Source organism: Eubalaena glacialis, chromosome 12, assembly GCF_028564815.1.
Source record: "Eubalaena glacialis isolate mEubGla1 chromosome 12, mEubGla1.1.hap2.+ XY, whole genome shotgun sequence".
Lineage (NCBI taxonomy): Eukaryota > Metazoa > Chordata > Mammalia > Artiodactyla > Balaenidae > Eubalaena > Eubalaena glacialis.
The window spans coordinates 48273024-48770950 of record NC_083727.1 but is presented as its reverse complement, the minus strand read 5'-3'; the positions used below and the strand labels follow the sequence as shown (position 1 = coordinate 48770950).

Here is a 497927-nt window from a genome sequence, read left to right as displayed (position 1 = left end):
GTTTCTTGCTTTATAATTACATTTCAGTTTTAATCTTCTCTTAAATGTTAACAGCAACACATACAGCAAGGGTAAGAATCCTTAATATAGAGTGCTGACAATTCAACAAGAAAGTAAAGATGAACACTTTAATTGAAAACACATGAAAAGGAAATGCATTTCCCCCCCCCCAAATGGCCAGTAAACATGAAAGAGATTTAACACTACCTGTAACCAAAGCAATGCAAAGGTATAGTTTTCTCAACTACCTAGTTGGCCAAAGACATAAAAGGATGTAGGGAAATGGATACCCACACTGCTAGTGGGAGCGTTAATTGGTATATCCTTTCCAGAGGACAACTTAGTAACATTTATGAAAAGCCCTTTAAAAAGTGTATACCTTAAGTCCATTCTCTACATCTGCATCTCTATTCCTGTCTTGCCCCTAGGTTCTTCAGAACCATTTTTTGTTTTTGTTTTTAGATTCCATATATATGTGTTAGCATACGGTATTCGTTTTTCTCTTTCTGACATACTTCAATTAAGGACATGGGGAGGGGGAAGGGTAAGCTGGGACGAAGTGAGAGAGTGGCATGGACATATATACACTACCAAATGTAAAATAGATAGCTAGTGGGAAGCAGCTGCATAGCACTGGGAGATTAGCTTGGTGCTTTGTGACCACCTAGAGGGGTGGGATAGAGAGGGTGGGAGAGAGATGCAAGAGGGAGGGGATATGGGGATATATGTATACGTATAGCTGATTCACTTTGTGATACAGCAGAAACTAACACACCATTGTAAAGCAATTATATTCCAATAAAGATGTTAAGAAAAAAAAATATATATATATATACCTTTGACCCAGCAATTCTACTTCTGGGAAAGAATGGAACAAGTTTGCAAAGATATACCTGTGATGCAAGTAACTGGAACACTGTTTATAATAGTGAAAAATTGAGAAAAGTCTGTTAATAAGGGATTTGGTGTGTAAACTATGCTATGTAATAGAACACTACACAGCCATAAAAATGATGATGATGCCATTTATTTATGTAGAAAGATTTTCGCAATAAAGTGTTAAGAGAAAAAACTGAACAACAAATTAGTATGCATGTATGTGTATATATATATATGTATGCTTATACATATATTTTCCATTATTTTAAAATTTATCTACATAGGTAAATTTTCATAGAAAGAAAAGTATGCAAATACATACGTAAAAATGTTAACAGTGATTTTCTCCAAGTTATCAGATTATAGGTTATCTTTGTTTTTTATCTTTTCTAATTTTCTGAACTTTTTGCATTGGGCACTTATTATTTGTCAACAGAAGAAACTAAAAATAAAACTTTAAAAACTTTTTTCTTTCTTTGCTACTATAATTTTCCCTTTTCTCTTCCTCCTCTTCTCTGCTCTTCTTCCTCCCTTTTGAAGAATTCTTGCCACAGAGGTGGTATCTAGGAGAGTCCTCCTGCCAGGGCTGGGAGGTTTGGAGGCTTTCTGCTCCCATCTGCCCACAACTACTGTTCTAGCTTCTGGTGAGCCTCTTGGGACTTGTAAAAATGATTCTCCAAAGACTTAACTTTGAAAGCAGGAGACCCCTGGGAAACTGGTCCCAGGGCTAACCTCTCTGTACCCTGACACCTGGTTTACTGTGAAACTCTTGCTTCTGACATCTCATGCCATCAAGTTCCAATAGAAAGAACTACATATTTTAAAATCCACAGGACTTCCCATGGTGCAGTGGTTAAGAATCCGCCTGTCAATGCAGGAGACACAGGTTCGATCCCTGGTCCGGGAAGATCCCACATGCCGCGGTGCACCACAACTAAGCCTGTGCACCACAACTACTGAGCCTGTGCTCTAGAGCCTGCAAGCCACAACTACTGAGCCCACATGCCACAACTACTGAAGCCCGCGCGCCTAGAGCCCGTGCTCCGCAACAAGAGAAGCCACCGCAATAAGAAGCCTGCACACCGCAATGAAGAGTAGCCCCCGCTCACCACAACTAAAAAGAAAGCCCACGCGCAGCAACAAAGACCCAACGCGGCCAAAAATAAATAAATTTTAAAAAATAATATTAAAATAAAATCCACAATGTCCAGATCATAGCCAATAGATTTAGGGTATATTGGGTCCACAGCATGCCATGAGCCAGCAGGAGATGGTCCTGGGAAAATCTCATGTGGGAAGGGAAGGACGCTCCGTACCACACCCAGCCTGATATCAGGAGGGGGTAGGGGCAGGTGGTGTTAAACCTTCCTCTGGAAGAGGCCACACCCAACTTCTGAAGCTGGGATTCTGGCACTACTTTCACACTAGCTCTCTTGTAAAATTTTGTCCAAACTGGACAGTTGCTCCTCTTGGTGGGGCCTTCTTGGTATGTGTCTCTCCAGCCCCCTTCCCTCTTAAAAAGGTGGAGACTAGGCTGAATAAACAGGCATTGTTATGAACAAGGTTTTAGAGCCCAGGTCCACGGACCTCTGCTGGGTGCTCTCAGTGTGTCAGGGTCATTACTGGGTGAGCTGGGCCTGTTGGAAAGGATTGGATCTACAGAGGAAGAGAGGCCATATCCCAACCAGACCACAGGGAGGGTGGGAAGCGTAGTGGTAATTGAAGATGGTCTTTGATTCTTTGCCTGGCTCCCCAGAAGAGGCCTGGATTATCTTCTGGTGTGGTCCAAGTGTATGGGAATGGGACTTAGTAACCTTGAGGGTCTAGATGGAAACACTTCTAATTTCATATAGTTATCTTCCAACAGATCTCCTACCAGAACACTTGCAGGAGTCTAACAAGGGAGGCTCTCTTGTCATAAGATGGCCAGTCACTTTCTTTTACATCCTAACTGGCTGTACCTCTCACTCTGGCCCTTTCTTGACTACTTACTCTTATCTATTTCCTGGCTCTACTCTATGCAGTGATGGTGTTCGAAGCTCCTCCTGTGTGGCTGAGCCACAAGGAAGCCCCACCCTGGTGCAGATAATTGGATCAGAAGCCTTCAGACTTCCCCGTGCAGGCATAGGTTGGTTAGGCCTGATCTTCTTTGGGTGAGCTGAGCCTGACTTGCCATCCCTGAGAAGACACTCAAGAGCTGCATAGTGAGGCCCACAGGTACTGTGTGTGTGCGTGTGTGTGTGCGTGTTTGACTGGTGGAGCTTCAAGTGTGTGCCCTTGATGATTCAGGTATTTTTTCTGGTCGTAGCCTGTTGTCGTCCCAAAGAAAAGAAGATAATGTCTCAACTTTCTAATTTACTCTAATGATCTACATCTGCATGAAACATGGATTTTATAACATTTATCTTGCCACTTTCAAGAATTCAAATATTCTATCTGTCAGGTTGTCAAGGGAAAAAATGAACAGAAGGAAGAGAAAATTACTATATCAGTCAAGGTTCTTGGTTGCAGCATTAGAAACTATGCCTAATTTAAGCAGAAAAGGAATTTATTAGAAGGATATTGGGTGGCTCATAGAATCAATTAGAAGATTTGAGAACTAGGCTCAGAAAACAAGCAGGAATCAGAAATCACCACCCAGGGGCACATCTGAGGACGGGTTAGGTTAGGAAGCTCTGCTGGGGTCCTCACACTGCCAGAGACTTCTGCCTGGAAGGGGATTCTAAGCTGTCTCTTCATTCTCTTCTCAGTTGCTGAAGATTCAAGTTCCTGGGTGGCAACATCCAATAGGCTGGCCATACAGTAGCTGTCAGTGGGGGATGGGCACAGGAGGCAGAGGAGCGGGAGGGGTATCTGGCTTTCTTTTGCTTCTGTGGAAAATGGTGGGACCTTGCTTCCAATCAATTTAGATAAATAGGACTCTTCCCAAAGTAAGAGAGAAAGTGGAATGCTGGGCCACAATTTTAAAAATGACAAATGTCCCCTGCAATTGTTCATCCATATCTCCATGAGCCTCAAGTTTCCATGATTGAGTGTCACTATGCATTTAACAGGAATTTCTTCCTTTCCAGTCAAAATGCTGTTCTTTGGCAAGAGGATGACAGGCTAGGTCACTCCAGCAAGGTCACAATACCTTCTAGAACAAAATGTCTCATGTGAGCGATCTTTTAACTTTCATTTATTCCACATTTCCCACGGAGAGTTGTTTCTGAGCATGAGGGATTTATGACGGGTCTTACAGGGATGTGAAGCATCTGAGGAAAGGGAAGATTGATAGAGTTTTTACCCCTGCTCCTACCCTGAGAGCCAGCATAAGAGGCTCTGTCAGCCTTAGCCTCTTGCTGTTTATGATAATCCTTCATGTAGAAGATATTCTTGTAGTGGCTTCCCAGCTCACAATGACTCCCACTTTTTGGGGATGGCTCCCAAAACCCAGAGGTGGGCTTCTGGAGACTATGTCGACATGAAGTGACCCTGCAACACCCCAGCCTAGCCATAGCCAAATGATCAGGGGTAGACACTTATCCCATAACGAATTAAGTATTATTTACTGAGAACTTGAAAACTGGATCAGAGATATGCAGACTTGTATTAGTCTATAACAAACAATCCCTGAACCTCTGTGGCATTACATAACAAAAATTTACCTCTCTATCAGGTCACAGTCCAATTGGGTTTTTGTAGGGCAACTTTTCACCAAGTGATTCGGGGACCCCCCTTCTCCGTTTAACAGAATTTCATGGGATTCTATTCATATCCATGGGAAACAAGGGAAGAGAGAGAATTGCTTGGCAGGTTTTAGGAGTCAGACCTAAAAGGAGCATGTGTTATTTCTGCTCACATGCTATAGGCCAGAAATAGTCACATGGCTACACCTCTATGCAAAGGAGCTGGGAAACGTAGTCTAGTGGTGTTCCCAGGCAGAAGAGGAAATGGCTTGGTGAGCATCTAGCCAGTGTGCCGCATTGGTAGATGGTAATACTGACAGCATTCTGGGAAGATGAGCTACAAAGTCCTGCTGCTGAGGCTCCTTCAGCATGTTGGCTTCTTCCCTTCCTCTCTACCTTGGTTAGTCAACTCCTTCTTGGACTCACTAAGATATCTCAGTATCTGTCTAATACATATCTTCTTATGTTCAAGCCAGACATGTTCACACATGTTCAAAATGGTGTATGTTTAAGGACAACGATTTCAGCATTTTTATAACGATGAAAGATTGCAAACATCTTAAGTGTCTGTCAATAGGTGATTAAGCTGAATAAATTAAAGTACTTGCAAATATCCCACTACTGGGCATATACCCTGAGAAAACCGTGATTCAATAAGAGTCACATACCACAATGTTCATTGTAGCTCTATTTACAATAGCCAGGACATGGAAGCAACCTAAGTGTCCATCGACAGATGAATGGATAAAGAAGATGTGGCACATATATACAATGGAATATTACTCAGCCATAAAAAGAAATGAAATTGAGTTATGTGTAGTGAGGTGGATGGACCTAGAGTCTGTCATGCAGAGTGAAGTAAGTCAGAAAGAGAAAAACAAATACCATATGCTAACACATATATATGGAATCTAAAAAAAAAAAAAGGTTCTGAAGAACCTAGGGGCAGGAGAGGAATAAAGACGCAGACATAGAGAATGGACTTGAGGACACAGGGTGGGGGAAGGGTAAGCTGGGTCTAAGTGAGAGAGTGGCATGGACATATATACACTACCAAATATAAAATAGATAGCTAGTGGGAAGCAGCCGCATAGCACAGGGAGATCAGCTCGGTGCTTTGTGTCCACCTAGAGGGATGGGTGGGATAGGGAGGGTGGGAGGGAGATGCAAGAGGGAGGGGATACGGGGATATATGTATACGTATAGCTGATTCACTTTGTGATACAGCAGAAACTAACACATTGTTTAACATTAGTTAACCATTGTAAAGCAATTATATTCCAATAAAGATGTTAAAAAAAAAAATAAAGTCCTTCAGTTGATTGTGGCTTAAAAGAGACTCAATTCTTTTGGACCTGGTAAAAAGTGTTTATTTCCCCCTCATCTTCCACTTTAGCATCCCTGACCCAGAACCTGCCTTCACTAATTTGGAGAAAATAGGAAGTGGGAGAAGGATAAGGTGGACTGAGGAATTTTCAACATATATTCATGTAGAATAAAACTTGAAATTTTCTGAGGAATAAAAATTGCACCAGGGATTCTTCAGGGAAGAAGTTTTTCCCTTCACACACTATCAACAGATATGGATGCTAACTCAAAATTGGCGCCATCTGACATGTGTCCTGGCAAAACCATTGCCCTCCTAGTGTCTGGCTTGATGAAGACTGCTACATTATAAAACTACCAAAACAAAATGTTGGCTAAGTTAGTAAAACAACCCCCAAAATGAAATTTAGAGGAGGATAGCTGATATTACTTCCAAATTTTAAAATCATCTTAAATTTTTATATTTTGTGTCTATGTGAAAACACCTGGGTCTCTCAGAACCAATAATAAGAGCAGAAATAGTTATGTGGGGTGTGTAAATTTGGCAAATGTGTGTATGGAAACCCAGATCCCTGTTAGATTTTGATGCTTAATTTTTCTAGCTTGCAAATCAAGGTCAACTGCCCTGAACTTTGGAGGTTCCAACCCAGTCTAAAGGAGCAATGCTTCTTCATATGATCCATGGAATCAAAAGTCCCATGAAAATAAAGCAGCCAGAGAAGATCTCAAATAGACTTAAATTATTAATGGTGTTATAGAAATTATACTCATTGTAAACCAAGAGAATCAAGTTTACTAGGAATGGTTTATGGAGAAATTAGAAAATATCTCATACTGGGGTAAAACTGAAATTTACTCCATCCTGCATTTAATTTATCATTTATTTTATTTAATTGCCTTTGAATAAGAGGTATACATTCACCAAACCGTCTTTCTCAAACACTCTCTCAATAGAAAGAGAAACATTCTATTTCCACTCAAATATGAAATTAGACAAGGATATTCCTTTCACCACTCATACCTAACACTGTTCTGAAAATTCTGGCAAATGCAATGAAACAAGATGAAGAAGCCATATGTATAAGTAATGAAAAGGAGACAAAATTCTTATTATTTTCTGTTGATGTGATTGTCTACCTGGAAAGATCAAGAGAATCAATTGAAAAACTATTAAAACTAATAAATGAATTCAGTAACAAAGTCAGTTGTCTAAGATCATGAGGTTAGGTTCTAAAAACGGTGAGGTCAAAGTTGTGCATAGCCAGAATCACCCTTGAAAATTCTCCAAATTGCACCTAAAATACTGTACACGTGGCGGTTGTGTATACAACTCTATACACTGTTTCTGTATAGCTGTGTAATATATACAGTAATTTGCAGCACATTAGCGTATATATGTAAAGCAATTTAACAGTACTAATTTTTTCATGGCAAAAACTTGTGTTTGAATATGGCATTATATATGTAAATGATCTATCTTTACCATAGACAAAAAAATCAATGTTTCTTATATTGCTAATTAGAAATTATAATTTTTATTTTTCCTTTACAATAGCAACCAAAAATGATTAGGGATTATGTCTTGGTTTGGGTTCCCTTTGAAGCTGACCTTGAGACAAGGATGAATGTTAGAGTTGTTTATTGAAGAGTGATCCCAGGAACCCAAGCTGGGATTGAGGATGGCAGACAAGGATGGGAAGGATGTCAGTAAAGGATACATCTAGGAAAATCAAGCCAGATTTGCCTGGGGGCAAAGAGAGAATCATCCTGCCGGGCCCCTCGGGGAGACAATGTGAGCACACGACGGAGTTATTACAACAGAAGGCAGAGGAGTGGTTACTCACCAATTCTCCATCATCATTAGTGAAAGGCTATTTCTAGGGAAATAAACTCCAGATTTCCAGCTGGCCCTGCCAATAGTCCTAGCGGCTCCTATGGCCAGAAAAGGGCCCCCCTCATAGAGGCACAGGGATGCCCAGGAAGCAGCCCCTGGAAAGTAGATGGGAATGCCAAAGGTATTTGGTGGGAATGGCACTGGCAGTGTCTACCACATGTTAACCTAAAAAGGAGAGGGACCTATATATAAAAGCTGCACATTTCTTTTTTTTTTCTTTTTTTAACGTCTTTATTGGAGTATAATTGCTTTACAATGGTGTGTTAGTTTCTGCTCTATAACATAGTGAATCAGCTATATGTATACATATATCCCCATATCCCCTCCCTCTTGCGTCTCCCTCCCACCCTCCCTATCCCACTCCTCTAGGTGGTCATAAAGCACCGAGCTGATCTCCCTGTGCTATGCGGCTGCTTCCCACTAGCTATCTATTTTACATTTGGTAGTGTATATATGTAAAACTGCACATTTCTACTGAGAATCATAAATAAAAAAGTTTAAATGGAGAGATGGAGCATGTTCCTAGGAGGAAAGACTTAATAATGTTAAGATTTTAATTTCCCTAAAATCAAACTCTAAATCAAGTACAATTCCAATTAAAATTCTACTGGGGCTTTTTTTTTTTCTTTTAAGTTTATCTGGAAGGGAAAAAATGAGTGAGAATAGATTAAAATTTTTGAAAACTTCCATGCAGTCAATATTGCCCTTAAAAATCCTTTAAATACTGAGAGGGTACTGGCCTTACCAGATAATAAAATAGAGTGGTTACTGGTGCAAGGACAGACAGACAAAGGGAATATCCTACAGATTGCAGGAACACACCCAAATATTTATAAGTATGTAATTATATATTACATGTGGCACTTCAAATCAGCCATAAACGAAAGGCATAGTGAATAAATATTATTGGTACAAGTTAAATCTTGCGTCATGTCACATAGCAGAACAAATTCTACATGGATTTATGATTTAAATGTAAGTTAAAATACTAAAGTACCAGATAGAAGAAGATGAAGGTGCATTATTTGGGGTAAGTCCATAACAGAATGGGTAAGTCCAGCCTAAGCTTGACACCTGAGATAGAATCTTAGAGGAAAGAAATGATACATTTGAGTACATTAAAGTGAAAAACATCTATGAACAAAACCCACCACAAACAAAACAGAGCAAAAGACAAAAGAGAAAGCATTAACATGCTTAATAGATTAAAAATGCTTGAAGTTCTTGAAAATCAACAAGAAAATATTAAGATACGAATAAAAATTAAATTGGGTAAAGTACCCATTCATCCATTATTCAAGAAATATTTCTTGAGAGCCTGTTCATTGGGAGGCAGAGTGCTATGAAGAGAACAGAGGATACAGAGTGGGAGTACTTGGGTAGAGTGATCAGGAAGGGTCTCCCTGAGAAGTGGCATATAAACAAGACCTTTAGGATGAAAAGGAGTCTTCTAGCTGAAGAGGGGTGGGAGGAAATGGGAAGAGCCTTCCAGTCGGAGGAACAGCATTTGCAAAGGCCCTAGAGTGGCAAAATGTTTAGTGACACAAGGAATGGAAAGGAGGGCAGTGTGGTAAGGGAGAGGGCAGGGAAAGTGGTGAGGAGTGAAATGGAAGAAGTAGATGAAGATCAAGTCATGCAGAGCCTTCTAGATCATGCTAACTAGTTGGGAATTTATTTGAAAAATTATGGGACTCCAAAGAAGGGCTTTGAGCAGGAAAATAACATGGTTAAATTTTCCACTTACAAAACACGTCCTGTGACTGCTTTATGGACAACAGATTGCAGGGATGCAAGAGAATAAAGGAACAGGGCGACAAGATGGGAAGTGACTATGGTGGTGTGTAGGTTGGGCTATGTGATGCTGACCCGGATTGAGGTTTATAGAGGAGAGGGAGGGAGGTAGAAGGGTTAGGATATATTTTGGAAAAAGAAACAATAGGACTTGCTTATGAGTGGGAAGGGAAGGCCCAATGGGGAAGGAGAAAGCAACCAAGAATGACCCTCAGGTTTCTAACCTAAGTAGCTCCAAAAACGGTAGTGATGTTTAAGTCAGGGGAGACTGAGGAAATAGCAGGGGGGGATCAGTGTTTCCTTTGGAACATGTTAAATTTGAGAGTACTGTGATACATCCAAGTAGAGATGCTCTATCAGTTAAATGTCTGAGTCTGAAACTCAGGAGAGAAGTTTTGGTTAGAGATATAAACGTGGTAATTAGTGTATGTGCTCATTAAGCGGGAAGTGAATGAGTTCACATAGAGAGAGGGCCCAGGACCAGGCCACAAGGGGTCAGGTAGAGGACAAGACTGAGAAGGAACAGCTAGAGAGACCAGAAGATGTGGTATCTCAGAAGAGGCAAGAGAGGAGAGTGCTTTAAAGAGGAAGTGGTAAATGGTATCAAATTCTCCCTAAAGGTCTAGAAAAATGAGATCAGGAAAATGATCCCAGAATTTGGTGAAGTGGAGGTCACTGGTGATGGGTGGGGCGTGAGCTGAGAGATCAGAGAACAGTGATGGGTGGGGACACAGTGTGCCTACACCTCTTTAAGAAATTGGGTCCTGCAAGAGTGCAGGAACTGGCAAGTCTCAAGGACAAAACATATATGTTCATAAACAAATGAAAAAGCATTTCACTTCAGTGGTAATCCATGAAGAGAAATTAAAATAGAAAAGGCAAATATTTTTTAAACCATCGAATTGGCAAAATACTGAATATTTTTCAAAGTGGTGGTGGTACGGGGGCGGGGCAGCCGTTTCATTCGTAAGAGTACATCTGAAGGAAATAATCAAGGTGTGTGCAAAAATTTGACTATTAAGTAGTTTATCTTTGTCACAGTATTAAGTTGTGTTAAGTAGTGAAATATTGGAAATAACTGAAATGTTCAACAATAATAGACTGGCTGAATTACGGCATATCATTACAATTGAATTCTTTGCAGCCACTAAAAATTATGCTGTAGAAGATTATGAAATAACATGTAAGAGATGACAGGATATGTTACAAAACATTACATGACAATGGTGCACATTTATTTGGTGCTTTATACCCACCAGCACTACTATTAGTGCTTTACATAAAATAACATTTAATGGTCACTTAAAAAAAATATGAAGTAGGTATTATTATTACTCCTACTTTATAGGTAAAGAAACCAAAGCTGAGATTGGTTAAAGAAACTTGCCCAAGGATGTGCAGCTGGTAATGTAGTGGAAACGGCAGTCTGCTGCTGTCTTACCAACATTCTCTTTTTACTAATAGCAACGCTATATATATTCATTCAGATAATGTATCCATACTAAAATGTTAGATCTTGTGGTGGGACCACGGGTGACTTTCTTTACAGTTTTTTTTTTTTTCTTGCCTATATTTTTAAGATTTGCTACCAAAAAAGTTGTCTTAGTAATAAACTAATTTCAGAGAATAAATGAGTGTTGTTCCATATTCAGAGGATAAGGTTTTAATATCATGAACTGTGATATGCCTTAGTAGACCTGTGGCCTAACCTGCCAGAAAAAATTAATCATAATTACAAAACCAAAGTCATCTTTTTGGTCAGATCTCCTCCCTTCTCACCGATGTAGCTAGTGATCCCTTTAGTTGACATTTCATTCATTCTGTTATCTAAAGTGAATCCTGCGGTTTATTTTATCTGTGTACCAGGAAAGACCATCAATGACAGACATTCTATATTTGAATGCTTCTCTGAGATGTCTTTATAGGACACAGGTGGGCTTTGATTACTTCTGCTTTCGAAGTTCTTCCAATTCAAAATTGTTATAGACACACTTTATGGTGTGGAACTTCAGTGCTTCAATTAGCTCTTTATGTATGTATCAGAATACATTCAAATATTTCCTTAGGAGAGTCTTGACCCTCCTGTGGGCGGTTTCATTCCATCTCTGAAGATGGTGATGGGTGGGATGGAGTAGCTATTACATAGTTTTTGTTTGTATCATAGGTCAAGTCCTGTCTCTTGAAATGTAAAACAACAAATATCACCACAGTGTCCATAAGGCACTAGGTCTCACTCACAGTGATAGCGTTAGGATGAATTTCTGCTGTATTTCTCTAGGTGGTGAATGGCTTCAGATGCAGAAAAAAGACCTGCTATTAGTCCTGACTCTGTCACTTAGTAGCTGTGTGACCTTGGGCGTGTTACTCAGCCTCTCTCAATTGCAGTTTTCTCATTTATAAAATGGGGTTAAGAGCACTCATTTTAAAGGATTGTTGGAAGGTTAAATGAGGTAATATAGACTAAACCCATAGCACACGGCCAGGAAAGACTTAATACCTTAGGTAGGACCTCAAAATATGTACTTTTAATTATTTCAAAGTGGTAGACTGCTTTGTTTATCTTGAAAAGATTGCAGTGATTTTTTTTTTTTTTTGGTTCTTATTCCTCATTTTATAAATAAGGAAACTGAGGATTTGAGAGGTCATTCATTTCATTTATTTTTTTAACAAGGTCTTGTGTGTGTGTGTGCACGTGTGTGTGTGTTCAGTGTCATGCTATGGGTTCAGTTTTAGAACCAAGACTATAATTCCCTTAGTAATTAGGAACACTTTCAGCTGCAGATAACAGAAAAGTTGATGAACAATGGCTAAAACAAATGGTTTTGTTGTTCTCATATCAAGACGTCTGGAGATAGCCAGTTGCTGGCATTGGTTCATCTTCTCAATGGGGTCATCAAAATTCCAGGCTCTTTCAACCCTTCTGCTTTACCATCCATGGCATGTTGGCTTTTCACATCCTCTGGTGATTGCAACATGGCTGCCACAGCCTAACGCTTCACGAAATTCAAAGGACAGAAATGGCAGATGGTGGGTGGGTTGGCCAGAACTGGGTTCCTTGATATCAAGCCTCTCTGCCCAATATCTGAACAAAATGAGGGATATGTTGGGTAAGCAACTGTAGAGCCTGCCAGAGTCTCCATCTCACGACGCCTGAGCCACTGCGTCTTCCTCTCTCCCATGATGACTCTGTGCTCTGATACCAGTCTGGTCCCCAATACGTCCATAGGCTCTGTAATCCTGCCTATTTTCCATAGCATTTCTGACAGGGACCTACAGACAGGACTGCTGAGTCTCTATTTTAGACAAATCTATTCACCAATTAGTTAAAAAAAAATACTGTTATGTCTTCTTTATTGCTCCCAGAGTTCCAAATATCAAAAAAGCCAGTAAACCCTGAACGTTTGACGAGTGTTTTTGGTTTTAAGCCAAGCTATTAAAATTTCAATATAACTTGAAACTTATTGAAACTTGTATATTGGTCATATACATCCAAAAATTGAATCTATCTTTGCAACCTTTAAAGAAAAAGCCAATAAATCCATATTATATATTAAAAACCGTCATATGTTGCCAGAGCCCACACTGGAGTAAAGAAAAAATATACTTCTGAACGCAATTTATTTTTCTTGAGGCGATGTTAGGGAGATTCTTATTATAGTTCAACTTCTAGTGCTTTCTTTGCTATGAGTATATTCCTCATGAGTTCATAAGACTGAGGACACAGCTGTGGTCCAGTCAAGCTATAGATTTCAATATTCCCGTGAAAGCATAGTCAGAACTTAAGACAAACCAGGCAATATATCTATAGGAAATATTTGATTTAAAAACATTCACTGGAAAACTCTTACTTTACATAGGATTTTGCTACCTGAAAGGACCAAGATTTGTACATCTTATGTGATGTACAAATAAGATGATACAAATTACTTCAGCAAATATTACATCATATTTATTCCAACTAACAGAGTAACAAGGTTGGATATTGAAGTTCGTGGTAGGGCCTTGTTAACAAGAAACCATATATGAATTTAATTATTAATTCATTTAGAATTTCTCTTCTCCTTATCTCCTATCTTACAATGCCCAATATTGTAATTTTTTCCAGCATTCATGGTCTTGGAGTTCTGCCTACATTTCTGGTAAATCTTTTAAAACTCAGGATTGCTCTAGGATTTATTCTTTTGAAATCTATTATGAGGGTTTCCTCTCTGCTAACCCCGTGGTGTGTGTTCTTTCTTTCTTTGTGTTCCCATAGCTATTTCCACTGTGTCTTTCAAGTAGCACAATGCAGTGATGAGGAGAGGGAAACTGGCTGAGAATGTTGAAGACTGGAAAATTGGGTCGATGCCAAAAAAGTATGACCCGGCCTGTTTTTCCCCTTTTACTAATCTACTTGCTCAGGTTCCTGCAGAGGGGAAAGTCTGAGTCTGAAAAAGATATGACAGCTCTCTTTTGTCAACAAACGCACAGGTTTGCACATTTTAAGCAGTATTATAACTATTCAATATGATGAAGGAGAGCTCTCTCAGGCAGATCCAGGAAAAACGGTATGTGTGGAAACAGCAAATCATCCTGAGAATTTTTTAAAGGTTAATAATAGTAGTAATAATAATAATGATAAAAAATTCTGGTTCTCCCTCATTTACTTCCTAGTTCATGGTATTTTCCACCTCAGGTCTACCCTCTCTTGTCTTCAGAAAAGAGGATTTGGGCTTTCTATTTAACTGGATACTCATTAAAGCTAAGCCAGCAGCAGGATGCTTTCCCCATCCGAGGAAGGGGGGTTCCAGCTGGGAAAAGGACAGAGCTTCCTGAGAGCAGCCCCGGAGGGAGTCAGAGAGGGACCTCAGTGGGGGGTTAACTTTTCAAAGCTGCTTTTCCCTTTTGGAGGAGAAAGAGACCCATCAGAGGGTTGAAGTTCCCTCACAGAACTTCTAAAACCTACTTAGGACTTTATCACTACCCAACCAAGACTATAATGTACAGCTGGGGTGCCCATTTCAGTTAATTCAGTTGGAAAGGAAAAAACAGGCTGACCCACTTGCAGATTTGGAAACAAAAGCCCAGGACTGGGGCGGAGTATGGCACAGGTGATTATCACCACCATCAGTGAAATGTATTCGTATTTTTGCTCACACCTCCTTAGGAAATTTTTGGCGGGATACCCAGTAATTACTATCAGTGGTTACCTCTGGGGAAAGGTCACAGGGCCACAAGGAGCTGGAGGGACTTTTACCTTTTGCTTAATATCATCTGTTCTGTTGGAGCTTTTTATAAAGTCCATACATTATTTTTATTTTAGAAAACTAGTGATTCGACTTCTAAGCTATCGAGTAATATGATGTTTTAAATGAGCTACTTTACTATTTAACATAGAGAGATGCGAAGAGAGGAATTAAGGAAACTCCTTTGTCTAGAATCTCCCCCACTCCACCAAGACTGAAATACCAGACCTGTCCATTCAGATAGAAAGATGAACAATAAGACGGTAGCCACTTAGAAGCAGGGGCAGTTGAATTTTAATACAGTTCTACAAGCGTGAATGCACTATATTGTATTTTTTCTCCTTTCATTATCTGTTCAGAGGTTTCTTCATTTGCTTTTGATGGGTGGTATAGCCCTTCTACAACTGAGAGGAGCTTTGAGCCTGGCTTTCCAGAATCCCATTGTTTCACCAGGCTCCTGAAGCATTCCTCCCACAGGATTGCATGCATGGTTTCAGTGAGATTTCTTTTTTCTGTTTCAGTTTCTGCATGTAAATCGAAAACTAAAAAGCCTGTGGGTTGGAATGAAAGAACTCTGGGTATAGATGCATCTTCTTCCATTTGGAGCTCTGAATACAAATCATTGTTTAGGGCTGAGGAGAGGGAGAGGGAGGGAGGACAGGAGGCAAGGAGGAATAATATATGGGATCGATGGGCAGAATCTCATTTTATAATTAAAAATAGGAAACTTTAATTGATACATGGATATTTCTCATAGATAGTGGAGCAACACCACAAGTATTTCTTTTCTTTTTCTTTTTTAAAGATTTTTTTGTTTTGATGTGGACCATTTTTAAAGTCTTTATTGAATTTATTGCAATACTGCTTCTGTTTTATGTTTTGGTTTTTTGGCCACAAGGCATGTGGGATCTTAGCTCCCCGACCAGGGATCAAACCCACATGCCCTGCATTGGAAGTCGAGGTCTTAACCACTGGACTGCCAGGGTATTCCCCACAGGTATTTCTTGATTTCTACAACTGAAGTACTTCTTAAAAGAAATATAAATCTATTTGTTTTGTAAATCATATAGCAATTTATGGGCTGATGAGGCGCTCCCTGAATAGAGGACTCTAATTAGGAAGATTTTTGTAAAACTCATTTCATTAATTATCTCTTCTCTTTTATATGCCTCAGCCTTTTTCATTCTACTAGTTTTTCCTTCTCATCAAATAGATTTATTTATGACATTTTCATCTTAGAACAAAGAAAGACCCCTCCCCTGCAAAATGTCTCCTCCAGCTATTACCCTCTCTCCTCTCCTTCACAGCTAAGAGTCTTCAAAAGGACGGTCCCCCCCTTTACTGAGCCAGTACTGTTTTCCCAGGTCACCAACCCCTCCTTGATATGAAATCCAATGGACATGCTTTCAATTCATTTTATCAGACCCTCCAGTATTCTTTCATCCTGCTGTAATGCTCTCCTTCTTGGATATTTTCCTCCCTGGACTTCATCACTTCATTCTCCCCCAGGTTTCCTCCTATTTCTCCTCTTGTTTCTGTATGTATGTATGTATTTTGAAGCATAGTTGATTTACAATATTATATTAGTTTCAAGTTTACAACACAGTGACTCAATATTTTTATAGATTATACTCTTTTAAAGTTATTAGAGAACATTGGATATATTTCCCTGTGCTGTACAATATATCCTTGTTGCTTATTTATTTTATACATAGTAGTTTGTACCTCTTAATACCCTACCTTGCCCCTCCCCACTTCCCCCTCTCCACTGGTAACCACCAGTTTGTTCTCTATATCTGTGAGTCTGTTTCTGTTTTGTCATACTCATTTGTTTGTTTTATTTTTTTAGATTCCACATGTAAGTGATAACAGGTATTTGTCTTTCTCTGTTTGACTTATTTCATTAAGAATAGTACCCTCTAGGTCCATCCACATTATTGCAAATGGCAGAATTTCATTCTTTTTTATGGCTTAATAATTATAGATATATAAAATTATATATATGTAATTATATATATATGTTTATATATAAAACATTTTCTTTATTCATTCTTCTGTTGATGGACACTTAGGCTGCTTCCATTTCTGGGCTATTGTAAATAATGCTGCTATGAACACTGGGGTGCATGTATCTTTTCCACTTAGTGTTTTCATTTTCTCTCCTCTTGTTTCTGCTCATCCTCCTTTGTGTGTTCAACTTAAATGTTAGGAATTCCAGGTTTGGACTTCAGTCTTCTCACTCCCTTTGGGATCACATTCATTCATTCGACTATTTCTTGAATTCCTGCTGTGAGTAAGGCAGAGTACCTGCCCACTGAACTTACAGTCCAGCGGTAGTGACTTTTACGTATGTGCTAATGACCACTAGGACTAGAAGTCCAGCCCAGATCTTTCTTTTGAGTCCTAGACTCATAGAACCAATGCCTGCTGGCTCTTGCTACTTGCATGTCTCTCAGCCACTTCCAACTAAACATGTTAAAAACAGAATTTTTTCTCTTTGCATCCCCATCCAAACACTCTCCTTGGAGGCTGGTATTCCATCTACTCAGTCACCCAAGAGCAACTTGGGAGAATTTCTTGGCTTCTTCTTCTCCTTTAGCCTGTGCATCCAATTTGACACCCAGGTTAGTTGTATCTTTTTGAATATGACTCAGATCTGTCCTCAATGCCTTTCATTTCCAATGTGTCCACCTCAATTCAGGTCCTTATCTTTGCTTGCCTCCTAACTGCTTTTCCTGCCTCTACACCTGCCCTCTTATTTTTTTCCGAATGTTTCCCAAATATGTCTAAAATGCAAATGTCACCTATCCAATTAAAAAGCTCAGTTCCCTGTTGCCTCCTGGACAGTGTCCAAACTCTGTAGCATGACGTGCTAAGCAATATAGCAGGCACACACACAGCAGATTATGCCCTGTCCTTCACACACTTCCTTACCAGCCAGATTGTACTGTGCATTTATAAATAAGTACTAAGGTGTTCCCTGAACATGGTGGCTGCTCTCAAGCCTTTGTGCCTGAGGCAGCTCCTCCTCTCCCTGGAATGCTCTTCTTTCTCTCAACTGCCTAATTTCTTTTTATTTTGTTTTTCTTTAAGACCTAGCTCAATGTCATGTTGACTAGCAAGGCTTTGCTAAACTACCAGTCTGGGTGAGGTACCCTCCTGTGAAGTTTCCTCTCACAGAGTACTCACCACACATGCTACATTCCAGTATACTATAGGCAGTCAATAACTGTTTATTTTGTTTGTTTATTATATGTTAATAAGTGTTTATTAAATGAATTAATTAATGAATGCTGAACATAATCTCCTAAATGTTAGAACCAGAGAGTTGTAATACTAAAAGGGATCTTATTGAATGTCTAGTATACAGAGAAAGAAACTAAAACTAGTACATAGGTCTCATGAGTCCTATTTCTCTTCTCCTTTTCATTATTTCTAAAATTTGTATTTTCATATTTCTCATTTGATTAAAGTGAAGTATCTTTGTTATGAAGTTTTGCTAGAAAGTGACCAAAGTTACCCAAAAGCACTGATACAGTGACTGTCAGAGGAGATACATTGTATCGTTTACTACTCCTTTAGACTCAGCTCATTAATACTGATTTATAAATGCACGAATATGTCCTACAAGTACTTAGCATCCCACTTTTCTCTCGTAACATTACCATTTAAAAACTATTTTTCTTTAAAAGAGAGCGGATAATAAATGTTTGCCAGGTAGAATGTTATTCTTCTCTTCCCTTTTCGTTGTGGTCTTTTTCTTAATCATCATCATCATCCAGATAATTGAACCAATGAGCAAAGGGGTTGCTGACACATTGGAAACCAGCCAAAAAACTACAATATGGGTTAGCAGGCATATGTTTAAGAAGCAACAAATATAATTTGGCATGCACAGCCTAGAATAATGGAAGGAGAACAGGGATATGGTGATTTATAACTAAGAGCCACTAAAAAGAAAGGGGGGAATTCTGTATTAGATATGGTCAAAGAGATCAAGACAAGAGAAGAATGAAATAAGAAAAAACTACAATGTCTGAAAATTATATTGGTAAGTAAATTTGGCAAGAAAAATAAGAAATTAAGCTATAAATATTGAATGTCAGGCACTATTTTAAGAGTTTTACACCTATTAACCCATTAGATTCTCATAACAACGCTGCAAGGAAAGTATTTTTTTATCTCAGAGGAGAAAACAGTCCTAGGAAGGTTCAGGAACCTGCTGAAGACCTCATAGGTTTCATACCCAAGTGGTCTGTTACTGTTTACAGTTAAATAATAACTAACCTTTATAATATTTTTACTTTTCAAAAGAACATCCAGAAAAAGAAAATAAAAGAACATCTATACATGATTTTATTAATCCTCACAGGAGTCTTGTTATTATTCCTATTTTTAGGTAAGTAAAGGGAGCCCTTAAGGAGGTTAGGACTCTTCCATGGTTGCTTAATCAGTAAACTGTGCAAGTAGGTTTTAAACCTGGTCAACTCCTTCCACTATGGCATGCAAATCTCTAAGAAGATAAATCATAACTAAAAATGCATAGCATTCAAAAAGACAGGCCCAACCCCTTGCAGTTAATCTTTTTTTCCCACAAAGATATGTATTTGTTGACAGCTTTGTTGAGATATAATTCACATGCCATAATGTTTTCCCATTTAAAGTACACACTTCAATGGTTTCTAGTATATTCATAGTTGTATATCCATCACTAAATTATAGTTTTGGACCATTTTCAGCACCTCCACCCAAAGAAACTCCATTACCATTAGCTGTCATTTCATGTTCTCCCTCACTCCCAATCCTTAACAACTCCTTAACTAACCTGCTTTCTGTCTCTATGGATTTGCATTTCATATAAATGGAATCATGGAATAGGTGGCCTTCTATGTCTGGCTTCTTTCCTCGTACCATGTTTTTAAGGTTCATTCATGTGGTAGCAGTACTTCATTCCTTTTAATGGCTGAATCATATTCCATTCTATGGATATTCCACATTTTATTTATGCATTCATCAGTTGATGAACATTTGCGTTGTTTCCACTTTCGGACTATTATGATGTTTTGAATGTTCATGTACAAGTTTTTGTGTGAAAGACGTGCATTTTTAAATAAATTACTATTTTCACAAGTGTCCTAATGGCTAGTCCCATAGAGGACTGGCCTCATGAAATGCTCTGGAAAACAGACCAACAATTTCTATAAGTTTGGTTAATGCTTCAAAATATACCCCCCTGCTCTTTTAGAGTCACATTACACAATAAAGGCACCAAGAAAACATGTTTAGCTTTTTTGCCTAGTATTCCTCCAGCGTCTATAATGCTGGAGCTTTCCTTCACAGAACACTAGCACCGTTCACTAGGGAACACATTTTGGGAAATGCTGCCCCAAATGTTCAGCAAAGAGAGCCTTTCAGGGAGTGAAGCAGAATGCTTGGCACTCATTCTGAGATGCTCCCTTCCCTTAATCTGATCCAGCATCTTTGCATATGACACGCACAGTATAATAATAGACCTAGCATTATGGCTCCATTTCTATTTTGGGTTGGGGAAAATAGGTTAAAATTTTCTCTTAAAATATGGCTTTTTTGGTAAAAAAAAAAAATAGTCAGTAGGTTGCTCTGGCAGTATTGTCACTTTCTCAGCAGAGCTCAGTGTCAGTCAGTGACCAGCGACGCCAGGATGAAGATTCCTTGACCATGTGGTTCATACCTTTGCCATCTCTGTGCTTTTCCCAACACCCGGCAGAGAGTTTGGCAGGCACTCAGACTGTGTATGAATGAGTGTGTGTATATTATAGAATGTGTTGGGACCCACTGTTTTACAGATGAAAACACAAGCTTCCAAAGGACTAAGTGATTTGCCGAAGGTAACACAGCTTCTAGCTGTAGCACCAGGACAGGTCCAGCTCCTCTGACTTACAATTCTCTATTCTTTCGGCTATGAACATCTTTGGATTAAAAACTTATTTTTTAATCTAAATTTCAAACAAAACTTTTAAAATGTTTTTACATTAAAAAAATTTTTTTTAAGTGAACTGGGCTTGAGCAAGGCTAAAAGGGAATTGTGACAAGAAATCAAGGTCTGAGGTTTTCCTTCCTTGGCATGATGCAATCTGGAGAAAAAAAAGTAAGCACTGGTGCCAGCAGGAGGCTAAAACTGCCAGGGCATAAGCAACGAACAGTGAAGAGAAATACTAAGACCACAGATGAGAGCCGAACAGCAAACATCATGTGAAGTTTTGGTGTGACGCCATGCATTTTCAGCACTACTTTTTTACACACGCAGTTTTCAGAGTGACAAAACTATCATGGAAAAAAAAATCATCCAAATATGGTCCATGCTAAACACCTTGCAAAGATGAACAGCTTGCTTTCCCTTCATGCTTTTACTGGGTTACTCAGGCTTTGCTATGGTATGTGAACCTGGTGTGCAGCATGGAGAAAAACACCATTGATGTATTACAGGAACCTATATTCAAAACAAATTAGACATCCAAAGAGGAATATGGCTGCTTAAATTATTCACTGATATTCATAGAACAGCTCTCAAAAATTACTTGGTATCTAATTTTATAGGAAGACGCTGTCACATTGAAAACCAAATGTAAACTCAGGAATCCCTTTTGTGTCTCAGAAAGATTGATTTTGATTCTCTTTGCCATTTTAGATATAAATTTGATATCCCTAGATATGGAGAATTCCGAGTCAGTTGATTTTGTGAAGCGTTCTTTGAGTCACTTTGCTCCTTTTCACTAGAGTTTGTGAAGATGCCAAACAGTTCTTCCGGGTCCATTTCTGGGTCCCCAGACTGGCTCTCGACTTATTTTCCTGAGTAATAATGTAAACCCCTCGTTTATTTTCTCTCCCCTGCCATGTTAGCACAGGGTGCTTCCCTAATATTTAATGTGATACTAGCACACCGTACTTTCATAATGTTTCACTTGGATAATAATAATAGCAATTCTCCATAACACCAGCACTATGCTGACCTCAGTGTTCAATACAAGTACTTACCGAATATAACTGAATACCTAAAATAGAGCTTCCTTTTCTGGAAATGAGGATCAAATGTGAAAAGTGATCTTTCTACCATTTGTTGCAGAAAACTGCCAGCATGGAGGCTGTGCCGATAATAAACCAGAGGTCAGTGCCCTTCCTGGGGTAGAGAACCGTTATTCCCCCCTCAACCCCATCTCACCCTCCAACTCCGGCCCTCCAGCCAGCAGAGGAAAGGGATTTGGTCTTCACCAGTAGAATTAGCTGGATGTGGCCCTGGCTGTCTGACTCTGGGAACTGGGCTGTTTAAACCCTACATGTAGCTTCCTGTACTGCTTTACCTGTGCATTTTTTCAGCAGCACGGGGCAATTCCCATCCTTTTTTTGCTTGTGATTGCTAGGTAACCCTCTTTGTTATTCTGTTACCTGATGAAACGGGTTTAGGTAAAACCACTTCTGACAGGTGATATAGCCCCTCATTAGAGGCAGGAGCATCCTTAAGGCTGAAATGAAAAGACTGCGGAAATGTGCTGAGGTGGAGGGATGGCTGGGTTTGGAGCGGAGCAGTTTTGCTTTTGGCTTGTTCATCAGTTGACTCCCTCGTGCAAGTCGCTTAAGTTCTGGGGGGGGGGCCTCATGTTTTCCACAAAGTCAAGAGGGATTAACTCAACCAGCCCTGAGCCAACTCATAGAATTTTTGGGAAAATAATAATAACAATCTCATAGATTTGCAGACCTTTAAAATCATTGGAAAGAATTATACAAAAGTAACATATTATTAGCTACCATGTCAATGTCTTTTGACTGTGCTCTTACAATTTTAACAAACAGGTCTGCAGAAAATAAGTTTCCCTGCTGTATGAGATGGAACGTTAGAGACTCAACCAAGTACATTGATGATCAAGGGGGTACGGGGAAGGTTAGGGACTGTGGAAGAACACAGACCAATCTGCATAACGTTGGGCAGATTATTTAACCTCAGTTTCCTCAAATGTAATTTGGGGAAATCTCTGCCTGCTTTACATCACTCTCATGAGGACTAAATGAAATAATGTATATATAGCACCAGCAAAGTTAGCCCAAGTTCCCTGGAGCCCTTGAGTCTTGGAGATGTATATGTACACATCACCTGGCAGAGTAGGACTTGGAACCCAGTAAATGTTAATTCCTTTCCCATTTTGCAGATTCTTATGAAGAGTCAATGCTCTCTTTTAAATTAAACACTGGCTCTGCCTGCAGAAGTCCTTATCGCCCACTCTCAAGTTGATGTGGGCTGACCTTGGGTTTGACTGAGACTATGATATGGTTTGTCCTTCCCATATCTGACATCTAAGTTATTTGGTTCTCACTTTACCAACAAGAAAAATTTGGCATCACAGATCCTTGGTGGGGATTTGACCACGAATTAACGCTTTGAGCACAGACTAAGGGCTCAACTGATTCACTTACTACTTGAAAGAGAGGACTTAGAGGATACATTCACTATAAAAATCTAATGAATGTATAGTTCTATGCTTCCTGTCTAATGTAATCACAAAGGAATGCATCCAAGTGGCAGAAATGAAATGTATCTGTTCAGTCCGGTCTTTCTGTGGATGAAGAAGCTTCAGGGACTTGCTGATACAGAGCCCAGGCCTGAGTCCCAGTCACGTGCTGTGAGTTGTACACCCGCCGAGTCTCTACGTACCATGAGTCTCTAAGGAGCCATTTACTTAGCTTCTCTCCTTTCCTCCTTCCAGGAATTTGTTATATGGGGTAGGATAGAAACATGCAGTAAAACCTTTTCAAGTCTGTTTCATGAAAAAGGCCGGCCCCTCCTAGAAAAAAGGCGTGCTTTTTTGAGCATCCAAACCTAAAAAGCAAACAACCCACAGTGTCCTCTGGAGAACTCAGAGCTGACATCAGGGCCCAATTACAGAGACCAGCTCATCTCAGTGCCCAGAAACATCTGTTTCTTCCAGGCCCTTTGGTGGAGGTCTCTGGTTTGGTTTCCTAATCATGTGCTTAGCTTAATCTGATAAGCTACCTGAAATCCTTTAGAAGGTAAGCAGGTTGTAAATCCTAAATAGATAAGACTACCGCAAGCCTGGCCTTGGCCTCCCGTCAAGGAGAGTGATCTGCAACCTACTTCCCACCCCCGCTCCATGGGGGCCCAGTGACTGTCTGTGGCACCCCGAAGCCCGGGCTGCAAGCCCTGGACAGCTGTGAATGCACTGGGGAGAAAGAGTGTTCCAACGTCTTGCTTTCCCTAAAGGTGCAACAGGTGGGGACAGGCAGTGTGAAAATCAGAAATATACTTTATTATCAGTTTCATCAGACATCCCCCTTCTGTTCTCTCTAAAAGAGGAGGTTGGGTGAAAAGTTGCTTGCGGCAGTATGAATTACCCCCTAAACAGATTCCCGAGACTGAAGCTCCACCCAACCCATCCGCCAAACCAGAACCCTGGTGGTAGTTTTGAACTTCTCTTCTTTTGTGCCCTCCGACAATCACTTGATCAGCTCTATGATTTCCATCCTCTAAACCAGTCGTTTTCAAGAATGGAGACATATTAGAATCACCTGGGAGGCTTTAAAACCACGGATGCCTGGGCCTCACCTACAGACATTCTGATTCAGTGGTCTGGGTGTGGGACTCAGGCAATCAACATTTTCAAAAACCTCCCCAGGGGATTACAGTGGTCAGCCAGGGTTGAGAACTGTTTGTCTCAAGCTAACTTTAATCAATCCTATCCTTTCAGCAAAGACGGCCACTTTTTTGGTTCATGGTCTCATATGTCCCTCTTAGACTGTTAAAATAGCCTCACAACTGACCTCCTGCCTCCTGTCTTTTCTGAGCCATCGGTAATGATACAGTTTATCTCTTTATAACACTAATTTGACTTTTTTAAGCCTCATGTCCCAAAGTTCTCCTTTCCATCCTGTGAAAGTCCTGTCTAACCTGCAGAATGGCAATCACTAACATTTATTAAGGAGTTGCTGAACGCCAGGCACTGTGCCAAACAAATATTTTATTTGATCCTCACAGCAACCCAGTGAGGTAGGAGCCACATTATCCCCATTTTACAGAGAGGAGATAGAGGTTTCAAGAGGTTAAGTACATTGCCCGGTTTTAGAGTATGTGATGAAGGCAGAATTTAAACGAGGGTTCTATCTGTACTCTTAACCATTAAATTGTTTTACCTTTTGTTCAGGTTAAAGATAGAAGAATGAACATGCAAGTTTATAGCCTCTCCTTTTGAAGACCCTACTAAAATACTTGAAAGGATAAAAGAGGCTTAAACTTGCACGTACAAAGAGAATAGGACATTAATTGATGAATTATTTCAATAGTATTTCAAAAGCCAGAAAAGGGATAGAGGAGAGGTATCTGATATAGCTGGACTGAGGATGCCGTATGCTGAGACAAGCAGAGGGTACCAACAAGGAGAGAGTAGGATAGTCCTGTAGAATCCTGGAGAAGCTCAGGAAGCTCAGAAGCTCAGCTCCTATACAGGAGAGGGTGTGGGAAGAAGTTTAAGACTATGTGAGGAACAGACTAGACTATCCACTTCGCTTCCAGCCCAGACATAGAATTCATGCAGCTGTGTAATCATTACTCCCTAGTCGGGAGGCAGATTTATTCTTTGGAGAGAGAGGAGGAGAAAAAAGGCTTAGGATTTGGGGACAATATGCACACCTGGCCAGGAGTTAGGCATAGGGCTATAAATGGGGGAACTAATTGGAAATCTGCATATAGAATGGGTAGACTCCTTAAAGCCTTTCCCTCCTAGAATGTTCCTCTGAATGCATGTAGTCTTTCAGACAAGACATGGGAGGATTCTTTGCTGGAGAAACTGAGCAGTTCCCAAGAAAACATGGCCATATACCAGCATTTCGGAGTTCTCCAACAAAAGGGTGATTTCCTAACCAATCACCTCAAGTTGAAGTCTATGGGGAACGGCCTATGTGATGGAAGCCCTGTATTACATTCCTGCTGCTGCTGTAACAAATTACAGTTGGCCCTTTTTATCTGTGGGGTCTGCATCCACAGATTTAACTAATGGCAGATGGAAAATATTTGAAAAAAATTCCAGAAAGTTCCAAAAACCAAAACTTGAATTTGCTGCACACTGGCAATTATTTACCTAGCATTTACATTGCATTTACAGCTACTTACATATAGTTTACATTGTCTTAAGTATTACAAGTCATGCAGAGATGATTTAAAGTATTGGGAGGATATGAGTAGGTTATATGCAAATATTATGCCATTTTACATAAAGGACTTATGTGTCCACAGATTTTGATGTCTGAGTGAGGCTCTGGAACCAATACCCCATGGATACCGAGGACGACTGTACTACAAATTTAGAACTATGCTAAAATAAAAAGGTTATTAGAAAAAAATAAAGGATGACCCTGGGGGTAGAGTAGGAATGAAGTTGTGGCGGAGAGGCTTCTTGAAAATTATATTTTGAAACCATGTATATATATTATTCTGACAAAAATATAAAAATGTGTAAATATATATATCGCTTATCTTCTTTGCTTGTGATGTTTCCTCCTTCTAGAAAGTCTTCTCACCTCTACCCCGTGAAAGAACTTCTCAAATCTTTAAGACCCAGGTCAAATGCCAAAAGCTCTGTGAAGTTTGTGTCAGTTCCCCCCAAGCAAAATTAATCATTCCCCCACTTTGGGTTACCCTTGCATTTTGCACACGCTGCTATTATAATTATAGATATGTCACAACTGCATCATTATTATTTATTTAGTGTCTGTCTCCCCTACCAGGATGTGAGTTCCTTGAGGGCAGAAACTGTCTTATTCATCTTTATATCCCCAGAAATAACACAGTACCTGGCTCATAATAGATACTAAAGAAATATATATTGAGTTAATGACTAGAAAAAAATGAATCAACAAGTGAATAAATTAATGGGAGGAGCAATTTACTAGAAAGCCAGGGTTTACTCTCAGCCTAAGGTCTAAGAAAGGAGAGAGAATTGTACTTAATATACCTGATAGCTATGAATGTTATCAAGTCTTAGTCTGAATATGAGATCAGATCAGGAAAATTACTGCCTTGGCATACACAGAGGGAAGATAAGCTGGTGCCTAAACATTGGACTTGTCTGCATAGAATAGTGTGTGTGAGTTTAATATTGAAATAGCTAAAAATATTCATACAATATCTATAATAAAACAAGATAATGTACTCACCACAATTATGAAGAAAATACTATTTTGTATATTAAAATAATAGAATAAATTACCTGTGACAAAGTAGACTTAATGATATAAAACATATGTTTAACATAGGTTTTTAAGCAACTTTATTCATAATTGCCAAAACTTGGAGTCAGTCAAGATGCCCTTCAGGAGGTGAATGGATAAATCAACTGTGGTCCATCCGGACAATGCAATATTATTCAATGATAATAAGAAATGAGCTATCAAGCCATGAAAAGACATGGAGGCAACTTAAATGCATGTTACTCAGTGAAAGAAGCCAATCTGAAAAGGCTGCATACTGTATGGTATGACATTCTTGAAAAGGCAAAACTATGGAGACAGTAAAAAGATCACTGATTGCCAGAGACTGGGGGGAAGGGTTAAATAAGTGTAACACGGAGGATTTTTAGGGCAGTGGAAATAGTCTATATGATACTATCATGGTAAGTACATGTCATTTTACATTTGTCCAAACCCATAAAACATACAACACCAGGAGTGAACCCTAATGCAAACTCTGGCCTCTGGGTGATTATGATGTGTCAATGTAAGTCCATCAGTTATAACAAATGTTCCACTCTCAGGGTGAATGTTGATAATGGGGGAAGCTATGTATGTGTAGAGGCAGCGGGTATATGGGAAATCTCTGTACCTTCCTCTCAATTTTGCTGTGAACCTAAAACTACTATAAAATGAAGTATTAAATATATATTTAAATTGTCTGTACAATTAAATGCAATAAGTGTAGTGTAGTAAGAGACAGAGAATAGCTTGTTTAAATGCCATTTTAAATCCTGCTTTGCCAAGTCATATATTTCTATAGTGTCTGATTTCCTACTTCTTATAGAATAAAATTCTGTCTTCACCATGGTCTCTAAAACCATCCAAGATGTGGCCCCTGCTTGCCTCTCTCTGCCCTCGCTTTCTCCCTCCCTGCTCTTCTGCTTTCTCTTCCTTGACCACCTTCTGGTCTTGCTTGTCTCAGGAGCCCAGGGCTCGCTCTCTTCCTGCCATGCTCTTCCCTATTCTTTGCACATTGACCATCTTTCACTTCTCAGCTCAAATGGCTCCTCCCCAGGGATACCCTCCTTGTCTACCTTATCTCAAACGGCACCACCCCAAGTTGCTCTTTCTTACATCAGTCTATCTCCTTAATTGCATGTATCACAGTTGGTAATTATCGCGCTTATTTATTTGCTTGTTTTTAAGATTTTAGTTTTTAGTTGTTTGTGTTTTGCCTGTCTCCATGCTAAAAAAGAAGTACCACCTCTGCCTGAGATAGCTAGTGTGTCCCAGAGTACAAGTTTAAAGACTGAGGGCTTCATGATCTTCTGCTGGGGCCCCTGTAAAGGGATCAGGGAAGATGTGCAAAGAAAGGGGGAATACTTGATTCAATAGCCTCTCTTTAGTCCACTGAGTCGCCCAGGCCTGAGAGAGGCAGTGCCTTAGGGATCAATTACCAGGGATTCACTATTTTTTTTCTCTTTGAGTATAAAGCAGTCTTCCCTCAATCCATAACATGTGCCCTAATGTGTGATTCTCAGACATTCAAATTCAAACAATTTTTCAAGAATGCTTCATGTGCAAGCCTAGGAGACCACCTATATGGGCGAAAAAATGCCTACAACTCAGCACTTAGCACAACTGGGGATGGTTTCTTGCTCTCTTTACTGGTCTTTCATCTTGGGTCCCCATTCTGCTCTTCCTGGATCCTGAGTCCTGCCATTTTTGTGAGCAGCAGAGAGAACGTCTGAGACAGCTCCTTCTAATAGGAAACACACCTTCCTGACTTGGGCCCCAGCAGACAAGGCATTCCCAACTGAGCAGAAACACGTGCATCTTTATGCCTTCTAACAAATACCACTTTTTAACCCTTTCACTGTCATTTGAGCTGCCCTAAGAAAAAAGGAAAGCAACAGAAGCAAAAAATCATCTCTGATAAAAATGATAGAAACAAATTTAGGATTCAGAAGACAGGAAGAACTAATGCAAACTTACAACACCAGTTTCCAATTATCCAAATAGCTGTCTAGGTTCCTTGGTTAGATTTTTTAAATTGTGGTAAAGTACACATAACATAAAATTTACCATGTTAATCATTTTTAAGTATAGAGTTCAGTGACACACTTAGTATTAATACATTCACATTGTTGTACTACCATTATCACTAACCATTTTGAGAAGTTTTTCATCATCACAAACTGAAACTCTGTACCCATTAAACAATAACTCCCCATTCCCTCTTTCCCCCAGTCCCTGGCAACCACCATTCTATTTTCTGCCTCTATGAATGTGACTATTCTAGGTATCTCATATAAGTGGAATCATGTAGTATTTATTTTTTGGGGGACTGGCTTATTTCACTTAGCATAGTGTCCTCAAGTTTCTTCCATGTTGAAGCATGTGTCTGAATTTCCTTCCTTTTTCAGGCTGAATAATATTCCATCATATGTGTATACCACATGTTTATCCATTCATCCATCGATGGGCACTTGGGTTGCTTCCACCTTTTGGCTATTGCAAATAATGTTACTATGAACACAGGTATACAAGTATCTGTTCGAGTCCCTGCTTTCAATTCTTTTGGGTATATACCCAGAAGTGGAATTGCTGGATCATACAGTAATTCTATCTTAAAATTTTGAGGAGCTATCATACTGTTTTCCATTAGCAGTTGCACCATTTTATATTTTCACCATCACACAAAAGCTCCAATTTCTACACACTTCTGCCAAAACTTGTGATTTTCTCTCTCTCTTTCTTCCCTCTTCTCCTCCCTTCCTTCCTTCCTTTTTTGATAGTACCAGTCCTAATGGTTAGTGATGTTGAGCATCTTCTCATGTATTTATTGGCCATTTATATATCTGCTTTGGAGAAATGTCTGTTCAAGATCTTTGTCCATTTTTTTCAGGTTTTTTGTGTTGTTTTTGAGTTATAGGAGTTGTTTATATATTCTGAATATAAACCCTTTATCAAGCGTATGATTTGTAACTATTTCCTCATTTCATGGATTGTCTTTTCACTCTTGGTAGTGTCCTTTGGCACACAAAATTTTTAATTGTGATAAAGTCCAATTTATCTATTTTTTTTCCTTTTGTTGCTTGTGTGTTTGGTGTCATATCCAAAAAATCACTGCCCATTCCAATTTCATGAAGTTTTTCCTCTATGTTTTCTTCTAAGAGTTGTATAGTTTTAGCATTTAAGTTTAGATTTTGATCTATTTTGAGTTAATTTTTGTACATGGTATAAGGTAAGGGTCCAACTTCATTCTTTTTCATGTAGATACACCTTAGTTAAATTCTAATTTTATTTTGTTTATATAGTTCCTGCATATTTTTGGCTAAGCAAAGCCTTAGGTACTTTGTATTTTTTTGTTTGCTATTGTGAATGAGACTTCTCTTCCGCACTCCATACAGTTATATTTCCCAGCTGCTTCTTACTGGTTTATAGGAAATCCATTTTTTTTTTCCTATGGATGGCTATATAACTGAGTCCTCTTATTAGTTCTGAATTTTTCAGTTGAATGCCCTAGAATTTTTAGGTAGACAGAAATATTATTTGCAAATACCTCATGAGATTTGGGAAACATGTTTTTTAACCCATGTCTTACTGAGAAGATGGAGTTTCCTATTTTCAATAAAGAGAGATTGGGATTAGTCTTAAAGTCAAGGACATATCTGTTTTAATTGTATAACAGTTACCCTGGCACATCACAGCTCCTCTCTCTAGATATACTTCTAGCACCTGCCCTACTCAGTGTGGTCTCCAGACCAGCAGCTGCGGCATCACCTGGGAGCTTGTTGGAAATGCAAATCTTTGGCTCCACCCCAGATCTCCTGAATCAGAATATGCATTGTAAGATCCCCGGGTAATTTTTATGCATGCTAAAATTCGAGAAGTACTGCTTTAGAGGTTAATGAAATAGCATCTCTTCCTTTCCTTTTAAGCTTTTCCTACATTTCCAACCACAAGTCATTAGATACTATAAAATACTAGAAAAAGGTCTTTCAAAGAGGGCAATATGTCAATTAATCTTTGACAAGGGCACCAAGAATACACAATAGGGAAAGGATTATCTCTTCAATAAATGGTGCTGGGAAAATTGGATATCCACATGCAAAAGAATGAAACTGGACCCCTATTTTACACAATATACAATAATTAACTTGAAACAGATTAAAGACTTAAATATAAGACCTGAAACCATAAAAATCCCAGAAGAAAAATAGGGAAAAAGCTTCCTGACATTGGTCTTGGCAATGATTTTTTTGGATCTGACATGAAAAGCACAGGCAACAAAAGCAAAAATAAATAAGTGAGACTACATAAAAAAAAAAATCCTTCTGTATAGCAGGGGAAACAGTCAACAAAATGAGAAGGTAACCTATGGAATGGGAGGAAATATTTGCAAACCCTATATTTCTGATAAGGGGTTAATATCCAAAATATATCAGGAACTCACAAAATTCAATAGCAAAAAAACCCCAAATAAACTTATTTAAAAATGGACAAAGGACCTGAATAGACATTGCTCCAAAGAAGATATACAAATGGCCAACAGATATATGAAAAGGCGCTCAACATCATTAATCATCAGGAAAATGCAAATCAAGATTAAAATGCAATAGTGATATTCTCTTTTGATATCTTGTCTGGTTTTGGTATCAGGGTGATGCTGGCCTCATAGAATGATTTCGGAAGTGTTCCTTCCTCTGCAATTTTTTTGGAATAGTTTAAGAAGGATAGGTGTTAACTCTGCCTAAATATTTGGTAGAATTCACTTGTGAAGCCATCTGGTCCTGGACTATTGTTTGTTGGGAGTTTTAAAATTACTGACTCAATTTCATTACTGGTAATTGGTCTGTTCATATTTTCTATTTCTTTCTGATTCAGTCTTGGGAGATTGTACCTTTCTAAAAATTTGTCCATTTTTTCTAGGTTGTCCATTTTATTGGTGTGTAGTTGTTCATAGGCCATATATGACAAACCCACAGCTAACATCATACTCAATGGTGAAAAGCTGAAAGCATTTCCACTAAGATCAGGAAAAAGACAAGGATGCCCATTCTCACCATTTTTATTCAACATAGTTTTGAAAGTCCTAGCTACAGCAGTCAGAGAAGAAAAAGAAACAAAAGGAATCCAAATTGGAAAGGAAGAAGTAAAACTGTCACTATTTGCAGATGACATGATACCTACTACACACAGAAAATCCTAAAGATGCCACCAGAAAAATACTAGAGCTCATCAATGAATTTGGTAAAGTTATAGGATACAAAATTAAATACAGAAATCTGTTGCATTCCTACACACTAACAATGAAATATCAGAAAGAGAAAATAAGGAAACAATCCCATTTACCATCACATCAAAAAGAATAAAATACCTAGGAATAAACCTACCTAAGGAGGTAAAAGACCTGTACTTGGAAAACTATAAGACACTGATGAAAGAAATGGAAGACAATACAAACAGATGGAAAGATATACTGTGTTCTTGGGTTGGAAGAATCAATACTGTCAAAATGACTATACTACCCAAGGCAGAATAGTACTACAGATTCAGTGCAATCCCTATCAAATTACCAATGGCATTTTTCACAGAACTAGAACAAAAAAAATTTTTAATTGTATGGAAACACAAAAGACCCCGAATAGCCAAAGCAATCTTGAGAAAGAAAAACAGAGCTGGAGGAATCAGCCTCCCTGACTTCAGTCTATACTCATAGAACCAGAGTAGAATGTTGGTTACCAGGGGCTGGAGGGTGGGGGAAGTGGGGAGATGTCGGTCAAAGGGTACAAACTTTCAGTCATAAGATGAATAAGTTCTGGGGATCTAATGGACAGCCTGGTGATTATAGTTAATAATATTGTATTGTATACTTGCAATCTCCTAAGAGAGTAGATATTAAGTGTTCTCACTACACGCACCAAAAAAAAAAGGTAAAAATTGACAGACAAGTGGATAAAGAAGATGTGGTACATATATACAATGGAATATTACTCAGCCATAAAAAGGAATGAAATTGGGTCATTTGTAGAGACGTGGATGAATCTAGAGACTGTCATACAGAGTGAAGTAAGTCAGAAAGAGAAAAACAAATATCGTATATTAACGCATATATGTGGAACCTAGAAAAATGGTACAGATGAACCGGTTTGCAGGGCAGAAATTGAGACACAGATGCAGAGAACAAACGTATGGACACCAAGGGGGGAAAGTGGTGGGAGGGTGGTGGTGGTGGGATGAATTGGGAGATTGGGATTGACGTGTGTACACTGATGTGTATAAAACTGATGACTAATAAGGACCTGCTGTATAAAAAAAATAAAATAAAATTCAAAAATTCAAAAAAAAAAAAATGTCCAAAATGGTACCTATTAAAACTATGCTATGGTCCCACCTTTGAACTTGGCTCCCCTCCTCAGATTTAACCACTATTAACTGATATTTTATGTCCTTACAGAAATTTCCTTTGCATATGCAGCTATGTATTTGTGTGTGTAAATGCATGTGTGTAGTGTGTATATAGCCTTTAAACAATTTTAAATTTGTGCCTTTAATTTTTGTTTACATAACAATATATCTTAGAGATCTCTTCATATACGCATGTTTGAATTTACCACATTCTATTTTACAGCTACAGAGTATCTGGACTGTAAAACTGTAATTTATCTCATCAGTTCATTATTGATGAGTAGGTGGTTTCTAGTTTTTGGCTATTACAATAGTTCAATAAATAGGTTAAAAACAAACAAACAAACAAACAATGTGAGGTGATGGGAGTGTTAATTAACTTGATTGCGATAATCACTTCACAGTACATACATGTATTAAATCATTACATTGTACACCAAAAAATTACATTGTATAAGCTAAATATATAATTTTTATTTGTCAATCATACCTCAATAAAGCTGGGAAAAAAAGGGCAATACTTAGACTGTGAAATAATAGGATGCTAGAAGGGAAAGCAGGCTTAGGAAGCGATCAGTTTGAGATTCCAAAATTCAGTCTTTGGAGCAGCTCCATGATTTTGGACTTAGTGGCATATCCCTTGTACAATTATTTATCTAATAATCTTCTTTACGTATACTTATCTTTTTTTAAACTGAAATAATTTTATTTAAATGAAAGTTTATATAATTTTCACAAATGAAAATCAGTATTACTTGCCAGAAATAGAGCATTACGGTAAAAATAAGTTAATGAAAACAAAAGAATAATATTAAAACACACAAGTTAACAATGAATTACAAGTATTAATGAATCTATTTATAAAAATATATATTTAAATAGTTTTCTCAGTGAAAGCAATGAGGCCATTTATGATTGGTAACTTGACGTTGCTAAATGTAAGACTAAATGAGGTTCTACATCAATGAAAACATTTTAAAGAGTTATTTAAAAGCTAACAAGTATGGAGGGCTTGCCATGTACCAGGCGCAGATCTAAGAGCTTTCACACTCCACTAATCTTCACAAGGACCTCACGAGGTACTTAGCATTCTCCATGTTTTACAGATGAAGAAACCCAGGTGTGAAGAGGTTAAGCAACTTGTCAGAGGTCACAGAGCTAGTCAGCAGGCAGAACGAGGCTCTGAACCCAGGCAGTCCACGTCCAGGGTCCAGCACCCGCAGCTGCTTAACTGGCACCATGAACTCCAAGTCAGGTGTGTATTTAGTTGGAAAGGACAAAGATAAATGATCTACCTCCTCTAATGATAATTATGTTCATTGATCCAGACTTTTTACACCAATCTATTGTCAACTTTTGAAGGTGGTAGGTTGACATATTCCTTCCAGAATTTGCTGATATGGCTAGGAATTCAGGGAATAAGAATCCAAGTCATCCATGAACAGCACCTGCTTTATCTGTGCTTCTGAGCAATTACGGGTGAGGAACAGGTGCTTGGACCTTTTGCCCATTACAGGCATGTGCTATCCTGTCATTCAAGTACTCTCACAAGTTTCATTACCAATGTCCAGCAGAGCTCCACCCTAACAATAATATATAGGAAGTCACAGTTTTCATGAGCTAGTTATATATATATTTCTAGTACATACTAAAATATATGTGTTATTATTAAAATGAAAGGTTTGTAATTGTACTCACTAAAATCCATGCTTTTGGAATTACCGATCAAGGTCAATTTCACATTTTAAAGACAGGAAAACTGATGTTTATGGCTACACAGATGTTTTGGGGCTAGAATATTGGTCTCTAATCCCCAGGCCACTGCCCCCTACTCATACTCAGAAATAAATTCTTGTGTCCTTTACAATGAACACAGCTGTTTATTCCTCATAATGAAACACAGCATGATTTCCTGGTAAAGTGACTGGTATCTTTAATGTAGGTAGCGTATACGGTTGAGATGAATTGCAACCCTCAAATTTAGGTGTGTTAGACATGGAATTTCATTGATCAAATGAAATTAACCAAAAAACTGCATGACAAAAATGGTAAATGCTTCAGAGCCGGTCTTCAATGATGTCTCATAAGTGATTAGAAGCACATTCTATTAGTTGTTTTCACAAAAGACAAGCTTGCCTTTGACACCTCTCTTCCCCCAAATCAGCTGGTCACAAGATCCTCCGTGAAAAAGTATCGTACGTTTCAAGGGGTAAATTCTTCAGGCACAAGGTCAATGTTTTATGCACAGAACTTGCTTGGCCATGACTGAAATCTAGTATTTGGCAATATCCTTTTAAACTGGAAAGCCCACTACCTTCCCACTCACTTTGAGGCTGGTACAGATGCTTGGGCCCCCCATACCTGGCCCCTAGCGGCCTCCTCTCTGAGGGCTGGTAAGGGCTGATGGGCGCCTTGGCTTGGCTAAGCTCTCTCTGCCCACTGAGGGCTGGTTGCATGGAAAGTGGACGAGTGCACACGGCCCAGCCCCTGCTCAGGTGCGAACCGAGAATGCTGGGGCCTCTTTCCTGCCATGGGGAGGGCACAGGTGCCGGGCAGAAGCTGGCTTTGTATGTGGAGGAGGCTGCATCTTTCCTTCCATGCTTCTCCTCTCACCTCCCAGGCCCAAGCCCGTATAGGGCAAAAAATTGCCTGGGGCCACACTGTCAGATTCCATGACTGACTGACCAGCCAGGGCTCTGAGCCTCCCTCGCCTCCAGGGACCCCTACCCCTGAAGGGGTCAGACTGCTGTCCTGTATGTCCTTTCCCTGGCCAATTGAGCCACTCACTCTGTCCCTGACTTTCAGAGCGAATCCACCTTCAGTCATTCCTGGGAACCTCTGCCCCTACCCCCAGCTCCCCAGAAGGAAAGCCACTCTTAATTCAAGATGATTTTCTGGAACTTTTCTTCCTGAAAAAGTGGGAAAACCTCACAAATTTGATCTCTGTAGGCACACTATTAAACCTTTGAAAAATAAGCCACACAGACAAAGAAACAAACAAACAGGTCAACGTGCATGCACAGCCCGGAGTGACTAACCGTGACACAGAGGAGGAGGAAGGCCTGGGTTGTCAGCAGGGACGCTGCTGCTCTTGCTGGCTGAGTGGTCTCAGGAAAGTCACCGAGCCTCTCTGAGCCTCAGTCTTCTCTTTTGTTGCTGTTACGCTGGGGTGAGGGCTGGGCTTCAGGGGGTGCCAAAGGGGGAGGCGCAGAACGGATGCCGTGTACCTCACAGCTCGGTGGGTAGGAGTGACTGAAGTCAGGAAACCGCAGGATTCCTTCCTACACAGGTAAACATATGGCTCTCTCCAGGTGTAAAGCATTACTGGTCTCACACTTGGGTCTCCCCACTAGGGTATCCTCAACATTTATTTCAAAAAACACTGCATTTTGAATTAGAAAAATACATTAACCAAAAATGGGTGAACATGTGTGCATTTTTGACAACTGAATGTAGCCCCGGAATCCCACCTATATCACGGAAGGGAGGAAAGAGGCAGTCCCCAGAGAATCTGAAAGTGTCTAAAATGGTGGTGTCCTCAGCTTTCAGCCAGACCTTCCAACTTTTCAAGAAACGGCTTAGTGGTCTCTAGGACGGCAGAGGTAATTCTCTCTCCCTTTTCAAGTTCTGGCTCTTCTCCCCGGCCCCTGCCCCCATCCCTCTGTCCTTTTGTCCAGGGTTACGCCTGTCCCCAGAGTCCAGAGGCTCCGTCTGTCCTCTCTTGGATGACCCGCAGGTGTCAGACGCAGGGAGAGGGCAAAAGAGTCCTGAACGATGGTGTCTTCTCAGGCAGTTGAACCTGCAAAATAATGAGGCTTTCACCCGCCTGGATGAGCAATTCGGTACCTTTCTCCCTTAGGCTCTTACGTCAAAACAACTGCCTGACCCTACGGAGGGAGGCGGAAGGAGAAAAAGGGCCTCATATGGAGTAAACATTCAGTTTGTGGCTGCAGTGGAGTGAGGGTCCCTGTCATATTTGGGGGAGGAGCAGTTGGTGACGGGGTGTTTGAGCATCAGCTATGGAAAGGGTCACTTCAAACTTTAGTCGTTAGAGTCAGACTTGCAAGTAAGTTTAGAAAATATCCGTCACCAAAAAAATAGGCAGCCTCTAAAATCCTTTCGCTCCCTGGGTCAGTCATCTCTGAGCAATACCTGACCATTCATTCATTCATTCATTCAGTGTGTACAAGTGCCTGCCAGCATCAGATGCCCATACAGGCCTGCATCTTTTGGCCAGATGTCCATACAGGCCTGCATCTTTTGGCCAGATGTCCATACAGGCCTGCATCTTTTGGCCAGATGTCCATACAGGCTTGCATCTTTTGGCCAGATGCCCATACAGGACTGCGTCTTTTGGCTCAACTCCTAAATCTGTGAGTTCAGGCAGATGTTGGGTTTCTGGGGCTGCTGGTCACCAACTTATTTAAAAGCCTGGTTAAAAACCACCCCATTTCCCAAGCTTTCCCTGCTCTGAGGTAATTAAATGCCTATCATCTGATGGGAATCAAAACTTGCTTCATTTTGTGTTGATAAGAACTAGTTACTGGTAAGTACTTGTTTTGCTGTACAAGTGCTTTTTAATTCTGCATTTAAATTCTGAGAGTTCCGTAGATGCTATCATTTGGAAACATGACTCTAAAAATACCAATTTATAAAGAAATTACAGCACAGTAAGTATTTTAATCGATTTTTACGGCTTGCAATCAAGTTGACAAATAAAAAAATTACTTGAGCATTATTTTTTTAAATAACATCCTGTAATTAGCCCTCTTGTTTTCCATCTTCTTGGAACAGGATGAGCTTTGCTGTGCATGTTGCTTAACTATCAAGGAACATGTGAAAAGAGTGGTATCTTCTAGCCAAATAACCTTTAATTTCTTTACTTATAAAATCCCCATGATGGACTGGTGCCTTCTTGAAATAACTTTTAGCAGTGTTTTATGAAACTTATTTTCCTAACCATAATATAATCAAATAGACACCTTAAAGGTGCCTCCACAGCCCTCCCCTATTCATCTCTGACTGTCATCACAAGAAATGCATTGTGGGAGGGCTCGGTCATCTTCCCAGTGGGTCTGACCCCAATCCACCCTCCTTTCCCCTAACTCCCCATTATGTCTCTTCCTTTCATTAATTTATTTTCCCTAGACCTTAATAAAAACAGATTTAGATAATCAACAAGAATGATGAATAGTCTGGGAGGGCATCGAGTCACCATGTTTTCCAAGGTTATAAAAAAAAATTTATTTTTAGTTTATTAGGTAGACATTCAGAGAGCAGTGAAATTATCTGCCATCGATGACATCAGACTTTTGGGAGGTCCATGGTCACAGTCTAATTTGAAAGTTACAGTTAGAATCTGATGAAATCACAGTGGATGTTGCAAGAGGCACCCTTACTGAAATTTGAAGATTATTTTGAAACTGCTTAGTTAGTGTATTCTTTTAAATATATTTTCCTATGTACTGCTCATAAACTATAATTAGCACGGATGTTCTGTCATACCATAAGTATTGTCAACGGCTTTTGTAAATACACATTTGCTTCCTAATTGTCCCATGTAACTGAATGCCAGCCACGTACACAATCACCTTTAATCACCTTACAACTCTGCCAAAGACTAAATTACAAAGGAAAAGGTGGGATTCTTTTCAACCAGCTTGTATTACCCCAGAAGGTACATTGCATCATGGGATGTTTAGAATTCCAAGTTGTTCATTTCAATTTCTGTTTGATCTATGTATTTTGTATTCATTTAATCTTCCTCTCTTTCTCTCTTTCTTTCTTCCTCTCTCCCTCCCTCTCCCCCTTCCCTTCCCATCCCTTTCCTTACTCTTCCCTCCTTCCTTCCTTCCTTCCTTTCTCTTTCTCTTTCTCTTTTTCTTTCTCCCCGTATATCTACATGTCAGGTACTGCTCTAGCTTCTAAGAACATGCAGAAGTGTCAGAAAACAGTTTCTCAAAAGACTTCTGTCCAAATCAGTGTCTTCAATTTGGAACAACTCAAGATGAGCCATATATTATTGAGGGGGAGCTGGCAACCAATCTTGCGAATAAGTTTATTGTTCTAAAACTTCTATGTGGCAGTTTTAGCCAGGAACTTCATGTATCTGTGGGTGATCACTATTGGAAATTTATCTAAAAAGGAGGAATATTTTTGCCTTCTTTCATCTAAGGAGACGATAATGTGTTGTGAAATGCTATGCAAACTCTGACATGCTACAAAATGTATATAGTTTTTTGTTGTTGTTATTCATCAACATTGAGATGCTCTGATTTTTGCTATTTCTTCTGACTCCTGATCTGATATTTTTTCAAAGACCAATATAGGGGCCATAAGGTTTTGGAAAGTAACATGTAGATGAAAGTAATCTTCACTGACAGAACCTGGCCATGGTGAGATCTGACCTTTTCCCTTCCCTTCCTTCCTTGGACAATTATAGTCTCATCCCCATATGATTTCCTCAAAGATGCTATTTAAAGGGAAGCTGTATCCACTTGGCTCAAGCCATCCCTGTGAAATAGACACTGGCAATTCTATAGTATTTGGTTTCAATTAGACAAAAATAAACACAAATTATATCCATTTAACTTTTATTTTAAATCATCTGCTGAGATTCTAGTCTTCTAGAAACTTAATTGTATATCAGATAACAATCCAAGTTAGGAAGATTATAGGTATAATGTAGGGCAGGGCAATAAAATGAATGAGGAACGTTTTCTATAATTGTAAAGGGAAATGAAATTTTTACAAACAGCTAAATGATTCTGGCAAAGTTAAACCTTGGCCAAACCAGCTGGAGTTGATTGGTGATCTATTTGTGTAACTAGCTCTCCAGATCAAGTGTCTGTTACATATTGGACTCTGACTGCTGAATGACAGTCTCCTCCAATTACCTATCTGTTAAGCTACCCTAGTGATCTACCTATCTACCTTATTTCCTGGCATTCTAAGGTATTTTTTGGTATGTCTGTATCCGTTAGGATGTAGGTTTGACTGCAAGTGACAGAGACCCAAAATAACAATGCCTTATATAAAGATAGGAGTTTATTTTTGTTGTATATAAAAGTCCAAGATGGTTAAAGACTGTGTTCCACTAAGTCATCAGTGGCCCTTCTCCTCCTGCAGAGTCCAAGGTGATTTCCCCCATGTCTGTGTTCCAGCCAGCATGGAGGAGGGTGAAGGGGCTGCTGTTTCCCTTTAAGGGCACAACCTGGAAGCCGCATGCATCACAACTGCTCGTATGCCCTCACTCTAACTAGATCCTATGGTCTACCAGTGACCGCCTGGCTGCAAAGGACTTAGAGAATTTTGTCTCGATTTTGGTTGGCTACGTGCTCAGCTAAATAATCAGGTTCTACTAAGGCAGAAGAAGGGAAGAATTGATATTAGGGAGAAACTAGTGGTTTTTGACTAAATATCGTATTAAATACTCACCCATCCTCAAGATCAGTGCTATATACCAATAGTTCTTAAAAATGTGGTCCTCAGACAAACAGCATCAGCATCACCTGGGAACTTGACAAAAATTCAAAATCTTACACCCCACCTTCCCAAAGCGCCTAAATCAGGAGCTCAGGTGGAGCCCAGCAATCTGGGGTTTTAACAGGCTCTCCAGGTGATTCTGATGCCTCTAAAGTTTGCGAATCACTGGACAAGGGTATGATTTTTTTCAAAAGCTAGATGGGAGGCCAGGCATCAGAGGAGGAAGTGAGTTGGGATGGAGAGACCCAGAAATGGTAAGCTTCTGATCCTTGACTGCTCTGATCCTTATGAAGTCACCTGTAAATCCCTCATCTTGAGGCTCTGATGAGTGACCCAAAGCCAGGGCCGTGCCATATGGTGGGAAGATCATGGAAGGACAGGTGACCTTTCCCAGCAGCACACTTCATCTTTTGTGACCTGCTTTTCTCCTATATAAAATGAGCTGGGGGATGAAGAGGGAGAGCAAATGACCTTGATGATCTCCTCCAGCCCTGCCACCTCATGGTTCTGTGCATCACTCTGCTGGCTGGCTGGAGTCATAGTTTTGTCCTTTTCCACCAGCAGCTGAGATGGTGCAGTCTAAGGCTTAAAAACAAGGACCCCAGAGTCAGGTGCATTTGGGTTTGAACCGAGGCACCCCCGCTTGCTAGCTGTGTGATCTTGGGCAAGTGTTTAGCCTCTCTGGCTCTCAGTTGCCTCACATGTAAAGCGAGGATAATAAAGTTAACTCACTGGACTGTTTTAGGGATTAAATGAGATGTGTGTATGTGTGTAAAACCCATAGCACAGTGCCTGGTGTGAAGTAAATGCTAAATAAATGGCAGCCACTGCCATGGTATGTATTTTGCACTTCATTGGGACACATATCAATTGAACAATTGCTTCTTCCCAGGTATCTCTTTTTGTGGGGAATCTCTGTGTTATGATTATTTTCTCTTTTGTGTGGTCTTATACACTTCAGAAAAGAGAGACCAAGGTGATACATAATTTTCTGGAAATCTGAAGACTTCCTTACATAGAAAAACACACAACCCCGTTGGTAAAGCTACCTTACACATGGGACATCTACAGACCTCTCATAGATACGGTCTCCCTTGAACTTCCCATAAAAAGGAAAAGCAGCTTTATTCCCATTTTACAGGTAAGGAAACAAAATCTCAGGAAGATTAGGTGGCTGTAAGAAGGTCACCCAGCAAGTCAACGGGGAGCCTAGATTCAAATACTCATGTCTGAATATAATGGCTTTACAGAAACCAGGGTTTAGCTATATTGTAAAAAAAATCTGTTCTTTTCTGTTTCTCTTCACAGACTGTAAACTCTTTGCTTCTCCCATTCCTCACATTACCTTTGGATCCCCAGCACCTAATTTGGGACCTGGGACAGAGCAGGTGCTAAACAAATGTTTGTTGAATGACAAAATGAATGAAAGAAATGAAGTTGTTGGACTTTGCATTCCATGCAGGACTTCTCTTTTCTTGCAAGTGTTTGGAATCATGGCACACGTTTTACAGATAGAAAGGCTTTCTCTGCTGCCCTGGAAACATGGCTCCGCTGGTGCATTGCTTGCCAGCATGGAAGGGTAGATGTGGTCAGGTGCGTAGCTAATTCTCCACCTGTCTTTCCTCCTCCTCCCTTCCTCTGGGACTCACCAGCCTCAGCCTTTCCTTCATGGTCCTAGAGTTATTTTTGTAGGCGCTCTGCAGAGCAGATGTACCTGAGCGGGCATCTGCCTTCTCTTACTGTAATATCTTTTACCCAAACAGCCAATTATGTTGCTGATATCCCTCGACTCTAAAGATGAGGGAAGGGGAAAAGCTGAATCAATGTAATGGGAGAATTCTGCCTCTCCGACATCATAGCTCCTCCTCCCCCTCACACCCTCTCAGATTGCCCCTCCCCACTGTCAACATTGGCGTCTGTCAGCTGGTGGCCAGACACTTGAACAGACTTTGCCAATTAGAGAAGTCACACCTCTTGGTTGGCAGACGCACTATTGTGCCTGGGCCCCAGCAGGGAGCCATATGGCTTTCAGGCAAAGGAGTTTCCAGAAAAGAACAGGGGAGTACCCCTGAGGGCAACTCGTGTCACGTGAGGGGTGCCCTCTGAATGCTTCTGTCAGGTAAAGATGCAAGATGAGCTGTAGTCTTTCCCGGGTATAATTTGGAGGTATTGTTTCTCCATCCGCAATCATCTCTCATCCTGGGGGAGGTTACACTGAGTTTGTCTTGGCAGCGTTAAAACCATTCTGTGGTTCTGTTGTTCTTTATGATTCTCCCCTACCCCATTCCCCACACTCCCCTCTTTTGGTGACTCTGAGTTTTGCCATTCGATACTGGGTAAATGTAACTGGGGAGATAACATTAATAACTTCCTACAGTTGTGAAGAGTTTTATAAAGCCCTCTCACCTCCCCAGGGTAATTCTGAATGAATTAAGTAGACTGAGTATGGTGTTTTCATTTTAGGGATAAAGACACTGGGTTCCAGGAAGATTCAGTAATCAGTCTGTCACAGGGTGGAGAAGAAAGAAAGCTGGTCTGAGAATCTGGATTTCATTCCTGCTAGTACACAGGCTGGCTGTACAGCCTGGATCACTCACTTACCTTTTTGGCACCAACATTCTCATCTGCAATTCAAGGGAAAAAAAGAATCCCTGAGGTCTCGTCGGGCTCCAGGAGTTTTTATTCCTGAGGTCACTTAGTTTATAAGTGACGTAAATGAGATTAAACCACCATATAGTCATGCCCTGCCACAGAAATCAATCCTTAAGGGAGTTCATTTTTTCCCCTTAATTTTAATGATGGAAAATTTCAAGCACACAGAAGTAGAGAGAATAGTCTAATGAATCCTCATATGCCATAGACCAGCTTCAATACCAAACAACAATGTGCCCATCTTGTTTCCTGTAACCTTCTTTAAAAAAAAAAACTGTAGTATTTTAAAAGTAAAGCCCAGATAGTCTATTATTTCACCAGTATAAATTTTAGCACACGTCTCTAATCTACTGAGCTCTTTTTAAAAAACAAAGCCACCGTGCCATTTTCACGCCTAACAACATTCACCACCACTCCTTAATGACAAAATTATTTAATAAAACAAAAATCACCATGCTACCCTATTCAAGTTTGCTTATTGCCTCAAAGATGTCTTTTTATAGTTGGTTTGTTGGAATCCATTTGCAGAGAATTCCACACACTGTATTTGGTTGTTAAGACTCTTCTAAACCTCTATTATCTCATCCCTCCCTCTTCTCTTTTTCTTCTTCTCATGCTATTGATTTACAGGAGAAAACAAGTCATTTGTCCTGAAGAATGTCCCATGTTCTGGATTTAGCTAATTGCTTCCCTGTGGTGTCATTTAACTTGTACCTCTGTTCTCTGTGTTTCCTGTGAGTGGGTAGGTCAATCCAGAGGCTTGATCAGATCCATGTTCAATTTTTTAACCTCTAGATGGTGCAAGGTAACTTTTATTGCACATTTTGAGGCACAAAAGGTCTGATTGGCTCTTTTTTGCGATTTTGAGACGGGGATCCATTAGAGGATTCAGATATTATCAAAGGCATGGCTCCATTATACATGAACTTATTTTTAATCTGCATTTTTCTTTACCTACGTATGAACAGATCCATCAAATTTAGACAAATGTATTTGCCTTTATCCTGTTCTTTTTCATCATTTTCAGCCTTTTCCTATCTCCCATGGTAGATACTCATTTTCTTTCTCTCCTACCACTAAAATATTAAAGAAAAATGAAAAGCAGTATACTAAAACAAAGAAACAAAACAAACAAACTCTCAAACATATACCCAGACATTTGATTTGGTGTAAAGACAATCTGCTGCTCATTACAACAGTTATTGATACAAATGAATTTCACATTGCTGTTTTGTAAGCCTCGAGGTGGAACTTCTTAAAAGTAATTGTGAGTTTATACTTAGGTAAATTATGTAAATGAAGGGCCTGGAGAAAATGATGACTAGGACTCTCAGGAATGCAGCTAAGGATTTTTTTTTTTTCAGTTAAGGATTTTTGAAATGTCCTTTTGCTCAGCAGGCATGCTTCAGCTTTTGATTCTTCTCGAGGCCAGGCCAGGAGTGCTCCTTGGGGGGCAGTACTCTGGAGGTGGGCAGGGAGGCTGGGAAGGGGCGCTGCTCACTGGGGAGCCTGGCTGGGAATCACGTTTACAAATGGCACAAAATGGCGCTGGAGTAGCTTCTATCACTTGTGCATTGTCATTATATGAATTTAGATCAGGGCCACCGATAAAAGTCACTGGGCACATGCTATTATAAAGAAGGCAGCAGGAACCTGTCAGAGTTATTTTGAGTTCTCTGTAATTACAGTGGTTCTTACACGTATTCCCATACGTTCACACCCCTATAGAAAGGCAACATGCTTTTTAAAGAAAGTCTATTACAATAATAGATACTTGAAGTTGGTTTTTAAAATATAATCCTGTCCTTTGTACTGTCCTGTCAAACCGATGCCCTGCCTATCGACCCTTTCTTTATTCCCTTCGTCCTTTCTCTCTTTTTCTTCTTTGCTTTTAAGCCGTAGCTCTGCCCCTTACAACTAGTGTGTGACTCTGTGTGAGCGCAAAACTCTCAACGGAGGAGCCTTAGTTGCCTCTTCCTTACAGAGGTGTTAATAATACCTACCTGGGGATTAATTGGTAGGATTAAGGACATGGATTATCTTTGAAGGCTCAGTAAACTGGGTAGCACTATACATTCGAATGGCGCTGCTCTCGCCTCTTATTCTGCAAAAACTTTGGAGTTTAAAACCTTTTGGTGGCTCCCTCTCGCTTTTGATGTAGCACAGACTCTTTAATGGGCTTTCAAGGGCTGCAGTTTCCAGCCTCTCTTTCCTCTCCAACCTTCTCTCTCCCCACCCTGGGCTCTCTCAGTCCAAACTTCCAGACATCTTGAAGTTTATTTCAGATGTTTCGTCCTCTTCCTCTCTTTGCACAGGCTGTTCCCTTGGTTTAGAGCATTGTCCCTCACCTCCTCCTCTTTGCTTGGCTAATGCGACCCTGGGGTTCGTTTCTGTTTAGATGTTGCTTTATCTATGAAGCCTTCCTGAATCTCCAAAAATTGTAGGGTACTATCAGAGAGCACTTACCACCCATGTTGTAATTCTTTGTTTACTTGTTCCTCTCTCCCATTAAACTGTGAATTTTTTGAAGGAAGGAATCATTGCTAAGATATTTATCTTTGTAGCTTAGTTTCCTAGCTCAGTGTATAGCACATAGTTGGTGCTCAATTTATTTGTTGTGTGGATGAATAAAGCACTAAGTTCCAACCCTACTTTCCTTTTGGAAAATTGATGCCTTCCTTCTCCAGCTTGTTTTTCGTACTTTAGAATTATCACCTTATTGAGCACAGTCCTGTTTCCTACTGTATACAATTAGCACCTTATTATATCTGGTCTTGTTCTCTAATTTGTGTGTGTATGTTGTTATTATTCTGGGTCGAAGTGTAGGTAGACCAGGAACTCCACCCCTATTGTATTAGTTATCTATTGCTCTGTAACAAATTACCCCAAGATTTAGCAGCTTAAAACAACAAACATTATCTCACACAGCTTCCATGGGTCAGGAATCCAGGGGTAGCTTAGCTAGGTAGTCCTGGCAGTCAAGGTATAGGCCAGGACTGCAGTTATATGAAGGCTTGACTGGGACTGGAGGAGCTGTTCCCAAGATGGCACATCCACATGGCTGTTGGCTGGAGGCCTCAGTTCCTCACCATGTTTACCTCTCCATCAGGCTTCTCAGGTGTCCTCACAACATGGTATCTGGCTTCCCCAGAGAAACTGATCCAGAGAGAGAGAATATACAGGAAGCTGCAGTGCCTTGTGACAGGATGTTCAAAGTCTCACACCATTACTTTTTTTTCTTCTTTTCTTTTCTTTCCTTCCTTCCTTCTTCCCTCCCTCCCTCCCTCTTCCTTCCTTCCTCCCTCCCTCCCTCTCTCTCTCTCTCCCTTTCTTTCTTCCTTCCTTCCCTCCTCCCTCCCTCCCTCTTCCTTCCTTCCTTCCTTCCTTCCTTCCTTTCTTTCTTTCTTTCTTTCTTTCTTTCTTCCTTCCTTCCTTCCTCCCTCCCTCCCTCCCTCCCTCCCTCCCTCCCTCCCTCCCTCCCTCTCTTTCTTTCTTTCTTTCTTTCTCTCTCTTTCTTCCTGTTAGAAATGTGTCACTAGTACAGCCCACTAGACTAGAGGAAGCAAATTGTTGTCTGAGAATATGGTCTATAAGGTTTCAGTCCTTTGAAACTTCTTGAGACTCCTTTAATGGCCCATTATGTGATCAATTCTGTAACTCTTCCTGTATGCTTGAAAAGACAGCTATTGGGTTCAGTGTTCTATATGTGAGTTTCCCAATTACTTGTTCAAATCTTCTATATGCTTACTGATTTTCTTTTGTCTGCTTGATCAATTGATTACTGCAAGAATCATGTTAAAATCTCCTACCATGACTGTAAATTTGTCTATTTTTCCATGTTATTCTATCAACTTTGGGGAGTATACTTTAAGATAATGTTATTAGGTGGACAAACACTTAGAGTTGTTATATTTTCCAAGGGAATTTAACCTTTTTTGTGTACAGAGAGTCTCTTCATATCTAGTTATAATTTTTGCCTCAAAGTCTATTTTGGTGACATTAATAGCACAAACTTTCTTTTGATTAGTATTTGCCTGGCATAAATCTTTCATTCCTTTACTTTCAACTTTTTTGTGTTCTTGTGTTTTAGAGGTGTCTCTTGTTAGAAGTATATAAGTTGATTAAAATAATTCAGTCTAACTACATTTATCTTTTTAGTCTAATATTATAATTAGTCTAACATTTAGTCTAATTATTGATATATTTGGACTTATAAATCTTATTTTGTATTTTATGATGTTTCACTTTTTCTGTGTTTCTTTTTCTCCCCTTCTTGCCTTCTTTTGGATTGACTATTTTTTCTTATTACATTTTTCCTTTATGAATTTGGAAGCTAAACACTGTATTTCTATTACTTTAGCATGTACTCTGGAAACTTTAACATGTATATTTAGCTAATCAAAATTAGTGTTCTGCAGTTTCAGTGATAGTTTCTAGGTGCCTGTTTGTTTTTAACTATTCTGCTTGGGTTTCACTGGGCTTCTTGCATAAGTAGTGTCTTTCATTAGTTCTGAAATCCTCAGTCATTATCTCATCAAATATTCCCTCTATTCAACCAATCTCTTTCTCTCTCTCATTCTGATTACAGGTTTAGGTGTTGTCCTCACTATATTTTCCATGACTCAAGCTTCTTTTCTTTTTTTTTTCATCTCTTTGTATCTCTGTGCTTCATTCTAGATCATTTCTTCAGCTTTCAACTCTCTAATTCTCTCGTCAGCAGTGTCTTTTCTGCTGTTAAACCTATCCATTGAGTTTATAATTTCAGTTATAAATTTTTCATTTCTAGAAATTCTATCTATTCTTATAAAAATCTGCTTGGTTATTTTAGTAGCCTCTTGCTTCAGTTTCAGCTCAAGGATTTTCAGACTACCTGGTAGTGTGAATTGGGGTTAAAAAAATCTAGGTGAGAACAGATTGTAGTATGAATTAGCAGGGGCTATTCCCCCATTTTACTCAGTGCTAAGTCTGAGACAGGTAATTTTCCTCTCAGTGTCCTGTATCAGGAATGAGTATATTTCTGGTTTAGTCTGACTGACACTGACAATATTTTCTATTCCTCAAAGCCTTCTAGGCCACGAAAATTGGAGATCAGGTTGACTGGTTTAGCAGGAAAAAAAAAGAAAAGAAAAGATTAACTTTCAAAATACTTTAAAAACAGAAACAATACACCAACTAGTTTAAGCTATTAACAAGGCATTTATTTAAATGAAGTAAAGCGATGCAGGGCAAAATACCACACAAAACAAAAAATGTAATGCAGCCATTGTAGATAGCCAAGAGCAATTATCAGGAAGATTTTTTTTTTTTTTTTTTTTTTTTGTAAAGGAAAGCTGCCAGCAGCTATTACAGCAACCAAGTTTCTCTTAAAAGGGAAAGAATAACATGACTAGGCTTGTTTTAGAAGAAGGGCTCAACAAATGAGAAATCATAAAGTAAATGATCCTGACACCTTTTTATAATGTGACTGCCTCCAGGGAAGAGACTATTTCTGTTTAGATTAATTCTTTTTGGATTTGCAAACCTGAGCACCTCATGTCATTTGAGGGGGGCCAAACACTCATAGAGCACAGGGGCCATCATGTCGACCCCTCTGGAGACCTTCAGGAAGGACTGAGCAGAGGCAGGGGTGCCCAATCTAGCCCTGAGCTGCAGCACCTGTGCGAGGGGCCTGGGTATGGTGGTGGGATCTGGGAATATGCCAGCAAGTTCTTCACTAGCAATTCTTGCATGGGGATTTTCCATGGTTATAGCAGTTTTTGTTTTCTCAGCCCTGGCAGAACTGCTCATTGAGCTGATTTCTCCAGTCAGTCCTTTCCTTTGGGAACAGGTGCCCTGACACCATTTAACCCTGAAAGGGACATTGGAGATAATAACAGAAAATAGCCAACAGTTCGTGAGTGTTCATTGTGTCTCAAGCACTGTTCTAAGTGCTTTGCTTGTATTAACTCTTTTGATCCTCATAACACTCTGAGAGATCACCTTATATCTAGATGGTGAGACACATCCCAAAGCTATGTTTACCTAAGATCTCCCCAAAAGGGCCTATAACCAAAACCCTAATGTACTTTCAGATTCATTACTGTTTTTACTACAACTGAATCAACTCAGAGAGAAGATAATGCACTTGAAGAATTTGGCCCATATGTGTGCAAGTCTATTTATATACACATAAATATAAATACGTGACAGCTGTAATAGATGAAGACTATAGGCCAAATACTTCTTAACATCTGTAAAAATTAAAAAAAAAAACAACAATAGTAAATCCCCTCTCAAATTAACTTGGGAACCTGCTTAAACCAAATAGGAATTACCTTTGTCTTTTCCATTTCATCTAGGCAACTCACCAGAAGTTTGAGTTAGAGGATTTCTGGATTCTATTCCTTGCCTTCCTATTGAAATATTTTATTAGACACATATAGTACTTCTCATATATTGGGCACTGTTCAACCTTGATTAACTTTATTAGCTCTTCATTAGATACTTTAATCTTCACAATAGTCCAATGAGGAGGCACTATTGCTTATTTTATTGATGAGGAACTACACTGCAGATAAGTAACTTGCCAAAGTTGCTCAAAGTAAAGGATAGAATCTAGGCAGCCTTGCCCCAGTGCCCACATAACCTTCTCACCATATCACCTCTCCCATCCATTCAGGTTAAGAAGTCAAAGTATACAACTCTGCAAGTATGGATATGCATGGATAAAATGAGCCATGGAATGCATGGATAAAATGAGCCATGATGTCTTATTGGTTTTGACTGGGGAGGCAGGGAACACTTCTCCGCCATTGGTAAGCTCTCATCCTCTCCAATTAATGGGTGTGCTAATTCCCAGTACACACTCAGTATAAATGAACTGTGCTTTGTGCCGGACAATGGAAGACCCATCGGAGCCTCTGGGCTTCACACAGCTGCAGGTCCCTGATTTAAACACCAATCCCTTTATTCAGGCCCTGTCTGCTGGCCAGTCGGCCAGCGTCTTACACTTCTCAGCAGTGATTTCCATGTAGCATCCTTGGAGGAGCTGGTGGAAGTCACTTTCCATAGTGATAATGATAGTCTTCCCCTCCCCTTTCATCTCCTTGCTCTTCAGTTATTTTGTATTAAAATAGCATTTACATTTAAAGAGGAGAGATGACCTTCTGTGTCTACCTCTGCTTCCTCGCTGCTACGGCAAGAGGGGGACTGACTCCCCCGAGGTACGCACCAAGGTTAACATTCCCAGAGTGTCAGTCCACAGGCATTTTTGTCATTTAACAAAGACTCTTCCATTCACCAGTGAAGAGGGTTCCTATCAAGGAGGCTTAGCACCAAATATGCCTCAGGTGTTGGGAAGGAATGCCTCTGGGTAGATGGTAGAAGGAAATCTCCCCTAATTCTTAATACAAGCCTAGTTCAGACCGATGACTCTTCTTTTTTTGTACAGTGCTGACCCTGGGAGATGCCTTAAGGATGACCAGAGTGAGGCCTTCCTGGCAAGAGTAAAGAAACTGATGTCCACAGAGGCCAAAGGAGTCGGTCAAGGAACACAATGTAGCAGCATAACCAGAAGTGTTGTCTATCTTCTGTACTTCCCTCCAGATTCACTGTCCAGCGCCCTCCACCCTGCTCTGGGCCCGGGAAGCTGACCCATCTAGGCTGTATCAATAGACACTCTTGCTCCTTGGCTTGGCTGATGGGAGATCTGGCAGGAGGTCAGAGGAGGTAGCTGGATGAAGTTAGGTTTTATTTCCTTCTCTCTCTCCCTGCAAGTTTGCCTCAAACCGACTGTGCCTCTCCCCTGGAGGCACAGCTTCTCTCAAGGTTGCCTGCAATGTTCTCAGGTTATAATCTCTGCCCGTGAACTCTGCTTCCTCAATTCCTCACACTCAACATGCAACTTTCTCCTTCTCCCGAGAGTTTCTTTGAACTGTGTGTATTTATTGTATTTTTATTCTCACTTCAGCATTTTCATGCACACTTCCAATTCCACATAACTTTCACTTCTCTTTCTTAAGCCCCATACCTAGATTGCAAATGCTCACCTGTTTATCCCCTGATTGCAAACTCCTTGAGAACAGGCAGGACCTCTGCATCATGAGGATTGGGACTGTGTCCGTCTTGTTCCTGGTAACTGGCACAGCCTGGCACGCAGTATGGATGTACATGAGTGAATCACTCTTTGATTCCCTGCACAAAAGACCAATACAAAGTAGGACAACAAAATACGTCTATTAAAGAATTGTTCTCTCAATGCCTTCAGCTCCATAAATGGGGAGATGTTCAGATACCACTTGATAGTTGTGTGATTTTGAGGAAATCACATCTCTGTAGCTTCCTCAACTCTACAGAGAGATAAGTGATATCCATTCCTGTGTTTTCCTCTTAGTGATGGCAAGAGAATTTAAATGGAATACTTGATGCGAATGGAATGCCTTGAGGTTCTTGGAAGAGAAAGAATCATTTTTCAGAAAAGATAGAATCTAATAAGAATTCTGTGTTGGAGAAGGGAAATGTTGCTTTGTCAAATTGTGTATTTTCCATTAAAGTAAGTAAGGGACCCTCTCCAGTGTCTGGCACAGATCAAGCACTTCATAAATGCCTGCTATAATCTTTAGTGATTATTCTGCAAAATTCTACTCTAACATTAAGCAATGAATTCAAGAATTTCTTTGTCATTAGATTATTAAAATGGAGTGTGATGTGCCTGTTCATGGTGTTATGTGCTAATTGTATCATTGTTATATTAATAAGAATTACATTAAAATAATTCATGTGGATATATAGGTATATTGGTGGGTGTGGTGTGATGGGGATGGGGTTTGTTGTAGAAGATGTAGCAATGGGATATAAAAGAAGGAAACATGTTGTGAAGTAACCCATTCAGGAAACTTGGCAACTTATTTGCATTCTGGGGTTTTTGAAATTACAAAAAAATTTTTTCTTGTTGCAAAAGCAGTATCTGTCTATTACAGTAGAATTTTTTAAAATACAGATAAATAAAGAATAAAAAGGGAAGTACTGTACCTAAAATCCCGTTATAGTGAACATCTATTGATTTCACCTTTCCCCTGGCTTCTTCCTCTGGGGCACTACAGTGTTCCCACTGCATGAGGATTTATTGCTGCAACTGCCAACTTGGCAGTTCAATTGTTCAGCCAAAGAGTAGGGGCATTTTAGAGACTTTAGATTAAAAACTATCAAATTAAACCTTTCTGGCGGTCCATTTCCTATCAAGGTATATTCAGATGACTCTAATACTATGAATCGATGGCTGTGTCTGTTTTATCATCATCCTCTCAGCATCCACCACAGTGGCTGGAGTAGTAAGCACTCATATTGGTTTAATGAATAATAAACATTTATTGAGTACTTACTATGTGCCAGAAACTGATATGTGTATCAATTAACTGTGACAACTATTATTTACAGAGAAGTTAAATAACTCACCTAAAGCCCTCCAGCTACTAAGTGCCAGAGCAGTGTTTGAATACGGCGTCTAGCTCCAGAGTCCGTGCTCTGAACCATGAAGCTCTTCCATTGTTCTTCAGTGACTGACCGAATGACTGATCCTATATATACCAACTGAAATGTAACTTCCTCAGGGATGATTTCCCTGTTTCCTCAGCCAGGCTAGATCTTTCTCTTCTGTGCTACTTAACACTCCATACTTCTCTTTTGTAGGACTTACCTTACTTGCAATTATTTTTTTAACATCTCCTTTCTCCACTGTAAGATCCATGAAAGCAGGAGCTGTGTGTATGTTCACAGCCTCATTTCTAGTACCTAGCACAAGATCTGGCTCTGTTCACATATTTACTGATTGACTGATTGACAGCTGAGCAAGAGAAGGTGGGGAGCAGCAAGAGGATGGATGCAGGTTACATCTGGCTTCTACTTTGCAGAATACAAATAGCAGGCTGATATGGAGTTAGAGGAACTAATGGTTCAATTGTAGTCAGCCTATTTTTCTGATTTCACAGAGTTCAGGGTGTATTTAACAGCCTTTTGAGATTGGCATGCTAATGTTAATTCCTATGCAAGGTAAAGAATGAATGAAAGACAATGGGAGGGGCCACAAGCCCCAGAGACTGATCAGGGAGGTGAACCTCTATCTTCATTATCTGCTGGGATTTAAGAAGCAATTTGCCAAGCAATAAGGGTTATTTGCCAGGCAAAAAAGATACAAAAAACAATGAATATGTAATAGTTATTAGCTTTTATGCACAAAAAACAGTATCAAGTATATAAAGCACAATTACTTACTGGAGTACAAGAAGGAAACCATAGTTGTGATGGGAATTACAAAAGTCTTTGACAGATCATTGCAATAAGATACCACCTCACACCAATTAGGATGATTACTATCAAAAAAACAAAATCACAAGTGTTGGTGAGGATGTGGAGAAATTTGGACACTTGTACACTGTTGTTAGGAATGTAAAATGGTGCAGCTGCTATGAAAAATGATATGGCAGTTCCTCAAAAATTAAACATAGAATTACCATATGATCCAGCAATTCCACTTCTGGGTATATACCCAAAAGAATTGAAAACAGGGACTCAATTACTATTTGTAGACCAGTGTTCCTAGCTGCGTTATTCCCAATAGCTAAAAGGTGGAAGTCACCCAAGTATCCATTGATGGATGAATGGATAAACAAAATGTGGTAAACACATACAATGGCATATTATTTAGCCTTTAAAAGGAAGGAAATCCTGACACATGCTACAACATAAATGAATCTTGAGGACATTATGCTAAGTGAAATAAGCCTGTCACAAAAGGACAAATACTGTATGATTTCACTCATGTGAGCCACCTAGAATAGTCACACTCACAGAGACAGAAAGCAGAATGGTGGTTGCCAGGGTCTGGGGGGGAGGGGAGAGTAGAGAATTATTGTTTAATGGGCACAGAATTTCAGTTTTTCAAGGTGAAGAATTCTCTGGATGGATGGATGAATGGTAGCACAGCAATGTGAATGTAGTAAATGCCACTGAACTCTACGCTTAAAAATGGATAAGATGGTAAATTTTGTTATGTGTGTTTTACTGCAATTAAAATTTTTGAAAAAGGTCTTTGACAGACACAGTTAGATTTTCTTTTAATTTTAGAGGATTTGAATAAATCAACAAGCATGTTAACTAGCCATATAGAAAACTTTGCATGGAAAATGGTATGCCCATACTTTCCCAATGTCCATGGACTGCTTAACAAATTTGATCACATGATAGACAACAAGCATCAATAAATTGCCCTACATATAAGTTACTCAGGCTGCATTTTATTTTATTTTTTTTGAAGAAGTGAAAAGAAATTGTGTTTATTTGTCCTTGTGATTTCTGAAACAAACTCTTTTTGGAGAGAATAAAATGATCCACCTAGCAATACTTAGAGTACTTAATCCCAGCAGTTGAATTAAATATCTTAATTCTATTTTTATCAGAATGTTGATTACTTGATAAAGAAGTAGACAAATTATTGTTAAAATTGAACATAAATTCAGCAGGAATATATATAGTATATTGCATTAAATGAAGTGATTAATATTAAATTAAATAAACAGATCAGAATGATTCAACTATCTAGTATACTGGGAACTCAGAAATAAACCAATGGGAAATGAGTGGAACCTTAGGCATATCAAAGAGTAAATTAAGACATAACAATAATTATATATAATAACTATATATATGGAATATATCTAATTATTGCATCACTTCCCCCTCCCCATTCTTTTACTTTTAGTTTTAAAAAACAGCTTTATTGAGATACAATTCACATACCATACAATTCACCTTTTTTTTTTTTTTAATTAATTAATTATTTATTTATTTATTTTTGGCTGTGTTGGGTCTTTGTTTCTGTGCGAGGGCTTTCTCTAGTTGCGGCGAGTGGGGGCCACTCTTCATCGCGGTGCACGGGCCTCTCACTGTTGCGGCCTCTCTTGTTGCGGAGCACAAGCTCCAGACACGCAGGCTCAGCAGTTGTGGCTCACGGGCCCAGTTGCTCCGCAGCATGTGGGATCTTCCCAGACCAGGGCTCGAACCAGTGTCCCCCGCATTGGCAGGCAGATTCCCAACCACTGCGCCACCAGGGAAGCCCTACAATTCACCTTTTTAAAGTGGTTTTTTAAATGTATTTATAAGGTCAAGAAACCATCATCACAATCTAATTTTAGAACAATTTTGTCCCCCGCAAAAAGAAACTTCACGCCCATTAGAAGTCACTCTCTATTCTTCCCTGTCTCCCTCAGGCTGAATTTTTAACCAACATGTAGAATCACTAGGAACTCATAATACATGAGATGATTTTTTTTTTGTTTCTCAAATTGGCAAAAAGCAAACCAAAACAAAATGACCACCCAGTATCAGTGAAGATATTTTCAATACCCCTCTGGTCATCTCACAGGATGGGACCAAGCCCTGGGCTGGTGGAACTGTCCTATGTCTGTCTTACCTAAGATAAGATGGTGCTCATTTTTCTTGCTGGGGGACCTATGGTTGGTACTCAGGGAGTAACTGGGGAGTTGAGGATAATAAAGAACAGGTGGGCAAAGGGAAGAGGTATAAGGAATAAGTCATTTCAGAAGAGCTTTGAAGACAAGAAGGAAAACAGTTTAAAGGAATGAGGGAAAAATTTCTAGGTAGTAAGAATGATGAATGTGAGGAACAGATTGGTGGTGAGAGCTGAAGTAAGTGAAACAAAGAAAGTCATTCCTACAAGCCTTGGATCTGTGATTCCATTTGAGGTTATCCTAACCACTGTGTTCAGTGTGACATATGAACTTTAATTAATACAAATTAATTTCATTTTGTGATTTTAGAGGGTTTGTATCATTTCTTCTGGAGAGGCTCTCTTTCATTTTAAGTAAAACACAGTTCCAGGCATAATTTGTTTTGGTCCTCTTTCCTCCACTGTATCCCAAGGTCTTTTTGCTTCTTTCCTATCTCTCTGATTCTCCCAGGGAACTCTGCACAAAGTGGGCACTTGATAAATGTGGCCAACTGTACATTTTTTTCCCCAAATGAGCCTAACAAGGCATATAATTCAATGATTTTTCTTACTTTGAAAAGTATGAAGTGCTACTATACAAAAGTGAAGCATTCATTTGTCACCATTACCATAAGGAAAAATATCTATCAGATATTTTCCTAAGGGCTTTTCTCCAAGAGCCTTGGAGAACCTCACCTCAAAGAGAACCATTGCTTTTGCCCAGGGATTCAGTTTTCTAGTCTTTAAAATCAGCAGGATGATGCCCCCCAAATCCTGGTTTTCTTGGAAGTGGCAAAAAGGGCATGAAAATACCCTAATAAAGCCAGAGGGTTTTTGCTTGGTTCTGGACTGCTTTCCACTGACCCCCTTTGTGGGGTACTGTCATAAACCCTTGGAGGGAAGTATAGGGGAGCATACAAATCCCCAAGGAAAAACATATAGCTCTCAGAAATGTACTCGTTAACTCAAACCAGTCCCAGTTCTATTTTGCATAGTGTGAACATTACAGGTTTTTAACCCCGGTGGAAAATACAAGGACAAAATATGAGCACATAAACCAGGCTCCTGCTTCTCTGAGGCTCTTCACCTCGTTGGGCTGGCTTGTCTGCCAGCTACGCATGGGACTCTCCTTGCTTCACTTCCTTATGTCCCCCTCCAACGGTTTCTCTTGTGATCCATGCCCATCTCCCAACAATCTTCCCCTCTCTCAGAACAGCCACTGATATCAGGTGCTGACCCCTCTTATATGTCCCCTGGTCATAGTTGATTGATTGTGGTGGACGCCTGACCCAAACTGGCCAATCAGAGTTTCTCTCCTGAGAATGTGAAGAGTGACACAGACAGAGACTAAAAGCTATGGGAGCTTGTAAAGCAATTATACTCCAATAAAGATGTTAAAAAAAAAAGTTATGGGAGCTGAGTCCCGGTGTGGCAGGCAGAATTTCAAATCCCCTCCCCCCAACCTATAATACGATGAGATGTTGAGCTATCACTCCCACAGTTGTTATGTTATGCGGCAGAGTTGACCTTAAGACGGGAGATTCTCCGGGTGAGCCTGATCTAATTATCTAGTTCTTTCAAAGCAGCAGAAGTCAGAGAGATTTGAAGAACGAGGGGAATATGACATCCCATTGCCGGCTTGAAGATGGAAGGGGCTATATGAGAAGAAAGTGCAGTGGTTTCTAGGAGCTGATGAGGTCTCCCAGCTGATAACCATTGAGGAAGTGGAAATCTCAATCCTATAATCACAAGAAAGTGGATTCAGCCAACAACCTGAGTGAGCTTAGAAGTAGATTCTCCCCTTAATCTTCCAGATAAGACCCCAGCGTGGCTGGCACCTTGACTTTGGCCTTCAGCAGAGGACCCAGTTGAGGCATGCCAGACTTCTGATCTACAGAACTGTGAGTTAAGAAATTTATGTTCCTTTAAGCCACTGCATTTGTGGTAATTTGTTATGGCAGCAATAGAAAATTAATGCACAGGGCACAGGGCCACGGCAATGCATTGTGAGGCGGCCGGGACCTCCTGCAGCTGAGGACCTCAGCACCACCTCGTTCCTTCCTTCCTTCACATTCTTCACTTGGTTCTATGAGCTATGCAGACATCTTCCAAACAATTTCCCTTTTTCTGCTTACGTCAGTAGATTTGGTTTTCTGTTGCTTATAACCAAGGAGCCTTAACAAAATGGGGTGTAGACTGGGGTGACCTGCAAAAACACTGTAATTCTGGTTCCTGAAAGTGTTGCTGTGTGAAAACTCATGAGAGATTAAATGAACTTTGGGAAGTCTCGGAACTTTAAATAAATTGAAGGTTATTGAAAAAATCTACTATTTTTGCTGAATATTTATAATTGCATTTTGAAGATATTATTTAGTTGAATGACAATATTGACTTTGGTCTACAGATATGCCTACTCACGTAAACCCAAACTACATTGTTCACTGATAGAAAGACTTTGCAATACGCTTGTTCATTTGGTTAGAGCACACATCCGAAAGCTCCCTGGAAGCCTGTAGATTTGTTTACACCAGGTAAAAAGCTAGGTGAAGCCAGGGCATGGTCTGCTGCTTCGGGCACTGGTGTCCTCCCCACCCCCACCCAGTTCCAGCTGGCTGCCCACAGCAGAGTACAGACCCCAGCAGGAACCATGCCAATGTGGCCTCTGGCCAGGCAGAGTGAGGGAGCAGAGTGACAGAGATGTCCAGGTGCAGACAGCTGGCTTGGCGGGGGAGAAGGGGATGATTGACACAGAGGAAGAGGGGCAGGCCATGGACACCATCCAGAGCCTGGGAATCTGCCCATGCATGGACTCCCAGTCTGCAGTGGCCTGTCACCCTCCATCCTTGACTGTATGGAGGAAGGCATGGACAGTAAGCTCCCTTTTCACTCTGCAGCTTGAGGGTGGGGCTGGGAGTGAAATAGGAGAAGGAGGGAAGAGAAAACAGCAGAGGGAAGATGCATGCCTGTAAAATTCACCCCATAATGAAGAAAGTCCCTCTTGGCTTTGCTTGCTTGGAAAGGAGAACAAGACTGAGGTCCACAAGATTTCTTTTCAGATGTTCCTGTAAATGCCACCAAGTAGTAGAATTTTTTTTTTTTTGTAATATCCTTGGTGCAGGAAACATGACTGAGTTAGTTACAGACAATGAAATACAGTCCTTTCTGGGTGGGGTCATTGGAAAAAGGAAGAGGATGAGGTCTAGGGGAGGGAGGAGAGACTGTGTTAAGCTGTGTGTAAGCAGGAACAAAGAGTAACTGGATCTTGGACATTCAAAGAAGGAGCAATTCTAAAAAGAAGTGTACACTCCAGTTTGGGGAGCATTCTCCTTTGGGCACAAGGACAGAAAACCTGGGTTGCTTATACAAGGTTTATTCTGCACCCACCCCATGCAGACTGGAGGTTGCAGGCTTAGCCTGGGTGCCTGGGGACAAGCCTAGCTGATGTCAAACTGCCAGCCAAGCCACATGCATAATTAGGTGGATTTGGATAGAAACCCAGCCAACTGAGCCTACTTGTCTGCCTTTCTACACTTGGGTTTTGCTTTATCTTTCCCCTCTAACCAGTTTCTTTAAAGCTTAGTGTGTCCATATATAGTATTTCTTCACAATAGGAAAGAAGTACTAAATTGGCTGGATTCCTAGCTGAAAGTCAATCTTGGTCTTCCACTGATAGGAAAATCTCTTATCAACCCTACTCCTTTCCCAAGAGAGCCTATAGATCAGGCATTTTGCCACTTTTCAGGTCTTTCCCCAGGCTGAAAGTAACTAGATAACCATCATTTTAAGGTAAAGGATATGTTCTCTGATGGACAGTCCAGGGGAATAAGATATTTGGGATTTTTTTTTTTTTCTTTTCTGCTTCTGTTCATCTACTTAACAGTGTTTCAGCAATTTACTCCTTTCACACCGGTTCCTTTGGCTGTAAACTGGAGACCCTAATTCCAGTCATTTCCCTCATAGTTCAAGACAGATTTAATGAATCTTTATGGACCATATAAACAAGTTTTTTACTGCGCCTCTCCCTCACTCCCATAACCACATACGCGTTTCCTGCGCCATTTGATAAAGCCTGAATGTACTCACTCTGGCTTTAGCCCTAGCATGTTTTGCTCCTTAAGGAAGAAAACAAGTTATTGTTCACCGCCGACTTGGGCTGTCTTTTGCTCTGTGGAGCCTTTGATCTTTCAGCTGCCCTTCCCTCTGCTGATCACAGCCTTCCCTTAACCATTTAAAAGGCTCAATGGGTCTTCTGACACGTGGTTCAACTCAGATTTCTCAGTGTGTTTTTAGATGGTGTCTCTGGGGACGTGTTTCTCTGACCCACTGAGTCAATGCTTTCATCAGCCCCAGGGCTCTGCCAGGGAGCACGGTTTCTCTCGCCTGCTCCAGCTCTTACTCGTTTAATTGAGAGCAATGACAGCATGTATTTAGGGAGAGGAGATCTCTTAGGATTTAAAAAATGGTGAGTACAAAATCTGTATTTTGGTATATAGTATTATAGAAAGATTTTCAGTTTTAAGGGCAATTAGTTTTGAGATTGCTTTACAGATGGGGAAGTTAAAAAGTCAGGGATGGATTGTTTCTGCTCTTTCTTGCTGAAAGAGGGGGCTTAAGGCAGGAATGTGTGAGATTCCAAATCTACTGCTATGCCCAGAAGGGGTCTCACTTCTCCCTGCCTCCTTCCTCTGCCTGAAATAGACATCAGTGGGGGTATGTTACCCTCATACGTGTGTGGAGCCAGTGAGAGTGTGGCATCACAACTGCCATGTTCCCAGGGCTGTGGATGGCTGGTGGGGAAGTGGGGAGGGAAGGATTCTCCCCCAGCACCCTCACCATGCCTGATCCATCACAGGCACTCAATACGTATTTATTGAATTAATTTGATTTAGAGCCAGAAAAAGTCCTCTCTTGTTTAGTGAGTCCAAGATGCCTAATCTGTGAAAAAGGGTTATTTCTTGCCCTAGCTCCTTCATGGAGTGGTTTTGAGGATAAATGTGAAGATGTCTGGACCATAAAACACACCACACGTTTATGGCATTTCTCTCGGATACAGCCCTTGTTGGGAAGGCCATGATATCACAATTAAAGACAGTTTGTAAACCCTTTCCTAAATGGCCTCAGCGCATGAGTGTAAATCTTGTCTCCCCTCTCACACACTCTTGAGATTGTCCTCTCACAACTGCGTTCCCTACCACAGGTGGTACCACAGTTAATGGGATTGGGTGAGAGTCAAATGCAAATCACGTTCTTCCCAAGTTGCCAGCTTTTGGCTTTTTGCATTACCTATTTCAAATGTTTTCTTCTGCTCTAGACATATGTTTGAAGGGCTATAGCATTATCTTTTATTGAATTAAATTTGTCCTTACTTAGGACATTTTCTTATGGAATTTAATTCATAAATTAATATATGTAATCTGATCAAAAGAGTTCATGGCACATAGAAAGTGCTATATAAAAGTTAGCTTCTGCTGTTATTGGTTGCTAACCTACTTAAATGTCTCCTCCTCAGAAAGGTCTTCTCTGATTACCCTATGTTAAAAGAGTATTGCCCACTCTCTCCTCTTTGCCCTGTTTTATTTCCACAATAGCACCTATCATTATAGTATTCAATAAATACGTTGTTGCTTATTATCTGACTCCTATACTAGAATGCAAGCTCCATGAGGGCAGATTTCAGATCTGTTTTGGTCACCTCTCTTCCTAATGCCTCATACATAGTAGGCCCTCAATAACCATTTACTGTCTGGACAACCATGCAGAATTTTCTTTTTCAGTTGGTCAGTGTTGTTCCCGGAGCTAGCTTGTACTGGCTTGTAAGAGCCAATTGCGTGCGTTTCTTCCCAACTCTGTGTTTGTCGACGTCATCATTTGTAGCCTGAAATCAGTCATGGTGGGGGAGTTTACACCATGGCAATTGGCAAATACTGTCAATCAACACCTGCTGCCCCTTTCCCTCCAGTCAGCTGTTCAACATTTACCAGCACACCACTGTTTCTAAAGAACCAAATCAACTACAGATCAGTTATATTGTTTAAAAGGCTGGTGCAGTGGATTAAAGATGGCTACAAATTCTTTGTCACTGCCCCTCACTAGGCAGTAGAGTCTATCCACTCCCTAGAATTTTGGCTGCCCTGTGACTGACCAATAGAGTACAACAGAAGTGACCCCGTACCAATTTCAGACCTACTCTTTAAGAGGGCTGACAACTTCTCTTTCCTTCTTCTTGGAACTCACTCTGCTGTGAGGAAATCCAAGAAGATTTGGGGAGAAGCCCACATAAGGGAGAATTGAGGTCACCAGCCAATAACCTCAGCTGAGTGGTCAATGTCAATTTGCCAGGCCTGTGAGTGAAACCATGGTAGGGGTAGACCCTACAGCTCCAGCTGGCTCCCCAGTGGTTGCCCTGTGGATCAGAGATTTCCACCACGAGCTGCCCAATCTGCCAAATAGGGAGCACATAAACAACTGTTGTGTATTAAGCCGCTAAATTCTGGGGTGGTTTGTTATACAGCAACAGACAACTGAAACAGCTGGGTAATAAACACTTTGAGAGTGTCTGGAAGTGGTCGGGATTTGGTGAGTTCTGATTGGCTGGATTCACTTGTGGTCTGCGCCTCAGTCAGTGGCGCACATTCACAAGAGTAACTTTGACAACAGATAGATGCTACATGTTTGTATTTCCCACAGTGAAAAATAAGTAGAGTCAGAGGATTGCTGTTGGATTGGATGTGAGGATGAGGGAAAGGGATCAGTTCGAGATGACTCCTCGGTTTTTGATCTGAGCAACTGGGTGGATGACAGTGCCATTAAAGGTGACTAGGAAGAGTCGTGAAAGAGCGGACTGTACAGGGGAGGGGGTGGGAGCATCAAGCATTTCCTGTTGGTCATGCTAAGTTTGAGATGCCAAATAAGTACTGAGAGATATGCATCTGAACCCCGGAGAAGAGTTGGCGCTGGAGATATAAACTGAGAGTCATCAGCTTGTAGGTGATATTTAAAGCCATAGATATCAGGTAGATAGAAGACAAAGAGATTAGAACTAAGCTCAGGAGATTTTGGGATTGAGCAGAAGAGAAGCAACAAGTGAAGTAAAGGGAACTAAGAATGGGTGGCCAGTAAGACAGGAGAAGAAACAGGATAGTGTAGTATCCTAGAAGCAGTGAAAACATGCTTTAAGAAGGAAGGACATGATGGATGTGGTAAAATGCTCCTGAGAGGTGGAATAAGACTGAAGACAGAGAATCGTCCATTGGGTTTAGCCAAATGGAGGTCGCTGGCAACCTTAATAAGATTTGTTTCAGTGCTGTGGTGAGGGTGAAATACTGATAAGATGCATTACAGACAGAATGAGAGGTGAAGAAATGGAGACATCATGTAGGGACAACTTTTGAGTTTGCTGTGAGCAGGAGCAGAGAAATAGTGTGGGAGCTGGAAAAGGATGCAGTTAAGGGTGGGGCACGTATAAGAGGAAGTGTGCAGACTTTGGGAATGAGAAGAGAAAATGGTGATTCATAAGAGGAGGTATAATTTGGGGGAAGAAGGTTGTAAGCAGGTGAGAAGTGATGGGAATGATGAGACTCAGTGCTCAAGTGGAGGGTTGGTCTGAGAATATGGACAGTTCATCTATTTTATATTAGTAAATATGTAATATGTATACTGTCTGCAGATGCAGATAGGTTGTTAGATTTATTAGCGGAATGATGAAGTGATTCTCATCAAATTTGGTCTATTCGATCGGTGAAATAAAAGTTCAGGTCATCACCAGAGGGTGAGGAGAGGAGGATGGTGTTAGTGATTTGAGAAAATGTGACAGAGTTGCCCTTAGACAGTGAGAAGGTCAACTCCCTAGAGACATCTTTTAGGATTATATTATCAGTGTGAACAAGCCTAACCCCTACTTGAAAGTTTTTGTCATAAAGTTAGACCATTTTGAAAGATGATGTGTTTTTCTTAGCTACACTCAGCAGGAAGTAGAGTGTTTAACGTGGTTGGAACTTTGTCAGACAATAAAATGAACAGGGCAAGCAACAAAGGAGGTATGGGTATGGATATAGATATAGGGGTGTGTGTTTGTGTAAAATCGTGTATCATGGGATCAAAACTTGGTCAACAGTAAGGACAAAGGTAAAGACATGGACGGGGGCAGAAATGTGGGCAGGGGGAGAAAGAGCAGAGCAATGATGGGTCCAATGAATCAGGAGTCCCAGTGGGGCGTAAGACTTGTTGCGGGGAGGACACTAGAATGAGTGAGCTGGAAGGACAAGCAGTACTCAGAGAGTGGAGGCTTTAACTTGAGATATTAGAGGTGGTGCCCTCACTGGTGGTGATGAGGACTGAGATATAACCATGGTAGTAGGTGGCTAAGGTAGGGTGGGAAAATGTTTTCAGAAGTGAAGAGAGGAAGAACCTGCAAAGCCAGGACGGTGGTAGACTGTCCTCATAGAGGTTGAGGTTTCCAGGAATGATGACAGAAGGGTTGGTAGAAAGGAAGACAGTTGAGCCACATGTTAAAAATCAATAAATGAAGGGTAGTGACCTGGGAGTCAGTGGTTGAGAGCATCGAGGCTGGGGGGTCATGGGTGCTATAGTCTGATGACATGTTCTTCAGAAAGAACTGAGATTTTTAATAGGGAAGATAGCAGACATGCTGTGGAGGCAGCGATGGAGGACCAGCTTGAGGTTCTGTGTGAGAGGATGGAGGAACAACAGTCTCCACTTGCAAGAGCTACACAGGAAGCTTCATGCTCATTCCTACTAGACTCAGTGCTCCCCTTTTAGAGAAAGACAAATACTGTATGATGTCACTTATATGTTGAATCTAAAATATGACACAAATGAACCTATCTATGAAACAGAAACAGAATCACAGACATAGAGAACAGACTGGTGGTTGCCAAGGGGGAGGAGGCCGAGGGAGGGATGGAGTGGGAGGTTGGGGTGAGCAGATGTAAGCTATTATATACAGGATGGATAAACAACAAGGTCCTGCTGTATAGCACAGGGAACTATATTCAATAACCTATGAGAAACCATAATGGAGAAGAATATTAAAAAAGAATGTATATACATGTATGACTGAATCACTTTGTTGTACAGCAGAAATTAACACAACATTGTAAATCAACTATACTTCAATAAAAAAAAATATTGATTAAAACAAATGTTCCCCTTTTATAACAGATATTCTGTAACTCCCTAGCTGTAACATAATACAAAGATAAAAAGGAAAGTAACTTAACAATAAGATAATTTCATTTTGACATGTAAAAGTGTTTGGTCATGGCTCCGCTAAAAGGCCTAATGAAGTTGTTCACTATTTGGACCCATTAAGGGAACACTGTGAACACGACTGTGGTACAGGCAGACCGTAAGAGGTGTGTTGCCTTCCCGGATGCGATTTTCCAAAATGTTGCCCAACTCTTCGAAGGTGCACAAAACAAAGCATAGTGTTCCCCCAGTTTAACATGGAAGTTTTATTTCTGCAAAATTCAACGTATATTACCACTGTATGAAAAATACTTGGGGTTTCTATATAGAATAGAGTTAAATTCTAGCTTCAGATGATTATAAACGGTTTCCTAAGTTACGTGCTCATCTGGCAGGATACAGAGCAATTCCTCCTTGTGAGGGACTGTTGTGCTCACTGCAGCAAATCCTACCCCCTGGCAGAAGCAGCATCCAGTCATTTTGGCAACTATCATTTCCAGTTGCTAAAATGCTTTCTAACCGCTGAGTTAGGATGACAAGGTAAGGCTCAGAGATGAAGCTGGGGACACAGGGGGCTTGCTGATCACACCTCATGGGTTCCAGAGGACAGACTGCAGGGCTTTGGGGGTGGGGATAGAAGGCTCAGTGAGACGAGGGGACTTTCAGAGCTCTGGGGATAAGAGCCCAGGCGGCAGGAGGCTGGGCTCCCCGTGCTGATGGACATGAACAGAGCTGACAGGAGCTACATCCGGTGGTCTCTCAGTGGAAGCTGGGAAATCAGGTTAAATTACAGCTTCCTCCTCAGATTGGCCCGGCAGGCAGAGTGCTGTGCAGAGGGGCTGTGCTGAGCCTGGGGCACAGGCCCCTCAAGGGAGAGTTTTTTTCCACATTTCCTCTCAGTCTTCATAGTTGTCAGCTTAATGACTGCATAACGTTCTGAGGTGCTGGTATACCATGAATTATTAAACCATTACCCTGAAGTTGCAAAATTAGGTTGTTTCCTTTTTTTTGCTATTTAGAATTTGTTGCAGAGATTGTTGTCAGGTGTATTTCTTTTTGCTTCAGTTTATTTTCTGTATTTGCTTTTTTATTGAAGTACAGTTGATTTACGATATTTTTGCTTCAGTTTAAATACCTCCTGAAAATAAACCTCTAGTAGTCCATGGGCCCATACACCTTTCTAATATTTTTCATGCTGCCATCTGCTACCCAGAAAGAGCTTTTTAAAACCAATTTGTGAGCATATTGGTTTCACTGCAATCTCATCAAAATTAAGTGTCATTTAATCTTTTTCTTCTTACGTTAGTGGTTATAACATGAAAACTCAAGATTGCTTTTAATTTAGGTTTTTTGATTATCAGCAAAAAGGATATTTCTGTGTTTGTTTACTGTTTGTAATTCTCTATGTGAATTGTTCATGACCTTTGTGCATTTCCTTTGTAAGATCCCAATGTTTTTGTTCTAAATTTGAATGAGCTCTTCATAGAACACATGGGTGATACACACACACTGTCTTCATTACTGATACAAAATTCTACTCTCTATATTCCTCCTGTACCCTCTCCCACCAGTCTGCTTTCCTTTTTGACAGTCTGCTTTTGAAGAAAAGCTAGGCAGTATTCAGTTTATTATTAATAAGTTGTGTTCCTAAAACAGAGGTTCTCAACTTTGGTTGTACAGGGGAATCACCAGGAGAGCTTTAAAATCTACTGATGCCTGGGTTTCACTTCTGATTTAATTGGCCTGGGCACTGGGGTTTTAAAAATCTCCCCAGGTAATTCTAATATGCAGCCAAGGTTGAGAGTCATGATACTAAAATTCGTGAATTGTTTGTTGGGTTAAAATGAAGTGGGAGGAGGTGGTGTGTGGATGAAGGGGTGAGCATGAGCCTGCAGGGGTGGTGATGGCATAAGTTACTGTTGAGGGGAGAGTTGGGGGTGGGAGTCCAGGATGCCCACTGGCATAAATAAGTCTGGGCATATTTCTTGGTCCTAGTAAATGCCTGCTTTTTTCTGACTTCATCCAGAACAAGGCTGCCCACTTCTTCTGATTTCCTAACACTGTCCCTTCTTACCTAGTCCTTTCCTCTAAGACCCACTGTGGGACAGAGCCTACTCAATCTTGTAACTTCATTCCCATATGCCCAACTGTGAAGCAGTTGTGTGGCTTTTTAGAAGAGAATTTGAGAGTAAAAGGCTCTCTCTGAGGATTTTCCATGGTTCTCTCCAATCCCTTTTTTCTCTTTTTGATTTGCATTTTGGAGTCAGGGAGACAACATATGTGTCCTGAATGTCTTCAGTTTTCACTAGCTTTGGATAACAATGAGATTGCCTTAACCATAAAAGCCTACCTTTTGCTGGTTTGATGCTCTCACTGACAGATAAGGACCTCAGCTTCCCAGGTGAATCTCCCCCCCAGTTATTTTTAGGAATCCCCAGGATGTGTCTCCTGTGTGCTTATAAGTCCACTCACATTCTTCTACTTTAGCCTTCTCACTGATATCAACCCCTGCAAACTCATCTGAGGATGGAACTTCTCTGTCAGGAGGACCTCTGCAGCCTTGGGTGCTACATAAGACCATCATATAAGCATCCATATTTCAGAATAAAGCCTGACCTAGGTACTACTGGGTTCCAGTGTGTGAGCTCTGGAATGAGGCATAGGACAGACGTCCAGAGAAGGTGATGAGGAAATGGAACCAAGGGAATTCCCTGGTGGTCCAGTGGTTAGGACTCCGCACTTTCACTGCAGGGGTGCAGGTTCGATCCCCGGTCAGGAAACTAAGATCCTGCATGCCTGGGACCAGGCTGGGACCCTGGTCAACAAGGCGGATGCTGGGGTGAGGGGGCCTCCCAGCTCCCATCATATTCCCCAAAACCGCACCCTAGCTTACAATGGGGCAGTGGCAATTGCTGAGACCAACAGAAGATGACGGGGAAGGAAAGTGGTGGAGAAGGAAAGCTATTGTCCCCACTGCTACCTCCAAGGGTCTTAGACTGCCTTAGGAAACAAAGTTCCTGGAGGGCAGACACTCTGTCTTGTTTACTGTGTATATACACTGTTTCACATAGTCTCCAAGGTAGGTGCACAGTAAATAATTGTTGAATAAATCCACTGAGTCGGAGGATTTCCCAAGTCCTACTCCACTGCTTATATGTTGGATTTTCTTGCCAGTTGAATTACCACCGAAGCCTTCTTTCAGGGTTTTAAAAATGATTGAATTTCCCTCCAAAGTTGTATCAGGGGAAATAAAAGCACAGTTCCACCACCTAAACATTGATCTGATCATTTACTACTTGCATCAATCGGTAACATTCTGTTTGCCTGTCTGTGGAAGACGGGTAATTCCGGCCATTTTCACCATGTGAAAAATAAGAATTGTTTGGAAATAAAAACCAGAATTAACTGAAGCACACCTAATTTACTAGCCTGAATTAATCAAACACTATTTGCTGTCTCTCACCTTTTGACTTGGATGACAAATAGACAGATAGCAAGTAAACATTAGATGGGTTTGTATATTAAATGTATACTTTAACTTTTCTGGAACAACTTCTAGAGGCTACTTTGGAATAAATAAAGGGTGTAAAATACCTTTGAGAGTTTTTAATAACAGTAATATTATAAGAATCTGAATCATTAAACTGTATTTTGCATATTTAACTAATGTATATTGTACATATTTAAGACAATTTTAATAATAAAAATAAAACAAAAAGACCATTTTTGGCTTAACCATTATTAGCCAAAAAATGTAACCACCCAACATACTTTATTCTCTGCTTCTCCTAGGAAGTTTAGATTTTATCATAAAGATTACACGCATATAAACCATCAGTGTCAAAAGTTTTATCTTCCAGGATTTGCCAGAGCACACACCTATTATTGAGATTATTGAATGTATTTTAAATAAGAGGTTTTATAATTGAAAGTAAACAACTTGGAATATTTAGGGATGGAAAACTTTTAAGCAAGTAGTTTTTTGTGATTTTTAAAAATTGAATGATCCTGTGATGTCTGAGAAGTTGCTGCAGTTACTGTGGATTTAGAGTTCTATTTCTTAGAGGGATTTGCACACTCCCATTAAAAGAAACCAGAAAATCTTGATAGTTCAAAATTTAAAATGTTTTTAAAAGCCTAAAAGGGTTAAAAATATTGTAAAAAGTGATCAGGCCAATCTTAGTGAAGGCAAACAATCTGAGAGGAAAACTATTTTTGCCCTTAAGTTATTTGCCAAAAACTGCTGAACCCAGCAAACTTGGATTTGTTTTAATGGTCCAAGACTGAGAGGACATAAAACAAAGACTAGGGCCTATCTAAGGTAGGGGATTATCTAATGGGAGACCCTGCTCATAAAACTGGGACCCCCAAAGGGCTACATCCTCAGGGGAGGGGTCAATCAGAAATGAATGTATCCTTCCTACCCCTACCTCCAGTGAACTGTAAGAAAAGTGGCTTTGGTCCTGAGAAGAGCCAGTGTCAGAAGGGACACATCTTAGCCCACAAAAATCTGCCCTGGTGCATTTTTTTAGCACAAATTTCATATCATTTGGGTAGTTAAAAAACTTCAAGCCTAAATTTAGATTAAAGTGGTCTGGGAATGGCAGCGACCTCAGGCAGCTGGGTAGAAGTAACAAGAAATTCTCTCTGGATGAAAACTTCTTCATAATAGGCCACAAAGAAGTCCCACAAATAAGTTTCCATGAAAAATGAGCTGCTCACTGTAAAAAAAATAACTAAGCACCCAAGGAAATTGGCACCAAGAAGGAAAACAGACAGGAGAAACAAATCTACAAAGGCTTCAAATAATGGATTATTATTCAAGGAATATAAAACCACCATGCTTACTACGTTTAAAGAAATAAAAGACAAGCTTGAAAATACCTACATAGAATAAGAAATTTCAAAGAATAGCCAAACAATTTTGAAAAAGAACCATGGAGAACTTCTAGAAAAAACACAATTGGAGTTTAAAGCTCATCATATGGGTTAAAAATAATAGATGAAGATAAAAAGAGAAGAGTAAATTGGAAGATAGTTCAGAAAAAATTACCCAGGATTTTTTTTTTTTTTTTTTTTTTTACTATTTATAGCATCAGACGCAGTGTTCTAAGTCTTGTATGGAAGGGTTAAATGATAGCAATAGACTTTTCTGCATTAGAAATTGAATGTGGCACTTATGTGTACAGTGTGTCCCTGAATATGTGTAATCCTGGTGAACCTGCAGTGTTAGATGAAAATTTTAACTTTATTTGAGATTAGATTAGAATAGAGTTTGGTTTTAAACTTTTACCAATTATCTTCCAAGACACCAAATGTCCAGCTTTTACTCATTCTACCTTTCTTTCTCCTTTATATTTCCTAGTCACTTTATAACTTTGTAATATTTGGTCTACCTTGAATTATGTACCTGTTTCTTACTAGACTGAGGTCAGGGAACCTACTGGTACACTGTCTGGCCTAGCAGGTACTCCAAAACGTACCTATCACCTGAAAGAAAGAAAAGCAAAAAGAGGGAAAGAGAGAGAGGGGGCAGGAGAAAGAGAGGTGGCGGGGGTGGGGGGGGGAGAGAGGGAGAGAGAAAAGCAAGTGAGAGGGAGGAAAGAAACTTCCTAACTAAATATAGGGTGACTATAAATGAATTTTTTGGAAGAGGATGTTTCTGGAAGAGGATAAGGAGAATATAAAATGAACTCAGGATTATAAATTTTGCAAAGAAATGAAAGAAATATGGTTTAAATGAAGTTTGCAGATGCTGCGGGTTAGGAGGGGATGCAACACCAAGAAGAGTCGATTAGATGCAAAAGGACCTAAATTAAAAAGATGGATAAGAAAGAGTAAAATGACTTTTCACTTTGGAGACGTACAAAATTATACATTTGTAGAAAAATCATTTGGGAGATGTAAAATTAAGAATGGGTAAAACCTGCAAAGAAACGTAAGTGTGGGGAAAAAAAGACATTAATAGTACTAATAATAACTACCACTTAGTTGAGCACTTCCTATATGCCAGATACTGAACTGGTCACTTTGTATACAGCATTCCTGAATACCCACAACCACCCTCTGTCAGGGATCAGAATCTCTCTCTTTTTTTTTTTAAGTTGAGGAAATGGAAGTTTAGAGAGGTAAGATAACTTTCCCAAGCTTGCGTAACCATTAAGAGGCAAAGCCCGGATTCAATCCAAACCCATGAGGCTCCCAAGCCCATGCTTTCCCCTCCATCACGTACTTCCATCACGTCTAACTACAGATAGCAACAAAGTGGTGACAACCAAGAATAGTTTCCCAATAAAAGTTAACCAAATTTAGGAAACTGACTTAAGATGTTTAAAAAAGATGGGAAGTTCAGACCAAATGCAAAAACTAAAAATCTCACTTCTATGACTGGTTCTGGAACTGCCTCTCAGGACATGTAAACTTACATTTGACAAAGTATATAATATACGTTGTAGGAGGAATGTGTACGGGCATTAGAAAAACAAGAAGGACTTGGTAAGTTCTATTATAGGTTATTACCAGACATTGAATATAGTTCCCTGTACTATACAGTAAATCCTTGTTGTTTGTTAATTACAAGGAGAAAATAGTAATTTTTCAAATAATTTGTGGGAATATACTTTGAGACTATGTTAATGTGTTGTTCCTCATTAAACTTTTTCTTTTCTACTAAATAAATAAATAGATAGATAAAACCTTTAATCCATGAGTCCTTACTAACTGAAAAGTTTGTAAACAGTGGGAAGGTAAAGCACATTACAGAAGAATGCCAGCTAACAAATGTGGAAGCAATGATAGAAACGGGAAGACACCATTTTACATCCACCATAGTATTAATAGATTCAGGCAAGAATCATCAATGAATGATAAAATAACTGGACAAAAGACCACTGGGAAACAGAATACTTACATAGTCTCAAAGGATCCCCTAATAATAGAGTTCTTAGTAATAACAAAGAGGAAAAAGATACCTTTACAATAGAGAAATTTAGTGGATACCACTTTAATCACAGGATCAAACATCACTGATAACGGGACAAATAAGCATCATGTGTCCTTGACGTGGTATAATAAGGACACAATATTCCTTATGCGTTAAGTTGAACCACGTTAAATTGCTGATATTTGACTGGTTTTGGTCTTTAAAAATGACAGTTTCACTTGATTCAAACTAACAGTATTTCTGGTATTTAACATGAATTTAATCGTGAATAAACAAATAGACAAATGAAAATTGAGGGCATTCTGCAAAATAACTGGCCTGGATTCTTAAAACAATGTCAGTATCATGAAAGAGTTTTTTTTTAAAGGCTGAGGGATTCCTTTAGGTTGAAGGAGACTAAAGGGACATGACAACCAAATATAATGATTGCTTCTTGTTAAGATCCTGGGTTGGGAGGGCAAACTCCTCTGTGATGAATATTATTGGGATAAATGGAGAAGTTTGAATGTAGGCTGTATATTATTAGATAATAGTATTATGTCAATTGTCAATTGTGAATTTTTATGAATATGGTAATTGTACCGTGATTATGAAAGAGGGTGTCTTTGTTATTAGAATATATATGCTGAAGTATTTGGAGCAAAGGATTATAACATCAGCAAACAACTCTTTAAAGGCTCAAAGATTCTGCAAAAAAATGAGCGTGTAATTATGTGTGTATGTATAGGTATCATGCACACACAGAGATAAGGCATAAATGTGGCAAAATATTAACAATTGGCCAATCTAGTTGAATGGTATATGGATATTCACTGTACTTTTCTTGCAACCTTCCTGTAGGTTTGACCTTTTTCAAAATAAAACATTGGAGGGGAGAAAAAAGAATTGTCATTATCTTCATTCAGGGTATAAATGCTGGGCTTTTGGGTGCTTTCCTGAATGGAATATTTTGCCACTATGGCCATCTGTGTTGTGACCTGGATAATTTTTAAAAAGACCTAGTTGAAGTAGAGATTATGTCCCTTACCCAGAGGAAAACGATGAGTTTCCACTTTCCTGCTAATGGAACCACTAAGCCCCGTGCGGAGCATCAGTGCACTTGTGAACGGAGCCTCGCTTTGCACGGCGCAGCTGTCAGTCAGCATCCGAGAGGCCACAAATCCATCTTCATCTGTGCATTAGTGTAAAGCTCCCTCAGGGATTTAGAGATTTTTTTAAAAAAATACTGAGTTTTACTTGGATCTTTGAGCTGTTGGGAAATTACGATTCTGTAGAACAACTGCGTAATTGGAGATAAAAGGAAAAAATTCTCTTTACTAAAAATGGAAACCTCGAGCTCTCCAATTTTTGAAAATGTAAGAGTTGGGTTATGAAGGGGGTGTTGAGGGCTTAGGGCAGGCGCTGTGCTCCCCATTGCGCCTCATCCACCCTGGTCCTGTGCTGTGGACCCAGAGGTGGGAGGAGGGGGTGAAAAAGCCTTCGCTCTTTCTCTCCTTAGAACTTCATGTTTTCCTGAGCGCCTCGTTGTTATTTTAGCTCTAGTTGCCACTTCTTACGCCAGGCTTGCTGCCAAGATCGTCTTTGTTTTTTCCCTGGCCTTCAGTCAGGGTTTCAGTTCTTTGCAAGAGCCTCTTCCCGTCTGCTCGCCCATCCTTCACTCTTTTCCTTCTGTCTTGTCAGCTTTCCCTTTGTCCGTTTGGCTTTCCTGCTTGCTCTTCCTGCCAGCAAGTCTGTCCTATTTCCCTCCCATTCCTGATCTTATTTTCAATGTAAGTACATTTCTTTGGGAGACGGAAATAGATGGAAGAAGGGGAAAGTCATCCTTTATAACACACACATTCACACACACACACACACACACACGCACACACCCCAAGATGATGGTAAAGTAAGGGACTGTTAAAAAGGAAAGGTCACTTGGCTGGAGTTTTGATTTCTCTGAAAGAGTTCAACAGTCCATTTTTAAGAGTCATATTAGCCTTAATCTGTAGGCTTGTGGTGTTTAGCAAACAGATCTGGATTAAAAACCAGTTTCACACATATATACACTACCAAATGTAAAATAGATAGCTAGTGGGAAGCAACTGCATAGCACAGGGAGATCAGCTCGGTGTTTTGTGACCACCTAGAGGAGTGGGATAGGGAGGGTGGGAGGGAAACGCAAGAGGGAGGGGATATGGGGATATATGTATATGTATAGCTGATTCAGTTTGTTATACAGCAGAAACTAACACACCGCTGTAAAGCAATTATACTCCAATAAAGATGTAAAAAAAAAAAAACAGTTTCACCACTCACAGTGTGAACTTGGGCAAGTTACTTCCCCTCTCTATATCCCTGGCATTTTGGTTTTTTTAAGATCTGAGACAGTGCCTTTCTCTAAGGGTTGCTATGAAGGTTGAATGAGGTGATGCATTTAAAGTACCTGGCAGAGGGCCCTGCAGAGGGCAGGCTCTCTGCAAGAGCTTGTATTATCATTGACTTCTTCAGGCCATCACTGTTCAGCACAGTCGGACACAAGGTGATATCTTCCCCCTTAAGACTCCTGTGGCCCAGCTTTGACACTATTTATTAGGCTGCCCTTTATTGCCTTTCTGCCTGCCTTCTTCTTCCCCTCCCACCATTCTCTCTCTCTTCTTCCTTTTATATTTTCTTTATCTTCTCTTTCTTGTTTTCTTCCCACTCCCTTCCACACTCCCACAAAGACTTCAAAAATATACCCAACATAAAAAGTTAAAATCAATAGTTGAAGAGAAAATAGGTGAAGGGAAAATGAGGATAGAGATATCATAAAGCCAGAGTTAAGAGGAAATGCATGACTGCATACCCTGGTAAGACATAATTGCTAGTTGGGGTACCATTTTACCGAGCTTCCTGACTGCCAAAGGAAAATGGAGACAAAAAAATTAAGAGTAACGAGGTGCATGAGATTAATATATAGAAATTGTGGTTCTTTTCCTGAGCACTTTTAGATTCTTATAAAAGGAACACCGAGTGATAAAGGTAAATGATATCCAGCATAATAATGTGTCTACTTTCATAATAGTTATGATGACAAACTTCAGAGAACTTTCTTATGATGCCAATAAGACTGATGATATACAGCTGAGGTTCAATCCTGTAAAAGCATTTTTACAAGGAGTTAAAATAGTGTGCTTTATGTATGCAATCCTCCAAGGTCTGGCACACTGCAAGGACACATTTTAGAGTACCCAGAGGAATAAAAAGACTCGTGTCCTTCAGGCAATCCTCTATAGATATCTCTGTCAACCAGGCTTTTGAAAAGTATGTGAAAGAATTCAAGGCAAGTCCCTGAGTATGGGTACCTTCTGTTGTTGGTGAAGGACAGAGAGATGTGATTGGATAATCAGTCAGGTAGAGATTAAGACTAAGGTCCTTTTTTAAAAAATGAAAATTAAGAGTCAAGCAAACATACTTGCCTAAACAGAACTATCCCATTTCTGTGTGTGGAGGGCTGAGAGTTTACCTGCAGGCAGGGGCAAAATAGTCCTCCGTTCTGACACTGGATGGGTCTTTACGGTACAGTATTAAATGATGAAAGAAGTTGGATACCATTTAGAGGACAAAGAGCACAAACAAATGCACAAAAAGAAAATACACCAAAATGTTGATAGAAGAAATCTCTGGGAAGTGGGATTTGGGGTGACGTTTTTCTTTTCTATGTATTATTCTACAATAAGCAGATGTTACTTTGGTTATAAGGAAAAAAATAAAGCAATGAAAGTTATTTTCAAAGAAAACAGCTACCCTAGGCTTCTTTGATACATGGATGAGTAGGTAAATGCAGCCACAAAATTCCACAGCACTGGTTCTCAGCCCTAGCTTTGTTTTAGAATCCCTTAGGGACGCTTTAAAAGCTAGTGATGGCCTGGCTCCACCCCAGATCAATTAAATTAGGATCTCTGAGGGTGGGACCCAGGAATTGGCATTTAAAAAACTCCTAGGTAGGACTTCCCTGGTGGTGCAGTGATTAAGAATCCACCTGCCAATGCAGGGGACACGGGTTCAAGCCCTGGTCCGGGAAGATCTCACAACTTAGTTGCCCGAGCAACTAAGCCCGGGCGCCACAACTACTGAGCCTGTGCTCTACAGCCTGTGAGCCACAACTACTGAGCTCATGTGCCATAACTACTGAAGCCCGCGCACCTAGAGCCTGTGCTCCGCAGCAAGAGAAGCCACCACAGTAAGCCCACGCACCGCAACAAAGAGTAGCAACGAAGAGTAGCCCCTGCTGGCTGCAACTAGAAAAAGCCTGTGCGCAGCAACGAAGACCCAACGTAGCCAAAAAAAAAAAAAAACTCCTAGGTAGTTATAATGCACAGCTGGGTTGAGAGCCACCATGACACACTGTAGAACACACCTGAAATCATTTAACCCTGGACCATGTTCTAAGCAGGCGTACTCTTTCCAGGGGCCTATATGGCCCTCCACAATCTGGCCTCTGCCCTCCTCTCTCATGTCAGCTCACACCGTGTTCTTATTCATTTAGCTCCCAGAACAGTGCATGGCACATAGTAGTTTCTGAATTTAAAACAAAGTAGGACTGAATGAATTCATGGATATGGTTTGCTGACTACGGCCACAGGAAAAATAAACATCTGTGTTTGAGTAGCACAGTTTTCTATGAATTATTTACCAGTTGTATTGACATTGGTTTTGATGTCTCAATAGACTTTTTAGGTATAACCGAGACTAGAAAGGGTGTTTTTTTTTCAAGAGTTGATTTAATTATTGTTTTTGTAATCCTTGGCTATGAGGACCATTTATTCATTAGGTCAATTTTTTTTAATGCATGACAAGAATGTATGCTCCATGAGCATAAGATCTGCCTTTCTCACCACTATAACTCCTCAACCTAGGAAAGTGTCTGGCTAGTAGTACAGGCAATGAATACTTGTTGAATGCAACTTCAAGAAGTAAATAATAATAAAAGCATAATATTATTGTAGAGGAAAATAGTCATCTTTCTATCCCCCGTATAATGGGTTAGGGTTTTTGTTGGGTCGGGGAGGGGGGGAGCTATGCACATACTTATGCAAAAGTAGCATCAAATTATTTGGACAATTGTTGAACAAAGATGTGACTGAGAAGTTATAAAAGCATACTGAGATGTGGTTTGGGAATCCAGCTGTTGGTATGTGAAAGAATTGAATAAAGCACAGCTGGCAGCACTTTGGCCCCAACACAGCCGCCAGTGATCTTTAAAAAATGGAAGCCAAATCATGTTTCTCCTCTGTTCAAAACACTCCAATGACCTTATCTCACACCATATACAAAAATTAACTCAAAGTAGATCAAAGACCTAAACATAAGAGCTAACACTATAAAACTCTTAGAAGAAAACATAGGGGGAATTCTTCATGATATTGGATTTGGCAATGATATTTTGGATATGACACCAGAAGCAAAGGAAACAAAAGAAAAAAACAGATAAATTAGACTTCATCAAAATTAAAAGCTTTTTTGCATCAAAAGACATCATCAAGAGAGTGAAAAAGCAATTTACAAAATGGGGGAAAATATTTGCAAACCATATATCGAATAAGGTTTTGATGTCCAGAATATATAAAGAACTCTTACAAATCAACAGCAAAAAAACAAAAAACCCAATTAAAAAACAGGCAAAGGACTTGAATAGATATTTCTTCAAAGAAGATAGACAAATAGCCAATAAACATATGAAAAGATGTTCAACATCACTGATCACTAGGGAACCCTAAATCAAAACCATGAGATACTACTGCATACTGATTAGAATGACTATTATTTAAAAACACACACACACAGAAAATCACAAGTGTTGACAAGGATGTGGAGAAATTGGATCTCTTGTGCATTGCTGGTGGGAATGTAAAATGATGCAGCCACTACGAAAACAATGGTGATTCCTCAAAAAATTAAATGTAGAGTTACCATATGATCCAGCAGTTCCATTTCTGGGTATGTATATAACCAGAAGAATTGAAAACAGAAACTCAAAAAGATATTTGTACAGCCATATTCATAGCGGCATTACTCACAATAGCCAAAAGGTGGAATCAACCTGTGTCCATCAATAGATGAATGGGTAAACAAAACGTGGTATATATAGACAATGGAATATTACTGAGCCTTAAAAAGGAAGAACATTTTGGAGGGGAGGGGCAAGATGGCGGAAGAGTAAAAAGGAAGAACATTTTGATACATGCTATAACATGGATGAACCTTGAGAACATTATGCTAAGTGAAATAAGCCACTCACAAAACGACAATTATTGTATTATTCCACTTATATGAGGTACCTAGAATAGTAAGATCATGAAGGTAGAAAGTAGAACAATGGTTGCCAGGGGCTAAGAGGGAATGGAGAGTTATTGTTTAATTGGTACAGAGTTCCAATTTGTGATGATGAGAAAGTTCTGGAGATGGATAGTGGTGATGGTTGAACAATGTGAAGGTACTTAATGCCACTTAACTGCACACTTAATGATGGTTAAAATGATTAATTTTACATTATGTATATTTTACCATAACAAAGAAAATTTTTACAATCATGCTTGGAATAGGTAATATTATTCTATTACTGTCCTCATTTGACAGGTGAGGAACCTGAGGTTAATTGATTTGCCCAAGGTTGCCCAGCTAGTGAGTAACAAACAAAACAAAATGAACCCTCCACTGACTCCCCATTTTAGAAGAAAGACCAGACATGCTTAGCAGGTCCTTTAAATCAGGGGTCTGCAATCCCTGGGCTGTGGACCAGTACTGGTCCACGGCCTGTTAGGAACCAGGCCACACAGAAGGAGCTGAGAGAGGCAGGCGAGAGAGTCAAGCTTCATCTGCCTCTCCCCCATCACTCCCCATCACTTGCATCACCGCCTGAACCATCCCCCCTCCCCTCCTCCCTCCCCCCCACCGGCCGTGAAAAAATTGTCTTCCACGAAACCGAAACCAGTCCCTGGTCCCAAAAAGTTTGGGGACCGCTGCTTTAAATGACCCTCCATAATCTGGCTCATGCCCTGCCCAGCCCATAGCTCTCTGATGTCTTCTTTTATACTTTCCCTGTATTTGCTTTGCTCCAAACACACATGTCAGCGACACTCTTGTCACAGGACATTGGCACTTGCTATTCCCTCTGCCTGGAACGCTCTTCCCCTCTCCCGTTTTACCTTGGCTCCCTCCTTTACTGCTTTCAGGTTTTTGCTCAACTGTCACCTTCTCAGTGAGGCTTCCCCAACAACTCTATTAAATTTCAAACCCCTTCCCCACCTCACACATAGCTGGCACTCTCCGTTGCTTTTCTTGCTTCATTTTGCCCCATATCACTTATCTCCATCTGACACAGTTTATCTATCTATATTTTATTTACTTTTTATCATCTGACTTGCTCCTTTAGAGTGTAATAACTATGCAAACTGGGATTTTCTTTTTTGTCTGTTTAGTTTTCTCCTTTATTCCCAGCACCTTGAACAGTGCCTGACACATAATAGGTGCCAAATTAATATTTGTTGAATGAAGGAATAAATAAAAGATGAAAATATGATGTGCTTATACCCTGATGAGTTATGGCACCGCACTCTGGTTACCTTTGTATTTTTAGTTATCCATTCACATGTGAATCAACGTTAATCTCTGCTAGCTTATCAGTACGAGGAGTCTTGTCTGTTTTGTCTCCCTAAAGTGTCTACATGATTCCAAACACATAACAGAAGTTTCATATGCACGTAGGTTAATTGAGTATTTGTGGAAAGCAAGACTCAGATGCTAAAGAAAACTGGCAGGTCCCTCACTGTGTCCCTATCAACATATCCCATTAAAGTTTCCCAAATAAATGCATGTTCTGCTCTTGGGACAAAATGAAAATGATCGTTACCTATTAAAGTAGTCCTACTCTTGTGGTCTTGCTTCAGATTTAGAAGATGAAGTCAATCAAGTGAGAAGTTTAAGTTTAAGAAGTTTAACAAACAACTTCTCTATATTCCTGCATCTCCAGGCTCAGAGCAAGAACAGAGAAGGAAGACCCAGCATCATGCTGTACAGGGCTGTGCCCTGGTTACTGCTTAGCTAGGTTAAGAAACCCCCTTAGCCTTTTGGCAAAGCAGGCTAGATGTCTTTGTTCAAGAGTTTCCTGTAACAGTCCAGATTTTCATATCAGAAAGCCTCAGTGGTGCTATTGGGAAAGTCTTGTCATTTGTTTCCCCACCAGTGAATGGGTCCAACACCAAGAAAAGGAGGATACTTGGTTATGAAGGACCTGGGGTCTGGAAGAGATGTGTTCCATCTGCCAAGGCATTTTCTGCACATGGCTGGTTTTTTTTTTTTTCCCTACTTCTTTTTTTAAACTCTTGCCCAGCAAATAGCACATCAACTCATTTCTGCTAGTAAGACCACAGTCTTCTTCAAGGCCACAGACTAAGAACATGAATTATCTGCTATAAATCAGCTCTAGGGTAAATATATATCTTTGCTCCTCCTCCCCCTTCCCCAAGTCTCTCTCTCTCTCTCTCTCTCTCTCTCTCACACACACACACACACACACACACACACACACACGTACACTCATAAAAGTTGGGTTTTCCAAAAGTTCCCACTTGCCTAAGAAGCAAAACACAAAGCTGGATAAGGAAAAGTGACTCAGCCCCCTAAGTTTGGTATTTACTGCCTAAGAACAGATTTTCAAGAAGAAAGATCCAATTTCCCAAACCACCACCAAAATAAAAGAAATCAGGTCTCTAGTGCCTGCCTCAGAATCTCCACGAGGCTGTGGCCAAGTGAGGCACTGCGGCTGGTGGTGTAAGCCCCAGAATGCTTTGCTTCCTCTCGAGGGAAAATATATTCTGACAGCTATGGACAATTTTCATTTCCATGCTACAGACGGAGTCCATATGGTCAAAAGAACTTGACCCAAGCCTTATAAAAGCAAGGGTGTGATGTTTTCACTTGAGAGCATATGCTGTTCAGGGAAATCCAAGTGGAACCAAGAGTTTAGTGAGCCGTGGTATAAACAACCACACTTAACGTGCTTTTTTAGAAGCGCCACAGCCTTCTCTGAAGGACAGCCTGATTTGGTGGTAAGAAAATAGCCTGGGCCCCAGAAGTCCGGTCCAGACAAGGACCCTGAGATATGCATGGATGACTCTCTTTGGGTCTCGGTTTTCTTACCTGTGGAATCAGGTGTCAATATTTAGTAAACAGAAGTGTTGTAAGGATTGACATTTTTGAAATTTTAGCCCCACCAACAACTGTTCTCCCTGAGTTTCTGCTGGACTTTGAAGAATGTTGGTGTGATAATTGCAGGAAAGAACCTCTGTTTCTGGAAACCTTATGGTACTGCACATTCACGGAGCTTTACTCTGATTCCAAATCCACAGGGCTACCATGTTGCTCAAGGGGACACTTAAAACAGCTCCCACCTCTTCATTGATCATGTTTGAAGTGAGCCATAAGAGGACCTGAATGAATAAATGCAATGCTTTGTGGAGGTCAGTCTTGAGTTTTGCATGGTGTGGCCAAGTAAACATCTCCACATTTCTCTCAGCACTAGGTAGGCTATTTAGTGTAAAGGGGGAGAGAGAGAGAGAGAGAGAAAGAGTGAATGTATATTTTAGTTTTGAAGATGTTACACTTCTAATTATGTTTACAGACAGGTTTGTTCCTGGGGGCACCACGGAACAATGCGGTTAGGTTGTCCAAAGAATAAAAACATGAATAGGGCTGTCCTCGGGTCTCTCCTTCAAACCGCTGTCTGTGTGTGTTCAAGGGAAGGCATCTCGGCTTATTCACAAGTGTCGTTATCTTTCCACAGGATATTCATTGTTTTGAAAATAGGGGAAAACCTCAGCAGCTCTGACGCATATAATTATGCTATCTTATTATGCAACGAGAATGTTCTCCAGAGCGGTGCTGTGATGATACACCAGCAAGTGACTTGGCGGAGGGAAGGGTAGCTGAGGGGGAGAGTAGGAAGCCAGGGAGCAGAGCGGCTCACCTTTTCTTTTCTTTTTTTTAAAAATTGCCTTCTATTCTACTTCTGTCTTTGTTTTCTAGCAGCGCTCGCCGATATGGGGCTTCTCCTCAAATAAACTAGGTAGATTTTTGGTTGTGGGTTCCCAGGCTCCCTCTAGCTATCAGAGTAATAAGTGATTTCAGAGTATTAGCGCAGATTCCACTGCCACTGAATCATATACAGACTCAAAGCCAGAGGATGACATCAGAAACCTATGTGTTAGTCTGGAGGCAGAACTTGGCCTAAGAAACAGAGTAAGGTCTTCAGTGGGAGAATAGGCTCTCCTTGGCCTAGAAAGGACTCTGAGAACTGAGCTTCTCTATCTTTTGCCTTCAGGCAGGAAGTCACCTAAAAATTCTCCCTTAGATGGTTGATGTGCTCTTGTCAAATATTCCTAGGAAAGCTCTTGCAGAAAGCTAGGACTTAAGTGCTTTGCAAGCAAGGCAAAGCTTTGTGTGTGAGGGATAAACTCTGTACGCTATAAATCATAATTGCTGTGGTTTTATAAACCTGGAATTTCCTAACCAAGCTATATGGTCATTCAGAGCAGCATATGTGAGATATTTCTTCATTAATCATGTTGGCCCCCCCAAATGTCCACCCTTTGAAAAAAAAAAAGGTATATTCCCAGATATGTGTTCTATATGGGCACACCACTATATTGGGGTATGGTAATTCCTCCAAATGCTTTTTATCAAGCCATGGGACAAATTTCAATCGTTTTATAAGTTGACATCATACTTGAGCTTTATGCAGACCCTGTGGTTTCCATAGCAACAAAATCGCTTCACAGTGTAAGAAACATGTGGAAGATTATAGAAAAAAAAGAGGGAATCTGAAGGGAACAAAAGGCAGGAGCTAAAGTCATGCTGGAAAATTTTTATTACTGTTTTATTTATCTCAAAAGGCTGGTACAAATCCCCTTGATGCTACTAGGTGTAAAATTGTGTTAGTGTTCTCATAATCTTTCAGGATCCCAGATCATCTCACTCCAAGCTATAGTCTTACAGATGCTTACACGCCCCACTCCCCATTGTGTGTGTCTATGTATATCTATGCACACACACACACACACACACAGATTGAAAATCTGTGGCCTGTTTTTAAAAACTGGTTTCGTAATATTAGATCAGAAACTGGTAGTTAGATAGCTTTCCAAAGGACCCACCTCATTTTCTCTCTGTTGCGTGCACAAGCACTAAGACAAGCTGAAGTCTTATTTGGAAAAATAGTATAGTTACCTGGCAATAGCACTCATTCATTCACTTGCTTATTTGTTAGAGACATATTTACTGAGCATCTTGTACCAGATAGGGTTCTTGTACTAGAGACAGCCATAAGTTGACAATTAGGATCCCTGTAAGTACTCTGTGGGTTATGTATGAGGGGCTTAGTGGGAACCTTCCTGGCCTCTCACCTGATCCCCTGATCCTCTCACCTGATTTCTGTTACCAAGATCTCACACTCCCCAGGCTCCCAGGTCTATGGTCAGCTCAGCTGGAAACTTGAGTCCCTTACCTAATGGGTTGCAGGCTCTTTTGTTAGACGGCTGGGCTGCTGGGTTTCTTAATGTATTAATTTCCATGGTTGAGGAGACTTGTGTTCCTAACCCTGTTTCTCCTACTATTCTGGTTAGATGACTACAAAGTACATAATCCTAGCACTTTGGCCTTAAAGTGATGAGAACTAGGACAGGATTAGCTGGGAATTTTAAGACAGCATCTATGCTTGTGATCCATCATTTAAAAAAAATACCAACTTTCCTGGGTGATTAATTTCTCCTTTTGTTTGTGTTAGAAACTGGCACCAAAGGGAAGCCCTTTGCCCCAACTCTTCTCAGTGATAGGAGTTGAGACCCTCAGTTTCAGGGCCAGAAGAAATGTCCAAACATCTCTCCAGAGACTGACAACCAGAGTGAATTCAGGTACCATTCTTCAGTTCTCGCCAAAGAACCTGATTGGGTTTTTTTAAAGTCTTTCTTAGGAGATGGCTTTCTTGTGAGGTCGGGCCCATGACAGCCAGTGGAGAGGGCTTAGTGGTGATGCTTCAGCCTGTGAGGTGGGTGTGCCCAAGAATATATCAAAGGCATGGCAACCGATCTCAGGAAAGAAGTTCTGGTAATTAAAATCTCTGCCATCTTTCTCTTTGAGAAGGATTTTTGTTCCATGATGACATAATAGCACTAATAAATTCGATCTTTCTGAGTGGCTAGAGAGGCACATGATAGTTAGGGACATAAAACTGCTTTCAATGAGCCACCCCTTTCCCTCTGTCTGGGGCAAACCTCCCCCCATGCATCCAAGTCTACCCCTCTGCTCCCTCTAGGACCCGGCTCTCTCAATTTCTCCTGCCTTGTATCTTTAATTACTTTCTTTTCTCTGGCTTCTTCCTTTTACACACAAATATGCTCAAGTGTCCCCAGACCTTAAATAACAAGACACACAAGCAAAGAAAACCTGCTATCAGCTCTCTCTTTTCAACCTCTTGTCTCATCATTCAACTGAAATTCCCAGTGAGGTTTTAGTCACCTCCCAACCGCCGGATTCAGGTCCTGTTTTTTGTCCTCCTCCTTGCATCCTCTGTAGCTTTTGAGGCTCTTGAATACCCACTCCTTTCTTTTCTTTTATTTTTTAATGTTCATTTTTTATTTATTTATTTTTTCTTATTAGTCATCCATTTTATACACATCAGTGTATACACGTCAATCCTAATCTCCCAATTCATCACACCACCACTACCACCCCACACTGCTTTCCCCCCCTTGGTGTCCACACGATTGTTTTCTACATCTGTGTCTCAATTTCTGCTCTGCAAACCAGTTCATCTGTACCATTTTCTAGGTTCCACATATATGCATTAATATACGATATTTGTTTTTCTCTTTCTGACTTACTTCACTCTGTATGACAGTCTCTAGATGCATCCATGTCTATACAAATGACCCAATTTCGTTCCCTTTTATGGCTGAGTAATATTCCATTGTATATATGTACCACACCTTCTTTATCCATTCGTCTGTCGATGGGCATTTAGGTTGCTTCCATGACCTGGCTATTGTAAATAGTGCTGCAATGAACATTGGGGTGCATGTGTCTTTTTGAATTATGGTTTTCTCTGGGTATATGCCCAGTAGTGGGATTGCTGGGTCATATGGTAATTCTATTTTTAGTTCTTTAAGGAATCTCCATACTGTTCTCCATAGTGGCTGTATCAATTTACATTCCCACCAACAGTGCAAGAGGGTTCCCTTTTCTCCACACCCACTCCAGCATTTGTTGTTTGTAGATTTTCTGATGATGCCCATTCTAACTGGTGTGAGGTGATACCTCATTGTAGTTTTGATTTGCATTTCTCTAATAATTAGTGATGTTGAGCAGCTTTTCATGTGCTTCTTGGCCATCTGTATGTCTTCTTTGGAGGAATGTCTATTTAGGTCCTCTGCCCATTTTTGGATTTTTAATAATTGTTTTTTTAATATTGAGCTGCATGTGCTGTTTATACGTTTTAGAGATTAATCCTTTCTCTGATGATTCATTTGTAAATATTTTCTCCCATTCTGAGGGTTGTCTTTTCGTCTTGTTTATGGATTCCTTTGCTGTGCAAAAGCTTTTAAGTTTCATTAGGTCCCATTTGTTTATTTTTGCTTTTATTTCCATTACTCTAGGAGGTGGATCAAAAAAGATCTTGCTGTGATTTATGTCAGAGAGTGTTCTTCCTATGTTTTCCTCTAAGAGATTTATAGTGTCCAGTCTTACATTTAGGTCTCGAATCCATTTTGAGTTTATTTTTGTGTATGGTGTTCGGGAGTGTTCTAATTTCATTCTTTTACATGTAGCTATCCAGTTTTCCCAGCACCACTTATTGAAGAGACTGTCTTTTCTCCATTGTGCATCTTTGCCTCCTTTGTCATAGATTAGTTGACCACAGGTGTGTGGTTTTATCTCTGGGCTTTCTATCCTGTTCCATTGATCTATATTTCTGTTTTTGTGCCAGTACCATATTGTCTTGATTACTGTAGCTTTGTAGTATAGTCTGAAGTCAGGGAGTCTGATTCCTCCAGCTCCATTTCTTTTCCCTCAAGACTGCTTTGGCTATTCGAGGTCTTTTGTGTTTCCATACAAATTTAAAGATTTTTTGTTCTACTTCTGTAAAAAATGCCATTGGTAAATTGATAGGGATTGCATTGAATCTGTAGATTGCTTTGAGTAGTATAGTCATTTTCACAATATTGATTCTTCCAATCCAAGAACATGGTATATCTCTCCATCTGTTGGTATCATCTTTAATTTCTTTCATCAGTGTCTTATAGTTTTCTGCATACAGGTCTTTTGTCTCCCTAGGTAGGTTTATTCCTAGGTATTTTATTCTTTTTGTTGCAATGGTAAATGGGAGTGTTTCCTTAATTTCTCTTTCAGATTTTTCATCATTAGTGTATAGGAATGCAAGAGATTTCTGTGCATTAATTTTGTATCCTGCAACTTTACCAAATTCATTGATTAGCTCTAGTAGTTTTCTGGTGGCATCTTTAGGATTCTCTATGTATAATATCATGTCATCTGCAAACAGTGACAGTTTTACTTCTTCTTTTCCAATTTGGATTCCTTTTATTTCTTTTTCTTCTCTGATTGCCGTGGCTAGGACTTCCAAAACTATGTTGAATAATAGTGGTGAGAGTGGACATCCTTGTCTTGTTCCTGATCTTAGAGGAAATGCTTTCAGTTTTTCACCATTGAGTATGATGCTTGCTGTGGGTTTGTCATATATGGCCTTTATTATGTTGAGGTAGTTTCCCTCTATGCCCACTTTCTGGAGAGTTTTTATCATAAATGGGTGTTGAATTGTGTCAAAAGCTTTTTCTGCATCTATTGAGATGATCATGTGGTTTTTATTTCTCAGTTTGTTAATATGGTGTATCACATTGATTTGCGTATATTGAAGAATCCTTGCATCTCTGGGATAAATCCCACTTGATCATGGTGTATGATCCTTTTAATGTGTTGTTGGATTCTGTTTGCTAGCATTTTGTTGAGGATTCTTGCATCTATATTCATCAGTGATATTGGTCTATAATTTTCTTTTTATGTAGTATCTTTGTCTGGTTTTGGTATCAGGGTGATGGTGGCCTCATAGAATGAGTTTGGGAGTGTTCCTACCTCTGCAATTCTTTGGAAGAGTTTGAGAAGGATGGGTGTTAGCTCTTCTCTAAATGTTTGATAGAATTCACCTGTGAAGCCATCTGGTCCTGGACTTTTGTTTGTTGGAAGATTTTTAATCACAGTTTCAATTTCATTACTTGTGATTGTTCTGTTCATATTTTCTATTTCTTCCTGGTTCGGTCTTGGAAGGTTATACGTTTCTAGGAATTTGTCCATTTCTTCCAGGTTGTCCATTTTATTGGCATAGAGTTGCTTGTAGTAGTCTCTTAGGATGCTTTGTATTTCTGCGGTGTCTGTTGTAACTTCTCCTTTTTCATTTCTAATTTTATTGATTTGAGTCCTCTCCCTCTTTTTCTTGATGAGTCTGGCTAATGGTTTATCAATTTTGTTTATCTTCTCAGAGAACCAGCTTTCAGTTTTATTGATCTTTGCTATTGTTTTCTTTGTTTCTATTTCATTTATTTCTGCTCTGATCTTTATGATTTCTTTCCTTCTGCTAACTTTGGGTTTTGTTTGTTCTGCTTTCTCTAGTTCCTTTAGGTGTAAGGTTAGATTGTTATTTGAGATTTTCCTTGTTTCTTGAGGTAGGCTTGTATAGCTATAAACTTCCCTCTTAGAACTGCTTTTGCTGCATCCCAGAGGTTTTGGATCGTCGTGTTTTCATTGTCATTTGTCTCTAGGCATTTTTTGATTTCGTGTTTGATTTCTTCAGTGATCTCTTGGTTATTTAGTAATGTATTGTTTAGCCTCCATGTGTTTGTGTTTTTTACGTTTTTTCCCCTGTAATTGATTTCTAATCTCATAGCATTGTGGTCATAAAAGATGTTTGATATGATTTCAATTTTCTTAAATTTACTGAGGCTTGATTTGTGACCCAAGATGTGATCTATCCTGGAGAATGTTCCATGCGCACTTGAGAAGAAAGTGTAATCTGCTGTTTTTTGGATGGAATGTCCTGTAAATATCAATTAAGTCTATCTGGTCTATTGCGTCATTTAAAGCTTGTGTTTCCTTATTAATTTTCTGTCTGGATGATCTGTCCATTGGTGTAAGTGAGGTGTTAAAGTCCCCCACTATTATTGTGTTACTGTCGATTTCCTCTTTTATAGCTGTTAGCAGTTGCCTTATGTATTGAGGTGCTCCTAGGTTGGGTGCATATATATTTATAATTGTTATATCTTCTTCTTGGAGTGATCCTTTGATCATTATGTGTCCTTCCTTGTCTCTTGTAACATTCTTTATTTTAAAGTCTATATTATCTGATATGAGTATTGCTACTTCAGCTTTCTTTTGATTTCCATTTGCATGCAATATCTTTTTCCATCCCCTCACTTTCAGTCTGTATGTGTCCCTAGGTCTGAAGTGGGTCTCTTGTAGACAGCATATATATGGGTCTTGTTTTTGTATCCATTCCGCAAGCCTGTGTCTTTTGGTTGGAGCATTTAATCCATTCACGTTTAAGGTAATTATCGATATGTATGTTCCTATTACCCTTTTCTTAATTGTTTTGGGTTTGTTTTTGTAGGTCCTTTTCTTCTCTTGTGTTTCCCACTTAGAGAAGTTCCTTTAGCATTTGTTGTAGAGCTGGTTTGGTGGTGCTGAATTCTCTTAGCTTTTGCTTGTCTGTAAAGCTTTTGATTTCTCCATCGAATCTGAATGAGATCCTTGCTGGGTAGAGTAATCTTGGTTGTAGCTTCTTCCCTTTCATCACTTTAAGTATATCATGCCACTCCCTTCTGGCTTGTAGAGTTTCTGCTGAGAAATCAGCTGTTAACCTTATGGGAGGTCCCTTGTATATTATTTGTCATTTTTCCCTTGTTGCTTTCAATCATTTTTCTTTGTCTTTAATTTTTGCCAATTTGATTACTATGTGTCTTGGCGTATTTCTCCTTGGGTTTATCCTGTATGGGGCTTGCAGTGCTTCCTGGAGTTGGGTGGCTATTTCCCTTCCCATTTTAGGGAAGTTTTCGACTATAATCTCTTCAAATATTTTCTCTGGTCCTTTCTCTCTCTCTTCTCCTTCTGAGACCCCTATAATGCGAATGTTGTTGCGTTTAATGTTGTCCCAGAGGTCTCTTAGGTCTCTTTTCATTCTTTTTTCTTTATTCTGTTCCACAGCAGTGAATTCCACCATTGTGTCTTCCAGGTCACTTATCCGTTCTTCTGCCTCAGTTATTCTGCTATTGATTCCTTCTAGTATATTTTTCATTTCAGTTATTGTATTGTTCATCTCTGTTTGTTTGTTCTTTAATTCTTCTAGATCTTTGTTAAACATTTCTTACATCTTCTCGATCTTTGCCTCCATTCTTTTTCCGAGGTGCTGGATCATCTTCACTATCATTATTCTGAATTATTTTTCTGGAAGATTGCCTATCTCCATTTCATTTAGTTGTTTTCTGGGGTGTTATTTCTTCATCTGGTACATAGCCCTCTGCCTTTTCCTCTTGTCTATCTTTCTGTGAATGTGGTTTTTGTTCCACAGACTGCAGGACAGTAGTTCTTCTTGCTTCTGCTGTCTGCCCTCTCCCCACTCCTCTCTGATGAGCACTCCTACTCTGGCTTCTCCACTATTCCCCCCTCTTCAATTTCCCTTATGTCACTATCTTCCACCAATTCTTTGCAATTTTCTTCACAATTTCTCCTTCTCTGCCCACCCTTAGAAGTCAGTGTTTCCCAGACAGTATCCTGTCTTTAGGATTCATCTCTTCCCTCTCACTTAGTATATTTTCCCATGTGAAATATTCTCCCAAATGAAATTGCTATTTTTGTAGGTAAAATGTGATCAAATGTTGGCAATTTCATATGGTTCAATCCATAATAATTTCTGGCTCCCTATTTCCAGCCCTGTTCTTTCTCCTAACCTTAGACAAATGTTCCCAGTGACCAACTGGATACTTCCAATTGGACTGCCTTAAGTCACCTCAAAATTAATACATCTCAAATGGAACACTTTTATCCATCACCTCCTCTACCTCAGGTATTCTCGATCTTGATTCACGGTGTCACTACTTCCTCAGTTTCCCTGGTTAGAAATTCCAGTCATCCTTGAACTGTTCCTCTCTTTCACTTTCATAGTCAGTCAGTCACAAAGCCAGAGAATTCCACCTCACAAATACCCCCACTGTGTCATGTTTGGTCAGGCCATCACCATTGTTCACCTGGGCAGGTCACAATGGCTCCTTCCATGGAATCCCTGCTTCTCATTCCACTGCATTCCAGTCCATCCTTTTTATACCACCAGAAATATCTTTCTAAAAACCAAACCTGACCACGTGACTGTGACTCATCAAAATTCAGTCCCAACCTACATCTATGGCTCAGCTCCTGTCACTCTGACCCTCAAACCCTCCATCACAGTCATTCTGATGGAATGGCTTGTTGTTTTCTGAAACACCAGAAAGCCTCCGAGAGCCAGCTTAAAGGTCTCCTCTTATATCAAGCCTTCCAACTCTCCCGAACCAAGCTGGTCCTTCTCCGATTTCCAAACGTTTTGCCCTGTTTCCGTTTCTGTTCTGTTCTTTGCAGGTCACCCGGTAGTTTAATTTGTCCATTTGCATATTGGTCTTCCCCAAAAAGTTAGAAACTCAAATCATGTGTCTCTTATGACCCACACTAAATACTTAAGAAACAGTTATTGAATAATTAAATGAGATGATTGAAAGAGACTTGGGCCAAGACTCGAATTCTAGGTTGAGATGGAGTAAGGAGTTCTCAGGTCTAGGGTTGTTTTTTGTATAAACTCATATGGCTGCCCTGGAAATCCATCTACTCTGCTTTCCCAGAATGCCAAATGAGAAAGTAAATATTCACTGTCCATGACATTTGATTAATAAAACATGAAATAGGAATTGAATCTCCAAAGCAAAGTTAGAATTGAGAATGTCCACATTGCCATGAAATGGTGTATTTCATTTTCAGTGGAACTGTACAGTGTTTTGGCAATATTATTTCTACGTTCAGAGTGTATCCATTTCTTCTTTTGTTGAAGTGACTTAAGTGAGGATCCCTCTGGGATTTCAGAGGAAGTTGTAGAGCAGAGAGGGTACAAATAATTTAACCTTTCATTTAGTGATTCTTGACAAATTAGAGAGACTCCCTCTTGACACAGGGTCCCAGTCTAATCTTGATGACCAGAAAGTATGGCAGCCCAAAGTTGTTGTTAGGTCACTGACCCTCAGGGTGCCAGCTGTTAGCAACACCCCCTGTCACCCCAGAGTAGAACAGAGAAGGAAAGAGGAAACCAGGTTCAAGTCGGTAACTCAGAGTCAGTGTAAAGAGCTGAACCTGTGGCCATCTTCCCTTAGACCTAGTGGGCCTCTGTTAACATGGTGGGCCCGCTGCTGCCTTGCTTGGCCCCTGCTCAACATACCGACTGCCATCCCCTGCCGCGTGCTTAAGGTAGCACTCAATTAATTGTATTTTCCTGCATTTAGTGTGCTCTTTCCTGCCTCTTTGCTTTTACTAATGCTGTTCTCTCTGCCTAGAACCCTGCTTCGGATTCCCCTATCCATTTTGATGAATGAATCCCTAATCAGGATAAATTCAGCCATCACTTCTCCAAACCCATCTCTGACCCATTCCTTTTCCTCCCCAGGGTGGGTTATGCTATTCTGAAGTTCCACCATGTACAGTTGTGCAGGTTTTTCACTGCATGATGTCACCTGGCTGAGGAAATAAATTCCTGAGTTCCAGCCCAAGTTCCACTGCTTAGCATGTGCCTTTGGGGCTAGAATTGTCTCCTGATTCACACAAAGGCAAACTCATAGTGCCCTGTGCATATCCCCATCACCCCCCATGGCCAGGACCATGGTGATGGTGAATATCTGTTTGTCTGTCTCCCCCACTAGACTCCTGGAAGGCCAGCTCCTAACCTAGCACAGTGTTTGGCACTGAGTAACTGTTTGTAGAAAGAAATGTTGGCTTCTAACAATTATTAAGAACTAGACTCTGCTCTAGGAACTTTAGATGCCTTAAGTCATTTATTTCTATGATGATCCTGAGGAAGAGGTATGATTTTAGCTTACAGAAGAGTGAAATGAAGCGCCAAGTGATTAAGAAAGCTGCGTGTCTCACAGCTGGTCGGTATGGAGCCAGGATTTGCTCTCAGGCAGTCAGGCTCCATAGCCCATTCCCCTGGCCACTGCACTGCACTGCCTCTTGATGAAGGAGAACTTGTCAGGACTCCCCTTCCTTGCGTTTCTCCTTCTGGGAAAAGAAAAAGGTTTGCAACATGTGAGAACCCCACCTCTAATCAAGACACTTTCCCAGGTCTCCGTGTATCTCCCCTACATGATGTAACCTCCCATGCCCTGAGAGCTGGTTCCTAATGGAATCAGCTCCTGGCTTCCTTTTCTAGAGAGCACCATCGGTTCCATATACAGAACGTGAGCTGGAGGGCCAGGCCTTCTGGGCAAAGGTGTGTGGGTCTGAGGGTTTTCAGAAGGAGACAAGGCATGTAAGGAAGAGGGGAAAGGGAGGGGCTGATCACAAGCAGGGTGACAGAAAGAAAAGCATGAACAATTTAGTTTAGTCACATAGAATAATTAATATAAGAGGGTCATCTTGGAGTGGGTTGAAGAGTTTGGCCAGATGGGGTTAGGAGGGGAACAGCACTGTGGGTGTCTGTGGGAGCAGGGGATGGGGAGAAAGGAAGGAAATCAGGGGTCCCACATTAGTGGGGGTCCCTTCCTTCAACAGCTCGATTGCTGAGAATGAAAATGGAGAGAAAGTGAGAACTTTCGCTGGGGTCAGGAAGGGACACATTTCAAAGTTCTCCTCAGAGCAAGGGCTATCATCAGGAGAGGGAATGCAGGGAGTGGAGGTGTTTCCAGAAGGGATGGCATAGCATTGAGGCAATGATGTAAGAATTGAGGCTCTAGGGAGGCATGGACCAAGCGTGGATGGCGAGAGACTTCTGGAAGGCTCGGGGAATGAGACGGGGCTTTGTGGTCTGACGTTCATGAGAGAAAACTCCTATCTCAGGCTCACTTTCTTGACCATGTCTGAGGTCCTCAGGTACTGAGTTATGTGTGTTCAACCATCCCTCTCTCCTGTTCTCCACCCCTCCTGGGCCGCCACACCCTTGTTAGCTGTGGAATGAGAATAAGACCTCAGAGGAGGTGTGGGCTGAAGTGAGCAGCTTCAAATAAGAAATGCCCGGCCATGGGTATGGGGTCAGGCCAGTGGTGCGGGCAGTTGTTGGTCAGGAATTTGGACTCTCCCTCTCGTCATGACTCAGCCTGTGGCCTGTGGGTCACAGCCTGTGGGTGACTCGGTTCCTCAAACCTTGACACAGGGATAATGACACTCGCTACTTTGAGAGAGGGTATTCAGTAAAGTTTGCAAACTGCATGGCAATGCAGGGATGAAAGGGGTTAAAAGCAAAGTGTCACTGTGACTCCTGCTAGGACATGCCATGTGTGTTGTGATTAGATTGAAGTAGACAGATACAATCCATCTGAGAACGCAGGCCCTGTGGAGCGCGGCTCTCATTGGAGAATCTGCAGTGGGAGCCACATCGGTCCCCAAACTAATGTCAAGAGGGACGTGTGGATTTGCCTGTGGGATGTGTGTTCCGAGGGCGACACTTTCGCCTACAGTTTTGTAAATAGTGAAGACAGCTGATTCTCAAATGTCACAGATTTCAAGTTTTCCTTCAGAGACTTCACCCCCTTTCCATTCAAACCCTGCAGAGAACTTGCTGAGTGAAAACACACATCCGGGGAGCACAGCTGAGCAGTGGGTAGGGGATGAGGGATACCTTGCTGAATCAAATGCGGTACTTTTCCACTCTCCAGAGCAGCTTTCTTCAGAGGCTGGAGAATGTCAGCTTGGTTGCCCCGAGTCTCGGAAGCCTCTGCCGCCAGAGCCTCTTCCTCCTGGTCCCTGACCCCCTCCACTCCCCTGGAGCACCTTGAGACAAAAAGCCACAACACTGTGGCTCTCACAGAGCCGTGACTGCAGGGTGCTGCCCTCCTCTCTCTGTCTGACCTGTGTCGGCTGAGATCCTGGAGCGGCTTCTGCTGAATTGGTCAACATGATGTCATGTGTGAGGCTAATTTTCTGGAAATGAAAAGCAAAGTCTCTTGGAGAAACTGGAATGCTTTATAGATCACAGAGGATGGCTACCCAGCAACACATGGCCATGGATGTGGAGACTTTGGCAATGGCAGCATGGTGCATACGCTTCCTCTGGGCCTTGAGGTGTGAAGAGACTGAATAATTCTGGAAAAAAAATATCAAAACTGGGAAGTCCTGAAAAGCTTTAGAGTTTCCCAGATTTGTCAAGTTAGGCAAGAACTGGGCCATCAGATCAGGGAATTCATGCCTTCATTCAAGAGCTGTATTGATTTATTGAGTACTTTTTGTGTGCCAAGCACAGTTCTGGGTGCTAGGATACAGCGGTGTACAAATCAGACAAAAATTCCTGTCCTTGTGGACATCATTCTGGTGGAGAGATGTCCAAAGCGGAGGGAAATGCTTATAGCATCGCCACTTAGATGACTAATTCTGTTTCTGGCTGTCCTGCCTCTGTATGGGATTAGAACTTGGCCCAATCCCAATCCCACTGAATCCTTCTCTATAAATTAGCAAGGATAAAAATGTCTAAAATGCGGCATGGCGGTGGTTGTTGTTTTTAACTTAGAAGCGAGGCACTGGGGTCGGGGGGAGAGGAGAGGGCTGATAGTCAAAATATTTAACAACTGGTCTAGTACTGGTGCTGAGCCATCACAGTGGATACCTGTGGTCCCTGTGGGCCATCATTAACCCTTTCGTTCCTGGGTCATACCACGGTCCAGAAGTCTGGGAGGAGGGGCTGAGATGGCTGGGAACTTCAGAGTGGGGTGCTTGGGGCATTGACTACTTACTAAGTGGTACGGAAGTATTTCAGTATTTTAACTGCAGGAAGGCTGTGCCAGATAGCACCAGGTGAATACCACTTCTACTCTTGAAAGTATCTAGAAAAAGGCTATGCACATGTGAGGTCCCAGTCAATTCTCATTGCTAAAATATCCAACATCCAGTAGAGGAAATACTGTTAATTTAAAATTTTGAATCTGAATGGGGACTCACAGCTACTCAGTCTCTACAACCTTATTACATGACTTTGAAAACCAAGTGGCCCCACAAGTCATCCCAAGTGGCAGCCAGGTGGAGCAGAGCTATCAGGGCCACCCAGCCCTGGTGAAAATAAAGTCTTCACTGAAATGAATGCAACAGCCCTGATGTTTTCTTCTGGATCTGCCCTTGCCTGGTCAGTGCTTGATTTACACAGGAGTCGACCAAGGAGGAAGCCACACTTTTGGCAGGTAGACTGGAAACACTGACAAGGAGCATTGGACAAGCCATCCAAGTTGTAGTTGCTGGGGCGCTAGCATATTTCCGGTCTTTCCAGTTCCTAACTTGTCATCATGGCTGGTAACCGCCCCCCTGGCTTTTATTGATGGCCTAATTGGTGAGTGTCTGATGCCCAGAAGTCTTTGCTGGTTGACAGCCTTGAAAGTGATGGAAGATATTGAACTGAGGCAAGCTGTTCTTTTTGCATCCTTTCCTTCCTCACAGGTGGAGCCTGGTGAAAAATATCTTCTCTATGGGATGCACAGTAACTCTGACGATGGCTGGAATGATTAGAGGCTGCCCAGAAGAGTTACGCCCACTTGAAAAGAAACATAAACATTTATAATTGTTATATCTACTTCTTGGATTGATCCTTTGAACATTATGTAGTGTCCCTCCTTATCTCTTTATTTTAAAGTCTATTTTATCTGATACGAGTATTGCTACTCCAGCTTTCCTTTGATTTCCATTTACATGGAATATCTTTTTCCATCCCGTCACTTTCAGTCTATATGTGTCCCTAGGTCTGAAGTGTGTCTCTCGTAGACAGCATATATATGGGTCTTGTTTTTGTATCCATTTAGCCAGTCTGTGTCTTTTGGTTGGGGCATTTAATCCATTTACATTCAAGGTTATTATCGATATGTATGTTCCTATTACCATTTTCTTAATTGTTTTGGGCTTGTTTTTGTGGGTCTTCTTCTTCTCTTGTGTTTCCCGCTTAGAGAATTTCCTTTAGCATTTGTTGTAAAGCTGGTTTGGTGGTGCTGAATTATCTTAACTTTTGTTTGTCTGAAAAGCTTTTGAATTCTCCATCGAATCTGAATGCGATCCTTGCTGGGTAGAGTAATCTTGGTTGTAGGTTTTTCTCTTTCATCACTTTCAGTATATCCTGCCACTCCCTTCTGGCCTGCAGAGTTTCCACTGAAAAATCAGCTGATACCCTTATGGGGATTCCTTTGTATGTTATTTTTTGTTTTTCCCTTGCTGCTTTTAATATTTTTTCTTTGAATTTAATTTTTGTTAGTTTGATTAATATGTGTCTTGGTGTGTTTTTCCTGGGGTATATCTTGTATGGGACTCTCTGTGCTTCCTGGACTTGGGTGACTATTTCCTTTCCCATGCTAGGGAAGTTTTTCACCATAATCTCTTCAAATATTTTCTCAGACCCTTGAACATTCCACCCAAAACTGGCAGAATACACTTTCTTCTCAAGTGCACATGGAACATTCTCCAGGATAGATCACATCTTGGGTCACAAATCAAGCCTTGGAAAATTTAAGAGAATTGAAGTCATATCAGGCATCTTTTCTGACCACAATGCTATGAGATTGGAAATCAACTACAGGAAAAAAACTGTAAAAATCACAAATACATGGAGGCTAAACAGTGTACTACTAAATAACAAAGAGATCACTGAAGAAATCAAAGAAGAAATTAAAACATACATAGAAACAAATGACATCGAAAACATGATGACCCAAAACCTATGGGGCCCAGCAAAAGCAGTTGTAAGAGGGAAGTTTATAGCAATACAGTCTCACCTTAAGAAACAAGAAAAATCTCAAGTAAACAATGTAACCCTACACTTAAAACAACTAGAGAAAGAAGAACAAAGAAAACCCAAAGTCAGTAGAAGGAAAGAAATCATAAAGATCAGAGCAGAAATAGAAACAAAGAAAACAATAGCAAAGATCAATAAAACTAGAAGCTGGTTCTTTGAGAAGATAAACAAAATTGATAAACCCTTAGCCAGACTCATCAAGAAAAAAAGGGAGAGGATGCAAATCAATAAAATTAGAAAAGAAAAAGGAGAAATTACAACTGACACTGCAGAAATACAAAGGATTATAAGAGACCACTATAAACAACTCTATGCCAATAAAATGTACAACCATGAAGAAATGGACAAATTCTTGGAAAGGTACAATTTTCCAAGACTGAACCAGGAAGAATTAGAAAATATAAACAGACCTATCACAAGTAATGAAATTGAAACCGTAATTAAAAATCTTCCAACAAACAAAAGTCCAGGACCAGATGGCTTCACAGGCAAATTCTATCAAACATTTAGAGAAGAGCTAACACCCATCCTTCTCAAACTCCTCCAAAAAATTGTGGAGAGAGAAACACTCTCAAATTCATTCTATGAAGCCACCATCACCTTGATACCAAAACCAGAAAAAGATATCACAAAAAAAGAAAATTATAGACCAATATCACTGATGAACATAGATGCAAAAATCCTGAACAAAATACTAGCAAACAGAATCCAACAGCACATTAAAAGGATCATACACCATGATCAAGTGGGATTTATCCCAAGGATGCAGGATTCTTCAATATATGCAAACCAATCAATATGATACACCACATTAACAAATTAAGGAATAAAAACCATATGATCATCTCAATAGATGCAGAAAAAGCTTTTGACAAAATTCAACACCCATTTATGATAAAAACTCTCCAGAAAGTGGGCATAGAGGGAACCTACCTCAACATGATAAAGGCCATATATGACAAACCCACAGCAAGCATCATACTCAATGGTGAAAAACTGAAAGCATTTCCACTAGGATCAGGAACAAGACAAGGATGTCCACTCTTGCCACTCTTATTCAACATAGTTTTGGAAGTCCTAGCCACGGCAATCAGAGAAGAAAAAGAAATAAAAGGAATACAAGTTGGAAAAGAAGAAGTAAAACTGTCACTATTTGCCGATGACATGATGCTCTACATAGAAAATCCTAAAGATGCCACCAGAAAACTACTAGAACTAATCAATGAATTTGGTAAGGTTGCAGGATACAAAATGAATGCACAGAAATCTCTGGCGTTCCTATACACCAACAACGAAAAATCAGAAAGAGAAATTAAGGAAACACTCCCATTTACCATTGCAACAAAAAGAATAAAATACCTAGGAATAAACCTGCCTAAGGAGGTGAAAGACTTGTACTCAGAAAACTATAAAGCACTGATGAAAGAAATCAAAGATGACATAAACAGATGGAGAAATATACCATGTTCTTGGATTGGAAGAATCAATATTGTGAAAATGACTATACTACCCAAAGCAATCTCAGATTCAATGCAATCCCTATCAAACTACCAGTGGCATTCTTCACAGAAATAGAACAAAAAATCTTAAGATTTGTATGGAGACACAAAAGACCCTGAATAGCCAAAGCAATCTGGAGAAAGAAAAACGGAGTTGGAGGAATCAGGCCCCCTGACTTCAAACTATACCACAAAACTACAATAATCAAGACAGTATGGTACTGGCACAAAAACAGACATATAGATCAATGGTACAGGCTAGAAAGCCCAGAGATAAACCTACACACATGTGGGCACCTAATTTACGACAAAGGAGGCAAGAACATACAATGGAGAAAAGACAGCCTCTTTAATAAGTGGTGCTGAGAAAACTGGACAGCTACATGTAAAAGAATGAAATTAGAACACTCCCTAACACCATACACAAAAATAAACTCCAAATGGATTAAAGACTCAAATGTAAGACCAGACACTTTAAAAACCTCTTAGAGGAAAACATAGGAAAAACCCTCTTTGACATAAACCACAGCAAGATCTTTTTTGACCCACCTCCTAGAGTAACAGAAATAAAAACAAAAATAAACAAATGGGACTTAATTAAACTTAAAAGCTTTTGCACAGCAAAGGAAACCATAAACAAGACAAAAAGACAACCCTCAGAATGGGAGAAAATATTTGCAAATGAAACAAGAGACAAAAGATTAATCTCCAAAATATACAAACAGCTCATGGAGCTCAATATCAAAAAAACAAACAATCCAGTTAAAAAATGGGTGGAAGACCTAAATAGACATTTCACCAAGGAAGACATACAGATGGCCAAGAGGCACATGAAAAGATGCTCAACATCACTAATTACTAGAGAAATGCAAATCAAAACTACAATGAGGTATCACCTCACGTGGTCAGAATGGCCATTATCAAAAAAGCTAGAAACAATAAATGCTGGAAAGGGTGTGGTGAAAAGGGAACCCTCCTACACTGTTGGTGGGAATGTAAATTGATACAGCCACTATGGAGAACAATATGGAGGTTCCTTAAAAAACTAAAGATAGAACTGCCATATGACCCAGCAATCCCACTACTGGGCACATACCCTGAGAAAACCATAATTCAAAAAGAGACATGTACCACAGTGTTCACTGCAGCACTGTTTACAATAGCCAGGACATGGAAGCAACCTAAATGTCCATCAACAGATGAATGGATAAAGAAGATGTGACACATATTACAATGAAATATTACTCAGCCATAAAAGGAAACGAAACTGAGTTATTTGTAGTGAGGTGGATGGACCTAGAGTCTGTCATACAGAGTGAAGTAAGTCAGAAAGAGAAAAATACTGTATGCTAACACATATATATGGAATCTAAAAAAAAAAAAAAAAGTGGTTCTGAAGAACCTAGGGGCAGGACAGGAATAAAGACGCAGACATAGAGAATGGACTTGATGACATGGGGTGGGAGGGTGAAGCTGGGGCGAAGTGAGAGTGGCATCAACATATATACCAAATGTAAAATAGTTGGCTGGTGGGAAGCAGCAGCATAGCACAGGGAGATTGGCTTAGTGCTTTGCGATGACTTAGAGGGGTGGGATAGGGAGGATGGGAGGCTCAAGAGAGAAGGGATACGGGGACATGTGTATGCATATGGCTGATTCGCTTTGTTGTGCAACAGAAACTAACACGGTATTGTGAAGCAATTATACTCCAATAAAGTTCTATTTAAAAAAAAGAAAAGAAACATAGCCTAATCTCATCACATTGGCTAACAAATTACATGTGGAAGAGGGATGTCATTCACTCACACCCTTTTCTAAGGGAAATGTCCCACCTAGGGCCCCTCTTGGGTACCCACTTTTGGGTCACATGACCATCAGGGACCAGAGGACCCTGGGGAAGTTAATTCTTAGACTTGCCAGAATGCTGTGACATGGCACACAGAGAGCTCGGCCAGTCTGGTTTTGCCTCTTGGGAATGTGACCTGGGAACTATTGAGAATCTGGGAGGGGGACAGGTGGCTGCTGTGGCTGACAGCCACTGGGCGGAGTCAGAGTAGGGGTACCTGGGGAATTCGTGGCTGTGCAGGTCAGATGGTGGGGAGGGTGCAGGGAAGAAAACAGGCGGCACTGTGGTGTACCTGCTTCATTGCTCCAGTCGGCCATAATGAGTGAGCATCCACTGTGCATCAGGCACTCTGGCAGGCGCTGGTGATCCAGCAGGGAACAAAGCAGACAAACACCCCAGCCCCTGTGGAGCTGACATTCACGTGGGGGAGACATAAAATAACCAAGGAAAGAAGAAATTTTTACATTAGTGACAAGTGCTGGGGAGGTTTAGAAACAATGCAGGGAAAATAAGGAGGAAGAATAGATGAAATAAGATCGGTAAAATTTAGACATCTGATTGATGATGGATAGATGGGGGTTCATTATACTATTTTTGAGGATGTTTAAAATTTTTCATAACCCCCAAATTTTAAAAGAATGCAGGTACATTGGACAGGAAGTATTAGGGTCAGGGGAGGCCTCACTGAGAAGATGACACGTGAGCAAAGACCTGAAAGAAGTGATAGCAGGTAACAGGGGCTGAGCGTTCCAAGCAGAGGGAATAGCAAGTGCAAGATCCCTGAGGCAGGAGCGTTCCTGGGGTGTGGAAGATCACAAGGCGGGCAGCATGGCTCCAGCAGAGTGACTGAGGGGGAAGCAGTGGGTGAGGGAGGGCATGAGAGTCATATTGGGTCCGTGGTCGCAGTAGTAACTTTGTCTTCACTCTGAGTGAGATGGGGAGTCACTGGAGCATTTTGAGCACAGGGATGACATCACCTGACACAAGTTTTAGCAGATCTTGGAAGTTTTTGGAGTGAAGATCCATTCATTCTTCCCTCTGGAGTCCACTGAGTGTCCTTGAAGCCAGGACCACACCTCAGCACTTCTGTGACCTAGCTCTATTATAGCCCCTGTTCTCAGATGGCCTTGGAACTCCACTTCTTTTTTATTTTTCAAGTATTCCCGTAATAAATCTCCTTTATTTGACTTCACTTCAGTGGGTATCTTTTCCTCAAATTGAAACAGACCACAAGGACAGCTGCTTTTTCTTCTGTGGCTGCTGCTCTTGGAGAGCAGACAGGTGTGCAGCAGGAGCACTTGGGCTGTCCTTCACCTCAGCTCCGGAGGTGAGGGGAGAAGGTCCCAGCTCCGGAGGTGAGGGGAGAAGGTCCCAGCTCCGGAGGTGAGGGGAGAAGGTCCCAGCTCCGGAGGTGAGGGGAGAAGGTCTCAGCTCCGGAGGTGAGGGGAGAAGGTCTCAGCTCCGGAGGGGAGGGGAGGGGACAATACCGCAAAGTCTAGTCAAGACGACACTTCTCTCTGATTTCATAAGCGCTCAGGTGGTCTACATTTCGATGGTATTTCCATTTGGAAACTTTAAGACAAAAAGTACACTTGAACCCAAACCAAATTTAGATCTCTTTGTTTTACAATCTCATGTTATGAAAAATAATAAAATCCTAAGACATTCCCTGTGCTCCTCAAGTACTGAAATGTGAACTTCTACCCAGAAGTTAAGAGGTATAATCAACTGAGCAAAGGTGGCCATTAAGGAGAAGAGTTTTTAATTATTATTCTCTGCTGCATTTGGTGGTTAAATAAGGCGCCTTTCTTTAGAGTCTTATTTTGCTTGGCATTTATCATGTCAATAAGGCTGAAGAACTACTATCTAAAAATAGCACCTAGCGCTGAGTCTGTCGGGTTTCCAAGCCCTCCGGTCTCTGAAGCCAGCTTCTCTCTTCACTCCCACCTAAAACTCAAAAAACCACCTGCATTGCTTTCCTGTGGGTCTTGGCCACACGCAACGCCGCCAAATCCAGGCTTACACTTGGGAATGTGCTGCACGTGACCTCCTCACCTGAGACTGTCACAAAACCTGTTTGCTAGAGAGCGCGCACGCTCTTACTAATGAATGAACTAGTGTGAGCTGGACAGCTTCTTCTAATGACATTATTTGCCTGTAGAATTCTTTTGTCCTCAGGATGGATGAGACAAATGCTACATTTTTTTTTTCCATTATAAAAGTTTTACTGAGAAAGGGAAATTTTTTTAAAAGATTTTTTTTTAATCCACTGGACTCTTTTTACCTTGTGATAGAAAGACCCGTCCCAGCATCGAGGCTCATAGCATGTCTGTAGTGTTTATATTTGGTACTGTGTATTTCCCTCACTGCTGTTATCTGTAATCATTTACTATCTCTTAACTACATCTCCCCCATGAGATTGGACAATTTTATCAACCTTATTTTACAGAGAACTGGTGGGATCAAATGCTTTACCACCATCATATGGGTGCAGGGTAGCGTCAGAATTAGGGCGCCGCTCAGCGCCCTGTCCTTGGGCTGGGAACCAGCATGGCTAAGTCCTTGTACACGTGTGGTCCCAGGAAACCTAGCGTGGATGTTGTTCCTTGATCAGCATTATGTGCTTCTCTAGAATATGATAGGAACATAGGGAGAAGAGGGCTCTCACCTATCCTGTAGGCATGTTCTATTTTTTTCTTTGACTCAGCTTAAACACCCACACTTAGGGAGGCAAAATTGCAGGACAGTCCCCAAAAGTGAGGGCTTCTTTGTGGCAAGGGCATTCTTTCTTCCAGTCAAGAGGGTATTTAGAGGGGCTCTGGGAGAGATTACTCTCCTGATTTTTTTTTGGCTGCCTTGGGGCTTAGTCGCTGCACGCGGGCTTTCTCTAGTTGCGGTGAGCAGGGGCTACCCTTCGTTGCGGTGCATGGGCTTCTCATTGCGGTGGCTTCTCTTGTTGCAGAGCACTGGCTCTAGGCTCATGGGCTTCAGTAGTTGCGGCACACAGGCTCAGTAGTTGTGGCTCACGGGCTCTAGAGCACAGGCTCAGTAGTTGTGGCGCACGGGCTTAGTTGCTCCTCAGCGTGTGGGATCTTCCCGGACCAGGGCTCGAACCCATGTCCCCTGCATTGGCAGGTGGATTCTTAACCACCGTGCCACTAGGGAAGTCCCTGTTCTCCTGATTCTGCAGCAAGTTTAGCTCCAGAAGAATGGCCTAGGTATTGAGAATGGCTCAAATGTGACTTTGTCCCTATCTTTCATTCCATCTGAAGTACATAAATTACAATAATCTCAGTTTATTACTATGAGTAGGGAAACAATGAGAACTAACAGCCTGTTCAGAGCTGCCAAAACCTTTCCCAAGAAGCAAACTGGTTCTCAAAGGATGGTCAGCTAATAACACGTTCTGTAAATACCTGCCACTTAATTAATATGCCAAAAGCCAAATTAATTTGTCCCATTAAGGTCACCCACAGCTTGAACCCGATTTTCTTCACTGTGGTGTGGTTTTTAAATTCAAAACAATTAAAATGGAGATCATTTTCTTCTGACTCCTTATGGGAGTATTATTGTCATTTTACTTCCTGAACTAGCTGCTGTAACAAGTAGACCAAACCTTTTTCATGGTTAATATAATAGGAATTTATTTCTCTGTCACTTCCGGCATGGCAGGTGTCTTTCCTCCATTTGATGATCCTGAGACCCAGGGCTCTTTTATCTCCCGATATCCCCTGGGCCTTAGCATTATCCACATCAAGCTGGCAGAAGGGTAAGGAGGATATGAAAAAGGTACACCCACTACTTAAAGCCTTGACCTAGAAGGACAGAAGTTGTTTCTGCTTATATTCTTTAGTGAGAACCAGCCACATGGCCACACTTAGAGGCAAACAAAGCTGGGAAATGTGGTCCCTGGCTGGGCAGCCAATATTCAGTGATAACTCTATACCGTGAAAGGGGAGAGTAAAATGTTGGAGGACATGTAGCCATCTCTGTCCCATTTCCTTCAGTAATCAAAGTAATTAATGTGGATAATTTTCTGTGGTACTTTCAAACTTGGTGCCACTTTAGATGCCCACATTTTACATTCTGCCTCTTATACAAAATCTTCAAATGTCCATGAGAGCAAGCACCACTGGTGCATACCTATCGTGTGTGAATGCAGGCCTGTCGGGGCCTGCCCAGAAGGCTGGAAGGAATTCTGTTTGCATGAGATCTGGATGAGCTTCAAGGAGAGACAGTGTGTGGCTGAGCTAGGCATGAAAATAGGAATCCTTTACCTTGCCAGAGGGTGAAGTGGATGAGGAAGAAGATGGACTGAAACTTCTAGGTCTGCAGATTCTGAAAGGAAGGGTGGGGATGGCTGTACAGGATGGAAATAGAGGGAGATGATTAAGGACAGCACTATTGCCTCTTACTACTATTGAGGATCAAACCTCCTACTCAGCTTCCCCTTCACACATGACTTTACTCTTCCACCGTCTTCAACATATAACTTCATTCTTCTAGGAAACACTTGGCCAGGGAGATAAAAGAACAGATAACTTTATTGATCACTGTAGGAACTTCCTGCAAGACCTATCTATTCTTTAATTAAAAAAAGCATCCCATGACAGTTTATACCCTAAGACTCTTTGTCTCTTGCCTCAAAATCCTTGCTTTGTTTTGTCCACCAATCCTAAATTGTATCATGATTCTTCCTCAGTCTTGACCATACCCCTACTTTGAAACACCGTCTTAAGCCAGACTTCAAAATCTCAGTAAATATATCTCCTTAGGCCTTCCTGCTCAGAGATGCTACTAAGACTCTGAGGAAAAATGCTCTCCTTTCCTGCTGTAAGCAATACACTCAGCTTATGTTTGTTTTTGTGATATTTTGTGTAGCCAGCATTCCACAATATCTCCTGGTCTGGAGGATTTGTGCCAACTTCCAAAGGGAAGGGGAACTGTAATAAAATAAAAATTGTACTCAAATGAAAAAGTGGTCTCATTGGCAGCTCCAAGCCACTGAGTAGGCCCAGCTGTCTCCTATTTTGGCTTACAAAAGGTCTTTTTAAAAATGGTGGGAAACGGACCTCACCCCTAGACTGTGATTCAGAAAAAGACTGTGATTCAGAGAAACACAACAAGGTAATTAGAGGAGCTACAGGACAGCCAGGAGGCAGTGGTCCTTGCAGGGGGAATCTTGAAGGTAGAGAGTGGCAGAAGGTAGGAGAAAAGTAAGTGCTTCCTGGAAGCACACTCAAGACATCTCAGGGGCTCTTGAACAGGCAGCGATCATGATTTCATGAATGGGACTCTTAGCCTAGATCCTAGTTACTTTTCTCTATGCAGTGCTCCCCAAGCCTGGGGATGCGTGGCTGGGCATGGAAGGCTGGCATCTAGGAGACCTGGTTGTAAGAGTAGAGTCCCCTGTGATCTGGGCCATGGGGAGAAAATGGAGGAAGGGAAGGGAAGACTGTGATACCCATATAGGAAGGAGTTGGGAATACAGGAGAACAGTCTACCAGGAAAGAAGCTGCTTTTTTCTTGATGAGCTGAGATCATATGAGCCCTGAGGACCCCTCCCACAATAGGATTGTGGACCAACATCCAATTCTGGGCTGGGTTAGGAATGGAGGAAAGAAAATGTGGAGGATTTATAATCTCAGCAGGGTAAAGATTTGCATTAAATGCCTCTGATAAAAACTGCACTTTCCCTGAGAAAATTATCAGGCCATCAGTCATTCACACTATAAGCTAAATTAGTGAATCAGCTACTTTCCTTCTGATATTTACAAGAGGAGGGAGAAAATTCAAGTTTGTATGAGGATAGGGGAGTATGGTGGTAGAAGGGTGTGTGGGGAAGGAGATGGAAAGGTTGTGTAGAGCTCCACACACTTCAGAAGAAGTCAGGTGTGACAGGATGTTGTAATGGGGCCCTGAAGCCAGAGGAAGTAGTGTGACATTCAACATGTGTGTGTGGGATGTTCACAGAGGAGAAAGGGACCAAACAATCCTACTTGCAAATTTATTTTCTAGGCCAGAAATCCTACACCTTTCATCTAGTATTGGCTAGAGTGTTTAATTTGTAAGGTGGGAATATTTGTTTAGCACTGAGCTGAATACTTGAAAAATGAACATTTTATTTTAAAGTCAGTTAGGAAAAGAAATCTTAAGAATAAAACCGAGAAACCTCAAAGATCTGAGATTTATCTGTAAGGACAACAGCGCTTTTTTTCTTTAAGTGGAATAGATTATCTGCTTGGGAATGTGAAGCCTCTTCACTCTCCAACCCAACTGCTGAGAAAGCTACATTGAAAATGGAGAAGCTGAGTTTGTCCTTGGAGAGTCCTTATGATGTGCAGCTGAGCTTTTGGTTAAATGTTTTGAGACCTGGTGAAAACCGTAAACTCCCCTTTCCCCTAGTTTCTCTCCTGTAAAACAGAGAAAAATAAAAACAAGGGTCAGAGTGTTATTTCACTTGGAGAAGATCCCAGGAAGGACCAAGTAATTCATCAGGTGGAGCAGATGTGGTCCAGAAAAAAAGATTAGCCAGAGAAAATCCACCTGAAGAGCCTGATCTTTGTTGATAGCTGGCCTGAAGGACACCCCAGGATTCCTTTACCCTCTGAAAGTGACACATCATCACCTGCATCATCAGCCTCTTTACAGTAAAAATCTCTTTACTTACCAAATATATATAGAATATAGAAAATTTTGCATTAAAAAATAACATTTATTGAACTTACCTTTAACTTAGAGAAGTATGAAGAGATAAAAGGTTAGGCTATAATCTCACTTTTGATAAAACAGATCAATGAACAAACCTATCCATGGTCACAAAATACAAATATACAGAAAGGCCTAATTTATGATTTATTTATTCAGTTCCTGATTGATGGACACATTCTATATGTCCTCCTTGGTGAACTTTCATTCAGATACCCAGAGGGCAAGTTCCTAGCACTAAGAAGTTAAGGGAAATGTATAAGAATCATGACAGGTCATAGCTACCCTTTATTGAACAACTACTTTGAGCTGAGAAAAATTCTAGATATTACTTTTAATCCTCACAATAACCTTGCAAGGTCTTTATTTGTGGTCACAGGGGAGGGTGATCTGAAATTCAGGCAGGAGGAGGGTCCTGCCTTAGGTAACAGAGCTGCCAGTGGCAGAGCTGGAATTCGGTCCCGAGTCCTTCTGACTTGGAACTGACATGGCCATCTAAAGGTTACAAATAACATTCAAGAGGAGATCATCAAACTTTGTCAAAGGCCTTGACAATCTACTAGCCTAAAGCTTTCAATTTCAGATGTGGCAGGGAGACTTCAAGCTTAGTGTTTTGCCAAAGGCCACGGAGCTAGGTTGGACCCAGGACCTGCCTTCCAGGCCAAAGCCCTTTCAAGTTCACTAGTGGGTTTGCATGTTTGGGGCCACAGATGCTCTTCTTCTAAGGAAAAGCGTGTATGAAGCATAGAAATTCAGAGCTGCTCTGTTTGAATGGAAGAAGGCCCAGCGCCTGTCTCTCCTTTGTTCTCCACCTATTCTGTCTCTGTCTCGGCACCTCTGGGGAGCACGGTTTGAAAACCACTGGTCTATATCACAGCTGCCTTCTGTGGGCAAAGTCAATAATCCTTGTTGTACTGGACAAGCTCCAAAGCTCTGACTTGATCCTCCAAATGGCTGTGTAGGGCCTGGGGGGCCACCCTTCGTGCTGCAGTTCCCTTGGCCTCATCCTCCTGCCTTGGGGAGGCCTTGTGACGGGCCTGTCTGTGCTTCTTGCTCTTGGACAGGCTATTTCAGATGTATTTAGGACTCTGGGGTTGTAAAAACCCACTATTACTAATCCTAGAAAAAGAGAGGAAAAGTATAAGAAGAAATAATCAAAACATTTTAAAATGTGAAACTGTCTTCTTCTGCCTGGGGTGGCGTCAGCGGAGAAGTACAGCTGCTAAGCTGACAAGTGCGATAAGCGTTCTTGGGCCGGATGCACCACGAGAAGATGGGTAAAAACACCAGGAGCCGTGCATCTATAAAAGAAGACAAACAGGAAATTTGATGTGAATCATCAGAAAGCAGACTGTGCAAAGAGGGGCCGTGCGGCTTCATCAGAGATGAAATGCATGGTGCTGTGTTGTTTAGGGCAGCGGACGGGAGAAAGCACATTCGCCAGGTCTAAGATAGAGACGCAGGGCGGCTGGGTTGACCTAAGCTGAAATTAACAGATTCCACTGCTGGAGGTGGGACAGTTTAGGAAATTGAAAATGAACCTCAGCTTTGGGCACTGTGAGATGAGGCCATATTGATGCATCAGTAACGTCAGGTGTTCTGTGTCTGAGGTGCTGTAAAAACCTTCGGCAGACCATGCGGCCTCAGCTCATTTTCTGGTCATTTATCCACCAATTTCTGTCACCTGCCACTGTGGGAGCTGGGAGGCAGTCAGCCTTTTCATCCTTGTTGGCAGGCTCAGAGTAATCAGAGTCACACAAAGTTAAGCAGGGTTCTGATCAGAAAGACCATCATCTGATGTGGGTGAAGCTGCCTGTGCTCTTGGGCCCTGTGTGCGGGTCCCATGGGCCCTAGTCTTCTACCCTAACTGGCTTCCCACACGTGTCGGAGGTAAGGGGGAAAGGTGGCAACAGGTCATCTAGGACTGTGATGCTGTCTGAAAGCTGGAGCGCCCCGAACACTGAGAGAGGCCAGGGTTCCTTTCCTCCAAAATGGAATTCTGGAGGCAACACTGCCCCTGGCTCGCACCAGCTCGCCGTCCCAGCCTCAGAACTGACAGCTTTTGCAGGCCCATGGATGAAAGCTTGTGATGCCGGTGAGAAGAGCCCCAGGTGGTTCTGAAGATGTTCAAGTCATTTCCATGAGGACATTAACAAATGCTTCAGGCTGAAACGAAGGCAGAGAGGGAAAGTGTGGTAGAAAGAGTCCTGGACTTGGGCTCCGGAGAGCGGGCTTCAAGGGCCCCTCCTGCCACTGGGCTCTTGGGCTTCACTTTTTGTCTCTTTCCTCTCCTGTTATATAAAGAGGCTAGACCAGGACATGAGTGAGGCCATTCCCATCAACCCTGGTGGCAGGACACTGTCTCCCGACTGCTCCCCCATACTCGGTCTCTCTCCTCTCCCAGCCACCTCATGTAGCCCTAAATCTAACACTGCGTGTCTGCTACGGCACTATGCATAGTGCTTAACAGATATGAACTCACTCAATCCTCATACAATCGAATAGGGTAAATACTATTTTTTCTACCTTACAAATGAAGGAACTGAGGCACAGAGAAATTATGTAACCAGTTCAGGGTCAGACAGGTCGGAAGTGGCCAAGCCAGAACTGAAACATCATACTGCCTCTAAAGCTGGGGTCCCCAACCCCTGGGCCATGGACCGGTACCGGTCTGTTAGGTACCAGCCTGTTAGGAACCGGGCCGCACAGCAAGAGGTAAGTGGCGGGCAAGCAGGCGAAGCTTCATCTGCCTCTCCCCCATCGCTGGCGTTACTGCCTGAACCATCAGTCGTATTACCACTTGAACTATCCCCCCACCAGCCCGTCCTGTGGAAAAATTGTCTTCCACGAAACCGGTCCCTTGTGCCAAAAAGGTTGGGGACTGCTGCTCTAAAGTGTACAGTCATTCAAAAATGGGCAAAGGGCTTGAATAGACATTTCACCAGAGAAGATATACAAATGGCCAACAGGCACATGAAAAGATGTTCAGCGTCACTAGTCATTAGGAAGATGCAAATCAAAATCACAATTAGATACCACTTTACACCCATTAGAATGGCCATTGTCAAAAAAGCCTAGAAAATTATAAGTGTTGGTGAGGATGTGGAGAAATTGGAATCCTTGTGCTTTGCTGGTGGGAATATAAAGTGGTGTAGCTGCTGTGGAAACCAGTTTGGTCGTTCTTCAAAAAGTTAAACACAGTATTACCATATTGATTCAGCAATTCCAATCCTAGGTATACACCCCAAAGAATTGAAATCAGGGACCTAAACAGATACTTGTAGACCAATGTTCATAGTAGCATTACTCACAACAGGCAAAAAAGTGGAAACAACCCAGATATCCATCGACAGATGAATGGATAAACACAATATAGTATATAGTACAATGGAATATTATTCAGCCTTAAAAGGGAATGAGGTTCTGACACGTTCTGTAACATGGATGTGCCTGGGAGACATTACACAACATGAAATAAGCCAGACACAAAAGGACAAATATTGTATGATTCCACTTGTATGTGATACCTAGATCAGATGAAGTCATAGAGAAAGTAGATTACAGGTTGTCAGGGGCTGGAGGGAGAAGGGGATGGGGAGTTATTGTTTAACGGGTACAGAGTTTCTGTTTGAGATGATAAAAAAAAGTCCCGGAGATGGATAGTGGTGATGGTTGCACAACAGTGTGGATATACTAATGGCGCTGAATTGTACACTTAAAAATGATTAAAATGGTAAATTTTATGTTATGTATAGTTTACCACGATAAAGAAAAAAAAGTGTACAGCCAGACTCCTCATCATGATACACATCATGCCCCTCCTGCTCTGGCACTGTTAGTGGTTCCCTTCTTCCCCTCCAACTCAGCTACAGCACCTCAGCCTGGGACAAGAGCCAGCTGGGCTGCAGGCGGCCCGCCTCCTCATGAAAGCCACGCTCCTGCTTACTTCTCTACCCCTGCTATGATGCTCCCAGCCCCATGGACTCCCACCTCTGCTCGCAGCCTGCAGGCAGAAGGGTCTAAGCCCCACTCTTCACCAAGAAATCTTTGCTGTCTACATCAGTGCTTTGGGCTGTATCTTTTAGGAATTTCCCTAAGAGTTGGAGTCTGTGCTACGATCTTAACGCTGAATTATACATTGTCTTGTAGCAGTGTCCGCCTGTGTAACGACTCTGGGTCACCATCTAGATTTTACTTTGGATATAGAGTAAAGGACAGAAGTGGAAATGCAGCAAACAATAAAGAAATGCTTCGTGACTTGCCTGGAAACAATAACGCCGCTGATTTTTATGTCAACTCCGGCCTCTATATTGCCTTTGGGATTGGTCTGTGTGGAATGAATTGCAGCTTACAAAGTCAGGACTAAAGAAGGGACAGGTGAACGTAAATAGGAGAATTAGGAAAGGAATAATAGGAGTCAGCCAGCCTGTGCTCTGGTTCATGGGTAATGGCCTTCGATTAGAAGAGTATCGCTCTTTGAGTAGCAGTTCTAGAAATCTCAGCATCAAGAGAAGCTGTAATTGCTTACAGTGTTATCTGCTTTGTTGTCTTGTCATTTTATTTCTTACCCGTTTTATATTCTGGGCACAGAACCAGCTGGGAAGGATACCAACCCCGGTGGCGTCAGTAGTGGTGGCTCGCGGCAGGTATGGTCTGTTTAAACCTTGGCTTTCATTTAGGTCCTTCTTCTTGTACATGATGGGTCACTTGGAAAGAAGTGATTCCATTGGGTAGTTGAGGAGGGGAAGGCACAGGAATAGGGGAAGTATTTAAAGCTCACCAGTTATGCAGTTCTTCACAACCAAATTCAAATTAATTTGAAGCACCTTGGGTAATTTGCTTTTTTCCCTTTTTTACTTCTGTCTGTGTAACGAAGGGCAACGTACTTGCAGGCCCCTGCATCCTGACATACCTGGCCTGGGTGTGACCAAGCAGATTTCCCTGCTGCCGCAGCCTTGTAAGTTTCTCCCCCTACGGTGGAGACTAGAGGCCGTCAGGCCTTCCCCCGCCCGACTCCGAGATGAGGTTGGAATGTAATGAACAGCGACCTCCAGTGTGTAGTTCAGGATTTGCACTTGGCTAAGAGCACAGAATGAAAATAGCAGAGATGGGAATTCTTCTGAAATTCCCTGCAAACAAAGGCGAGATAGACCTTTCCTTATTGTTTTCCCTGGTAGAGAAGCTCAGGACTGAAGTTTTGTTTCCCTTGCAACGCGCACAACCATCAGTGCTGGAGATGCTACTCAAAACGTTGTCTTTTTATTTCTCCAGCAGATTTCCTCCAAATAGATCATTGGGATTTGTTTTTCTTAAGCCTTATTGGTTGCCTTTAGAGTTCACTCCGGATAGCATCAACCTCTCTGACTGTGGGGTGTGTATGCCAGCTGGAGGGAGGGTTGAACGGGGGAGGTTGGAGTGGGGAGCTCAGAAAGGGGCGACGGGCAGTGTCTGTGGGGAAGGTCAGGGGCTCCTGCTCACCCTTCCTTGGTGACAGCGACTCTCAGAGGGTGGCCGGCTCTCCGCTTCTTCTTCTGGCTATCGGCTATTGAAGACTGCCTTCCCTGACCTGATACTTCAATAACAGTAATCGGCCAGAGAGGGTTCCTGCCCTGTCTCTGTCCTCTCCTTGTCTTCTGCCCCTCCCACTCTTCTGAAGCCAGGTTCTGAGTCTCAAGGGCGATGTTTAGGCCAAGTTAGCTCACAGGCTGATGATGTTCATTCCCTCTGAAAAACGGGGCCAAAGGGTGATCTCCAAACTCTGTCAGGAGCCAGGGGGAGGGTCTTCAGAGAAAGGCTAAAATCACAGTTCCTGGCCCATGACTCTGCTGTTTTGTGACGGGAATAGGGATTTGGGGGTGGGGGAGGGAATACATTTTCCTGTAACTTCAGCCCATTGAAGGCTGATACAGTCACCGTACACATTTGCAGTAATAACTGGGCTTGCCCTGCTACTGCCTTTTAACAAAACTTCAGTGTGGAAATGCTGCATCTTACTGCTGTGTTTAAAGTTGTGAGCACATCACTGTGCTTGGGCTTCCCTGGTTTCATGAGGGCTTCCTCCATCCTACATTTTTAGACCAAGGACCTAAGCAATTGCTTCAGGTGGAAGCCGTCCTTAGAGCTGACAGGCTAGAGCCATAGACTCAGGCCAACCTTGGCCATGTGTTCCCTTAACATCACACTTATATGCCAGGAGTGGGAATGACAGATGAGGATGAGCCCATGAACAAGGTGAAAAGAAGATGAAGGGAGTGGTGGAAATCACATGACCAGGTAGAGCCAGGGAGGCCTGTGCGGGTACTGGATTGGTTCAGCAAGTTTTCCCAGGTGGCCTGGCTGAGCATGTGGCGCAGCTTAGGAACAGGTTTGGGGGCAAGAAGAAGGTCAGGCCAAGGGGGAGGGACACAATGAAGAGGCAAAGTGGGCAGAGCTCCCTGTCCTTGGATACAAAGGATCAACACCTTGGCTCTATCTTTGGTGATGTGGAAAGCTGCTAGAATCCCAGCCCAAGACGGGTAAGAAAAGTAAAATAAGAATGATGATTCAATAAAAAAACAATGCCAACAGGGGAAGATAATTCTGGCTGAGGTGGCAAGGGTCACTGGAGGAGGGTAGTAGATTTAGAGGGAGGAAGTCTGGGGTGGAAGACGGTTCCCATGGGAAATTACCAGTGTCTGTTCTCAGGCTGTGACGGTACAAAAAGAAAGGTAGAAAGGCTAAATATCAAGAGGCAAAAGTGACAGCAGGATTTGTGAATGGATTCATAAAGACTGAAAATGAATTAAAGATTCCTCTGAAGTTCTCTGTCATGGAGTTGGCAAAATGGTGTCATTGATGAAGTGGGCACTCAGGAAGGGCCACCTTTTTCTGGAGGTTGGATGGTGATCCAGGTAAGGACTGTGCCTTGGAAGCAGAGCCCTGCTGGAGAAGGGCTGGGCTCATTTCCAGTTCTCCCTCTTCCCCCTTCTACACCCCTTTGCCTCTGCCTGGCATAGCTCCATTCATGCGAAATGCGCGTTCACCCAGCAGATGCTAATGGCAGTTTCAGGGCTTCTCTCCTTCCTCAAACCTCCAAACTGCCTTCTGCATCTCATGCTCCCACCAATTACCTGCCAGAGCAGGTGAAGGCACAGTTAGTTTTGGTTCTCCCATGACTTGTAAGCTCTTCGGGGGAAATGAACCACATCTCATGTGTCCTTTATTTTTCATAGTATATTGCTTGGCATGTCCCTGAACACCTAGTGTGTTCTTATGTGCCTGTGTCACTCAGCGTTCTTCAGAGAAAACACACACACACACACAAAGAGATTTACTTTAAGAATTGGCTAACATGATTGTAGGGTTCTGGAAAGTCCTAAATCTGTAGGGCAGGCAGCAGGCAGGAAATTCAGGCGGAAGTTGATGTTACAGTCTTGAGGCAGAATTTCTTCTTTGAAAAACCTCAGTTTTTGCTCTTAAGGCCTTCAGCTGATTGGACGAGCCTCACCCACATTATGCAGGGTCACCTCCTTTACTTAAAAGTCAACTATTGTAGATGTTAGCCACATTGACCAAATGCCTTCACAGAAACACCTAGATTAGCATTTGATTAAATAAGCGGGTACCGTAGTCTACCCAAACTGACATATAAAACCAAACTGACATATAAAACTAACCATCACAGAGCAGCTGATAATAGAGTCATATTGAGGAGTACAGGCACAGCTCATTTTTTGTGCTTTGCTTTACTGTGCTTCACATATACTGCTTTTTTTTTTTTTTTTTTTACAAATTGGAGGTTTTGGGCAACGCTATATCGAGCAAGTGTATGGTTCTATTTTTCCAATAACATTTGCTCACTTCATGTCTCTCTCGCACATTTTGGTAATTCTCCCCATATTTCAAACTTTTTCATTATTATTATATATGTTATGGTGATCTGTGATCAGTGATCTTTGATGTTACTACTACGACTTAGCAATAAAGTATTTTTAAGTTAAGGTATGTACATTTTTTAGACATAATGCTATTGCACACTTAAAAGACTAAGGATAGTGTAAACATAACTTTTACATGCACTAGAAAACCAAGAAATCTGAGGTCTACCTACAATTTGTTGTACAGTATTCAACAAGGTGGAGTCTTCAGAATAAGAATGGAGAAAGTCACTGAGGGAACTTGATAAGAAGCAGCGAATCTCCGGGGTGTGCAGAGTGGAAGCCACGTGGTGCTTCTGGGCCAGCTGGTTGTCAAGAAGTTTGCAAATCAGGAGGAGCTTGAAGATTCTGGGTTTTTTGAGGGTTAAAAGGAAGAGAGGAGGAGATCACTCTTAGGAGGTACTATGCAAAGAAAGGACTGGGGTGGGGTTGGGGGAGAGATGGGGAGAGAGAGAAGGGGAGAGAGAGAGAGAGAGAAGGAAGGGGAAGGAAGGAAGGAGAGAAGAAAGGGAAGGGAGATGGCGGAAAAGAGAGGGGAGGAGGAGGGGGAGGAGAAGGGGAGAGAAGAGAGAGAGAGACTTAGAGTTTTAAAATCCCAAATCATTGTTTGTTGTCTATGGTTAAATGAAACTGAAGTAAATTTAAGTGGCTTCAAAATTAGAAAGAAATTTTGTTTTCTTTTCAGGCAATAGGAAGAAACGAATGAGAGACTTTGGAAATGTGAGAATAAAGTCAATAGGAATCTAAGAAAGGCAAAGCAGATGCCTCTAGTGAGGAGAGAGAGTTTTTGACAGATTTTCAGATGACAAAAGGCCAATTTTTATCCGGAAATCGGTTAATTTCAAATAAATTTGTGTAGGTAAGACCTTGAGGGAGTTAGAAAAACAACAACAAACAAATAGAAAAGCCAAACAAAACAGCTTACAGCAGAAATCCAGATATTTGTTGCAAAACAATTAGTATTAGCATTGCTGGAGCATTCCCGAAATAGATGAGCTTCACCATTAGCCTTCTGGGAACTCAAGCAAAGAGGCATCATTACCCAAATTACATGCCAGGAGAAGGGGCTTCTGCACCGAGATGAACTTGTGAAAAGAACGTTTAAACCAAAAGCAATTTTGCCTATCTGTAATTTGCTCTACTCCCTTTGCTATCATTAAAGATATTTATTCTTGAGCAAATTTCTCACTCTCAATCTGATTTCTTCTTTTTCTTAATCCAGCCATGAAGTCATAAAATCCCCTGTTTGGGACAATATGATTTGCTGCCATGGAAACAATTACAATATCATAAATTTATCTTGCCCCATGAGATCAAAGAGGAAAAGCAATGATACTAATATTTTGCAGTTCAGTAGTGCCACTCATCCGGCAGTCACTGGCTGGTAAATATCATCGATTTGCAGATGGGGAAAACTGAAGCCACAAGCTCTCATGTTTTGGTCTAAAGCTCTTGAATTTTAGACTGTGGCAAGAAGGTCCAGATCTTTCTAATTCCCACTCAGAGAAGCAGCTAAGGGGCCAGACTCTTGGTCTCCATGTCTCTTTTTTGTTTTTTTAAATTTATTTATTTAATTTATTTGTTTTTGGCTGCGTTGGGTCTTCGTTGCTGCGTGTGGGCTTTCTCTAGTTGCTGCGAGGGGGCTACTTTTTGTTGTGGTGCGCGGGCTTCTCATTGCAGTGGCTTCTCTTGTTGCGGAGCATGGGCTCTAGGCACGCGGGCTTCAGTAGTTGTGGCACGCAGGCTCAGTAGTTGTGGCGCATAGGCTTAGTTGCTCTGCGGCATGTGGGATCTTCCCGGACCAGGACTCGAACCCGTGTCCCCTGCATTGACAGGAGGATTCTTAACCACTGCACCACCAGGGAAGTCCTCCGTGTCTCTTTTTGGATGAGGATGGAGAGCCAGCTCCCTTCCCAGTGCCTGTACTTCACCAACAATTCCAAATTATGAGAGTATTTGATGGAATCTAGTTTGATAAAATATACAAACAAAAAGTCTTTAGCAATTGCCACAGTAGTGAAAACATTTATATACATAGGAATAGGAAAGAGATTCTGGAAGTGCATTAAAAAGTAAGCACTCATATCCAGTCCAGCCTTGGCCTGACACCCGCCCCCCCGCTCCAGTCTCCCCTAGGTGCTCGTTCTCTTGGCTCCTGGCCATCGGTGGATTTACCTAGAAGCTAATGGCACTTGAACTCCAGGGCCCTTCACATGTACAGACTCCCTTCAAGGCTCTGGGAGGGGCCCTAGCATTGTGTTCACTGGACAGACTTTAAAAAGATCTACACTCTTATTTCCTCTGTGTTGAGTATTGTTGGAGTGGCCTTTTGGGTTCCTGGTAAAAGAAAGTGAGGTAGGGATGCATTTGGATTAAGTGGTTTGCATTCACTTCTGTTTATGGTTAAGTTATTGCTGGCCATTTCTGAGCAGCAGTGGCTTCCAGGAATACTCTCATTGCCCACTTTCCCCAACCCCCATGCGTGGTGTGAAGTATTAATAAGTCTGAACCAGGTTCCTGGAACCAGGCATTGTTGGCCGTCTTTCTACATGGAGCAATGTGCATGATGCAATAATTTATCTTTTATTTTGGAGGGGATGCCGTGGCATTCTTCAGATCACTAGAGACCTAACATTTTTACTGATGTGGTGGATTCCTGAATCTTCATAGGGTTTATCTCCCACCCTCCAGAGTGCATGTGGTTTAGCCAGGCCTGCAACACATTAGCCACTTCTTGCCCATCCAATCTAATTAGCATGATGTTGTTAGTATAATGGATCAGTGTGATATTCTGTGGGATGTCTAACCACTCCAGGCTTTTATTTTGGACTATATTATGACAGCAGGTGGGAGAGTTAATCTGGCCCTCAGACCAGAGTATAAATATACACTGTTATCTCTTTCTGGTCCTCTTTTTTGTATTTGCCAGCTCAGTGGCTACATTCCATGTAACTAAGGCCATGTTCATCTGGTCCAACAAATATACCACATCTGGTACAGCAGCTGCATTTGGGCTTGGTTGAGTGGTACCATCTACTGTCATCCTTCAGAACCTGTCTGGTTTTTGCAGAGGCCAGACTGGTGAAGTAAATGGAGGTAAGATGCATCCTTTAGGGTTTTTTTCTGCCATTCCTGCAGGAAGCTTTATTGCTTTTGATTTACTATTTTGAACTGGGTTTGGGAAGAATGCTGTTTCAGAGTTTTCCACTTGGATTTCCCCACAGATCGAGGCATCAATGTGGGTGTATTTGCATTGAATTGTACATTTAGGAACTGTGGGAATGACCATTGGATGGGTCCATGGATTCGCTGGGCCCACTGTAAGCCAGACCTGGGCCAGGCTACCTCCACCTATTACTTGGAGCTGATATGTCCTCACTCTAACAGGAGGGCCATGCTGATGCTTTGAGTCTCCGGTTATCAATATCAAGTCAGATCTTATCTTCAATAGACCTCAGAATGTCTGGGCATTTCCCTTCCTCAGTGTATGTGTGGCAAGTGGTCACACCTCTCTCTGGGGGAGGATTGGAGGAATCATTACTGGGTACACTTGCCATGATGTTGCAGGGTCCTTCGTCCTGGGGACCCAACCTCTCCTTCAATTATTAGGTTCCAAGTCCACAGAACGTGCTCATATCTGGAAACTGGGCAAGGGATCATGGCTTCTTATTGGTATGATAGCCCCCAGCCTCCTGATCATTCATCCTCGATTTCTTTTTATTTCAGATTGAGTAGCATCCTTGCCAGGTACCCATTAATTTTGTCCTAGGGATATTAACCCTTAATAGAGAAGTGTGGGATGCTTCTGAAGTCTCAGAGGGTTCAGAACAATCTAGAATTCCGAGATTTTTGAGGACTTTAGCCTAACTATCCCAATCCGGTGTATTATTTGGACTAGATGGACTCCAAGGTCCATTTTAACCCTGAAACATCTTTCAAGAATGACGTTTTAGATCTAATTCTAACCTTTTCTCAAGAAGCAGTAAGGCACAGCCTCTGGGGTCAGACCACAAACGTTCGAATTGTGGCTCTGCCATTTAACTAACTGTGGGACCTTGAGCAAGTTACTGAATATCTCTAAGCCTCGGTTTCTTCATCTGTAAAATGGCAATTTTTTGTGTAAAGCATTGATAACGATGCCTGGTACATGTTAGGTAGTTTTGTATCAGTATTTGCTATCCCGGCTCCTGCATTCAACAAGCTCATTTTCGGATATGAGCGTTCATTTCTGCTGCCCCTGTGCCCTGCGTGTACCACGTGCCGTGTCTACCTTTAGCACAGTGCTCAGCACATTCACTGTGGTGACCGGGGCCTGTCTGGTTTTCCTGCCTCACTTTGAGCTCCTCAAGGGCCCAAGTACGCCTTGTTTCCTCTCCGCTCCTGACACAGTGCAGCTGTTTAGTAAATACTCCTGTGAGTGAATAAGTGAGCTTGCAGTCCAGAAATTGGCCTGTCTTCGGCTGGGTCCTGAAGTGATTTTAGGACCCAGCTTTTTCTTACCAGCTGCAGGTGGGTTCTCTGTCAGACGTGCACATCTGCATCCCTCGGTCTGAGAGCATCTGCTTCCTGGCTCCTCTGGCAAACAAATCATCCTCCAGGCACTCGCACGTCCTGAACACTGCTGCTGTCGTTCCTTTCCCCTATTTACCTGCGTTCTGGCCCCTTGCTTGTTTCAGCAGTTGAGAACCACCTGTTCCTACCTCTTTCCTGGCCTTCAGGTTATCAGTTAGCTTTTAAAAACCAGCACCTCAAGTTCTCCGCTTTAACCTCCATGCTCCTAAGTTTTTGTTTTTCTCCCCAGGCAAATAACATGAAATCCCTTGTTTCTGTTCTGGCTTCTTGTACTGCGACCCCTCACCTAGCTTCTGGCCTCTGGTGGCTGAAACACCCTTGATGTTTCCCATCTCCAAACCTGGGTATTTGATTGGTACTGCCTGACCTCCTAGAGCAGGGATGAAACAGTCATGGCCACCCCCCATCCGTGTTCAGGGCAGACAGAGCTAATCAGTCTCAGCTCTCTTTCCTTCAGGGTGCCCATAAGGTTGCAGATCATGTTCAACTCCCAGCAGCCACTACCTATCAGCATTGGCACATGAGTGCAATCCTGTTTGCCCTCCCTGAATTAGATCATGGCCCTTGCCCACATGGATCTACTTTGCTAGTTTCACCTCTGCCTCTCGGGACATGACCTTTCGCCTGCCCATTTGACCCATGACGCCTACCTACCATTCTTCTTAGTCCCTGGCCCCTACCAGACAGCTCTGGGGCCTGTTGGACTTTAGCTACTAGGACTCTACAGAATCTGGCTCAGTTATGCCTTTTAAGGGTCAAATATGACTCTTGGCCCACAGTCCCTCTACCACCATCATTACTGCGCTGTGCCTGGAAGCAGCTTCTCTAACCAAGCGTTTGAAGGAAGCCCAGAGAAATAACAGATCTTTTCTGAAATGTACTAGTTTCTTCTCTGTGCCCATTTATAGGATTTTCTTGGGGACAGAGCCAGGTCCGATTGATTGTGTTTTCCTGAAGATCACTCAGAATTGGGCTTCTGAGTAGGCTCTTTGGGGACCCAACTCTCCCATGCATTCCTGTGTCCTCCACAAAAAAAAAAAAAAAAGAAACCCATACTCCATCCATCTATCCCTGAGGACAATAGTGCTGATGTGAGTCAGTGAGATTATTGAGCCCTGGTGCTGGGGGTGAAGCTTGTGGTGTGAAAGGCAACAAGTTTAAATACTTTGACTTCCACATAATAGTTTGTTCGGTTTCGCCTTTGGGCTACTTGCCACGTGGTGTCATCTCCTGCCCTGGAAAGGCCAAGCAGAATCAGGTTGGGGCCTGGGGCAGGATGCTACGCCCCAGAGCCCGGGCTTTAGGGAGAAATGCGCTCTTTCTCTTTCCACTCTTTGCGAGGCTGGTCTTCCCTCAGCCCTTCTCGCCATTGCAAGGTCAAGATCAGCATGTTATTTGGAGAAGAGGCCCACAGGGCTGGCCAGTGAAGATTTAGCAGCTGCTTAGGCTTCCTAATCTCAAGCATCTCACGTGGCCATTCCCACTGTGGGGTTCCAAGGGAAGCCACATGCCTCACTGAAGAGGTCAAAAACTGGCTACAGAGCCCGGGGACCCCTACAGCCCACATGCCCACATTTAAGAATTGAGGATTTCATGTGAAATTCCAGATTTCTGCTTTCTCCTGAGAAATAAGATGTACCGTCCATGTTGGACCCATCTTATGATGGCACACGTTAGCAAGAGTCAAGTAATGACTCCTCTTTTAGATGATGTCATGGGCTAAACCGTGTCCCCCAAATTCATATGTTGAAGTGCTAACACCCAGTACCTCAGAATGTGACTATATTTGGAGATAGGGTCTTTAAAGAGGTAATTAAGTTAAAATGAGGTCTTTGGGCGGGTCCTAATCCAATATGACTGGTGTCCTTATAAGAAGAGGAGATTAGGACACTGGCAGATACAGAGGAAAGAGCATGTGAATAGACAGCAAAAAGACAGCCATCTACACAGCAAGGAGAGAGGTGTCAGAAGAAACCAAACCTGTCAGCTCCTTGATCTTGGACTTCTATCCTCCAGAACTAAGAGAAAATAAATGTCTGTTGTTTAAGCCACCCAGTCTGTGACATTTTGTTATGACAGGCCTAGCAGACTGACACAAATGGGCATGCTCTCCAGTGGGCCACGGTTCCCACCACTCCTCTTCCTGGTCCACTTCAGCCATTTCTATCACCTCTCTGAGCCCTGGAGGCATAATGTCTGTGACCCAAGTCTTACCAGAACAGAGAGAGTGCTTTTTCCTGGTTGCGGGGAGGGGACCTCCATCTACTTACTTCACATTCTTACAGAGTGGCAGGTTGTGAGATTCTGAATCTGGGCCAAATGTCTATACTTTTCATCTCGGTGACGCTTCTAAATACTTCGAATTCATTTATATTCAGAGTGGGTAGCATGATCAAGCTTGATACTTCCTAGACTGAGTGTTCTGGGACTTCTGACCTGGCGTGTGGGGAGGTGAGGCTGGTTCTCATACATGCAGTCCCAGGAAATCCAAAAGAAAACACTGAGGCAAAGTCTGAAGTGAGGGCCAAGCAGAGACAACACAAGAAGCTTTAATCTGAGGAGACAAAGTAGCATGCTTGCAAACTAGGGAAGAGGCAACAGGACAGAGAATGCAGACACAGAACAGAACAGATATGCCCAGAGTGAGGGACTGAGGTGGCAGAGCAGGCCTGAGCTGGAGAGAAGCCATCAGGTTTTTTGTAGAGTGCCTACGGCTGTATCCCTGGTGATGTATGGGAGCTTAGACATCCGGAGGAGAGCCATATTGCTCGGCATGCTATGAAAAACCCTCCTGTTGGCTTCTCAGTATAACTTGTACAGGTTTTAGGCCTATACTGGGGAGGCATAAACCAAATTAAAGTGTACAAAGTTCACAGAGGACAGAGATCCCCACTTACTCCAGCACCTGAAGGCCTCACCAATTCACACGCACAGGAATTACAAGGAACTGGCGTTGGTGGCGATCACATACGCCTCTCCACTCTACCATATTGTTTTTTCTGAGAATGTAATATTTTTATTTTGATACCGTCTATGTGAGAGGATAAAGAAATGTTTCCTCCTTCTGAGGTTTCTGTGAGGGTAGATTTTGTTTATGCTATTGGAGGAAAAGCAGGGCTTTTGAGTAATATGTTGACTAAAGGCCAGCCTTTACCCCAAGTGGAGCAGACCATGCCAATGCTCGTCCTCATCGTCTTATGTCGTGGGTTTACCAGTGCTCATGAAGCATTGTCGCCACCATGTCTTTATTATTTCAACTCTCCACTGTGTACGGAGAGAATAAATCATTTTTATAATTGAAGTATAGTTTATTTACAATGTTGTGTTCATTTCTGGTGTACAGCAAAGTGATTCAGTTACACATGTATATGTATGTATTCTTTTGCATTATGGTTTATCTCAGGATATTGAATACAGTTCTCTGTGCTATACAGTAGGACCTTTTCTTGTTTATCCATTCTATATATAGTAGTTTGTATCTGCTAATCTCAAACTCCTAATTTATCCCTACCCCACCCCCTTTCTCTCTTTGGTGACCACAACTCTGTTCTCTATGTCTGTGAGTTTGTTTCTGTTTCACAGATAAGTTCATTTGTGTCGTATTTTAGTTTCTATATATAAGTGATATCATATGGGATTTGTCTTTTTCTTTCTGACTTACTTCACTTAAGAGACTAAATCATTTTTGTCCTCTCTGTAAAGTCACTTTAATCACTTAAAGACTCACGGCTCCCCTTCATCTCTCTCCTTAAAAAACAAACATAGGCCATTTTTTTGGTCTTTTCTCATAAGACTTTTCTTTCAAAACTTTTATTGTTCTCAGTTTCCTCAGAAACTTCTCTGATTGGTCTACATTGGTTTTGAAATTTGGAACTTGAAGACTATACTTAGTATCCCCACCGGGTTTGTACTTAGTGAAGGCCCAATCCAAAGTAATGAACACAGGCCTGTTTGACCTTAGAGTAAAATCCCTGCAGCCCAGCCCAACACACCACGGTCTGCTGTTGCCGTGGGGCGCTCTGTGGATTCCAAACCATTTATGACTCGTGCTTAGCTGGACCAACAGTCTCAATTCTCTGCTTGCTCCATATTTGTTCATATGAGAAAATATGAACACTCCCACAGGAAGCCGTCATTTTCAGTGCCCTGATACTTCATCAAAAATGTTTTGGTCTGGGACTTCCCTGGTGGCGCAGCGGTTAAGAATCCGCCTGCCAATGCAGGGGACATGGGTTCGAGCCCTGGTCTGGGAAGATCCCACATGCAGCGGAGCAACTAAGCCCTTGCGCCACAACTACTGAAGCCCGCGAGCCACAACTACTGAGCCCGTGTGCCCCGAGCCCTGCTCCGCAATGAGAAGCCACCGCAACGAGAAGCCCGCACACTGCCACAGAGAATAGCCCCCACTCACTGCAACTAGAGAAAGCCCGTGCGCAGCAACAAAGACCCAACGCAGCCAAAATTAAAAATATAAATAAATAATTTATTTAAGAAAAAAGAAGTAACCCATGCATATGGTAAAAAAAATTCAAAAGGTGTGAGAATACACATTAAAAAGTACGTCTTCAAAAAAAAAAATGTTTTGGTCTGACAAGAATCACATCTTCCAAAAATTCGTGATAGAATTCCAAACTACAGAATAAATGTACCAGTTGTCTTACAATCCCCTGGTCACATCTATTTTATGAAATGAAGCATTTACTTCATTAGATAAATATTAAGATATATTGTAAAATTTGAAAAAAAATCACATCTTTTGAGTATATATTAAGTTGGCTAGAGAGGAATATTCACTAATTTATTCATGCTTTCAGTAACTGTTGATGCTCCATTATGTGCAAGTGTATGGAGGATATAACAGAGAATGAGACATGACTTCTCTGGCGTTAAGGAGGAGGCTCCTCCTTATAATAGAGATTGAGTCTATATTTTCTCCCCTCCTTGGACATCATTCAAATTCAGAATGTTCAATAAAGGTTTATGCTGAGCATAGTGAACTGACTGCTTCCAATAAACGACCCCTTCTCCATCCTCTCCCGCAAATACAGACCACCACCATGTTTGCTTCTCATCTAATGCATGGGGATTTTTATTTTGTAACTGGGAGCAAGAAAAGAAGATGAGGGAGATGGAGGAGATACTGTAACATGTGTCCCCACCCAGTCCAAGGAGCAGGTGAGTGCTGTGCTTGGTTGTGGGTGGAGGATGCATGTCAGGAGCTGGTTGGAACCACTCAGATTGTGGACATAAGCTCAAGTAACAAAGCATGGCCCAGAGGTGAGGGAGAGGGACATTCTCCCAGCCACATTGGGAGTCTCACACAGTTCTGGAGCTCTGAAGACTGGACATATTGGGACCAGTAGAAAATAATACCCTAGACATGAGCTTTAGGTTTTCATGATAAGTGTGGCCATTTGGAGTGTATGGGAGAGGCTGATTATTGCTAACTTTGCTCCCCTCCTGAGATTCCTAATAAATGCAGGAAACGGGGGTGTGACAACTAGCTTGGAGACTTAATGGGTTGTATTTGACATAAAAGTTGACGATTGCTAGCTACAGTGGTCATTGCAGGTAGAGAGGAATGGGGAGCAGGAAAAAGGGAAGATGAATATTATCTTGAGTTTATGTGACATATCAATATATTGGGTACTTGATGTATTTTGTCTTACCTTATCCACACAATAACCCTGTGAGATAGAGATCATCATCTTTATTTTCAGATAATTAAAGTGAGACTAAGAGAGGTTAAGTGACTTGACCAAACCAGGATTTGACTATAAGTCTGCTTGGCTCAAACACTATATTCTTTCCATTATATCATTGAATTGTTATTATGAATGGGATTGCCTTTTATACTCTTCTACTGTCATGTCATATGACCTAAACACATAAACTTGGTCTACTTTGGGAGTGAGGCCTCACTCTCGTTATTTTGAGATGATAATATGACTTGTCATCACGCTCCTCTTATAGAAAACTTCCAAGGAAACAGTGAGAGAGTATGATGCTTTAGTGTACTTCTCTTCTGTAATAGAAAAATTGTTCCAAATCTGGTCTGGAGCAGACTTTTTTATGTGATAAAAATCCATAACTTCCTCCTAGAAAAGAAACTCTTATGCAATTTTCTGCTGAATTTTAATGAGATGAAGATTGGTCTAGGAAATTAGTTACTTACCCACCCAGTTGACTTCAGCTGGTTATCAGAAAAGATTTCAGAGACCTTTAACCAGGCATTCTTTTTCTTTTGTATCTAACAACGATATTTGCCCCATTTTCTTTGCCTTTATAGTATCTCTGACTTGGCATACTATGGGCCTTTTTCCCTTGCAAGCATGATTGTAGTGATATTTTGATACTTTCTCATAAATAGATTATCTGAAATTTTTTCTTTAACACAAACAATGGTAACTATTAATAGCATTTATTGAACTCTCACAATATGTTAGGCAAGGTTTTAAGCACATTACATGTATTATCTTATCCTCAGAAAACCTGGTAGGGTAGGTATGCTTAGCACCCTCATCTCACAGATGAAAAAATTGAGACCTAGGGAAGTGAAGTAATTTGTCCAGCATCTCACAGTTAGTTAAGTGGTAGAGCTGGGCTGTAAATCCGGACAGTCTGACTTCAGTCCTGTGCTTCTTACTTCTTCCCCATAATGCTTCAAGTCTCCTCTCCTTTTATTTTAAAATGTTTGGTAGCTTTTGCCTTATGAACCTTTGAATATCAGTATACTAGTATTCTCTGTTGGGTTTGCACTTTCAAGTAGAAAAAAAAACAAAGCAACCAAAATGTTGCCCTTTGCTTTCATTTCTTTATCTGGCTGAAATGTGTCATAATCATTCTTTGTTCTGACCCTTCAAACTTTGGCTTTTCCTGGGGGAGATGGAGCGGTTTCTAGCCGAGGAGTGACGTGATCTGACTTGTGCTTTTAAAGGCTCACTCTGTGGTCTGTAGAAGCAACTGTAGGAGGGTGAGGGTGGAAGCAGGGAGACCAACCAGGAGATGCTCACAGTAATCCATGTGAGGACTGATGGTGTCCAGGACCTAAGGGGGAGAAAAAGCTACGGTCTATATTTTGAAGGTAAAGTCAAAAGGATTGGGTAGATTAGCTCTGGGTAAGGAATCAAAGAGCCTGACTGGAGGCTGTGTCTGTGGCAAGAGAAGAGAAGATGGCTGATCTTCTGAGCCTGGCTTCTGGACCATCTGCACGAGGGTAGGAATCATCTACACCAGCTCCTCCCTATAGACTGGAAGAGTCCTCCCTGTGGGAATCTTCCTACACCCTGAGATACAGGATATCAGGTTTTTCATGGTTTCCTCTTCTTTGTAAACGGTCGTCTCTCCTGCTTGGAGCAGTTTATAAAAACAGCTTTCTCATTAGCCTGTTTCCAGCAACGTATATTCTCGTAACGTTCATGGTTGATTCTCAATTTTGTTTTAATTTGCCCCTTTTGAACTGCATTTTCCATATCGTATGAAACCTCTTTTGAGGTGTCTTCCCAGGGCAGGATCTCTCCTCCTGAGAAGTGCTCCCCCCAGTTGCCTTGTCTGCCATGTAATTCTTTATAGCCATCTTATGTAACCCTTAGCTAATAAATTACTCCCTAATTTATCACTTGATAAGCCTGAATTTTCTTATGTAAGTTTTGCCCATCAGTGGGATAAACCTTCTTACTAATACCCACAAGAAGATTGCCTTCATGTTGGTAATTATCTATATTTGTACCTACACCCATATCTATGTTTATGCCTATGATACATATTTATGAATATTTACTTACTTAAGCTGTCAAAATTTAAGGTTGGGGTACCACGAGTAATTCTCAGTTAGGATCCCAAAACCCTCTCAGTTTTAACAATACAAGTTCTCACTCAAGTCCCCCTTGGGAGCTTTAGTATCAAAGGTGAGGCTGGAATCACACCAGCGAGATGAGAAGTTGCCCAACTTGGGCTTTGTGGTTGCTTAGGCACAGGGTGATAGTCTCCCCATCTCCTTTCCTCATAAATTCAAACTCAGGTTCGTTTCTATTACACAGCGACGTAAGCTATTCGAGTGGGAAACACCAGTCCACCTGACTGAGTGCTTGGCTGAAAGTGACAGAAACCCAGTTGAAACTGACTTAAGCACAAAAGTGAATTAATTGGCTCATGTAACTGAAATGTCGAGGTTAGCCTGGCTTCAGGAATGGCTGCACTCTGGCACTCACACTACATGATTGGGAGGAATCTGGATCTCTCCATTTCTCGGCTCAGTTCTCCTGTGTTCTCAAGGCAGGATCTCCTGACCGCACGTGCCCCAGCAGCTCCAGGCTTATATCCCACCAGCTGGAAACTTCAGTGAAAGTAGAGGCAGGCCCAGCAACTGGGTCTCACTGGGACTTGGGTCCCAACTCTGCTCCCATCACTGTGGATGGTGGGACACAATACCATTTGGCTGTATGGAATGGGAGTGGTAAAGGCATAGTTCCCCAAAGAAAATCACCAGAAGGAGGGAGATAGATTCCAGACGGCCCCACCAGCAGGTGCCCTACCTTAGATTTAAATTCCATTTCTGCTCCCTTGGGCTCTATCCTTAGGGGATGAGCATCTTCGTTGGGGTCTGAGTTACCAGTGCCCACTGAATTCCCAACTCAAGACAGAACGTGCCCTTTTGAAAGTGAAACAATGAGGTTGTTTCTTCAGGAGCTTTAAAAAAATACTTCCTCCCCTACTCCCTGCTTGAATTTAATCTTTTATATTTCCATCAGAAATAATTTCTAGTGTTCTTTCATCTGCAAATAAGCACTGGTGTTGTCTTTGTCTGCATGGATTATTTATCATTCAATTCATGGTGTCTCTGTCGATCAGCCTGTGGGTGTATGTGCCTGAATTTAAATGAGAATTTATCTGTGTGGTCAAAGAACTCCTTTAGGAAATCCAAAAAGAGGCTGGGGAGGCAGCAGCTTGGCCCCATGCTGCCCTGGGAGCAGGAAGCCTCCTTTGGAGTCGTTGCCTATACAGATGGCATGGAGCCCTTCTCAGCTCTAAGATCACCAGGCAAGTGGAGGGCAATTCACAGATCTAATGCAGCCTTGGTTCAGCCCAATGAAGAATTTCTAGAGTACCTAACGGCAGTGATACAGCATAGATGGTTAGCTTGCAGCTCACAACTGTTAAGAACACATTGCCCATTCTCCTACTTTATCATTTCTAATTTCCCTCAAAAGGGACAACTGCAAGGAAAGGAGCTGAAATGCAATTTATTTGTTCCCTTCTACTCTTAAGTGGTTATAACCACTTTTCAGAGTTTGTTGGTAGAAATGATAGGTGTTATTTGCAAAAAAAAAGAGAAAAGAAAAACAATATTAGCAATGCTTCCCAACATGTAGCCAGCCACTGAAAATAATAGTTCTCCCGCCAACTAAAGGGTTTCTATCCCCATGGCAACAGGAGAACTACTCCCAAATATAAGGTGGAACGGCAAACACCTTGGAGGCCTTTTACTTGCTCAGTGGACCCTGGGTTTGGTTTTGTCCACTCGGCCAGGAAACGTCCGCAGGGTCAGCAGCTAATAGTTTTGGCTTCTGGAGATGCAGTCTAAAGGTGCAGCAGCCCAGACTTTATCTTGATGAATCCCTGAGTGCAGATCTCCTCTTCTGATGCAACTTTAAAGAGATTTTATTAGAAGATGAGATGCTTTTTGAAAAGAATCACAAGTTGGAAAATTTCCTTTAGAGTTATTGAAAAGAAAACTTCAGGCAAATCTCCACAAAGGGTTTTCTTTCCCCCTCCTTCTTTCCTTCCCCTAGTATCAAATGAGTGAATTAAATACGAGGCATAGCAGCATCCAAACTGGAGAGACAAGACTCATGCATGAATAAATACAAGTGGGAACATATGCTAAATGCTGCCCTGTGGCACACACAGCAATTCACACAGATCATTGTGGCCTAATAAACCTGAAGGAACGTCAAACAACAAGAATTCCCTTTGTGAATCTCGTTTAAGAAAACATTTCAACATCCTACAGGTCCTTAGAGCATTGTGTATTGTGTGTACTATTGGCGAGGTCATCCCCCTAAACGCTGCCAGATCCTGTGTTGCGTGTGAATTACGACTCCTGGACTATTACTCCCTTCCCTCCTCCCTTCTGTTTCCTTTTCCCCTCCTGTCCCACCCTTCTTTCACTAGCACTTTTTATAGAATATCTCTTTAGTCTCTGACTTCATAGTGACCTGTGTTCATTTCTGGTGAGGAACGTTGTCCCCTTAAATTTCACAAATTTATAGAAACTTGGACCTTAACTTGCAGATTTGAGAACCACTCACTTCCAGCTGGCCATGTAGAGTTGATATTCTCCCAGTGGAAGTCTCCTCTAGGCTCTTGAATTGCTAACTCTCTGTTTTCCTTTTGGGGACAGAGTTCACATATAATCTTCTCTTTGCCTCACAAACAACTTTTCTTTGCTGTAAGATGGAGTTCAACTTGGTGTGCCTTCGAGAAGCCCTCATCAGGTGCAGTTGAGCTTGGTGGTCCTAGTAAAGAGTGCGAACCCTGAGCCCGACTACTAGGGTTTGAGCTGTAGCTCCGCCACTTGCATGCTGTGTTGCTTTGGCAAATCGCTTAATCTCTCTGTGCCTTCATTTGCTCCTCTTTCAAATGGGGACAATGTACCTACATTGAAGGGCTGTGAAAATTAAATGAGTTAACCTATGTTCCAAGCTTTCTTGCTTAGAACAGTGTTCGGCACTGGGTAAACTACACAGTAAGTGTAGCTATTATTATTCAAGGAGTGATGGTACTGTGGCTAACATCTTCTGAATGTTCCCTAGAAGCCAAGTGTGGTACTAAGGGTTTCACATGAGCTATCACATCTGATCTGCACAAAGCCCTTTGGGGCACGTATTATTACAACCTTGGTCTTGTAGATGAGGAAAGTTGTTGCCTGATGTCAGTCAGTTATCCGTTAACAAGTAACAGAAACAACAGGAAACTAACCTAGTTCTGCGTGGTAGTGAAGCACAGACACTGAATTACAAGGCTGGGCTGTGTGTATATGAGTTGGTTTTTTGTTTTGTGATGTGGGGGAAGGTTTGAGTAGGAAAAAGCAACCTTTTCAGAGAGTATTTTTTGTCTTATTAGTATCTCACTTGGATTTGAGAAACTAATTTCTATTAAATAATGATCAGATCTGTGAAGATCATTTTATATAAATGGATCCTCCCCCTGGACGTCTTGCTTAGCGCACGCGCACCTCTCAGATGCTCAGTTCACAGCCCGGGAAAGGCGCGGCCAGTTTCGGAGGTGGGTCCAAAGCTGGATAAAGGAAGGTGAGTTGGCAGTGGCTTGAACAGCACCTAAAAGTGTTTCTCCTCCCGCGAAAAACACCAGCCCTCTGTTCTAATCAGTTTGGTGATCACCTTGGAGGGAGCTCACAAAATTGAGTCCAGGACATGAATTCTGACGAGAGCAAGAAGGGGCAGGAATAGGGGCCTCCACGGGGGAGAGGCCTAGGCCGCTGGGATTACTTGCAGGTAGCAGTCACCTGAGGCTGTCTGGGGTCTCCTAAATGAAGAAGGTGTCGATCAAAAGAACTTTTGAAGATCGCTTTTATTTGAAACTTTTGCCTAGATCTGGCCTTGGGTAGCCCATTAAGGCTCTGGAAACCAACAGCTACTGCCTTTATATGCCAAATCTCAGCCTCACATGCACCATTTACTCTTTGGTGGTATTTAGTACTGGTGTTGTGTTAAATTTCACCTTGTTAAAGTAACTGCCATAATAATAAAAAAAAAAAATCCTACTGGGCACATGGGCTGTAGCAAATGGAAGCTGCCTTTTATTCTTTTTAACATGCATGGTCCAGCTGAGCTGATAACCAAACCCCAGCCTCCCTCAATAAACTCAGCGGACTGCTCTGTCCAGAAATGAATGTCGTATTTACAAGGTTTCTTTTATATAAGGAGCAACCCCCTTACTCCACACCTTCTAGGCCATTTGTGGCTCTGTCTCAGTTCACAAAGGAAGCATTTCATTTTCTTTATCTAATGGAGGCTTTTAAAGGATGTTGGCTATTGCCAAAGCATTGTCAGATGCAGGGCAATGAAGCAGGTTGGTTTCTTCGTGAAGCCCTGGTTCCATCTTCCTTGGTGAGCTGCAGGCATCTTACCTCCATAGACCAGGCTCTAACTGTCATGCTTTGCATTCACCTGCGATTCCCATGGGAATGGCATGAAACCGTGTGACTTCACTCAACCTCATTTCCCACCAACTTTAAATTGAGTTTAACAGAAGTAACTACTTCACAAGACTCTTGTGAGGATGAAGCAATAATGCACACAGAGCATCTTGTGCAGCGCTTGCCACAGAGTAAGTGCTCAGTAAATGACAGCTAGTATTACCCCTCCAGCCTTGTTGGAGCCTGGTCTTGTGTCCTCTTAGGTGTCACAGTTATGAAAAGTATGCTATGGTGTCTTCTAGAAACTTGTGAGAGAATCTTATAATTTTCCTTAACTAACTCCTTGCAAGCTGGTGCTCATTTACTCATGTTGCTCTCCATTAGCATTAATGCCTCACACCTTCTCAAACGTAGAACCAAAATCAAAGGCTGCCGTCATTGCCCTCAGTTATATGAGGCATAAATAAACTTCTCTGAGAGACTTGGAAACTTGCCTAGTTCAAGGTTAATTAGCTCTACATCTCCAGAGTGTGTGTACAACAGTGCATTGCTCCCACCAGCTTAGAAACCTTGTTATTTAAAGACATTTCAGTACCTGGGAGGGAGGCTGCACAGTACATCTCTCAGGGTCAAGGCATCCCTGCTTGTGTTCGGGGCTTGAGTGAGGGTGTGGCTCATCTGACCACAGTGACCAAGGGTTTCAACTTCAGGGACAAGCCTTCTATGGGGAGTTTTCAGAATACAGTCAGCCTTTGTGGTGGTAAGAAGGACTCACAAGGCAGACTTTGGACGAAACAGTCAGGTGAAATCTTCAGCATCCATCCTCCCTTCTTTGGATCCTAGAATTCCAGCTTGAGAAGTTCCAATGGCCATTCTCTCTGCTGTTCTGAAAGTTAAGGCAGGTAGAGGGATGGTTTGGGGTATTGCCTCTCAGGGCAAAGCATCTTGAAAAGTTGTCAGTGCTTTCTCCATTCTCTCCCGAGACCTCTCCCATCAGACTTCTGTCCCCACCTCTGCATTCAAACTGCCCTTGTTGGGATTGATAGTGACCTCCACGTTGCCAAACCCAGTGTTCTCAGATCTCATGTTACTGAACTCATCAGTGCATTTGACATAGTCGGTCACTCTCTGCTGTTTCAGAAACATTCTTTGGATGCCTCTCAGAAGCCTCCTAGTTTTCCCAGCCTCTCCAGCTGTTCCTTCTCAGTTTCCTTTTCTGATTTCTCCTGATATCCTACACTTCTGAACACTGCAGGAGCCCAAGCCTGGGTTTTGGACATCCTCTTTTTCTACAGGCACTCCCTGGGTGGTCCAGTCTCATGACAGTAAATGCTGATGACTTGTAGATTTATACCTCCAGCTTGTACCTCTCTCTTGAAATCCAGACTCATACAGGGATTGCTCATGCAACATCTCCACTGGGGTGTCTGTGGTAGGCTGAATAATGGTCCTCCAAAACACATCCGTGTCCTAATCCCTGCCACCTGTGTGTGTTACCATAAATGGCAAAGGGCAGTTTATGATTATGTGATTATGTTAAAGATACTGGAATGGGGAGATGATCCTTGTTTATCTAGGTGGGTCTTAAATGCAATCACCTGTAATCTTACAAGAGGAAGGCACAGGGAGATTTGACACACACAAGAGGAGAAGGCAATGTGACCATGGAAGCAGAGATTGAAGTGATGCAGCCACAAGCCAAGGAATGCCAGCAGCCACCAGGAGCTGGAAGAGGCAAGGAATGGATTCTTTCCCTAAAGCCCTATTGTGGCCCTGCTGACACCTTGATCTCACCCACTGAAACTAATTTTGAACTTCTGGCCTGTAGAACTGCGAGAGAATACGTTTTGTTATTTTAAGCCACCAGGTTTGTGGTAATTTGTTAGGCAGCCATAGAAATCTAATACCATGCCTAATATGTGTCTAGAACCCTGTGGACCTAGAATCACACTCCTGAGATTCCCTGCAAGCCTGCTATCTCAGAAAAGTGAAAATTCTATTCTTTCAGTTGCTCAGAGCAGAAACCCTAGAATCATCCATAACTCCTCTCTGTATTTCATATTTCACATCTCATTTAGTGAATCCTGCTTACCCTACCTTCAAAATATATCCAGAGTCACCATTGCTGCCACTGCCATCCTGGCCAGGCCATTGTTACCTCTTGTTTGAATCATTGCAAGAACTTCTAACTTGTCTCCCTTCATCCTCTTGCCCCGACACAGTTGAGACGATACTACACAGCAGCCAGAGATCTTTTCTGTGGCGCCCGGAGCACGGAAGATGGAAGCCAAAATTCTTATTATGATGTCAAGGCCCTCTATGACTCGGCCCCTGTTTCCTCCCTCCCTCCCTTTAGCTCCCTCTCACTCTTCTCACCCTCTCGAATTCTACTCCAGCCACACTGGCCTTCTTCCTGTTCTCTGAATATTCGTTCCTCGGGGCCTTTGCACTTGCTGTCCCTTCTGCCCAGAATGCTCTTCTCTCAGATATCTGACAGCTCACTCCCTCATCTCTTTCAGGTCTGTCAAGTACCACCTTCCCAATGAGGCCTTCCTGGTCATCCTATCTGAAATTTCTCCCCCAATATAAACCCTTCACCCCACTATATCCCCGATTTCATTTTCTCTTTAGCATTTATGACTATCTGACATATAATATATTTATATTATATATTTTACGTGCTTATTGTGTTGGTTGTCTTTTTCCCTCACCAGAATATGATTCCAGGAAGAAATAGATTTTTAAAAGTTTTATCCATTACCATATCCACAGTGCCTAAAATAGCACCTAACACAAAGTAAGTGCTCAATAAATACTTGTTGGATAATTGATTGGATTAATTTCCTGGTGGTCATTTTGGCCAAGAGAGTAGAGATATTCACACTTCATTCCTGAAGAAACTGTGCAATCCACACACATTTTAATTAAGCTTTACTAATGGCCTAAAGCATAGGAGGATCTTTGTTAAGGAAAGAATCCTTTGTTTAAAATGAAAAGAGAGTAATCATTCCTTGATTTTCTTTGTCCTCACTCACTCCCCCATTAGCTGTTTCAATCCTTCATTCATAGATTCTCTTACAGTTCTCCTATTCTTCTGAGTTTCCGGGGTTGTGTAAATGATGAGAAAGTTAGAAATGTGGAGCAGAAACTGATGAAAATCTAGGATCATTTTTCTTTTAATGGTTCAATATCAGAAACAATAAAATAATATAAAACATTCTTCCCTGAAAGGTCACACCTGGCCATGTGAGATCCTTACCTCTGCTCGTAGCATGAGGAAGGTGCAAAATTAGTGTCTAGTGAAAGAAAGTACAGTCAGGCCTCCATATTTGAGGGTTCCACGTCTTGGAATGCAACCAACCACGGATTGAACTTCCTTGAGATAGGGACCATTACTAATCTCTTTTTTTAAAAATGAAACTGAGGCATAAAGAGATTAATTTGCCAAAGGCCACTGTATTAATTTTCCCATGGCTACCATAACAAAGTACTACAAACTAGGTGGCTTAAACAACAGAAATATGTTGTCTCACAGTTCTGGAGGTCAGAATTCTGAACAAAGTTGTCAGCAGGGCCACGCTCCCTCTGAAGACGCCAGGGAAAGATGTGCTCCAGGCCCCTCTCCTAGCTTGTTACCAAGCTGGGCCTGTGCATGTCTTCACATGGCATTCTCCCTCTGTGTGTCTCTGTGTCCAAATTTCCCCTTTTTATAAGGACACCAGTCATATTGGATTAGGAGCCCACTGCAGCATGATCTCATTTTAACTTAACTAATTACATCTGCCAACAGGCCTGTTTCCAAATAAGGTCACATTCTGAAGTACTGGGGGAGTTAGGACTTCAACATATGAATTCTGGGAGCACGTAATAAGTCACCCACCAGTTAGCAAGTGGCAGAACCAGGACTTGAACCCAGTTCTGTGCTGTTGACACCACAACGTGCTATGACCCATGCACGGACAGAGCGCAAGGGAAACGATGGTGCTGCAGAGGGGGTAGGAACCGGGTCCGTGGCTGTGGCGGTTGCAGTCGTGGCCATTGTATGGTGCTCATGATGTTTATTTACTCTCCTTTTCTACTTCCATGAAAAAAAAAAAAAATAGAATAGAACCGTGGCAGATGTTGCATAATTTTTATAATGAATTTTATGTGCTTTTGATGGTTCTATTGCCTTTCTGGCAACTTTGATGGTTTTCCACTGGGATTTAGGATGTTACATTGAGGTATCATGAGGTAAAGGATGGGGGTGGGCAGGCATGATTCCCCTCCCCTGGGACTGGACTGAGAGCTAATGACTTGTGTTTGCATTCATTAATCAGTTAATAATTATTGAGCCCTCCTATTGCGCTAGGCAGAGTGCTGGACGCAGGGATAACTAGTGACTACATCAGACTTAAGACCTGCCCTCTCACAGCCCACAGTCTTGTAGGAGATGGGCAGTTATGACAGAGGCTGTGGACTGGGGAAGTGCAGGTCCACGGACTCGGAGGTCCAAGAACAAAAACCATGCAAGGAAGGTGGTGGTGAAAAACCAGCTTTTCATATCGGTGAACAACAAGTACAGTTCATGAAAAGTCCTGAATATATTTTCGTACCTTAAAGGAAATAATGCCATGGATACACATGTATAGCATTTAGATTGCCTTCCTATTACTGAGCCATGAGGAGAATTGAAAGGGGATGGAGTGAGGTAAAATCAAAGTGTCTGCTTTTCTGCACCCCTGTGATTGTGATTTTCTATGTAAAGCCTTTCATACCTCCACCCCTACCCAACCTACATGATAGCTGGCGTCAAAGACCAAGCTGGAAAACCAGTCACCGGACAGTTAAGAGCCACACAGGCAGCGTCAGGAGTCTTGTTTCTGCTCCAGGCGGGATGCATTTTTATCTCAGTCCCCAAATCACCCTTCCTATCACACACGTCCCTTCCACCATTTTACTAAAAGGCACCGAGAGAACATTTGGGGCCAGAGAACACACCCAGGACAGCCCTCAGGGCAGAGCGAGGATGTGAGAGAGCCAGCCCCCAGGGATAGGGGAAGATCCAGCTGGCAGCCAGCGTGGTGCCTAACATGTGAGAGGCCCAGAGCAGCGACTCAGCCTGGTGAGAGGCCAAAACAGCACCCACCAACAGAGGAAGGGCAGCCCAGGAGAAGAGGAGCCTGAACACGTCGGAACTCAAACCGGTTGGCAACAAACTCGTTCTCACTAGTTCCCAAATGGAATTACATCTTGAATCCCAATGCACAACATCATCTGAAGTTGTGTGTGTAGAGATGTCATTCTGTAGTAACATGCATCTAGCTCTTAGTCCGGTGTCTTGGTCCAGTCTTTTCCCAACAAATGCTTTTGGTATGTCCTTAAAGTCCTTGACCAAAGAGCCCTCTCAGGTGTCACTTTAGATGGTTGTCCAGATGGAGTGGACCTTACCTAATAGTTCAAATCTATTCAGTGGCCAGAGGGGGGAAACTCAGAAAATCATACCCCTTCCAGAAAGGAGCTTAAACAAGATTTATTTCAGTCTGTTGTACCTTACACCCTCATTACACAGCAGGGACTGTGCCTTGATTTTTACTTCCCATAGCACCAAGCACTGTATGTGGCAGGCATTAAATAAATATACATATATATGTGTGTGTGTGTGTGTGTGTGTGTGTGTGTGTGTATATATATATAAAACATATGTTGAATTAAACTACATGTTCCGACAGTCTCAGTAAATGCTGCACATCTTTGGCAGGGGTTTTCAGGCCCCCTGTACCATCTAGCCCCATAGGGCTGCTAAGACCTATGAATTTTGACTGTCTAACCACATCCTGTTTTGCACAGGTACTTGCCGCCGAAGCACTTATAAAAGCAGTTGACTCTACTAAAGTCTAAAGTGATAAAAGATTACCGATGATGATGATGGTGGATAATTGCCTCCAAGAGTAGAGACCTACTGCTGTTACTGTTTGTTAATCAGGTATGAGCTGAGATGATCCTTCCTGAATGTAGAAGAGGGCAGAGCCCAGAGGTGGCTCTCATAGAAAAAGTCTCAGCATTCCAATTGGTCTTTAAACAGGATCTCTCATCTTGAGAGGCAAGATATTTGATACGCAGAGTAAATATCCCAGGTTGAGGGACACAGCTACAGGACAAGGCATAGATTTTAATTCCTCATGAAAGGGTCAAAGGACCACCACCCTCCTTGCAGGAGCTTTTAGCATCATGTGTCTGGGTTGTAAATTTCCAAATGGTGGGGTGATTACTGCCCTCCAAAAGGCAAAAACAGAAGAACTTTGCTTCTGCCCTCCCTCTTCCTCACCCCAGCCCTAGGAACTCACTTTAAGGAAGTATGGGCTTGTGAGGTCAATGACCTCTGGGATACCTACCTAGGTACCAAAGTCAGTGAAACTTGGACAGAGTAATGGGTTTTGGATTTGAACTCAGTGTGTATACCTAAAAGTCTCTACTGCTAACTCCTTTCTTTTTATTGGCCAAATGAAATGCAAATCAACTGATAAAGCTAAGAAGTGTGGCATCCAGAGAAGCCCCAGGCTTGCACCAGTGTTAAATGATAGTTCAGTCAAGCAGCACAAGGAAAACACAAGAGCATAGGACCTTTATGGAAGGGCCCAGCTTCTTACTGCTTGGGTCTCATATTGTGGGAAAGAGAAGGAATGTTGAAGAAATGTCTCACTGTTCTTAATTGCTCTAAGAGTGGTTCAGGCAAATTTAAGGGAAAGAAATTTAAGGGAACTAGGGCAGGAATCAGTCTACCCACTGTCTGCTGTGAGCTCCACTCACCACATCCCTCAAGGATGACGCCCCCTGCTGGTACTCATCACAGATTCCTTGTTCATTAAGACAATGACCTTGGCCTAATAGGTTTTCTCTTGTTATCATGTTCAAATTATTAAGGTTGGGCTAGAAAACAAAGTGGCAGTTGCCCTAGGACTGATCTGAGCCAGATAAATGTGCCGTGATTTGTGTACAGACAGAAGGTAGGAGGAGTGATAGGAGAGAACTACAAGAAGCCCACAGTTCTTCTGTCCCAGGAGGATTCTGATGAGCTCTCCTCTGCTGAAGGTTTTTTGGAGGCATCCTCTGTGGACCAGTACACACTTCAACTGCAAGACTTTCCTGTTTAAGATTCAGAAACCATCTAATTTACTCCTCAGTATACAGTTTTCTACACATTCTATGTCTTTGACACTATCAAGATAAGCAAGATATATTTGAAAGGATTGGGGAGTCAGGAAGGCACAAAGAATGATGGCACTTAAGACTCGGTGGTCGGCAATCCAAAAATGGGCAGAAGACCTAAATAGACATTTCTCCAAATAAGATATACAGATTGCCCACAAACACATGAAAGGATGCTCAACATCACTAATCATTAGAGAAATGCAAATCAAAACTACAATGAGGTATCACCTCACACCAGTCAGAATGGCCATCATCAAAAAATCTGCAAACAATAAATGCTGGAGAGGGTGGGGAGAAAAGGGAACCCTCCTACACTGTTGGTGGGAATGTAAATTGATAGAGCCACTATGGAGAACAGTATGGAGGTTCCTTAAAAAACTAAAAATAGAATTACCTTATGACCCAGCAATCCCACTACTGGGCATATACCCTGAGAAAACCATAATTCAAAAAGACACATGCACCCCAATGTTCATTGCAGCTCTATTTACAATAGCCAGGACATGGAAGCAACCTAAGTGTCAATTGACAGATGAATGGATAAAGAAGATGTGGCACATATACACAACGGAATATTACTCAACCATAAAAAGAAAAGAAATTGAGTTATTTGTAGTGAGGTGAAAGGACCTAGAGTCTGTCATACAGAGTGAAGTAAGTCAGAAAGAGAAAAATACCGTATGCTAACACATATATATGGAATCGAAAAAAAAGTGGTTCTGAAGAACCTAGGGGCAGGACAGGAATATAGATGCAGACGTAGAGAATGGACTTGAGGACATGGGGAGGGGGAAGGGTAAGCTGGGACGAAGTGAGAGAGTGGCATGGACATATATACACCACCAAATGTAAAATAGATAGCTAGTGGGAAGCAGCCGCATAGCACAGGGAGATCAGCTCGGTGCTTTGTGACCACTTAGAAGGGTGGGATAGGGAGGGTGGGAGGGAAACGCAAGAGGGAGGAGATATGGGGTATATGTATATGTATAGCTGATTCATTTTGTTATAAAGCAGAAACTAACACACCATTGTAAAGCAATTATACTCTAATAAAAATGTTAAAAAAAAAAAAAAGCCTCAGTGGTGGGTCGGTATGGACTATCCTTTGCGAAAGTGGCTGTTGAGCAGGGATGCAGCAGGGGCGATGGCGAACCTCCTTTCCCAGGCCGCACGTTCCCTGTGGATGCTCTCCTGGGGCCATTCTTGAGCAGGAGGAGAATTTGGTGATAGCAGTGACTTCTTTTCTCTTTCACTCATCATCTCCCTGTTATTCAGCAATTAGAAGGCTGTGCCCATTATGTGCCAAGTACTCTTCTCTTTCAGCTTTTCCTCTGTATCCAAGTGATCATAGATTCAGGTAGTCAAAAGTCACTGTCTTCAGGAAAAGTGTAGCCCTCTGTCCTTCTCTAATCTCGGAATCATTCTACAAAACCGTGCATCTCACACAAGTGTTTTGACACAATTTGACACCCAGGACCCAGTGCTTTAGAGGAGATGACTGTTCGGTCTGGTACAATACGCTCATTTTAAATCATTCATGCATGGGTGTATTCAACAGATTTGGATACCTACTGTGCCATCAGACTTTAGTTAAAGCTTCTGACTTAACCTCCTCCCTCTTTAGCCTTTTTGTGATATGGCCCCGCACCACCTATCTGATGCTACGTCCCACTCACTTATAACCTCTTTTGCTGAGTACATAGACCCACAAGGGTATACCACAAGCGCACTGCTGCAAATTAGCACGCAGTACTTGATGCCGGACAGCCTGCTGTCCGCGATACTGTCCATCTGTTCTTATCACAGCCTGCCTCACCATGGTGAGCCCGAGGCTGATCTCCAATAAGTACTTGGCTCATTGATTCATCTGTGAAGCCACCGTCTTTGAACAGCCACAAACTCATCAGTGAGGAGTATATTGAGCCGCCTGGTGCAACAGAAAAGGGAAATTTTGAGAAACAAAGGAAGCTAGGGCAGTTTCTTCTTTGAATTTGGGACTGAAGCTAATTTAAAAGGCTGCCAGAAATCTGGAACCACTTTGCTGGCTGCAAGTTTTTGGTGAAAGCACGAAGAGTGTTTCCTTTTTCCTGAGGCCAGTTTGTAACATCCTGGAAAGGGTCCTTGGACTCCACTAGAGTCTCTGTGCTCTAATGCCTTCATTGGGCCCCACGCCCTTTGTGATGGGCTGTCCTTCCCCCAGACTGAAATCAACCTCACCCTCATTACTTTCCTTTAAGTCTTGCCTGTCCTCCCCAGCACCCCTATACACACACACATATTTGGACCAGTATTGTTAATCTCCTCCTTTTTTCTGGCTCCTGGAATTCATTAGCATCCTTTTTCCCTTCCTCGACATAACCTGAAATCTTACCAACATCAAAATTCTCTTCCTCCAAAGTGTTTATATAGTGACTCTTTGCATGCAGTGCTGGGCTGGGCAAAGAAGCAAATAAGTTCAGGGATCAAGGTCCATGCCCCTCGGGTGTGTTGTTTTTCTGCCAGCACCAGCTTAGATGGGATGTTCAGAACCTTTGGTCAGTTAATAAATACTTCTTACCCCTTTACTTTTTCTTTGCATTATTTCCTTTTATTTTTCTTTTTGCCTGTAAGATGGAAATAAGATCACTTTGTTTCATGGAGCTATTTAGAGGGATAAATGAGGTAATTTACCCAAAAGCACTTTGACAACTATAAAGTCCCATGTACATGCTTGTTATTATTTTCCATCACCTAGCATAATGCCTGGCACTTTGGCACTTTTTGGTTGAAAGAATGAGTGAATGAATGAAATAAAAACCATAGTCTCTGAACTCTGCTTAGAATCAGGCTGGGAAGAGGCTACACTCGCTCATGAAATACCACCAGAACAGTGTCTAACAACACCTCACTAATCGAGATGCCCTTTTTGGGTAGCGGCAATAATCTAGAACATAGTTGAAAACCAGTGTCCCCAGATCAGCCAGAATAAATGTCCCTGAACACTTGCACCAAAGCACATGCCCTTTACTCATTAAGGAGGTCTTCAAACATAAACTATTTATTCTTACAATTTTGTTCATTCTTTTAACAAACATGCTTCTCCGGGCTGCCAGCCTCAGAGCAGCATTTTGGAGCAAATGGAAGATGGGAACATCTGGCTAAAGGAAACTTGTCATGGGCTCAGAAGGTATCTCAGTGATCCAGCCTTGTGTGATAATTGATGTTTTTAATGATGGCCACTTGTAATCAAGTAAAACCTCAAGTAGATTTAGTATCTTCTGAAACCATTTAAGTTAAATAATACATTTTAGAAATGTTAAAAAAAATTTTCATGCTTAAAATGTTAACTCCAAAGGTTGGAAAAATTCAGGGTAAGTGTAGCGTGACTGTGCCCACAGATGTGGAAGGACACTGTCTAGGTTCAGTGCATGAGTGCTGAGAAGGTCAAGCATAGGCTGTTCACAGCGGGTGTCTCTTCCCAGAGGAGAGGATTTGAGCAGTAATAGCCGTTGTGGTAGCAGGTGCCTTAATCTGTGCTCCGCAATAATCTAAGTGCTTTTCCTGTATCAACACATTAAATCCTTGAAACAGCTTTATGAGGTAGCCTTGTTATTATCATCCTTTTACAGATGAGACACAGAGAGGTTAAGTAACTTGCCCCAGGCCAGGCCACACAGGAGTGGAGGTGAGTCTGCCTCCAGACTCTATGCTACTCATCATTGTGCTAATTGCTTCCCTAGGTTTTAAAAGAGGAGAATAAAATCCACTGATAGGGAGAAGAACCATAGGAGCACTGCGCTGAGTGGGAATGATGAAGGAAAAAGGAATTATTAAAACAGTACTTTAAAAACTGTGAGATCAGAAAAAAGCTGCCATGTAGTTTTGTTGCTGTTGTTAAAGAGACATGTATGAAAATATGTGAGGAGCCGTCTGAATGATGCATTAGAAGAGACCATCACTCAAAAACAGGGCACGTTATATAATAGCAGGGGTGACAATGATTTCATAAAGCTCTGGTTTCAGTTGTGTGTGTGCGTGTGTGCGCGCGTTGGGATGTGATGTAAAATATTTTTCTTACTAAGAGTCACAGTCAAGAGACTTTGAAAGCCCTTGCTCTGTAGAGTTTGCTGCTCCACCGGGACAAAGCTGGCTGGAGCGGCCAGCAATCAGGTCCAGATTTGCCGTCTCATGCTGTACAGTCTCTTGTAACCTAATAGCTCCGTCCGTGCTGCCCACTCCTATTTCCAGGGGGAGGGGCCATCATTGACTGAGTTGCTTGGGCAGCATCCAGAGTGTGAGTATGTGGGTTTGTTCACAAGGGGCTCTTATTGGAGGTTATTTCCTTAGGTCAATTGTGAAGTGTACAAAAGACCAGTCAGGCAATAAACAAACGTGGATCAAGCGCCTACTACGTGAAGGGCCCTGTGTTAGGCTACTTGGGCTCTGGCCTTTTCGATTTAACAAATGTAAGTCTGATGTAAATTTAAGAAACGGCAGAGAGAAAAATCTGTTTTGAAATGGGAGAAAGAAAACCAAGTCCTCCCCCTGTGTAGCTCTGTAGCTTGACAAGCTTCAGTTTAAGGGCTGGCTTTAACTCTGTTTTCATTTCCAGCGGGTATGCTTTGAGTTGGCACACAAATTCAATGTGTGAATGGCGTGGGAGTTGAGAAAGTTGCATTGCTGTTTCTCTTCTTAAAATTAACAGTGGAATCCTTGTGAGAGCTGTGTAGGCCCCGGAATGTGCCACACATGATTCTCGAACTGCATAATTAGGGAGTTCTCCATAATAAAATAGATGAAATAGTCCTCATTCTTGCCGAGATGTGTGCCCTTCCTCCGCAGCCTCCCCTGAGAAGCAGCTGACTGACAAAAGCTCTGCAGGCTTCTCCAAGTCCTAGAATCTTGCTGTCAGCATAGTATCCACACCCTAGCCATTAGGACTTGTCTGGTGAGGTTTACAGATGTTCCTACTTGCCCTGAAGCCCTGTTGCCTTGAGCTTCCTGGCTTTTCTGAACCCACAGTGGATGCCTCACTGATCTGCAATATGTGTGTACATGTTCCCAGGAGAGGTCAGTCCACAGTGGCTCACGGCCGCCTTCCTACATAAACGTGGTTGGTCATCATGGGAGCTTGTTAGAGCTGAAGACTCTCAGGCCCCGCCTCAGCCCTACTGGATCAGAATCTGCAGTTAATAAGATTCTCAGGTGATCTGTGTGCACACTGAAGTTAGAGAAGCACTGGGTAGACACTTGGGAGCAGCTCAGAGGCAGTCTAGATTTCCATGTGGAGCCTCAGCCAACTGTTGACCTGAAACAGACAGACTGACTGTTATTTCTCCAACAAAAATGAGTTTATTTGGGGTCAGCAAAGAATTGCAATTGGGGTCTGCAACCATGATGAGCCACATGTTTGTCCCCACACAGCAAAGAGAGGAGAGCTCTTTGAAAGAAGGGGAAAGGAAGGGGCGGGGGAGGGCAGTGGGGTTTACAGTAAACAAAGAGCCCATTAGAGGAAATGAGAGTTCAAAGTATAGTGGTTTTTCATTGGCTGAGTGTGACAGTCTCTCATTGGCTGAGCTTTTGCCAGGCAAGAAGAGGAGGTCTTTCTTCTTCCTTTTGAGCTGTGCTATGGTGGTAGGGGGTGAGAGTTCCCCCTTCTGGCCTCTTGGCTCTATTTTAATTGAGGTTTCTGTTTATTGATTTTTACACAACCAACCAACTAACCAGCCAATCAATACCTACATTTCTATAGACCATCTACCATGTTTACCGTGATAACCAATACTCATGATTACCAGTGCAAAGATCAAAGTAATAAAAAAGTGCAGTCCTTGTGTTTCCCAAGTAAAAACTTTCATCACAGTGGTAGCAGGATCAAAGGCAATAACTTGGCCCAGGGCAGTACTAAAGTGGGAGGCATCTGATAAGTCTGTGGTCCCTGCAAACTCGGAGGTTGGAATGCAGCTTTGGCTAATCGTGATTCCATCATAGTGAGTGGTCAGTGCTGACAATAGAGAAAGAAAATCTGGTTTTAGTTTTTTGACAAAAAGCAATTGTTGGAACAGGTGCACAGGGAACATGAAGGTAGGCGCTGTGCCCTGCTGTGGCTTAAAACTTTTTCCAGAAGTCTATCAACCAGAGTCTGTAGTTATACAATGGTTATAAAACCATTCCTCAGGGATACACCAGTTATGTATAGTTTTCCCTCAGCATCCGTGAGGGGTTGGTTCCAGTACCTCTTGTGGATAACAAAATCCACAGATGCTCAAGTCCCTTATATAAGATGGTGTAGTACTGTTGGCCTTCTGTATCCGTGGGAGAGTCTGACATCTGCACATTTTGATCCATGATTGGTTGACTTCATCCATGCGGAACCCATAGATACAGAGGGCGGACTGTATTTAAAGGATTCTTTTCAAGTTCTTAAGGCCATGTTTGACCCTTCACTTTCCTACTGGCCCAATATCCAGCTGCCTCCAAGGTTACTAATTCTTCTTTAGAAATGCTTTTCCACTCACTTCTCCCCGCTTCTCCCTCCACTTCCGGTGCCATCCCTACAGTCCACACTATTTAGCTTCTGATTATAACAGTTATTAGATGACCTTCTTGTTTCCAAAATATTTCCCCAAGCACATCTTGAAAATTTCTTTAGCTGTACAGAGTTTCCTGAGATGATGTGAATCAGGCCACTTCCATGCTCCATAACCAAATGCTATCCCATCTGTGAATGAAAAATGTTACCTGCCATATCAGTAAATGAGGGACGTTGCAACCCTCAGCCACTGCAGCCACCCCCAGCGGTGAGCCCTGAGGGGACTCAGGATGAGAAAGCACAGGATGCTGGCCCTAGATAGCTATGGTGCCTAGCAAAGGAATGATTTCAATGAGCCCAGACTCTTGCATCTTTTTTATTTTTTAATTTTTATTGGAGTATAGTTGCTTTATTATGTTGTGTTAGTTTCAGGTGTACATCAAAGTGAATCAGTTATACATATACATATGTCCACTCTTTTTTAGATTCTTTTCCCATGTAGGCCATTACAGAGTATTGAGTAGAGTTCCCTGTGCTAAACAGTAGGTTCTCATGTTGCATATTCCCATACATAGAAAAGCGCTAAATCATTAACTTGAGATATCTGGTTTTCTTTTTATTAATTAATCTTTTGATGTTCAAACTACCTGGTCTTTGAGGCAAAAGCCCCTATATTTCCGGGCTCCTCCCTTACCTCTTCCCTCAGAGCGATCTGACAAGCTGTCTTCCTGGCTTGAAGTCCTCAGAAAGACCACCGAGTAAAACATAATGCTAAACTTTTAGGTTGTGCATTTTTTCAGTTGACACTTCTAACTTCTCTCCTTGGTCTTCAAAGCTTCAGTGACCTGCTCTCACGTCACGTGGACAAACTTACCATTTATGTCCAAAATACTAGTTAAGATTTCTTCCCCAATAGCATCCTTCAGAAAAAGAAAAGTCACTTTATATTTAAGTCTTTACAAAGTTTGATGACTTTTGTAAAGAGCACCAAAATTTGGGTGTTTTCTGAACTACTTTATTTGGAACAAAAATCACTACTGAGAGGACATAGGATTAGACTAACATCGGTGAAAGTTTGGGATATTTATTGAGGCCACCTGTTAGAATCATTTTTTTAAAAGGAAGCAAAGAAACTTAACATGGTTTATTAATTACTTCTAGGAGTACGACCTCACTTTTAAGATTTTTAAAGTGATTTATTTTTTAAAGATTACTTCGAAAAATACAGGATGAGGTTACTTTGTGGAGATCATGAGTATGTAACCACAAGAAGAAGGTTAAAAAAAAAAAAACTGACCTAATGGGATGGAACTGGTAAATTGCAGCTTGGATAAAATGTTTAGTGACAACTTTGCACACAGATTTAAGTCACGCTGTATGTCCAGCATCTTAGATGACTGTAAAGATGGTGTGCTCTGGAAAATTGTGATGCGTAACTCAAAATATAGCTGTAAGTGATGATGATGATGCATATGAAGATACATAAGAAGTGTTTCAAGAACTGGGTTATAAGAAGTGAGAATGGAGAAAAGCAGTGTTTGTATGTATGTCTGTGAGACACAAAGACGTGTTGCCCTGATGGTCTTTGAGGAAGAACTTGCTGTCTCACCATCAGCACCATTGAGCTGCAGACAGCTCCCCAGACCAAGGTCTCACTCTTGGGGGCAGCCCCTGTCCTGGGACCAAACGAGGTAGAGACACAAGGGGCTGGCCCTGGGGTATCACTTAGGACGTCTCTGGTCGGCACCATTGGCTCCTGAGCTCCCTGCAGGGCTGGCGGAAGCGCTGTCAGGCCTGTAGCTCAGTTACATGTCTTCCTCTGCCCAATCCTGCTTCCTCCCTCGTCCTTTCACAGGTGTTGATCTCTATTAAACGTTGTGCACCCCAAACTCCCTCTCAGCATCTTCTTCCAGAGAACTCGCCCTGCATCGGTAGGGTACCACATTAACAAACATTGCAGGAAGACACTGGCTAGTTCATCTATATCCTTGCAAGTTTATACATGCAGGTTGCGAGTAATTTTTTTTAAAAATTGTCTCATTGGGAAAACTGGATATCACCTTACGAGCAAATGTTTTTATTTGCATACCCTCAGTATTCCCATCAGTAGCGTATGCAGGCCTGTCCACTCGCTGTCCTTCACACCCATACCCTACTCCCTATATCACATCCCACCCCACTCATTCCTGCCCTTAGGTTTTGTCTTATGCTGTTCCCTCCACTGTAAATGCCTTTCCTTCTGCTCTCTTTCATATCTGTCTAAATCTGACTCATTCAAGGTCTGCAAGGAAGGTACCACTTCTTCCACGAAGGCCTCCTTGCCTTAAGCTGCACTCTTTTATTATTCCTTTATTTTTTTAATTGAATTACATTTTATTGTAGTTTAACAATACAACTCAATTAAGCACAGTTATTCTCTAATTGTTTCATGTGGAGCAGATACCAAATTCATATTTCCTAGTACCTGATATAGCCCAGAGCATTAGGTAGTTACCTGTAAAGCACTAGTCAGTTGACTAAAATACATGCATGATAACAACAATATTGAAAATATTAGGAAATGTATCCAGGAAAATTTTAAATTTAAATCATACCCTGGAACAGTATGTTCCAAAACCTGTTTCCTGAATTTGTTCTTTAAAAAAGTTTTCGTGGTCAAATTAATTGGGAAAATTGTGCCTCTAGCGTCTTCCTATAAGGGATGAGCACATTGGCCAATTAAATAGTAAAGGATCTGAGAAGTCCTAGAGTAAATAAATCTGGTTGACTTTATTTAACCCAAACTACTGTAATTTAAAAAAATACATGTATTTTCCATTTTAAATAGCATCTATGAGCATCCCCGTGGTATTTGTGTAAAACAGACTCTGGGAGCCATACCCCAGCAGACAGCAGAGTGGGTGTCAGCACCGACAACACAGGTAGGCCTGGAGGCCAGAAAGATGGACTCTCCATGGCAAACGGGCCATGACCTCTATTCCCAAATTTGGGGTGGGGAACAGGCTCCGCAGGCAGGTGGACGATAGCACTATTCCAAACACAGGAGGCACCATTCCAAGCAGTAGAAGAAGCAGCAAGAGGCAGGGCTGGCAGTTCATACCAATGACTCCTGGGCAAAGGCTCTCTTTGGGCAGCTAGTCTCAGCTCCAGCTGCCAACTGGAATCACTCTGGGGGAGCTTGAAAACATCTGGACGCCTGGGTCTTACCCTGCAAGATGCTGATGCCAGTGGTCTGAGGTGAGTCCTAGACCCTGGGATACTTAAAGCTCCCCAAGTGATTCTAATTGCAGCTCAAGTTGAGAGCCACTGCTTTAGGGAAACAGGAATGGAAATGTTTAAAAGAATGTTTTCTTCTGCATGCTAGGCTTCCTTTATTGAGCGTATCTGCCGTAACAGAAGTTGCTCTGGAAATTGTCAACCGCTGCTGTGTAAGTAATGGCCATGCTGCTCCCCTTGGAGCCGAGCCTCCTGCTCCAGATGGGGTCTGAGGACCGCCAGCACCGACTCCACCTGAGGGCTGGTCAGAAAGGCCCCACCCACATCCTGAATCATGATCCCCGGGAGATTTGTATTTGTCCCAGAGGCGCTGAGCTAGAACAGCAGCTCCACTCCATGTAGCACCTGCCATCCAGAGAGTCTGCCTGTGTGGTCTTCATTCATCTTAGTATTGAAGGCACGTCTCTCCCTGTCAGTAGTCGTCGGCCTCCTATACCTCAGGTCTGCTACCCTGGAGGCCAACTGCCTCTCTCTCGGAGGAGGCTTCAGAGTCCCCAAATTAAATTTTCCAAAGACCAGTTAGTCAATATTTTGAGTTAGGCAATCCCGAATTGGTGGAAATCTGTCCAGCTGCATTCCCCTGATGTGGTCAAAGCAGAAAAAACCAGAAATGTAGTTTGATTTATAGAGATGACAAATGGTGTCCGAAATGGCTCTTTTCCTTCTTTGTTTTGGATTAAAGAATGGAGGAAAATCAGAAATGTGGGTCCTAAGTGATCAGCCAAGTCATCCAAATGAATCTGAGCCAGGACAGAAGAGTCTGCTGTTCCAGGGGCTCCTGGGGAGCTGAGCTGGACGAGGGAAGAGGGGGAGCTCAGGGGCACCCCTCGCATGACAGAGGCGAGCTCCTCACTGTGGAGGGTCATGCCAGCTTCACACCACACGTGATCGCACCCTGCCCCATCAGTGACTGTCCTACAGCTTGAGCCCAAGTCTCCCAATGGGTGTGCTTGTTACCGTCACAGAAGGATTTAATTGTCAATTCTCCTCATGATGAAAACCAAACAGACCAAAACAGCCTCATATTTCTGTAATGAGTACATGTTCTGGATCATCAGCTGTGCTCTTTCCTTCTCCATCACCAAGCTCACGGAAGGTCTGTCCTTCCAGGGCAAACACAAATTGCTGGCTCCTCATGCTTCTCCTGCATGCTACGTGTGCCTTCACTCATGAATTAGCTCCCTTACTCATTTGTTCAACAAACATTTATTATCTAGTGTTCATTGAGAATAGCACTAGGCTCTGGGTACATATGCTCCTGTCTACACAGAACTCAGAGACGAACACATGTGGATAGACTATTGAACAACAAGTTTCTGGGAAGAACTCTATGTTAGAAGGTGAAACTATAAACACTACTTCATCAAGAGAGAATACTAATTTATTAATCTAAAGGATAAGATCGTTATTAGAGGTGTTCTGGCACATCCATTCAAAAGAAAAGATGAACATTTGACTTGTGTATAAATTCAGTCATTCTGAAGACAACTTACTTTCCTCTCTCCAGAATACGACGTCAGCCTCAAACCTGATAATGGTAACTTTGGAAGCAATGCAGCATGTTTGGTACCTGCTCAGTCGTGCTGACCTCTTCCATCACATGCTGTGCCGTGGTAAAAGAATCAGGCCGAGTGTGGCCAAGTGGCAGTCCAAGCACCACGGGATTGTGCACGAGTTGATAGAAACGTGCCCATTTTGGGGGCTGGAGCAGGAATATTCATTGAAGGTGATGCAGCAAGAGCCCAGGGAGAAAGCTGTGTTTATTTTTGGTCACTTAATTTCTCAAAGGGGTAAAAGGGAAAAACAAGGTTCTTGGTTACAAGCCAAAGGCCCCCTCCTGGCCAGCTTATGCAGAGGAGGAGTTCATTGGCAACATATTGGGTAGCTCACAGAATGCCCAGGAAATTTGCAGAACTAGGCTTGGAAAATGGGAAGCTGGGCAGGGGGAGCCAGTGAGGGTCAGGTCTCGGGAGCAATCGGGTCAGCACATTGGCATCAGTGCCGCCACCTCCAGAGCAGGGCTCTGGATGTCAGCATCACCGTCACCATGACAACTACAAGTCACATCTGTGTCACTCCTTCCAGAGTCCCCATCACAAGCATTCAATTAGCCCAGCCCAGGTCATGTGTCCACACTGTATCTGCCAAGGGGTGGAGAAAAGCATCATTTGGCAACTTCCAGCTCCTATAGTAGGAAGTGGGACCCTATCTCCCTCCAAGACGCGTATTCTGGAAGGTTTATTCCCAAATAAAATGGTGTGGGTGCTGGGCAGCCAAAAATATGGCACATGTCCACTAAAAATCATAACTTTAAAGTTGTGTCTATCTGAGCTCTCCTATCCATGCCCCTGCCTGTGGTAAGAGTCTGAGGAAGGTTAGGTCAGCCTGGCCATCTGCACAGGGAAGAAGACAAGATAGCATTCCAAAAGAGGGCATACAAGTTAGAACTCTGCTTGATACAGTTACTAGAAACCCAATCCGGATTCACTGAAGCAAAGCAGAACATTATTTTAAGAGTATGGGGAGGAGTGTGCCTCGTGGAGCCCAAGGGCTGGTAATTGCTAAGACTTCGGCAGTGACGCAGTCCAGTGACTTGAGTGCTGTCGGGATTCTGACCCTAATATTATTATAATTAATAATAATATTTGTGAAGCACTTATGATGTCCTTGCATTTATTTGTACAACAACTCTGTGAAATCTGAACTAAAATCACTCCCGTTTTACAGAAGAGGAAGCCTGGAGAAGTTAGGGCATGTGGCCAACGTCACACAGCTAGTAAGTAAGACAGCAGGTGAACCCGGAGCCTGTGCCCGTGACCCTCACCACATTGCGTTCTCCTGCCTTGGTGCCAGACCATGGTCTTCTGTCCCTCAGCTCCACAGACCCCGAGTTTCACACCTGCGTCCATTGGCCTAGGGAGAGATCACACTCTCCTGTGTCCCAAGTCCAGTCTCTCAAGAGGACAACTGTGATTGGCCACTAGGTGCCAGAGGTAGAGTCATCCCCAGTGGCTCTGCCATAGCCAAGCAGATGCAATGGGTGAGGGCTGGGGGCTTCAGAGGCAGGGCAACCGTTCCCAAAAAAATCAGGGTTGCTGGCAGCCAAACACTTGTTAACTACACATTTCAACCTTGCCTCCTGTGTGACTTTCCATTTTTGCCTTACTTTCCAGCAATTTACAAATAAATTTAATTTTCAAAGGCACTGACTAACTCATTCCATGTGTCTGGGAACACTATTTTTCTGCTCTCTTTTACAGAATTACTTTCTTCTTTTATTATTAAATTTTTTTCAATTTTGCCATTTCACGCTACGCTTGATTTTTTTGGTAATCCGTTTTAGAACTTTTACGAAAGTAGATGAGGTACAAATCATAGATTAAAAGAGAAAAAGACCGCAGAGATGTGCTGTCCAACATGGGAGCCCCTAGCCACATACAAGTATTTAAATTTAAATTAAATTAACTAAAGTTAAGTAAATTTAAAATTCAGTTTCTTGGTTACACTAGCCATATTTTAAGTGCCCAGTAGCAAGCACACTATAACAGCAAACTCTGTATTATAGAATCTTTCCATCGTTCCAGAACATTCTACTTGCCAGTGTTGCTGCAGAGGGTTGTCATAATGGCATGGACTGTCTTCTGAAATAATGAGCTCCCTAATGGAAGTGGTCCCTAACGGAAGTGGTTCGCTGACCAGGACCGACGCTTCCGCTCCCAGGGGCTGTGAGTTACAACCTTCTTTCCCATCACTATACTTCCTTCGGATTCCTTTCTGACTTGCTCCCATATTCGTTTACTCAAAGCCAACACCGGAATCACATAAATGTGAGTTATTTCTTTTCTATAGTGGAGAAGGTATACAACTATAATGGAAATTTCTTGCGCTGGAGGGACATTTACTGCTGATACTGAAAATTTAATGCACTTGCTTAATTAGAGGTGGGATGGAAGGAATGTATGAGCTGGAGATGCTCGTTAACAAGATGAATTGTTTGCATGTGGAGATGCTTCCAGAGCCCAACAGCAGAGGCTCCGTGTTCTCCATGGTAGGGAAGTTTCCATCCCTCCTCTTTTTATAACTGTCCAGAAAAGACAGGCTATTCTTGATGAAAGCTGCTTTGAATTTTTAAAATTGTTTTTTCCACATTAAAACAGAACTCATTTCCATTCAGTGCCAATCCACAAATTGTTTTTACCACCCCTTGGTGTTAAGGGGGGGTCACAGCTGCTCCTGTTTAAGGTAAATTCTGCCCTAGAGTGGGAGGAGTACCTTTGGAGGCAGCTGGGTGATGCGGGAGAGAGTTCCCCCTACAACTGGTCAGAGGTCTTGTGAGGGTGGGGCTGCTTGCCCTTCCTTGTCTGTGTGCTGAAAAGAGGGCAGGATGTCCCCAGAGTGTCCCTAGCTAGAGAGGTTGGACCCCAGAGGTGGGACCTTGCAGCTCACCAATGATTCTCATGCCCCAAGCGAGGCACAGAAACAGCCGGGTCTTTAGACCCCAAGGAATGACAGGGGCTGGGACAATGTGGCCTGTGGGCTGCAGGAACCCGGAACCCTGATACAAATCAGGACAGAGCAGGTGCCCAGTAATGATAATGATTCAACTGCCCATCAACTCAGTGGAAGGGGGACTTGGAGTCATATTTAACTTGATTTAAGGGATTCTAAAAATATATATTTCTTGCGCACCTGAGTCTCAGGACTAAAATTCTTGCTTGCTGCAGTTGGATATACTAAGTTTGGACATAAAATCCGAGGGGCTGGTAAGGACAGTGTCTGTGTGACTGGCAGGGGACACAGATGGCATTCCAGCAGCCAGCAGCCAGGACTGAAGAGTTGCTTTCCACACTCTGAAAATTTGACATGAGGCGCACCGTGGGGAGGCCTCTGTGGATGAGCCTTGTCCGCTGGCAGCCCCACTGGGGGTGAGGGGAGCTCACTTTTGTTCTGCCAGTTCTTACGTTAGGATGGCATGTGATTTCACAATTGATTCAATTACGTTGCATGTGGATTTGGCTAATGGTAGATTAGTATGTATTTTTTATTTTTTTTTTTTTGAAAAACAATGACTACTTTTCTGAATTCAAGCAGAAGCTTTTTAAAATGACCTCCATGAAACTGATGGGCCAGATTAACTAATTCTGCATTTTCTTCGTGAAGCATACTGACTGTAATGGACTGAATGTTTGTGCTCCCCCAAAATTCATATGTTGCAATCCAACCTCCAATGTGATGGTGTTAGGGAGCCCAAAGAGCTCTCTCCCCGTCTTTTCCCCATGTCAGTGTACAGTGAGAAGACTGCTGTCTTTCAACCAGGAAGTGGGCCCGCACCAGAACCTGACCATGGCCCTGATCTCAGACTTTCAGTCTCCCAAACTATGAGAAATAAATTTCTGTTGCTTGTAAGTCACCCAATCTATGGTGTTCTTTACAGCAGCCTGAGCTAAGAGGTTGACTGATGTCCACAGCTCATTGAGGGCTGGCAGCTGGCACTGCACAGGCTACTGTTTAGTGGGCCCACAGTGTGTTGTTTGCGTCTTCCCTAACCTGTTAATTCCAATTGATTGCTTTCCGGTAATTACACAGTTTGACCGGATATTATTAAAACTAGTGATACACCAGTACACAAAGAAAGAGGGATGTGTTACCAGTGAAAATTCAGCTTAATGCTTTGGAAAGACTCAATGAAGGGAAGTCTATTTAAAAAGCATTGCTGAATTATATTTGATGGTTATCAGTACAGCATCTACAAGGATTCTTGAGTCAAGATGCTTTGCACTGTCTTTAAATGCTCATCTCACTAAGGAAACCCAGTGAGACAATACAGAGGATGCATTATGTGTGTGTGGTTTGCAAAGAAAGGAAATAATACAGCACTCTAACCAGCAAATCCATATTCTAAGAAGAGGCATTGGCTCAATAAAATGATTGGTGAGTGAATATACACTTTAAGTTCCCTGTTACGATAAAATGTTGGCTGCATAAATGCATCATTTGTGCGCATGATTCTCCTTTTTGTCCGAATGGATTATCGCCCTCTACTGTCAGCAGAGAGGGATGCCAACCGTGATTCGCACGGCGACCCCACCCACGGTTTACTTTCAGAGCACCTCCTTTCAGTTAGAATGTGCAGGTAGGTGTCCGGTTACAATGGGGCTGAAAACGTAGCCGCGCTCACACATCAATATAACGAAATTATTTTACATCCAAAGTATTTTCATCTATTTATTTTCAACTGTTTCATCTATTTATAAAAGAATGTTTTATAATTGAGTGATGAACACCCTCACCCCATCCCCACACGATTTTATTGCCTTTTAATTACACTCGGTAATATTTAAGCATAGATGTCGGTTTAAAAGGCGGTGGCCTTCAAAAAGGACAGCTGCTATTCTTTGGTGCCACTGTTCACAGTGACAATGTGAAATAAAATAATTCTGACTATGGAAAGGTCCAATCTTCCAATGAATGAGAAAAATAATGTGTGCGACTGACAGTTCTCTCCTCCCACATCAAGGGACTTGGCAAGGAGTGGAAAGCATCTTGAAGGGACATCCCGGATACTGCGGGAGACCTGGCGAGATGGCGGCGGGCTCCTCCCACCTCTGCGGCAGCTTTGCAATCAATAACGCAGGGCTCTGCGGCAGCGCTGCGCCTTCTTTCTTACCCGCCTCCCGCAGCGGGGCGGAAGGCCAGTACGTTAGTCCATTGCGCCATCTATCGTCTATCAGTGTTCATTGCAGGTTGGGTCTGGAAAACTGCAGAACTGCAGTTCTGAACATCAGAACTGAACATCAGAAACTGCAGTCTGAATTGTGCGTGGGGCAACGCTTAGCCTTCAAAAGGCGATCTAATGTTAAAAGGCAAAGAAAGAAATGAATGCCGTGTTTATTCATTTGCCTGTAAAACGAATAACTTAAGTCTAGAAACTCCAGGTGCCAATCATGTAAGGTAAATAAAGATTATCAAGCACCTGCCAGTCATTTTGTGTGTACCAAGGCTATATTGATAGGTCTCGTCAGTCTCCACCTTCTTGTGACTCGGTCCAGTAGGGACAATCCACATAAACGTAAGTTCAGCTAAATCTGAGGTTCATGTTAACAACGAATAGATTTTTAATATAAAATATGTCCCGTATATACTAAAAATATAATTGGGCATCCTACCATTATTATTACCATTCTTTTTATTAGCTAAATCTGGCAACCCTCCATGGAAACACATGATTGCAATACAGGTTTTACAAGGCCATTAGCAGTGCAGGAAGGGCTTGAGGACATTTGTTCAGAGGTGCTGGTTAGGAAGGCTTCTCAGCAGAGAGTCACTAATGCGAATGGTTCACCAAACCGGTGAACGGTGGGCAGGTTTCTCCCAGTAGAACTTCAGAAGCAAAGGCGAGAGTCTGGGGGAACACAGAGCACAGCACACACACAGCATTTCTGTGCTGTGTAAGTGCAGGGGTGAGGAGGGGAGAGGCCCGCGGGAAGCCCGCTGCATCACAGAGAGCTATCTACCATGTTGGCCAGGAGGTGGATTTTATCCCGGGTGCAAGGGGGAGTAAAAGAAAGGTACTGAGTAGGAGAGTGACTTGGTCAAATTTGTGTTGAAGGAAGATACATCTGCAGCAGTGTCGAGGAGGGCCTGGGAGGTTAAGAAACCTAGAGGTGGGGAGACGTGGAGGATATCGTCCAAGGTCAGCGAGCTGGAGTAGCAGAGCTTGCAGTGTGAACTTGGGTCCGCTGGCTCCAAGTCAGCCAACGGGCCTGCCCATCTAATTGGATTATGATTCCCACGTGCAATCATGTTCAGGCTCAGGAATAACACCACATTATGCATATTTTCCTTCCCTGAAAGATGAGCTCCACCCACATTTGGAAATACGGGGAAATACCTCGTCCTCCTCTTCTCTCCCTTCCTGCCTCTCGGGAGGCCCCTCAGCTCCTGCATCTGATTAACTCAGCCCTCTTTCCCACACAGGGCTCCCCCTGCAAACCCGTCTAACAGGGCCAAGTGACAAAGTGAGTTAGATCCTCTGAGGTAACCTTGCGGGCCTTGTTTTTCTTGGGCCGCAGGCTGACTTTCTGATGCCCTGGAATGAGGGCACCTGCTTCTTTTCAAGGAGACTCTGCTATGAGGCCCACGCAGATGGCAGGGCTGGCGTGCTGCGGTCGTCAGGGGCTGCTCGTTCTTGGACCTGGTTCACGAAAAGCTGGACAGGAGGCCAAGCAGAGCCTGGCAACCCTTCCCACCTGCCCTCCGAGGCGGGGGCATTGGCAGCACCTTAGCACGCATGGTGCAGCCCCTCAGAGAGTGCACAGGTGCTGGTGAACTAGGCTTGTAGGTTAGTGGGGGAAGAAGAGAGAGCAAACTTGCTCTCCCGGACATGTGTCGTGAAATCCATGTCAGGATCTTGAGGCTAGAGCTTTGCAAAAAAAAAAAAGGTGGGGGGGCATTTAACAGAAGATACACACATAGGAAAAAGGTACGTGAGAAATGCAACAATTAGTTAAAAAAGGGCACAAAAGGATGCAGTGGATAAATTATGCAAGATTAGAGACATGCATAGATTTGGTAGTTTTAGGGCGATTTTAAAAGGAGTGCTTTTAAATAACCAACAAGTTTTTATTGAACACCTGCCATTTGAATGCCCTTCAGTACCGTTGGGCTGGCAGTAGCAAGTCGGTTGGAAGAATCCCTGATTAGAGATCTAGTTGCTGGCCCAGGCAGAGCGGACAGAGAGCCAGAGGAGATGGTATAGAGGTTCCCGGCATTGGTTTTGTTCTGAGGCCTGTGAATTTTCAGGGGAGAATATGCACTCTAGGAGAATGGTGATTTTGTGAGACTTATGGTATTCGTAGCAAGGATGAATGTGAAGCCACAAATCCAGGCGTGTAGGAAATATCCGTTTCTTCAGTCTTCAAATTCAAATTTTAATTTGATTAACTTAATTTTAATTAAAGTTAAAATTTAAATTAAACCTGGCTCTGAAGCACCCGCCCCCATCTCCATCTGGAGATAAATTTATTATTCTAAGCCGTCATTGGTGGGCTCCTCCCAATTTCACCACCGCCACCAACGGAGGTTGATAAACAATCCAGGAGGCCTAGCTGGTGCCTGGAGAAGAGGCCAGGCCTCTGGTCTTCCCTTGCTGAGCTTCCTGCCCACACCCGGATGGTCCACGTCTGCATGGGCACTGAAGGCTCTGTACGTGCACAGAGGTCCTCGGGGAACTTGTGCGGAGAAGGCCCGAGTGTCCAGTCCTTACCACCCACCCCTCCCCACCGGCCTCCCGAGCTTCCTCCTCCTCTTGGCTGCCTCAGACTCATTCCTCTCTTCTGTCCGAGCATCACCTCTTCAGTGAGATCCAGTTCCCTAAAAGACGAGAGAAAGCATTGCAGTAGCTTCCTTCTTCTGCTTGGAGGATGGATAGAGGGAAATATAAATGGCCTCACTAACTTCTTGAAACTAGAGAGGGGAGCAGGAGGGGAAAAAACGTTGAAAATGCTGTGCAAATTAATTATCTCAATAAATCATCCTGCTGCAGATTACTATGTAATTTACAGGCCATGCAGAGAGGCAGCACAGCAGAGGGATTAAATGCTTGGATTCTTGGTTCTACCTCTTGCTATCCACGTGGCCTTGCCTCAGTTTCCTCAAAGATGGTAATAACCATACCTCCCCGGCAGTGATGCTGTGACGAGCAGCTCAGTCCACACGTGTGCAGCACTCGGCACAACGATGAGGCGCCCTGAGCACTTGGTAACTGTTTACTGCGGTTATTATTAAAGCTCTACTTTCGCTGACACACACGTTCAGCGCCTGACTACACCAACCATGTCGGTTCTTTTCTCGGACTAACAGTAGCTCCCTCTCCACAACCAATAAGAGAGGAAAAGAAGGACGACGGGGTGAGGAAAGGGAGACTCATCCCATGATCAGTGCACTGACAGAGGTGTGGAGGCTGATCTCTGCCTGCCCAGATGACCCAGGAGAAGGGACTATTCTAGTTGTGATGCTGTTCCTGTTAGAACAAGCTCAGGAATCTTACAGGAAGGGCAGTGGGACATGTTCTTCATAGATGGAGCTTGTCACCACCAGAGGTGTGTGTTTTGCCGGTGGAGAGACCACTGGACCGGGAGTCTTCCCGACTCTTCAGCTGGCTTCCTCTCTCAACTCTTTTCTTTTTTAAATAAATTTACTTATTTTATTTATTTATTTTTGGCTGTTTTGGGTGTTCGTTGCTGCGCACGGGCTTTCTCTAGTTGCGGCGAGCAGGGGCTACTCTTCATTGAGGTGTGCGGGCTCCTCATTGCGGTGGCTTCTTTCGTTGTGGAGCATGGGCTCTAGGCACGAGGGCTTCAGTAGTTGTGGCATGTGGGCTCAGTAGTTGTGGTGCACGGGCTTAGTTGCTCCGCGGCATGTGGGATCTTCCCGGACCAGGGATCGAACCCGTGTCCCCTGCATTGGCAGGCGGATTCTTAACCACTGCACCACCAGGGAAGTACCCCTCTCTCAACTCTTTGTGTCACAGCCTTACAGATGTTCTCCCCGCCCCCTGATTTAAATTAGCTCCTACCTATCATTCTCTCTTGTAATTTCTTGTTCTTTATTATTAGCCTTTAGCCTTTATTCAATTTTTAATCATGGATACTTTGCGTGTTTATTTGTTTAGTATCTTCTCTCCCAGTAGATTACATAGCTCTAGAGGGCTGGGATTAAGTGTGTTTCGTGGACCAAGTGCAATCACTTAACCTCAACTTTTTAATCTGCTAAATGAGGATGGTAATACTGCTTTTGCCTACCTCACTGAGCTGTGAAATTAAAAAAGATAATACATGTGAACTTCCTTGTAAATCATGAAACATTTTGCAAATATTAGTTATGCCCAATGACATGTCTATTTGAATGTACATCACAAGCTGAACACTTGTGAAATGAACTCCCAGGCAGATTAGCATTTTGTTAAATGAGATAATGGAGAAAAGTGCTCACAGCAAGACACACACTGTGATGGCTCTTGATGTCTAAAGTAGAAGATGGCAGCCCCAACCTCTAGAAATATGATAGTCACTCAGTCCATCCATAGTGGGCTTGAAATAGTTAAATAGGAGCACGCCCATGGCTGGATATGTCTAAACACAAGCCACAGTGAGTAACCCAGAGCCCATCCATTCTGTACACTGGAAGAGGATTTGCAAGTTCATTCTCAACTAAGATGTTCCTTTCCTACCAAGAGGCAAGGATGGGGAGTATGACACCTTCCCCTGCCCTGTGGCAGAGAGACTGCCGAGGGAGGGAAGACATTTCCAGAAGAATGGCTGCTGCTGCCAGCATTTCACAGAGAACACATGGGAGGAACATGAATCTCCTTAAGTTCAAACACTGAACAGATATGTGCAGTACCACATTTGGAACAGGACGGATGTAGTTGATGAATATGCTAATCCTGGGCTTAGATTTTTCTGCTTTTGATGGACCAGCGAGGAAATGAGAAATGATCCTTTCTCATGGCCAGTGTGGTGCATGAATCACTGAGGCTGGGAACCCAAAGATCAGATGATGTTAAACCAGAGAGACAAAAGTAATAGATAAGATTGGACCAACACAGACCCATCTTCCTTCACTAGGCCGTTCTCAGGTGTTACTGAGTCCACATTTGTACTGCTCATGGCAGGACAGGCAAATCAGTCGAGAGACGAGGTGTTGGGGCAAGGAGTGGCGACTTTATTCGGAAAGACAGCAGACGGAGAAGATGGTGGACTCGTGTCCCAAAGAACCATCTTCCCCGAGTTAGAATTCAGACTTCTTTTATACTAAAAGGGGAGGGGGTGAAGTCTTGGTTCTGATCCAGCTCTGGAGGGGGTGTGTTAATTTCTTCTTTCCTGCAGCCATTCACAGGTGGGCCTGGTCAGAATGTTTCCTGTGAGCTAAACAAAGGTATTTTAGCTTAACTCTCATTACCTGGGAGGCAGGGTTCCCAGAGATGGGCCATTATGTTAATTTTAGCTTATAGGCAACATCCCTTTAGTGAATGACTTGTAATAGAATGCAGAGGTTTTTCCCTGTTACACAGGTTTTGTCCTGTTTCTCAGGGAGGAAGGATGAGGAGTTGACACCATAACTATGCTGGGTATTCCTTGTTGTTTGGTGTGTATGTAATTATGGTGTAATTGACTACTTAGTAAACTGTGTAGAGTATGTTTGCACATTTTATGGAGTCCCTGGCTCTCCCAGGACCCCAGATTCCCCGTTGTTGGCAGGAAGCCCAGTTTTTCCCCAGGTCTTGGGCTTGGGACTGAATGAGCGTCAGTCCCTGTGTCCTTATACATAGAAACAAAGGTGAGCAGTGAGCCCAGGAGAGGCAACAGGTAAAGGGAGGATAGGTAACAGGTCAAAGGGAATAGAAATCGGCCCTAGGATGGGGGCGGGAAGATGCACCAGACACTGGATCCACAAGAAGACGAAGCCCCATCACAGATGCATGTCAAGACACACGGACAAAGACCAAGGTTGAGAAGCTGGGTAAGCAAAGGTCACACACAACCGGACACAGGAGGACATGGGCTGGTGACCACACATGCCAGGGAGGTGAGAATTAGAAGGAGAGGGGGGTAAAAATCTGTAATAAATTTTAAAAAAGATCTTAATTTGTTAAATGAATGATTGCCACTAGTGTAATTGTCTTATCTTAGCCCCAAAAGATTGGGGTTAACTTTACTTTCATCTATCACGGGGCTGCAGCCACAGAAAGGGGCTTCTCTCAGGCCCTGTACTGCAGGCATCCACCTGGGTTCAATCTACATTTTTTTCCAAACCTAACCCACCTGCTATGAGAAACGTGCTGTAACAGAGGAAGTACAGGGCACTGTGAGTAGAAGCTGGGGAGTGAGGGAAGGCCTGTGGGAACCTGTTACCATGTGGAGGGAGAAGCCCAGACGGAGCAGGCTGTGATGGGGTGCTGTGGGCAGAGGCCAGGCTGGTACCCTGTGCTTGAGGACCGGGGAAAGCAAGCAGCACAGAGAGGCCTTGGAGAGGCAAACCCAGACGAGAGGCTGAGAGCAAGGCAGGTAACTGCGTCTAACTTCACCATTTTGCCCAAGGCGGGCTCTGATCTCTAGAGCAGGTGGGACAATTCCTCAAACAGAAGTCACCCCTGACCTGCCCTTCTCAGTCCCGGGAGGAGCGCGCTCCAGGCCACCGCGAAGGTAAATATGAGAAGAGTCGCCTGAAAGTAAACAGGGCAGTAAAAGGGATCCGGGAAAGCGAAAGCAGAGTCTGAGAGCGGGAGCACGAAGTCAGGAGCCAGGAGGTGGAGGCGTGGGTCCTTTCTCCAGGAGAGACAGGGGAGCTTTGTGCGCTGGCCTCGCATCTCTGGCTGAGCGCGGCCGGGCCGGGGCCATGCGAGGGCCGCTCCTCTCCACGCTTCTCCTGGCTGCTCTGTCACAGGTACGTCCTGGCTCTCCCACCACTCCTTCCCCCAGGGGATGCGGCGACTCCTATTTCCTCAGGTCAGAGATAAAAAGGAAGAGAAGATGGGGGAAGAGGAGGGATGCATTCCTTGTGGAAATACTTGCAGACGAATAGGGAGCCATTTTCCTCTCCAAATCGAGTCCTGTTTGGGTTCATTAGCTTCGGGAAAGAGTGAAAACCATTTCTCCCTTTCGGGTAAGGGCACTTAATCCTGCTTCCGATATGTTTGAACAGCTCCCAGATTTTCATACGGTGTAGTTTTTACTGGAGTCCGCTGGCACACGCACTTGGGGAGCGGCAACCCTGCGGGCGGGGTGGCCGTGGCCCTCTGCGGGCGCCAGGCCGGGCAGAATGCACAGAGCCGCCGGAAAAAGTGATCCTGACGGCTTTCTTCAGCTAAGCCTGTCCTTGTTGGAAAGGAGCTTTTCGGAGCAAACACTTATATTTTTAAAACATTCTATTTCTTTTTTCTTAACCCATGAGTTTTTCACTTTTCATGAAAAGGAATCAGTCCACGGGATTTTTAAATATTTCACGCAGCAGACCAAAGGGAAGTTTAATATGAGTAATTCTTTGCTTTAGTATTTTTTATTAAGGCCATTAAAACAGGGTGACTTATTTATGGATTTATTTACATGGTGGAGGTTTTCGCTAGCCCAGAAGACAGAGCTTTTGAAACGTGGTTATTTAGAATACAGGGATGTGTCTGTGAGTTCATTTGATTGAGGCAGTAAGTAGTAGATGTATTTTAGAAAACAAGGGGTTGAAAATTGTTATATGTGGAGAGATTGAAGATTTTAAAAGGGTCATAACAAGAATGTCAGTGGTACCATTATGTGGAGGGGTGCTTTTCCCCAGTAGGGGTGAGATGGGGCTGCCTATTGCCTATTCCAGTGCTCTTGAGAAAAACCCTGTCATTTTTGTTGACTGAGAACTACAGCATCTCCCTAAACAGCAAATATTCTAACAGAGAGAGATGTGCCCAAAATAAAAAACAAAAACAAAAACAAACACAAAAAGAGGTTATATAAAGAGCAACAAGAAAATATTATGCTTAATGGCAAAGTTAAGGGTCTGATAATACCTACCATTTATAGAAAATCTACTATGTGCCATGCACTTTAGTCATTATCTTAATCCTCAGGATAACCTTGCAAAGTGGATATTATTAGCCCTGTTTTACAGAGGAGGATTGAGGCTCAAAGATCAAATAAATGAAAGTTATCTAAATCCCAGAGCTATACTAAAGCTCAGCTCTGTGGTCAAGACCCCTCATTGTTTCTGTTGTATTATTCTGATGATTCTTTTGTTGTCTTGAGCTTTTGATTTTGAAAACAATCAAAATGTCTGAAGAAAAAATTATATACAGTTCTCTACATTTACCCACATATTTGCCATTTCTGAGACCCTTGATTTCTTCCTGTATTTCTTTTTTTTTTTTAATTAATTAATTAATTTATTTATTTTTGGCTGTGTTGGGTCTTCGTTTCTGTGCGAGGGCTTTCTCCAGCTGTGGCGAGAGGGGGCCGCTCTTCATCGCGGTGCGCGGGCCTCTCACTGTCGCGGCGTCTCTTGTTGCGGAGCACGGGCTCCAGACGCGCAGGCTCAGTAGTTGTGGCTCACGGGCCTAGTTGCTCCGCGGCATGTGGGATCTTCCCAGACCAGGGCTCGAACCCGTGTCCCCTGCATTGGCAGGCAGATTCTCAACCACTGCGCCACCAGGGAAGCCCCCTTTTCCTGTATTTCTTAAGTACTATCTATTGTAATTTTCCCTTCAGACTGAAGAGCTTCCTTTAGTATTTCTTGTGAGACAGGTATGCTAGCAACAATTTCTCTCAGCTTTTGTGTATCTGGAAATGACTTTAATTTTACCTTCATTTTTAAAAGATAATTCCACTGGAGAAAGAACCTCAGGTTGACAGTTTTTTTTCTTTCAGCATTGTGTCTGGGGGCCTTGTTCTCCTTCTCCTCCTCCTTTTTTAAAGACATAGTTTTTTTTGGCGTGGTTTTAGGGTCATAGCAGGTTTGAGAGGAAGGTACAGCGATTTCCTGTGCACTGCCTCCCCTCCACCCGGATTATCAGTGTCCCCCACAAAAGTGGTACACTTGTTACAACTCATGAACCACATTGGCACATCATAACCATCCAGAGTCCATCACTTACATTACGGTTCACTCTTGGTATTGTACATTCTATGAGTTTGGACAGATGTATAATGACATGTATCCACTCTGATAATATTGTACAGAGTATTTTCGCTGCCCTAAAAGTCCTCTGTGCTCCACCTATTTACCCCTTCCCCCAACCCCTGGCAACCACTGATCTTTTTACTGTCTCCATAGTTTTGCCCTTTCCAGAATGTCATATAGTTGGAATCATACGGTATGTAGACTTTTCAGATTGGCTTCTTTCACTTAGTGATATGCATGTCTTTTCAAGGCTTGACAGCTCATTTCCTTTTAGCACTGAATAATGTTCCATTGTCTGGATGTATCACAGTTTATCCACTCACCTATTGAAGAACATCTTGGTTTCCTTCTTTTGATGAGAAGTCAGATCTCATACTTACTGTTATTCTCCTGTGTGTAATACTCCCCCTTTCTCAGACTGATTCCAAGATTTTCTCTTTATCCTTAGTTTTCAACCGTGTTACCTTGTGACCTCGGAGATCATATAGAAATGCTTCCAGACTGGAAAGATAAACAGGTGTCCCCAGGTGGGAAGTTTGGGGAGCAGGCACTTCATTAGAGGGAGCAACGTGAGGAAAAGCCTGGAGGAGAAACTGACCTGGTGCCTCTTGTCAGGTGCATGGCATAGGAGGAGAGTGCATTGAGTGCTACCGCTAGCGAGGAAGGCGGGGACCAGCACACAGAGGGTTTAGATACCATGCTCAGAAGTTTGGACCATATACTGTTGACAGTGGGGAGCCACTGAATGGGCTTCTAGGAGATGAGGAGTAAAATCAGATACGGTGTTTTAAAAAAAAATTTTTTTTTTAATTTTATTCGATTTATTTTTTATACAGCAGGTTCTTATTATCCATTTTATACATATTAGTGTATATATGTCAATCCCAATCTCCCAATTCATCCCACCACCACCACACTCCTGCCACTTTCCCCCCTTGGTGTCCATACGTTTGTTCTCTACATCTGTGTCTCTATTTCTGCCCTGCAAACAGGTTCATCTGTACCATTTTTCTAGGTTCCACATACATGCGTTAATATATGATATTTGTTTTTCTCTTTCTGACTTACTCTGTATGACAGTCTCTAGATCCATCCATGTCTCTACAAATGACCCCATTTCGTTCCTTTTTATGGCTGAGTAATATTCCATTGTATATATGGACCACATCTTCTTTATCCATTCATCTGTCGATGGGCATTTAGGTTGCTTCCATGACCAGGCTATTGTAAATAGTGCTGCAATGACCATTGGGGTGCATGTGTCTTTTTGATTTATGGTTTTCTCTGGGTATATGCCCAGTAGTGGGATTGCTGAGTCATATGGTAATTCTATTTTTAGTTTTTTAAGGAACCTCCATACTGTTCTCCATAGTGGCTGTATCAATATACATTTCCACCAACAGTGCAAGAGGGTTCGCTTTTCTCCACACCCTCTCCAGCATTTGCTGTTTGTAGATATTCTGATGATGCTCATTCTAACTGGTGTGAGGTGATACCTCATTGTATTTGTGATTTGCATTTCTCTAATATTTAGTGATGTTGAGAAGCTTTTCATGTGCTTCTTGGCCATCTGTATGTCTTCTTTGGAGAAATGTCTATTTAGATCTTCTGCCCAATTTTTTTTTTTTTTACATCTTTATTGGAGTATAATTGCTTTACAATGGTGTGTTATTTTCTGCTTTATAACAAAGTGAATCAGTTATACATATACATATGTTCCCATATCTCTTCCCTCTTGCATCTCCCTCCCTCCCACCCTCCCTATCCCACCCCTCTAGGTGGTCACAAAGCACCGAGCTGATCTCCCTGTGCTATGTGGTTGCTTCCCACTAGCTATCTATTTTACATTTGGTAGTGTATATATGTCCATGCCACTCTCTTACTTTGTCACAGCTTACCCTTCCCCCTCCCCATATCCTCAAGTCCATTCTCTAGTAGGTCTGTGTCTTTTTTCCCGTCTTACCACTAGGTTCTTCATGACCTTTTTTTTTTTTTCTCCCCTTAGATTCCATATATATGTGTTAGCATACTGTATTTGTTTTTCTCTTTCTGACTTACTTCACTCTGTATGACAGACTCTAACTCCATCCACCTCACTACAAATAACTCAGTTTCATTTCTTTTTATGGCTGAGTAATATTCCATTGTATATATGTGCCACATCTTCTTTATCCATTTATCTGATGATGGACACTTAGGTTGTTCCATGTCCTGGCTATTGTAAACACAGCTGCAATGAACATTTTGGTACATGGTTCTTTTTGAATTATGGTTTTCTCAAGGTATATGCCCAGTAGTGGGATTGCTGGGTCGTATGGTAGTTCTATTTTTAGATTTTAAGGAACCTCCATACTGTTCTCCATAGTGGCTGTATCAATTTACATTCCCACCAACAGTGCAAGAGGGTTCCCTTTTCTCCACACCCTCTCCAGCATTTATTGTTTGCAGATTTTCTGATGATGGCCATTCTGACCGGTGTGAGATGATATCTCATTGTAGTTTTGATTTGTATTTCTCTAATGATTAATGATGTTGAGCATTCTTTCATGTGTCTGTTGGCAATCTGTATATCTTCTTTGGAGAAATGTCTATTTAGGTCTTCTGCCCATCTTTGGATTGGGTTGTTTGTTTTTTTGTTATTGAGCTGCATGAGCTGCTTGTAAATTTTGGAGATTAATCCTTTGTCAGTTGCTTCATTTGCAAATATTTTCTCCCATTCTGAGAGTTGTCTTTTGGTCTTGTTTATGGTTTCCTTTGCTGTACAAAAGCTTTTAAGTTTCATTAGGTCCCATTTGTTTATTTTTGTTTTTATTTCCATTTCTCTAGGAGCTGGGTCAAAAAGGATCTTGCTGTGACTTATGTCATAGAGTGTTCTGCCTATGTTTTCCTCTAAGAGTTTGATAGTGTCTGGCCTTACATTTAAGTCTTTAATCCATTTTGAGTTTATTTTTGTGTATGGTGTTAGGGAGTGTTCTAATTTCATACTTTTACATGTACCTGTCCAGTTTTCCCAGCACCACTTATTGAAGAGGCTGTCTTTTCTCCACTGTATATGCTTGCCTCCTTTATCAAAGATAAGGTGACCATATGTGCGTGGGTTTATCTCTGGGCTTTCTATCCTGTTCCATTGATCTATATTTCTGTTTTTGTGCCAGTACCATACTGTCTTGATTACTGTAGCTTTGTAGTATAGTCTGAAGTCAGGGAGCCTGATTCCTCCAGCTCCATTTTTCGTTCTCAAGATTGCTTTGACTGTTCAGGGTCTTTTGTGTTTCCATACAAATTGTGAAATTTTTTGTTCTAGTTCTGTGAAAAATGCCAGTGGTAGTTTGATAGGGATTGCATTGAATCTGTAGATTGCTTTGGGTAGTAGAGTCATTTTCACAATGTTGATTCTTCCAATCCAACAACATGGTATATCTCTCCATCTATTTGTATCATCTTTAATTTCTTTCATCAGTGTCTTATAGTTTTCTGCATACAGGTCTTTTGTCTCCTTAGGTAGGTTCATTCCTAGATATTTTATTCTTTTTGTTGCAATGGTACGTGGCAGTGTTTTCTTAATTTCACTTTCAGATTTTTCGTCATTAGTGTATAGGAATGCAAGAGATTTCTGTGCATTAATTTTGTATCCTGCTACTTTACCAAATTCATTGATTAGCTCTAGTAGTTTTCTGGTAGCAGCTTTAGGATTCTCTATGTATAGTATCATGTCATCTGCAAACAGTGACAGCTTTACTTCCTTTCTGATTTGGATTCTTTTTATTTCTTTTTCTTCTCTGATTGCTGTGGCTAAAACTTCCAAAACAATGTTGAATAATAGTGGTGAGAGTGGGCAACCTTGTCTTGTTCCTGATCTTAGTGGAAATGGTTTCAGTTTTTCACCATTGAGGACGATGTTGGCTGTGGGTTTGTCATATATGGCCTTTATTATGTTGAGGAAAGTTCCCTCTGTGCCTACTTTCTGCAGGGCTTTTATCATAAATGGGTGTTGAATTTTGTCGAAAGCTTTCTCTGCATCTATTGAGATGATCATATTGTTTTTCTCCTTCAATTTGTTAATATGGTGTATCACGTTGATTGATTTGCGTATATTGAAGAATCCTTGCATTCCTGGAATAAACCCCTCTTGATCATGGTGTATGATCCTTTTAATGTGCTGTTGGATTCTGTTTGCTAGTATTTTGTTGAGGATTTTTGCATCTATGTTCATCAGTGATATTGGCCTGTTGTATTCTTTCTTTGTGACATCTTTGTCTGGTTTTGGTATCAGGGTGATGGTGGCCTCATAGAATGAGTTGGGGAGTGTTCCTCCCTCTGCAATACTTTGGAAGAGTTTGAGAAGGATAGGTGTCAGCTCTTCTCTAAATGTATGTCTTCTCTAATTCGCCTGTGAAGCCATCTGGTCCTGGGCTTTTGTTTGTTGGGAGATTTTTAATCACAGTTTCAATTTCAATGCTTGTGATTGGTCCGTTCATATTTTCTATTTCTTCCTGGTTCAGTCTCGGCAGGTTGTGCATTTCTAAGAATTTGTCCATTTCTTCCAGGTTGTCCATTTTATTGGCATAGAGTTGCTTGTAGTAATCTCTCATGATCATTTGTATTTCTGCAGTGTCAGTTGTTACTTCTCCTTTTTCATTTCTAATTCTATTGATTTGAGTCTTCTCCCTTTTTTTCTTGATGAGTCTGGCTAATGGTTTATCAATTTTGTTTATCTTCTCAAAGAACCAGCTTTTAGTTTTATTGATCTTTGCTATCGTTTCCTTCATTCCTTTTTCATTTATTTCTTATCTGATCTTTATGATTTCTTTCCTTCTGTTAACTTTGGGATTTTTTTGTTCTTCTTTCTCTAATTGCTTTAGGTGCAAGGTTAGGTTGTTTATTTGAGATGTTTCCTGTTTCTTAAGGTAGGATTGTATTGCTATAAACTTCCTTCTTAGAACTGCTTTTGCTGCATCCCATAGGTTTTGGATCATCGTGTCTCCATTGTCATTTGTTTCTAGGTATTTTTTGATTTCCCCTTTGATTTCTTCAGTGATCACTTGGTTATTAAGTAGTGTATTGTTTAGCCTCCATGTGTTTGTATTTTTTACAGATCTTTTCCTGTAATTGATATCTAGTCTCATAGCGTTGTGGTCGGAAAAGATACTTGATACGATTTCAATTTTCTTAAATTTACCAAGGCTTGATTTGTGACCCAAGATATGATCTATCCTGGAGAATGTTCCATGAGCACTTGAGAAAAATGTGTACTCTGTTGTTTTGGGGTAGAATGTCCTATAAATATCAATTAAGTCCATCTTGTTTAATGTATCATTTAAAGCTTGTGTTTCCTTATTTATTTTCATTTTGGATGATCCGTCCATTTGTGAAAGTGGGGTGTTAAAGTCCCCTACTATGATTGTGTTACTGTTGATTTCCCCTTTTATGGTTGTTAGTATTTGCCTTATGTATTGAGGTGCTCCTATGTTGGGTGCATAAATATTTCCAATTGTTATATCTTCTTCTTGGATCGATCCCATGATCATTATGTAGTGTCCTTCTTTGTCTCTTGTAATAGTCTTTATTTTAAAGTCTATTTTGTCTGATATGAGAATTGCTACTCCTGCTTTCTTTTGACTTCCATTTGAATGGAATATCTTTTTCCATCCCCTCACTTTCAGTCTGTATGTGTCCCTAGGTCTGAAGTGGGTCTCTTGTAGACAGCATATGTATGGGTCTTGTTTTTGTATCCATTCAGCCAGTCTGTGTCTTTTGGTGGGAGCATTTAATCCATTTACATTTAAGGTAATTATCGATATGTATGTTCCTATTCCCATTTTCTTAAATGTTTTGGGTTTGTTATTGTAGGTGTTTTCCTTCTCTTGTGTTTCTTGCCTAGAGAAGTTCCTATAGCATTTGTTGTAAAGCTGGTTTGGTGGTGCTGAACTCTCTCAGCTTTTGCTTGTCTGTAAAGGTTTTAATTTCTCCATCAAATCTGAATGAGATCCTTGCTGGGTAGAGTAATCTTGGTTGTAGGTTTTTCTCCTTCATCACTTTAAATATGTCCTGCCACTCCCTCCTGGCTTGCAGAGTTTCTGCTGAAAGATCAGCTGTTAACCTTATGGGGATTCTCTTGTGTGTTATTTGTTGTTTTTCCCTTGCTGCTTTTAATATGTTTTCTTTATATTTAATTTTTGATAGTTTGATTAATATGTGTCTTGGTGTGTTTCTCCTTGGATTTATCCTGTATGGGACTCTCTCTGCTTCCAGGACTTGATTAATTATTTCCTTTCCCATATTAGGGAAGTTTTCAACTATAATCTCTTCAAATATTTTCTCAGTCCCTTTCTTTTTCTCTTCTTCTTCTGGGACCCCTATAATTCGAATGTTGGTGCATTTAATGTTGTCCCAGAGGTCTCTGAGACTGTCCTCAGTTCTTTTCATTCTTTTTTCTTTATTCTGCTCTGCAGTAGTTATTTCCACCATTTTATCTTCCAGGTCACTTATCCGTTCTTCTGCCTCAGTTATTCTGCTATTGATCCCTTCTAGAGTATTTAAAATTTCATTTATTGTGTTGTTCATCGTTGCTTGTTTCCTCTTTAGTTCTTCTAGGTCCTTGTTAAATGTTTCTTGCATTTTGTCTATTCTATTTCCAAGGTTTTGGATCATCTTTACTATCATTATTCTGAATTCTTTTTCAGGTAGACTGCCTGTTTCCCCTTCATTTGTTAGGTCTGGTGTGTTTTTACCTTGCTCCTTCATCTGCTGTGTGTTTTTCTGTCTTCTCATTTTGCTTATCTTACTGTGTTTGGGGTCTCCTTTTCGCAGGCTGCAGGTTCGTAGTTCCCATTGTTTTTGGTGTCTGTTCCCAGTGGCTAAGGTTGGTTCAGTGGGTTGTGTAGGCTTCCTGGTGGAGGGGACTAGTGCCTGTGTTCTGGTGGATGAGGCTGGATCTTGTCTTTCTGGTGGGCACGTCCACGTCTGGTGGTGTGTTTTGGGGTGTCTGTGGCCTTATTATGATTTTAGGCAGCCTCTCTGCTAATGGATGGGGCTGTGTTCCTGTCTTGCTAGTTGTTTGGCATAGGGTGTCCAGCACTGTAGCTTGCTGGTCGTTGAGTGAAGCTGGGTCTTTGTGTTGAGATGGAGATCTCTGGGAGATTTTCACCGTTTGGTGTTACGTGGAGCTGCGAGGTCTCTTGTGGACCAGTGTCCTGAAGTTGGCTCTCCCACCTCAGAGGCACAGCCCTGATGCCTGGCTGGAGCACCCAGAGCCTTTCATCCACAAGGCTCAGAATAAAAGGGAGAAAAAATAGAAAGAAAGAAAGAGGATAAAATAAAATAAAATAAAGTTATTAAAATAAAAAATAATTATTAAGAAAAAAAAATTTTTTAAGTAAAAAAAAAAACAAAAACTGACGGACAGAACCCTAGGACAAATGGTGAAAGCAAAGCTAAACAGACAAAATCTCACACAGAAGCATACACATACACACTTACAAAAAGAGGAAAAGGGGAAAAAATAATATATCTTGCTCCCAAAGTCCACCTCCTCAATTTGGGATAATTCGTTGTCTATTCAGGTATTCCACAGATGCAGGGTACACCAAGTTGATTGTGGAGCTTTAATCCACTGCTTCTGAGGCTGCTGGGAGAAATTTCCCTTTCTCTTCTTTGTTTGCACAGCTCCCGGGGTTCAGCTTTGGATTTGGACCAGCCTCTGCGTGTAGATCGCCTGAGGGCATCTGTTCTTCGCTCAGACAGGACGGGGTTAAAGGAGCAGCTGCTTCGGGTGCTCTGGCTCGCTCAGGGCGGGGGAGGGAGGGGTATGGATACGGGGCGAGCTTGCGGCGGCAGAGGCCAACGTGACGTTGCAGCAGCCTGAGGCGCGCTGTGCGTTCTCCCGAGGAAGTTGTCCCTGGATCACGGGACCCTGGCAGTGGCGGGCTGCACAGGCTCCCGGGAGGGGAGGTGTGGAGAGTGACCTGTGGTTGCACACAGGCTTCTCGGTGGCTGCAGCAGCAGCCTTAGCGTCTCATGCCCGTCCCTGGGGTCCGCGCTGATAGCCACGGCTCGCGCCCGTCTCTGGAGCTCCTTTAAGCGGTGCTCTTAATCCCCTCTCCTCGCGCACCAGGAAACAAAGAGGCAAGAAAAAGTCTCTTGTCTCTTCGGCTGTTCCAGACTTTTTCCCGGACTCCCTCCCGGCTAGCTGTGGTGCACTAACGCCTTCAGGCTGTGTTCACACCGCCAACCCCAGTCCTCTCCCTGGGACCGAAGTCCGAGCCTCAGCTCCCAGCCCCTGCCCGCCCCGGCGGGGGAGCAGACAAGTCTCTCGGGCTAGTGAGTGCTGGTCGGCACCAATCCTTTTGCGGGAATCTCTTCGCTTTGCCCTCCGCACCCCCGTGGCTGCGCTCTCCTCCGTGGCTCCGAAGCTTCCCCCTTCCGCCACCCACAGTCTCCGCCCGCGAAGGGCCTTCCTAGTGTGTGGAAACCTTTCCTCCTTCACAGCTCCCTCCCACTGGTGCAGGTCTGTCCGTATCCTTTTGTCTCTGTTTTTTCTTTTTTCTTTTGCCCTACCCAGGTACGTGGGGAGTTTCTTGCCTTTTGGGAGGTCTGAGGTCTTCTGCCAGCGTTCAGTGGGTGTTCTATAGGAGCAGTTCCACGTGTAGATGTATTTCTGATGTATCTGTGGGGAGGAAGGTGATCTCCGCGTCTTACTCTTCCGCCATCTTCTCCTTTCTCTCTTCTGCCCAGTTTTGGATTGAGTTGTTTGTTTTTTTAATATTGAGCTGCATGAGCTGTTTATATATTTTGGAGGTTAATCCTTTGTCCATTGATTGGTTTGCAAATATTTTCTCCCATTCTGAGGGTTGTCTTTTCGTCTTGTTTGTAGTTTCCTTTGCTTTGCAAAAGCTTTGAAGTTTCATTAGGTCCCATTTGTTTATTTTTGTTTTTATTTCCATTACTCTAGGAGGTGGATCAAAAAAGATCTTGCTGTGATTTATGTCAAAGAGTGTTATTCCTATGTTTTCCTCTATGAGTTTTATAGTGTCCGGTCTTACATTTAGGTCTCGAATCCATTTTGAGTTTATTTTTGTGTATGGTGTTCGGGAGTGTTCTAATTTCATTCTTTTACATGTAGCTGTCCAGTTTTCCCAACACCACTTATTGAAGAGACTGTCTTTTCTCCATTGTATATCCTTGCCTCCTTTGTCATAGATTGGTTGACCATAGGTGCGTGGGTTTATCTCTGGGCTTTCTATCCTGTTCCATTGATCTATATTTCTGTTTTTGTGCCAGTACCATATTGTCTTGATTACCGTAGCTTTGTAGTATAGTCTGAAGTCAGGGAGTCTGATTCCTCCAGCTCTGTTTTTTTCCCTCAAGACTGCTTTGGCTATTTGCGGTCTTTTTTGTGTCTGTACAAATTTTATTTGTGAATTCTATCAAACATTTAAAGAAGAGCTAACACCCATCCTTCTCAAACTCTTCCAAAAAATTGCAGAGGAAGGAACACTCCCAAACTCGTTCTATGAGGCCACCATCACTTTGTCTGATACCAAAACCAGACAAAGCTACTACAAAAAAAGAAAATTACAGACCAATATCACTGATGAATATAGATGCAAAAATCCTCAACAAAATACTAGCAAACAGAATCCAACAACACATTAAAAGGATCATACACCATGATCAAGTGGGATTTATCCCAGGAATGCAAGAATTCTTCAATATACAGAAATCAATCAATGTGATACACCATATTAACAAATTGAAGAATAAAAACCATATGATCATCTCAATAGATGCAGAAAAAGCTTTTGACATAATTCAATACCCATTTATGATAAAAACTCTCCAGAAACTGGGCATGGAGGGAACCTACCTCAACGTAATAAATGCCATATACGACAAGCCCACAGCAAACATCATTCTCAATGGTGAAAAACTGAACACATTTCCTCTAAGATCAGGAAGAAGACAAGGATGTCCACTCTTGCCACTATTATTCAACATAGTTTTGGAAGTCCTAGCCATGGCAATCAGAGAAAAAAAAGAAAAGGAATACAAATTGGAAAAGAAGAAGTAAAACTGTCACTGTTTGCAGATGACATGATACTATACATAGAGAATCCTAAAGATGCCACCAGAAAACTACTAGAGCTAATCAATGAATTTGGTAAAGTTGCAGGATACAAAATTAATGCACAGAAATCTCTTGCATTCCTATACACTAATGATGAAAGAGAAATTAAGGAAACTCCCATTTACCATTGCAACAAAAAGAATAAAATACCTAGGAATAAACCTACCTAGGGAGACAAAAGACCTGTATGCAGAAAACTATAAGACACTGATGAAAGAAATTAAAGATGATACCAACAGATGGAGAGATATACCATGTTCTTGGATTGGAAGAATCAATATTGTGAAAATGACTCTACTACCCAAAGCAATCTACAGATTCAGTGCAATCCCTATCAAATTACCAATGGCATTTTTTACAGAACTAGATACAGTGTTTTTTGTTTGTTTTTGTTTTTTTTTTGTGGAGTTGCTGGGGACCGACAGGTATGTTTTTTAAGAGCTCCTTAAAACTGTGACGTGGTAGATTTGTTGAAGTCATTCTTGAGGGAGGGAGACCAGTTAGGAACTTACTGCAGTAGTACTTGGTATCAGTGAAAATGAGGGAAGAGTGACTAGTTTTAGGGCTATAAGGATGATAAGCAGGATTAGTTGTTAAATGACTATGGGAGGTGAGGGAGAGGAAGATGACCTGGATGACTCCTAGCTTCCTATCTCCAAGGTATGGAGAAGCTGTCTCGGGTGGGTGGGGCAATGTTGAGTTTGGGACGTGAGTTTTTCCTGTAGGATGTTCTAGTGGAGACGTCCAGTAGGCAGCCAGCTATATGGGTCTGCACTCAGTGGAGCAGTCCTGGATGGAAATTTAGATTTGAAGCTGCATAGGGTCGAAAATGAAGGCAAGGGGGTGGATGAGATGGTCAAGAGACAGTGTGCAGGGTGAGAACAGCAATACATTAAGGTCATGCAACACCAGTGAGCTTAAATCTAAGTCAAATGCAGGGTAACAGGAGCCTGCAAAGGAGATTGAGAAAGTATGTCCAGAGGTAGGGGTAAAACTGGGCAGGGAGGTGGGGCTGGTGTCATGAAAGCCAAGAATTGAGAGTCCAACACTTAGAGAGGGGAGGAAGGAATGTTCATGAACATGAGCCCAGCTGAGAGGTCACCGAACCCGGCAAGGGGTCCCTGGTAACCACGTCTGAACCTGGGCAAGAATGAGAAGCAGGCACTCACTATTTGTAGCCTTGATATTCTGCTCCTCTACATTTGGAATTTCCATTGCTCCTCCAGAAGCCCAGCACTGTATCCTCAAAGTCTATTCTCACATGGTATATTCAACTCAAATAGTAGCTGAAAGTGTTACTCTGGGGAATACATGTCTCAACAGTGGTAAGAAAAAAGGCTGAAGATTTAATGGTGGAATTTCAAACAGATACCTTTAAATGTAGGGTTTTTTTTTGTTTTTTTGTTTTTCTGATTCTGACTTTCTTTTTCATTGTCCAAACTTTTTCTTTTTTTTTATTAGCTATCTATTTTATACATATTAGTGTATATATGTCAATCCCAATCCCCCAATTCATCCCCCCCCACCGCTTTCCCCACTTGGTGTCCCTTAAATGTAGGGTTTTTGAGTTGGAAAGAGGTTTAGGATGTCTGAATCAGTCCAACTGCCTTCAGTTCCATCAGATAAAAATTGAGAGTTAATTACAGAAATTACTTGCCAGGTACTGTGCTAAGTGCCAGTTGTACACCAGCAAGTGAACCTCAAGTCCCTGTGGTTGGGTAGCTTTAGGGTGAGTGGAGAAGACAGGCACTTATACACTAACTTCAGTACACCGACAGGTAAAAGGGAGCATGGAGAGGTTATAGAAAGTCTTCTGGAGAAGGTGGTAACTCAGTGAAGGAGTGGGGGCAGGTGAAGAAGGTTACAGGTAGAAGGAACAGCCTCAGATATGCAGGGAACCGCAGGCACTTTCACTTGCTAGAAGCTAAGGAATCTAAGGAACGCAAGAGAGAGGAGGGCCCTGAATGCTGTGCTCAGGAGCTTGGGCTTCCCTGCAGGTCACTGACCTTCAGGTGTGAGGGGTGAAGGAGATGGAACAGGTGAGGTTGATCTCAGCTTCCTAGCTTGGGGAACTCAGGGGATGATGCCACCATTCACTAAAATGGGGACTAGCTGAGAGCAGTTTCTTGTGGGGAGGGAGAAAGTGAGGTGCTTGTGGGACATCAAAGTGGGATATACCCCATAGAGATGAATGAGTTAGTTGTGAGCTCAGGGGGAGAGTCTGGGCTGGAGAGGAAAAACAGACACAGAGGTTCAGTGATCTGTTCAATATCACAGCTGGTTGGTGGCAAGACCTGGCCTAGGGAAGGGAGGAAGGTAAGGATTGAGAGCTCAGGCTCTGGAAGCTGCCTGCCTGGTGTAAGTCCCTCTTCTTCCACTTACTTGATATGTGACCTGGAGTAGGTTAAGCAATCAGAGCCCCATAGTCCTCCCTTGTAAAACGGGGTGTATTGTTTCCTATTGCTACTGAATAAATTGCTACAATCTTCAAACAGCACAGATTTATTATCTTACAGTTCTGGCATCTGTAGTCTGGAAACAGAGCTAAAATCAAGGCAGGGCTGTGTTCCTTCCGGGGAGTCTAGGGGAGAATCTGTCCTTTGCCTTTTCCAGCTTTTTTAAGCTGCCTGCATTCCTTGGCTTGTGATTCCCCCCCTTCAGCAGCAGCAGCATCGTGTTACCTCTGCTTCTAGCATCACATCTTCTCTGACACACCTGCCTCTCTCCTTCCCTTGTAAGGAAGAGTAGATTGGAGGGGAGAATTGGGAGTTTGGTTTTGGTCATGTGAAGTTTGCTATGCCTGTCAAATATCTAAGTGGAGATCTGTTAAGTAGGCAGTTTGAGTTCAGAAGAGAGGCCTGGGTGGAGACATGAGATACAGTGAGGGAAGTTACTTCAGAGGTCTTTACCCACAGGGGGTTCCAGTGTTTAGAGATGAAGATGATGAGAAGAAACTAGCAGAGGAGACTGAGGAGCCATCAGTGAGAAAGGAGGAGTAAGAGTCACGTGTCGGAAGCTGAGTGCAGAAAAGTTTAAGGAGCGAGTGATCATGTCAAATACTGATAGATACTATTATTATTACAATTCACCACACTATATTCTCGTAATCTGGGGGAAATCTGTTTCTAGAAAACCTCTGAAATTAGTTTGCGGAACCATTTCTAACATCACCTTTGTTGTCAAATGAAGTTCTACCGCAGGGCCCAGGGCACTGGGCTGTTAGACACGGCACCCGAAGGAAGGCCTGGTGAGGTAGCAGAAGTGCACCATCGTCAACAGTTTTGTCACTGGCCCTGTCAGTGCGCTCACCAGAAGCCCAGCTGCCCTCCTGGAGTGAGCCTGGTGACGGATGGCTGTGGATGCTGTAAAATCTGTGCCAGGCAACCGGGGGACACCTGCAACGAGGCTGACCTCTGCGACCCCCACAAAGGGCTGTACTGTGACTACTCAGCAGACGGGCCTAGGTACGAGACCGGAGTGTGTGCATGTAAGTGTTTCCTTCTGCACTGGCTAGCGAATGTGGAGTCTAGACAGGATTTTTGTCTGCAATTGTTACTTTGGAATAATCAGCTTAATGTGACTAAATATGAGGTGGGTTTAGTTTCCATGCACCAGTGAGACTAGCCTTGTCATACTGGACACCATGTGAAACGAGCAGATGTTACACACACATTCAGAAACCTGTTACTTTTATTGCATTGAAATGATCTTGCAGTTCTTCTCAGGTAATTGCTTTTAATGATAAAAATAGGAGAAATTATGTAAACAGTGTGACTCATTAAAAGTGCCACAAATGACAGCTTTCGTTAATACTGTCAGAAGCAATCTGAATTCAACCTTTTTTGTGACTAAAAAATCATCTTTTTTAAAATGTAAGGATGTATATCTAGTATTCAGACATACAGCTTTAATCTCAGCCTTCCCAACTAACCATCAAGTTACTGTACTTTTTAAATTTATTTGTTTTTTTTTTAATTTTTGGCTGCGTTAGGTCTTCGTTGCTGCACACGGGCTTTCTCTAGTTGCAGCGAGCGGGGGCTACTCTTCGTTGCGGTGCGCGGGCTTCTCACCGCGGTGGCTTCTCTTGTTGCGGAGCACGGCCTAGAGCTCGCAGGCTCTAGAGCGCAGGCTCAGTAGCTGTGGGGCACGGGCTTAGTTGCTCCACAGCATGTGGGATCTTCCCGGACCAGGGCTCGAACCCATGTCGCCTGCATTGGCAGATGGATTCTTAACCACTGCGCCACCAGGGAAGCCCAAGTTACTGTACTTTTTACTGAGGCACATTTGTAAAAACGAAGATAGGGGCACCCCAAATCACAACAGGATCCTCAGCTTTATGGGCCTTAGCTCTGCAGACTGCTTGAGACCATCTAAACCTATGCCTTGACAATAATTCAGGATACCGATTTATTGAGGATTAAAAAATAAAATTTCTAAGGGAAGAGAAATACTCATGTCAGCTGGGTGATTAAGTTACTCTGTAGAAAAGTCTAAGTGGGAAGGAAAACTACTAGCAGAAGTTTGGTTGTAAGTATGGAATGAGAGCACATCTCTGGAGTTGGACTGAATGTGTGGAACAGTTCAAGTTGATAGCCTGATGCCCCTGTCAGCACTTGACTATTGTATATTGGTTAAGAATGTAGGCTCTGGGTTCAAATTCTGAGTTCTGTCTGCTGAGTGACCTTGATCAAGTTGCTTAACCTCTCTGTGCCTCAGTTATATCATAGGTACTTCCTATTTTATAGAGTTGTTAGGAGGATCAAATGAAACGAAGACACAAAACCCAAAACACCTAACACAATATCTGGAATGTAGTAAATTCTCAAAAATGTTAGCTATTACTTATGGAAATTCAACAGGAAAAACATGATCTATCAGACTCTGGCATTCAGGATACCTCTTTCTCCCAAACAGTGCCGGGCAAGGTATTTCATTAACCTAACAAACACTTAGTGAGCATCCACTACTGAGCTAGACACTGTGACCAGCAGGTGGGGCACAACAGGGAAAAAAGAGATACAGGTCCTGCCCTCACGGAGTCAAAGTTTATTGTGTCAGACAGATCTTTCCACAAGTAACTTTATGTACAATGTGATGAGTATTGTAACAGAGCACAGCCATGAGGATGGGGGTGGGGATGATCTATAACTGGGGTCACAAACTATGGCTCAGGGACCAAATCCGCCCCACAGTCTGTTTCTGTAAATAATGTTTTATCAGAGAACAGCCACACAAGTTCAGTTACATATAGTCTGTGGCTGCTTTACAATAGCAGGGTCTAGTAGTTGCAACAGAGACTGAATGGTCTATAAAGGCTTAAGATATAACTTTACAGAGAATGTGCTGATTCATCATATAGAACAATGGTTTTTAACCTTTTTTTTGGTCTGAGGATCCCTTTAGTCTTAGAAATTAATGAGGACCCAAAGAGCTTTTGTTTATGTGAGTTATCTCTTGGTATTTAATGGATTAGAAATTTAAAAATATTTACTAATACATTAAAAAAAAAAAACCCATTGCAAATTAATAAGAATAATATATTATTTGTGGAAAAATTTTACTTTAAAAACAAAGAGATTTAGAGAAGAGTGGAAGTGGAATTGTTTTACATTTTTGCAAATCTCTCTAATGCCTAGCTTAACAGAAGATAGATTCTTACATCTGCTTCTGCATTCAATATATTGCTATATGTTGTTTTAGTTTGGAATATATGAAGGGATTCCAGCCTCACACAGATACGTTGTTGGAAAAGGAAGGAATATTTTAACAGACTTTTCAGATAATTGTGAATATTCTTTTTTCATATTATATTAAAACTTGAGAAGTGGAGTTTCCTAAAAATTAGCTGCATCACTGCTAATCATGTGGAATCGGAAACCAAATCAATGAACTTTTCAAACTTTGTGACATTAAAATACATTCCTCTATTCAAAGACCCACTTGGAATGGGGCTTTTCCTCATGTATAATTTTGTAATACCATGCATTGGTTATTTGGAAAATACCAGTTTGGAACAATGGGTTATATAGATATTTTAAAAAATCACATTAGTTAGTGCCAAAATTATCAGAAAAGTCTACATATTGGGTAGCTATAAAGATCTCAGTGGTGGACACAAGTTTTACAAAATTCTAATTTTTGCTCAAAAGCTTAAATTCTGTCACTGGCAACAAGTACTGTCAGTTGTTTTCCTTGAAGTGACAGGCTCGTTTCGTTGATTTTCAAGAAAATGTCTGCCAAATACCCAAGTCTGAATAACCATGAGGTATCTGTCAATCATTTCTTCAGGGGAAATTACCACTAAAAAAGTGGTTAGTTCGGCCCACAACTCAAACAATAACATAGGTGCTTTTCCTCGAGATAACTATTGTACTTTGGTACAATATCTAGAGAAAGGCTCTACGTAACTTCCTGTTTTGTCACACAGAATATTAAAAAGACATGTTTATTTGATCACTCAGATTTAATAAAATTAGTAATTTTTACTGTGTCATTAAGGACATTCTTAGGTAGAACTAAGAACTTTAAAAAACAGTACATTTATGTACAAGTGTATGGCAAGGAAAAATAGTGACTAACCTGTACAGTTTGATTCACGCTAAAGTGCCAGCAGCAGTTTTAGCCACTGCTGCTTTTGCACCATCAGTACAAATGTCAACACAGTGAAGTCAGTCACATCTTAGTATTCTGAAAAGGTTTTGACCTTCCAGTTCTGTGAAAGGTCATCAGTTACTGTGCAGTATTGTAAACAAATTATGATTTCTTCACCCATTCACTTATCCTAACTTCCTAGGAATATATCCCAGCCTGTTGCTGCGCATCTGGGGATATCTGTCTCACCAGCCATCAGCCCAGCTCTGAGGTTTACAGTCATTATCCCAGTGCTATTCTCATAGTGATTTTTTTTTTTAAATAAATTTATTTATTTATTTATTTATTTTTGTCTGTGTTGGGTCTTCGTTTCTGTGCGAGGGCTTTCTCTAGTTGCGGCGAGCGGGGGCCACTCTTCATCGCGGTGCGCGGGCCTCTCACTATCGCGGCCTCTCTTGTTGCGGACCACAGGCTCCAGACGCACAGGCTCAGTAGTTGTGGCTCACAGGCCCAGTTGTTCCGCAGCATGTGGGATCCTCCCAGACCAGGGCTCGAACCCGTGTCCCCTGCATTGGCAGGCAAACTCTCAACCACTGCGCCACCAGGGAAGCCCCACTCATAGTGATTTTTTATTAACTTTACTCAAGAACAGGGAACAGGGTCTTAATTTTGAAGGTGACTACTCAGGGCTGATAACCTACGATATAATGAAAATGTCTCATTTTCACTTTTTACAGATGTTCTGTGAAGGAGGTTTCAGATGTGGCCTAAAAAATTGAGAACTATATTTCATAAAGGAGATAGCAATTTCCTCTATGGTTTACAACTGGAAGTCTAGACTATCAGTTATGGGTTCTTTGGTGATTTTGCTCTTTTCTCTTTTCAGACCTTGTAGCTGTGGGATGTGAGTTCAACAGGGTACATTATCATAATGGCCAAGTGTTTCAGCCCAATCCCCTGTTTAGCTGCCTCTGTGTGAGTGGGGCCATTGGATGCACACCTCTGTTCATACCAAAGCCGGCTGACAGGCACTGCTCTAGGGCTAAAGGTGGAAAGAAGACTGATCAGTCAAAATGTGGCCTGGGGTCATCACAACAGCAGCTGTCAACAAGCTACAAAACAATGCCAGGTACTTATAAGTAGAACTATCTCTCATGTATACTTTGCCTGGTTTTCTTTCATGTTCCTTTTATGTACCATAGGAACTAAGTAGGTACTTACTGATTGGTGATCAGTGTGAGATTTAGTTTGAGTGTGCCATCATACTCAGTCTCTACCTCAGGCAGGTATGCTCTGAGTATCTGAAAGGGAACTTTGTAATGTTTCAGATTTTTTCCTTTTTTTTTGGCCGCGCGGCTCATGGGATTTCAGTTCCCTGACCAGGGATTGAACCCACGCGACAGCAGAGAGAGGGCTGAATCCTAACCACTAGATCACCAGGGAACTCCCCAAATATTCCAGTTTTTGAAAGCTCTACTAGGTCAGCAAAACTCTTCTAAACTCTTAATACCTCTACTTATTTCCATTTAACCTCTTCTCAGGAAAACTGACCAAATATTATCCACATGTACCCTGACCTGGAAAAACTTTTATCTGTATTGTTCTGTTATGGGCAAGAAGTATGAACCATCCCATTCCAAAAATTTCCAAAGGCAACTTTTCCATATGGTAAAAGCAGAAATGGAAGGCTATGATCAACAATATTTGAGGGTACATTGATTTGTACACATTTCTAAAAACAGATAAAACTAATATAAAATTACCCTTTCATTCACTGAAAATGAAGCTTAACAATTACCAGCTTCTCTAAATAAATGTGCACACAGGCATTTTTAAGTAGGTTACCCAGGTATGTGTGTAGTCAGAAACTTGTAATGAGAATCTTTATTACTCATCTGGAGCATCTGGCCATTTACAGTTGGCATCAGTATATTCATAAACCTTGTAGCTTGGTCTGCTCTAAGCTAGCATCTTATTTTGGTGCCAGGGTTTTCTGGGGACAGGAGTTTCAAAAATGCCAGCAGATGAAGCACAGGTGAGGAAGGACTCAAAAAGGGCAATATTGATGCCTGGTTATTATTCACATCTGTGCTTTCATCCAGAAATTAAGAATGCCTTTTTCTTGAAATTTGGAGCTTAGTAAATGAAAGGTGCCATGGAAATATGGAATACTTATGTATGCTAAAGACTCCTAAATCCACTTATGTGGATAGTTAATAAAAGCAACTATAATCAGAGAAATGAGTCTTAGATCTTTAAAAACTAATTCTTAAAGGAACATCCTCTGGGATTCCAATTATGCCAATTAATTCAAAAAACTTTAACAGGTTACGGCAAATCATCATTCACCATCCCTGGTTTTCAGCTAACCGCGTGATACTGCTAATGCTCTAAAACTTTTGAAAATATAAGCCAAATTGTTTTTTTTAACAAATGTACAAGAACAGTTGATTTTCGGCATTGGATCTTAGTGACTCAGTGTTAAGTTCTTAGAACCCATGCGTGAACCACCCTGGTGAGACCACCGTAGAACAGCAGTTGTCCCCAAGGCCAGGCCTTTGGGTCACGGTCAAGTTGGTCTCATTTGTGAAGTCACAGCAGTTTCAGTGGATTCACTTGGAACCTGGTTGGAGGAGGTGTCAGATGGTCATTCTTAGTGGTCAGTACTTTGCTACAAAAAAATGAGAAAATCTCCCAAGAGCTCTCTGGCAATTAAAATATAGGCCTAGGTATGTTTCAAAGGAAGTATATGTTCAGTTTAATGTCTCTCCTCTGCTTAACTTTGAAACTGTACTTATGGGCCCAAACAGGAGTTTGCTTTCAAAGTTGAGCACAATGACACACGCATACTTTAAGATATATTTGTGATAGTAATTTATATACTTAATTAATTTCAGACAGTCTACGGTTGGAATCTAGCTTTTGCTTGGTCAGCAGGAAGCATGCAATGACATAATGCCCCTATGCTTTTCTCACTGCTCACCAAACACTGAACTTGTACTTTGAAAATTTCTTCTAGTTTTCTTGCCCTTTAATGAATGTTAAGCAAATTCCTGAACTGCAGCTCTTGGCTTAACTCTAAGGGGGGTTCTTGGTAATATTGATAATCTAACCTACCTTTATTTATTTCAGATGCATGCCAAGCTTTTAACCTGCTTCCTGCGCTGAGGTCTTTAAACTGTTGTCTACCTTCCAGGTATCTCCATTTTTCTGCTTCCTCTCCCTCAGTTCTATATGCAATGGTGAGATCCTACTATAATAACACTGACAACAGTATCAGAGTATCATTTTATTCAAAGATAGCACATACTTCAAAGTGACTCTTCCCCATCAAGAAGGCATTTTTTTGGGGGGAGGTTCCTTTTTAAATTGACATTTTAAAGTAATGTAGCCTGAATTTTGCTGTGTTAATTGCAGACTCAAATCTCCACCTTACTCCCAAAGCACCCACTTTAGGATGCATATTAACCTGAAGGAAATGCTTTGAGACAATGAACCAATTAGTAGTTTGCTTACAATGAACCAAGTGCCTGATTCATTCATGAGCAGAACAGGAGGCAAGCTCCCCATGGATTTACAAGAAGATGGAAGAATTATCATGCACTCTTTATATTTTCATTATTCACCCCCTTCCCCTGCCTTGTTTCTCCTAAGCTGCAGGCAGTGGAGGGGGGCTCTGTCTATCCAACCCACTCACCCATAGATCCGTCCATGCATTCCGAAGTGATATGAAATGTCTAGACAACAGAGGGAATACCATAGGCCTGATACCATAGGGAACGTAACAGTTAAGCTGAATGAATAAAACAGATTGCACGTTTTTCATGACTTAGTATATGAGTATTTAGATTAGTTCAGTGTAACGTAGAGACTTTTCTAAATGAAGACTAGATTTTAAAAAGTGGAGAAGAAAATAACTGGTCTTATTGATAGCTGAATTCTCAAATGTAACTTTTGTATTTTAGATTTTAACATCACGAAATTTAACGGTAAGACCACCTTGTTCTGATATCTTGAATTCCCTAATCCTACTAATGTCTGTTTCAACATCTGTTCAAAATAACATCAAGCATGAGGCAAGAACCAGGGAAAAGGCAGATATCCATCAAAGCATAAGCTTGTTTAGTACTCAGAGGATGGGCTAAGCAGAAAGAAGCAAATGGGTACTTTACTCAGTTTTTCAAAGATAAAGTATTTTTATTCCTAAGATACTGCACTGTAATACTTGATTGAAAGATAATTTGGGGAGTGGGAAAAAGAGAGAATGATTAATTAGACCATAAGCTTATTTTATTCTGAGTTACTTTATATAAAGTTCAGATCTATTAACTATTAGCTTAAAAATGATTAAAAATTATCTAACTACAGGAATACATATACATTTATACACATGCACTCCCTCCTCCTTTATTTTAGCTTATAGAAATCTCCCACTTATTTGGAAAAGAAAATGTCTTGTGCAAGCAACAAAGTGGACCCCTTGCTCCAGAACATGTGGGATGGGCATATCTAATAGGGTAACCAATGAAAACAGCAACTGTGAAATGAGAAATGAGAGAAGACTGTGCTACATTCAGCCTTGCGACAGTAATATATCAAAGACAGTAAAGGTAAAGTTTAAGTGGATTTAACTTCATCATAATTCAATATTGAGACTCCTGAAAAGTATGTGTCTATATATGTATGTGTTTTGGAAGTGTTTATTAATAAAACCACTTCATTGTAACTCTTAAAGTCAAACTATCTTGGAGGGAAGCAGATATTAATTAACTGCACTTTGTGGGAAAAATTTCACCAAGCAGAGAGGTAACGTTAGGGTATCTAGAATCAACAGGTTAACAGCTTACTAGTGTGGGTCTTGATCAGCCTGATTTGTTGGGGCACCCCACCATGTATATTGTTTTTTCAGAGTAGATCCTTTTCAGAGTCTATCTTCTTTTTCCTATATTAATTTTATGTAGTGGAATCAGAGCAATTGATAAAAGATTTTGGTTGCTACATCATAATTATAAAAACAAACATTAGGAACATCAGAGAAGCTCTGATCTTAAGTTATGTATCACCAACTTGGAGAGGGAACCACACTATTTCCAAAATGCTTTCCTTAGCTACTACTTGCCAAAGGACTATGATATAATAATACATACTCTAAGATTGCTTGCTATAACTAGAGCTGGTCCTGCTTCTGTGACTGTCTCAAGGTAATTTTTAGAAATGCTACAAAACCAATCTTATCCCTAAGTTATTCCCTATCATATTAGAAAGTTGACAATTTCAAAGGGATTAAGATGTTTATTCATCTATCCATCTACTTAAAACTGTCTGACCACGTTAGAGAATTTAAGTCTTGGCGCTTGATATTAAACAAAACAGAGAAATTTTCATTTATTGTGGAACTAAGTCAAGGGTAGATAGCAGAAAAACATTGGGGAGTGGGTCCTATAATATGATGGAGGAAGCACAGGGAGGACTTTCAAGGTCCTCTGGTGAGAGGGGATTTTAAAGGTAGAAAAGAAAGGGCTGGATGTCACTAAATGGCAACTATTAATGCCCTGAAAATAATTATATCTGTGTATTTATGTAACAGTCCATAAAGTATCACTTTTCTGAACTATTGTAATCAAGTTTAAAGAGTGACTTAACATTATATATCTTTTCATATATCTTTTCAGATCCCCAAAGGAAAAACATGCCAACCTACTTTCCAACCTGTCAAAGCTGAAAAATTTGTCTTTTCCGGATGCTCAAGCACTCAGAGTTATAAACCCACTTTCTGTGGTATATGCTTGGATAAAAGATGCTGTGTCCCTAACAAGTCTAAAATGATTACCATTCAATTTGATTGCCCAAATAATGAAGGGTCATTTAAATGGAAGATGCTGTGGATTACATCTTGTGTATGTCAGAGAAACTGCAGAGATCCAGGAGATATATTTTCTGAGCTCAAGATCCTATAAAACCAAGCACATGGGGAAAAGGTTAAGGTTAATCATGTCATTACATCAAAATTTAAAATGGTTTTAAAAGGGTGGCAAATCTGCCTTACTGGTTTAAAACAGTAAGAATGCCTAGCTATTCTCAGATAACTGTATTTAAGGCATTAGAAGCTTTAAAAAAGGTTCTCCTAAAAATTTATGTAAAATATGAAAACCATAAAATTGAGCTCTTAAAATGTATAATTATGTAATACAAAGATATTTGGTTCCATCTACATATTCCATAATGAAAAATTATACAATTTACAAGAGAACATTTTATTCTATAAAATAATCTGAAATGATCTGTTGAAGCTATATAAAAAGCATATTAAAGTTTTAAAACTTTGTACTTTGACAATACAGCCTAGGCTCCAATCACATAATCATTATAGGGTGAGCAAGATTTTCTAGATTAAATCTTAACTAGGAATAAGACTAAGCTGTAAATATATTTATTATTTCCATTGCCCCATCCTGAATATCAGTTTACTAAGATTTCTTTTGGAAGAAAAAAAATGGAACTTCTTTGGCCACTGTTGACAACTGTAATCTAAATTTTTATACCAAATACTGTAAAAAACTTAATTTCCAAGATAAAGACCAAGAGCAGTATCCTTAATCTGAAAAGGAAAGAAATTTAAAAAATAACATTAAAGAAAGCACACAACAGATTTTTCTGGCTTGAAAATAAACTGTTGCTCAAAATTACTTCCTTAAATGATAAATCACCTATGAATTTTAAATATAAATTGTGATTAAAGATAAATTAATGTTGAAGACTAAAACTGGAGATTTATAGTAACTGGAACACTTTCATTAGACTATTAGTCATTTACTGCAAAGTTTCAAAGAAAATATCAAGCTTAGTAATGTTCTGTTTGCTTGTATAAATAGTGACAAGTGGGCCTTCCCTGGCAGTTCAGTGGTTAAGACTCTGCGCTTCCAATGCAAGGGGTGCAGGTCTGATCCCTGGTTGGGGAACTAAGATCCCACATGCAACGCGGCATGGCCAAAAAAAAAAAAAAAGGACAAGCAAAACTGATAAGTAGCATAGTTTAAAAACATGGACATTTATTGTTACAAAATTAACTGGTTTGATAAAAAAACCATTATATTTAAAAATAATTTAATACAAGTTAAAATAATTGTAAATTGTGATTCTTTTGAGTGCAAACAAGTGGTTACCCAAAGAAGAAATAAAACCTCAAGTTGTAATAAAATCTATTCCTGAAGTTAGTGGGTGTTACATAGAAATATTTATACTGTGTTCTTCTACTCCCATATTTACTTTTAAAGAGTTAGGAGAATTTAAACAGAATGTGAAGACATAAATTATCAATAAATATAAAAAATATATCTGTACAAGACTTATTGAAGACATGATTATCTCTGTATAAATGCCTAAATATGAGACTATAAATAAAATAAAATGTTGAAGAACTCTGTTCTCTCAATTTTAGAAAATATGACTTTTGGAAGACAGATGTTTAAAGTCAAGGCACTAGGACTTGGCTAATTTCACACAGTGGGATCATCAACAAATTGTGATTAAATGGAAACTACTCTAAAGACAAAAACCTTCCCAATATGAAAAACACACATCAGGCTTTCTGAATTACAAAAATTCTAAAATAGAAAGGTAAGGGGACAAAAAATGTGAAATTAAGAAAAAGAAATTGTATCTTTGGGGTTTCTTTTTCACACAGCTACGCGTAGTCTAGGTAAATCTTCTGCAGGCATGCTTTTTGTGGCATCCAGTTGGTTATATTCCTGTATGAGTGCTGATAAAGATGACATGGCTTCTGTGAAACAGCTTTCCTCCATCCCTTCAATTTGGAGATAGTGATGAAGATGAGCCTATAAATAAAAAAACTGAATGATGTTGACCATTTTCAGGAAATTTAATACAACTATCCTATAATATAAATATTCTTATTAAAATGATAGTTCACACTCAGCTTTACAAGAGAAATGAGAACCTAAATCCTATAAACCCATGAGATTTCTCATTTAGAGTCTCAGTAAGCCTCTCCTCTTCAGTTATAATCAATACACAGATATAGCAGGCGGGATCACACCTGATTTGTGTTACTTTAATTCTTGAGAATACATCTTAAATAGCCAAAATAAACACATATAGTTAGAAAGGTGTACTGATGATTACCCTTTTTTTGTAGAGCCTTGTGAATCTCTCTCTCAGTTCTATGAAGGTAGGCTTCACGCATGTGTTGTTTGCTAAAGCTAATAATGAATGGGAATGGCCCACAGGAGGTACTGAACACAGGCTGGTCTTCCAGCCTTCTTGATTCCAGGAGACAAACCGTAGAGAAGGTTTTAATCTGAGATGCAAAAACTCAAAGGTAAGAATTAAGGTACTAAAATATCTGCCATATTATGGCAGCCCACATTAGTTAAACTAGGACATTACTAATGGTACCATTCTAAGTGCTTAGTATATAACGTAAGTTACCTATTTTTTAATACTAGCAGTATTATGGTACAGTCTGACAGTGAACTAAGGGACATTAAATTGGCCGTAATGGTGATTCAAGAAGCTAGAAACACATTCCTTAACATTAGAAATCTGGGGATGAAAAGAAATGAAGGTATTATAATTTTCCTTACTTTGTAATTCAATAGAGCAGTTTTCCTAAAAAATAAGACTGTCAAATAGTAAAACAAACTTAGAAGCAGTGTAGTGGTAGTAGCGGTGGTAATAAAAACAATAACAATAGCTAAATTTCCTGAACATTTTCAGAAAATAACATCTCATCATTTAATGTGCATAACATAATTAACAACTTTGTACTATTATTATTCTTATTCTACATTTGAGGAAAATAGGCTGAGAGACTAAGTAGCTTGCTCAAAGTCACACTTCAATTAAGTTCACAGTGCTACTTAACTACATGCTACACTGTTACAAACAGTACACATAACATTATCTTGAAAAATATAAAATTGAACCTTTCAATATTTCTGCGAAGATCAGAAATCTGTACATTTCCTCTAACCATGAGGGCACAGGCGAGGTAGAGACTATGTTTGGGGTCAGCTCGAATTAGCTGGTGATCTTTACTGAAGGCATCTGAAAACATCTGATCCAACCTAAAACAATGAGACAGTCACTGTTTATACAAAATACTGTACTACATCTTTCCTCTATGTGTAACTATAAAATGAAAAGACAGTCATCTACAGGAAAATTAACTTCACACACAAATGTATTCTGAATCTCAGCTATCATTTCCTCAAAGCAATCTGGATAAATATGAGGAGAGGAAATCACGCAATATTTTTTTTCAGGGGGAATAAAAAGCTTCTGCAATATATTGGTGATTTCAGGTAGCTACAAAATATTGACTACATCATTAGTGAGCTCTATGTAGTACTAATTTCTGAAAATTGTGTCATTTTTACTTAGTTCAGTATGCTTATCTACTTCGTAGTATCAGAACTATCAAAACTAATTAAAAACCTACTACATTAAGATTACTTTGTCTATAAAATATATCATAAATTAGTTAGGAATAATAAGGAGGAAGCTATCAAAGGACAATGTTAGGCTCTCCAAAAAAGACACTACTCTATACTACTATTCCTGAAAAGGGAGGCTTTTAAGTGAATGAAGTCTTTTAACGTCATTCTTTTATCATTCCTCTAAAGAGAGGAAGATAAAAGTGACCGATGAAGTTTATATCTAATAATATGCAGGCTCCTAGGCCTTTAATATGACCCCAGTCTGGTTCTTAAATCCCACTAAACTCAATACAAATATGATTAGGTTCCTTAGATAACTCTAGCCAGAACTGTGTGCTCAATTTGCAGAATGTCTAGGAAGAGCCACAGAAATTACACTATGCTGCCTATTCATTCAGTAGGTATTTACTAAATGCCTATTATGTGCCAGGCACTATTCTAGGTGCAAGAGACCCAGCAGTGAACAACAACAAAAATTTCCTACTCTAATGGAGCTTACATTCTATCCTGATTCTTCTACAGTAAGAAGGACAGAGGACTCTCTTAGTGGACGGTGAGCTTTGGGGGATTCATGAATCCTCTACTGTGCTCAAAATTGTGGTGTGTATGTGCTTTTGGGCATTTTTATGAAGTCAAGGAAACCCAGAAAAGGTTAAGAACCACTATACAACAAGTAGGCACACTCATTCTTTTGTCAAAAAAATATAAAAACTAGCAAGGAGCTATTTATAGTTATTGGGATATTTCTCTTTACATTAGAAACAAGGAATTTAACGTACACACTCTAATATGTGCTTTAACATTTTCATTGATAAAAATGGACTAGATGACGTTTATTAATATGAAGCACATCCAAAAACCATTCTCAGTTGTTTGTGAACTACTAATAAGAAATTAAAGTTTTAAAACTATGCCTTTTAATAGTACAATTTAAAAAATTTATTATTTGCTCAAGGATAAACGTGTCCATATGTGGATATGGCAGCCTTTGAAATACCTATAGTATAGTAGAAGCAAAAAGAAAAAGGAAAAAACCCACAAAGCTAGAAAGAACACTGTGATAAGTTCCTTAAGAGTCTAACATTCTTAAGGTTCCTTACAGATTTTCCACTAACATATTTTAATTAAAAACAAACCTGCAAGAAGCTATAATTATATAAATAAAAATTTTAAATGTTGACACTATTATTTTTATCAAAATATACCAAGCACGGGACTTCCCTGGTGGCACCGTGCTTAAAACGCCGTGCTTCCAACGCAGGGGGCCTGGGTTCAATCCCTGCTCAGGGAACTAAATGCCATATGCATGCTGCAACTAAGAGTTCGCATGCCACAACTAAGGAGCTGGTAAGCTGCAACTAAGGAGCCCACCTGCCACAACTAAGACCCGGCACAACCAAAAAGAAAAATGTGTACACACACACACACACACAAGCAGGATTATGCTGAACTTAATTAGAAATTACATGTCTTTATTTTTTTAAGGAGTAACTTTAAATGTCTGGATAATCACTATTGTACAATAAATAGTTTAGCACCAATTTATATTCTATGTGTCCACATTAAAGGTGTACCTTTTACTAAATATACTCATTTTTAATATGCTGGGCTGATAATAAAAGCAAACATTTAATGATTGATTCCCATGTTCAATAAACTATGCAAGCCGCTTAACCTGTTAAGCTCATCAGCATCCCACAAAGAAAGAGACTGCACCTATTAGTCGGCATAGTCAGTTATTTGTTACTTGCTCAAATAAAAGTTAATCAGTATTACTGTGACATTCCCACAGTATAGAATTGTTATGTTGCCAAAATTTAAACTATTAAAAAGATCTGTAATCTAGTTTTTACTTTATCATTTACATAATTTCCTCTAGCAGAGTCTGACAAGACCTTTTCCCTCAGTCAACTGTGAATGTCAGTGTGACCTTTTCAAGCTCATCATCACTGTATATGCTAAGAGTATGTTTCAACTACATTTTTGTTAAGTAAATTGATGTAAGTTTTATGCTTAAAAATGACATAGTTATAAAACAAGGTGTTCTGGAAGTGATACATAATAGCTATAATAGAGTAATATCTGTAAACCGTCTATGGTGCTAGACTGTGGTAAGAGCTTTAAAAGATACTCTTATTTAATATACCAACAAGCTTATGAGGTAGGTACTCTGACTCTCATTTTTAAAGATGAGAAAAACTAAAAGTTCGTCACCTGCCCAAGGTTCTGTAGCTAGTAAATGATAGAATTAGCATTCGTACTTAAGTACATCAGACTTCAAAGCCTTTAAATCTTTTTCAATAAAAATTATATCTTTATTAATTTTCATAAGCTTAAAAATTTAGTTATTAGATTTAATTTCAAATAGTTTAATACTGACATTTTTAAACAATGACTTCTAAATAAGGAAGTATTCACTTAATGGAAAAATGGCTGTCATCACCTATATTTTATATAATTCTCACAAAGAAAATGGTATGAAGAAATAACTAGAGTTATTATAAACTTTTCTCTTTAAAATGTGTTTGTTTTTAAAGTAATTTGAGCCCTCAAGTAATTGGAATAAAGTTACTACATCTTACCTTCGAGAAGGAATGTTAACATCTGCCAGTGTGTACAGAGGTGTTAGGCTTGACACAAGATAATGCAGTTGAGGAAAAGGAACTAAATTCATGCTGATTTCATTAAGGTCCATATTAAGGGATCCTTCAAACCTTGCAGAGCTAAAAAATTAACATTAAAGCATGAAAAATATTTAACTTAATGTAGCTTGATTTAGTCAGCAGGCACTTTCCTACATCCTTTTGTACGCTGTACTTCAGTAGAGAATATATGCTCTTTTTTTTCTGTATTAGTGAAATTTAGTATCATGAACATCGTGTACAAAGATAATTAAAATATAACATAACATCTACAGCAATTCTTATTTCAGGATTATCTGAAGTGTAACCACTCTATTACAGTTGCTAATTACCTACATAAAAATCTTACTTAAAACAGACTTTAGATTGAATTAAATACATACAGTTCAATAGTTATTTAATCATTCTATAAGCCTTACTAAATTCCCCCGGGATTTGCTTACATGCTCTACAATTTGGAATATAATAATGCCAAAGCAATTTTTTAGATCAAAGTCGAAGAAATATTTTGGACCAGCTAATAAAGAGGTATAGATTAGCTAGTTTAAAAGGTTAAGACATTTCGCAGCAAAAAAAAAAAAACAACCAAGTTTGTTTTTGTCTAACCAAGTGTTTCTCAAGTGTATATCCTTCAAAACCCTTTACCATTTAACACCTGTTAATATTCCATGGAACGTACCTGGGGAAAATAAAATGCTGCTCTGGAGTCAGAGAAAATAAAATTCTGGTCTATCACTCCAAGATCTGAGAACACTAGACAAACTAAAATTTTTATTTTAAATAAAGTTTTTACAAAAGCTTCTACAACTCAGAATAACTAAAAAATGCTACTGCAAAACATTATCAAAAGCAAGTGAAGTTTTTAAACTGCCCTTAAGTACACTGTCAACAGGATTACCTTGTTAGGCTGAGCAGCAAATTTGCCACAATGTTGTTCATTGCATCAAATGGTTTCTCCTGCCGCTTTTTAAAAGCTCCAGCACTTGAAGTAACCAGACTCTTTGGCTTTATAGCTGTACCCAACTTTCCAGAATTCACCATGAGGTCAATTTTGCTAATGATGTCAAATAAAGACTTTTAAGGGAAAAATATTGGGAGAGAAGCTATTAAGAAGAGAGGACATAGATGACATTCTACTGGGAAGAAAAGACAAAAAAAAGCAATTTAAACTTATTTTTTCTCTTAGATGGGAAGGCTGAAAAGTGAAGAGACTGTTTCACGTACACACATAAGCATAACACAGGATTGAATGTATACATAATATGTACATAAATTACAATGCCATTTCTTACTTGGTTGTCAATGGGCAACACACAGTCTGCATGCTCATTAAGTTCCTTCATTGCCAAGATGCTATTATAAGGCGAGGTTATGACATCATCTTCACCAGAAGGATAAACTGAAGTCACGAATCTATATACTTCTGGGAATTCATCCTCAAGCACCTTTAAAAGAAATGTGCCAAGTCCAGATCCTGTTCCTGAAGATTAAGATTTCAAAAAGAAAACAGCATAAATGGTTCAGAATATAACGGAATTCTGTGTTTTTTTGGTAAAAACCTATTTATTAAAGACATACAATTTTCAACTTATTCCTGTGATTATATATTAACTAATTAATTTCAGATAAAGAAATGAAGACAATATAGGTAGTGAGACTTAAAGTCATGAATTCAACCTCTGGGTCTGACTGTGATGATGAGAGACCTTTCTATATTTTACACTTTTTTACATTCAAGTTATATCTCTATGATGTCAAAAGAACTGACTGAAGAGTAAAAAATGCAACTAAGACAGTATTTAGTCTACACTTGATGTTAAGCAACTTAAGAAAAAAACTATCTTGACATCTTTAGCGTAGCGCCTATATAACCTTAATGATGAACACTATCCTGACATTAAGCAACTTAAATGCTGAGTTAAAATTGTTTACAGTTAAGCATGACCAACTTGAATTTACAAAAGTTTCAAAGAAGAAACTTTTTTACTATCTATCTAAAAGCAGAAACTCTAAGAATTTCATTAAGGTAATTTTCTGACACACAGTTACATATATATAAATTCAGATATTTTTAAGAACTTAAAGAGAGAAAACTGGAATCCTTTACCCTGGTGCTTTTCAAACTATGGCTTGTGAACCATCAGTGGGCTATGAAACTAATTTATAAGGTTAGGACCAGTATTTTCTTTTCTTAAATGAAACGCAGAAATATTAGTATGTCACATATGGTGTGGGTAAATAATCTTTTGTTTTAGTTTGTGTATATTTGTGTGTGTGTTGGTTTGTAATGTAAAACGTATTTCTTGCTGTCCTGATGAGAAAAAGTTTAAAAGCCAATAATGCTCTAACCCCATTTGGATAAATATTAAAAGGCTATGATGTTAAAAATATTAGATGAAAGCGAGGGAGATTTTTTGGGTTAATCTCTAATGAGGACTTTCTAAGCATTATAAAAAACCAGAGCCATTATAGAACAGATAGTTTTGATTCCATTAAAAATAAACAAAACTCCCCTCTCTCTCTATATGTATATATAAAAACAAAATAAAAAGGCAAACTAAGAAAAAATCTTCAAGCATGATGGAGGACTAAATTTCTTTAATAAAGAGGGTCACAAATCAACAACAAAAAAATATGAATAATGCAATGGAAAAATGAGCAAAGGATATAAATTGTAACTCAAAATAAATCAAATGGCAAATAGATGTAAAGATGCTCAACCTTTTCTCTAATTAAAAAATGCAAATTAAAACAATATAATTTTGAACATATTGTATTAGACAGATTTATGTCTCATAATACTCAGTGTTGGTGACAGTGTGGGGAAATAAACTCTTATAAATTGCTGCTAATCATATGGATTGATGCAATAATATAGGAAGGTTATTTAGTAATATCAACCAAAACTTAAAATGTACATATTCTTTGGTTCCACTTTCCTTTCTAGGAATATTGCCTACAGCTACTGTGGCACAAATGAACAAAGATGTAGGTACCAAATGTTTGCTGGGGATTTTATGTAGTAGCTAAAAACCATTAATAACTTGACATCCATCAATGAGGAACTGACTTTAAAAATTATTACATATTCTCACAATTGGACAGAGCTGATGAAAGATGTTCAGGAAAGATTTAAAGTGAAAACATTACAGGGTAGTATGTATTGCATGATCTTGTTTATGTAAAAACACACACAATGGGCACAGGAAATATCTGGAAGGACAGACACTGGCAAGCTTGATTATCTGTGAGGAGAGAGATTAGGGATTAGATGTGGGAAAAGACTTCATTTTTAGCCTTCAATATTATTTAAAGTATTTTTGCCATTTTCAGTGAATTATGAATAAAGTACAGTCTACTGAGATTCTGAGTAATAGAGGGATATAAAAAAAGCACCATAATGAACTATAAATCAAATTGGTTTTTTCCGAAAACTTACTCAAAATCTGCAGGTTAATTATACCAGTATAAAGAAAATTAGTTTCTTAACTTAATGATTATGATGGTCTTCTAAAGGCATGGTTACATAGCAATTTTAACTTTAATTTTCAAATGCTATCATACTGAATAACATATGTATAAGAAAGTCAACTGTACATAACCTGCTGAATATAAAAATCTTAATCTCAGCTTGGAGGAAAAAAGCATGGCAAATTTTTCTTTTAAAATAGGCTAATTCTCTTTTGAAATTATCAAATTATGATCTGTTTCTACTTCATGGAACAGGGGAGCAAAATACTTCACTTGCAAGGTACAGGCTTCCCTGGGAAAGAAAGCAATGCAGATCATTTATTCTAGGTCAAGGTGATTAATTACCATGTAAGGAATGATTTAAGGGAGTTGACTAAGAGGATTTCTTTTACTTATTTCTCTTATTGGACACAAGAAAGGATTGAAGGTGGTTAAAGAAAGGGTACTGATATTCTTTTGCAAACATACCTATGAATATGCCACAAATACTTAGTTCTAGTCAGCATATGAAACTGCACAAGCAAGCTCTTAGGAGAAAGGCAGCATCCCCAAAAAGCTTATACTGAAATCTACCTTCTACTAAAGATAAAAGAAAAAATTTTTTCAGATTCAGCTCTACTGACTCTTTAAAAGGGTTTAAATTTTTAAAAAATGGTCATAGTGACACAATGACAAAAATTTAAGATAAAAAGCTGTTATGTACATACATTCATAAACACACTCTTAATTCTTAATAGTTCTATATTTATTAAGCAAAGGTCTGAAAACAAGACTTATGTTGGCAAAATGAATTCTCACTTGCATTTTCACATTGTTATAAGACAAATGAATAAATAATTTTACCTCCTCCCATGGAATGTATTACAAAAAAACACTGCAAACAATCACAGTGCTCTGCTGACTTTCTGAGTTTCTCTAAAATCTGTTCCTGATAAAGACTGCCAAACACTTTGTGACCCACAGCCCTGGAAAAAAGAATATAGATTAAAAAAAATATCCTTGCATTTATTATTTCAAGATTTTATTATTTCTGAACTAAATGAAAAGACTATAGATAAGCTTGAAAAAGTATTTTTACTGTAGTAAGTAAATTCTATTCCTGTTTAACATCAATAAATCATATTATGATATCTCAAGGATATAGGAAGATAATTTAACAAATACATATACCTATAATCCTCAAATATTCTGATAAAATAGTTCATTATCAATGGATATTAAACTATGGTTTTTAAAATTTATCTGCTCTTAAGGTATAATTACAACAAAACAAGTTTTTAGTTACATAGTTTTTTCTCATCTTCATTGAAAGTAAACTGATTGCACTGTCTTTTATGTATTAAAAAGCAGAATGTGGTCAACTAGAAAGACATAAAAATAAAAAAATTTAAACTGACCTACTTTGGTTTAAAACATGAAAAAAATATTGGTCATATCATGTTATTACTAGATGAAATGCCACACAGTACAAAACTGATATTCATGAGGCTCTGCAAGCCTTTTTGGTTGCCCAAATTTGCAAGTATTATTATGATGAATTGAAATGGAAGAACGATTTCCACACAACATGTAGTCAGGTGTAACTCAAAAGTTACAGAATAAGTTATATGACAATTAGAGAAAGCTGGTTGGATGGTTAGGTGGACTCACTTATTTAGTGACTGGTTCTCCCCAAATGATTCTCAAGACTCAAATTCATGCTTTAGTAAAATTACACAATATTACACATTATAAACCTGAGGGACTAACTGCAAATAATTTAAATAACAAATATTAGATTGGCAAACAAGAAGCTACTTACTTTTTAAAAAACAGCAAAACCAGTGTCAATGTAAATTTTAAAATGATCACTGTTGGAGCTTTTTTCCCATTAAGGAGAAGAGACCATTATATATTTAAGGGCCAAATATAGCCTCAGACTGACCTTGAATGCTGGGACACTGGTCTGGCTTGCATCTCTATCAATTCTATTAAATCTGACCCATGGGAAAACTTTGACAGAGTCAAATACTATAGGTAAGAGAACAGTTTATAAAAATACTTACAACTTTTAAATTGATGCAGCCACCATGGAGAACAGTATGGAGGTTCCTTAAAAAACTAAAAATAGAACTACCATACGACCCAGCAATCTCACTACTGGGCATATACCCTGAGAAAACCATAATTCAAAAAGACACATGTACCACAATGTTCACTGCAGCACTATTTACAATAGCTAGGACATGGAAGCAACCTAAGTGTCCATCGACAGATGAATGGATAAAGAAGATGTGGCACATATATACAATGGAATATTAATCTGCCATAAAAAGAAACAAAATTGAGTTATTTGTAGAGAGGTGGATGGACCTAGAGTCTGTCATACAGAGTGAAGTAAGTCAGAAAGAGAAAAACAAATACCATACGCTAACACATATATATGGAATCTTAAAAAAAAAAAAAGGTTCTGAAGAACCTAGGGGCAGGACAGGAATAAAGACGCAGACATAGAGACTGGACTTGAGGACACGGGGAGGGGGAAGGGTAAGCTGGGACAAAGTGAGAGAGTGGCATGGACATATATACACTACCAAATGTAAAACAGCTAGCTAGTGGGAAGCAGCTGCATAGCACAGGGAGATCAGCTCCGTGCTTTGAGACCACCTAGACGGGTGGGAGGGTGGGACACAAGAGGGAGGGGATATGGGGATATATGTATACGTATAGCTGATTCACTTTGTTATACAGCAGAAACTAACACAACAATGTAAAGCAATTATACTCCAATAAAGATGTTAAAAAAAAAAAGGTAAGGGTTTTCATATACAAATTAGTATGCTAGCCACATTGTTCTGTGCCTTAATACTTCTGATTTTTAAAATGTTAGAAAATTTCCATGCAGATATGTTACATTTTATAAGAGTTGCATGATTTTCCATTGTATGGATATACTATAATTGATTTAAACAAGCCTGTTGAGTATTATCTGATGTTAAAAACAATGTTTCAGTGAACAATCTTTCATTTGTATCTTTACGGACAAGTGAAGAATTCTATAGAATATATAAATGTGGAACTACATATCAAAAAAAAATAAAACTTTTGTCACTACTTAGCAGTTATGCAAGAATCAAATTACGAGAAATTTAGTAAATCAATTTTTCATGATTCATCTTTTTCTTAAAAAAAAAAAGAGAAACAACTAGGATACAGATGGCTTCCAAGCACTGTGAACACCATCATCTATCAAGGAAAAGATGATGGGCTGAAAGGCCTAGAGTTAGGTATGGCAAGTTGTATCTTGCTTTCATGTCAGCAGGACCTATCAGAATAAAGGAAAGATTCCTCATTTTTTTCAGATGACATTTAATTTTTACATCCAGCATATTCTTACCAATTATTCCCTGAGCCAGAAATATCAGTGATGAGCTGCTTACTATCAAATACATCTCTCAATGGTCCCTGAAGAATTTCATTTACTACGCCTTCCTCCATGTCAATCAAGACAGCCTGAGAAAGACAAATAAAATGTAATTAGCATATTTTTCTTTAGTCACTCTGTAAATAAAAAGAATTTTTGAGCTAGAAGTTGCATTGTTCTTTTTATAGTTTAAGTTTGATCAAATCTTTGACTCTCTTTGTGCAATCTGTTATAAAAATTAAAAAATAATTTCACTCTGCTCCAAAGGTGGAATCCAATGAAAAGATGGATTCTAAATTCTTACCCTAAGAATAAGAAGGAAAAAAAGGAACTGAATAATTGTCTGATTTTCTAACAATTCTTTTATTTATGTGCTTATGTGACTATAAATTTCTTGAGAACAAGGTCTCAGAAGTTTAGAAGGTAACCCTAACCAGAAACAATTCTCAATAAATGTAGGGTTCATTAATGTATTTGGTCACTAGGAATAACCATGCTGCTCTTTATGAATCACAGCCAAAAACTGTCCAAATCAAATTAGTAAACTACTATTACGTGCAAAGCCAAGGCATTGGATAGATGTCAAAGATGACAACAGGGTCCCTTCCCCTAAGTAACTCGCAATCTGAATTCACAAACTCACTAAATATCACAAACTTTATTGACATGGGAGATAACCTCTACTGCTAAGAAGAAAATGAGAAAATAAAACATAAAATTAGCTATGGAAAGAAAAATAGAAAAGACTGGATGGAAATACAGCAAAATGTAAGTGGGGATAGCTTGGTAGTAGAATTATATACCCTCTGTCCCCACTGTTTTGTACTTTACTTTCTATATTTTCTACACTGAGGAAGAATGAAAGAGTAAAATAGAGTTAAATAAATAAAAAAGCAAAGCTGAAAAAAGTAATCTGAAATGATGTTAGGGTATCCTTTAACCTAAGCCTTTGATTCAGTGTCACAGAGAAAGTGCTTGATTTATGGGCTTTTTCAGTGCTGGTGAGCATGTAACATTAAGCACTTACTACATGCCACTGTACATGTATCACCCCATTTAATCCTCACAACCCTATGCACAGGTACTGTAATTACTCCCAGTTTACACATGAGGAAACTGAGGTCTAGAAAAGTTAAATAACTTGGCTGTGATCACCCAGCTAGGAAGTGGTAGAGCTGATTCAAACCTGGCTAGCCTGGCTGCAGAATCTTCACTCTTAACCACCAAACTCTATGCTCTATTATCTTATCAAAGGGAGACAGTCAAGTTTGGCACTTACCGAGTACTGACTACAGTGGAGTCACAATTTATGCCCATTTAAATTCTGTGAATTCAATTATTTGTGTAATTAAGTATGCTACTGTAAGCTGGCAATTAAAATATTATTACACAGTACTTTAGAAATATATTTCTAATTGTATGATAGTATACCACTTTTTTTTTTAAACATCTTTATTGGAGTATAATTATTTTACAATGGTGTGTTAGTTACTGCTTTATAACAAAGTGAATCAGCTATACATATATCCCCATATCTCCTCCCTCTTGCGTCTCCCTCCCACTCTCCCTATCCCACCCCTCTAGGTGGTCACAAAGCACCGAGCTGATCTCCCTGTGCTATCCAGCTGCTTCCCACTAGCTATCTATTTTACATTTGGTAGTGTATATATGTCCATGCCACTCTCTCACTTCGTCCCAGCTTACCCTTCCCCTCCCCGTGTCCTCAAGTCCATTCTCTAGTAGGTCTGCATCTTTATTCCCGTCCTGTCCCTAGGTTCTTCGTGACCTTTTTTTTTTTTTTTTAGATTCCATATATATGTGTTAGCATACGGTATTTGTTTTTCTCTTTCTGACTTACTTCACTCTGTATGACAGACTCTAGGTCCATCCACCGCACTACAAATAACTCAATTTCGTTTCTTTTTATGGCTGAGTAATATCACATGTTTTATCATCATATTACAGTGGTATATTAGAAAGACTGTAAAATTCTGTTTTATAAATGTGCTCCTTTAAATACAGCATCAATATACATACACAGGACTATACAGGGTCATTTCTTGGCAATTTTAGGGATTTTCAAGGATATTTTTGATAACATGCAATTTTTATCTTAAATGCTGACTTTAACACCTAATCAACCACGTAAGAGGCATTTCACTGTTGCGTAAGATTACAAAAAAGAACAAAATTAGCTTCTACTGTCCTTGCTCCAAAACAGATTTATTGAGATGATCTGTGGAAGATTAAACATATTTAAGCCATGCTTTCAATTACTTTGCAATCAGGCAAAGGAAGGGGAATACAGAATACAAACTGACATTCAAGCACCTCCTGAAGTCAGTTTTGAGAGAATCATCACTGTCGGAGTCACTTAGCACTAAACCCTGACAGTCTGTAACTCTTTCAATCTTTCCTTAGTCACATAAGACCTCTGATTTGTTTTTCCATCGGAAATTAATTACAATTACAAGGAATTATTCTGGATTCCTCACTTAGCCATCCAAGATCTGGAGTCACAATTTCCAAGATTTGATGTTTATTATTTTCTTCCAGAGCTACCTGGTGATAGCTTTCAGGCCCTTGAGCTTCCCCTTAATTGTAATACAGGATTTACAAAATTCTGAGTGTTTGCCTATTAACACAGTGGAGGAACTCAGCCACCAAATTATCTTTTGAAGCCTAGACTCTTCAGTGATCAGAGCCACATGATACCAAGACTACTAAGAAGAAATGGAAGAACACCGTCTAGGAAAAAAGCCAAAGGCTATAGAAACATGCTGATTTATTCTCTTCCAGCAGTGTTTCCTCCATTTCCCAACTTGCTCACTGGTAGGGTGGTGGGAAAGAGCTTAAATTGGGAGTGGTCTAGGAAATGTCAACGTTTCTTTATCTCTGAGTAAGATTTGGATTGGGATGTTAGCACTCTCCAAGGCATGAACTATACCAAATGTTAATCAATTATCCTAACAGACTACAAGCACATAGTCTCTGCCCTAAATTTGTTTCCCAAGGACACTGGAGATCACAGATACAAGGAGATGGTTCCCAGGTACTACAACACTACTGCTCTCTACTCTTTCAGCCACTACTCCAGGTCTGATCCTTATCATCTCAATTACTTCCATAGCACCAAAACTGCCTTTCTTTTCTGTCACAGTCAAACATTACTGATCAACAGCTGGAAAAAGCAGTTTGTTGCACAGACACAGTCACAGAAGAGAAGTGTTATTGCAATGAGATTAAGACTAAATATGGGCTATTGACTAGAAGTATTTTTGTGCAGGACGTCTTACATGGTTATGTTATGTATTCACTAGAATGTGGTTGAATCTATGCTTTGTACTGGGAATAGTAACTCTGATGCAAATAAACCTTTCATCATTTTTATATGAAAATCAACCTTCATTAGAATGTACTTTAGGCTTAGAGTTAAGAAAGCTTTTGTTATCATTTATCTAGACATATATTTCCCCTAAAACATTTAGAAAAAATGCCAAATATGCAGTATTTTCACTTTAAGCACAAAATTTTCCCCCTAAAGTTTCATGGAGACACAAATGTCTGCTTAATTATATTTACATTAAATGTGGCTTAGCAAATACCTTGTTTTTATTTTGAGAAGTTAAATTAAAATTTTATTCTTATGATAGTTACAGAAGTAGAGTTATTTCAAAAACACATGCAATGTAAGAATCCAAGTGTCTAAGACTTACTCGTGCTTTTAAAGAACAAATTTTCCCTTTGGAAATACTGCCACCATCACCAACCACTCTGAAAGATAAAAGATGAGAAAAGGTCATAAGATCTTCCACGCTAATAGTGCTATCAGGTAATAAAGTTAACTGCCATTCACATAGTAAAGCTACTTATAGGCCAAGTGAGGCAGACACAAAAGGCAACAAAGAAGCCATTCATAATCTCCTTCTCCCTTATCCACCTCCCAATAGGCTGAAAAAGTGAGGTACTTATTTCCCTGGCTTTCTTTGTAGTTTGGGCTGGTCATGTAATCCAGTTCTGGGTAATGAAATAAAAAGGAGATATTCTGGGAAGCTTTCTGATAAAAAGGACCAGATGCAGTTGGTCCTTTTTCCTACCTTGAACACGAATCTGGATGGGATTCCTGGCAGTGGAGGCTGTCATTTTATGGTTATGAAGTAAAAAAACATGAGGACAAAAAACCAACACATGAAACAATATGACAGTATCCTGATCTTTAGGGCACTTCTCTAAACACAGATTTCTTTGTATATGACATAACTGGATACATCTACTGTTTAAGCCACCATTAGTGAGGCTTTCTGTTGTAGCCAGACACACATCAACTAACATACCAGTGATATACAGTTGAGTATCTAAGGCTGTTCCTAGAATTTCATGTTGAAGATAAGTCACCTAAGTAACTAAATCTATGACTACAAACAGTGGACAAGTCAATATAGTTTACAAGACAGAATATATGAAGGTAAGCTGAATTGAGCATAGATGATGCTATAGGTCGGGGGCTGATAATCTATAATCCTCAAGCCAAGTCTGACCAGCTACTTGTGAAAACAAGTTTTATTGGAACAAAGCCACGCTCATTTGTTTATGTACTATCTATACCTGCATTCATACTACAATGGCGGACTCAAGGAGATGTGATATGGACTTTATGGTCCGCAAAACCTGACATATCTACCATCTGGTCCTTTACAGGAAAGGTTTGCCAACCCCTGGCATAGGTAAATTCCTATCATGTTATTAAAAAGGTATGATAATTTCCTCAAATAAAGAAGTATATACAAAGGTGTGGTCTTATTTTTGAAAAAGAATTTTTGTATTAACTTGTGGAATAGATGCTGCATGTGTTGATACTACGTTGGAAAGAAGAGCAAGATGCCAAGGCCCTTCTCCTCAAACTTGATATTGGAGAAATAAGTATGCTCTCAGGTTAAATTATAAAACGAACCGAGTACATGAGAATAGAGTTACGTAAAGTCACCTGATTAAGAGAGAATGGCTTCCAGGCTGAGTCTCAACTATGTAATATTCAATGAAAGGAGTATTACAGAAGGAATGGAAGTACAGATTTAGTTAGAATACTACCTACAAGGAAGTATTACAAAGGCAAATTTGAGTCTCTTAATAGTATGTAGGGGAGAAGATGTTCTAGTTTACAAACAAGAAGTAATCTAGTCTATGTGACAGATATCTCCATATTAATAAAGATAAATAACACCAGTCATTAAGGTAATACACCTAACTTACCTTGGTCTGATTCCATGGTCACTAAGTAACCTTTTATTACTTAGCTTTCCTGATAGATATCCTACAGAAGAGAATGTGCTTTTGAAAGAAAATGGGTGTCTAGTCTTTTTGAGTTATAGCTCCACTGTCCATGACTACATTGACTTTCTGCTTTGTAATTTCCTATCTGAGTTTGGTTTATCTGCCTGTACTAGAGAGCACTGGACCCATTCTCAAGATGTCATCGAAGTTTCTGAGTTTGCAAGCCTGAGGGTCAGACTCTGAAATTCACTAAGGAAGTCGGGCCTAATTAGCCTTCCCGGAGAGATAACTGCCTCAAACACCCAACCAACTAATTCAAACTAGAACTGAAATCTTTATTAGATTAAAACTGGATATAAAGTATGTATTTTTCAGTTCAAGCCCGGCAGGTTTAGTTTTATTAAGCATTTTGAAAATGCATGAACTTCATGATTTAACATTAAAAGCTGAGAAACACACCCTGAATGTCAAACTACTCTTACAGGTAAAAGATATATACTTACATATACCTTTTATTAAATAAAACTAATCTGACAACTGCTTTGCTCCTTTTTAGCACATTCTATTTGTAGAGCAAATACTCCTGACCACAAGTAATATCACATAAGTGTAAACAACATATTTTTCTTTCAAAAGTTAGCCATTATTGAATGCACTAACAAGACACTCTCAGGGAAATTTTCAGCATTCCTTTTAGTGAAACTTTATTTCAAGGTCAAGTTAAAATTAAGCACACTAAAGTTTCTTTTTATTCCTTTATATGGCTTTAAAAGGAAACCTGTTGTCCTGCTCTGCCTAAGGATATGAGAATATTAATGACAAGAGAATGACAATATGCTTTCAATAATGAGAAAAACAAACAAAAAAGCCAAACAACTTCTTTACAGCTATCAACTGCTTTTGCTGTCCTCTGAAGAATTTTCTCCTAAACTGCTGACATGAAAATAATTATTAAGCTATGTGACAAACTTTAACCCCATCTTACCTGGTATCCACATTTCTAAAGAAGCTGCTTATTGCCTCATCATAAATTGCTTTCTAAAAAAAAAAAATACATTTATTAGCGCTTGATTACGTTTTGCCTCTTTCCCAAACGAAGTCCTTTTAATTTAATAATCCCACAATACTTCAAAGGCCGGCATACGGCTACAATAAGAAAAAGCAAACAATCATAAAATGCTTATACTGATTCTTCCAATCTAGAGAAGAGCAAATACCGCGAGATATATGGATTAAGTGCAGCTGAAGGTACTGAGAAAAGGCGTCCCCACAGGACTGTAGAGCAGGTGCATCACATGAGAGCTTTCCCTGCATTCTTGGTGATCATTTAAAAAGCTGACTGGTTAAATTAAGGAATATAATGCCACACATGGTACCTATTTTACAAAGTACTTTCACATATGCTAGCTCATTGCTCCTCACAAGAACCCTGATAAAGACGCAACCCTGAGAATTAAGGAACCTTAAGACTAAGGTCTCCGGCGAGTGTTCGTTTGGACTCTTGTGTCTAACGCCAACAGAAGTTTACAAACCAGCTTAAACCAGAAGTTTAAAAACTCTTCCCTTTACCGAGAAGATCCCATACAACTTACACCGGCCAGATAAAAGCTCCAAGAATATTAATTCTTATTTTTTGGAAGAGCCTCGGGGACAGGCGGGCATGGGGGTCTCCCGCGCTGCGGGGCCGGTACCTGGTTGACCGCGGCGTGCTCCCTCAGCGCCAGGTCCCAGAAGCAGCAGCCAATCTGGTTTCCGCACTGGCCGACTGCACCCAGGAAGGTAAGAGAATAGACATTAGGCAGCAACAGGGCCACTCGCCTCGGCGGCGACCGGGTCCCCACCCTCCCGGGGCGGCTTACCCTGTATGACCACCGACTGGGTCATGCTGCGGCGCGGCCGTCCCGCTGCAACCAGGAGCCCGCGCCGACCTGCGTATTTCCGGCCCACCAACTGCTCTCTCGGAGGCGGCGGGGCGGCCGTAAGTCACGCTGCTGCCGCAAGTCGCTGCCGTAGCTCCGCTCTGCTCTAGCTTCAGGCTAAGATTTTACGTCCGAAGGCCGCGCAAGTGCACTTGCGTCTCACCGTTACCATAGCGACTGGTCCTCCCGCCAGCAGATCTTCGCTGCCTTGTAAACATCTGAGCAACTGCAGCTCCGGAGGCCGGGGTCACTGGCGGGTAACTAGGCTTTGGCGTGGGATTTTAAAACGTGTGTCTTTAAAGCTGTTTATGATCTATCAGAGGTTCAGTCTTCGTTTACAGTCTCAATACCTGGGGCGGCGGGTCAAATTCCGTTCATTCCGATTCCTCCGGACTCTGCGTTAATCTATTCAACAAGTCCTTTGTTCTAATAAAAAATAATGTCGATGAGCACAAAGAAACCCCAGACAAATAGACGTGTCAGGGTACAACCGAAACTAGGTGGTTATACAGATTGACAAAAATGGCGCTTCAGAGGCCCAACCAGTGTATGTTGAAGCTGTATGCTCCCAACATTAACTTCTAGGCCCTCTGCAGGATTCAAAAGAAATTAAGACATAGATCCAGCTCCAGAAGGCTTACAATCTGATTGAAGATACACACGAAATACTCAAAAAATTGTGACGATTTTGTGGCGCTAAGTGTAATAGGATTCAATAGAAGTCTGATGAAAGAGATGAAATTAAAACTAGGCATTTTATTTATGTACAGTGTTTAGGTGGGACAAAGGAGGAGATCGAAAAATCAGGTATTCCTGAAAACGACCAACTCCTAAAATTTTCAAACATTGAAAAATACTGTAAACTCTTATTGATTAATTTAGACCAGATTTCAATTAAGAACTCAAGCACTTCTTTCGTAAAATTAATATTTTCCACAAAAATTCTGGGGAACTACAAAATACTAGGAAGCCTCCCCCCACCAAAAAAAAGTTAAAATTACATGTGCAACTAATGTGTGGTAATAGGAATTGTAATATTCGATTGTTTGGAACACCTTATTCCCCTACCAATACAAATAATAGTTGTTACTATATCTCTGATATCTGGTAAGTTTGAAGTTGCAATGGGTGGTTTATGAGGCTGAGGCTTTCCCACATTTCCATTTCGATGTTTTTCACCTTATTACTCACATATCTTATGAATAATAGGTAACTTTTAGTCAATAATTTTTTGCATTTGCTGGATTTTACTCTTAACTGCTTATTAGCATGCAGTCAGTGTTAGAGGTGCAGTCAGGTTCCCCTAACACTTCACTTAGGTCTTAACATTAAAGTCCTAAAGTCTGGGGCTTCTAAAATTTGCAAAGCTTGGTCCAGTTTGTGAGTAGATCTGTATCTGTGAGCTATGGTGCCAGCTCATCTGGTATTCTGGCCTCTGCAGAGCTCTACCCTTCATGCAGTGGTTAGGTCCTAGTCATGACTCCCTAGAGGTCATACGTGGGAACGGAATTAAATTAAGAAAGTTCTAACAAGTCTCACTAAAAACTTCAGTCTGGGGAGAATCAGACTGAGAGGAAATTCTGCTTGAGAGTCAAGGTAGAACCTTACATACCAGACACTTTAGGACTTCAGTAGGAGCAGAAAAAACATTTTAGAGTTTATACTTTCCAGGAGTCCACCTTGAAGTCATATATCTGAATATATCCTAAAGTTGAATGCACTCCTAATTAGATGGACTGAGACCTCATTTAAAATATTCAACAAACTTTCAGAAGAGCAAGCAGAACGCAGGCCACCCAGAAGGCTACACACAGCTCTCGTGGAATTCTCTCTGATACACCTCCTCTGATAAAAACACAATGAAAAAGAAAATATGATTTACCTTTCAAACTCTAGCTGTGAGTGGAAGAGCAGATCTCAGATAAGTAGGAAAGAAGTCAAGGAGAATTTACCCACAGAATAGCAGAGTATGGTAGATTGGAGTATTGTTCTGAATTCTTTACTCTCTCCCTTTGCACATGACTGTGCAGTACCTCCTGGAACAGGGGTGTAGGCAGAGTATACGTCTTTGTCCTATTGGTCAGGCTTGGTCAGGTGGCTTGCTTTGGCCAGTGGAATGATATCAGGTATCAAAGGTTTTAGGTGTGCTTGCATGCTTTTGCCTCTTGGTCTTTGCTATTTTTCGTAAGAAAAACTACCTCAGGTGGCTGCTGTTTCCAAAATGACGAAGACATGTGGATCAGATCTGAATGTGCATCTCAGTTGAAATGTGGAGTACTGCTCATCCTAGCCAAACCCAGGAGAGGCAAGTGGAGAGCAGCTGAACAGCAGTCTCTCCACAGTCTTAATAAGAAAAAAGGTTTTTGGTTGAAGCTGTGAGATTTTGGGGTGCAATAGTATTGGAGCAATAGCTGTCTAACACACCAAGCAAATAGATTGGGCAAAATTTTATATGTTAAATGTGAGCAAGAGGAAAACATCATTGAAAATTATGCAGACTACTCCTGTAAAAGGAAGGAAGGATGGAAGGAAAATAGCATGTAAAAGATGAATGAAGTACATGACCTGTAAAACCTAACCTAAGGGGAAAAAAGAAAATTCATATAATTTTTGTGCTGTAGAGGAACTTATTAATAATAAGAATATGAATTTGGTAGTACAGGAACTTAAAGACAAGATGCTAAAATAATGTATTGAGGGCTGAGTCTTGCCTTGTTTTTTTCACTACTATATCCTTAGTACTTAAAACTCTGCCTGGTGTACTATAGGTAATCAATAAATATTTGGTGAATAAATGAACTAAAATGGAAATAAAAGAGAAAGGAAACTAAAGACCAAAACATGTTAAAGGACTAATGAATAATTAGAAGCACAGAGAAGCAGACTAGAGAGCTGAAAATCAAATTACTGATTAGAAGAAAGGCTTGAGATAATCACAGAGAACACTGAGGCAAAGGACAAAGGTATAATAGCTCTTGGAAGATAATATATGTGAAACAGATAAAGATGGTTCAACATAAGATTAATAAGTGCCCCTGAAATAGAGAACACAGCAAATTGAAGAAGAACTGTTCTTATTGATATAAAAAATAATAAAGGAGGAAAAATCTATAGATTAAAAGCATATACCATGTTACATGGAATAATTTCTATAGAGCAGTCAACACTAAGGGATGTACCCTGGTTCAGTTACTCAGTTTTCAGAATAAAGAAAGAATTCTTTAGGTACACAGGCAAGAAACAAAAGTTGGGGGGCGGCATGGAGAAAAAACAATTAGGCTCCTTTAGATTCATCTATAGTACATTTAGTACTGGACGACATTACAAAGATGCTACAAATTTCGGAGAAGGAATAAAATGTGTTCCAAGGAAAATATACTCCTATAGCTTTCAAAGTTGTCATTTAAATATACTTTGAATTTGTGGGCACTCTATCAATTTTTATTCCTGCTTGCGCACTGCATTTCTGAGCCCATCTCTTTGTCATATAACTTGACAAACACAGCCAACAGCAGCTAACATGTTATTGGCATTCTGTCTTCCAACCTCTTCACCTAGCATTCACCAGCAAATCATCTGCTTTCTAGGTTATCACAGAGTTTTCCAAAGATTTTTCCAATAGGTTTGCCACTGAATAGCATAGACAACTATCCTCTCAGTTTCCAATAACAATTTTCTTGACACTCGCTGCTTGACCACTATGCTGGTGACTTATATTTTATGTTTTTGTTATGGCAGTACCTAAGTCTGGACCTAAGTCTGTATAAGTCAGGATAAATTTTATTATGCTGTGGTAACAGCCAACCCCCAAATCTCAGTGGTGTAAAACAACAGTTGTTTATTTTTTGCACATGATACATGTCCATTGGAGGGGGGAGTCTGGTAGCTATGCTTTATGTTATCTTCACCCTGGCACCTAAGTTGCTGAGCTACCACTATTTGATAATTCCTGGTTTTTGTGGCAAAGAGAAAGACAACTCAGGAGAGTCTTGTACTGCAATTAATGGCTGCTGTTAATTTACTGGCCAAAACTAGTCACATGGGCTCCAAGTAATCATAAGGGGACCAAGAATTACAATTTCTGGAAGACAGAAAGCCAGAAATATTTGATGAACAACATTTGTAAGTGCATCACAAGCACTCTCAAACATGACACCAAAACACAGTATCTGTGGTAGGCAGCCTCTCAGATGGTACCCAGTGATCTCTGCCTCCTAGTTTTTTTTGAACTTCTCTACAGATGATCTGCCTCCTATTTTTGTGTAATCACCTCCCATTGAGTCTGGGCTGGACCTAGTGGTTTCTTTCTAATGAATAGCGTCCAAACACAGCCCAGCAGCCATCCTGAGTTGGGGAGACAGAGGAACGAAGACAATGACAGCAGACTTTCTTGTTGGAAACAATGCAAACCAAAAAACACTGTAGAAGAATATTTAAAGTCCTTAAAAAAAACCCCACAAAATTGTTGACCTAGGATTCAATACCCAGCAAAAAGAATGTTCAAAAATGAAGATTAAGTAAAAACATTCAAAAGGTGAATGAATTAATCACCAGAAGTCCAAAACTTAAATGAAAACCTTCAGATAAAAGGAAAATTATGTTGGATGGAAATCTGGACCTACTCAAGGGGATAAGAACACTGAAAATGATAAATATGTGGGTAGATATAAAAGACTTCTCTTGAAAAATTTCCTAAAGAGATGATTGCTTAAAGAAGAACTAATAATAATGTGCTGTGGGGTTTATGGTATACGTAGATGTAAAGTACATGACAACAAAGTAATACAGGGTGTGAAGGGGAAATAGAATATATTCTTGTAATTTTCTTGTGTTGGAAGTGGTATAATGTTATTGAAGGCAGACTGAAAAGTTAAAGATGTATACCATAAACCCTAAAGTAACCCAAAGCAAAGCAAACCAAAACAACATGCGAGTTTGTATAGCAATGAACCAATAATGGAGATAAGATAGATTCATAAAATATATTCAGCTGTTTCAAAAGTACAGAATAAGAACAAAAGGGGAACAAAAACTGATGGCACAGAGTACAAATAGTAAGAAGGCAGATTTACATTCAATCATATCTATCGCATTACATGTAAATAATCAAAACACCCTAATTTAAAAGTCAGAGATCATCAGAGTAGATTTGTAAAAAGCAAGACTCAGCTATATACTGTTTATAAGAAAGCTACATCAGGGCTTCCCTGGTGGTGCAGTGGTTGAGTATCCACCTGCCAGTGCAGGGGACACGGGTTTGATCCCTGGTCCGGGAAGATCCCTCATGGTGCGGAGCAGCTAAGCCCCTGCGCCACAACTACTGAGCCTGCGCTCTAGAGCCCACGAGCCACAACTACTGAGCCCACATGCCACAACTACTGAAGCCCGCGCGCCTAGAGCCCGTGCTCTGCAACAAGAGAAGCCACCACAATGAGAAGCCCGTGAACCGCAATGAAGAGTAGCTCCCACTCGCTGCAACCAGAGAAAAGCCGGCGTGCAGCAACAAAGACCCAACACAGCCAGAAACAATAAATAAATAAAATAAAATAATAAAAAAAGAAAGAAAGCTACATCAAATATAAAGTTTGAAACTAAAAATATAGGAACATTATATGAACACTAACGAATACAAAGTAGCTATATAAATTTTAGACAAAGTAGAGCAAAGAATACTACTAGCGATAAAGATATTTTATAATAATAAAAATATAAATTCATCAAGAGTACATAATGCTACTAAAAATTTATGTACCTAATGAGTTTCAAAATACATGAAGCAAACACTGGCAGAATAGAAAAGAGAAACAGATATTCATAATTATAGTTGGAGATTGCAACATCTATATTTCAATAATTGATAAACAAGTATACAGAGAATGAGTAAGAATGCAGAAGACTTGAACAACTCTGTCAACCAATTACGTGTATAGAATACGTCACCCAACAACAGCAAGATACACATTCTTTTCAAGTGTACATAGAACATTTACCAAGATAGTCCTTATTCTGGCCATAAACAGGTCTCAATAAATTTAAAAGAATTAACAGAATACAAAGAATGTTCTCTGTTAACAATGGAATCTAAGAAATCAGTAACAGAAATAGCTGGAATATTCCCAAATATTTGAAAACAAAATATCATAGTTCTAAATAACCCATTGGTCAAAGAAGAAAACAAAAAGGAAGATTTTAACTGAAGAAATGAAAATAACAAAATTTCAAAATTTGTGAAATGAAGCTAAAGTACTGCTTTGATGGAGATTTATAGAATTAAATACTTATGTTAAGAAGATCAAATCAATGACCTAAGCTTCCATTTTAAGAAACTAGACGAAGAAAAGCAAATTAAACCCAAAGTAAACAGGAAAAAAGGAAATACTGAAGATTGGAGTTGAAATCGAATAAATAGAAAACAGAAAATTAATAGAGGAAAAAATCACTGAAACCTAAATATGTTTCCCAGGAGATTAAAATTCTTTTGTGGGCTCCCTTGCTCATAAGGTAAAGTCTAAAATCTTTAACTGGGGTTCATATTCCTGCTTGATTTAGCCTCTACTTATTCTCTCTGACCTGGTTTCTTTTTTATTTTCTCTGCTGTGGTTATGCTGGCCTTTCAGATTTTCTGTTGTCCTTTCTACTGGCACAGGACCATTGCACATGCTGTTTCCTCTGTTTGCCCCCTTCCCAACTGTCTCAGTGTCTTTGCTTCCTACCCACTTCCACCTAGTTAATGCCTACTCGTCCTTTAGATTTAGTGCTAATCTAGAGCATACCCTACCCTAACTTGTAAACTCCATTAGGGCAGACACTGTATTTGTTTTGCTCAATATTTTACCTTTAATACTTAACACATGCCTTGCTTATGGTGGATTATCAGCAAATATTTGTGGTATGAATAAAGTAATTCTAATAATGGATATTTTCTTAGGATATGACCAGTTCAAACATTACTCTTTTTCTGTATCTCATGAATCAATATCCTGAAGATTGAAAGATCACTATTCTTGCACTTATGAGAATTAAGAGAAAGTATTTAGAGATTTCACCATTTTTTTTTTCACTATTTATACTTCACCTATTCATCCATTCCCCTGTGAAGATCTGCTGTAGAGTCAAGTTTATTTTATCTTCTGATGTATATACTCTAGTGCTGGATAGTTCCATCATTAAGGCTACTTTTTGGTTTGTCTCACTGTATCATCCATATTAAAGAAGAACCTTGGCACAACTTGTGCCAAATAAACTAGTTTAAAATATGGTAAATTGGGGGAATTTAAGAATATTTCACATGCGAATATTTGCTTTGCAGCTTAAAGATAGTATATCAGTGATTAAAAAGTGAAATCAATGCCTCAACACTCTGATTGAAATTTTGTACCCCAGCCGTTGGCTTTTTATTCCTCAAAACAACTCTATGATGTAGGAATTAATACCATTTTACAAACTTTTAGTGACTTGCTCAGTCTCAGAGTTAACACGGTGTTCGAATTTAAACCTAACTCCGAGGCGCTAACCCACCGTTTTCGCACTGCCACCCACACAGAACATTCAAACTATTAAAAAAATGTTGCCATACTAAGTGTCAAATGTTTAGGTCCTAGTGATATATTAGCTAACAATGACCAGCAATTATTTCAGTTTGTCTGACGGTGACACAGTCAGTTAAATGATTTCTCTAAGCTAAGATTGTGATCAACTCTTCACAGCACCCTAGTAAGAAAGAGAAGGTAGAGTTCAGCTTTTATCTAACATCAACTTAATTATGTAAAATGCTAATTTCCTATTACATAAAGCATATGAAAACAGAACAGTGGGAACTTAGCATAAAATGTAGGTAGTAAAAAAGATTTTCATTAAATGTGAAAAATGCTCATTAGCATTTAATAGTTCAGTCATCAGCTAAGAAAACTGAAAAAAAATTGATTAGCTGAAGAGTAATGTTCTGGCTTAAGAGTTAAACTTAAGTATTACATTCAGTGAGGTAAGCTGTTGATATAGAAACTGGGAGAGAAAGGGCAGTCCAGAAGATAAATTTCAGCTTGTTGCTGGAACTACAAATTGAGACATTTTATGTTCTAGCAGGTAGGGAACTATATGAAAGAATCTCTGATGTCATAATTCCTGGGTGTCACTGGGATATTTTATCATCATTCATTTGGTGAAGATGTTATAAACGGAGGAGAACTCAGGGCCCAGGGAACAGAATAGAGAGGACAGTATAAGATGTATTCTTCCTTTCTCATTATTCCTGTCACTTGGGAATTTCAAGCCTCTTTTGAGGAAACAGGAGAGAAGAGGTAGTCCAGGCATTAGAGAGAGGGTTTAGAGAGTCCTACATAGGAAGAATGATAAAGAAATTTGTAAAGGTGCAGTTTGAGGCTTTTGGCATGGGACGAGGACATGGCTAGATTGGATTAATTTGGGTTATTAGTTAAGGGAAAGTCTGGTAGACAAAGGTAATGAGGAGAATAGGATATAAAGTGAGGAGAATCTCATGTGATTTTGTGCAGATTGATTAGACTGTCGGTTTAGAATAGTTACAGATAAAGTAATTCATAGATTAAAATATTTAATGTTGGAAAATAAACAAGGCAATGACAACAAGAATAAAACCTTCACACAAACTTTAGAGACAATTTTTTAGCTAGGTTTCAGCTTGTTGCTGGAGCTATGAATCGTGATATTTTATTTGTTAGCAGGTAGGAAACTATGTGAAAGAATCTTCTGGTGTCAGAATTTCTGGGTGTCACTGGAACATTTGATCATCATTCCTTTGGCAATTCCAGCCTTCTCTGGAAGGTCAGTAGAAGCAATTGATTTATTCACCTCTACAGGAATCAGACTCGGCCTATTTTGGTAAGTCTGTGTATTCTTGATCAAGTTAGCTGAAGCTTAATACTTACATATGATAGCTAGTTATACTAAACCATAGTTTTTACTATGGTTTTACTAACTTGTCATTGAGCATAACGCTTTTTTCTTCGATAATGGACACATAGTCTATAACAACGATTATATAATATTCAAATTCCAAAACTTTTAATAATTTAGTTTTACTATTACCACAATAAACATTTATTAGGCATAGAATACTGCCCTAGGCATAAGAAAGTTATAAGACATTTTTCATTTTTCCTGCCCTTTGCTGAAGACATGTAAATTTATACAAGATAGAGCTATTAATTACCCACTGTGTCCCAGACACTGTTCTAGGTATTAAGGATTTAATCACTGGAGACAAAGACAGACATGGAATGGGAGTGGGGGGGGACAATGATTAAGCAAAAACATTTACAAAAAAATTAGAGCACTGGTTCTCAACAGGGGGAGATTTTTCTCCCCTTTTCTACCAAGTGATATTTGGCAATGTCTGGAGATATTTTTGTCGCAGCTTTATGGTGGGGTGCTACTGGCATGTGAGTGAGTGAGTGGAGGCCTTGGATGCTGCAAAACTTCCTACAATGCACGGGACAGTCTCCTCCTTCCTAAACAAAAAGTTACATGACCCTAAATGTCAATAGTGTCAGAGTTGAGAAATCCTGAATCAGAGTGATGATAACTGTTATAAAGCAGAAGTAGAGTGCTAAGAAAACATATAATGGAGGGGTTATAAAAATCTTCTCCGAGAAAGTGACATTTAAATTCAGACTTAATGAATGAGTTGGCCCTAACAAGAGTGGGAGCAGTGAGGTGGGGAAGAATTCCAAGCAGAGGCAACAGTAGGCAGTGAGGAGCTTATTTTGTGTAGTTGTGTGTGTGTATGTGTATCATATATAGCGTACGTATCTCATATATACATTACATTGCATATGTGTATGTATATATTTAATCATGCTCAGTAGTATCTGCTGAGTAATAGCAGTTAACATTTATTGAGCCTGTACTACATGTTAGGCACTGCATTTCACATGTATTACTTTATTTAATTCCCATTATTACCCTGGAGGTAGATAATATTATTAAGCTCAGTTTATCTTTGAGAAGCATACTTGGTTAAGTACCTTGCCTAAGATCACATAGTTGGGAAGAGCCAGAGCCACGATTTGAATCCAGGTCAGTCCAGCTCTTCCAAGGCGCTTTCTTAACTAATGCACTGTAAATGTAGAGAGGCAGGGGTTAACAAATAATCACCAGGAAGAGAAGGAATAGCTGTAGATATCAGGCAGATGTGAAACTCTTGTACTTCAAAGGAAGACAAGGGTTTAGCTAGGCAGAGAGGCAGTGGGAGCTCAAGCTTGTCAATTGCCATAACCATTCAAAGGAAAACAATTTTTTTTCACATAACATAAATGGACTTCAGTTATGTTAACCATAGGGCACAGTTTACTTTATCATCTAGTGGCTATTTTATATTTGCTCAAGACTTAAAATTGTATGTAAAAGAGAGTTGTATAATAGAGTATTTATGTACTTTTATAGATATTTAAATATGTCATTTTCAGAATGTTTCTATATGCCTATAGCAAAATTAATATTAAGAATTTCAAAGAACTATTTGAAAACAACTCACCCCCCCCCCTCCATTATTTTAACTTTCTAATCTAGGTTTTCAGTGAATTATGCCTTTTCGGTTTGGGACTCAGCCAAGGAGGTTTCCAATGGAAGGGGGAGACCCTTCAGTTGGGCTGGAGCCTGGGCTGAGCTCCAATGCTTCCTGTAACGGGAAAGAGATGTTACCAAGCAGGTAAAAAGTCTTCTTGTCCTAACAACTGAGGAGATGTGTAATGGCTATCATCAATGCAAGCTTTAGCTGACATTCAATTAGTAAGAAAGAAGCCTAGGAGCATTGCTGTTATTAAATTAGTATTACCAGAGCCTAGGTTTTCTTAGCATAGAGTCTGTATATTGTAAGTCTGAATGATAGACCAATTTTGGGGGGTAAATATTTAGCTAGTTTTTTGTTAATAGTTTCAAGATTATATAACATTCAATCAAATAAGCAAACCTTTAGTGCTATTATGTGCAGGGCACTGTGCTAGGCATAAGGCTACAAAATATGAAAAAGACTCAGACCTCAGAGTCAGTGTCACTTTGGCTTTGACTTGACCTTTGGCAGAAGGAGAGTGATATAGAGGTGAAGATTCTATTTTTGCAAAATTGAAGAAAACTATAATAGGATTTATTCCACTTTTCTTCTGTTTACCATAGTACATTGTTTGATTTCTCATGGCTTGGAATTTTCAGAACACAGATTTAAGCTTAATAAGGTAGGTACTTTAAACATCAGAGTTATTCAAGGATAACATAGGCTACTTCAGGAAATACTGATCAGTAGTCTTTAGAAATGTTTAAGGTTGGGTTATTATTTGATGGAGATGTTGGAAAGGAAATTCAAGCACTAGGTGTATTTTTAGACTAGATGTTATTTAAGGGCTCTTTTAAACCTGAGATCCTATCAACATTTGAATAGTATGTGGAATAGTATGTTCAGTTTTATATTTTTCCACAAATATTCTAGTTTTTAAATCACTCAACTGGAGTGATTTTAAGGTGCATATATGTATGAATTGCCATAGTATTATCACTTATGTTTACAACTATGCACTCCCCCCTGCCCCACTTTTCTTTGCCATTTAGAAATCACTGCATACCTTTCAAAAGAACATCTGGAGGGTTATCTTTGTATTTATAAGTTTCTTTTGATTTAATGTATGGCACAACATTTAACAACAATTTCTTTGCAATGTAAGTCTAAAATGTCTGCCTCATTAGTGCCACTGTGTTATATTTTGTGACATTCAGAGATTTCAAAAAGACTTAACACAGCTGAATAAACACTCAAACTTTGGTTCTCTGAAAAAAATTTCCTTTTTATATCTAAGTACATGTCATTTGCTCTTTTATTTAGGCAACTCCGAAGATGCCCTGGAAATCATTGCCTGACAATAACTGATGTTCCCATCACTGTCTTTGCAACAATGCGAAAGCCACCTGCACAAAGCAGCAAGGAAATGCATCCTAAATAGCATCATTAAGTCTTTTGTAGAGGTTTGACTAGGTCAAGGGTAATGGACCAGTATCATCTTATGATCTGGTAAGCAAATAAAAGTGGTGGCCCCTTTGGATGGTGACAGTAGTTGAAATATTTACTTTTTGTAGGGAAAGACTGGAATGTAGTCTGTAAAACATGTATAGTGATAAGCCATCAGTTATGTTTGATAGATAAGACAGAATAATATTTCACAATTAGAAAGTGCCTTAGAGATCATCTTGGTCACAGTGGATCATTAGTATCAACAATTCACAATGAAGCTTAAGCCACCTTGATTATCAGTCAGGAAGGGCCCATTCTAAATGCTTAATGTGTTTTGGGCTGATTTCCTTTGCTTATTTTTGGGTTGCTACTTAGCTGAATCCTTTCACTTGAATACCTTAGGCCAGTTTCTGTCTTTCTGTCTTTTGATAATGTTCTGCCCAGGAATGATTATATTGGGTGAGAAATGGAGCCTGTGGGTTATGCTTTTTGAAATAATACCCAAGACTGAAGGAAATTCTTAGTCCATGGTTAATCTGCAAAGCATACACACTGCTATCATATGGGAGCTCAGGTTATTGGTTAAATTTATTATAATGAGGTCAAGGCTGTGATTCTAACCCCTATGTTTCCAGGAAAAATGATGTCTCATCATCACACTATTACCTCAAGTCCCAGCCAGTCATCTTGAAATTGTCTACAGTTAGTATTGAGAAACCTCAGATGGATCTTTTTATTTGATTAGACTTAAGGTTCAGTTTTGAGATGTAGGCCAGCTCTTTCTGTTTTCTTTTTCTTCTTGTAATAGTTCCAAGAAACTCAGCTTGCTTTCTTTTCCTCTTGATGGTTGCCACCATTCATCCCATGAAATTTTCTTTTCTCCAAAAGACTGACTTTAGTGTCAGATATAGTTTCCCCAGTTTCTTGTCTACTTTTCTGCTCCTGAAGATATGTATGTGTGTATATATATATATATATATATATATATATATATATATATATATATAAGCCTTTTTAAGTGAAAGGTTTATTAGCTTATAATTACATGCACATAGATGCATGTGTGCTACATGAGGTGAAAAGAAAAGCTTTTCATCAGGGATTTATAAATGGAGAAATTCTGAGAGCTCACACAGTGCTAGGAGATGTTTGAATTCCAACCAGCCAGAGTGGAAAGACCTTATTGAACCTGTGGGGCATTGAGTAGAGTCCTCAGAAAGGTCATGTCTTAGTAGGAGGTCTAAACTAGCACTAGATTAAAGGTTAATGTATACTAACTTTAACAAAGTTTAAAAGTAAGACTTGAGAGAATCAAGATGATTTCCATGAGTAACTTAATTATTTGCCAAATAAAAAGTTAATACTCTTCAAAGGAAGAGAAAAAAATCCATAAAGGAAATTGCCCAAGGCTGGGGAAAGAATCATGGGAAAGGGGAAAGGAGTAATGAAAAATTCCTCAGAGCTCATACAAGGCTGGGAATAATTTGTGATTCAACCATAGTGGAAAGAGCTTTTAATATATGGAGTAGAGTCCTCAGTGAGATATTGCCTCAGTGGGGGTGGGTTTGGAGTGGAGGATAGCTTTAGACTGAAGGCTGCTCTGGACCTGCCCTAACAAAGCTTAAGAGCAACAGTGGAAAGGGTCAAACTGATTCCAAGTAACTAAATTGCATCCAAGGAGGGAAAAAAAACCTCAAAATTTAAAGAACTACAGTAAAATCCAGCACCAAAAATGTAAAATTCACAATGATTGGTGTCCAATAAAAAATTACCAGGCATGCAAAAAAGAAGGAAAATGCAGTCCATAGTCAAGAGAATCATTAGTCAATAGAAACAGATCCAGAGTGCTGGATGATAGCATTAGCAGACAAGCTACCATAAGTGTTCAAGTAGTAGATGAAAGCATAATCACCATGAAGAGAGAAATGGAAGGTATAAAACGGACCCAACTGAACTTCTAGTGATGAAAAATACAATATCTGAAATAAAAATATACACTGAATGGGATCAAGAACAGATTATACACTGGAGAAGAAAAGATTAATGAACTTGAAGACATAACTATACGAATTATCCAGAATGAAATATGAAGAAAAAAAGACTGGAAAAAAGAGCATAAATTTTGTGTTTTAATAGCAAGCAGTCTAACATATATGTAAGTAGCTTCCCAGAAGGAGGAGGGAGGACAATAGAAAAATACTTGAAGAAATAATGGCCACATTTTTTCCAGATTTGATGAAAACTATAAATTCACAGGTCCAAGTAGCTTAACTGACCCCAAAGAAAATAGACATGAATAAAACAAAACAAACAAAAAGCCATATAATTAAATTGTCTAAAAACCAGGGATAAAGAGAACATCTTAAAACCCAATAGAACAAAAGGACACATTCATTCAGAGGAACAACAACAACAAAAAGAATGAGAGCACTTTTAATCAGAAAGCATGCAGGCAAGAAGGCAATGAAATCATATCTTTAAAGGATCTCAAAAATGGTGAAGTAAGGACTTTTCATCACCAGCAGATCAGTACTATAAGACATGTTAAAGGAAGTTTTTTCAGGCAGAAAAAAATGATACTAGATGGAAATTTGTATAAGGAAATAAAGAGCACCAGAAATAGAAAATATGTGGGTAAATATAAAAGACTTTTTCTCATTTTTAAACATTTATTTAACAGGCAAATGACTGTTTAAAGCAAAAATAATAACAATAATTTATATAAAAGTATAATGTATGGTAACAATAGCAAAAAAGACAGGAGGAGGAAAATGGAAGTTTACTTTTGTAAGTGTCTTAGGTGATTTATGAAATGGCATAATAGTATTTGAAGATTGATTGTGATGAGGTAAATATGTAATTGTAAACTTTAGATTTATCTCTAAAAGCAAACAGTAACAGAGAGCTAATACACCAGTCAGGGAGATTAAATGGAATAAATATCACTCAATTAATCCTAAAGAAGGCAGGAAAAGAGGAAAAAAAGAACAAAGATAATAGATGTAAACCAAACCATACTGACATTTGCATTAATTACAAAAGGTGTAAACACTTCTATTAAAAGACAGATTATGAGATTGGCTAGAAAAGAGGATGGTGTCTACATGAACCTACGTTAAGAGTCTCATGCTGTACTGATTGAGCTAACCAGGCACTACATGAACCTACTTTAAATTAAAAGTATAAAAGGATAAAAATAGATATCCCATGTAAACATTAATCAAAAGGAAGTTGGAGTAGCTATATTAATAATAGACAAGAAGATTTTAGAGCAAGGAATACTACCAGAAATAAAGAGGGACATTTCATGATGATAAAAGGGTCATACAATCTTAAATGTTATGCAGAGCTTCAAAGTACATGAATCAAAAACTGATGGAAAGAACAAATAACTCCACATTTATAGCTTAACATTTTTCAACAACTGGTAGTAGAACAACAGTACAGCAGAATACTATACATTCTTTTCAAGCACACATGGAAAATTTACCAAGAATAGACCATGTTATAGGCAACAAAACAAAGTATGCAGAGTGTGCAAAGTACGTTCCACAACAGAATTAAATTTGAATTCAACAGAAAAATGTCTGGAGACTCTCCAAATATTGGAATACTAAATGAAACACTTTCAAACAACTCATGAATAAAAGAAGAAATTACAGGAGAAATTAGAAAGTATTTTGAACTGAATGAAAATGAAAACAACATATCAAACGCATGGGGTACAACTAAAGTAGTGCTTAGAATTAAAGCCTTAAATTCTTTCATCAGAAAAGAAGAAATGTAGGGGAATTCTCTGGTGGTCCAGTGGTTAGGACTCCAAGCTTCCACTGCAGGGGGCACGGGTTCAAGCCCTGGTCGGGGAACTGAGATCCCCACATGCTGCATGGTGTGGCCAAAAGAAAAAAAAAGAAAAAAGAAATGTCTCAGGTCACTTAATCTAAGCTTTCACCTTAAGAAAGAAGAAAAGATGAGCAAACTAAACCCAAAATAAGCAGAAAGAAAGAAATAAGATGAAAAAAATTTAATGAAATAAAAGACAGATAAATAATAGAGAATAATCAATGAAACCAAAATCTGGTTCTTTGATAAGACCAATAAAATTGATAACCTCTAGGCAGAATTAACAGGAAAAAAAGGACACAGATTACTGATATCAGGAATGAGAGTGGGACTTCACTGCAAATTTTAAACATTAAGAGGATAAATAGAGTTTTTCACTGGTATGAATTCTTTAGTCTTCTAAGGCTTCTACCTTGAATAAATGCCTTCCCATATTCCTTACATTCCTAGGCAGGAGCTTTCTGTGAAGGGAATATTATAAACAGTCTGAGGGCAACCCTGTGGCGTCATGCTTTCATAACCTTCCTTTAGGTTGACATCAGCTCACGAATCATCCATCTTTAGACATGATCATTTGAAAATGTGTTCTCTGAGGTTGCTGATTTAGCTCACTGTAAACTCACTGTGGTCTGGCTGGGCTAGTGAGTGACTCAGTGCTAAGCAGCTACCATCACTACACTTCCTTCCTTGAGGGATTCAGTTGCTATTCTTCTGGTTGGTAGTGTCATGTTACATTCCTCTTCGGTGTGAGCCTCTCTGTCACATGATTTGGCAGATTAGCAGGCTTTCACCCCTAAAACTCATCTATGCTCCGCCCACCCCATCCTGCCCCCTAGCAGTATCTTCTGTGAATGGTGTCCTCTGGTGTTGTGAAGTTTATAAACTGAGTGGCCTTATCCATGGTAGCCAATCTTTTCCTCTACTTTTCAGGACTTGAAAGGTTACCAAAGACTTGAGGGAATGCTTCTTGTCTCTCTGATCAGCTATGCCATTTTTTCCCCTAGTCTTCTCTCCATATCTTCAGGCAAATCAGAGATCCCTGGGGCTCAGGGGAACCCAAGTGGAGAAGTCAGTATCACTTTTTCCTTTCTGAAGATTGCCAGGCACTTTGTAAGTGATTGCCTTGGGAGGTGAGATGAGGGGGTAACTTTTATGGAAACTTGGCTTTCCTGAAATTTACTCAAAGAATATTTATTGAGCATATACCTACATGCCAGGCATTGTTCTAGGCTCTTACAACACATCATTGGATGACAGACAAAAATTCGTGGAACTTACATTCTGGACAGTGCCTCTTCTGTTGCCTTTATACAGACTGTGTGTGTGTGTGTGTGTGTGTGTGTGTGATGTGTATGTAGTGTGTTGGGGGCATTGTGGTTTTACATTGCTGGTTATACTGAAATGACTTCTTTGAGCCAGTCCTAAAGAGAAGGGATTGGCTTCACACCTCAAAGTTTGGTGAACCTAAAATGTGTATTTACTGCTTTATGGTCCTAGTTATAGGCTGTAGTCACCAATTAAGGTAAGCAAAGACCCTACTTAACACCCTATACTACCATGCTATGTACAAGGAAGTGGGAGCCCAGGGAACAGAAATAGCCCCGTGTCTTCTGAGATGCCCCCTTACAAACTGTGGGATGAGAACTGAGGTGGTTCTTACTGGACAAAGGGTAGGTGGATATATATTATTCTATGTTTACAGAATGGGAAGTATGTGTCTATAAATGTGTATGGTAAACACTTAAAACCATTCTTCTAGGTAAGATCATTTTGGCTTCAGCTATTATTGCTATGGGCTTGATTCTTTGTTTCCCAATTCACAATTTCAAGAGAAAATTTTCAGTTGTTGGAACTCATCTTTTCATACCACCAGATAATGGGATGTTGCTTCACTGGAAAGCAATAGGATGGTGCCCCCACCCAATCAGCTGTGGCCATGAGAGGAGGAAGTGGGATACAGGCCCAAATAGGGGTGCTTCTTCAAACTGGGGCTATGGGAGGCCTCTTGATTTCAAAGGTGCTCTGAACTGGCAGGGGCCATGAATGACAACTAGTCAAAATTACTCTGAACATCCAATCTATATTTCTATGTATGAAGTTCCAATATACTATGATTAACTAAAAGAAAGGAAATCATACTTCTTTCTCCCTAGACAGAAGTTGAGAGAAGATGGGGTCCCATCTAAGAACTGAATCAAGCTCTTATAAATGGTAAATTCAAGGTTTCAGAAGGTCATTGTGTGGTTAAGAGGGTCAGCAGATATGGGTCAGTAGATTCTTACTTGCGGAGCATAAGAATGTGAAATAATAACTGCAAAGAAGTGGCCTTGTAAATTGCAGAGAAGGTAGAAGAATTTTTGTGGCTTTAGTCTGCATATATGTGAGTCTGCGTACACACTTGCTGTAGCTACTGGAGGTCCAGCCAGGTCTGGGCCACTGCTGAGAATGAAGGGCATAGAATGGCCCTCTAGGATGTCTCAGGAAAATCTCTTGGAAGAGAAAATGGCAGGCTGTTTCAGAGCTACTGCCTCCATCTTGGGTCTGTTGTAGGGAGGACTGTGAAGGCTTAGTGTGTTTTAAGCATTGATCCAATCTGTACTGGTTAAGGCCCTAGACTATTGGATTCAGAGTCTTTAGCTCAGAAGCCACATAGGCCCAGAGGCCATAGCTCTCAGAAGGTTTTGTTTGGTCAGCCCAGTATTTTGCTCTTGTGATTGCTGTTGTTTTAATTTTAATTAGTTACTAACTGAAAAATCAGGCCATTTCAAGCCCCTCAAATTTCACATTTCCAGCTTCTTTTGGAAATTTTGGCCCTTCTGATTTTTTCAGTCAGATCCCACCAGCTTCACTCCTTTATGATACCTCTCTGGCTGTATAGGTGGTTGAGTCTGTGACTCCAGCTTTAGAGACCAGTTGAGAGCTGGCCTGAAGGCAGACAGTCCCCTGGGGGCAGGAAGCAAGGGGACAGTCATACTGCCCCTGGAGGCAGGCAGCAGTTCTATTTCCAATTCTGGCTCCTCAGTCTAGCTGAATGACAGCGGGCGAGTTATTTAACCGTTCTAAATCTCGGGCTTCTCATCTGCAAATGCTACCTCATAGGATTAGTGTGATGATCAAGTGAAATCTGCTTTAATTTAGCTTATTGTGGAGGCTGTCACTTAGTAAGTCCTCTATGAATAGATATTAGCTATTTTTGTTGATCTTCATCATTATTATTAATGTACCTGAGACATGAGGGTAGTAGGGGAATGTAAATAATTACATATATATGTAAGAGATTATTTTATTCCCTTAGTAATGCCTCAAAATACTTTATACTCCCTCCCCATACCCCAAAAGTCACTCCTCTTACGTACCTTCAATCCTGTTGATATGAGGGTCTATTTTCTCATTTTGTCTTCATTGTTGATTATCTTTTCATGTATAATTCTTTTATTTCAGTCTCTATATTTTAATATTCTACCAGCTAGTCAAGCCTATTTTTCCTTTTCTAGACTTTATTAATATATATATACCTAAAAAATGATTATAAAATTTTAGAAATAAGACTAGTTGTGTTGCAGGTATGTGGGGGAAAAAACATTTAATAAAAGGACTTTTATACTTTTAAGTGGAATTGTATGACTTTGTCTTATTCTCTTTGCTATAATGTCCTTCATGATTCCTACAGAACACACAGTAACAATATCCTACAAGAACCTCCCCTCATGCACAATTTTATTTTTCTTTTAAGGAAGAAAGGAAAAAAAGTAGGCATTTATTCGATTGAGGCTTTCTTTTTTTTCTCTCCTGGAAACAAATTATATTACCATTTTCTGATAATTTGTTAGAAATTTACTTTATTAAACCTTGATAAAACTAAAATATTCTTGCTATACTGATGGACCAAACAAAAGTGCTAAAAGTAAATCTATAATCTAATTTTAGATTTTATGTAAATTAGTAAATCTTTTCAGATAAAGAAAGTATACCAAAGATATTTTGGTATAGGCTGAATGTTATCTTACCTAAATGAAAGATGAATCTGAGAATCTAGCCACGCTTTAAAAATGTGTGCCAGTGTTTATTTAGAATCCCTTCTATTTTATTAGACACAGGAACAGTAATTTCACCAGCAGGAAGTAATACAATACAGGTAAGTTTAACGCTCCTTTGATTGTTATCCATGGCAGACATTTTGGATCCAAGGTGTAAGAATCCAAATAAGAAATAATAAACATCCAGTCCCTGATGATTCATTTAAGTCCTGCTCAACTAGATGAAAGCTTCTACCAAGAGGAAAAACTGCCACTCCTCCTGGCTGGCTTTGTGTTTCTTTCAGTGCTCTGAAGAACTTTGTACTTGAGTAGCTCTGCTGTGTCAGGCTGCTGGACAGGAGTTGATGCTCACGGCACCGCTGACCAGGGCTGCTTTACTGAAGCTCACTGGGCGCCCGTCAATCACAAAGTGACGGATGCAGCCTGTGAAGGGTCTGCCAGGGGCCAAGCGTGGTGTCAGTAGAGACTCTGGAAAAAGAAAGAAAAGAATACAAAGACTGCAGTTGAGGTGTTCCAAGCCCAAATATTACTTTGTGGCAAAAATATACATCATAACCACTCACATTATCAAGATGATTTACATGTCAAAGACGGAATATAGTAATAATTTACGCATTTTCTCAGAAACATTATCTGCTTTTGAAGTAATATGAACATGTAGTAATTTTAAAGGTTTGCCATGTTTTCCATGATCAAATTTCAGAGTATAATTCAGCTGTGTATTTACCACTGAAATTTACCACTTACAAGTAAAGCCTCAGCAGTGAATTTTCGGGATCTACGTATGCTTTTTAGAGTTAATTTCACCTGGGCCTCACTTATTTTGTGTGCTTTACTGAGACAGAGGAAAGAAAATTTAGCTTCCAAACTCTTCTTGGAATTGGTTAATGTTTCTGTTTAATCTGTATCATTACCCTTCATCCTTAATCCTCCACATTTTTGCCAAGCTCATAAAATATAATGAGAAAATAATGAATTCAAATAAACTAAATTTTAATTTTTCTGAGCTCAGGGCTTAAGAACTATAAATAGGATAATGATAACTAGCCTAGTCTTTGTGTGGATACAGGTGCCCTGGGGTATGCCAGGGGAATTTTCTCCCATTATCTTAATTAGAGATCTAGAAGAAGCCTTGATGCTTATTAATTGTACAGACACAATTAAATGTGTTGAGATGATAGAAGCAACATAATTTAAAGCAATTTAGAGAGCTTAGAAATATCATGAAATTAAAATCCATTTAGTGAAAGCTTATTATTATGTACAAAACAGCTATGTGAGCAGTAGCAGATAAAAGATGGAAAACACTTAGAAATCAGTAACTCAGGAGGGAAGATAAAAAGGGACAGCAAATTAAATACCATCAAGCAGCTGTAATAAGTTTTCCAAGCAATGTAGACTAAGAATATGCAGAAGCTTTGTATTGAAATAAATCATGGAAATAACATTTCATATTTAGAATGATAATTATCAAGTCTTAGATTTAGAAGAGGCCTAAGAGATCAATTCCTTTTGTCTCTAGATTACTATGACTATATATATTCTTCAAGCCTGTTCAGTGTACTTCATCATCAAAATAAAGATGAACAGGAAAGAATGTAAGGGGTAGAAACATCTATTTCTTCTGTTCATTTTGGATACTAGTTTTAGAACATGGATTTTGATTCTGCCCAAGCTTACCACCCCTTGGTTCATGGGGGACAAATTCTAGAGGAAATAGTTCATGTAGAAATTATGGTCTGCATAATTCACTACACAATTTATTGCAGTAATGACAATAAAGTGCCCCAGAACCCTAAGTAATTGATTGATAAAATCAACACATGATTTTAAGAGCAAACATTCCGCAGGTTGAAAGCTTGACTATATACAGAATAATGCAGGATCTTCAGTAGAGGAATGAATGGTCCTTAACTCAAAAAATTAACTTCTAATTTTGATTTTTAAATGATCATACAATGAAGTTGAATTTTCTGGTATACAGTTCATTGAATTTCAATGCATTAACTTTTTATTGATAGAAACAATGTGTTACCAGGGTTCTGCCTGGTATAAGAGAGCTGGTTGGGATTCTAAGAGATTTCAGTGCATATAGGGGTTTTGTTTATGCCTAATTTCCTTTAGTTATTCTTTTTCATGCCCCAGTTTCTGATATGATTTTAGTGGAATTAATCTCGAACAGCTCAAAATTATGTGATTAATGATGTTCGGCTTAAATTATAATTGCTTCTGTTCTAGGCTTGCTGGCATGATTCGTAGATGGAATTAAAGGCTGCAGTGGTGCAGTGGGCTGGTGGGTATGCCTTGCTAGTTCCTGTGTGTTGGCTCATTAGCTAAAATTTGCTATTCATTGCATGTCTCAGGCAGGCAGAACTTGGCTTCAGGTATATCTTGCCCACCCAGTCTGTAGAGCTTAGCAAGTCTTATAGTGAGAGATGATGGCAGTGTGTAATGCTGGGATGAGACTCTGAAAACAAACACAAATCAGAGAGACAAATATTTGTTTGAATGAGAGACAAATATTTGTTTGATATAGTAAGCACTCTGGATGCAAAGTAAAGAACAAATACCGTAACTTCCATGAGCCCACGCTTGTTTTGTTCATCTCCTGGAGCCTAGCACAGTGCTTAATAGACAATACATATTTGTTGTGTGTTGAAGTCGTGTTCTCTGGCAGCAAGGAGTGTACAATTTAAATTCAACAATATTCTGCAACAAGTGCCACAAAGGTGGTATGCATAGCACACTCTAGGGGGAGGGGGGCATGTGTGTAAGAAGTCTGAGCTGGATCCTCAAGGTCAATAGGAGTAAAGTTGGGGGAAGAGTGGGAGAAGTTGTTCCTTGAAAACGTACTAGGGGAGGCAAGAAAGAAGAACATCTTCCAGAAACTGATGCCTTGTGCACTTGTGCAAAGGCCTGGAGCAAAGAGACCATCATTGGACATCCAGAGAACTGCAAGTCCCAGAAGGTAGGGGGAGGCCCCAGAGGCAGGGGCAAGGCGGGGGCGGGGGGGGCAGATGATCAGGACCTTGCATGCCAGGCTGACTTTGATCCTGTAGGCACTTGGAAACCTGTGAAATATTTTAAACTATGTTGTGATTTCCAGGAAGAAAGCAATGTGCAGAAATGGAGGAACTGATAGGACACATCTTCCACACTGTACCTGCATGAAGTGCAATGTGGTCTTTGGCAGTATTTCTTTCAGAACCGAAGCCTGGAGCAGGAGGAGAGGACTGAGAAATGGATATGGGAGTGGATAGTGGAAGTAAAGGAGAAGAAGGGTTGCTTTTTGAGGGTCTCAAATATTTCATCAGTGAGTTACTGTTATTGTCTATACTGGTATTTGAAAAATTCATATTACAAAGCAGAAGAGTGCTTTGTTGCTACTATTTTGTGAGTACGCAAGACTGGATGCTTAATCTTTCTCACTCTCTTAATTAAAGCATTATTTGCCTTTACATGGGTCAGTCTAAAATAGTCTAGTTAGGATGCAAGGTAAAACCATGTTAAGTTCTTCCTTAAAGTCCCCACCAAATTCCAGATGTAAAAGCTTGATTTTTCCCTCTTGCTACCTTTATCATTCAGTTTTTCCAAGTTAATGAAGTGTGTGAAACAATCACTTTCAACATAAGGCCATGGTCCCTGCTTCAGAGGTTTAAAGTAATTGTGGAGGGTCCATAAGTGTCCTGTCACCATCCTGGATTATACACCATTCTTGGCAGATGACAGCAGTGATGTCACTGATGATGTTTACAGAACTGCAGCTGGGAACCTCTCAGGGAATGTGACTACATAGGAACAACAGAACTTATGGTCTGCAGCTGTTTTCACATTTCAAACTAGTCCTGGTTGGGAAGAACTGTGTATTCTCTCTTAGTGTGGAAGAGGAGCAACTTTCCGCAAACTTTTAGTCCTCCAAGGTTCTTTCTCAGATCCTAGAGCAGCAATAGTGCATGAGTTTTCTTTGTGTCAGAGATAAGATAGAGTGTGTTTCACTGTGTGTATGTGAGGAGGGTATGTAAGGTGAAGAGAAAAAAATTAAGCAGATACAGCAGAGGGAGAGAAGTTATCTACTGGTTAGAATGCTGTGGTGTATAGTTCTTATGTGTTACTTTGTTCTGATCCTTGGATAAGGTTTCATAATTGTCAGTACACTTTTTCCTATGAAAGGATATTGTATGTAAAATCCTTTGAGTTATTAGGTGAATTATGAAAATACATAGCTCAATTCTTAATAGTATAATAACAGTTATGAGAACATAGTGTCTTTTTGGATTTGGAAACTTGTCACTTTTAAATAACTCTTACCTGGAACACCTCCAACAAACACAGGCTCCCTGTGATCAACTGGTTTTGGATTCAGGGGTCCAACCACGTGGTTCACTTCAGAGTCTACATCCAACTGAACCACATTTGAATCTCTAATAACTGAAATACAGGGAAAAGAGTGGTCATAAGTGACACTGAAGGGATTAATTTTCACATGAAAGGTAATAATTCATTACAGTAATGGCTTTTATTTATTCCGGAATAAACCATACACTTTCCTCTAATCACTGAAAACATCAATGTCTAACCAAAAAATAACTAACATTTTCCTTTGAAAGGGATAATATTTAGGATACTCTTTCTGCTACTTTTTTGCTCCATAAGGTATGCATTATTTAAACAACTCCCGAAGACTATTCTGGCAGCATTAATATTTTCAAATCACATGTGGATTCAATATACACATTTTAGTACAGTAACATTTGATTCTCTTTTCTTCGCCACTTTTAGACTGTCATGTATTACCTATTCTGTCATATAAGTTATAGTCTAAGTTCTGCCAAGCCATCATTGCCACAGGGGGGTGTGTAGGCTCACTTTATTAAGGAAACCCAGGACACTCAGCTTTTCTCACCTGTAATTCTGTGCCATCTGCCATCACAGAGACTCTGCTTGGGTGTCACTAAGGTGGAAAAGTCTCTGATACCATTATTGACTTTCACTATGACCTGCAAAAGACAAGGCACATTGTGGAATTTAATTTCATTTCTCCTCATTGTGATAAAATGAAATTTCTTACATTTACCACAGGGAAGCAGAACTTTTAACATCCAGACATGATTAGCTTTGCAATTTGAACGCAAGGGGTCACTCTTTAGTAGGCTACAGAAAGTTTAAACTGTTCCTCAGACAGAGAACAAAATAATGACACAGGAGAGAAGAGGGGGCAGAGGAACAGTAAGATAACACAATGAATCCTTTAATTTTAAAGATGAAATGTGTTATACAAGGCAGGCTAAGGTACTGATGAAGAGCATGGACTCTAGGAGCCAGACTGCCTGGGCTCTCACCCCAGCGCTCCCACTTACATCACTCTGTGCCATGTCTTCTCATTTGCAAAATAAGGGTGATAACTGTAATACTGACTTCATGGAGCTACTGGGGGGATTAAATGAGTTAATCCATATAAAGCAACTGGAATAGTATCTGACACACAGTAAAGCACCACATAAGGATTTGTTTTATTATTATATGGTTTAATAGAATATACGGGAACTCAAACGAAAATCAGTTATATTAAGTTAGGGACATCATTGAAAATATGCTTCATATTTATTTGAGTACTCTCATGAATGTTCTTTAGTAATATTATTTAAGGATGAAAGTGGTGTTTAATTATAACAGAATTTTTTGTTTTTAGTAGTTGAAAATATGATATGCATATAGATTATAGAGAGATGTTTTAGTACTTGTTGGTTTTGATAGTTGAACATGTTTGCTGCTTCCATTTGTTGTAAAAAATTTCTCTTCCGATTCTTTTGTTAAAACCCTTTAATTATTGATTTTTGCCACAATTTCATGGCTCTTTGCTCTAATCAAATCAATTCCCAACATATGAATCTGAATCCAAATATTGCCTGCGTTTAAATTTTATGTTATACCTTCCCTGTTGTTTGTTCTTTCCCCCAGTTAGGAAAGATTGATGAAATAATTCTGTGAAATAAATCTGCTTCAGATCCAGAATCCAAAATCAGAGGAGACAGACTGTTAAGACAATTTTTAACACACTACCTGCCCATTTTTCATGTGAACATTTAGGTACTCCCCATTGACACTGTGGCCGTGAACAAGGGTTCCAGAACTGCTTCTGGGACGGACTTCAAATGCAATCTCAAACTTCAATCCAATATTGAAAGACTCATCTATGGAGAGAAATACTATTAGTTCTCAAGAACAGCAACCTAAATTTTGTAACCATGGTTTGATTGCAGGTTTTTGTATTTGTTTTTGAAAGTTTGACGCATTTTTCAATAGGTAAGCAGAAAGTGTTGTTTTCCATCTCAAACACACTGTGGAAGGCTCCGTGGGGGTCTGAGATAACTTGCACACCACTCCTGCTCTGGGGCCTGAGGAGGAAACAGCTTGCTGAAAACACAGCATGGCTATGTGAGCACAGGTGAGGAGAAATTGATTCCAACTAGCAGGACCATTTAATATTTCAAAAGTGAGAAGGAGGAAAGAGCAAACTGGGAAGAGTGAGCCGTCTGAACAAAGTACAGAGGCTGGAACATTTGGAGAGCACTGTGGATGCCAGTGTGGCTGGACTGTCCCCTGCAAGGGTAGAGGGAGGCAAGGTGAATGGGGAAGGCTGGTGGGAGCCACACTGGGAAGGGCTCTAGTGCTCCAGTATGGAAGGTAGACTTGACTTTGCAGTCATTGAGCAAGGGAGCTGACTTGATCAGATCTGTATTTAAAATAGTTCTTAAAAAAGTAACTGGTGCCAATGCTGCAGAGCATTTGGGAGGAAAAACAAAGTGAGAGCAGCAAAAGCAGTTAGGAGCTGTTATTGCAGTGATGCAAGAAAATGAATTCTTCTTAAGACTAGCTGTGTTCACTCCAAGAGACTCATTGCAAACCTGGGCATCTTAATAATGTTCACTTGACGTGTCTCCTCATAGATAACTTTTTAATTTTTCCTGCTATTAATTAATGTTTACTGAGAACACAAATTGTGCAGGTTGCTATGCTTTTCAGGCTGTCCAAGTCTTTGAGTTCTTATCACCGAAATTCAATGAAGGGTTGAGAAATGTGTCTGTAGGTGTTTTAGTAGGGATAAAGGAGGAGAAAGGAAAGTAAAATCATGAGCTAGACAAAGAGAGGATATATTACCTCTGGTTATTCTATTGGACATGCGGGCGGTTTAAGAAGGAATACTTGGCTGCACTGTAATGTCTTTATTCAGGGGATGTTGAGGGCAGGGAACATGTGGTTTTATACCCTTCTCCTATCTTCTTTCCCAGCACCTGTCCTGGTACCTTCCTCACACCTAATGGTTGCTCTATAGAATGCTGGTGGAATGGATTGGATGGTGATTGTGTGCAGTCTGTTTAGGATTTTATTTATTTATTTTTTGGAATTATTGATGCTCCTTTTATTTTTTTTTTTTAAGTCTTCATTGAATTTGTTACAATGTTGCTTCTGTTTTATGTTTTGGTTTTTTGGCCATGAGGCGTGTGGGATCTTAGCTCCCCGATCAGGGATCGAACCCACACCCCCTGCACTGGAAGGCGAAGTCTTAACCACTGGACCGCCAGGGAAGTCCCAGGATTTTATTTATTTATTTTTAGAACTATTATGTTCCATCACCTGGCATAGGGACTGTCATACCAGAGGCACACAATAAAAACTTTGTTGAATGAGTGAGAGAGTAAGAGTTGAGGAGAATAAAAATCCAGAAATAAAATGTTTTTAGGATAGTGTTGTCTGCTAGAGTTGCTGGCAAGGGGAAGAAGTGGAACTTTCCTTAGTAGGAACAATGGGTGATGCTTAGAGGGAGCAGAGAAAGACCTAGAGACTGAGGTGGCCAAGAGCCAACACAGGTTAGACCATGGTGCAGCATAGGAAATTCTAAAGGGGCCAAGATGGTCTTCCTCCAGAGGTTTGGCAGCTGTGGAGAAGCACTGTCTGGGGAAAGCAAACAGGGATGGGCACGGTCCATGTGTCTAGTTTGGAGGGTAGGAGAGGAGAAAGGTGGTCCTTATGGAAAGAGGCCATTTTCTAGGGCTAAGTGAGTTAGATTTTCTGGTTTTTATCTTTGGGCCCAATATCCCTCCCTGTTAGCCACCTCTAGGAAAGAAGTATTTCATGATTCATGTTTTAACATAAGTCACTGTTACCTAGAACCACGTATCCTCCTTCTGTTGAAAAGTACGTTCCTGTTTCCATTGGGCCTTCAAAACAAGGAGTCACGCTAAATGTCTGAGAAGCAGAGGTGATGGAGGCCCCATTGAGCTGGAGATTGCTGAGGCAGCCACTGAAGCTGTAGACTGAGTTTATCTGAGAGAAGAAGACATTTCTTAAAATCCATTTTCTCAACACTCACAGATGTACCAAAGGGAAACAAAATGAAGGGATTTGAGTCCAGAGAGAAACCAAGTAATTTCTTGCCTTATTTATCTTAGCTATCTGAATGATCAGTAGTTTGCCAGGTAGTTGCTTTATAAGTAGCTCTTCGAAGCTGGAATTTTGTATTTGATAATGACAGCCTACCGTAATTAAGGTAACGAAATTTTTTACGTTTTTCAAGACAAGGTAAATTGCAGCTGTGGTTTTCAAATTGAACATTAGAAATATCCTCGTTTGTTTCTCTTCAAGAAGAACAGCTGTGCCCTAGATCACCTAATGCTGATGAGGGCTAGCAAAGTTCTTAACTGTTAAATCTACCATGGTTAAATAAACAGCAGAAAGCTTGCTTCATTGTTTTGTGGTTGAGCATTTATCATACTACAGAACATGAAACACGGGCCACTTGAGATAACTGATTTCACACTGCTTTGGAAATCTTTCTTTTAAAGAAGTTATCATGGAATTGGGGGTACTTACCTAAAATTTAATTAAACATGAACATTTTCCCCCTTTTATGCTTTATCCACATATATTAACGGATCTTAGAAGTATATTAATTCTTTGTGTTAAAGTCAAATCTATATTTATGTTAAAAAAACTTAGTCCTTTGATGCATTCCTTTATTGCTAGATAATTTTTAAAGGTCCAAAAGGTTAAACTTTTAAATTACAAAAATAATGTTGTTGTTGTTTTCTACTATATCCTCACGTCTCCCCAGGGGTAACCACATTTCCTTGCACATTTACAAATTGTGTGTATGTGTGTGTGTGTAAGAAATGAAAATGAGATCATAGTTTACATAAGGGCCTGAAAGGTTTTTTTCATCCAATAATATATTGATATAATGGAATGACTTGCTTTCTTTTTTGGGTATTTTTTTTTTTTTTTTGGCTGCACCGCACGGCTTGCAGGATCTTAGCTCCCCAACCAGGGATTGAACCCAGGCCATGGCAGTGAAAGCACTGAGTCCTAACCACTGGACCGCCAGGGAATTCTTTCTTGGGTATTTTTTTAAGATTAAAAGTATGGGTACTTGCTGAACAAATAAGCATCTCCTTGAGACATAACTTTTCATGACAGTTTATATCTCTGAAACATTTTCCATCTCACCTCTACCCTAGAATCAAAAGATCACTCTGGGCTTTGTAATGTCACAGGGTGGACAGACAACCTCAGGACAATACACACTTATGTACCCCATCTCCAGCCAAACTACAGTTTTACTTTTGCCAGTTTCCTAATCGTAAAATGAGGGCTAGATTAAATGATCTTCCAGCTCTAAAGGTCGATGGCTCTACCTGGTCACGCCTGGCTTACCTGGACATTTTTCACAGCCTTTCCAGGAGCCACACCGCCCAGATAAATAGGACCGTTGATTTTCCAGGTAGCTCCAGTAGGGGGAAGACTTTCTTCTAAGACTCGAAGACCATCAATTATCAGCCGGCCGCTGCTCTTTTCCCGAATAAATATCACCTGGATGGAGAGAAGGACAATAGAGAAGGCTGTGTTGCCTCTCCTCCCAACTTTGCTACTGCAATGCCACAGAAGTTCTTTAAAAAAGTGGTCCTGGGCTTCCGTGGTGGCGCAGTGGTTGAGAGTCTGCCTGCTAATGCAGGGGACATGGGTTGGAGCCCTGGTCTGGGAGGATCCCACATGCCGCAGAGCAACTGGGCCCGTGAGCCACAACTGCTGAGCCTGCGCGTCTGGAGCCTGTGCCCCGCAACGGGAGGGGCCGCGATAGTGAGAGGCCCGCGCACCGCGATGAAGAGTGGCTCCGCACCACGATGAAGAGTGGCCCCCGCTTGCCGCAACTAGAGAAAGCCCTCGCACGAAACGAAGACCCAACACAGCTAAAAATAAATAAATAAATAAATAATAAAAAGAGTAGCTATTTAAAAAAAAAAAGAAAAAGTGGTCCTTTCTCTGAAGGTTAGGAGTCTCTTCCTTTAACGCTTGATTTAAAGTTACAGGCTTAATTTCTGAATACAGCTTATGTTTAGCAGAGTTCTCTATGAGGCTCTGCCCAGCTGGCCAGCCCACATGCTCTCTCTTGTAAATTTAATTATAATTAATTGTAATGCAGCTGACATTGCTTACTCTTTCCACTATATACACACTGAATTGCTTTGATATTTAGGTTATTCTACCTGTTGTATCCTGTCGTCCTAACAGATTTACTCTTCACTTTGTACCTTCCATAGCTTAGTCTACGAGACACTCAGCAATCGTTGAAAATTTAGAACATTATAGGCAGTGGAAAAAAAACCCAGTCGAGCGAAATATCCTTAAAAACCAAACTTCGGTTTATGCTGGCCATTGATCTTTCGTTTAAAATAACTGCACTAAAAAAAAATTGATCTGTAAAAAAAATTATACTCAGACTGTACTTCTTTTAAAATAATATGATTCAAGATTTTTATAATAAATTAATGGAAGTTTTGAAATTGAACATATAGCAACAGAATTTTTAAATGGATGTTTCTAGAAAAACCCCTAGTGGGTATTAGTGTCAGTCCATTTGACAGTGGTGGACATTTGCTGATAATAATATTCTCTGCCTTCAACTTACATCATGCCACAAACCATCATTGTATTTCTCTTGGCTTCTAATCTTCAGTTTCTTGTGGCCAACATTAAACATGAAAACCAAGCGGCCGTGGGCTAAGAATAGAGCCATGAAGTCATTCTCTTCTTGATCCGAGACATAGAAAATCATCCCATGGGAGGAACGTGTTTTCAGACGAATGGAAAACTGGGATCTGGTAAATGAGAAGAAAAAGCTTACCACCTGTCAAAGGAGACTGAGGGTGATCTCTAACTTCCCAAGGCAACAGAGTGTAAGGAAGACTAAAGCCCTTCGATCTAATCCCAAGCAACATTCTTCTAATTATTAGTATTATTAGAAGATTAGAATAGAATACTATTAGATTAAAGATTAAATTAGAATACTAACATTCTTAGTATTGTTAGTGAGTATCGGGTAAGCACCGCTAGTTCAAAAATGTAAATCCTCCTCCATTTCCTCACACAACAGGGATACATCCCACATTTAAGAAGGTGTTGTTTCAGTAAAGGATAATCTCATGTCTTCCTTTTAAAATATGGTTGCAATTAGTTTAGTAAAAATCTTTATGTTAAAGAAGCTTCATGTGGACAAAATAGTAGTAATTAATATGCATATATAATTTTGCATAGGAACAATATGATATGTGTACTGTCTAAAATACAGATTCAATTTTCTCCCTGTAAAAATTAATCGATGGATATCACATGCTAAAAACAGCTACCAGAATGTGTAGAAATTAAATAAAAATTTCTAGAAATTTAGCTCTAGGCCATAGGTAAGATACATTTATGAGGCTAATTTCCAGTCTGATTAACTCTAAATTTTCCCTGAAGAATACAAAATACTGATTCTGCCCATTAGGAAAACAGGAAATTAGAAGGCATTAGGAGTTTCTTATTGAATGCACTGCTTGTATGAATGTTTGAAAGAGCTATATAAGACCTATATAAGAATATTTGGGTGCTAACAGTTTACAAAGAAATTTTCAATAATACTAAATAACCTGGAGATTTGTGAAATACCAGGAAGAGTGATGAACTTTAGAGATAGCTTGAGGGCCAACAGAGATACAAGCGCATTTGTATTTTCAGTGTCTTTCCTTATTAACCTTCCAGCAGTTCAGATGCATTCCCATTTACAATCTGAAAGCAATTTGTATGGGGGAGGGAAGGTGATAGCAAGGTTAAATGATGAGTCATTTAAAATTTACCCCATCTTCCTTTCTTTGATTGTCTTTTCTTTTTGATAAAGTACAGCAAACTCCTAGGAGAATGCTGTTTTATGCACCTTACTTTTGGGAAGAAAGTCACAGAGAATGTTATTTGTTGGACAGTACGAATCATGTACTATTTAGTATTCGTTTTGATGATAAACGAATAAGATTAATTTGGCAAAGAAAAATTATAGGAAAAGGATGACATATGGCAAATAAGGATGCAGCCCAGCCATGGCATCAAGTTTCTGAAAGGATAGTATGTTACTTTACTTTTCACCAAAATCTCCTTTTAAGTGTTCAAACTCTTGGCGGCTGTTGGCTGTCCCTCCGTACTGATAGGCGTGCTCTATTGCTCTAGGGCTGTTGGAAAGGTGGCAGTGAGAGTCTCTTGGAACATTCCTCTCTAGGAATTTCAGGTCAACAGGATCCCATAAAGGAGCATCTTTACTTTTCTCTCCCTATAAGAATAGGCAATGAATCATTTAAGGGACAAAACTGACATACTAGTAGCGAACATTCATTTTTGATTTTCTTATCATTAATAATGATGATAAATAATTAAAGGGTACATTATTTGTGCATTTTCCACTCATAAAATATTAGGCCTCTCTCTCCCTTCCTCTACCACCATAAGCAAATGCCAGCAGTAGCTGCAGCAGTAACAACAACAAACAACAACAACAGAGTATGTTAACAAATCCAAAATTCTAGTCTGTGATAGTGAAGCTATAGAGACAAGTGCTCTGTGATTTAAATTAAATGCACATCTTAATCAATGATGAAAAATGAAAAAGCTGGCAATAAAATAACCCTGAGACAAATCAATAAAAATCCTCATATCATATGCAACAATATCACTTGAATACACATATTATTATTTACACATCCTGTATAAAAAGTTAACAACTTAGTAACATCCTCAAAATATTTAAGAATATTTTTGGTGATATGTAGCAAACCTATGTGACAGGATATAAAACAATTTTTAAAAACTATCTTGTGCTCTTAAAATTGCACTACTGATTTTAAAATTTAGAATTGTGAAACTATAGACTAATATTTAATGGTCATTTAGTCAATTTCTGAAGCAGAAGTACATGCAAGTAAATCTGAGCATTCATCTACTCATTTATTCAAGCAAATGTTTATTGAGTACCTAATAGGTAGGAGTGAAGGGGAAAGAAATCAACGTTTCTGCCTGCCTTCCATGAGCAGTGTGTGGTGGGGAATAGAAAGGTGAGTGAGACATGCTTCCTGTTTTTTAAGGACTGAAAATTGATTTGGAAGAATAGGCTTTTAAACAACAAATTGGAAGACAGGTTGTTGCTGGACAGAAAGGACCTTAGATGACTTGGTAAAGAATGGGGTCTTGTGTTTTAGGTGATGAGGAGCCACTCAGGTTTGAAAAGCAGGGAGTGGCCTGATCTGACCCACTTGGGAAGAAATCCTGCAACAAAGCAAGGGTGGAGAGAGAGGAAATGTTTGGCGCTAGGGAGAACTGGAGAACACAGTAAGAGTCAGGATGAGACACAGGATTAGAGGAGAAAATACAATTTCTGGTTCAAATTGTTGAATGAATCAAAACCACACATTTAGTTTTCCTCCTCCCTAATTCCCACTGAAATGTCAGAAGAACTATACACATAAAAATAAATCCACAATAGTGCTGGAAGTCTATGAGGCTTTCTACTAGTCGAACAAAGCAGTGTGGAATTTCCAGAAGATAATAATACAGATTGGAACAGACTGACAATAAAATTCTTAATCTCATATGGGCAAAAGATAAGACCTCCAAAAAAAAATCAGTGTTCCAGGCAAATCCCAGAATTACCCTCAAAATACAGGTATGGTGGGCAGAGGGCAGATGAATGAATTAAAGGGCAGACCAGCTGTGCCAGTGCCCTGCTCTCAGGGCAGAGGCTCTTAAAGTTGGGTTCTGATACTGGAACTCTCTCAGTGGTGGTTAGATTGGAGAAAGTGAAGTGGTGCTCGAGACTCACCTGTCCTAAAGAAAAGCCCACCTGGTTCTACCATCCCTTCTTCCGTTCCTCACATAGTTGTCAGGACTCAGAACCTGATTCACTGCTACAGAAGCAAGTCTTCTCTCTTGGATGGAGGAAGTACATCCAATCACCAATGTGTTTGTGGTTGGCCCAGGCTCTCACCTATAAATAACAGCCATAGCTTCAAGCTATGGGTGGGCAGAATGGGCTGGAGTGGGGCTTCGGGGAGACTCTTTTTCTCTAATGTATCTTGGGAAATTTCCCCTGACTCCACACTGTATTCCAACCCCAGTGGAGTAACAAGTCTTATAATGGGAGATTGATCACCTTTGTCTCATTGAGGAACAAAGCTGGAAATGGTGTGCATGTGGCATGGAGGGTGCGGGTGAGAGATTGGTGGGGGTCGGGGACTTCCCCCAACTCTGGCCATTCTTCATTCTCTCCATTCCGGTGGAGAGGATCTCACTTTTTCTCAACCAGTGTATCCACTTAGCTGTGAGAGGAGAGTGACAGTAACTTAGACGACAGGGGCTCAGCAAAGCAGGGCTTGTTGGATCACGAGTCTCAATTGAGCAGCCTTGCCTTTCTCTGCTTCAGTGTGGGAATACATGGACTAGGACCTGTCTCTTGTCTGCTGCAAAAATTAATAAAATTTATAAATGGCAACCAAATACCCTAAATCCTCTGTAGATATATGCTCTGAATAACAATAAAAAAAGAAAAGTTATAATTTAATCAATTGCTTTGCTACCATATAACACAGAGACTCAGTTTACTATCCCAAAATGGGTACATGTGTGGGGATTCCCACTGAACCCCACTAGACTTGACTTTACCAGTGTAATTTCTTTCTCTGAAGGTCTATTAGTTGCAATCCAACTGGTGGTACCAATTTCAATTTAGCAAGATTCTTTTGTTTCAGATTATAGCCAAACTGGTTGAGCTACTTAAGACAAAGAGGGAAATGTGTTATAAGGATATAGGAGTATCTTCCACAATCCAAGAAAAGAAAGTGTAGTGGGGGTCCTACCACAGGCAAGAATCAGGAACTGGAAAGCTAGGAAGAATTAAGGCACTCCTTTTCTGGATGTTTCTGGTATCTCAGCTTTGTTTTTCTCAGTGTTTGCTTTCATTCTCCTTTTCTCTGCAGGACAGCTTTCTGCCTTTTTCTATAAAGAGTATGTTATTTGTGCATTTTCCATTTATGAACTATTAGGCCTCTCTCATAATAACCATAATAAATAAAGTCTATAATAAATTAAAATGTGATAGGTGCTATGGAAAAAAGAACAGCTAGGAAAAGGTAAAAGATCAGTAGTAGTGGTAGAAGGCAGGAGGTGGGCTGGGGTATAAAATAAGGGCTAAGATACATCAACATCGAAAAAACAAACAACCCAATTAAAAAATAGGAAGAAGACCTGAATAGACACCTTTCCAAAGAGGAAATGCCAAAAGCCAACAGGCACATGAAAAGATGCTTAACATCACTAATCATCAGGGAAATGCAAATCAAAACCACAGTGAGATATCACCTCACACCTGTCAGAATCGCTATCATCAAAAAGAACACAAATTGGTGAGGATGTGGAGAAAAAGGAACCCTCTTACACTGTTGGTGGGGATTTAAATTGGTGCAGCCACTGTGGAAAATAGTATGGAGGTATCTCAAAAAACTAAAAATAGAACTACCATATGACCCAGCAATTCCACTACTGGACATATATCTGAAAAAACAAAAACTCTGATTTGACAAGATACATGCACCCCAATGTTCATAGCAGCATTGTTTACAATTGCCAAGATATGGAAGCAACCTAAATGGCCATCAACAGATGAACAGATAAAAAGATGTGGTATATATATACACAATGGAATACTAATCAGCCATAAAAAAGAACAAAATTTTGCCATTTGCAGCAACATGGATGGACTTGGAAGCATTATGCAAAGTGAAATAAGTCAGAGAAAGACAAACACTGTATGATGTCACTTATATGTGGAATCTAAAGAATGCAACAAACTAGTGAATATAACAAAAAAAGAAGCAGACTCATAGAGAACAAACTAGTGGTTACCAGTAGGGGGAGGAAAAGGGGGAGGGACAATATAAGGGTAGGGAAATAAGAGGTACAAACTATTAGGTATAAAATAGGCTACATGGATATATTATACAACATGGGGAATATAGCCAATATTTTATAACAACTATACATGGAGTATAACCTTTAAAAATTGTGAGTCACTATATTTATACCTGTAACTTATATAATATTATACAGCAACTATACTTCAATTTAAAAAAAACAAATAAAATAAAATAGGGGTTAAGGTAGGGCTCACTGAGCAGATGACAGTTGGGCAGTCCTAGAAGGCAAAGGAGTTGTCCATGCAGATATTTGGGGGAAGAGTGGTCCAGGCAAGAGGAAAGCTCAAGTGAGGATCTTAGGCAGGAGTGTACATGGCCTGTTTTAGAAATAGCCAGGAGATCAATGGGAGGAGAAGAGTGAGTGAGGGAAAGAGGCCTGGAAAATATAGGGCCTCTTATGACATTGTAGGAACTTGAGCATTTACTCTGAGTGAAGTGGGGGGCCACTTTGAGCAGAGGAGTAACATGATAGGGCATGTTTAAAAGGATCTGGTTGTTGTGCTGAGAATATACTATTGGGGAACAAGGTAAAAGCAGGGAGTCTTCTTGGGAGGCTATTACAGTAATTCATATGGGAGATGATGATGGCTTGGACCAGGATGGGAGCACTGGTACTTGAGTGCATTGTTAACATTGGACCAGGAAGGAGTAGGGAGGGTTAGATTGAAAGAATGAGAAGGAATTAGACTTTCACTTGTAATGAAGGCAAATAATGTACATGCTAGGAGTAAATGAACGAGAAAGAATAGTCATCAGTGAACGCAATTTAAGACTCAAGAATTTGATGAAAGAGCTGCCTTAGTTGATGCCACAGGTCAACTGTGTGAGTGGTTAAAATGAAGGTCGAAGGAGGGGAAAACAGGGTAAGATCAGAAACTAATAATTTCCATGACTGTGAAAGAAACCAGAGATTGTTATGCGAAAGCAAATGATACTAGAGAATTAGCACAATAAATAATATATATTATAAAGTACAGAGCAATTTTAACCATTGTAATGAAAAGTAGTTGGAAGTATGAGTAAAAGCTTATTCAAACTGTTTTTCTGGGAACAAGAAATGATACAACAAATCTGGTAAACTGCAATATCAGATACTACAAGAATCGTATCTTTCATATGTACACAGTTGCAAACGAGTAAATTCTATAAAGCATCAGTGTCTAGAATTGTGTGTGTGGAATACAAGGGCAATCAAGAAGTTGGCACGGCATTATCTTTTACCTTTTTATTCTGACTTGTTTTAGGCTTTGAGGAATTTTTTCCTTTTTTGTGAAGGAGAAACAATGGCGAAGACTCAATGGGACACTCATAAAGAGAAGTATGGACCTTTTCAGAATACCGCTGGAAATCTTCGACCTCCACATCTCTATCCAACCTGTGTTTGTAATAGAGGAAAGAAAAACCTTAAAAATGTTGTTTAGAATTACATGATGAAACTATGGCAGTCAAAGAACTTTAGCAATTAAAATGTGTGTGCGTGCACACGTACATGATGGGCCTTTATCCAACAACCACTACCTTAATGAGAACCCTTGAAATGGTCATTTAACCAATTAACCAATAACTTTGTACCTGGCACCAGCACATTCTGACAGATGAACATGTTTTCCCTCACCATGCTCTGGGTGATGGGGACCTCATCTGTGTTACTTAATCTGTATTAAATTCCTTCCTTGCATGTTTTTGTACTCAGGGGGCCCTCACTGTCTTTGTTAAGTACAAAACAAAAACGGAGCCTACAGAATGGGAGAAGATATTTGCAAACAATATATCTGATAAAGAGTTAATATACAAAATACACAAAGAACTCATACAATTCAACGTAAAAAAACCAAACAGCTTGATTAAAAAAGGGGCAGAGGACCTAAATAGACATTTCTCCAAAGAAGACATACAGATGGCCAACAGACATGTGAAAAGATGCTCAACAACACTAATCATCGGGGAAATGCAAATCAAAACTACAAAGAGATACCACCTCACACCTGTCAGAATGCCTGTCATAAAAAAGACAAGATATAACAAGTGTTAGTGAGGATGTGCTAACCCTCAATATAAATTGGTGCAGCCACTATGGAAAGCAGTATGGAGGTTCCCCAAAACATTAAAAATAGAACTGCCATATGATCCAGCAATTCCATTGCTGGGTATTTACAGAAGAAAACAAAAACACTAATTTGAAAAGATATATGTACCCCTATGTTCATTGCAGCATTATTTACAATAGCAACAATATGGAAGCAACCTCAGTGTCTACTGATAGATGAATGGATAAAGATGCGGTATATATATGTATATGGAATATTATTCAGCCACAAAAAATGAAATCTTGCCATGTGTGACATGGATGGATCTAGAGGGTATTATGTTAACTGAAATAAGTCAGATGGAGAAAGACAGATACTACATGACTTCACTTATACGTGGAATCTAAAAAACAAAACAGACAACAAAACAGAAACAGAGCCATAGATACAGACGGCAAACGGGTGGCTGCCAAAGGGGAGGTGGGGGTGCAAAACCGGTGAAGAGGGTTAAGAGGTACAAGCCCCTCTTACAACGTAAATAAGCCCCAGGCGTGAAACAAACAGCAAAAGGGATACAGTAGATAATACTGTAATAATGGTATGGAGACAGATGGTTAGCAGACTTTTATCTTGGTGAGCATTTCATAACGTATGCAAATGTCAAATCACTATGTAGTACACCTGAAATTAACATAATACTGTACGTCAACTAAATTTCAATAAAAGAAAAATGATGAAAAAAAGTCACACATTAAATTAAAAAAGACTTTCTGAGACCTTTAAGGATGATTTGGGTATGTTGCTCTGTACTATACCATTGATAATAAGTACAGAAATAATCGCATTTAATATTTATAGTTTGCTGCACGCAAACTTGCTGTACGCAAGGTGCTTTATGCACATTATCTCATTTAATCCTCATAACAAGTCTACCAGGCAGGCCCTGTTATTATCTGCATTTTGCAGGTGAAGAAACGAAGGCTTACTTAGCCAATGTCATACAGAAATTAAAAGGCAAAACACCTACACACAAACCCAAGTGTGTCAGTTTCTCAAGCACATGCAAGCTTTTAATTACTACCCTCTAATGCCTCTGATATTTCATAGTTCTAAGTTTTAATACCATAAATATTTTCATTATTGACTTGATCTTCTTTATCAATCATGCAGATTTATGAATAATAAAAATATTATACCTGGTAAAGTAGGCATTACTTATACAGCCAGTGAAATTAGCATACTGGGGACTGATGGGTGAGCCACCGAAGTAGAACTTCTTTTCACCTGCTTGTGTCTGTTCCACTTTTCCTTTGGTAGGGTTCTTACTCCCAAGTCTGCTTTTATCTACTATCAATTCATACCTGTAAGGAAAAAGCTTCTTTAAGCACTACACAGCTAACATTTTACCTCGAGTTCCATTCTAGGTTGCAGGTTTTCTCATGGAATTGAAATGGAACATTTGGTTAGTGACAAGATAACAAGTTGCCAGACTCTTCATGAGACTCAGGATGAAATGGTTGACTATGTCTATATGCAGAAAAGACTCTCCAAACCATGACTAGAATTTAAACCCATAGAAGCAAGTTCAGATGACTAGTCATTGGCAACTTTTTTTTTTGGTGTGGAAGAATCAGAACATAAATCATGGTGATCATTTAATCACATTTGTGGGAAACTATTTTCATTGTAAAGCACATTGATAGTGATTGGAAATGCTGTCTTGAAAAGACCTTTTAATGTTTTTTATAATAGGAGGGCTCCATAGAAGTGGACATAGAATAGCAGCAGTCTACAACAGAAATTTCCTTCTTTTTCCAGAAAGACTTTCTTTTTATGAAAAAGAAACTCAGTATTACATATTTTAAAGATAAAGTTAGACTTTTTAAAATGTGGCCGTAAATGCGACATTCTCAATTGTTTAATTAAAACCTAATGAAACCAATTGTTTGCTGAGCTCCTTCTATGTGCAAAACGCTGCACTCCATTTAGTAAGTGCTACGTGCAGGTACTTCCCTCAAGGAGATTATAGCTTATGGTTTCACTGGGAAAAAAACTTTACATACCTGTTAGTCAATTTTATAGTGATTTATTTGGCATGTCTTAAAAATTAATATCAATTTTTAAAAAGAAGGTAAGTTGTTCCTTCTATCATTTTTTTAAACACTATAAAAGTAATAATATAGCCTATTATTCACAGTGGTCACTGGGCGAATCATGCCCTACAGATAAAGCCACCTGGTGGAAAGAAAATGAAGTGAGGAGCTGTACCTTGCGGGGGAGACAGAGGTAATGATGAAGTGGGACAGCCCGTCATTATACTGCTTATCTGCCGACTGCACCTTGATTCCCTTTACATCCATGATCACAGTGCCATTATCCAACGAAATGGAGAACACGTCTGACTGAAATGCAAGCACAGGTTTTTTAACGAGGGAGGCCAGGTATCCAAAAGATGGACACGTTTTCAACACTTACTTAATGGGATTGCTTCAAGGAACACCCATCGTGTGGGAAGTTTGCTTGAAAAATAATTTCTATGAACAACAACAACAACAAAATACTCTATTGCTTGTATTGGTGTTACCTATAAAATCAGATACATTTCAATGGAAAGAGGAATTTCCTGTATTTTGAACTGAAAATTTCAGGTGATTTTGTCATGCTAAGTAGTTGTCATCCCAGCATCAGTTACTTTCTTAACTCAGGCATTTCTATTCTGTCATCAGTCTCACTTTTGAAAAGGCAATATTTGAATTTCCTTGGGGATGTAGCTAGATGACCAGGCAAGGGTTAATTTGCTAATGTGGCTTTTTAAAATGTTTCATTTTTCATCTACAGAGGCAGAAAAATTTAAAAATAGCAGAAGTTAACATCTTTTTCTGAATTTGCTTGTCTTAAAATATTGGCAAAATGATAATCTTCCTTCTCTTTCCTTACGTGGGCATCAACCTCTACAGTTAGCCCTCAACATAACTACTTTTTGTGGACAAAAGGTATTATTTAACTAACCATGGTAATCTGAGGCAGGTTTGAGGCAGAGGTCCTACAAAGTGTTTTGGGTAAATCCTCACAGATGCTACTGATCTAAATTGGATATAAATGTGACAGACACAAGGTAATGAAAAGTAAAAGAATGAAAAGTAAAAGCTGCTTTTATAAATCATATTATGACCTGGTCCATCAGTGTATATATTGGTGATGACCTTTTCAGAGATAAATCAGTTAGATCTTAAGGTCACCAAACTTTTACAAACCTTATTTTATTCTTGACACAGTATATCTTTACAAGCTGAGCTACAGTGTTCTATAGCAAATTCAAGAACTATTTCACAAACTGAATCACACATGAGTTTGTATATATACACAGAGGTTCTTAACATTTTTTGTGCTATGCACTCTTTTGGCAGTTTGGTGATACATATGGACCCCTTCATAAAATATTTTAAAATCACTGAACAAAATATGTAGGAATACAAAGGAAACCAATTACACTGAAATACAGTTTCAAAATATTGAAACAATAAATATGTGATATAGTTATATATGTACTTCTACATTAAGGCACTAAATAATAAAATCTATTAGCAGATCTAATAACTACTGCAATTTAGAAGTAGCAATGAGCAAAAATGATATTTTGAGATACCTGTGACAACTATAATGTGCAATGAAAAATGCCTGTGATTTCTATTAATGACAAAGTCACAGGTACTGCTAATATTACTGTGGTTTGTTGCCAACATTCACAATTGAAGAAAATGCTAAATTTTAGTTAGAGAAAATAAAGTTGTAATTTTTTCTCACCTAGTTCACAGACCCACTGAATTCTTTCCATGAACCCCTGAGAGGTGGGTCTATGAAGCCCAGGTTAAAAACTCCTCATATACAATATATATAATATTTTACAAAGTGTCTGAAATGAGACATTTGTGTGTGTACACGAGTCAAAATTAATCTGAATTGAAAATCACTTTTAATGTGCTTAAAAGTATTTTTAATAGACAAAACAATTACCACAAAGAAGCTTCCACAGGGAAAAACAAATACTTACCCCTGAAGCATAATAGAATAGTAACCCATTTGGCTGTAATGTTCGGAAATTAAAACCTCCCTCAAAGCCATCGAAAAAAGATATTTTCTGAATTGAAGCAATGAAACTCTGTCCATTGAAATATGCTCTGCGAGATATCTGTGTGCCAAAGAAAGTAGGAATACAATGTTTGTGATAATTACCAAATGCTTCAAATGTCCATTTCTTACATAACAAAGGCCTTATCTGCTAGTTCCTACGTTAATAGTTATGTTTTAATTTCTGGTTTATACTGGAATTCAGGCATGCTAGCCTTCCTTCTGTATGCCTCTAAAAGATGGGGTTTCAGCTTCCCTACTTCCTCCACCATGAGTGAGTGAAGATGCTCACGCAGCCTCTATGGGCTTTGGAAGCCCCAACCATTGAAAAGTGAAGCAACTGGACAAGTCACAGAGGATCCCCACAAGCCTTTTTAGCTTAATGATTCTTCTTTCCACTGGTGGCAGAAAAGAGCCCAAGGTGTACACAGGATCACAGAGAAAAAAGCTTTTTCAGCTTTTAAGAGCGGTTAAGTTTCTTGTCTATTTATTAAAAACCTTTTGATCGTGTACTTACAAGAGAGTCTTCTGGGCATCCATAACCAACTCCCAGGGTTTCTGTCTGTTCTAATAAATTGAAATCTTTCTTTTGGAACTGGAAACCCTTCATGCATCCTCTGAAATTGATATCCAGGGGAAGGTGTACTCTTAGGGTCCTGGAAAAGAAAATTAGTCTTTACTGATATAGCGATGATGATGATGGTGGTGGTGGTGATGATGATGTTACCCTACATATGTAGGATATAAAAATTTGATTTTATTTATAGTTATTTTTAATAGCTTTATAATTATTCATATTCTCATGCCTTCTTTCTTAAGCACACAGTAATGTCTAATCTTTGCATACAGAACAGCTTTATTCTGCACGAAGCCAATTTGTTTACTTCTTTATAGTTTTCAAGATCCTTTAACTTACGTTAGCTCAGTTTATCTGTATAACAATTCAGTGATATAGATGGTGATGCTATTATTTCCCTTTTACAGATGATTAATAGGTTGAACCATAATGAACTGACATATGTATGGGTCAAAAATTGACAGTTTCACATGGTTTACCTATAAAGTGAAACTGAGAAATATTAAGTAATTTTTTTTAATGTCACAAGTGGTAAGTTAGGATTTGAACCCGGGTCTTCAGTCTTCCACTAATCCACTTGGGCCATGAACTCATTTACTTGTCCTTAATGTATCTGCAACACACTAATCAACTAAGGCTAGAGAAGTTTTTAGTGAACGTTGGGCCTCTGGAGCAATAGGAAAGTGAGAAATCCTTTATCTTTAAGATCAAGGATGGCATTTTGCCCAAAACTGTAATCCTAGCACCCATCATTATGGCTAATAGATAGGAAGTGCCCAAGAACATATTATTGGATATTGTATGAATATGAAGTTAATTTTGAGCAAGTTACAATGACTTCCATGTATTTTAGGTGAACACTGGCCAAATTAAGGGGTAACAGTCCCACTGTACTCTGCTCTGACAAGATCATACATGCATGACCATGCTAATTGACAGACTGAGGTGCACATACAGCAACCATAATGGTTAAAGATCCCATGTGGCATGGCTGAAGGAACTGAAGAGGATATTTAGTTTGGAAAGGAAGCTTACGGTTGGGGCCTCATCGCAGAACAATTAGAATTTCTGGAGAATGGTCCTGGGTAATGATGTTTATAAAAGTTCTCTAGGTTATTCTAATGAGAACCAGGGTTGAGAGTGACTGGACTGGAATATCCTAAAGTTGTCTCTCAGTTTTAAGAGTCTCTCATGCTATGAACCGATTGTAATAAGAGACAGCTGAATTTTTGAATATATTAGAGTAATGTTTCATTATACTTAATTCACAACCCCCACAGGCTTAAAATTTTTGTTTACCCTAAGATGCTATTTGAGAGTTCAAATAAGTCTAAATTAATACTAAAACAAAAGTAAATGAACACAACGCTTCTTTGTTTTCACATAATACACATGCTCCACCTTTCCTCTTGCGGATAAGAAATACTGCATTAGACTATGTTCTAAGAGTAATAAATAATTAAAGAAATCTGTAGATCACATCTACTAGATGACAATTTAAGGGGGTCATGAGAACTAGCTGCACAGGGCCCACGGGTGAGTGACTGTGTGTGTGCTCCTGTAAACGTGTACAGAAGTAGTAGGTGGCAATGCTCCAACATTTACTACACCTCTCCTGGATGTTGAAGCCTCAGCCCAGTGCTTCGTTAGGAACAAGCAGCTTAACAACAACAAAAAAACTTACCTTGATTCTAAGATTTCTGGGGGAGCTCCTCCAATGTATATGTCTGTAAAAGGTACTTTCGTCTTTTCATTGTCCATGCTCTTGACATGTCGCCTGTCAACTACCAAAATCATTTTCTTATCATTGTGGTAAATGATTGAGATCTGGGAGAAATAATGCATAGTAAGTTGATCACTGCTTAACAATCACCTTTTTGAAGACTGCTATATATTTTAATTATTCTGGTTGTAAGAGCTGGGCCTCCATGTTCTTATGCTTGTTTGTTCACAAAGCGGGGAATAGATCTTCCTTTCTTACTCACAGACATGAAAACTCTTACTTACATAACCACAAGTTCGTATTTGCTGGAGAAGGGTTTCCATATGGAGACAAAGCTAGCCCAAGAAAAATTTTGCTATGAGACCAACTGTTTTATTTTGCCCCTTTGAAGGGATTCAGGAAAAAAATTATAAACAGTTACCTTCTGGACCCTGGACTGAATGCTGCCAGGTGTCATTTTTTGGTGGTGTAGTGAGATGCTTTAATGAATGTGGGAAAATGCCAGTCAGAGAAATAGTTAAACAATTCTTTTATTGTAAACCATCCTCATGGAGGCTATGGACTTTGAACTGAAAAGAGAAATATAGCTTCTACTGTCTGCATTTCAGTTCAACTTAAAAGATACTATCTATGCCTTTTATATATTTTATTAAAGTGTAGATTTAAAGTAGTTGTTAGTGAAAATAGATGAAATATATTATCAGTATACTTCACATCTGTTTCAGGACTAAAGAGCATTCTTTGTGGGTTTTCTTTATAAGAAAATCTGTGTTAGTATTTTCTAAGTTTTGGATAAATGGTTTAAAAGGAAATTATTTACTTATATCTACTCTTTTTACATTTAATGGGACTCAAGGAAAAAGCAAAAAAATGGCTGTGTATCTACACTCTCATTTTCAACAAATGTATAGAAGTGCCATCGTAATCAAGAGATAGAGTATTAATGGGAGTCTTTTGATCAATGAAGCAATTAAAATGAATCTTCACTGACTCTTTTATTAGAAGCTCCAATGTGGGACTTCCCTTGTAGCGCAGTGGTTAAGAATCCACCTGCCAATGCAGGGGACATGGGTTCGATCCCTGGTCTGGGAAGATTCCACATGCCGCAGAGCTACTAAGCCCATGTGCCACAACTACTGAAGCCCGTGCGCATAGAGCCTGTGCTCTGCAACAAGAGAAGCCACCGCAATGAGAAGCCTGCACACCGCAATGAAGAGTAGCCCCCGCTCATGGCAACTAGAGAAAGCCTGTGCACAGCAAAGAAGACCCAACGCAGCCAAAAATAAATAAATAAATAAATTAAAAAAAAACAACTCTAATATGATAAAATATCCATTCTTTTAAAGCAAATGTTATCCTGGAGTTGAGTAGGTGAGGGCCTTTCACTTGGTTTTTATATGTGAAGGTGTTCAGTTTAATTACTTTCTCACCTATCTCATTTGACCATCTGATTAGATCAGTAGATCTAAATACAAATAAAACAAAACAAAATACTCAAACTGCAACAATCAGTACCTCATGGTATTTTGCATCATTAATTTGAGCTTTCTTCATTGTGTCTTCAAGATGCACAGGGCCGTTGCTGAACCCAAAGTCATAGGACACATGTAGGTAACCATTGCGCATTTCCAGGCTGAAAAACATACTCTGTGGAGAAGAAAAAAAGTTATAAGACGTGAGCATCTGCTATTATGAAAGAGAAGGTTTAGCTGAATTTGAGAAATAACACTGTATTCTTTATTATTGAAACTGTTTGAAGACTAAAGAAGTCTCATGATATTCTTATTATGAAATAAAAATCACAACTACATCCATATCAGCAGTTATGTCTCATTTATACACCAAAATTTTAATATTTATCTACAATTTAAAACAACTATCTTCTATTGTTTTTCATTTACTTTGTGAATTAATGAAATTTTAAATTTACCTTATTGACCTTTAACAATCTTGAAAACAGAGTATTATAAACCATATGTATTCAACTACCCTTTTTTAAGGCAACATTTCAAAGTTATAACAGGCCAATAGATGTGATTACATTTCATTTTAAGAGCAAAATTGGTAACACTGAAAAAGAATTCCAAGGTATGCTGAAAAGAATCTTAGAAAATTATCAGCAAATATGGACCTAAGAAAAAGAAGGCCATTCCTGTGTTATTCTGAAACACTGGAGTTATGTAGATAAATACGGAATTATTATGCACTTGGACCATGTGATATTCAAGAACCAAAGTAATTCTGTAACACTCAAGTAATTTACTGGTCAGGCTTGCTTGTTTTAGAAGATAGTTCATAGACACAAGAATTCAATGGATTTTCGGGACTTCCCTGGTGGTCCGGTGGTTAAGACTCTGCACTTCCAATGCAGGGGGTACGGGTTTGATACCTGGTCGGGGAGCTAAGATCCCACATGCCTCTCAGCCAAAAAACCAAAACATAAAAACAGAAGCAATATTGTAACAAATTCAATAAAGACTGAAAAAAAAAAGATGGTCCACATGAAAAAAAAAAGAATTCAATGCATTTGAAAAATAAAGTATTATGGAAAGTCCCTATTTCACAGAAAGTGATCTTTTGGACACAATTTATATACTCTTGAGAATGTGGAACAAAATCCACTGAGGGATAGAAAGAAAATATTTCAACTTCTATTTATACTCATTTTAAAACTCTAAAATAGAGAGAGAAGCTAACTTTTAATATTTAATATGTGGATTGACTCTGGGCCTTCATTTTGTCCTTCGGATGAATTTTCACAGGATTTAGATTCACACAGTATGTGAGGCTTTGAGAATGAAGTTCCACACTTGAAGGCAGGCCATGGCCCCCCCACCCATTTCTTTGTGTTTAGCGTATTGCAATTATTGACGTTTATGTGTGCCTGGTTACATGGATTCATGAGTGAGGTCACTTAATAATAGAATATTTACAGTAATTTTCTACTGAGATACAGTGATGTGAAAATATTTTGAGACACGTAGATGTTTGCAGATTATTTCCTGTAAGTTACTAAAAATGCTGTTAAGTTTCAAGAGGGTTACACATTTTCCTTATAAAATGAATTATTCTAAATTTATTGACCTTTATTTGTGATGACAAATGTCTTAGTAGTATAAGACCTACTAGCTACTAAAAAAAACATACTTGATCTGTAATTTCAAGGTAGGGGCATTATAACAATGGATGAGAAACTATTTTGGCAGGGAAGAAAGTTGTACTCTGGAGAGATGGGTTTCTTTAAAAAAAAAAAATTTATTTATTTATTTATTTATTTATTTATGGCTGCGTTGGGTCTTGGTTGCTGCACGCGGGCTTTCTCTAGTTGCGGCGAGCGGGGGCTACTCTTCGTTGCGGTGCACGGGCTTCTCATTGCGGTGGCTTCTCTTGTTGTGGAGTACGGGCTCTAGGTGCACGGGCTTCAGTAGTTGTGGCACACGGGCTCAGTAGTTGTGGCTTGCGGGCTCTAGAGCACAGGCTCAGTAGTTGTAATGCATGGGCTTAGCTACTCCGTGGCATGTGGGATCTTGCCGGACCAGGGCTCGAACCCATGTCCCCTGCATTGGCAGGCAGATTCTTAACCACTGTGCCACCAGGGAAGCCCTGGGGAGATGGTTTTTAAAAAATGCATATGGAACTTTTTCTATTGGTAAGTAAATTTGTTGATGAAAAGAATGTAAGTATACTACCATAAAAACTCTCATATCTGCACTATTAAAACATTTCTGGAAAGAAATTTCTAACCTGTTCAAAAGTCTTTCAAATGAAGATTTTTAATGGTCTTGAATTCCTTTGTTAAAGTTTACAGAATGATACGATATCTGATTACCTTGCAAGAACTGACATCAGGAAAGATGAAAATGTGCCAGCTGAATTTCAAAGACAACTTTTGCCAATTGGTGAATGAGACTGAATAACCGTACCATGATTTAGTAAGCACAGCCAATCATATATTTCCTACATTTTTATTTATATGAGGTATCTTGTCTAGTTATGATAGCCAATAAAACTTAGTATTGAAATAAGCTGGACTCAGGACAAAACTTGTATCACAAAGCGTTTAATGAGACTTTCAAAAATACTTAAGCATGTTTAATTACACTGTTCTCACTAACACTGCCATTAATAATTTTTGTATCATTAGCAAAATAAAATTAATTTTATTTTACTTCATCTTTATTTTAAAATTGTATTTATTTTTATTCAGTATTTATACAAATTCTCTTTTTCCTAGTTTTGAATATTATATTCATATGTAGTATATGTATATCATTAATAAAGAGATGTATGTGTGCGCGTGTGTGTATATATATATAAATATATATATATACACACACGCGCACACATACACATACACACACACATATATATTAAGCATGCAAACTTCTTTTTAACTGATTAGGGCATATGATTTAAAAAGTCAGTGCTAAATTTCTGTAGACACATGCTCGCCTAGATCTTGGTGCTGATTTTCCTTAAAGTTCCGTTAGTTTATTAAAGGGGTTATGTTTAATATACATCCAAAAATGTACTGCAGGGAAATGCATCTCATGGCTGCTTTTACTTACTGCTGACATCATTTCCCTGAAGGAAAAAAAATCCAATTTTGCTTTCTAAGCTAAAACTTCAGTTTGATGGCAAGACACACTCAACCTGCGAAGGTTCCTAGAAACACGCATGGCAGAAAGTAAAGGCAATAAGGGAGAAGATGTAGGATTTTTATTTTTACTCACTCCATTGACCATCAGGAGCACAAGGCCATTGTCAGCTGGTGTTCTAACTTCTATGTCAAAGCGGGTCACCTGACCGAATTTCCCTCTCCTTGTGATATCCCTCACCACGGCATAACTAGAACCATCGAAGAAATAGCTGGCAGCCCGACTCTGAGTAAAGGCCAGTTTATCTCTGAAATAAAAATACAAGGATCATATGAATATGACAGCTTCTGTTATGCTTTTCAAGTGAGGCCCTTTTAACACATTCTCACGACATTTTTCATGGGCCTTAATAGCATTTAAATGAAGTCCTGATGTCTGCATCAGAGACACAAAGAAGCATTTAAACAAATTGTTTGTAATGGATTTTTTTTTCTCTACCCTATATGCTAAGATAACAGAAGGTTCTAGTGAGACCCCAGTCTCTGGAATCTGAAACCAAAGCTGCAAACAAGTAGTTTAACACTTTTAATAATAGTGCATGCTCATTATGGTAGAGAAGAACTGAAAAGTTGTGTGCAGGCATGACTATTATGCAGTTTCAAAACTGGTTTCCCCCAAGAAAAGACTGAAAACCTGAATATTTACCCACACTTGTCTCATCTGCAGCTCTTGCATGGCTATCAATTTTTTAGTACTCTTAACACTTTCTTACCTGGCACAGGGCACTAATTTGGAGGGATCCATATTATAGATGTGCTTAAAGTTGTACAAGCTGATCACATCGTTGTTCAAAGTGGCCAATTCCAGGCAGCCAACGAAGCCAGGCAGGTTTAAGCTGGCAGGGAGCTGTGAAACAAGGTGAAGTCAACTGTGCCATGACCACATCTCATCCAGTCCACACAGATCAGGCAGTGAGACAACAGTAGGTCAAGGGGACCCTCCCACTGATAGAAATATCTTTCTAGACCTGAGTTTGTGTCTATTCTATGCTAAACCATTTAGAATAACAATGATTTTTCAGTTGTCCATATCTTAGCAGAGAGGGTGGGGTTTATTGAGCATATACTATGTGCCAGTCATACACCTGACTGTGGATTCATGACCAAAGTCAATCCTTACACCAGCTCTGTGAGGTAGGTATTCCTGTCCTCACATAAAGGGAGGGAAAGTAATTCTCAGAGCGGTTCAATAATGTGCCTCTCACTAGTGAGTAATAGTTCTGCAACTGAAATCCTAGATCAACTCCCTGTCTTCCTGGGCCTTTCCTGTATCTGTCCTTCAACAGGTCTCATCTCCTCTCCTAGACCCCACCCCCTCCCTCATCCTAGGTATTTCATTTCATGCCTGTATATTAGCTGAGATAACTGAGTTTTTGAAACTGTCGTCTGTGAACCTGAGGACTAGCTATAAACCCACAAGGTACAGACATTCCTGCAGTAGGTGGGGGTAATTAATTACACATGCATGTATCAGAATGAAATAAATTGATATTCAAGTGTTAGATATAGCGTGAAAGTATTTGACACTATGAAAATATGGGTAGCACAGACCAGATTTAAGCAGCAGATTTACAGATCCTAATTCAGAATTCTACCACCCACTGAGCTAAACTCTTTTTTTAAAGATATTAAGGTTTCCATCCAAGCCCCGAATCACTGTAGGCTTTATGGACTTCTAAAAACAATTACTATAGATTGCAATAAGTCAAAGTATAGCTGGATAGCTCACCTTGAAGTTTGAAGGCACGCCACCAACATAAAACACAGTGTCCTCAGGATCCAGATCCAACAAGGAGTCATCTCCCGCAAATTCCCCCTTTTTAATAAACTTTTCCTCTGCGGTGCTACTTAGACTTGGGACTGTTAAAAACACCTTTCCGTGTTTTCCTACCCTGTTCAGATAAAGAATTTTCACTCTTTATTAGCCGGATAATTTGTAGAAAATATGTTATTTTTTAAATGTCAAAATGTGAATGTCCCTTCATCACAGAATTGGTGATTTGATTTTGTGACTTTCATAAGCATTTATAGAATGTCAGCAACCAAAGGGAAGGGGAAAAAAGACATTCCATCTTGGAATCAATTCATGGATTGGCCAGATTAAAAAAATCTAATAATCAGATTGCTCTTTAGAAGTGATGACTATTCTTTCTAATTTTTTGTTTTCCACTAAGGTATTTGTGAAGGAATACAGGAATAATGGAAGAAAGAGGAGCAACATCCACAGAAAGACTCTGTGTGTGTGTGTGTGTGTGTGTGTGTGTGTGTGTGTGCACGTGAGTGCATTCAAAAGATTTTTTATGAAATTTGCAGATGAGCCCTGTGTCACGGATTCACTTTACCTTTCAATCTTGACAATGCTGAAGTAAGCAGGCCAGGAACTGACAGGCTTGGAGTCCAGGGGAATCTCTACATCCTTAGTTCCCAAATTATAAACGTACACCAGGTTATCATTTTTGATTGCAAGACCCATGTACTCTTTTTTGGCCTGAAATGTCAAGAAGTCTCTTAAATAAAATCCATATGAATGAATATCATCTTTCGTTCTCATTTCTTTAAAGGACAATTAGCAATCCAGACGCTTGGCTGTATATAAGGCATGTCTGGCTTGAATTATTACCAAAGTGCCTGTTAGACTGGGCAGCGCCTCGTCCTTTGCAGCCTCCCTGTGGCATCAGTGTGCTGCCCCTCCCCCCGATCCCTCCATGCCTGTCCAAATATACCCTGGGCAGGAAGGCAAGCAACTGCGGGCTTGTGGACATTTGATGGCTGCCAGGAGTGTGCTAACCTTGTTTGGCTAACCTGGGGATATAATGCAGCCTAGCAATACCAATTGCTATGCACCTTCAAAGCAGGGTTCAGCATTAAACATAATAGGCCTCTGTACTCTGGATGTCTTTGAAATGCTGCATTCAGACTCCTCAGAGTTAGCAGTGTGAGGCCGATATGAAGAAACCACAGAAATATCCCACACAGAGAAGGAATTACTTGTCCTAAAGTCACTACTTTAGTCTTGGCCTTAAAATGGTCTATACCTTTTGAGGTGCTAGAATGGAAATTTTGTTTATTTGCACAGGTAGCTTTGTTTTAAGGCAAGAGAAAAAGCACTTATCTTTCCTTTCAACATTATTCCATCATTTACAACCACATGCTCTTACGTTTTTGCTTCCGAGGTATAGGACGAACTGATCTGCAGTCCCACCCAGCTCTGGTTGCTTCACAGGAGGAGGCTTCATGTACAGGCTCAGGGACGTAAAGGTCTTTAAGTCATCCATTCTGGCTTTGGGATGCACTTCGACTGCCGACTGACCATCAAATATCATGGAGACTTGGATCTGGAGTTACAAAATTATTCCATTAAAAGTACCCCGCAGAAATGGGCATAGTGCTTTCCCATGGTTCTCAATGGGCTTCCCTCATTCCTTATGAGGTCTCTGAGCTTTACCCATGACCTCCAAGCCTTTGTTTACTTATGTCCTCAACTTGTTGGAGAAAGGATTTAAGGAAGATAATATAGTTTAAATTTAAAGTGAGGTGAATGAAAGCAGAACAAAAAGGTGACAAAGTAGGTCTAAGAATGAGGATAAATATGCATTCCACAATGAACTACATATTTGGTTAAGGTGAACTAAACAGCTTGAAGGGATACTTGGTCAGTTATACAATTCACAAGGCCCATAAAATTAACAACTAATTGATCAGGAGAATAATAACTAATCTTGGGTACTAATATAGCTAGGACCTTTTCCCTAGGGTCTTCAAAAGAGGAGCATGGGGTGAGGCTGTGAGCAATATCCTTGACCATGTCTGGACAGCTGGGAGGGGTCTAGAGGCCAGCTTTGAAGTCTTAGATGGGGTCTTAAAACCTGGCTCTGCCACTTACTAGCTATGGAACCATGAGCAAATCACTTAACCTGTAGTTTCCTCATCTGTAAAATGAGGACAATAAATTTGTTATGAGAATGAAACAAGATGATAACTATAAAGTGTTTTCCAGTGCCTGGCTTTATCATTATAATAACCATAGTGATGAGTTCATTAAGATGTTTCTTATAATGATCCTTAGAAAGGCATCACAACAAAGCAGGATTTAGTAAATATATTTCTAAGAGGCCCAATATAACGTGCTGAACTGGTCTGATTCGAGGTGATTTTCAGAGTATTAATAAGTAGATGGACTGTGTATATTCATGTCATTTATGCAAATATTTATGAATAAGTAGATGTATTACATAATTGACTAATATTAATTTGGTTAATACTGATGATCAGTGAGTTCAATATTTCCAAATGCCTAGAGTGCAGCTGTCCTATGTTGCCAGTTGAGTAAAGGACAATAAATCTTAATGAACAATCAAGCAGTGTATTGGATTAAAGTTCCTTTGTAAAAACTGAGAGTTTGAAAAAGATGTGTATATGCATAGAAAGCATCTCCCTTTGGAGAGCTGTGTGGGCCCCAAAGGCATTGCCAAGACTCTCTTCAGAAAATGGTTTCAGGTGATTAAGGCCCCCAAATTCTACCCCATAGAAATAAAATTACCAGAAGGCATTCACAGAAACCTAGCATTGGAAATGCCATTTCTTCAAAAAAAAATTTCTTCAAAAAAAAATAAATCTTTTTTGAAATGTTCTTCAAGGTATCTAAAAAAGGTGATTTGTGGTGTGGGACCAATTATCATATATCATTTAAAAGTTGGGTATATTTACCAATAATAATTTCCTTCATTACAAAATAGTTGATTTCCAGTTCTTAATTCTGTCAGTAATTAGGACCAACAGTCTGTTCAGGCTGACTCTCAATTGAAAAAATAAAACCATATAATTTGGTTGTAAAAAATAATGCTGGTCTATAAATTAATAAAAAACAAATTAGAAAGGGGGCCAAGAACAAGCCACGTTTTGCCACACTGAAAATGTTAATTGCTGTGTCAGGATATTTCCCATCAATGCCGGCACTAGTTATGGTGTTGTGTTGCTTCTGTATAGCATCTCAGGATGGGGTCTTTGTTGAAATTGTTCAGTTTAGCTGCTATGTGTTAAGCCTGTAGAGAGGTCAGTAAAAGCTTCATATCATCTATGTTGCACTAGAGAATTCTTTGAAGAGGTAGATGAGCAAGATTATTCCATATAGTAATTGCACAAAGACAGCTGTTAGGATAATTAATAATAATAATAATAATAATAATAATAATAATAATAATAAAATTGAGTCTTTTAGTGGGGTTGGCTTTCCTTGATTCCTTTTGCTCTACGAGCTTTGTTGACTAGGTTAAATGTGCGCTTCTTAATCTTGGTTACACATTAGAATCACTGAGGAGCTTCAAAAAAATACAGGTTCTGAGCCCTTCCTCTAGAGAGCATGAGTATTGCTTTGAGGTTGGGACCAGGAATTGGTTTGGTTTTCAAAGCTCCTCACGTGATTCTAATGAACGGACGGAGCTGAGAACTACCAAGTTGGATAATATAGTAGAAAGTTTCCAGCTCTGGAAGCTGCCCAAGGAGCCTGAGCTCAGCCTCACGCTATCATTATCACCGAGTGACTGATGACGACTCCTTTCACTGGTTACCTTGCTGGCAACGCTTCTGGTCTGAGCAATGAGCTCTCGGATCCTCTGGATACTGGCAGAAACATTGCTTGCAGGCCGCTTCTGCTCTACCGTGCGAAGCTGATCCAGGAGCTGAGGGACAACCTCTGTCAGATTTCCAACTGCAGTTAATAAAAATTAATCACTTGAGTAGATACCTCAGTATTAAGTCTACTTCAGGAATGAGATGAAGAGACAACAAATACATGGTTACTTCTGGTAGAACTATAAGAAATTATTTATAATTCTGAAAAATTAGTAGCTAAGCCCAAAGCATAATCAGTTCCTATCTTGTGACATTTATAATACACATTGAACTATAAATTGTATGCAGAGCAAGCTGACATATAATGTACACTTCTAAAGGGCAGGGCCCATGACAAATATGCAGATGTTCATTTCACTATATAGCACAAGTTCTGCTTGCATTTCTAATATAACTGATACAACAGGTCAAAAGGAATGCTGGGCAAAAGGAGGTGGCATCTTGTTTTCCAAAATGCCTGTTCACATATCAGAGTGCCACTGCAGTGGTCCCAGCAGAGGCAGAGCTAGATGGAAGAAACAAGGGAGCATCCAGAAAAGTGGCAGTTGTGCCAAGGTGAGGGGCAGCCATGGTTTATGGTCCCAGACAAAGGTGATGGTAGGAGCAGATCTTACTGACTTTTTAGGTTACTTTTTGTTGTGTGGGGAGGGGGGATGTATAACACACACAGAGAAAAGAGCACAAATCATAAGGATACAGCTTGATGAAAGAACCCCAGACACAGAGAATGCCGTAACTTTCTCCAAAGCTTCATGGACTGGAGCACTGGCTCTCCATGTGTGGTCCCCAGACCAGCAAACATGGAGGTGGGGCTCAGGTGATTCCGATGCACACTAGTGTTTGAGAACCACTGGACTTGAAAATAAATATCTTTGGGCAAGCTCCTATCTAAGGGTAGGGCATGGTCACTGAGCATTAGCAGCTGAACAAAAGCAAGCCTCTTCCTGGAGCCAAACTAAGCTCAGATTCAGGAGAATATGTCAGTGAGGACCTAGGAAATTTCTCTGTTCTGTACTTAGGAAACAAGGTGCTTCTCCAGCAAAAGGAATGAAATCAGGTAAATAATAGCTACTATCATTTAGTGTATTTGTTAATACAGCGGTAAACATTTGTTATTTGGATCACTGACCACAATAGCTATGCTATAAGATGGCTATTGTTATAGTATAATAGTCTTCAACATCAGAGGCAATAAAGTATGTTTAAAGCATTACATTAAATGTTGATTATGAAAATGTGTACAAAACAGGGTTTCTCTACCCTCAATTCTCTCAGAGAAAGGGAGCCACTTTAGAGTCTTTATGAAGTCTCATATTATGGTATGCTTTTTCATTTACTTTGTTTTGAACCACAAAATGCTATTTGAGGAAAGCACACAATTAGTGTTAGTTCTAGATGGTTACTGGAATCACTGATGGTACTGCACAAGGAGGAAAAAAAATTAACACTGATTTAGTAAATATTCCTGAGGCAATATCTTTACAAATGTAAATATTGGATATCATGTAGGCAAATTTTTTAAAGATTAAGTTTCAAAAGAAATTGAGTGGTTACATGAAGGGCTCATGAATATATACTTAAAAGGTAAGTATAAAAGAGCTATCTTCCTGTTACAGGAATGGATATTGTGCCCTGGGATAAAATTTCTAGCGATGGACAAATCCATACGTGGATTTAAAAAGTTGGTTCTTAATCCAGATGGAAGTGAAGGGAATACGGTCTGCAAAACCATTCTGGAGAACTGGAAGTTCTAATCATGACAAAGACATTGATATTTAGGAGATACGAAAAGATGGAATAAAAATATGAGACTGGAAAAAAATTCTCAAGTAATATGTGATTTTAATATCTATGTATAACTAAATTAATTAGATAGATATCAACATATTTCATCTTCATTACTATATATTTATATTCAAGTTGGCCAACAGACTTTACTTCTTAATGGGAAGCTTAAGTTATATTTGGCCATATTCAGTACTTGTTGGTAATAACCTGCTTTACTCAGGTAAGGAAAAAGCAATGATGTTTAGTAACAGCAGTGCTGTTTAGTAAATTTTTTTCCTAAAAGCAAACCAATATTTTGTTAACATATTTATTCTAACAGGTGATTGCCTTTCTTCCCCAAAGAATCAATCTTACATTGATAAAAACAAGTGCTACCATTATTTCACCTAGAAAAAAATTGACTCAACCAGTCTGTCTGGTGTTTATTTATGGGAAATACATATATTTCCTATGTCCACACACATACATATATATTGATAGATGAACTGAGCAAAAGTTTTTATGCTTTTCTAAGCTAACTTCTACAATATTCCAATCTAAAACTTGAATGAAAAAAATTGCTTCTTAACAAAAGATGTGTAGGGTTTAATGGCCAATTCCTCAATTGGATGCAAATTGTGAAGTTACTAAGTGATACCTGCGTCTCTGGCAGAGTCCACTGCAGTGTTGTAAGCAGATGAGTCAAAATGTTGAAGATTCTGTGACCAGTTGGTTAGATTGTTAGCCATCGGGGCGGCCGCCTGCTGGACTTCCATTGTGGTCTTGTTAGCTTCCGCGGTGATCAGCTTGGACTGACCCAGGCGCTGCTGAGCGTCACCTTCACACAGAACACAAGGACATTTACTTTGCAAAGAAGTAGGACATTTGATGGGGTCATGAATATCCATTTCATCACTGGGATGAGAGACCTCAAATTCAGGCTTTTCAGCCAAACCGAGATCTTTAAATAAATGTTAATTATGGTGTAAGTCAGGTGCACTAGAATATTGCAAATAGTATTTACAAGTGAGCTTGAAAGACTCTAAAGTCTCATTAAAATCATGTCGTTCATTTAAAACATTTCCAAATTAAAGGGAAATTTAAAAAAAAGAGTAGCATTTCTTCAGGTTAGAGACCTGGTGAGGAAGCTATAGAAAATGCATATGAGATACTAACTCATAAAATGCTTATGTCTGAAATTCATTGTAAATATCACTTTCTTCTTTGTGGGACACCTTCTGCCATAAAAATGATGCTCTAGTACAGAAGTAAATTGATAAGGAAAGGTATTTTTGAATAAGAAAAGCAAGTTTCCAAAGAGATCTATAGTGAAATTTTTTTTAAGTTATATATTTAAAATAAAAACAATATAAGTTTACAAGAAAATGGTTTTTTCCTGGGTAATGAGATTATAAAAGATTTCTCTTCTTTCTCTTTTCTTGTTTATATTTTCTAATTTTTCTATAATGGTCATGTATTATTTCTGTAATACAAACAATTAAAAATCACTCAGGTGAGGTTGTAGCTTTAATTATTTTTAACTGGAGAAACATTTAACTTAACCCCTCATGCTCTGAACTCTGATGGATGTAGCTTTGAATCCTGGGTCTGCTTCTTTTTGTTGCTGTGCCTTTTGGAGCAAGTTCCCCAACCTTGACAAGCTTCAGGGTTCACATCAGCCTAAAGGCAACAGCAATACTTTCCCACATGAGATAATGTTTGTAAAACACAGCCCAGTGCTTAGCATGTGGTAGCTCTGATGATAATGATGACACCCTTCTGGCCAGGGCTTTGGCATCCTGTAGTTCTGTAGCTGAATTTGCTCTGTGTAGTGAATCACCACATCCAGCAGCAATGTGTTAACTTTCACTATGCCGGGAAAGGCACTTAATGCGCCCAATCACATCTTTCTAAGATACCACTGTAGTTCCAGATTAGGCAGCATGAGTGCTCTTCTTTTTCTCTCTGGCTCAGTGGTCTCCCTGCTTGCACTGTAAGAATGACATGGCATGTAACAGAGAGCAGCTGTTTACTGCTGGGGCCAGAGAAACCCAATAACCAAATTAGGGCATATCTGTTAATGAAAAAGGATGTTCACAAGAAAGTAGGTTACCAAATAGTATAAACATCATGATCTCATTGACATGCATGCGTGCACGCACACACATACACACAAGATTGGAGGAAAATGCTCTCAAATTTAATTGTCACCCCTAGGTGATGTGACTACAGCTTTTATTATTTTCCAGGACTTTTGTGTGTATGTGTGTGCATGTGTGAGTGAGATAAACATAGTTTCTTTTGTCATCAGAAAGCAATATTTATTTATAAAAAGATTAAAAAGCAAAGAATCACCTACTCTTTCCTCAAAGGTTTACCTTAATACTAGTGAACAAACAGATGAACCTTAAGTTCTCCCTGAGATCCTCACCTCTCTCTGTGGCTTGTAGTCTCTTAATGGCATCATTTAATCTGTTTTTGAGGGCACTCTTCCTTGCTAGGGCTCCACCCACGCGCCTACTGGTGTCAGCCACTGCCTCGTCATTGCCTGTGGAGAAGAAGCCAAAAAAAGTACAAGTAGGGCAAAGATGCCAGGAAAGAAATCTCCACTGCAACAAGGAAAATTCTGGTTTGTACCACTAAGTCATCTGCAATATTCTGAATATGACATAAACATAGAACACCAATTCTGGAAAGCGGCATTTCAACTCAGAGGTAAAGGACTGCAGAAAACTTGTAACACTGCTTGGGAGTGATTTAGGATGTCATAAAGTAAGTCATACGGATGTACAGATAATGGCTAACTTTTTTGATTGAAAAATACAGCACTGCTGTGACTAACAACCACGAGCAGCATGACTGATAAAGAGCTGAAAAGATCTATCTATACTTATGGTGATAACTGGTTAGATAAGAATAATTATTTTTCTTGATTGTTTTAATAAATTTTAATTGATACACAACACACATCTAGAAAAGGGTACACAATTATAAGTGTACAGCTTGATGAGTTTTCACAAACTGAACACAAAATATAACCAGCGCCCAGGTCAAGAAAAGCATTTTTAAAAGCATTATTAGCCCGTTACGGTTTCCTGGGACCTCCATGATTACCCAAAGGTGACCACTATTCTGAATCCTATCTCCGTCCGTTAGTTGTGTCAATTTTAAAGCTTTATTCAAAAGAAATGATAGAGTATTGTAATTTTTTATATCTTTTTGTATCTCTGTCTTAATTTTTGTATAGTTGTAAGTCTTGATATTGGGTAGTTTAAGTCTTCCAGTTTTTTTTTTTTTTTTAATTCTTCAAGACTGTGCTGGCTATTCTTGCCTACCCCCATCCACCCCCATTTCCAAGAAATTCTAAAAGCATCCTGTATATGTATATACAGTTCTGGTACTTTAATTGAGATTATATTGAATCTAAAAATGTTGGCAGAAACTGTTATTTTTACAAATTCAAGTCTTCCACTTAATGAACACAGTTTTTATTTATTTTTCCCTAGATCTAAATTCTCATTTTGATCTCCATTTATTTAGATCATCTTTTAATTTCTTCAGTAGCGTATTATAGTTTTATGTGTAAAGATCTTAGCATCTTTCATCAGATTTATTCCTAGGTAATTTATGTTATTGCAAATGGTGTTATTTTAAAAAAAGTTAATTTCTAATTGTTTTACATAGAATTGAACTGGATATTTACACATTGAATTGATAATGTGGGGAATCCTTGTTTTATTTCCAATCTTAATGGAAAAGCTTTCAATATTTCAGTATGAATATCGGTTTGTTGAATATTATTTTATTATTCTTTATTAGATTATGGAAGTTTCCTTCTATTCCTAGTTTGCTATGAGTTTTTTTAAAACATGAGTGGGTAGTGAGTTTTGTTAAATGATCTTCCTGCATGTAGTGAGATAAGCATATGAATGTTCTCCTATGTTCTGTAAATGTGGTGAATTGCTACTGATGTTTTAAATGTTAAAATATCATTGAAATCCTGGAATAAACCTAACTTGGTCATGTATTACCATTTCTATGTATGCTAGATTTGATTGGCTAATATCCTGATTAGGAGTTTCACATCTCTGTTTAAGAGAGAATTTGGCTTATATTTTTCCTTGTTTATAATGTCCTTAGTTTTTTGTTTTTTTTTTTTTTATAAATTTATTTATTTATTTATTTTTATTTTTGGCTATGTTGGGTCTTCGTTTCTGTGCGAGGGCTTCCTCCAGTTGCGGCGAGCGGGGGCCACTCTTCATCGCGGTGCGCGGGCCTCTCACTGTCGCGGCCTCTCTTGTTGCGGAGCACAGGCTCCAGACGCGCAGGCTCAGTAATTGTGGCTCACGGGCCCAGTTGCTCCGCGGCATGTGGGATCTTCCCAGACCAGGGCTCGAACCCGTGTCCCCTGCATTAGCAGGCGGATTCTCAACCACTGCGCCACCAGGGAAGCCCTGTCCTTAGGTTTTGATATCTAAGTTTTGTTGGCTTCATAGAAAAAAGAGAGTATTTCCTCCTTTTCTAGTTTCTGGAAGAATTTACGTACTAATGGTGTTATTTCTTCTTTAAGTGTTTTGGAGAATTCACTGGTGGAGCCATCTGAGCCTTGAGATTTCTTTGTGGGAGGGCTTAATTACTGATTAGATTTATTATACACATGTATGTACATACAGTTCTATCAGATTTTCTATTCGTTCTTGCATCAGTTTTGATAATTAGTCTTTTTCTTAAAAAATTATTCTTGAAAATGTACTTGTAGCATAGACCCTAACTGGGGCTACCTTGGCACAAATCTAAACAAGTCATGATGTAATATCTTGTCACCTGAACTGAAGGATCAACTTTCTCAAGAATTCTTGTTTCATGCTTTGTTTACTTCCAAAGCATCAGGAAATGTGTGTTTCTTGACAAACAAAAAAATAATTTCTTCACTTCCCCTTCTTTTCTTTCTCTCCAATGGGCTTGCAAATATATACTCTCCCATGGTGTACTGTCTCTTCTCAATTATACAGTCTTGGTGTGCTTGGTTTATTGTTCAGTTATCTTTTCCCCATACATGTACATAATGGGTATATATGGGTGATGCTTAGTTGATTCTGTCAATGTACTTGTACCAAGTACAATGTAACCAAAGTACAAGCACTTCCTTCTTGTTTCCTCTGGGTAGTGCCAATAATTTCCCAGAATTCAAGGAGGGTCTTAAACATACTTTGTTGCTGTTTTGCACCCTCTCTCCCTCTTTTAGTTTCAATTTTTGAATATTGTGATACAAGCAATCTATTCAGCTCTTCCTTTTGGGTCTTGTTACTGCAAAAAACACTGGCTGATATACTGAGAAAGAATATATTTAACTATATTTGGAGTTTTTGATAAAATAGGAGAAAGAAAGTCGATTTGGGGCTGGATGTTTATAAGAAGAAATGCTTCATAAAAAGTCTGTCCTAGGGCTTCCCTGGTGGCGCAGTGGTTGAGAGTCTGCCTGCCAATGCAGGGGACACGGGTTCGAGCCCTGGTCTGGGAAGATCCCACATGCCGCGGAGCAACTAGGCCCGTGAGCCACAACTACTGAGCCTGCGCGTCTGGAGCCTGTGCTCCGCAACAAGAGAGGCCGCGACAGTGAGAGGCCCGCGCACCGCGATGAGGAGTGGCCCCCGCTCGCCGTAACTAGAGAAAGCCCTCGCACAGAAACGAAGACCCAACACAGCAAAAATAAATAAATAAATAAATAAATAAAAATAAATTTATTTAAAAAAAAAAAAGTCTGTCCTATTTGGAACCCACTGTCTTACATAGACATTTTTCATTTTACAAATTAATTCAGTAGAAGATTTTAAAAGACAGCAGCTTCCTGAGTTTATTACAGATGGCTATTTGATATAGATAATGAAAAAAAGGAAATCTGGTAAATAAAGATTACTGATCATTGAAATTCATTTGGAAATGAATTAACAGTAATCTGAAATACAATGTAACTCAATAGATGAAATATGGTTCAATGTGAACATCTGAATTTATATTACAAACATGCATATTTCCTAAAGGGAGGCAAGTTCTGATCCACACAGTCCTAACTCCCCATCAGTGTCCCTTTGGCAAATAAACATATGAAGGGATTTAACCAAACAAGATCATGAAATAGGTGGCCAGATCTGCAAAATATTCAAAGAGACCAAAGCAGAGAGATTTATCTACGCATAAAATATGGAACTTTGAAGAGACAGCATTATCAGAATAGAAAAATTGCTTTCATGAGGTTCAACAACTCAATAATGACAGGATTGAGAAAATACCTTGCAAATTATCAAGGAGAATAAAATATTTAAGTCACTGCATCGTGAAGACCCACATACTCTGGTCTTCACAAACAAAAGCAATACATACATATGACAACATTTATCCAAAAATATCTTACTATAAGTATTCTAATTCTTTACTGCTAACATTCTAATTCTTTTCTAAAGAGCATGCTTAAGACTAAACTTGTATAATGAATTAATTAGAATGAAGAAAGGGCATTTTTATTGTCTGTTTACCCAGATAATAGCTGCTTTATGGTAATTAAATAGTTAAACAGTCTGCATATGAAAAACAAATGCATTTATTTTCTCTATATAATGGCTCTACATTTAAAAAAGAGAGAAAATGTACAGTTAGACTTCAGGTTAATTGCTTTGATAAAATCACATGAAATTTTCAGTTTCAAACTTGGTCTTTGTTTTTAGGTGGTAGAAGTTAGCTAGATAATGGATTTCCAACCTCATTAGTCAATGCTCGAAAATCCTTAGGAATGAGCTCATTACCTCAGAGATGAGTAAGGTTTAGTAAAATTCTTAGTTTGATTGTTTTCAAGAGTAACTCATAAGATTCAAAACTAACTGAAATGATTTCACTTTTATTTTTTCCTCCCTCTCCCACTCTGGGATGTGCTTGATTTAGCAGGTGCAGACACCAGCCTTTGGAAGTGCTTTTTTCCATATGGTCATTAGGCTTGTCCTAAATACAGCAAACTTGTATAACACAAACTACAAGAAAGTGCAAAAAACCAGATGGCTTTGTGGTACCCTGTCCTCCTGACTCTCACAGTGCTGACCCATCCCTTCATGGTAAAATTTTAAAGGGCCTTCTGAATTGTTCAAGGAAGGTTACATTATGTGCAATATAATTTTAGTGTTAAAGTGTATTTTATGGTACTATCTCCTTGAAAGTTGGTATTTATAGTAAGTTTCTATTAATTAGCCTTTTTGATTAGCAAGAATATCCACTATATGTTGGATAACTATATGTTTCCATGTAATTTTACTACATGGAATTTTTTTAAACCACAATTTATTTGAAAATATCTAATACTAGCTTTTTTATTATTCAGAAGAAATATAATTTATTCTTTAATCCTAGCATTTTGAAACCTCTGTTTATATGCAGAAACACTGTGTGAAAGGAGGGAAGCAGCTATAAATCAGAAGGAAGACAGGAAAGAGAAGATATTTACTAGAATTTGCCCTTGCTTGGAGCTCTCTGGCTTGATTGAGGAGGTTCTCACTCTCATCTTTATGGTAAATGATTTGTGTATCAATCCCACTCACAGCCTACAAGGAAATTGGATGGAGAGAGTAAGAATGACAGCAGAAGAAATCAACTTTTCATCATTCTAGGATTTCAATGATACAGTTTATCTGCTAAACACCAAGCAAAATTCATACAGCTTCATTTTCATAGCTCAAAATCAAGGTCAAATGTGAACATGAGAAAATAATATCCTTGACAAAGTGCTTGTCATGAAAAAGCTGTTGAATAAACAATTTTTGAGTTGAGGAAATCTAAATGTATGCATAAAGTATCTTTTCTATCAGAAGGAACTAGTCTTAAATATTTTTTATTCAGGGACTTTGGTTTAAAAAAGCTGTCAAAGAAACTGGCATTTGCTGATTGGAGTATGACACACCTTGAAGAATCTGCATTACTGAAACATTCATAACATAAATAAAATGGTCTTTTATTAGTTCTCCTGCCCTTTCTGCCATTTGTATTACGTTGGAAGCTCAACAGATGACATTAGGAAACAGAAAACTCTTAAGCCAGGAAAAGGCAACATATAAATGAATGTTAAAGTAAGGGAATACTCACATCATATATTCGATCAGTGATGTTCAAAGCCTGTTCTGCCGTTTCGTTGGCTTCAGTAACATAATTGGCAATATTTTCATAGACATTTGAAGCGTCCAAAGCCTTCTGTACCAGCCCATTCACATCTGAACTGTGCAAATTCCTGTTAATAAACAAACGTGGCATTATTTCTCCTTCTTACCTCCTTGGGAAATAGGGCCATTTTTAGGGCCTGATTGGAGTACTTCTGGGACCAAAGGTACTTCCTTCCTGTTATTTAAAGTTACCTGGCTGGGCAAGGTTTTCCCGAGCTGCCTTTCCTAGGGGCACATTTTCTTTGCATTCCTCTACTTTTGGTTCCCTCAAGGCTTCACCTTGTTTTGGCTCCTTGGCAACTGCCTGCCTGGTAGTAGCCTCAGGGAAACGAAATGCTGATTTAAAAACAGCGTCTGCACCTCTTCACTCAAGAGTTTGTTTACGTGGTGGCGTCAGGCAGAAGAATGAACCCACAATCATCCCCACCTGCTGCTTACCCGAATCAGCATTGTTATTCCCTCCCTGGCAAAGAAACTAAGGCCCTTGGAGAGGGTGCATAACCTCAGCTGGTGTTAAATACTGGTTGGTTTCACTCTATTCAATCTTTTTTCCTTCTTTTATATAACAGATCACATTTTTCTTTAAGCAAGGTTATAACACATATTGAGCATCATGTGCAGACACTGGGCTAGCCTCGTTCCATATATTATGTCTCTAAATCTTACCACACCCATGAAGTTGATATTGTTATTCCTTTTTCCATAAAAGTTGCTGAGGCTCTGAGGAAAGGTGCATAGCTTGCCCAGGGCAAACATGGTTAAGGTCTGTCTCACTCCTGAGGCCCAGCTGCCCCCGCTTAAGTGCACAGCCTCATCTCACAACCACCCCTGCCCTGACACCACGTTCTCTGCCTTTGTCCCTTCTGGCCCCTGTAAGGTTCCTCTAACATTTACTTACACCATGGTGCACTGGACACCCTCACATAGGGGATGATAACAGTATGTGCCTCAGAGGATTCATATGAGGTCTAACAGGGATAAAATATGTGTAATGCTTGGTTCCATGCCTGGCATCCAGTAAATCTCAGGATTTATTTTACCTAAACCATTTCCTAAATGGAAATTTCAAACTGTAAGTGTATCCACACAATAATTCATATTATTGACAAACACTTCCTCCTCTATAATACAAACTCCAGACCCCTCTTCTGCAGCTCATCCTAAATCCTTTGTCTTAATTTTATTCAGTCTTAAATCCACCAGTTCCATACTTTTTTCCCAATTCCATAAATTGATGACTAGTATCACTTTATTCATCAGTAACTTCTCAGAAGATTCTCTGTGATGCAGTACATGACACTGCAGATCCTACACTGGCTCCTCTCTTCACACCACCCTGACCTATTGAGCTCAGCCAATTGTTTCTCAGCCTCCTCCAACCAGTTTCAGTCCCTGTACACCGGCTTAGGCTCAGAGGAACTTCCTCTGTATTTCCTTGGCAACTTTCTTCTTTTTTGTCCGAGTTCATCATCATTCTGGCTCCTCTGCAGTAGGGCTGACATCCATTCAGGGGCCCACAAAGATGCTTCCATGTTAACTTTTTTAAAATCAGAAGAAAAAAATGAGGATAACAATAATGATTACATTAGCCTTTATACTAATGTAGTAATGACATATAATTAAAAAAAAATTTTTATGGCCCATGAAGGTCATAATGCAGCCCTGCTCTGCGAGGAAATACTGATCCAAATGCCTGCTACTTAAATCTCCCCACAACCCCCTGTTCTCAGAAGCGGCACAGAGAGTAAAACCTGAGGAAGTTTTAAAAGAAAGGGATAAAAGGTATAAAATGTTACCAATATTTATTAATATTTAAAAATTTTGCTGGCTAGAGTGGTGAGCAGATATATCAAAGAGCTTGAAACAAAAAGCCTTTATTACTTTGTTTTCATTACTAGGCACAAAACAGGTACTACATCAACACACAAAATAAAGATGTGCTTTTGAAATGGAAGCTTCTTGATGAATTATGTTTATCTCTGTTTGAGGCAAAACATGTAAATCACTGGGCACACCAGATAGATGTTGAAGAATATTCACATTTTGAAGGGAAGACGTCTATAAATTTGGATGTTTTCCTGAATATATGTAGTCAGAAATATGCTAAACATAAAAAAGGGACTTCAGGGTGATTGATATTTCTGATCATGTTTCATGTAAAGCATGGGGTAACTTCCTTAGAAGTTCTAGCTAGAACACTGTTTGCTGCAGGGTTGAGAAGGTCTGTGTTGGGATCCCATTCAATGGGATGTAGTTACTAAATGACAAAAGAACAATGAAGAGAGCCACAGAATTAATCTCAAAAATAATAATCTACCAATACAGCTGTTACCAAAACTAGTATTTTCTCCAAGTTCCATTTTATTGGCTTGATCAAAAGCACATTTCCTGGGAGCATGACACTGAGCTGGATACAACACCATCTCACACACCAAGGTTTTACCCATGATCTCTCCATCCCCACTCCCACCCCTGCCCTTGGCAATCAGGAAAGAAAGGTGATTTAAGTTTTGAACAGAAGTGAATACTGGGTCTTATTTTATTCATGACCTTCACGATCCTTGTTTCTAATTGCCAGACTTGCAATCTTTCTCTATAATGATCTCATTATTACCTATTTTTTCAGGTCATGAATTCAATGCCAATCTTTTAGTACATTTCAATTAACATTAACTGAGTGCTTAGGACTCTCTTCTAGATACTGCGAGGAAAATTATCAATTGATTTTTCTCTTAACAGGTGTTGAAATCAAATAGTTCCTGCTGGGCACTGTGGAGTGGCTGGAGTACCTGCCACAAGTCCCACGTATTGCCAACTTCCAACCAGCTTTACTTAAGACACTTGGGTGTGGAAAGCTAATGCTGTCTCTGAAATAAATAGGTGATGATGGCAGAATTAGACCTTGCAGAGGGATCTGATTTACTTGATACTATTTTGGGCAGCAGTTATGTCCCTATAACTAAAATGTGTTAGGTTATCTTATCAATAATGTGGAACAGAACTACCCCTCCCACAACACAGATCTCTAATCTGACAGATTTTTTAAAATCGAAAAACTGTCTCCCCAAAGCAACTGCAATAAACAATAATTGGCTCTCAGACTGGCCAACCAACAAACAGAAAAACAAATAGGCAAACCCAACTCTAAAACCAAACTGCTAACACTGTATCCCAGCAACCCTGTCATGTGAAATTGAATAAAAATAAGTTACTCAGCCTATAAAGATGTTTGCATTTCTAAAACCAGGATATTACCTGCTCAATTCATCAGCCTCTTGTTGAAGGTTCTGTGCATGGTCAACAGCCTCCTGAACTAAATCATGACTGAGGTTGCTTAGGTTGGATAGTTTTCTTTGTAGTTCATTTTTGGCTCCATCTATTTCAGCATAAATCCCTGATGCATTCTAAAGAAAATATTTAAAAAAGAATTGAATTTAGAGGGACTTAAAATATTTTTCCCAGGGAGCACCAAAGATAATCCGTATTCCTCCTTACTATGAAGTTCAGTAAGTTTCAGGACAGATCTACAAGAGTCTAAAAGGTTATACATAGATATTTATCTACTTGCATCTTCAACTCCTTCTCTACTGATTGCTTCCCTAGCATTCAGACATGCTCTGCCATCTCTCATCCGAAAAGAAAACTAAACAGAAACCCTCCATTGTCTACACTTCTCCCTAATGTTATTACCCTACTTTTTTATTCCTTTCATAGCAAAATAGACACCCCCCCCCCCCAAAACAAAAGTGTTTCTGCATGCTATCTCTATCTCATCATCTTTAAATTCACGCTTTTGACCTATTCCAGTCTGGTTTTTACCTCAATACTCCACCAACACAGAAATTCACTTAATGATTTCTGAGTTACTAAACCTAATGGGTATCATTCAGTTCTCATCTTATCTGACCTCTCAGCTGCATTTCTTTTGCTGACTACTCTCCCTGACACTCACCTTGTAACATGACCTCTCTTAATCTTCAATTCAACTGTAGACCTATGATCTTAGCTAAAGACCCGCACAGGATGCTGCTGCAAATTTATGACTTTCAGCCTTGGCTGGGCCCTCAACGCTGAAAAGAATTCGCTCTCCCAGTCACTCACATAGTGACTCTAAACACTGTCACCATTCCAAAGCCAATAATAATTCCTTCCCCCACCCCTTTCCGATTCTCATCAGGTCACTTTCTTTTCTTTTTTATTTAGAAGACATAAGCTAACTGTTAGTGGGAACACTTTTTTCCAGCTCCCAATGTGATGTTCCTTCCCTATGAAGGCAGCTCCATTAGTGGAACTACAGACCTTTCCACCTTTTCCTTATTCTGCCATGAGAGGAGGAGCGGTTTATTTGCTTGGTCAGTTTAGGGGATGACTATACAGAGCCTGTGCAACTCCACCCTTCCGCTCTTGGGAGCAAGCAGCCAGCAGAAAGCTGAGCTTCCCTGTGCTCCTGCACACAGCAAAAGCTGTCCTGGGCAGAAGCCCCTCCCCGCCCCAGGAACCCTGCGGTGTTGCCGGTCTCGGTGGGCAGACCTGCCTAATTCTGGGATTGAGTATCAGCAATCCCACTTGGCTAAGGGATCTCTTAAGAAGCCACACCCTCAATTTAGCTGAAATAAAGGTGATAGTCTTGGTCGTAATATTTACTGTTTATTTTTCAACTTGTTTAGAACTCGGGTGCTGAAAGGGGTACCATTTTTTGATAGCCCCTAAGAGCCTCCAACACCGACAACCAGGAGTTTCCCCAACTCTTTGCTACCACCCCCCAGCTCCCTCCCCAGCCAACCCTATACACTTACTTGTAGCTACATCTTCCTCATATTTTAGGATGAAAAGTGTTCCTTTTCTGTACAAGGCATGCTCCCCTATTTTCTCAGTGCCCCTGTTTTCTGTTTTCTTGCTCCCTAGCTATTGGCTCTTCTCAGATATAAATATGCTTAAGTTCCTACTAAAAAACAAACAATTACTTGACTCTAGCTTCCGCTGCAGCTTCTTCTCTTGTGTTAATGAAGTGCTCACCACAGAAATGGTTCTTGCCCCAAAGTTCCCAATGTCAGACCCCATACTGCCAGGTCCATTAGACACTTTCTTGTATTTACCGGGTCTGGCTCTGGTTTGTGACAGTGTTGGTCACAGTCTCTGCCTTAAAACCCTTGTTTACCCCAGTTTCTGTGATGCTGCTCTCTCCCGGTCTCCTATTTCTCTGGCCAGGCAGAAGACTTTCAAAGCTGGTGTTCCTAGGGGCTAGACTCAGTCCTTTCCTGTCTGAGCAATCTAACTCCTTTCTCTGAACCCAGCCTTTTAGTCTTCTGATCCATTCTCCACCACCTTGCAGGAATGGTGAACTTTCTATTAAGCAAATCTGATCATATTATTTCCCTTCTGAAAATCAGCCACTTGCTTTGCATGAACAAATCCAATTCCTAAGCGAGGCTTCAGCAACTGACTCCTCCTCTTACCAATTTCATCATTTCTCACCACTTCCCACCCAACCACATCCCATGGTCCAAACTTGACTGATTGTTGTTTTCATGCTCCGTAATTTTTTCTGGCACCTGTGCCTTTTCACATATTTTCTCTGTCTGGAATAACTTCTCTTTGTTTTCTGTCTGATCACCTGGAAAAGTTCTACTCATCCTTCCAAATTCAGCTCAGATATCACTTCCTTTATGAAGCCATCTCTAACCTCTCTAGGGTGAGCTGTGTTGCCACATATTTCAATTATTCACGTGCCACACGACTGTAATGATTTTACATTATTATCCACCCACCAGATTATATAATCTTAGAAGGCAGGGACTATGTTTAATTTATTTTTATACTCCCAGAATGTAGCATAGTTCCTAGCTCATAGGGTTTATGTCTATGGAGATAGTATTAAGGCTGTAGTCCATTTGGTTGGTCATCTGGGGAACAATACTTTGAAAAAAAAGTTTTCAGTTGTATAAGCAGAAAAAATACCATGGATATTCTACGTTTACTCATTAATTTGCTCAACAAATATTCATTGTGTACCCACTATGTGCCAGGTACTCTTTCAGGAGATAGAACACATAGCTATGAACACAGTCTCTACTCTCAAGGAATTTACAATCTAGCGGGAATATACAGTAATAAATAAAACAAGTGGTTAAATAAGTGAACAAGCTAATTTCAGAGAATAAAAAATATTTTGAATAAAAGATAACAGGTACGATGGGTTAGAGAGTGATCGAGGGCAAGAGAATGACTTGGACTGAATGTTCACAAGGACACTAGACATTTGAAGATCTGGGGATAGCAGGTGCAAAAGTCCTGAGGCAAGAAAAAGTATGGTGTGTTTGAAAAACAGGGAGGAGTTGGACTGTATGAACAGGAGTGGGCTGAAGTGTAGTGAGGAGGGAGAGAGTGGGTATGAGGTCAGAGAGGTGGGCCAGAGTAAGGTCACTTAGGGCCTCACGGGCCATGTAGCATGAGTTTGTTTCTTACTTTAAGTATCACTGGAGGTTTTGTGTGGGATAAATAATGTTATCTGATTATGTTTTTAAAGGATTGTTCTGCTGCTGCATAGAGAATGGATCCTGAGGGGCAGGTGTGGAGGCAAATGAATCAGTAGGAGGCTCTTTCAGAAGTCCATGCTGGAGATGAGGAGACTTGGACTCATACTCAAGAGTAGCAGCAGAGAAGAGGGTAGTGGTCAGAAATCAGGATTCGGTTTGGAGGTAGGGCCAACAGGTCTTGTTGAAATGGGAGTGAGGGGAAAGGAGAAATCAAGAAGGACTCCAGAATTTTGATTTGAGCAATTGGATTGTGCCAGTTACTGAGCTCGGTGAAACTAGGGAAGAGGGTGTTATTCAGAATATGTTAAGTTTGATATGCCTATCACACATCTAAGTGGTAGATGAAATTGTGATTTAGCTACATACCACACTGAGTTCTTACTTGAAAATGTCAAGTAAGCATTTGGATATAGAAGCTTGGAACTCAGTGGAGGTCTCAGAGCTAGAGGTACACATTGTGGAATCATGCATCTAATTGTTCTTTAAAGTCATGGGATTCATTGCGATCAACTAGGGAGAGAGTATAAGTAGAAAAAAGGGCCCAGGACTGAGCACTGAACCATTCATTATCCAGAGCAGGGACCAACATGGCCCAGGGCCAAGTGTGGCCTGAGGCCTATTTTTATATAGCTCCCCACTAGGAATATTTTTTACATTTTTAAAGAGTTCTAAAAAACATAAAACCAAACCAAATAAAGAAGAATAAGGGAGAACAGTTTTATGTGGCCTGCAGAGCCTAAAATATTTACCACATAGTGGACATGCAGAGGCGAAGCTAGCAAAGTTGGCTGAGAAGAAATGGCCATGGAGGAAGGAGAAGAATCAGATGAGTGGGGTACTGGAGAACCCAGGACAGGAGCTCCAAGTGTTTAAAAATAGAGGGAAGGGTAATTAGTGGCAGGGCTAACAAAGCTGAGGAGAGAGAAACAACCATGGTTTTGGCTATGTTGAGGTCGCTAATGACCTGGACAAAAATAGTCTCAGTGAAGGGACATGGAATCCCATTTGGAGTGGGTTGAGTACAGTAGACAGTGGGTGGCTGGAAGGTGGAAACAGCAACTGTAAATGACTCTTGAGATGTTTTGCTGTGAAGCAGAGTAATGGGGCAGAGATTAGAGGGGATGTGAGCAGGGCTTTTCTTCTTTTTAATTTTTAAAAGATAGGAGACACTAGAGTATGTTTCTATGTTGGCAGTAATGATTCAGTAAAGAGGAAGAATTGGGCAAAACAGAAGAGAGAGGGCACAGTTTGGGAGTGAAACCCAGCAACCATGTTTTTGAGCAGAGGAAGGATGGGATTCAGAGCATAGGTGGAGGGATTAAACTTTGACAGGAGAAGGGACGTTTCACTAACTATAATAGGAAGGAAGGTAGAAGTGTAGATACACATGCAGGTAGACTTGTAGCTTTGGGGAGGGAAGATGAGGGGAATTATCCTCTCTTTGTTCCTAATTTTCAGCGAAGCATGAAGCAAATTCAGCAGCCAGACTGATAGAAGGGGAGGTGGGTTTCCCACCAGTCATACTGGCTTCTCTGGTGTGGCCATGATGCTGAGGGTATTTGGGTTTACAGGGTTAAGGGATTAGAATTCTCAGGTGAGTACAATAGGGGAAGAGGTAGGTATGGAAGTAAAGGGTGTTTGCAAAGAATGATTATACTGATAATTTTAGCTCCTTAAGGAAGGAAGGGCAAATGAAATGGAGGAGGTTTTGGCGTGGCTAGAGAATTGGTGGAGTGTGCCTTCTAGAGTAAGTGAGATAAGAGGTGGTGCTCAGGGAGGGAGGTGCTTGATACTGGGATGGAGGTGCTTGATACTGGGATTTGGGAGAGGTACTCTTAGTGATGACAAGACCTGGGTCTGGTCATACTAGGGATTACAGAGGTGGATGGGAGGAAAAGCTTGTTGGACAGGAGAAGTTCAAGGAACCGGAGGTCTGAGAGCTGGTGGACTCATCCATCTGGATTTTGATGTCACCAAGGATAGTGGTGGGAGTAGGGATGGAGAGGAAGACAGGGATGGAGAGGAAGCTAAAATAGTCAAAGCATGAGATGGTGATCAGATGACTTTAAAATAATATCTTTTTGAAGGTAATAAAAATGAGCTAGGAGTACTTTTGTGGGAGAGGAACCAAGATGGCGGAGTAGAAGGATGTGCTCTCACTCCCTCTTGTGAGAACACCAGAATCACAACTACCTGCTGGACAATCATCGACAGGAAGACACTGGAACTCACCAAAAAAAATACCCCATATCCAAAGACAAACGAGAAGCCACAATGAGATGGTAGGAGGGGCACAGTCACAGTAAAATCAAATCCCATAACTGCTGGGTGGGTGACTCACAGACTGGAGAACACTTATACCACAGAAGTCCACCCACTGGAGTGAAGGTTCTGAGCCCCACGTCAGGCTTCCCAACCTGGGGGTCTGGCAACGGGAGGAGGAATTCCTAGAGAATCAGACTTTGAAGTCTAGTGGGATTTGATTGCAGGACTTCGACAGGACTGGGGGAAACAGAGACTCCACTCTTGGAGGGCACACACAAAGTAGTGTGCACATTGGGACCCAGGGGAAGGAGCAGTGACCCAGGGGAGACTGAACCAGACCTACCTGCTAGTGTTGGAGGGTCTCCTGCAGAGGCGGGGGGTGGCTGTGGCTCACCGTGGGGACAAGGACACTGGCAGCAGAGGTTCTGGGAAGTACTCCTTGGCGTGAGCCCTCCCAGAGTCTGTCATTAACCCAATCAAAGAGCCCAGGTAGGCTCCAGTGTTGGGTTGTGTCAGACCAACCAACCAACAGGGAGGGAACCCAGCCCCACCCATCAACAGTCAAGCAGATTAAAGTTTTACTGAGCTCTGCCCACCAGAGCAACAGTCAGCTCTACCCACCACCAGTCTCTCCCATCAGGAAACTTACACAAGCCTCTTAGATAGCCTCATCCACCAGAGGGCAGACAGCAGAAGCAAGAAGAACTACAATCTTGCAGCCTGTGTAACAAAAACCACATTCACAGAAAGATAGACAAGATGAAAAGGCAGAGGGCTATGTACCAGATGAAGGAACAAGATAAAATCCCAGAAAAACAACTAAATGAAGTGGAGATAGGCAACCTCAGAAAAAGAATTCAGAATAATGATAGTGAAGATGATCCAGGACCTCGGAAAAACAGTGGAGGCAAAGACTGAGAAGATGCAAGAAATGTTTAACAAAGATCTATAAGAACTAAAGAACAAACAAACAGAGATGAACAATACAACAACTGAAATGAAAACTACACTAGAAGGAATCAATAGCAGAATAACTGAGGCAGAAGAACGGATAAGTGACGTGGAAGACAGAATGGAGGAATTCACTGCTGTGGAACAGAATAAAGAAAAAAGAATGAAAAGAAATGAAGACAGCCTAAGAGACCTCTGGGACAACATTAAACACAACAACATTCGCATTATAGGGGTCCCAGAAGGAGAAGAGAGAGAGAAAGGACCCAAGAAAATATTTGAAGAGGTTATAGTCGAAAACTTCCCTAACATGGGAAAGGAAACAGCTACCCAAGTCCAGGAAGCGCAGAGAGTCCCATACAGGATAAATCCAAGAAGAAACACGCTGAGACACATAGTAATCAAACTGGCAAAAATTAAAGAGAAAGAAAAATTACTGAAAGCAGCAAGGGAAAAACGACAAATAACATACAAGGGAACTCCCATAAGGTTAACAGCTGATTTCTCAGCAGAAACTCTACAAGCCAGAAGGGAGTGGCATGATATACTTAAAGTGATGAAAGGGAAGAACCTACAACCAAGATTACTCTACCCAGCAAGGATCTCATTCAGATTTGATGGAGAAATCAAAAGCTTTACAGACAAGCGAAAGCTAAGGGAATTCAGCACCATCAAACCAGCTCTACAACAAATGCTAAAGGAACTTCTCTAAGTGGGAAACACAAGAGAAGAAAAGGACCTACAAAAACAAACCCAAAACAATTAAGAAAATGGTCATAGGAACATACATATCGATAATTACCTGAAACATGAATGGATTAAATGCTCCAACCAAAAGACACAGGCTTGCTGAATGGATACAAAAACAAGACCCATATATATGCTGTCTACAAGAGACCCACTTCAGACCTAGGGACACATACAGACTGAAAGTGAGGGGATGGAAAAAGATATTCCATGCAAACGGAAATCAAAAGAAGGCTGGAGTAGCAATACTCATATCAGAAAAAACAGACTTTAAAATAAAGAATGTTACAAGAGACAAGGAAGGACACTACATAATGATCAAGAGATCAATCCAAGAAGAAGATATAACAATTATAAATTTTTATGCACCCAACATAGGAGCACCTCAATACATAAGGCAACTGCTAACAGCCATAAAAGAGGAAATCGACAGTAACACAATAATAGTGGGGGACTTTAACACCTCACTTACACCAATGGACAGATCATCCAAAATGAAAATAGATAAGGAAACAGAAGCTTTAAATGACACAATAGACCAGATAGATTTAATTGATATTTATAGGACATTCCATCCAAAAACAGCAGATTACACTTTCTTCTCAAGTGCACATGGAACATTCTCCAGGATAGATCACATCTTGGGTCACAAATCAAGCCTCAGTAAATTTAAGAAAATTGAAATCATATCAAGCGTCTTTTCTGACCACAACGCTATGAGATTAGAAATGAATTACAGGGGAAAAAATGTAAAACACAAACACATGGAGGCTAAACACTATGTTACTAAATAACCAAGAGATCACTGAAGAAATCAAAGAGGAAATCAAAAAACACCTAGAGACAATGACAATGAAAACACGACGATCCAAAACCTATGGGATGCAGCAAAAGCAATTCTAAGAGGGAAGTTTATAGTTATACAAGCCTACCTCAAGAAAAAAGAAAAATCTCAAATAAACAGTCTAACCTTACATCTAAAGGAACTAGAGAAAGAAGAACAAACAAAACCCTAAGTTAGCAGAAGGAAAGATATCATAAAGATCAGAGCAGAAATAAATGAAATAGAAACAAAGAAAACAATAGCAAAGATCAATAAAACTAAAAGCTGGTTCTTTGAGAAGATAAACAAAATTGATAAACCATTAGCCAGACTCATCAAGAAAAAAAGGGAGAGGACTCAAATCAGTAAAATTAGAAATGAAAAAGGAGAAGTTACAACAGACACTGCAGAAATACAAAGCATCCTAAGACACTACTACAAGCAACTCTAGGTCAATAAAATGGACAACCTGGAAGAAATGGACAAATTCTTAGAAACGCATAACCTTCCAAGACTGAACCAGGAAGAAAGAGAAAATATGAACAGACCAATCACAAGTAATGAAATTGAAACTGTGATTAAAAATCTTCCAACAAACAAAAGTCCAGGACCAGATGGCTTCACAGGCAAACTGTATCAAACATTTAGAGAAGAACTAACACCCATCCTTCTCAAACTCTTCCAAAAATTTGCAGAGGAAGGAACACTCCCAAACTCATTCTATGAGGCCACCATCACCCTGATACCAAAACCAGACAAAGCTACTACAAAAAAAGAAAATTACAGACCAATATCACTGATGAATATAGATGCAAAAATCCTCAACAAAATACTAGCAAACAGAATCCAACAACACATGAAAAGGATCACACACCGTGATCAAGTGGGATTTATCCCAGGGATGCAAGGATTCTTCAATATACGCAAATCAATCAATGTGATACACCATATTAACATATTGAAGAATAAAAACCATATGATCATCTCAATAGATGCAGAGAAAGCTTTTGACAAAATTCAACACCCATTTATGATAAAAACTCTCCAGAAAGTGGGCATAGAGGGAACCTACCTCAACGTAATAAAGGCCGTATATGACAAGCCCACAGCAAACATCATTCTCAATGGTGAAAAACTGAAAGCATTTCCTCTAAGATCAGGAACAGGACAAGGATGTCCACTCTCACCACTATTATTCAACATAGCTTTGGAAGTCCTAGCCACGGCAATCAGAGAAGAAAAAGAAATAAAAGGAATACAAATTGGAAAAGAAGAAGTAAAACTGTCACTGTTTGCAGATGACATGATACTATACATAAAGAATCCTACAAATGCCACCAGAAAACTACTAGAGCTAATCAATGAATTTAGTAAAGTTGCAGGATACAGAATTAATGCACAGAAATCTCTTGCATTCCTATACACTAATGATGAAAACTCTGAAAGAGAAATTAAGGAAACAGTCCCATTTACCATTGCAACAAAAAGTATAAACTACCTAGGAATGAACCTACCTAGGGAGACAAAAGACCTGTATGCAGAAAACTATAAGACACTGATGAAAGAAATTAAAGATGATACAAACAGATGGAGAGATATACCATGTTCTTGGATTGGAAGAATCAACATTGTGAAAATGACTATACTACCCAAAGCAATCTACAGATTCAATGCAATCCCTATCAAGCTACCAATGGCATTTTTCACAGAACTAGAACAAATCATCTTAAAATTTGTATGGAGACACAAAAGACCCCGAATAGCCAAAGCAGTCTTGAGGGAAAAAAACGGAGCTGGAGGAATCAGACTCCCTGACTTCAGACTATACTACAAAGCTACAGTAATCAAGACAATATGGTACTGGCACAAAAACAGAAATATATATCAATGGAACAAGATAGAAAGCCCAGAGGTAAACCCACGCACCTATGGTCAACTAATCTATGACAAAGGAGGCAAAGATGCACAATGGAGAAAAGACAGTCTCTTCAATAAGTGGTGCTGGGAAAACTGGACAGCTACATGTAAAAGAATGAAATTAGAACACTCCCGAACACCATACACAAAAATAAACTCAAAATGGATTCGAGACCTAAATGTAAGACCGGACACTATAAAACCCTTAGAGGAAAACATAGGAAGAACGCCCTTTGACATAAATCACAGCAAGATCTTTTTTGATCCACCTCCTAGAGTAATGGAAATAAAAACAAAAATAAACAAATGGGACCTAATGAAACTTCAAAGCTTTTGCACAGCAGAGGAAACCATAAACAAGACGAAAAGACAACCCTCAGAATGGGAGAAAATATTTGCAAACAAATCAACGGACAAAGGATTAATCTCCAAAATATATAAACAGCTCATGCAGCTCAATATTAAAGAAACAAACAGCCCAATCCAAAAATGGGCAGAAGACCTAAATAGACATTTCTCCAAAGAAGACATACAGATGGCCAAGAAGCACATGAAAAGCTGCTCAACATCACTAATTATTAGAGAAATGCAAATCAAAACTACAATGAGGTATCACCTCACACCAGTTAGAATGGGCATCATCAGAAAATCTACAAACAACAAATGCTGGAGAGGGTGTGGAGAAAAGGGAACCCTCTTGCACTGTTGGTGGGAATGTAAACTGATACAGCCACTATGGAGAACAGTATGGAGGTTCCTTAAAAAACTAAAAATAGAATTACCATATGACCCAGCAATCCCACTACTGGGCATATACCCAGAGAAAACCACAGTTCAAAAAGACACATGCACCCCAGTGTTCATTGCAGCACTGTTTACAATAGCCAGGTCATGGAAGCAACCTAAATGCCCATCGACAGACGAATGGATAAAGAAGATGTGGTACATATATACAGTGGAATATTACTCAGCCATAAAAAGGAACGAAACTGAGTCATTTGTTGAGACGTGGATGGATCTAGAGACTGTCATACAGAGTGAAGTAAGTCAGAAAGAGAAAAAGAAATATCGTATATTAACGCATGTATGTGGAACCTAGAAAAATGGTACAGATGAGCTGGTTTGCAGGGCAAAAGTTGAGACACAGATGCAGAGAACAAACGTATGGACACCAAGGGGGTAAAGCCGAGGGGGGGTGGGGATGGTGGTGTGCTGAAGTGGGCGATTGGGATTGATATGTATACACTGATGTGTATAAAATTGATGACTAATAAGAACCTGCTGTATAAAAAAAAATTAAATTAAATTAAAAAGAAGAGTACTTTCGTGATGGTTTGGTTCACTGCATTTATCAGAAAATTTCTACTTTAAAAAATGTGACTTTTATTGATTTTGAATGTCAGCTTTATTAAACATACAACTTACGAGTAAAGATTGAGTAGGATGTATCTAGATTTACATTTTCTACAGAACTTTCTGTGATTATCTGTGCTGACCGAAATGGCAGCCACTAGCACATGTGGTGCTATTGAGCAAATGAAATGTGGCTAATGTGACTGAGAAATTAAATTTTAATTTTATTTCATTTTAAGTAATTTAAATTTAAATTTAAGTAGCCATGTGTGGCTAGTGGCAACTGTACAATGAAAGGAACTGAAAAATTCAGTCACCTGATCTTATTTTTACAATGCCAGCTAACTTGATAGACTGAATTGGAGTTGATTATTCTTCTGTGACACTGAGCTCCTGTTCTAACCTGCTATAAATACTAACCTGAACAAGTCATGTGTGTCCTTACCTTTATTATGTCATCAAGTTCTGAAAGGGTCAGCCGAGGCATAGTTAGTGAGTCGGAAGACATCCTCAGAGACGCGTTCACCCCTGCCATCTGTTCCCTCACTGTGTCATGCTGTTTCTGCACGAGGAAGAGCAAGGGAGAGAGGAAGAAAAGGTCGCTTTAGATAAAGAAGGCATCAGGGAGAGTGCTGTCAGCTTGCTGCCACTGCACTCCGACAGATCCAGGTTCCTATCCCAGACCCACCAATGAATTGCTGTGTCACTCTGGGTAATTCGACCCGGCCCAGGCTCAGCTTTCTCATTTATAAAATGGAGATAATGAAAGTAAGCACCTCAGGAGCTTCAAAGAACTTAGTTATGATTATTACTTACAGTGCCACCACATCAAAGAGAGTTCACACTCCAGAGAGGGCCCTTGCCTCTTTCTGCATAAATGTGAAATGGGGCTAGGGATACAGGATTGAACAGGCTCTGTATTTGCAGTAATTGAAAACTGAATTAATTCCAAAAAGCATTTATCATGTGCTAACTTTGGGCCAGGCACAAATAGCTCATTTGGACAGCAATAAAGTATATACAAAAGAATCTTAATGTCCTTTTAAAAATTTAAAATGGCCCTATTATCAAAGCATAAAACTGTGATCTCGCTTCCTCCTACTCTGAGCTCTTTATGTTAGATGCTCAGATGTTCTGAGGAGGGAAATTGCCCAAGTGTGGTTATATTTTTTTTCTTCTTTTTTTTTCAGTTTTTTTAATTGAAGTATAGTTGATTTACAATGTTGTACCAATCTCTGCTGTACAGAAAAGTGACTCAGTTATACACATGTATACACTCTTTTTTTTAATATTCTTTTCCATTATGGTTTATCACAGGATATTGAATATAGTTCCCTGTGCTATACATTAGGACCTTGTTGTTTATCCATTCTAAATGTAATAGTTTGCATCTACCAACCCCAAACTCCCAGTCCATCCTTCTCCCTCCCCCACTCCCCCTTGGCAACCACAAGTCTGTTCTCCATGTCTGTGTCTGTTTCTCTTTTGTAGATAGGTTCATTTGTGCCATATTTTAGATTCCACATATAAGTGATATCATGTGGTATTTGTCTTTCTCTTTCTGACTTACTTCACTTAGTATGATAATCTCTAGGTCCATCCACATGTTGCTGCAAATAGCATTATTCCATTCTTTTTCATGGCTGAGTAGTATTCCATTGTATATATGTATCACATCTTCTTCATCCATTCATCTGTCAATGGACATTTAAGTTGTTTCTATGTTTTGGCTATTGTGAATAGTGCTGCTATGAACATAGGGGTGCATGTACCTTTTTGAATTATAGTTTTGTCTGGGTATATTCCCAGAAGTGGGATTGCTGGATCATACAGTAATTCTATTTTTAGTTTTCTGAGGAACCTCCATACTGTTTTCCATAGTGGCTGTAACAACTTACTTTCCCACCAACAGTGTAGGAGGGTTCCCTTTTCTGCACACCCTCTCCAGCATTTGTTATTTGTAGACTTTTTCTCTTTTTAATTTTTTTCTTTTTATTAATTTATTTTTGGCTGCATTGGGTCTTTGTTGCTGCACGCAGAGTTTCTCTAGTTGCAGCGAGCAGGGATACTCTTCGTTGTGGTGCGCGGGCTTCTCATTGCTGTGGTTTCCCTTGTTGCGGAACCCGGGCTCTAGGCACGTGGGCTCTGTAGTTGCTCTAGGGCGTGCAGGCTTGTTGTGGCGCTTGGGCTCTAGAGCACAGGCTCAGTAGTTGTGGCACACGGGCTTAGTTGCTCTGCGGCATGTGGGATCTTCCTGGACCAGGGATCGAACCTGTGTCCCCTGCATTGGCAGGCGGATTCTTAACCACTGCATCACCAGGGAAGTCCCTTGTTTTTTTTTTTTTTAATATATTAATTAATTTATTTATTTTTAGCTGTGTTGGGCCTTCGCCTCTGTGCGAGGGCCCTCTCCAGTTGCGGTGAGCGGGGGCTACTCTTCATCGCGGTGCGCGGGCCTCTCACTATCGTGGCCTCTCTTGTTGCGGAGCACAGGCTCCAGACGCGCAGGCTCAGTAATTGTGGCTCACGGGCCCAGTTGCTCCGCAGCATGTGGGATCTTCCCAGACCAGGGCTCAGAACCCATGACCCCTGCATTGGCAGGCGGATTCTCAACCACTGCGCCACCAGGGAAGCCCTTTTTTTTTTTTTTTAATAAATTTATTTATTTATTTATTTATTTATGGCTGTGTTGGGTCTTCGTTTCTGTGTGAGGGCTTTCTCCAGTTGCTGCGCGTGGGGACCACTCTTCATCGCAGTACGCGGGCCTCTCACTGTCGTGGCCTCTCTTTTTGCGGAGCACAGGCTCCAGACGCGCAGGCTCAGTAGTTGTGGCTCACGGGCTTAGTTGCTCCGCGGCATGTGGGATCCTCCCAGACCAGGACTCGAACCCATGTCCCCTGCATTAGCAGGCAGATTCCCAACCACTGTGCCACCAGGAAAGCCCCGGGAAGTCCCTTTTATTTGTAGACTTTTTAATGATGGCCATTCTGACCGGTGTGAGGTGGTATCTCATTGTAGTTTTGATTTGCATTTCTCTAATAATTAGTAATGTTGAGCATTTTTTCATGTGCCTACTTGCCATCTGTTTGTCTTCTTTGGAGAAATGTCTATTAAGGTCTTCTGCCCATTTTTCAGTTGGGTTGTTCCAAGTGTGGATATATTTTTTTGATGAATGCTTTAACTTATACTTTCACTTTGGGGTTCTAGAGTCAGGGATCTTATGATTTTGATGAAATATTGTAGAGCTTCAGAGATTGAAAGCAACACAGAATGAAACTTTAACATGGAAAAAGTAAAAGACCCATTTTATAATCTGAGTAAAAAATGAGCTGGTTACTTTAGAAATGGTAATTTAAATTAGAGTTGAAATTTTTGTTATGGTATAATCTAGGATATCACAGAAATAATTATAAAAGCCTATACTTGAATGACATACTTTAAAACTTTCTAAGTTCATCTTAATGTCTTTTCTCACTCCCTGGACTCTTTTCTGATTTAGTGGAAAAGAAGAATGAAACCCATCTTCTCCAAATACCTTGCTACAGGGAAAGACATAGGTCTAGGGACAGAAAAGTATCTCATTTGAACATCCTCTTAAAGCAAGAACATTAAAAAAAATCAATTTCCCCTCAAAATCCATCAAGCTTAATACAGTGTGACTATCTGGGGTTAATTGTTCTTGTCTTCACAAGGAGAGGTAGTTAATACAGCTCTACACAAAAGCAATATTTTAAAGTATGTACGGAAGGGAGGTCAAAAAGATTGGTATTATCTAGCTGTCTCAGAGCAGTTTTCCTGTTATAGAGTTTGAGATATGACCCCTTCCAGAAGCGCTTCTATCTGAGTTGCCTTAATGGAACACAGCTAACACCCTGAAGTAACAACCAAACTTCAAAGCCATGTGTGAACAGCACTGCCTGATAAGTTCATTGGCAGTAGTTGGAAAATGATATGCTTCAAGTTAAAGGGTTTCTGTCATTTACCAGATATAGCATTAGACAGAAATGAATAAAATTAGCTTTGAAACAAAGATATTCCCACAGAAAGATGGGCAATTTGAACAAAAGAAAGTTTAGAAACTAATAATTAGTGAAAACGACAATAATTAGCACTATTTAGCATGCTTCAGTATCCATTTCACGTATGCAAAAAATAAAACAAAGTTTCCTGACACTTAAAAAGAGATAGAAACAGTCTTGGGAAGGTGGAGCTTTGGAGTTTATGAGAATCCCTAAACAGACAGAATCTCATTTCTTTTTTCTTTTTTTTAAATTTTAAAATTTTATTTATTTTTTTATACAGCAGGTTCTTATTAGTCATCAATTTTATACACATCAGTGTATACATGTCAATCCCAATCACCCAACTCAACACACCCCCACCCCCACCCCCCTGCGGCTTTCCCCCCTTGGTGTCCATACGTTTGTTCTCTACGTCTGTGTCTCAATTTCTGCCCTGCAAACCGGTTCATCCATACCATTTTTCTAGGTTCCATATATATGCGTTAATATACGATGTTTTTCTCTTTCTGACTTACTTCACTCTGTATGATAGTCTCTAGATCCATCCACGTCTCAACAAATGACCCAATTTCATTCCTTTTTATGGCTGAGTAATATTCCACTGTATATATGTACCACATCTTCTTTATCCATTCGTCTGTCGATGGGCATTTAGGTTGCTTCCATGACCTGGCTATTGTAAACAGTGCTGCAATGAACACTGGGGTGCATGTGTCTTTTTGAACTGTGGTTTTCTCTGGGTATATGCCCAGTAGTGGGATTGCTGGGTCATATGGTAATTCTATTTTTAGTTTTTTAAGGAACCTCCATACTGTTCTCCATAGTGGCTGTATCAGTTTACATTCCCACCAACAGTGCAAGAGGGTTCCCTTTTCTCCACACCCTCTCCAGCATTTGTTGTTTGTAGATTTTCTGATGATGCCCATTCTAACTGGTGTGAGGTGATACCTCATTGTAGTTTTGATTTGCATTTCTCTAATAATTAGTGATGTTGAGCAGCTTTTCATGTGCTTCTTGGCCATCTGTATGTCTTCTTTGGAGAAATGTCTATTTAGGTCTTCTGCCCATTTTTGGATTGGGCTGTTTGTTTCTTTAATATTGAGCTGCATGAGCTGTTTATATATTTTGGAGATTAATCCTTTGTCCGTTGATTTGTTTGCAAATATTTTCTCCCATTCTGAGGGTTGTCTTTTCGTCTTGTTTATGGTTTCCTCTGCTGTGCAAAAGCTTTGAAGTTTCATTAGGTCCCATTTGTTTATTTTTGTTTTTATTTCCATTACTCTAGGAGGTGGATCAAAAAAGATCTTGCTGTGATTTATGTCAAAGGGCGTTCTTCCTATGTTTTCCTCTAAGGGTTTTATAGTGTCCGGTCTTACATTTAGGTCTCGAATCCATTTTGAGTTTATTTTTGTGTATGGTGTTCGGGAGTGTTCTAATTTCATTCTTTTACATGTAGCTGTCCAGTTTTCCCAGCACCACTTATTGAAGAGACTGTCTTTTCTCTATTGTGCATCTTTGCCTCCTTTGTCATAGATTAGTTGACCATAGGTGCGTGGGTTTATCTCTGGGCTTTCTATCTTGTTCCATTGATATATATTTCTGTTTTTGTGCCAGTACCATATTGTCTTGATTACTGTAGCTTTGTAGTATAGTCTGAAGTCAGGGAGTCTGATTCCTCCAGCTCCGTTTTTTTCCCTCAAGACTGCTTTGGCTATTCGGGGTCTTTTGTGTCTCCATACAAATTTTAAGATGATTTGTTCTAGTTCTGTGAAAAATGCCATTGGTAATTTGATAGGGATTGCATTGAATCTGTAGATTGCTTTGGGTAGTATAGTCATTTTCACAATGTTGATTCTTCCAATCCAAGAACATGGTATATCTCTCCATCTGTTTGTATCATCTTTAATTTCTTTCATCAGTGTCTTATAGTTTTCTGCATACAGGTCTTTTGTCTCCCTAGGCAGGTTTATTCCTAGGTATTTTATTCTTTTTGTTGCAATGGTAAATGGGAGTATTTCCTTAATTTCTCTTTCAGATTTTTCATCGTTAGTGTGTAGGAATGCAAGAGATTAATTCACTTTTATTTAGGAAATTTTACAATGACTTACTAAGAGATAGTGATGACTGAAAATCAGGGCAGAGAACCTAATTTAAGTTGGGTTTGCTGACAATAAACAGAGCTAAAGTAATGAGTTTGCTCACAGTTGCTTCCTATTTTTGACATTGCTTTTTCACTCTAACCTTTACAAATATGTCCAAAGAGGCAGGTGTCTTCCTATCAGAAGATGACCATTCTTGGTGATGAGTGTGTGCATCACTTGGCGCAGAAGTGTGAGCATCACCAGTTCTAAGTCTGGCGGTATGGGCATGCACAAATCCTGGCCCCGTAGGGTGACTGTCTTGGCAAGCTCTGGCCAAGCCTGGGAATTTTCCTCACCTCTTTGTAATTGTATGACCTTGGCTTGAATTAGACTACCTATCTCTGCAGCTGCTGATCAGTCAGGCTGTGAGATCTGCTTATCAGGCCCTTCCAAAAATTATACATATCTTTACAGGAACATGGTTCCAGGTTGCTTTGGGATTTTTACTGCTCTCAATATAAAAAAAGTTAGGCACAGGAATCATGCCTTGTTTACTCAGTTGCAAGAGCAATATATCCAACACAGGTGGACACAAGCACCAGGAACAACTGCATTCTTATCAATGCACAAGCTCAACAACTACAACGGTTTCAACTTGATTTTAGGTGTACACACTTATATTAGCAAATTATTGTGGCAAAAAATGTACAGATAATTTTAAAAATAAAGATTTAAATGTACCAATATTTAAAAAAAGTGTTTACCAACTGTCCCTTCTTGGGATAACTTCATGTTGTGTATGCCCGAAATGCATTTACAGTTAGAGTGTCCACTGTACCTTGTGATCCCGCTGCCTGGCTGCTGTGGCTCTGTTCATGTCTTCGGCATCCCTGATATGGTCAAGGGCCAGGTCAAGTGACTCCTGGAGGTCTGACAACTTAGCATTATAGTCGTCCAGCTGCTCCAGGACCACAGGAAACAGAGAGTGAGTATCATTGTACTGCCGCTGCCAACTCTCAGCCTGGCTCAGCACTGGGAAGAAAGGTACATAGAAACTCAGTCTGGGCTTCTCCCTTCTCCTCCCATCCCATCCCGCACTTAGAAAGACGCAAATTCATCAGGTTATGTCTTCTTTAGCAATAGCGATTGAAGCTGTTGTTCACAAAAACAGTCCCATCTTTGATATCTGAAGTTTTAAATACTATTTTGTAGGGTTTGGGGGCCTCTGGACCACCATCAGCTAAAATGGGAGTTGATTAGTTTTCCCATGAAGATTATGCTTTAAGTAGAAATGATGTCATTAAACTAGGTTTATTATTACCGAGATTATTAATAATTTGACCATACAAAGGAAACTTGGATATACTACAGTCTTACTATCAGAGACAACCCCAGTTGTTCTGTCTGTTACTGGCAAATGATGTTCACAACCATTCATTTTCTGTATTCTCTCCAGGCAGCTGTTTTTCCTTAGCTCCTTTAGGTCAAACCTAAATCATTATCTTGGAAAGAAGATTAAATGGCAATGATATATTCTTAAACTTTGCATATATCTTAATTCTCTGATCAAAGTTACACACACTGACTATGTGCCTTAATTCTATTTTTTCTCCAGGGACTATCAGTCTGTCTTATTGAGGTTTTCTATTTACTTTCATCACCATGAGCAGAAGATACAAAGTTCATGGCTGAGTAGAGAAAGTGGTTGAAAATGCATTCACTAGGCGGAAGGCAGCTAAGTGGGAGATGTACTTGGTTCCATTTCCCCAGAACAGTCTTGTTAAATCCCAAAATAGGCAAGGAGCGTGAAAGCATCTGGCTGTGACATCAGAGCTCCAGCCTTCCTGACTGCTGGCCTCATCCTGACTCAGAAATGGGCCTGAGATTCTTCTTTATTTCTTACTGTTTCTAAGACCTTATAAGTTTGCTATCACAATAGGCCTTTATGTCAACAATGTTCCTCTTCTAGAATATTCACAGTAAGTTTTAACAGAAGTTGATAGTGACAATTGTAGGAAAATGATCTAACGTAGGCGTTCCTAACCCTTTCTGTATCATGGGCCCCTTTACAATCTGGTGAAGCCTTCAGATCCCTTCTTATGTGTTTTAAAATGCATAAAATAAAATACATAGAATTAAAAAGACCAGTATATTAAAAAAATTGGTAATATAATAATATATGTGCTTCTTTATTAATGCATTAACTAACAAGATTTAGAGGTGAGACCAATAACTGCTAAAACTTTGAATTACTGATGAATTTAATGTTGTGAGATAACAGTACCAACTAAAATATGATACGCAAACCTGGGGCTTCTTTTGTTGATTGTGTAGATTAAAATGGACACAAATTCTTTGTAACTCTTCCCATCAAGAGCGGAGTCTTTTTCCTCACCCTTGAATCTGGACGGTCTTGACCAACAGAATGAAGATGACATTGCTGAGTTCCAAGGTCAGGCCTCAAGAGACCTTGCCCCTTCCATTCTTGCCCTCCTGGAAGGCTTCTGCCATATGAACAAGTCTCAGCTAGCTTCCTTGAGGATAAAACCCCACATGGAGGGAGAGGCCCAGTCATTCCAATTAAGACCCCAGACATGTGAGTGAGCTCGACCATGTCACATGGAGCAGAGGTGAGCTATCTAGGTTGAGTCCAGCCCAAATTACCAACCTATGAAATCACAAGCAAATAAATGGTTATTGTTTTAAATGAATATGTTTGGGGTGGATTGTGAGATACTAATTTATAACTGATACAGTGACCAAGTCATAGATTCACAAATACTGCTGTGGTTCGTTACCTACATTAATCATTAAAGGAAATGTTCCATTTCCACTGAAGGCTCAAAGTCATTAAAAAGTCATTCATGGACATCAGAACATGAATGTTGCTGGGCTTGTAGCTTTACTGTCTTCTCAATGAGACTTCTTGTAGTTCTGGTAATTGGTTCCCCTTAGCTTTCCTTCCCTTGTTTTTCACCAACTGCTAAGTTCCTATTTCTTCTCCTCAGGAGTAAAATTTTGTAGATTCCTTGTGGAATCTCAGCTGTTTCTCAAAAGCTCAAGGTTGGGCCTGGATCTAAAAATCCTGGTCATATAGTCAAGTTGTCCTGAATGACTCCCTGAGGCCACGTATAAACTCTAAATAACTGAATATTGGGAATTGGTTGCTTTGACCAAATGTTGCCCTGTGACTGGGTGTCCTCTCCTGGACCCACAAAGGAAGCAGACACGTGCTGGGCTCTAGGAGTCGAATATACCTACATTCATAGGCTTCGTCTGCCTCCTCATCCACAAGTTCCCGTTGGGTGAGGAACGGTTGATGGCGTTGGATCTCCTCAAGCATCTTCTGGGCCAACACCAGTTTCTCAGAGATTTCCTCAGGGCTAAGTTCCTGATCTTTCCCATAATAGAGCATCTTGTTGTTGATCTCTGAAAGGAAGGACACGGTGAGAGAAGACAGTAGGGAGAGATGACTGGGCATTTGACAGTGATGTCACTGAAAACACGGACAGTGAAGACAAAGGGAAGGGCTGATCCTAAAATGGAAAGAGAGACTCAGCAAAGACAGCATGCTGATGTTCATGCTGTGAATGTGTTGGCATCAGAGTTCATCATATATTCCAGGGAGAGGTTAAACCCGAGGAAATCACTCTTCTTTGCTTTTCATTTGGTGTCTTCAGAACAGGAATGGAATTAATACAAAGCCTGCCCTGATTTCAGCTGAATCTGGTTTCTATTCTGATTCAAAACTGTTAATATTTAAGACACACAAATCTGGGGTCTTTGACCAACCTTTTATATAAAATACATAATATGGAGAAAATGTTCTGAGGTATCTCCTGTCACATGCAGTAGGCATTGGAGATATTAATTGCAATTTAGCCAAGGATTTTACCCAAGCTCTAAGCCAAAATGAGTGTATATTGACAGTTGTTTAAACAAGTCTTTCAGATTGTTGTACAGACTAGATACGATATAGAGGTTTGCTATAGTAGGATGTGAGTTTTTGCTCATTAATATATACATTTTTTTTGCAATTGCTATTTGTCTTCTGTGGTATGACTGCTTGTCAAGATTGTGCCGTTTTGACTTTGGGTCGTTCTCACCCCACACCCCACATCTGTAAGTAGGACGGAGAATTTCAGAACCGCAGGGACTGCTGAGGCTCAGAGGCATTAGATGAGTTGTCTGAATACTGGCGGAGCTGAGCAGGCCTCTGGCTCCCTCTTCCTACTACATATGAGCAGATGATAGTTATGTAATTGCCACCTTGTCCTACGGCAGCTCTAGGAGAGGAAGCATTTTATCTTCCTGGCATAAATGAGATTGTCTGTCTTTGGTTTACTATGATCTATGTGGTTGACCAGACAAGATGGGTAAACAACACTGGTCTCACATAAATCATACCAGGATAAGGGCTTGTATTTTATATGGATAATAGCTTGAAGGTCACCAGTAGTTATTTTAGAGGTGGTTTGGAGATGGTTGGGAATAAGGAATGACACACTATTGGTGTTGTGAAGCATCCCTGAATTCTGAAGAGAGGGAGATAAATGGGAGAAGAGGTTTTCAGTGTTGTAAATATTACTGAGAAAGTTTTAGGGAAACCAACATATGTTTAAAAAAAAAAAAAAGAAACTTACGAAGGGATTAAATATTCACTTTTCAAGTAAAGTCTAAAATATTAACTCCTGAAATAAACTAAACATAGATACTTTTCCTCAGATCTAGCACTTGCAATGCTGAATTTCTTGGCATTTTGATGCAGATATTATTTTTACAATATGGCTTATTTTATTTTAGTCACATCTGGTCTAGATTAGAAAAAGGAAATACAGAGAATATTTTTGCCTTTGGTCTTTGAGACTGTTCATATATTATTTTAAAAAAGGTAAAAACTGATGGAAATTATTGTTTCCTCTTTACATTTCTTTTGTATTTCTTCCTTCTTTCCTATGCCCTAAGGGTCAAATAAGAGGACTTAGATTCTTTCCAAATGAAATAACTTAGAATCAAAATTTGAGCTACAACAGGAAAGGTGACATTTTTGTCTCAATGGCTTAATAAGATGCTGGCTTTATTTGCTGCCTAGAGGGACATTTATTTCTTAATTAGATGAGATCAGCTAATCTAGGTTTAATCTTACTTTTTGAATAAATCAACAGTAACTCTAAAATATTATAGGAAAAGAATATTTTATTGGTAGATGCAAAAGCATGAGATAGTGAGGATGGGAGCAGGGGATGTTTGAAATGCATACCATTTGTTTCTATTATGTATTATGGGCACCAAAGGAAATATAGCAAAAGATTAATCTTGGCTCCATACATCCCTTTTCCTGGAATATGTTCTCTATACCTCAGTATAAAGATATGAATCTTCCACTGTGGGTCCCTTTATTGTCGTTGTGCCCTTGAGATGCACCTGGAGTTGTCATCCAGCTCTTAATATATAGGATAATAAAAACTATGGAAACACACAAATACTGTATCTTAGCAGACTGTAACCCAAGGAAATTCTCTTTATCTTAGAACAAACACAATCGCCTGTTTTCTGTCGGTAAATTGAAGGTTGGCTTTCAGTGTGCTATTAAGATAGTCTTCAAAATGCAGCCTGCACTTGTGAGAAGTTAGAACACAAATAAGTAAACCCTCAAGAAGAAAGGTAAAGTCTGCCACAATTTTATGCTTTAGAGCAAAGAAATCTTCCACACCCCCTCTTGGCTTTTCTTCTGGATTGGGGACCAGAGCACGCGGCCTGCCTGGTCCTTGGGAAAGCATTATAGAGACAGTTTAGGACAATTTGGATTAGTGGACAGTTTACTGCCACTCTAAAGGCAGTGTTTTCACTGCAAATAATTGAGAAAAATGTGACTCCTACTCAACTCTTGCATTTTACAGACAACACAGTATGTAATTCCCTCTACCAGAAAGGTATTTTGGCATTCCATTTCTGTGAAATGCCTGGAAAGGGAATGATTTTCTACATTTATTTTTTATTTTTTTGGCCTCGCCGCGCCGAGTCCTAACCACTGGACTGCCAGGGAATTCCCTCTACCCTGTGCATTTACTATTGAAAATAGACAGATAGTAAGCAGAGATGAGTGCTCAGAAGTCCCAGGTAAACAAACTTGAAAGAAGATCTTACACGAGTCTAAACCTATAACACTCTAACAACAGGTCATGGCACACAATAAACACTAACAGTAGCCACTATTTTTATTGTTGTTAATAACATGAAAGATTCCTTGGCATGAAGCTAAACCAGAAGAGAATATATTTACCTTGGATTTTATCCCTCACATCGTGGGCTTGCTCTGCAAGCTGAGTTGCGTGGTTAATGGTATCCATGCTTTCCTTCTGAGCCAACTGGCTCTTTCTTGTGGCTTGACTTTCCTATAAATAATCCGCATAAATACCAGATTAAATTTGCAAGAAGGAAAGGTTGTGTATGTGCATGTGGGGGTGGGTGGGCATAATGTATTCCATAAACATAAATTTCCCTGACATGTGAAAGTTCTAGAATATAGAACATGGTCTCAGAAATCATGCATGAAGACGGATGTGATGACCCGCTTTAGAATTATAGATGCTATTCCTAAGCCATCAATCACAGTTCAACCCAAAGCAACCATCTTATATATGTAATTTACCCTTTGAATTTTTATTGTATCTCAAGATGCCAGACTAGGGAATTACCCATGTCTGCTGATCAGTTTGACATTGTGCTGACTGAAATGCTTAAAGGTTCAAAGGGAAACTTGTTGAGAAAGCAGGCAGATCTCAAAATGCTCCATGCATTCAGTGGCTTCTGGGTGGTCCAGCCACTGCTGCAACTGAATTACCACAGAGATTTAAAGGATTATGCTCACTGTGCTAAATGCTGCCTTCCAAATTCCCATCAACATGGATGGCACTTGTGCACAAATAGCTACTCAAGCAGCTTTGGCTCAGAGTGAATGAAGTTCTTCCCTGAGAAGCTGTTTTCATTCTTTCGACTCTGTTTCACAGAGCTCCCACGTAGGATTTGTCAAAATGAAATCCCAGCTCAAATGTGGCTCCTGAAGAAAGGATGTGTGGGTGTGCATGTGTATGTGTGTATTTCTCTCTGTGTGTATAAGGTCAGAAGCTGATCTAAAAAATGGTTCAAGGCCAGGACACAGGCCTATATGCACAGCATGGGGACGTGTACTTCCTTTTGGCATCAGAAAGACTGACTCATGGGTTATATTTGAGAGGAGGGAGAGCTCTTCAGTCTGGCATTTGGTGAAGTGCCCACTTGCCTCGTCCAGTGTCTTTTTGGCTCAGCCCTGTGACAAAGGGCTGCAGTACCTGACTGGACTGCAGGGTGATCTGCTACACAGAGTTCTGGCTGGTAGACCACCCCCCCCAGGACAGGAGAGTGGCTATTTCAAATTTCTCTCCTTTCATCCACTGTTCCAGCCGGAGGATTAGGCCATGATTATACCTGGAATGTTTTTACACTTCCCAAGCATAACCCAAGCAAGTGGCTCTTCATCAAGGAAGAGAATGCAGACATGGTATCATAGCCGACACATGCCCCAGGAGCTTTTCATCGGGCATTTTATCCGAAATCTCCTCCATACAAAGCTCCCTGCGCAGCAAGACTGCGGCCATCAGCCCCTTCCCTAAAGCATGGGCTCTCTGAATGGACATTGCAATCTTGAGTCACGATGTTCTTTGCCTCAATTCCAGTCTCCCTCTTATCCTGTTCTAATGCTTTCCAGAGACATAAAAATCTGTGGCCACTTTAAAATTAGATGATACAGAAAATAAGATGAATCTATTCTTGATGTCACCCCTCCCCGCCTTTAAAAAATAGGGACACAGACATATAAAACATCAAAAAAATTTTAACAAGTTGATTTTTAGTCCAGTTTAAATTGAGTTATACTTAAAAAACACAACATGCATATTTTTGACTTTGGCTTCATCCTTCAAGGAAAAAGATTTATTGTTATTACTGTGTTCATTTAATTGATTTCTTGATATGGAAACTTTGAATTATTGAAGTAATGAAAGACAGCTGGCGGATGTCATAGCTCTAAGGCAACCTCTTCTGACAAACACCAGAGGGCGCTTAGATATATGTATTCAATAAAAGACAGCGGCAAAGAGGAACACGTTACTTTAAATTGCAAAATTACTGGATATAATATATAGTGACGCCTTATTTGAAAGTTCTGCTTTTTTCTTTAACTTTGATTATGGAAGGAAAATAATGATATGGGCACATGGTAAAACAGGTGCACCCTGCTTTAAGAAAAACTGAAATTAAAAAATTAGCTTACAACTGTAAGCCGGTTGATGTTTAGCATTACAAATGGATTAATCATTTACTCACCTCAACAGTGAATTCTCCTTGTACATATTTGATGTAAAAAGTGGCAAGAATTTTATTTATTATACAGTGCATAAAGTATAGTGTACCTAGAATACTATTAAATTGAGGATGATAATATCTAGGATGGCCATATACTTTATTGTTTAAACTGGGACACTTTTGAGAGTGAAAGGGGAACTTTTAATAATCACTCAGGGAGACAAGCATAAACAGGGGCCTTCTGGACAAAATGGTAGTAGGAATACTGGTGTGCCATTTCAGAATCTGTACAGTGATATCTAATTTGGGTTTAACTATCTCCTAAACATTGACTTCCAAATACCTTTCCAGTCTTGATCTCTTCTCTTGAGCTACAGACTCAAATCTCTGGCATCCACAGAGAGCTCACCCTTAAAAGGTCCAGAGAAATCCATTCTGAATTTTTAGTCTTGGCCATCTATTTCTCCAAGTCAGAGCTTACATCCTTGCAACTCTTCATATCCAATTGGTCACTGAATCATTTTTATTCCACTTGTCATTCTGGCCTCTCTTCCTGGTCCCCACCACCACAGTCTCACTTTACCACTGCTCACTGCAAATTCTTTTCCAATGAAGACAAGGCAGCAATTGACCACTCTTGTTTGGACTACTGCGGCAGTCTACTGACGGTGTCCCTGTCTTCAGAGTCTTAAACCTACCATCCCCACTTCAGAGGAATGTTTCTGAAACTTCACACCTAATCAGCTCATTGTTGTAGGTAAATGCTCCAGTATCTTCCAAAGTCCACAGGATGAGCATGGTGGGCAAGGTTCTTCATGATTTGGCCTCTGAGAACTTCTTCAGCATTGTCTTCTGCTCCTTGCTTTAATATTCTGCAAGGCCAAGGCCAAAGTTCTTCAATCTTCTGGTCAATTGGAATTGAAACATATTTTGACTTTTTGTCCTGTCTTTTTATCAGGATTGGAGATCAGGCTCGGAGATCAGGCTCAGATGCTTTTGATGTGTGGAAGTGACCCACTTTCCTCCCAACCCTAAAGATCTTTGTACGTGTTGATATATGGGGAGCTTTTGCTGTGGCTCCCCATAGGGAAGGAGTAGGGAAGAGATGGAGGAGATGGAGAAGTGGAGGGAATGGTGCAGCACCCTCCTGGGCCAGCCCTTGGAGACTGGGCTCTACAGTGTACCTTTTGGATCCAGATGGCAAAGGGCAGCACTGAGATTGAGAGAGGGCCACCATCTTCACTTTTGCTTGTAGCCTAGTCCCACTCTGACTTTGAGCATGGTGGCTTTGGGAATATGGGAGAGTGGAATCTTGACATAGGCTTTGGTACTTTCATTACAGACATGACCAGCAGTGGCACAAGTGAGACCTTTTTGAGCAGCAGCTATTTGGGAACACAAATGCATGGGCATCCTGTAGGGGTTTCCCAGAAGTAGCAGGTGGGAAAAGGCAGTAAGATTTATCAAAAGGGGGCTAGAGGACTTAGATATGGAGGTCGGGAAAAAACACAGTAACTTTAGGTTAATATAAATTGTGAGATTTGGATTACGTGAGATTCATGTGACAGGTACTTTGCATACAGAGGTACAGCTGACCCTTGAACAACGCAGGGGTTGGGGGCACCGACACAGTTGAAAATCCATGTATAACTTTACAGTTGGCCCTCTGTATCTGAGGTTCTGTATCTGCGGACTCAACCAACTGTGGATCATGTAATACCGTAGTACGTATTTACTGAAAAAAACCTGCATATAAGTGGACCCGTGCAGTTCAAACCTGTGTTGTTCAAGGATCAACCGTATTTTCAAGTTCAAGAGGCAACACTACTGTGATTTTTTTTATCACACTGTGGGAATCTACAGTGAAATCCTTCACTCTAGCTAAAGATAAATATTAGTTACTTTTTTGATAGAAGGCTTTCTAAGACAAAGCTTTTCTTAAATCCTTCTAAGAATCAATTATGGACTTTTCTAGACTAAGGGCTTGAAGAATGCTTGAGAAGTCATTAAGACCCTCTCTGGGTGTTTGTTTCAAAATGTTTCAGCAGGTTCCTTCACCATCAGGACTGTTTGTGTCGTCGCCAGGTCGCCAGAAGGATGTTATTTTCAATAAGAATCAACGGCAACAGCTGGGTGAATGCTCCAGTCGCTTTATAATCAACTTCTGGCTTTGGCGGTCTGTTCTCATTGTTCAGGAGCCTTTTCTACTGTGATGTCCCTTTCAAGCTTGCACTATTTCCTCCCCATGAAAGGCTGCATTTAACTTACATTGGAAGTAGGAAAACTGTACCACAAAAGAATCAGTAACTCCATGTCTGAGCTATGGGAGGAACTAATCTTGGTGAAAACATTTCCTCAAGAATTTGAGACACTTTCAGCAAGTTCTAGCCATGACACAAATGAAATTACGAGTTTTCACAAAGATTTCTTTCTTGGTATTTCCTTTGAAACTTAAGCAATCTCACTGCTCTTCAAACGCTCATGGTTGGATTAACATACTCCATTGCATGGGAACGAGGGACACAATTTTTATATGCATTTAAAAGTAGTTGAATCTTCCAAGGATCCAATTAGAGTAATTCAAATTTTTAGAAGCATAATCTCTTAGTTTAAGAGGTCCAAGGTCAAAAGAGATTATCAGAGTTATTTTAACCTTTATTTTTGTAGAAAATGAGAATTGTTTTTGAAAGAACTTCAACAATTTATAACGTCAAACATCAGTATCTGAAAGCAGAAATTCCAGAGTACTCTGGGCAGAACTGGTGGAACATAATCAGGGAAAAAAATGTGTTAAACATTTTAACATGTTAAACATGGCGCCTTGTGGCTTAGTTGTATTTTTTTATTAGTACAGAGGATGGATATTTTTCCATTAGGCTCTTGGGGAATGTATTTAATAGTCTCTCACATTGACTTTGCTCATGTTTTAATGTTTTTCTTGTTAATTTGTGAGAGCTTTTACAAGTCATATTTCCCTCGACATTTTTCTTAGTCTTGTTGACTTCTTTCATTTATTTAGTTGTTTTACTAGGTATTTGAAATTTTATCTTGTCAAATCTAGTATTTCTTTTTATTATAATTCTTCACACTATATTTAAATGTATTGTTATTTCCTTTCAAGGTTTAATAATTATCTAGTTCTGTTTTCTTGTAGATTTGAGATTTAAACTCAAGTCTTTAATCTGTCTGAAACTTATTTTAGTATATGGTATAAAATGAGGGTCCAAAGTATTTTTTTTCCTGCCAAACTGCAAAATTGCTTTCTCAACACAATTTCTCTTCTTTCCTTTTATTATTTAATGCATACTTCAGCAAACATTTAAATTTTATATTCTATATAATAAAGTTTATTTCTGGATGTTCTATTGCTCTTAGCCATAAAATGTTAAGGTGAACAGCTGAACGACTATCCTAATTAAAACATATATCAACCATATTTACCAGCAGCAAATACAATGAAAGTTTTCCATAAACCTGTTTTTCCAAGGAAACCAATCAAAATGGGAAGACACAGTAGAGACCAAGTATATTAACTTTCTCCTCAGGTCTTGCCTTGATTTATTTTAAGGCACCTGGGTCACTGCATTTTTTCCGGGCTGTGTTAAGCCTCAGTCATTTGTGACTAGTCAGTCTCACACCAGCTAAATCCCGTCTCTGAAGTTAGTCCCAGAAACTGAACACATACCCTTCCAGCTAATTCCTCCACGTCAGACAGAAGGCTTTTCATTGTGTTTTCAGCATTGTTGATCTGTATCTTTCTTAGGACATACTGGTTTTCTCTTTCTGACAATTTTGTCTGTGGGAAAAAAAACACGTATTTTTCCATAGTCAGTAGATGTGCACACCAGGTTTGTAAAAATATGCAGAAAACTCTTTCAGTGTAAGAGGACTCAGAGCAGAGTGTGAGCCTTTATTCTCAAAATAGTGGGGTCCACAGGCTACTGCAGGCTGGTATGAAGTTTGAGGTCTGCACAAGGCGGTGGAGGGCTCTAGGGGCAGAAATTCTGCAAGCTCCACTTACCAGGCTGGAGATTCTGGCTTGGGCTGTGCTGGTTCTGGGGAAAGGGTATCTTTTCCAAATTTGCACAAAGGCACAATATAGACTGGCAGTGGCCTTGGGTGTCTGAGCCTTAAAACTTCAATTTCGCAGGTCTTGGAGGAAATGATAACCCACGTCAATCAGTGCAAATGGAGTTTAGAAATTCACTTTCCTCTTTTTGGTGTAAGGAGAACAATTCTCTTTATTTCAGACCATTTTCCTCTTTCTTTTCCATTTTGAGCAGTTTGGTCCAAATGTAGCTTTCCTTCGATTACTTTGGAGTAAGCCCTTCAATCTTGGCACTGACTTCCCATCAGCTATAATATTATTATATATAATATAATATAATAATTATTTCTACCTTGAAGTTGTGCTGTTGGGGAAAGAGGATTCAAGTGGTATCAAAAGGACTGAGTCTGGGTAACTCCTCTGAGAATTAGTGCCTTCATGTGTCCAAACAGATGAGTCTGGTTAAGAACAATTCCTAAATTGGGAATAGAGTACTCACTAAGATTCCATCCAGACCATCCAGGTTTACAATTTTGTGATTTTTGTTTTGTTTTACACTTTGCACATTTGGGCAATTGCTGTAGATATCATTTGCACCTCCAAAAAGCAGAGTAATGAGCACTTTCTATGTTAGGTACTGTTCTAACTGCTCTGCATATAACACCTCACTGAATTCTCTCAACAACCCATGAGATGGGTATAATAATTATCCTCAATTCCAGATGAGGTAACTGAAAAATAAAGAGGTTAAATAACTTACCCAAGGTCACATAGCTAGTAAGTGTCAGAGCTGGGATTTGAATCCAAGCATTCTGGTGTCAAAGTTTATGCTCTTAACCATTATGCTAAACTGACTAACAGAGTAAAAAAGTATGCTGGTATTAATTCTATTATCCTTTCATCAAATCATTATTGTTTTAAAAAATATCCGTTGGTTGTGATTGAAGCCCATGATTTAAAGGGGGGAAAAACACCTCTTAAAGCTTAGATATACAAGCACTGTTATGGTTTTTGACTATTGCCTGTCTTTAACTTGCTTATTAGATGTTAACCACTAGATCTAGGAAGAGAAACAGAGCATGTGAGTGTGCTTGTGTATTTGAGTGTGAGATGAGAAAGAATGTGTGTCAGTGAGAAGGAAAGGTAAGGGCAGGAGAGAGAGGGAGGGAAGAAGGAGGAAAGAGAGAATGAGAGTGTGTGTGTTAGTTTTTAGAGAAACTCCTGAAAACACAGCAAACTGAAGCTAAGGTAATGGTATGTTTGCAATGTTGACTTGAATAACCAATGTACAGCTCCACTGAAATAAGAGTGTTTCTCCTCCATCAATAGCTTTGTACACAGATACTAGTTTTTTAGTCATTTCATTGTCCATATTAACCTTTTTAACAGATGACAGCTCTTGGTTTAGGCTGGAGTTCATGACTGTAATCAACTTTTCATAATTTCCTAGGTCTAACAATCTGTAATATAACCACTGGACTCAGATACAAAATGGATAGGAATTACCAGGAGTGACCCTATGAAACCAGAATGAAAATACACAGAAGGTATACCATCCCTGCATACTTTGAGGAGGTAGATGGTGGAGTTGATTTCATTCACATGCCTATGAGCAGCGGCACCAGATGACACACTCAGCAGACCGGATTTGCTTTCTTCAATGGCGAGTGCCGCTAACCGAAGGTCATCAGTCAGATCCCAGATGCACTTATCGCAGCCTGGAGGTAAAAGGGGTATGTCATTTCTTCAAAATCAAAGGTCAGCTGGGAAGCATGCTGCTTTAAGTCGATTATTATATGCACTTCCTTGGTTAATACTACTTGTAATTTTGTTTCGTGAGGAGTTGTTCTGGGCCAGGAACTAGTCCTTACACTCAAAACAGAGTAGGGCCTAAGATGAGCCAAAGTGTACATCGGGCACTTAAAACGTAACAAAAAAACAAACACATGTAACTGAAAAGTAGGTTAACGTGAACACTAAAGGCTGAACTGAGAAAGAAAGGAATCACAAAGGGCAAGGCATCTGAGAGATGGGTGGCAAAGGAGAACCCTCTCTCCACTTTTCTTTGGTGGTAGGAAAGCTGTCTGGGATGACTCTCTCCATGTCAGGCTTTGGGCTTCTGCTTGGTGCCGGCTAGTGAAGATGGAATATGCCAGGCATTCCCCCTCTCCTAGCAGCTTTTCTTACTGCCTATTGAGGCTCTAGTGCCTTCACCTAACCCCAGGGATGTCTCAGCGCCTCCCCATGGCCCGACCTCCTGTCGGGATGAACGGTTCAGCAGAAGCAGGTCTGCAGGACATCATTGTTTGCGAATATCACTCCCTGATAGCTGACGAACCTGCACACATGGTTAGGTAGGTGGCAGTTTCTCGCTGCTTCCTGCATTTCACGTTTGAGTTCCTCTGACCACTGTCATCACCCCCAGGACCCAGCGCCCTCCTGTGACACACTCACAAAGGACACCCTTTGAAACTTTTCTGTTCCCAATCTCTTTCCCCCAGACTGCACTCACTTCTAGAGAACTGATAAATGGAGACTAAAGTGTTAATGGTTGTTAATATGTTAATTTGTTATTTGAAGTTCAACGCAGACTTCCTCATATGCTCTCTCAAAGGAATGGCTCCCCAGCCAGTACATCAGGCTGGTGGAAAAGATGCGTAGGGCCAAGCAGGCACCTTGATGTCTTTAAAGTGACCTTGCTTAGGGGGTCACCTATGCTGTCAGTGTGTAAACTCTGTCCTGCTTGTGCCTCCCAACCTATGTCACCTTCAGTAATATTAATCTCTTGTGCCCAGAGGGACTGAGCGGCCAAGATACTTTTGTTTGGGGGAAGGGATATCTAATATTAAAGCAGTCTTTAAACCACTCTACCTAAAGCAAATATTAGTTACTTTCTTGATAGAAGGTTTTCTAAGGCAAAGCTTTCCTTAAACCCTTCTAAAAAATCAATCATGGACTTTTCTAGGCTAAGGGCTTGAAGGATGCTTGAGAAGTCATTGAGACCGGGTCTGGGCATTTGTTTTGAAATGTTTCAGCAGGTTCTTGCACCATTAGGAATACTCATGATTTGAATAACCAGAGGGGCAGGAAAGAGAGAAGGCAGCTCCATTTCATAAGGCCTGAATATTATATTTCTGGTGCCACTTCAGATTTAGAGTGATTTGAGAAAAGCCACTTAAATCTCTTGGCATCTCAGTTTCCCCAGTGTTGTAAAGCGTAGTCTGTGGATTACATTATCTGAGGACCTGAAGAGATAATACAGAAAAAGGAGCTAAAATGAACTCAGTCGCTGGGAACTGTATTTCCAACTTAGCCTTTACCTACTAAGTAAGATGCTGAACTTAAAGACTTGATAAAATAAATTTTCTAAAATAGAGCTGTTTAAATGTAAATCACCTATCTGCCCATTGGAATCAAGTGGACTGAAGGTCTTTTGTTTAGGGTCCATTTGGTTGAGGCATAGACAGGGTTAAAGCCAAGGGTAGGACTCAGGCAGTTTCTAGAGAGAGAGTATTGCATAGCTTTTCTTAATCCTACACCTGCAGCACATTAGAGAAAGTGGGGTTAGTCAATCATGTACTGTTATTTTTACTTATGGTTGGGCAGTCCATGCCTGTAGGGGGTTCAGAACCTTCTTCCAAGCATTCTCCGGTTACGCTGTCACATGGGCCTCCCCCACAACTGCACACTGTGGGAAACAAAAACAAGAGATTAGGAATTCATTTCTTAATGCCTAAAATATGGCAATGTTTTTGTGGTTTGTAGAAATACTGGCTATCGGTATATAATTCTTCAATGGGGATTAATTATATTCTTTCTTAAGATCGTGTGGAATACATGATTTAGTGATTATTCCTCTCACCCAATTAAGCCCCAGCTCAGGGAGATTTTCAAAGGTGACCCTGGGGCAAAAGTAAATCTAAATGTTCTAGGATTCCTTTCCCAACTATTTGAGATTCTGACATGACTCTGCAACTCCTTCAGTCCAAAGAGCTCCTGGTCAGTTTCACAAGGTACAAAATGATCACAGAGTCCATCATTCAGCTGGAATCTGAAAGCCATCCTTTCATCACAGTCAAATTCTCCAGTTAATCCAACTCCAGGTTTGATTACTGCCAGGTGTGAGGGAGGAGCAGCCCACTAGGAGTGAGTGAGGAGACGCAAGAGCGATTCTTGGGCCCCACAGTGCTTGACTCTTGGCAAGACTGACTCCAAACCTCCAAATGATAGCTATTAGTGGGATAGCTAGCAACAATGTCGTGGAAAGAATTAGGACCACATTTACATGAATTCAGAAGATCTGAGAGCCCATGATTAATCTACTGATAATTTTCAAGAATGCCTTTTGGAAAAAAACAAAAACAAAACCCTAATCTCACCAGACTGTTCATTTTCCACTGAGTTTTGGAGTGGAGATTAATTTTTTTTTAACACCTTTATCGAAGTATAATTGCTTTACAATGATGTGTTAGTTTCTGCTTTATAACAAAGTGAATCAGCTATACATATACATATACATATATCCCCATATCTCCTCCCTCTTGCGTCTCCCTCCCACCCTGCCTATCCCACCCCTCTAGGTGGTCACAAAGCACCAAGCTGATCTCCCTGTGCTATGTGGCTGCTTCTGGAGTGGAGATTAATGTTTAATATTTACAAAGGATTTCTTAAGCTATCTAGGCTAGTAATAAGCTGGAATTGTGAATTTCCTCCCACCTCTTAACTGTCTTTACAGAATAATCATAAAAAATTAGCTTCAAGGGTAACATACATTTATTACATTTTGGCTGTTTAATGTTCCACAAAATGTAAATTTATTAAACAATTCAGCAAGATCATGCTTTATTGCTTCTAGCATCAGCTTCTTTTCTAAGACTGATCTGCATCTCTGTAACTTAAACATGAGTTTACGTATTGACATGAGTCAATATTTTGAGAATCAGGATGTCAATGTTTAAGTCTTTGATTTTGCCAACACTCTTTCTGATGCCCACTTTCTCTCTCTTTAGTCTGACTGGGCACAGAGTTCCTCTCTCCACTCTGTTATTCTCGGGGTTATGCTTCTGTGCACACAGCTTTCCTGGAGACATGTTTACTTTTATTGCGACTCCTGCAGATCATATTTGTTTCCTTCTCAATTTCAAACTCTTCACTTCTTAAAAGTCTCTTCAAGTGGAAATCTGTTTCAGTGAGAGAATCTCCAATTGAAGCATGCCACAAGAGCACAATACCTCTCCCTCACTCTTCTTCCCCTCAAAGTCACATAAGAGAAGGAATATTCAATCTCAGCCTCCCTTTAGTCCTAGAGGAAGGCAATTTAACTTTACTTCTGAAGAGCTTCACTCTTTGAGGCAAATGGATTGGAGAAATCCTGAATAAAATTTGTACTTTTCAGTCTAACTGAAGTCTGACCAGGAAGATTTCTTACACTATCCCTGAAATATTTACTCTGATAATTTGAGGAAATAGGGGGATGATTAAACTACCTATGGCTTGCTAATCTATTTCACTGAAATGTTGATTTTACCAAACATAACTAAAAAGAGATGCAAACTTCCATTCAGTCCTCTGGTCAATGACAGGTAATCTATGGAAGTCTGATTTACTTCTTTGATCAAAATTGGAAGGACATAAAGATGATAACACAAAAGTTCACTAGTGTTAGTGTCTCATGGTTCATTCTACCCATGAGCTAAGCTACATTAGTCTTGATAAAAATACCTACCCCTAGGAGTATGGGATGCACATTCCTATATTGCCCTGGAAAAGTGTCAAGGGGGTAATTGCAATATTTCCCCAAGATAAATTCATCTAAATCCAGCACTGACAGAGACCCTGCTCCTATCACACATGTGCCGGCTGGGTAGCTGCTGCAGCATGCACAGCACCGTACCTGCACAGTTCTTGGCTCTCCTGGCATCCCCATAGTAGCCAGGTGCGCAGTGTTCACACTTGAATCCGGTGGTGTTGCGTAAGCAATTCCTACACTGGCCAGTGACCTCATCGCAGTCTTCAAAGATCAGGTTAGGATCTGAATTTCCACTGCAGTCACATTTCTTACAGGTGCTTCCAATCAGCAAGGGGTTTCCATAGTAACCAGGAGCACATCTGAAGGGGAATCACATGTTAAAAATTTAGCATCCATAGTTTTCTTCCTTTTTATCTTCTTTCCTACCTAGAAGAAAGTGTAATGAATATTTGTGTATTGCTCTCCCAGAATTAATTCCCACTCTCCCATCTTCCTAATAGGACCAGACTTTGTTTTTAAGGAACTACCCCTCCCCATTGTGTTGTAGCCCATTCAGTTTGGCGAGACCTTCAAGTGCAGGAATGTCTGGATATGACCAGGGTGGGGGCATTTTTGGTCACCTCAATGACTGGGGTGCACAGCTGGCATACGATGGTGGTACTAGATATGCTACATTTGGCCGTGAGATATGCCACTAGGGCATAGCTAAGAACTGTCCTGGACAAAATGTTAGTAATACCTTTACTGAGAAACACTGGTATGTATTCTACCTTGCCGTAGTGAATTGTTCTGATAGCCTAAACCTGAGCCAACCAGTGCCTGGCATTGTCCTGGCCGAAATGGTTTGGCTCAGGAGTGATTCAGTTGGAGTGGAGCTCAGGGCTCTTGTTTGAGGGTTGTGTGAAGGCCTTCTCTCCCTCTGCAGGCGAATGAAGAGGCAGGCAGCATGCTTAGCTCTGGCAGCCATCTTGTGACTGAAGGAAGACAGTGCGGAGACAAAGCAGAGGGCAGAGCTGGGAGTACCACAGATAAACAGAGTTGGGGCCAGATGGCCATTATTCTGTATGTTTTAGATATATGAGCCTACAGAGGCCAGGTGCCTAACTGCATTTGCTGTGGAGGCAGAGCTGAGGCCTACGTTCATGCCAGCTGGCCTTAATAAGAGACTCCAGCCCAGGTGGAGAGCAGAGGGTGAACTACTTCCAGCCTTTGCTGGCCTTGCCAAGCTATGCACTCTGGGGGGGCTGCCTCTGACCAGAGGAAAAGCGCCTTTCTCTACTTTTTCCAAAAGGTAACCTGTCGGCCAGCAGAGGCCCTGCTCTGAGTGATGGGACCACAGGCCCCACCTAAGGGGGCAGCTGCTTCTCAGCTCCTATCAACTGTTTCTATACTGTAGCCTTGAGGGAATGAAGGATCTGTGTTGTCAGATCTTATTTTTAAAGGAAAAAGTTGAAATTCGGATTTTTATGTGAAATCTCAGTTTTTAAAGGTTGGCTCAAACTTTGTAAGAATACTTTTTGAGGCAAACTACACGCTTTTTGGCTGGCTGTGGCCCCCTGTCTGCTAAATTAGTGTTGAAGACTGGCTAAGGTGGGTTGAAGATGCTTTGGGAGTGGCTGGAAGGAATGTGCAGTCACACCGTCATGGGACTGAAGGTCAGGCACAGGAGTTAGTTTTGATGAGAGAGAAAAAGAAGAGAGCCAGTGAAGGTTTCTGAGTGATAAAAGTGATGGTGAATGAAGCCGGTGTTGGCATCAGAGTTCAGGACGGACTCTGGGCTGGAATGGGAGATCAGGGTTGGGTGGGGAGGGCCTGGGGTGGGACCTATGCCTTGGGAGTGGAAAGGAAGAGAAGACTTTCCAAGGACACCAATAAGAGCCAGCCAGCAATAATAGGACACCACCTTTTTAAATGCTTCCATTTAAAGTAAAAGAATCATGATTCAGAAGATTTGAAAAATAGAGAAATGAAAAAAAATCACATCTGTAATCCCAAGACCTTAACAATCACTGTTCAACATTTTGCATATGTTTTTCCAGGTTTTATTCCTATGTCTCAGTTTTTTGATGTAGTTGTAATGATGGTGTATGTTCAGTCACTTGCAATGTATCTCATGACTTCACCCAGGTAAGTTCATTTAGTTACCACAGACACCTGGGAGGTAGGGCACGCAGGCTTGGCATTCCGAGGCTGAGAGGCTACTTTGGTTTTCCAAGCTCACACAGCTAGGAAGTGACAGCATTAAGACCCAGACCTTCTGACCCTGATGTTCTTTTCTTTGCTCTGCCCTGGACCACACTGCTGCTGCTATAAATGAATGAGTGAATTCATCCAACAGAAGGACAATTCATGCCTATTTTGTGTAAGGCACAGAGAGACAGAAAGAGGAAAAACACATAGCCTATGCACTGAAAGAACAGGAAAAGAATTAGGCATAATTATACAAACTCTAGAAGTCGAGGACTATGAAAAAGATAAGAATGAATGTAAGTGCCACACAACCCACAAACAGACATCCCCCTGAGGAAATGTTCGATAAATTTTATTATTCATACTCATGTCTTTGTACCTTTGGTTCACAGGCCCTCTCGTCCCCAAGTCAGCATAAATCATTCCTCTATGGAACACATGGCTGGATTGAATTTCTATCCTGTGCCGCAGTTCACCAAACAGAATATTAGATACTTAGGCTCACTAAAATGGGACTCAGATCTGCCACCTCAGTGCGCAGCTGGGAAGCCTGAGGTCTGGGAGTGAACAGACTTGTCCAAGCTCACAGAAGCCAGATGCCAGTTGCTTTCTTTTCTCTGTTTAATTCCACTGTATTTGATCTCCATAGGTGGTCCCCTGGTCTTCTACTAGTCAGAATCTCAACCACAGTGGAAACCTACTTTGAGTCATTTTGAATTTCAAGAATATCTTTTGGTGGTAGGCTCAGAGGCAACTCTGAAGTCACAGTCCCAACTTCAACCCTACAGATTTTATAGAAGGAGCACGTGAAGGTTTTGTACTCATGGCACCCTCTAACCCTGACATTATAGATGAGCAAACTACAGCACGGAGAAGCTGGACAATTGGTTCACTGCTTCAGGGCTCAAGCATCGTATGCGACTCCAAGCTTATGCTCTTTCCACTCCATAAATCTGGCATTAATGAGTTAACTAATAAGTCCATTAATGATATAACAGTTGAGTAACTAAATGCTATCTATTAATACACCTAATTCCTGTCCTCGAAGAGCAAATTACAAAGGATACAAAGGACACAAAAGGACAAGGAGTCGGATTTAGAGTCAGCATTGGAGCCCAGGTACCCAGTACTGGTGCACTTTTATTTTCTTCCATAATCTTGTTTCTAGCTTTATTAATGACTTGATTCACTTGGAGAAAATAGAGCTGATAAATTTACAGTGTAAATGAAAGAACTGTGACATACGAACTTTGTCATTTCAGTCAGTGATCATATCATTTGGGAAAAATGGAAAACAAAAAGATACGTTTTTTGGAAAAAAATGCTTTTGACCAAAAACTATTATTTTGGGAATTTTTGTAGTGCTTTCCCTCTCCTCTGCTCCTTCTCCTTTTCTTCTCTTCCCAAGGCCATATACCTCTTACTGAATGCCTTTATCAAAGGTGCCAAAATTCCCAGCCCAGGTGGCATAGAAGCTTTTCTGGGGGGGATGTCACTCTGTAGCTGTCATCTGGGTTAAATTAAATGAAGAAAAAAAAAAGCACCTGTTACATAGCAGGTGCCATATAAATGCTCTCTACTTCTCTACGAATGACTGGGAGCTAAGGCTAGGAAAATATAAGTAACCCATTCCAGGTCACAGGGCAAGAATCCAGAAATGGGGCAGGGCAGAGAGTAGGGAGTAATAAGAATTCTATACAGATAACAGGGCTGATACCTTAAGTTTGAAAAACTTGACACCTGCAGAAAGAATCAGACTAAAGTCCTGAATCATAATATAAGCCTCAATAAATGTTAGCTTCCTCTTCCTCTTCCTCCTCTTTATTATTGTTTTCTAACATCAAGGTCATCATCAAAATCATTATCACCGTCATCATCATCTCTGATGATACTATGTTCGGCCTTTCCTGTTAGGATTTTCAGGTCTCCCTGAATTTGCTTTAATTTGCCCCATTCTTCTTTCCTGATCCTTAAGCAATAAGATCCACATGATAAATCCTCATATGGTTTTAGCATGTTTCTCAGTCCCCTGCAGAACTGAATGGAAGAAGGTACACTGTTAAAGCTGCCGCAAGAGATGATGTGGAATACTAAGGCATTGACATCATATATGTTTATTAACTGAAAACTTTGCGTTGAACATTGAGGGTCAATTGTGTGACCTTAGATTAAGTCTCTTCATGGCTCTGAGTCTCAGGTCCCTCATCTTTAAAATGTACTACTTAGGAGCAGAGGGAAGGTCACTCTAGAATGAGAATGAGAATTCAAAACTCCTGTCCATTCGGTTGTGCATTTTATAATTATTTGCATCAGAAGATGACTTCCATTTGCAACCTCTATTCAATTCTGGGTCTTTGATTTTCCAGGCATGGGGTGGGAAGTGGGGGATCAAATGGGGCAAGAAATGACTGACTCTTGTCACTACATCGTGCCTTCTTAAAGGAACATTAAAAATTCTGGGTTTTTTTAGTAAAAAAAAGTTTTAAAAAAGTATTATTGAAACAAATACAACTCAGTGCCTACAATGTTCTAGATACTGCAATGGAGGAAGAATGGATAGAGAAATAAATAAGATGCTACTTCTGGTGAGAAGCTCATATTTCAATGAGATTTTTAAAAATTGTTTGATTTTGAACAAGTGGCTTAACCTCTCTGTGTCTCACATTCTTTCTCTGTAAATAAGGATGAAAATGGTATCTCATAGGATTTTATTTTTGAAGTTTAAATGTATCATTGCAAGTGAACTGCTTACAACAGTGCCTGGCATAGAGTAAGCACTCAATAAATGTTAGTTATTATTTTTATCATCATCATCATGATCATCATCTAAATGTAATAAAATGTGGTAAGCTCTACAGTTGACCTGGTGGATTTTAAGAGCAGCAGGTCCAGCATGGGGAGTTTAAATTGTGAGGTGAGAAAGGACTTTGGGAAGAGACAGGCAGGGCCCAGAGCAGGCTAAGTAACATGGACCTCACTGGGAAGACAGCATGTTTTGAGCTGTTCTGCACAGCACTAGAAGAGGCTCATGTCTTACGTTCAGACCAGTGTTGCTTAAAATTGTATGTAGTGTGGATTCTTGTGAAAAGAAAAACATTCATACAGAATATCTCTTCCAGTGTTCATTTAAATTACCTTTAAATATTTCAAACATAAAACTAAGTAGTAACTCCTTATGTCTATGACTTGTATACATCTCAGAAAACCAAGATAAATTTTCCAAATAAAACAAAACTATAAAATGGATCGAATTCAAATTAACAGTATTAATTCAAGGCAACGGATGATGTCGTTGCAACTGAATGGCTACCTGCAATGTGATGTGGCAGAGGATTGTTTGAGTTCAGCATGCATGACCTGCCCTGTGCTATGTCATGACTCTGTGTGCCTCACTGTCATGTCATTCGGCCTCCAGTTGTCTGTAATGTCTCACTGACACACCATCAGCCATTATTTTCTCCTCAGCTCTGAGGCAGATAGATCCCCCTTTATTATAAAATGGTACTTCAGAAAGTCCAGAACATGTTTCAATGAACTTTTTTCTCAAGATTATCACTGAAATGAAACACAAAATTAAGAAAATACTCACTGAGAACCCATGAACCTCCACGAATATTTCCAAGGACACCAGTCAGTGGCTCTTGAGCCCCAGTTTGAGAATCACTGTTTTGTATTTTGTGGGTGTGGTATTAAAGGTTGAAATAGAGCAGTAGTTCACAAGTCAGTGAGAGGATTGGTGTGAGAACCCAACGGGGAATCAAAATATGGGTCCCCAGGCCTCACCTGAGAGGTCTCTTTTCAGTGGGGCACGGAGGGGGTGGGGGAGGGCTAGGGAATCCAAAGGTTTCCAGGAGATACTTACACACAGTCAGACTTGAAAATCAGCCCTGATTAAATGATCTTTAGGTACAGAAACACCCAGAGTGTTCTTGTTTGAACTAATGAGATAGATATCCATGCAAATCAGCTGCATATTTTGGAAAGATCTTGTGGAGAGATCTGAGTTTACAAATTCATTGAAAACATATTAGATGAAGTTTAATTGGGACAATTTAACAACTTGATGATTAAACTCAAAACAGAAACCCCCTCTCAGTCCCAGAGTCAAACAAATCAAAAGCAGTTAAGGCCACCTCCTGTGGGATGATCCAGCCCCTCTGTGGGAAGGAAACCACTCCTTTCACTACGCTTTTGAAGAGCCTCTGCTTGCCTTCTCTTTAGCTTTTCATTTTTTCTGTCTTGCAATGAATGGTTTTCAGGTTTGTCTCCTCCCCTAGCCTTGACTTCATTGAGGACAAGAGAACATGTCTTAGATGTATTGCATCCCTACCCTTCCCACCAATCTGTTTGTGTGCTCATTTCTATTTTGAAAAAGAGTTACCTGGATTGTCAGGTCAATTTTTGATGTAAAAGACCTCAATGGATTCTTTTTAAAAGAACAGGGTGAGAGGAAGGGTGGATGGGAAAGAGAAGGAGAAAGGAAAGTTGCTCAAAGTGATCCTCCCCCAATGCAGATGAAAGGCCTTAGAAGGGATGCTTACTTCCAGCACCTTTGTAGATGCAGCCTCCTGTCAAAGGGAATCTACTTAACAGACTAACCATTTTTCTCCTCCATATCAGAAGTTCATCTAATTCATTAATTGTCAATGTTTAAAATAGGAGACTCTTAGAAGACATTAGGGAAAAGCAGAATGGGAGAAGAATCCAGATTTTTAAGCCAAACTTTCCAAATCCTGGTTCCACCACTTAGCAGTGATGTGACTTTAGATAAGTCACAGTTTCCTCATATGCAAAATGATAAAATACGACCTCCTCTCAGGGTAGTTATGAGGCTGAGAGAGGACATAGGAAACAATCAATAAAGGGCACTATTTCTAGCTAAGGAAACTGAGATTCAGGGAAATGAGCCAGCTTGTCCCAAGCACACATTATGCCAGCAGTGGCAACAGGACAATAGGCACAATGACTCGTACTGTTACCAGTTAATTTTTATTGAGCATTTATTAAGTGCCAGGTGCCATACTAAAAACTTCACAGTATTACTCACAACAGTACTATGAGGTGGGTATTTTCATTTTTTCCTTTCTGGAGATGTGGAAATAGCCACTTAGAGATCAAATAACTTGCCCAGGAGGATCATAAAGGGCTACAGCTGAGAGACAGACTCAGCCAGGCTGACGCTACATCTCAACACTGTACTTCCACTTCCCAAACTAGTGCTCTCTCCTCCATCCTATCAATCCAGGCCCAGGCTAAGCAGCAGATCTGACTGAGCCTTGCTGATTAATGGCAGGTTCCAGGAGCCTCTGATGTGGGCCAGGGGATTTATCATCTACAATGCCACGTGTGAGGTGGGCATGATGTCCTGTGCCAGGCCCCCCACTGTCACTGACAGAACCCTAATCCGCACCCCTGTGTGATTTTGTAGGACTGAGCCCTTGGGGCTGAGATTACTCACTTCTGGAGGAACTTGCATTTGGTCAGCAGGACTCTATTTAAGGCCATTAATTCCCCTTCAGGAGCCATACAACACCCATTAGCTGGTAATATTGCTCAATCCTTGTCCGACTAAACTGAGTTAAACCTCAGACACTGAGGAGAAAAATCTCCATCCCTGGCTGATGAACAATCCTCTCACCCCCACTGAGCCAGATAATGAGTAAATCAGGTGGCTCATGTTCCTGGGTCCCCAAATAAGGAAATACAGAAAAAGCGTGTCACCAACATTAATCAGCCAAAGGTCATCTGATCATCTCTAGAAGTCCCTCCTAAAGGATGACATTCATATGGTCCCTCAGCTTTCACTTCCCTCTTCTCTTATAGTAAAAAGGGGGAAAATCCCACAGCTCTTTAGCAAAAGAATTATCCACATTTTGCACATTTCATAATCACAATAACAATGCCCTCAAAATACAGAGATTTTTCTATGTACCATAGACACTGTGGCTTTTTAAAAAGAGTTCCAGAGCTACACTTTTAGAGATGGAGGGTGTTTTCCTCGGAAATGAGATGGTATTTAAGGTTTACCTTTTGAACCTAGGCTGAATCTGTGAGCCCCACCCAGGGCAGTAAGCAGCGTGCTGCGGTGAAGTGAGCGCGCTGCAGATGTGGGGATGTGGGACTGTATGTCTGACCGGTCCCTTCTGGCCCTTCCCTCCCTGTCTTGAGGACACCACACATCATTGCACTGCCTAAACACAGTAGGGAGGATATTAATGGCATTTATGTTAAAAATAAGAAGGCCTCTCTGTGAGACTCTTTCAGTGAAAGCCCTTTTATCTTAGAAAGCTGTGAGCAGCTGAGGGAGGATGGGAAACGTCTTGCCAGGAATCATTCAGTGGGAGTCTTGCACCCTTGTTTGCCAAGGCCATTCTTGTTTGAGCAAAGCCCAAAGCAACTTAAAAAAGAGTGTTAGGTGTAAATACCAAAAAGGGATTCAGAAAATCCAAACTCATGGAATTAGTTTACTTTTCAGGAGAGGAGATGGTATAAAGCATAGGTTAAATAATAGGTTTGTGCTTTTTCTCAATGTATCACTCTAATAACTGACCAGTTGATAAAAAAGGAATCACTGAAGAAGACTTTCTCTCTTTCTCTCTCTCTTTTGGACATTAATTGTACTACTGGTTCTCAGTGAGAGTGAGAGTGAGAGAGAGAGAGAGAGAGAGAGAGAGAGGATTGTTACCAAAACCATCTAGAGAATCTCTTCAAAATACGCATACTCATTTTTCCTCTTTCCTTGCCCATTTATCCTGAGATGTAGCCCTGGATGCCTAGGGAGCATTCTCATAGCTGTATATGAGGCATGGGATTTGGGAACGCTCCCCCAAGGGGTTCTGAAATGCTATCTCCCACTCCCTCTTCTTAAGACCGACTGAACGAGAGCATGGCAGGGCTGATGAGTGTAAGAAACAGGAAGTTTCCTTTGACTCCCATAGCACATAGTGACTTCCAGTAGCCTACCTTTCACAGTTAGGTCCAGCATAGTTTTCTTTACAAATACACCGAACAGCTCCATTTTTCCTATAGCAGGATTCTGCAAAACTGGAATTGAAAGAGAGCATTAGAAGTCAATTCCATACATCACCGAAGAGACTGTCTTAACTTTTGATTTTGATTAGATCGTCTCTACCTTGGTCCCCTCAAGTTCAAATGGGTGCAATCATTTGCTTCAGTTAAATTAAATCTTCCTCCTTTCAGGAGAGCTCAGACTATCAGGCTCAGACAGAAAGTGACACACCACTGGTGACACCATTTCCCATGTCTACCTCATTTATTTTTCCATAGAGGCACTTTATTATTTTTACTTGAAACAGTGGGAATTTCCAGAACATCAGGTATATGTGTATGTGTGTGTGTATAAATATATATGTATATATTTTTTAATGCAAGTGTAAAACACATATCCTAAAGCTAGAGTAAAATAAGTAAATTTTACCTGTGATTTTAGATTTCTATGAGAATTTTCTCTTATTCCTACCACTTTCTGTGTATTCACTTGAAAGTTTCCCTCTTTTTTTCTGCACTAGCTCTCTTTCACTCTTCAAGGTCATGAACCAATTCTAAACTATGCTTTATAATCTCCACAAAACCTTAATTTCTTTCATGTGTACCTTAAAGATTGGGAATAAAGGGTGCAGGGACTTGCTCAGCTGATCAAAGTCATAAAGCAAGTACTCAAGCAAGAAATAGGACCCATAGTAAAAGGATTCTAGTTCATGAAACCCACTCTCTTGATTCTTCTATTTTTTGATAATAAAAATTAGGACACAGGACAGAAAACAAATAAATATATTGTTTCAGCAGAATAAATAACTATCTTAATTATGAAGGCAAGGGAAATGGAATACTGTTCTCTATATGTTTTGAAAATTCTACCTACACTGACACATGAATCCATCCCCATGAGGGGGGTGTACAACATTTTTAAGACTTTTAAATTAGTTTTGGCTTAGGTACTGTACAATCCATGGAGTGTGACCTGCTGTTCTCACATTCCTGCATGTATCAGCAAAGACCTAACGGTCTTTGGAGGAAAACAAATGGATATGCTTGCTGTGTGTGAAAATATTTATAAAATCAATCAGAAAACAATATGTGCTTCTCAGTGAAAGGCAGTACACACAACTTATTTTCTCTAACAGTTTGGTTAAAAACATTCCAATGGGGGCTTCCCTGGTGGCGCAGTGGTTGAGAATCCGCCTGCCAATGCAGGGGACACGGGTTCGAGCCCTGGTCTGGGAAGATCCCACATGCTGCGGAGCGACTAGGCCCGTGAGCCACAATTGCTGAGCCTGCGCGTCTGGAGCCTGTGCTCCGCAACAAGAGAGGCCGCGATAGTGAGAGGCCCGCGCACCGCGATGAAGAGTGGCCCCCACTTGCCGCAACTAGAGAAAGCTCTCGCACAGAAATGAAGACCCAACACAGCCATAAATAAATAAATAAATAAATAAAATTAAAAAAAAAAAAAACATTCCAATGAAGTACATTTCTTTGGCATTTACCCTTTATTTTGCTTGTTCTTATTCCTCAGCCTACTTAAAGAAACTATCAGTTAAGTGTCCAGAACATGAACAAACCCACATGCATGTTTCTTTGAAGATGTTCCACCCAGCAGCCCACCCATGGCTTGAAGGAATGAAATATCTGCCTGGAGTTGTCTGCTTTGAGCTAATGTCCTACAGTTTCAAACAGATGACATTTTCCTTGTTTGGAGCAATTACTAGTAGACATGGAGGATGTCTGGCCAACCCTAAAATAAATAAATGAGCTCTGTGCAAATGGTCCCTGGGAATAGCTGTGTGACTATTGGTCTTGGTGGAGGGAGACTCAGAGGCAGTAGAGCCACTGAAGGTTCCTTTTCCGTTTTCCATCAGCATTAATTGTTTATATTTTCCTTAGGCTAAAGTCTGTTTTGGGCTAGGGAAATGAAAACACTGCACCTTTCTCAGACCACACTAATAACCATGGTGCCCTCTCCAAGTGGAAGGGAGTCTTTTGTTCTTGGAAAACCCTCAGGGAACTTAAAGGAAAATAGACTCAGCACTCTTTGTTTGCAAAACTCCCTCAAGCATCACTTCCTTGCCTTCTGATGTGGCTATTGTAATATCTGGAGATCCAAATTCTGGGTCTGTAGGCTCAACTTGCGTATCTTTCAAAGTGTAATTCAGATTCCACACTTGGTGCCTTTCTGAAATCTCAAATAAAAGTCCTGGCACTTTGATTTTTTATAGAAAGTAGAAATATGAATTTTAAGAAAAGCTGAAAGAGGCAGTGGGGAGTTTGATTTTTTATGATATTTGATTAGTATTTGAGATTAGTTAACTCAGTCAATAACAAGGCCAGATCAAAGACTAGCACTTTATAGGATCCAGGCAAATCTGTCCTGTTCTATGATCACACACTATCCCCCCACCCCACCCCACCCCACCCCCGCTTTCTGTATCCAGTTCTCTCCCCCAAGGGATTCAGGAAGTAGAACTATTGCCACTACAGAGAAAGCAGGTCTCTTCCACCCTTCCCAATTCCTCCACACTCCCACATAATGTTCTTTACTTATAGGTCATATATTTTTGCTTTTGTGTTAATCTTCAGCAGGTTTTTCCACCTCAAACCTGTTCTCTAGAGCAGGAGTCCCCAACCCCCAGGCCAAGGACCAGTATGGGCTGCACAGCAGGAGGTGAGCAGCGGGCGAGCGAGGGAAGCTTCATCTGCCGCTCCCATCGCTGGCATTACCGCCTGAACCATCCCCCACCACCCCTTCCATGGAAGAATTGTCCTCCACGAAAGCAGTCCCTGGTGCCAAAAAGTTTGGGGACCACTGCTCTAGAGACTTCAGCTTTTACATCTGTGAATACGCACTTAACTGCACAGCCTGTTCCTTAAGTCCCTCAATTGCTCTTTTGAACCTGGATCCACTCACACAAGCAGAGAAAGAACATGGGTGGAAATGGTGATTCTTGTTGCCTATAGAAACTACCTGTGTTTCCTCTTTCCAGACAAGAAGCTCATTACCTGACTGGCAAGTTTCTGCTTCTTTTATCTGAAAGAGTTAACAGTCTTCAGAAGAGCTTCTTGATGAACTAAGATACTGGATAATCTGGCTCAAAGGTAAAAAGGTCATTTGCTTTAGAAGCTTCAAAATATTGCTGTAATTTCATCTATTTTAATGAAGGCAGTTTTTAACTGTTTTATTCACAACTGTGACCAACAACCAGTACATGATTGGCACATAATAAGTGCTTGATTAATATTTGTTGATTTTATGTAGACAAGACTTCTCAGCCCATAGGAATGAGGCTCCAGAAGACTTGTATCTCAAGGCATTCATGTCCCATAATTTAGATAAGGAAGTCTTGTCATATGAATGGTGCAAAAAATACAAAATTCGGACAATACAATGAAGAATTTGGGATTACCTTTCTAATTCATCTGGTAGTTTCTAAAGAAACTGCAGCTCTAAGCTTATAAAGCTGCTTTGAGCAGGTGGTGCTATATAACATCTTTGTTTATATGGGAGAATGAGTGAAACCTGTTATTAGAAAGTTGGAGGTTAATATTTTAACAAAATAACTCTACCACGGTAAGGGAGCAGCATGCTAAACACCTCATCAGATGTGGTTAAGACTCACGTTTCAGAGCAGAATATATTTTTTTTAACATCTTTATTGGAGTATAATTGCTTTACTATGTTGTGTTTGTTTCTGCGGTATAACAAAATGAATCAGCTATACGTATACATATATCCCCATAACTCCTCCCTCTTGCGTCTCCCTCCCACCCTCCCTATCCCACCCCTCTAGGTGGTCACAAAGCACCAAGCTGATCTCCCTGTGCTATGCGGCTGCTTCCCACTAGCTATCTATTTTACATTTGGTAGTGTATATATGTCAATGCCACTCTCTCACTTCGTCCCAGCTTACCCTTCCCCCTCCCCATGTCCTCAAGTCCATTCTCTACGTTAGAGTAGAATATTAATGAACAATTAAAGAATATACCTAGATGAGCCAAAGGGAGCTCATAAATCAGGACACACTTGAATGAAAATAATAGAACACAATGTTATTTTCCACTCTCACTCTCAGTCCCATCCATTTTGCACACATTATTAATACCACTGGACATGAAAAATCACAAAGCAAAGGCTGAGACAGTTTAATGGTTTCTAAAGAAAGATGGGGCTGTAAAACATCTGACTTCTTCACTGACTGTCAGACTCATCAGAGGATTTGAACAAATCACAAGCTATTAGGTGAAATGTTAGGTGGTATTGGTGTTCAATTAAGGGAAAAAACATTAGGGGGAAATTTGGTTGCCATCTCTTTTCTCTTTATAAGAAAGTATGTGTGATGATATCACTTATATGTGGAATCTAAAATATGACACAAATGAACTTATCTACGAAACAGAAACAGACTCATAGACATAGAGAACAGACTTGTGGCTGCCAAGGGGGAGGGAGGGATGGAGTGGGAGTTTGGGATTAGCAGATACAAACTATTATATATAGAATGGATAAACAGTTCCTATTGTATAGCACAGGGAACTATATTCAATATCCTGTATTAAACCATAATAGAAAAGAAAAAAAAAGAAAGTGTGTGTGTGTGTGTGTATGTGTTTGTGTGTCAGGCATTCAGGCCTTTTAAAAATTATTTTATATGCATTATTTAATTTTTACTACAACTATCAAGCAAATATTACATCCAAACACTTAGAAGAGTGCCTGACATAGAGTATGCAAAATGCATCAGAAAAAATATAAAGTATGTGTTCAGTAAAGCCAACATCTACATACACCTTTCTATGTGTGAGGCACCAACCCAAGTGCTCCACACGTGCTATCCTAATCCAACTTTGTGAGGCAGATCCTTACACCAACTCTTATTTACTAAGGAAAAAACTGAGATCCAGAGCAGGTTAAAGGAATCAACAAATGAAGCTAACATCTGAATCTAGTTTCCTTGACCTGAAATCTCATGGAAAGTGAGACACAGAGAGAAGGGACTTTGTCTAAAATAACACAGCTATAATGTGCCAAGGCAGAGATATGAACCTAGATTTTTTACTCTTTCCACTTGTGGGATAATAAAAAATATATATTTGATTTTTGTCTTGGTTCCTGGTACAGAGCTCCTAAAATCCATGGAATTTCTTAGTGACATGACTGTCTTTTGTTATTCATAATGAGTCCCTTTCAATTTTTCAATTGTATCTTTTTTTTTTTTTTTAAGGCTTTTTTTTTTCACCAGTGATCGAACCATGCCCCCTGCAGTGGAAGCGAGGATTCTTAACCACTGGACCACCAGGGAAGTCCCAACTGTCTTTGAGTTTATGCTAATGAGGTGACTTGATGGGTCCCTCAGTAGCTTCAGGATGTGGGCTGGTCTGCGGGAGGAACCTACTACTGTAGTAGGGTTCCTGTAGTAGGGTTCCTGTAGTAGTGTTGGAATTTTCAATCCCATCCCTCCATCCACCTCATGGAAGGGGAGAGGGGCTGAAGATTGAGTTCAATCACCAATAATTCAATCATGACTATAATGAAACTTTGATAAAGCTCGGAACAACAAGGTTTGGGGAGCTTCTGTGTTGGTGAACACACAGATTTGCTGAGGGGTGGTGCACCTGGAGAGCAAGTGCACAGAGGCTCTGCTCCCTCCCATCTCCCTGTCCATACCATGTCCCTGCGTCTCTTACATTTGGCTGGTCCTGAGTTGTATCCTTTGTAATAAAACTGTATTTGTAAGTACAGTGCTTTCCTGAGTTCTGTGAGTCATTGTAGAGAATTATCAAACTTGGAGAGGCATTGAAGGGACCCCTGAATTTGTACTTAGCTGGGCAGAAATGTGAGTAGCCTGGGACCCCAACTTGTGGCTGGCTTTCAAAGTGGGACTGAGCCCTTAACCAATGGGGTCTGCACTAACTGTAGTGGTTAGTGTCAGATTTGATTAGATTGTAGGACACCAGTTGGTGTCAGAGAATTGGAGAACTGGTTGAATACTTGTAAAACCAAACACCACTACATCATTTTAATTCTACATTCTACATTTTTAAGCCAATAAAATGGCTAGTCATGACCTAACTACTGGATTTATACATATATGTGCCTGAAAAGAATCCCATTATTTCCCTTAAGATGCATGTGTATTGTCTTTAACTTCTCACTCAGGAAACACAGCCAGAAGTGAAAATTAGTTTTCTCAGATATCTTCTATGAGCTGACTGGTCTAAAGCACATCTGCTTATCTGTGTTCCATTTCTGACTGAAAGCCTACTTAGCCGCCACATGTAGAAAATGTCTGCTCTGTGGGAGCAGGAGAAACACTACCACTGAAAATGACGAATTATAACGTCTGTTGGCATCACCAGTTGTGATCTCTCTAGGTCAAGGGATGGCCAAGAAAAGATGAGACTAGCCTTGATTATAAAACTTGGGAAGCTTCACTGACGTCTGTGATGTGCCCCGTCCCCACCCCCAATATTTAGGGAACAGAGGCATCACCTATGCTGCAGTGCTTAAGCTTTCCTGAAAGTGGATTTAGGCTAGAAGACTTTCCTATCTCTCTCCAGTCTCATTGCAACGTGAGATACTCAATTCTGACTGTGGAAAAACCTTAGAACTCTGTATAGGGAGAAAAAAAAGAAAGAAAAACTAAGCGGATAAGTGGTAGAAGAGACCATCTTCCTTTAAGACTTACTTGGCAACATGAGGCAGGGGGCAGGCGCACGGCTGGCAGACGCGGGGTGCTCCCCTGATGGCATCTCCGATATAACCATCTAGACATTTCTCACAGTGCTCGCCTGTTGTGTTCCGCTGGCAGTGCTGTAAGACAAAAGATAAGAAAACTGACAAGGACACAGTAAGAAACTTTATACACAGCAAATCTGGAAATCAAGCAGTAGTTCAAGCAAAGGGGATGTCAGGCCTGACAAAATAGATGGTGTGCGATGGTCCTGGTCAGCACAAAGGAGCCACGCTGCCCCAGTCAACACTACAAACTGCGGACAACGGGGATGACCTCCGCGTGTGCACTAGCAGCCTGGGGACTCTCTTCAGAGTTTGTGTGAAGAGGGGATTATTCTTCAGTTACTCATTTCAATTCAGAATGATAATCAGAATGATCAAACTCTGGATATCCTAGAAGCATCAGTTTATTGACTTGGAATAAATACGAAATGAAAAAACAAATCCGCCCGGGTAAGCACCAGGGGGAACGTTTTAAGAATTTATGGGCTTGGGACTTCCCTGGTGGCGCAGTGGTTAAGAATCTGCCTGCCAATGCAGGGGACACAGGTTCGTTCCCTGGTCGGGGAAGATCCCACATGCCGCAGAGCAGCTAAGCCCGTGCGCCACAACTACTGAGCCCACATGCTGCAACTACTGAACCCGTGTGCTTAGAGCCCGTGCTCCACAACGAGAAGCCACTGCAATGAGAAGCCCACGCACTGCAACGAAGAGTAGCCCCCGCTCGCCGCATCTAGAGAAAGCCCGCGCACAGCAACGAAGACCCAACGTAGCCAAAAATAAAATAAATAAATAAATATTTAAAAAAAAAAATTTATGGGCTTGGAAGAACAAAATGTGGCTGAATAAAGCATAAATGGAGTAGAAGGTAGATAAAGAATATTCTGCTAATGGGTTGATATCTTGGATAATGATATACAAAAAATAGTAAGCAGGTTTATTGTGTGATTTTTCCATTTGTGGTGGGGATAATTGGATAAAAAGCACAAAACAGTTGATTCTTCTGCCTAGAATGTCTGTTCATCATTCAAGATTTGCACCAGGCCTTGAGAGCTTCAGGATTCCTTCCTGATGCCCCCCTCCCCGATCCTTCTCGCCTTCCATTGCCCACATTGTACTGTTATCATCTGCTCCGAGCTGCAGCAGCGCTTCCCTCCACACTGAGTCTCTCAGCATTATACTGCCATCAACTTGAATGGAGTCTGTACTCAGCAGCTGTTTGTTGAGCTGATGGATTAATTTCTCACTCGTCCTCTGGAAGAGTCAGTGATGCTAGTCTACTGATATTTTCTCCAACTGGACATGACTGGATTGCACAAGGCAATGCCAGTAGCACTACGATATTTTCAAAGATGAAAAGAAGACATCTATATTCATCAGAGTGTATAAAGTTTGAATAGGCTTTTCAGTGAAAAATTGTACTGTTAGAATTAGAACGCCATTGAAGAGGCACCCTCCTGTTTGAGCAATTCCCTTAGTAACATCTATGCATGAGAACTTCAACAGATAACTTTTTTTAAATAGGGCTCTGTGGAAGAATCTTGGGGAAGGCAAGACGGAGTGACTGTAAACTTAACTCTGAGTTCTTTATTTTGTCTCTATGTTCTATGTTGAGGTTCAAAATAATAGTGAGGTCCTGCTCAAAACATTTTATCTGGATTAACTAATTTAATTCTCACAATAATTCTAAAGTAAGTTACTATTTTTTCCCAATTTTACACATGAATAGAGACACAGGGAGGTTAAGTAAATTGCCCAGTGTCACACAGAGGTAGGTGTGTCTCAAAAGTGAGATCTGAACTCAGGCAACCTGGCTCCAGAGGTTAGGCTGTAAGCTCCCATATTATACTGCTTCTCCAGTGTGTTAGAGAAAAGGCTTCTTTCCCAAAAGAGTCATAAAATGACTGCATTAGAAAGTGTCAGACTGTTTTACTAACAGTTTGAGCTTCATATCAAGAACAACACACTAGACAAAAGGGAGGAATCCTGATGTGGGCCACAGCTATCATGGTTGAATGCTCTTTGGGCATTTGATCTGCCATTAGATGTGGACAGTCTTTGGGTCCTGATTAGAATTACGTTAACAGAATAGAATTATTGATAAGAGGCTAGTTCAGACCACCTGACAGAAGAGAAACTGAAAAATAAAGTATGATGTGCAGACAACAGGATGTTAAAATATTTCCCTCACTGTTCTTAATGCTGTATCAAGTGCTAAGTCAACCTTCAGTAAATGTTTGTTGGAAAGAAAAATGAAGGAAAAAGTGGGAAAGGGTGAATTAGCATCTGGAGCAAGTAAAGGAAATTAATATGCACCCAAAGCCAGCTCAAAATTGGTGGCAATCTCTCATCCCAGGGAAAACCAACGAGCCTTATCCAACTACCAGGAATGTAAGCCATAAGCAATCTGGCAGGGCAGCTCTAGACTGGGGTCAAACTTGTCTGAGTCCTTGTTGGACAGATGAAGCCTATCTGTGCAGAAGAAAACAAGCCTGTTGTAAGATGTTAGACCACTCTTCATGCCTGAAGAGCCTATTTAGCTGCAAAAATGAGCCAGTTCTCAATTCTGTCACCTTACAACTCATGGATGCTTTAGATAGATTCCTTGTCAGGGCACTAATTCTTCCATGGCAGCCACAGGGAGCAATTACCCTCAAGGGCAAAAAGCCTCCAAATCACTGTGACCTCTAAACGCTCAGAGTGCAAACACTGACTCTTGTCATCTGCCTTCTTTTAAAGACTTAGTTATGAAATTCCCTAAAAGGCAAATGATGCACATTCTGGGAGACTGGCAGGGATAGTGCTGGCAGCAGGGACAGAGTTCCCTAGCTCTTCCATTTTCTAGCTGGTTGACCTTGAGCAAGTCACTCGACTTTTCTGGGTCTCTCTGTGTGTAAAACGAGGATCTAGCTGAGACGGTCTATAAGGTTTCTTCTAGCTCTGAAAATCTTTTACTCTGAGATTGCAAACATCCTTTACCTTCATTGCTCTGCCATTTAAAAAACAGAAAGGAAAAATGACAGCAATAAATAGTACGCTGTTGTTGGAGTGGGGTACAAATTTATTTTTTAATGAAACTGACCCCACTTAAAAATGAAAAAAGCATTCTGAATTTTTGGCCAGTGGTTAAGAAAGCTACATCTAGATAATCAATTGCACGTTAAGTGTCAGGAATGACATTTGGGCACCAGCTGTGTCTCCTTCATGTGAAAAATGGAGTCTCTTGACGACTGGGCCACAGCACCAGCATAACGTGGGAAGAAAGCCTAAAAGGATCAGGTTAGTGGCTAGTCACAGGCTTCACGCGTGACTACAGTCTATCTAGACCTGTGGTTCTCAAAATATGTCCAGGGAAGTTAAAACTATTCTCATAATAATACTAAGGTTTTATTTCTCTTTTGCACTCTCATTTCTCATGTGTATAAGGTGGGGTTTTCCTGAGGCTACGTGACAAGGAGATATCACCACAGATTGATGCAGAGGCAGATATCACATCCAGCTGCCTTCCATTAAGCCAGACATGAAACCTATTTTCAATTTGTAAAATATGTTTATATTTTTAAAAAACATACTGTTTATGTTAACATGTAATGGGTTTATTATTGTTCTTTTCAAATAGATTAATAAGAAAATATTATAAAAATTTTCCCTTTTAAATTTCAAATGCAGTAAACATGAACAGGTATAATCCACATAAACAAAAGCTCTTTGGCACCTTGAGTGATTCTTATGAGTGTAAAGGGCTCAAGAGACAAAAAGTTTGAGAACTGCTGCTCTGTCTAGATCAGAGCTTCTCGGACCTGTGTGCACAGAATGCACTGGGGATTTTGTGAAAATGCAGATTCTGTTCAGGGTGTCTGGGTTGGGCCTGGGTTTCTGCATTTCTAACAAGCTCCCAAGTATCACCAGTGCTGTTGGTCTAGACTATACTTGAGAAGCAAGGGTCTAGATGGAAACACCTCATGTCGGTAGCACTGTTTGCTAGTTACTCAGCACTCAGCCCAAGCCTAAGGCTCTAGAATAACAAGACAGTGCATTTTACTGCAATAAAGGGGACCCCAGTGTCTCAAATTATAATATTAAAGATTTTTGCTTTTAAGTTAATTTGTTATTCATTCACTTAAACCTGGATTAAGCTGGTATCATGACAGACAATGAGCTGTGACGGTTACTAAAATGAAGAAGACCCAGTTCCTGCCTTTGAATAACTCACTTTGAGTAAGTTGTGATAAAAACAGAGAGGTAAACTGAGAAGAATATAGTGTGCCAGGTGCTATGACTCTGCTATGGGTCAGAAAGAAGGGAAAGGGTCTACTCTTCCTGAGAAAGCTAGAGAAGACTTAATGGAGGTGGTGATATTTGAACTAGGCCTTGAAGGATAAGCAAGAAATCCCAGGCAGAGAACAGGGAAACACAAGTTCAGACACAGAGAGTGAAAGTATAGAGTTAGTTTAGGTGGCAGAGAGAAGCTCAGTGGGTCTGGAATCGAAATCCTTGAAGGATTTTAGAAAGGGGGATGCCTTGATTAGGTTGTGTTTTTTAAAGATGTTTCCATTGCTTGTGAGGAAGACAGATTAGGGGGAGGAGAGTCTGGAGCAGGGCATAATGAGTAGTTGGGAAGCTGCACTAGTGGTCAGGGAGGGATACTGTGGGCATGAATTAAGACAGTGGGATGGCACAGAACAAAGGAGGTCCTCTCCTAGGTTGAACTGGCAGGATTTGGTGTTCAGCTGAATATTGGTGAAGAGGAAAAGGCAGTTGATGAAGCATCTGGGACATCTAAGCATGGGGGATTGGCAGAATGGTGCTGTCATTAATTGAGGTGGGGAATACAAGAGGAGGAACATGTTTAGGGTTGAGAAAAGAAGGAAAAACAATGTACAGAGAACTTATTATCTGCATTTGGTTCCCATCATACTCTTACATTGGGGCCACAAAGCAACAGGGGGCTCCACTGAGCTAGCCATCCTTTGCACACAAATTTTAGCACTTTATTTCAAAACTTTAGCCAACATGGAACCAAATCAATCACTATTTGCAAAATTTGGTTTTTCCAAGCTTGCAACAGATTGGAAAATTGTCAAAATTTTAATGTAAGAATTATGCACTTGATTTAGATACCAATTTTATAGTTGCAAGTAAAACAGGAAAAAGAATTCCCTATTACTCAATTTCTTCTTTCTATTGGACATCTAATAGGGGTGTTGCTTTATCCATCACACATGCTTAGTCTTAAAGGGACTTACATTGGTTGATTTTGGCTTAATACACATAAAGGACATTTTGACAATCAGGAGAAAAATGCTAGTGTCTACAGAAATTAGAGATGTAATATCTTTGCTTTCCTGAATTAGGTTTTAATTAGGCTTTGAGAGTAATAAAAAATTCCTTAGCCTTCAATATGTTGAATGACTTCCCTTTCTCCATCGTGCTTAGGGTGGGGTAGAAGTCCATCTAAATATCAATATCTTTTTAATTATAAAATTACTACAGGCAGTTGTAGAACACTTGGGTAGGTATACTGTAAAGTGAAAAGAAGAAAATAAAAGTCCGTCCACATTTCTACCAGCCAGATGTGAATCCTTAACAGCTTGATGGTTTTCTTTCTAGATTTCAATTATGTTTTGCAGTTATTTAGTGGTTTCAAATCCAAATCTTTTCATTCAGATTTATATTTTTTCCTGAAATGCTGGCACAGTCCTCAAAATCTTTTAATTTTTTTTCTTTGATTGTCACTGAGCAGGTTGGGGTCTCTGCGTGTGTTTCTAAAGCGCCCCTGGTCCTCGTACTTTGAACTTCATTATGTTGGTCACATCCACAAGCATTTTCAAGTAGGTGTTCTGTCCCTACAGCCCTTCAGTCCACACAGTGGAAACCACTTAATCCAGATCCTAGAATAGTGTCAGGCACATAAGTGGTACTCAAAAAATGCTTATTTGTTAAGTGGATAAATGAAATCAACAGATAAACCAATGCTTAATCAAAAGGAACCTGAGGAGCCCGTGCCAGTGGTGAACTTCAAGTCAGATTTTCTCCACTCTAGTTCTGGTCAATGGGCTCCACGCTTTCTCCTAATGATGAAGCACCAGTTCTTTAGATGGTAACTGGCCTTAGTTATGGTCTCTTCTTGGTTCTCTGTACCTAGCCTCTAGATTGGGGGATAAACTATAGGTTATCAGTGACCAGGCATTCCTATCACTAGCCATCTGTCTGCTTCTGTTTGTTTCTACACATTAAATCCTTTCTCATGCCTCTTTCGGGAGCTTTCCTAGAGAGTCTGCCATGCCCACTGGAGTTACCTGGCCTTTAAGTCTCTGCCTAGCTGACTCCACTGAGAACCCTGCCCAATGCACCCCGGTTCTGATAAGATGCAAAGTGGCCCTTTGGAAAGACAACCAATGCATACTGGATTTCATTAGTTAATCCACTTTTCACTTAGCCACCTTTCTGCATCTGAAGAGTTGGCATTCCTCTTGTGAAGAAATCTCTTAAGATTTTTTGGTATGTCTGAAATGGTAGCATAACTTTGTTTACTCTATATATTTTGTCAAATGGCTTAGTTCCTTAAAATCAGTCTGTAAAATATAAGGTCCAATTGAAACTGATCATGGGAATGGAGGAAGAATTAGAAACAAAGAGGGGAAGATAAGACAGAGGCATTACAAGCCTTCAAAATAAAACCAAATGAAATAAAAGAAAGCCATTTATTTTTGGTTGCTTATGGAAGATGGGAGAAATGAGTTAGGCCAGGCAAACTGTTAAGAACTGATTGAAACTCTGGTGCCCACAGTGAATTACAAGGTGTTCAGGTGGAGCCGCTGTGTCTTCTCTGGCTCCCTGAACGATGACAAGAAGCTGGGGCTACAAGGCAGGAGCTGAGAAGTAAGATGGCTATTTTCTTTCTTTTTTTTAATGTTCTATCTTGGAACAAAGTAACTGCAGGAAGATCGGCAACTTCCCTGAGTGTGCTTATAAATGTTTATACCCTAGCCCATCCCCAAACTTTTATTAGAACTTCGTATGCCCCAAGAGCTATGAAGGAATCATGTGATGACTGCCCCCTTCAGAAGCTCAAGTCCAGGTCAAAGATAAAACCATGATAGCTCTTATTCTGACCAGGTCATTGTAACGAACAGTAGTTTTGTCATAGCCCTCCATAGGCACTAGCAGAAGGGACATTTTTCCCCTTTAATTTATTTCAGTCTTCCATCTTACTGACTGCCTAACAGCAGCTGATGGGCTGGCCAGTCCCTGTTGTCTTATATTTAAATAAACTAGATGACAAAGAGCCTTTAATTGGTCAAATTATCAGAGATGTACATTATTAGTTCAAGTGCATCCATGGGATTTTCTTTTCAAATGTCACTGGGATTAAAATAACAGGAAACCGGAGATGGAAGCATTAGAAAGGGGTAGACTTTGGCAGCTGCGGGTGCCTACACTGCTACAGAGGACATCCTGGATGTAATGGTTATTTAAGAAGATGGGGGAAGGGGAAAACAGAAACGCCAGGACTAAACAAACACTACAAAGAGTTAGCAACGTTTAGTGTTTGCAACTTAATTCTGTCCCTAGAAAAATGTGAATTGTTAGGTTTAAAATAAATGGAAACGTTCTAATTTGCATCTTAATTGTAATACATGAGTAGAATAACACCTTCAAGTACACACCCTGAAGACCACTTATAATCAAAATTATCTGCTTAATACAGACAATTTTGCTAATTTTGAGGTAGGTAGGTATATTTAAGTATTCTTGCAGCTTATGCAAAAATATTCTTGCAGTTTTGGAAAGCCTCTTTGCCTCATGGGAACTTCTACTATTATACTGCTGTGTAATAGTATCGCTCATGAAGGAAAACATGATCTTAGGGCATAAGTCTTTAAAAACGCCTCCTACGACCTCTACTGAAGTCACTTCTGGTAAATATTTCAATCCCCATTTTCACTAGGTTGTCAGTCCCTTTAGTGAAAATGGGAAATACGTAGCACGTACTTTTGCTAAAAGGTTTCTCATTCTCCTTCATAAATCTCTATCATGTTTCACTGTCTATTGGAAAATTCATTTCAGTTAAGGAAAAAAAAAATTCTTTGGGGGCTTGATTACAGAGTTACAAAGACCATAACGCCAAAGCTTTCATTTTTATTAGCTATTTGGTTTAAACCTTTTTTTTTTTTTTTTGTTAAACAAATTTTGATCTATAGACCTGACTATCTCAAGTTGTAAAATAGGCTATGAAACAACTGTTTTATTCCCCTGGTCTATGTGGAGTGAAGCCAAACATATGGCAAACTGTACTATTACAGAGGAATTTGGATGGATGATTTCCTCCTCTGTGTTTTATTTTCAAGCCCATCACCAATGGCCGTTAGCAGGAAACCAGCTGCCGAGGGTGGTGGGGCAGTTACTGCTAGGGACACACGCACATTCAGACATACACCTTGGTGACCACTTACAGTCATACGCAGTTTATATGAGGTGTTTTACAGGAAAAGTGAAGGGTAAAAGGAAAGCCTGATTAGCAGTTTGCTCCTAGGTAGCTCAAACATCCAGGAAGAATATTTTATCCCCACCCAAGATGCAAAGGCTCAATGCAATATGTGAGAAGTGATAGATGACCCCGACTTACCACACAGAGTCCATAGCCATCCAAGCACTCGTTGGAATTACCATTACAGTCACAGGGCAAACATTCTCCCGACTGGGCAAAAAAGAATCCGGCGTCGCATTTCTGAAACAGACACAACAAAAGCATCTTCATGACCGAAAAGATCAATTCTGGCCATCATTTTCTGAGAGGAGTAAGAGGAGATGATTGGTAAATGATCTAAATATTTCTTTACAGAACATACTAACATGAACTATTTATACTACCATTCAATGATGTATATCCAATTTTCTTTATGTATCTTTTCTGCCTCTTTTTTCATTTCTTTTCTTTGGGGGGCGGGGGGAGCCTGGGGGCGGGGGTTCCTGCCGAGGTTGGCCCGGACACCACGAGAACAAATGGCGTCCAATTCTCGCGAGGCGTAGCCGTTCGCGCAGCAGGACGTCGTCTCTTCCTCTCCTGCGCCGCGTGAACGCCTGTCACTTCTCAGCAGAACAGGAGCACCTTTAACACAGTCTACCACTGTGAGGAAGTATAAGAAGATTTTAGGTAACAGTGAAGGAGAAATTTTCTAATGTTTTCTTCCAATCCGAAACAAAACAAATCCAAACTATTTGGGTGAGGCACTGCATCACGCTCCCTATGAATAAAGACCTGTGGGTTCAGAAATTATTGGCTGTGGCAGAACAACTTAGAGATGTGTCTTTCATAAACTTGAGCTCTTAAAAAAATACGCTTTTCAGATCCTAAAATTTTAAAGGGAGGGGTAAGGAAGTTAATGAGTCCTTACACTTAGCAGGTCCTTCGTGGGCGCTCTTCCTATATTTCATTTGTCCTCGTAACTGCGAGAAACACATTGTTTTCCTTCTTCCAGTGGTGAGATAATTAAACCCAGAGGTGTGGGTTGTGGTGATGTTAACCGATCTTGCATTTGCTGAATTGCCCTGCCCAAATGTCACTTGTCAGGTTGAGAAACTTTGTGAGATTGTTCTTGGTTTATGCCATTGGGCTTATGGATATGTACTTTATGTTTCTTTGGAATGTTTCAATGCTGCAAGGCAGAAATGACATCATAGGCCTGGAAGTCCACTCCTTGCCTATCAGACAGATTTACATCTAAAGAATTCCAGACAGATAAGAATCTGCGTTGTTTCCACAAACTTACAGAGGAGGAGGGTTCCCATCACACCCGCCATTGACTCGTAGTTTGTACTGTCTTGGTTACCAGGAAACTTTTCATTGTATCTGGCTGAGGTCCCTCTGACTGTTATGCAAACCCATTTCCTCTTGCTTTTTCCTCTGTAGAGAAAGAATCACTAGACACCATGCACAGTATAAAAACCCCATAGTCCTAAAACTAAAATTTAACATATTCCATTTGGAGGAAGTTTAATAGAGCATAATGTCATTTGCCTATGAAGAAAAGGCAAAGAAATTCTGTCTTTCTAAGTGAAGACAAAATAAGGCTGAGAAGGGACCAATTTATAATTTATAATGGAGACTTTGTAGTTGATGGTAAGCCTTTTTCTCAGTTTCCACTAGGGAACAAAAGAGAGGGAAAGGTGCTAAAATTGCAGTAGGAAGCATTTAATTCACACCACCTAATTTCACATATTTCTAACTTCTGTTTCAAAATACAAGAAATACATGTTTTCACTGTGATGCAGTACACAGAAAAAGGCATTCACAGAAACAAGAGTAAGAAAAAAGACTCACAAAACAGTAATTAATCTTACTATGTGTCATATACTTTAAACTTCTCTATTTTATTTTATCTTAAAATGTATCCTGGTCCTAAGACATAACATTGATTTGATGACCCATGAATGTGTTGCATCCTGCATTTTGACATTAGGAGGCTTTTAATTATAAAAGGAATGGATGACAGTAGTGAGGGCCTTAGTTATCTCAGGAGCCTCCATACCAGCGGTTTCTGAGTTCTCTAACTGACCAAGTTACAGACATCTGATTGGGGGAGTTTCTGATTCAATAGTTCTGATGGTGAAGCCAAAGAATCTACATTTTTTTTTGTATAAAATAAATTTTGTATTTTAAAAATTATTTATTTTAATTAATTCTTCCCCCCAGCCTTATTGAGATATAACTGACATATAATGTTGTATAAGTTTAAGGTGTACAACATGCTGATTTGATATACGTATGTATTGCAAAATGATTACCACCACAGCATTAACTAACAACTCCATCATGTCACATAACTACCATTTCTTTTTTGTGGTGAGAACATGTAAGATTTACTCTCTTAGCAACTCTCAAGTGTATAATACAGTATTATTAACTATAATCAAGGTGCTATACATTAGATAACCAGAATTTGTTAGTCTTTTAACTGGAAGTTTGTACCCTTTGACCAACCTCGAAAAGACCCACTTGTACCATCAACTATAGTAAGGACCTTCCTCTGGCCCAAGGAATCAAATTTCTGAAAGGGTGTTTTGAAATTGATAGTAGTGCAAGTCTTTTAGGCATTCTCGCAGCTCTTTCTTCTGAAGAAGACAAAGAAAATTAAGATTTGCCCTGAATAAATGCATCATTGTGAATATGACAGTGGCTAATCTCTTATTAGCCTGAGGCCCTGATTAAATTAAGAGACTCATTTTTAAAAAACAAAAATAAAATTATCACAACATAGGAAAAAAAAAATTGGAAGATTTTGTATTTTAGAAGAGTTTTAGGTTTACTGAAAAATTTTGAGGGATCTGTATTTTTAAAAAGCCCCATGAAGATTTCAGTGTGAGACTAGGTTTGGAAGGATTGCTTCAAAGCACCTGTCACAGTACCTTGTACATGTTCATTGCTCAAAGAACTTGTGATTGTGATTTGAATGGTTTGGACCAGGACAGGACATCTGAGGTATATGTGCTGTTGGAAACCAGTGGTTTATCCTGCTAACCTGCTCACCGCTCTCTGCTGGGGCAGGATTGGGTCTCCAGTGTTCCTCAACACAGTCCAGGCAGCCACTGCCTTGACTAGACTGTGTACAAGATGAAATCTTTGTTATGCCAAGTTTAGGAGGAGACTTCACTCTGAGAATCTGTCATTATCCACTTATCCACCCACCAGACGAAGGTTCTGACCTTGTGTGAAGGATGATTTGGCTCAGGTCTCGTACTGTGGGAGATGGGAAGAGAAGGGAGGCAGGGACAGGGTTGTGTGGCATAGTCACTTGGTCCCCTGCCAAGAGGGCAAGGAGGGTTGGAAGCCTGGCCAACTCCTTTCTTGCTGAGTTTTGTACACTTGAAAGGATTGTATTTTCTAACTCATCTATCTATTTAAAATTCACACAAAGGCACCATATGGAATAATGGAAGCCCTGGGTATGGGGAGCTTCTGATGTCATTACTAGAGCCCATGCACTGGATACCTTGGACCTTGCGTTGTAGAACTTTAGAGGATTCCTTGAAACAGTAAATTGTTAAGTGGTTCAAGAGAAGCTTGAGTATCCTCAGGAAGAGCTGTTTAAGGTTGTTTCTTTTATGTAAAAACATGTCATCATTTTTTTCCCAGAAAGTTCTGTTAAGTTTTACTGAATCTCTTCTTGAAATTCTATAGGAACTGGCGAAATTGACCTTTGTCATAATATTAAAAGGTAGATATTTTCAAGAATGAAAGTGTGGCTATTTTTTAGTTTTGCTCTTGGTTAACAATTTTTTCTCTAAGTAATTCTAAGACCTGTGCTATTTAGAGGCCTGTGAAAGCTGAATAGTCTTCTCACAAGGAGAATAATATCTGTCTGCTTTCTTTGGAAATATTCTCCAGAATTTACTAAACAAAGATGTGTTTATGTATTATATATGTGTGTGTGTAAGCAAGAGAAGTCTTACAATCAATTTTTAGATGCCACCCTGAACCCTCTTGCCCACATAAGATTGACCTACAGCGGACAACTGTATAAACACGTGGGTGGGTGATTTAGAGAGCACTCAGGGAGATTTGTATCTTCTGGGATGGTGCCACAACCTTTAAAAAATTGATAATAATAACAAGGATAATAATGACAATAATGATGATGATGATAACGATAATATGGTTACCATTTACTGAGAGCCTGTGTACCAAGTATTGTGATAAGTACTTTATCCATGTTATGGTATTTGCTCTTCACAGCAACTCTGGGAATTAGGTATAAATACCTGCATTTTAGAAATGAACAAACTGAGAGTCAGAGAAGATTAGAAATGTATCCAATGTCACATAGGTTTATAAGAGGTTCAGAGTGATCCAAATCTTCTTGTTTCTCTACTATACCATGCTGCCCCTTGTAAGTAAATAAATAAATAAAATTTAAAATTTTATTTAATTTACATTTTAATTAATTGAACATAAATATTTATCATGCTAAGTCACTGCGTTGGTCATGTTGTATAGGTCTTGCATTTTTACCCCACCATAGCTCTATGAGGTAAGTTCTGTTACCTTCGTTTTGCAGATGCGGTCTGTGTGGCTTACAGGAATTGTTATTCAGGCCAAGTAACACAGATAAGAAATTGTGGACCCAGAAATTAGATTCTTTGTTTGACTCCCGCATTTGAGCGCTTAACCTGCTGGTGTACCATTAATATATGTTAACCAAACCCTTCTTGTTGGGCATTTAGGTTATTTCCAATTTTTTGCTGTTATAAACAATCCAAAGCAGGCTGAAATGAATAAAAAATGTAAAATCTCTCCTTTAAGCCCCAGAAAAAATTCTTTAAAAATAGATACATGCTTAAAAATATATACAATCACTAATATATAAAAAACATTGAATGGGAATATTTACTTTTTAAACAACTTATTTCAGCCACATTGTCATTTTGCTTTACACTAAATCACTTGTAGACTTTTTACAGCTCTCTATTCTTAAGCCACTCGGTTACTACAGCTTGCCTCCTGCTCTGACACTGAGATTGGATTAATCAATAATATTTACTTCTGCCTTTGAAGAATAAGAGTTAAAATTGCCATTTGCTTACTTTGTTATGATTAGTGTGATGTCTGGCTTGGAGTAAAAATCAGTATATGTTTACTTGACTAATTTTATATTTATAGAAATCAGAACTAGATAGAACTTAGGAGGAAATTAGTGTGGTGTATCCATGTGCCACTTATATTTAAAGGAACTGGAAATGACAGTGTATATATATGTTGATATCCTTGAAGAAGGCATTATTTCTAGAGGTTCATCGTATAATCACAATGTTAATTATTTCACTAGATGTAATTATAATTAAGGTTGTTTCTTAACAAAAAGGATAACATTTATACACCTGATTGATCATTTTTGTCCTCATTCAAAGAAGTCTCCTTGAAAACACTAGACTTAAACCAACAATACTGTCATCATACAGAACATGTTTTGAATTTTCTTAAAAATTCTTAAATTGTGTTCTTTTGAAGTATAGTCCAGTCTGCATCCTTTGGGTGCGGCAAACTTCTAAAAATCTCTTGGAGTTATCAAATAAAGTGAGTACCAAGCAAAGTAATATTAAGTTAAAAACTCATAAAAATCTCACTGTGTTTTCCAAATATTGTCACAGAGGAGCCAATTAATTGGCCACAAGCCACTACTTTCACATAGATAGTGAATCTCTAAGACCTTCAGAATTTCTGTTGAAAAGCCCAATTGACTAAACAATTTAAATGCTCTAATAGCATTCTTTAGGAATTTGAGGTCTCCAATCACCCGTTAAAATAAACTAACAATAGCAAAAATTGACCAGATTTAGGAGGGGCCTGAAGTTGTCATCTGAGGGTGTGAGACACATCTTGAGATCTCTGAGTAGGTACTTGATGTCCCAGAGAGAAACAGACTCTAATCTCCAGTTCCAACAAAAATAATGAATTAATTATAATAAAATTCCATTATAGAGAGCACATGCCACAGCCCTGTGCCTATTCTAATAGGATTTGACCTAAAATTGGAATAGATATTTGCATTGTGTCTTCAACCAAGGATCTACAAACATTTTACAAATGTTGACTCATCTTGCTTTCTGAATTAGACTTGTAAAATTTTGATTCATCAACTTTTGCTTTAATTTACTAAGGCTTAATGTGGAAAGCTTTAAAAAAAACCTCTCTGAATTCATTCATTTGTATCCACAGTCATTGCTACCTTCCAAATTAGTATTCTTCAAATTTAACAGCCCACATTCAATTATCTTTCTGCTTAGGTTTTTGTATGGGTATAATCAATCCACTTTTCTCTTGTTTCCAGGCAACAATGATTTCAGCTCCAGTTTTAGTTTTAGTGAATTCCATTTTTTGTTTTAGTGTATTAGTCACCTTAAAATTTAGTCACCTTAAGATTGAATGTTATGCTCACTTAGGAGCTAAAGCTTTGTGCCTTTACTCAGAGTCTCTGGATCTTACACAATGCTGACTTCCATCTGCTTAAAACTTGGGCAGAATTAAGAATCGGATAGTATTCAGGGACCTTCTAATAGGAACCAATTGTTCAATTTAATGTATTTAAAAATAGCAATGTAGCCTTTACTGAGGAGGAGTGACTTCTAAGAACATATGAATTTATTACATGGGTAGGCATTTCACAGGCTATTTTTTTCTGTGTCTATAAAAATAAAAGATAAAGTATGTGACATGGAAAGCAGTCCCGAATTAAGCTATTGATAACTTTGCCTCTGTATTTTTTCTGGTAGGACTTAACATGTTTTGATTGTTCATATACAAAACTATAATGGAAGTGCCAAAATAAGTTAAAACGCATTATGCAGTGGGTTACAGTTAGCAAGTTGCCTTCTTGTTTGACTTTACTTGAATATAGAGAGAATTACCCATGTACCCTCCCTTGTGTCTCTTTAAGCTCTTGTTTGCGTAATTGAAATTCCCCACATTTCAATAGGCGAAGTTAATTTTTAGATTTTGACAGTGATTTCACCATAGCTTGATTAAGAAAGTGGTTTCAACATTCCTCAGGGGTTTATCCAGTTCAGAGATATTTTTTCTTAGGATTGGCATAAATAAAGCTGGTGTATCAGCTGAACACAAACTATGGTCCTGGTTTCTCCTAGTTGGCTCTTAGAGCTACCTTTGTGCTTATGGCTTGGGAGCTCTATCTGCCATTCCGTGGCAAACTTGCAAAACACTCCAGCCCTCAATTTAATCACCAAATGAATTAGAGACAATGATTTAGGTCCCGAGGAATTCTGAGGAGCACAGCACTGCTATCTTGTCCACAGTTAAGCCAGGTCCTTTAATTTTGTAGAGTGGAGAGATAGTTATCATGGCATTTACTTTACATTTATGTGGCTATTCCTCAGCACTCTTTATGGGTCTTTTGGGTATTCTCTTGGGCATGGAAACCAGTGCTCCACTCAAAGGTCTCAGATAACTGTTCTCAAGCCCTGCACTTGATCAAATGCTTATTTGGACTTTTAGATACCAACAGACTCAGGCTGTGATGAAGTACTTACCACACTTGCTAATAAATAGCTCTCTTTAGTTGTAAAACTAAAAGGATCAAACAAGAAAAGTTTAGAGCCCTAAAGCCATAAAGATTTTCCTTTTGAAGTGTTGGATTGGAGGATGATTATGTTCATTAATACTGATGAAAATTTCTTTAATTTTCTCCTTGAAAAGTTATTTAAAACACTTTATAAGTTGCTCATTTATAGTAGTGATTGCCACTTATAAAACATAATGGGGCTTTAGCAGTGCCTTTTTTCCTTCGATTTTTCTTAAAAAAAGAAATCTGCTAACATCTGGCTTTTTGCTCCGGGTCCTCCTCACATTGCCTCATGTAACTGGCTTGTGCTTTTCACTTCTCGCCTTCCAGGCTGTGGTTACACAACATAGCCTCTGCCAGATTTTTTTTTATATCTGAAAACTGACTCAGTTTTATTTAATTTACTGGGGCAAATGCCATGGACACATTTCCAAGAAAGGAAGAGATGCGGACCACAAGGGCTAGCGTTAAGAGCAAGGAGAGAGGAATGACTTCAGAGTTACAAGGTTTAGGGGATTTTGATATGACTCCTTAACCGCTTAGTAGGAATCAATGTTGTGAGATGACAGGCATCTCTGTCCTCTTCAACTGGTTTTTGTGAATAATAACAGCGAATATTTATTGACAGACACCAGGCACTGAGCTAAGTGCTCTTTATAGATATTCTGATTTGATCATTACCATTTAATAGCCCACAGGATTGCAAATGTCTGCCTAAATTACCATTACTTTTTACAGGAAATTGGGAAGTTTAATTGTCTATAAACTGACTATGGCTTCTGTTCAGTATGCCCAGGGAAGGCAGCAGTGCTTCCTTAGGCGAGTTCTCTGGTTGGGGTATTCTGTCAGTTTCCATTGCTAGTAGATGTACCTGTTTCTGTCTTGAGGTGCCCTGTGTACTTCATTGCTACCTTCACACTGGACCATTCAGGATGCAAAGCAAAATGTGACTAGCAGTACCTGTCATTCTTTATGCTCTTCCTTGTGGGTCTATGCATCACTGAAGAAATGCTATGGTGAATTAGTAGGAAAGGAGAAATGCATCCCAAATCTCTACTCTACCCATTTATTCTCAGGAGATAATCTTTCCACTTTTGATGAGAAAGTGGAGGTCATTGGGTGGAAAATCTCATACTATCTACCTCTCTTCTCTTTCTCAAAATTCGTCTTTATCTTGACTCATCCTAATGTCCTCTGCCCACCTCAGAGGAGGTAGTGCTTCTCTTGTTGTTAGGAAAGACTAGCCCTCTATCCGTGCTCTGGGGCTTACACACCTGTGGCCAGCAGGCTCTGTCCCATCACCTAGCCTCCCTCCCTCACATGCCACCCATCTCTTTGCACCCACAGGGATGAGGAGAAGCAGAGTACAGTTAAGTGCTGGGTCTTGTGTTGGATGAGCCCTGACTTCTTCCCCCAGGTTCAGATTCTAAGAACACCTTCCTTCAGCTCTGCCTCTTCTTCATTTTCCTCCGTTCTTGCCCAGCCAGGCTTGGTGAGTGAGAACTCAGTCACACTGGCTCTGCTTCCTTCATGCCAACCTATGCCTCTATCCATCATCCAGTTTCTGTCTCCATGGTGCCACTGAAACTGCCCTGACAAGGCTGTTGGGTGATGTCTTTGTGGCTTTGCTTTTCCAATGTTACTTGTTCTTATTCCAGTACTTAATATTTTTGAAATTCCCTCCTTGAAATTCTCTCTTCTCTCTGCAGGACAACTCCCACATTAGGTTTTTCTCCTGCGTCTTTTTCTCAGTATCTGTGGGGGAAGCATTTGGGGGGAAGGAAGGTAGGTTGTTCCTCTTCCTCTGCTGCCCCTGCATTGTAGGTGTTCCCCAAGATAACCTCTGTATCCCTCTTTTCTATCAACACACTCTTGCTGGATGAGGTCAACCTCTGCCACAGTTTCAGCCTCCATTTATATTCTGGTAACTCCCCAAACTCTCTACATAACCCTGATCTCACTCTTTTAGTCCACACTCTTGTTTCCAAGTACTTGTTAGACAAGTCCTTCTCCAGCTCTGTAGGCACATGGAGTTAAATGTGTCCCACACTGACCTTATTATATTCTCTCCCCAATCTGTTTTTCTCCTTATATCTCAGTTAATGATAAAGATTATGGAACATAAAGGGAAAAAGTAATGGATTAATGCTTTTAAATCACATGAATGTATTTTGCATTAACGTAGTTTTTGGAAATGCTTCCAAAAGAGTGAACTCTGCAAGGATCAGAGAATCGTTTGCATATAGAATGACAAAGTTTAAGAACTCACGTTTTATCTCTTCCTTTTTACAAGCTCTTTGCTATCATTGTTTATTTCGAATCTATGGTTTAAATGGAGGTAAATGAAGTATCACAGAGGTTAGAGTCTCAAGTTAGAAACGACCTTACACAATTCTGATCTGTTATAAATTTACTCTCTAAATGAGTATCTCTATCTATGTGGATGGTAGGACTGGATGTTCTCCAAATTAATTTCTGTGTAGAATACCATGTTTATCAAGGTTAAGTAACTGGAATGTGCTAAGTTGAAGCTTATGTGTTTGTTATATTATTAAAACTCAACAGTTACCACAGCGACTGCTTAGAACTTAGACAACAAAAGATTTCTCAGGGAGGAGAATTTTGTCATGGACATTATTTAGAATTGCTGGCACACAGTGCTAATAAAAAGCAGACTGTGGTTTAGTAAGTTTTATTATTGTTTTAAAATTCTTTGTACACAATGCACCCCTTATTGCCTCCACCTGAGTGAGACTGATCCCACCTCCTATCACCCTTTGTATACTGTTGCCTCATAGAGTTTGCACTATTCCTCTGAGATATTTACCAAGGTGACTCTTCCTCCTTGTTCCTAATACCACTGTTTAGGTCAGAATCTTGGTGTTTCTCTCCTGGATTACCATAATTACATTTACTCTACTCTCTTGGTCACCAGGCTTTCTCCCTTCCAGTCCATTCTTTATTACCAGAATTAATTTTTAAAAACCTTATCATACTGCTTTTCTGCTTCAGACCTCCCAGTGGCTCTTCATTCATTGCATACATGAGTAAGTAAAATTCCTTAGCATGACATACAAGGCTCCTATTTCACAGTAAAATCCTAACTATCTCTTCAGGCTCAACCTTGGCTCCCTCTGCTCTAATTAAACTACATGTTCCCCTCCTCCCCCAACATACTGTTCTCTTGACCAGCTTGACTTTGCATGTACTGCGCAAAGGGTCTTGGGGTGCCTTTCCCTCACCATCACCTATGAATCCTTTCCTCGGTCTCAGACTCAGTTGCTCTTCCTCTGCGTTCACGTGGCACTCTGCACACACCTCATTAGAGCACATGGAACATGCTATTGCAAGTTGTAATCTACACTCCAGCCTCCCTGAAATCACTGTGAGCTCCTTGAGAACAGGGAGTGTCGTATTCAACTTTGTATCCTTATCACCTATCAGAGTGATTAACAAATAGCAAGTAGGTGCTGAAAATATGTTAGTTGAAAAAATGGATTTGAACCTGGAAAGAACGAACCAAGAGAGGGAAAATCATGTAAACACTTTGGAGAGAAATTTGGCAAATCTCACAAGTGAAGATCTCCAATCATGAATGATCTTTAAAAAATAATATTAAGGAAAAAAGCAAGCTGCAGTATAGAAACAGTATGATATTTATATTGTATTTTAAAACATGCAAAATAATTTTGTGTTATACACTGTGTAGGGCTGCATGCATATAAAGAAAAGTAAAAGAAATAAATGGGAACCTAAGAAATCAGGCAATTTAAGGGTAAAGGAGAGGAATGAGATTGAGGATATATGGGCTTAACTATATTGGCAATATTTTATTTCTTAAGATACATGGAGGGGATACAAATGCTCATGAGAAAGAAAGAAAAGAAAGAAAGAAAGTAAAAGAAAGAAAGAAAGGAAGAGAAAGAAAGAAAGGAAGAAAGGGAAGGGAGAAAGAGAGAAAGAAAGAAAAAGAAAAGGAAGAAAGGAAGAAAGAAAGAAAGAAAAAGTAAGAAAAAGAGAGGAAGGAAGGAGGGGAGGGGAGGGAGGAAGGAAGGAAAGAAAGAAAGACAAAAGATCCCACTTAGGTTGGCTGGCTATTGGATTTCCATGTCTAGACCTTGTAAGGTCTCTAAAACATCATCTCTAGGAAGTGACTAATGTGGTCATGACAATAGATTCAGCTGCTTGTGTATAATTTCCCTAACTTCCTTGTTATTCATTTTATGAACCATTATCATTACACACAGTTAAAAAAAATAAGCAGAGGAACATTCCTTACTTAATTTGTTCTTCCTTTGTTTTTCATCGTACAGCTAGTAGCTACCTCATCCCATGTGGAAGCCTTTCCCGTGTCTGTATACGTCTCAGTTAAAACATACACCAGCTTTTAGGTTCTTCTAAAATGTTCAAATGACTGCTTAATTTGATTTCCACTAGTTAATTTATTCTATCAGTAAAGCTACATGTCCTAGGCTACCTGTGCAATCTGGAGGACTTTTAGGGTGCTTATTTATTCTAGTTGGGGCTTACTAATTTAAGGCAGAGGTAAAAGAATCTCAGAATAGTGCACAATACTTCCATTTTCCAATGACTGAGAAACTAAAATGTTAAAATCCATGTGAGATGGTTTACAAGCTAGTTTTCTGTTCTAAGAGGGGAGTTGGAGTCCAAACTCAGACTCCTGCCTCCTCAGGGACCAAGACAGCCAATAGTGGGAACCCCAAGCATCTCTGGCTTTAAACTGGCAGAACATGGCAGAGTGACCCACAAACTTGGCTAAAGGTTGCCCTCTCCAGCTGGCCTGGAGCTGAAAAAGGGGAATGGGAAAAGACGGTGCAATGATTCAAACGAAATGAAGCTGACTTACGGAATTTAAGATTATGTTCTAATACTTGGTTAGTTTTTGGGGGGTATATTCTCTTCTCCATTATTCCTTTACATGAAACTAAAATAATTTGTAAATTACAACAGCTAATTGCAGCAGGTACTTTTGGAAAGGGTTCCCCCACTAGAAAGGAAATGGAAAAAGCCATGAATTTTGAAAGAGGGCTTGTTATTGATTTAGTCAATCAGTCAGGCAGGGGCCCAGTAGGAAACAGAATTCACTTTAGAGGATTCAAGTGAAGAGAAGGAAGACATGAGAATGGATGGATGGTTTACAGACGCGTGGGGAGGTTAATGCAGCAAGGAATAGAGAGGCCATGGGAACAGAGGCCTAGGGCCCAAGGAACAAAGAAAGCTCTTACTCTGGCCAGAGCTGTGAAGGAGATGCCTCCATTGGACCTGCAGGGGTGGGGAGTCACAGCTTCTGCCCAAGAGGCAATGGTGAGGCAGAGAGGGAGCAGGGCAGAACTGCCCCACCTCTCTACTCTCCTTTCTGACTCAGCAGGGGAGCCTGAGTGAGGAGTCTTCAGGGGTCTGCCTCTGGAGGCAGAGCAAGCTGGGAAGGCAGGCACAGCTAGGGTCTGGGGGGAATATAAGTGGGCAAGTGGAGAGTAAGCAACACACCCTCATTCCCAGGGGTGTGGCAGGAGAAGGTACTCAAGCAGCAATATGAAATAATTGACCTGCTAGCTCTTTATCTGGGGATGATTCAAATGGTCCCCATTTGAAGTAGATGTAGAAAATGACATCTGATTGACTTTCTCAGACAGTCCAGGCCAAGGCCGCTTTCAAATAATCAAATTGCCTTTACCAAATCTTTGAAGGCTCATTTAAAAATGTTAATTTACTAATTAGGATGGTTTCGAACACTAAAACAGAAGCAAAGTCAGCTTTTGTTAGAAAATCATTAAATGTGATACCAGAAATTACTGTGACTGTGTGGATTGAGCTAGAACTAGGCTAAAAGTTTAGGATTATTTATATCCAGTTATTTTGTTTTGGAAGTAGAGTTGATTTACAATGTTGTGTTTCTGATGTACAGCAAAGCGATTCAGTTATACATACATACACACACACATATATGTATGCTTTTTCATATTCTTTTCCATTATGGTTTACAGGGTATTAAATATAATTCCCTGTGCTATATAGTAGGACCTTGTTGTTTATCTATATCCAGCTGTTTTTTAATCACATCGTCCTTGTGGCCCCACTCCTCACTTTGTTGGTGGAGAGCAGTGCATCTCCTTCATGTTTTTTGCCTCCTTAGAGAGCCCTGTTCTTCAGCCTTCCTGAGGCATAAACCTCTGAAAACAGGCAAAACCATAACCACACCCATGATCTCCTCCAACATCCTGAACTCAGCTTTACGTTTCATACACATTTAATCAACTCTCGGGAGATAACAATTCTCTGTTGAAGTGGAAAGGTCTTTTTTAGCTGTAATCATCCTAAATATTAATTTGGGGGTTATAACAGATTTTTAAGTGGGTCCATTAGGGGCCACAGTCAGGAAAGAGCATGGATATAAGTGCTTCTTACAAGAAATATGTTTGGAATAGCCAGTAATGGACTGAAAAGAGCTAGCAAATTGACTTCTATTCATCTGGAGGCTGAAGCTGCACCATCTAAAGATGGATTGCACTTCACATATTTGGACTCTTCTTTCATAATTTATAACAATCTGGGAAAAGTGACATATTTCCCCTGTTCAGTTGATGGAGCATATTTTTAGGGAATCTAAATAGATAACGAGTTTGTATTCAAAGGTGGGATCCCTTTCAAGTATCAGTTTTGATAGGTTTCTCAGTATAATTGCAGTCAGTTAATTGTTAAATCAAGAAGATTAAGAGCATTTCATAGGTAGGGGGAAATTTTCTTTTTGAATGTATTCTCTCTGTCCCTCTTTTTATCCCTTATTCTTCCAACAGCTTACAAATCCTCCCCCACCCCCCGCCGCCCCCCACCCTGTAGCACATCTCTTTAGGTAATTTTTCTTTAGAATTTGCACCCCAAATTGTCAGAATATGTTGAAAATCTACTCTTTGGCATTTTAAGAAGTGCACACATGTATATCCATGTTCAAGTCTCCATTTGTCAACCATGTACCTGGCAGCCATTCAGTTTTGTACATATTTGTTGAGTGAATGAATCAATTTCTTCTCCATATATGCTTCCATTGAGGATACCCCCAGCTTCTAGACATCACTGTTTTATCTCCTATGTGCATTGATGTGGTGCACTACAGTCTGTTTCTTACAGGAGCCATAATTCCCTATAGTTACATCCTCTGGAGACAACTGGGAGCAGTGGAAAGCATGAGGTCTTGATTCCAGTTCCAGTTCTACTACTGGGTAACCTGGCCTGGCTTATTTAATGCTAGGTCTCAGTTTCTCTTTCTGAAAAAAATGGGAGTGATCACCATATTATCTCTTAGAGTGGTTGTGAGTATCAACTAATACTGTGCAGTTAAAGTCCAATGGAAGGGTATAGAAGGGGTTCAGTAGCTAGTAGTTTCCTCCCTTCCTTTTGGACGTGTCTGTGCCAGGGTTATCTGTTTTAACTGGTAGCTTTTCAGTAAGCTGTAAGTCTTTCTTTATGGGACACAGCTCAGCAATGACCCCTGAAGTTACTGGTTCTTGTCTTTCTTCCTCAGAAGACTTAGCTCCCAGAGAACAGGATCTGGATTTGTCTGTCTTGTCACTGTATCCTCAGTGCCTTGCACAGCAGGTGCTTAATGAATATGTAGTGAATGTATGGCACTATACATACATTGGTATTATAGAATCACAGGATTCCAGAGCGGCCAAGGATCTTAGTTGTTCCTTCATCTAACCTCATATTTAAAGTTTGGAAAACTGCAACCGAGAAAAGTAAGGACTCATCTAAAGTCACGTACATAGAGCAAGTTAATGCCGCCCTTAGTGCACCTTCCACTAAACCACACTTCTTGATGATGATGAAAAAAGGGATGTTAAGAATGGTGGGGGCTGTTCTGGGGCTGCAAACAGGCCCACACTGTCCACTTCTGCCTTTCCCAGGCTTATCTGGGATAAAAGTCAACTCTGCTCATGGTTATCAGATTTATCAAGAATCTCATTTCCAGCAGTACCATCGCCCTTATTTCACAGGTGAGTGCCATCATCATCCAAAGTTCTGACTACCACTCCCCAGGCATGAGGATGAGGGAGTGGGGTGGAATGGGATGGAGAAGTGGGGGCAGGTGAGGGGGGGAACACTTTTTAAATCTTGCTCAGGTTTGCTCTGTGTGGCTCAGCTGAGATAGGAAACCTTGTCCGTCGGCCCTCTGTAATTACTAGATTTGGCATATGGCGATTATTTGTAATTTAAATATAATAATTTATAACTGGTGTTTCAATTTTTAGCAGTTTCTATTTAGTGCAGATAGAAATAGACTGTGAAGCAAATAATGTAATTACTCATTAGAGAAGTCAACTCTTGTTAGAAGCTGGTTGTATGACCTCCAGCTGCATCCCTGACACCTCCCTTGTTTCATTTGAGGGATCTGACAATGGGCCTTGGGAAAGGATGCCCCTTTGTGTAACATACACCAGCGGGTATGCAGGTGTTTCCCTTATGAATCAGAAGCAGATGTCTGGTTGGGCAGAATGTATGACAGCTTGACCCACCTAACAGGAAAACTCTGACCTATAAATTGCACTAATAAAATACCATCACAACAGTTTTGGCTGGGCCATGAAACTAACACCATCGCCCTTCAACACTGAGAGAGGCTAGATCCCACAGAGGGTTTGTGACTGGCTCAAAACTTAGGATTGTAAGTTGAACCTACACGCTGCCTTTGATATATTTTATAAGACAAATTTTATGAGGCAAATGACAGTGAGATCTTACCCCAAGTGTTCTTATTTGTAAAATGGGAGCAGTAGAATTCATTAAACAAACATTTTACATCTCTACAATGTGTCAAGCACCTAAAAGGCTCAGGAGAATGAATTTTCAGGCCACGACTGAAGTATTTCAGAGTGGTGGTCTGTTCAGGGTCTCTGATGACAGGGCCATTTTCAAACAGTTCGTAAATAAACAAATATATCAAACACCAACTGCTTACAGAAAGCAACGCAAATGAGTTACCATCCTGCACATTCAGCTCCTCTATTTGGGGAGCTAATTAAAACAGAACAATAACAGAAAAACTTTTCCAACAAGTGGTAAATCTATACGAACAAAATTTTAACTACAATGTCATGAACTGTTCCTAAGTTCTGTTATTTTTAGAACATGAATGAGATTCAAAGTTGGTACAGAATTTCCATTCTTTTCATGTTATTTGGGATTGTTTCCTACAATTTTCCTCCCTAACTTCCCTCCCCTAAAATTTTATTTTGTGATTTTGGTAAAATACTATTTAATTTAAATCTTTATTTCATTCAGTTTTATATTGCTAAATGGCATAAATAACCTGCACATTTTCCTTTTTGTAAAAATTTTGAAGGGTAGTTTCAGAATCACTTTACAACCTGATATTATCTGTTTATAGCTTTTAAATTTTGCCCCCAAATTACTGTTTTGATCCAGATAGTTACTGTGTTAAAGCATGTTTATAAAAGTGAAGGTAAAGTACACAAAGTGAAAAGAAAATGACTGCAAAGGAGATGGCAATGCCTCAAGTGCTATAGATCTATTCTCTGCACTGCTGTTTTAATGACAGCAAAATAATACACATTTATGAAAGGAAATGGATGAGGAAGGCTGAGAATGTTTGATTTAAAGTAATTTTGTTATCTGTAATTTGAGGGGGAAAAATTGTGCTGCTTTTAAAACAATACTTTAGTTACAGATGTTTCCAGACCCCTTCCCTGATCCAAGGAAACAAAATACCATTCAGCAACAAGCCCAGATTTAGAGATGGGGCTTGGTCCAATATAAACATTTCTTAGCTAGACCTTCTCCATGAAAGTGCATAGTCAATTTTTCCATATACAGTGGGAAAGACAAAGCTTTTAGCTTAAAAGGCATTCTCGCCCGTAGCACAGAGCTCCAGGAATGAACAGCCTAGGGATGTCATGGTTCATTATTGATGTCAAGCTGAATGCTGATTTGTTCATCAGAGGTATATGACAGGATTATGTCAGAATGGACACATGCCACAAACAGAAAACTCAGCAGTGTTTTGGCTTTCAGTATTTGGTATGGTCATTTATTCATTCTGTCTCTCTGTTTCATGTAGCACTGTTTACCCAGGGCCCAGTTTAGGGTGTGGCACAAGGCAGTCATTCAACAAATAAGGAATGCATGAACTATTTTCTTGAGCAACTATTATACTGAAGGCACTTGGCCAGTCAATTTGGGGAATCAGAAGATGAATCATGGACACTGCTGGCCTCCAGGAGTTTAGTGAGGGCATTTAAGGTGCATATGTAACTTACTATAGTATATGGTAGAAAGTGCTAAGAATCATAGTATAGGAGAGGTACAGAGAAATGCTGAGAAAGTAAAGAGGAAGGGGAAATTACTTTTAACATGGAGGTGGGGGATGGATCAAGAATGGTTCTTCAGAGGAGGTGGCATTTTTGCACGGTTTTCTTAAGGGAGAAGGCTGAAGCCTAAAGGCTGGAAAACATAGGGTGTTTTTTAGTCACTTCCCATAAGGCAGAGAGGCTCAAACTTATATTCCTTTTGTTGTTTTATTGCTCAAACTAGGCATCCTCCCCCCCGCCCCGTAATCTACTTCAATAAAAGAGACCAGATGGACTGACTTTTTTTCTACTTTCTGTGATCTTCTTTGGAAGGATTAGTTTAATATCAACAATTAAACTCATGTGACATCTTCAGCAACATTCTGGCTTACAGTATACTAACACGGAGATACCACTCTCTGTCCCCATATTGTAGATAATACTGGAGGCATGCCCTAATCCCTGAACTAAGTGTTAGGTATGCCTAGAAGCCTCATTAATTCTTTGTGGTCACCAGGATCCCATAAGGGACTGTCATGTGGCTTAAAAGTTAGGAGTTTGGAATTGACAATAATTTCCAAGTTATAATTTATGCATAGGGATAATGCCATTCAACTGTAAGAAGAGAATATTTTTTTATCCTCTTTCATTCTGCTAATGCATTTTACCCAAAGTGAGATGAGCAAAAGAATGGTAATAGGAATACTTGGTTGTGTGGCTCTCTCGGTAGCTACAAGATTGATTGAATTGACTGAGAATCTATCAATAATTAAAGCAAGAACCTGGTACACTTGGTTTTCAATACTCTACTGTCAATAGCCCAGTCACTGAACAGCTGAAATAGAGCAAAAATCTATCCTCATTTAAAGCTTCAACTGCTTTTTCAGTTTTTTCTCCTTTTAAAAAAAGGACTTAATTGATATTTATAGGACATTCCATCCAGAAACAACAGAATACACTTTCTTCTCAAGTGCTCTTGGAACATTATCCAGGATAGATCATATCTTGGGTCACAAATCAAGCCTTGGTAAATTTAAGAAAATTGAAATAGTGTCAAGTATCTTTTCCGACCACAATGCTATGAGACTAGATATCAATTACAGGAAAAAATCTGTAAAAAATACAAATACATGGAGGCTAAACAATACACTACTAAATAACCAAGAGATCACTAAAGAAATCAAAGAGGAAATTAAAAAATACCTAGAAACAAATGACAATGAAAACATCATGACCCAAAACCTATGGGATGCAGCAAAAGGAGTTCTAAGAGGGAAGTTTATAGCAATACAATCCTACCTCAAGAAACAAGAAACATCTCAAATAAACAACCTAACCTTACACGTAAAGCAATTAGAGAAAGAAGAACAAAAAAACCCCCAAAGTTAGCAGAAGGAAAGAAATCATAAGGATCAGATCAGAAATAAATGAAAAAGAAATGAAGGAAACAATAGCAAAGATCAATAAAACTAAAAGCTGGTTCTTTGAGAAGATAAACAAAATTGATAAACCATTAGCCAGACTCATAAAAAAAGGGAGAAGACTCAAATCAATAGAATTAGAAATGAAAAAGGAGAAGTAACAACTGACACTGCAGAAATACAAAGGATCATGAGAGATTACTGCAAGCAACTATATGCCAATAAAATGGACAACCTGGAAGAAATGGAAAAATTCTTAGAAAAGCACAACCTTCTGAGACTGAACCAGGAAGAAATAGAAAATATAAACAGACCAATCACAAGTAAAGAAATTGAAACAGTGATTAAAAATCTTCCAACAAACAAAAGCCCAGGACCAGATGGCTTCACAGGTGAATTCTATCAAACATTTAGAGAAGAGCTAACACCTATCCTTCTCAAACTCTTTCAAAATATAGCAGAGGGAGGAACACTCCCCAACTCATTCTACGAGGCCACCACCACCCTGATACCAAAACCAGACAAAGATGTCACAAAGAAAGAAAACTACAGGCCAATATCACTGATGAATATAGATACAAAAATCCTCAACAAAATACTAGCAAACAGAATCCAACAGCACATTAAAAGGATCATACACCATGATCAAGTGGGGTTTATCCCAGGAATGCAAGGATTCTTCAATATATGCAAATCAATCAATGTGATAAACCAAATTAATAAACTGAAGGAGAAAAACCATATGATCATCTCAATAGATGCAGAAAAAGCTTTTGACAAAATTCAACACCCATGTATGATAAAAACCCTCCAGAAAGTAGGCACAAAGGGAACGTACCTCAACATAATAAAGGCCATATATGACAAACCCACAGCCAACATCATTCTCAATGGTGAAAAACTGAAGCCATTTCCTCTAAGATAAGGAACAGACAAGGTTGTCCACTCTCACCACTATTATTCAACATAGTTTTGGAAGTTTTAGCCACAGCAATCAGAGGAGAAAAAGAAAGAAAAGAATCCAAATTGGAAAAGAAGTAAAGTTGTCACCGTTTGCAGATGACATGATACTATACATAGAGAATCCTAAAGATGCTACCAGAAAACCACTAGAGCTAATCAATGAATTTGGTAAAGTAGCAGGATACAAAATTAACGCACAGAAATGTCTTGCATTCCTATACACCAGTGATGAAAAATCTGAAAGAGAAATTAAGGAAACACTCCCATTTACCACTGCAACAAAAAGAATAAAATACCTAGGAATAAACCTACCCAAGGAGACAAAAGACCTGTACTCAGAAAACTATAAGACACTGATGAAAGAAATGAAAGGTGATACAAACAGATGGAGAGAAATACCATGTTCTTGGATTGGAAGAATCAACATTGTGCAAATGACTGTACTACCCAAAGCAATCTACAGATTCAATGCAATCCCTATCAAGCTACCAATGGCATTTTTCACAGAACTAGAACAAAAAATTTCACAATTTGTATGGAAACACAAAAGACCCCGAATAGCCAAAGCAATCTTGAGAACGAAAAACGGAGCTGGAGGAATCAGGCTCCCAGACTTCAGACTATACTACAAAGCTACAGTAATCAAGACAGTATGGTACTGGCACAAAAACAGAAATATAGATCAATGGAACAGGATAGAAAGCCCAGAGATAAACCCACGCACATATGGTCACCTTAGATTTGATCAAGGAGGCAAGATATACAATGGAGAAAAGACAGCCTCTTCAACAAGTGGTGCTGGGAAAACTGGACAGCTACATGTAAAAGAATGAAATTAGGACACTCCCTAACACCATACACAAAAATAAACTCAAAATGGATTAAAGACCTAAATGTAAGGCCAGACACTATAAAACTCTTAGAGGAAAACATAGGCAGAACACTGTATGACGTCAGTCACAGCAAGATCCTTTTTGACCCACCTCCTAGAGAAATAGAAATAAAAACAAAAATAAACAAATGGGACCTAATGAAACTTAAAAGCTTTTGCACAGCAAAGGAAAACATAAACAAGATGAAAAGACTACCCTCAGAATGGGAGAAAATATTTGCAAATGAAGCAACTGACAAAGGATTAATCTCCAAAATTTACAAGCAGCTCATGCAGCTCAATATCAAAAAAACAAACAACCCAATCCAAAAATGGGCAGAAGACCTAAATAGACATTTCTCCAAAGAATATATACAGATTGCCAACAAACACATGAAAGGATGCTCAACATCACTAATCATTAGAGAAATGCAAATCAAAACTACAATGAGGTATCACCTCACACCAGTCAGAATGGCCATCATCAGAAAATCTACAAACAATAAATGCTGGAGAGGGTGTGGAGAAGAGGGAACACTCTTGCACTGTTGGTGGGAATGTAAATTGATACAGCCACCATGGAGAACAGTATGGAGGTTCCTTATAAAACTAAAAATAGAACTACCATACGACCCAGCAATCCCACTACTGGGCATATACCCTGAGAAAATCATAATTCAAAGAGTCATGTACCACAATGTTCATTGCAGCTCTATTTACAATAACCAGGACATGGAAGCAACCTAAGTGTCCATTGACAGATGCATGGATAAAGAAGATGTGGCACATATATACAATGGAATATTACTCAGCCATAAAAAGAAACGAAATTGAGTTATTTGTAGTGAGGTGGATGGACCTAGAGTCTGTCATACAGAGTGAAGTAAGTCAGAAAGAGAAAAACAAATACCATATGTTAACACATATACATGGAATCTAAAAAAAAAAAATGGTTCTGAAGAACTTAGGGGGAGGACAGAAATAAAGACGCAGATGTAGAGAATGGACTTGAGGACACGGGGAGGGGGAAGGGTAAGCTGGGACGAAGTGAGAGAGTGGCATTGACATATATACACTACCAAATGTAAAATAGCTAGTGGGAAGCAGCCGCATGGCACAGGGAGATCAGCTCGGTGCTTTGTGACCACCTAGAGGGGTGGGATAGGGAGGGTGGGAAGGTGGGAGGGAGACGCAAGAGGGAGGAGATATGGGGATATATGTATATGTATAGCTGATTCACTTTGTTGTACAGCAGAAACTAACACCCCATTGTAAAGTAATTATACTTCAATAAAGATGTTAAAAAAAAAGTGAATAGCATATAAAGAAAAAAAGTTTGTAAATTTCTTAGACAATGTGAACTATGTTCCAAGGAAATCCATGCTGACTCATGACTTTGAGGAGAAAGCACATTTTCTAGATGAACTTATGTTAGCAGATTACAAAAAGAGAGATTGTAATCAAAGGAAAATCAAAACAGTTTAGATAATCTGAGATGATGATATAATGTCTTAAAATTAAAACAAGAGTCCAACACTTGTTAGCTTTCAAAACAACTGAATGGAAGAGCAGATAAAAAGATATTCTGCAGAAAAGAAAATACTTATTTCCACTGAACATTTTGATATATTGCAGGTCCAAAAACACAGGTCGCAGGGAAAATGTGCTTCACCTGCCAAAATAATCACCAATACTGTTTGAGAGTAGGAAGAGCCCAGCCCTTTAAAAAAGCACAGAGATTTTAAGCACGTTACAAAGAGTATTATCCTTCCCCCAAAAAGATTATTACTCTGATCTGACAAAGATATTTATGTTTCCTTAAATACGGTATTACTTTCACCATACTGAGGATCCTCCTCACATCAAGACCAGGGGAGAGAACAAGGGATGATTGTGCCTGCCATTTTGAAAGTGAACCACTGAGTGCGCAGCAGATTAGAACTGTTCTGCCTCCCAAAGACCTTCTTATTTTGCTGACCACAGCGGGCTGCCCCAACCCCTGATATCTTCATTATTTCTTATCCTCTGTTAGACTCGGCACATCTAAGCCGATGCTACTCCTGGCGCAGTCCCTGGATTTTACTAACTACCGTTCTGCTGGGAATTGGTAGATTGCCTTTGAGAAACTTGCTGTGAGAAGAGTAGGGTGACTTGACTTTGAAATCAGCAGTGAAAAAGCTCCACAAATAAAAATGGAGATGCTGAAACTCAGAACTGTTTTAAAGCAGGTTGGGGCAGTCACAACAAGGTACAACTGCCAGAGTAGACCACTTTGGTGCCAGCACACATTTAATTTTCCTCATTAATTTCTCATGTTACAATTGTTTTGCTACATGATAGGGAAGTTTCTTACAGTCATGTGGAAACCTGAATGATGACTGTGTGCAGGGGGAAAAGCAGGCATAATATGGTCTGGGAATTTTTAAACTTAGTTCTTCAATTGTTTTAAAACAGAAGTGTCATTGTTCATTTTTTTTGAAATTGATCTTATTTTCTTTCTTCCTTTTAAGATCCAGGTTGTGTTGTTTATTTTTATATGACCATCAGGAAACTCTAACCGGAAATTCTGAAATCTTAGTGCACTTGAAAGCTTTCTTTTTAAGTATAGGTGCTGAAAGCATAATTTAAGGGGTCAATAGCCATATGGGGACAAAGCAAAAATCCTTGAAATGAAAGAAGAGGTATGAATAGTGTGTTTATAAATTAAATTCAAAATTGGGATAAATATACTGACCAAAAGGCCAAGAGAATTAATATTTTAGTAGTTAAATTATTTCGGACTAAGGCACAGATGGTGACATAAGTCATAACAAGAAGGTAAACATGGATATGCTCTTGTCTGATCCAACTTGTTTAGTATCCCAACACACAGATCATCAGGTGTTCCTCACCCCTATTATTTATTCTGGTGATGGCATCCATGCTGTGATTCAGTAGGACAAGAGGACTGCTCTAAGAGTCAGGAAACTTGGCTGGTTCCAGTTCTAGAAACTTGCTGTGGGACCTCGAAGTGACTTAACTTCTGGCTCCAGTTTCCTCCTCTTTCAATGATATTAGTGGCACGATGCTTTCTAGGCTCTTCCCATCTTAACAGTCTAGAATTCTATAAAGCTGCCTGCTGTTTCATACTGGTTCCATGCTATGAAACTTTGGGCAAAGTATTTAACATCTCCACGTTTATATAAATTAGATTAATAAAACCAGTGGCCTGCCTGGTTTGTAATATAGTTGAAAGGAATAAAGGTGGAAATATGTACGAATATACCTTGTAAATCATGGAAGCTTTATTTTTATTTATTTATTTAACTTTTTTAAAATTAAAATTTCCTTTTTTTTTTTTAACATCTTTATTGCTTTACATTGTTGTGTTAGTTGCTGCTGTATAACAAAGTGAATCAGCTACATGTATACATATATCCCCATATCCCCTCATGGAAGCTTTAAAGTATTAACATTGTTTTTCAACTGAGTTAGTAGTCATTGGAAATTCCAATATTTTTCAGTTGTAAATAACATTTGTCCAATGTCAAGAGCTTTTTGAAAGCTGTGCTCTTTAAACTTGGGTTGAGATATATAGGAATCTTTCCTAATTTATCAGAAGATCAGTTCTCTCTCAGTGTTTGAATATATGTCATAAAGCAAAATAAAATAAGTGGCAACTTGCCTTAATGACACTGTGAAATGCTCAAGGTGTCACTTTTTTCATTCAAATAAAAAAAACTCAAATATGGTTTTAAATGTTTATTTTCTCCCTTTTAATAGACATAACACTCATAGTGGAAGCATTTTGGCCTTTGGAGATGAAGGACCAAAGATGGGTGTAATCCTGTGTTGAGGGAGGGGAAAGTAAGACTAAGAGCTGTCTTTTTAGGTCAGAGTGCAGGTGAGTAACTGTTTAGGTTTAGGATAAGATGATGTTAATAATGATGAAACCATTGGTTTAGAAAAATAAGAACCATGCAAACATCTGACTGTTCCTATGAGGACTGAAAGATACTGGTTATCTGTTCAACCCACTACCACCCTCCAAAGCTTTCCAAAACTCCTTTGCCTTTTCCTCAGCACTCCCAGGTAATAACTGAGACAAATTGGAATTTCCTAAGTTCCTAGGAAAGGGCCAAAAATATCCTCAGACAGGGAAGAGGAAGCATAAAAATATCTCTCAGGAGAGCACCAATTGTTCAGTGATTTCTAGCTTGTGTTTGGAGCCGCAGCAGAGATATTCAGAGCACCAGCACCTCTGTGCAATCAGCAATATGCGCTGGCCCAGAGGCAGGTATGTGTAACACTGAGAAACTGCCTAGGAAGCACTGATTTGAATGAGATTTTGGGCAATATTTTGGAGACCTGTCATGATTTAGAATATCAGCTCGGAAGCCCCCAGCATCATGGTTCTCAAACACTGTAGGGCAGAGAATTCTTTTTTTCCCAGGGAAATCTCATGTAGAATTCATCTATAAAACAGATTAAAAAGATGCACTGGTTGAAGGAAGAAGAGCCCTCACTTCTTGCTGCTCAGCCTCCCTCACCCCAAGTTATACCCGAGGCAAGGCATTTCCATGAAGCCTCAGCCTGAAAGCCACTGATTTAGTAGGTCTTGTGTTCAAAGGTCTTTGAACCCAAGATTTTTTCCCATGATGTAATACATTTCTACAAACAGCAGCAGCACCTCTGACTTCTCTGTCATCCTTGCTCCCCAAAACAGGGCACGTCATCTGATAGAATCTCTGCAATGACCCCAGCGTCTGTTTTCTCCTTTCCAGACCATGGCCACCATCTAAATCCAGACCCTTCTTACTCGTTCCTGGACAATTACCAATACATCATATAAGTTACCCTGATTCCAGGCTCTCTGCTGCCTACTGCGTCCTCCATCCAATAGCCCATGTCCAGATTAATGTTGATGAATTCTCATTGAGCATCTTTTCTGCTCTGAAATCTTCAGTGGCTCCCTGTTATCCAGTACCACCAACTAGGACTATATCCCTTTCCAGGAGAACCCTGTGTCTTTTGACTTTACTTATCCTATCCCCTCAGCTTGAATTTTCCTCAATCTTAAAGATTCAACTCAAATGTCACCTCTTCCATGAATTCACTTGTGAACTTCCCACCAGGAGTGAACATTCCTTCTAAACCCTCTAAGAGTTTTGATAACATTTAGTTGTATTACACTATTGTTTACTTGTTTTATCTCTTTGACTGGATTCTATTCCTGTTTATATCATACAAAGCAACTTGCTGAGGTAGTAGGTACCTTTTTAAAATAAGAGAATAAAAACATTAATGCTAATCAATCAAGTGTCCCTGGACACCTAAGGAATACAAGGTGGCAATATAGGGCTGAATGTACTATTCTCCATATTTCAAAATATCTAATAAAAATTGTGACACATTCATAAAAATGTACAATCAAAATGAAATGCTAATGAAATTTTTGTGTTTGTTTTTGCTTTTGGCTGAGGTTAATACAGAGTGATAACACTACTTATTTTACCAGAAGCTCTCTTTTGCTATTATACATTACTTTGCCTAATTAAAAAAAGAGTTACTGCTTACCACACTTCCCTTGGTAGGTGTTACCAACTCAGTTAACACCCCTCCCCCATCCCAATTCATATGTTGAAGTTCTGTGCCTAATATGATTGTATTTGGAGGTAGGGCATACAAGGGGCTAGTAAAGGTTAAGTGAGATCGTAAGGGTAAGGCCTTAATCTGATAGAACTGGTATTTTTATAAAAGAGGATGAGATCTCTCTCTCTCTCTCTTTGCATGTGCCCAGGAAAAAGGCCATGTGAGGACTCAGAGAGAAGGTGGCCATCTACAATCCAGGAAGTGAGCTCTCACCAGAAACCAAGCCTGATGGCACCTTGATTCCAGACTTCTAGCCTCCAGAAAGGTAAGAAAATAAATTTCTGTTGTTTAAATCTCCCAGTCTGTGGCATAACGTTATGGCAGCCTTAGCAAACTAACACAGTAAGCAAAACATTTCAAAACCTGAGGCTAGAGGGATAGGAGAAGCAGTAGAGATTCTTGGGCGTGATTATCTGGGGGACCGCTACTGTAACACCTTCCTTTCTTCCAGGCTAACAGCAGACTCCACAAGTGACTGCTGCTGGCAGAGCTATCCTCCTGGTCCAGCAGGGTGGAGGCTACCTGGGTTTGTCCCAGACGGAATCACTGCTGCCTTGCCTGGGTCCTCTCAGCTCTTAATCACTGTGAGCTGAATGAATAACTCACTTATTTCAGACATGTTGTTTTATATAGTGCTTGAAAATTTCTAGGAAAGAAGTTAACAGCTTATGCGTCTTTTAGGTCTGACTTGAATCCTTTCAGTTGCCAAACTCCATTTCTTTCCATATTTTCCTTTATAAAGAAAAATTTGTAAAGATAAATAGTTTCTAGGCCTTCATTCAGTTTTCCTATGATTGACATACTTTGTCTAATCATCTCCCCTGAGATCCTGCTTTTACTACAGTTCAAGTTCTTTCTTTAGCCTTCTATCAAGTTCTTTTTTTTTTTTTTTTTTTAGGCTTTAGTGTTTTGTTTTGTTTTTTTAAATTAATTAATTAATTAATTTATGGCTGTGTTGTGTCTTCGTTTCTGTGCGAGGACTTTCTCTAGTTGCGGCAAGCGGGGGCCACTCTTCATCGCGGTGCGCGGGCCTCTCACTGTCGCGGCCTCTCTTGTTGCGGAGCACAGGCTCCAGACGCGCAGGCTCAGTAATTGTGGCTCACGGGCCCAGTTGCTCCGTGGCGTGTGGGATCTTCCCAGACCAGGGCTCGAACCCGTGTCCCCTGCATTGGCAGGCGGATTCTTAACCACTGCGCCACCAGGGAAGCCCCCTATCAAGTTCTTTTAAGTTGTAGGTCCCTAATGTAAACTCAGGATTCCACTGAAATGACTAATGCTTAGCATATTTGGCGGTACATAAATACATATACATTCAGATATTATGTCAATCTTTATTCCTATTATGCCTAAAGAAGAACCTCCTATTGTTATTGAGATGATAGAGTGAGTTTAACTCTATAACTTGAAAAACAAGTCAAAGTATAAACATACCACTAATTTAAATGTTCTTTAAATAGACTCATCAGCTTCTAAGACCACTCTGGCATTCCTGGATGATACTGGGGACCCTTGTTAGCTGAGCTATTGTAAGACACTCTGAGATTTAGAAACAGACATTAGAGGGTCATTTACAGGACAGAGATTAAGAGCTTGGAGCCAGATTCCCTAAACTGTGATCTTGGGTAAATTACCCAACTTCTAGATGACTCAGTTTCCTCAAGTGTAGAATAGTGCTAATAGCAGTGCCTTCCTAATTACGTTATGAGCAAAATTAATAATACACATAGAGCACCTCAAACAATGCCTAGGACACAGCTAGTGCTAAGCAGGTGGTTAGGCATTAAAATCAAAAGGATGACAGCTGTCCTGTAAGGCTGTTACAGAATAACAAGGGGCCCTCTCAGGGCTGTGGCTGCATCAGGAGACCTGGAATGGGCCAGGAGAATGGAGATGACTCTGCTGATGCAGGAGGAGGCCGAGACCCTGTCTCAAGAGCACTTTCCTGCAAATCTCAATCCCTCTAGAGAGGTTCTATCTTGAGGGCTAGCCTTGGCAATTCTCATTCCGGGGAACTAGCTCTTCCATATCTCTTATCAAGTGTCTTTCTAGTTTAGGCCAGAGACCACACTCCTCACTCCCCGAAGACACATTATCCTGAATTAGAAAGCCTCCCTTGTTAGCAAGAGAGACGTTATAATCCCACTATTTTCTAAGAGTCTGGCAACGCCCTGTTTCCAAGAAGGTTCCACGAGTAAATTCTTCCCGTCTCTGCTCCCTTCCCCTCAAGGACACAGATCTCCAGTGGTCCTGTTTCTAGGCTGTGTGTGCTGGGAGTAGGAAACCTTCCTTATCATTTCATGTCTGTCTTTTTTGTCTGTTTGTTTGATATCCTCTAAGCATTTTAAAAAACATTAAAAGTATTATTATTATTCATGTCTTTCTTTAAGTTCCCTTCCTGAACACCTGCTGCGTGCGGGCCAGGGTTTCAGGAAGTGACGTTACCTTCTCAGCTCCTCCAGATGCCTTGAAGCAACAATTTTCTTTGAAGCTTGATTTTTATTCTAAAGTGCACCTTTCCAGGCCGGGGGCTAGTACCCGGGTGGGCCTGTGAGCTCTCTCACTAGCCTCATGCAGCCATGATTTGGTTTTATTTTTTAGGCCTCTCTATAATTATATCAAAAACGCTTCCCTTTTCTGGATTCTCAATTTCCTGAAGTCCATTAAAATCTAAGCCCAGCTGCATTTTAGAGACTAGTGCTTCTCATACTTTAATGTGCATGTGAACAACCTGGGCATCTGGTGAAAATGCAGATTCTGGTTCCGGAGTGGGACCTGGGAGTCTGCATTCCCAGTACGGGTCCATGTGCTGCTGGTGCCGCTGTCCTTGGGCCACATTTGGAGTCTCCACGATTTCGACCCCTCCTCCCCACAGTCATTCACACCCCCAGGGCAGGCTCCCTCACACACTGGCAATTCTGACTTCCAGAAAGGTCCTTTAAAATATTTGCTTCCAAATGTTGCATTCTGCTCAATCTAGAGCAGGCTATCAAATTAAGCTTCCTCTTTACCTTGTCATGAAGGCTTAGTTGGTGGCATTTTTGTGTCTACTATAATGCAGTGATTTCAGTTGATGTTTATAGTGAATTAATAATCCCTCACTGGCTCTTCCTTCCTTTTGTGCAGAGTGAAAAGACATTCTCCTCTCTGGACCCTCTGTCACATGTCACTTAAGTGTTAGAAGACTCAGGGACACAAGTCCCCATGTCCCTTATCTCGTCCATTGTCATCCTTCTTGTTTTTCCATGTGGAGCTTCATGCTTAGGGTCACCCTGAAGGGTCTGGAGAGGGCAGATGGCAGCAGGAACCCTGGCATGGGAGACCATTAATATTCATTGGACACACTTAGGTGTCTGCACCGGATGCTCGCTGGGAAACCTCCTGGGCGTGTCATCTTGGAAAGGCTCATGTCCGTGGCTGGGCCAGTGCTCTGTCCTGCAAACCATCCTCAGCTCTGCCCCTGAAGGAAGCAGGAAAAAGGACTCTTAAACTATCCCCACCCAACCCTCTTAACCAGATCAGGACCCTGTGTTTCCCTCAGGTTCTGGATACTAAATCTTGGGGTTCTAACTAGGACAGCAGCTGTGACTCTGAGTGATTCTGTTCCTTAGGTCAGCTTCCCTTTAAGTAGTTTACAATTTGATATATTTATTAGCCAATTATAGAACTTGATTGCTTGAAGTAACCTTAATTTTGTTTTGTTCTTTTCGAGCTGTCCCAGGAGGTGAAGGGACTTACCCAGGTTCCTTTAACTGGTAAGGGTAATCTGGCTATTAGTGGCATGGCCAAGAACCAGAATAGTTAGTTCCAGACTCACGGTTCAGTGCTTTTCCCACTCCACTCCATTCTGGGAGACTCTCCTACTGATAATTCAACTTAAGGTTAACTAGAAACAATGAAGAGTAAAGTGATAGTGTATTAGAAGTAAACAATTCTTCTCTTAAAGATATATCTGTATATATATATATATGTGTGTGTATACATATATATATTTTATTAAAAAATATATATTTTACTTAATGATCCCCAGTTCTAAAGCTAAGGATGATTCAGTTGATTGAAATAATTTGAAAGAAAATAAGGCTGGAAGTCAGAAGACATAGTTCCTGGTACTGCTGCTAATGAACTTTGTGTCCTTGAGTGAAGCACCCCAACCCCTCTGAGACCCAGCTTCCTTACCTACAAAATGAGAGGGTTTGAATCTCTAAACTCTCTTTCTAGATCTAACATCCTATGATCCCTTTGATTTTATGGTTCCCAGTGCAAGGTCCAATAGAGTTATACATCCAATAATAACCACCCACTGGCTCCGCATTCAAACACGTCTCCTCTATGCTGAATTCTGTGCTGCAATAGAGGCTTCAGGGCTTGTCTCTGATGAGAGGAATTTCAGGGTGTCTGCTGGCATTGATCACGACAGACAGCAATTCCAAGGGAACAATATAGAATGAGGCAGTTATTCATGCACTACAAAGAAACACTGGTCCATCTCCAGGCATTCAGACTCAGTTCTGTCTCCAAATAACAGGCATTTAGCACCTCACCTTGACCTGGGGATTAACAGAATCACAGATGACAGAACTGCTCTGCTGCTCCTAGGACTCATGGCATATCAGCAGGAAGAGAGGTTACACTTAGGGCACGCTTAGCTTGTCAAATTATATCACTGATCATCAAAGGGAAACATACACACTGTGGCTGTGAACCTTGAAAGGCACTGTGGAATAATTCTGTGTGGAAGAAGCAGCCAGCCATGATTTTAAACCCTGAATTTGTGCTCTGGCTCCTGCAGTGATTCTAGATGGTTCTACAGCCCTGGCATCCCATGGTACAAGGCTTTTTAGACATTTATCTTGCCTTCTGGTTGTGTCTATATTATGCATTCCTTTGGGTCGACATTTGGCTTTACAGAGCTGCTCAGTGCAGTGTGCCGTGCTGCAATTCACTTTGTAAACAGACAACAGTATTGCATGTAACAGTCACGTCCAAGGTGAGTTTTAGTGAAGACATCTTTGATCTCTAGACATCTCGATTCCCCTTAAAGTAATCATGCCACTCCATGTAATGGAAGGCATAATTTCAAAATAAATATTAATATGCAGAATCTGCACTGTGCTCAAGCATCCTTTTAGCTGTAGTATGCAGCATGGATCACTGCTCTAGTCTCCAAGGGGCTTGGGCTAATGCAGCTGTTAATGTTATGGGATTTCTCCAACTCATTGGTTCTCATGGAGTCATAAACGTTGATACTTCACTCCATTTAGGTAAACACTAGATCTCTAGCCTCCAACAAAACACAACACACAAACTAAGAAATTCCTGGAAGTGAAAAGAGGGCCATATTACATGTTACTTAAAGTACATTTGACCACCCCCCACTCCTTTTTTTTTTTAAGAGAATTTGTTTCTTCGTGTATTTTTTTTTTTTTTTTCCTTTATGTAGAGGATTTGGGCTTGAATATGGACAGTTTCCCACTACCAGTCAGCCTCGGAATGCTGTTTTCCCCAAGTTTCTCATGATAAAAAGACTTAGATTCAGAGCTGACTGCTTGGCAGCTGAATTTCATTAAGACTTTGATGGGAAACTTAAGTTGGAATTACAAACATCTGTGGTTAAACTTCCCTTTAGTAAACCATTTCCCAGAATTTAACTTTACCACACTAGGAGCAAAAAGAAAAGCAATTGAAAAAAGAATGCTGCTTTTTGGCAAATGCTGGAGTAGATATTTAAATATTCTTCTATGTGGTCACCATATCTCAGTCAAGTAGCAGATTATTTGCTTTAGAAAACACAAAAGTAATTGTTTGGAAATGCTAAGTTTTGGAACTCAAAGCATGTACTGGCAATCTGATTTTAATGGTTTCTAACCAATCAAATGTCTCATAACTATGTCTGGCCATCATTATATTTATGTGGTTACTTTGAGCAAGGAAAAACCCTAAAGGAGAGGAGTGTTTTTGGCATTATATGCTTCAAGAATCTATGACAAGTCGGATTTTAGAATTTAATTGTGAAAGGGAAAAAAAAAAAGGTTATAGCCCTTGTCATAGCAAATATGCTGGGTTTTTTGTTTAGTTTTTTGGGTATTTGGGAAAACTGACTCATTTCTCTTAACTGCTCAGATTATCCTATTTCTGGGGAAAGGTTATGTTTAAAGAACCATTAGGGATACAATGATTTTAATAGTTAAACTAGTCTCCTTCTTGTCCAATGTTGGATAATCAGCAAATTTGTAAGCAGAAGTTGAAAGTAATCAAATTTACAGAATAAGTAAAAATTTAGATGAAAATAGACTGATACTACAAATCTGAACTCGCAGGTAGATAAAAACAGATAATGGAAGAAAAAGGGTGAGGAGGGAGGGAGAGAAGAGAGAATGAGGGCAGACTTTGAGTTAGGTAGCTTATACACACGATTTCACTTAAATTTCACAAATATCTTGCAAAGAAAATACATTTGTATTCATTTTAAAATCAAACAGACCGAGCCTCTGAAAAATGAACTAATTTGCCTAAAGTCAAACAGCTAGAAAGTAGGGGAGCTGGATTCATAGCACATCTGTCTGGCTAGATGCCCACATTGTGCCTTTGATGAAAGGTGAATTTCAAATGTCGTAAAGCAGAGACTGCAAATAAACAGTCCTCAGATGTGCTTCCCACAGGGCATTAAAAAAACTGAGTCAGGGCTTCCCTGGTGGCGCAGTGGTTGAGAATCTGCCTGCCAATGCAGGGGACACGGGTTCGAGCCCTGGTCTGGGAAGATCCCACATGCCACGGAGCAACTGGGCCCGTGAGCCACAATTACTGAGCCTGCGCGTCTGGAGCCTGTGCTCCGCAACAAGAGGCCGCGATAGTGAGAGGCCCGCGCACCTCGATGAAGAGTGGCCCCCGCTCGCCACAACTAGAGAAAGCCCTCGCACAGAAACGAAGACCCAACACAGCCATACATACATACATACATACATTAAAAAAAAACAAACAAACAATGTAAGCAGACAAGAATATCATTAAAAAAAACAAAAAACAAAAAACTGAGTCAGCAATTTCACTTAAGAATCCAGATTCTGTCTTGTAAAAAAACAGAAGGCCTGGTAACACTGAGAGGTGGGTGCCCTCTGGAAGAGGCATCCCTTTCTCTGCTGTTGCTTGGGCCCCACCACTCACAGGATGTGTTCCTTTCCCTGCCCAGTTATTTTTTGCTCGGCCTCCATAAAAATCGGAGTTTTAAAACTGTCTCTGTTCCATAGGATCAGCAATTCCACTTCTAGGTATATACTCAAAAGGACTGAAAGCAGGGACTCAGATGGATAATTGTAGACCAATGTTCATAGCAGCACTATTCACGGTAGCCGAAAGGTAGAAATAACTCAATGTCCATCAACAGACAAATGGATAAATAAAATGTGATATATACATACAATAGAATATTATTCAGCCTTAAAAAGGAATGAAATTTGGACAAATGCTACAACATAGATGAACCTTGAACACATTATGTTAAGTGCAATAAGCCAGGCACAAAATGACAAATACTGTAGATTGCACTTATATGAGATACCTAGAGTAGTCAGATTCATAGAAATGGAGAGTAGAATGGTGGTTGCCAGGGCCTGGGGAAAAGGCTAACAGGAATTATTGTTTAATGTGTATTGAGTTTGAGTTTGGGAAGATGAAAGTTTTGGAGATGGATGGTAGTGATGGTGATGGATGGCGATGGATGATGATGAATGGTGAATTACCTAATGTCACTTAAAAATGGTTAAAATAATAAATTTTGTGTATATTTTACCACAATTAAAAAAAAAACATTTCTTCTGGTTAAATCTGAGAACTCTGGAATTATAGCAAATGGAATTCTCTGTTTTCCAGCAGTTTTATAATAAATTCTGTAAGATAGGCCATGTAATTTATGCTACTCATCTAGCAAGCACTGCATAAATGGTCTTTGAATGGTATTTTATATATCTTCACTTTAAGAAATTCCCAAACTTTGACTAAAATTGTTCCTACAGATAGTTCTATTTACCTCACTACATTTTTCTAGATATTCTTGCACAATTGAATTACTTTCATAAACTCCTTCCTAGCTGGGCCACTTACCAGGCAGGTTGCCTGGGCAAATGCTCTGTGCCTCAGTTTCCACGTTTGCAAAATGAGATAATAACTACGCCAATCCCACTGAACTGTTATGAGGGTTAAAGGAAATAACTCATGGAAAGTGCTTAGACCAGTGTCTGGCATGTGGTAAATACGCAATGAGTGTGATCGATAAGCCACGCTATTATTATTATTACCGTTACTGTATTCCAGTCCTTCTAAAATAATGTTTCCCAGGAACTTTCTTTGGTGTTTGGTGAGTAAGTGGCTGTGCCCTACTGGCCTAGCCCAGGAGTAATACTTTTTCCACATTAGCCCTATGGCACTTAGCTGAGAGCCGCTCTTACAGAACATAAATTCATTCTGCTTTGTATAGTGGCTACGTGTATATTTTTCTATCTTAGATTGCTTACTACTTGAGGGTAGGGATGTGACTCTGCCTTCTTTCTGTCCCTCCTGGCGCCTGCTTTATTACTCTGTACATGGTAGGTCTCCAAACCTGCTCTTTGGATGGTATTAAGTGAGTGAAACAATGACTGCATGCCAGGCTGGGGATGGCGTGTGGGTGTTAAATTACCAACTGCTCTGTGAACAGCGGTATAGAATGATGGCCCAGGCCAGTGACTGGAAGTCTTGACGTTGTTCTACAAAGCCTTTCTCAAAGTAAGGGAGCAAGATAAGGCAACGGAAAGCAGATAGTGAAAGGGATCTGAGCTGTCTTTTAATAAACATACTACAATCCTTTAGTGGCAGGGCACCTAACTATGTGTTGGAGCATGGGATCACAGATCAACCTGAAGGGAGTCTAGAAGAAAAGTCCCTCAAAATTAGTCTAGTTCATATTGCTTTTTTTTTTTTAGCAAGCGAGTTTGTCTAGTGCGAGGTACATTTTTGGTTCATGGGGCACGAATCTTCTTGGAGGGAAGCTAAGAACAGCAACTGCAAAATCCAGTCAGGTTATCAGGAGATAAACTCCTGGTTTCCCCTCTCAGGGAAGTTTGCTCAGTATTGTCAATTATTTCCCTTATTTTCTCAATAATCTACCAAAGGCAGTAACAGCACCGTCGCCTTCCACCACCTCCCGCTTTGCCCTTCCAGCAAAGTCCCCACTCCTCTCTGAGTCTCTGGGTGGCTTCTTTCCAGCCACGAAGGATATAGACAACAGAGATATGGTAATATTAAGTAAAATAGCACCATAAAATAAAGTTCTGAGAAATATTCCCAACTAAGGGTTTCTTTTAACCAACCTCTAACCTGTGTTCTTGACCTTGTTTAACTCGTGCTTCTTTTTGATAGACAAGAATGTCACTCTTCCTAAGGACACTCTGTTACCCTCTCCTGCGGGACTGTTCCCATCTCCATCCCTGCATCCCCTCCCATTCTTCTGCATCTCCATATTGGCCAAGAAGACTTTTGCCTAGTTTCACTTGCTATAATGTGTATAATAAAATTAAGACTTTCTTTTCTTAAATGTAGAATATTAGAATACTAAATACACTTTTTGACACTACCTAGTTTCCCATTTGCCCACCCCCACCTACTGAGAATCATTGTTCTCACCATATACTCAGAAATAATGGACTCAGTAAATTATCTGCTTGTGAAAAAGCAGATAGTAGGAAAATCCTACCAACTAGCACAGAGTTAACCATGGTGCTCCTCTTTTCAAATTCTCTGCATCCTGGAGGAGCTTGTGCTTATTTTAGAAGGAAAGGAGGGGCCTTCCTTCTTGGTCAGCCCATGCTTCCCATCCTTTTATTCAGTGCATGTTGACTGTATTTGTTCTCCTAACCCACACTGTGCACCCGTGTGCCCTAGTCTGTGCTAAGGGTGGAGAGGACGCCAGTCCTGCTATGGAGGAGTGTGGGAGAGCCTTAGGAAGGCCGTCAGCCTAGCACCTCCCACTGCTCCATGCTTGCTTTACTTGTTTTCTTTCTTCCCTTTGAAGGAGAATTGAGGAATGACCATTTATATATATATCCGATTGAAATAAAATGAATGTATTTTTAGAATATCCTTCCATCCACCTCTCCAAACGCCCGCGAATGATGTCTTGTATGAGTCCATGTTCTCTTTTTCTCTACAGATGAAATATAACCTCCTGAACCAATTCAGTGGAGTGGTTGTACCATGTTATTAAATCTCCAGAATGTATTTGCTTTCAGGTCTCCTTACTGTCTATAAAAAGCATGGGAAACCCGAATGGTGGGGCGTTGGGATCGCTGTGGGACTGCAGGCTGACTGGAGGGCATTATGTGAAACTATGCAGTGGGAACATAATTACCCCAATCCCACCCTTTCTACATCATATGACCCTCCGGAATGACTAATAGATTCTTTCTGTTTCCCTAAACCAAAAGCCTCAACGGGCATTCTGAACCTACTATTCTCCAACAGTATTACAAATTTAACACACTACATGACACTCTTTTTGATTGGAAGGATACAGACAAGCAATATTAAGTAAAATAGCACCATAAAAATAAAGTTCTGAGAAATATTCCCAAATAAGGGTTTCTTTTAATCCAGCTAGCCATGTATTTTTTTATAATAATAATAAAGACAACACACGTAGGATGTATAAAGCATTTATACATGTTAGTCACTGTGTTAAGTCCTCTATGTATTTTATCTAATTTCATCACAGTAACTGTATGAAATATGAAGTAGACATCAATAACTTATCTAAGTCTCAGTTTCTTTATCTGCAAGTTGGGCATCTGTAGTTTGCCCAAAGTAAGGAGCAGGCAAGCTGAAATTTGAACTTGGGACCATCAGACTGCAAAGCCTGCAATCTAAAACCCTCTGCTGTGCTGCCTTCATATTATTTCACTGAACATATGAGTATATAAGCAATTGCCCAGGGTTTCAGCAATAAATTTAAGGTTCCCTAAAAAATCAAATAATTATTTTCTTACTTTTTGTGAGATGAGAGTTACAAAAAGTTATGTGTGCCTGTCTTTTTAGAATTAGCAGGTAAAAAGACAGGATGCCCAGATAAACTGAATTTCAGATAAACAGTGAAAAAAATTTTAGTATAAATATATCCCATGAAATATTTGAGACATAACCAAAATCTATTTGTTGTTTATCTGAAATTCAAATTTAATTGGGTGTCCTGTATTCTATCTGGCAATCCTACTCTTAAGCGTTTCATTCTGGAACTTTCCACTCAAAGCAACAGGTGGAGATAATGCTTCCTGGGGGGTTGATTCCAAGCCTGTAGAGAAGTGAAGCCTTCTCATTGTGTGGAGTGTCTCTTGGTCTGGCTTCTCCCCATGTCTGAGTACAAAGTTGACCAGAAGGCGTGCCCCTCTTTCTCATGGGGATTACATTTCACACCACAATGGGAGTTGGTATGCTCTGGCCTACCCATCCTCCCCCTCATTTTGGGGTGTGGGTAGGGCTCACTCCTGGAGAAGGACCATCTTCATGCATCTTATCTTATCAGTAGTTTAATTAATAACTATGGTTATACTAACAATTAGTAGGACTAATAGCAATAATCCAGACTTTAGTGCTGTTAGAAATGGCACTAGAAATGCATCAATGGCATTAGAAATGTATAAATCCACATAACTGCTTTGGTTCTATAGTTGCTGTAATCATAGCTATAGGGGGTGTGTGTGTGTGCATGTGTGTGTGTGTGTGTGTGTTTGTGTGTGTGTGTGTGTTGTTAGGTCAACTGCTCTTTCCTTTCCCATGAACTTAGGTGACTTCATTTTCCTCCTATTTATCATCTCCCACGCCCTGGACATGCTGTTGTCCGTCTCGGCTCAGGGGGTTCTTAAATCACTTACTCTGGATTCATCCACCTTTACCCAGTTTCTACACTTTGGTTATGCTTTTAACATAAATGCTTTTGCAAGGGATTCAAACAGCAGCTCTTTGAATAAGCATATCATCAGTAGCATATCTCCATCATTTTTACATTTGGGATGGGGCTTGACTTTCATCATGACTTCTTGTTTCTGGAATATAATGGCTTGTGTCTATTTAAGGTATCTGCTCTGCAGTTTCCTAACAGCTTCTTCAGTGCCCTCACCCACTCTTCACCCTCCCCTGTTGCAGAGGACCTTCTGTTTAATTTGTGACAAAAAGATTAGTCCTGCAGTGTTGTTCCCACTGTCCTAACATCACAGAGGAGCAGGAAGCCAGTGACAGGGCACACACGTTAAGTGGTGTGGCTTGACAGAAATGACTCTATTGGGACAAGCGGCGGAAAGTCACAGACTGCTACTGCAGCCCCAGCTGAGAGTCTAGCCTACTAACTCAGAGTATGCAGGACACATGCCCTTTTACCAGCTTGAACAGGGATGTGTTCCAAAGCCTCAGCTCTCAAATCACAAAGTCCAAATCCAACGTACAAAGTAAAACTCTTTATTTCAAGTTTCTGAACTGACCCGTCCAGGTGAAACTCATAAGGCGCGTGGGGAAGGGAAAGAGGGGGGGAGAGAGGGGGACACAAGTGTGACACACACAACACGGGGCACAGGTGCCCCAGCAGGGTGACAATGGCAGGGGCACTGTACCTTGGCAGCAGGCGGCAGGCTTCCAAGAGCCACGCGGGCCTCGATGGTCTCAGGCGGGTCTAGTTGGCCGACCGCTGAGCTCCCTTCAATGTCAAAAGGAAAAGCGCTGTCGTCCCCAGACGCGGCGCGGGAGCAGGCGGCGCCCCAGAAGAGCCACAGGGGCAGGACTGCGTACCAGGCTGAGCTCAAAGCCATCTCTCCGCTGACATCCGACAGGGCTCTTCCAGGGGCTCGGCCACTGTTGGTCCTCGCCGGTCCCCACTGTGGTGCAGCGGTGCCTCGCTTATTTTACCTTCTGTGCGTCTGCAGTATCCAGATGTGGGAACTCAAGGCAGCCCAGGGAGCAACTTCGTAGAAAAAGGAAGAGTGAGAGAGTAAGCCAGAGCCTGCCCCACCCCCCCTTCTCTCTCTCTCTCTGTCTTCCCCCTCCGTTTCTCTCTCTCACTTTCTCTCTCCCTCCCCAGAGGCTCTGGCTGAAGAATGTACAGATGGATGGAGCTTAAAGCTCAGCATCAAGAGGCGGGTGCGTTTCGGGCGAGCCCCGCGAGCGCCGGCCACCTCCTGTCCCTGGCGGTCGGGATTGAGGGCTGCGCTGTCCTGGCTTCCTTCCCACACCCATTTTCACCACTCCCTTTTTACCTTCACTTCCAGGCCCTCCCCCTCCAAGCTGGTCTTTCAGACACCGTGGCCGGGCCTTTCCTGGCGGCCTCCCCTCCCCTCTCAGTTTGGAGCCCCTCCAAGGGCCCCAGATGAATATTCAGCTTTTGTGATGGCTTCCTCACATCTCTTATTTATTTAGCCAAGGTGCCGGATGTCTTATCTACATTTATGTACATCTTTTATGTGGCCCTGCTAGTTTGCAGTAAAGTGGGTGGAAAAGGGATTCCTGTGCTGGAGCCGGAGGCGGATGCGCTCAGATGGCAGAGGGGGAGGGCACCCACTCTCTTGGGCAGTGTTTCTCATCTTCTAGAGACAGGCTGCCGCGCTGTTTGTGCTCATACCTTCCCTGGAGACTGGCTGGCCACCCTCTTCCCCCTGACGGTCCTCACCCAGAGGGCTTGGGAGAAGAATATCTTTCACTGCAGCACTGGAAAATGACTTCATTACTCAGATGCATGAACTTTTATTTACAAAGAACATCTTGTTTTCGTCCTAAAGAGGTGCTTTGTAAGGGGCCCGGAACAAGGCTTGCAGTGTATGAGCCTGTCAAATATACTGCCCACAGCTCCGACCTCTTCCTCTTGGCCTGTAATCTCATGCCTACTACATCTGTCTGTCATGTAACCTTTCCAAGGCTTCGGGGTGAAGTTGAGCTACAATTATGTGGGGTACCCATGTGGATGGGTCAATGGCCACTACAGCTGATAGGTACCTTTGCATTCATTGGCTTCATAAGGAGCTTTAAACATTCCCAAAAGACGCAAACATGTTTTAAAAAGGATTAAGTGAGACAGCCATAGAATAACGCTTAAGTTTCTAGGTGTTTGAAATCACTCACAATCATGCAACAAAGCATTTCAATAAAGTCTAATCATTAGCTCTATTTATAGGACAAAAATCGTTTTATCTAAGGATAAACAAAGCAGCCATTTATTTTGCACCTACAATATGCCAGATACTTTGCATGTGTTATTTGCAAGCCTCATAGCATTTTTGCAAAATAGGACTATTATTTCCTTTTTATAGAATTAAAAAGGGAGGTTCTGAGAGACTAAGACATTTGCCCAAGTCACACAGCTGCTAGAAAGCTGGCCCCACTCCTCACTGATTCCAAAACTATCTTGCACATTTACACCACACTGAAACTCACGAAATAAAGGCCACAAATTCAGAGATAGAAAAGATTGCACTAAAAAATTCACAAAAATTCACAAAAATTTTTTGAGTACCTTCTAGGTGCCAAAATGTTTGCATAAATTATTTCATTTATTTCCCTCTTCACTGTAATGAGATAGGCGTTGTTATACACATTTGGTAATGGGTATGTGGTAAAAGTACTACTAAAACAGGTAAATCTGATGCTAAGGTCATTGGTGTTTTCAACAACAAATTGGTATAATACAAAAGTGCCAAAGCTGGAAGAAGCAAAAAGTTTTCATATTTCCCAAAGCATCTGTAATGTTTTCAATTCAAGATATAAAAATAGTATTGCAATGAACCATTAAGCTAAATTATGATCATCTTCTTCCACATAAACTGGTTAACCCACTAAATTAAGTAAAAGAACTTAAAAATATATGTTTGGTTTGGTTGGTTCTTCAAGAGACTTACATTGGGAGACAAGATGGCCAGACTCTGAAGAGGAAAAAATGATGCTCAAATATCCTGTCCCACTGTCGCTTTTAAAAAACTTTTAATAATAATAATAACAATAATGATTTAGGTACATATTATATTCTGACTTCAGATATAGACCTCGTCAGTACACAAAAGCTGTTCACATTTGCTTCCTGATGGATTATGTCCTGTTCTTCGTTAAATGTCAATTAATCGCACACTTGCACACTTTTTACTTGACCCAGCGCCTCTTTTCCCTGCTTGCCAGGCAGTGTCAGGTTCTATGAGAGGCCTGAGCAGTGGGGGTAGGAGTGCATTTATTCAAGACCTATGAACTTTTTGTTTTTGATTAAATATATGTTTCTAACTCTTCCTCCTCATCTTTCTGCAGATAGTATTATTATTTTTGAGGCAAAATACACAAGAAGCATGGGTTTTGTATGAAATAAAATAGGCTGAAAATCCTAAGTCTGTTTACAGTGGTTCTGGGAGCTTGACAGAACTTAGTCTCTCTGGGTGTCAGTTTCCTCATCTGTAAAATGGGATAATGATGCCTCTTTCATGAGTAGTAAATGAAATAATGTGAATAAAGCATTAACACAGCCTGGCATATAGTCAACTGCTCAATGTTTACTATTTAACTAACTGTATTTTAAAGTCTTAAAAAAGCACAGAATCATTATTTTTAAACAGAAAAAATAAGCATGTTTATTTATCCTGTGACTTGGGTAACCTCCTATTTGCTGAGAATAGCCATTCACATTTCTGGCTGCTACTTGGGACTTCCTTGTATTAACCATGAATGAGGCATCTTAGAGTGACAGAGCAGTCAGGCGAGGAGGGAGACTGGCTGACTATTTTATAGCAAGTTGGAAGGCACTAGAAGAAAGGTAATCATCACCAAAGGGCCACCCCAAGACCATCAAAGGCCTGAGTGTGGGAGGATTTTATTCCTGCTAACACTACAACTGCGGAGTGTCTCCATTATGGCTGCTTTCTTATCATGACCCTCCTTCTCTCCCTCTCCAGGCATTCAGCAAGTACTTTCATGTCCACTCTCTCCTTTGGGACTCCCACCTACCCCATGATGGAAGGGGTACTGCTCCATCATTCCCAATGCACAGAAGAGAGCATGGCATTATGACAGGCTAAGAGGTTAAACGGCAAGGACACTAGGCCGGTTATTGCAGGGTGAGGGCCCCATGCCTTCTGACTCCCAGACCAATGCTTTCCCAACCAGACCAAGCTATTTTTAGTTCTGGCAGCAGCAGATCTGGTGGTTTGGAGGCTTTATCAACAGAGGGTTCTGGAATTCTCTTCTGAGTCCCCTGCTGCAGTTATCAACAGATCAAGGCTGCCCACTCCCTTCAGCACTTGGTTGTTGGGCCTGTCCATAGTGTCCAAGGATCTGGCAAGGGTGTTGTTAATGTATCCCATGTGCCCTTCTGCAAATAGAAAATCGCGTCAGATGCTATTTAGGATTTTTAAGTGCTAATCTTGGACATAATTAGACAGGAGATTGTTGTGGGGACTGTGTACTAGTGACAATTTTATGACGAGATTGGTCAGAGAAGAAAGATGCGCTATCCCTGCCATGAGGTGTCTAACTGATAATCAAGTGGCAGGAAAGTAAGGAGGGAGATGGGGTTTCTTTTTCTGTTCACACTCCTCTCCTCTCTGGCCATGAGTCTCCTCTGTGAATGACTCTGGTGGGAGTTCAGGCCATCTGAGGAGGGGCAACAGCGAGAATGCTGGGAGAGGATAAGTCTTCTAAAAGTGGTTCTTTTCCCATGAGTTTGTTCAGGCTTTTGTTCGGGGTGTGGGTAGTATGTGCTCCCTATGCTTTGTCTCCTGACTATGACACTTGTCACAGCCTCACCTGGCTTTTAGCGTGTGCCACCTGCATCCTTTCCATCCATCCATCCATTATCTATTTAATTAATTTATTCATTAATTCACTTATTCATTTATTTAATCAGCATTTATTGAACACTTCAGTATGGCATGTGAGATGCTGAAGGTAAAATAATAAAAACATGATCCTGACTCTCAGGGAGTTCAGAGTCTGGTGGGACAGACCATGAGTAGACCCTGTAAGCAATGCAAAGTGATTAACATGAATTGAAAGCAGAAGTCCAGACATGCTGGTAACTAAGTATCTAGAACAAGCCCTTTACTGGAGCTCGGCTAGGGAGGGTGGGAGAAGGCTCCAGAAGGGGGAAACTGTGTTGTGGTGGTCCAGGGGGAAGAACTGTATGTGCAGAGGGACAAATGTGCCAGAGCTCCGATGCCCCAGGAGGGTGAGAAGGCCGTGGGATTTCCAAAGGCTCTTTGAGCCTCCCTCTTCACAGCACACAGTCATGGCCTTCAGGGCTGTGAGACGGAGCCGGGTGAGAAGAAACAGCTTCCCCGCCTCCTACTGGTCTCTCACGGCCACAGAGGGATCCTCCCAAAACGCGCATCTGAAGACTGGGGAGCTGCTCAGAGTCCTACTCACGTCCTGATCAAAAGCCTGAGAAAACTACTGGGAGGAAGAACAACTTTTTCTTATTTATTTATTTATTTATTTATTTATTTATTTATTTATTTATTTATTTTTGGCTGTGTTGGGTCTTCGTTTCTGTGCGAGGGCTTTCTCTAGTTGTGGCAAGCGGGGGCCACTCTTCATCGCGGTGTGCGGGCCTCTCACTATCGCGGCCTCTCTTGTTGCGGAGCACAGGCTCCAGACGCGCAGGCTCAGTGGTTGTGGCTCACGGGCCTAGTTGCTCCGCGGCATGTGGGATCTTCCCAGACCAGGGCTCGAACCCGTGTCCCCTGCATTGGCAGGCAGATTCTCAACCACTGCGCCACCAAGGAAGCCCCCAACTTTTTAAAAAATAAAAATTTTTTTTAAATTTCATTGTGGTGAGAATAGGAGACTTACCCTCTTAACCAGTTTTGAAGGGTACAATGTGGAATTTTATGTACAGGGAAGAACCACTTTTAGAAGCTCCGTCCTCTCCTAGCGCTCTTGCTGTTGCTCCTCCCCAGGTGGCCTGAACTCCCACCAGAGTCGTTCGGAGACGTGGGGCCGGAGAGGAGTGTGAGCAGAAGAAGACCCCGTCTCCCACCTTAACTTCCGGCCACGTGATGGTCAGCTGGAGACCTCATGGTAGGGGAGAGCTCATGCTTGCTTCTCTGACCAATCCCATCATAAGATTGTGATTATTTTTTTTAAGTGAAGAAATTTAAGCCCAGGAATGACATGCTCATATTTTCATTTAAAGAATTTTAAAAGTGCCAAATGTAATAATTACAGTAAAATAGGAAATTACAGCTATCACACAAGAAGGAATGAGGGGCACCAGGAATCATACCACCCTGGGGCAAAGACTGACAACACTGAAAATGTTTGGGTGTAAATACCTTCAGGCTTTTGTTACATCTATGTTAACGGATTCCATCTATTTTTATATTTTATGTATTCTGTTATATATACATATATTTTTGTGCATGTAAAATATATTTTAATATATATCCATTTTACAGATTCCATCTCCTTTTTTCTTGCAGAAATGAATCAAACTGTATATAATATTTTAAACTTTTTCTCCATGTCACTGTAACTCCAGTGTTACTGTGAATAGCTTACAGTGTTCGGATTGGCATTTTGGGAGGATAAGGGCAGTGCTGAGGGACCAGTAGGAGGTTGGGAAGCCCTTTCTTCTCACACTGGCTCTGTCAGCTCCAAGGGCAGGGACTGTACCGGTGAAGAGGGGGCTCAGAGAGCATTTGGGAATGATAATAGAAATGAGGACGTCCTGATCCAAGTCGTTCATCCTGATGGAGAAAGGGTGAAACCAACAGGTGAGAGAGAATGGTCCTAATAAGGATTATCAGCTGCCTCAGCTGTGACCTTCCTTTAGGTCTGCTGGAATAATTACTTCATCAGGCTAAAGGGAAGTGATGGATGCTCTGTGGTAATGTAATCAACTGAGTACAGAGGCATCAGCATCCGTTAACTCAGTGATGAGATCAGTAGAAAATAGGAGCACCTGGGACTTGATAATGAAATGATACAATTAAGGAGAATTGGGCAACATTCAAAAGAGGAGGTCTGAAAAACGGGCTTTTTGTGTTCTTGCACGCACCCCCACCCCCAGCACCACAAAAGGAAGAGAAGATTCTTTAAGAGAAGGCTTGCTGTCACCATGGTGGGCATATAAGCAGGGTGGAGGGCTAAAATATGTTCTAACCTGCTTTGTGTGAGCAGCTGCAGACCAGGCTGTAAGATGCTAACTCAAAAGCTCCACAGTCTAGCTCTGCATCCCTTGCATTATCCTCTAGAAAACGCATACTGGACATGCTCACCTTGGGAAATAAACTGACTTTGGAAAAAATATTTCAGAATAGGAAGCACATAACCATAACAACGCCTTATATTTGCGCGGTGCCTTATAGTTTGGAATTGAAGTACAGTTACTGCTCCTCTAACAAGTAAGAAACTGAGCCGATTCTAAAAGTTCAGTTGTACAGATTCTGACCTTTAGAAGAAAGATTCTCAAGTCACTATCCACCACATCCCTTAGGTGGTCTACAGCCCCTGAATATTTAACACTCTAAATAAGATTTATTCATCACCCATTCATTCAACAAATATTTTCTGAGTGTCTACTTTGCCATTGGCACTTTTATAGGCTCTGGTAAAGAGCAAAGGAGAAATCAGATAAAAATTTCTGCCTTCATGAAGTTTACGTTTTAACTGAGGCACGGGTAGGAGAAAGAATAAACAAGCAAGAGAAATATGTATGCATGGAATACATTCTGTCAAATGGTAAGTCCTATGGAGAAAAATGAAGTTGCTGTAGGATAGAGAGTGAAGGCTGCAGAGGGGGAAGGTCCTGGCCTTGTTGAGGAAGAGGCTAGAATGAAGTGATGGAGGTAAAGAGTAGTTGGAGACAGTGTCAGAAAGGCAGGGGGCCACTGGAGTGGGTTATGTAGGACCTTTGAGATCATTGTAACAACTCTGGCTTCTGTCCTGAGTGAGATGGGAAGTATTTGGATGTTCTTTGCACACAAGTGATATGATTTGACTTATTTTGTCTGCCATGTGGGAAATAGACTTTAGGGAAAGAGATGAGGGAGGAAGTAGGGAGACTATTCAGAGGCTCTTGCAATAATACAGGTGAGAGATGACAGTGGCTTGGTCCACAATGTTAGCAATAGATGTGAGAAGCCTTCAAATTCTGGATTTATTTTGAATGTAGAACCAATGACATTTGCTGGATATGAGGAATGAGAGTGAGAAAGGACTCAAGGCTGAAGTCCATGTTGTTTGGCCTGAACAGACTTAAATGATTGATTTGCCATTACTAACATGGGAAGGAAAATTGGAGGTACAAGTTGGCATTGGAGATGATGAAGAGTTTAGTTTTGGACAAGTTTTTTTTGAGATGCTTCTTAGATCAGATTCTTACACTGTATTCCTTCCTTTTTTTAAATACTTGTTTTTAAAACATTATAAATTCATAATACATAATGCATCAGGCACAAACTATCTTTTTACTTGGAATCTACAAGGCACTGTGGGTAATACTGTAGATAATACTATGGGATGACCTTACAGTCTAGTAAGGGAGGTTTGTAGCATGTAGGTAACATCAGGTGATCAAGATGGGCACAAATCCATTGCTTTAAGCAGGAAGGGACCCGTTTGAGCTCAATAAGAAGAGAAGGTATTATAGTTTTGAGCTGGGTCTCCACACAGGTATAGGAATTAGATATGGAAAGACTGGTGGGGGAAGGGCATGGAGAAGGGAATGTTACGCAAATGGAACAGCATAGACACAGGAATAGGAGAGTGAAAATACATGCACATTCAGGCAAGGGCAGACTGGCTGAGTCATTGTGAGAAGTTTTTTTGGGTGAATAATGGGAGATAATATGGTATGGATAGGTATGGAGCTGATTACTAGTTTACTACTAGAAGAGAGTGAGAGGCTCACAGAGGGGTTAATCAAATAACCATGTGGAGAGAGCACTGAAGTGGAGAGACTGGAGCCTGGGGGACCAGTTGGGAGACTGTTGCAATAACAGTCTAGGCCTCAGCTGACAAATAGAATAATGTTTATGAACTGTCACTGTGTCCCCCAAACACAACTCCCCATCCTTGGGCCAATCCAGTTGCATCACAGACATCTCAATTTGTAAAACCAATATTTCCTTGAAACTGAGGTGAGTTTTAGCTTGAATAGAGTCAGCCCCCTGCCCCTGCCCCCCACCGCCTACCCTTGGAGGGAACGGATAGGCCAGAAAGAAAGCAATGTTTGAAACTTGTGTTTCTCAGCCAGCACACACCATCATGAGTTGCCAAGCCAGTGGAAGGTGTTGCTTGACAGTAATTCCCTGAGATAGCTTCTATCCATCATATGCATCATCCTTAAGTAAAGTTGATTAATTACTGGCCCTGGGTTTACTTTGACTATTTTGACTACTTCCAAATGGCCACTAATGGTTTTCTCCCTTCCTCTCTCTTTCGTTCTTGCTTTCTTTTCTTCTTCTCCTTTTTTAGTCCTCATTTGCTTTCTCAAAAGTCCCACACTGTCTTAAATTATATTTATCTCAAGCTAAGTACATATTTCCTTTATTTAATAAAAAGATAATCTTTCCTATTAAATCAGCTCCCAAGACCTCTTTTCTTTTTAATAATTAAAGAAGAATATGTAAAAACAAACAATTATGATATTTGGGATTGTAGTTCATGTAGTTTCTTACTAATAAAGTGACCCATCAACATAGGTTCTCACCTTTAAGTACAGCCACATTTCTCTATTGGGATTTCGTTTTATTTATTTATTTATTTATTTATTTATTTATTTATGGCTACATTTGGTCTTAGTTGCAGCATGCGGGATCTTCAATGAGGCATGTGGGATCTTTCATTGCGTCACGAGGGCTTCTCTCTAGTTGTGGCATGCAGGTTTTCTCTTCTCTAGTTGTGGCACACGGGCTCCAGGGCACCTGGGCTCTGTAGTTGTGGCACATAGGTTCCAGAACCCGTGGGCTCTGTAGTTTGTGGCACGCAGGCTCTCTAGTTGAGGCACATGAGCTCATTAGTTGTGGCACGCAGGCTTAGTTGCCTGGTGGCATGTGGGATCTTAGTTCCCTGGCCAGGGATTGAGCCGGCGTCCCCTGCGTTGGAAGGCAGATTCTTTACCACTGGACCACCAAGGAAGTCCCTCTATTGGGATTTCTAAACTAGTTTTCACCCTAATATCACTGGGACCCTAGAGATACTGATGAGAACTCTAGGAGAAATTAAGAGAGCTCTTGGTAACTACTCTTATTTTACTCCCCAACACAGTACCTGTGCTAGTGCCTCATTGCTCTAGAGGTGGGGTACTTGGTTCAGATCTAAATGATTCAGTGGAATCCCATTCCATCCTGGAGCATAATTATAGGGTCAGAGATAGTTATGTGACTGACACAGGCCAATCACGTGGAAGGAGAGATGTGCTATGGTCTTCTGGAAAGAGGCCTTCTCTTTTGTTTGGAGAGAGCCTCTAGAGGTGGGCAGCTCTTATCTCTTGCATATGGAAGAGGGACTTTTTTGCCTTTGCAGTCATTAGCAGTCCCAAGGGAAGCCACCTTTAGGAGAAACTGACCCCATGGAAGACAGTGTGAGGAGAGGAAGAAAATGGGTCTTGGAAGAAGTTGTTCAGCTGTGAAATCAAACTGAACTCTAAACTTTCCAGTTTCATGCGCCAGGGAATACCTTTTATTGTCAATTTGAGTTAGATTTTCTGTTACTGAAAACCAAAAGGATTCTGATACAAGAACAGTAGGAATTTAAGAAATGTGATTTTGAAAAGGACTGTGATGAGTGTATCGGTGAGAAATAGGAGATGGCTGGCAGAGCCACTAACAGGGATGTTAGTCTTCTGGAAGGAGTCAACAGAAAAGCAAAACCTGTATATGCAATATATTGATTTTCTATAAGTTTGTCGGTTTGGAGACATTTATTAAAAGATAATTTAGATGTAGTTGTTAAAAACCCAGTCTACAGATTCAGATTGTCTGTTTTCCTCAATTTTCCTACTTGCCAGCTGTGTGATCTTGGGATGTTATTTCATTCTCAAAGCCTCAGCTGCCACGTCTGTAAAATGGGGAGTGTACCAACCTCATAGAGTTTTTGTGAGGGTTAAATAAGATAATGCATATAAATTGCCCAGAATGATGCCTGGCACATAGTGAGCACTCAATAACTTTAGCCATTATTGTTATATGAATAATGTGTTCTGGAGTAAACTAGAAGACAGAGAGATAGGTTGATGATAAAGTTAATAAAATTCTCTGTTGTCTATAGCAATTCAGTAAGTATTCACTTTTCTTTTAGTCATTTTAATATTCAGAAGCTATAGCTTAATTATAGATGCTTTATTATCAACATGGTATCTAATATTTGTTAACATTTTTCATGGAGGCTGCTACTCAGTCTATCACATGGCTGTGGTCTCATTATCAACCTAAGATAACATCTAGCCCTTCATTATAGGTCCCATCTTACTCCTTAGCACCATCCAGATAATTGATGGCTCCAACTACTCCGTCCTTAATTACTTGGGTCTTTCAGTCCAAAGTGATTTTAGTATGAATCATGTCCTTACCTGACTCAGTTCTCTTATTTGAATTTTCATTTGTAGACTCAGATATAGTAAAATTCCACAGGAATAAGTTCCTAGAAGTGAACAGGATTTTCTGGGGGACTAGACCATAATTTAGGGGACAGTTTCCTGTCTGGTATTCTCAGGCAGTCAAATTCAGAATCTATAATTACTAAAACATTTTAGAATTATGGCATTTTACATAGGTCTTCATTTCTCCTCATTTTGAGTATGCAGAATGCTGACACCTACAATGTCCCAAATAACTCTCCTGACAACTCTGTGGGGTAAGCATCATCATCCAACTTGAAACTGAGAGAAATGAAAACATCAGGGAGTAGCAGACCAAGACCCGTAGGCTGATTTTCAAGTTCTCAGCCTGGAGTGATCTCTTCCCATTCCACCGGGCTCCTGACGTCATCAGTCTTTGACATTTTTAACTTGTACAACCCCAATTAAGTCATAGCTGAGCAGCAAGGACACAAAAAGAGCAGCGTTCAAGATTGCTGTCCATCAGATTTTGAGAAACAGTTTACTTATTATTACTCTTAAATTAGTATTTATTAGAAAACAAAAATACCAATGAGAAAAAATTGATTATGGAATCAGCGAGAAGGAACGTATGTTTGGAAGGAGACACATTTCATCATTAAACAGCTGAATAAAAATGAAGGCTTCTTCTCTTTCTTTGTGAACTGGGATATCTGAGCACAGACAATTTAAGGACTGGGCTTATCACGGCTCTGGCTTGTATTCTAAGGGAAGAGATCTTCTGGGTGAAAATGATAATGTACTAAAGACCTTGAAATAAACATTTCTTCCAGCTAGCTACTGAAGATGAGCCCGTGACATTTCTGTGCTTAATTCAGCGGGATCGCCTTTGGGAAAGGTTTAGTGTGATTTTTAACCTGGTGTTATGATGAGTGCTGACAAGCAGATCCGTAGAGGGCCTAGGGAAGAGCACAGGGGGGAGAAGAGGCCCTGGCCTGGGGGCTGGAGACCTTGTGTTTCCATCCCAGGGCTGCCCCTCACTAGTCACAGTCTTGAGCTAGTCTCTTAAGCTCCCTGGCCTTCACTTCTTCCCTCTATAAAATAAAAAGTGAGACAGGATGAGCCTGGGGCCCCACCCAGCTTCAGGGCTCCCATGTTCTGGAAAAGGACCTATCCCCAGATACTGTGACCATTCTGGCCATGGCCGGGAGCAGATGGGTGGTTTAGAAAGCAAGGCTGAGAGCACTGTTCCATGGCCATTCCTGATGGAATAATAAAACCCAGGGTCTAGTAATTTGTGCCTGAAGCTATATTTTAGGTACCTCAGGAAAGCCTGTAGACAGTTCGTGTAATAAATCAAATGCAACAAAGGGGAGAGAAAGATGAGTTATTATTTTAAACTCTGCCAGATTCAGACCTGTAGACCAGAAAAGAAATAAGGCCACTGGAGACCACAAAAGGAAAAGAATTTAAAAATATGTCTCCTGTCCTGGGGCTTCCCTGGTGGCGCAGTGGTTGAGAATCTGCCTGCCAATGCAGGGGACACGGGTTCGAGCCCTGGTCTGGGAAAATCCCACATGCCGCGGAGCAACTGGGCCCGTGTGCCACAATTACTGAGCCTGCGCGTCTGGAGCCTGTGCTCGGCAACAAGAGGCCGCGATAGTGAGAGGCCCACGCACCGTGATGAAGAGTGGCCCCTGCTTGCCGCAACTAGAGAAAGCCCTCGCACAGAAACGAAGACCCAACACAACCAAAAATAAGAAAAAAAAAAAAAAAAAAAGTCTCCTGTCCTTAATTCACCCCTCTATTATACAGCCAGATACAACTGCCAGGACGTTTAGCCTTAATCAGCCACTGCCTTCATGAAGGGCTGAACTGCTAGCTAAACCTGTTCAAAGTGGTAGGTCAGGATCCACCTTGAGGATTCTGGGAACCAGCAGACATTTTGATTCACTGGCGTGCTTTTATGTTTTATTAAGCAAGCGGTTATTGCCTTTACAATTGAAGCAACAGCTCCGTCCACTTATCTACTAACATGACACTAGCATAAATATGATTCTTTGGATGAAAGTGGAACAATCCAGTGGCCTATCGCTCATTTGAGTCAGTCAATCTAAACTCCAGTCTGTCAGTCATCAATGCCGCTGTCTCCCATTTTGGTACCGTTTTCCTAAGCTCAGAAAGAATTTTTCTCATTAGCTTACACGTTCCAGCTCCTCATTCTGCTTCTTTATGTATTTATTGTTTGAAACATTTTTTATCTGCCAGGACTCATCACTGTCTCCCCTCCCCAGCTTGCCCATTCTCCACTCACTTCCTGCCTCTGTGTCTTTATGTATTTATTGGTTGAAATTATTTGTTATCTGCCAGGACTCATCACCATCTCGCCCATTCTCCACTCACTGCCTGCCTCCGCTCCAGCTTACAGACTGCCTGGCCTTGACGCAGAATGCCATAGTATAGCATAGACTCTACACATTTCCTCCCTCTTAACTTTATCAGAGTCCTCACAAATGCCTGGCAATCCATTTATTCATCTGTTTCGAGTTATTTTTGCATATTTTTAGAGGCTGTTGTACTGGACTGGCATCGTCGCTCACAAAAATGTGTGGTTTTTGGCAAATCCTTGTGTAAAATGGGTGGTTAGATTGAATCGTCTCCAAGGCGTCCCCAGCTCTAAAACTGAGTCCATGTTCTGAACCTTCTCAACCTTTCGCAGATGCCAGTCACCACTGCCCTCACTCTTAGGGATGATGCTGGCTCCTACTTTATTGAGCAACATGATTGGGTTCCCTATTTTTTCCTCCTTCCTGTAATGTTGCCATGGTTCACTACCTTCTTTCAGGAGGAGGGGGGTTTGACCCTGTTCAAGGCTAACCCATTCTATTGCACTCGTCTTCCCTTTTCTCCAGTGATTTTTGTATCTTTTATTGACATATTGAAATTATGAAAGAAATCTATGTTTGAACTTAAGAATTTAAGAATACAGAAATAATTAAAAGTATATGTACTTACTTCTCTTGCTCCACTTCTCATCCAATCCTACTTTCCAAAGATAACTAATTTCCTGAGTAGTCTTCCAGAATTTTTTTCTATGCACATGCAAACCTATACATATATATTTTAAGCGTATATATGTATATATAAAACAAATGTGAATCTTTTCACATTTTACTTGTTATTCTGCAACATGTTTTTAAAACTCAACATTCCATTTATCAAGTATTTATTGAGCACCTACTCTGGGTCAAGCTCTATGCTAGGGCATGGATATACAAGCTGAGAAAACAGACATAGTTCTTGCTCCAGTAGAGCTTACAGTGCCGTGGAAAGATACTGAGCTTCATTCCATTTCAGTATATATATATTTTGCTCATTGTTTCTAATGGCTGTGTGGTATCCTATACAAGAGGTCTACCATGATTTATTTAAATGTTTCTTTATTGAAGGGCATTCAGGTTCTCCATTTCTTGCTATTACAATTAGTATTATAATGAATATCCTTGCATACCTGCTTTAGTTTTTCTGTGGGTCAGAATCATACTAGTGAAATTGCTGGGTTGAAGGGTATACACACTTATAATTTTGACAGATATTGTCACATTGCTCTCTAAAAAGACTTTATCAATTTATCTTCTATTAACAGCAATCAGACTTCTGACCTCGGTCCCCCAGCTTCTTTGAAATGTTACTTTATCAACTATCTCCCTTTTAACTTACATCTGGAGTCACTTCCTTTGCCTACAAAAAAGCTTAGGCCATTCTACATCTTAAAAATGTGAATATTCCCTGTATTCTCTTTCTTAAGTTACCAACCTATCTTTCTCATTCCTTTCATCACTGACATACTAAGTCAGTGCTCCTTGGCCATTCATTCCTCGGTACCCCGTCAATTCTTAGTCTTTTTTATAAGGCTTAGGTTCTCACCATAACACCATCCCTGTTCTCTAGAAGGTCCTCAGTCACCTCAGATCACATCATTCAATGACCTTATTATCTCTGGTCTTCCTCTTTTCAATCTCTGGGTGACATTTCTTCCTTGTTAAGACTGTCTCCTCTTCTTGCTTCTAAAGGGACATACGTCTCTTGTTCTCTTCTAAACTCTCTTATTAGACTCCCTAAATACAGTGAGACGTTCTGCCTTTGGCACTCTTTCCTCTCTTTTATCAGTTCCTTCCCAATTTAATCTATTGCCCTGGCTTTAATTGTTGCTTCTGTATATGACTATGAAATCTTCATCTCTGGTCAGGACCATTCTAGTAAGCTCTAGTCCTGAATTTCCAACTGATGGACAGTTATACCCCAAAAGGGATCTTCACATCAAACTTAGTATGCTCAGTATGGAACTCCTCATTCTGCCACACCTGAAAACTTCTTCATGCTTCCTTTCTTATGAAAAGAACCATCATTTTTCCAATCAGCCAGCCTCAACATGTAAACACAATTTTTACTACAATCTCCTTTTTGAACCTCATTTCCTATCTATTGCCAAGTCAATAGATTATACTAAAGCAGCATTTCACAAAGCAGCATCTTACAGATAATGGGATAAACAAGAGCTAAAAAAAATTGAACAGAAATACTTCTCAGAGCCTTGTATTGTGAGTCACTGGTCCTATGCATTTCTCCACTTATTAGACCAAGGAACACTTCTTTTTTTTTTTTGTTATAAGTACATTTCTTTTCTTTCTTTTAAATTTATTTATTTTTGGCTGTGTTGGGTCTTCACTGCTGCGTGCGGGCTTTCTCTAGTTGTGGTGAGTGGGGGCTAATCTTTGTTGTGGTGCGCGGGCTTCTCATTGCGGTGGCTTCTCTTGTTGCAGAGCATGGGCTCTAGGCATGTGGGCTTCAGCAGTTGTGGCTCACGGGCTCTAGAGTGCAGGCTCAGTAGTTGTGGCGCACAGGCTTAGTTGCTCCGCAGCATGTGGGATCTTCCCGGACCAGGGCTTGAACCTGCGTCCCCTGCATTGGCAGATGGATTCTTAACTACTGTGCCACCAGGGAAGCCCCAAGGAACACTTCTTTTCAAAAGAAACCTATTGAGGAATCTTTGGAAGTAAAGGAATGCATTTTGGTAAATTCACGCGTAGAAAAAAATCATTTTCTAAAAGAAGCGTTTTGATGTGTCATTTCACTGAATTCATTCAGGAGTAAGCTATATGTGAGGACCAAGTTTGGTGAGAGCCATGCAGAACGGATGGTGAGCTTTTTGCCTGACATTGTTTCTGATTCCAGAAAGTAAACATTTGGCAGTTCACTGCAGGCAAGTTCCATATCAGTGTGAAAGTAATCAGAGATGCACACGTTTTTTAAAATGGATAAAAACAATTTCATACTTACTCAATATTACTCCGGCTCAAAATTCTTTTAAGTGGTCAGAAGACATCTCACTTTGTCTCTCATTTGGCCTTGCTTGGGTTTACAAAGAGTTGTCTTTTAAGTGGTATCTACTAATTTCCATTGAAAACTACTATTTCCATGTATCTCCAAGTGGAAAAACTATGCTAACTATTATAGTTAGCATTTTATAGAGGCCAAATTTATCAGTTTATTTGATAACAGATAAACAAATACATTACATTTTTCTTTAGGTCTGAGAACTGACTTTGGTTATAACTGCCCAAGCCTGTATGTAGCTCTGAAATTATGTTCCCGTAACTATATTCACTGCTATGCTAGCATAATTTTGTTTCTTTGCACATCAAAGAATATTTCCAGAATGTAATAAGATCAAAGTGTATGGAAACTTGGAAAATAAATATTTTATTTATGTGTTTCTATTTTTAAAAGATGAACAGTTTTATGCGATAGCTGTAAAATGTTTATTGCAAGTGACACATTTCTAGCTGTATAGGGAGTGAGTATTCAAGGAAGGCAAGAAACTGAAAACTACTCCAACTGGCACAGATGATAGAGAAATTCAGGTTCTCCCATCACAAGAGGTCCAGAAGCAGGGGCTGTAGCCACAGGCACAGGGTGTGAGGGCTCCAGCTCTGCTTTTCTGCGAATCTGTTGGTTCTTCTTTCCTCTATATGTTGGTTATCCTTGGGCTGGTAGCAATTCCAGGTCTCATAGCCATACTAGATATTATCTTAGAAGCAGAGAAGTATCCAGTCCCCCAACAGATTGCCCCCTCAGATTTCATTACTCACCAGTCAATGGCAATAGATCATTTACAACTTGTAGATATTAATGGCATAGACAATAAACCATAAATGGCAAGATAATAGATCAATGGCCTAGATCAATCAAGACTCATTCTTAGAGGAGGGGATTAGGGCACCATCTTCTAAATCACTTGACTAATTTGAAGTCTGACAGCAAGAAAGGAGGAATAGATGTTCAGTGTACCAACTGTTTATTATGGAGTAACAAACCACCTCAAAACTTAGTGCTTAAAATAATTACCATTTATTCAGTGTATGATTTGGGGATTAGCAATTTAGGCTGGGCTCATCTGGATGGTTCTTTCATTTGTTTTTGAATTTCAGACCCATATGTGTCTGAAGTCAGGTATGGGTGGACTAGTGGCTTTACTTTGGAGGGTTGGCTGGCTGAGGGCACATGCTTCTCCTGCAAAAATTCTCTCATTCGCCAGCAGGCTAGTCTAGGCTTCTTTACATGGTGGAGGCAGGTTCTAAGAACAATAAAAAGACATGTTCCAGTGTGCAAGGGTAAGTTCAGCTTCTGCATGTGTCCAGTTTGCTAATGTCCTACTGGCCAAAAGTGATGAGTTTGTGAGCATACTTGCAACATACCACACTGAGCTTGCTGTCATCTGCTTTGGCAAATTTTAGTCAAAAATAATTAGAAGAATAAATGTACCATTCTCCTTGCCTTTTTCTTTCACTTGATCCACTTCAGTACAACACTACTTTATATAATGGTTTAAGAAAAACTTAGATTTCTAGATATCCAATATTTTGGATTTTTTCTCTTCAACTATATAAAATATCTTCCTTCAGGTCTGGTATGATGTTTTTGCACCAGCTGGAATATCTGTTACGAAAGCTCAGCTGGTTGGCTCTTTGCCTGATGAAAGGCTTAGAAACTTGGGACTCTTTCCTTGAGATTTCTAAACAGAGGTCAACATATGCTAAGGAAATCTTTTTTTTTTTAATATAAATTTATTTATTTATTTATTTATTTTTGGCTGTGTTGGGTCTTTGTTTCTGTGCGCGGGCTTTCTCTAGTTGTGGCAAGTGGGGGCCACTCTTCATCGCGGTGCGCGGGCCTCTCACTGTCGCGGCCCCTCTTGTTGCGGAGCACAAACTCCGATGCGCAGGCTCAGTAGTTGTGGCTCACGGGCCTAGTTGCTCCGCGGCATGTGGGATCTTCCCAGACCAGGGCTCGAACCTGTGTCCCCTGCACTGGCAGGCAGATTCTCAACCACTGTGCCACCAGGGAAGCCCCGGAAATCTTAATTCATTAGGATAATGCCTATGCTGTGGCAATGCCATCCAGTTGAAGATTCAGGTACATGGTGACAATTAAGCCTTTCTATACCTGAAGAGAGGTGGCCATTTCCATTTTCTAGTTTCATAAACTGAGAGAGCTAAAGGATGATTAAGGCTGTGCTTAATCATATAGAAATCAAATATCAGAATTGAAATAGAACCTGAATTGTGGTCTGAATCCTTTGCTCAGTTATCTTAAATAGTTGGAATTTGGCCATTTAGTTACCTCTCCCACTCAAAACACAACTGAAAACAAGAAAGTGAGCAAAAGAGGTCTTTAGCCCTTAAAAGTTAAGTCCATGAAATTCACTTTACTTGGAAGAGAGCCTCTTCAGACTCTTTCTTGGACCCAGTTTACTCTTATATTACCCACAATGATAACAAGTTTGGCTAGTGGTTTCTAAGCCCACAGTGGATTATAAGACTATTTCATAAGGGGGAAAACAGGCACAATTATAAGAGAAAGTGAAATGATGTTTAATAATTTGGCAGGAGGGAGAAGAGAGAAAACTTAAAAAAATTAAAATCAGAGGAAAAAATACAGAATTTGGATTCTTTCTTGAAAATGAAAACAGTTCCATTTAACTGGCATGGAGAAGTATCTCTACAATGGTGGTTTTATGTAGCATACTCACATAAGCCAGTAAGGCAGTATCTACAAACAGTATCTGATTTATCTGATTGCTCCCTTCAGATACCAGGATCTTGCTATATTTGTTAGTGCTCTCACATCACTCCCCCAGTTCAGGGAGTAGCCTGTTATACTTGGAGAAGCTCCTTAATTTGAATATTTACAAACCAATAAAAGAATTTATTGAGAATGACTGAGCCCACACACTATGGAAATAACTACGCATAGTTTACTAAACAGCTAACTGGATCGTAAAAATACATCGCAAAACACAGATCTTCCCAACATGGGTCTAATGTTAACTCAGAGCACGTCTACATCAGAATTAGTAAAGCCCTTAGCTATCTGTGGCCTAGGGCTTGTCGCTATGCTTTCTCCACAATCTAGAGTTGACAGGGTTCCTGATTCACATCTCTGGAGGAGCTACTTTCTTGTGGAATGGGGTCCCCGTTTGAATCTAAACTAGGAGTCACACTTCCCAGGGACTGTTTGACACTGGACTGTAAAGTCGAACATCCTCATACCCGTGACCCAGCTATTCTGCATCTCCCTGAATTCCCAGGAGAAACTCGCACGCATGTGCAACAGGACATGAGCTCGAAAATGTTCACAGCAGGGCTGCTCACAACAAGGAAAACATAAAAACAGTCCAAATGCCTGCTGATGGGAGACTAGGGGATAAAATTGTGGTCTACAGATATGTGCCTTGCCCTTAGAAATAATGGTTATGGCAGAATTGAAGGATGGTTTTCATGAAGTTTAAAAAACAAGGATCCAAGCGCGGCTGCTTTGGCACGCACATGACTGGGTGTTGAACTGAGTGATGATCGTGGCTTTCTTCCTGCCTCTGCTTAGAATACAGCTGTGCATGGCCTGTAGAAGGACCCCACCCCACCCCCCTGCCACCACTTCCCACTTTGGGAGCACTGGGCATGAGTACCCTTGGCAGGATATCAGGGCTCACGTGGCAGGTCCAGCAGTCAGGGCTGAGATGAAATGCTGCATAGTTCAGAGGTCAAGAGCAAGGGCTGAAGATAGACTGCCTTCTTTTAGATGCTGTCTCTCTAGTTATCTTGTACATGTTACTGACATTCTTTGAGACTCATTCTTCCCATCTGTAAAATGGAAATAATATTAGTACATACCTCATGGGTTACCATGAAGGTTTAGTGATAAAATCTAATAGGGTAGTATTTGTAGTGCCCAGCCAGTAGATTTTAAGGCACCCTCTTAATAGGTGCATGGACAAAGGATGTTAAAGAGAACAAATACATCTGGGCAGGTCCCTAGAAGGACAATAAGAAGTGCAAGTGAGCTGGAACCTGTTGACGAACATTGACCCTGCTTCCTAGTGAATTGTCGCCCAGGCAATGTCTTAAAATTTGCTGGATCAGTTTAACAAGGCCTTCCCCTTGTGAAAGAGTTAGAAAGGAAGTGAGCTGACAAAGGAAAAGAGGTGGGTCAGATGGTGGACTTTAATAAAAAAGACCCCGGTCACCAAACAATTAAAATAATTTAAATATCCTCTCTTTATGAGGACAGAGATAAATGCGAATGTTCAAAGATTTCCATCCAAGAAGGACTAATAGACACACAAATAAAATTGATATTTAAAGGAGTAAGTTCACAGCCATTCCCAAATCTGAGCCCCCCAGAGGCTGGATTGATGAGCCAATTTCCTCTACTGCATGTAGGAAGCCCACCAACATCCATTCTGGGTGTGATTGTCACCCGAAAACCCAGCCCATTTTTTTTTTTTTTTTTTTAAATAAATTTATTTATTTATTTATTTATGGCTGTGTTGGGTCTTCGTTTCTGTGCGAAGGCTTTCTCTAGTTGCGGCAAGCGGGGGCCACTCTTCATCGCGGTGCGCGGGCCTCTCACTATCGCGGCCTCTCTTGTTGCGGAGCACGGGCTCCAGACGCGCAGGCTCAGTAGTTGTGGCTCACGGGCCTAGTCGCTCTGCGGCATGTGGGATCTTCCCAGACCAGGGCTCGAACCCGTGTGCCCTGCATTGGCAGGCAGATTCTCAACCACTGCGCCACCAGGGAAGCCCCCCAGCCCATTTTAATGAATTCTGCATCCCCTCCTCGCTGAAGCACACTGGAGATACGCATGACAGGATGAGCGAGAGTAAGTGTAATTAGCACATGCCTTGCAATATTTTTCCCCCTGAGGATTAACTGTGCTTTTCTGGTTTGGGATAGAATCTTAAATCCAGGTTTTTAATAGCATCTTCCTTTCTGAATCTATTTCTAGATTAGTTTTCAGCATGAGCACATTATGCAATGATCTAAGAAATAGACATTTTGCACAATCCAGGGTAGAGAAGATTAATTGTCCTTTCACCTTTCCCCGCAGTGTGTGAGAGAGAAGTTATGGCCGCCAGCATAGCACTCTAGATCTCTGGAGAGGACTGTTCCTACTTAAATAAAGAGGGAAAGGAAGACAGGATAGAGAGAATTATGAACATGGAACCAAGATTTAAGTCTTGGTTCTGTCTCTTCCCTGTCTCCACCTGCGCCGTTCCCGCCCTTGGGGACTCTTCTACAGCCAGGCCCTGCCACTTACGGAGACTCAGCTGGTGGATCGGCAGCTGTTTTTCTTGCACAGCACATTTAACTTACAAGATTTGGGACTAAATCTATATCTTTTCCTTTCTCCGCCCAAATGAAATCATTTCCTTTTACCATCCTGCAACTAGTTCTTACGGAAGAGAAGAGTTAGGGTTATAAAAGAGACAGAGAGGGAAGGGCAAGGAAGGAACAGCCAGCTTATAAGCATGCCAGGGTTTCATATGTGAGCTTGAAAGAAAGCTCACACTTGCAGAAGGACAATGGTGCCTAAAGGCCTGAACTTGCCATGTTTGTGAGGATCACCATTCCCATCTTTGCTGGGCCAGACCCTGGAAATGTACCATGTCATTCCTTGAAAGGAATCTTTGTTTCCTTGTTAATTAGCTATATTTTGCTTTTGCTTTTTAAAGATTGTTCAGGCTTTACAATATCAAAATCTTGTTGGGAGTTAATGTGCAATTTTCAAAGTCATGTTAAATCATGCAATGAAAAAAGAAAATACTCCCTAATCCTCATAACCTTGCAAAATGAAAAATGGCAAGGTTTGCCTTTTTTCCACAGCACATGAAATTTGAAAAATAGCGTGAAGACTGCATCTAAACCCTCTCTCTGCCCTAAAATGGCATAGCAATCTAAAGAATGAGTACATGCACTAACATATGTTGTCAGCTGTCTTAATAAGAGGGTGTTTCCATAATATGATGTTATTTCTTCAAGCTGCGTTCAATATTCTTGGCTGCCAGATGACAAGAGGGGAAAAAATAAGACACTTTTAGGGCAGAGGACAAAGACTCAAGGACTGGAGTGGGGGGAGGGGAGGAAGGGAGGAAAAAGTTAGTCTGAAATTTGCTGCTCCTCTGCCTGTCCTATTTAATTTTTGAGATGGGTGGGAAAGAAGCACATAATGTAGGAGTTTGGGGAAGACCAGTTGCCTCAATGTTGGCAGTGATTTGGAGGACATCTTTATTTATTTTCATATTGAATGCTCCTTTAACCAAAGAGCCAAAGTTGGGTAAACATGTACTCAAGGTAGGAGAGAAAGACCCTTCTACTCTCGGGCTGTCCTCAGGGAAGTACCAGGGCTGCTGATATTCTAAGGGCTGGCCTCTCTCAGAGTTACTTTCTGAAGAGAGCAGTCACAAATGGAAGGACATGGTAAGTCTCTTTAGTGTTGTATTCAAGCTCTGGCCTCTCCCAGCACACACACACCCACACACATACCCCTCCCTAGCCTCAGTTCTGGTTAAGAGAGAGTGTTGTTTTTAGTTTTGTTACATAAAGTGGCAAAGATGAGTAGCTTGAGAAGCTGGCCAGTGGGGCCTTTATGATGTCCGCTTCCATTACAGAGTTTTGAGCCTTCAAAGGATTTGCAAACTGCTGACAATGAAAAAAAGATAATTGGTTGAGAATAAATTCTTAACCATGCTTATTACATGTTCTTATTTCTTTGGTTTGGTCTTCATCCATGTCAACAGGGTTTATATGGTAAGTCATTTGAGGGTAGGCACAGTGCTGACATGCCCTAGATTTTCTAAGATAGCCCTGATTTCAGATGTTCCACTCTGTGGGCTCTTGAAATAGCCTCAAATTTATCAGAAGATCTGCCCCATAGCTAGTCTGTCTACGTGGCAGACTAGGTTCTTAATTAAAAGTTTGTTGTGATGGCAGTGGCTAGTCCTAATTCATAGCTGGTCAGTGGTGACATCCAGGTCAGAGTCTTCTGATGCAGAATTGCTCCCACGCGTTGACACCGTGGTTTTATTTTTCTCAGAGGTCCAGAGGAAGGAGAACACTCCCTTCATAGCATCTGGGATACTTTTTTTTTTTAATTGTGAGAGTGAACAATTTTGCTTGATAAAGTGAAATTTACTCCAGTGTCGGCAGTGAAAGTATGAATGTCTTTTTTAAGGAAATGATCTGCAGCTCATAAATTTTGCCAAAACATGAATAAAACTAAAATATCCCTAAGTGAACTTAAAATCATTCTGGAACAGCAAAGCTTCCCAGTGAGATGAAACTTGCTTTTTTTTTAAAGCTAATCTTTGAAATGAAATTTTACTTTTCTTTTCCTTTTCAGTTTCCTTGATAACTTTTTCAACAGTTCAGTTGAAGAATTCATCACCTTTTGGTTCCAATGGACTACTGTAGCAATTTTAGCAATTTAAAGTGCTTCAATTGGGATCTTATGTTTTAATCCCCACCACCCTCTCCAAACACACACACTGCTGGGAGGGCAGCTTCTCTGAGTCACTGACTCAGGCAGCAGAATGACAACTGCTGTAGATGCTCAGCAACACAGCTGACATGTATTTGAAAAGTGAAGTGTTAGTGTCCTTTAGAGAGCAGAGCAATATCCTCCATCAGAGATGAACACTTGGATTAAGAGAGAGTACTTAGTTCCCATAACACTTAGGGTCTGAAATAAGTGCTCGAAGCAAATCTCTTGACCCTGAAGTTGAGGTCAACTACTCTTGGGCAGGGTCAGAAGCTTAAAAAAATGCTGTTAATAGAGTTTAATGAGGTGAAGGCTATTTCCAATTGAATCTTCAAAAGCCCTTCAAGCTGCAATTGGCAATTACTCTTTGCTTAAGAAAAATGACTTCACCCATTCATAGCCACTGATTCTTATTTATTGATATCACTTTATTAGAGACATTAAAGTAATATGATTAAAATATTTGACTATTAGACGTCTATGTTTATTCCTTTTCCTTCCTGCTCCAGCCATACCAAAGATCTTAAAATTGTCTGAACAAGCCATGTTATTCTATTGTTAGCCTTTAGACATATTGTTTTCTCTTTCAGAAAAACTGTATCCTCTCCTTTGCCTCTCTTTGCCTGGCTAATTCCTACTCATCCTTCAAGTTTCAAGCTACATCTACTATAACTGGGTGGGGTGCCACTGCTGTGAGCTCCCTAAACCCCTGTGCTTACCCACCCTGGTACTTGTTGCATTTTTTACTTGTCTGCCAGGACTTTCCATCACTGTACCATAAGTTATTCTCTCCAGTGCCTTCTACATATTAGGTCCTCAATTAATATTCTTTGGATGAATGAATAAATGAAGAATAGAGTAATAAAAAATAAGTAAATCACTTTGCGATTAGTGGAAATACAGTCTTTCAAATATTATTGTGCATCAGGATCACTTAGAATGCTTGATAAAAATGTACATTCTCAGGTTCTAACTGCAGGAATTTTGCATGAAACACAGTGATATCTGTGGCAAGCTACAAATAATTTGTTGCTACCAGAGCATAAAATGTAGACAGAAAATGGAGGTTATTGGGGCTGGAGGTAAGGCGGGGAGCAAGATTTGGAGGAGCCAGTCAATGAGCTTGGGTTTTATCTGCAGCACAGCTTATGGGGGAGTCAGCAAAGAGCTTTATGATTAGACTTCCGGTGTCTGTGGAGAAATTAGATTCAACATTGGTTCTCAACCTTGGTTGCATATTATAATTATCGGGGTAATTTTAACAAATAAGTAATGATGCCTGGGTCTACCCTGAGAGATTCAAATCTAATTGGTCTGAGGTATAGCTTGGGCTTGGAGTTGGTTTTAAATCTCCCCAGGTGATTCTAACATAAAGTCAATACTGAAAACCACCAAAATAGAAGAGAAAAATTGTCCATACAATTTGGCAATCAATTAACTCTCATGTGACATCTCAAATTGTAGTTGTGTGTTGAGGAAAAGTAAATTTAAAACCAAAATGAGATATTACTACACACCTTCCAGAATGGGTAAAATGAAAAATAGTAGGAAACTAAATACTGGAGAGCATGTGAAGCAGCCGGATCTCTCATATACCTGCTGGGGGAGATGTGTGGCAGTTTCTTCAAAGCTAACAATGCAACTACCATACAACCCAATATTTGTACTCCCGGGCATTCATCCCAGAGAAATGGAAACTTAGATTGACAAAAACATGTATACATGAATGTTCATAGCAGTTTTAATTGTAATAGCCCTAAATTGGGAACAACCTAAATGTCCTTTAATGGGTGAATAGTTAAACAGACACTGGTATGTCCATATCATGGAATACCACTCAGCCATAAAAAAAGAACAAACTACTGACAAATGGAACAACTTAGATGGACCTCAGGGGCATTACGCTTAGTGAAAAAAGCCAATCTCAAAAGGTTACATACTATATGATTCTACTTACATAACATTCTTAGAATGGCAAAGTAATAGAAATGGAGAACAGATTAGTGATTGTGATTGGGGGTGGGTGAGATTACAAAGTGGTAAACTGAAGGAGTCCCTTTGGAGTGAGGGAATAGTTCTGTGTCCTGATTGTGGTGGTGGTTACACAAATCTATACAGGGGATTAAATCTCATAGAACTACATGCTATTATAAGCACACACACATGTACACATACAGTTGAGTGGCAGGCAAAAACTGGGGAAAACCAAATAAAGTCTGTAGTCTAGTTATCAGTATGGTACCAATGTCAGTTCCCTGATTTTGATATTATACTACAGTCATATAAAATGGCACCATGGAAGCTGGGTAAAGGATTCATGGGATTCTGTGTATCATTTTTGCAGCTTCCTGTGTGTCTACCATTATTTATTAATTATACTTATTTATTTGTTTACTTTATTAACATATTGAATTTATTTCACATGTATATTTTTGTCTCCCCACCATTTCCATTTGTCTGACCACCACTATTACTATGCCCTATGATAACATTCCATACATACTTAAAACCAAGCAAAGGGTGGCGTTTCATCTTTAAAAACTAAACAGGCATTTTGGACAACACATTCTTGGCAATGGAACCTGGACAACATTTATCAGAAATGGTAGGGAAAGTTCTCATTCTGCATTATAAAAAGGGCTGCCAGATGTCAACTGTTACAGAAATGAAAAAGATGGAAAATTATAACAAACCATTTAAACTATTTCTTAAAGAGACTTCCTCCACTTCCACTGCAGAGATCTTGAATAGACTCCTGGTCAGTCATCTGGAAAGAATTCTTCACATAATTGATGAACTTGGCTTCCACTTTGGGAAGAGAACAATCTTTTTCTATACTTGTTTGCATTTTTGCTTTAATGTCTTCTATAGAACTAGGTTCTTTTGGTGTTTTAGGAGTTCTTTCCTATTTTTTTCAAGGATTCTTGACCTTTGATCTCGGTGTTGACGGTTTCAAGTTTTTTCCATTCTGGTTTGATTTTTGTGCATTTTTGGCTGGAGTATTTTATATAGATTTCTTTACTGGAGCTTTTTTCTTTAGCTTCCTCATTACCAAAATCAACATCATCATCATCTTCATCTTCATCAGCAGCAAGTTTTACTTTTTTTTCTGTGGAAACTTGCTATCACTTAACAGGGGCAGAAAGGTTTTCCAGATACACTTAAGAGTTTCGCATCCTCCTCCTCTTCATCTTCTGAATCTGTATCTTCCTCCACAGCTACTAGGTGTGTGCACTAATATGCACAGGCCCTCAACCACACTTCAACTGTAAGATCACAGGTGGTGTAATTTCAAAGCTCTCACGGGAAACTGTTGGCTATACAGACATTTTCAAAGTTGCCAGTGTTACTTTAATTGGACTGCCTTCATGATTCACTGCCTCTGCTTCAACAGTGTGCAATTCATCCTTTGCACCAGCCCCTAAACTGACTGTTCGTAAAGATAACTGGTGCTCATTTTCATCATTATCCACTTTAAAGTGATAATCTTTGTCAGCCTTTAGTTGACAACCAAAAAGATAGTTCTGGGACCTCAGGGTCCATGCCCACGTCCACTGAGTTTTCCATGAGGTTGGTGGCACATGTTTAGGTGGGAGAGGAGGTGGACAGAGATAAACAACTACTGTTCTGGAGAATAGCCATTATTTAAAAAAATTATAGTCATGTATTGTTATTCATTATTTGTATTATTTAAAATTTCATGCATTTACATTTAATTTCTTGGCTAGATTAGAGATTTAAGTAAAGTGACAGTGTGTTATAATTGTCCTAATTCAAGTCAGTATAAATCAATTCAATGAAGTTAAATTGAATTCATTTCAATAAACATTTGTGGGTCTATTAGACACAAAATTAGTGAGGTTTATTCTTCTCACTCTTAATATTATATTGACCCTCCAGTATAGCACAGTAACGTGGACACAGCAAGATCTCAAAAAATGGTATCATTTGACTGGCCATATTAATTTTTATAGTGATGTGTCCTCTTATTTACATAAATGCTGCATTTTCTTTACTCTGTTTTCTTTCTCTGAAAAGATGAAACATATATGTAAGGAAAATATGTTTCCAAATTAATTTCTGCTATTTAGATGTTTAAGCCACAAGAACTTAGGAAAACATTGATATGCCTCATACATTTATATCAGGTTTTAAGTTGCAGGTATGTTTTAGTATATTATTTTACAGCAGAAGACATAATATATATTTCTGTTCTTACCTTGAAATCGGGACAAAAACAGCTTAGGCTACCAAATGAAATTCATGGTCTTTTTTTAAATAATCACCAAGCTTAAATTTGCAGAGAGGAGGGCGATTTTCTCCATGTTTTCTACCTGGTTCAACATTCCCAGACAGCTATTACAAGCCAAATATCATTTCAGTAAATGAGAAATTCTTGTTTTCGGTACTGATTGGCTTTATTACACATGAAGATTAATTGGGAGGCTTCTCAAGCTTATCTGGGTAATGATGAACAGTTGCAGTAGATTGCACTCCCCCGACCACCCAGCTCCTACATCATTTTGACCAAGCAATACCCAAACAAAGCCTTGTGCAACTGTGCAACCGGGGCGTCATTTAACTGCACTGCAAACCTTGGCTGCGCTTGAACCCAGTGAGCAGCTTCACAGGAAGCCAGAGGGAAACAAAAAGCCCCAGAGGAAATGTTCAATTAGCAGTGGTGCCACCCCCACCCCCAGACCACTGCAGCTCTAGGATTTGACTACTGGAGTTCCAATGTATTGCGCTTAATTAGATCTCTATCCCACGTCAATAAGTGGTACCACCCACAGCAGAAATGTGCTTGCCTGATACAGAGGCACTAAATGGCAGATTTTTGTATCCCCAACAGAAGAATATCATTGCTAATTAAGTAGCAAAGAGAAAGGATGCCTCTAACTGCCTTGAAGAGCTTATAAAGCACTTTACCTGTCTTATAACATCTTTAATAACAACAGCTAAGATGTTTGAGCACTTACTATGGGCTAAGCATTGTACTAAGTGTTTCACGTGTTAACGTCTCAGTTAATCCTCTCCATAAACCTAGGATAGATCTACTAGGCATATGTTAGAGATGATGCCTAGAGCTCTTACAAAGCTTGTCTAGGGTCACAAAGCCAATAGGTGTTTGAGCCTGGACCTGAGTCTAGGTGCATCCTTCCTGAGAGATTCACTCTTACCCTAATGGATAGGTTAACAGAGAATGCTGTACAAGGAACTCATTGAGAGAAGGTTACTTCGTGGAGTAGTTATTAAGGCAGCAGATATTTTTCCAGTTCGTTTACCAATTGGCCAGGTCACCAAGTGGATAACCAGTACTCTCTTTCTCTGGTTATCTGTATGCATGTTTGGGATGACCTGCTTTTTACTGTGTGGTATTGTGATGCTGCAATGTTTGTTAGGGAGTTAAAGTTTTCAGGTAAAAACAATTTGCTTAGTAATAAAGGAAGAGTTTATCAGTAATGCTTTGGATGGTAGATAGATGTGTGCCATTGGCGCCCCTCTTGCTGGCTTCTCCTCATCCAAGGCTCCTCTTCCCACGACCACCTCTTTCTTCTGCACAGTCTTGTCCTGTCATGCTCTTCATTTGGGGCTTTAAGGGGCTTAGTTAACAGTCTTTTATTCCACTGATCCCTTTTACCACTCTTTTCAGTTCATGACAGCAAGGAAGTAGAGTAATAGCTTAAGAGGGCAGGTTTAAAATCAGACAGATCCAGGTTCAAATGCCAGTATCGGCAGTTGCTGACACTTAAAACACACATTTTGGTCAAGGCACTGAATTTCCCTGAGCCTCAGTTTCCTCATCTGTGGAATGTGAGTAACAAGGACACAACCTCTTTGGATTGTTGTGAGATTCATTTAAAGCCTTATTCCTGGCACAGTGGAAGTGTTCAAGTATCAGTCACGAATAACTGTCAACAACAACAACAAAAACAGCAACAATTCAGCCCTACTCGTTTCCAATTCATTGTACCTGCTCTTCCCTGAATTTGGAATTTCTTTCTTCTTCACTAATCTCTGAGCTTCCTTAGGCTCCACATACTTTTTAGCAACCATGAAGACCATGTGTATATAGTTCTGTGCAATTGCAAAACTTACATTGCTCTGTATTCTAGTTGCCAAGTACTGTAATAACCATTAAAAAATATTTTCCCTGATATATTATTTTGCACCTGTGTAAACCTAAGCAGCTGTGCTCAGCTATGTATAAATATTTGCTTATGTGCTTCTGTTACATTTATTTATGTGATTCTGTCTACAGCCAGTTGCTCTATAAATGATAAACTCCTCAGGGCCAAGGACCTCACTCTCTACTTCTGCAACAGATCCAAGGATCTGGGTATCCTCCCAAGAATAGATTTCAGGAAGGCTGAAACTTGAACATATAGTACTACTTTAATAAGATGTTAATGACAAGTTTCCAAACATTGTGTTTGGAACATATGTTTCAAGGCTGAAACTTGAACATATAGTACTGCTTTAATAAGATGTTAATGACTAGCTTCCAAACATTGTGTTCTCATTGAGAGCATTATTTCTTAAAGCAGTTTCAGCCACAGCTAGTGTTCTGTGGAAATGTTCGACTTAGAGGCCTTTGGTTGGTGATTTTTCATATTTTAAAAGTTAAAAGAACAAAGCTATAATTTGGGAAACAACAAGTTAACAATCAAGAAAAAGAAAGAAGGGTTTAGTAATTGTTACTTTCAAGAAAGCTTCAGTTCATATTTCCTTTGACCAGTGAAGTGATTGGTACGTTGGATTAAGAAAATATCGAGTCACGCCTAATAGTCAAATAATCATAGCTGCACTTTTAGAGCACTTAATAGGTGCCTTGTTAGGAATTTGGTTTGTCTTGTCTCATTCAGCCTCCCCAGCACTCCCATGAGATAGGCGCCGTGTTCCTCTCCATTTCACATTCAAGGAAACTAAGGTTAAGAAAGGTTTACCTATTATCCAGGATGCAGCTGAAAAGAAATGGAGCCAGGCCATGTTAATCACTGAGCTGTACTGCCTTCTTCAAAAGAGAAGGAGTTTTACAGATGAGCCATAAAGATAATTCCAATATTCCTCTTTTTCTTCTTCCATAATACTACCCTTGCCTGGACCCCCGCAAGGGAGAGGAAATTCTATTAGTATATTCATGATTAAGCTTGCTTAGTGTAGATAAATAATGATAACTGCAGGGGTTTTGGATGGTTTGCTAGGAAAATTTTTTAAAAAAAGAAAGAAAGAAAAGAAAACTCTCTCCCTAGTTGCTTGCCTTCAAATGCTCTTGCTCTCCCACTGCCCGGCTCTCCCTTCACTGCCTTATAGTGAAGTATTCAAGGGAGGGTTGTCCGGTCAGAGTGAAGCCATTAAGGAAAATGTCTCACTGCCTTTTGAGAGGACAAGCAGGAAACCTCTTTTGCTTTCTTTCTCTTTTACCCTCATCCTCTTCTTTTCCCTCCTCAGCTCTATTCTTTTAGAATAAATAACAGCTCACTTCACTCAGGCATTGGGTAACTTGAGCCATCTCGAGCATTGTCTGAGAAAGCTGGCTCTCAACACACGCCACGTGCAGCTGCTTGGGGCCCTGCTCTTTGGCAGCCGCACCATCCCCATCTGCTCCTCCTGGAAGTCAGGACCCAGCAGTTACAGAACTGGCCTCTGGACCTGCACGTAAAGCATGCTTTTGTAATAAAACATCCGGTTGGTCTCTTCCAACTTCAAACATTCTGTGAGTCTCTCAGCTGTGAGTTGTAGGGGATCCAAGGACCTCTCAGTGGAGTCAGGACTAGGCTGTGGCTGATTTGTAGAATTCCTACGTTTGTTCTGTTTTACAACAAGAGAGAGTTTCCAAGTCAAAGCAACATGCTGTATTCTATGATGTGATGGTGGAGAGCAGAGGAGGATGGATAGAAGAGGAGGCTGATGATGCTTACACTTCAAGCTCCTCACATGCCTGGGTTCTGACAGGGGCCTCTGCTGCATTCATAATTCATAATTCTCCCAGATTGCATAATCTTAAAAATGGCCTCCCAAATTGTGTAATCTTCAGGCCACTTAATACTTGGGTCTGGCCCTGGTTGAGTGACTTTTTGAGGAGTAGTTTAATTTACATTGTGTTTGACTAAGAAATTCAAGCCCTTGAAGGCTAAATATGAGGAAGGTAGTGCAAATAATATGAATAACTAACATTTCTTGAGTCTTTTACATGCAGTAGGTACTGTTTTAAGCATTTTTCTTATTCTAACTCTTCAACTCTCACAACAACCCTAAGCACTAGGTCTATTTTTAGCCCATTTTTAGGATGGGGATATTGAGGGTAAATGACTTACCTAGGGCTCCAGCTCAGGCAGTCCCAATCCCGAGCCTTTGCTGTTAGCCACTGTACTATGCTGGTGTGAACTGAGACTTTCTATCTTACTTCTGGTTCTTTTGATGTCTTTGTTCTTTGTCTTCAGTAAGTCAATGAGTTTCTTTTTGCCTTAGTCACCTCATCAGAAGATTTTACCTCTCTGATTTCCAGAGGTGAGAATGGAATTACATGTTTCATATAGGAGCGTGGAATCAGAGAACTGGCAAAATGTGCTCTGATCAAAATCCAGAGATAGCAAGTGACTTGCCATTTGGCAACAGAACAGACTTGCCATTTGGCAACACGGTTGCCACTCATGGCTCTATTTCTCACTCCTCACCATGAAGGCTCTTCTTCAGAATATACTTACATTGTAATAAGTCTAGAGTAGAGTAGAGTAAGTGCAGAGCATAGAGTAGAATTTCTATCTGTATTCAGTCAAAGTTTGATATAAATCCGTGTTCTTAATTTCAAAAATTAAAAAGAAATTCTTTTTATTTTACTTGTAAATAATTGTATCTTTGTTCACATAAAAAGAAATTCCACATTGTGTTACAAAAGGGAGCAGTTAACTTCTGTGACTCACATGATTATTATCTTTAAAAAGAGCCATTCAATAAATAAGCAGCCCATATTTCAGTTCAGGGTTGTTTATGTTTTCAGTGGATTCTTCTATAAAATGTAACATAAATAAATAAGTTGAAATTGTTTGTTTAGACAAATCTAAAACATTTACTCCCACACAAGCAATGAAATGTAGATTTTCTTTTGAGGCTTAGATTTTTCTCACAGTATTATAGTGGTTCACTGGAGTTCCACTCATGCTCAAGGTCATTACATATCTGAAACCCTCAGGAAACACATTGTATTATTGTTCTTGAACCACTTGAGCATTGTAGATTGACTGAGTTTAAAAACCACATCATGGGTGAAAAGCACAAAATTGTGTTATTATGGTTTTCTTCAAGGAATCCCAGAATTTCTAACTGTAGCTTTAACTGTGTTATACAATAACTCTCCCAAACACCATTTTAAACAAGTAATCTTTTTTATTATTTCTTTTGGCCTTCTCCTTGTGTGTGTGTATAAACAGTGAAGACTCAGAATATTTTTTGTCAGCCCTGCCCTCACATAACCGACACTAAGAATTTCTGCTTTCTTCACATTTGGCAGTAACTCCTCACTAGGCCTTTGGGCTATAAGGGTAACTTAAAGGACAGGAGACCCACTTGGCCGTCAGACTTTGGAGAGCCTCCTCACCTCCAACCTTTGCCCTGTCAGTGTCCCCAGTCCTAATAAGGAGAGAAAGAAAGGAAACAATGCCTCTCATCTACCCTAAATTCTCCTCAAGATACCACTCTGTGATTCTGCTTTTTTTCACCTTCACATTCTTGGAAGGAGAGTTGACACGTGTTACTTCAATGTCCTTGCCTCCTTCAGTCCTTGGAAACCTCCTCATCTTTGTGACTGCAGCACTGGCACAGTTGACCACTCCATTCTTTGAACTCTGCACACTTCTTACTTTCTAGATACAACTCACCTTTGGTTCTCTTCTTAGCTCTTGGACCACTTTTCCCTTTCTTCTCTTTCCTTTGCTGATTCCTCTTCCTTTGACCAAATATTAAATGTTATCTAAATTTCCAACTCTGTTTATTGTTCTTTTCTTCAGCTTTCCACATCACCCTGATTGATTTCACCCAATCTCTTGGTGTGAACGCCAGTATTTTCTCTACAAGTTCTGCCTCCAGCTTGATCCTCTTATCTGAGCACCAGACACAGACTTCCAACTAATCTTTGACCTGCTCCAGCTGGAAGACCTGAAGCATCTCAAACTCAATACGTATAAAAATAAAACTATCACCTTCTCTGTAAAACCCATCCTTTGCTTTGTGTTCTTCATGGACATTGATAAATGTCATCACTGCTTATGGGTCCATTTCATCTTAAAATGTCAGATGTCTTCAACTCTTCTTTCTACCTCACTCCAGTATCCAATCATTTGCTAAAATCCTGGCAATTCTATCCTGAATGCCTCTCAAATCCAGCTATTCCCACTGTTACTCTAAATATGTCATACATCATCTCTCGGTCTAGGTAATTCTATCTGCCTAACTACTGTTTCTGATTTCAATATCTCCTTCCTTCCCTTCACCTCCACTGTATTCTCTCCATGCCACCAGAGTGGCCTTTATAACATGAATCTTAATGGCAGATGCTTCTGTCTATAAACTTATAGTTCCTTAAGGATCCATAATATTAGATTAAAAAAAATCATACAAAAGAATATAAAGAATAATTTCAATATTAGTAAAAATAACACGCATACACACAGTCCACCAAAATGTAAGCTGTGGTTATCTTGTTATTGCTAAGTCATAGTATTGGGATGAGTTGTATTTTCTTTTTTTGCTTGCTCTTATCTCTACAACGAGAATATGTTACTTGCGTAACAAGGCAAAATTATTATTATTATTATTAAAATTATTATTATTATTATTATTATTATTAAAATTATTATTATTTAAAAACAAACTGATGGAGTAAAAAAGAGCTGACCTAAGTAACTTTGGAAAATAGTGTTTTTACTAGATGCTATAAAGCTAAAAATGAAAAGAACTATACATAAACACTGTACTCTTGTTGGTAAATTCATTTTTTACAGGGTTATGGGTTGGCAATTGTGAAACTGCTTTACAAGTATACAAACAATAAACAAATATGTAAATAAATTGCAGATAATGAGAATCAGGTTTCTCACTGTGAGGGACAGAAGTTACAAATAAGCAAGTGGGGAAGGCTGAAATAAACCTGGTGGTAGATTAGAGCTGGAAACATCAGTACAAACGCATGTTTAATTTAATATTTGAACAGATAGATGGATACAAAACAATTATTGATATGTGTGTGTACATGGGTTAGTACACATGTATATATTTCCTAGCTCTGTCCTTTGAGAGGGCCAAGAAGCAGTGAAATCTCAGTAGCAACAAGCACACCAGCACCTGGACTTGGTTTCCAGAAGTCATTTTCCAACATTAGGAACCAAAGCTCCTTGGAGAAATATCTGATTCTAGTCCTGGGTCACAGAAAATCAAAGATGAGCCTGGAGCACTCGTAGTGCCAGATTGAGAGGAAATGCATTTTAAAAAAGAAGATGGAGCATGTCAAAAGGACATAGGAACCAACTTGAAAGAGCTTGAAATGTTAAAAGGTGAAACAATTTGAGCAAAAAAAAAAAAAAAAAAAAAAAGAGAGAGATTTGAATTATAACCCAAATAATTTTTTAAAAAATCCTACTTTTATACTAACATAAATAAATGGTTGAATAAATAAATAAATGGGGGAGAAGAGGCAAATCATTCTTACAGAAGAATTCCAAATAATTTATGTAGATACCACTCCCCTCTCTGGGGTGGGTAGATCTTAATTCTCTTCTCCTTTAGTGTAAGCTAGACTTCGTGCCACTCCTCTAATGAATGTTGTTAGACAAAAAGGGAAAACTTGTCCCTGTACAGTGGAGAAAACTAGCAGACAGCACCTTAACCACGCGATCACCACACCAGTGATTAGTGATTTTAGCATCATGTTCCCCCTTATGAGGGGATGAGTGGGGCACATCACCTCTGGGGTATTCTTCCCCCAAATCATGAGAAAAACAACAGATAAACTAAAATTCAGGGTTGTTCTACAAAATATCTGACCAGTACTCTTCAAAAGTGTCAAGATCATGAAAAACAAGAAAGACTAAGAAACTTTGACAGATAGAGGCGACTAAGGAGACATGATGCTTAAATGCAATGTGGTCCCTTGGATCCTGGGACAGAGAAAGAACATAAGTGGAAAAACTGGTGAAATCCAAATGAAGTCTGTAGCTTAAATAAAGGTAATGTATTAATGTTAATTTCTTAGTTTTGACAAATGATCCATGGGTTTGTAAAATATTAAGATTAGGAGAAGCCGGATGAAAGTATATGGGAACACGCTGTTCGATTTTAGCAACTTTTCTATAAATCAAATATTACCCCAAAATAAAAATTAAACAAACAAACAAACAAAAACATCTCACGGCCTGTGCAGGGCTTCTCAACTTGTCTTGAAAAACTCATCTGGAAGTTTTTCAAAAGTACGTGCGGGCACCACGTGGGAGATTCTGGTTCAATAGGACTGTGGTTGAGTCAGGGAAACTACAACACATAATTGTAAAGTGGCACAGGAGAGCCTCATATACTTCAGGTATTGCAAAACCACTTGTCTGTGGTTTTGCAAACAGAGCCTGCCTATGCCATTCCCCCTATAGACTTTAAACTTTTTGTAGTAAAAATTGCTCAGAGACCACAACCAGAACTGCCTTTTATAATTATAATTAAGAATATACTAACTAATAAGGCATAAATGATTCTGAGTATAAGGAATATAATTGGTAGATTGAATGGTTTGTCACACAAAGAACTTCATGAGACTGTGTATTTTATTTCTAAACACAGTACATTATAAGTTTGCCACTTGACACCCATCAACCCGAAAGCTTATTAAATATTTATGGGCCAGGAAATTATTTCCACATCTTCATTTTGCATTTCATTTGCTTTGAAGTGGAAATTTACACATGATATCTTTCCAGCAGGATTTTCATGTGGTTGTCCTGTACTTGCAAGCTTTTTGTGATACTGAAACACTCTAAAGTTATTTCAATAAACAGAAAAAAAAAAAAAAACCCAACTTGGTAAGATGTAGGGAAAAGTTAAAATAAAGTGTACTGGAAAAAAAGATTGAAATCAGAGAGTCCATGTAAATTATACCCAAAGTGTTCGTACATGTCTCTGTGAGTGTATGTGTGCATGGAGCCTTTTACAGAGGTCTGTGAATGCCTAGAGATTCATGAGGAAGTGTCAGGGGTTTCTTAGACTCTCTGAAATTGAAGAAAAAAAAATATATGTACATTTTTTCTGGGGATTCTTAATGAGAACAGTAAGCCAAAAAGAGTTAAGAAATGTTGGCCATGGGTAGTCTTTTGGGTAACAGTAACATACATTTATATTAACTAAATTACTACCCTTTTAAATTAAATAACTGGCAAATAGTTGTACTGTGATCTGATCTCATAACAAGACCTATTGCTAATGACCTACTGGAACACAAATACAATCTTATTTATTTTTCCCAGTAGAGAGTTGAGAAAGGTCTCGCAATGCAATGAATGTTCTCAGAAAGAATGACGAAAATGAAAGCCTCCATCTAAGGATAAGGCATTCATTTATCAGATGTTTACAAAGTCTTTACCATGTGCCAGGCACAGTTCTAGGGTTCTGGAATAAACTAGCTGACAAAACAGGCAAACATCTGTCTCTCACAGTTTACTTTCAAGTAGGGAAGATAGACAATAAAGAATAAGCAAAATAAGTAATTTACATAGTATGTTAAAAGGTGATATAAATGCTATGAAAAAGAGAAAAAATAGAGCAGGGTAAGGGGGATTGAAACTGCCAATTGGGGGTGGGAACAGTTGTATATTAAATAAGGTGAGAGGGTAGCTCTCATTGAAGTGGTGAGATTTGAGCAAAGATTTGAAGGCGGTGAGGGAGTTAGCTGGGTGGATCCTGGGGAAGAGCATTCCAGGCAGAGGGAACACTCAGAGCAAAGGTCATGTTGGGGGAGCAGCAAAGAGGCTTCTGGCTGGAGTGGAGCTAAAAGTGAGGGAGGAGGAGAAGAAAAATAGGAAAAGAGGCCAGAGACGTGATGAGGCAGCGGGGGCTTTGCAGCCGCTGTAAAGACTTGGGTTTTTTCTCTGCATGTGATGGGAGCCACTACAGGTATTTTTCTCCCCTCTGTTTTGTTTTTATAGATTCAAAAGTATAAACCTTAATGTACCTTTGTCAGAAATTGACAAATCAAGTCAATACAAAATATGAAAGGCTAGAGGAAATTTGATAAACAAAATTAACATATTAACCAGATGTAAAAGTAGAGAATACAGTCGTTTTTCAAACACACAGGAAATAGATATACTCACTGTCCATGTATTAGAACACATATAAAATCTTTATACATTCAAGAAAGAAGAAACCATGCATAACATACTGTCTCACATAGGTGCAACAAAAGTAGGCATTAACAAGAGTAGACTAGTTTTTAAAAATATATATGCATTCAGAAATTTAAAAGCAGTCTTTCAAAGAACTCTTGGTGTAACAAGGATATCAAACCCAATTACAAACTAGGGAAAAAGTAGTGACAAGAAAAACACTGTATATTGAAACCTATGCAACATAGTCAGTATGGTGGTAACCTGAAGCAGTAAACTGAATTCAAAACCTTTCAGGATCTCTTATATTGAAGTGACGGTATTGATTTCGAAGTAATGGACCCTGAAAATAGGGATGGGAACATGTAGAAGCTAATGTAGCTGTAGAATGTACCTCGAAACTCTGCTTACTTTGTCAGTAGAAGCATCTATTCCTCTCTGACTAAGGAAGCTAGTATCTTTCAGCCTGAAGACTCTGCAGTGGCCTCCCTTGAGGCAACTGCCTTGCAGGAGATAACAGAGTTTATGTTTCAAATTAATGGCTGTTATATTGCAGAAGACACTAGAGGGCAATAATGGATGCTGGGAGACTTATAGAAGGCCATTGTAGTAATTCAGATGAGAGAGGACAGTGCGTGGACCATCAGGGAGCAGGGGGCATGGTAAGAAGTGGTCAGAGTCTGAAGATAAAGCCAGTACGATCTTCCGACTGGTTGTATGTATCGGGGAAAGAGAAGAATCAAGGACAACGCTAAAGTTTTTGGCCAGAGAAAATAGAAGGATGGAGCTTTCCCCAGATGAGGTGGGGAAGGCTGCAGCTGGAACAGGTTTTGGGAGCTCAGGAGCTCAGTTTTGGATATGTTAAATTTGAGAGGTTAGACATCCTACTGAAGATATGAAGGAAGCAGTTGGCTATACGAGTCTAGAATTTGGGAGAGAGGTCCAAAGTGAAGATCAACATTTGGAAGTCATCAGCATATAAATAATGAAGAAGTCAGGGGACCTGATGAGATCACTAAGGGAGTGAGGGTAGATGGAGAAGAGAAGAGGCCGAGGACTGAGCTTGGCGCTCTCCAACACTAATCTTCAGGGAAAATTAGAAGAACCAATTCAGGAGACAGGGAAAGAGTGAGCAGTGAGGAAGAAGGAAAGCTGGGAGTGTGTCATCCTGGAAACCATATAAACAAACTGCCTGCCAATGCAGGGGACATGGGTTCGAGCCCTGGTTCAGGAAGATCCCACATGCTGCGGAGCAACTAAGCCCGTGCACCACAACCACTGAGCCTGCGCTCTAGAGCCTGTGAACCATAACTACTGAACCCCCGTGCCGCAACTACTGAAGCCCGCACGCCTAGAGCCCATGCTCTGCAACAAAGAGAAGCCACCGCAATGAGGAGCCCATGCACCACAATGAAGAGTAGCCCCTGCTCGCTGCAACTAGAGAAAGCCCGTGCGCAGCAACGAAGACCCAACATAGCCAAAAATAAATAAATTAATTAATTAAAAAAAAAAAATACCGACCACAATATACCTTAAAAAAAAAAAAAGAGGAGTGAGTGATCAACCTTGTCACATGCTGAGTTGACAGACAGTCAATGAGAATTGACCACTGGATTTAGTAGCATGGAAATTATGACTTTGTCAAGAGCAGTCTCAGTGGAGGGGTGAGGGCAAAAGCCTGACTGAATGGATTCAAGACAGGATGGAGAAAAGGAACAAGAGAATAGCCAGGCAATTTGCTGCAAAGGGGAATAAAGGAAGGGCATTGATAGGGAAAGTAGGGTCAGAACAAGTGCTTTTTTTTTTCCTTTTTAAGATGGAACACATAATAGCATGTTTGAATCCTGATAGAAATGATCCAACAGACAGTGAAAAATAATGGTGTAGGAGATAGAGAGAACTGGTAGATCGACATCCTTGATTAGGCAAGAGGGATGGGATGTAGTACACACAGAGAGGGGCTGACACTTTGGAGAATGGAAATTTCATCCATGGAAGAGGTGAGTATGCAGAGAATGTAGGTAGATACTTTAGTAGATGCCTGTGGAAATTTTCTTCTAATTGCTTCTATTTTCCCTGTGAAGTGAGAATTAAGGTCACCAGCTGAGAGCAAGGATAGTCCAAAAATTCTATGAAGATATAGATATGTCAAAGAGATTTTACTTTTGGGCTCTTTCTATTAAGCATTGTTTGCTAGTTTCACTTGAACAGAATTAATGGAGGCAAGAGTTCAGTTTGAGAAGTACCATAATATTGTGTACAAAGAATAGCTGTATGGGCAGCTCATGTCTTGCTCTTTGATGTAAGACTCAAAATGATATTCTTCCAGAACTTAGTATACTTGGTGCGAAATTTCGGGGCTTCAATCCCTTGGAGAATATTCTCAAAGGAGGGTAACCCATGACAACTGTACAAACTGCTCCCAGATGACTCACCCAAGGACCTGTGAGTGGAAATCCAGTAGAAACAGTGCAGACAGATTCATCTTGACCCCAGAGGTCTAGCTCCACCCAAGGTTGAAGTGTCGTTTCCTCTTCTGTACTCTGAGTTTCCTGAAGCAAATATTCATGTTAGCCACACTTAGCTGTCAGGTCCATTTAGGTATGAAAAGCCACTCACATCGCACTGCTTTTAAAATCAGATGGTTTTTTTTCCTGACATCTCCCGAGATGCCCCACAGCAGAGCACCTTTGTGCATGCCTTAACTGAATGAGCATTTAAGCAGGGGGCTTCCTGAGATGGTGACAGCACTTTTAAACAGACAAACACATTAGGAAATCTACTTTAGTCTTTAATCATTCATTTGTCTATTTAGAACTTTGGAATTTATGAGTCACCTCATTTAGAAAGGCATTTTGAGAAAAGAGGGGAATATTAGGAAATAGTTTTAAAGGAAAGAAAGAAAATGGTAGCTCTGCAATTTTCATCTCTATCTTGGTTAGTTAACCTACAGAGATAATTAATTTACATATTTTGTTGGCACATTATGTGTGTGTGTGTGTGTGTGTGTGTGCGCGCGCATGTGAGTATGTATATAAAATCTGGGCAGGTCCCGCAACCTTTCATTCACCCATGTAAAATAGGCAGTTCTACATCTTCTTAAGTCATGAACATGGAGTCTCAACTTTCTAACAGTCCAGTCTGGGGTTTGAACCAACACATCAATCTCCAATCAAGGTTAAGTCTCTTCTCACCCTCCCCCTGACTGAAGACCTATTGTTGAAGGTCAGACTTCTGTTCTCTCCCCTCAGCCCCTACTCCTGGAGGCTGGCTGATCCCTCGAGGGTGGAGGAAGTAGAGGCAGCCCTGGTGTATTAGAGCACTGGCTCCCAAGAGCCAGTTGTTAAATATCAGGAAAATTATGAGAAGATTGTTAAGCTATTGGTAGCTTGAAATCAGTCATGGTGGGTATGTTTACACCACAGAAATTGGCAAGTGTTATAAATCAGGACTTTTCCCTCTCTGGATAGCTGTTTTACTAACACACTATGGGTCAGGAAATGGGGAATTTGCCCTGGCCCCTGGTGGTTTCAACTTGAAAAAAACACAACATTAAGAGCTGTGAGTCGAGTTTATTCAGTGTCTTACTGAAGACCATAGCCTAGGAGACAGAAGACAGCCTCTCAGGTAGCTCTGAGAAACTGTTCCAAAGAGGTATAGGAGGAGCCACTATATATACATGCATTCAAGATCTCAGTGAAAGGTTACTGCTAGTCACGAGGATCAGACATCTCAATGCTTTCAGTGCTTTTCTATGTATGGGGAGATGCAAGAATCTGGGGTCATTGAAATTCTTCCTTAGATATTCATTTTAACTACCTAGGGGCCCATATATCCAAAAGACAGAATGCTTCACCCTGAATTCCTTTCAGGGTGTACTTGTAGGTCAGTAACTGCAGTGGCTAATGATTTGATCTTCGTAGAACTGCAATGGCAGGGAACATTCTTTGTTTACAGTGCCCCTTACTGGTCATAAATTTGACCCAGGTTTAGGAGACAATTTATGACCAATTTGTCTCCCGGTGCTAGGAAGACTCATTCCTAGGTCAGGCAAGGATTCCGTTGATAGGCCACTCAATGTGCTATTTCTGGATTAGGCCCTGTTAAGAGCATTCTTTGTTTACAGTGGCTGTGTGCTCTCTAGACTTGTCAGACAGTTCACCTCTTCTCCCCTGACCTGTGAGTTCTTTGGAGGCTCCCATCATCAGGTACCTCTTTGTTGTGGGCAGTGCATATTGTCCTTCGACAGGCCACTCCCAGCCCTCAATCAGCTTCTGGTTTTAGATGATCACTCCATGGATTCCTGTTGTCAGAGGTCTTTTTGTGCTCCGGGCAGGATCCTTTCTGATATTACCTCAGAACAGCATTTCTATTGTACTTGTTTTATTTTGTTGCATAAAAAAATTACCAGAAACTTAGTGGCTTGAAATCACACACATTTCTTATCTCAGTTTCCATGGGTCAGGAGTATGGGCACAACTTAGCTGGGTTCTCTGCTTAAGGTCTCACAAGGCTACAGTCAAAGTTCACATGGGATGCATTTCTTTCTGGAGCTCAGGGTCCTCTTCCAAGCTCATGAGATTGATGGCAGAACTCATTTCCTACTGGTTGTAGGATTGGGGTCCATGTTTTCTTGCTGGTCATCAACCAGGGACTGCTCTTAGCTCCTAGAACATGCAGTTCTCTGTCATATTCCCTCTCAAGGTGCTTTGACAGCATGGCAACTACTCTTTCAAAGACAGAAGTTGAATCTCTAGCCTGGTTGCAAAGAGGAAGTCTTATGCAATGGAATGTAATGTGTGTGACTATCCCATCCTCTTTGCCTAATCAAGGGAGGGACACTCCAACACTTCACCACACAATGTAGCATAATCAAAGAAGCGACATCCAATCACTTTTGCCGTGTTCTATCAGCTAGAGGCCAGTCAGAGGTTCTGCCCATATTCTAGAGGAGGGAATTCTATGGGATTGTGACTCATTGGAGGTCATCTTAGGTTGTGTCCGCCATACCCTCTATAGGTTCTACATCTGGATCCTGAGTTTCACAGATGTTTGACCCACCATCAGAGGGAAGCACAGTTCTCAACACAGACCCAGCTTTCTCTCTGTCTTGCCACCAAAACAGCCTACTGGCTTCTCTTTCCTTCAAGATTTCCTGGGCAGGAGTTAGAGACATTTCTACTGTGTTCCACTAGGGGACGACGTGTGATTCCCTCTGGTGGTCACTTTGAAGCCCATTTTCTTTGGACTTGAAGCTAAGGAAGTTGAAACTGGCATTTCGTCCCTGCCCTTTTGGCGGAAAAAGAACTGGTTATCACAGCATGAATTTCTTCAAAGAATTCTCCTCAAATTTTCTTTCTTCTTCATATTCTGACTTCTTTGTGTAAATTTAATCTTGCCAGTGAGCTCAAGAGATAGAGTCTTCAATTTCCACCATAGGGAACCAATAGGTTACCATGTAAAATTCATAAACTAAGAATAGCAGCATGCGTATCTTATTTTAAAACGTGAATGAATACTAGAGGAAATAGTTAAAAGATTAAAAACTGGGTGCCATTGGAAAGCAGGACTGGGTATGGGCAAGGGTGAGGAAGATCACTGCTATTTTTCTTTATAGTCTTTGTAGGACTAATTTGTAGGACAGAATACCTACCTGTATGATTTGGATTTGAAGGAAGATATGCTCAAAGAGTCACTTTCCTTTGGTCTTTGACTTTTCATATGCTACTGGAGGACCAAACAAAGGAATTTTTATTCTTCAGTTTATTCATCTGCTAAGTGAGCACTGCTAAGTGAGCACAGCAATGCTTTTGAAATTAAGAAATGAAAACTCTTGGTAAAATGTTTTGAGACCTTGTAAGGAAACATGGCTAAAAATGTTAGTTGTGATGGGCCAATTTGCTATCATCAAACCTTCTATATATTGAGTCAAATACTCTTTGTCTAAGTTATTTCTATTCCAAAGCTACAATTCAGTCTCAGCTGAAAATGTATTAGTTGAACATAAGGTACATTGATGCCTTGTTGTTTTTTTTAAAATTTATTTATTTTTCGGCTGCATTGGTTCTTGGCTGCTGTGCGCAGGCTTTCTCTAGTTGTGGCGAGTGGGGGCTACTCTTCATTGTGGTGTGCGGGCTTCTCATTGCGGTGGTTTCTCTTGTTGCGGAGCTCGGGCTTTAGGCACGCAGGCTTCAGTAGTTGTGGTGCGTGGGCTCAGTAGTTGTGGCTTGCGGGCTCTAGAGAGCAGGCTCAGTAGTTGTGGCGCACGGGCTTAGTTGCTCTGCAGCATGTGGGATCTTCCTGGACCAGGGCTTGAACCCATGTCCCCTGCATTGGCAGGCAGATTTTTTTTTTTTCCTGCAAGAAACCCACTTTATTTATTTATTTATTAAAAAAAATTTTTTTAAAACATCTTTATTGAAGTCTAATTGCTTTACAATGGTGTGTTAGTTTCTGCTTTGTAACAAAGTGAATCAGCTCTATATATACATATATCCTCATATCTCCTCCCTCTTGCGTCTCCCTCCCACCTTCCCTATCCCACCCCTCTAGGTGGTCACAAAGCACCGAGCTGATCTCCCTGTGCTATGTGGCTGCTTCCCACTAGCTCTCTATTTTACATTTGGTAGTGTATGTATGTCCATGCCACTCTCTCACTTTGTCCCAGCTTACCCTTCCCCCTCCCCGTGTCCTCAAGTCCATTCTCTACATCTGCGTCTTTATTCCTGTCCTGCCCCTAGGTTCTTCAGAACCATTTTTTTTTTTTAGATTCCATATGTATGTGTTAACATATGGTATTTGTTTTTATCTTTCTGACTTACTTCACTCTGTATGACAGACTCTATGTCCATCCACCTCACTACAAATAACTCAGTTTCGTTTCTCTTTATGGCTGAGTAATATTCCATTGTATATATGTGCCACATCTTCTTTATCCATGCATCTGTCAATGGACACTTAGGTTGCTTCCATGTCCTGGCTACTGTAAATAGAGCTGCAATGAACATTGTGGTACATGACTCTTTGAATTATGGTTTTCTTAGGGTATATGCCCAGTAGTGGGATTGCTGGGTCATATGGTAGTTCTATTTTTAGTTTTATAAGGAACCTCCACACTGTTCTCCATAGTGGCTGTATCAATTTACATTCCCACCAACAGTGCAAGAGTGTTCCCTTTTCTCCACACCCTCTTCAGCATTTATTGTTTATAGATTTTCTGATGATGGCCATTCTGACTGGTGTGAGGTGATACCTCATTGTAGTTTTGATTTGCATTTCTCTAATGATTAGTGATGTTGAGCATCCTTTCATGTGTTTGTTGGCAATCTGTATATCTTCTTAGGAGAAATGTCTATTTAGGTCTTCTGCCCATTTTTGGATTGGGTTGTTTGTTTTTTTGATATTGAGCTGCATGAGCTGCTTGTAAATTTTGGACATTAATCCTTTGTCAGTTGCTTCATTTGCAAATATTTTCTCCCATTCTGAGGGCTGTCTTTTCGTCTTGTTTATGGTTTCCTTTGCTGTGCAAAAGCTTTTAAGTTTCATTAGGTCCCATTTGTTTATTTTTGTTTTTATTTCCATTTCTCTAGGAGGTGGGTCAAAAAGGATCTTGCTGTGATTTATATCATAGAGTGTTGGCAGACGGATTCTTAACCACTGCGCCACTAGGGAAACCCTGATGCCTTATATTTTAAATGGCTTAATGTTGAATTGTTAATTGTATGGTAGACATTCTTGTGAGTCAGTGCTCACTTTAGTAGAATACATTCTGTCTAAAGTATACACTAATCTTCCTCATTATATTAATCTTCCACATTAATATCCTAGGCATATAAATATATATATACAGAGAGAGAGAGAGGGGGAGAGAGAGAGACATTGGACACATAAATCTTGTGGTGTAGAAAATCACAGCAAATCTTGAAGTGCTGAGAGCAGCATTCATAGCTGGGAACCAACTGGCCAGTGTAACATGAGGCAACCTGTTTCAGTAATCAGAAGGGTTAGGCCAGAGTCACAGCAAGGATAGGTGCCATAATCAGCAGCTAGAATTGTCAGTATCTAGGCTTGAGTGGCCTGATGCTCCAGGAACTCTCTTTCGAGCTGAACTTTCCAACACTTGAAAGGCAAATTTGAAAGCAGCAGTTCCTGTTAAACTTAATTGTTTATCTATAGCAAATTGACTCAGGCCATTTTGGAAATGCACAACTCTTAAGTTAGTTTTGGTAGATAATAGGAGATTTCAACGGTTTGATGCTCCTCTCTCATCACCTTGATATGAAGTGATGATGAAAGAAATTCTCAAACAAAATTCTGAGTCACATATAGACATTCATTAACATTTATTACTAAGCAGGGCCAGGCTAGCTTGTTCTACTCTTTAAGGCTGAGGAGGTCTTAGGTCTCTGACTTTATGTGATTTAACTACCCATTACATGGAAGGTTTAGTTGAGGCAGACACACCGATTTCCTGAGACAGGATTCTGTTACCCTGACAGGTGACATCAGGCAAACAGCAGTCTTCTGACCTCCCAGCTGGATACAGGACAGCGGGCACAGGCTACAGGTCAGGTTAAATTTTTATTATAGGGTGGGGAGTCTCTTGAAACTATGTTATTTTACCTCCTCTATATATCCGGGGTGTCATTAATTTCATCACTGAGAGCCCATTTCTAATAATCTTTATGCTAATTTCCTAAGCCTCTGGTGTGGATGGAGAAAAAGATACCTGAAGGCTGTGCTAGCCTCCTCTGGAGTGTGGGCTTCCCAATGAACTACAACTAAGTAGCTTACTGACCATCCCTGGGATGGGAATTTCTGCTTAGGACAACACACTACACCTAAGGCTTTACTTAAACTAACACATGCTATCTATGCTGAAGTATTTTAAAGCAAAACATAAGCATGGTAACAATGTCCATTAGTTGGATTACGTACGGTTGCATTTTCTAACAAATATTGTTCTCCTGGAGCAGGCAAGCACATATTATTGAGAACAAAACACTTGAGGGGATGATACTGCATTCATCTCTTACATTGGAGCTTGATGTTTCAGCTGTGGACCAAAAGGGAACATAAATTTTGTTGTTTCACTTCATTCTTTGTCCATTTCTGAAATAAACTTGGCAAACAGACTGCAGGCTCCTGGTTATCATTAAGCTGCTCCAAACCATTGGAAGCTCTTCATCTCTTCTCAGTGGCACTAGCAGAAAATTGATGTCTTATTCATGGCATTAGTTCAAGCCTAATGCCATCTCTCAAGTAAAGACATGCTCTTTATTTAATGAGTCTACACCCCCAGGTTAGCTCCGAGGGAAAAAATTACTCTCTCTCTCTCTCTCCTACCCCTCCCTCCCTCCCTTAATCCCTCCTCTCCCCTTCCTCCCATCTACCTTTCTCTTTCCCCACTGCCTGTCTTCTCTCTTCTACTTTCTGTGTTATTTTTTGATCTCTTCTAATAAGTTAATTGATTGCTTGGTTCTTTGTATTAAACAAGACTGAGCTATTTCTACAAAGGAAGTTGGTTAGATTTTCATTATTCTAGGTCATAAGAAAGATCTTCTAGGTATCACAACTTCTACTGTTTCTGCTGCATGTTTTAATGTTGCAAGTCTACAGATTATCCCATGGCCAATAACATTGTGTCTGAGTAACTCTACCTCTCTGCTGAGCCTTTTCTTGGTGCCTTTGTCTCCTTTTACCAGGTGTCATGGATCATTAGTTCCTACTGGCAGGCTCTTAAACACTCAGGTTGCCTTTTTTGTTTTTTTTAATTGGAGTATAATTGCTTTACAATGTTGTGTTAGTTTCTGCTGTACCGTGGAAGTGAATCAGCCATACGCATACACACATCCCCTCCCTCTTGGACCTCTCCCACTGCCCCCCATCCCACCCAACTTGGCAATCACAGAGCACTGAGCTGAGCTCCCTGTGCTATATAGGAGGTTCCCACTAGCTATCTATTGTACACATGGTACTGTATTTATGTCAAACCTAATCTCCCAATTCATCCCACCTTCCCCTTCCCCCCCACCTTGTCCACACATCCGTTCTCTATGTCTGCCTTTCTATTCCTGCCCTGCAAATAGGTTCATCTGTACCATTTTTCTAGATTCCACCTATATACATTAATATACGATATTTGTTTTTCTTTCTGACTTACTTCACTCTGTATGACAGACTCTAGGTCCATCCACATCTCTACAAATGACCAAGTTTCATTTCTTTTTATGGCTGAGTAATATTCCATTATATATATATGTACCACATCTTCTTTATCCATTCATCTGTTGATGGACATTTAGGTTGCTTCCTTGTCCTGGCTATTGTAAATAGTGCCGCAATGAACATTGGGGTACATGTGTATTTTTGAATTATGGTTTTCTCTGGATATATGCCCAGGAGTGGGATTGCTGGATAATATGGTAGCTCTATTTTTAGTTTTTCAAGGAACCTCCATACTGTTCTCCATAATGGTTGTACCAATTTACATTCCCACCAACAGTGTAGGAGGGTTCCCTTTTCTCCACAGCTTCTCCAGCATTTATTGTTTGTAGATTTTCTGATGATGGCCATTCTGACTGGTGTGAGGTGATACCTCATTGTAGTTTTGATTTGCATTTCTTTAATAATTAGTGCTGTTGAGCATCTTTTCATGTGTCTCTTTGCCATCTGTATGTCTTCTTTGGAGAAATGTCTATTCAGGTCTTCTGCCCAGTTTTTGATTGGGTTGTTTGTTTTTTGTGGTATTGAGCTGCATGAACTCTTTGTATATTTTGGAGATTAATCCTTTGTCTGTGGCTTCGTTTGCGAATATTTTCTCCCATTCTGTGGGTTGTCTTTTCATCTTGTTTATGGTTTCCTTTGCTGTGCAAAAGCTTTTAAGTTTAATTAGGCCCCATTCACTTATTTTTGTTTTTATTTTCATTACTCTAGGAGGTGGGTCATAAAAGATCTTGCTGTGATCTATGTCAAAGAGTGTTTTTCCTATGTTTTCCTCTAAGAGTTTTATAGTGTCTGGCCTTACATTTAGGTTTTTAATCCATTTTGAGTTTATCTTTGTGTATGATGTTAGGAAGTGTTCTAATTTCATTCTTTTAAATGTAGCTGTCCAGTTTCCCCAGCACCACTTATTGAAGAGGCTGCCTTTTCTCCATTGTATATTGCCTGCTTTGTCATAGATTAGGTGACCATTGGTGCATGGGTTTATCTCTGGGCTTTCTATCCTGTACCATTGATCTATATTTCTGTTTTTGTTCCAGTACCATACTGTCTTGATTACTGTAGCTTTGTTGTATAGTCTGAAGTCAGGGAGCCTGATTCCTCCAGCTCCGTTTTTCTTTCTCAAGATTGCTTTGGCTATTTGGGATCTTTTGTGTTTCCATACAAATTGTATAATTTTTACTTCTAATTCTGTGAAAAATGCCATTGGTAATTTGATAGGGATTGCATTGAACCTGTAGATTGCTTTGGGTAGTAAGTCATTTTCACAATATTGGTTCTTCCAATCCAGGAGCATGGTATATCTCTCCATCTGTTTGTGTCATCTTTGATTTCTTTCATCAGTGTTTTATAGTTTTCTGAGTACAGGTCTTTTGCCTCCTTAGGTAGGTTTATTCCTAGGTATTTTATTCTTTTTGTTGCAATGGTAAATGGGAGTGTTTCCTTAATTTCTCTTTATGATCTTTTGTTGTTAGTGTATAGGAATGCAAGAGATTTCTGTGCATTAATTTTGTATCCTGCAAATTTACCAAATTCATTGATTAGTTCTAGTAGTTTTCTGGTGGCATATTTAGGATTTTCTATGTATAGTATCAAGTCACCTGCAAACAGTGACAGTTTTATTTCTTCTTTTCCAATTTGTATTCCTTTTATTTCTTTTTCTTCTCTGACTGCCGTGGCTAGGACTTCCAAAACTATGTTGAACAGTAGTGGTGAGAATGGAAATCCTTGTCTTGTTCCTGATCTTAGAGGAAATGCTTTCAGTTTTCCACCATTGAGAATGATGTTTGCTGTGGGTTTGTCATATATGGCCTTTATTACGTTGAGGTAGTTTCCCTGTATGCCCACTTCTTGGAGAGTTTTTATCATAAATGGTGTTAAATTTTGTCAAAAGCTCTTGCTGCTTCTATTGAGATGATCATGTGGTTTTTATTCTTTAATTCATTAATATGGTGTCACATTGATTGTTTTGCATATATTGAAGAATCCTTGCATCCCTGGGATATATCCCACTTGATCATGGTGTATGATCTTTTTAATGTGTTGTTGGATTCTGTTTGCTAGTATTTTGTTGAGGATTTTTGCATCTATATTCATCAGTGATATTGGTCTGTAATTTTCTATTTTGTGATATCTTAGTCTGGTTTTGGTATCAGGGTGGTGGTGGCCTCGTAGAATGGCTTTGGGAGTGTTCCTCCCTCTGCAGTTTTTTGCAAAAGTTTGAGAAGGATAGATGTTAACTCTTCTCTAAATGTTTGATAGAATTCGCCTGTGAAGTCATCTGGTCCTGGACTTTAGTTTGTTGGAAGATTTTTAATCACAGTTTCAATTTCATCACCTGTGATTGGTCTCTTTACATTTTCTAATTCTTCCTGTTTCAGTCTTGGAAAGTTGTACCTTTCCAAGAATTTGTCCATTTCTTCCAAGTTGTCCATTTTGTTGGCGTATAGTTGCTTGTAGTATTCTCTTATGATCCTTTGTATTTCTGCAGTGTCAGTTGTAACGTCTCCTTTTTTCATTTCTAATTTTATTGATTTGAGTCCTCTCCCTTTTTTTCTTGATGAGTCTGCCTAAAGGTTTATCAATTTTGTTTATCTTCTCCAAGAACCAACCTTTAGTTTTATTGATCTTTGCTATTGTTTTCTTTGTTTCTATTTCATTTATTTCTGCTCTGACCTTTATTATTTCTTTCCTTCTACTAACTTTGGGTTTTCTTTGTTCTTTTTCTAGTTGCTTTATGTGTAAGGTTAGATTGTCTATTTGAGATTTTTCTTGTTTGTTGAGGTGAACTTGAATTGCTATAAACTTCCCTCTTAGAACTGCTTTTGCTGCATCCCATAGGTTTTGGATCATCATGTTTTCATTGTCATTTGTTTCTAGGTATTCTTTTTTCTTCTTCTTTGATTTCTTCAGTGATCCCTTGGTTATTTAGCAGTGCACTGTTTAGCCTCCATGTGTTTGTGTTTTTAACATGTTTTTCCCTGTAATTGATTTCTAATCTCATAGCACTGTGGTTGGAAAAGATGCTTGACAAGGTTTCAATTTTCTTAAATTTTCCAGGGCTTGATTTGTGACCCAAGATGTGATCTATTCTGGAGAACGTTCCATGTGCACTTGAGAAGAAAGTGTATTCTTCCGCTTTCGAGTAGGATGTTCTATAAATATCAATTAAGTCTATCTGGTCTATTGTGTCATTTAAAGCTTGTGTTTCCTTATTTATTTTCTGTCTGGATGATCTGTCTATTGTGTAAGTGGGGTGTTAAAGTCCCCCACTATTATTGTTTTACTGTTGATTTCCCCTTTTATGGCTGTTAGCATTTGCCTTATGTATTGATGTGCTCCTATGTTGGGTGCATAAATATTTATAATTGTTATATTTTCTTCTTGGATTGATCCCTTGATCATTATGTAGTGTCCTTCCTTGTCTCTTGTTACAGTCTTTATTTTAAAGTCTATCTTGTCTGATCTGAGTATTGCTACTCCAGCTTTCTTGTGATTTCCATTTGCATGGAATATCTTTTTCTAGCCCCTCACTTTCAGTCTGTATGTGTCCCTAGGTCTGAAGTGGGTTTCTTATAGACAGCATATATACTGGTCTTGTTTTTGTATTCATTCAGCCAGTCTGTGTCTTTTGGTTGGAGCATTTGACCCATTTACATTCAAGGTGAATATTGACATGTATGCCCCTATTACCATTTTCTTAATTGATTTGGGTTTGTTTTTGTGGGTCTTTTTCTTCTCTTGTGTTTCCTGCTTAGAGAAGTTCCTGTAGCATTTGTTGTAAAGCTGGTTTGGTGGTGCTGAATTCTCTTAGCTTTTGCTTGTCTGTAAAGCTTTTGATTTCTCCATCGAATCTGAATGAGATCCTTGCTGGGTAGAGTAACCTTGGTTGTAAGTTTTTTCCTTTCATCACTTTAAATATATCCTGCCACTCCCTTCTGGCCTGCAGAGTTTCTGCTGAGAAATCAACTGATAACCTTATGGGGATTCCTTTGTATGTTATTTGTTGCTTTTCCCTTGCTGCTTTTAATATTTTTTCTTTGTATTTAATTTTCATTAGTTTGATTAATACATGTCTTGTTGTGTTTCTCCTAGGTTTTTTCCTGTATGGGACTCTCTGCCCTTCCTGGACTTTAGTGGCTATTTCCTTTCCCATGTTATGGAAGTTTTTGACTATAATCTCTTCAAATATTTTCTCATACCCTTTCTATTTCTCTTCTTCTTCTGGGACCCCTATAATTCGAATGTTGGTGTGTTTAATGTTGTCCCAGAGGTCTCTGAAACTGTCCTCAATTCTTTTCATTCTTTTTTCTTTATTTGCTCCGTGGCAGTTATTTCCACCATTTTAACTTCCACCTCACTTATCTGTTCTTCTGCCTCAGTTATTCTGCTATTGATTCCTTCTAGAGTATTTTTAATTTCAGTCATTGTGTTGTTCATCACTGTTTGTTTGCTCTTTAGTTCTTCTAGGTCCTTGTTAAATGTTTCTTGTATTTTCTCCATTCTGTTTCTGAGATTTTGGATCAACTTTACTATCATTATTCTGAATTCTTTTTCAGGTAGCTTGCGTATTTCCTCTTCATTTATTTGGTCTTGTAGGTTTTTACCTTGCTCCTTCGTCTGTAACCTATTTTTTTGTCATCTCATTTTTTATGACGGGTGGGGCCATATTCCTGTCTTACTGGTTGTTTGGCCTGAGACACCTAGCACTGGAGTTTTGCAAGCAGTTGGGTAGAACCAGGTCTTGGTGCTGAGATGAGAACCTCTGGGAGGCCTCACTCTGATTGATATTCCCTGGGGTCTGAGGTTCTCTGTTAGTCCAGGGGTTTGGACTTGGTGCTCCCACCACAGGAGCTCAGGCCCAACTCCTGGACTGGGAACCAAGATCCAGCAAGCTGCGTGGCACAGCAAAAGCAAAGAAGAAAAAGGAGCAGTACAATAACAATGAATAAAAAATAAAATTAAATTAAAAAGATTAAAAAATATGTTAGAAAAAAAATAATTGAAACAACTACAAGGTAAAACAGAACCACAACAAAAAATAAAAAAATAAAAAATAAAAACGGGAACAAGCCAAAAGGAGCAAAACAATAACAAAGTATAAAGAATAAAATAAAATTAGAAAAATAAAAGATTTATTAGAAAAAATTAAAATATGAATGAATCAACAACAACAAGGTAAAACAGAGCCATAACCCTTAGGTGTCCATGGTCCCCCTCACGTTGCCTTTGGACATGTATTTATTTTTCCATTCATCCATTAAATATTTACTGATCACCTCTTATCAAGGGGGAAGAGAATACACATATGAATGAGGGAAATGCATCATCTAACCACAGTGAGATACTTGATGGCTCTTTAACAGTAGTGCTTAAACATTTCTTTGGGGCTCCTAACTCTACAAAACAGAGCATCTGGAGAATGGCATGTTAATTCCACTTCCAAAAGCCATGGGTTAAGACTATAAACCTAGGGGCTAGAATTAACCCTAGCTTCCCTTCCTCCCTTCCTTTTTCCCTTTCCTCCTTTATTTATTTATTTTTTTTAAATGTAGATTGGTAACTGGACTGACAGCTCAATTAGGTGAGGCAAGCAAGGATTTCCCAGCTGGTGCCAACTCAAAATGGATTATTTCAAAGGAGGGAAATCATATTTCCCATCTGGAAAGCACCAAAGATCTTGAACCTAGAAGCATGGATCAGTGCAATAAGGATGAACAAAGCCTTGAGAATTTGGCCAAACCATAATATCTCTGCGTTGTACCTTTAGAAAAAAATGAATAGAAAATATCTCCAGTTCACAGAGAAGTTATGTTGAGTCATGATTTACAGCCCCCACACAGAGCTCCACACAGAGCAGGTGCTCACTAAATACTTGTTAGCTGAAATAATGTTTGTCTCCAATTGCCTCTAAAGCACCTTCATCTGACCCAGTGGTATTTATGGACCTCCTGGCCACAGCCTTGCACTGGCTTTCTCAGAGTAGTATCTCCATGCAGGGAAACCTTCTAATTCCCAGTAAAATGAAAGACTGCATAAATATTCAGTAACTTGAAGATTTAAGTAAATGCTCAGTGTCCTACCTCTAAACATGTCTGCAAAGGATCTTGGTTTGCTCCTTGGAGATGAACCAAATGCTTTAGCTAATGATGGAACATTCTCTCTCCCTTTGCTTGTATAGACCTGGCCTAACTTAAAAATAAATGTTTACTTAAAATGATCTCCAGCTTGACCTTTCTGAAGGCACAGGAAGCTGGCTTAAATGCAGCTGTCCATGGCTACAGGGTGGAATGTCTTGATGCAGGAAGAACAGTATTTCCAAGGAAAGTTCTTCCCCATTTCCTTGTTGGTTGTATTAATGTCCCAGTGTTCAACAAGTCAAAATCTATGGAGTAATGGATACAATGGATAACGAGGAGTGGGTTTTTTTCTCTTAAACCAACGTAACACATTGAGATGCTTGTAACTGATGAGCGAGTTAGGCTCAGCATTCAGCACTATGGCTAATCATATCAATTTGTAAAAAGCACGTAGAGGTACTCACTGGGATAAAATGGTGGCTGTGCTTACAAAATGTGGCTGTTCACTCTCATTTTCCTGGAGTCATCTAGCTTAAAAACTTTCAAGTTATGGATAGGTGAGCTGACTTATCAAGAACCAGTGGGAGGGGATGTCACTGTGGCACAGTAGTTAAGAGTCTGCCTGCCAATGCAGGGGACACAGGTTCGAGCCCTGGGCTGGGAAGATCCCACATGCTGCAGAGCAGCTAAGCCCGTGCGCAGCAACTACTGAGCTAGTGTGCCACAACTACTGAAGCCCACGTGCCTAGAGCCCATGCTCTGCAACAAGAGAAGCCACCACAGTGAGAAGCCCGCACCCCACAACGAAGAGTAACCCCCACTCGCTGCAACTAGAGAAAGCCCACGCACAGCAACAAAGGCCCAAAGCAGACAAAAATAAAATAAAAAATAAATAAATTTATAAAAACAGAACCAGTGGGAGGAGCATGGTGTTGGTATTTAAATCTCACCTCTTAATTGATATCGGGCAAACATATTCCCTTCTCTGAGAATTAATATCTCAATCTTGTAAGAGGGCAACAACAGGGGATGAGTAGGATTTTCTCTGTTGACTCAGAATCATCAGTAAGACCCAGAGCTGAGATGGTCCCCCAAATTCTAAGCCCTGAAAACTGCAGCTAGTGGGACCTGCTATCTCTTTGCACGTGTAACTGAGAAGGATTATTCCAACAGACCAGGCATTATCATTCCACTATCTCTTATCCCCTGCTGATGTATGAAAACTGAGAAGAAAACCTTCTGAGGGAGTGAAGTGCTCATTTCCTCTCTTCTCTTTCACTGAAGACAAGAGAAGGACGTCTAAGAGAATCATTCATATATTTGGGGGTAGCTAATGAAAGGCCTACTGACAATTCATTTCCTGGTTGAATGTCTGCTTAGTTAGCAGAGCTGATGAACTACCTCTGAGCTGCTAGGTGAGAGAGAGAGAAAGAGAGAGAGAGAGAGAGAGGTCACAGATGTGCAAGTATATGTACTTGCATGTTGGGGAAGGAACTCTCCAGTGGAGAGGCCACTAAGATTTCTTACCTCCCCCATTAACATGTGCCCCCTTTTAAGAGATGCTGAGAGGGCTCCTACATATACATGTTGTAGGCCTACCAACTGGCCAAGGAAGTTAGAGTTTGGGGTCATGTGTCTCTAGAGGAATCTCATAATGAAGGACAAAAGAATGTGAAACAACAGTGCTAGCTGAGGTCAGCCAGACATGTGACCAAATTTCATAAGGAACTGCCAATGCCTAGAGTTATGGCTTAGAGGGAGTGTTGGTGAGGGTAAAGCATGTTGGAGCCACAGACAAGTAGGGATGGGGGTTAAGGGGAAGCATGCAAGCTTACTCTGTCGTGCCCCAGCTCTAAAGGAGATATTTCAGGGAAGAGGAGGAAGGGGGCTGGCATCTAACAAAGACCACACCCCTGGCTAGAGGAAGGGAGAGAATGTGATGAATTGGATATAACATTAAATCTTAATCAAGTAAAGTGACTAAAAGCATAAACTTGGGCTAAGATGTTGTTGTTGGGCAGTGGCTTGGTCTCGCATAGTTGGGTGCAGTTATTGGAAGAAAATAATGTAGTTTCAAATTCATAGCTTAAGAGTTGAGACTCTTCAATAACCCCCTCTTGCCTCCTAGTCCATTGTTCTTCCTGCTATATGGTGCCCACTGGCTGCCACTTTCCAAATGTCATCTCTCTCATACTGTTCATAACATACTAAATATTTCATTCCCCCTCCCCCACACCCCGGTTATACAAACCCTTGTGTCAAATTCTACCTCGTCCCAGAAGTCTTCCTTAACAACCCCACTTTCCACCCTACCTTTTCCCCATTGCCCTTCACCATTTTGGCATTTTCTGGAATCCATCATTTTCATTCCAACTGACCGCATGCTAGTTCAGGACCTCAACTAATCTCACGTCTAAAGCGTTGCCACATACTACCCATGACCAACTGGCAGAGCCCCTGCTGTATTTGGCAGGTTATGTGCTCTGAAACAGGGCAGCAGGAACCCAGAGGAGAATGTTTTTCTAAATTGCGCAGGGACTCTGTTAGCTCATCAGGTGCACACCTGTGGGATCATAAATGCGCAGAGGGAGTATCTTTTCCTAAGTTGCGTGAAGGTAACCCTGCACTTTTTAACTGTCCCTTTTCCTCACACTAGTTACTCCTGATTTCAAATTATCTTGTACATGGCTGACAGATCAATTTTCTTTTTAATTAAGCAAATCTCTTTTTGGACATAAAAACCACACTCAAGGGAACCACCACCATCATATATATATATATATATATATATATATATATATATGGTGTTGTAGAAGGGCTGAAAAGAGACTCAGCTTGGGCATGCAGTGAAATGAAAAGCTTCCTAGCACCATGATTCTTAAAATTTAATGTATACACTAATCACAAACAAATCTCATTAAAATGCAGATTCTGATTCAGAAGGTCTGGGCGGAATGTGAGATTCTGTATCTCTAACAAGTGCTTAGGTGATGCCAATGATCTAAGGACTGCACTTTAAGTAGCAAGCATATCTCATTTAATTCTCGAGAAGATCCGTATTAGGTAAGGATTGTTTTTACTCCTATTCTATGAATGAGAAAACTGATGGTCAAACTGATTAAATAATTTGTTCAAGGTCACATATCTTGTAAGTAGAGGAACAGGAACTCATAGTCAGGTCTCCCTGATTCAATATCTCTTTTTAATCACCATAGTATATTCCCTCTAGAAGGGCTGGACAGAAGAGAATGGACTTAAGGAAGGAATTCCATTCAGGAAGTAAGACAGGCAAATTTGGTGATGAATTGGCCTTGATCTTTTTTTTTTTTTTAAACATCTTTATTGAAGTATAATTGCTTTACAATGGTGTGTTACTTTCTGCTTTATAACAAAGTGAATCAGTTATACATACACATATGTTCCCGTATCTCTTCCCTCTTGCATCTCCCTCCCTCCCACCCTCCCTATCCCACCCCTCTAGGCGATCACAAAGCACCGAGCTGATCTCCCTGTGCTATGCGGCTGCTTCCCACTAGCTATCTATTTTACATTTGGTAGTGTATATATGTCCATGACACTCTCTCACCCTGTCACATCTTTTCAATCAAGTTGGGGAGGAGGTCACTTGCTGTTAGAAATGAAGCCTGGGGCAGTGGAAATGGGAGGCTTAAGGAGAGTTTGGAGGGTTTGGGGCAGCTGCAGTGGGCCGTGCGCTGGGGAATTAGCAGAAGGAGCAAGAGGGCTGTCTGCAGAAGGGAGGGCCCAGGTGAAGCTGGTAGATTAGATTTGCTACTGTACTAAATCAGTCGTTCCCAAACTCCACATTTGAATCACTTGTGCATCTTTTAAAACTTTCAAAGCTGAGGGCATACCCCAGACCAATTAAATCACCTTCTCTGGGGCTGGGACACAAAGATCAATATTTTTTGAAGGTACCCTGGTAATTCCAAAGTCAGATAATTTTGGGAACCAAAAAAAAAAAAATCGTTATAGACTCTTTGCTTCTAATGCTAAAGGGGAAAAGTATTTAATTATTTATAAAGAGCCCAGGGAACATTAAAAAATGGTTTTGGGTTTTGGCATTGTTCAGGGTTTGGCAAACTTCTTCTGTTTAGAGCCTGATAGTAAATAAAATATTTTAAGCTCTGTGGGCCAAGAGGCAAAATTAAGGATATTATGTAAGTACTTACATAACAAGAGAGAAAAATTTCCACATTAATAGAAAACAAATTTTCTATTAATGAAATTAAAAACTTTATGGACACAACCTTAAATTTCATATAATTTCTATGTGTTATTAAATATTATATTTCTTTTGATTATTTCATTCCTTTAAAAATGTAAAATCATTCTTCACTCGTGGGCTATGAAGAACAGGCGGCCAGTTGAATTTGGCCCCTGAGTTGAACGGTTGAAATTTGCTGACTCCTGATGTAGTTAATGATATGCTTTGATGAATCCAAAGAAGCTATCAAACATATGCATTTAAATAAAAATATCAGTATTTAAATGAGTGCCCTACTTAACTAGTGGTAAAACTGGCCTTTGAAAAATCATTGTCCTTTCTAAGGACAATGTGCAAATTGCATGACAATATGGGGCAAAATCTACTTTTATCCTTATATTTCATAATAAATTTTAAAAAGCTGATTGAAAATATGGACAAATTACATAGTCTACTACATAGTGTGCTTTGTGAATGATTCAAAATACTTTACTTTAAAAATATCTTATAAAAAATATAAATAGGGTTTTGATTTGATTTTAAAACATCTTAGTGCTTAACCAGATGTTGGTTCTCTCTCGGCTCTGATTTGTTAAGAGTCCTGGTTGCAGAGGGCAGCCCTCTTGTGATTCTAGTTTGTGCGTTTGGATTCAGGAATAACAGGCCCAAAATTGCAGTTTTATGGAAATACTGTCTGTGTCATCAGGTGAATAGTCTGAATTACGTAAGAGGGGTTAGAGAAATCACTCTACTGTCTTTTCTTTTTTTTTTTTTTAATCCCCTAAGTGAATTCCAAGGATTCACTAGTCCAAAATCATACATCTGGTAACGATTGGGGTGAAACTTGAACCCAAATCATCTGACTGCAGATTTTGTGCTTAGTCCATCATACCACTCACACTTCATGGTCACTGCAAAGCCAAAAGTCAACCCCTGCAGGCACTGTGTTTTAAAGGGTGTGCATTTGGGTCTGCCATCCAAACACCAGAATTTTCATTCGAAGTGTCAGTGAGTACTAACTGTCTCACATATCTCTTTTTAATAATGCCTACTGTTTCCATTAATTCAGGATTTTAAAACAACAATATGATAAATTAAGAAAATAATTATACCAATATTTCAGAATGTACTATGTCCATTTTCCCAGGTAAATGTAAAAAAATGTAAATAGATTTAAAAGCAATATAAAAATACATAAATGTAGATATGACTGTAATGTGCTTCTGATGCGAATTATCAAACCTGAGTGGTCTCTTCTATTCTATGCTATGGGTATTTACCACGTGTTGTTATCAGTTGTCCTTCAGGGGCAGCAGTGTGGCTAAAAATGGTCATTTTGCTGCTTCGCTAAGGGTTTACAGTTTAACTGTTTCATCCCCACTTAAACAGAAGTTATGTTTAAACTGGCTACTTATTTCATACTCTATTGTCAAAAATTTTTATCTGGAAAACTAGCTTAAGGAGCTCATTCACAATACAGAAAAGAGATTTTAAGCCAAAAGATATTACACTTATGTGAAAAGAAAATTTAGAATGTACTTAAATATGCAACTATATTTGGTTAAATACCTTTTAGTACATATGTTCACGTTACTGAATGTCGTGTAATTTTTTTTTTTTATTAGTTGGCAATGTGATCCATTTAGTAGTATTCTCTCTTTAGAGACTCTTTTTTTTTTCATTAATTAATAGTAATCTTTTATTTATTTTTATATTTATTTTTGGCTGGGTTAGGTCTTCGTTTCTGTGCGAGGGCTTTCTCTAGTTGCGGCAAGTGGGGGCCACCCTTCATCGCGGTGCGCGGGCCTCTTCACTATCGCGGCCTCTCTTGTTGCGGAGCACAGGCTCCAGACGGGCAGGCTCAGTAGCTGTGGCTCACGGGCCTAGTTGCTTCGCGGCATGTGGGATCCTCCCGGACCAGGGCTCGAACCCGTGTCCCCTGCATTGGCAGGCAGATTCTCAACCACTGCGCCACCAGGGAAGCCCGTCATGTAATTTTTAAGAGTTATGTATACTAATAAATTTTTAATGGACTATGACATGTTTTATTGAAATGTTAATTATTGAAGCAAGATGAAAATTATAAATTCTATACATAATATGATAATCAATCTGACTATGTATTAACATGGAAACAAAGTTATACATAACAGAGATTGAAAAAAAACAAAATATTAACTAAAGGTATACCTGGAGGATAAGCTTACTGATTTTTTCCTCTTTCTATTTTTATGTCCCATATTGTGCATATATTACCATTAATTCCAAAAATCATTACTTTCATTTAAAAAGAAATCCTATCAGATGATTCAAGATCATAATTGCTAAGTATTTGACTATTCTGGATTGTAACTTGTCACTGTTCTGTCTTGAGGCATTTTATAACTAGACCACCCTGAATTATTTTATTAATGACTTCAGATAAAGTTTCTCATTAGCAAAAGCACAGTGGAAAAAAATTTAAAGAAAAGAGCCTTAGGACCTGGTGATCTAAATATTGTGTTTGTAATTTATTTACAAATGCATAGTTTTTTTTCCCCCCTTATGTATGAAAATGTTCAATTGCTAGCAGAAGTTACCAGAAAATAAAAAGCTTCTCCAAACATTTGGAGTTTGTCTGCCTTGAGAATTTGCCAGATGTGGAAGGGAGCCCTCTGCTGTTCGTTATATTTATTACAGCAAAATTTGATTTATATTGTTTTGTGCCCTTCCTTGAACCTACTCAGGTTTTTAATGTTTCTGTTATGATTGTACATTTCACATAACAAAGAAAACATAAATTCCACGATGCCAGCTGGCACGGTTAATAATCCATCAATTCTGCCCTTTTTGAACTATACCACAGCATTGGAACATCTGGCGGTTTCCAATTTCCATGTTAGAGGGGTTTTGACCTCTATTTCACTTTCAAATGGGTCTCTTCGGCAGAATAACTGCTTTCTCTATTAACTTTACCGTTCACACCCTTTACAGTGCATATGAGGCTTTAAACCTAATGCTTTAGAAGGTGATTGTGCTGTTGTCAGAAGGAGCTACACTCTCCCCTGTTCCTTTAATCATCTTTGTTAGTTTCTCTCATCCATTAACTGTGAATGGTCCTTGAATCTTACTCCGTGGGCCTTTAATTTTTTTTTAATTTCTGCATTTGTTGCATCGGAGGGCTCGTCTATTCTCACAATCCTAGTTATTATGTCTAAACTAATAACCTCTTAAGCAGTGTCATTTGCAGGGCCCTGGAGGGGGGAGCAGGGAATAGGCATCTATTGGGTGCCTGCTACATGAGCACAGTAGTCTGTATGTGTATATATATATATACACATAAAATATATACAAATATGGATATAAAAAATGTATCTCTTTGCCTGTCTTTTTTTCACTGGCATCAGACTATCTTCACTCCCTGGGACTCAGCTCTTAGGAAGAAGTTTCTTCAGCTACTGTGATTCTGAATTTACCCCTGTGCTTTTCTATCCCCACTACCATTCTAAAGACCTCATCACCTCACATCTGGATGGCAGTTTTAGCATTTTAACTCCCTTTCTAGGCTCTAGCATCTTTTCCTTCTATCTGCTCTGCATGTTCTCATCATATCACTCTTCCTAAAGAACCCTTTATTTCCCTCCCCTTTGAAAATATCTGCAATGCTTCTCTTTTGCTTACAGTTTCTGTTTCAAATATCTCTCCCTGTTACTCTAGGCCTTTAAAATTTTGACTTTTCCTTTCCATCCTAATATCCTGCTCCTAACAAGCCTGTTCCAACAGGCCAGCCTCCTCATTGCCTCCTTTTCTTTCCTACACCAGACCTCACATTCCTAGCTTAATGCTTTCTCATTATGTTCCTACCTGAAATGTTTTCTTTCTACCTGCCAAAATCCAACTCCCATTTGAAATACTAATGTTTCCATCAAATCTTCTCTAATAATCAGGCAACATTGATATAACCCTTTCTCAGCTATTTGTTTGTCATTTATTATTAGCTCCACTCATTACAGTATTTTATTGTACTTAATTTGATGCTGGTGTGTACTCTCTTGGATACTCTTAATTGTTCCTTTAATATATCTTGTCTCACTCACAAAACTATACATTTATGAGGATAAGAATATAGTCTGATATTTCACACCAGGTACCACCCTGGGCTTAGTCAATTACTTGAACTCTCTGGAATTCATTTTCTTCTTCTGTAAAATGGAGATAATGATAGCTCTCTACCTATCTCATTTTGACACTTAAGGCTAAAATGAAATAACGTGGAGAAATGCTTCAAAGCTTTCAAACTCATTTTTTTACCACTATTATGATGATACATAACCTCCCTCCTCTTTTTTCTGAGACATCACCCAATATAGAGTCATGGAATTTCTTTCTGAGGATAGAGTTAATCCCCAAAGAGGGTCACAGCCATTGTGAGGAGAGGATACTGTCTCTCTGAAAGCATATAAGATCTGCCATAGTAAAGGTTGAGTCAGTCTCCTCAACGCAGCTCCTCATTCCCCCATCCACAGACTTTGATAGTGTCTATTTACATAAAGGCTCTTAAAATCTTAGTTTTTAGTCTGTACTTACTGTTTATACTCTAGCAATCTGGGGTCAAAACTCACGAGTATACAGAAATTGCTCCCTAAAAGTGATCAAAGGCATTCTAATTGTTTAATCCAACCTACCCTTCAGTCTTCACCTTCCTAGACCTCTCTGTAACATCAGGTGACATTAAGCAGTTGTAAAATCAGGTTTGAATAAAGAGGGAGATGTTTCAAGGCAAGAGATCACAAAGGAAATGGCAGATTTGACTACATTATAATGGAAGGCATCTCTACATCAATAACGTCATAAACTAAATGAAAAGGCAAACAAAAACTTGGAAAATATTTGCTATGTATTTGACAATCATATTAATGTTCCTCGTATTAAAACGTCTAAACAATATGGAAAAAGACAAACACTGTAATAGGAAAATGGGCAAAAGTCATGAATATACAAATCACAGAAGAGAAAATACAAATATTACACATGTAATATTCAACTTCAGTAATAACCAAAGTCAGTGGCCAGTTTTAGGTCCCATCTTTTTCCTTTTGAGGTGTTTCAGAATTATATGAAACTTCTTTCAAATATATTCCATAAAAAAATTCTGATTAACCTTCCCGGAATTCTTCACGTTGAGCCCAAAATTGTGGGCTGTCCCCACTATGCTTGCTTGAGGGTATCAGCTGGGCACAAGCTTTCTATTTTCCAGGAATGTAATGGGGCTTGTGTACCGTAACGCCAATCCTGAAAATAGCACTAGCTTACGGTGGCATGTTTATATCAAGTTATGTCATTAATAAAGTGTTTCTGCCATCTCTCATCCATTAAAGAACAGAATCTAAGAGACAGACAAAATCCTGTCAGGTCTTGTTGAAAGAGTGAGTGATGAGTTGTTTAAGAAGGCAAAGAACAAAGAATGTGTTCATTTCCATCTGAACACTGTTCTGTGGCAATATTGTAGGTTTGTTTCCTTGGTTCAAGGTTATAGAAGATCTTCCCAGTGATACAGTAGCTGCCAGACATAAAGTCATATACCATGTTGCCAAGAACTTTCTTATTGCCTTGAACAATCTTTTTCCCCCACTATATTAAAATATGCCCTGTGGGATGTATACTAGAAAAGTATGCCTTCTTTTAGAGCTACTCTTTTCAAATGGAACATACATTGCCACGATCCTACAGATGTTCTCTTCGGCTCGCATAAGCCAGGCACCATTACTGAGTGTAATGTGCCAGGCACTTTACACACACTATTCATTTAACTTTGTGACAATCCTGGAGGATATAATAGGTTTAAAAAAAATTTTTTTAAACATTTTATAGAAAATAACTAGAACCTGTGTCTCAGATAAAATAAATAACTTATTTAAGGTTCACACAGCCACTAAGAGGCCTACTTGCAATTGAAATCAAGTCTGTCTGATTGCAGAGCCCATGTTTTCCCACCTTACCTCATTTTTTAACGTTTCCTTCCAGCTCTGTAATTTTCATACCATGTTCATGTTAAAATGAACACAAGGCTTACCATGTGCTTTTAGTAGTATTTGATTTGTGTTCCATGTAAAGTTCTTTGGAACTTTGTAGATTGTGAGAACTGTTTCTGATGGTTTCCACAGACTCCATAGAATGATTTACCTACTGCATCTGGAAGCATCTGAAAGTTCTTATCAATCATGAGAAAGTTGAAGACCTCCCATCCTGAAATGAAAAATAAAACAAGGCATCTATTGGACCTCATTTGGCAGTGAGATTTTAGAGCTAGTGATGGTCACAGCAAGATGACTTGCCATATGGGAAGTTTATGTTGTATTCTGAGTTACCAGTGGGGTTCATGACAAAGTCCTGTAAAGAATTCTTGCTCAGGAATGTTCCTGAATGGTTGTTATGCAATCCATATTGAGTACTCTGGCTCAACTCTCTCTTGGGCAGTTATCTTTAGTGTAGAGATTCTAGTGTCATTTGATTTAGCGACATTTGGACACTGTGGTTTGCCCAGTCAGGACCAGGTGGGATACAAGGAAAATTGTCTTTCATTTTTTTCCACAGCTCATAGTTATAAGGGGATATGCCTCTGCTGGGTTCAAATTTTGGCTTTGCTACTTGATAGCAAGTGACCTGGGCAAGTCAGTTGACATCTCTGAGTCTCAGTTCTCTTTCCTTGAATTATGATAATAATAATATCCATAGCACTGGGTTGTGCAAGATATTTGAAATAGTATACACTACAGCATCTTGTAAACTTTAAAAGTATTGTATACAAAGACAAATAATTAAAAATGGGCAAAGGGCCTGAATATACATTTCTTCTAATAGTACATACATACACATGGCCAATAACTACATGAAAAATTGCCCAACATCATAGTCATTAAAAACACGGTGAGATATCACTTCATACCCACTAGGATAGCTATAGTTAAGAAGTCAGATGATAACAAGTGTTGGTGAGGATGTGGAGAAATAGGGACCCTCATGCCCTGCAGGTGGGAATGTAAAATGGTGCAGATTCTCTGTAAAATAGCCTGGCAGTTTCTTTAGAGCTTAATACCATATGATTCAGCAATTTCACATCTGGTTATATACCTGAAAGAAATAAAAACACATGTCCATATAAAAACTTGCATGTGAGTGTTCATAGGCATTATTCATAATAGCCAAAAAGTAGAAGCAACCTAAATGTCCATCAGCTGATGAATAGACAAATAAAATGTATATTCATACAACAGAATATTACTTGACAACAGAAAGAAGTACTAATACATGCTATTGTGTGGATGAATCTTGAAAATGTGCTAGGTTAAAGAAGCCAGTCACAGAGGATCACATTTATATGAAATGTCCAGAATAGGCAACTCTATAGAGACAGAAAGTAGGTTGATGGTTGCCTGTGGCTGAGGAGGTTGGGAGAAAATGGGGAGTGACAGCTAATGGGTCTGGGTTTTCTTTGGGAGGAGATAAAAATATTCTAAAATTGATTGTTGTAATCACTGAACAACTTTGTGAATATACTAACAACTATTGTACACTTCAAATGAGTAATATGTATAGTATGTCTGTGAATTATATCTCAATAAAGCTGTTGTGTAGAAAGTATTGGGCTGGCCAAAAGTTTCGTTAGGTTTTTTCCGTAAGATGGCTCTAGTAGCACTCCGTTGTCTTAACTTCATTTGAAACAATTTTGTTAGATTGTATGTGACAGCTATTATATAAGTGTGCATTTTAAAAAAGACATCAAAATTGGTGAATTTTTGTGTAGCCATTTTAATATTGAAGATGGAAGAAAAAAGCAACATTTTCAGCGTATTTATGCTTTATTATTTCAAGAAAGGTAAAAAGGCAACTGAAACACAAAAAAAGATTTGTGCAGTGTATGGAGAAGGTGCTGTGACTGATCTAATGTGTCAAGAGTGATTTGCGAAGTTTCGTGCTGGAGATTTCTTGCTGGATGATGCTCCACGGTCGAGTGGACCAGTTGAAGTTGATAGCGATCAAATCGAGACATTAACTGAGATCAACGTTATACCACGTGGGAGATAGCCGACATGCTCAAAATATCCAAATCAAGCGTTGAAAATCATTTGCACCAGCTTGGTTATGTTCATTGTTTTGATGTTTGGGTTCCACATAAGTTAAGCGAAAAAAACCTTCTTGACAGTGTTTCTGCATGCGATTCTCTACTTAAACGTAATGAAAACATTCCGTTTTTAAAACAAATTGTGATGGGCGATGAAAAGTGGATACTGTACAAAAATGTAGAATGGAAGAGATCGTGGGGCAAGTGAAATGAACCACCACCAACCACACCAAAGGCCGGTCTTCATCCAAAGAAGGTGATGTTGTGTATATGATGGGATTGGAAGGGAGTCCTGTATTATGAGCTCCTTCCGGAAAACCAAACGATTAATTCCAACAAGTGCTGCTTTCAGTTGGTCCCAGTTAGAGCAACCGAAAGCAGCACTCAAAGAAAAGCATCCAGAATTAGTCAACAGAAAATGCATAATCTTCCATCAGGATAACACAAGACTGCTTGTTTCTTTGATGACCAGGCAAAAAGCTTGGCTGGGAAGTTCTGATTCATCCACCATATTCACCAGACACTGCACCTTTGGATTTCCATTTATTTAGGTCTTTACAAAATTCTCTTAATGGAATAAATTTCAATTCCCTGGAAGACTGTAAAAGGCACCTGGAACAATTCTTTGCTCAAAAAGATAGAAAGTTTTGGGAAGACAGAATTATGAAGTTGCCTGAAAAATGGCAGAAGGTAGTGGAACAAAAGGGTGAATATGTTGTTCAATAAAGTTCTTGGTGAAAATGAAAACTGTGTCCTTTATTTTTACTTAAAAACCGAAGTCACTTTTTGACCAACCCAATAGTTAACAGTGTAAGTCATTATAATAATTTGTTTTATTTTTTTATTTGTCCTTTCCCACAACCATCAGATTGCACCAATGTTTCTCAATGGCTCCAAGCTAGAGACAAAAGCACACTATCGATTTCTTGTGAACTCTCATAGTTTTTCTTAGGTAAAGTAGTTCACAAAGGAATCTCAAAGACAGCCACTCTGATCTGGGTATTACTCAGGGCCTTGTCAGGGTGAACACTGAGGTTTTCAGCATTCACAAGTTACCTCTGAGGGCCTACCATTTGTAATCAATTGGAATTTCACTGGTTTTAACAAAGGCAGGATTGTGGGAACAAACCTCTTAGTGAGAGTGAGCCTAATTGGTCACCTGTCAAGGGCATTTGAAGCCCGTGTGCACAGATCTACTCAGCTTCTCACTGAGGAAAGAGAGGGAAAATAATTACTTGTAATTATATTCCAGAATTTGAAGATTCTAGAAGACCTCCAGAAGAATCCCTTAAGAAATATCAATGATCTACACTACCAAAAATGATTTACAAAGTATTAATGTAAGGTAAATATAAAATTGGGATTGTGACAGCATTAGGTAGATTAGAAGAAAACTATCCAGACAAATTGCTATGAGATAGTGAGCAGGCCCTTCCTTTATCATCTGTCTGTTTGTAGATAAGGCCGGTGCCCTATTTTGACATTTGCAGAGCAGTTCCTGACGTGCTGATACCTTTGAAAGCTTTCCTAAGTGTACATACTCACTTATGGGGGGAGACTGAATTGTTTTTGGCTAACTTATCCTGAGTTAGAATGTACATGCTGACCTATCAACTTATTTACCTTTTGGCATATTGAAGAATTTGAGTTTCTTTAACACTAACTCTATTCTGTTCCAAACACCTAAATTTTACTGGGATATGCGCTAGGCAGCCTAGTTCTTTTATAATTCCTTTCCTATTCAAAGCTTCTTCTCACTGGACAGGGAAGCTCACAGAACCAGCTGGAAACCAGGACATGTTGGATGGAAGAGAAGCAGAGCATGCAGTTGTTGGGCTCATTCCCTGATGTAAGTGAAGATACCTCAGTTCAGTCAGCTGAAGTGCCCATTAGTTATTGAAGAACTTGAGTGTTCTGAAGAGCTGAAGACAAGGCAAGGCTGGGGCAAGTCTTACTTATTCATCACTCAACAAATATTTGTTATCTAATGACTGGGAATACTAACCGGAGTGAGATTAATTTTTTGCCCTTAAGGCATTCATGATGTATTGAGGAAGACAGACAAAAATCAACACTGTGCTAAATGCTATGGAAGAGGCAAGGCGTGAGTGCTAACGGGGCCTGGGCTGGGCTGGGAGCAGCGTGCACTCCGGGTCCCCCAGACTGAGATGAGAGGCAGGCACGCTGAGGGAGCCGCCCCCACCATCTGGTGGTTAAAACGCAAATAAAACATCTTTAATTTAAACCTTAGCATTTGGAGATGTTACAGACTGGATGTCCTTGAGTCTGAAATGCAAAGAATATGTGCTCAGAGATGGAGTTTTTCCTGCTGATTCAGAGGAAGCCAGCTCTGGGCCCCAGGACGGCTTTTGATCTGAAGAGTAATCACTGTTTGTTTGCTCTGTAATCACAGAGAATTTCAGCAAAGCCTTTCCTAACGACAGCCATAGCCATTCTTTTAAATACTCCCTGCGTTTCATATTCTGTTAGGTACTCTGCATAGAGTTTTTATAAAAACCTTGTAAAATAGTATTATTTTACCTATTTTGCAGAAAAGAAAATAGAGATGTAGAGAAGTTAACAATAACTTAGTTACCCAGTAAGTTTTGGAATAAGGATTTTAGTCTGTGACATACTGCCTCTTTATGAATCCCTGCTCTCAGTTATATAAAATCTGCAAAAATTACAATCTCTTACTCAGTCTAATTTATCAGTGCCTGCAAATTACTTCCTGAACAATATCTCTAGGTGGCTTCTAAAATGCTTTAAAATGCTTATTTTTAAGTTTATAAGAATAAGACATATAAATAATTTTTTTAAAAGGAAACAAACAAAAAGTTAAGTTCCAATTTGAGGGATAGCAGGATGAGGTTCTTATTCTGACTTTTTTTTTTTTTTTACAAAATGTGTTACTCCCTTGAACTGCAGTTTCTTTTTCTGGAAACTGAAAAAAGTGACTTAAATGATCTTAAACCTCTCTTCCAACTCTAAGACTCTTTTATTTTGATAAGGAAATATGACATTTCTGTCACTGATGTGAACCAAGGGAAGACTTTTGTTACATCAGTGTGATTGTCAAAACTGGATACATTCTTGACTGAGACAGTCCAGGGGAGAAATTCCTACTGAGGACCACACTCCAAATAGTGTCTTGAATTCAGAGGCATACCCATCCATTTTCTCCACAGGTTGTGTAGAGGTTAGTGTGCATTGCTTGGTTTCTAATGTTTTGCTGTAAGGATCTGATTTAAAAGTTCATTTCCTTACACAACAGGAGCAGTGTTTGTAGGTCAAGCTCCCAAACTCTGAAATCCTTGAACTCTCTAGGAAATATCCTGGGCATATGATTTAACTTCTGGCTCCCTAGCCATGAATGGAGCCATTGGAGGGAGAAAGGACCTCACCAACAACTCATTTTATTTCTAGACTGAATAGCATAGTTGAGAATCGTAATGACTTTTGCCAGTCGTCTTACTTCTTGATCACTACATAATTTCCCTGCTTCTGCACAGCACAACTGAATTCTGAGTCTATCTGCCTCCTCTGCTCCCATGCTCAGGAGAATAAACACTCTGGATGAAAAGACATGACACCTGGCAGATCAGGGCCACTGCAGACAATTGGTCTCCGGTCTTAGCTGGGTCCTCAGAAGTTCCTGTCAGTGCTTTTACTTGTTCAGAGTTGCCGCCTTCCAGTTACCTTAATGATTTCCCACAAACTCACCAGGCTCCTTCTGACACCTTTTACTGCCCTCTTCCTCTGTCTCCAAAGATGACCTTGCTGTCCCTATACTGAGGACATTTAGGTCCCAGGTAAGCCCTCCATCAACCACCAGCTAGGTGTCCACATGCTCCCTCTGTCCACATCCACACTGGCTCCCATGCACTGTCTTCCTATCTCAGAGGATGGCTTTCTCCCTCTCAAGTCCAAGTCCTCTAGGCCACTGACCTAAGTCAGTGACCTAAATCAGTGACCCACAGGCCACTTGGAACTCTCTGGCCTTTTATTCCTACAGTCATTGCCCTACCCTCCTCACTCTCCAACCTTCCTTCTCCACAGGTTTCTAAAAAAGTAAACTGGCTTTGAGGCCATTTCGCTCTCTAGCCATCATCAAGTCTCTCTTTTCTTTGAGAATATAAAATTTTCAAAGGAGTGGGCTAGACCCCTAACTCTGCTTTCTTACCTCATACAGGCATCTGACCTTGGAACCCACCATTCCTTAAGTGCTCTCTATAAGGTCACCAATAATGACCTCACAACCCAGATGCAATTGACCTTTCTTAGTCTTTATCTCTGAGGGTCTGTGTGCTGCACTTGGCAAAGCTGACCACACTCTCTTCCTTAAAACACTCTATGGATTTCCTTGGTTCCTCCAACACTGTGTCCTCCGGTTCTCTCCTTAACCTGGTTGTGCTTCTCTCTCACATGGGCTCCTCTCCCTCTACCATCACTTAAAAGTTTGCTGAAGGCAGGACTGGGTGTTAAAGTGTAAGGATTTTTGAGTTAGCTTGTCTCTTACTATTTGTGCTTCCATAGATTCTTAACCCCTCTATGCCCCAGTTTCCTCACCTTTTAAAATGGGATTGATAATATTTCTCATTGTTATGAGGGTTAAATCAGATAACACATGTAAAGTACTTAGTATGGATTTTTCATTTCAAAGAGAAAATTTAATTGTTATGAGCTAACTTAATTATATAAAGAAGCATTCTAAAATGAAATATTAATTTTCCAGTTTGCAGTAGCAGCCCACAAATATCTTATCATGTTTTAGGTTTTTCTAACTGTAAATGTCCTAGGAATTATTTTAAAAATGAAAGGAAGAAGGTGCTTTTCTGAATTTGTTATGACAGAGCCAATTCAAATTTTTAGTAAGAGAGGAATATTTAGCAAGATTTTAGGGCATCTAAGACTGTTTTAAAATAACTAGATGTCTAGTTTTGATGACTACCAAAGATTTTTAAAAAATAAAAGTATTAAAACTAAAAAGAAGATTCAAAAACATACAAAATTTCAACACATTTGAATTTTTTGAATCACAAAATTTTTGTTTAACTTGTCCTTATAATTAAAGTGAGCCAATATTTGTTTTTAAAAAAAGGTAAGTTCAAATTTTATTTCTGATAAGTTAGTGCAGTTACCAGAGATCTGTTGGCTTCTTTATACAAATAGGATAATAATATATAACTGAACCAAATTAGGTTGATTTTGAACTTATGTGTGGAGATCACCATAAATTAGAGCAAATTAGCAGATATTTATTTGGTTATTCTAGAAAATTAAAAACCTATGTCAATATTTCAGATTTCTGATGCACATGTTTTCCCCACATCTGAATCTAATTATTTTTGATCAGAAGTTTATAGACTTTTTTGAAGGTGCATTAATCCTTTAGAACATTAAGATATTGTTTAGTGAATTTTTAAATTCACTAAATAGTGAGTGTTTTGATTCTGAAATTCTTTGATCTGAGCATTAGTTCAATTGGACTAGGCAAAGCATTCCATATTTTAGGTGCTAGGTATATTTTAGTCTTGCTAGGGTGGCCAGTTGTCTTAATTTGTCCAGGACTGTCCTGGTTTTAGCACTGAAAACACATTGTCCTGAGAAACTCCTTAATCCCAGCAGAGCAGGACAGTTGGCTACCCTAGGCTGGGCTAAATCCGCCATGTGGCCTGACCAGATTTTCTCCTTGTTTCAAATTTAAAAAACAAACAAACAGACAAACATGTGCTTTGTCAATTCATGCGTCCTTAATTAGAAATGGTTAAAGATATTGATTTCGTGTTGTGAGGAGCTGGGAAAGGTTTATTTATGTGCTTTATTTCATGTTTCTTTTTCTTACAACCTGAAGCTGAATGTTAAAAGTAAACATTCTCAGACCAAAATGGATTGAGTTGAGTCTACCTTTTGAGCGTCAGATGTCTGAATAGGTTCCATGTCTGTATCTAGAGCCCTTTCATCTTCATCATCCACTCAGTACTTAGAAATAGAACTTATGATTAATGACTGTATCTTTGTATCTGGTTATATAGAGAGATAGTAATATGAGAGTAGATTCAACTCTCGGCTTTTAATGGGAGATTATTCACATTCTTACAGCTCATTGACCCACTGAGAGGTGCATCTTTTACTCCCCCTATAGGAAGAGTCAGAAAACTGCATCCGTTTCTAGGATATCCCCTATCAAAAAGACACAATGAAAACAGGCAGCCAGTGGTAGGGCCATTTAGTGACTTCCTCCAGCCATCTCTGTTTCCTGGTGCAATTTAAGGTGGATGAATGGTTCACTCTGGCTCCAGGCCAGCTAACTGGCCCTGGGGAAAATCATTCTCATACCCACGCTTGATGCACACGCACCCTTTAATTCTCTTTCCTGCCTTTCAGCCCCCCAAATAAAATCCTGATACTGGAGGAAGCAACAGGTTCTTTCATTGCCATCTCTGGGCTACAAGAATCAAAGAGCAAAATGGATGTTTTCCTCTGAGAACTGGCACTGAACAGAAGGAAGGAAACGACTTCTCCAATTCAAGCCTGTTTTAATCTCTGGAGAAGTGGGGACAGAGGAGGGGCAAAACTGGCCAAGGAATCAGTGGAAAGTCATAAATTTTGTCTCTTATCCCAGCAACTAAGATTCTCCCTTTACAGTGCTGCCCACTCCTTTTTCTCTTTTAAAAGGGTTTGGATAATGAACAATCACTTTCTAAATTCTCAAGTTCAAAAATCTCTCAGTGGAGGAAGAAAAGGGAGTTTTTGAATAAATCTCTAAAGGCTGGATGAATCGTTTGAAAACATGCTCAGAAATTTCAAGATTCACACGCACCTCATGAATACACTGTCCTAACCTAAATCTGGTAGCAAACAAATCCACAATTTTTTACCTCTTTGATACTTTATTCAAAAAGGTCAACTCATAGTCTCTATTTCTTTTAAAGAATTGTCTATCACTGGAAGATACAATGAGCAGTAAACACTATTGTGATCCACTTTTAAAAATGATAGTGCAGTTTGACCTGAACCTAACCATGAGGACACAATTAGACAGATGCAGATGGGGGGGCATTCTACAAGTCAACTGGCATGGACTTATCAAAATGTCGGTGTCCTAAAAAGCTTAAACAAGAAGGTGGTGGTGGTGGTGGTGATGGTGGGCTGTTCTAGAATCAGGAGATTTTAGAGATATGACAAGCATATAGAATGTAGACCCTTGCACCTTGATTCTTGATTGTGATAATGATATTGTCACTGTGAAGGAGAATTCCTTTGTTCTTAAGAGCCACATGCTAAAAAAGTATTTAGAGCAAAATGGCTTGATGTCTCCAACTTATTATTATTATTTTTTAAACCAGCAAGGACAGAGATGATTGAGAGAGAGGGAGAGAGGGAGAGAAAGAAAAGAAGGCAAATGTTAAAAAAACCCCAAAAAACTCTAGCCTAATATTGATTTGGAGTTCATGTTGGAAAAATTCCCTATTGCTTGTTTCTCAGGCCCGGCAAGTCCACAAGTTCACCATTTGGCCTCAGAGTATAAATTCGGCTACTCCGACATCTTCTAATGATCTGTCTTTAGTCTGGCTTCAATTAAAGTTTTAGCTTACAGGAAAAGCTTTACTCTCTGAAAAAGTGTGTTAGAGCGAGGAATTTCTTACAGATGTCCCTTACAAAGTATTCCAAGTTCGTTTCTCTCAATTAATTTTTCAATCAATTTCTACACCCACTTCACTATATTTTTAATTTAATTTGCAAATAAAATGGCATTTGCATTTTCTTGACTATGTCCCTTCAATTACCACCCATTTCCATTTCTAGAATCTCAATTATTTTATGATATGTGCCACAATAATTGCATTGTAAAAAGTCATGAACCATGATAATACGGAGGCTATTCATAAAAAAATTCCCTCACTGTCTACTCACACTAAGGGCTTGATTCATAAATTTGAAAGAAAAATTCCATGATTATGTGAGCTGGTGGAAAATCACTGTGTTTTAATAGGTCATATAGCCTAGGGACTGGGCATGTACACGTGTGGCGGTTTTTGAACATGGTTTTAAAGCAAGTCTTTGGGGCTTCTTTTTTTTTTTTTAAGGGGAAAGGAGAGGTGGGGTGATGCATAAAACAAGAGTTTGAAATTAGCACAGACACCGTTCCATAAACCAAATATGCAATAGACAAGACCTACTCATTGCTAAATGAACTGGATGAATCAACACACTCTATTCTCCGCAGAAGCATCTATCTGACTAGTCAGAATCTTTTTTTTTTTTTTTCACACACACACACTGTATTTTATTTTTACAAGAGATAAATAGACTGACACCAAGCATTGTAAATGGTTGACCACAACAAAAGCAACAATGATTGCAATTACCAAACATGAAACACACTCATACTATGTCATAATATTGACATTCAGTCCAGTAATCCTCCACTGTAATAGCTCCTTTACTTTGCAGTGAAAATTGATTTGTATATTCTTTGCCTCTGAGTCCTTGTGGGATTTTTTTTTTTTTAATTCAAACAGAAAGTCACAAAAATTATAATCATCCTCATCAGTTCACTCAGTCCCATGTAATTATTTTTTTTTTCATCTTGATCTTTTGTTAGCACTTTTATGAGTTCATCAGTTTTTCATTAGAGTTCTGAAAATGCTTATTCATTCAGTTCAGCAGTACAGTTACCAGAAACCTGTACTTGTCAGAGTCTTTTCTATGAATTCCTTGAAGATGAAACCCTTTTATAGGAACATATTTGCAAAAGCATCAGAGTACACCCAGAACTGTCTGTAAATGACAAAAGACTTTAAAATGACCATGGTTAAAGATTTGATGAAAGTTCATAATAGTGCAATTGACAAGGAAATTTAGTTATTTCTGAGATATACATTTTAAAGTAATAACTAGAATTATGACTTATAACATTATACCAGAACATATAAGATATTTAGAAATTTCACGTAATGTCTGAAACATTTATATTAACATATTTCCATACAGATAACCCAATGAACGTTTAGTATTAGTTGTTTTGTTTGTTTGTTTTTTTATACTGCAGGTTCTTATTAGTCATCAATTTTATACACATCAGTGTATACATGTCAATCCCAGTCGCCCAATTTAGCACACCACCATCCCCACCCCACCGCAGTTTTCCCCCCTTGGTGTCCATATGTCTGTTCTCTACATCTGTGTCTCAACTTCTGCCCTGCAAACCGGCTCATCTGTACCATTTTTCTAGGTTCCACATACATGTGTTAATATACGATATTTGTTTTTCTCTTTCTGACTTACTTCACTCAGTATGACAGTCTCTAGATCCATCCACGTCTCAACAAATGACCCAATTTCGTTCCTTTTTATGGCTGAGTAATATTCCATTGTATATATGTACCACAACTGCTTTATCCATTCATCTGTCGATGGGCATTTAGGTTGCTTCCATGTCCTGGCTACTGTAAATAGTGCTGCAATGAACACTGGGGTGCATGTGTCTTTTTGAATTATGGTTTTCTCAGGGTATATGCCCAGTAGTGGGATTGCTGGATCATATGGTAAATCTATTTTTAGTTTTTTAAGGAACCTCCATACTGTTCTCCATAGTGGCTGTATCAGTTTACATTCCCACCAACAGTGCAAGAGGGTTCCCTTTTCTCCACACCCTCTCCAGCATTTGTTGTTTGTAGATTTTCTGATGATGCCCATTCTAACTGGTGTGAGGTGATACCTCATTGTGGTTTTGATTTGCATTTCTCTAATAATTAGTGATGTTGAGCATCTTTTCATGTGCTTCTTGGCCATCTGTATGTCTTCTTTGGAGAAATGTCTATTTAGGTCTTCTGCCCATCTTTGGATTGGGCTGTTTGTTTCTTTAATATTGAGCTGAATGAGCTGTTTATATATTTTGGAGATTAATCCTTTGTCCGTTGATTCGTTTGCAAATATTTTCTCCCATTCTGAGGGTTGTCTTTTCATCTTGTTTATGGTTTCCTTTGCTGTGCAAAAGCTTTGAAGTTTCATTAGGTCCCATTTGTTTATTTTTGTTTTTATTTCCATTACTCTAGGAGGTGGATCAAAAAAGATCTTGCTGTGATTTATGTCAAAGAGTGTTCTTCCTATGTTTTCCTCTAAGAGTTTTATAGTGTCCGGTCTTACATTTAGGTCTCGAATCCATTTTGAGTTTATTTTTGTGTGTGGTGTTAGGGAGTGTTCTAATTTCATTCTTTTACATGTAGCTGTCCAGTTTTCCCAGCACCACTTATTGAAGAGACTGTCTTTTCCCCATTGTATATCTTTGCCTCCTTTGTCATAGATTAGTTGACCATAGGTGCGTGGGTTTATCTCTGGGCTTTCTATCTTGTTCCATTGATCTATGTTTCTGTTTTTGTGCCAGTACCATATTGTCTTGATTACTGTAGCTTTGTAGTATAGTCTGAAGTCAGGGAGTCTGATTCCTCCAGCTCCATTTTTTCCCCTCAAGACTGCTTTGGCTATTTGGGGTCTTTTGTGTCTCCATACAAATTTTAAGATGATTTGTTCTAGTTCCATAAAGAATGCCATTGGTAATTTGATAGGGATTGCATTGAATCTGTAGATTGCTTTGGGTAGTATAGTCATTTTCACAATATTGATTCTTCCAATCCAAGAACATGGTATAGCTCTCCATTTGTTGGTATCATCTTTAATTTCTTTCATCAGTGTCTTATAGTTTTGTGCATACAGGTCTTTTGTCTCCCTAGGTAGGTTTATTCCTAGGTATTTTATTCTTTTTGTTGCAATGGTAAATGGGAGTGTTTCTATAATTTCTCTTTCAGAGTTTTCATCATTAGTGTATAGGAATGCAAGAGATTTCTGTGCATTAATTTTGTATCCTGCAACTTTACCAAATTCATTGATTAGCTCTGGTAGTTTTCTGCTGGCATCTTTAGGATTCCCTATGTATAATATCATGTCATCTGCAAACAGTGACAGTTTTACTTCTTCTTTTCCACTTTGTATTCCTTTTATTTCTTTTTCTTCTCCGATTGCCGTGGCTAGGACTTCCAAAACTATGTTGAATAATAGTGGCAAGAGTGGACATCCTTGTCTCGTTCCTGATCTTAGAGGAAATGCTTCCAGTTTTTCACCATTGAGAATGATGTTTGTTGTGGGTTTGTCATATATGGCCTTTATTACGTTGAGGTAGGTTCCCTCCATGCCCACCTTCTGGAGAGTTTTTATCATAAATGGGTGTTGAATTTTGTCAAAAGCTTTTTCTGCATCTATTGAGATGATCATATGGTTTTTATTTTTCAATTTGTTAATATGGTGTATCACATTCATTGATTTGCGTATATTGAAGAATCCTTGCATCCCTGAGATAAATCCCACTTGATCGTGGTGTATGATCCTTTTCATGTGTCGTTGGATTCTGTTTGCTAGTATTTTGTTGAGGATTTTTGCATCTATATTCATCAGTGATATTGGTCTGTAATTTTCTTTTTTTGTGGTATCTTTGTCTGGTTTTGGTATCAGGGTGATGGTGGCCTCGAAGAATGAGTTTGGGAGTGTTCCTTCCTCTGCAAGTTTTTGGAAGAGTTTGAGAAGGATGGGTGTTAGCTCTTCTCTAAAGGTTAGATAGAATTCACCTGTGAAGCCATCTGGTCCTGGACTTTTGTTTGTTGGAAGATTTTTAATCACAGTTTCAATGTCATTACTTGTGATTGGTCTGTTCATATTTTCTGCTTCTTCCTGGTTCAGTCTTGGAAGGTTATACCTTTCTAAGAATTTGTCCATTTCTTCCAGGTTGTCCATTTTATTGGCATAGAGTTGCTTGTAGTAGTCTCTTAGGATGCTTTGTATTTCTGTGGTGTCTGTTGTAACTTCTCCTTTTTCATTTCTAATTTTATTGATTTGAGTCCTCTCCCTCTTTTTCTTGATGAATCTGGCTAATGGCTTATCAATTTTGTTTATCTTCTCAAAGAACCAGCTTTTAGTTTTATTGATCTTTGCTATTGTTTTCTTTGTTTCTATTTCATTTATTTCCACTCTGATCTTTATGATTTCTTTCCTTCTGCTAACTTTGGGTTTTGTTTGTTCTTCTTTCTCTAGTTTCCTTTAGGTGTAAGGTTAGATTGTTTATTTGAGATTTTTCTTGTTTCTTGAGGTAGGCTTGTATAGCTATAAACTTCCCTATTAGAACTGCTTTTGCTGCATCCCATAGGTTTTGGATCATCGTGTTTTTATTGTCATTTGTCTCTAGGTATTTTTTGATTTCCTCTTTGATTTCTTCAGTGACCTCTTGGTTATTTAGTAACGTATTGTTTAGCCTCCATGTGTTTGTGTTTTTTACGTTTTTTTCCCTGTAATTCATTTCTAATCTCATAGCGTTGTGGTCAGAAAAGACGCTTGATATGATTTCAATTTTCTTAAATTTACTGAGGATTGATTTGTGACCCAAGATGTGATCTATCCTGGAGAATGTTCCGTGCACACTTGAGAAGAAAGTGTAATCTGCTGTTTTTGGATGGAATGTCCTATAAATATCAATTAAATCTATCTGGTCTATTGTGTCATTTAAAGCTTGTGTTTCCTTATTTATTTTCATTTTGGATGATCTGTCCATTGGTGTAAGTGAGGTGTTAACATCCCCCACTATTATTGTGTTACTGTCGATTTCCTCTTTTATAGCTGTTAGCAGTTGCCTTATGTATTGAGGTGCTCCTATGTTGGGTGCATATATATTTATAATTGTTATATCTTCTTCTTGGATTGATCCCTTGATCATTATGTAGTGTCCTTCCTTGTCTCTTGTAACATTCTTTATTTTAAAGTCTATTTTATCTGATATGAGTATAGCTACTCCAGCTTTCTTTTGATTTCCATTTGCATGGAATATCTTTTTCCATCCCCTCACTTTCAGTCTGTACGTGTCCCTAGGTCTGAAGTGGGTCTCTTGTAGACAGCATATATATGGGTCTTGTTTTTGTATCCATTCAGCGAGCCTGTGTCTTTTGGTTGGAGCATTTAATCCATTCACGTTTAAGGTAATTATCGATATGTATGTTCCTATGACCATTTTCTTAATTGTTTTGGGTTTGTTTTTGTAGGTCCTTTTCTTCTCGTGTTTCCCACTTAGAGAAGTTCCTTTAGCATTTGTTGTAAAGCTGGTTTGGTGGTGCTGAATTCTCTTAGCTTTTGCTTGTCTGTAAAGCTTTTGATTTCTCCATCAAATCTGAATGAGATCCTTGCCGGGTAGAGTAATCTTGGTTGTAGCTTCTTCCCTTTCATCACTTTAAGTATATCATGCCACTCCCTTCTGGCTTGTAGAGTTTCTGCTGAGAAATCAGCTGTTAACCTTCTGGGAGTTCCCTTGTATGTTATTTGTCGTTTTTCCCTTGCTGCTTTCAATAATTTTTCTTTGTCTTTAATTTTTGCCAATTTGATTACTATGTGTCTCGGCGTGTTTCTCCTTGGGTTTATCCTGTATGGGATTCCCTGAGCTTCCTGGACTTGGGTGGCTATTTTCTTTCCCATGTTAGGGAAGTTTTCGACTATAATCTCTTCAAATATTTTCTTGGGTCCTTTCTCTCTCTCTTCTCCTTCTGGGACCCCTATAATGCGAATGTTGTTGCGTTTAATGTTGTCCCAGAGGTCTCTTAGGCTGTCTTCATTTCTTTTCATTCTTTTTTCTTTAGTCTGTTCCGCAGCAGTGAATTCCACCATTCTGTCTTCCAGGTCACTTATCCGTTCTTCTGCCTCAGTTATTCTGCTATTGATTCCTTCTAGTGTAGTTTTCATTTCAGTTATTGTATTGGTCATCTCTGTTTGTTTGTTCTTTAATTCTTCTAGGTCTTTGTTAAACATTTCTTGCATCTTCTCGATCTTTGCCTCCATTCTTATTCCGAGGTCCTGGATCATCTTCACTATCATTATTCTGAATTCTTTTTCTGGAAGGTTGCGTATCTCCACTTCATTTAGTTGTTTTTCTGGGGTTTTATCTTGTTCCTTCATCTGGTATATAGCCCTCTGCCTTTTCATCTTATCTGTCTTTCTGTGAATGTGGTTTTTGTTCCACAGGCTGCAGGATTCTAGTTTTTCTTGCTTCTGCTGTCTGCCCTCTGGTGGTTGAGGCTATCTAAGAGGCTTGATGGGAGGCTCTGGTGGTGGGTAGAGCTGACTGTTGCTGTGGTGGTCAGAGCTCAGTAAAACTTTAATCCACTTGACTGTTGATGGGTGGGGCTGGGTTCCCTCCCTGTTGGTTGTTTTGCCTGAGGCAACCCAACACTGGAGCCTATCTGGGCTCTTTGGTGGGGCTAATAACAGACTCTGGGAGGGCTCACGCCAAGGAGTACTTCCCAGAACTTCTGTTGCCAGTGTCCTTGTCGCCACGGTGAAACAGAGCCACCCCCCGCCTCTGCAGGGGACCTTCCAACACTAGCAGGTAGGTCTGGTTCAGTCTCCCCCGGGGTCACTGCTTCTTCCCCTGGGTCCCGATGCGCACACTATTTTGTGTGCGCCCTCCAAGAGTTGCGTCTCTGTTTCCCCCAGTCCTGTTGAAGTCCTGCAATCAATTCCAACTAGGCTTCAAAGTCTGATTCTCTATGAATTCCTCCTCCCGTTGCCGGACCCCCAGGTTGGGAAGCCTGACGTGGGGCTCAGAACCTTCACTCCAGTGGGTGAACTTCTGTGGTATAAGTGTTCACCAGTCTGTGAGTCACCCACCCCGGGGGCTTCTTATTTTAAGAATATCAAGGGTAGCTTGATATAAACTCACATTTTTTTTAAAGACTCCTCAGTCACAGATTTGACCATTCTGCTATTTTGCTGGGTCATCATTTTTGAGCATCTGACAGTTAGCACCTGGGTCCATAAAGATTGGTTTTCAGCAGCTCATTGGCAAGATGGATAACTTCAAAATTCCGCCCCAATTCTTTGATACGTCTGAAAGACTCACCTCTCTGTCCATTACTCAGTACTTTGCCACTTGTACTGTTTTCTCAAAAAACATTCTGTAATTCAATTCCATTCAATTGGAACTTTAATAATGCTGTGCTGGGCACTCTGCTGTGTAATGTAGGGGAGAGATGGAGGAGTAAGATGTGCCCTCCTGGTTTCTAGGGAGAATGAGATTCAGCAGGAATAGAAGACATGTGTATACCTTATTCTCACATCAGCTACAGTATGGCATATTGCATATGCAAGTTATAAACAAAGTATTGTCCTGGCTTCCTTATTCATTTTTCTAGCATAATTAGAGGCTTCTTCCTCATGATTCAAACGTTTTTTTCCCTCTACTCCAAGAGTAGGGCAGCTGCACATTATGTTGTGGTTAATTGGGTTACCAGCCCAGAGCGTAAGTTTCTTGAGCCAATTCCATGACATTCATTCAATACCTTTAGTACCTATCAAAGTTTGTGGTATATGGTAGAGCTTTGAAAATTATCGTTGCCTAAAATGAATGGATGTATGGATAGATGATGAATGGTCACACAAAAGCCTGGATGTCCATACGTTTTTCTGTGATCAGATTGATGTAAGCTTCAGGGTTTGGAGGCCTTTGCCTTCAGTCTGTTACAGATTTTGTTTTGTGAACTCAGGAATAAAATCACCACTATGAGGACAAGGAAAAGGAGTTCACTTGTCTCATTTGTATCTCGTACTGTTACTCTTCCCTTGTAACAAATTGAATACCAGAGCAAATCTTCGTCTCTACCACCATGATCTTAGAAACTAGCTTCTGTACTTCCACTGAGTACTTGCTCAATTTCTGGCCCAGTTTTATAATTTTCTTACCAGTTCCCCCTAGGACAAGCCCTATCCTTGGTCAGTAATTCATTTCTGGGACCACAGAAATCATCTCTGCTAGTTCATGAGGAGATTGTAACCCAGCACTCATTAGTAAGTGGAAATAAAATCTAGGTTCAATGTACACACCATTTCCAGTGCTATAAAAAAACTTTGAAGAGTTTTTAAAGTATAAAGAGGTTTGAGTCTATCTGATTACTGGACAGGAGGAGGAAGGACTAACTCACTTTCATGCTATTTGGGTTAATAGTAACATCATTTGTATAATACTGAGACAGCTTAAATTAAATATCAAGAGGTTAAACTATTAAATGACATAAATCCTGGTACTCAATACAGTGAGTGGATGGTAAAGGAAATAAAGAAAATATACTTTTTCTTAGTTGAGTAAATGTTAAGTAAATGGCAGTAAATATATAAATTCCACTGGTAGCTTCCGCCTCTTCTTGGTATAACCATTTAGATGATTAGAGTGGCAACTAAATGCCAGAACGATAGGCGCTCTCCGTACATAATCTCTGACTATTTCCCCTCATTTACAGAGGAGGAAACTGGGTCTCAGAGAGGTTAAATAACTTTCCCTGGGTCACACAGCTAGGAAGGGGCTCCTGGAAACCAAACCCAGATCTATCTCAATCCATGAATAAAATATACACATGGACTTAAGAAATCAATAATATGAATGTTCGACATTGACTTTCTCAAGGAATTTAGTGGTAGAAGCTTGACAGGCGGTAGTGTAGCTTCCACATAAAGCCAGGTGTGGCTTCAGGACTTCTAGCCTGTGGACTAAGAATGTCGCCTGTCACATCTGTAAACAAAGGATGTTGCGGCCATTAAGCCAGTAGCCACTGCAGCCACTCCCGGCTGTACCCTGAGAGGATTCAGGATGGAGAAAAAAACATACTGGCCCTAGATAGTTAAGGTGCATATCAAAGGAATGATTTCATTGAGCCAGACTCTTGCATCTTTGCATACATAGAAAAGCACTAAATTCATTAACTTGAGATGTCTGGTTTTCCTTAATTAACAGTAATCTTTTGATGTTCCGACTACCTGGTTTTTTTTGTTGTTGTTTTGCAAAAACTCCTATATATCCTGGCTTCTCCCTTACCTCTTTGGAGCAGTCCCTCAGAGTGATCTGAGAGGCTGTCTTCCAGGCTTAAGTCCTCAGAAAAAATACCAAATAAAACATAATTCTCAGCTTTTATGTTGTGCTTTTTTTTTTTTTTTTTCAGTCAACAAGCCTTTCCATGATCTGCAGTACAGGATTTGGCCACCATTCTCTCCATCTTCCTTCAACAATTCTTGTCTTGATGAAATTCACAACATCAGATCTATATACCTGAGTGACCTTAAGTTTTTTTTTTTTTTTACCCGTCTCAAGAACACTGGAAGTTTTAGCTTTCCTCTAATTGTTAGTAAAATGTTTTAAACATGTTACGAGAATCTCTGATATAAGTTAACAAGAGACATATATTTTGGAGGTCTTCCCATTGCACAGGAAATTCAGGAGTCTGCATAGATTACACACCTATGAAGCTGACACTGGCAGGGCACTCAGGATATAAAGGTGAGCAGAAACTGCTCTTGTCATCATGGAACTCATAGTCTACTAGGAGAGCTGGATTATAAATGAATAATCACATTCAATAATTTGATTATTTGGTAGTAGTAAAGATACAATATTAATAATAATTATATACTAGGATAAGTGCTCCAAAGGAAATGAATGAGGTTCAATAAGATAGTTTATCAAAGGCATGAGACTTGGGCCTGAGCCCAGGGAAAGCTTTGCAGGAGAAGTAATGTTTAAATGAGAAAGGACCTCTTTCAGGCCCAAAGAGCATTTCATCAGTACACGCTCCGGCACTGCGGGGAGGGGCTTAGCACTTCATAGAACTGATGGAAGGACCGTGTATAGAGAATAAAGGGGGAGGGTGGTGGGAATTGAGACCAAAGAGGTAGACAGTGTCCAGACACTGGGCAATACATGCTGTGTGGGCCTGGGTGAGGATTTTGGTCTTTATCTTAGGGACAGTGGGGATGTGCTGAAGAGTTTTAACCCAGAGGCAGGGAGTGGTGGGTGTGAGTAACAGCAAGACTGGAAGGAGGACAGAGTGATGCAGGGCCGCCAGTTAGGAGGCTGTTGTTGGCAGTTGGGGCCAGAGATAAGGGTGGCTTAGCCTGGGGTAATGGCCGAGGTGGTGGGAGGTGTGTCTAGCTGTGAGAGGTGAGCACCTTGGACAAGCACATGCAGAGAGGAGGGGAAAGCAGAGGCTTGGAAAGTTTCTGGCCAAACTTGTTTGAACATGATACTGGCAGGTGCTTAAAATTAGGGGTCCAAATGACATTTTGCTTGGCTTTGGCCTTCCTGGAAATTATATTTGGATCATGAGAAAGGATGAAAAACTTCCCTCTTCTACAAACGCATCTCACTCTGGGGGAGAGAGAAATCGGTGATTTTGTTTAGTCCCTTGAGCAGTGAGAGCCGAGATGGGTGGGTGCTCACAGTTAGAGGTTTGAAGCCTTGTCTAACCCTAAGGAGCTGGGTTGTTATGAACTGTCAGATCAGCCTGGAGGAGCAAGGAATGGCTAGAACAGCTGAAGCGCAGAATTTGTGCTGAATCCTCCCTTAATTGAGAGATAGATTGTGTCTTTGCACTGTTACCTCTCCTTGAAAAGCAACTTTAGACCGTTTCTGGAAGATCTGTAGATATCAGAAGGCTCAAAAGCGAATCTTTCTTGCAAAAGTTCTTTCAGTAAAACTGGTTGCCAAAAAACAAAACAAAGCAAAACAAAACCACCCATTCCTTTGATATAATTAACTTTAAAAAAATCATGCTGGAGCCCTCTCAGTCTTTTGGATTGAGGAACAAGAGGGTAAGAACCATCACTGAACAAAATCACACGGCGGGAGTCCCCTCTCCCTTGCTCTTTTCCACACTGTGCTGCTGTGACTCCTATTTCTTTTCAGATGCTTGTTTCCCAGGGACTGAATTCTTACTTACCTACTCAAGGAGTCATCCTACATTATTATTCTCCCCAGAGTAGTTTTTACAAGACCATGCCTTACATGTTAGGGGAAAAAAAATGTATTTGGAATCGTGGCATTTCAAGCCCTCTCCTAATGCACAGGACTTCTCAGCAGCCAGCCAACTCCTTGCAAAGCTGGTCTTACCAGGGGTCACAGGTATTAGCTACTAGTTGTGTGCCAACCATGTACTAGGCACAGATTATAATTAACTATTAAATTGAAATTCACCCAGTATTCAGGAATTAGTAGCATTGGTGATTTGGTGAATTAAATCCATGATGAAATTCTATTTGAATTTCAAAATCTCTTTCCCCACTGACCCACCAAAAATGCTGACAATCTCAGCTAACAAGCCTATGTGTGACAGTTCAGTGTTATCCATTGTCTCTTTCCTCACTACTACCTCACTACTGCAGAGAAAGGACCAGAAATTAGGTACCAAGATGAAAAATAGGAGAGGATGGACCAAATATAGACTGTTGAGCTTTGAACAATTGATTTCTGATAATCCTGGAAGAGCAAATAAAACAGACCTACATGAAGATTTTCTTTTTTTCTACATGTACATAATTCAGTCATCTTAGAGTTGTGTGCTTCGGGATTTGATTTTTTTAAAAAGCCAGAACAGAATGCCATTTTGCCTGTTCTCTGTGATGCCAAGAAAAGTGATTACAGATTTTATAAACTGATTTCCCCTCAGTGAGACAACTTCTTGTCTAATTTTACCCCATTGTTCCTAAAATCATCGTCCTATGGATCTCAATGAATCTAACTGCATAAGTGCACATCTCTCATTTATATCTTTTTCTTATAGTCATAAAATCTCCCACAAGTGAAAGGAAAGTGATGCTCATCGATTGGTTTCCTGCTTGCCTTCAGGGTTAGAATCAAAAATATTGCAGTCTGGGGCTCCAGTTCCCCCAGGGACACGGTAGATGGCAGTGTGCGATGAAGATTCCTGCCTCTCAGCCTTGCAGGGGCAACTGACTGGGAAGAGATGGAATCTCTGAACAGGAGTGTTGTTTTTTCCAGCCCAGTCAGAGGAAGAGGTTATCCTCCTAGGAAATGATTTCCCTACATAAACTTGGTTTTGCCGAATCAGTAAACTGAAGTTACTTGAACTATACTGACACCAAAGAATCTTAATCTTCTTTAATTTAAGCCTGAAAAAAATTCAAACTTCAAAACTCTTCTTCAGTGCATGGAATAATCTTTCAGTTATATGATGTGCTGACCTCCCTGTGCTTCATTTTTTATTAATCCCTGACACAAGATCACTCTGGGCAACCTACAGATAAGTCCTCTGGACATTTCATAAGCACAAGCTGGATATACTTTGTGATATGACTTTTCAACATCATAACTGGACTAATTTGAGCATCAGTGTATACCCTCAAGGCCATGTTTAATTAGGTGAATGTTCTTTGGTTATTTTAAAGCATTTTTACGTTTTTTTGCAGAATATCTCCCCTAAAACTTACTGATTATTTCCCAATAGCCCTAAAATGTATGTAAGATAATTTAAATGTTTTATTACAGAAGAGACAGACATCTGGGATAGTTTTGTTGAAGATTTTAAAACTGTGACTACTTCATTAATAAGGAAATAAATCATTTCTAATATGCTGCTCATTCTTAAACACTAGCAGAGGAGACCTTGGTCAACACCAGTAACAGATTTTTTTTTTTTTTTTTTAAAGAATTTCCCCAGAATAGAAGTTCTTAGAGGAAAGGAGAGATGTTATGCATAAATTGTGTACAGCACTTTATTACACTGAGATTTAATAACTTAAGTAGACACATATCTACGATCACACTTTCCCACCCTTTCCTCCTATCTGGATTTGTGTCCTTGAATTGGGAGCTTTGCTCTGACCTCCGTTTTGCAGCATGTGTGGCCACCTGGCCTTTTTCACTTGGACTAATATTCTTTAGTCCAGACCTCTTTGTCCATTTAGAGTTCAGACCTGTGTCCAATTACACCGTCCCCTGGAACACCTAGCTTTGGCTTTTCATGGCCTGACTCACTCTTCTGGCCCCAGTTAGGCTTAACTGCTAGGCCTTCTCAGAGTTGCTTCCATTGGACTGGAGGCCTTTGGATTCCAGAATTGTGTTGTCAATTGCAGGGATCTCTTTCCTCAGTGTCTTCAACATAATCTCTTTTGGGGGTTGCTTTTCCCCTTCCTTAATTGCTGGTGTTTCTCAGCGTTCTGCTCTAGGCCCTCCTTTCTATTCTGCATGGCTTTTGTGGGCAATCCCAATCACTCCCTGTCTTCCAGTTACCATTTACATGTCCATGCTAACCCCTTCTATGTCCAAGTCTGCAGCCCACATCCTTCCCTTGAGATCCAGAACTGTAGATACCTCAAATCTATAGAGACACTTAGATGTCTCCCTGGCACCTATGGTAGGGGCATGGGAGACAGAGGTATAGTAGTACATTATTTGTGGTAGGAGTACATGAATCAATAAAGAAATTCATTACAAACTATCAACCTATAATACTTGTTGGACACTTCCTGTGGACAGTCATGGATAATTGGAATTATTTTAGGGTGGGAGGAGAGCTTGGTTAGGAAATAAAGCTATACCAATTACCTCCCTAACTTTCATGTAGAATAGATTAGTTGGCATTGCTTTCAAAAGTCTTTGATGCTATTTTAAGAAATGAGCATTAATTGGTATGAAGGTTCTGAAAAGAAGATGTCTAAAAACAGACCAAAATATGTTGTCCTCTGTTATCTATATGTAGATGTGGTTTAAAGATGTATGAGTAACCAGCAGTCCGGTACATACCACAGACCATCTTATCTACTTCACTTCATTATTTACTTTCTCATATATTTGTCTTACCTCCCTTAATGGTGCTGTAACATATAGGGCATCAGCAGTGTCATTCCTGTTTTGGGATCGCCTCAGTATTTAACAGCGTGCATATCTCAAAGATGGCAGGCAATCATTGGATGTTTGTGTGCAAGGCTTAGGGTGCAGCTGGCTCTTCTGAAGAAGGATAGTTTTGGTTAGTTTATTTGGACTTACCTCATGACAACGGGCAGCACAGCGTGTTGTGTTTATAGTAATTGAAGCGTTGGACTGCATAAGGCATCCTACACTGCGTACACAGAACTGGGCTGACTCTGCTAATTAGTCATTGCCCTTTCTTGTCTTGCAATGATACCACGCCAAAGAACTCACTAATAGAACTGTAAAAAAACTGAAGAGCTAATGTCCAGGCAGACAAGCACATTTAGAAGTATAGATAAGCCAATGAGTCACACTCGTCTCTTCAGTTAGGTGATAAACTACCAGTAAAATGCAAAATATGGTAGAAAATATAGCTGGGATCCAGGGTTTTCAATCCCCGGATGAAGTCTGATGAGACTATCAAGATAGCATGGATCCATATAGTTCCAGAAGCTAAAGAATTAGGTTAGCACCTATTTTAATTGAGCTTCAATTGGATTGGATTGTATGCATAAAATACACCGATTTTAACAGGGTAGAAGTTTATTTCTGTCTCCTGTGAAAGACGACTAGAGGTAGGCGATCAAGAGAAGTTTAGTAACACACCAGGGTCACACAGCTTGGTGACAGTAGAACTTTAAATTCATCATCTGAGAGGTTAAAATGATAACAGCACCTACCTTCTGAGCTGCAAGGATTCAATGCTAGAAAACGTGACATACTTAGAAAAATGCCTGGCAACACAGTAAAAGTGCTCAGTAAGTGTTATTTAATAATGTGAGGGACCTCAGATGAATCAAAGAGATCACATCCATAAATGAAACCTAACATAGTGGTAACTTACTTGGAGGAAGGATGCAGGGTGCTATGAGAGGATATAATTGGGCTGACTTCCCTGGCGGTCCAGTGGTTAAGACTCTGTGCCTCCACTGCAGGGGGCATGGTTCAATTCCTGGTCGGGGAACTAAAATCCCGCCTGCAGCCAAGAAAAACAAACAAACAAACAAACAAAAACTGGGTTTCTGACCTAGTCTGGGGAACACTCCCCAGAAGAACTGACACTCCAGCTGTATCTGAACCATGACTAGGTGTTAGCCGGGTGGCTGGCTGAACCTGGTTCCAGCCAGAGAGAACTGACCTGTCCTGAATTAGCAGGGAGCACGGGGAAAGGACTGAAAGGAGGGTTTGTGGATTTCAGAAGATGAGGCTAGAGAGAGGGGCAGCATTTTGGTCTGTATCCGAACAGCAGTGGGCAGCCACCAAGGAGGATGCCTTGGGGGAGGACGGAGTTACGGAGGCTGGATCTTCGCCTTATTCCTGAGCCTGATTTACAGTCTCCGACCTCCGGGAGGCTGATGAGCCCTGCCCGGGGTCGGGACTGCTGGCGGCTTGCCTTGACTACCTGGATTTCCCGAGGGCGGGGCGGGGAGGGGCGGGGCGGGGCGGCTCAGGTCTTTTGAAGAGATTTGCATGCTGCGTTCAATAATATCGAAACATTCATCCGATGATGGACACTTAGGTTGCTTCCATGTCCTGGCTATTGTAAATAGAGCTGCAATGAACATTTTGGTACATGACACCTAGAGGGGTGGGATAGGGAGGGTGGGAGGGAGGGAGATGCAAGAGGGAAGAGATATGGGAACATATGTATATGTATAACTGATTCACTTTGTTATAAAGCAGAAACTAACACACCATTGTAAAGCAGTTATACACCAATAAAGATGTTAAAAAATAATAATATCAAAACACTGAATGTCAGATAATTAGGGGGAAAGGAAATTTATTTTGACTCGGGCTTCCTCACCTACATAAAAATATTTCGACAGCCCTAAACCAGAGGAGAAAACATATGGATAATCTGAAAACACTTATACTTGGCTCTAGAAATCGCAAAGATAAAGAGCACCAGAGGCAGGGTCACATGTGTGTCATTGCTCCTGCACACTCACCACTCATGCAAATTCACACTCACCCCCTATGGCCTCTGCTCAGACTCTGGTACCTACAAGGTGACAGGAGGGTGAGGCTACTTGGGGTGACTAAGCATTACTTCTTTACTTGAGGGTGGGTGGCCTAGGGTCATTGAAATTTACATAGAGACCCAGATTAGAACTTGCTATTTTTACAGATAATTTGCTGTAGATAAGCAGCTCTGTGGCCAGTTCTTATCCAGATAGGAACACACTTTGTGAATAAAACACATAAACATTATTCAATTTTTTTCTCAATATTTTTGGGTCCTGAATAGGACTAGAGCACGAATTACATATTATCAAGTATATAACTATGGAGTCTCATCATCCTTGACGTTTTTTGTAGAGTCTGTCCTTTACAATAAGTGCAGAAGTGCAACATTCTACATATTCTAAAATGCCTAAAATATTCTCTTCGTGGAGCTCACCGGGTCTGCAAAGCATGGCTCCTTTTGAAGAGGAGAGCACGGAGCACCATTAGTGGCCTTTGGTGGTGTTAATAATTCAGAGAGGTGCCCTCCATCTTCTTTCAGATACACAGAAGGGTCTACTTAAATGTATAACAGGGCTGCAGAGAAGAGAGGAGTCAAGTCCCACGCCAGGGGATGGAAGCTAATTGTGAAAAGTTGCCCCACTACAGCTGCTGCCTTATGAAAAATATAAACTGTGGTTTAAGCAAACACTTCATCTTCTTGTAGGGATGTTAGATTCCCGACAGGGCTGACTATGTCCCCCTCCCTCACCAGAGGCTGCATCTTATCTAACTAGCATGTGTGAAAGTCAATTTCTTTTTTAATCAGGAGGCTACAGAAACAAGCTCATTTTGTGATTTAATCTTAACTTGTAGAAGCACTAATGATAATTAAAAATTATTCTAAAAATAAAAAAAAATCTTCATGCACATTTTTGATATGTTGTCATGAACGTATTAAGACATTACAGATAAGTGGCTCCAAATATTTCCAGTACCTGAAAATTTTAAAAATGACATTTCTTCCTGAACTCAGCATTATGGTAGTAATGAAGAATCTGGAATTAAAGTATTTCTGGGGAAGAAATATTTCTCCCAGCAGACAAAGACTCAGAGGCAGCAGCGAGTCAGTGTATAATCAAGCCACAATCAGAGCTGGCTGAAAAATGTACATCAATGAGAGATGATGCTTTTTGTCATAGTTAAGCATCTGTTGAGGACCTGTTAGATATCAGACAGTGCTATAGAGAACAACCTGATTTGGCATCGTCATCGCAGTTAAATAATTTAAATAGAAAAAAAAAAAGAGAAAGGAACCTCATCAAAATTGGGCAAAGGTAGGAAAATGATTCATATTTAGCTACATCATATGAATTAGTTCTGAGATGGCAGAAGCCATACAAAAGGATGGTTGGGTTTGTCATTAGGGTCTTTGGTTGCCAAGAAACTAAGATTTGGGGCTGTCTCTTGGAGTTATGAAATTTGATGTAGAGCAATGGTCCTCCAATAATGGTCAGAGGGGTCCTGACCATTAGACACCCTATTAGGACATCTAATACTAATTAGGACAAGTTCTTCACTTTCCAACTAAATATCTGTGGGAAGCCAAATTTTCTTAACATAGTTCAGCCAAAACAACATATCGCAACAGATCAGCAGAGGCAGATGTGAGAATCCATCTGCCTTCTGTTAAGCAGGAATTACAGTGGTTTGCAAACATGAAAAAGAGTGGTACTCTTCTCACTAATTACTTTTTTGGAAGGAAAATAAAGTTATTTTTTCATAAAACTGTGCTGTTTATGTTAACATATAATGGTTTTATTTTAAATGAATTAAATAAATTCTTTAAAAATTTCCCTCAGTTTTAATTTCTAATGGTGTGTATATGGAGAAATAAAATTCACATAAACACAAAGATTTTTGGGGTTCTAAGGTTTAAGAGTGTCTTGAGATTAAGATTTTAAAAAGTTTGAGACCCACTACTGTAGATGTTTAACTTATGAAAATGGAATCAGCCAACAGATAAAAATACAATGAAAGATGTGCAGTTGCCTTTGCAAGAAGGACAAGAGACTTCTGGGAAATGGGAGGTTATTCAGAATGCATGTATTGCAGGGAAGGGTTTACTCTTAGATTGCCCTTAGAAACAGGAATTCATTGACCTTCCAACTCCCTTTATGATTTATTTTTAATTAATTTTTTAAGAATTGAAGTGTAGTTGATTTACAATATTGTGTTTCAGGTGTACAGCAAAGTGATTCAGTTATATATATACTTTTTTTTCAGATTATTTTCCATGGTAGCTTATCATAAGATATTGAATAGAGTTCTCTGTGCTAGACAGTAAATCTTTATTGCTTATCTGTTATCTATTTTACATATAGTAGTTTGTATCTGTTAATCCCATACTCTTAATTTATCCCTCCCCTACTTCCTTTCCTCTTTGGTAACCGTATATTTGTTTTCTATGTCTGTGGGTCTATTTCTGTTTTGTAAATAAGTTCATTTGTATCTTTTTTTTTTTTTAGAATCTACATGTAAGCCATTTCATATGATATTTGTCTTTCTCTGTCTGACTTCACTTTGTATGATAATTTCTAGGTCCATCCATGTTGTTGCAAATGGCATTATTTCATTCTTTTTTATGACTAATATTCCAGTATATATATATATATCACATCGTCTTAAACCAGTCATCTGTTGATGGGCACTTTGGTTGCTTCCATGTCTTGGCTATTGTAGATAGTGCTGCCATGAACATTGAGGTGCATGTATTTTTTCAAATTAGAGTTTTCATCTTTTTTGATGATTGTATCTTAGCTCTCCTTCATTATGATTTTCATTGCTCTTTCTACTTCCAATACAGACACTATATAATTTATTGTTTAAACTAGAACTCTCTTAAAGTAAAGGGAGGTTTTATTAATATGGCAGGGCAACAGGCTTACCTGGCTGCTCTCTTTCTTATCCTGTTCAGTAACTACCCGCCAAGAGAGGAATTGCTGAATCAAATGATATGAAAACTCTTCTAGATCCTGTTCACTAACAGCTGTACTAGAGATGTGATTACATTAGGCAAGACTTGATTAGATTTCAGTAGTGCGTTTCTGTATTTGATCTCTAAAACATTTTGTTATTTAAAGCTGAGCTCTGAAATTAGATAATCTCATTCAGATGGCAGTAGGTTCGCTAGTTGAGCTCAAAGAGGATAACTGTAGTACTGTGAAATTTGGCATGTGATTTCATGCCATCATCTTGCCCCAGAAGAGTAAGTTCACTTGATAAGATTTGAGGCCTAGACTTTGATCCTGATTGTGGGCGGGGACTGTGCCCCAGGCACTATAAAAAGCCAGATTGTCTGAGCTCCCACTCACTTCACCAAGAAGCCTGGAGAGGTAAAAGTGCAGACTTCAGAGCTTCAGGGCATCAGCTGAAAGTCCCCAAATCAATGTAAGCAGTCATTTCTGTCTGGGTTGTTTCCACTATCCCATTTCTCTCTCATTGGCTATAATTATCTTTTGAATACCCAGGAGTGGAATTGCTGGATCATATGGTAGTTTTATTTTTAATTGTTTGAGGAATCTCCATACTGTTTTCCATAATGGCTGCACCAATTTACATTCCCACCAACAGTGCACAAGTGTTCCCTTTTCTCCACATCCTCACCAACATTTGTTGTTTGTAGATTATTTATTTATTTATTTATTACTGTAGGTCCTTTTTGGTTATCTATTTTAAATACAGCAGTGTGTACATGTCAATACCAAACTCCCAATCTATCTCTCCCCGCAATCCGTTCCCCTTTGGTAACCATAAGTTCATTCTCTAAGTCTGTGAGTCTGCTTCTGTTTTGTAAGTAAGTTCATTTGTATCATTTTTTTTTTTTTTTTAGATTCCACGTATAAGCGATATCATATGATGTCTGTCTTTCTCTGTCTGACTTACTTCACTTAGTATGATAATCTCCAGGTCAATCCATGTTGCTACAAATGGCGTTATTTCATTCTTTTTAATGGCTGAGTAATATTCCATTGTGTTTATGTACCACATCTTCTTTATCCATTCATCTGTTGATGGACATTTAGGTTGCTTTCATGCCTTGGCTACTGTAAACAGTGCTGCAATGAACACTGGGGTACATGTATCCTTTTGAACCATGTTTTTCTCTGAATATATGCCCAGGAGTGGGATTGCTGGATCATATGGTAGCTCTATTTTTAGTTTTTTAAGGAACCTACATAGTGTTCTCCATAGTGGCTGTACCATGTTTGTAGATTTTTTGATGATTGCCATTTGAACAGGTGTGAGGTGACATTGTGGTTTTGATTTGCATTTGCCTGATGATTAGCAATGTTGAGCATAGTTTCATGTGCCTGTTGGTCATTTTTATGTCTTCTTTGGAAAAATGTCTATTCAGATCCTCTGCCCATTTTTTAAACTGGGTTTTTTGTTTGTTTGTTTGTTTTCATGTTGAGTTGTATGAGTTCTTTTGGATGTTAACCCCTTATCAGATATATAAAATGCCTTCTCCCATTCAGTAGGTGGCCTTTTCTTTTTTTTAATGATTGCATTTAGGTGTGGAAATTCTTTTTCTTCAACTGCAAGTGACTTACAAAGTAATGCTGTTTAGGGAGTAAAGACTGTGCTCCTGGTTCCTGTTAAAGACCCAGTTGGGAAAAAAAAAAAAGACCCAGTGGGGCTCAGCTCCTACGGGGAGAAGCTGTGGTCAGAGCAGACAAGACTTCACCTGGAAGTCTCCAGACAAGGTAAGCTGTCCCCCATGAAAAGACAATGTCCAACTGTCCTATTTGTCTTTCTTGTGATCACTTAAATTTTGGATAGTTTTCCTCACAGACAGTGCCTTTGCTATGATTCTCTGTTGACTTAGTGTCACTTTCATGTCTAAACTACAGAAAGATTTACATTATTTAATTTTTGTATTGGATTTAGGTACATCCTGACTATTGAAGAGCAGATCGGGTACTAAAGGCTCCCGATCGCTCCCAGAAGCTAATAAAGGGCCACTTCAGCTCAGTTCTGCTACAGAGTGAACTTCAGGGGCCATGGCCAACCGTCTGCAAGAGGAGGCAGCCTGTCCAGTCTGTCAGGAGGTTTTCCTCAACCCCATTGCTCTCTCCTGCGCCCACACTTTCTGCTTTCATTGCATGCAAACTTGGATGGAAGAACAAAAGGATCTGAAATTGATCTGTCCCATATGTCGAGGCATCAATGAGAATCCTCCTTTGGAGGAATGGCAAGTTGGAGAACTGATTCTTCTCATCGCACAGCACAGTTCCCAACTGGAGCAGGGTCTGCATGTGAATGATGAGTACCTGAAGTTCTGGGAGGACATAACTCTGGATGCAGCCACCGCCAACCCCTTTCTTGTCCTCTCTGATGACCTAAGGAGTGTCCAGTGTGGGAAGATCTGCCAGAACCTGATGGAAGATCCCCGGAGATTTGCATACTGGGCTTGTATCCTGGGCACTCCGTGCTTCTCCTCTGGCTGTCATTACTGGGTGGTAGAAGTGGGAGAGGGGAATGAGTGGGCTCTGGGGGTCTGCAAAAAATCAGTTGACAGGAAGAGGAAGAGCGGTTTTTCCTCTGAACATGGCTTCTGGATCATCAGCATGAAGGCGGGAATAATCTATACCTGCTCCATCCCAGAAACCAGAATTCCTGCAAGCCCTGGCCTTAGCCAAGTAGGAATTTTTCTAGATATTGAGTTGGAAGAAATCAAGTTTTTTGATGTTAGCAATAATGCCCTCATCTACATACACAGTAATTTCTCCTGTTTGGAGCCTTTGTGTCCGTTCTTTAGTCCTGAGTTCCCCGGAGAATGTGATAATGGTGCCCCCCTAACCATCTGTCCATCAGGAACTCATCCCTTCCTGTGAGGTGAATGAGATCTTTGATGTGAGAAACGTCAGAATGACCCAAGAAGAGACAATTTTGCAGACTTTGTAGCTGAGCAATTTTTATTGATTTGAGGGTGTATTTTGTAGACCTTGCAACTAAATAACTATGGGGTGTAGGGGGTGTTATTAAGCACTTTAAAGCCTCAGTTTTTCAGTGTTTCTTTACTTGGGGATAATTATATCTCTCAGCCAAACAGCTGTGATGATCAGAGACTACACTGTGCATTTATTCTGTAGTATATACAATGGGGAGTTTTAGATTATAAATTAAATTATTACATTTTGTGGATAGGAACAATGCCTTTTTCATTATTTCATGCCTTTTCTATAGTATAATTCCTGATAATGATAACTGTCTGGGGAAAAAGAATGAGATGCCAGAGTGAGATATTTTGACATGAAATTTAAATGAGAGAGACAAATGTACTGGGAAAGAACTGTTTTTCATTTTTACTTTCTTGAAAGACAAAGAACCTTTCACTGAGGTAGATATAGTTAGTGGTGATTCATGTTTGTCCTAATGAGAATGTTCAATAATTGGCATATTGGGTGGCTGTCAAAGTGGTATTGTATATATGATGGCCAAAAAGGTGCCAATAGGGTCAGTCAGAGAGTATCTGTCCTGGACTCCTTGCTTGGTGCCCTGCAGTTAACGTTGCACTTTCCTCTACCACAACTCGTTGTCAGTAGATTGGCTTTACTACACACGGGTGAGCAGACCCAAGTTTGGTCCAGTAACAGTTTCTCTAAGATTCTGGACCTTCTGGAATCAATTATGTAAGGAGGGAAACGACTGTTTGGAACACTGGATCCTCTCACAACCTATCTGTAGTTTGTGCCCCTCCCCCCATCACACCCACACTGTCCTAGACTGCAGTTTCCCACACCCCAGTCTTAAATGCTCATGATGGCTCCTTTTCAAACCATTCAGGGGCTTTCGGGTTGTATTTTTAAAATTTTACTGGGTCAGCCACTTCCAAGGTGACATCTGTCCTAGGAATGCTGGGTTGGGACATGTTCTGGACTCTGACTTTGACTTCCTTTACAAAGAGACCAAGAATTGTTGCAGGAAGAGGGACCCCTTCCAGGGCCCAAGAGTGGGCTCTTGTCTAACACTCAGAAATGAATTGCCTGAGGAGACACATGTACTGACAAAGCAAAAGACTTTACAGTAAGTCCCCTACATAAGAACCTTCAAGTTGTAAACTTTCAAAGATGCGAATGTGCGTTCGCATGTCCAATCACGTAAGTTAGTTCACATGTCTGGCATACATTGTCACATACGTGCATCCTCTACAAGTGGTCATGCTTTTGTGTACTTTACTGTACAGTACCGTATAGAGTACAGTAGTACGGTATCTTTATTTCAAGCCCAAGTTGTCCAGAAGCAAGCGTAAAAGCAGTGGTGATGTAGTTGGTACTGCTAAGAAGCACCAAGTGATAATGATGGAACTTGCTGTGCAACACGAGGAGCTTACTAATGAAGTCCTGATGGAACTGCAGGCCCAGAGAAGAGACAAAGAGAGACAAGAGGAAGAAGAAGTAACTGAAGAACCAAAGAGATTCACAACGCAGGAAATGGCAAGGGAATTTTCTTTAGTTGAGGAGGCACTGTTAGTTTTTGAGTCATAGGACCCGAACGTAGAACGGTACATGAAGCTTGCAGCAGCCGATCAGAATGTAATCCAGCACTACCGTGTCATATATGACGAGAAAAAAAGAGCTACTATCCAGACATCACTGGATTGTTTTTTCAAGAGGGTAGATAGAATTGAATCCAGCAAGGAACCAGAACCTGTGCAGTCAATGTCAGGCGTGAGTGAAATTGCAGCATGCCCTCCATCTTCTATTGCTAACGATCCTTCAGCTCTACCATCTCCCACCTCCTCTCCCTCCTCCAGTCAGTAACTCTTCTGGCCTGTTCACTAGATGCCAGCCCCTCTATGCCAGCTGTTGTACTGTACTACTGTACTTGTCAAGGTACTGTACTGTAGGATTAAAATGTTTTCTTTATTTTGTGTGTCTGTTTTTTATGTATTATTTGTGTGAAAAGTATTATAAGCCTATTACAGTACATTACTATATAGCCGATTGTGTTAGTTGGGTACCTAGGCTAACTTTGTTGGACTTAACAAACAAATTGGACTTACGAACGCGCTCTCGGAATGGAACTCGTTCGTATGTAGGGGACAATGTATTGGTAAGGGGCTGTGGCTGGGCGGAGAGCTGCAGGGTAAGGGAACCCAGGAGAACTGCTCTGCCACGCGTCTCGCAGTCTCAGGTTTTATGGTAATAGGGTTAGTTTCCCGGTTGTCTCTGGCCAATCATCTTGCTTGGCCCATATTTGGTCTGACTCAGGGTCCTTCCTGGTGGCGCCAGTGTCTCTCAGCCAAGCTGGAGTCTAGCGCAAAGGATTCTGGGAGGTTGGTAGGACAATATTACGGGATGGCGTCTCCTCCTTCCTTTTGGCCCCTCCCGAATTCTCTTGGTTAGTTTTCAGTGGCAGCACCATGTTCTTTATCGGGACCTCCTGTGGTGAGACAACTCATCGTGCCTGGCCAGTGCGAGCGGTTTCGGTCAACAGTTCCCTAACAGAATTGTCATCTCCTGTTTCTTTCCAACTCCATTGGAGATGAGGGACAGCCCAGTTGTGGTGTTTTGTTGTTGTTGTTATTCCCTTTTTATCCATATGATTTTATTTCAGGGGTCTCCTTGCCCTTCTCTGACACTGGGCCTAGGTGGGGACCACCCCAATCCACCTTAACAGGTGTTTGTATTGTTGAAACAAAAGTTTTCTGAGACAATACCTATGATGAGTGATACACTATAATTTTCTTTTATTATATTTTATTATAAAAAATGCTAGTCTCACACACTAATTTGATTTCAGAACTCACCAATAGGTTAGAACTGCAATTTGAAAAGCTGGGAAGGTCCCTGGGCTTCTCATGTCTTTGAGTGCTAAAGAGAAGACAGCCCCAGCTTCCTAGGACTAGAGGTAACAGTATGTGTTATAATCTGCATATTTCAGGTTCTCTCAAGGACCATTTGCTTTAAGTGACTTTCTGTCTCTTCTTCAGGGGGATTTAAGTTCTAAGCTTTCCTTCATCCCAGCTAAAGGACCTGAGTGATTTTTTTCTTCATCAAACATTAAGGGAAAATGCCAGTGGCCAATGATTGGCCTGTTTCTTTTTTTCCTATCTGAATCACTGTGGCCCAGGGGAAATGATGGGGGCTGGGTGACATTCTCATCCTGTTGCCAATCGGTATTTTTCCTTAGCAAAATATTTCACATATCCAACTCCTTAGCATGTCTATTGATACAACCCTAATCTAAACCTCACACGTATCCCATCTGGACGGTTGTGACAGCCTCCTAACCTCCTTGCTCCACCCCCGCCTTTCCATAGTTCACTTCCACCCGGGCACCAAAATGATTCTTTTAAACTATCCATCAGGTCATTCCTGTCTTAAACCCTGCAAGGATTAATAGGTCAGGGGGAATAAATTCTCTCAGATGCCCTCCCCCACACTCTCCCCTCACTCCTCTTCAGCAGCACTAGCCTTCTTTCCACCAGAGCCAGCTTCCCAGGGCTCAAATCCTATTTTTGTAACTTTCAGTTACGTGATTTTGGACAAGTTATCCAACTTCTCTATGCCTCAGTTTCCTACTTAGTAAAGAGGGATTAATAAGAAACCCAGCCTTTAGGATTGTTATATGGATTAAATTTGATAATTCACCTCGATTGTTTAACTCTGGGCCTTGCTTGTAGATTGTGCTATTTGTTGCCAATAAGTGACATCATCTAGTATCTTTGGTGACGTGTGAAGTTGGCTATTTATTTAACATACTCCTTATCATGTTGGAAACATCTTTTTAATCCCAGTTTTTAAAATACTTTAAACTTATTCAGGAAGAGGTATTGCATTTTGACTAGTCTTTTAGTAATGAAACAATTGTTTGGTATTACTTATGGATTGATAGAAGAAAGCATCTTGGTGTGCCCATCCCCCTCACACATCTGTGTAAGTTCCTTCCCTCCTTCTTCCCATCCCCCAGCTAACCCCTCCCACTCTTGCAAATTGTGTTGTGGACTGATGTATACAGAAAGGTTTTAATTGGCTCTGGGGGTAGAGGTGGAGTCAATTTGGGACACAGAACTCTGGTTGCCTCAAAAAGCAATAGTAGTATGAGGATAATTACAATTCTGAATCTAATTGGTATATTAGGATAATATCAATCAATTATTATTGCACCTCCCACCTCCCCTCCAACAGCCCTTCTCAAATTTCAGCTTTCCAGCCCTCAGCCCCTACTACCCCCATCTGGGAATCCTTAATAAAATACCTCCCCACCCAAACTTGGCCAGAATCATACACCTTACTCTTTTTTTCACATCTACCTTTGCCTCTCCCTCACTATCCCTCCAAGCAATACGTTTTATACATAATGTTCTTTCCACTGTGGTCTTCTTGGACTAAACTGATTAAGTACCTATCCCACCCTGCCTCAATTAGCATAACTGACTAAAACTACAGGCTAGGTGGGGAAGGAGAACAAGAAAAGGCTGTGGAGATGCAGGGAAAGAAGAGTGAGGGCTGGGCTGAGCTCCAACCAAGGCTAATGGTGAAGGAGGAACTCAGTCCTCCCCACCTGAGTCACAGAGACGGAGAAAAACTTACACTACCCTCAACATCTCTGTTTGGGAGGAAGACTAGTCCCCCACCACTCCAAGACATAGTTGATTTGATCGACTTCGTTTGGCCGTAAAGGCTCAGATGACATAAGCGGCCGGAGCAATGGTTCTCAGCCCTGGTTTCTCCTTACAATCATGTGAGGAATTTCAAAAGTTCCCAGACCCCAAACCACGTCCTAAACCAATCAAATTGGAACCTCGGGGATGGGACCCAGACAGTGGTACTTCTCCAAGTTTTCTAGGTGATTTCAGTGTGCAGCCAGGGTTGAAAATCACTGGACTAAAGAACTGGTTCCAAAAGTTTATTGTGCCTCAGAATCTCTTGGATGAATTCAGTAGGTCTGGGGTGGGGCCCCAAAATTTGCATTTGTAATCAGTTCCCAAGTGATGCTGGTGGGGACCACACTTAGAAACCAGTAGACTAGAGGACAGAGTGCACTTTAATTTTCATTCTTGAATTAAGTCCATTAATTAATTTAAATTTTAATTCCATTTTAATTTTAATTTAACTTTAATTCTTGCATTAAAAACCAAAACAAATTAGAAAAACCCTGGAACAGTTGAAGAGAAGGGAGGGAGAATGAGGGAGGTTAGCTGGGATTAGATCAGTGTGTTTAGAAAACTCAGATAACATTACGGACATTCTAGCCCACCACCAGCCCCTCTGCATATTGATCACAAGATTTTCATCAATTCTGATACCCTGATAATACCCCAAAGTGTGTATAAAAATGACTGTTCACCATAATGACCCAAGCTTGTATTCTCCTTAATATTTGGTTTTAGGACTTTCTGTAAGAAAATGGTTCTTGTTCAAACCTTTTTGGGCCACCTTTTTTCCATAGAAAGCAATCAGGAAAAAGTGGTGAGATTTTCTGCTTCTTAAGAGGTTACTGTCTCTGGACAGTCCGTACATGTTCGCTTAGAGTTTGGTGAGTGCTGTTCTTTGTTTTTCATAGGTGGCAGATTCTGCCCAGACTCTAAAATGTATTGATATGTATGGGTGCCACATGCAGCCTGGTCTTAGACTTCCTCGTGGCAAGCTTCTAAGAACCTTTCTTAAGAAACAGCTGGCTCTCCCTCTTTGCCCACTTTTTGGTCTCTTTCTTCATCCTGCTGCTCTACTCTCTTGGACCATAAGGGTAAGGGGCTGCCTCAGGGCCTGAGAGAAGCCTGTGCCCATGAAGTGTACAGGGACCCCTGATGGCTGCAGAGCCTCTCTGCTTGCCTTGGACATTCACCTCTGACTTGACCAATGTGGTACAGAAATAAATAGCTTCCCATTTTAAGCCTGTGTTATGATGTGATTTCTTTCTTTTTTATGGATTTTATTTTATTTATTTTTTATACAGCAGGTTCTTATTAGTTATCTATTTTATACATATTAGTGTATATATGTCAATCCCAATCTCCCAATTCATCCCACCATCACCACACACACCTGCCACCGCCATTTCCGCCCCCTTGGTGTCCATACGTTTGTTCTCTACATCTGTGTCTTTATTTCTGCCTTGCAAACCGGTTCATCTGTACCATTTTTCTAGGTTCCACATATATGTGTTAATATACGCTATTTGTTTTTCTCTTTCTGACTTACTTCACTCTGTATGACAGTCTCTAGATCCATCCACGTCTCTACAAATGACCCAATTTTGTTCCTTTTTGTGGCTGGGTAATATTCCATTGTATATATGTACCACATCTTCTTTATCCATTCATCTGTCGATGGGCATTTAGGTTGCTTACAAGACCTGGCTATTGTAAACAGTGCTGCAATGAACATTGGGGTGCATGTGTCTTTTTGAATTATGGTTTTCTCAGGGTATATGCCCAGTAGTGGGATTGCTGGGTCATATGGTAATTCTATTTTTAGTTTTTAAAGAAACCTCCATAATGTTCTCCATAGTGGCTGTATCAATTTACATTGCCTTTTCTCCATGCCCTCTCCAGCATTTGTTGTTTGTAGATTTTCTGATGATGCCCATTCTAACTGGTGTGAGGTGATACCTCATTGTAGTTTTGACTTGCATTTCTCTAATAATTAGTGATGTTGAGCAGCTTTTCATGTGCATCTTTACCATCTGTATGTCTTCTTTGGAGAAATGTCTATTTAGGTCTTCTGCCCATTTTGGGATTGGGTTGTTTGTTTTTTTGATATTGACCTGCATGAGCTGTTTATACATTTTGGAGATTAATCCTTTGTCCATTGATTTGTTTACAAATATTTTCTCCCATTCTGAGGGTTCTCCCTTCATCTTGTTTGTAGTTTCCTTTGCTTTGAAAAAGCTTTTAAGTTTCATTAGGTCCCATTTGTTTATTTTTGTTTTTATTTCCATTACTCTAGCAGGTGGATCAAAAAAGATCTTGCTGTGATTTACGTCAAAGAGTGTTCTTCCTATGTTTTCCTCTAAGAGTTTTATAGTGTCCGGTCTTACATTTAGGTCTCTAATCCATATTGAGTTTATTTTTGTGTATGGTGTTAGGGAGTGTTCTAATTTCATTCTTTTACATGTAGCTGTCCAGTTTTCCCAGCACTACTTATTGAAGAGACTGTCTTTTCTCCATTGTGTACCCTTGCCTCCTTTGTGATAGATTAGTTGACCATAGGTGCGTGGGTTTATCTCTGGGCTTTCTATCCTGTTCCATTGATCTATATTTCTGTTTTTGTGCCAGTACCATATTGTCTTGATTACTGTAGCTTTGTAGTATAGTCTGAAGTCAGGGAGTCTGATTCCTCCAGCTCCATTTTTTTCCCTCAAGACTGCTTTGGCTATTTGGGGTCTTTTGTGTCTCCATACAAATTTTGAGATTTTTTGTTCTAGTCCTGTAAAAAATGCCACTGGTAATTTGATAGGGATTGCATTGAATCTGTAGATTGCTTTGGGTAGTATAGTCATCTTCACAATATTGATTCTTCAAATCTAAGAACATGGTATATCTCTCCATCTGTTTGTGTCATCTTTGATTTCTTTCATCAGTGTCATAGTTTTCTGAGTATGGGTCTCTTACCTCCTTAGGTAGGTTTATTCCTAGGAATTTTATTCTTTTTGTTGCAATGGTGAATAGGATTGTTTCCTTAATTTCTCTTTCTGATCTTTTGTTGTTAGTGTATAGGAATGCAAGAGATTTCTGTGCATTAATTTTGTATCCTGTAACTTTACCAAATTCATTGATTAGCTCTAGGAGTTTTCTGGTGGCATATTTAGGATTCTCTATGTATAGTATCAAGTCATCTGCAAACAGTGACAGTTTTACTTCTTCTTTTCCAATTTGTATTCCTTTTATTTCTTTTTCTTCTCTGATTGCCGTGGCTAGGACTTCCAAAACTATGTTGAATAATAGTGGCGAGAGTGGGCAACCTTGTCTTGTTCCTGATCTTAGAGGAAATGCTTTCAGTTTTTCACCATTGAGAATGATGTTTGCTCTGGGTTTGTCATATATGGACTTTATTATGTTAAGGTAGGTTCCCTCTATGCCCACTTTCTGGAGAGTTTTTATCATAAATGAGTGTTGAATTTTATCAAATGCTTTTTCTGCATCTATTGAGATGATCATACGGTTTTTATTCTTCAATTTGTTAATATGGTGTATCACATTGATTGATTTGCGTATATTGAAGAATCTTTGCATCCCTGGGATAAATCCCACTTGATCGTGGTGTATGATCCTTTTAATGTGTTGTTGGATTCTGTTTGCTAGTATTTTGTTGAGGATTTTTGCATCTATATTCATCAGTGATATTGGTCTGTAATTTTCTTTTTTTTGTAGTGTCTTTGTCTGGTTTTGGTATCAGGGTGATGGTGGCCTCATAGAATGAGTTTGGGAGTGTTCCTTCCTCTGCAATTTTTTGGAAGAGTTTGAGAAGGATGAGTGTTAGCTCTTCTCTAAATGTTTGATAGAATTCACCTGTGAAGCCATCTGGTCCTGGACTTTTGTTTGTTGGAAGATTTTTAATCACAGTTTCAGTTCATTACTTGTGATTGGTCTGTTCATATTTTCTACTTCTTCCTGGTTCAGTCTTGGAAAGTTTTACCTTTCTAAGAATTTGTCCCTTTCTTCCAGGTTGCCCATTTTATTGGCATAGTGTTGCTTGTAGTAGTCTCTTTTGATGCTTTGTATTTCTGCGTTGTCCATTGTAACTTCTCCTTTTTCATTTCTAATTTTATTGATTTGAGTCCTCTCCCTCTTTTTCTTGACGAGTCTGGCTAAAGTTTTATCAATTTCGTTTATCTTCTCAGAGAACAAGCTTTCAGTTTTATTGATCTTTGCTATTGTTTTCTTTGTTTGTATTTCATTTATTTCTGCTCTGATCCTTATGATTTCTTTCCTTCTGCTAACTTTGGGTTTTGTTTGTTCTTCTTTCTCTAGTTCCTTTAGGTGTAAGGTTAGATTTTATTTGAGATTTTTCTTGTTTCTTGAGGTAGGCTTGTATTGCTATAAACTTCCCTCTTAGAGCTGCTTTTGCTGCATCCCATCACTTTTGAATCATCGTGTTTTCATTGTAATTTGTATTCTAGGTATTTTGTGATTTCCTCCTTGATTTCTTCAGTGATCTCTTGGTTATTAGTAACGTCTTGTTTAGCCTCCATGTGTTTGTGTTTTCTACTTTTTTCTCTCTGTAATTGATTTCTAATCTCACAGTGTTGTGGTCGGAAAAGATGCTTGATATGATTTCAATTTTCTTAAATTTACCGAGGCTTGATTTGTGACCCAAGATGTGGTCTATCCTGGAGAATGTTCCGTGTGCACTTGAGAAGAAAGTGTAATCTGCTGTTTTTGGATGGAATGTCCTACAAATATCAATTAAGTCTATCTGGTCTATTGTGTCATTTAAAGCTTATGTTTCCTTATTAATTTTCTGTCTGGATGATCTGTCCATTAGTGTACGTGAGGTGTTAAAGTTCCCCACTATTATTGTGTTACTGTCGATTTCCTCTTTTATAGCTGTTAGCAGTTGCCTTATGTATTGAGGTGCTCCTATGTTGGGTGCATATATATTTATAATTGTTATATCTTCTTCTTGGATTGATCCCTTGATCATTATGTAGTGTCCTTCCTTGTCTCTTGTAACATTCTTTATTTTAAAGTCTATTTTATCTGATATGAGTATTGCTACTCCAGCTTTCTTTTGATTTCCATTTGCATGGAATATCTTTTTCCATCCCCTCACTTTCAGTCTGTATGTGTCCCTAGGTCAGAAGTGGGTCTCTTGTAGACAGCATATATATGGGTCTTGTTTTTGTATCCATTCAGTGAGCCTGTGTCTTTTGGTTGGAGCATTTAATCCATTCATGTTTCAGGTAATTATCGATATGTATGTTCCTATTACCATTTTCTTAATTCTTATGGGTTTGTTTTTGTATGTCCTTCTCTTGTCTTGTGTTTCCCACTTAGAGAAGTTCCTTTAGCATTTGTTGTAAAGCTGGTTTGGTGGTGCTGAATTCTGTTAGCTTTTGCTTGTCTGTAAAGCTTTTGATTTCTCTGTCGAATCTAAATGAGATCCTTGCTGGCTAGAGTAATCTTGGTTGTAGGTTCTTCCCTTTCATCACATTGAATATATCATGCCACTCCCTTCTGGCTTGTAGAGTTTCTGCTGAGAAATCAGCTGTTAAACTTATGGGAGTTCCCTTGTATGTTATTTGTCATTTTTCCCTTGTTGCTTTCAATAATTTTTCTTTGTCTTTAATTTTTGTCAATTTGATTACTATGTGTCTCGGCCTGTTTCTCCTTGCATTTATCCTGTCTGGGACTCTCTGTGCTTCCTGGACTTGGGTGGCTATTTCCTTTCCCATGTTAGGGAAATTTTCTACTATAATCTCTTCAAATATTTTCTCAGGTCCTTTCTCTCTCTCTCTCTCTTCTCCTTCTCGGCCCCCTATAATGCGAATGTTGTTGCGTTTAATGTTGTCCCAGAGGTCTCTTAGGCTGTCTTCATTTCATTTCATTCTTTTTTCTTTATTCTGTTCCATGGCAGTGAATTCCACCATTCTGTCTTCCAGGTCACTTATCCGTTCTTCTGCCTCAGTTATTCTGCTATTGGTTCCTTCTAGTGTATTTTCATTTCAGTTATTGTATTGTTCATCTCTGTTTGTTTGTTCTTTAATTCTTCTAAGTGTTTGTTCTTTAATTCTTCTAGGTCTTTGTAACACATTTCTTGCATCTTCTTGATCTTTGCCTCCATTCTTTTTCCAAGGTCCTGGATCATCTTCACTGTCATTATTCTGAATTCTTTTTCTGGAAGGTTGCCTATCTACACTTCATTTAGTTGTTTTTCTGGGGTTTGATCTTGTTCCTTCATCTGGTACAAAGTCCTCTGCCTTTTCATTTTGTCTGTCTTTCTGTGAATGTGGTTTTCCTTCCACAGGCTGCAGAATTGTTGATGTGATTTCTTTTGTATTATGATTCCTACTCATCCTGTGTGATATGTATAGGATTTAAGTTAAGACATGTTAAGTAGTTCAAAATGGAGTCGCAGTGGCCAATGTGAACTTCCATGCTGGTTGTTTAGTCTTAGAGGGATAAACTAAGACTATTACTTTAGATAAGAAGTTTGATCACCTATGTACATCTCTGGAACAGAAGGAGGAACTGATAGAGTCGGGACCCCCTTTCCTGGGGTAACCTTTACTCCAAGAGAACACTGAGCAGAGTGAGTTGAAGCCTGTTCTCTGGAGGATGCCACCCTGCCTGGCTGAGAGCCTGTTCCATTGTATGCTGCTGGAGGCTTACCTGTGGGAGCCCAGGGCGACTTCCTGCTCACATTTGTCCCAAGATCCATTGCTGGACCAAAGACACCTGCTTGTGCTGAGATGCCTCCTCCCAACTTCTCCTTGGAGTGGCTTGTTACTCCCTTATCTCTCCTTTGACTGACCTATGTTGTGGGCTAATTGTGTGCAATAAACCACTGATTCCTGAATTGAATATGGCTGGGTTTCCTTTATCTCCAATCCCAGGATTTTCACCTGGCCTCACCTCTGGGCCCCGAGACAAACACACTCATTTCTGTGTTCTCCTTGCAGCTGGCCTTACTCCTGACTCATACTCTGGGGCACCAAGATCTCTGTGACATAGTGGTGATTCTTGGGTGTTGTCCAGAGAACTCCTTCCCCATGTGCCTGTCCTGAGAGCTGTGGAGCAGCCCTAAATGCTTGTGTCTATTTCACCTTGTCTTCCTTGGCACCCTGGTGGTTGTCTTCCAGGATTTTGCAGGCTCACAGTCTGCCCTCATTTTCCTTCCTCTCTTCACTGATCAGCTTCAATAACTGAAAGACAATATGCAAAGTGCACCTCTGCTTTCTCTTTTAATAGAAAATTCCAAACATGTACAGAAATAGAGGACAGAATAGCGAATCTTCATGTACTTATCACTCAGTTTCAACAATTATCAACAAATGTCCAAAATCCTCACTGGATTACTTAAGAGCCAATCTCACACATAATTTCATCCATAAATGCTCAGTAAATATCTCTAAATGAAAAGCACTTAAGAAAATTATGATACCATTATCATATATAAAATGTTAATGATTCCTTAATGTCATCAAACATCCAGTCAACATTCCCATTCTCCCTTCTGACTCAGCTCTGAGAGTTTCACTTTAAGTAGCACCAGATATCCTAAGCTGGTCCAAGATTTATTTACCTAAATTATGGAGTCCCTGTACTTTCGTGTTTTTTTTAATGTGTTTTTTAAAAAATTAATTAATTTATTTATCTATTTTTGGCTGCGTTGTGTCTTCGTTGCTGCGTGCAGGCTTTCTCTAGTTGTGGCGAGCGGGGGCTACTCTTCGTCGCGGTGCGCGAGCTTCTCATTGTGGTGGCTTCTCTTGTTGAGGAGCACGGGCTCTAGGCGCACAAGCTTCAGTAGTTGTGGCACACGGGCTCAGTAGTTGTGGTGCATGGGCTTAGTTGCTCCGCGGCATGTGGGATCTTCCCGGACCAGGGCTCGAACACGTGTTCCCTGCATTGGCAGGCAGATTCTTAACCACTGCGCCACCAGAGAAGTCCCTCCCTGTACTTTCTGTATCAAGGTTTCCAACCTCAAAACAGGAAGGCACTTTTTTTCTAGTTTTTTTAAGGTGCTTAAGAAAAAAATTAGGACCCTCCTCACCAACCCCAACCCCTGCCCTGCCCCAGCCACTGTGTCAATCTAAAGCCTGCAAGGAGCACCTGGGATCCTGCCACAGTGACTGAGATATAACTTGTTTCAAGGGGACCAATAATCTTAAAGTTCCAACTTCTGGATTTGTATCCACCAGAGGTATTTTTCACATTCTGATACTTGCTACCTTTTTAAAAACCAGATAATGAAAGCACATGGTACAATATTCAAAAAGGCGCAAAGTGAAACTGTCTGAAGACACTCTTGTCCCCACTTACCTCATTCTCCCCACAAACAACTCTGGTTACCAATTGCTTGGGGGCTCTTCCAGAGGTATTCTATATGTATACGTATATATTTTACAAAAATGTTCATTTAGTACATACTTTGCTTTGCACCTTGCTTTTTTTCACTTGAGAGTATTTAAGGAGATTTACTTTAAATGGTCTTTTCCCAGGACTCAGATAATGAGGGCTTCCTGTACTGTGTTTATCAACTTAGCCAATTTTCTGAAAACTGTCCTCAATCAGATTTGTAAGTGTAACACTTCCTTTAAGTTTTTCCAGGAAGCCAGTAGCCCTTCTCACAACAAAACCCATGGCACTGTGACTGCCATCAAAAAATTGCTAGAGTGTCTAATTACTACAAAATACCAGTAAAAACAGACTGACCTCATGCCCCGTATCTTTCAAGTAAGAAATAACTTTATTTTTTAAGCATGGATAGTTAAAAAAAAGATGTTTTGGTAAAATCCTTAGAAAAGGCTGCAATGCCAGATTTATTGAAGGACGTGGATTGTGATCTCAGGTGATTCTCTGGAGACCTTAATGGAGGGTAAGAGCAGGAAGTTAGCAGTAACTTCTTAGAGAAAAAAGATGCTAATGCTTCACTTTACCAGGCTCTGAACATCCAATCTGTGGCCAAAGGGGGAAGCCCAGTATTGGGCAGTGCTGGAGATTCTGAGCTAGGCCAACAGGGGCAGAAGCATAACAGGGGTGCAAGTTTATCATTAAAGGTGTTGATGTTTTTAAGACTTGGCTTGAGTGGAGAGTCCACAAAACGAGGCAGAGGAGGAGGTGGCCTTTGGCTTGTAAATAATTAGCTCAGACCCAGACACTCCAGATAGCCTGAGAAGAGGAATTTTGATTTAATATATAAGGATTACTTTAAAGGTGTATCTACCCACTGTTTTTTTCTGCAAGATGATGAACCAAAGAATAGAACTGAGATTATACTTTTCCCTGATTAAAATGGACCAGAGTCCTGGAAAACTAATTATTACAAGTAGTTCTAGAAGGTCTTTATTGTTATTAATATACTGTTATTTGTTTATTCATACATTTTATTGTGCATGAAACGTATATCTTTTCTTCTTCAGACATAGCACTTAAATCCAATGGTTGAATTCTTGAGAAAAAAAAAAATCAGGTTTTAGAAACCACAAACAGACTTTGTCAAATATCTGTTCTACTCAGAAGCACAAACACTTCTCATCAAGACTTTTTAAGTTCAAAATAGGTTATATCTCCTTAATGTTACAAATTGAGGCAGATTAAATACATAAACCCTTACCAATGATTGCCATATATTTTTCTAAAAACATTTATTTTGTGCTTCTCATAACCACTGAAGCTCCATTTAAGCTCATATTTTTTTTTTTGATGAAGATGGCAGAGATGAACCAATGACATATGAACTTCAAAAAGTGTGGCAGAGTTTAAAAAATAAAGTGGCATGTCCCATTTGTCTAGATTATTTTTCTGAACATCTGTATTAAAAATACAGATCTGTGTAGTGATGATAAATGATTGGCTAATGATTGGCTGATAGCCAGTCACTCGTCTCTTCATCAGCACTGTGCTGAAAATAATGAGATTCCTCCTTTCTGGTCCTCATTTCATTATTGGCAATTATACCCTCCCCTCTCCCACCATAAATGCAGGTCTGTGACATCAAAGAATTTCTACCCTCACGTCTTGCTTCTTGGTACTATATCTAAATATATCTCAGGTGTGTACAAAGGCTTCTGGTTCAAGTTCATGGGCCCAGAGCACATGTTACCTTCTCTTGGAATGACAAGAAGGAAGTACCAAGAGGTGCAATTTGTAAGAAATCTGAGAATGGGGAGCTGGAAACTGATGAAATAAAATTTATATTTTATAGCAAGACAAGAAAAATTTAAACGTATAATTTTACTCTGCCAGTTTGGACCTCCTCCCTCCCCTTTAGTGTGTATTGTGCATCTGGATTAACCAGACCTCCTTAGGAGATAATCTTCCTACTTAATCTTGTAAGGGGCCATTAGGGTTATAATCCTCAGGTTGGCTCAAATAAAATTTTCCATTTTTTTCTTAGATTGACTACTGACTAATTTTGTTAACATATGCATGATATAGCCAGCAGGATATTAGAGATGCCCACCAGAGGACACCTGGTGTCTACTCCCAACTGGCACTGAGTACCAGCACGGGCCCTGTTGAACCCCACCGGCTTCTCAGTACTCCTCAGGTGTTCCAGAGAGTTCTCCTGATATCTGGATCTCATTGCTTTTAAGTGATGAATTTTATTTGAGCTGTTTTCACTTAAGACTTAGAGTTTTAAGGGGCACCGGTACATTTCCTAGGCAGGGACCTAGGGGGATCTGGGCAGGAGGCCCAGGGAAATATAAATGGTTGGGTTTTTGTTAAATTTGCCTTAAATTGAAAAACAAAACAGTTAATATATGGTCTAAACAAGCCTTTTGCTAGGGAAATGAGACTGGATTATTCAGTTCTGAAGAACAAGGGACATTTGCTCCGTCTGGCCCCAGGGTGTTCTCAGGTGACGGAGAACCTACTAGAAGTGTCTGAGGATCAATCCTCGTGACATGCAGTGGTTCCTTTTTTTTTTTTTTTTTTAATTTTATTGAAGTATAGTTGATTTACAATGTGTTTAATTTCTGCTGTACAGCAAAGTGACTGAGTTATACATATATATATATTCTTTTCATATTCTTTTCCATTATGGTTTATCACAGGATATTAAATATAGTTCCCTGTGCTATACAGTAGGACCTTGTTATTTATCCATCCTATATATAATAGTGTGCATCTGCTAATCCCAAACTCCCAGTCCTTTCCTCCCCCATTCACCCTCCCCCTTGGCAACCACAAGTCTGTTCTCTATATCTGTAAGTCTGTTTTTGTTTCATTTGTGTCATATTTTAGATTCCACATATAAGTGATATCATATGGTATTTGTCTTTCTCTTTCTGACTTACTTCACTTGGTGTGATAATCTCTAGGTCTATCCATGTTACTGCAATGGCATTATTTCATTCTTTTTAATGGCTGAGTAGTATTCTATTGTATATATGTACATCTTCTTTATCCATTCCTCTGTCAATGGACATTTAGGTTGTTTCCATGTCTTGTCTGTTGTAAATAGTGCTTCTATGAACATAGGGGTGCATGTATCTTTTCGAATTACAGTTTTGGGTATATACCCAGGAGTGGGATTGCTGGATCATGTGGCAAATCTATTTTTATTTTTTGAGGAACCTCCATACTGTTTTCCATAGGGGCTGCACCAATTTACATCCCTGCCAACAGTGTAAGAGGGTTCCCTTCTCTCCACACCGTCTTCAGCATTTGTTATTTGTAGACTTTTTAATGATGGCAATTCTGACTGGTGTAAGCTGGTACCTCATTGTAGTTTTGATTTGCATTTCTCTAATAATTAGCGATGATTAGCATCTTTTCATGTGCATACTTGGCCATCTGTGTGTCTTCTTAGGAGAAATGTCTATTTAAGTCTTCTGCCCATTTTTTGATTGGGTTGTTTGTTTTTTTGTTATTGAATTGTAGGAACTGTTTGTATATTTTGGGAATTAAGCCCTTGTTGGCTGCATCATTTGCAAATATTTTCTCCCAGTCCATAGGATGTCTTTTTGTTTTGTTTATGGTTTCCTTTGCTGTGCAAAAGCTTATAAGTTTGATTAGGTCCCATTTGTTATTTTGGCTGACCTAAGAAAACATTGGTATGATTTATGTCAGAGAAAGTATTGCCTATGTTCTCTTCTAGGAGTTTTATTGTGTCTTGTCTTACATTTAAGTCTTTAAGACATTTTGAGTTTACTTTTGTGTACGGTGTGAGGGTGTGTTCTAGCTTCACTGATTTACATGTGGCTGCCCAACTTTCCCAACACCACTTGCTGAAGATGTGCAGTGGTTCTATAGGGGAATCCCACTACAACTATTCAGTAAATACTGCTCTTCCAGGGATACAGGAGATAAGTCCTGATCATCCAGTCCTCTGAGCACTGTCAGAGGGAGTTCTGGACTGTTGGAGGGAGAAACTGAGCCGTGTAAAAGAGCTGAACCAACCCAAGGGTAACTCCTTCGGGAGCTAGACTCAGAAGCAGCACACATGCGATCCACCACACTGTCCTCAGAAAGTTCAGATCATATGTCATATCTGAATTAGACTACCAAATTAATCATGGGAAATTGTGCCTCAAAGGCTGAGCAGCTCCCGGATGGACAGCCACCTATGGGGACACCAGCTGGGTTTATATATGGTAGCATGAGCTTACTTAATTGGGAATTAAAGGAAATCTCGCCCTGAAATGGCTAAGATGGGGGTCTGTGTTTTTGGCTTTCAAAAACTGATTTTTGCAAGTGCAGTTAAGGCTGGCGGAAGGTAAATTCCTACCATGTCAGTCAGCCTCCTGGATCCTTGCCTGTACGGTCTACTGGAAATAAGAGTGGTAAGAGTTGTTTTCTCTTTTCTAAAATTAGGCTAGCTGGAGAAAATATTTGTAGGGCTAGCTCCTTGGATCCTTTGAATTGGAAAGACTTCTAAATCGTTAAAAAATTTTGGAGAGCTCCATCTTTTTTTGTTGTTTGTTTTAATGTGCATTTATTTGTCACTGAGGTTGAACTTTGTCATACTTTTTTTTATTGCAGTATGGTTGATGTTTAATATTATATGGGTTTCAGGTGTACAACATAGTGATTCACAATTCTTAAAGGTTATATTCCATTTATAGTTATTATAAAATATTGGTTATATTCTCCATGTTATACAATATATCCTTGTAGCTTATTTATTTTACACATAGTAGTTTGAGTGTATTTTATTACATCAAAATTAGTTATCTGGCCATTCACAACTGCAATGCAGCCTGGAAGGTGTGCACTTCAGCTTTCCAGTCAGCGCTTAATGACAGACAATAAAGGATGCCATTGACAAATTTGGGAAATAGTGATATTTCAGGAGAAGATCTATAGAATATTTAGGACTAAGAATTAATATCTTTGTTAAAACAGGATAAATTCCTATAGGAAGCAAGAAAAAGAAACTATAGAAAAATGGCAAAGATTATGATTGAGATACCCTAATAGTTAAAAATATACAGAGATGAGATGTTAACCTCACAATAATCAACAAAACACAAATTAAACGTCTGAGATAGTGTTTACAGAAGAGCAAAATATAAAAAGGCAGATATCAAGTGCTGGTGAGGATGTGGGGAGGTGGAGAGCTTGGCCCTGCTGGGGAGCGTGTAGACGGTATGGTCACTTTGAAAGCAATAAAGTAATAACCTAATGGAATTAAGTAATTACCGTATAGACTTTCAACACTAGGGAACCCTCACAACGGTGCACCATGAGGTTTTTATGAAGATGTTTAACACAGCATTATTTGTGGTAGCAAAAAAAAGCAGGGAATAATTGGGTCGAATTATTGACCTGTACACAGCAGTCACAAGGAATAACCCAAGCAGACATTTAGCCACATGGATAGATCTCTAAAATATAATTTTTGTAGTCCGATACTGTTTATGTAAGTTAAACATACCCAAGCAGTAATATTTGTATTTTAAAGATTCTCACACATACGTATACAAATAAAAATATTGAAGTTGGATTGAAAGTACAAATATTACATACTTTAGGTTGGAATCATATGGAGGGGGAGAGAAATTGGATTATATGGGATGAAGGGGATAAAACTCTAAAATAAAATAAAGAACAAATGAAGATCATGCGTCATGAGTTGATGGCATGATACATCCCATACTACTCATCTGACATTTCTAAAATAAACCAGTTCCTCTTGAGAAACAGGAAGGTTTGACAACCTAAGATCTGGCTTGGTGGGAGCCAGGAGGTGGGTAGATGTGGAGCAATCCTCCACAGCTCACCTCCCTTACTGTTTTTCAGCAGTCAGGTGCATCAATTTACATCGCTCTCTGGCCTCTGCAAGCATCTGTATTAAGGCCTCTGCTCTACAGAGCTTTGTTCCAGATGGGGATCTCAGGAGCATGAGACCTCATGGGCATGGACCAGTTTTGTAAGCCTAACAGGGTGAGTTAGTTTATCCTAAAAGCTGTTGCTGTGCTGTTGAGTTCCCTGGGCTGAGAATCCCAAAGACAAGCAGCTCAGAAGATTTTAGAGGCCCTAAAGTCAATATTCACCCTAGGCAGGGTCCCTCAGAAGATCCAGATAGACAGAGAAATAATTGTAAACAAAGCCCATAAAGAAATTTTTATAAGAGTGTACTGTCTTCTCCCGTCATTAATAATTCAGGCAGGAGACCTGTGAAGAGCACAGACCAGGGGAGCATCTTCTCACCTTTGACTTTTCTATACTTTGGAAATGGTCAGACTTTCAGTCCCTGATTAAAGTTTCCAATTTAGCTTGCTAAAAATGTGCCAATGAATTCTGAATCCTGTAGGTTTTTGTCAGAAAATAGCAGCATCCATGAACTTCCTTGATTAAAATGCTAAGGATGTTCTATATTCAAGTAGCTGATTACTTGAGACAGCCTTTAAAAATTAAGACCCTTTGGTATGAAGTAACAGAAATCAACTCAAAAGCTTAATTTAAAAAAAAGATATTCTTTACAAAGGAAAGGGTTTGTCTGTAACCTATGGATGAAATTACAAATTTAACTACTACATTCATAACTGATATGTAACAGGTACAAAAAATTAAGAAAGCTGCAATAAAATATACTATTTAGGACAAAGGGAAAGTCAAAGGAAACCCCAGCCCCTCTATACGTTGGTCACCTGTACAGAATATATATTTCATCCCCAAGGGCAGTACTAGTAAGAACAGTGAAGTAGATGGACTTCATTTCATTGAATTGCTTCTTTGTTAACTGAGACCAAGAGCCAAGGGACATTTTGCCAGAGTGTGTTAATAAAATTTTCTATCCTGTATTTGATAATGTAGGAAAAATCAACCAGAAATGGACCTGTGCTTGGCTCTGTATAGATTTGGACACATTATGCGTTTCTACCATTTCAGAGGAAAAAGTTTTTATATTTAACTCAGTTTTCTACCATCAGAGTACCTACGCTAGAGATTAATGTGCATTGCAGTAAACACCCACTGTTGTGACAATCCTGGTGAACACTAGTTAGTTCACATAGGTAGCTGAAGTACTGACTTTGGAAGTCTACTCCTGAGCTACTAAAATCACTTACACAGCTTCTAATATTGGGCAGTTTACTGCCAATGGTGATATGAATGTTATAAAATGCAGACTAGGACCCGGATTTCAGGAATTTTGTACTATGTTTCTCCAAAAGGCACTAGGTCTCATTGAGGGTGTCTACTGCTAAATGTGGGGGAGAAAGCAAGATAGGTCTGGAACTTCTTAGCTGATGGGGAAACAATGATAGTTTCAGAGATTTCTGGGGTTAGTATTGAGAGGGGAAAAGAGGCCAGCCCTACAGAAGTGAGCAAGTCAGTTACTACCATAAAGTGAAACAGGTTGAGCTTGTACAGAAATTTTGGTTTCATAATACTAAAAAAAAAAAAGTGACATTAAGTGTGCTCACAACAGACTATGGAAAGACAATTGTATTAAACACATGAATTTCAGTTGAGGAAAAGATAATATACTGAATGAATGATATTATGAGCATTGCACATAAATTACTACTGAGAAAAGTCCATTTGTATTTCCTTAATAATGAGTATCAGTAATCTCAGCTGTCCAGATTAGGTGTTTGCTCCTCCCCAACTCTCCCTATGGAAGGTTGCATGGAGTCACAGGCAGGCTGATCTCCTGATGGTAACTCCTCACTCTTGGTGGCTGCTTGTTTTCTGTGTATCATAAGACACACAGTTAATAGCTCACCCTATTTATTCATCATTGACAAGTAAGCCTGCTTTTGAGTTAACACACTCTGAAGCAGTTGCCTTGCTCTGATACACAGCAGCAGAGAGACAAGGGCTACCATAAGAAGGGCTCAGCTCTGGTGGTCAGACAGGACTGCTGCTTGTGTCACATCTCTCCTTCCTGGTTACTGACCTGAGATTCATCTTTACTCCTTCATCTTTTCCTGGAAGTGGGGATTGTATGTGTGTGTGTATAGGTAACACAGATAAATCATGGTGCGTATGCTGCCCATCACATTCATCCTGAGGTTGACAGTTCTTAGATTAAGAAATTATCCTGTCATTGGACTAAGGTAGGTAGTTGTTGCTGCTTCAACATTGGCCACTCGACCCACTACATACAACTCTTCTGTTTTGTTTTTGAGATCCCTAATACTGAGTGCTTAATTTAGGTGGAGCATTCGGGTGAGTTTGGAGGGTTGGAATAGATTGCCTTTAAATACCACTAATATGAGTCATCCTCAATTAATTGGAAATAAATAGTGCACACTCTAGTGGATAATTTCAGAACTGGCATAGCCTGTTTGTGCAAAACAGGTCAGGATTGGGTCAGTTCATGGTAACAGCATTACACAGTCTTGGTACCCTTTCATCTGTAAGTTAGTGGTTGCTGCCTTTGTGGTAACAAAAGGAGTCTGAAAGCTTAAGCACAGGACCCGAAGAACAGAATGGCTGGTAGAGGGGTGTGTGTGTGTGTGTGTGTGTGTGTGTGTGTGTGTGTGTGTGTGTGTAGGGTGCGGTGGAGTGCTTGCTCCTTCACTCCACTGCCCTTTGTAAAATGTTAGAGAAGGGGGTGAAGTTTGGAGAGACACTCTTCTCACAGAAAAGCGAGTCAGAGTGTCTGGGTATCATGCTATTGAAATATAAAAATGCAAGAAAAACTGATTGCGAAGTTAGAAAAATTCTCCTAATTCTTATTCTACTAAAATCACTTGGTGCATAGGGAATTGCTCAAAAAAGTGCCATTAGAGGTACTAAAATATAAGTTTTCCCTGTATTCCGTAGTCTGTCTTTCAAATTGTCAGTGTTTTTAATTTGCTATTTAGTGTCATAGTAAGTATAAATGTATATATAATTTTTAATTGTTAGCATAAGTTTTATCATTCATCTTTATATTATACAAAGCCAGTTCTAAATGCAAATATAAGAACACTTAATTTATATGCAGAATCACTGAAATTATATAATTTGTATTTCATACAGGCATATGTAATTTGTTCTTGCCAGATGAGGGAAAAAACTAACTCAACTCTTTTTATTTCACTTCTTTTTTTTTTTTTAGATTTGAAATTTATACTAAGGCCGAGTCTTTACACAGAGCCTCATTTTTAGTCACACTGACCATTAGGTTCAGGTTTTTTTTTTTTAAATTATTTATTTTATTTATGACTGTGTTGGGTCTTCGTTTCTGTGTGAGGGCTTTCTCTAGTTGTGGCAAGTGGGGGCCACTCTTCATTGCGGTGCGCGGGCCTCTCATTATCGCGGCCTCTCTTGTTGCGGAGCACAGGCTCCAGACGCGCAGGCTCAGTAATCGTGGCTCACGGGCCTAGTTGCTCCGCGGCATGTGGGATCTTCCCAGACCAGGGCTCGAACCCGTGTACCCTGCATTGGCAGGCAGATTTTCAACCACTGCGCCACCAGGGAAGCCCTTATTTCACTTCTTGATGTATGCAAAGTATGGGCTACTCTATCTTTCCCTTTTTTCCCTTAACTTCCATGTCATCATTTTCAGTGTAAGTGGTTGGTTAATACAGGGAATTAACACAAATAAGAAAGGATGTGATAGGGTTTCTCAGTCTTTAATGTTTCTCAGGCCACCATTGTCTTTTTCTGAGTTGGGAATGGAATGGGGAGTGTGTTGGGACTGTCCGAGGTTATTAATTATAGGAATAAACTTTTTTTTTCTGGTTTCACTGTCTTTCCTTCCTCTGAGTTCCTTTTGTTTAAGTTGGTGCTCATCTTAGATATTTAAAGAGTTCCTCAAATCTGATGATCCTGGGCTTTTTGTGCATAATTAAAAATGAGTCACTAGAAAGTGGGTTAGAAGTTTTGTACATGTGCATCAAGCTTCTGACTCCTGGGCTCACTGTGGGATGGACAGATATTGAAACTACCTTTTGGTCAGAGGATGCCAAAAACTTACTCTGTGGGAATCTTCTGTCTCTAGCTGTTCAGTTTCTCCAGAGAAGAATTCTGGTCACAGTAAAAGGCTTTATAGTCTGACAACTCAATACGTACATTTTCATTAATCCCCATTTCAATCTTACACTTTGCCATAGTCATTGCATCCTTCAGTCTAGACTCCTGTTGCTTAGGTTTCCTCAAAGAATAGATCTTTCAGCTTCTTTTGGGAAAATACTAAGGGGTAGTTACTTGTTCTGCTTGATTGCGGAAGAGAGCTGGCAAGTCCAACTACTCTCTATTTAGACTGTCAATAAATCCACCTGCGTTCCAATTCACACCTAACACTTACCTGGCATCACATCTAACCATGAGCCTTTTGTGGTGATGTAGGGTGTTGGCTCATTTCCTGTCATTATTCTTTCTATATAAGCTTTTTTTTTTTTTTTTTTTTTTTGGCTGCGTTGGGTTTTCCTTGCTGCGCGCAGGCTTTCTCTAATTGCGGCAAGTGGGAGCTACTCTTCGTTGCGGTGCGCGGGCTTCTCATTGCGGTGGCTTCTCTTGTGACAGATCACGGGCTCTAGGCCTGCAGGCTTCCGTAGTTGTGGCTCCCGGACTCTAGAGCGCAGGCTCAGTCGTTGTGGCGCACGGGCTTAGCTGCTCCGCGGCTTGTTGGATCTTCCCGGACCAGGGATCGAACCCGTGTCACCTACATTGGCAGGCAGATTCTTAACCACTGTGCCACCAGGATGTCCCTCTATAAGCTCCTAAAAGTTTCTCAACTCTGCTAAGTCAGTTACTACTACTCCATCCATTTTCCATCCTTGAACATTTAAAAAAAATCTTTTCTCTGCAGTTGTTTTGTCTCCTATTCGCTTTGCCTTTTGGTTTATATCTTTTTATCCCCCTTAACTATCACTTTAGTAGGGTTCAAGGACAAAGAGGAGCCTAAGGTTAATTTGCCATGTTTAACTAGAACTCAAATGAATTTTTTAATGGAAGGTTTTTTCATCTTTTTCTTGTAGTAGGTATACGGGAAGTGCCAAAGAATAAGATATTGCTTAAAACCCTGGGTCTTCTGGAATATACCCATTCCAATTGCTAGAAGCCAATATTTTGCCTTTCAGCTTGCTACTTTAGGATGAGACAGAGTTTGTGGCAATTCGTCAAACTGTATTGTTACCTGACCTTCAGAGCTCAGATTACTGAGTCCATGGGGAATTGTCTTTCTTTGACAAAGCTGCATCACCTCTCCTTTTGTATCCTGTCAACTTTCAGATGAGTCAGGTTGTCTCTCTGTGCCTCAATTTTATGAATGCTGAAAGAAGTAGCCAACATCCTATGATAGAGATGATAGCATTTTCCTACCATGTTGCCTAAGGCTCAAGCCTCTGTGATTATTTGGTCTGAATCCAAAAGGTAACAGGTAGTAGTTTAACCCACTGTTTCACTACCTTCACAAGATATACATATTAATGAAAGTGTACGTATTGAACTGTTGGATTCTAAAGCTCTGACCTTCAAAAAGATACTCACTCCCACCCTACTTGGATTCAGCCATGTCAAAATTTTAGGTTCTATCCCTGTAAGAACCAGACTCTGGGTTGTAAGTAACCATAATTAAACTCAAAATCACCTCCCAGAATCCATGGAAGAATTGAACAACCAAGCTTCAGAGAAGTAGCTGGTCCTCACAAGCAGCTTGTGACCAGGGATTTGAATGCCATCAGGATATAACCTCTCTCATCTCTGATGTTCTGTATGTCACCATCATCACTTTTTGTTTGTTCCACAGAGAGTTGAATATAAGCCATGAATAGTTCATGAGTTTTCCATATTAAATTTTCCACTAACACTAAAGACTGACCTACTTTCTCAGTTTCAGTCCAAAAAAATCCCCAGGAAGGGCTTTACTTGGCCCAACTTGAATGAGTATCCACATCTGGGCCAATCACCTGGGGCCCTGGGGTGAAGTCAGGTAAGAGTGTCATCTCCCAAGGGGCCATCTGGATGGGGTAGTTGTGGTGACAGTGGCACATCCTCGGAAAAGTAAGAGCTGGGGCTGGCAAGAGAATATCTTAGATATTCACCATGAACTAACCTTGAGTTTTGAGCAGAATTTTCTCTTAGTTCAAAATACGTGTAATACCATGTTCCTTGTACACATCAACCTAAAGTGTAGCTATTAGAGGCAAAGGGAATATATTTTCCATTGTCATTTCAAACCCTTAACTCTTTTTCACTCTGAAATAACCAGCTTATAACAACAAGGCTGATAGCTCACTTTAAGATCAGAAATGTGACAGCACTTAGTGATTTTGACACTCTCAATAGGAAAACTCTTGGAGTATCGATGACCTGAATTATAAGCAGGAGAGTCAAGAATGTTAGAACGAAAGATACTTTTAACATAATAGACCCCAATAAATATTTTGGATGTTGGTGATAGTGAAATGTTTAACCTGGAATTAGAATCAACTTGAACCATGATAGATAGCTTTCAAATAAGGCACTGAGGTGATTTTTAGCAATCTGATATATATATATGTATATGTAATATATGTGTAATATATATGTATATATTTAATAAAATTACATAAATTGAAAGTATACGTATGTGTATATATGTGTGTATGCACATATATGTATCCATTATATATATAATAGAATGGTTTAATAAAATTACATAAATTGAAAGGGAATATTGGCTTCATTTTGTTTCAGCATGTACAGTTTATCAGAGCTAGTTACTGATGTCTTTCAAAGGACTTGACTCAAACTTGAATTTGACATAAAATTGAAACCTTCGATTGGTTTGCTGCCACTCAGTGATATTTACATTCTGGTTGTTTAAAAATACAAGAATTCCACTTTACATTAGAGAACCTGTTTTAATTAAACCTCAAAACTGAATTATACTTCCCTGCAATCTGAATATAAGGAGATTGAATTATTTACTTTGTGTATCTGAGCAGATACCATAGACCTAATTTACTGCTGGTAATGATATTCAATCATAGATTAGCACTCTGAATATGCAAAATTTAAAACACATCTTAATAATTGTTGAAAGTCTCCTGAGAACTAATGCCTGATTTTAAAAAGAAATCATATTTTGAGTTAATAAATGCAGGTTTTAAAAACATTAATGTAGAATAGTCAGAAGTGTACCCTACTGTTATAATTTCCTCTGCTTCAAAATTTCGGAAACTCCGACTCCAACTGTAATGATCAGGACCCTCTGGGGCCTTTCTGGGACAGACCCCTCCCCCATATTCTCTGCTTTAGCTCCTCTCTGAAGCGCGTAGATAATAGTGTCTGATGCACATTTCCTGAGTTATTTTACAGATGCTAAAACCACCACCAAAGGGAAGAAATT

The 497927-nt window shown here is 40.0% G+C and overlaps 5 protein-coding genes and 1 pseudogene across 11 annotated transcripts; 3 read left to right on the top strand and 3 right to left on the bottom strand.

Moving 5' to 3' along the window:
* The first annotated feature begins 50422 nt into the window (after window positions 1–50422).
* CCN6 (cellular communication network factor 6) lies at window positions 50423–185897 on the top strand. Its single transcript, XM_061207209.1, is given in 6 exon segments — window positions 50423–50542; window positions 57840–57926; window positions 177893–178190; window positions 182181–182423; window positions 185711–185742; window positions 185744–185897. Coding segments are annotated over 6 exon segments (852 nt in total). The 3' UTR covers window positions 185816–185897.
* Window positions 185898–188398: 2501 nt separating this feature from the next.
* On the bottom strand, window positions 188399–207499 carry TUBE1 (tubulin epsilon 1). The gene is made up of 12 exons (XM_061207106.1): window positions 207399–207499; window positions 207231–207304; window positions 206525–206577; window positions 203985–204042; window positions 200242–200357; window positions 197709–197830; window positions 194687–194874; window positions 194293–194468; window positions 193335–193475; window positions 190240–190380; window positions 189437–189611; window positions 188399–189129 (listed from the first exon to the last, which is right to left on the bottom strand). Exons 1-12 carry the CDS (start codon window positions 207421–207423, stop codon window positions 188971–188973), a joined length of 1428 nt encoding a protein of 475 aa, XP_061063089.1. The 5' UTR covers window positions 207424–207499; the 3' UTR covers window positions 188399–188970.
* A 133-nt stretch (window positions 207500–207632) lies between these two features.
* Window positions 207633–219675, top strand: FAM229B (family with sequence similarity 229 member B). Of its 3 annotated transcripts, none has more exons than XM_061207478.1 (4): window positions 207633–207715; window positions 216155–216257; window positions 218004–218142; window positions 219307–219675. In XM_061207478.1, the coding sequence occupies exons 3-4, from the start codon at window positions 218018–218020 to the stop codon at window positions 219422–219424; spliced, it is 243 nt and encodes an 80-aa protein (XP_061063461.1). In that variant the 5' UTR covers window positions 207633–207715; window positions 216155–216257; window positions 218004–218017; the 3' UTR covers window positions 219425–219675. The 3 variants fall into 3 exon arrangements, with proteins under 3 accessions (XP_061063461.1, XP_061063459.1, XP_061063460.1); XM_061207476.1 differs by having other exon boundaries at window positions 216155–216314; XM_061207477.1 differs by having other exon boundaries at window positions 207643–207715; window positions 216158–216314.
* A 7682-nt stretch (window positions 219676–227357) lies between these two features.
* On the bottom strand, window positions 227358–376052 carry LAMA4 (laminin subunit alpha 4). Of its 5 annotated transcripts, none has more exons than XM_061206771.1 (39): window positions 376029–376052; window positions 375028–375374; window positions 335744–335845; window positions 327068–327192; window positions 320334–320414; window positions 311325–311539; window positions 309024–309119; window positions 306998–307149; window positions 305069–305179; window positions 299324–299435; window positions 296302–296469; window positions 293879–294072; window positions 287383–287499; window positions 275601–275749; window positions 272272–272413; window positions 271637–271733; window positions 266579–266695; window positions 264806–264985; window positions 262317–262456; window positions 259908–260084; window positions 259092–259237; window positions 258479–258641; window positions 257463–257596; window positions 256826–256997; window positions 253608–253739; window positions 252054–252196; window positions 250310–250448; window positions 249716–249853; window positions 247933–248066; window positions 246861–247025; window positions 244859–245012; window positions 239759–239946; window positions 238276–238465; window positions 237024–237179; window positions 235478–235637; window positions 233373–233503; window positions 232216–232309; window positions 231621–231740; window positions 227358–227780 (listed from the first exon to the last, which is right to left on the bottom strand). In XM_061206771.1, exons 2-39 carry the CDS (start codon window positions 375220–375222, stop codon window positions 227635–227637), a joined length of 5475 nt encoding a protein of 1824 aa, XP_061062754.1. In that variant the 5' UTR covers window positions 375223–375374; window positions 376029–376052; the 3' UTR covers window positions 227358–227634. The 5 variants fall into 5 exon arrangements, with proteins under 5 accessions (XP_061062754.1, XP_061062753.1, XP_061062752.1 ...); XM_061206770.1 differs by lacking the exon at window positions 376029–376052 and adding an exon at window positions 375667–375838; XM_061206769.1 differs by lacking the exon at window positions 376029–376052 and adding an exon at window positions 375473–375593.
* A 25472-nt stretch (window positions 376053–401524) lies between these two features.
* Window positions 401525–402383, bottom strand: LOC133102147 (nucleophosmin-like; annotated as a pseudogene).
* A 68214-nt stretch (window positions 402384–470597) lies between these two features.
* Window positions 470598–471431, top strand: RFPL4B (ret finger protein like 4B). The gene has a single exon (XM_061207208.1). The coding sequence runs from the start codon at window positions 470598–470600 to the stop codon at window positions 471429–471431; it is 834 nt and encodes a 277-aa protein (XP_061063191.1).
* Window positions 471432–497927: the final 26496 nt, after the last annotated feature.

Bases quoted from the DNA above. Each gene is read 5' to 3' on its own strand.
- TUBE1 (XM_061207106.1), bottom strand. From the start codon at position 207,423: ATGACCCAGTCGGTGGTCATACAGG. The intron at 200,358-203,984 runs GTAAGTCTTAGA...TGTCTTTCTCAG, and splicing joins TTTGTTCTTTAAAAGCACGA to GCTGTCTTGATTGACATGGA. The intron at 193,476-194,292 runs GTAATCCTGTTG...TTAATTTTTTAG, and splicing joins TTGCTGCTCAGCCTAACAAG to CTCTGCAAGGTTTGAAGGAT.
- FAM229B (XM_061207478.1), top strand. From the start codon at position 218,018: ATGCCTTTTCGGTTTGGGACTCAGCCAAGGAGGTTTCCAATGGAAGGG. The intron at 218,143-219,306 runs GTAAAAAGTCTT...TCTTTTATTTAG, and splicing joins AAAGAGATGTTACCAAGCAG to GCAACTCCGAAGATGCCCTG.
- LAMA4 (XM_061206771.1), bottom strand. From the start codon at position 375,222: ATGGCTTTGAGCTCAGCCTGGTACGCAGTCCTGCCCCTGTGGCTCTTC. The intron at 335,846-375,027 runs GTACAGTGCCCC...TGTCTGTTTCAG, and splicing joins GCCTGCCGCCTGCTGCCAAG to AAATGCGACGCCGGATTCTT. The intron at 264,986-266,578 runs GTGAGGATCTCA...TTCTGTGTGAAG, and splicing joins ACTACAAGCCACAGAGAGAG to GTGACGCTCAGCAGCGCCTG.
- RFPL4B (XM_061207208.1), top strand. From the start codon at position 470,598: ATGGCCAACCGTCTGCAAGAGGAGGCAGCCTGTCCAGTCTGTCAGGAG.